The sequence below is a fragment of the Cydia pomonella genome, unplaced genomic scaffold, assembly GCF_033807575.1.
Source record: "Cydia pomonella isolate Wapato2018A unplaced genomic scaffold, ilCydPomo1 PGA_scaffold_173, whole genome shotgun sequence".
NCBI lineage: Eukaryota > Metazoa > Arthropoda > Insecta > Lepidoptera > Tortricidae > Cydia > Cydia pomonella.
Window position 1 is genome coordinate 1 of NW_026907815.1, and position 473,258 is coordinate 473,258.

Sequence of the window (473,258 nt, forward strand, 5' to 3'; positions counted from 1 at the left end):
TTAATTTCTATATACCTTATTATAAATTGGTGATATATAATTGGCACTTAATTGGGGTATAAATGTATACCTATATAACTTTGGCAAAAACACCCATTTTAGAGTATTTATTTTTTATACTACGTCGGTGGCAAACAAGCATACGGCCCGCCTGATGGTAAGCAGTATCCGTAGCCTATGTACGCCTGCAACTCCAGAGGAGTTACATGCGCGTTGCCGACCCTAACCCCCTACCGCCCCTCGTTGAGCTCTGGCAACCTTACTCACCGGTGGTGGTGGGTGGTGGTTACGGTGGTTTATTTTCACTTTCCAAGTTTTTTTTATAAGTAAGGTTATTTGGGGTAAGTGAAACATAATTTATTTTGTCCTCGGAACGTCAGAGGTATATTTAGAACTTAATATCCGATTAAGTCTCGTTTCTATGAGTTAATTATGTATAAATCATCTATTCATCATCTAACATAGTTATACCTACAGACACTGCTGTGCAAAGATATCTGTTGGATTTCCAATTGTCTAACGTAATTATGGTTCTGAGACCTCGTTGATAAGTGGCGCCATCTACGTCTCTTTGTATAGAGATTGACTGTCCGTGTTACAAATTGCCGCTGTTTTTAGAATCAGATTTTAATGTGAATGATACAAATAAAGAAATTATAAAGGACAGGCAAAGTCTGGCGACATAAATCCACATAAGGTCAGTCGCCATATGGTCGTTGGCCTTGCGTTCTGTCCACATACTTCAACACTCTTATAACTATAGGTTGAAGTTCAAAATGGCATGGAAAGATTGCTTGGGCATTTCGATCACCTTCAGAACGACTATTTTTGACGAGACTTGTTTGGACAGCAGGACACGGTGTATTGCTGTTTTTCTAGAATTTTATAAATCCTATAGACGAGTTACCAATTCGCGTTTCTAGGAAAAGGGAGCGGCAAACCGGACTTCCAGGGCAGCGAGTTAAAACCTCGTTCGAATCAGTCTGTTTCACTTTGACGTTTTTCTTCACAATCTCCATGTATTTCTTTCCTTAGCCTTTTCCTTTACAACCTCATACGACCCGACGTTTACTCTCTCCTTCACTTGAGCTGTGGCTTCTTGGCTTCCATCTCTTTCCGTTTCCTTCAAATTTCTCTTCTATATGATGATCTTGATGAATTCATCAGTCGTAACAGGAACGTTAGTGGTATTCAATGATATTCTTCACTTACTTAAATATAGTTCGTGTCATCGACGATGACGCGCAGATTTGTCGAATTTAACCTTTAATAGCATGACAATACGAGGCAAGGCACGCGTCTTCATGAACAAAACGATATATAAGTTGCTGAGGGCCTACTGCGAACACCGAAGTTCGCGAATTGTGGGCGAAAGATGTTCCTTTACTCCGATTAAAGGCGTCAATAGAGTTACAGATAAAGTTTTCCGGAATTTGGGAACTTCGGTGTTCGCAGTAGGCCCTCTGAGACGCTTATTGATACGACCTCCGGTTTGAAGTCAGTCGGTTGAACCACTAAACTACCACAGATCAAGAATTCTGCTTGACCGAGAGGCACTGAAGATCTGTGTTTCATGCTAGGCAAAAATGCTTTCTTATGTTCAGCTTTTCTCCTTCCCTTCACAGGTCGCATTTCTCAATCGATTCTCGTGAAATATCGTGAACAGACAGTTATATGGATTTTTTTGTCGATTCTGTTTGTTTTCTTTTAATGTCGGAGCCATGGGCGTTCGCGACCACTAGTTGTGAACTTGACTAACTTTGAACCAGTTCTTTTCGCAGCTTAACGGCTCAAACTGGTAATGAATACCTGCGCAACAGTAGACGCACTGTTGTGTTAGTTATCAATTTATTCTGCGGCTGATAGAGCGATGATGATATCCATTAAAATCTACCTCTTATAAGGACACGTCTTACCCCCGGCGGCTTTAACACAAGACTGATGCATGTTACTTATACTCGAGTCGCGTGCGATAATTACAATCTGCATCTTAGTACTGTGTGACAAAGAATGACGCTCTCGCGTGCACCTGCGAAGGCACAAGCAATACAGTCCAAGTTAACTTCGCACATACTTTGATGTACAAATTGTAGACGTGTCGCAATACAAATCATATTTTGATAGACGTTTAACTTTCTTGATGACGCTTTGATACTTTGTCATTGGAAGGTCTGTGCAGGGTTAGTTTGGTCTCTAACTCTAACAAACTGTTGTAAATAACAAATGCAATGGCAAATATTTCCTAATAGGTAGGTACCTATTTACTAGATAAAAACATTCACTTAGACCAATATAAGGTACCTCAAGTTAAAAAAATCTCGCTTTTTATTCGCTTATTTACTTAATTGTATGGCAACATATTGTAGGCAATATTAGAACTAAAAGAACTTATTGTAAGTCGACATCCAGGCCACGCAGCCAACTAATCGCGTCAGGTGTCAGATTGGTATAGAGATCCTCCAGTCTAGAGGTCTAGTGTAAATTTAATCGACATCATAACGTGACGAACGCGTCTCATTTTGTATAGGATTTTGAGTTTCCAAAACGTCCCGCTTGGCGCGCTCTTTCTAAATCACATACAAAATGAGACTAAACGCAAACGCGTACGTCACGTTTCGAAATCGAATTTATTTACACTAGGGGTACAGGTTGCCTTGAAAACGTCTCTTTGGGCATCATTTTATCCGCTATGCCTCGGCCATAACCTTAAGTTGCCAAAAATACTTTTTGCGCATCATCCGATGGGTTGTTTATCATCTTTTTATTTTTTATCTGTAATTGTACACCGTACGTGGTGGCGAGCGAGGTAAAGTCACGGCAAAAACTTGTATTGTTTGCCTCCATTTATTTTTGGAGGGTTCCGTTTTCCACTTTCGTTGGAGCCTTTTGTTTCTGATATTTTAAGATATTATAGAATAACTCTTAAGAGGAAACAGGACGGCCGATTCTCCATACAAAGAAGATATTCCTCTCTGGACAATGACATTTTGGAAAATATTTTTACATAATTTGATGTATATTAACCATAACTATGACCCTATGTTTGACTTTTTTAGATCTTTTATTATTATAAAAATAAGGAGCGAATAACAGATTTCACACAAAATTCTAAATGTTTCTAACTCCTATAACAATTAAAAAATCGAAAAAATAAAACGTAGGAGCATAGCTGTGGTTGATATTCAACGAATTGTAACAAAATATTTTCAATAATATTAATATCCATAAAAAAAACTCCAGAATAAATGTACCTATATACGAGTAATATGTTTCCATGTACATTTATTCTGAGGTTGTGCAATAAAGAGGATTTGTATTGTACTGTATTGTATCTAGATAGGAAAATGAGAAATACGTTTGTATGAAAAGATGATTTCGTTGAGGGCCCTCCACTTTCCTCTTAATGAAGTGAATGCGCTGATAAGCTTAGAATAAATTTGAAAGTAGCAAAAATTACTCCCTTGGGTGAGACTTGAACTCACCTTCGACGCAGACGTTTCTGCTTCTTAAAAATTAATATGAATCCGCTGATGACTAAACCGGAACACTTCAATTAATTAATAATAATTAATTAATTAATTAATTAATAATAATTTATTTATAATTTCACGTGTTTTAATGCATATTCTATCCCCGAAAGTTAAGCTGAAACAAATGCTCACAGGACTAAAGCAACACTTGATTTTCTATGTACAGTCAGCGTCAAATACTTCGTAGCAGTCAAAGTGGCCAAATAGTTCGGTACACCATACTAAATATATGGTGTACCGAACTATTTGGCTACTTTGGTTGCTACAAACTATTTGACGCTGACTGTACGTATTGTGCACCACCTGTAACAGATCAGAGGGCTTAGCTAAGATAAGACTCGTCACAAAACGTAGATCTCTATCCATCCATGTACAATAATCGAAACAATGCGGTTCGGAGCTTCCGCGCGTCGCCAACCATCTCCGATATGATTTATAATATTTGCAGACGGGTCAACGACCGCCGCAGACAGCTCGATAACATAAAAAATCCCCATGACGCCCATAGCACACGTAAAGCGTTAACGACACCTTATGGTTTCATCGTTTGGAAGGAGGTTCTGAATTCCTTTAATAGTTTGTTTTAAACGATGTGTGCGTGAATATTATATTTGTATCGATGCGCAAGCGCACGGGCTGAGATATAATGTCAGCAAAAGTCAGTACATGGTCTTTGGGGTTGGTGCTATTCTACCATCTGAAGTACCTACCACCCATTCGTTTGAACTCGGTGGATCTCGAAAGAGTGTTTGAACACTATAAATACCTAGGGCATATACTCACCACCGACCTCAAGGACAATGCTGACATTGAACGTGAACGTAGGGCCTTGTCGATAAGAGCTAATATGATTGCCCGCGCAGGTTTGCACGTTGGTCTAATGACAGTAAAATAACCCTGTTCAGGGCTTTTTGTACCACTTTTTACACGTGCAGGCTGTGGTGCAAATTTACAAAAAAATCGTACAAGGCCCTACAAATTCAGTATAATAATGCGTTCCGGGTGTTGATGGGGCTGCCGCGCTTTTGCAGTGCGTCACAGATGTTCGCGTAACATGTTTCAAAGCAGCAATGCGCCTGCGAGCCGCATCGCTGGTACGGCGCGTGCGCGCCAGCCCCAACACCATCCTAACTATGATTGCGGATAGGATGGACTGTCCGTACATTATGCATTGTTGCGGGGTTCATAAGCCCAGTAACGGTGAATTGTTATGATTTTAGTTAAGATATTTATTGTTACTAACATAGTTTTTAAGTTTTATTGTACATAACTAACATTTTATGAGCCACACGCGCTTGAAATAAACGTTAATTTAATTTAATTAAAATGTCCTCTCATTCAAATTCCTCCCAAAGGCAATTTCAAACTCTTGTGAATGTACCTACTATAAATTCGGGGTTGCACGGAGTCGCGCATTTATGTATTTTGTACTACATTTTACTCGTAGTCTACTGAGATAGTTACCAATTTTAATTAAATATTTAGGTTTTATAGTAAGTAAAATATTATTTTTAGGTGAATCGTAGAAAAAGTATTGTATACAATAGTGATATAATCAAGCTTTCAATCTCGTGCCTTACTTAAGCACCTCAGCAGGCTTTGTTGCCTAAACACGGATCTCGACTGAAAAGCTATCTATTACGAGTATATCACCATTGTATAAAATACTATTATTTTTGCTTTTGTATTTTCCTGTCTAGACAATATTAAAAATAGGCTTTTGGGGCTGTATCGCATTTAGTATGCTAGAGACGTAACGAAATATGAGTAGGTATCCCAACCGCTGTAAAGTGATATGCTCCAAAATATTGAGGTTACGTTTAAAAGCGGCCGGTTGGTAAGGAGTGTCTAGTTCTTTTGTAAATCGGTGTCGGTATCAAGAAACAGACATGAATATTAAAAGCGTTTACATATTGTCCGATCCGATATCGGATGTCGCGTAATATTTGGAGCAAAACAGCTTTAAACTAATTTTACGGATTCCACTCACGTGTTTTTTGTCAATCGTGCGACATGTTCATGTGAAATCCGTAGAATTAGTTTAATGTTAGTTCTTGGTTTAAAACCGAGAAAAACAGCTGCTAGAAAAGGCCTATCAATGGCATCAAGTTCTTATTTTACTAACGCTTTCTTATGAACAACAAACAATAATGAATTGTATAAACAAATATAAAAAGGCACTTACCACAGAGAATTGATGGTAATAAGGTCCGACCGAGATCTCGGTCTCGGTCTCGGTCTCGGCATTCTCGGCCAAAAATCGAGCTGAGAACTCGGTCTCGGCTCTCGGCCAAAATGGGCCGAGATTCTTGCCGAGACCGAGACTAAGCAATGAGTTATCATTGGTGAATTTGAATTTTCCGCGCACGAGCGCCTGGGTCTAAGCCACCCGTTGGTTGTGACGTTTATTGTGATTTTGATTGGTTTCGTACCCACATTTAACGTCAATTACTTATCAAATACTAAGTGTTGGGATCGGATAGGCGCGGTTGCAAGTAATGACTTGTTCATTTGGGTCTTTTCGTTTTGTGGTTGTTGTTATTGATGCATAAATGAGTGTATATTGTTATCGGGATGTAGCTTAGATTGACTTGTTGTTAGTGGAAGATGACACTGGATATTTTGATACTAAATATATTTGTGTTAACGGGAAAAAGCAAAGCAGTAGGTAAGTACAAAACGACACCTGTAGCGGATTTTTGGTTACAATATAGAACTCTTTATTTTGATTATTGTTTTTGTACCTCTTTTTGCGCACATCCTTACTGAAAAAAACCGGACCGGACCGTGTCGGACCACGCATAATGGAAGGTTCCGTACCTTCACACAATCCAACAAAGCCGTACAAGCAAAAGAGCGTATGTTAGTGGCACTTTCGTCGTTTTAATAAGATCGGTTTTGTTTTATAACTCTTAAATGGCTTAACCGACCAAATTCAAAATAATTTTCCTGAATAATTGTTGGCTAAGATTTATTATTTAGATATTTTTAGATGGTTTTGCTCTCCCGGTTCAAAAGTTAGAGGGGATCAAACTATTTTTTTGGAGCGATTATTTCCAAAAGTATTTACTTAATCAAAAAAGTCTTTTTAAAAACCTTTAAATTTACCATTTTTAAAGACCTATCTACTGGTGAGCCACATATTTTTTATTTATTTTAGTTACATTTAAACTAAGAAGCGACTTACATAATACATCTACACCTACGTTCCAAATTTGGTTATAAAATATATCGTATAGTTTATGAGTAAAATGGCTGTGACATACGTACAGACCGACAGACATAAGAAGATAACGAAACAATAAGGGTTCCATTTTTGCCATTTTGACTACGGAACCCTAAAAATACTATTTAATAGCGAATTGATTATGATAACTTTTTTCTGACAAATCGTCGAATTTTGATTATAAAAACATTTTTAGTGCAAAATTCGTCTTTTTTTTCTATTTTATGAATTCTCGGTCTCGGTCTCGGTCTCGGCCGAGAACCCCATTGAATCTCGGTCTCGGTCTCGGTCTCGGCCGAGACAAAAAAAGCGTTCTCGGTCGGACCTTAGATGGTAATAGAGAGGTAGTGTAAGAAAAAAACGTGTCCCTTAGTTTGATATCCAAAACAGATGGCGCTGTACTGCGCCATATGTTTTGCGGTCACTGAATTGTCAAACGTCTTTTGACTATCAGAGTTACCGCAAAATGTGTAGAGCTGTACAACGCCATCTTTTACCTGACACATTCGAAGCACGAAATTGTGTTAGATTTTGCACATCTTACTCAATCAATGTATTTTTGGCACTTCTTTACTTTTTGCTTCTTTGTAGTCGTATCCGATATCCGATATCGGATCGGGCTATGTGAAAACGCTCTAAGGATGGGGGTGAGTATTAGCAATTCAGTCGCCTAAAGGTAGATGAACCATACCTACTTAAGTACCTACAATACAGTGCAAATGAACGAACGAGGGAGCGTAGTTTTAGGATCGGCAACTCGCATGTAACTCTTCTGGAATTGCAGGCGTACATAGGCGACGGAGACTACTTACCATTAGGCGGGCCGTATGCTTGTTTGCCACCGATGTAGTATTAAAAAAAACAAACGAAGGTATATGTGGGCAAAGAAATTTACCGAGTGCCCCAAACCCCGAGCTTAGCTATCCGTATGAAAACGTCGGGAATAGGGATTGCAAACCGGATTGATTTTCAATCCGGCCGGATCCGGCTGGATTTTGGCCATAATCCGGTCGGATCCGGCCGGACCGGATCCGGTTTGGTATAGGGATATTAAAGTTAATTAAATGACATATTTTTCTATTTTTTTTGCGTAATACGTATTCCTAAATCTATAATTTGAAGTTATTAACTTCTTAACAATAAAATAGAACTTGGTAGTAAAAAGACTAATATATCAGTTAATAATAACAAAATATAAAATCGGTCATTTATTATATTTAACCATTCAGAAATGCTCAATTTGATTAGTTTCCAAGCCCGATGATGGGATGTGGGGTGGAATTGGAACTCTTTGTTAGGACATGTTTTTGTTACTGTTCTTTGGTTGAATTCTTTGTAACGTTGACATCCATTCTAGTAAGAAAAGAAGATATTTTACTTTTAACCAAAATGATATTAAATGTGCTCCAGTATCATCTTGCTTTAATTATTTGTCTGAGAATGTAGCAGAATCTATGATAAAAAAAAATGATCTTTTTTTTTAATTTACAGGAAAGTATATTGGTCAAATTATAGGGAACAAAACACGACACGACGATCTCATCCGAAAAATAATAGTGTAGGATTGAAAACCATCGCGGAAAGGGACTCCCTAAGAAAAGTTACTTGGATTGGCTACACGTAGAGTAGCATGTACCAGGAGATAAAGGAAATTGCATAAGATTGAATGAGATTGTAAAGAATCAATATTTTATCTTAATTATATATATATTATTGGAGTAAACTAAATATATCATATTAATTCACACATATTGATGAGTCCAACTCTAGTCGGTAGAGTACGGCCGACTTAATCCTGCTCATTTGTTTACTATTATAAATCTCCTATCACAACATTATGACACAACATTAACTTTCTCTTTAGCATAAATTACAAATGCCTTCCATGGCATCTGCATCCTTTAATTTTTCCTTCTATTACAGTATTTATGTAATCGTCATATCGTGCCACCAACACGAAAGAAGAAGAAATCCTCTTCTGTTCCCATTTATCGTCATAATAAATATATAAAAATATCTTACTAAATTCAAACTTTTCATTCGTTTTTTGTTCTGTTTAACTTCATACTTCTCACCAGTCGCCTTTTCCTCATCTAAAATGCACAGCGCGTGCTGTATTTAACCGTTTTTTATTTTACCGGATCCGGTCCGGATCCGGTGATTTTGTACCGGATCCGGTAGCTCTTGAAAAGTGCCGGATCCGGCCGGATTACCGGATCCGCCGGACCGGATTGCAATCCCTAGTCGGGAAAACGCTGAAAAAGTTGATGGCGCTCTAAGGATGACTCACGCTGGAACGGTCTGAGCCTGGGCTTTCGACACTTCTTTTTCTATGACGGATCACTTGATGCTTTCTATAGAATACTAAATGCCGGATGCCTCGGCCCGATCGCGGCCCGTTCTAGCGTGAGCCTTTAGTATTTCTTCATATTCTGTAGATCATCTAAACATCTCTCTGGATACATACAAGTATGTACCAGAATGAAAGGCAAAGAAAGAAATCTATTAATGTTCAGGTCATACTGAGCAACTTTTACTATGGGACGAACACTGAAATCGCGAAGAAAAATATGGCTGTTTCATACATTTTGCTGGTCTGATGTTAAAATTTCCTATGAGCAAGTTTTTTCGCATTTTCGAGGTTGTTCCCATAGTAAAAGTTGCTCAGCGTGACCTAAACATGAATGGGTCTCTTTCTTTGCGTTTCGTTCTGTTACATACTGTATATAGGCGGTCTGATATGAGATGCGGATCTGTACGCTGCTCCGCTGTGACGTGACATCGCTAGCGGCGTGCGTAGTGTAGTGTGTGTACAACGCCTTTTCCACAATGTCATACCCTAATATGCCCCAATGACCTCAGTGGATAGACTTAGCTCAGATCTACCCTGGTACTACCTCTTTGTGTAGAAACGTGCTGTGCTTTGTATAGGTACAATAGGAATAGTTCCTGTGTCTAAAATACTCGTAAATTATTTTACGCAATGAACGAAATACAGCAGAAGATAATTATTAGAAAAACGTAGAGAGCAGATATTTTTTGACACAATTTCTAGTTAATAAATCGGATAGAACTAAAAACTTTACTTACTTATAAGGTCCATAGTAGCTAATCGTTTTAAAAATAAACTGATTTGACTAGTAGGAAAAGTACCCTACTGCAGTGTATAGTTTGAAATTAAGGACACACACTACAATAGTATTTTAAACGAGATGTTTTGACCGTTTTTACTATGAATTGCGCAGGCGCAGCGCTACCGTGAGCGGCGGCGTCTGGCCACGCCGAGCCCCACGCCGTCGCCGCCGCGCACGCAGGGCTGGTTCAAGTCGCTCGACCGCCTCTCCAGGAAGAAGAAGAACGTCAAGGTAAGTATCTCTTCATTCACCATAACCGTCAGATCTGTACACATACAGCCTATATCTAATTTATCTACACGAACTGTTTGACGTGTTGCCTCCCTGTAACACTTACGTACGAATTTACAAGTACGACGGAGAGGCAATACGTCGAACGTAGTTCGCGGTAGGCCCTCAGATATCTAAGAAACCACGTGATTGATCAGCGATAAAAGTAACCATCAAGACTCACGGGACAGGACATTTACATTTGCCGTATTACAACAGGACGTTACATGGAGTTCAACGTTCAGTCATCTTCTGATCTGTCTTTTGTACGGCGCGGGCTCTTTATTATATTCTCTGTAAAATTGGTATACATTTTAACGATTATTTGGATCATTTATACAGGTTGCCCAGTAATTAAAGGATAACCTTCTAACCACCGACAGGGCACCTTAGGCTGGTCCAGATAATGCACTTATAGGTCTAGTAAAAGTTTCGTGGTTTTCGAGATAATCGAACTTTTATGTATTTTTAAATGTGGTTTTGTGTACTTTAGTTATTGGACTATGGTCACATTTGTACCACTTCGAATGCATTCAAATACACTTAGTCCCCCCACTATTGACTACGTGCATAACCCACTAGCATCGGTATTCAGCATCGTTAACCAGCATCGCTCATTTCAAATATTTTGATGTCCTATAGTCTTCTCTTCTCTACATATTTACATGTCACATCCTCACGTCTAAGGGGCGTGACCTCTATAAGTCACTTCACGTTGTACTGGCCTTCCTGACCGATGTAATCCACTATGTAACTAAGTATTAGACCTTTATGTAACTATTACACTTCTACGATTTGCAGACGGAGAAAGAAATCATGCCAGAAGACCGAAACTACAAACCCAAGCTCAACTCCCCGGCTAAAAACCTACGCTTCTTCGGCGACACCGACGTGGAATCCGACGCCAAACCCAGCACAGTCAAACCCCATGGAACTCTTCGAAAAACTGTCTCCAACTCAACCTCAGGGCTTGATGAAGTTGACCATGCTGAGTTGAATAAAAGTTACTCTTTATCTAACTTAGATAAGAGCGATAAGAAGCACTACAAGAGAAATCTTCATAATATATCTGAGATTCAGTCTGAGGACAGTCAGCGTGGGTTGAAGCCGCCGATGAGTCCGTATGACAGGTCGAGGAGCCACAGCAGTTCGAAGACGCTGAGGAATGGAAGGAGGGAGCGAGGCAGCTCGTCGGAGCTGAGGAGTAGCAAGCAGGATCTCAATAGGGATTACAAGTGAGTCAATTATCTACTAGAACTGATAATTTATCGGTTGTTTCGCTAATTAAATAATGCTGCTTAACGGCACAGTGCGGTCATTGTCCAATTTAACTACAGTAAACTATGATGTATGCTTTGGCTGCGTTTCCACCAAAGATGTACGAGGATCCGTAGCGAGGGATGTTTATCATTAACTAATCCAAAACAGAAGCGTAATAGAAACGCATCCACGCACCGCTCAGCGACCTTGCAGGCTTGCACATCCCTGGTCGAAACGGCAGTCTTGTAAAAAATATATATCCTGCAATCCAAATCCAGTTTGTAAGGAAATCTGGATTTCAATCAGTATCCGACAGATTTCCCGTACTCACTCATTCTAATATCACTTGTTTGTCTCTTGCGCAGGTACCGTCGTCGCACGCCCGCGCACTCAGGCGAGAGCAGCACGGAGGGCGACTCGAGTCACCAGTCGCAGCGCAGCGTGGTCTACCTGCACGCCACCACCGGTATGTACACTACCGGCAGCAGTTGGCGTAGCGTGAACTAATCTAATAATCTAATCTGTGAGACCCTTTTCTTTCAATGTGCCCAAAGGGGCCTCCCGCGAGGCCATGGGCGGGGGCCCACTTCGCCACTGAGTCCGGCAGGCATCCTTATACCAGGCCTAAATGACCAAAACTCTTATTTTAATCCTCCCCTCCTCCTATTTCAATTTTAATCGACTTCCACTTTGGTGGCTTTATTATGACTCTCTGTAACTAATTTAATCTAAAAACACCAGAAGTCCATCCCGTATATGCATAAAAATCTATGAGTCGAATCACAGAATAAAGCAAACTTTTCCTGTTCTGCCCCGGTACCCTGCTAATATGAATCAAAGGACTCCTTAATAAAATCCGTCGAATTCCCAAACCAGATTTGAATCAATGAACTAAACAATGTACATAGATATATTTTTATGGATACACATACCTCAGCAACTAACTCATCAGAATCAACTTAAAATTAAATTCGTTCAATTTTCAGTGGGCGACATCCCAGACCCTGGCCGCGTGACCCGCAACCGTTCCCGTGACGACGTATCCTCCGTGAACTCCTCGAACCTGCAGGTCCGCACCACCACCAAGAGCTTCTCGCTCTTCGCCCCCTGGACCCCCCGCCACCCCAGCGACCACCACGACCTCCACTACGCGCAGCGACCAAAAAAGGAACCACAGCTACAGAAGAATAAATCGTACAGCCAGTCAACGCTCACGCGACGTCCGATCAATAATCGACTAACCAGCTCCAGTACCACTCTTCATAGGAAACCGGAGAGGAAAGACCCGCGTAGGGATGGGCAAAGGAGTCAATCTAGTGAGGTGTTGAATAGGGACAGAGTTTCAAGGTCGATCTCTATGCCGAAGGACGAGAAGAAAGCTGGATGGTTCAAACTGTCGAATAAAAAGAAGCCAGAGACTACTAGAGTCCGCTAACGCTTTAATAATAAAAATTAATGGTATCAGTATTTCATAATACGTAGAAGGAATAGGGAGTAATACTGCAATGTTCTGGCGCCAGAGGCAGCAGTTGCACAAACCATAGAGTAACTTATATGTACTATGCCTTAAACAGTTTTTGACAAGTTTTCATAGATAATTTGATACGAATAAATATGTCATTGATACATCAAGGCGGTTTTTTACAGTTTGTGCTAGTAGCGCGCCCTACGCAGTGTTTTGCATAATATTCCATATAGTAGAGGACATTTTAAGGCGAAAATTTTTACAATGTTGCCAATGTGTCTTCTACCAAGTCTATCAAATAATATTGTCAAAGTCATTGACAATTTTTTAATGAAATATTTAGAAATTATCTTAACATTATGGTGCTATAATAATATTGCCTTCAATTTATATTTTACACACAATATTAATGTTGATAATAAGTGCCATTCACGTGTATTTGTAACGTTACCAGCCGTCATTATCACTTGCAATGTAGAATAATCTTTACTATAAATGATGGTAGGAGGGGTGACTATGAACTATATTTTATATGGGGTGTCTTAGTCATTTATTTCATTATTTTAACGCGCTTTTTACTAATAATATCGATATAAAGTTTAATGATATTTTTATTTTATTTTATATGTGATAATTATTTTGCTATCGGTAATTTTAATACGCTTTGAAATTAATATTATCCATTATGTTTGTACATTAAAGAACGGAGATGATGTCCAATAATGTAATTAATAACCAACGTCGGTTATAAATAAACTTTGTCTAATAAAAATTGTTTTAATTTTTCCTTACACCTATCTATCCACCGTGTCAACCAGAGATGTGAAAAATAGTTTATAAAAAGTATTTAAATACAAAATACAAATACTTCCTTGATATACTATTTCAAATGCAAAATACAAAATAGTTTTCAAATTTGTATTTAAAATACTAAATACAAAATAGGTATTTTCAAAATTCTTTTTTAAAATAAAAATACTTTGCGATAAAAGGTACTCTTCAATAGTGAATACCTAGTCTGAATTAAAAAGTTAGTAAGATTGCTCGGAATTTACAAGTTGGAAACGCTTTCTTTATTCTTTAAAAATAGTGTGTATATCAGTCCTCTAGAGTGCAAATTTTGTGTCTCCTCATGTTTACCGGTTGAATGGACTTTTAAGTGATGGTTTTTAACGGTCAATTATTAAAAGCATAAATTTAGATTTGTAATGTTTTACAGCTAGTATATACCTCTCGTTGGTTGGTGAAAACGTCTCGTTTGTGTTTCACCAGGGCAGAAAAGTTTGTTTACCTCTCGTGCCTTGAAACCCTTGCAACGCTTAAGATTCCACATTTTTAATCTCTCGCTACGCTTGTGGTCATTTGCGACGTTACTAAACAGATTCACCAGTTCTATGTTAAAATAATAAATAAATATTATAGGACATTATAACACAAATTGACGAAGTCCCACAGTAATAAGCTCATTAAGGCTTGTGTTGTGGGTACTAGACAATGATATATATAAATATTTATAAATACTTAAATACATATACATAAGGTCGATATTTAAACGATAGATACAAAAAGAGCTTCGACAGGAAAACATAGCTAAGTATATATCGCTTTTTAGCGATAAGACCGCCTGTTGTTACCTGGTTCTATTTTCCTTTAAAATTTATTTGTAGTTTTACATGTATGTAAAATGTATAATTGTTGGTGCAAAAAAGAATATTTACTTACTTACTTACTTACTAAGTATGTAATAATAGTATCAAGCAAACGCGGATCAGTCCGCGCGATTTCGCCAACTATTACATACACCCATGACTCAGGAACAAATATCTGTGTTCATCGCACAATTAAATGCCCTTACCAGGATTTGAACCCGGGACCATCGGCTTCATAGGCAGGGTCACTACCCACTAGGCCAGACCGGTCGCCATAAAAGAATGAGAGAGTTGCAAGGATTGTAACGTCAGAAGAGATTGTAACTCCTACTTACTTTACCTAATAAAAAGTAAGTATTTTGTATTTTGAAAATAGAAAATAGGTCCCAAAAACTATTTGAAATAAAATACAAAATAGTTTTCTTTAAAAGGTATTTAAATACAAAATAGGTATTTTGCATTTTGTATTTGCATTTTAAATACAAGTATTTCAAATAAGTCACATCTCTGGTGTCAACGGACATCCCTTTAGTAGCATCAAAGAGAATTTGAAATTCTTAGTAGCCTCCAAGAGAGTAGAGGGAGGTGAAGTTTTTGGTTTTTAGAGTGATACGGTTCTAAATAAGCCTAAAACACATTACTGCTCTTAATAGTGCCATCTCTTGTGCAATAGGAATAGCTCATACCAAAATTGTCACTATGGCTGTATATGAACTATACTGCTATTCCACACTAGATGGCGTATGGGTGTAAAATTTATAACTACTATTCTACTTGTCCCTAGATGTCGCAGTCAACTACGATTGAACATAAACTAATTTTTATTTAATTAAAAAAATAAATAAAAAATATAGGTATAGTTTATATATATATTTATTTTTCATGTTAATGTATTTTTCAATAAATATTTCAATCAAGAAGTTTGGTATTGGCTTAAATTTTCTGTCAAATTTTAACGTCAAACGAAACGTCAACCAATGTTTACGTATACATTGATCGTAGTGATTATATGCTCTTTGGATTGCCTATACTTAATTGACAATTATTCACTCATTAGTCTACGGATATGTTTGTTTTTATTTATAGATAATTCGTAAGGCGATCTCAGTCTTGATGATTCATGATTTGCATAGTGTTCTAAGTTGGGTGCTACTCGGACTACAGTGACTCACTGTGAGACCCAAAACAGCTTAGTTATACAAAATGCCTCGCATTGCAACTTACGTGTTTTTCGACCTGGAAACTACGGGTCTACCGCATCTGGAGAAAAACAGAACAAAGATTATCGAGCTCTGCTTCGTTGCCACATCGAGGAAGGAGATAGAAAGATGTGGATACAGAGAAATACCGCCGGTTAGTAAAATAACGTTGGTGTTCAACCCGCAGAGACCTATGCAATCCAAAGTGGTGGAACTAACCGGGTTCACGAACAAATTACTTGAACACGCGCCGACTTTTAAACAGAAAACTAAAAGCTTAGTTGCTTTTCTCGAAGAGCTTGAAAAACCAGTGTGTCTGGTTGCACATAATGGTAATATTTTTGACTATAAATTACTACAAACAGAATTTAATGAGGCTGGCGAAATCCTACCAAGAGATCTGCTATGTGTAGACTCCATAATAGGGTTTAGGAAACTGTTGAAAGGAACAACTATTGATTATAAAACTTTAGAAATGTCACCACAGAAAGTTGAAGAGTTAATAACAGATGATGAAGATGAATGGCCTGATATTAATGTGAGTAATGAAGACTGGCAAGAAATTGATGACATATGCCTCTCATTATCTGATATGTCATGTGAAGACATTGATGAAAATGCTAAAGAAGAAAAGGTAACTAAAACAAGGATTGAAAGCATGAGGAAGAAAAAAACTGAGGCAATTAAAAGGGTGATGGATAAAAAACCAAATCCTAACAAAGAAAGCTTTGCATTGACTGCCCTTTATAAAAGACTTCTCAACAGAGAAGAGCTGAATGCTCATAGAGCGGAAGCAGATTGTTTTATGTTGCTGTACTGTGTTGTGGCTATGAAAAACGACTTTCTGCCATGGGCCGACGATTCCTGTAAAAAGCTGACAGAAATTAGGCCCCTGGATAGGCATTAGTTTTAGGATATTATGTTTTTTAAATAAGTAATCATGTCAAATATAATATCATTAATTTTGCTACTCAAATCATATATTTTATAAATAAGTTTAGTGGTTGCAAGGCAGGGCCTTGTTTTATAGATTTTTATTATTTGACTACTTTAAATTATGTATGGTATAATTTGTTACATACATTTACATGATTATTCTATTGCATGTTGACTGCCTCAGTGGCTATAAGAATGTTTATTAAGTTACAGAATATTTTGTTTGTTTAATATGCAATAAATATTTTTTGACATCAAAATGCAAGATTTTTTAATTCAACAAGCAAGCAACACTCAGCAAGCTTTGTTGCCTAGTACTCATCTGAAACACTATATCACAATTGTATAATAGTACATTACGATACAAGTGCAAAAAATAGGAAATTCGAAACGAGTGGCGATAAATTAAAACACAACCGAAGGGATTGACATGAGTTGCGAATTACCTATTCGCACATGTACCGTACACTGTTTTACAGTTCATATGGCCTTTAAATTTTTGACATAGAAAAGTAATGTGCTGATTATCACACTAGTGTGGTAAAGTAGCACCATATGTACTGTAATAATACATTACGATACAAGTGCGAAAATGTGAAATTCGAAACGAGTGGCGATAAATTAAAACACGACCGAAGGGAGTGTTTTAAATCGACACGAGTTGCGAATTACCTATTCGCACATGTATCGTACAACGTTTTACAGTACATTATGGCCCTTTAAATGTTCGACACAGTAACGTAATATGCTAATTTTCGCACTAGTGCGGTAAAGTAGCACCATGTGTACTGTAAAATACTATTATAAAATTATAATAGGTACCCATAATAATATTATCCTTAATGGTAAGTATATGAATAAAGATATCCAGTTTTATTTCAATTTGCATGTATCTCCACACAATCCTAAAAAACCAATTCACACAAACTTGGTAAAACCTACCAATATTTGAACAGTTTTGGAGGGACCTGCAGTATGAAAATATTTCTCTTCTTTTCTGAACAAAGAACAATATGGTTTGCTGTATCGGCGGTGTGGGCCCCCTCGTTGATGATAATATATGATTTTGTTATGTCTGACCTGACCACACTCTGAGGGATGAATATCTAAGTCTTACTGAAACTTCTACTATGGATGGAGAGTAAAGGTTGTTCAGTGTTATATAAATCTTTGGTATGACCTACATATTCGCCCCTCAGTATGGAAAATCACTCTGTAATCAAATCTGAGGGCCTACCGCGAACACCAAAATTTGCAAATTGCGGGATCTTTCTCTTTTACTCCGATAAAGACGTAATTAGAGTAACAGAGAAAGATGCAACCAATTGGTTATAGAACTGTATACCTACCTATATTGTATGGAGTGAATTGTGCCTCCACATCTATAAATGAACATCCGGTGTAGGTAAGAGTTGGACGACTTTATAATTAATTCAAAAAAACTTTGTAAAAATAATGACTTTCTATAAATTCATGCGTTTCAAATTGACATGACTTTAGCTAGCCCTGTAAACAAGAGTTTGGCATATAAGGTGTTTTATAGTTAGATAAAAAAAAAATGAAGATAAACAAATCCACTTTTCGCTTTCAAACATAATATCAATAAAATTTAAAGTAGTCTATGTTTGATGCTTCTTCTTATTATCTTTTTCTTAAAATGATAAATATATTTATTAGAATAAAATAACATGAAAATAACTACCTCAATAGTCAATAGTAGGTAGCTAAACGCGATGCTAGAACGCTGCTCTTTGCTCTATAAAATACTTTGTGTCAACGTCATGGTAAATTCATGCCGATTTGGAGAAAATCGCCGATTTCCGTCGTTGTAGCCAAGGAAAATTAAAAAAAATAACTGAAGATTAGTAAAAGTTTCAAGTTTTTGTCACCGGGCGTGCGTTGCCTCAACCATGGCCCGGCGATACCACGACGCAGCTGCAAAATTGCAGCAAAATGTACAGAAACATTTGAAGGGAATGAAAGAGCTTTCTTCGTCGGAAGATGAGGAACCATACGAATCGAGCGTCCTCGAGGGCGTGCTGCAGAGCTATAGGAATGGCGGTGGCGATGCGCACATGCTCAACCGCACGAAAAACATGTTGGAGGAGGCTATAAGCGGCCGCCCAGTTACGTGTCTCATTTGCATAGGTTCCATCAAACGCGCCCATCCCATCTGGACTTGCGACCACTGCCACTCGTACTTCCATCTCTCCTGCATCCAGAAGTGGTCCAATGACAGCATTAGCCTACGTAGCGAGGAAAACCACGGCCCGATCGCCGTATTTGTGCCCAAGAAAATTGAATGGTGCTGTCCCAAGTGTCGCCAGTCGTATAGCAAAGAGGAAATTCCTCGCAAGTATCGCTGCTTCTGTAGCAAAACTGACGATCCTCCATTTCATCCATGGTTGATTCCACATTCGTGTGGAGAGGTGTGTGAAAAAAGGTTGTCAACAGGGGATAATTGCAAGCATAAATGTCTATTGTTATGCCATCCTGGTCCCTGTCCACCGTGCCCACAAACTGTCAATGGAGTATGTTTCTGTGAGAAGGAACGTAAGAGAGTACGCTGCAGCGCTGCAAAATGGTCTTGTGGCCAACAATGTACAAAATTACTGTTGTGCGAATCTCATAAATGTGAGAATGTTTGCCACGAAGATGCCTGCCCTCCTTGTACGTACACAAGTGTCCAGACCTGTTTATGTGGAGCTGAGAAGGTCAAAAGACCATGCAATGATCCTGTATGGCGCTGCCAGAAGCATTGTAACAAACCATTCTCATGTGGTTACCATAAATGTGAAGAAATATGTCATTCAGGTGATTGTGGCGATTGTCCCAACTCTGGGATGCGGTCCTGTCCTTGTGGAGCTAATCAGAGATTTGTTCAGTGCCCTGATGTCATGGAGACCTGTATGGGGACCTGTGGGAAGACTAAGGATTATTGTGAACACACTTGCCCAGAGAAATGCCACAAAGGCCCCTGTCCTCCATGCCAAGTGTTGATTGAAAAAAAGTGTCAATGCGGCACACATGTGAGATCATTACCTTGTAGTAAGGAGTATAAATGTGAAACAAAGTGCCGAGGCATAAGACCTTGTGGAAAACATGGTTGTGCACGTAAATGTTGCAATGGAAACTGTCCGCCGTGTGAGAAAATCTGTGACAAGCCCCTGCAGTGTGGCCGTCATAAGTGCACAACAGTATGCCATCACGGTCCATGCTATCCTTGTCCCAGGGAATCCAAAGTAACTTGCCGTTGTAAAGAAACCTATGTAACAGTTCCCTGTGGTAGAGAGAAACACACTAAAGCTCCTAAATGTAGTCTCCTTTGCAAGCTTAAATATAAATGTGGACATGTAGAAGAAAACAAACATTCCTGCCATTTTGGTGATTGTCCTCCTTGTAAGGCAATATGTCATAAACAGTATGAGAATTGTGAGCATGACTGTAAAGCGGTTTGCCATGCCTTTGTTACAGTAGTGTTTAAGCAAGTAGAGAAGCCCGCTACACCATGGGAAGTGCAGCCACCAAAGACTAAAATAATGACTCTTGAATGTCCACCGTGTGAGATTCCAGTTCCTATTGTTTGTTTTGGGGAGCATGAAACAGCAGATCAACCATGCCACTCTGCTTCGCGACGCCCCTGTGGTCGCGAATGTGGCCGAGAACTTCCTTGCACTAAACACAAGTGCAAACTGCTGTGCCACTTGCACACAGCGAATCCTAACTATCCTAACGTTCCTTCTTCCTGCGAAACATGCAATAGAGAATGTCTAGCCCGAAGACCAGACAGGTGCAGCCATAAATGTGCTAGAGGTGTTTGCCATCCAGGACCCTGTCCTACCTGTGAAGTCATAGAAAAAATTCCATGTCACTGCAAAGTTACCGAATTATATTTACGATGCCGTGAATTGAGTTCGGCTACAGAAGAAATGCTGTCATGTAAGCAGCAGTGCCCTAAGAATCTGGAATGTGGGCACAGGTGCAGGAACCAGTGCCATCCAGGCAGCTGTGCGAGCCAAGTCTGCACTAAGAAAACAAAGGTTTACTGCCCATGCGGGAACTTGAAGAGAGATGCTCCTTGTAATCTTGTAAGGAGTGGTGAAGGGAAACCTTCTTGTGACTCCACTTGTGAAGAAAAACGCATTGCAGCTCAGTTAGAAAGAGAAAAAGAAGAAAAGAGACGTAAAGAGATTGAGGAGGCGAAAAAATCGCAAGGAGTTATGCGGAATATGAATGGAAATTGAGTGGAAAGAAGAAGAAATATAAAGAGAAGAAGGTTGTGGCCAATAGGGATGATCGGAATCGGTTGCAAAAGTATTGGATTCCAATGTTTTCGGTTTTGGTTGTTGTAATCGCTGCAATTTATTTTATAATTTATGTTTGATGGGATGGGGTTTGCTTATTATAAATTCACAATTTGTATGTCCAAAAAACATTTTTTTAGTTAGCAGATGTAAATTGTATTATTTATAAGCATACTGTAAATTTTAGTCTGTGTTTTTTTATCCCAGTGTTAAGTGTTATATAGTTTGTAACTGCACACAGCACTGCTCGTATTTATTTTTCTAATTTACTCACAGTGTTCAGACTGGATTTTTTATTATTTTCTATCAATAAAGGTGTATAATATTATATTAGTGTTATTTTTTATACTTGTATGTACCTATAATATAATTATTTCAGGATTTTCAGGATCAATATTAAAAAAGTAAATACATTTCCTTCATTATATTTATGCAATAAGGTTAAGGTGGTTCGATTTTCATACAAAAACAATCGCTATTTATTAATTAATTACACAATATTATTACATAAATAGTTGCGCATCTATCTACTTTCGAATATTCATTTGCGCTAAATTAATAGAAAAACTTTGTTTCATACAGAAATCATGCAATAATCAACGTTATATTTTGATAAATTTTACTCATGTGTGTGTGACAAATGTCGTGTACAAATACATTGCGGCGTTGCCACTCTATGCCTCGGACGGCCATCGGCGCGACGTTGCGATGTTTGACGCGTTTTTAGCTGACTCTGTCGACACTGACACTCAGTGTGACCAGGCGTACGATAATTGTCGTACATATACGATAATTTGGGTCCCGGTATGACGTAATGTTCCAAAGAGCATTATCGTACACTAAAGTACTATAATTTCAGCCCTTGTATGATGCGACCTTAAAAGTCTAGTAATTTGAAGCAAAATATGACACTTTCTCTCAGAAATAGGCTAAAATTAGTATCTTTTGGGTGTTCGGCTCCTTGGTGTAAGTTTAAAGTTTAAAATGTCTCAATTGCCTGTATACCGTTTGAGTCTATCCCAAAAATACACAAACATAAACAGATTTTTTGCGCAATTTAGACGAAAATTGTCTTTTTTTTATTATTAATTGAAAATTTAAGCTTATTTTGCTAGACATTTTTAGGGGCTGCCTTTTTGATTGGCGTACGATATTTTTTTAAACGGTACAATAATATTGACACTCAAGTACGATAATTCTCTTCCGCTCACCTGGTAACACTGCTGAAACTTGACAGGATCTGGGGGCCTACCGCGAAAACCTAAATTCGCAAATTGCGGGATCTTTCTCTTTTACTCTCATAAGACGTAATTAGAGTGACAGAGAAAATGCCCGAAATTGACGAATTTCGATTTTCCCGGTAGCCGCCCTGGTGATTGAGGTACTTGATAGAAAACAACGCTGCCGCATGTTCTGAATTGTGATTTTATGTGTTTTTGGATTGAAAATGATAGCAACGTCTAAATCAAGTTACAAAAGTCATCGATATTCTGGTCCGCGAAAAACCAGGAAAAGTGTAACTGTAATTGGGGTCTACAAAAATGACCCAATTCATAGAAAATATGACCTAGAAACTAGTTCACTTTTATAAAACTCAATTTTGCCCGAGATTGTACTTAGGCGAACCTAAGGGAGCTAAGTGTATTGATCTTGAATAATTAGGTGGCTAATATATGACTCCAACCACTGACCTATCACACATAGACAGTTAGTCCTCATAAGGCTAATCTGCCAAAAGTGAAGCCGAAACTCCGATCACGATAGGTGTTGCGTGCGCACGCTCGTGTCTTACGCTCAGCGACACACAACATATATACAACAAATACGGGTTGCCAGAGTTCCATTTATTCCCCGTCAAAGTAGATGGATTTTAACCACATCCTTATACTTGGCTATCGATCATTTGGGAGTGTGTATGTAGGTATTAAATTTGTAGCAAAAACTTTCAAGGTTTCTTTTAAGGACTTTGCATTTCTGTACTTGTGAACTAATGTTTAAATAAAAAAAACGTTTATTTTTTTTATTTACAAATGTGCACAGATAATAAGCTGGTAGAATTGACTTTGGAATAATGATTTTAAATGATAAATATTTAATGACGATCATTTGGATGTGATTTGGTTTGATTTTATTTGACTAATATTTCTTCGGGTTGGTGTGGTGAAAAGTTTTGTGTTTCACTTGGGGCAAAATTTGTTTAACTCTCGTAACTTGAAACCCTCGCAACGCTCAAGATTCCATTTTTCGACATTTTGGATCTTTATTTAGCTCGAGTAGCAATATTAGCACGAGCGGTTAAACAACAACTTTTCCACTTGTAAAACAAATAACTATTTATGGTCAGTACTAGTAATTGTACCTGCAGGCCTAGCCAAGGTGGCAATCGCTATTGCTTCGAACAACGAAACGCTTTGTGTCTCTCTATCAGTCTTCCATATAAGTGCGACAGTGACAGTTGCGTTTCGTTTTACAGACCTTAACTGTAACACCTGTGTTCCACAAATAAAATTTACTTTACTTGCTCATCAAAATGGCGAGAGCATATTCGACTATGTTTAGTCGGTTTCCATATTGCATCGTTCCTATTTAATCTAATTTTTTCCGTCCATCTCGCAGACAGAAGCGGATCAGTCGGAAATCTAAAACGAATATCACACAAAATAAAAATATGAATTTAAACTGTAATTTTATAAAAGACAAAACATAATTTGAAATAAAGAATGAAAAACTAAAAAAGAATATTTTCTATAGTCATACAAGGAACTTAAACTAAGCATATTTATTTTATCAATGTAATCGTCATGCCTCATTTGGAGGAAAAAAGATTAATATAACCTGGCAACATTTATAAGTAATGGCGGCTGACGAAAATTTGGATTTTTGTATTTACAATTACGTAAAAATATCACATTAAACTGGATACTTACGCATGAAATGTTATATCAGGCGGTTTGTTTTTATACACTGATGTGTTGTGGACACCAATTCACCGCACAAACAACCATCTTTCTTGTATTTTTTAATTTATAACCGGGAGGTGTACACAAACCAACTCGACCTTGAGTACTGCGAGGGCCGTTCGGATACGATGACACGAGGGCGACATAATGTCATACTCGAAATGGCTTCACTAGGGATGTACAGACTAGGCATCTAGGTTAGTTATAAAGTCTATGACTCCAACATGATATGGACATTACATCATAACTATTATACCTAGTTGGTTACTAAGTTCTGTTACTCGATTTCTTTCTTTCTTCCTAGCGTTGTCCCAGAATATTGCCACGGCTCAATGGAGCCTGGGGTCCGCTCTTGACAACTAATCCCAAGATTTGGCGTAGGCACTAGTTTTTACGAAAGCCACTGCCATCTGACCTTCCAACCCAGAGGGTAAAACTAAGCCTTGTTGGGATTAGTCCAGTTTCCTCACAATGTTTTCCTTCACCGAAAAGCGACTGGTAAATATCAAATGATATCTGTTCTGAAGTTCTGTTACTCGATTTGCAACTTCTTTATTTCCGTTAAAACAAATGCTACCGAAAAAATAAAAATGACATATTGTAGTGGATTTGTGAGCTATAATTATATACCACACATAACGCTTATCTCGTCGTATCTATAATGAATTGGGGCCTAAAAGAGAATCGTATTCCAATTTTTGAAACGCTTGTATTACTTTCTATATTAACTAAAGTTGCCTTAAAATTCAGCTTTTATACTAAAAACGGCTTTAAATATGTTAAATTAACAAAATATATTTTGACAGATGCTTTTGCGCCCAAAACGCTCTTTGATAATTGTGTGACGTCACAGTTTATGGTTTGACACATAACTACATACACGTGTAGAAGATACGAACTGTCAACTGATATTTGTCATTTGTTGTTTATCGCCTAACTGTCAACAGTGTCAATCCGAGGGTTGTGACGTCATCAGAATCTTCAATGACGTTTCGAGTTTGGTCACGTGACGTGTGCCAAAAGATATTTAAATTCAATATTTACAAAAATATGGTCACTACAGGTCCGCTAAAAGTAGTTTAACATGTTCTTATAATCCAAAAGAATTTATTGGGATACAATTATGCCCTAAGATTTGTAGATGGAAGCAACCCTATTGCGTTGCACAAATTTGGGCACCCGCCAAACATGATTTTGGGTGTGTCATACTCAGGGCTAACACAGATTCATTTCTGTGAAAAAGGTGTGAAAACCGGAAACTGAAAACCGTTCTCGAACCAATAGTGAAGCCCTTAAGCCACACCCTATTTCAAAACCAGCCATGGATCTTTGAACAGGACTCAGCTCCTGCACATAAGGCAAAAAAAAACTCAAGCCTGGTTTCGAAGGAACAAAATTGACTTTATTGCCCCCGAAGACTGGCCGTGACCCCACACAAATCTTAACTCCCCTCAAGCGGGCCATAGTTAAGACAGTGACGGAATTAGACATGACAATCGTGCGTGCCGCTATTGATGACTGGCCTCGTCGTTTGAGGGCCTGTGTCAAAGCCAGAGGAGGCGATTTTGAATGATATTGTCATATGTAATTCCTGATTTTGTGTTCTTCATTTTAATATATACTTTATTAAAACTTTCGTTGGTATATTTTATGTAGATAAAGATTATTTCAGTAACAGAATTTAATAACCAACTAGGTAGAAAACAATGCAATACATAAACACATAATTGGATATGATGTGATCCGTTGAATGAAATTGACAATAAATAAAATAAATAAATAATTTTCTATCTCTAGGCATTGTGTGAAACTTCTAGTTGTGTCAAAATATCGGGAAATCAATAATATAAACAAACATGGTAAATATCTCATTTCTTTTTATAATGGTTATAAATAGAAGGCCATGCAATTTTGTAACTCACTGTAATTTAATTAAATGTATCGTAAAAAAATGTTTTAATTCTACTGCAAAATAGTACCTACTTTTTTAAAGGCTGGGCAGTAAGGGATTGCTTTAATTTTAGAACAAAACAGCGTTTTTTTTTTTAAAAAAAAATAACGGAAAATCTGACTTACAAATTATGGACTTTCTTAGGTTCATTCTACTTAGAATCTTCTCCACCCTAGCATTAAAAAAAGATATCCTAAAATATCCATACCATTACGTCACATTTTAGTATGAAAGAAATTTCAGTGTAAAACTATAATTTCAATACAAATATTCGGGTTTTTATAGCACGAGGATTGATTATTATTATTATTATTATTATTAAATCCTTTATTTCAGGCAAAAAAACCCATAAAAGTGTTAGTATTACACAACATAACTTACAAGACTATTGTTAATACATACAGAGATCACAAACACAGACATAACCGGATGAGCATAAATAATAAAATGTCAATAACTTATCTCTACAATAATTTAAATTGCTAGTGATTAAATTGATAGTGAATTATGCTAGTGATTATGATTTGGAAGAACCCAAAAATATCATGATGTGTGAGAATCAGATTATTAATAGTTTTATGGAAAAACGCTCATATTTCTCATAAAACAATTTATTAATAATAGGTACTTGATAATACTAATAAGAAAAAAAAAATTAATGAGTCTCGAACCCACATCCTCTTGCATGTATTTCCACGTACTTACCGCAACGCTATTGAAGCCCTACTCACGCTGTGCCAAATTGTCTACTACAAGGATTCCAGTACGACTGTTTGAATGTGTGAGTGATACTTAGAAATAGAGTCAAGAAACATTCTGTCGACATTAAGGGGTAGTTTTTGTACAATGAAGTGTTCAATGTTTGTTTTAATAGTTCAATATTTATTTAAAGAGTGCGCTAAACATAATTTACAGTATAGAAATACCAAGACTACTCCACAAAAAAATTAAAACTCAAAATTTGCAATTGTGGCGCCATCTAGTGAGGTTTAAGCTTTGGGTAACCTAGTCGAACCACCTTAACTCATTAAAACAAAGTGTTCACGCTGCGAATTACAAATTCCGTGTTTGCCTCTCTTTCTAATAGATGGAGTTGTTAGAAAGAGAGGAAACAGTGAACTTGTAGCTTTAACTAGCCATAATTTATTTAGCAGATTATTTTGTACCTAATTTTATGGTTCATAAAAAATTGCGTCTGACGGAATGCTTTCAAAACATCAACAAAAATCCAACCTCACTTTCTCCTGTCATTATAATTTTATTGTCATAGCTTTGTTATCTTTTACACAAGTTTATTATAATGTCGATTAACTAATTATTATCGTGAAGTAATTAAAGAATGAGGACATTAAGTAAATGTTCTCTTAGCAGCCGCAAATAAGTGAATCGAAACGACTACCATTGTCACCGTTATCACTGTGATTGCATGACTCACTGGATATGTTGGACACAATAGGTAAGACACCACTGTTTTACTTACTACCGTTCCAACCATGGCTCCGATAGCCACCTACGTGTTCTTTGATCTCGAAACTACCGGTCTTCCAAGGGAGGAATTTAACAGAACGAAAATAACCGAGTTGTGTATGGTGGCAGTGAAACGCGAACATGTACTTGATACGCTGCCCGGTCACGTGCCCAGAGTACTCCACAAGCTGACGCGGTGCTTCAACCCGGGCAAGAGGATCACAGAGCGTAGCTCCGAGCTCACTGGGCTCGATAACTTCCTTCTAGAACATGAGAACTACTTTGACATCACAATTTTCGACATAATCAACAATTTTCTAAATACTTTGACCAAGCCTGTGTGTCTTGGTCACTCACAACGGCTTCAATTTCGACTTTCCTATACTAAAACGACAGTTGGATATGCTAAATGTGAGATTTTCTGGTGATGTTTTATGTGCTGATTCACTAGACGCCTTTAGTGATATATTAGAAGAGAAAAGACCAAGATTACAATTGTGGGAAACTGAAAAGGTTGATGAAGTTGATCTGGCCGCTGATAATTGCTTGTCTATGCAATCTGTGAATGAAACAACACCGATACAGAAGGTGACACTGAAGCGTCCACATAATCCCGGAAAAGCAAGGCAGAGGCTCCCATTTAGCGAGAAGAGACTAAAAGACAGTTACAAACTACCGGACATTTACGAGAGAGTATTAGGCCGTACAGCTGTTAATGCTCACAGGGCAGAGACTGATTGCATACTATCATTAGAGATTGCTGTAGTACTCTCCAAGGAGTTCACATCATGGGTAGATGTGCATCATCGTCAGTTTTCTGAAGTGTCTCCAATGATGCCTGGAGTAAAGATTGGTTCCTAGAACATAAGCTCATGTGGTGTGCAAAGTGCAACATTAAAGATTATTAACAGATGTGTTCATAGTATATGATTTTAAAAATGTTTTAGTGCCCATAGTTTTTAGGTTGATTTTTAAGATTTTTTGTCAAGATATTTTTATTTTTATTGACTTAGTTTGGTAACCGAAAGATTTTATCAGGACATTATTGTAAACTATGCTCGTCACACATTTTTAAACGGTTGTGTATAAGAATGACATATACAGGTGAAATGCTATTTACTGTTCACGCTTAAACTCTCTGCCTACACCTACCATACTTTCTAGGCAATCATATTATGTTACCCTGTAAAAATGATTTAGTAAAGTGTATTTGGGTATAGCCTGTCTGATTTGTAAGATCAAGTTTTCCATATGTTTACTATGGTGTACTTGATCGTCGTAAAACAGACAGGCCAACCAATTAATTCCAAGTACTTCAGAATGTTTAGTGATTACGAAAATCATCCATAATGTCATTAAATAAGAGTCCATTTTGGTTATTATTGGACAATCTTAAATATTCGGAATTACTAAATGTACATACACACTTACATACATTACATACTTATTCTAGGCCAGATCATATACATTTTTGTATAGTATTTTCATAACTGTTTTCTCAAATGTTGTAATTATATTATTCGTTTTATTTTGAATATTTTTATTGTATTAATGTATTTAATTACTAAAGTCATGTCTTAAATATAGATTAAGGGGCATTCTGATTTTTGTATTTAATTTATATTTTCTTTAATTTTATTGGTAAGGTTTTACTTAAGTATGTATTTTACTTGTAAATTGATCTCTATAGATATATTGTATTTTTCAGATAGAGCAGAAACATTAAATGTAATTTACAGTAATTCTCAAAATTGTTTCATTTTATTGCAGAAGAGCATATCATACTCACTTTTTTTTAATGAGCCAGCTTTGTATCCCTCTCTTATTAATACAGTTATAAAAAGACGGATAGTGTATCCCGCGGGCAAGAATTGTCGCGGCACTCATGTGCTAAGCCAGCAGAAACTGCAGAAATCTGTAAAAATCGCGACTTTCTAGACTAGAGTATCAAGGAGCCACACATATTAGACATAGACATAATTTATTGGTAATTAAATATTAAAGGTCACAACTTACAACTATTTAACATTGTTATTCATTGATCTGTCTCTAAATGGTCCTTTTAGAACATAGAATAGTGCAATTTTCTTATTTCTTATTTCCTTTATTGCAAACCATGGTACATAATTATGTTGTTACAAAAGATTAAAGTAACCCATGGACCCTGACAGGGTATAGCAAGTATATTGTTAAAAATAATTCTTAAAGCTAGTTTTAAAACAAATGTAATGGGGTTATAACAATTCTTCCATTATAGGTACTTATCCTCCAGGAACTCTGCAACAGAATAGTAGGCTTTCTGAATTATCCCCAATTATTATTATTATTTATTTTATCCCGAAATAGCCCCATGCGACTCGCGGTTTGCATACACTTAAGCGTCATAAAAGCATCTAGCTAGAACTAATGATATATTGTAACAAATTTAACTTGTACTTAACTAAAACTAGAATCTTCGTAATCAATTGTATTCAAGCGAAAATCGGTTGAGAAATACTATCTTGTAGAATAGTAGGTACATCCAGACATCAAAAACATCTTCTTTTATTTAAATGACTCATTGGTTGAATGTACGAAAAGAAACATTTTTTGGAAGATCTCCATCGTGAGGACCATTGTTTAGAGATTGTTTTTGTGGGAATACTATATAATAATATACAATATTTAAGTCTGGAGGGAAAATTTTAAAAGAGGAATCATTTCCGTGTAGCACTGAATCTTTTGCAGCTAGGTCTGCTAGTTCGTTACCTATAAGTTTTACCCAAGCTGAAACGGCGGCCTTCGTATTCGTTCGGCCAATAAGAGTGCCTTTCCATCAGAGAAAGAACTTCTGTTGAAACAGATGGAATCATCCTTATTGCACTTGAAGCATAAGGATCTTTGTGTGATGGAAAGCCACAAATTTAATGTTGCTGAATGTTTATTACAAAACAGTCAACAGGCATTCTCATTATTATTATTTAATTACATTCCTAATCTTTAAATATATTTTTATTTATATATTTTGATTATAGGCGGCTATCATACTGCGGTTTCCGGGTGCGGTGCCAGGCAGATATAATAACCTTTCTAAAAATAGTTAACAACGTAACCGTGGTCGATAACCACTATAAAATAATCGGACAGACAGACGGACATGACGAATCTATAAGGGTTCCGTTTTTTGCCATTTGGCTACGGAACCCTAAAAAGCGTGCGACCCGCGACTTTAGATGCGCCTTTATATCAAACACGAGAAAATACACAAGACTTAATCTCCATACCCACAAACCCACCTCATTTTTTTCCGCCATCGCTCTACGCTAGAACATATTTTTTTTTTAGGTTTAAAGATCATTTATTCTCATTAAGAATTTTACAATTCACTTATTATGAGAACATAAATTAATTACTTAGTCTTCTTCACCGCTTACATGTTTGGCAGTCCTCAACTGTGCGTTCACCAGAAACTTCCTGCCTCGCACAGCTAAACTGTGGAACGAACTATCGCCTGCGGTATTTCCGGACCGTTATGACCTAAGAAAAGAGCGTACTCCTATCGTAGAGGCCGGTAACGCATTTACAACCCTTTTGGTTTGGTGCCCATAGGCGACGGTAATGGCTTACCATCAGGCGATTTGTCTGCTCGTTTGCTTCCTATACTTACTTAAATAGACTCTCCTCTTAATATGCACCGGACAGTTTCAGTGCAACGTGTAAAAGGTCCAAAAGTTTAATAAAAGTATCTTACATTAAACAATCAACTGTAAAAAAAAAACGTGACCACTTCACTAGACTTCCAGTTCGAGCGCCATCTTGATAGTCATGCCTCGTGATTAATACCTTTGTTTTGCTCATTCATATTGTTTATTGCTCATTTATACAGTAAACTATTTTTTTTATACTACGTCGGTGGCAATCAAGCATACGGCCCGCCTGATAGTAAGCAGTGTCCGTAGCCTATGTACGCCTGCAACTACAGAGAAGTTACATGCGCGTTGCCGGCCCTAAACCCGCCCCCCCTCGTTGAGCTCTGGCAACCTTACTCACCGGCAGGAACACAACACTATGAGTAGGGTCTAGTGTTATTTGGCTGCTGTTTTCTGTAAGGTGGAGGTACTTCCCCAGTTGGGCTCTGCTCTAGATCTGAAATGACATCCGCTGTGCTGTGCCCTACCACACAAAGCGAGATGACATTCGCAATGCCCAATATGGTAGTTGAAACGAGTTTAACCACCATTTTGGTTTGGAGTCAACGTTAGTCTACGTGCTACTTGTGAAGTCCAGCTATCACTTTACAAGAGCTTATAAAATTACCGTACACTGTATTGTACTAACCGTATAATTTTAGTCGTAATTAAAGCTCCTAATACCTTGACCCTAGCGAAATTGTCCCACTGGACTTCACTAATTTCTCTGCATGTCTATACTATACCTAGTGTACCTAGTACTCGAGGTCGGGAACTTTCTAACGAGCCTAAACTCGATGTGTTTGTTTTTCCGTCGAGGAGTGCCGTTAGCTACCTTCCAATTGCACCATTATTTCAGTCCCATGCTAAAGTTCCTGTCATTCACGATGTAGCGCAGATTTGTCAAATTTAACATGACAATACGACTCAAGGCACGTGTCTTCGTGAATGACACGATATATATCATCTTACTGCATTGTCATCGTTTAGGAAGTACCCAAATTTCATCTGAATCGGATACCAGTAGGGCTAAGATGGTCGGCTCTTTATCATTTGTCACTATACCTGTCACCTTCTAACAAGTATGTAAGCGCGAAAGTGACGAGCATAGTGACAAGTGATAAAAATGGAACCGTGATACCGCCGCTGGAAGTGGTTCATATTTAAGTTATTTGTTTTGACACAAACAGGAGAAGTTAAATGTGTGTAAAAAAGATGCCATCTATTCTGCGTACTAGCCTATACGTAATTACAGTTGTTAAGCTTGGACTCACTTCCCTTTCTTTGCTAGCAGGCTTCGTACCAGCGCATTGCGTCATTATCAGTGATCAGGAAAGACGGTGCCCCACGGGATCAATGACCTCAATCATTATGATAATACGGATATATCCCGGGATTCGCAATGTATTACTTCCTTCTACAATGTTTCTAACTTTAATAAGTTCTTCCTCGCGTTGTCCCGGCATTTTGCCACGGCTCATGGGAGCCTGGGGTCCGCTTGACAACTTATTCCCAAGATTTGGCGTACGCACTAGTTTTTACGAAAGTGACTGCCATCTGACCTGAGGGTAAACTAGGCCTTGTTGGGATTAGTCCGGTTTCCTCACGATTTTTTCCTTCACCGACAAGCGACTGGTAAATATCGAAAGATACATAATTTCCGAAAAACTCATTGGTACGAGCCGGGGTTTGAATTTGAACCCGCGACCTCCGAATTGCAAGTCGCACGCTCTTACAGCCATTTTTACATATTTTTGTAAGTTAGGTACAGCGAGTGCGAGTCGTACCGGACCGGATACGTGTATTCGATATCATGAACTCTGATATTAACTTTTTTAGGGTTCCGTATCTTAAAAGGGAAATCGGTATCCTTATAGAATCACTCTTTTATATCCTGCCCATCTACAAGCAATTTGCTCCGAAACTAACCGATAGAGTTCAAATTTGGTACAGACATTGACATATATCTAAAGACGAATTAGGGGCACTAAGAATGGTGCTAGTTCAGTGGTGTCACTCACAAATTCGAGCCAATCGTGCAGTCTAGCGCAACTAGTTGCGACAAACCGCGCGTGTGAGGCGAACACATCAACATCGCTTTGTGGCGTTAGACTGCACGATTGTCTCGAATTCGTGTGCGTGACACCGCTGTACTGACCCCATTGTTATTGCCCGTAAGGCCCGTCCTTAGATATATGTCAATGGGTACAGATGTATGTCAGTCGATGAACACAAAGATTTTGAAATGAAAAGTTTGAAAAGGTAATATTTCTTTAGATATAAATTACAAGAACAATTGGAAGCGTGAGTCAATCTTATGAAAAAAAAAAACTTTATTTTTGATACTTTCTGTAATGATGTACGGAACCGTTGGTGCGCAAGCCCAGCCCTCTCTAGGCCGGTTTTTGGGTATAAATATCGTACGCCAGTAGTTCGCGGACCAGTCCGCGATCGCATCGACAGTTGCTCTACACACTCGCTGCTGTTCACACGTCTACGTTTCACCATGGACCCAATAGCAACATACGTCTTTCTCGACCTCGGCGCGATCGGACTTCCCGATGAAAATTGTACCCCTCAAATAATTTCCCTAAGCTTGCTAGCAGTCACCAGCAAAGATCTTCGAAACATACAAGACGATACACGACAGGATAAGATCTCGGAGCCTCCTGTCATACGCAGAAACTACTGCCATACGAAATACGAAAAATTTGATCCAGAGGCTGAGCTTCGTGAATTCATCGACCATTTAGACAAGCCTGTGTGTCTGATCACCTACTGCGCCTTCTACTACGATTTTCCGATATTGAAAAAATGCTTTAGTTGTTCAGGTACACAGTTTTTTGAAGAAATGGCGTGTGCGGACGCGATGGCCGGGTTTTATGACATATTGTGGCCGAAAGGTGAAAAGACTTCAAGAGCAGCAAGGCTAGAGGGGGAATATCCGTGGCCGAAGATGTGCGAGCAGCCTAGCTTCAAGCTCAAAGACGTGTATCAGAGAGAGTTACAAGACACGAAGTACTATGCTTCTGGCGGAGACGAATATAAAGATGAGGTGGAATTCCGTAATATGGCAGTGGTTCGAATAGCCGTGAAACTAGCTGATGAATTTATACCCTGGTTGGAGAAGAATTGTTATAAATTTGGTGAAGTGCCCTTGAAGCCTCGACCAAAACCTGTGTTTGGGCCTATGGTGGTGGAAGTCAAGAAAGAAATGGAATGAAATGGATGGATGGATGGATAGGTTTGTAATTTTGCATAAAACACAGTAGAATACTTCAAAAAAACTTGATTGTTAATATCTTTGACTGTCCGAGATCAAGTGAACTGCAGTGGCAGCATGGTTCCATTTTTATCGCTTGTCACTATTCCCGTCACTTTCGCACTTACATACTTGTTAGAACGTGACAGGCATGGTGACAAATGACAAAGAGCCGACCATCTTAGCCTTACAGTAGTGGCTGACTGTTGTGCAATAAAATTAAACGTCGTTTGAGCAGTTTTTGTTTTATTTTGAATATTTCGATATTTGGTGACAATAAGCAGATAAGTTATGTGGCGGTGACATTTCGAGGACATTCCCCACCCAAAAAAAGACAAAACGGTCGAAAGAAAGATTAAAAATGTAAGGTTAGTATAGTGTACATTTGTGTAGGTTAAAAGTATATATCTTGATTTGAAAATTTAATACTAACCAGGATAAACGCGGAACACTTGACGCAGATGGCACTGCAGTCATATTTCTGTGTGTTCCAGATTTAGTATTTAATTAAACAAGCTAATTTCTTGTTTACGAAGTTAAAAAGTTAGCTTACTGCGAAAAAAAACCCGCAAAATTTGCTTCTTTACATTTTTTATCAATGTTTTAAATTTGTATTAGCTTTGCGAATTTATCTTATGACCATAAAAAAATAAGCAGTGCGAAAGATATTGACCGGGGAATGCATTTTTCCTATTTGTGCCCGGCGGGAACAGATGGGAATAGTTGCATTGAAGGAATATTCCCACCTGTGGCCGGCAGGGATAAATAGGAATGAATCCTTCCCATCTGTGACCACGTCGGTTTCTTTCTATCTTTTTTATTATACTTTCGTTTTTAATAGTTAAGCCCCGGCCAAAGGGCGGGTACAGATGGGAATACACCCGGTCTACTATATCATAGACTTGAAGCCTTTCTAGTGTCTAAACAAATGACAGCTGGAGCCAATATAATTTGACCTAATAGGCTTTGCGATAGCCAGGGCCCGTACATTTCATGCCGTTGACGCAAAAATAACGCCAGTGTAACACAGGAGTTGGTTTATTACACTAAAAATTGAGATAACTAATCTATTCTCGCCTAGAAAAATTAGCGCTTGATACGTAAAAGACACTATAAAAAATCAAAAATATGTATTATTTAATAAACGGACAATCTATTATTTAGTTGAGTGACAATAAGATGAAAGTCAGACATTGTGTACTGATTGTCAAATCAGTTAACTAAAGAGGTTGACATTTGACAAATGAATTATTACGAAAGTACATACTATTTGGAATCAACTAGCGTGACGTCATTTTCCGCCAACGGCATGACATGTACGGGCCCTGGCGATAGGGAGCGTGCATGAACTGTAGGAGGCAGCACAGGAGCCGTCAGATTTTTGGCGCGAGGCGTAAATGGTGGTAAATGTGATGTTTATTGTTCCGATGTAGCTCACAAGATGGTAGCACTTACTATGCACAAGAAAACACGTGACGTGTAAATGTACATGTTTATGGTTTCGATTTAGGCCACAAGATGGCAGACCCTCCAACGCGCACGGTCCCTATAGCTTTTAAGCAATTTAGCGTTTTTAAAGTCGCGATAGCAGCTTTTACCCAGCTGTGTTTGTACGGGCAATAAACTAGCTCCTGTACCTGCTAAAATAGGCGGTTAGTAAACAAGCTACAGACAGTGTTACACGAGGAACCCGAAAGATCTTAATATAGTGTATTCCTGATCATATTTAAAGACTAAAATGTCCAATAAACTTTTCTGGAATTCGCCTAGTTTCAGTGTTAATGCAAATTGAAAAATATATATATATATATTGAAGTTGCTACTATGGGAGGTAGTCTAAATCACAGAGTAGTAATACAAATAGAAATCTTTATTTAGAACGCTTATATATAAGTTATTTATAATAATATATAGGACAGACTAAATATCCTCATTGATAGATGTAAAAAAGTGATAAATAACACTGCAAAAACAAGGTTTTACGAAAAAAAGTAAAATTCATTTTACGTGACAGGTTTACTAATAACATTTGACTCTTATGTACAATAACATTTAGATTAAGATGATATTTGTAAAATTTGACGATTTAAAAGTGCTTGTTGCTAGGCCTATTTGAATAAAAAATATTTTGACTTTGACATAAAAAATAACAAATAAGATATATATTTTTTTGTTGAAATTAACCTAAACTCATTTTTTTTTCCTTCTTTTGGCCTTGTTTGAATGCGTGGTTAAAATCTTTCGGGTTTCTCGTCATACACCGTGTGTTGTCTGTAATGGCACAGGCGGTTAAACCACTATCTCAGAGGCAATATTTAAGGCTGAGATACACGTCATACTCGCGAACGGGTGCTGTTTGTGGAGACCGGTCTGTTTACACGGGGTACAGGTTATGTTAAAGTATGTAACTTTACTTTTGAGTGGCATTAACGTTAGACACTTCATTCGGTTCTTGTCTGTTTTAATTTTTTGTCTTTTAATTATTTATATAAGAATTCAAGCCTTGGCGACCCTCTACATCTCTAAGGATAATTTTTATATTTTATCTCTGACACTTAGAGACTTATACATCTCTAAAGAATTTTAGTATTTTATGGTTTTATTTTTTTATCATAGTTTTTTTGTGTAATTTGACATTTAGAGACAGTATACATCTCTAATAAAGTATTTATTATTTCATCGATTCGATATTTGTAATTGTTTTTTTTTTTTAATTTATTGTTTGTAAAAATGGACATGTAAAAGTGCCCCTGTGCCTATTTGCTGAATAAATGTTTGATATTTGATATTTGGATACTATAACTGGCTACTACAGCAAAAAATAAATGAGTTTCGAATAATAAATTAGATTGCAATTGAGAGTGTGAGTGATGAGGTGAGTAAGGTTGCCAGAGCTCAACGAGGGGGGGCGGGTTTAGGGTCGGCAACGCGCATGTAACTCCTCTGGAGTTGCAGGCGTACATAGGCTACGGAGACTGTTACCATCAGGCGGGCCGTGTGCTTGTTTGCCACCGAAGTAGTATAAAAAAAGATTGCATGGTTCTGTATGGGACGACATAAAATTTTATTCTCACGACTCTCGAGGTCTTTAACTATTTAGGTTTAGTGACGTCATATCATATACTTAGTGAGATACGGGAAATAGTGGTTGCCTGCCGGCGGTTAAACTGATAAGCATTTATTTAAATTATTATTTGTTATCATGTTAGCATGTCTCTACCTAGACGTATTTTTGCGGAGAAGTCGACAAGACCTATCCTTAAGAGGAAAGAGAATGGCCGATTCTTCATACAAACGTAGTCTCCATTTTCCTCCCTGGATATTGACATTATGGAAAATATTTTTACATAATTTGATGTCTATTAACCATAGCTATGCCCTACGTTTGAATTTTCGAAAAACCGATTTCATACAAAATTTGAAATGCTTTTAACTCCTAAGCTGTGGTTGTTATACAACAAATTGTGTCAAAATATTTTCATTAATGTCCAGACCTGGAAGGAAAATGAGGACTACGATGGTACGAAAAGGCGATTTCGTATATGGGTCCTCCACTTTTGTCTTGAAGTTCGGTGAAGTCGACAAGGCCTATTCTGAACGTTTAATGAAATCGACAAGGCCTATATTACATTCTCGATATTTCACGGTTATGTTATGTTCTGAGTTCTGAAGGATGCTTTCGTATGTTCAGCAGTTCTTCCCCACGCGTTTTGCGTTTTCACTCGTCGGTTACGGATAACAAACTAATTGATACAGGTCTGTTGGTGCTAACGGGGCTGCTGTGGGGTTGCACCAACCCTTTCATCAAGCGCGGCACCAAGGGTCTTCGAGACGTGCAAGCGGGTACTTGGCCCGCACAGGCCTGGGCTGAGGTCTGCTTTCTGCTGGGGAACTGGAAGGTAAGTGGTCATGCTGCGGTCCACCTACTGATTCATTAAACTGGGCACGAAGGGTCTGTGCGACGTGCGAGCCAAGAGCTGGCCAGTGCAGGCCTGGGCTGAAGTCTGCTTCCTGCTCATCAAATGAAGTGTATGCTTTATTTACTTATCAATTAGGTGTCCATAAACCGATTGGATGAACTTATCTGTGGACAGATTAGAGTGATTTCTGCACGGGTTATCTTATCTCCACAATGATAGCTGTGCGTTGCCATTCTACGATCTTGACGAAATGACTAATCGATCTTGTTCAAGGCTGGTACGTCTACTGGTTGATGGTTGACATTAAACATAGCTTTTTCGTGTGTTAAACATTGCATGTTAAGTCTGGCAACGCTCAGATCTATTTAAACTATTTTGGTTCTCTCGCTACTTATTTCTCACGTGACGCATCGCACAGGAAATCACTAAAGATACCTATGTACAAGTGAATCTTTAGCACTTTTTACGCCCTCCACGGCCTTCTACCTTAATCGGCAGTGACCCTGCCTGCGAAGCTGGAGGTTCAAATCCTGGTATAAGTAGGAATATCCGTTCCTGACTTATGGATGTTTAATTTTTATTTAGATAAATAAGTATTTTTTCTGGCTTCCGGGCGGCAAGCGTCAACTTTGATCCCGCTGCGCTAAACGAAGTTGCCGCTTTCCGCCTCCGTCGAGCAGAAAAATCGTATGCGTACCTCGAGAGGAACACAAGCCCTATTGAGCTTACAACAGGTCTAAGGCGATTTGTGAAATTGACCTATCACATTGTTTTATTTTTCCAGTACGTGTTGCCATGGCTGGTGAACCAGCTGGGCTCGCTGGCGTACCTGTTCGCTGTGCGTCGCGCGCCGCTCTCACTGGCCGTGCCGGCAGCCAACGGGCTGGCGTTCGCTGCCACCGCCGCCACAGGAGCCGCGGCCGGTGACCGGCCGCTAGACAGAGGTACCTACTAAAGACATGTGTCCCCTAGCTGGGACCAGGTGGCATAAACTGGGACAGTAGATACTTTGGGCTTTAGGCGCGCTAATAGCGTACTAATTTAATAATCCATTATCAACTTTCTAACGTAACATAGTTTTTACAACCAACTTTCAAAACCCCTTTGGTTTAACTAAGGCTCATTAGAATTCGTCCGGACCACGGTTTCCTAATATTTTCCTTCCCCCTTAAAGAGCTGAGATGAGAGACTGTAATGATTGAATTAAGATCTCGTATACCAAAATACCAAACTATAATTGCGTACTTTTCATGTTTCTTTTTTTGTATGTATGTGGCTTCCAACTCAACTATAATATTCATTACGCTGAAGTCAATTAGAAAAAAAGAAACTCCTTAGATACTTACCAATGTTCATTAATTATTTAGGTTTATAGTAAAAAAGTATTATTTTAGATGAGTCGTAGAAAAAGAAAAATCGGTGTACGAATTTATATTTTATTGTACGGTCCATCAGGGCTCTACTCTTAGCCCGCTGCTCTTTAACATAGTCATGAACTATGTCACTGAAGACCTTCAAAAACCTGCTCCCTGGTCTCTTTTATATGCTGATGACATAGTTCTCATAGCAGAAACATTGCCAGAAATCCAAACCGACTTAACGGTATGGTGCACAGCACTGGAGCGCAGAGGGTTACGAGTAAATCGAAGCAAAACTGAATATATGTACTGCAACTTTTCCGGAAAAGTATCACCTACCAATGCGATGCAGCAACCATACCTTGACCACACTCCATTAAAGCAAGTTGATCACTTTAAATATCTAGGATCTGTCCTAACATCTACAGCCTCCATTGACAAAGATATCGAAAACCGCAAAGCGACTGCTTGGTTAAAGTGGAGATCTTTAACAGGAGTTCTGTGTGACGTAAAGATGCCTATAGAAGTCAAAGGAAACATATACAAGAGAGCAGTAAGACCAGCTTTAATGTATGGATCCGAATGCTGGGCCACGCGAAAATCTGACAAACAAAAACTCCATGTCACAGAAATGAAGATGCTAAGGTGGTCTGGCGGTGTAACGCTCAAAGATAGAGTCAGGAACGAGCACATAAGGGGAACTATTAAAGTAGCGTGTATCACTGACAAACTCCAGGAAAATCGCCTACGATGGTACGGTCATGTCATGAGGCGAAATAAAGAGCACATGACAAGGGTCGTCATGGAAATCGAAGAACCAAAAAGAGGTCCAGGTCGCCGTCCGACGACCTGGATGGGAACCATTTCCAAGGACATGAAGACGACGGCTTTAAAACCCGAAATTGCACAAAAACGCCCAGAATGGCGTCTTAGGACTAGGAGGGCCGACCCCAAGAGACATGGGAAATAGGCTCGGGAGAAGAAGAAGAGAAGTAGAAAAAGAAAACTCGCAACTTAATAATATACTGTGCAATAAGCAAGTTGTTTATGGCTAAAATAAAAATGTAACTCAATAAATAATTGTGCAACGAAAGCGATAAGGCCAAACTGATTAACATGAGTCATAAACGTTGTCTGGGCGGAGAAGGGTATTAATAATTTAAGTTCAAATTTAAATATCTCCAGTGTTACGTAATGATTTCATCACATTTGAATCTTCGCACTATAAAGCACTAGTAAAAGCTGAACGACAACAACTGCCAATAACCCCCGCCACCCGAATACATGAGTACCTACATAATAAGATCAATACGGATAAACGCGGCATACGGATAAGTGTGGCTGGCCGTCACATTGGGCATTGTGTAAACCGTTACATAATGATTAGTGTTTGTTGCGAGCTCATTGATTTACCACTAAAGGCAAGTAAGAAGGCTCAAGGAGAAGGTGAAAAAGGTGTGGTTATTAGACTCCTGTCCTGATGTTAGAACTGAATACTTTTTATTATATGTTTATGATACATAAACATGTAATAAAAAGCATGCATACGCATATATGTATTTATAATGTGTATTTTATGTATAAGTGTATATCGTTTTATGTATATGTTATAGTTTGCGTACTCATACTACGGGTTTTCTACTTTTTATTTTATTATTATTTATTGCTCTCGTCCTACTTTTATGTGTACATATTGATTTGTCTTTCACCTGTTAGTGTTTGATCCTTCGCATTTTCTAAAGGTTAGCTGGAAGAGATCCCTTTTAGGGATAAGTTCGCCTTTGTACATAACATTTTTTTGTTTTGTCTGTTTTATGTTTATGTGCAATAAAGTGACCCACACATACATACATACAAGTAGCAAATGTATAAACTCGCAGTAAACACTAATCAATACTGGACACGCTACCGCGTGTTTAGATGTAAACAGGCCCCAATGCCAAGGCCAGCCACACTTACCCGTATTGACCTGATCTGTATTAATAATTTTAGGTTTAACCTTGAAATATCATCATCATCAATACAACACAGGCCCTTTCGACGAATGCTCCTAATTCTCATCCAGCTCTGTCTTTAATTTTGAATTTGGAATGAAGATTTGGTATGTTTGGTTGCAGGTTCGATTCTCGGGATAGCGCTGATCGTGGCGGGCACGGCGCTGTGTTGCTGGGACCAGGTGGACTAGCCTCGGTCGTGTTAACAAGTTGTATCACGTGATAAAGACGGGATATGACATCCGTCTTTTTATATCTCGTATGTAAGATATGATATGAATAATTTATTTTTATTCGGCACGTTGAAGTCTACGTAGTTTATAATGAGGTTGTAAATGTAAGGTATAAAGTGGTGCGAAATATTGTGACACAATTTTGACAGCTGTCAGATGACGTTGTACAGTACAGTCGCCATCAGATATTTGGCCAGACCGCCATTAAAGTAAAAGAAGAAGAGAAGATATATCGGAGCGGCCAAGGCGCTTACAAATATCTGAAGACGCCTCTATTGCCAAGGCAGTAGAGTGCGTGTTCAGATAACTGAGCACTTCGGCCTCTCTGGTATATCAGATGTCGACTGTACATAGTAGTCATATTGTTTAATAGTTGTATGTAGTCTGTCAGTTAGTGGTAATTTGTATTTCTTTGCAGATTGATCGGATAATCCACCAAACACTGTCTATGATTGTAAACTGATGAGATTCATAACCTAGCCATGTCTTATCCAACTTCGACATTGGCAGAATCATCAACACCTTGATGGAGCCATAACACGAAAAATTGATTGATTGGCCTATATGTGAGGCAGTGTCATTAAACGCCGTATTTACATATAAATTTTACAATAATGATGACATTGTCACACTAGCTAGATTTTCAAGGGCATACGTTTTATTTGACAGTATAGTTAGTTAATACAAAACATATGGCGCCGTACAGCGCCATCTATTTATTTTGTCACTACACTACCTTACGCGTTCTCTATCTGTATAAGTATTAAAAACAAAATCCTTGTCTCCATATACTTTATTATTTTTCATTTAATTTCTACATCTATTTATTGCGTCTAAATGTTTCAATAAATATTGCACGTCCGTACGTATCTTATATAATTAGTTAATTACAAATAAATAGGCACTGGAAATAATATATTTCGCAAAATATAAAAAATATACTTAAACACTATTAGTTGCTTCGGGAGATGTAGAAGTTTTTTCAAAATTAATTTATAATGTTATGATAACAGAACACAAGTCCCGAACACAACTTTTACCTCAATGTATTTAAGTAATTCACCGAAATACAAATATACTTTTACTCTTTGGAGTTTTCTTTGTTATACATATAATTTTTTACATACAATTCTGAACTCAGAACTTAAATACCTACTTAATTATTTACAGATAATTAAAATCTAAATTAACAATACACAATACAAAAAAAAAAGGTTTTAAGTTGGTTAAAGTTAATAGGCGGGTCCGGCCCACACGGAGCGAGAATACGCGCGAGGCAATTTCCTCGCGCAGTAAACGGCCAGTGTAGACGTGCCTCGGCCGAGGCGGCGCGCGCGTTTTCTGCGCCCGACCCGCCTATAGACGTGTTTTTAAATCAAAATCTTACAAAATTTTAATAAAGAATGATTATTTTATAATTTTTACGTACTGGTCTGTGTCGATGTTAAAGCTGTTCAAAATAATAATTCTTGAACTTACATACCTATTACTTGGATAATTTTCATTTGATTTGTATATACAATTAGAAAACACGGCAACAAATATAAGAACCACTTATTCGACTGCTTAAATACAGTAAAATATCGATTATTCGAAATAATTGGGACCGAGACTAGTTTGGAAAATCGTGTAGGTTTTTTGGGACGAGATCAATCTAAAACAACCCCGTTGCACAGAAAAAAGAACAGTACAATTAAGAGGTAAGAATAGATTTTCGAATATAACGAAACAACGGAAATTATTCTATGAAATTCCATTTCGGGATAAAACGGTTTTCACTAAATAAATCTTAACAAATCACTTTGATTTTGATGTCGATCGCTTCAGCATAATATATTCTAGGTTTATAGGTTTCGCTTTTTTGAAAAAATAATGTTTTTTTTTGTTTTGCAAATTTTGAAAAAAGGAAAACCTATAAACCTAGTATTTCATTATGCCGTAACATACTAAAAAAATCATGAAGAATGGAACATATTTAGAAGTGGAAAAACGTTTTCTCTTTTTGTATGATGATCGTCCATACAACGTAAGTATACGTTCTCTCGAGGTCGCGCTGTTAGCTGTGCTCGTTCAATAGGTAGAGATTGGATATTAGTATTACCCAATGGTTGACTGAAGTTTCCACGCTTGTACGTGCGTATGATTGGATTTAAAGCAAACTCCCTCCTGACATCTAACTGTGCTCTACCGAAAAGTGTGATCGAAATGGGATTTAACCCCATCTTGTTTTGATTACGGGACTAACCATGACCTTTGAAAAATGTTAAAGTGACAATAAGTCAATATAGTGGTGATTATTTACCTAAAGGGGCCCATTGATTACCAGTTCGCCGGACGATATCGGCCTGTCAGTTGTTCGTAAAAGCTGACAATTGTGAATAACTGACAGGCCGATATCGTCCGGCGAAATGGTAATCAGTGGGCCCGTTAAGTGAGGCACATAGCTTGGGTTTGATGTTTTCTTTCGGACCGCCCTTTTAGGTCGTAGAGCACAGTTTAAGTATATTCTTGCACGATGGAGGTAATAGTTTATATAGAGCATTAATCGTAATGACAGTACGGTAATGGTATGACAGCGTAGTCAGACTAAAGTCAGCAGTAGTTCCTTATCGCATCGACAGCTTGCGCGAGCTTCGTAAGCGCCGCGCGCGCGGCGGCCTCCTCGCGCGCTAACTGCCGCCGCTCGGCTAAGAGTGCGCGCGCGCGCTCGGCCTCGGCGGCCGCTGCGCGCGTCGTCTGTGCGCATTCTACCCGTAGACGTGTGTTTCGGCGATGCAGTGTTGAGATTTCTTTCTTCCGAGCTGGAACGGAAATAAACGAGATTTTGAATATGGGAACACGAATCGCTAGAAAACATGCATCACAATTTTTAAGGTTTCGTACCAAAAAGATACCTATACATGCTGCAGGTATGTAAGTACGATAAGACCACTTTACTAACAATATACCTTGTCCTAGATCATAATTCACGTTAACCAGTGTACGTAGGATTTATGGTAAGTATATTTTAGAGGTCTGGCGTAAATCTCCCAGTTCCTGCACTTAGGACTTGGTTCGGAGGTAACTACTAGTAGTTATTATGGAGTAAATAAAGAATATTACCTGCTTCAAACTCCTTATAATTTCTGATGAGAGCTTCGATGCCAGGCCAAGCAGGTTCCTCGACCTGGCAGGCAGTCTCGCGTCGCTCGCTCTCCAAGCCAACTCCCGCGGCCGAACTCGGTGGCTCGTCCATTGACGTCGCCTGACTCGACTTCCCCGCTGCCGACTCTGGCACACTCTTCAGAGATATTATCTTAGATATATTAGGTATATTAATCTTAGGATAATTTAAGTACGGCTGTTCAACTTTAATAGGTTTTTGGATGTTCTCACTGTCGAATCCAGGGTTTAGATCGCGTTTGCGAGAGTCCACGCCACTGTATAGCTTCACACTTCTATCAGCCATTTTGGAAAGCCTATCTAGCTCGGAGAAGTTCTTTTCTGCTAACGCGTGGATATCACCTTCTCCGTCGTCACAGGAGGAATCCAATCGCTTTTTAATGAGATTGTTGTTCTCGTTGACACATTTCTTGATCTCGGTCAAGAGCTGCAGCTGCCCGTCCGGATCCAGGTCTATTTCGTTATGGGAGCGACGTTTCTTTGCGGTGTCTCCTTGGATTGTTCCGTTTCTGCGTTTTCTTTCTTGCAATATAACTTTCCACGCCTTTTCATACCCTGGAAATGAGAAATAGAACATTTGAATTGCTCTTATATTTTGAGTTGACCGGAATTGGAAATTGGGTGGTGATTCGTTACATAACTTGACTGATCTGATGGTTTGATGACTTTGCTACAAAATAAATAGCACTTAGTCACCACGTGTACAATTACTATTTTAAACAGTTTATAATTTCATCTCCATACTCTTATCTATGCATTTAACATGTTTCGACTGATTGGACACAGATACGTAATATCTAACTATTAAAGTCCTCACCATCTTTATACTTCGGAGGCACTTGCGTGAGCTGCAACTGCGTGAGGAACATCTGTTTCTGCGTACTCTGTTGTTCGTCCGGGCCCCGGGGCGGCACTGCTACGTTTACATCCGGTGCTGGCGGCTCCAAGGCCTCCTCCCGACACAGCCTGTCCAGGCGGCCCGCCGTGATGTAGGCCGAAGCTACCGCGTCTCGGCTTAAGCTCCGCTCTTCCCGATCTAGTTGCTTTTCTGGAAACCAATTATAAGGTGTTGTATATATTTTCATTATTTTCTAATAACAAAATGCAGTACCATTAGCCTGATTGCTTTTTATCTGACATCATTGATGTCTAGCGTATTTAAATGTTTCTAGTAAGAGAAACATGCTTTATGTCGGAAATAAATAAACGTCATATAATTTTCATCTGATATATTTACCTTTAAAAGCATCTTTAGTCGCCAGTCGAAAACTGGCTAAAAATTCAATCTTTCCAGTCTCAACTTCGTTTGGTTTGCTAAACTCATATATTATGGCATTATATTCTTTTAGCTCGTTTTCTCCGTAATCGCTGTCACTGTCGCTGCTGTCTTCTTCTATCCTGATTTTGGTATTTGCAAATTCTTTGTAAATTTCTCCTTTCATTTTGTCAGGAGTTATGATATTCCTAAGATTATCTGCTTTCTCTGGGACCTTTTTAATTTCAGACTTCGGTGTTTCTTTGGTCTCACGGTTAGATAGGTATTTTAGTCGACGTATGCGTCTTCTCTTCTCATACATATCTAATGAACTAACTTCTTCAACTTTAGTAATTTTGGGTCTAATATTTGTGATCACTATTTTTGGTTGTAATTTAGAATCCATTTGGTATGGACATGCAATAAATAATTTATCTGACTTGCTTGTGTCGAGGGGCTTAGGAAACTCTTTCTTATTTTGCGTGACGAATTTAGGATATTCCCTGTTGATAAATGGTTGGTTTATTTTGTTATCAGGGTCTACAATCATCGGGACTTGATATACTATTTGAGGATTCATTATAACTTTTTGATTGGCTGTTTGAAAAACTATATCTGTTTTATTAGTTTTATTTGCTAACGTTTGTAAAACATTGTTACTTGATTTGAGTACATGTATTTCTTTGCTAGTTGCCACGTTTTGGGTTTTCATGCTTTTGATATTATTTGTTTCAGTACTGACATGATTAGCATCGTTTGTTTTATTCTCATTGACAGCGGTTTTATTTGGTTTGGAATCTGCTGTTTGACCGATTTTATTATTTTTAATCATCATTAAATTGGCAGGAAATTGTACGTTACTTAAGTATAAAAAATTTGGTTGTAACACAACATTCTTAGTTTCTTGTGTCTGTTTGTCTTTATTCTTTTTCAAGTCTTGTTCTTGAAGTGTTCCCGACTTCTCCTTCACGACTATCTTATTTCCATATATCTGGTTCTCTGTGATCAAATTCTCGAAATCGTTCTCATCGCAGTTCTCTTGGTGCAACCTCTTTAGGGCCACTACCTTCGACGAGGTTCCGTTCTCGTTCATGTGCTCTTCTTTACTTTTCTTTATTTGACCAGATAGTCGTGAAGGAGCTTGCAGGTTTTTTGACTCGAAGTTACTTCTTTGTAGTAAAACCTGTGGGTTTTGTTGCTGGATCGTCAGCAACATTTTGGGATTAGATGTGTTTTTATTTTGAATAAATAGAATCTGATTTTTCTGCTCTCCGTACGGATTGTCAGGTGGTTTGTTTGTAAAATTTAGCTTACTAGCTTCAGTAGTGACAGGGTTGTAGATAGTTTTTGTTGCAGTCACTGGCACTTGTGGTGTTGATGTCGGGAGCTCTGTCCCTTCGGTCGGTGAGACTGATTTCGCCTCTGTTTTCCAAAACTGATTATCTGTTTTGTTAATGGTCTCTGCCGCGTTTAACAGGGCACTGATGTTATTGTTACAAGTCGTCACTGTCGGGTGCAGTGTACTGCTAGTAGGCATTGGTACTTCTGGTTTCACCTCAGGTTCACTCTGTGCATTCTTTATTACTATATTACTTTGTATTTCAAGTCTATTGTCTTTTGGATTTTGAAAAGCTGGATTGAATGGTGCTTGAATTTTTTTACTGATAGCATTTTGGTATATCGCGTCTGGAGGATTACTAACACATTTCATGTCAATTTTACTGATAGGTATGCTAGTTTTAAGGCTGAATCTTTCTGGGGTTTTCTTTTTTGCATCTTTAGTGTTCGCGTGCGAAGGAATGGTTACCGTTGCTCCAGATCCCTGCGATAGTGAAGTAATGCTCATTTTAGACTCAACTGATTGAGGTTTGGGATCAGAAATGGACGCAGCAGGTATAATTTCAGGTGTGAAATGTTCTTCAAAATCTTGTTCCTTTGGAGTGTCTACTTTTGCTGGTTCATCAGGTTTTGCTTCGTTCTTTTCCTCGACGGTTTCTTTAGTAGTTGGTGGGAAGGAAAAGTCGGCCGGGGCTTGAGGTGCATGCTGGTTTGGTGGCATTATACCTTGGTAGGAGACGGGTTGGAAAGCAGAATACCCCGGAATGGAATAAAGGTATCCTCCGTAGCTAGGGTATCCTGGTTCCACTTGTTTGTTCGTGGTTACGCTCGGGCTGGGGTTTGGAATAGACGATGGGGATATTTTTGGTGAGTGAGAAATAGGCTTCGATGGAAGGAAGGGTTTTTCTAAAAAAATGTCGTCTTGTTTGTAGGATTCTGTTGGTTTAGGAGGTGGCTCAGGGGGTATGTGCGAGGGGTCGGGCGGGGGTGTCACGACGGGGTGGCTCGGTCTACCTGTAGAAAAAAAATAGACTTGTATCAAAAAATTGCAATGAAATCTGTACTATTAATAATAATAAAAAAAATATTGTAGTAAGTAAGTAGGTGATTAAAGTTGTAAATATCCATTCAAACAACTTAGTTTAAGTTGAACTGAAAACATGCATACGGGAGAGGGATGGCGTACTACGGACACTACAAGCCACTACAAAGCATTGACCTGACATAGTATAGGTATTACATATCTAGTCAGTAATGTAAGATATGTGTCCGATTTCATGTAATGCCGAGTTCGAGAAACATGTGATTTGAGGCTTTTCTCTTTACTGACCGAGGTGTGTGGTGTAGGATACTATGTTTCTGCTCGACAATTTCTTTTAGCGCCACGGGACAACAGTCGACGCTTTTCGGCCGGAGGGCAGAAAAATAATGTTGAGTCTACGCTAATTCTGCTCCGACTTGGCTACGTCAAAGTGAAGCGCGCCATTATGAAATTAATATTTCCATAGGAAATTGTCGTTTCCACACTCTGTTACAGAAATTTCTGTGCAGTAAGCTTGGTCCATCGTCCGAGTATAGCTTCGTCCCCGCCTTGGCGGCACTAACAATTATTTTAGGTGGTGAAACTAGTGCAAGATCAAATTTTGGCAGGAAAGAGTGAGTCCTCCCGTTAGCGTTTAGAGTCTAACACTCCGAATTGGCGTCTGAAATGAGTTCATTTCATTGTCCCTCCCACCGTACGCTCTGTACCGCCCCACTGCTAGCACAGCTCAAAATTGGCGTCCATTTTGGTTAATTTCATCGCCTTCCCATGATGTGAGGTCGCATCACTACCCTGACCCTGGTAAAGGCCATGCACACAACCACACGTCGTGTTGGCACGTCTTCAGATAACAATAAAAAATTAAACATAAATTAACCTTATTTCGGTACTAACACGAATCACTATGATTCTTAATTTAGTAATTAGTGGATTTTTTTTTTCATTTACTTATTACAAGAAGTAATTTTTTGTTATGAACAAAGCTCTACAAAACTACATTTAGTTTCACTGTGGAGTCAGGTATCAGTCTCACGTCTCACTATTTAAGTATACTTAATTAAATTAATATTATAATAGGCTTGCATTGTGAGTTCGAATACTTAAGCGGGTATGCCATGAATACTCCATAGGGGAACACATCCCCCATAGAGTATCCAAGAGATACCTTTTCAGACGCATAAATTTGGGATTTCGTATTACTTATATCAGTAAATAGGGTAAGTAAACGTTCCATAAGTGTCCCATCTCCGTGTAATTTATACATCCAAGGTACTTCATATTTGCCGGCGGTTAGTGCTCTGGTTTTATGAGTATGTGTGACTAGATCCTTGTGTTCCTGGCTGCCATGGGTGTTTAAAGCTAACATATTATGTTTTAAATTTTAATAGTTGTCACCTGATCATATCCAATTTACAGGAAACCGTCAGCATCTTTTTAAATTTACAGTTCCTATCCTCCACTCGTACACCATTCGTTCCATTCGCCTTTCTCTAAATTACGCAATTTTTAACCAAGCGAAGTGGCAATGCAAAAGCAAGGTTTGTTTATATAAATTGTCTGTATGAAAGCTTATCCTTCGTTCTCAATGAAGAGACATACGCGGCAGATACCGATCTCCTGTGCCTTGGGTCTTCAACCTTTTTGATGTAGAACTTGGACATATCTCCGCTTCATTTCCGAAAAATCAAGATGGTGTTCGTCTTCTTACGGTTTTGAATTATTTTTGCACGCTTTTAACACTGTCAGCGCGCGCGACGTTTGTAGCCGATAACGCGTTTTTTCCGTTTTGTGGCGAAGAGCGTCTACGAAAAGAGAGTCCTAGTCCTGGCCTTACGATTCGCTGGCAGTAAATGTGTTAACTTGGCGCGTTAGTTAGGAGATAGGTATTTTTAATAGTTTTGAATGATTCACGGTTAGTTTCACTTGACTTAAATCGATCAGGATATGACCATGATATGAATAATGCTACATTTAATTTAAATAAATCTGTACAATCATTAGCTTATTTGACTATTGTAATTCTGCAACCTTAATGTGAATTCCCACTAGTTACCACCAAGTTGTTACCAGTGGTAACAAATGGGATTTTTTTTAACCAACCCAAAAGTTAGTAGTAACTAGTAGGTTTTCTCCCCGTCAGTTGTTACCAGTGGTAAAAGGTGGGGAAAAAATTCCAGTAGTTACCACTGGTAACAACTTGGTGGTAACAAGTGCGAATAACCAACTGAACTGTGTGTCGGGTAGGTTATCATTATCACCATATCCCAGTCAATGTCAAAAAAGTTATTGCCATTGGTTGATCTGATACCTCACCTCAAAGCTGGGAGACTTTTACAGGTCGCAGTGCTCTTTGATCTCTCTTCATCAATCAAGACATTAGGTATTCGCTGTATGTAGCTTGTAGAATGTAGGTATGCTTATGACCTTGGAGGATTTAACAACCGGAAGCTTACCCCTCTATCAAGAACCTCGGCCAATGGTCATAAGTATTGTATGGACTGACGTTAATCTGACATGGCTATTTGTACGTTACGTACAACTAGTCATACATTTGACGTGCCTCTCCCCCGCAAAAATCGGCAGACTGTTTTGTACAGAAAATTACAGACAAGGCGTCTTCAGTTGTTAAATCCTACAAGCTTATGACGGACGACGTAGCCTATCATCGCGTCCATCGCGATAAAAAGTAGCCTACGTACAGTACCACGTGCACTTTAACGTATGACACAATTGACGATGGGGGTCGGAGGCTCTACCAAGTACCATCATACTCCTTGCACTGAACAAGACTCCCCCAAGGGTGTCCATAAAAAGTTGATTTTATAGCTAACTTTGCCTTTTCAAGTACATTCATTCATAATTTCGCCATGCAATTTCGCAGCTCACTGTACATTGCCACCTACCAGCCGGCCTATGATGGTTTTGTCATTATATCATTAATCATTTAATGCTTGGATTGGCGATTATCTGATAAGTGACTTAATTCGGTATAAAGTCACGAGGGTAACCTATAATTGACTAATGATAGCGCGACATATTTTGAGGTTCTGAAAAATGAATTTTAAACTCTATGCCTTAAGGCGTCTTTTAAAGAATAGATGATTAAATCACATTCTACCACTTATCTTCATATGACATTAACAGTTAAAAATTATCCATGGTTTGTGCTTTTGAAAAATAAATTGTAAACAAGTATACTTAAAGCGTATTTTAATGAATAGTTGGTTAAATGACATATTACCACTTATCCACATTTGACATTGATAGTTAAAAGTTATCCATGATTTAAGAGTTTGCAAAATAGATTCTTATTGTGTTTAATTAAGACGTCTTTTAATAAATAGTTGGCTTAATGATAAGTTGTGTCTACAATTCATACATAGCAAATGGGGAATCATTGCTCGCTTAGATTTGAAGGCACGTTTTAAGGTTTGAAAGACAGGCAAATGTAGTGAAGCGTGTAAGGTGTTCAAAATTAAGCGTGTAGATCATTTCCAACATTTCACACGATGAGTTACTTTTGGTACGGACTGTGCCTATTGAGTGAAATTAACGTAAGGCGGTCTTCACACTGGCGTTGCACCGCATTCCATTGCGATGTGGATGATTTAGTATACGGCAGAGTTCGCTATAGTTTTCCTTCAATAGTTTTTCGCCCGGAACTGACAACTCGCGGTTTGCCAAAAATTATGTATAGCGATTGCATTTGTTGCACCTACTTACTCGGAAAATGATAAACTCTGGTACAGCAACTTGGTCAGTAGAAAAAAGGCGGTAAATTTTTAAAAATATAGGCGCAAAGGGTCTCCCATATAAAATTTAAACTTTGCGCCTTTTTCTACTGCCAAACTGGGTGTGTTTGAGTATAGTTTCAAGTCACCATAGAGATTTAAAAAGACCGTATCTGTGGTAAACGGTTACGTTTCTTGTCAAATGACTATATTATGTAATTTTGAATTCGTTTATCTTGCTAATTATGTAAAATGGTACATTTAAAAACAATATCAAAAACGTGTAAGCCGGGCTTTTTCATTTGATACCGCCGACCATACTTTCTTGCAAACAAGTTGACTAGAATAGCAATAAGACCCCTCACAAATAGCTTTTGGGTTTCTAGGCTCTTATATAGCTCCAGAACCCCTTGATTGAGCCTGCTCATAATTTAATTTAAATTAGTACAAAACTAAAGTTATTGCATAACAAGCTATCCTCTGAGAGCTCTTAAAAAAAAATAATGTCGAGACCTGCCAATAGCCAGTCGTGTGTTCCAAGTTGAATGTATGATTTTTTGTCATATTATTTGGTCCCAACATGGTTCGAAAGTTAGAGGGAGGGACTCTTCTTTTTTCTTTCTTATATCTATTATAATATTATCTCTATCTAAAAATGGTCATGAAAGACCCATATTTGTTTTAAAAGACCTATCTAATGACAGCCCACACCGTAAGTTAAACACTACGGTTTAACTAACTCACGTTATTTTTGACACTTGTGCGACATGTTTAGGAGAACCTATTAGGTCTTCATTTTCAATCATGTCTAGTTCATGTGAGCATTCACGCTAGTCATATTTCTTTTTTGCTAAAGTTAGACTCACAACCGTTTAAATTCGATCCCATGCCGTGCTTATTGTTAGCTTGGCTCAGTTAACTATGAACTGCAACATCCTATGTATACCTTATATTTCGTAAATGAATGACTTATGACGTCACAAAATTTATGACTTCCCCTCCCTCTAGTTACAACATGTCACATTTTCTTGACCCCCTCTCTCCCCCTTAACGTGTGATCTAATTAATGGATGACCTCTTGGGGCTAGTCCGGTTTCCTCAGAATGTTTTCAGGAAGGTAGTGTTAATGAACATAACAAAATAAAATAATACTAGGCGAAATATTTATTTATTAATTGGGCACGCTTCTCTGCATGTAATGCATCCCTCGAGCAGCGCCCCCTTCCATTTCCGCTTCAGGTTCGCCTTTTATTGGAAGATTTCTGGAATAAAGTAAAATAATCAAAAAAACTTTTTACAAACCGACTTCAAAAAGGATAAAATAAAATATTATACTTTTTTAAGTATATGCATTACCAACTAATATGTTTGAAGTCGGTGCCTTATCGTCAGTTTATATTAAAATTTCTGATCACAATATCATATTGTTGCATTAAAACTACTTTGATTAAGCTAATCGCAAGATATAAGGTAATTGCAGCAAAAACAATTAGAAGTCTCACAAGTTATTTTCTCAACACATTATGACGTTAAGATTTTATAATTAAGTGAATAGTTAAAAAAATATTCATATTGTCCATTTCTGCCTGAAACACAAGGAATCCTAGTTAAGGTATTTGTAAACCACTTTTCTCTAATAACAATTCTTAGTCTTTAAGAGCAACCAACGTAGGTACAATACTTTTTCAATGGATATGGTAGGCAGCTGCCCCCAGTCTCTCATTTAAAAAAATCCATGTACATGGGTATGTGTTCGGTCACCGCAGAGAAAATTTGAGGAGTGGAGCCCTAAACATGGTAGGTAAACCTAAATTTAATTTATTCATAAAGTGTCCAATGTCCATGCAATTTTGCAGATACATCACGTAAAACTAACAGGTGACTTGCATGGAACGACTCTGGGTATCTATGTACCTAATCGCGGAAAACGTCAAACATTTCACAAATATTTATACTTAAAATATTATAACAACGGTTATATGTATATGTAATCTCTTAATATTTTAGAAATTACAAAATAGTATTTGACTACCTATTTGTATCCGATTTAGCAGAATGAATGATAGATGAGTTGTAACAAAACGTACTAATCCCGATTCAAAGTAATCCCCATTGGTGTTGTCAGGGATTACTTTGGCGATCTTACGGTTTACAAGAAAATATCGATTCTGTCCATCCATTCGATTTATTCTAAAATTTCTAATTATGATTTTGCAGTTATTACATACCAACTGAACGTTTAGCGAATGAATTCCTTTTCTGTTTAGAAACTGTACGCCATGCGGTAAAGGTTATGGAAATATTTTTACTTGGGTGCAGTCTACTGTGCCTAAAATGTTAGCAACCCCATATGCCTCCTGAACACCTCTCATTTTCTGGGAAGACTATCCAAGTGTCCTTGAGTCTGTAAACAATCCAACACTTTCATGATTTGGTACTTTAGCTACACGTAGCATTGAATAATACTTACATAAATACATATGTAAGAGTGGTAAAGAAGTTGCATATAATAACAAAAATAAGGTATGATTCTGCATTGAAATATTTAGGTAGAAACACTTCAAATACAAATACCACAAAAATCCACATTCAAGCCTCATTTGTACTTCATGGTCCCTAAAAAACTACGTAAGAAAATAAATATAAATATTTTGTTACTGACTGCGTCTTTTTGCCTTCATATGTCTCACTGCACATCCATACTCGTGTTTTTTTACCTTCTTATCTCCGGTGTCAGTGGTATTCTGTACCAAAATGGACATACCTTCTATTCACCACAATTACAAATTGATCCAAGTACCGGCTGACGGTAGACTGAGCAATGGACAAGCCATGGACTTGTCCAGTTCCCCGTTAGTAACTACCGTCAGCCAATAGGTGCAGTGATGTTAAAACCTAAAACAAAGACTTGTAAGTAGGTATATCATTATGAAATAATGATTATGATCAAGGTGGTAAAGGTAACGGGAATGATTTGAGGAATAGTGCAACATTATATCTTTACTTTAAGATGTGCCGGCAATCCATCGCCATGTTGAGGCTTGAGGTCAGCGTCAAGTTCAGCACACATAGAGTGCTAATTCTTTCCGCACCCTATATATGCGCCATAACTCCTCGTCGGGCTTATCCAACGGGTTGCATGCATCCCTTATGGCCCGGCGTTGAAGTTTTCTGTCTTGTTTTTCTTCGATAGCAGCAGCTGCCAAGAAGAAATGATATCTTGCCATCCCTGAAAAATGTATTGATAATGTTATATGTAAATAAATGAGTTTGATTGTATATATAATGAAAAACACAGATACTTACTGATATTTAACTCCAAAAATTTGTATTTTGCACCATTTATATAGCACAAGAGCACTTATCGTGACCCAGTGAGCACTAGGATAAAATAATCAAAGTCTAGCCGTCAAAACTCGACTATATATTTAATTATTCAACAAACGTTGCCATTTACCGTCTATCGCTGTCAAAAGTAGACAAAACGGTATAAATGCTATAAAACGATATAAATCTAGACAAGTGTCATTTATATCATTTAACTTATCCACTTATCAACTAAGTTTAAGTCAGAAATTTAGACAAATGACAAATTATCCACCGACCATGTTATGCAGTAAATCATTTAACATCTATCGCTGTCAAAAGTGGAAAAGACGTCAAATCAATAAAAACTGGATAAAATGTTAGTTATATTATCATTTATACAGCCATATCATTTATAAAATCGACCATAATAGCCCTGCAGGGCTGTAAGCTCTCATACTTACACAGTTATAGTTGCATTCCTGCAGCCTCGGCTCCAATAGATGGCGTTACTAATGAACATTAGGTGAAAAAAACTTTTACTGTACATATGGTGCTACTTTCCAGCACGAGTGCGGGAATGGGCATTCTCTGTGCCTATGTCGAAACTTTAAAGAGCCATATTTACTCTAAACTGTAAAACGTTGTACGATACACTTGCGAATACCTAATATATGAATATATGAGTTGCGAATTACCTAATTCGCAACTCGTGTCGATTTAAAACACTCCCTTCGATCGTGTTTTAATTTATCACCACTCGTTGCGAATTTCCTATTTTCTGCACTTGTATCGTAACTATTTTAATACAGTTGCTCAAAAAGTGTTACTTTCCGTAGCTATTTAGCATGCGGAAAGTTGGTTTTCTCGAACTAGTGGTTTTCACTTTTCCAATTTTTTTTAAATTTATAGGTACCTTACTGTAAAACGTTGCACAATACACGTGCGAAAAGGTAATTCGCAACTCGTGTCGATTTAAAACACTTCTTTCGGTCGTGTTTTAATTTATTGCCACTTGTTGCAAATTTCCTACGTTTCGCATTTGTATCGTAATGTACATTACATTACATTACATTAAGCAAATAAACTTGCCTCACTGCTTATTAGATAAGCACTTCTTGTCTAGCTAGACAATAGAAATTTTTTACTGTTCAACCCCCATGTATCATGGTTCACGTTAAGTGAAAATGAATGATTACGAAGAAATTATCGATTTTGTTCTCTTGCTAAACCGTGCGAGGTTTAATTATATAAATAAAATAAAAAAATTAGATCAGTTATTTCAAAAAATATGAATGTAAGTCGAATGCCCTAACAAAATAATGGTCGGGTGATAACATATACCTAACCAGATTTAACGGAAAACTGCTGTGGCGGTTTTCAACGTAGGAGGTAGATGTAAATTTTTCTGATGGCATTCATTTTCGTACACTTATGGGGCGCACATCGTGATGAAGTATTAAGGTTCCTTCTCTATCAACGGCCTTCGTGTGATACGGACTGAACATCTGTATACTGGGTGCCCAGCAGGGTGAATAACCTTCTAACCACCGATATGGAACCTCAGGCTGGTCCAGAAAATGCACTTATAGGCCCGGTAAAAGCTTCATAAGTCATAACACATAATCGAACATATCATTTTACTCCACTTTAATCACCATCTACTAGGTCATATATTTGTTTGTAAGGATGTAAACAGTATATGTTATACCGTTTTAGAATAAGTATTATATAAATTATTTTTAAAAAATTATCTAAAGGTAAATTATATTATTATTATATTATGTTTCTATAGGATTTTTTTTGTAAATGTATCCTACTTCTTGCTAACCAAATCTTACTAAATGCGACGTTACAATAATAATTATAATCCTTTAAGCCCTGTATATACCTATAATGCTTCAATTTAATAGGTATCCCTTAGGGTAGCTACATCCTTTGATTTCTTTGAGGAGATTAAAGTAAGTACAGTCAGCATCGAAAGTAGCGGATCAAACAAGGTTTCAAAAGTATCTACCATTCTGAAACAGCTTAACAAAACGTGGTGGTTCTATATGTAGAACAATTAAGACGGTAAAAGATATACTTTTGAATGTACATTTAAGAGATTTATCTATATTTGGAAAAGTTATCCGGAATATCAGATACAGCGCGTTGTTTCATCCGCTACTATTGATGCTGACTGTACATAGATGGCCTTAGCCATGTCTTCAGATTTCCTTAATACTTTTAAGTATTTCCTCGACTTTATTTTTACTTATCCTTGTCTTTGATGTTCCGGAATCTTCTTTTCGGTCTGCTGATGCTCCGTTGCAACCACATACCAGCGCCGTATAGATGTAGACTTTTACTAATACAAATACGTTTATTTCATTACTTTTTACAGCAATTCATACGTACAGTCACGTCTGAAAATATCGATACGAAAAACATGCCAAAAATATGTATACACTACCTTAATATATGGGCAATAAAGTCGTGTATACATATTTTTGGCACTTTTTTCGTATCGTAAATATTAGGTAGGTAAGTAGTCCATCTTAGGTACAAAGTGTGGGTAAGTATTTATCTAAACAATGTGCAACAATTTGATTGTGTAAGTAATGAAAAGGTGCGGGTACAGCTTGCTGGATTTAAACCCGCCCTTGGTTAGCTAATTGAAGAGGTACCGGTATTATTTAGCGAATTATACAATTGACATAAAAAATGAGAACATTTAGAAGGCAACACGAGTTTTTACGGGGTAATTAACGAACAGAATAACGCACCCCTTACCGGGCTGCGTTCCTTATTTTTTAATAAAAATTTTCAATTGTCGTGCTCTTAAAGTGATACATATATTTCTGCCCTAAGGCGTTTTACTCTCGTAGTTCGTTATTTTTCATTTTTTAAGATAGGTATGAAAACTCGGTTCTAAATGGATTTGTTGTATAATTTCCGTTCTGATATTTAACTCCCGATTCCATAAGTAACGATTATTTTATACTTACAATGTTAACTGAAAGTACCCTCAAAAAATAAACAAATTCCGGACCGATACGACCTTCAAACCTACAAGAAAAGAGCGTACTCCCATTTTAAATCCGGCAACGCACTTACAACTCTTCTGGTGTTGCAGGTGTCTATGGGCGGCGGTAAGCGCTTACCATCAGGTGATCCATCTGCTCGATTGCCTCCTCTATCATAAAAAAATCTACTTTTCATTTCGAATACGAGGAATGTAACATACATGTGTATTTTTGTTTTGTAAAATACAAGTGTATTTTACATTCCTCGTATTCGAAATGAAAAGTAGTGTTTAACTCGGGTGCGAAAAGCACCCATCCTGGCTCGAACTATTGACGCTATCACTTCGATCGAGCGACAAAATATCTCAGAAACCAGTGCCTTTCAACCCGTGGTTAACAATCGACTATACTCGTAACTGTGAGCTTGACATTGAACTATTTTTCAAAGTCCAATTCAGATGTAGTAATTATATAATAATGCAAGTACAATGCAATGTGAAGATCTAAGATATTTACGCTCCGAATTATACCGCTGATGGAAATGGAGCTGTATGGCACTCAGACTACAATATATATATGGCAGCTGCCCCTGCCTACGCCCATGAGCGTAGCACGTGACGCTACGACGGCTACGAAGCCCGTAGCGGCGCTACATCACGAATATACTTACTTAAAAACGTCATTAGATGCTTACTGTAAGAGTATCTTCAGGCATTCATTTCATACCAATTTAATTGTGCGACTAACGGCCCGATCCGGACTTTAATGTGCGTCAAAAATTTGCTCTAGATACGATATGGATCAGATCTGTCTGTGTCAAAAGTGATGTTTTTGTTTGAAGAAACTTCACTTTTGACACAGCCATATCGTATCTAGAGCAAATGCTGACGTATGTTAAACTTCTAATCGGGCCATAAGATGCACCAAAATTGTATCATATTAAAAAAAAAGACATCTTCTAGAATTGCTTTATCCGCACTGAAAAGGTTGATAAATGTGTCCTTTACCAGAAGGCTCTTGTTTCACATTAACAATTTAATTCTTCATGATTCTGATACTTACTTTTTCATTTCTTATGCTCTGAAAGTGGCTCTTTGTTAATTGTCCGAGCGCTAGTGAAGGTCCCCGTTTCTACCTGGGCAAAAATGCTTTTGTAAGTCCGGATGTTCGCTTCTGCAGGTCGCAGTTCTTCGATGCTTAAGTTTTTCTTTCGTCGAATCAGTATTTTGGAATTTTTCAATACGGCGGAGCCATAGTTTTATTCAGTTTTAAGTTATGCTCGCGAGGTATACAGCTACATAAAGCGACCTACATAATTTAAACCTGCCTATACAAAATACCTCGTCAGAAATGGGTGCCTTTCTACCTTGCTTGCTTTCTCAAAGGCTAACAATTTACTATAAAAATTTACTGTCGCTTTATAATGGGAGTATTAATTAGTAAGGCCTGAGTGGAACCTGCGTGCAGCGTGGCGGCAGTCTCACAAGTGATTTTAGCAGCGTGTACTAAGGCCGCTCCTATACGCTTGCATTTGTTTAACATGCACGCCCCCCCCCCGCTGCACGCCCATCTCCAGCGTCCACTCAGACCTTACACTTTGTCTCATGTTTTGATATGTATTCTAATTCTCGATACCAAGCAGTGTCGAGAATGTTCATAGATGTATTCAACTACCAATATTATCTTGCGATTCCTAACTGAATTACCTACATAAGCCTGGGCTATTCAGTCTAGAGCGGGCCAGGCGAAGTATTATCACAAACTCTAAGTATTAAATATAAACCATGAGTTTTCATATAATGTACGATTATTTTATTTTTGTACAGTTACAAATATTCATTTTTGTGTGTATTTACCAAAAACATGGACCTGGACCATGGACCTCGCATTATCTATGCTTCGTAAATAAATTTCCAAAAAAATCTAATACTATTTCTACCTAAAGTGAGGTTTAGATTAGCAAGAACTTGCATGCAGTTTTCATTGCGGTATCTGATCAAACTTTTGAATGCTTTGACCTCAGTATTCGGTAATGTGACGTAAATTGCATGCAAGTTCTCGCCAGTCTACGCGTCGCTTAAGTCGTGGTCTCAAAATCTAAGAGACCTGCATTAATTCCACGAACCATTAACATTTCTGTAAATCATGTAGACGCAACACCAAAGAAGAATCCACCAACAAACCCAACGGAATAACAGCTGTTCCTCCTCACGAAGGCGACGACGGCATCCGCAATATCTTGACTCTGCCGGACACCCTCCTTCACGCGCTCCCAATTCACATGAATATATCCCCACTCACACGCAAAATGCAGTAGCAATACCCCCCCACCCAGCCCGAAAGCTGCTATCTTCCCTACCCTCATAACAGCACCCCCTGTCATCCACCCACATAATGTCCCAAGAGCTAAGTTCCGGCTAGAACGATTCTTGGAAATCTTCTCTAGAGTAATGTCGAAGTAGGATTTGTCCTTTGGCTCTTCATAGGTAAGTTTGGACACGTCTCGTAAGTCCGGTATCGGTCTGGACATGGGGCATCGTCTACCGAGGAGCTTTAGGTACAGAATTGCTCTTATAATTTGTTTAGGATTGGACACAGAAATTGTTTGGTTAAAAGATGTCGTAGTAATTTGTAAAGCTTTGTTTTGATCGGTTTGACAGGTGTCACTTGGACAAAGAGTAGAGGATTTATCATTTAGTGTTTAAGAGGATTTATAGGTTTTGTTTAGTAAAAACTTAGCGTGGTTAGACTTTATTGACCGAATGTGAATGACCAAGATTGAAGTAGCTGTGTTCTCCGTTTCAACTCTGACAGAACTGTGTTCTGTGCAGGGGCCCGTTTCTCAAAAGCATGTAGCTTGTAATACGAGTGGAAGTCCCTTTCTAATAAAAGGTGCCAAAAAGTGACATCCGCTTGTATTACAAGTTACAAGCTTTTGAGAAACGGGCCCCAAGGCCGCATTTCTCAACCGATTCTCGTAAAAAATTGTGAGCAGGTTGAATAATTACACAGATATTTTGCCAATTTTTAAAAATGTTTCACCATTTTTGTCTGGTCTTCAGCTCACAGTAACTACGTAATTTGTACTATTTCGTACCTCCTTTAACAAAAATTGTACCTAATAGGTAATGACCAAATATCTGAAAATTATTTCTGAGCATTTGACTTTTCGTTCGTCGCAACATTTTTTTTTTTTTTTTTTATTCCGAAAAGGTAAGCATTTGACCACAATCTCACCTGATGGAAAGTGCCGATGTAGTCTAGGATGGAACATGCTTACCTAAAAGATGTCTATTCACTCTCGATTTAAAAAGATCCAAGTTATAGTGGACTGGGAATAGATTTGCAGGAAGTGAATTCCACTCCTTAGCCGTACGCATGATAAAGCTGGATGCGTAGCGTTTAACATCTATTATCAAGTAGTAGTACTGATAATTCCACTACTCGATGCTTTGATATTTGATACGCAGTGACCACCTTCCAGTTTATCATAGTAATATTACTATCAAAGCACAATCTGATCCTTTCAGTAATTTGCTGTTTCGTTCTTACCATAAATTCACTTTTTCTACTCGTCGACTTCAATGGTTGAAGGAAACCAAATTATAATCGCATACTTTTCACTATGGGCTCCCGGCTCAACTATAATGACTTCATTACGGAGCACATTAGTGGAATTACAATGAATTTGACCAATCGTGTCCCTGCGATAAGAGGACGAAACATCAATGAGCCTCTTTTTCAGTAGATACTCACCTAATTTTGTTTAATTAATAAGGTTATATAGTACTATTTTATTTGATGCATAGTATAGTATAGTATACAATAATGATATGTGGCGTTCCATGTTTATAGGGTTTATGCTTCATGTGCATTAGGAAATCCACATATAATCAAGCTTTTCAATCTCGTACCTTACTTAGGCCACTTAGCAAGCTTCGTAGCAAAGTTCGACTGAAAAGTTCTATTATAGAATATAATTATTGTATAAAATACCATTTTGGCATTGACAAAGGACGAAAAAAGTACTGCAAAATTATGTAGCCGCAGTTTTCACAGGTGGAGTAGATGATACTGTACGGTTCCAAAATGGCATCAGAGCTGCCAAAACCGAGGCAACATTATTTTGCACTAATCTACTCGTCTTAGTATATTTTTGGTCTATGCTTTTAGTTTGTCTATAGTGTCTCAAGCATCACGTATACCTTGTATTTGTTATTAATGTTCTTGTTTATATAAATTCCCTTGATATTTACACAAACACAAACATTTACAAACACCAGGCTTTAATGATATTAGGAGTTAGGAATCAAAGTTATCCATAAAAAAATTCTCGTGCTGTTTTTCTAGCTATTATCACGTATTTTCAACTTTCAACGGATAAAATCTAATTGTGTTTAGCATTTAATTATGCTTAGGTACTCGCTGATTTCAATTTAAATGTAATGATTGTCAGATGTGACATGTCAGATAAAACTGTCTAGCAGATGAAGAATTTTGCCCTTTTCCGTTAACATGTGTAAGAAAAGAACGGAGCTAAAATCGAACATCAGAAATGTTTTAAACCTTGAAACGTAGCTCAGACTCGCCGCCGGTTCCTTTTACCTGTAGGCAACACACAGCACATTCTAACTACATGCGCTAACTTCAAGCTCGGGGAGGGAAAGGAGGGGAAAAAAATAAAAATAAACTACCCCCGAAACGTCTCGGAAGAAACGCCTCGGGGATTAGCATGCACGCGTCAATTCCATTGAATGTATTTCAATAAAATCGCTTTACCACTTCTCGTTAGGTATTGTCCGTATAATATCTACCTATTAAATATACTATTTACACGACGGCCGTCTAAATGCTGCGAGCGATAAAAAAACGATCTGAAAAATATTGAACACCTATTAGGGGCTAGAATTAATGATAACTATCTAGGGTGGGCGCTCGGCGGCGGTCACACCGCGGCGGCGGGCGCGGGCGCGGGCGCGGGAGCGGGCAGCTCCTCACCTTTGTCCTGGTCGGGCGGCGCGGGGGGCTCGGCGGGGGGCAGGGCGGGGGGCACGGCCGGCGCGGGGGGCACGGCCGGCGCGGGCGAGGCGGGCTTGGCGTCGGGCGGCGCGCGCGGCTCGTAGGGCGCGGGGTAGGGCCGGTAGGGGCGGTAGAGCAGCGGCGGCGGCAGCAGCGCGCGCGGCAGCGAGTACACCGGCGGCGGCAGCAGGTGGTGGTGCGGGTGTAGCGCCGCGAGTCTCTGCTCGTCTCGTAACGCTTCTCGCGCTCGGCTCTCCTTCTCCCGTTGTAGTCGCTCGCGCTCTCTTTGTTCTTTTTCCCGCTGCTCGCGTTCTCTTTCCCGTTCTCTGGAATGTGACGGATGATCGTGTTATTATTGTACACTCGTGTAATTTCATCTTCACATCACCTACTCGGAACTGGGATATTTCTTCATCATCAATGTGGCACTTTTCTGATGGGTCATTTTATTGCCAGTATTAAATATTAACACAATGAAATGTGAAAATAATATGCACATTTATAATGCTATTTCGGAATATTTTAGAATCTGCTCCTCAGAAAATGTAAAAAAAAAACTACTTGTATAATTCTTAACAAAAAAGATGTAACGCTACCTTTCAAAGAAAAACGTTTTAAAGCATTATTATGTATACATATTTAACAATAACTTATTGAGGAGATTGGAAACTAATCCTGTCTGAACGATCGTGTAAACAACACAAGACTAGGTTTGACTATAGTCAAACTCCGTTTTTTTAAAAATCAGAATTTTGCAAATTTCAGATGTAGTTAAATTTTTCTTCCGAAATGCACTTGCACATGCGCTAAAATCTTTGAGTCTTATCTGAGTATATAAATCCACTCCACTAATAAGGATCTGTATATACATATAAAAACTCACCGTTCTCTTTCCCTTTCCCTCTGTAGCTGTAGATCTCGCTCCCGCTCGCGCTCGTCGTGCAGATGATGCGCGGGCGGCGCGTGCGGGGCGTGCGGCGTGTGCGGCGCGTGCGGCGCGTGCGCGGCGTGCGGCGTGTGCGGCGCGGGCGGCACGAGCGGCAGGTGCGGCGCGATGGGCGGGTACAGCGCGTAGGGCGGGAGCCAGCCCACGCCCACGCCGCCGCGGAACACCCGCTCCAGGTACATTTGTTCTTCTGCTGCTAGTCTGAAGACGATACACCGGATTTTTAACACCAGCTCAATTGATTTTTAAGTTGGCTGCGAGAATACTGCAATACACATTTCTTAGCTAGAGCACAGCCAAGTTTCAATTGAAAACACTGCGCGAGTTTTGAAATTATTTAGCATCCATCATCGTACAACGCTAAATCGCTTGCTAGTTATAGTAAAAGAGATTGAATTGGCAACAACAAGAAACTTCACAGATACAGATTATCCATAAAGGCAAACAGTTAAAAAGTTAAGTACAATACATTAAAAACTGAAACAGATCTCATGTATTAAAGAAAAATCGTATAGAAGGTGCAAGCACGTACTGCTCGCCCTTAGGGTTGGTCAAAAACGCCAAGTCTTATTAAGAGGGAATATAGTCAAGAAATTGGAACCGGTTCTGCCGTGACGAGGCGGGCTAGGGGTTCAAGACGTTACCTAAAGACTCGTTCTAGCTAAAGACAATAGTGAAGTTCGAATCCGGATTTGGCTCACGATAAATCATGTGTAAAGAGATCACTCACGGTTTATCCTTCTGCCCGTCTCATGTCATTTTAAAACGATCTGTTTGTTCATCTTTAAATAATCCATCTCTACTTCAATTTGCGATGTTCTAGATCGTTCTGTACCTATAGTACCTATTTAATGCATGTAGTGTACATAGATTCTATAAATATTTTAAGCCCTTGGAATAAGACAATATCTCAGACAAGTGAGCGTAAAAGCTGCCGCAGGAAAGTTAAGAGGCTGGCAGAAGACGCGTCAAGTAATGATGATGATTACCTGTACTGAAGCGCGGCGCTGGAGTACAGCCCGGGGTGCGCGTACGGCGCGTAGGCCGCGGGCTCCAGCAGCGGGAAGGACGCCGCCGCCGGGTGCGCCAGCCTGCAACCAAACAACACTACATAACACTTTGTGCTTCAGTCTGTTTAGGGTCAGTTGCACCAACCCCACACGGACTGTACAGTTAGCACGGGCGCGCTTCGGCATTGTCTCAGTTTACCCGTCATTTTCTAACTGTATTAGGTTATTAAAAAGCGCGCGTGAGATACTGTCGCGTGCTAAGCCTACCATCACATCACAGTCACTCAGCACCTCAGCAGTGAATTATGAAATTTTGCACATATCGCAAACGTTTTGACGGCGACGGACGGGTCGTTGGAAGTGGTACAACCGAACCTATGATTCCGTAAGGGTTAACCGATTCAATGTATGAATCGGTCAAAAAGGTCCTATTCCACGAATGTCATTGCAAGCAAGTAGCCTTGATATGATGCAATACCACATGAACTGCAGGCAAACCAATTCAGTAAACTGAATAAAGAAGAAGAAGGGTTAGTGTTCTGTCACACTCAATCAACGAATATTACGTGCTAGTTTTGATCCGCCAGATTGCGCTGCTATAACTTTTAAAACATTTTTAAATTTAAAATTATCATTTGTCTTCCCGCCTTTGAATTATTCAGAAACGTGTATAAGTTTCTCGTGTGCACTGGTCTGACTTTACACTTTCGTCTGACGTCTGCATTTCCGAGTAGGGCATTAAAACTTTCAAGGGTTTACACAGGCTCGAATAAAAGTTATCTTTCTTGTTCCCGCAAGAGCCAGGATTCGTATTTTCATGCAATATTCATATGGAAGTTGTTACAGTTAGATTTTTTTTAATGTATTTAACTCATTTTCCGCACCAAAACTTCAAGCATATCTTGTAGTGGAATGCCCAACATGACTTGTAGTGGAATGGAAGATTGCCTTCTCAAATTAATTCTGCAAGTTGAATGTGAAAGGCTGGAATATGAATTAATCATATCCTAAGAGTGAATGTCAACCTGTGTAAAACCTGACCGACTTATATTTATTATAGGACGACCATACAAATCGAATTCTTAATAAGAAATGTAATTTTAATTATAATAACACACGACGCGACTTCTATTGCGCCTAGTGACCGAAAAAAAATCGAAACTTAATGCACCTTAGCACGGCTAGTGTGTACCTCAGGCGGAAGAGGAGTGCGCGTTCGCGTCCCGCTGATTATATTGATTTTCCCGCGCGATAAAAATGCAATTACATGTCACGCGAGGAATCATTAGAGAGAATAGATACTCCAGCTTTACAATAAGCTTAGGCCTTGGTGTCCTGTTGACGCTGTACGCTACGTACAGCGTCATATTGTATGTAAAAACTTCCCTAGAACGTGACACTGCTACTGTACGCATAGTACTAACACCTCGCTCACGGAACGCATGCTCGACGCTGATGCCATATATTGTTTAAAACAAATGCACGGCGATCGGTATCAGCGTCGAGCGTGCACACTGGAAGGGTGCGTTCCGTATAGAATAAAGCCTTACTTTAGTAAAAAAATATGGGTGTACTCACCGGTCATCAGGCCTGTAAGGCTGGAACCCGCTGGAGGGGAGGTGGTGTGGGGAGGCGCGCTTGGCGGGCGCCGCGGGCGGCGGCTTTTCCTTCTCGCGCTCGGCCGAGCCTGCAACCTTCCACGGTCAAACACACGCTCGCAACGAACACTACTCGCTCTTATGTCTCGGCCACAAAAAACGCTCCGAGCGTTTTCGCTCCACGCTGATTGCCGGCAGCATCGAGCGCCATACATTTGTTGGGTAAACTATACCAATGTTGGTACTTCAACGTTCTTATAAAGCAGCAGTGAATGATTTTCCTATCAAAATAGATGTCAACGACTGTATCGTGCCGTTTACCTTATTATCGTAATCGACGCTGCGTGCTTCAGCGTTGAGCGAATTCGCTCGGAGCGTTTTTTCGTGGCCTTCAGACTGATCGAACCACACTTTTATGTTACCACTACACATCGTAGAACATTGTGAGACTAAAACATGAGTAAAAGTAGTGAAAGTATATGTTATATACATACTTTTCGTCTTTACTTTTCTTCTTAGACAAAGAGCCATACGTGTTAGCCGCGACGTTATACAAAGACAGCAATCACGTTTAGAAGAATATTTTGAGAACAAGAGAAGAATATTTGGAAGTTTAAGAAGAGTAAGACTCTTAGGGTAGATGTCGCTAGTGCCTCCCTAAGGCTTTATGGCTATATAGTGGAAATATTCGCTGTATTAGGTACGGTCTTGGTAGCTCAGATGGAAGAGTACTGGGGTAGCGACCCAGTGGTCGTGGGTTCAAGTCCCAACAAGACAGTGAATTTTTCCACTTTTAATTTGTTTCTAAGCTTAAGAATATTTTGTCAAAACATATGAATCCTTAGTTAGAAACATGAAGTCTAGTGGAACATACAGCACAATATAATAGCTAATTACGTAATAAAGTAAGAATATAAAACAAGATTATTTGAACCACTACGATGCATATTTTTTGTAGTTATTCAATAAAAGTGTGGCAAATGAATAAGAGCGAATTGCGTTAACGTAGCTATTCACACTAGGTACCACCAAGTTGTTACCAGTGGTAATTACTGGAAAAAAAACCAGTAGTTACCACAATACTGAGTTGGTGGTAACTCCTGGGAATAACCACGTAGTTAATACAACAATTACAATGACTTACAATAGACTTGTTTAACAACAGAAACGTGTAATTCATACACAAAGATATTTTAGAATGGACAAAGTGATATTTTACGCCATGTTCTTAACGATGTGCCGAGCGAATGCGAAGGTGTCCGCTTTAGCTTAGGAAAAAATCTTTAATATGTTCGGAAGACAGAACTGAATCTCTGAACTCTGAACACATTCTGTTATTGTTTTTTTTTTCTAAAAGGCAGAATGGGGGTTGACGAGGTCTACAGCTCATAGAAACAATGTGGTACTAGACAATACTTATTTGATTTGAGAGAATCATTCATTAACCTTTTATAATTGTATCACTTTGTTCAATCTTTACAAGTTTTACAACAATGTGCAGGTAATATAATTATAATACAGGTATTACATAGCATAGTTAGTACCGCGATACTTTAGTCCCTAACGCGAAGTGGGTACTCGAGGATACAAAACCCAATAAATGTGAGCCGCACATTGAATGTGTAGTAAAACAAAACAAAAGAGGGAAATCTGGGAATGCTGGCCCTGTGTGCCCAGTGTTTTAGGACAGTTATCATTTAATGCCACAAACAGTGAAAAGAGACTTCAAATTGCAAAAGTCAATGGGGTTGGCAACTGTTTGCATAGATGGCGCCATCATAGCTTGCCCCTGTCTCTAGTTTTGTTCTATGAGATTTGGCTTAAAGTACTGGAATCCAGGTCACAAAATTCCAAAAAAAAAAAACGAGAATTTGACACAATTCTAGGGATTGACAGGGCAAGCTATGATGGCGCCATCTGTTTAATACTTCGACCGGCCAACCCCATTAATTGAACAAAAAAAAATTTGTCCTGTCAAATATACAATATACAAAGAAACTGAATTGGGCAAAATGTTATACACAGTAAATTATAAAATTAACAATAACTGTTCCAAAATAGAACACGAATGATTGTAAGGTACCATCTGACACAATTGCTTTCAAGACACCACAAAATTCCTCAAATATCTGATTCACACTAATGATTTTATATAACTATAGATAGGTTATACTAATAAGGCGCACAAAAAAATACTTCAAAATTTATTTCATTATTTACGAATTAATCTGTTTTTGTTGATTATTTAATTTTCGCATGTATACCGTTCATCTTTGTTGTTTAACATGAGCTTTTCTCTATCTCTTTCGGTATGAGAGAGCCCGTTAACACGTGCACATTGCTCGCTTGCCTAGGCGCGACTAAAGGCAACTTGTACAATTTATACAAGGTAAGCAAGATCCAATCCGAATCCGGAGGTCGCGGGTTCAAATCCTGGCTCGTACCAATGAGTTTTTCGGAACTTATATACGAAATATCATTGGATATTTACCACTAGCTTTTCGGTGAAGGAAAACATCGTGAGGAAACCTGCATACATCTGCGAAGAAATTCAAAGGTGTATGTGAAGTCCCCAATCCGCATTGGGCTAGCGTGGGGACTATAGCCCGAGCCCTCTCGCACATGAGAGGAGGCCTGTGCCCAGCAGTGGGACGTTTATAGGCTGAATTATTATTATTATTATATAAGCAAGATAATATCATTGTTTCACACCACCGAAACCGTTCGAATATGTACAAATAGAACAAATCGTTATCTACCTTGTTAACTTACCTAATAAACACAAATATTTTCAATGGTACACAAATCGTTAGTATGGGAAAAACATCGAAATCCGAAGATCATTCTAATATGTCCATCTCCATCTCATCTCATGTAAGAACATTATTGAAACGACAGAGGAGATACATGATTTTCAATTTTTGCCATCTAGTCTTGACAAATGTAACATGTTTAACATATTCAATAGTAATTTACATAAGTTGATTCTTTTTTAATTCTTATTTTCTTGACTGCTATGATTTAACCATTTCTAATCTTTGTGTGTCATTATTGCAGTCTTGTAAGGGCCATCTCGCTATGCCAACCTGGCAGCGCATCATCTGTGTTCAAAAAACCGTTCGAATAAACATCGTGTGAATCAGATATTCAGTTAGGCGTCTTCTTAGCAATGTGTCACGTCTGTTAGGGCTAGGGCCAGCGAAGGTAGGGTAGATGCTACAGCTAGCGACTCACCGTCCTTGGAGTCGGGCCCGGCGTTCTTGGCGAGCGTGCGGAGCGCGGCCGCGAACGGCCCGCCCTTGTTGGGCGTTAGCTCTGTACGCTTCGCTATTTTGTTCGCGCTGCCACCTGGAAAGAAAGAGATGGTAGGTTAGTTATGTTGATAATTTGCTTGTTTTCATTGATAACTATAGTAGATTGTGTTCAAAGAAGATTACTTTTGAAGTGTCTCATTGTAATAAAATAAATAAATAAAATAAATAAATAAATAAATCTTTATTGCTTTAAACCTTACATTACAATTCATATTGTAAAATTTTGTAGGTAAGACAGGTGTATTAGGTTTGTAACACATTTAGGTAGTGGGGTTGAGCCTCTGCCTCCCGAACTAGGTCTAAGCCTGTGACTCGGGAGTCAGCGATTCCTCCTTGATTTGGTAACAATGGTATCAGCAATAGAAATCCGTAGACTGGAAAAAGGTAAATGACAAAGATTGTAACTAATTAAAGCCAACTAATGCAGATATGTGTAAGTATGTGTGTAAGTTGTGGTGGTGTGGATCAGGTATGTGCATGTGAGTGTGTGTGTGTGTGAGTGTGTGTGTGGGTGTAGATAATGAGGTAACTGAAAAACATGATGAGCAAGAAGGATAGCAAAGGTTATTTCAGACATGACAAGAGGTTTTCGGTTTCCTGATAAGATAGTGTTTGTAAAAAGGCAGTTAGTTTTGCTTTGCAGTTATAGGAGTTTAGAGGGTAAATATTTAATTGTTTATTAATTTTATTATAAACACGGGCACTCATTGATATGTATTGGTGGTTAGCAAATACTGTTCGCTGGGCCTAATCCTTAACATCCTTACCGCTATGTTTGTATTTTGATATAAACGCTATGCACAACGTAAGTACTAAAGTAAGCGTCTAGTTCGCGGCGTTAGCTGTAGGGGGTCATCGCTATGTGCTCTTTAAATGATTGCAATTGTTGCATGTTGTAAAGGTACAGAAAATGTCAACCCCCCTTTTTTAACCAATATGGGCTCGTGTAGCAGATATAACTTAAAGTAACTTAATCCTATAGCATACCGAAAGCCCACATAAATTGACTAAACGACCGCTTATGAATTTCCAAATGGCAAGCCACAGCAACAGGTGTACTCTACCGCACACAAAATTATCATTTTCCCATCCGTGTGAACAGGCCAACCCTCGTACCTACTGTCCGGTTCCAAGGACCACTCCAACGGACACGTGCTCAAAAGCAAATAGAGAACACGCCAAATAACTGGCATCACATAATAATGCTGTAGTAACTGCTTAAATTCATGCGAATAAAGTTCAAACTTAAATAAATGCAGTCGGAAATACGGAATGTGAGAGCAATCCGGGTCGAAGGACCATCCAAAAGTGATTTATTTATTTCATTTCATTTCATTTATTCATTGTGAAGTCATGTACATTTCAATTAAGATGTTATATATATGAACAAGTCAGAACATGACACCCCGTAGGGGCATACAATATTACTTAAAGCTAATAACAGTACCTACATAATTAACTAGCAAAATAATTACAAGAACGAGAAACTTATACTATAGGTCAATTATTACATGTCATATAATATCTTTTTTTATAGGCTATAAATTATTATCATTTAAAAAATCTTTAACAGAGTAGTAACATTTGTCAATAAGGAATTTAATTAATTTATTTTTAAATACTGTCAACTGGGGTTCTAGCTTTATATAATCAGGAATTTTTACACAGCTATCATTTAAACAGAACAGAGCTAATATCGACACCACCACAAAGCTATAGCGTAATCAATCAAGTTATACAAAATACGATCTACGCTCAAGAGCATAATGCTTAAATTCCGAACAAATAACCACCGTACTACGGTCACGTCCGAGTTTCCCTTGCCCCTGGCCGTGTCGATGACAGCTTATTTTCGTAACAATTATAAAAATATAGCGGCGCCGTCAAACGGGGGCGGTTATTAAAAATCCCATTGTGTGGAACCCTTCGCAATTATGTTCACACTTTGTTGGTCCGTCCAGCCGGCAGCGGGGGCTTGAGCGGAAGCGGGCACTATCAATAGTAATTGTAATTACAATAAGAGTGTTTGCGTGTAGCTGTGTCAATATCCATTATACTACATAATAGACAAAGTCCGGTGCGGCTTCGTATAGCAGATTAATGGTGGTGGTAAGTGTATAAATTCAGTTCGACATTCTTGTGGATACACAGACAGAAATCCTGATGCAATATCACTTTTCCTCTCATGTCTGTTTCTTCTTTGGTGACAAGTGACATGATTTTAAAATATAAAATGGCTAATAGAGAACGATATTAACAGTCATACAAGACAACATGGCACGGTATGTTTTATGATATGTTTTATATGTTTTAAATAAATTCGTATTTCTACAGATCGCAATCCTTTTGCCTCAATTTCAACTAGGTACGTATGAAATCCAGACAGCCAAGTCTATGCCAATTGAAAACCAAATCCTGTAACTATAAGGTAGTTTCAACATTTCTCTATCCATATCTCCGGCGTCATTGTATCAAAGTACCGCTAACCAGTCTAAATGACCCCGTCTTCTGCGACAGTGTCCAGCGTACCTCCATAATGTTTCAGCGTCCTTTTGACTACCGCCCGTCGACAGACATACCACAGCCTTACCCTCCAAGGCAAGTACCGGTGACGCGCGGCTAATGGAGCCAGCCCGGCGGCGGTTTAAACATTCACCGCCCACGCCCTAGCCGGTAATTGAACGCTTATTGTGTTACATTTACAGGTTATGTACACGTAAATACGAGAGCGTAATGCTTAATATTTAATTTTGAAAGAAACATAATGGCTGGGTACGGTCAACGGGGTAAGTAACAATGGAGACGAGTCGAACATTGGAAAAGCCGAACCTTATTTTTGACTGGCATTTTCTTAGACTCGTAGTAGCGTAGTGGCGTTCAGTTGGCATGAAAGGCAAGTCGGTAGGTTGGCCCCAAAAAAATAGACGAAAAAGGCATACAAAATTACAGAAATGTGTTAATTTTGGCCTCACATAATCAAATATCTGAGAGCGGAATGCACTGACAGAATGAATTCCTCGAATGGTAGGATCTTTCATAAATATAACTCGTAAATTATGTTACCTTTATAAAGTACGAGCTGAAGGAGTGAAGGGTTGAAGTGTAGCTAGAATAAATAACGATGCTGTTCGCCGGGGTGGTAAATATGCAATGAAGTCATTTGTAGCCTGCCCGCCGCTCGGCTGAACGCCGAGACTTGCCTGGAGACGGCCATTCCATTGATCGAATCATTTTTACCAGTTTTGTATGAATTTTGTTATCATAGTATAGATAGAGTCAGGATAAGCCAACTCTGCACCGATACAACTCTGCTCTGGTGTTTGATAACCAGTGTTGGCCGAACGTTACTTAGAATTGGAAACCGTAACCGTCCGTTACCGTTTACGGTTCAATTTGTAATGGTTAATTTTTCAATATTTTCAATTCTAATTAACGTTCGGCCAACCAGTGTTGGCCGAAACGTGAATGCAATTGATCATTAACCATTATAAATTGAACCGTGAATTGTAACCGGCCGTTAGTTTATGGTTCAATATTTAATTGTTAACGGTTAATTGCACTTAACGTTCGGCCAACACTGCGGCCAACACTTGATAGCACAGTGTCCAAGTGATATTTTAAACGTTACGATTTCATGACAGACAATGGAAAGCTTAGCACTAAAAGTGTTAACATGCATATGTGTGCGTTCAAAGCAATTAACAAATAGTCGTCAGATTCGATGACTGCTGTAGAAAATCGTATAAATATGTCTTAAGAGTTCGCAGCAAGCTCGGCCGAATTTCACCTTCACATACAATGAGATGAGGCATATCTATGCCTGTAATTTATACACCGTGTTTCTTTTGATTTCCGTTAATTTCAAGGGTGCATTCCTGAGCTTAAATTAAGTAGCTTTCTCAAAGACACCGGTATTCTAATTAACTCCATTTCGGAGATAATCAATAATTTATTTTTATCTTATAAGGCCCTTACGAGCGTATACACTTGCCTTAGGACCTTTTTATATATTGATTAGTGTTTAGTACGAGTGTGTACATTTGCTACTAAACTGAAATACTATCTAGGACGATTGATGTTCGAAATGACATTAATATGTCACAGTTTGCAATAGTTTGGTTGAATTAAATGTGATGCCCGTGTTACAACAACGTTGTATGCAACAGTTAATTACTTTGTATAAAAATAAAAGAAATAAATATAAAAAAATATTTTGTTAAATTAACTATGCCACTTAGTTTCCTCAAACGCACTTTTCCATTCCCCGGAGTTAATGAAATTCAATAAAAACACGGTGTATAGCTCCAGTTTATAAAACAAACGAAATACTTAGAGCAAAAACAAGTTTTGTATGAAAAATTTAAATTCACTGTATTTTTTGAACTATGGTATCTGTCGCGAATAGGTATAAGGAATGTAAAAACTAAACGTGTAGATAGATAGCTGTAATTTCTGTAAATATTTTGTTGTGTGATTTTGTATATATCGTGTTCTATTTTTTGTCCCATTTGTCTTTGTGTAATACTGAGTTAGATATAAGATTTTACAAATTTTAATGTCTAGGATAAGTAAATGCCTAAATATGTAATAGCGTGCGCTGATTGGTCAATAAACAACTAGTACACTCTGCACCTAACACCCACGTGACAAATGGGCGTGGTCCGCCTATAAATTAACGGTAGGTCGGGCCACATTCATTCCATCACTTCCACTTCCATCACTAGACATCACATTAAGGGGTGCTACCTCAACACTACCCAGTGTTCTTATACAATCAAAGTATGTGTTTTTAATCTCCCAAAACACTACCCGTTAATGGTACTTGGCGGTATGCGGTAAAGGTTCCAGTCTTCAGCCAGCGCGTTCCAGCTTCGAGTCTTCGAGCGTCCCGTGTGCTATCGACGGGCTTCTTTCTTCAGCAATCCTACTAGTCTACGCTCCACAGTATCTGAGGCTACATAAACTAATTACAGGCATAGATATACCTTATCCTGTTGTAAGTACAAAGTTTCAGAGCAATCTAGCTAGTCGTTTTAAAATGAGCGCGTAACTACGTTTGTGGAAAACTGAGCTTGCTGGGGGTTCTTAAATGGCCATAATTATCAGCGTGTCCCATCGCAGTGCTATCACATATGTAGCCATCACTCGAACAGCTCGTCAAGAAAAGCATATTTTATTACAAATAGAATCGCTCGCGTGACCATGTGTTCCAGTTAACTCGAACAATATTATGAATAGTTAAGGCGAAACATCTGTTAGCGACCCGTTCACACAAAAAACTATTTAGGTTTCTTTCCTAACAATGACCTTCTTCATAATTGAAGAAACTTAAAGAAGGTTTTGCTTGTAAGTCCATTATAAAAAATATATAAAACTATTGGCTCTATGAGCTGTAGACCTCGCGATAAAATCGATAAACTTAAAACATGTAAAAAGTAACGTTTCTACTTGTTAAAAATTAATTAAACTTAGAATAAATTTAAAAGTGGAATAATTACTGTCCTGGGTGAGACTTGAACTCACGGTCTCTAGACCCATATGGTGGAAAAAATTTCTGCCTGTGGATGAGGTATTGGTGGCTCAGATGGCAGAGCGCTGGAGTATCGACCCAGAGGCCGTGAGTTCAAGTCTCACCCAGGACAGTAATTTTTCCACTTTTAAATTTATTCTAAGCTTAAAAAACTACTTAGTTGAGTCATATTCACAGTAATCCCTTTATGCCAATTTCCACCATTTTAAACATTTTCCTGAAAAAGAAACGACAAAAAAAAATTATGTAGCTACTGAACCTGCTTACAAATTTTCACGAATTTCAGTTGAGAAATGGGACCTGTAGAGGAGGACATACGAAAGCAAATTGCCCGAGTCGAAAAACGTAGACCGCGCTAGCGCGTCGCTCACGCTTCGGCCAGTAAATGGAGTTAAAGAATTCGGTAATTGGCCCAAAACTCTTCTAGAAATCGTTTTTGGCACAAGTCATCTCGGATGTGGGTATATCTGGTATCAGTATGGTGTCCTGAACACGAATATATGAGATGACAACCGCAAAAATGGTAAGGGTAGTAACCTAGTAACTATGACATCATCAGTAATTTCCTGTAACAGAAAATTAAACTGACATTCAACTTAATGTACTTCTCTTTTTGAGGGTTCCGTACCCAAAGGGTCAAACGGGACCCTATTACTGGGACTTCGCTGTCCGTCCGTCCATCTGTCACCAGGCTGTATCTCATGAACTGTAATAGTTAGCGAGTTGAAATTTCTACAGATTATGTATTTCTGTTGCCGCTATAACAACAAATACTAAAAACAGGATAAAATAAATATTTAAGGGTCCCATACAAAAAAGTGATTTTTAGTTAATGGTACGGAACCCTTCGTGCGCGAGTCCGACGCGCACTTGGCCGATTTTTTATAGATCTGGATTATTTTTAGACATAGATGATGTTAAAAGTCACTTGATATGTATTTTTGAATAATCCATTCAGTCGTTTTCAATCTAGAGCAGTTCAAAGTCAACTCTGAATTGTGAATGTTTAGGACTTTTCTAATAATTTGTTAAATCGAATAGTGGAGATTTTATATCTTGTTATATATTTGTAATATACTCAAAGCCCTTTCATTCGATACCCCGCATGATATGTTTAAAAGAAAAAAAATCTTTATACTTTATGTTACTTTAGTTTAGTTACCTAAGTATTGTACAAAACTTATTAAAATTCAATTTCGGAAGAAAAAACAGTCGAAAACCGTTTGGTTTAACCGATTTTTAAAATTGGCGAAACGCTAACCAATGTTTCCCCTTAAGCTACAGGTTATTATGCTTGCTAGCAATAAATAAATATGAGCGGCTGAATAACAAATTATAAAGTATACGTAATTTTTCAATGCATTAGCCATAAAACTACGTGTTATGAGCGTGAAGGCTATGCTTTATAACAAGATGGCTATTTGTGGTTAATAACCAATTATTGATTATTACGATAAGAATATTATTGCTGAAAACGCAAGCAACTTATTATCACCGTCACTCTGTAATAAACATCTAAATCAAACAATGTATACAGGTAAATCTGCCCAATGCGTACCCTTAATTACATTTTCGTTGGTGTAATCATTTAGCCATATACGCTTGACGAACGCCTTTATAGAGTTGAGCTGAGAGCTGTTCAAGCTCATCTTGTTACTAATCATTTGAAAAGTAAGATCACCGCCAGCAGTCGTATGCATATTAATATATTGTACATTGTACGATGTGACATTCTCGATTGACATGGAGACCGAACATTTTTAGGGTTCCGTACCCAAAGGGTCAAACGGGAAGCTATTACTGAGACTTCGCTGTCGGTCCGTCCGTCATGAACCGTGATAGCTAGACAGTTGAAATTTTCACAGATGATGTATTTCTGTTGCCGCTATAATAACTAATACTAAAAACAGAATAAAATAAATATTTAAGGGGGCTCAACAAACATTTTTTTAGCCGTTTGTATAAATAATGGTACGGAACCCTTCGTGCGCGAGTCCGACTCGCACTTGGCCGGCTTTTTGAAAATGCAGTGGACTAAAACTTATGAAATTCCGACGGCTTAATGTTATGCAGCGAGGCTCCGTACGATGCAAATGAAACACGGGAACGTTCGGTTAACGAAAAATTTAATATATGTAAAATACCACGGAAGATAGAACAGCGAGCTGGAAAAGTGCATACCCACTTTATATATGTGATTAATTTATACAACCTTAAATATATGGTTCGGATGAGCCTTGGATAACTCGTCCTTGGTAAGCGATTCAAATAACAATTCCAGAAAGCGACAATAGATGTTGGACACCTGGCGTGAGCACGCGATCCCTATGTTACCCACAATTATCCACAGATGGGCCCGATATGACCGCTATTAGAAGAGGCATTTCGGCGTGAAATTTCGGTTAGACATTTTTTTACCATTGAAACAAAACGAGATATAGACAACAAGCTGGTATAAATAGGAATAATGTTGATTAGATATGGCCAATAGAATGATAAATCATAATAGATGAGGATAGATATGAGATAGTAGCAGAAAAAGGTTGTTGGTAGTATACCGATCCGAAGTACCAATAAAGAGCGTCCGCAAACATTAGTTTTTTTGCTTGTGCGTTCAGCTGCGTTCACAACTCACAAAACAAGTGTCGGTTATAAACTTGGTTTTTAATTTGACTGTGTGAGGTGTGCGTTGTTTGTCTACGCGCCTGTGTTACGTTCGTTCTAGTATCGAGGTGTACCCGTCATCGGGATACGCCTCATTAACCCCGCAGCTGACAAATTGTGAGGTTCCACCCCGGCGCACTTTGTACTTGGGGGTTATAATATAAATACATTCAAACGTAACTTAGGCAGTTGTCAAACAGAATTCAAGTCTGTCCTCCGCATCATGGCACTTCTCGCACCGTATCTTTAAGGAACTCGGTACCATTTTATAGGAAAATCTACGTATAGTTCAGTAGCGGTTTATAGTAGACTTTGCAAAGTGAATGTTCTACCCGTACAAAAAAAACAGCTGAAGTTTCATTGCTCCATACGTTGATAGGCTTTGAGAGGTATGGGCATTGTGAATGTCATCTCGCTTTGTGTGGTAGGACACAGCACAGCGGATGTCATTCCAGATCTAGAGCAGAGCCCATCTGGGGAAGTACCTCCACCTTATAGAAAACCGCAGCCTAATAACACAAGACCCTACTCATAGTGTTGTGTTCCTGCCGGTGAGTAAGGTTGCCAGAGCTCAACCAGGGTGCGGAGTGTTAGGGTCGGCAACGCGTATGTAACTCCTCTGGAATTGCAGGCGTACATAGGCTACGGAGACTGCTTACCATCAGGCGGCTCGTATGCTTGTGTGCCACTGACGTCCGACGTGTGAAAGCTGAATCCCGCCTTAATAAGTCCGCGTTCATTGTATAGCTAGGATATTTCAGGCGAGATGCACAACGCACTGTCTATCTGTAAGCCTTTTATCCTGACGTTAGCGGGAGGTTTGGCGCAACTGGTCATTAACGAGTTGAGGTTAACCCCTCGGCGGTTCAGTCCCACCTCATTTGTCCCGCAGCTGACTAATTTGTACGGTTCCGCTCCAGCGCGCGTTTTTGGGGTTACACATGCAACTATTTTAAATTGAGACAAATACACGCATATGTAGTTTAGGGGATAACCCTATTTTTTTTTTAATAAAAAGAAATTTACTTCGAAAATAGGAGGAAGTTCTCAATTTGACCATTTAAGAGGGAAGAATAGCTTTAAAGAAATAACGGTACTTTTTCTATGAAATTCCATATCGGAAGAAAACGGTTTTCACTTTCTAAATATTAACCAATCACTTTAATTTTGAATCGATCGCTTCAGCATAATATATTCTAGGTTTATAGGTTTCGTATCTAAAAAAAAAGTAATGCAAATTTTGAAAAAAAAAACAAGGAATATCATATTGCATTATTAAGGTTAAGCATATTGCTTATTTCATAGTGCACTTATTAATGTTTGATCCTTTCGCATTTTCTCAAAGGTTAGCTGGAAGAGATCCCTTTTAGGGATAAGTTCGCCATTGTATATAACATTTTTATGTGTTTTGTCTGTTTTATGTTAACCTGTTTATGTGCAATATAATGACATACATACAAAACCTATAGACCTAGGTTTTTATTGTGTCAATAATATACTAAACAATCTTGGAGAATGGAAAATATTTAGAAGTGGATATACGTTTTCTCTGTTTGTATGGACATCTCGCTTGCACTAATATGCGAGTACGAGTGAGATACATAAAAAGGAAGTAACGTAGACGTGAGCGAATGAAAAAATGGTGGTAGCGGTACAGTATGTACGTTCATGTAGTACATACAATTTTTGAAGCCGCTTGATAATCTAAATGGAGAGAAATGTCAGAACAAGGCCGCAGACGACAAGGTTATCAGAATGAGTACTCTACAAATTGAATTGTTAATATCAAAGAAACAAGAGACATTTATTAAATTTCAATGGAATCTGCTGAATGCTCTCGCTAAAGTAATAGTATTTCATTAAATTCTACTTGGAATAGGTTTCACCGGTTTCACGAGAAATACCGAAGAATGATTAATGTTGTGATAGGATTTATAACTTATACTATAAATCAAAATAAATTTAGACGTGACAAAAACGAATTCTACATGTTTTTTAAAATCCAACCCATTACATAGTTAATTAAATATAACGTTAAGATTATAGGTATGTTACGAACTCGTCTAGTCCGTTGGTTTAGACTCCTTTAATCTATGTTAACATCCGCAATAAAATCCTAAAGCTACACTTGAAATCCTAGCACCCATAACTGGCGTTAAAGGGATTTAGCAAATTCGGAGTCAGTAGTTCCTTATTGTTTATGCCAAGCGCATAGCCACAATGCGTCAAACTTTCATCGAGAGAACTATGAAAGTGAAATATGTACTTATTTCATTTCCGTCTTAATTTTTACAACCGCAGCAACTTACTTAGATTTGCTTAAGAAATAATAAATCTGCAGTTAAAAGTTGCATCAAAGAAATCCATTCCATTTAAAGTAGACTCATATCAATGACCTACTCAGTCTGAAAGCGTCTACAGAGCACTAGCTAAGTGGCAAACCTATCAAATTTCATCTTCGCATACAAAAGAGTCACGCTAAGCCGAACTCTGGCATAACCAGGCGATGAATAAAGGAATTGAAACTTATTATTCAAAGTAAAAGTTTGTGAGTGGCCGAGCGTAGTCGCCAGATTTACCTCACAAGTTTAAAAACTTAATTCTGTCGTAGACGTGTTAACATTGTATAAGCTCTGTTTTTCTAGGATAGCGGTGTTATCATATAGCGGTCGTCTCCATACTAAATGATACTTCCATATTGGTTTCGAATCGGTTGGCCGGTCCCCTGGGTCGGTGGTAGTTGGGATACCCTCCTCCAATTGAGGGGGGATTTAAATCTTCTCGGGTCAGAGGTGTAGGGTTAGAGCCGGTGCAGCTTTATTTGACGTTCATAAGCGCATTTTAATATGCCTACTTGAATAATAAACTATCTATATTTTTACGGGTAAATATGGATGACTAGTATTTTGTATAGAGATGGCCGCTCTATGACGGCAACGCTATCCTAGGAAAGCAGAGCTTAAGCATAAACTAAGCGAACTCACCAAAGAGGAAATAGTAGAAGAGGTATGCAATCTAAGTAAAGTTCGTGTCTCAAATTGGACAGCTGACTACGGTCCTGTATATCATACGGTAACTCAGAAATTGGATGTCAAAAATTGACCTTTGAAAATTAAGTTACCACAAACCAAATGGCCGTCATGGCGCCATATAACGCTACCTAGCAGGTACAGCAGTCGAACTCGGGGAGCATCATTTTTCGTGGACAATTACTGCCAACATGTTAATGTCAGTGAAGATATGTAAAAATAGAACACTTACACTTTGGCATTAAACATTAGATTTCTTGTTCTTGGCTGATGATGATGTTGGACGTATAGCGAACTGACTATATCTATTTATTTTAACATTGTACAGAGCATCCGTCAAGCTGGTGCGTCCTAACCGCGTTAGGGGTCGCCAATTGACCCGCGCTCCGGCTCAATTGACCCGCGTGCGTTGCCTCACATCATGTTACTAAACAGAGCTTAGGCCGTGTCGATTACAGACTAGATAATGTAGATGATTCAACTAGCAAGTTTTTGCGTTTTTGTTGATGGTTGCTGCCTACGGATTACTCAAAATGTGGGAGAATGTAATATAAAGCCAACTCTGGTATATCGTTAGCGATGTTATACATAAGCTAGTGCGAGCTAACCGCGTTAGGGGTCGCCAATTGACTCGCGCTCCGGCTCAATTGACCCGCGTGCGTTGGCTGTTACTAAACAGAGGCCATGTCGATTGCAGATTAGATACAGCAGAGGTTTCAGTGAGTAAGCTTCTGTCTCGTTGTTGATGAAAACTGACTTATTGCATGCTTACTATGACTAAAACCTCATTTAGACGGTTCAAGAACTGAACTTGCATGCGGTTATCGTTACATTGCGGTATTTGGTCGATCGAATGAATTCGTTGTACTCTGTAGTCAGGAATCTATCCAATATTGCATGCATGTTTTTGAACCGACTAAATGGGACTTTATGACACGAATAAAACACGGAATTCGTACTATAATGACACTCAATTACCAAACCATATAAATTGTCAGTACACCGAGAAGTAGAAGTATTTAACCGGTAGAAATGGTCAAAATTATCCGAAAAGTCTTACGCCCTTAACATAACATGTAAGTACTCGGATCACCTTGAATGTGAACCTCACCCGCTTAGCGACTTCTGCTCCTGACTGTACAACCTGTTACTATATTTTCCAACGTTTGTTACGTTTATGCTTTGCCGTAATGCCAAACTCATTTACGAATAAATCCATACGTTACCACTCTGTACTGAATAATATTTTATCAGAGTTGCCAATAGCAGCGTGCAAAGCGTCCTTTCTGTATTTTATTACTCTGTTTGATAGCATCAAGTCACGGCCTGTTTCATTCATTGATGTCGTTAACTAATCAGTCGATACAATGGCTCTTCCTCCAATGAGTTACTAGAATTTTTATTTAAAGTTTGAGTAGCTAGAAAAGTTAGATACCATGTCAAATAGATTTGTCTGATTAAATTAGTTGAAATCAAAGAGAATGTAAGCATAGTCCCATCGAAATGTAAGAAAAGAACCCATCACTAGTTGATGCAGGGCGTTTGCGTTGATAAATTGGTTTCACGATTAACAAGTACAATAATTGGTTGATTATAAAAATATCTATGAAATTTTTCGCGTTTAACACAATTCAAACCTGGCCTGTGTCCTGCTGAAAAATCTATGGTCAACTCGAACATGTGCTTACCTGGAACAAAGCAAATATATCATTAGTTTATAAAGTTTAGATAAACACTGAATATCTCTACATTTCTGAATATCTGAGTGAGTGAGTTAAATTGTATTTATCGTTTACTGAGGAGTGCAAACAAAAGAGACTTCTATTCTATCTCAATAATGGAAATCTCTTAGCCAGATAAATCAAACAGAAGGCGGTACATATGCACATACTATATCAATACCCCAACTCCCAGATTTGCCGCATGACTGCGTAGTCTAAACAAAATACCAATATTTATGTATATCACCAACCCTAGTTGCAAATCACAATCCGCGTACGTGTGACGCACACGCACACATTTTAATTAACTTAATAGCTCGCTGCGCCTGTGTGCAGATCAGGACACAAAGGGTTGAAGCGCAAATATTTGCATTACTTTCGCCCGAATGATCGCTGCGAACCGAGATATTTCCATCGGCCATTAATTATACGGACGCATTTAAACCGCCAATTAATGTACACGATAATTGCTAGGCTTTTAATATTTCACGAGTTTATTATCATAAATAACTGACGGTTTCCAGCGTTTATTTATTTTTTCAATCAATCAATTAATCAAATCATTTATTTCAAAATCATTTTTTCATTATATTAAGTTGCGGATTGCTCTCGGGTTTTACGCCCAATTAATACGGATATTGTAATATGTAACATGTCCGCAAGTGTAATAAATAAGTTGTCAATATGTTCATACCTAATGGAGCTCCACATATCATAAATCAATTTGTATAATATAATATGATGAGGCGGGATTTCACTGCTTAGGTTTGTAAGAGTTTGTCTCTACGTCACAAACATATTTCGAAATGGTAGCGATATCCCGTCATGCGCAGCTTAGTAACTTGAGTGCAGTTAGACCGCCACATCTGGTTCGTAGGGTTGCCCCAGACGATCCATCGGGTAAGCCAGAACAAACCTAACGCGAAAAACGAAAATCGTATTTTTACACGAATGGGTAATGAAATTACGATTTTTGCTCAATTACACGAGCAAACAGCAGGTGATCGCGACGTCAACGACACAAATTGAATATTGCCACAATACCGCTATGAACCTCATGAATATGCTAATGCAAGGTAACGTTTTCATCCTATTAGGGAAAGTGGATTTCGCCGAATCATTTCTATTGTTATTATATTAAAATTGACCTTATGAATTTGGTACGACATGAATTTATTTTCGTGCAGGTTTATGTAAGTAAATATTCTTTATTGCTCCAATTTATTTTGGCGCAAAGGAGAATATTTTGAAAAATGTACAGTCGCCATCAGATATATCGGAGCGGCCGAGGTACTCAAATATTTCTGAGCAGCAATAAATTTCAATAAATTCTTTACAGTAAATGAGGTCAATAACATCTGAACATCCAATTCCCCATAAATATATGAGCAGTGGTTTTTCAATTAAATCTGACCACACAACGAGACAATAATATCTGCACAGACAGGGTGATCATAAATATCTGAACATTTAGGGAAAATATACCTTAAATCACTTAGCATACAGTTTAAATGTAATCGTACAGATGTAGTGAATATTCCTTTTACAAAATAAGTAGGTATACAAAATATAAATCTGCGAAAAGCAACTTCACGGTCTTGTTACAAGAGACACATTTGAATAAAATATTTTGGCAATTCACGAAAACGGTAACATACTGTCATTGCATATGTGTGTCTCACGTTTTGATCTGTCACTACGTCATTAATTCCGTGCAAGTATCAAATGTATATATATGTAATATTGAAGCTGCCAAATTAAAATAGGTACGAATGCTTTTCAATATTTCATCTACTATTGCGTCGGTCACCATGGCCTAGCGGTTTAGTTATAAGAAATCATAATTATATACCGTTGCGTCAGGGTTCAAATCCTCAATTGTGCTTATTTTTTGTATTCTGTTAAGAATTCATGTTCTTATTTTTATTTTTATTTTAGTATTTTTATTTATTAAAAACTAAACAATCTTAACATAAAAATTTATAGAAACTCGTTACTTTTCAAAACTACAAAAAAAAACATAGTGAGTTCAAGCCTCCGTACCGCTCATAGTACGGTCAAATTAACTCAAATTTCACTAAAGTCAGGAACTAATTCTAAGGACTAATAAAATCACTACGGATTGTTTTGTATGGGCTAAAAATCGAACTTTATACAATCGTTACTAAATTCACCCCCCCCGGAAAGGGGTGAAATCGGCTGAAAATAATGTAATGGTTATAACTAAGAAGAGAAAAAAAAGCGGCCAAGTGCGAGTCGGACTCGCGCATGAAGGGTTCCGTACCATTTAAGACGTATTAAAAAAAATCTACTTGCTAGATCTTGTTCAACATTTTACCACTTTGGACACACATTTTACCACTTTGGAACTGTCTCTCGCGCAAACTATTAAGTTTAGAAAAAAATGATGTTAGGAACCTAAATATCATTTTTGAAGACCTATCCATAGATACCCCACACGTATGGGTTTGATGAAAAAAATTTTTTTTTAATTTATTGACGTATTAAAAAAAAACTATTCACTAGATCTCGTTCAAACCAATTTTCGGTGGAAGTTTGCATGGTAATGTATATCATATATTTTTTTTAGATTTTTCATTCTGTTATTTTAGAAGTTACAGGGGGGGGGACACACATTTTTTCACTTTGGAAGTGTCTCTCGCGCAAACTATTCAGTTTAGAAAAAAATTATATTAGAAACCTAAATATCATTTTTGAAGACCTATCCATAGATACCCCACACGTATGGGTTTGATGAAAAAAAATTTTTTTTTAAATTTTTATGACGTATTAAAAAAAAACTACTTACTAGATCTCGTTCGAACCAATTTTCGGTGGAAGTTTGCATGGCAATGTATATCATATATTTTTTTTAGATTTTTCATTCTGTTATTTTAGAAGTTACAGGGGGGGGGACACACATTTTTTCACTTTGGAAGTGTCTCTCGCGCAAACTATTCAGTTTAGAAAAAAATGATATTAGAAACCTAAACATCATTTTTGAAGACCTATCCATAGATACCCCACACGTATGGGTTTGATGAAAAAAAATTTTTTTTAAATTTTTATGACGTATTAAAAAAAAACTACTTACTAGATCTCGTTCGAACCAATTTTCGGTGGAAGTTTGCATGGCAATGTATATCATATATTTTTTTTTTGATTTTTCATTCTGTTATTTTAGAAGTTACGGGGGGGGGGACACACTTTTTACCACTTTGGAAGTGTCTCTCGCGCAAACTTTTCAGTTTAGAAAAAAATTATATTAGAAACCTCAATATCATTTTTAAAGACCTATCCATAGATACCCCACACGTATGAGTTTGATGAAAAAAGATTTTTTGAGTTTCAGTTCTAAGTATGGGGAACCCCCAAAATTTATTGTTTTTTTTCTATTTTTGTGTGAACATCATAATGCGGTTCATAGAATACATCTACTTACCAAGTTTGAACAGTATAGCTTTTATAGTTTCGGAAAAAAGTGGCTGTGACAGAATCGGACAGACAGACGGACATGACGAATCTATAAGGGTTCCGTTTTTTGCCATTTGGCTACGGAACCCTAAAAAGGTGTACTCGGTGTAATTTGGCGTACGTTTTACAACACTTATATCTAAATTCGCACGTGTTATTTATGTTAATTTAAGCTACGGAACAGGTAAAAAAAAAACAACATTAAAAAAAATCTATTTTGGCCATTGCGGGTCTGGGGAAAGTAATGTACTCGGTGCAAATTGAGTAAATAATTAGAAAAAATATCTAAATCCAATGTCAAATTCGCACCATGGTGCGACACCCGGAAAGTGTTTTTCATGTTTTACTGTCGTTGTACTTCGGGGGAAATTTGAATACTATTGGAAATTGATGCAATCATATTCATTTGATTTTGTTTACATTCGCACCCCATAAAAAATTGGCATTTTTATACGGAACATGCAGTTTTGTAATCAAGTACCAAAAACGTAGAGCAATAAATACACAGAAGCGACAAGCGCGTGATTAGTGGCAAGAGAAGGAACGCGCGTAGATGCACCGACGAAGCACGGCTCTTGAGGCACGAGTAGTGGCATGTACTGCAAAAATAGTAGGGTTTCTGAGTATGCAGACAGACAGTCAACAAATTAAATACAGGTACGCTCAATGTTTGTTAAATTCGAAAAATCGCGTTTTTCCATATACTTACGAAAACGTTAGACTACTTAGTTCACTCAATGAGTGTTTAAAACAATAGTTCCGTTTTAATGCCAGACGAAAGATTTGTGCTCGTTGCCCGTCAAAAGTGTCAAACAAACTGTCTCGGAACAATCGCTGCGCGTAGGGTTTGAGATCCGGATATCCGAAATATCCGGATATCGGGTCATAAGATCCGGATATTACGGATCCGTTAAATATGGTTATTGACCTATAACCGGAACAATTTTCTAATGAAATTTATGAATAATTTCATACCATTTTGTCATTTAAATATAGTATTTTCATATATTTAATCAATTCAAATACTAACAGCACATCAATTTTGATAGGTACATCATGTCACGCAGTAACTTTATACAATGAATGCGAATGTTGCTTAATTCAAACATTAGATCATTGGATATCCTGATGACTTGGGGCTATAGGCTCAAAACAAAAGCAACCTGAAGGCCAAGGCTAGGATAGTAGAGTAGGAAGGAGCGAAAATTGGTCTGATAATCAACCACTAGAATATCTCCAAATGAATAGGGCTAAGATGGTCGGCTCTTTATCATTTGTCATGAAGGGCATAGTGACAAGTGATAAAAATAGAACCATGCTGCCACCGCAGATCGAAAAGAAAAGACCTACCTAAAGTAATCGGGAAGAGGAGATAGATGTTCGAATCCAAAATGCCCTAAGATGCTCAGCAGCGCTTCGCCGAGTTCTAGTGTCCAAGCTGATCAGTAGACTGTCCATGATTCAAGTCTATAAGACAATAATTAGATTTTGATGAATGACATCGGTAAGTATTACACTTGGACTCTAAATCAGAAAAAAAAGAACAAGTTCTTAGTGAAGAAGACGAAATTCTGGCGGAATATTCTGGGACCTATCAGAGATGAAGATAGAGAAGATGAAAGCGTAGGAAAAATAGGGAGCTAGAGTAGCTAGTTGCGGCACCCAATATAATTAGCGAGATTATAGCCGCACGACTTCGCAGGCTTGGTCACTTGGAGTGGACGGGAGAGAATCGGGCTGTGAAAAGATATACCGCAGGAGCGATGTAGCCCTAAAACGCCCTCGGAGTATCCAACTAGCGTGGAGTGATGCAGAATAGAGCAGAGTGACGTTGTTCTTGTGTCAAAGGCCAAGATTCTTTTTGGGTCACTTCATAGTTAGTATTTCATGACGATTGAACACGAGGTGAGGCATTGGATGTATTTCCAACTATGCACCAGCTAATCCAGATATAAACCCTCCTTATTAAGTACGGTTTTAGAGATATCATTATGTTAGCTATTATAGTAATAAAGTAATCATTTAAAATTAGTTGGGGTGATATCATTGTATTAAAACATAGTTAAAAACGTTTCTGTGTTATCTAAATCAGTTTATTCGGATATTTATTTTGGTGGATATTCGAATAATTAGAATATCACAATATTCTATTTGCAAACCCTACATATAACTTCCCAGTAGGGACACAAATAGGTAATGTAAATACTGCGAGGAGGATCTTGTTTAGGAAAAACCAGAGCGATCGAGTATATTCCTTCAACAGGATGCTCTCCTACAGCATATAAAAAGGGCTTAACAGACCCACATTGGGACCAATTTACCTGAATAGCGACCCACAAATGCTAGATTCTTGCAACTAGGCTTGGCGAAAGAAAAATGATGGACCAGCGTACACCTCTGCAAGGAGCTATTGTCTTGCAAGTGCAAAGAACGCTGTACAGGGTGTGGGTAAGTAAAACACGGATTTAAATACACTATGCTTTGCGCATGCGAAGGTGCATGCTCTGGGACAAAATAATACGTAAAAATCCGGTATGGAACAAAAATAGTGTAATTTGCTTGTTTATAAACCGATTTTCAAAATTTTAATGGAATTTTATAGCTTATTAATGTAGCATTCATATCTTGATACAATGTCTTAAAAGTAAAGTTACTAGTAAAGTTGATGAAAACAAAAAACGGATTTTTTTTTCGGGAAAATTTAAATAAAACTTAAAATTTCTCGCAAACTATGGTATTTACAAGGTCAAATGTGTAAACGATATTGTAGCGCATTTAATTTTGCTTTTTATGACACCCCACACAAGCTTACATGTGATATACTTGCTGTGGTATACGCAATATTCTGAACACGGCACCGGCCATTTTGATGACGTCATAACTGGTGACTTAACCACGTTAGAAACTGTCTCCCGATGGTTTTTTAGTCAGAATAACATGCTTAACAACATACTAAAATATGATGCTGGTTTCATCAAAGGCACCTTTTGGGCCCTATATGACCATAAGGGAAGCGACTTCATACCTACTCGTATAACATTTTTTTATACAATCAAACACATTTGAATAAGTAGTCGATAAAGCAGTCAAACACCGATAGATTATTAATATGTTGTAACATGACATCACTATTTTTGATCTCACATAAACAATTTACGCACAAACTTGCATTTCATTTTTGGTCGCACTTTTGAAGTTTGACAGTCGTTCTTGATATCCTATTTCTATGTATCCGGATCCGAAAAATTGTCGGATATTGCAAACCCTAGCTGCGCGCTGCGCTATCTCCCCGCCCCGCGCGCCCCGCGCCGCGTGCTGCCAACCACCTTCGCTTGCAGTTCGTAGCGATTAATTCTATTTACTTTTTGACAAACTTCCGGTAAAAAAAATCTATTTTTTATTTAGTGCAAATGTAGTGTCTTTAGATAAGTACCGTTTTTAAATTTTTCACGTCTCTCTTAATTTCCCCCGAAGCACAATGTACAAAATAATTAAAAATACATGTTCCATAATTTGCCCAGGCGTGCAAAGTTAACTGAATGTTTATAATGCTTTAAAAAGCTTAACTTTAGATTGCACCAACCGACTGACTTATCCTCGAGCCGCAATCGAAAAAAAAAAAATTTTTAGGGTATCATACATTGCACATCTTTTTAATTAAGATATACTATGCACCAAGGTGTTCTCTATACACTACTTAGCTTGAACCTAATAGCTTTTAATTTACTCCAAAATTACGGCACTTTATAGTTTATACCTAAAATTTAACGGTCTTCCGTACATAATAGAAACGGTGCAACTCGGGGGAAACAATCTAGTTGCGCCATCTAACAAATCCAAAAAAAGCACGACTACACGACTTACTTCCATACTTTTTCTTAACTTGACTATACTAAACGTCATATTTATGGACGAAAAGGTTTTCTGCTCATCTGATAACGGCAGAGTGAGTCTATGGAGACCAGATAATACACGGTATCTCGAGCCAAATGTGGTGCCTAATCGTCAGAGCGGGCGTATCACGATTGGTTTCTGGGGCTGGATGTGTAAGAATGGTCCGGGGGAGTTGGTAGAGATAACAGGACGAATGAATGCAAAAGATTACAAAGATATACTGGAAAACTCATTTCTACCAACTGCCAACGTTGTTTATCCGAATGAACACATTACATTCATGCAAGATAATAGCTCCGTGCATAATGCTAGGTTAGTACAAGCATGGATTCATGAAAACAGAGATGTGTTGACTAGAATCAAAATGCCGGCTAAGAGCCCCGACCTCAATCCCATCGAGAACTTGTGGGGAAAAATGGTCCAAGAATGGTACGAAAGCCGCTGTCGCACAAAGGAAAACTTAAGACTTCATGCTTACAACGTGTGGGAGTCGTTTATAGGCCGCACTACCTGCGAGAATCTAGTCGATTCGATGAGAAGAAGGCTGCAAGCGGTACTTAATGCAGAAGGAGGTTACACCCAATACTAACTTTTGTTACCCATGTAGTAGTGTTTATGATTTTATTATTATATTTCAAACTAAGGTATATTTTCGTTTTATTAGGTACTCTCTTTTATTTTCACTACTCTTAATATTCCTAATGATATCATTCTATGAAAATAAATAGGATCATGGACTTATTTGCCGTACTTAGCCCTTAACCATATTTTATTAGTTTACGAACTGAAAATGAGAAGGCACTTGTCCCACCGCACACGGTTAGCGAGAAGCGAGCAGCGTAAAGCTAATGTGTTCTGATAGCATTTTCGATTTGCCTATAAGAGGGTGTTCGATTGCGGCGGGCGTACATTCGCTTCACGACCAAGGTTGCGGCCCTGCACAAATCCGCACGCAAGACGCATGTGTTCAGCGGTATTAAAAGGAATTAAAATTATCATTGTTATGTAAACTAGATCCCAACAAAAACATAAATGTGTACAAAAAGGCCATATCTGAAAGAGTCACTGAGTCCGGGCGACTCATGCATGCCGCACGTTTCGCACAATAAGAGTAAGATAAGGACGCCATTAGTATCACGATGACGTCACGCTCTACCTCAGGCAGTGTATGTATACACCCTACATCCAGCAATCTCTTTTTAGTTTTGACATTGACAAAACCGAATGGTGGTTGTGTTGAAAATGTATTCGAGCGTAGTAGTACCTACGTTAAAGAATTTTAAATCATATGCCAAGTGATTTAAGGTATATTTTCCCTAAATGTTCAGATATTTATGATCACCCTGTCTGTGCAGATAACTTTGACGAGTTGTGTGTTCAGATATTATTGTCTCGTTGTGTGGTCAGATTTAATTGAAAAACCACTGCTCATATATTTATGGCGAATTGGATGTTCAGATGTTATTGACCTCATTTACTATAAAGAATTTATTGAAATTTATTGCTGCTCAGAAATATTTGAGTACCTCGGCCGCTCCGATATATCTGATGGCGACTGTACCTAGGCGCGAAGGGTTTACTTCCCATTGAAAATATGAATTTCGCGCCTTTTTCTACTGACTAGCTGTCCCGTTCTGTTCAGCACCACCGTCTGATCACGTATTAATACCTTAGTATGCAAAATTACTCGTATTCACATCAGTTTTTCTCTTTAAATCGTTTTTGGGGAAACCCTATGGAATAAAACGTGTGCGCGGTAAAGTCAAGTACAGTTTGAGACAAATAAATGCAAATATTGTCGACATTTTGGTTTAAATGACATTTGAAACACTCCGTCAGATAATTGTTTAACCATACAGCGGATGTTAGTCGATGTCGGCAGCGTGGCAGCCCTGCGCCGAGGGTTGTCACCGAGGCGAGTGCTAATTAATTCAGTCTGAAGCTAACTCGGGTGCCATGCGAAACTAACTTATAATTGGACGTTCGGCTAAAAATAGGCAACTCGACTGCCTATTCCTCGAATACATCGAATAATTGCATAGGTATATGCGAAAAAAGCTGCAGGCCAATTCGGACGTACACTGACATCAAAACGATACCTATTTGTTATCAAGTTATCGTGCGTCTAGCTCGCGCAAATATATGTACGGACAAGTACGAGCGAAATGCAAGATAACTAAAAAAACATAATTTCAAATGTCATTCTGATGTCCGTATCCGTTCGGATTGGCCTGTCAGTCACTGTTTATCAAGAGAAATTAATTATTTTTACTCGTACTAAAAACTTGTACTCGGAATTGTTAAATCAGTTAGTTATGCGGCTTAAAACTAAATATCTCAACCTATAGCTGCGAGTAGGTTTGCCTCGGAACGCAAACTTTTCGTCCCTCGCTTGTCATTAGCGAGGCAGCCCTACGGCTAGGGTCGTCAACGAAGCGGTGAACTCTGATTAATTCCGTCTGAAGCGCTAATTCGGGCCGCGAGTCAACACGGCACTAAACTTATAATTGGACGCAGCTCAACTGAAACGCAGGTTTTCTATCGCAGTGAAATTTTCAATAAATTTAAAAGCGATGAATAATTTTGACCAACCTGTTGGCTAAGGGGTTTATTGAGATATATAAAATACGATATCGATTTAAGTCCGGCGCTCTCGCAGACGTGTTACTACACTCTATAGCAAGTGAGACGTCCGTTAAATATCAATATTAGTATTTATTTATAGCTAGTGAAATAAGTAAATAACCATACCTAGGTTTCCATGCCTTCTTTAGACGCTGCAGTGTGGAAGAAATGTCTAACACACCCGAGTACGAGAAAAGGTATTAGTGAAATGCGATTTATCACGTCAGCCTGCATCCCAAATTTTTGAAAGCAATCACCCCGTCTCTCTTGCACTATGGCGTCACGACTAAAGCGTGAACAGGACACACTCCCCTGGCTTGTGGACGTGCATTATTAACCGTTTTATAGCCGATTAAGGGGCACGTGTTGCCACTGGTGGCTTTAAATAGGCATTTTTATGTGCCACCAAAAAGACCCCGCTATGGGAGACAGAATTGAACACCATTTTCAACTGTTTGACTGTTTTACAGAAAGGCGAGTAGTATTTTGTTACGCAGGTTTTTTGTCTCTAAAAACCCCTTCGTTGAAAACGAAGAGATGCCTGCTCTGATGGTAATAGAAAATATTTGAGTGATCATTTAAAGGTCATCTCCGTCACTTTTTAAAAGCTTTTATTTAACTTACCCTGTTATTATGTTAGCTTGTTATTTAGTGTGTGTGGGTCAAATCTTGCAAGTTAAATTTTACCCACTTCCCGATTTCCGATTGAGCTGAAAATTTGCATACATATGTAAGTCGGATGACATTGTAATATTATGGTACCATCGGGCTGATCTGATGATGGGGATAGGAGCCACCTCCTAGGAACTCTGTGATGAAACAACGCAACCTAATTGTGTTTGGGGGTTTAGAATTGTCTGTATGAGTATTAATTACTTGTGGTAAGAAAACATAATATAATCTAATATCAACGAGTAAAACATCGACAGACATGTTCATGCATTGGAAGGGAGACAAGGAAGTAAATCGTAATTTTATCGCGTCACTCCGTGACGGGACGTGGGGAGTGACGCATGGGGTCTGAGGATCTAATTTGAGGTTAATGTCCTCATTACATGCGACTACAACCACGGACTATTATTTGTTACAAGAAAATACTGCTTTTAGGATCGTTCATACCGCTACTTTCATGATGAGTGATTATGGAAGGCATAGTGGCTCTGTGAGCCGTAAGACCTCGCAAACTCCCATGGTATGTTACAAAATACCTGTATTTTGTAAAATTTTCAAATGAATCCATATAATGATTAAACCAATTCATAAATTTTCACAAGAATCGGTTGAGAAATGAGGCCTGTAAAGGCCAGCGAGACAAACGAGAGCATTTTTGCCCAAACTGTAACGGAGACGCCTTTATTGCAAATGGTTTTAAACTGAGCAAGTGAAATTCCTAAATTTAGATTAAGTCGATCCTAATCAGCGGCAAGCATATGCTAAGCCCATCGATTATACAAACTCAATGGTCTGTAAGTACACGGGTGAACACACCCCGGATACACGCATGCATGTACCCGTACTATAGCCATAAAGCACCTGTATTAAAGTCAAGAGTGCGTCACGCGAAGAAACGATTCGATAAATTTAATCTGTTTCCTTTACACATTTTCATAATGCGAAGGGCACTCCGTTACCAACTTCATCGGGATCAAGGCGATTACTTTCCAAGCGAATGTTAGTTTAAAAAGGGCTTGACTAGTCGAGAAACCAGCGGCACTTGATCTCCTTCCTTCCCTAAAAGGCGTATATAATAGGACGAGTGCGGGTAAATGCCCCATCCTTACAGATGTCTACAGTTAATGGTTGCTTGAAGCTTACAGCGTTACGGTTCGCGTCTAATCAATTTCAGGGAGGGGGCGAGCGTTGAAAAGCGAAATCTGCCGCAATCGTAATAAAGCATAATTTACTGTGACGTCGATTTGGAGATTCCGCCCGATATTTGTTGTGATAATACGTGATTTGCGAGTGTGGCTGCTGTGGGCTCTATTTGGTTAGGCATAAGGCTTGTTTTGGCTTATCCTAGCGAGTGACGCTCAAGACTCGAGTCTTTTTTAAGCCCTGTAAGACTCACTCAGTTCTTTTAGACTTCTTCACTCTAAGTAGAATCTTGAGTTCTTCTCAACTTGTGAGAGATTTGAGTTTATAGATTCGTATTCTTTGTACAGTAGACTCATACGATACGATAAATAACTTTTTTCTGCAACGTTTAAGGCCCAAAAAATCTCAGGCGTGTTTTATGCGGAGTCTCTTAAAACTACGTGAAGTTCTCCAAATTTAGACTAAAAGACTGTTTTTAACAACACTAGCGAGGGTTGATAATCCTCGTGGCAGCCGGTCGTGCCTCGTCAACTTTTAATTAAAGTTTCACGTTTAGGGAGTGTCGGCTGAGTCGGATGGTTTATTGGTTTAATTGCTTGTTCTGGCGGATTTCAACGCCAATGATGAGCACTGATTGTGGCAATTTGTTTCGCCTTATCATTTAGGGAGTTGTGGGGTGGTAAGGGTGAATTATTAAGCATGTAAGACGTGTGATTTGTCTTTAAGATTGTTTGCGGAATGTACGTTTTTAGATTAGGATCTGATACAGAACTACGGATGCTTCTTTGGTGCTTAATTCCTTATTCAAATGAATATTCGTAGCGAAGTGGAACTATATTACTTTTTTTGTTATGGCCTTATCGTACGATGCTTATGTTTATCCCAGGCAAGAAATCCTGCTCTTTTACAGACACTTTGTAAAAACCAACCACTAAACGAAAACATAAACTTAAAAATCCATCTCAACATTTCTTACAAAACAAAAACGAAAAAATCTCGCCGCCAACCCACCTTTCCTAATTACCAAACTAACCAACTCGGCTACAAAACCCTGGGAAAAAGGAAAATCCCCGACTCGTGACTAACAACCTTGCGATGCTGAAGTTTTCCCGCTTAGTGGTTCATTCTCCCCCCGCCATGCGATTCCCCAATCTCGACTCCTGTAAAAACTGTGACATAACTTGACCTGGAGGTACGTAACAACTATGTGCACTCGAAGGTCAGAGTTACACCGGTGGAATTCTCACGCTAGCTTTAGGAAACTGCCGTTGAGTAATTCCAATCGCTTCTCAAGTCGAATTTTAAAGCAACCCAGTATAAGTGTACTACTGACTAATCATAGTTGTCAAGGATGGGGTGGCCAGAGCATTTGACTGCCATATGCTCGGTAAGCTTTGTGGAATATGCTTCAGTGGGGAGGGTAGTTTTTATATCGCAGTCGACCATCCGCGGGATAAGCACACCCGCGCCATTTTATACGGTTATCCGGCGCGGGGCGACGGGTGTCCATGTTGCCAGTGCCAAGGTAGATTTGCTTTCTTTTTTGTGGATTATGTCTGATTTTTACAATGACTTGGCTATTTTTCAGCGGGGTCAGACGGTGCTCTGAAAAGTATTATGTCAAAAAAGTTCTGCTTTTTGGCGAGTTTATTTTGTTTTTGGTGGATATTTCGTAAAATACCCAGAGGAATAGCTGTAGGTGTTCTAAAATACTGTCATGATTCAGAGAGGCAAGTAAGTAATCGGTAGCTTGAGATGCGCCCTTTATATTGAAGTGCCACTTTAACGTGATATAATTTTCATCATAAATAAATACTATAGGGCTAGTAAGCTCAAGAAGGCTTGTGTTGTGGGTACTCAGACAACGATAGGTATATAAAATTCTTAAATACATAGAAAACATCCATGACTCAGGCACACAAATACACAGGCACAAATAAATGCCCTTACCGAGATTCGAACCCAGGACCATCGGGTTCATAGCAAGGTCACTACCCGCTAGGCCAGACCGGTCGTCAAATATTATGCAATATGTATTGCATATCAGATTCTAGCAGAAAAACCTACCTTTAACTTAAAAAATCATAAATTTCATCTATTCCCCGTCTCTACAAACCTGAAGCCCTCACATCAACTTGTACATTTCCAGCTGCAACCTCCTAGAGATGAATAACGCGCGTCAGTCGTCGCTCCGACGCCCAAGGATATTAAAAATACAAAGTATCCACGGGATGCACGCCTTTGTGCGCGTCAGTCGAGCTGTGGACAAAGGTTCCAAGTGTCTACGTGTCTCGCATGCACTTACAGCCTTGTTCGTACAAGCGTTCGCGTTGCAGAATTGTTACGCCAACAAAGGAAACGTTTTCACGGAGACAAGTTATTAAATATTCACTGCGGTGTAGTGGAACTGAATTTACAAAAGACATATTGCAACCAGTGTATTGGATTCATGAGCAGAGCTCCGAAGTGATAGACGACGATGTTCGTATAACGATATGTCTTTCTTAGTTCGAGGTTTGTCGTACGCAATAGACAAGAAATGAGAATCTTTACATCGACTGGCCGCACGCTACCCTCATCCAACCGTCTTTTCTAGATATCCGGTTCACCTTTAGACCTAACTTTTGCCAGTTGAAATACTGCCAGTGTTTGGTTAAACTGCGGCTTGTGAGTAGCTCGTGCGCCTCTCTAAACATAATAGAGCCAGAGTGCTGTTGTTGTTAGATTGTTTTCACAATTAACTTTTCCAACGAGTGTTTTATGGACAGGGCTTGGTCAAAGGACTAAATTATATCTGTTCAGTTATTGGACTGAGTAAGTTGAGTGATACTTGTGCAACCGGTTGAATGTTTTCACTACTCTCACACTAAATATCAAAATAAAAGTTGTCATAATAACTATGCTTTTATTCGGCAAATCAAAATTGTTTAGCGACACACGAGGTATGTTAAAGAAGCTTCATTATCGACATCTCAAACGCATCTCCAATAGTTTATTGGATAAGGCGGTAACCGTCTGAGAACTTAGTACACGTTTCCAAAGTCGGCAACCGATCAATGCGCCCGGCTTAAGCCGGAGCTTGAGATCATGAATAAGGCTTTGCGTTACTAATCTGTTTGTCGTTCAGTCTCGGCAGTTTAGTCAGCAGCAAATACATTTCTCAAAGGAGATGTTTAACAAGCAAAGTTACTTAAGTTTAGATGGGGTAAGAAAACACTGGGCCATCAGCAACATGGGGTGAATGTCTCATACTGTTGCCCCCAACATAAACTATGTTCCTCTCTTCCCACGCGACCTTAATATAAATTTAGCACAAACTGTAAGAATTGACTATATTGAATGATTACAATGACGCAGTGTATACGCACTTACGCAGTCATGTTTTATGTATTCTTAGTACATTATACCGCATAGACGTTGATTGCGTCAAGTTACCTATTAAGTTTTAGTCAATACTTTAATAGTATTTACCCAGAGGAATTGAAAAAGAAATGACCCCACAAAACACGCAAACATTACAACCGCAAAACCCTCATCGGCGCGCGGAGTCCCCGATTGCGGGGTAAACTTCCTGATGGCGGGGTAACGGGCGCGGGGTATAAATTACCCGGGAGCAGATAGCGTCGGGCGGTAATTGGCGCGCCGGGCCGCGACAAATCTGACGGCCATTTTCAGCCGGGACGCTAGATGTGTATAGCGAGGCTGGGGTTAGTGTGGTTAAAGTGAAGAGACCTCGGCATCTTTTATTTATACATTGACACGTGTGCTGACGCGGTGGGGAGAGCGTACCACCAAAGGTAAATAACACACGGCACCAGATATTTAAGTGGTGTGCCTTACCGTGGGGTTTACCTACAAGAGCAGATAGAACTAGTTGATGGAATATCTATTTTTCTAAGAAAACTGATATTTGACAACTATGGTCACAAAGCATGCCATTCCTCCCTGATGCTTGAAACAATCTCTTACAACTCGCTAGAGAGCAATACTCAAGAAGAACGTGTCAGAGGTTAAACATATCTTTGTAGTTTAGGTTTAGGTAAGGTAAGGTTCTCGTGACCGATAAAGAAACCTAAGCTTATGAAAGTTTAGGGAACATCCCAGCTTACTCGAAAATCACTATTCCATATTTCGCTAATCAGGTAAAAAGAAGAGGTATATATACCTACATATAATAGATACACCCAATCTTCGAGCTCTCATCACTTGTACCGCACCCCTCGAAGCGTCGGGGCGCGAACCTGCGCGCGCATCTCGATAGGGTGACAATGATGCCGCGTTACGAGACCGTCCCGATAAAACACCACACTTATCTGGGGCTACTGATTGATCACTATCGCGAGCCACTCACGCAATTGTGCTTTAAATCGCTCTTGTGGACTTAATAAGGGTGACAATGATTTCGCGTTGGGGTTACAGCGATATTGATGATAGCTGGTGCTGCATGAGTCGAGTAATTTGTCCGTTAAATCACTTTTTGCTAGCATAAATCTGAAGACTGGTTTTCTATCACGAAAGGCAAAAATTATCCTAAGATATCGTTATGGCATAGCAAACAGGCTCGCCTCAACCCCAATTACATCGCATACACGTGCTCGCTGGTTCTGATTGTTCTGAATACTAATTAATTTTACCCACGACGAAACGGAGTTGGTAAGAGAGATCGACTGGTTGCGAACAGTGAAAGACTCCAATATTATTTATTAATCATATACTAAGCTCACCCAACATTTCCATCTTAAACAGATTGACAGATATTTTTCCATCTCTGTGATATAATATCTCCTGATAACATCAGCGACGGTTCTTAATTAAGTTCTTAAGTAAAGTTCCACGGGAACTCTTGGTTTTGTAAGAACTCTGTACAACTCCTACCAAGGTCTATTCCTAATGCTACAGCAGGACGGAAGGCGTCGGATAAAGGGCGGGTTTACGAGCGCGTCCGGGCACTACATCAGCGCTAAGAGGTCGTCCATAAAACGGGCCATTTAAGGGAAGTGCACTGCGCTGTGGAAGCTCTTTATGAATATTTTTAGCCAGCTTGGGTCTATTACGACAAGTTATATCATATCTGTCGGGATTTATATCTTCATGGCACGGTGATAAAATTATAACGGTGATTAGAATTCGTCATTTTCCAGAATTCCGATTCGTCCTTATTTAGCGCTTTCCACAATGTATTTAATGGTATAATCGATATATGGTATACGCGAGTCGCTTACAGCTCTATGGAGGTACGATTGTGGCTCTTCAAGACAGCAAAAAAACTAAGACTTCCGTTCTTAGACCTCCGAAAACAACTATTCCCAATGCGGTTGGCTCTTCTGAAAAGTTTGCCGACACCTGCCCTAAAAGAGACAACCAAAATCAAAAAGAAAGCACGCGAAACCGATTAGCTTCCTTCAATTTGTCACGTGACAAGGATAGCCCTCGTCAAGCCAGCTATCTGTCATGGCCGCGTCTGGGGGACGATTATCCGAGTGACCCCGACACGTCAAATCGCCTATTGTACTGTGTTTTTATTCGAGTACTATATTGTGAGTGAGAATGGGGTGGTGAAAAGTCGGAGCAGTGTTGTAGAAGACAATGGATTAGGACGACGTTTGTATAAGGACAAACAATATAGAGAATTTAACGTTGACTGCAAACAAGGCAGATGTCAACATTTCTATCGAGGTACTTCTGTCAAACACATACTTTCTAGTGTATATCTGAGGTTATTTATCCTTTTTTCTATCATTAAAGTGTTTATTATTACATTTCTACCGCCATCTTCTTAGAGCAGTGTTTCCAAAAGTTGACTGGGCTCCGACCCATCCATGCCAAAGTCGGGACCCACCCTCTTGGCCGTCTTAAAAAGGAGGCATAAAATATTGATAACGCTCAGACAGCCCGATCGGTCTAAATATCGTCTTATGTTTCAGGGTCCACTCAATATTCGCCCGTGACACATAGCTTGGAAAATTCTATCTTAGAGTATCATCAAAAGTAGAGTGTATTTTTCATGCACATCATCATCTGAATGTGTCACAAGGTTCATCGAAAGTCACTTATCAACGATAATCCCAAAATTCCCATGCGGCCGCTTTCACAATTTTCGCTAATCCCACTACGGCCAGCGCGGGGGCAGTCGCTCAGCTAATGACGTCACGGTGTCTCCATCCACGGTGACGTCATCAATCACGCTGTCACCGCGACGTCACCGGCCCCTAGATTAAGACCGTTTGACCTTTCACGTTGGATTACAGCGGGAGGGATGATTACCTGATGGAGATGAGTACGCTGAAGTGTTTTCCGACGGATAATTGTATTATATTAATAAAGTGTTTCCAGTCATTACCCTCGAGAGTTTAAAAATATTGAATTCAAGAGCTCTTTATTGGCGTCGGACGCTAAGTAGGTTATAAATTGATGCGGTTTTGTATATTGCGACGCAAGTGTGTGTGTGTGTGATAACTGTCTAAAATGGCAATCCAAATTCTTCAACGCAAAAAATCTTTGCACACGATTCTATCGTCCTTAGAATAGAACATATGCGTTAGTTTGTTAACTTCTTATTCATCAACATTTTCTCAGCAATCCCTCACCACGTCTTAACGGGAACGATTCATAGTCTCCATTGGTGGAGTCATGAGCATTTTCTCTGTCACTGTGACTAGAAGCCCAGAATGAAGACCGTATGTACTTTCACATTGATTTGCTGTGTCACACAGTACACCAGGGACAATACCGAAGTTGACAGCAGTGGCCGTAGCCGGAACCCATCTTCGAAGTATTACGCGGTCAAGTATCGCATTGTTACATGGTTACATACCTGGATGGTTGAAGTACGGGGCGCCGACGCTCATGGGATGCGGTGCGCGGTAATCCATATTGCACTACACTGCACACATCACAGTTTAACACTATACACTATCTTTGCACTTGCAACGTCATCATTGTCAAAGGTAAGAGTATCTGAACAGTTATCGATACATTAGATACGGCACATCATGATGAGGGCAAAAGTTCTATTTATTCAAAAAATTCAATCACAATCTCTTGATAATTTAAGTCATTCATTTGCGATTAAATACTCATACGCGTACATTTTCGTTTCACGCTGCAAAAGAGAGAGTAATGTTTTCAAGGTATATAGGAGTGTCTATGTCAAATTCATTTGGGTTCATAGTTCTTATGGTATGAAGGATTTTACCATGTGTCATTGAATTTACCTTGAGAAAGTGACATAAGGCAAAATATCAGTATGTAAAACTTCAGGTGTTTTTTTACAAAAAGAAAAATTAGCGTGTGTCAAAATGAAACTGCATCCTAGAAGATTTCGAACATATGGAGCAATTAGCTGAATGCGGCGCTCGATTCACCTGTCCACTTGATTTATTTATGAACGCGATGCGAGTGAAGGTGAATGCAGGCCTACCGACACAAGATACAATGCCAGAAGGATAAAACTCCATGCTACTGTACTATGCTCTGATATTTAGAACGATTAAGTTCATTAAAAAAACGACGCAATCTATAAAGTATAGGAATGGCCTTTATATACTCTTCCATATAATCCGACAAATTGCGTTATATATCATCGGTCATATAATTTTCCATTGGCCTTCTAAACGTTCAGACCATCAAAACGAGAAGAAATGCATGCCGATGATGCCAGCGGACACTGTGCTAGTGGGACAGCAATACAATTATGCGCGTGCGACAGAGATAGGAACTGGCAGGTCAATGCACGAAATTCCTTGTGCTAAGCGTCCATTTTTTATATAGTCGTCCAGTTGCGGAGAGACTTGCTACTAGACTTTCTGACTACACTAAGAAAAGCAAGCGGACTAGATATGACGGGTCAGTACAAACATTCGAAAAGCTAGTGATTCGGGCAATATGATTGAAAATGAGAGCAGGTGCCGCAAATCCGGGGTCAGACCGGCAAAAAGCCGCCCCTATCAGCTTCAGGTACGAAAAGACTTAACAGCCGCCATAGGCCGAACACACATACACCTGTACGGTGTACAAAACACGAAATATTCTATCCACCTTGGATGCTTTCACGCCATTCTAGTTTCACGCGACAAAACAGCCAGAGTCTCTAATTGAATCGATTAAAACAACGCTCGTTGTGTTTTTAACGAAGAGGAATGGATACGAACGACCGCCTATTAGAGTAAAGGATAACCTGGTATAAATCGTACGCACCGCGTGGGATTAAAAGAAATACAAAAACATTTTCACTTCTCATCCTCGTAAAATTGACATTTAAGTCGCGTGTAAGCTGCACGAAGTTGTTTTTTATGCTCTAGAGCATAAAGTAAAATCTTCTATGACGACCCTTATTGACTTAGCGATAAAGTCTATATGTCTGCCATAGAAACTGCCATCGCGGCTGGCGCGCCCCCGACTAGCGCGCTCCCGACCAACCCGAGTACGATTTGCTTTAGTCTTGAATAAATACGGTAAACTAACTTAAAATGTTGGAAATTTTTGTATATTTTACTCACAATCGAAGTGAAAAGTAGAGTATACTACGACCCTCGGGCATAAATGCCCCAGTTTATTCTCAACCTATGCTTCGCGTCGCTTTATGCCCTAGTTGTACCTATAATCTAGTATTGTGACCGCGATTATACTTTGTATGTGTAATAGTCCCGCCGATGTCAATATCTTAGTTTAGTTTAGTTTATTTAATCTCAATACAATGTTCGTAGTTAATGTAAAATAATACATAAGCAATTACTTATCGTATAGTCATCGTCAGATATAATGTCAAACCTAATTATTCAATTTATAATTTAATATTATATCAATACAATTTAATGTTATAGAGGTAGTTATATACAATGGTATATAAATCTATCATAAAATATTTGCCATGACAAAGTATAATTAAATATATAAGTCATAGAATGTCAAAAATAATTAATAGCAGTAAAAAACAATTGTGCCATTTATCCTAGGTACATGAAAAAAAAAGATTTCACACACCATGGCATCTTAAAGGAATACTATGGTTAAGTACGAATGGAGATAAACATTGATATAAGTCTCAATATCTTGATGTATTGGGAAAAATAAATAAGAATGGGAATAACGGATTGAGTCCTATATTGCGGTGAATATAAAAAATAATCCACCAACGAGATTGTGTTCAGCTCCGATAAGAAAATATGGAAAATACGAAAAGCTTTCAAGGTGATAAATTGGGGTGGCCAGCAGTCAAAGATATTGAGTGTCATGTTTATAATGTATGACCATTTATTTGGCATTACTTACCATCTTGAGGGATTTTAACGAATTATGGGACATAAATTAATTGGGAATTATGAAATTAGTCGGTGATTTTAAAGTGTTTTTTAAATAAAGTTACTGGTATATAAGTTATGGAGGCGTAAAAGTCCGGTATAACTAGTTTGAAAGCTGTAGAAGTTAAAGAACTATTTCCAGCAGTTACAGTTTTAATGGAATCGGTTTAAAAAAACGCATCGGGCGCGGTCGCGGTCGCGGTGACATCTAACTGTGTCTCTAGCGCTCTAATATGTAAGAGTGATAGAGACAGAAAGCGTTTCGTAGTCGTAGCGCAATCTGGCATCTTGGCTAGGCCCCCAGGCCAGAGTCTACTCGACTAACGCAAGACGATATGACGCGGTACGGAAAAACGTTACTTCAACTTTATGGGACTTTATTTTTGTCCATATACCGTTTTGCTTGTTCTCATATGGCCCTGATGTCTTTGAAATCTCCAATTTGGTTTTCCTTTGCCTCTATGCATAGGCGGCGTTAGGCGTGGGTGACGTGGGCCTCCGCCTACGGCCTCGCGGTCCGAGGGGCCTCGCGCCTCAAATGAGTATAATATCTCGGACACAACATAAAAATGTTCGTTATTTCTTGCGTCAGAGGGCCTCGCTAAATGTATCTTGCCCACATAAAATGTTGGTCTTGCCCCGCCATCGCCACTGCCTCTATGGTAATTGTTTTAGAGGGAGTCTTGTATTTGACTTGTTAGAGTGCAAGCCGTAATAACGTGGCATTTGAGTGCCTAGTATTTGTACTATTTACTTTACCAAACATCATCGTATTCTTGGCGTTGTTCCGGTATCTTGCCGTGCCAGTAGTTTTAGTGCAAATTTCATCTAATTCATTCAACAAAAGGAAAAACCAACGAGCTGTCGCAATAATATGTAGGGATCCATGCACACACACACAAAACAAAATCCACTGAAGATCCAAATCCGTCTAATCCGCCGGAACCTTATTTACAAACAGGGAGCAGATCCTACCAACACTCACACACTTAATGTCGTAAGTAACTGAGACAGTCATACTTAAACATGACATTTTATGAAGCAGATGAGTGTTGTAATTCCGAGCGCTTACCAAACGTAGCGCCTCGAGGCAGCTAGTATAAGTGAGACCCTGAGATCCCTTAATGGGTGTTCTTACTTAAACTGGTTGGTTTTTAGTTTTGGTAAGTGTTTAGAACAGCATAGCAGTCTCGCGGGAGCACGGGGGTCAATTGAGACGTTTGTGGAGGGGGCTAATGTGCCGGTGTATTTGTGGCGCTAATGAGATTATGGCTTTAAAACTTGAGTTTTATTACACTTTCGTGTTTTGAACGGACTTGCGGGGTTTCTTTGAAATGTACATTAGTGATTCAGTGGCAAACGGGCAAAGCTTGACTGAGGGAAGAGATGTAGTAAGCTTGCCAACTGAACGTTGTTAGTTGTTACTAACAAATCGATGTTTGGTGTGCATGAGGTCTAGGAGAACACTGCTCAAGGAAGACATGGAAAAATCCCCAGCTTACCTAAAGGTAAATTAACAATTAATCTAAATATTAGGTAATTATTATTTTGATTTCACATTGATATTAATATCAAAGAGCAGATGACACTTTTATATCCACATGCAGTTAATAAACACTCGCGCGCCAAATATAATTATCCAAACAGATGAACCACGATAAAACACTCACATCACTAATACATATTTAATAACCATCGATGTTTCGATGCAACATCACTAGTCCGGCGACATTTCGCGATGACACACGTCTGTCCCGAACGGCGCGCGGAGCCCACTGAATATACAAGCGTCTATGATTGGCGCGCATGCGTCAAAATATAACACATATGCTGATCTAAAGTGAGCCCAAAATTACCAAGCATAGGGTTGAAATTCTTATGATAGAAGTTACAGACACCTGTATATGCTGGTAGGGGTCGGAAGTCGACGGTACAGTGTCATTTCCACTCTTTCCACATTACTTCCCTAATAAAAATGAGATTTGGCCCGAGGACGTGCATTGGCGACGCGATTACGCTTGCATTTGCATCCCCCCTGACGGAACACTTAAAGCCTCTTTTAACAATGCAGTGGAAATCGGGAAAAGGGGGCGTAACTGTCGAGAAAAAAATATTGCCAGAAAATACACACATTTAAACATTAAAAATATATTCCTAAGAAGCAGTTGATAGTTTTTGGACCAATTCTCTTCGCCATTATTTTTCGCAGCACTAGTATTCAGACTTGTACAAATATTCGCGTGGAACGGAAGTGGTTGACTATTTGCATAATAAAGTTTTGAGTTGTGTAGTCGACGGTACGGAATCAAGAAGCGTTGAAAGAACTTGAACCATTTATATTTTTCATCGATATTATAATAAATGAGAGTGTCCCGAATAAATAACAAGTAAATGCAATAATAATAAATGTCCACATAAAGTGTTTCAGCAGGCGTTCTACATGACATTAAAGCTCTCCAAAAGGGCCTCTACGTGATGGATCTATATCCCCACGCAAGCCTATCAAAAGACCTGGATTTATAGGCCCGTGAAATCGAAAACAAGAGTGTCCATAGTCAAAACGTACTAATACAAAGATCTTAAATTTAGATTAATGACAGATAAGAATTTCAGTGCAATGTGCATTTACCGCACTGCACCCCATTACAATTTCTCTATTTAGTATCAATAAAAGAAAATTGCAAGTAATGCGATTTTAGTGCCCCTAGGCGTGAAATTTTTGGACGGGTACGTCCTTAAACTACGTCGAAAAGAGAGGTATGCGCCTGCTCCACACAACCGCAAACCATGGCGCACCTCTTAGCATGCCCCGCGTGCCCGTACTCCTGCTCGGAATCTGACCTGAGGGACGCGACGGTCAGGGCTGTCGATAGTCGACACTGCTGCTTTCTGGGCATCCACTGTTTTGGGGAACTTTGACACGAAAGAAGAAGTTTTATTATTCCTTTAATAACCGACCACACCGATGATCAGCAGACTAAACGCAATTCTGTTCAGATATACGAAGCAAGAATCCAAGTGAGTTAGAGTTCTTAAAATGCAATTCCAGATCAATAGAAAGACTTACGAGGGAAGTTGGTCGGACAAAAGAACCTCCTGAGATGGGGAAGGGCGCAAGGTGATACTGATACATTCTGCGAGTGTGAAGTACCCCAAATAACAATCCACATGAGACAGTGCTCCTTGTGCTCATCGATGTGCACTGAGGAAGATCTCCTGAGAGCTACACCCTGAGGGCCAGCTAGAAGTGGCAAAGCAATGGTAAACAACAATTTTGTTCTAAAAAATGTGATCGCTTCACACGAAGAAGAAGAATACGAGTAAGACAAAAATAATCCATCCTCACAAGTGAACACGACGCGTATAAATGTCAGTTAGAAAATACGAAGAACCGTCGATTCTAAATAAATAATATCCCAAGCGGTGATACGAAGCAGCTGGCGGTCTCGCACGTTATACTTCACTTATAAATAGAGCCATCATCGACATGTGGCACTAATGAAATGAATTTACGACTAATGGTAGACAGTGTAAAACTGTAAGTGCATTCTTTAAAGAAATGGCGCGTTGCGGCAGGGTTGAATGCAGGCTTCCAGCATTGGGCTTAACAAAAGCTACTTTCTATCACCCACTGGAATAAATTTGATTACTTTATCCTATAATATAGTAGTAGTAAACTCTTTATTGTACAAAAATACATACTAAAAGTAACATACCTTGTGGTCTCCTGATAAACATACTAAAAGTCCTCGAGGGTGGGGGTTGTGCTGAGGGTGTGTGTGTGTGTGGGGGAGGGGGGGGGGTGTTGTAGGTACCTTTTTTTCTGATTTTTACTCATATCTTGTCACTTTGACGTTAGAAATATCGTAGATAGATCTTACTGGAATCACAGTCAAACGTCAATTTGACATGTCGCTTAGTTATCGATCTTTCCAAGATCTTAAACGTGTCTTAAACATTCTTAGAATCGGGCCCATATTAGGGAATAGTAATCGTTACACAAAATGTTTAGTCCTCCATCAATTAGCGTGCGTTTGGTGTGAGCACGAGAGACGGGAGGTCAGGAGGGGCCGAGTCGACAAATAGAGAAAAACACGCTTATATCGACCGGTGACGGAGAGCGGAGGTGACGTGGGTGATGGCAAAATATACAAGTAGAAAACATGGGAGTAGGTAGGTATAAGGGAAATTTTAAAACTAACCATCAGATCACGCCTGGAGAAATTAGCTGAAGAATTTCCCCGAGTAGCTAGTTAGAAAATTAAGCCGGATTAGATCACAAGTTAAAACTGTATTGTAAGCCGATTATCTATTCACGAATACATTATCCTAGAAGACTTAATAAATAGTGTTGTTACTAACATGAGTGGTTTACAAGAGTAGCTACACGAAAATGAATAGAAAATTACAGATAAATTTCCCGGTAATTTTATTTGCTTGGTTTCATCGGCATAAAAATGAGATTCACCGTGGCGGAGTGCAACATAACGCGATTAAGTCTGCAATTCTGCATCGACCGCCACTCACCGTATCGCGCTTCGTAAAATCAGGCGGGGAGAAATGAACGCGTCAAATTATATCACACGCCACACCGGATCTTGACGTTGCGTATACGGAAAGTTTTTTGTGAGTTGGGTCGCGTTGCGTCTTAAACGCTTACTACACGGTCGGAAACAAGGTTTTCGCACATGTGACCTTGCTACTTTTCGACCGAATTGTATTCCTCTCCGACAAAGGTCAGGGCGACATTGGACCGTCGGAAGCTTGGTCGGTCACAGTGTATAAGTCTCTATACCTACCTATGCAACTGTATGAACAATCCGTTATGACGACCGGTTTGGCCTAGTGGGTAGTGACCCTGCCTACGAAGCTGATGGTCCCGGGTTCAAATCCTGGTAAGGGCATTTATTCGTGTGATGAGCATGGATATTTGTTCCTGAGTCATGGGTGTTTTCTATGTATTTAAGTATTTATAAATATTTATATATTATATATATATCGTTGTCTAAGTACCCTCAACACAAGCCTTATTGAGCTTACTGTGGGACTTAGTCAATTTGTGTAATAATGTCCTATAATATTTATTTTTATTTATTTATTAATATTTTGATCTAGTAGCAGTCGAAGCAATGAAAATTGGATAGAATGACATTTTGAGAGTGTATACACCAATACACCCCTTATATTGTTTCCTGTATTTTAGCTATGTCATTGAAACGAAACCTACACGGTCTAGTTATCAAAATCTCTATGTACAGTAACTAGATGTACAGAATGCCCGACCCGTGTCAATACGCCGGATAGCTAGGTATACGATTAGGTAAGCCATGTCATAGCCGGCTGCATTCGGCCGATCCAATATAAGCTCGGTCTGTGCACTCCCAATGGCTACCTAGAATATACGATTCCATTTTGTGCTATCGAACTCGAGAATTATTGGGTTGAGAACTGAGAGAGATGAGATTAAAATAGATTAAAAGTAAGATCAGTGGTTCCGAAGCTATCACATTTAACAAGTCTAAAATAGAAACCTAGAAACGTTTAACCAATAATCCTGGCACGATCATTAAATTGTTGGTACCTTTATTTTTGTACAGCACGAAGCATAAACAAATACTGTGATATAAAGGAGATGTCCGAGTGGTCTACACTGTCCAGTACATGTCATCTTTACACGTATCATTAGCAATAAAGGTGACAGGGTATTTACTTTTGGGCATAAGTATGTCGAGCACTTAAGCTCTGGTTTCCTAGGATAGCGGTGCCGTCATATAGCGGCTGTCTCCATACAAAATACTACTCCATCTATATATTTTGTATGGAGACGGCCGCTTTATGATGGCACCGCTACCCTAGGAAAACAGCTTAAATTTTCTTTGATAAAAGCTAGCCATCACAAACTAAGAAATATTTCTCCTGAAATAATTCAATAGAATTTGTAAATCGACATAACAAATCTGTCGACATCGATAAGGACGTGTCGCGCCACTGGGCGACTGATTCGTACCCGGTATACCCCGACATAACTGTAGTGTAGTGCATGCCTGTTAAACCTACTAACTACTGCGGTGGACGCATGCGCGCTGGGGGAGCGCAGACCTACGCGAGTACCAGAGCTGACAATATTTAATGTCGAATATGAATACGTACTTACATTTCGATTATTCAGTGAAAAGATGAGTATTGTAGCTTACCTGCAACAAATAACGTTAATTATTAATGGTGTACTTAAAAACACTTATATATTAGCGACTTATACTCGAAAAAAAAATATTCTCCTCCATTTTGGTGAGGAATATATCTAATGCTATGACAAAAAGTTGTGTGCTTGGCGACTTCAATATTATTTCGAATCATCGTATTGCAAGTTATTGAATTCGTATATCAATGTCAGCACATTTAAAGATTGCAATTAAAGCATATAGAATAACCGAGGCACTAAATATTTCATAGTTCATAGGTACAGGTTCAAACGAAAATACTGAATATAAACCTGGCGGGTCTATCGCTTCGCAGGATATTCCACTTGGCTTCGAGTCACACTCTACACTGCACCCGAGCGTGACCACTCGAGATTGTAATCATGCGTTGATATAGCGACCGCATATATATTATTGAGAGCTCGTAATGTGACAGACACATCGCCACTGCTCCACTTATTCTACCGACACAAAGATACTCGAACACGACGGGTCTATCGCTTCGCTACGCATGCCCGTAGCAACTTGGCTCGGAGTCACACTCCACACCCGAGTACGACCACTCGAGATTGCAATCATACGCTGATATAGCGACTGCATAGATATTATTGAGAGCGCGTAATGTGACAGACACATCGCCACTGCTCCACTTATTCTACCGACACAAAGATACTCGAACATGACGGGTCTATCGCTTCGCTAGGCATGCCCACAGCAACTTGGCTCGGAGTCACTCCACACCCGAGTGCGACCACTCGAGATTGCAATCATACGCTGATATAGCGACTGCATAAATATTATTGAGAGCGCGTAATGTGACAGACACATCGCCACTGCTCCACTTTTTTTACCGACACAAAGATACTCGAACATGACGGGTCTATCGCTTCGCTAGGCATGCCCGCAGCAACTTGGCTCGGAGTCACTCCACACCCGAGTGCGACCACTCGAGATTGCAATCATACACTGATATAGCGACTGCATAAATATTATTGAGAGCGCGTAATGTGACAGACACATCGCCACTGCTCCACTTATTCTATCTTTGTGTTGGTACACAAAGATACTCGAACATGACGGGTCTATCGCTTCGCCAGGCATGTGCCGAGTGCGACCACTGCGACCACTCGAGATAATAATCATATGTTGATATAGCGACTTTATATTATTGGGACTGCGTGGAGCGACAGCCAGCCATATCTACTGTCTCTAGTGTCTCTACAGACACAGTTACCCCCAGCTGCAAAAGTCAAGGCCACTTTAGAAATCAATTTCATAACATTGCAATTTTATAACATAAATGCGCGACCGTTCAAGATAGCAATCATTCCTTGATATACTCGTAGCGACTGTGTATTATCGGGACGGCGTTCAGTGACAGGGACACCGCCACTGATGTCTGCTCTCGCGTCGATAACACTGAATTCCGAGTCTAGCCATACAGTGACGTATCCGTGCAAGCAATCACTCTAGATTGTAATCAATATTGACGTGATTTTGATTGATAACATTTGTAATCTGAAAATATGTACGGTATATATTTATCGAACATGAAATATTTAATGTGTGATGCTTCAATCAAAATATTAAACCAAAAAGGTTAATAGGCTCCGCATAAAGACACGAGTCTCCTATAGGAAATTCTTGAGGAGCGTTTAATCGAAATATAACGATGTACTATAATTTTCATTACTACCAAAGGAATTTTCTAAGGGATGTGTCCCCTAGTATCGACAAAAGCTAATTTAGAGAGGCATTGTCCGGTGATACAGCGTGTGTAGCCCGGAGCGCCGATAACCACGGCGTGATTAGGGTGTGACAGCATGCTCGAACCTATTAAGATATACTGCGCTATTTCGATTATAGGATCTTAACAATTAAATAAATCGTTGTTCGTGGTAGAGGTATCTGTAGTTATGTATGGTTATAGTACATTATACAACGAGGGGGGTAAGTCAAAAATAGCCGCAGGCTACTTGGTACATATTTTCTATTTTCAAAATCCATAACTCGCACGGGAACAATATAGGGCTTTGTCCTTTAGTACACCTGCATGAAATAAGTAGTTTGTCCTAAACTATATATTTATAAAAGTATCCTCACCACCTCGACAGTTGTCGCTAGCGTCTCCGTAACTCATGATAAGGATTACAATTCCATTATTTTCCTAAAAAATAAAGCTCAGATTCTGATCTAATACCGGACACCGAAGGCATAAAAATATTATATCTTCCAACTTGAAGGATACAAGGCATTGAACGGCGCAGTATATTTCGTGCCATCTAGTAAACACTTATTTGTTACATGGCCGATCGATCACTTCAGACAGTTCCCGAAATCGATTCACAGCACAAATCGCTGAAAGCTGGCTGATTAAAGCGCACCGAAATTCCAGGAATGCCCATATTGCCAATCAAGCCACTTTGCCCGTCAAACGTCACTTCTGTAGCAGTCACCGCTTTTAGTTCCAGGAATATTGCCTTTTAATAGGATTTATTTGCTAAACAAGACTATTGACTCCTGGTATTACGATATTTTTTGTAATATTAGTCCGATGTTTCTTGAGACAAACTCTCTGTTGGATGAAAACGTATTAAAAAAATAAGTTTTTGACAGTTTCATTTTAATAACTGACTGTTCTTTTCTTACCACAGGCAACTAATGCTCATCGAGACAATTCTAAAACCCCTAAACACAATTAGGTTGCGTTGTTTCATCACAGAGTTCCAATGGGCCCCTCCTGTCTCCATCATCAGATCAGCTCGATGGTACCATAATATTGTCAAATTTAGCTTCCAAGATTGACCCACACTAACAGGGCAAATTAAATAAAATCGTGTAAAAAAATGAAGCATTCAGATTCAGGGAGACTATGTGGGTTTTTTGAGATACTACAAAACTACAAGAGTTTGTATAATGCGGGTAAGAAGATGTATTGTACAGTCCGAGTATTTGATTTCTGTACTTTTTCGTATCTTGGTAAGTGACAACCAATATGAAACCAGCTAAGAATCTTATATTATTGTCACTTTAGCAAAGTACGAAGGGTCACCGAAATCAACCCTTAGCCGCATATACATAGACACCTAATCTGACACTGCTCATATATGGCTAATAGTTCGCATATTGCGTGTCTCTGAACTAGCTATTTGACCTGTTCATCACTATTCTACGAGTCGAGCTTGCCGCGCAGACACTACGTATACGCTACGTCTGCTAATCACCAGGAAACTTTGCGCCCCCACCTTAGAGGGGGGCTTATCGATACAATCACGATGAATAAATTGCGAGAATATTAACTTCGCTAGAGATGCGGTAGAAACAATAATTAAGTGAGGAAATATCCCCGCTTTTAAAAGTACTATGATGTTATCACTTTTACGAAAACCTAGGGGTCCTAGGGTAATAAAAGAGGTGAAAATGTACGACAGATCCAAATGAAAAGTTCCACTACTTCTAGTGTAAAGCAACAGTTGTCTGTCGATGCGCGGCGCCGGTGTGGCGGCTTGAATAATTTCTATCCAATAACACAAACTCATGCACCGCGGACAACCTAGGAAGGAATTCTACGTTAAGTGGCGGCAGCTACTGCCCTCCCTTAAGGAACTCTCAAACGTCATACAAGCATATATCAAAGAAATACATACGAAGATGTGAAGGGATGTAAGAGGAAAGGTGGACCAAGGAAAAGGTCGATGGAGTGTGTGATATAAGATATGAAAATAAAATGACAGGCGACGGAAAGTCAATGGAAGAAATAGACAAGCTGCGCCGACCCTAATTAAATGGGACAAGGACAAGCGAACGATGACGTTATCAGACGGCTTAAGTTCGAACACGCATCGATAAGGGTGCAGCACTAGAGGGAGGCAGCAGTTAGCATGCAGGCCGTCAGTGTGGCCGCCGTGAATAATTCCGACCCCCGTTGCCAACTGTGTTGCCTTTAAATAAATTATTTATCCAGCCTTCTTGGGTTTTATCGCCTGCTGGCGCTGACACTGATAGCTCCGGAGGCGTATTCAAATTTTGACACGAGAGTTTATAGTTTGGTGTCAGGGGTTGCAACTGAGCCGAAAATTTCATACTAATCTAATATAAATTCCATTTAAATATGAGTGCGGTGCGTTAACACGAATATATACTTACGGTAACAACTTTTGTCCGTCGGGACACTGTTTATCAAGAGTTCATTCGGGACCAAATATTAAAAAAAATAGTAATTTTAAAAGTACTGATATTGTAATCAAGATGCCATTAGCATGTTTACAAAGTATTTCCTAGAGTTCCACAGAGTACAGTAGACGATGCCGGCATGTAGAATCCTCAGAGACTATGCATTACCTTACATTAAGCTTACTATTTCCATATGCAAAACTTAGGCGCGGTTGAACTTTTCACTTGCAACTTTTAAACACTGCATATTGGCAAGCTCTTCATCAAGAAGTCTTGTAGATTTACAAACTACTTAGTTGCGCCTGAAGTCGTTCGAAGTTACTGCCGATCGACTTATAATGTTTACTTTGTTTCTTTATTGCACTTGATTCAGAATGGAATATAACGAGGAAACTTCGAGCTCACCATCAAAATTGAATTCAACGTTACAAAAGGAAAACGGAAGACCATCATTCTGATCTTTACATATACCCACTGAAGGATCGATATTCTTCAAATCTTAAAAAAAACTTGTAATATGTCCATTGTATAACCAAATGAGTTATGCGCGTTTTTCACCATTCTATGAATTGAACACCATACATTTTGGCGTCGAAATATATGCCATATTGTTTCCGTCAATAACACGAGTGAAATTTCGTTCCAGTTTTACGACAGACATGTAAATAACGCAATCAGTGACGTGGACAAGCTCGTCAGCGGGGAATTTTACGGTTGGCGGAGCGCGGCTTACCCCCGACCCGATGGCAACAGCTTATGCGAGTGCTTTTACGGGTTCGGATGGGGTCTGCATTGCTGGACTTATAAGCAGTTTTTGTTATTCTTTCAGCCAGAAATACTTTAGATCACAATAATATAGTAATCGGTTTTATAAAACATGAAATATTTTGTTTCTCGCTCGCGTCATCAACAGTATGGATCCCAAAGAGCGTCATTAAGTTTCTCTTAGTCTCTTTCGGGGGCTTTCCACAAAAAGGTCTATTTGTCCTGGACGTACGATGGCAGATACCTTAATAACCTGCACAAATCTGTATTTTATATGGCTTTTTAGCTTTATCAGGTGTTTAAAAAATAGCGTAACGTACCCGACCCTTTTCTGGAATGCCCCATCACATAACCACGCGTCACAGTCATCACTAAGCGATAGGTTATCGTAAGGAGCGCATTTTTCTTTAGACTATGTCCTTTATTCGTTCTTTATAATTAAAATTAGAAGAATTTCATTACAACAGTTGTAATACACGGTTTTATATGAACACCAGAATGATATACAGCAACTAAGCTGTGCGAGGTCGAGTGTACGCTGGAGCGACACCAGCAAGGACAGGAAGTCATAACATATAAGAGGATTGCTCGCAAAGCTGGTCCGCTTTCCAACTGGAAATATGTTGTTAAAGTCAGAAATAGGTCAGGGAGCGATCCATTTGTTCTGTTGATTCATTGAAGATATTTCAAGTTATTAAATGTATTTTTATAGAGACGATTCCGAGTAGTTTCAAGTGATAGTATCGTATTATTGTTACTGTTCCAGCTACATGGGCGAAACTATTCAATTTACAGAAGTGACATTAATGTGGTCAAGTCCTAAATCCAGAATGGTCAAATCAGTTTTAGCCCCAAACGAAAATCTTGCACAACATTTTCTACGAATCTATTCACGAATGAATGCCAAACAAATCCCAGCCTCATTTTTCTGGTCCAGTCAGTCCAAAACAAACAGGAAAAAAAATGGTCCGAAGGTATCCTCGGATGAGCTTTAAGCTCTATCCCTAAAGCGGTGAAGTGAATTCCAGCCGCAGCGGACCAGGAGCCTTATTCAGAAAAAAGTATAATACCAATTTAAGTGGAAACGGGTGATGACTATTATATGGTGAAAACGATGACAACGTTCCAAATTATTATTGACGGAACAAATAAAGAATTCATCTAAATGGTACTGAATTGTGAATGATGTTAAAGAGAGACAGTAGATGTATTTATTGCCACAACAGCGAATACAGTCATCCAATCTCTATCCTCGGTCATGACGTGAACAGAGAGAAAGAAAGAGGGATATAGTTTTGCGCTTGCACACGTGTAACTTCTAAAGCGAATCAGCGCAGTAAATCAATCCGTTCCGATATAATGTTGCTATGCATGCGAGAATCAGGCCCTCTGGTGGACTCGGTAGCGGAAAATGACCCGCATTAAATAAGCCCGACCGCGACCCCTCGTATTTCAACCTGTTCGCTCCTCTCCCGGCTTTATTAACTCGACGAGAAGATATTTTCTATTATGCAAAAAAATTGCTAAAGTTTTTTCCTCAGAAGAAATGTAGCCTCATCGGATACTTTATTCCAAACTTCTTATTCCTGTAGCTTTCAAGATGGAAAGATAAAAAGCTAATTTCTTGTCTATTGAGATGAAAAATTGCGTGGAAATAAGGAAACCTTTTCGGATGAGATTAACTGTGATTTTTCTTTATCTATCATTTATCTTCGCAGCATCGATAAAACAAAATTGTGAGTTCCTTTCAACGCATTCCAAACATTATCTGTAATACGATCCCTTCGGTCTGGCAAATTCGAAAGCCCATACCACCATAACCGAAGTTCATTCCATTTCGCACATTTCGCATTCCTCGTCTGGCGTCGCGTTTCACACCCCTAATCAACGCCCGCCTCACGTGTAATGTCGACGTTAAAGATATAAACGTTTTCTTTCTTACTACAATGGGATAAGGTGCAAAATGGAAGATGTCGTGCGCTCGTTTAAAGAGATACCAGTGATAACTTCCAAGCACTCTTGTCATTTGCGACATTTCTCCTTTTACGTTTGGCTGATTTGTTAAAAGAGAGTAATCTCTGCAAGACTGCCTTGACGTTTGGCCGTTTATCCATTCACAATAATACTGGCCGAGTTTGAAAAGGGAAGTACTGAGAAAACCGCGAAAAGTTCCAGACATTCCCTGGAAAGTTGCAACATTTCTTTTTCTGGGACGGCCTGTCCGGCCTAGTGAGCAGTGACCCTGCCTGTGAAGCCGATGGTCTCGGGTTCAAATCCTGGTAAGGGCATTTATTCGTGTGATGAGCATGGATATTTGTTCCTGAGTCATGGATGTTTTCTATGTATTTAAGTATTTATAAATATGTATATATTATATATATCGTTGTCTTAAGTACCCGCAACACAAGCCTTATTGAACTTACCGTGGGACTTAGTAAATTTTGTGTAATAATGTCCTATAATATTTATTTATTAATTTTATTTATTTCTCCATTTTAGCCGATGTTACTCCATCGTTGGTAAAAGAGAGCAATCTCTGCAAGAATGTGTATATCCTTAAAACGTTTTTTGTTTCTACGACGATAGCAAAAGCGTTTGAAGAAGGAATAAACTCTCTGTATTCACGCATAACTTGAGCTGTTCCTCCCTTCTAGGGGTGTACGTGGAAGGTATAGGTGTACCGAGAATAGCGCCGCATAATGTTGGCGGCAACAGTGGCCCGCACCCCTTGGCCGCATTGCCGCCGCGCCTGCGCTCTGCGCGAGTTGGGGAACGAGGTTTGGGACGATACGGGACGGGACTCGCGACAGACTCCTTGAAGCTCCTTTGAATAACACACTTCAACAAGCTAACGACTTATTGATAGACGATGGGATAGAAATGATCTAGATTGGCAACTACGCATCGGAAATGCCCGGTCCGGGCACGAAAAGTTACTAAAATAAACCGTTGTATTCATGGTCATTGATGAGATTCGTGGAGATGACTTTTGTCCAGCAGTAGAAGTTTTGAGTCTGAATATAAGGCACTGGTCCCACCGCCGGCTACAAACTATAAGCGAGTGAAACTATAAACTACAAACTAGTGGGCGAGCGGCGAGAAGCGAGTATAGTTTTACTAGTTTAGACGCTGAGCTATAAGCGAGTGTTTGCGTGCGACGGGCGATTACTCGCTCCACTAGCTCAGCCGGGTGGCCCAGCATAAAGGTAAAAAACTTAAGAGGGCCCTATTCGCCAATGACCTATACAGGGTGGAAATAGATTTTGGGTCAGTGAGTGCAGCCACCAGATTCCGTACTGCTAAGCGAAAATGGTCTTAGAAGACCTTCCTTCTATTTCAAATTAATAAAGATTGGCGTTTAAAGATTTTTGAAAAAACATACGGGGTGCGAGAAAATTTTTGACAAACTTTTTTATTATGTCTATCGATTCTATTCCTATCCAGTATCAATAGTTTCCGTGGGTCAGCTTTCGGTAATGTACAAAAAAGTCAGAAATAAAAAAAAATGTTTTCGTACATTTACTATGAAGAAAAATTTACAATTGAGTGTTACAAAAATAGGTACCTTATTAGTGCGGTAGAGACAGGTAGATGCGATTAACCCGCAATTTTTTCCTTTATATAATAAGTTCGATCGACCACTTGCAAAGTATGGTTAACTATGTACAAGGTATATTTAATTGCCGCAGCCAAGCAGGCACCGGCGAGTACCGCTGAGCTAGTTTTATAGTCGATAGCTTTTATCGCGGCGGTCAACTAGAAAACAGTAGTCCCACCGCCAACTATCAGCGAGCTCGGCTATCAACTAGTAAAATTATGTACTAGAAACAGTTGACAATCAGCGGGCGGCTAGTAAACATTGTATGGAATTATCGCTTACTCGCCGGGCGGTGGGAGAGTGTCTTCGCCGGCGGTGTGAACAAGCCAGCTATGAACTATAAATATAAATCTCTCTCTTTTATTTACACGAAAGCGATTATCTTTTGTTCGTTTCTTGAGCTAGAAAATAGCCGATAGTTCATAGCTTACTCGCTCGCGGTGGGACCAGTGCCTAATATCAGATTAAGTCGATCTACAAGTTATCTCGGTTTTTATTTTAGTATATATTAGTAATATCGTTTGCCGTCTTGGCATTGACTGTGGAAACAAACCCGAGCACTACACGCAGGACCCGGGGGTTAAGCGCCCGTAAAAAGGGGGTAGCACGGCAATAACGTCTTGATAGCAATTCCGATTCCTGTGCCACCAGACTGAGCCAAAACCACCCTTATTTACACAGAGGGAAGGTCATTAATGGTGCATTAGGAGCGGGGTTGTATTCCAACGTTTGCATGACACATCCATTTAAGAGAGAGCTGCCAGTGCGGGGCGCGTACTTACGATTGTTAGTTGGCAGGGTAAATGCTAAGGGCGGTGAGAGGCGGGACTGTTAAGGTATTTCGAGTAAATATTGAGGATTTTTTTATCAGGAATCTACAAAAATATGATCGGCATTTGTTTGGTGAAGTAAATTATAAACAATCTAATTTCGACACGTTTGTGTCGTCGTCTGTCATTGGCAACGTCGTGTCACAAGATTGTAATAGATGGCGTTAGCATGTTCTACGACGCGCTAACGGTGTTCCGAATGTCAGTTCCTATAAAATACACCTTCTAAACAACTCTCAGCGTACTTTTGTCCTTTTGTTGTAAGAGTGTACTTTATATTAACCTCTCTCTAATTTTTCGAGAAGCTCACAAGCGGAATATTAGTTGTGAAACAATTTTGTTTGTCTCCCAGCGAAATACTGTCCTCCAATGTTCTGAGAATCATCGAGAACTTTTCAAACCAAAGCTTGATCATGTTGTAAATGTTGTAATCAAAAGCATCGGTTGAACATATTTTAGCCTTAAAGTTGATATCAATATAAAGCTGGAGATTTTTGTTTTAAAATAACGAACACAGCTAAAGTAACAGCTGTGCCACTAGTACTCGTAGTACATACAGAAATGTGTAGTAACAACTTGTCACTGTGGACTAATGATGCGCTGGTCGCACTAAGCGCTAATGGAGCGAAGTGTGGATAGCAGCAGACTACTCAGGGTTGCCACAGCGTTGATAATAGCATGCATTCATACGCCTAAAATTATCCCTCTGTCCCCAGTTACCCCCCTTGACGGTACAAATAGATATGTGTAATAACAACTTGTCACCGTGGACTAATGATGCGTGTGTCTCTCGGCGCTGGTCGTACTATACGCTAATGGAGCGAAGTGTAGCTATAGCAGGAGATTACTCAGGGTTGTCACAGAGTTGATAATAGCATGCGTTAAGACGCTTAAAGTGATACAGAATAATGTAGCCGCTAACTTTATAGCTGAAATTGATGGTTCTATGCGACCTGACGGTACACCCAGCTGTAAACGTGCACTTTATGGATGTATTACAATCATAAAATGGATATGCATCTTTGCAACGAACTATACTCATCAGCTACAACATGCGGTAAGTAACTAGGATTTGACAATCCAGTCACTACAAAACACGGGGTGTAAGCGTAAGAGACGCGTAAGCGTATCGTAATACGCGCGTAGAACGAGAGCGCTACGAGAAATAGAAATAGAAATAGAAATATATTTATTGCAAGAACATAGTATTTTGATACAATTGGTGGTCTTAGAATAAAAAGTCCTTATGTTCTACCCTATGTAAGGCATGCAATATAAAGCAATTAAATAATACAATCATGGAAAAATTTACAAAATTTCAATAGGTCAACATAATAATAAAATAATTTATTTATTGATTTTCGTCGGACATGAATTCTTGAATTGAATAGTAACACTTTAATAATAACCATTTACAGAGGGCATTTTTAAATAGCCGCGGTTCAGTTTCCAATATGTGTTTTGGTAATTTATTATAAATTTGAATGACCATTGAGTATACATTATTTTTAAACACATTTTTTCTTGCTCTAGGTAAGAATATTTGGTTTCTACGTCTGGTCGATCTAGGAAAAAATTTACTATTTGTGTCAAAATATTCAAGGTGCTCTCTCACAAATAAAGATGCCTGTAATATGTACATGCATGGCAGTGGAAGAACTTTTGTAGATTTGAATAATGGTCTGCAAGGCTCTTGAAAATGGACATTGCAAACGGCACGCACACATTTTTTCTGAGCCAGGAATGCTTTATGAACATCTACAGAGTTGCCCCAGATCAATAATCCATAGCTCAAGATGGATGAGACATATCCGTGGTAGGCTGTTAAGGCCACAGCTTTAGAGGAAATTCTGCTAAGTCGTCTTAGAGCAAATACGAACTTGTCGAGCCTATCACATACATTGGCGACATGACATTTCCAGCTGCAAAATTTATCTATTTGAATCCCTAGAAACTTGGTGGATTCTACTTCTTCCACACTCTCAGTTTCGTAATGTATGTCCAAATCGATGTCTGCGCTTCTATATGTTCTAAATTGCATTATACATGTTTTATTAATATTTATTTTTAAATTATTATTGTTGAGCCAATGAATTACATTAACTAACGTGTCATTTATATCTTTATTGAAGTTATCTAAATTGTCAGACTTTATTATCAAAGTAGTGTCGTCTGCAAACATTATGCAATTATGTTGTACTTGGTTAGGCAGATCGTTAATATATAGAAGGAATAATAATGGGCCAAGTATACTCCCTTGTGGCACTCCGCATAGATTAAATTTATATTGTGATCTTACAGACACTAGCTCATTGTTAATAATCTGCTGTATTTCTGTACATTGTTCTCTTTCAGAGAGGTAACTTTGTATCCAGTTCAGCGCGTTTCCTCTTATGCCACACCTTTCCAGCTTGTTCAATAATACCGAATGAGTTACAAAATCGAACGCCTTGCTGAGATCCAGGAAGACAGCTGCTACAGGAGTATCACCATTTATTGATTCCGTTACTATTTTTACAAGATTAAAGCATGCTAGCGTAGTCGAACTTCCTTTACGGAAGCCATATTGTTGATTATTCAAAATTGAACAAGAAGTGAGAAAGTTCAACAGACGTTCGTGCATGGCTTTTTCTAGGATTTTAGAAATCACGGGAATAATAGTAATAGGCCTATAGTTATCCATAGAGGTTTTGGTATTCTTTTTGAATATGGGTTTGACTATTGAACGTTTTAGATTGATGGGAAATTTACCTTGTTCAAAGGACAAATTTACAATGTGTGTGAGCGGAAAAGCGATCTCTTCTGCACAGTGTTTTAATATTTTAGTTGCTATGTTGTCTATGCCTACTGCATTACTATCGTTTAAGGACAATATAATCTTGTATATATCATGTATATCGTAAGGTTTAAGGAAGATAGTTTTTTCATTTATCGGATATTTTAAATACGACTGGTCCTGCAACACTCTATGTGTAACAGGTACGCTCGTAATATTTATAAAAAAGTTATTAAATGCTTCCGCTATATCTGTAGGATTTGTGTACTTCATTTGGCCGTTCTCAATACATTTAATGAAATCAGGTTCTTTGAAGGTATGACCATTAATAATTTGCCAAGTTGCCTTTGATTTACTTTTAGCATCATTAAAAGTCCGTCCGTCGAGAAAGGAAGATTGTCGACACATTCGCCGAAGACATCTGACGCCATCAGCAACGCCATGATTTCAACGCGACGCTTGGTGCCCAGAACTCTAGGCGTCTCGTACTCGTAACGTTTTTACGATACGCTTACGCGATGCTTACGCCTACGCTCCGTATGCCGAGGGCCTTATTCCTGCGAATCTAAAAAAATCTGCAAGACAGGCCCTGTAGACTCCTATATGGTTTATGTACAGAGAATCCTTTGAATTTTAAATGCTGACTTCGCATGCCTATACAATCAGTAACAAATTGAGAAAAACGTAGACGATTTTCCGGAGTAAATCGTTAATCCATTAGCGCAGCCATTCGGGTAACGCCTTGCATACAGTTCATAGACTGGCTCCCGCTAGATCTTACTTGAAAACTCTGACTCACTACTTATACGCACACTCTTACAGGCCAATTCGAACGTAAGTACACTGCCATTAGAATGATATTTTGAATCATGTTATTTAGTTGTGTACGGACAAGTACGAGCGAAATGCATGGTGATATTTGTATAATTGTATTGTAATGGTGGTTTTGGTATTTTACGACCGGTTTGACCTAGTGGCTGACCCTGCCTATGACGCCGATGGTCCTGGGATCGAATCCCGGCAAGGGCATTTGTTTGTGTGATGAGCACAGTTATTTGTTTCTGAGTCATGGATGTTTTACATGTAATTAAGTATTTTTATATTATATACGTCGTTATTTGAGTACCCACAACACAAGCCTTCTTGGCTTACCGTGGGACTTGGTCAATTTGTGTAAGAATGTCCCTATAATATTTATTTATTTATTTAATTCTGATGTCAGTGTACGCTCGAATTGACCTGAAAGTATAACGTCTTGAACCGCTACGTGAAATTGTGTTAAGTTACCGCCCTTAAAGAATATTCAGTATTGTTAAACATGTTATCTAATGAATCTAGAGATTAGTTTGGGGCCTACTTCTCGAACGGTACTAGTCTAATATTATTAGTGTGTTGCCATTAACTCATACGACTTGACAGTTCGTAGACTAATAATATTAGTCAAATAACGTTCGAGAAATGAGCCCCTGGTATACAGTGGTGAACAGTGTTCTGTCTTGCGAAAGATACTCTATGCATACGGTTGATATGGCGGCGAAGTGGGGCTTAGGGGGTAGCTTGTTAACTGTATAGGGAGCAAGTTCATGTGAGAATGGAGTGCACATACGTCTGTATCGAGGGGTGGGGTAATAGCAGCGTGCGAGGGCAATGATAAAGAGAAGGTAGGCACATAATTGCTGGTAGCTTGGTAGCGACGGATTAGTCACGACATGATGGTGTGTGGCGGTACGTCCAGATCTGGCAAACGCGCTTGTACGGGTGCAGTATATTCGTGTTCTTTTCTCACTCAACTTAACGTAAGCGTGAGAGAGATGGAAGTGCGGATATCATGTTTTTTAATTGAGTTTTTTTGTACGTCGAAAAAAAAGTAAACGACACGTTCCCTCAAACATGATATTTATTGTCGATTTTTATAATATATTAAGTGCATAATTTTTAAAGTGCATTTTAGACCTATGTTCGTGTTTTTTTCATCAATACAAGTCCTCGAGAAAGGCCTCAACATTGATCCACAAAAGCGCTACGACATTTTAAAAATCCGTTTTCTGAACCTACTTTACCTTTAAGTCTCGCTTACTATTCGTTAACAAATTCAGCGCTAATCACGACACGTCGTTTTGCGTTTTGCCTCTACAAAGCATTTCAGCTACATACCGGGAAATCCATGTTATCAGCTACAACTTAGTGCTACGTCCGTAACACATTCTTTCGGCCCGATCCGAAGAATGATTAAGACACGTTTAAGATCTTGGATAGATATTTAAAGATCGATAACTAAACGACATGTCAAAATTGACGTTTATTTAGATTCCGCTGTGATCCCAATACGACATCTACGATACGATACGATATTTCTAACGTCAAAGTGACATTGGTTGCCCAAATCGAGTTGCTTCTGTTAATTATACGACATACAAACGATATCTAAATGAGAACTTATCTAAACCAGAACTTATCGTTATCGTATTTCTTCGAATCGGACCGATAAGCGCTTCCCACTACATACGATTTTTCCCGTGTGATCGGCTACGCTCGTAGCGCGTAACTAACATATTCACTGCCAACGTTTACGTAGCGCTACGCTCGTAGCCGATCCTAGGAAAATATTTACAAACAGAGAACCCGCCGGGCTCGGGTTCTCTGTTTCGGGTTCTCAGCACTCAATGTGTTAAAGGTTCGTCTACTGTTCACGTGAATTAAATGGTACGTCGTGAAGCGCGCGTGCACAAGTGTGAAAGCGGCGCGGGAATGGCGCACCATATTTACACCCACCTTAATGACCTAATTAATTATACATAAACGCAATTGGCAATGTTTTATGAGAAGATTGAGAACAGAACATAAGACACATTACATTAAAGATACACACATATTTGGGAAAATGTAAATATAATTTGACGTCGACTGTACAAGTACTGTACAAGGACTGTAGAAGGTTTACAATGAGGTTGGGAAGCGAGGCGTGTTTTAAGTAGTTCTAAACCTCGACTGGAAAAGTTTTATAACTGTAATAAGTTGCAAGACTCGGCTGCTGGATAGAGTGGCTTAAATGAGCGGTATGCAGGAACCTTAAATTGAAGCAAAATTGGTATCATATTTAAATTTTCTGAATTTAATCATATAGTATTCTATACAATCGGGATATAATAGAGAGCTTTTCAGTCGAGTACCGGGTTTAGGCAACGAAGCTTGCTGAGTTGCCTTAGTGAGGTACGTGATTGAAAAGCTTGATTATATCACTATTGTATACAATACTTTTTCTACGAGTCAACAAAAATAATACTTTAAACTAATAGAATGATATGGGTAAACAAACCAAAATTATACAGCTATTTAAGATACGCGAGCAGCCGTGATACCTTATACTCGTACGGGCCCGGCGGAATGTGCAACGACACCTCGTAACTCATGAGCCAGTGGTACTTGCTCCTTGTTAAATTAAATTTTTAGACAGTTTTTTTCTTGCTTTTGGCCACCGTACCCTATGGAGACTAGCAAGCAATGCTAAGAGGTTTTCGTACTCTATGAATGTTGCTATATTAAGGGTGTTACATATGCGTTTATGACTTATGAAGCAATTGTTTCTACTATACAACCAAAAATAAATAATTGATTTGAGCTATCGTTTTATTTCGTCCTCTTGACCGCGGCAAGGCGCGGCGTTCGTATACTACGATTTCGCAAGTATGTCGTGGATAGTCATACTGGATAGACAGAGCCACCGACTCGATAAGCAACGTTACACGGACGTTGCTCGAAACAATAAAAGGGGATTAGGCGAAGTCGGCTCGTGTTTACCGAGGGCTTTGCGAGGTTTGTCGCCGTTCGGCTTATGAGCTGCGTGTCGTGTGGGGAAATATCTCGGATGTTTGTGGACGCAGGGCAGCATTAGTATGAAGCAAATAACTAGTCATTTGTCTCGTTTGTTTTGTCACCCGATCTCAAAAAAAGAAATTGGAAATTCGACACGTAGATATGCATTCACGTCTGAAAATATCGATACGGAGTACCAAAAATATTTATACACTACCTAAATATACGTATTGGCAATAAGATCGAGTATACACATTTTTGGCACTTTGTTCGTATCGATATTTTCTGACGTGACTCTAATATTTAACGTATTCACAGTATGTACAGTCAGCAAAACTGTTAGCTTAGTACCCCTGCATAACTTGTACTTGTAATTTGCTGACCATAAGAACTTCTAACATTTTATTCCTTATTTATGCGAAACTATTCATCGGATTGTGGTCTCTAATAGAGTTACGAAGCCAAGAAAACAAAAAATCCTATAGTTTCGCCATGTACAGTCAGCGATATTATTAGCATAGCACGCTTGTGTACGCAGGGGTGCCAATTTAATAGCTTTGCTGTTTATGTCTTATTTTGACTCGAGTCAATTTGACTTTTAACACATTTACGGGCAGGAATGCTTTAGCATTCGCGTAATGTGTGTTTCCTTTGGCCTAGTGACATACCGTCCGCGAACGTGTTAACTTAAGAAATTTAAATGAAAATTGCATTAAAATCGGTCCATTAGCTTTTCAAAATAAACCAAAGCACCAAGTCCCGTAATATCAATATTTCGAAAATAATGGCAGCATATTTTCTCGTGCGCCCTTAACTAACGCCTCCGACGCTGTCGCGTGGAAACTTGGAGTTTCAGCCGTCGGAACAATCACGATCACACAACACACAAACAGCGCGAGTGCTCGGTTATTACACACGGTTACAAAGCACAGCGCCTGAATGGCTAGAATATTTTGGTTTTTTGTACAATGTTTTTATCTCGTGTCTTTGTAGGGTCGTGTCGTTGTAGTGTCGGTGTAGGGTTAGAACTGGTTGTAGTTTTTGAAACTCGGAAGAAAATTTAAGAATAAAGACTTTCACTTTGATCACACTTTATTAAAATTGTAAATTCGAGGGGTTTCTATTAACTGTCATTTATTATTTTGTCCATACCTCTCTTATTGTACAAAATACTCTCAAAGATTCATTGATTAATTAGGATGCGTAAAATCTAAGACAATTTCGTGCTTCGAATTTGATAGGTAAAAGAGATGGTGCTGTACAGCTTCATACATTTTTCGGTAACTCTTGATTGCCAAAAGGTGACGTTTGACAATTCAAACGTATGGTACATCTGTTTTGGATGAAAAAATAAGGAGCACGTTTTTTTTCTTAGACTTTACTCTCTATTATATTCAATATTCTCTTTGGTACTATAATATGCTTAATGGCACTAGCTCGTCTTGAGATTATAAAGGGAACTGACGCATATATCGCCATTCTGACAATTGTCACCTGACGATGACAAATTGACAGTGTCCTGCACATCCTGGGTCGGTAATATGACAGTACCAAGGTCACAGTCAGCGTTTACTTGTTGGACCAGCAATCTAAAGCGAATTGTCATTAACAATTTACAGCGAATTGAAGTGTTAGGGTCAACTAGAGGAAGGGGTGTATGTGTATGTATGTATTGTATGTATGTGTCGCGAAGTCATTGTTTGGGACGAGCGCTCTGTAAGCGGTGACAACAGTTAGTGCTGATTCGATGCCGTAAACACGTGACGCGGGCGTGGCCGGAATACCGAGCGGGACCAATTTGACAACTGACAAGTGGGGGTGTGTGAACATGATTACTTCATTTCAATGTTGGCGGCGTTTTGTTATTAGCTGGCTAGGCTGTGTCAATATATGTATGGAAAAAATGTACAATTAGCTGCAGAGATTTTATTCAGGGGGGTTAGTTGATCTGTGCGGCTGACTGTACATCGAACAAACGGGCACCGCACGCCCATCGGCGATGCGTTGCGACGCAGTCAAGCGTGCCTGTCCTTAGTCCGACTGGTATAACCTGGAGGTAGATTACACGTGGCGATAAAAGGTTGTTACGCAATGAAGCCGACCGGACGTGATGACATTCGTCGGCACCCGGCGGTAAATGAACGGAGCCGGTGGCAAGTTACAACATCCAAATCAAATAATTTATTTGCTAGAATAGAGTCAAGTGGATGTGGTCAAGGACATTTCCAAGCATAGCGCACCTACGCAAGACGACGGTCCAAGTCCTACTGTGCCTCATTTTAATATGAAATCCAACCACTGTAAATAAGCTACTAATTCGTAAGCTAGTACTAATTTACCCTTCCCCAAATGAGAATTTGTAATTACTTATAACCACGCTCTATAAGACACCTATCTAACTACGATCACGAAGCCATATTACACGCTCCTAAATAGAAAACCGTGCCGTGTAGTGGCGCGCGATTATTTAAAGCTCGGCGCCGGGGACAATATGTTCGCGGGGGGAGGTAAAAATAAACAACCGGGGGGTGTCCCAGCGACGATACAAGTACATGTGGGGTACGCTGAACAAGTGACGAATGCTAATAAGAAACAGACGAATGGGGAAATGGCACTTATGTGGTCTGAGCAAGATATTGATTACGGAAATTAAATGAATGTTCGCGGTACGCGGTGCAGGCTTTACTTCATCTGTGGTGACAAAATTGGTGTTAAGATGTTTTTGAGTGAGGTTGAAGTTAGATTTGGTTACGTATTTTTGGGGCTGAAAATATATTGAATATTATCATCATCAATTCATTATCCTTCGACACCCTCAGCCACCAAAAATAATATTTGAATTTCTCTGATATCATAAAAAAATCTGCGATACTCATTGTAGAGCTGCTTAAGCATGTCACATAAGTATTTTTTAGTGTTGAGTGTTAACGCCTTCTCTTTCCGTCAATAGCACTATTTAATTGATCGCGGCCGCAATTTTGAGCGCTTGGTTCCTCCACGAATTCCTGACTCAGTACTTCACCCTTCACTCGATCGCACTATCGACACCATCCGTAACCATATTAATTCCCCGCAAAAGCCAAACCGCCCCAGCCTCCCCACTTGTGCCGGCTCAGGGTGTGAGCCGCCGACAAATAGCACTCCGATCCGAGCATGCGCAGGACGGGCAGTAGAGCTTGTTGCATACGGCGCGCGAAAGCGTTGGCGTGCGATAAAGTCAAAGAGGTTACAGTTGGCGCCCATACGCGGGACCGTGTTATTGCTTGGGGTAAATTGGAAGGAAATAATTTACACTGAAATTATATCATCAAAATAATGCAATAACCGCAATGGTTTCCAGAAGTTTAAATTTGCTTCCTTATTTAATGACTGCATTCACAGATGTTTTAAAGTATTTAGAGAATAAGCTATTGTATATTAGGGCTCCAGCGTCTTGGTTTCTTAAATAGTCTCTAAATTACTATCACCTCAGGCCAAAATACTAGAGGGATGGGTAGTCGTAGTAAAGTTATTTAAGCTTAGCCATTTTGGCTTAATTTTTATAGTGCGTTAATCGCCCTTTCTATTATTATAAAAGCGACAAACAAATATTTTGGCTACCTTCATATAACTGATAAGCTGTAGTATTAAATATTCTTAATAAAATGCAAAGTTATATCAACGTCAAAACTGTATCTAGAAATCAGTGCCAGCCCTACACGTTGTCTCGTCTGGACTTTGCTTACTCGTCACCGTCGCAAGACAAAGGGCGGCGGAGTGGTATCGCAGCTGAGAGCTCTCGAGCACAAAGGAATGGAAAACATGCGAGGCTACCCTCGCTGCTCGAGCTTTGATGCTCTTGTTAGGGTGCGATGTGTTCAGAGATACACTTTTAGGATATCGTGTGGGTTACTGTCGATATATATCATGTTTCAAAGCTGTCGAGATAATAACATATTAGTCAGCACACGCAAAAGATGCGGAACTATTGGGCACAATCACTCCTCTCTCCTAGGATCGCCACAATAAGTTGTGTGTCGATTTATAACATATAGTCGAGAAATGAATAATCCTAAACTTAATGATAATATAACTATAGATAAGTAAAGTAAAGTAAATTCGTATTCAATGCTCCTCGTCTAGGATACTGTTTGCGTATCTCCCGCATTCTCAAACTGAACATACCGGTCTCACCGCACTGGATTTATGACCAATTCTTTCGCCGTCCAGGCTAGTCGTCTTTGGAATTCACTCCCTCTAAACATACGACAAGCTCCAGGCTAGTCGTCTTTGGAATTCACTCCCTCTAAACATACGACAAGCTCCAGGCTAGTCGTCTTTGGAATTCACTCCCTCTAAACATACGACAAGCTCCAGGCTAGTCGTCTTTGGAATTCACTCCCTCTAAACATACGACAAGCTCCAGGCTAGTCGTCTTTGGAATTCACTCCCTCTAAACATACGACAAGCTCCAGGCTAGTCGTCTTTGGAATTCACTCCCTCTAAACATACGACAAGCTCCAAGTAAGTTTTCTTTCAAGCGGATGTTACGTAAGCATTTGCTAAAACAAGAGTTCAAATAATATTCATCAATATTATATTTATAGTATATATGTATTTTTGTATTTATATGATATATATGTAGTTTATAAATATATTAGTTTGCTTTTCTTTTTAATTCATTGACTTTTTTCTCTCTCTCTCTCTCTCTCTGCATCAATTGTGTCTCTGTTTGGCCCTATGGTTGACTGGTAGAGAATGCCATTTGGCATGAAGTCCGCCATTTGTACATTATTGTATATATTTTGTGCAATAAAGTTTAAATAAATAAATAAGTTATACGCGTTCCAAAGTTGAAGCACTTAACTTGTGACGATTGTACAGTTTGCTCTGTCTTTGGACTTTAATTATGACGTGCAAGTGACAAACACTAGTCGTCTCGTTTTTACTTAGGTTATTCTTTTAATTATGCCGTCTCATTTACGCCTTTTGCGTATGCACTATGTAGACATACGTCAATAATAAATATATTGTGTGCGTGGGTTGCCGCAACGTTGAAAGCATTGTTACCTTAGGCGCTTAGCACGCTGGATCCGATTCGCACGTTGGAGCGACGTGCGAATCGGATCCAGTATGCTAAGCGCTTTAGGCTAAGCTATATCTATAGTTATAAATGTTATAATATCATTGCCTAAACCTGTTGGGAGGTTTGAGCAACAATGACCAGACCACTAAGGTGCAAGGTGAGACCACCTATGCTCAGTAGCATAGCCAAAATTTGTGATTTGCCTTTCTCATGTAGTGGACTCTCTTGCCAGATCGTATATAATGCTGGAATCGATTTTAGTGGGAAGCCTACCCAGCTGTTTTCTAACATGTGTCCGTATTCGAAAACTTTTCGGTCCTATCGAGCGTTCCTCCCACGAACTGTACCAAAATAAATGCTTACAAACTACAACTAGTGCACAGTCGAAATGGTGTCTGCAAGCAAACTGAATATTTGAAATAAAACTTTCGAGGTAACGATAAATTGTAGTGCAAATATAAAGGACAAAACTTGCACCTCTCAGTGGGAATTGGTTTAATAAAATCTGTTGGCACGTCCCGTCTATAAGTTTTACGACGCGGGTGCAGCTGAACTAATCCAGACACGTCCTCTACAGGAGGACACCTAGGGTTGCGCAAGCAAGGGTTCAAGTGTCCGTGAAAATCCATGACAAGTGCATTTGGGGTGTGTGACGTTGCGCTTCTTAACGTTTCGGATGTCAATGCCTATAAGCCTTCTTGGCTTACCGTGGGAATAAGTCCATTTGTGGAAGAATTTCCCTATAAAAAAATGTACAAGACATGAATCTGCGGGGTATTTCATAGCAATTGTCCAGGAATTGATGAACCAAAATCTGGTTTAATGTAAACAGAAGCACACCACACGGCTTTTACAAATCAGACACTTTCAACTTCCGTAGGCCAGATTTGTATGACACTATGTGTTCAGATTCTAACGAATATATCCAAGAAGATAGTTTAAAAAAAAACATCTAAACATACTTACAATAAAAAGCTAAATATCTCCCAAACACTAGTCAAATCGAGTACCGCTCACCCCTCGAACGCCTGCCATTCCGCAAGCGAAATTATTCCAGAAGCTTCTCAAGCACTCGAGACTAAGAAGACAGCCAGTATAAGCGAGGCACATGATCCGTAACAAATATACGTGTTTGGAGATCTGTTTTACTGGCTATCGATGGAATAATATGCCAGCAATTGCTCAGCTCGAGTACAAAGAGTCGACAAACTCGATTACCCACCGTCGCACGCGGCGCGAATGCCGGCCAACTAATATCCTAGCGGTTTCCACTTACTTGTTTGTTTGCGATGCGAGTTGGGTGTTCATAAAGTAACGTGTCTGTGGTACGTGTTTTTTTTTTGGGAAAGTTTGATTGGATGCCAGTTGCATGCCGTGCAAATGGTAAAGGGAAATGAGTTTTTGAAAAAAATAACTTAGACAAGAGCGAGGTAGACCACGGCTTGAATTTATCAAGTCAGTTTATGGACTAATATCATACATTTAGGGTAATATTATGACGGACCAAAGAATGAGAAAATTTCGCCTCGAAGTTTAAGTCAAAGACGCGAGAACCTTTCCGCCCTCTTGAAAGATATAATCAAGAATAATGAGACCCCATTTTCTTAATATTTATTGTTCCATAAACAAGTGATTCCCCCATTACCGCAGCATACTAAATCCGACCATACGTAACAATCCAATAGGCAATTAAGTAAATAGGCCCATTAGTATGCTACGTCTCGCGCCGTATCCATCTCAAGACGTATCGTCGTCGCAGAATAGATGGGGCGCGTGAGAGAGTTAGCAGCTACAACACCGAAGAAGAAGTGATTAGGTATTTTAGCTAGAGTCCAGTGAACCCGCAAAGTGTTTTCGCTAATGTTGTTATGTGTCAAATTATTATGCCTGTTGCGTAGTGACTGTAACAGTAGAAATGAAAATACATTGGCTTGAACGGGTGGAAGGGTGATAGTGGTCTCGATAAACAATGATGAATGAAATATTTCGCTGTGCACTGCGAGTACAATCACTAATTAAATTATTAATCTACTCTTTAATTACCATTTCGATATTTAGGTACACCTGAACCTGGTGTGTGTTTGGAACCATTAATAATGACATTCATATTGGAATGTATGGATTCATATTAGAATGTATCAAGAAAATGTCATCTTATTTATCAGCTAAGTTTCATTTACATGTATTTAAAATGAACTTAATCAGTTACTACATCAGTCTTAATCAATTATTTAAACTGCAAACAGGCATCACAGAAAAGCAGTGTCAATAAAACAAACAATAGAAATAATCCAAAAGGCGAGTGGCCCCACGTTGGGCGCCAATTAATGTTCCCGTGGCGACGAGGAAAAAGTCAGCGCATTCAATCGGAGCCTTTATACCCTAGACTGTTATTATTTTCGTTTACAGTGCGCTTTGTCTTACACAAACCAGCAATCGTGTGAACTCTGATCACCAGACGTTGTTACAAGGCGTGAGGTCATATTAATACACAATGATTAAAGTGATGGGACGACATTGGTCTAAATGAGAGTAACTTTATAGGTGTTTCAATATCAATGCTTCTTTTTTCTAGCAGTATTGTTCTGATGCACGCAAGGGTAGGGGCTGCAGGAGTGTCGCGTTAAACAGTCTGGTTATTTCGATGCCAGACTTTAATTAACGTAGCTTTGCCTGATGTCGTACCGTAAAAAAATAACTTGAAATTTTCGTGCACAGCTAATTATTCGTTCCCTTTTAAAGTTTATTGTCACGGGCAATGACAGAATATGAACATTGACGACAATCTAAATAACGAATTTTAGTTAAAATTACCTTTAAATCCACATCATAATAAATGTCCTTTTAATACCTATGTTTAATTTTTATTTTTCTTCTCAACCTTCACTGGCTGGCGCGGCGCGGCTAAGCCGCAATGGCAGGGTCGCCATGTAAGATGTGGCGTTAATAGATACAAATTTTGGTTGAAAGTTTGGTTTAATTCTGATATATGATTCTTAACCTACGGAATATATAGATAGATTATGTGAAGGTGTGTGTAACTTACAGTGCACACTACATGGGCCTGCATTTCAAACCTCCTACCTTCACGTATTTTTTATTTGAGCTATTTACCACGTACGTTTTTTTATATAGGACAGGCAAACGTTTGACCACAATCTCCCCTGATAGTAAGTGATGATGCGGTGCACGCTTACCTACGAGATACCTATTTACTCTTTCCTTGAAGAGACCCAGATTGTCTGATGCGGAAACACAGACTCGGGCAGGTCATTCCACTCCTTGGCAGTTCGCATTAGGAATGTTGAAGCAAAACGCTTCGTGCGTATTTGTTGAATACCTACCATGAAGCGATGCCAGATGTTCACGTAAATAAGGGCGCTTGCTCTATGTCCTATGGGCAGGACAAATGTAGGCTCAAAGTTAATATTGAAATCGAATTCAATCAGTGTATCAATGCATCTGCTAGCAAGCAATGTTCTATTTATCCATTCTCGATACTTAGCCCTGAAAACTTATTAGGTTGTCGTAACAAAGCAATATCCCATCAATAGACATATCAGCCGAGCTTTCACCCCGTCGCCGCGGATCCCTTGACAATCCTCCCTTTGTCCGAGCCACTGTCGCCGCAAAACGGCTTTCCGATAATCCCTTTGCGTGGCAAATAAGCGAGCAACAGAGTAAGGTTGTGTAATGTATACGGAAGTATGTGGGGTCAGATTAGGTAGGTTGTATAACCTGGTTAGATATAGCACTATAAATCCTTAATATGTAAGCTACTTCTGAACGTTCTTCGAAAGATCTTCAAAATGTTCGATGGAGCGTTTAAGCTGCCGTCATCTCTCCATCATCTTACCAGATATCTTCTCCCTAAATTAACTTAAAAAAAAAAAAAAATTTCTTCCCTTTCCATTCAACAATCCAGTTTGTTTCAAGCCTGTTTTTAAATTTTGCCAGCCATAACTGTAGCTGCCGTAGTCGAGTTACTCGTATATATGAATATGATAAATATAGTTGTGGCGGGAGCACAAAGCGAGCACAATAAACTGTGACACGAATCAATTCCGATATCGGACGCAGCCATCGGCGTCACTCGCTTCCGTCGCGCGGTCTTTGTTGCAGTCTTAGGCGGATATGACTAGGTTTTTATACTACTTTTGACGCTGAGTGAGTAAAAGGGTACCGTTGGAGGGTAGACTTAGACTGATAATGAAATTGTAATAATGGTTATATTATTTTATTAACAAGATCAGCGCGTGCGCTCACTCCTGTCGAAATATCATCACGCGCTGATAATATTCAGCTGACCAGCAGTGGCAAAAATGCATAATCTCCGCCTGATCAAAAGTGGCCAAATTATGAATAGATGCCTGCGGCAAGATTACACCGGGGTTGCATTAAGCTAAGTTACTATTTTTTTTCTTTTTTTAACAGAATTTTGGTTAGAAAAGCTGCAAGTAGCAATATTGTATTTTCTAGCTTTAGCCATACGTAACCAAAACTAAACATAGAATAAATTTGGGGACAATCTTACACAGATCAACCTAGCCCCAAACTAAGCACAGTTTGTACTATGGGTACTAGGCGACGATATGTATACTTATACACAAAGAAAACACCCATGACTAAGGAACAAATATCTGTGTTCATCACACAAATAAATGCCCTTACCGGGGTTCGGATCCGGGACCATCGGCTTCATAGGGATCACTACTCACAAGGACAGACCGGTCGTCGTTAGAATGATAGCAGCGTTGAAAGTTCTCTCAGAAAATGCACCTATTCTAAACCTAATGCTCCATTATTTACCTTATAAATATATCTATATTTAGGCAGATAGTAATGATATCAAAATAAATATTATAAATAAATAAATATTATAGGACATTCGTACACAGATTGACTAAGTCCCACAGTAAGCTCAAGAAGGCTTGTGTTATGGGTACTCAGACAACGATATATGTAATATACAAATACTTAAATACATAGAAAACACCCATGACTCAGGAACGAATATCTGTGCTCATCACACAAATAAATGCCCTTACCGGGATTCGAACCCAGGACCATTGGCTTCATAGGCAGGGTCAATACCCACTAGGCCAGACCGGTCGTCATAACATCAAAATGTTTACAAATATTCATTTATGAAATCGCTAGTCTCTCCCATCTCGCGCACATAATCACAATCGATCCGCACCAATATGTAGCGAAACGCGATACATTCAGATACTCGCATCCTCTCATCAAATCTATCCATCGACTCCCAAACGTCACAACAACTATTCACGCGACACCCAAAACTAGACCCTAAAGCAGTATAAACAGAGTTTGTTTTTATAAACTGTTTCTCAACGATCGTTACGAGCTAGAACGGCATTTTGCATATTTGATTTCGGTGTATAAATATTAAATTTGATTCGCAAAAAGCAATGTTCGATTGAATTTGTATCGGAGGTCGGAATTGTTATTCGATATTGGAGCTTTAGGATTGTTTGGCGAACTGGGTGCTTCATATCCTGTTATTGGTTTCGTGGGATCTATGTACCGATTATATAAATTGAAATAGATTCGCAAATTGAAGATACTTTGTGTATATAGTTCCTGTTTGTGCCAATCAGTTTCCTGGAACATACGTACGATAATTTGTATAGTCAAGTGTAAAAAGCTCAATAATATGTCGCATAGTTCTTAATTCGCGGACATAAGCACATATTTTTACACTTGACTGTGGATATTTGATATGATATTTATTACCAGTCGCTTTTCAGTGTAGGAAATCATCGTGACGAAACCGGACTAATCCCAATATGCTTCTAGCTTCTCGCTGGATTGGAAGATCAGATGGCAGCCGTTTTCGTAAAAAACTAGTGCCAGTCCCAAGAGGGATTAGGTCGCCGAGCGGGCCCCAAACTGCCCAAGTGAGCCATGACAAAAAACGAGACAACGCTAGGAACATCATCAGGTATGTTTAGGATTTTTCCTACTCCTCTACTGTTATCTGTCATTTATGCATTCATTAACACGAATATAAGAACATCCATAAAAGATTTCAAGAAAAGTCTATATTGTCTATTCCTCATAAAAGCTCTTGTGCTTTTATACGCTATAACGTTACTGCGATTAATGGCTACCAACCTAACAAAACCAAAAGAATACGGTTTTAAACTAAGTGCATTGATGCCAACTTACAAAATATTCATTTGGTTGCATAGTAAAAATAATTACTTCATAAGTCAGAAACACGCATGTGACACCCGTAATATAGCAACACCCATAGACTACGAAGACCGCTTAGCGTTGCTTGTTAGTCTCCGTAGGCTACGGTGGCCAAAATTGTGAAAAAACTGTCCAAAAAATTAATTTAGCAAGTAGCAAGTACCAGGGCCTCATGAGTTACGAGGAGGTGTCGCCGACCGGCCGGCCGCGGCCCGGGGCGGGCCGGGCGCGTCTTGGCTATATACTTTTGCTGTAATTTGTTTACCTAAATTAAGATTTATTTTTGTTGACTCGTAGGAAAAATATTGTATGCAACGTTGTATAAGTAGGTCAAAAAATTCTCGTGGCGTATTCCTTTACAATGTTCGCCTACGCCTTCGGCTCCGGCTCACATTGTAACTCACGCCACTCGCCTTTTTTGACCCTTCTTATACAACTGTTGCATAAAATACTATTTAAGAGTCTCTGAAGATTTGATATCGTAAATAGCGATTATAACATGGCAAACAATACAATATTCTATTGCTCAGCTCACACAGTTTAAAAATCATATTATTTACATCATGTGTCTTACGCTATGATTTGGTCACAGCATTCGCGACGGAAGCTCATTTTTGCCGCGCCCCAGCCGAAGCCAAAGTCAACATGGATGGACTAAATGTAGAAACCGTGTTGTATTCATCTCAAAGAGAACGTATGCGTAAATATCAAGAATTGCGTATTAGATAATAATATAAAATCATTGACCGTGCGAGCGGGAAGCCTCCGTTTCAGTTTGAGTAAAAAAGCTTTCGTGCGTATGTCTGTCCGGCTGTTATATAAATGTAGTTTCTCAACCGATTCTCTTAGTTCGGCCACGTTTGTCGCGAATCAATGTAAAAGGCCATATCGTGTCGATGTCGTGAAAGCGGATATGAGAGTAAACGGACTCTCACGAGAAAACGCCCAGGATCGTGCAAAGTGGAAGGCAAGTAGGAAAGCGGATCCTGGCAAAGGCCGGGTAGCTAGGTATAAAGCTAGGTAGAAAAAGTTTTTTTTTTTTTAATGTTTCAAAAAGGCATAGCCATACATTTATTCAGTTTAAAGCTCTAAGACAGACTCGCGAGGTCTACAGCTCAGCTAATAACTACAAATCATCATGACAAATCCCTACATTGTTAATAATAGCTCCTAATCGTCCCAAAACCCACTAAGATTCCCCAACACAGGGGTAAAGGTTACAAACGACAAACACGCCTTTACTCCAATCAATAGGGCTCGCACGGCCATTTGCGGGCTGGTAGGGTTTCCGCGGGGGCGACACGGATACCGCACTGCACTTACGCCGGTATCGAGTTACCCCGTGGGGGCGGGAGATGAGGGAACGCAGAAGCGACGGCGTGGCAAATGGGGCCCATTATAGTATTTTTCAAACAGGAAGGATACGCTGATAGATATCATCTCAGTACAATTTTGCGAGATTTGGCGTTTTTATGTCATAAATTTTATGGAGATGACATCTATCAGCGTATCCTTCCTGTTAGAAAAACACTATAGTAGATATGAGTGTTGATGTACAGTCGACGGCAAAAATATATTTACACTTTTGCACCTTACTCCTTTATAAGCCACTTTATGAATGAATGCGTTCATGATGTGCCCATGCAAATTTGCAACTCGCTATACCTCGAAGAGACTTACCACATCTGTACGGGCCTATTTGTCTTGTGAGAAGAGACTGTATAATATGGCGTCTATTTGTCAGACTGAAGTAAAGTGGCAGTAATATGGATACTTTACCTGCTGACCTGACACTAAACGGCCAATTAGGCTCCCTAATTCACCTTCGCGTTGTCAACCTGACTTTCGTCAAATCAATATCGGCTCGGGATTCGGCAAATGGCCTTGTGATTATGGTGACTGGCCAGATAAATCTGCAATAAGTTTCTTTCTTCCTCTTCCAAAGTACCTATGGCTTTTTCTTTTAATCTGAGAGCGAGTAATTATCTTCCTCACTGAGGCACAGTGCCCTTAGGCAGTAACCGGGCATGTTCGCAACATGTCTCCTCTTTGGCCACGTCTTGGGAGGCACTTAGCCCTCCACAGGTGGTTACCCCCGCTGAAAAATGAGCGCTTATAACTCGGGAACTGCGACGCTAATAACTTGCGAGTGTAACCCGGGAGTATTGACACTATAGGATATATTGGATTGAGATGCTAAGGTATTTTCGTTCTGCTTTTACATTGATTTATACCATTATTTTTATTACATGCATAGAGAAATGTGATTTTTATCCGACTGATTATTTCGTAATGGATTATCGTCATCACATCTCTTACATATCTTGTCAGGCGATTAATACCGTGTATGGGGAGCACAATAACTTTATTCATACAAGCCAATCTTTAGTGGCACGAAAATGTAAATGGTCTCTGTTGCGTCTAGTGCCTAATTCGTGTAGTATGTCGAATCCAGGATATCTAGACTGCTGAATAAAACTATACGAATTAGGCACTAGACGCAACATATGGTCCTTCGAACCGGATAATAGCGTATATTCTTAGATTCATCCACAATTGTAAAAAAGAAAATACTAAGAAAACCGGTGGTCTTACATTAGTTGAGCTAGAATCGGCTTCAGTTCTACTTCTTCGTAGGTCCCAACAAGACTCTTTTCCTAACGAGTACGAACTTCTTAAAACAGGGAAACCATTGCCAAGGAAAAGCCGGCTTAGTTCGCTGTCACCATTTTTTGATTCAGGGCTTATTAGAGTCGGGGGTCGACTCGTCAACTCATTCTATGACTATGGCACAAAGCATCCTATAGTCCTCTGTAGTAAGCATCATCTCGCAAGGCTGCTTTTTAAAATGTTCCACTTACGTCTACTTCACGCGCCTCCTCAATTACTTCTAGCGACTATAAAACTTAACTATTGGCCGCTCGGAGGAAGAAACTTGGCAAAACAGGTTGTCCATACTTGTCTCAAATGTATCCGGTTCGAAGGACCATATGTTGCTGTGGAGTTAACTCGATGCGGCGGCGGGCTTGTCGCCAACATATACTCCCGGCGTTGAAGAGCTTGGGTCTTCAAGATCTTGTATGGGTAGAGGACAAATTGTATTGAAGGCCCGACGAATTACTCCTTTTTTCGTCCTTATGTCGGCTACTCTTGCAACGCCATCTCTGCCAGGCAGCACTTGAACGATGCGGCCAAGGAGCCACATAAGCGGCGGTAAGTTCTTGTCCTTGATTACCACCATGGTTCCGACGTCGAGGTTGCCCCTTGAGCTCTGCCATTTCGTTCTCTGTTGCAAGCTAGTAACGTACTCGTTGGAGAACCTGTTCCAGAAGTGCTGTTTCAGAAACTCGATGCGCTGGTACCTTTGGAGTGAGGTAATCTTTTGATCAGTGAGCTGAGGGTAAGGCAAAGACGTGAGAGGCCTTCCAATCAAGAAATGAGCTGGACTCAAAAAAGTTAGATCAGATGGATCATTAGAAAGTGGCGTAAGAGGACGTGAGTTTAAAATCGCTTCGATCTTTACTAAACACGTAGCCAATAACTCATGGCCTACTGGCCGACCGAACCCTAGGTCTTACACACCTCACCTATGAGTTATTGGCTACGTGTTTAGTAAAGATCGAAGCGATTTTAAACTCACGTCCTCTTACGCCACTTTCTAATGATGGCAGAGCTCAAGGGGCAACCTCGACGTCGGAACCATGGTGGTAATCAAGGACAAGAACTTACCGCCGCTTATGTGGCTCCTTGGCCGCATCGTTCAAGTGCTGCCTGGCAGAGATGGCGTTGCAAGAGTAGCCGACATAAGGACGAAAAAAGGAGTAATTCGTCGGGCCTTCAATACAATTTGTCCTCTACCCATACAAGATCTTGAAGACCCAAGCTCTTCAACGCCGGGAGTATATGTTGGCGACAAGCCCGCCGCCGCATCGAGTTAACTCCACAGCAACAGTCTCATCTAAATCCAAATCTAAATCAAATAAAATAAGTGTCTCCAAGGATATCGTCGTGGGTTTCGTCATATGACTGTCCAGCTACAATCATAGGATTAAAAGTTTTTGAGGAAGTCACGTACGGAGGCTTCGTGAGAGTTTGCAATAAGAAAGCCGTTGTGTGTAATGACCAATGCACACGTGTTTCATACGACATTTTTCAACACTTGCGAGGAAAAGAACAAAATGTATATAATAATGACGTTTTAACTATTAAAACAGTAAAAGCACAATAAAAAAAATGACATTTTTGATTATAATACATTACCGGACGAGTGCGATAATATAATGAAAAAAGCACGCGGGTTTCTAATATAATAATTTCTTGGATAATGAACCTAAAAGCGGTTCAATAACTTCAATGATATGATCAAATGTGTTGAAATAGTACATTACGATACAAGTGCGAAAAGTAGGAAATTCACACGCGTATAGTACAAAGTTTTACAATACATGTACATGGCCTTTAAAATTTCGAGATAGGCACGTAAGTACTGTAAATGTGATAAATGTAGTGAGATTGGGTAGTGTTGGGTGTACTAATACTAACCTTGGTCCTTGTCGGGTTTGGGCGGCGGGCGGCGGTCGGGCGGCGGCGCGGGCTGCTTGGGGCTGTTGCGCTTGGCGCCGCGCGACACCACCAGCGACTGATGCGACATCTGTGCGACAAATGCGACTCTATACTCCGACTTTCCGATTGTTGGTTCCAACATTGTTGAGAGTTGTTTTAATATATTCAATATATGGTTTGTTAATGTGTGTAGATCGTATAATTTTGGACTGTCGGGTGTCGGAAAATATTGACAAACCCACTCGATGTCCCTGGTCTAGTCTATTCCGATATAGTCAGCTAAAGTCACGTGTTAAATATATCTGTTATTCCGTAACAAGCCAGCTTTGTTCGTAGAAGGCCCTATATTTGAAAGATTTAGGCGCGAAGAATCGATCTCCCATACAAATTTTGAATTCAGCTAATTTATCTACAGACAAAGTTAGCTTGGCCGAGTACACTGACAGCCGGACTCATCGCAGTATTTGCCGCTCCGATCAGCTCTTTCGCTTTACATTTTATTTAGAGCGGAAGTATGAAAGTTTGCACAGGAGTTGTAAATGCTAGTCTGTCGCGCAAGGTACCAGCTTGTCGGAGCGGTCGCCGGAGGGCAGCCTGGCGATGGTGACGTCGGCGCTGTCCTCGGGCGGCGGCGGCTGCTGCAGCCAGTTGTACTCGCGCTTGTCCACCGGCACGCCCCGCCGCTCGTAGTCTTGCGCTTGTGTTCTACAAAACAAACATTTTTTATAGAGAGGCAGTTGTACTTGGTCCAATATTCAGCAGCACTGCACTCCCCCGCCTCCTAAGGATCTGAATCTATGGACTTTCTGTGTGAGGTAGACATGCTACGCATGATAGTTTGAACGTTGCCGCGCTCAGTCGGCGCGTGCCGGGAACATTTTCTGTCAGTTTTCGACGGCACGGCAATATAGCCACTAACTCCCTTATTCATAAACGTGTGCTAAAGTTACGACGCCGTTAATCATCGTTTGTCCCTTTCCATCATACTAATACGTCGGAAAGGGACAAACGATGATTAGCGGCATCGTAACTTTAGTACACGTTTATGAATAAGGGGGTAAGTGTTTGTATATATCGTCACGTGACAAGCAAAACTCACAAGTTCATAGCCATAATGAACCATAATACTACTAAAATGACGTTGATTTTTGTTTACTTATTTTGTGAGTTTTGCTTGTCACCTGACGACATAGTGTTGACCTGAAGGTCACGAACGACGTTCCTTCACATGGGTCGGATTTTATGAAATTTAGCTTATTACTCGGCCCAAATTGGCTGAACTGAATTCATACCTAAATTATAACTAACTGACTATTAAATTGCGCGAACTCACCTTAAACTTTCATAACAGTCTAAACATACAACGGCATAGTCACCGTTTTCTAATAATAATGAATTTTCAGTCCGCCTTTGCATTAAAAATGGGAATTCCTGTAACAAAAACATATGTTAAGATTGAATTTTATAGTTAAAATATATTTATTGAGATAACAATATACATCCATTAGTATATTGTTATCTCAATAAATATATTTTAACTATAAAAAAAATATAGTTAAAGAAAAATGAGTATGTAGCGCATTCGCTGTTATGCTAAATCTCTCTAAAATGGTTATTATAGTGCCACTATACAATAGATTTAGAATTTAAATTTAGTTATTATTAAATTTAGAATTTAAATTTAGTTATTTAGAATTTAAATTTAGTTATTATTAAATATAAATTTATTATTGAATATGTATATAATACACCACAGCATATGCGTACAAACGTCACAGAATAAACTTCAATTTATAAACAAAGCCCGTTGGAGCAATACATCAATTTCCTTACATGACGACCCTGCCATCCGCCAACACCGCCAACACCGCAGTCACCGTATGATTTTTGTGACTGACGGTGATGTTAATCATAGCAGATAGTCTTTTTCATGCTGTGGCCAACCGATCGTTTAATGAAATGATTGGCACATCATGAAGTGATAAATTGTAAGATGCATGACAAGTATAATAGCCAACCTTAATGGGTAAGGCGCGCACGCGCTTCCGGTAGGTCTTGATGCCGCACAGGTGGCAGTGGTAGTCGTGCGTGTTGTACGCGCGCCGCTCCGCGCCCACGCCGCCCAGCGCCTCGTACCTGCGGACGCAACGCCATATTTTTTTTTTTTCAAACATAATATACAGCATTACAGTCGAGACCAAAGCACTGTACAATTGAGATTATAAAATAGGATTACACACTAGGAAAAACAGATCACAATCCACTTTCGTCCATCACCTCGCAATACCGCAGACACCTGATACACAGCCGTCCATCGACCCGCCCATCCGACCCGATTATCTAACATTTACACCGACCGGGCTATTGTAACCCTTCAACTCCCACCAGCGATATCATGTCGGCAAAATAGTTGCCAACTAAAGGTATGGGACTTAGGCCTCAGCCACAAAATGCACGCTTGACATTAACGCTGACACATTTGTTTTATCTACATCTATATCATAACCTCCCATTTATATATTTAGAAACGATAAAATAACGGCCTATATTAACAAACCTTTATCTGCAGGTGCATCGTAATTTTAATTAATTACATTCAAATTTAGAACATATCTACATAATTAGGCATTAAAATACTTGTGTGATCCTTTTATGAAACTCATTTCATTCGTTTCATAAACCCACACTCGTATTTTAATGGGTTTAATTATATTACAGTCACATAAACTGCTATTAAATGCGTAGGGTGTATATTTTGTAAACCTCGGGTTAGAGTTCGCTTACGGTAAGTTAGCTACTCTGCGCCGAGAAAGCAAAGACAAAGTATGGCATTTGATGTCGAAACAGAGTTAAAGCATGACCAGTAATATATCACCACGCGGAATTTTGTTGGAACTAATTTTTTCATAAAGTTTCAAAGTTTCAAAAGTTTTTATTTGCTAGAATCATGGTCAGGTACAATGTGATGGACTTAAAATAACATGGATCAGCACAATTCACCATTTTTAGTGGCATGCAAATTAAAATATACAATTTGAAATAAATGAATTAATTGAATTAAAATAAAATTAATATCATTACAACTAAATTAAAATAAAATCACAGTCATAAAGAATATACAAATTTACAATGTCAACTTCTAACCTAAGTATATCAATTATTTAAAAAATCATTTAATTTATAAAACCATTTATCAATGAGCCAATGTCGGAGTTTCCGTTGAAATAAATTATCTGGTAGCAGTCTTAAATCTAGAGGAATATTACTACATTTACATTACATACTAAACCGAACTGTCACCCTATATATGAGAATAACATATATTCCCCTTGTCATATATTTCTGGTCGGGCTTTACCTTATGACGGACTATAATAACAGCTATAGGATATCGATAGTGAGATCGAAACTCGTCCACGAATTACCCTTTCCGGCCTGTATTGTCTTCTCTAAGTGTCCGAGTTGTTAATCTAGTCAAAGGAACGTTAACCTCGTTAAGAGATCGTATAAGCCGAATTCCCAACTTAGCAAGGGATCTTCAGTACACTTACCTTCTCCATTGACTAAGTAGCGAGTGATAACAGAATGTGCATACTAGCGCCGACCCGTTTTCCCGCAGTTGCTCTGCATTTGGTAGACTCTGTAAAACAAAGGTCATGTTAAGCTGTGATAGTTTTCTTAGTACAGTCGCCGTCAGATATATCGGAGCAACCATGGCGCTCACAAATATCTGAAAACGCCTCTATTGTCAACGCGTTAGAGTGCGTGTTCAGATATTATTGATCATCTCGGCAGCTCCGATATATCTGATGGCGACTGTAGCAAAGAGAATTGATTGTAATAGAGAGGTACAGTCTGAGAAAAAAACGTGCCCCTTAGTTTGACATACAAAACGGATGTACTACGCCATGTTTTGCGGTCACTGAATTGTCAAACGTCATCGGGCATTTCCCATAGTTATTAAAAATAAAATAAAATAATAATACTTTCAATGTGTCTGGGCTGGCGTTGTTCATAACTATCCCAAATTTCAAATCGATAGCATAAGTGGTTCTCAAGATATTTAGCGATGTGACAGACATACAGACAGACAAACAGACAGACAGACAGACAGACAAACAGACGGACGGACAGAGTCGCACCATAAGCGTTCCTTTTGTACGTTTTTGGTACGGAACTCTAAAAACAACGTGTAATGAATTGCCTGGTGTGTGAGGAGGCAGGGGAAGTAGGGCGCGTTGCCCTGCGGCTGCCCGTACAGTATCCGCGCCAGCGTGAAGTCCGAGTGCAGCCCGCATAGGAAACAGTATATCGACGTACACGCTGAAACAACCATAAGAATTATCATTCATTTATTACACGTTTTAAGCCTGGCTGGCTGTACACACTCGTCGAAAGACCTCGAGAGAGACCGAGAGTGAATGTGTACTGCGCCCTTCTCGTTTCGTCTCGCCCTTTCCCAGCTGAGTCGGTTTTTTTGCCGAGACACGACTAGAGGCTCTCGACGAGTGTGTACGGCCGGCATCATAATTTTTGCCGTACTGGGAGTTTTGGCCGTAGGGTGTCATGTTTCGGCGGTTCCGCAGTCGGCTCCCTGATACAGCGGGGTTGCGGAATGCATCGCAGCCATAGCGTGTGATTTCTTTTTTAAGATATATTTTATAATATGTTTGCTAGATAAATACCTTATATTTTGCTAGATAAATACCTTATATTTATCTATGGGCCGATAGTTGCCTGCCAGTAAAGTTTTTTTTTTTTTTTTTTTTCATTTCATTTCATAATATCTCCGAAGGTTCTCAGTTCTCACCTTACAGCCGGTTTGCTATCTATATTATTGCCATTTGATTTTCTTACGTACGGCCAACGATGCAAGATGAATTATGTCATCAATTGTGTTGAAGATTACTGTATAATTTAGTTCAGTTTACTTTTGTTTCATTTAATGTAAATAAGCTACGCCAAATTCTGTAACAATTTTGTAAAAGTATTTATAACAACTTGTAAATAAAACTCCTAACTACCTAAGGAAGAGCGGTGTCTCGCAACACAGGCAACAATTTTCTTACCCCTTAGGATCATAAACATTATGCATTTTATGAAATAAAGTATTTTGTATTTTTTTAAATCCTTTTTTTAGAAAGCCTTATCACATTCCAATAAGGTATACGAAGAATCGTGTTTAACTCTGATAAAGATAGGTACTTACTATTACTAGCAACGGTTCTGTCAGAGGTAGTAGAAGGTGGGGTGGGGATGACTCGCTCGCCGTTCAACGACGAATTGCTTGGTAGCGGCGACGGGATGTTGTACCTGTTAACAAACGATTAATGTTTACTGAACTCTAGCATAGGTAATTTCAGCATTGAATACTTAGTTTACCTTACATGGACCTTCATACTAGAAGGTCTATGTCGTAATGTAAGTATTGTGGTTATCTTCTATAGGATTTGGGATGTACCCTCCTTATTTTTGAAGAAACTTTCGCTGGATGCTCGCAACTGAGACCGTATGTAACAGACACCTATTATAAAAGTACCGATGAACTGCCAAAGGGTCCACAGTCCCTCGTCACCAGCGCTCACCTCCAGTGCTTTTGAGGGTCCCGTTTCGCGTCCATCATCTCGCAGCGAGAGGAAGCCTCGCGCGGCATGAGCGGCTCCGGCGAGGCATCGCGTGCGAGTTCATGTACTCCGCCGTCGTCGACAGCCACTCCATGGCCTGCTGCGGGAGCAGGCCACCCCCGCACTCACCTCCGGTGCTCCAGCGGCACCCGCTCCGCGTCCATGAGCTCCCACTGGCGCGCCAGGTGGCGCACGCAGCGCGAGCACGCCAGCACGCGGCCGCCGCGCGCGCCCGCCCCGGCGCCGGCCAGGCACGGGAAGTGCATCGCGTGCGAGTTCATGTACTCCGCCGTCGTCGACAGCCACTCCATGGCCTGCTGCGGGAGCAGGCCACCCCCGCACTCACCTCCGGTGCTCCAGCGGCACCCGCTCCGCGTCCATGAGCTCCCACTGGCGCGCCAGGTGGCGCACGCAGCGCGAGCACGCCAGCACGCGGCCGCCGCGCGCGCCCGCCCCGGCGCCGGCCAGGCACGGGAAGTGCATCGCGTGCGAGTTCATGTACTCCGCCGTCGTCGACAGCCACTCCATGGCCTGCTGCGGGAGCAGGCCACCCCCGCACTCACCTCCGGTGCTCCAGCGGCACCCGCTCCGCGTCCATGAGCTCCCACTGGCGCGCCAGGTGGCGCACGCAGCGCGAGCACGCCAGCACGCGGCCGCCGCGCGCGCCCGCCCCGGCGCCGGCCAGGCACGGGAAGTGCATCGCGTGCGAGTTCATGTACTCCGCCGTCGTCGACAGCCACTCCATGGCCTGCTGCGGGAGCAGGCCACCCCCGCACTCACCTCCGGTGCTCCAGCGGCACCCGCTCCGCGTCCATGAGCTCCCACTGGCGCGCCAGGTGGCGCACGCAGCGCGAGCACGCCAGCACGCGGCCGCCGCGCGCGCCCGCCCCGGCGCCGGCCAGGCACGGGAAGTGCATCGCGTGCGAGTTCATGTACTCCGCCGTCATCGACAGCCACTCCATGGCCTGCTGCGGGAGCAGGCCACCCCCGCACTCACCTCCGGTGCTCCAGCGGCACCCGCTCCGCGTCCATGAGCTCCCACTGGCGCGCCAGGTGGCGCACGCAGCGCGAGCACGCCAGCACGCGGCCGCCGCGCGCGCCCGCCCCGGCGCCGGCCAGGCACGGGAAGTGCATCGCGTGCGAGTTCATGTACTCCGCCGTCGTCGACAGCCACTCCATGGCCTGCTGCGGGAGCAGGCCACCCCCGCACTCACCTCCGGTGCTCCAGCGGCACCCGCTCCGCGTCCATGAGCTCCCACTGGCGCGCCAGGTGGCGCACGCAGCGCGAGCACGCCAGCACGCGGCCGCCGCGCGCGCCCGCCCCGGCGCCGGCCAGGCACGGGAAGTGCATCGCGTGCGAGTTCATGTACTCCGCCGTCGTCGACAGCCACTCCATGGCCTGCTGCGGGAGCAGGCCACCCCCGCACTCACCTCCGGTGCTCCAGCGGCACCCGCTCCGCGTCCATGAGCTCCCACTGGCGCGCCAGGTGGCGCACGCAGCGCGAGCACGCCAGCACGCGGCCGCCGCGCGCGCCCGCCCCGGCGCCGGCCAGGCACGGGAAGTGCATCGCGTGCGAGTTCATGTACTCCGCCGTCGTCGACAGCCACTCCATGGCCTGCTGCGGGAGCAGGCCACCCCCGCACTCACCTCCGGTGCTCCAGCGGCACCCGCTCCGCGTCCATGAGCTCCCACTGGCGCGCCAGGTGGCGCACGCAGCGCGAGCACGCCAGCACGCGGCCGCCGCGCGCGCCCGCCCCGGCGCCGGCCAGGCACGGGAAGTGCATCGCGTGCGAGTTCATGTACTCCGCCGTCGTCGACAGCCACTCCATGGACTGCTGCGGAAACAGTCCACAGCACACGTAACACCTGCAAAATGTATTACACTTTTAAGAGGAAAGAGGACGGCCGATTCTCCATACGAACTTAGTCCCCATTTTCCTCTCTGGATATTGACATTTTGAAAATATTTTATAGCTATGCCCCCAGGTTTGACTTTTATAAATTCTTGTATTATTATAAAAAATTAGGAGCGAAAAACTGATTTCACACTAATTTTTGAATGCTCCTAACTCTTATAGTAATTAATAATTCCAGAATAATCTAACGTAGGGGCATAGGTGTGGTTAATATACAATAAATTGTGTTAAAATATTTTCAATAATGTTAATATGCAGAGAGCAAAATGAGGACTACGTTTGTATAAAAAGGCGATGTCGCGAGGGTCTTAACTTAGGCTCTGATACCGTCAACGTAGTCGTAGTGTTTTCTTTTACAATCCCATCTCTTTTGCTATTTCAAAACACATAGAAGAAGTAATCCATACAGAACAGACGCTAACAACCGAATATCTTTAAAAAAATCTAACTATACTCAGCAAATTGAAACGGTTTTCTTCGACGACCAAATATTTCAGAGACCAATGCGTCAATTCAACAAATCTTCATCAATTTAACATGATATGACATATTTATTTATGTTTCAAGGTGAGATAGTTTAACTACAGGTTTCCTAAAGTGCTTGTAGTCTAGGCAGCTTCGCGAGGATATCGCTGTGAAGACTTATCTGGCCCGAATCAAATGGATACGTGAAAACGATGCCGCGGGCGAGGCATATCTTAAGTTACTTCACGCGGCAATTTCCTCGAGAGGCAGCTCGCTCTATAGAACTACTTATTGCATAGGTGGGTCCACACAGAGCGACCATACGTGCCTCGGGCTGGCCGTTTTGTGCGCGAGGAAATTGCCTCGCACGTATGCTCGCTCTGTGTGGACCCGCCTAATGATTGAAACGCTAGGCCATGAATGTCGGTACAGACCTATATAGCCCCATGCCATTCTCGCCGGCGACCAGTTGGCTGTGTGGTGACGGCGGCAGCGCAACGGGCCGCTTCGTCGCGCTTGACGATTTCATGTCGTACGGCTTAAACCTGCACACCAACGCAAGTGCAACTTGTCAGTAATGTTTGCCAACAGTCTATGTTATTGGAAGATAAGCAGCGTGACTCGTATGTACTGCTTAAAGGCAGCATAAAGAGATGACACCATTACGTAACGCAGTTACAAGCAATCCCTATATGGTCTAGACGCTTAGACAAACCTGTTTGTATTTACTCATGTTTGATTATGTTAAACTTCTCGTTTCTTGCGTGGCGACCGTGACAGGACTCCGTTAAATAGTCCACTTATGAAATAATACTATCTACTGCAAACGATCTTGTCCAAGGGGACGAGAAGATAGTTTTCAATTCACAATCAAAAATATATATAGTACATATACTGATAGAAATATTCAAAGGCTAACTCCAAATATTACAATAATTTTTTGCCTCGAAAAAGTTTTTGTCCTTTCTATGGAGGGATGGCTGACTTGGACGACCTGCCCCATAAAAAAAAATATTTTCGTGTTAAAAAATATTCTTTTCATTTTCCTAATCAGAACACGATACCGAATATGCTTAAACGGATCCCCAATATTTTTGTTACACCTTGTATTAGGCCTAAACAAGTAAACACTGTTATGTACATAATTAATTAGTTTTACAAAGTGAAAATTGTCATTAAAACAAATCTTGAACCGGATATGTACCGTAATATTTAATTTTGCCTGCATTCTCTTTGATAACCTGACACCTCTAAGTTATGATAACTGGGGGCAAGGGAGTACTGTCGATATAATTAACAATTAACCTCTAAATGCGAACTTGCAATGATAATTTTAATAGGTAATATATGTTGCTTCGAACAAAGATAGCCCTAGTAGCGATAAAATTGAGAGAGTCCGTTTTTATCCGACTAGTAAGTAGGAAACATGTGCGAGTCTTGTCTTATTCATTTCTATACTGTTTTTGTTTAGCATCAGAAAAAAGGTAAACAATCTTGACATGACTTTTATTGAATAACGCTTTTCAAAATATAGTAACTATTACTTATGAAAGCAAAATAATGTAAATGATCGTATATGATTTATAATTGTTACATATCTGCTGTGACTTATTTAAATCTTATTATTAATGAAAAATAATAAAAAAACACGTCCAGATCGCTCACTTACTTTCTAATGCTAAAAAAAACGAAGTATAACTAGTAACTACATAATGACTTTTAAGTATCCGTTCACACGACTACCGATTACTAATAATACTAAATTTATAATATATTAATCATTAAAAACTAATTAATCATAAGCGTGCAAAAAGTAAACCGGTAATAGATAACCGCGTGTAGGCAAATATTCGACCCGTTTAAATAATGAGTATAGCATATCCAATTAAGTTCTGAACGTGCTGGTATGAGCCAGACATAACAATCTGTGAAAACGTTATGACATTATTTGATCTTTATGTTATCAGTCCGTGAGATATTTATTGTGATACGCGATATATTTATCGATGAAGACTTTTTTTTATTTATTTAAAGTTTATTCATTATTTTTACTGACATTTTAACTCAAAACTGTATTCGAATCGGCTGCGATTAACGAATGTCCAATAATCGCTGTTATCCATATTCATTATTGACTACATCACTCACATCATAATTTAATAAGCTCTGAATCCGGTCTCCAACATCGAGGTGGAATTTAATGTGTAATTACATCGAGAAAAGCCAAATTATTCCTAGTTACAAAAACCAACTCCTACTGGTTGGCTTGTTCAACATTTTTCGAAGCAATGCCGCGAATAGGGAGCTTTATCCTAGATATTAATAAGCTGAGTGCCACACAGAAAAGCCCGCCTCGCGAGGAAATTGCCGCGCGAAGCAACTCGGGTTGTGTAGACGTGCCTCGGCCGGGACAAACGCACTAGCAGCTGCATTACCGTCGAGGCAAGGCTATACAGACCTCGTTCTGTGTGGACCCGTCTAATGATAAATAACATCTCACCTAATGTTGTTGGCGTGCGCATTGTTGTTATTGTGCGCGTGGTTCGCGTTGGTGAGCGGCTCCGGCTCGCCGTACGAGGGGTATTTGTGGGGGATGCTTTTGTAACACGACGCACAGATTTGCACCATACCTATAACATAAAAAACACAACCATCTTTCAAACGGCCGAAACAAAATACCGAAATAAAACGATCCGACCGTAATATGTACGTCAACTATGAGTGCATACTAACATTTGCTACCACCTCGAGCAACAAGAAGGTTAGTCTTCAGATATTTCTCCCGGGAAGGTATTTTATGCTACGCTACCAGGACCTCCAATAATGTGGACTAATAGGGCTTCAGGATGCGGCTTCAGCGACGTTATGTTATGGGTTCGACGTTATGGGTTCGCACAGCAATACACCAGTCTGAGCTACGACGACGGGGCGGGGACACCACACACGTAGCAGACAAAAGAGGCAGTGGTAGCGGGTTGGATGGCCGGGCAAGTTAAGATCATATCTGCCAAACAACACTCACCTTGTGGACTAATAGGACTGGCTTCAGGGTGCGGCTTCAGCGACGTTATAAACGGGTAGTACGGCTCCCGCTCCGGGTTCGCGCAGCAGTACACCAATCTCAGCTGCGACGACGGGGCGGAGACGCCACACACGTAGCAGACGAAGGAGGCAGTGGTGGCGGGTTGGCTGGCGGGGCGCTCGAGCGAGGGGGAGTGCGTGTTGGCGACGAGCGACTTGTCGCCGGAGCTGGCGAGGCTGAGCGGGGAGGGCGGGAGGAGGGACGGGGGGCGGGTGCGGAGGGTGTACACTCGCTCGTTCGCCGCGACGCCGCGCATCTGAAACAAGAGAGGTCGAGGTTAGGTTCATTCAATTATTTAGCAAATATTCTTGTTTAGGTCTAGTAACTGAGTAATATGACAGTTATTTATTTTATTTATTTTTATTTCCAAAATAGTTGTACAGCATAACAGTATATACTAAGTCACTGCAAAACTACAAACAAATTGAAACAAAAATATGTTAACTAATAATATTATGTACAATTACTAATTAGGCATCGACAGTTTCTAGGCAGGTTACCACACTAAGATATAACAACCACATTCAAACAGTTGAAGGACGTGCATCCATCCTCTCACAGAACCTCAACAATTCATCTCGCACTTCGCTCCACCTGCCAGCAAATAAATCACACTCGGGCGCTGATGCTAAGAGCGCATTCAGGAGGGGTAAAGGGCGAACAAGTGGGGATTTTCTGTGAGACACGGTTCGCGAAATCGGGCCTACAAGTAGACCACGGTCACGAGGCCGGAAATTGACTCTGGTTGGCGTAGGGACAAAAAGACGCAGTAATTGCGCCACCAGTTCGGCACAGTCCGATTCACCTCGCAAGACGCAACAGGCAGTCGTAAGGAGCTTAAAATTTCGTCTTACCTCCAAAGAGTTCAAGCCCAAAGAACCTAGCAAGTATTTTGTTGGGTATAAAAAATACCCGAATATTTTATTATATAAGAAACGGAGAAATACTTTTTGCACCCTCTCCAAAAGCAAGACGTAGCATACCTCATAAGGATTCCAAACAATGGCAGCTGACTCAAGTTTTTTGCGTTGTCTGAGCTAAAGTAAAATACAGTTTTGCTTCTTTTCAGTGAACTAGAAGTAATAACCTAATACACATATTCATAGACACGATGTATATGAAACCTAGAAAACCACACCTTCGACAACGAAATTCCAAAAGCATATAAAGCCGGGCCCAGACAGGTGCAACCTGGAATGTAATAGGAATTCTGCGTGTGGTTGGCACTACGAGCATTACAAGTAATTATAAGTAATGCTCGTGCTCCATCCATCGGCTGTCGGTTTTTAGCAGGATCCCAAAGGCGCACGCAGTGCCGTTCACACGTTGACGCAATATTATACGTAATCTTACATTACACGTTACACCAGTCTGGATACAGCTTTAAGCATATTATAAGGCAGAGATAATATTTGTCCCATAATATTGATAGGGTTCTGTATTGTGTGATTTCTGACACCCTTATGTCCATTAAAAGATTAAACATAACCTCATTATCTTTGATCATGAATCTCTTACCTTGTTATTGTAATTAAGAATTATATTTAAGGGGAGGGGCACTGTTTATCCTAAATCACAGGTTCGCCTACTTAGGAAACAGACCTTCTGGTTTACTGTTAAGAATCCTTTTGTACAAGTTTGCTTATGAAAATAGTTTTAAGAATTCTTTCGTGCAAGTTTGTTTATGAATTAAATTAAATACGAAGCTATGTATTGTATTAATTCTAAAAAAAAACTTGTTTTAAGCACCTTTGGCACTTTTAGGTGATTTTTTTTACGATTAAAGTAATAAAGAATAAACATAATCATTGTTTTAACTGAATTGGTAAAAATCGGCACATGTTACGATTAACCGATAATGATCGTATCGCTAATACCAGTAATTAAATGTACAAATAATCGATTAGATAAAGCGTCGCCACCGATTAATGCCATGTCATGTGGTCAGAATGATCACGATTGACCAGTATGTTAGAGATAAGAGCATAATCAAAACTTGTCAGAGGTCAGACGAAATTCAAACTTATATCATTGTCATAAAGATTTCCTGCTGGTATCAAATTTATCTGTACGGTAAAGTTATTGACGTGATTATAGTACTAGTGATTGATGCAACTGTAGATATCGTAATGGACTCTCTACTTTAGATAGTGTGGTATAGATAGTGGGGACCATATACAAAGTGGCCAAAAAATATGTGCATTCCCGTTGCCAGGGAGGTTTTGGGATTATAATGAGCAACTTTTACTATGGGACCAACTCCGAAATGGCGAAAATTTTTCTGGCTGTTTCATACATTTTAGCTGGTCCATTTTCTATGGGAGGGTAATTTTTTTTTCGCGATTTCGGGGTTGGTCCCATAGTCAAAGTTGCTCAGTATAATCCCAAAACCTCCCTGGCAACGGGAATGCACATATTTTTTGGCCACCTTGTATATTCTTGGGCATAGTCAAAAATAAATATCAGAAGACAATCGTCCACAAATCGGTTTAGTGCTAGCTAAGCCGATTAATATATCTAATCAATTATTGATAGTACTTAGGAGACAAAACAAAATAAACAACTATTCGAAAAACACATTCATATACCTAGGTATATAATAAACTATTCCTTACTAACTAAATATTACGGGCACGCCTACCCTTTGGTTGAAAACAGCACTAGGGTATGTTCATGTTTCAGGGTGAAAAAAAAATATATAATAGGGACATTCTTACACAAATTGACTAAGTCCCACGGTAAGCCAACAAGGCTTGTGTTGTGGGTGGGTACTCAATGATATAATATACAAATACTTAAATACATAGAAATCATCTATGACTCAGGAACAAATATCTGTGCTCATCACACAAATAAATGTCCTTACCGGGATTCGAACCCAGGACCATCGGCTTCATAGGCAGGTTCACTACCCACTAGGCCAGACCGGTCAATGAAGAGGGATACCACGACCTTGACTATTTATTTATAGGACCATCCTCTGATCTTAGTCTGCCAAGGAGCAAAAATAACATCTTTTGGCGTTTTGGGGCAGACGAGTAAAAAGACCAGGTTTCATAATAAAAATCGATCAAGCCGAGGCTGACTCTTTAATCGGCTCCATATCGTGTATAATCGAGTAATCGATTCGAAGACATTATACGCATAGTTCGTGAATATATCGATTCGTGTGATAACACCCTACGAAAGGATGAAGGTCTCGACCTCAATTTCAGATGATTACAGCACTCTAACATAACCGTGTCAACGTCTCGTAGCAGTTATACGTCTCCAAAATTAGAGAAATGTGAATGAAACGAATGAAAACAGACACCGGCTATGACTATACAGACTGCTGTTGTATTTGTTACATTTCTCCGCCGCGCAATACCTAACTTTAACCAAAGTTACACTTTGCAAAGTTAAGAATTATAGTAATTAAGTATATGATGAATTCTATTAAAAATAAAAAATTGCGCATTTTTAAAAGCAATTTTCATGTAATAGCTTATGGACAAAATTTGTTGCAATCTTATAAATGGTGCGTTTTAGACCTGTTTGTAATTCTTTTCTATCAAGCGAAAGTTGTTTTATCAGGTTTCTAATCGATAAAGTTAATAGACAAAAGATTGCTATTCATATTTTAAGCAACCGTATCATGGTCTAAAAAAGCGGTACAATTATTCAAAAAGCTGGCTAAGCCCACGGCTCCTTAAGAATGTTACTGTTAGTATAATCTGTACTGTGCGTCCTACCACACGACGCGTCAGGCCATGTGCTTGGCCCCGCGATAGCCCGGCGACCTCCAGCCGATACCCTGGATAACCCCGGCTGTAGGTACCTATTATTAGAAGCGTATTATTTGCCCTGCGGATTATTTGACCCGCGGATACAAGTTGACGTGATAAGGTTGGCATTAAGGAAACCGCTTGGATTGTATGCTGTAGGTGGCCCACTGCGGTGTACAGTGCGCATGTGAGGGGTTGTACTGGTGTGTCGCGTTGTTTCCAATGAGATACAACTTTTTGTATCTGTGGAATCATATCATTGGCTGAGTTACAGTACAACATGGTATTGTTTACATTTTTAAGGTCCAAATGGAATAAAGCATAATTTAGATGTACCTTCAAGGTATTGAATACCGACACGGATAACGTGCCAAAAATATGTCCTTACTACTTTAATGTATAGGCAATAAGGTCATGTATACATATTTTTGGCACTTTGTCCGTGTCGATAATTAATACCTTGACTGGACATATATCAAATATTCTTTAATTTAGAGTTGGATTTCGTGCACAAATCAAGTTACAGCGAGACTCAAATTAGAGGTAATCTTTCAAATGTGCCTGTTTTTTCTAGAGAATAAAATTTACAATTCAGTAAAATGATTACGATTCTCTTTTCTATTTACTGTGCTTTTACAAAAAACTACTTATATAAAATTTGGTACCAAAACGTTGCCAAGCATACAACACTTGTAACACGAATGAATATTGACTCATTTCACTATAACAACATTATAATCGCCTTATATCCGTATGAAACTTGTCAATGTTTGTATAACACAATTTCGTGGCTGCAGTAGGTATTTGTTTAGCCAAGACAAGGAACCAACAGATAACGGGTTTAGGTATTTCAAAACACTCCTCCTGATAATTGGGCGTAATAAAGCGATTATGTTATCTTTAATCATATCATGACATCTTTAGGTATCACTGTCAATAAATACCTACTTTGTATGTCCGACCAAAGTTGTGTATATGTCAAAGTTGAGTGTTGTGTAAATGTTGTGTTGTGTCGGCGGCCAATCATAAAGTTAAATGTAGATAGATAGGTAACGTTCGTTAAGTTTCTCCAGATGCCCGAAGGGCAAAGTGTCCAATAATAGGAGCCCCGCCGTCGAATCAGGGAACGATACAATGATTTTCACGATTCACGATATGCCTGGTAATTTCTTTATCTGCCTGATTTTACGATCGGCCGCTGACATATATAACTGGGTGTTTCTAGGATTTAAATAACAAAAATATGTTATAAAAAAGTGCACCTGAGAAAAAGTTAGTTTGAAACTAGAATAATATAAAATCGTCTCACAAACCCCATTTAATGTGCAAGGTAAAGCCTTAAAATGCTACTTTTGACGGAAACTTATCCAGTTCTATGAAGAATTTACACGTTCCAATATAATACGAATAAGACGATGCTCACCGCCCATATCCAGTGACCGACACCTGGGTTTATCTATAGAGCAAATGGAAAGACACCATTTAAAATCAAACAAAGTATTCAAATAAATGATGAAATAAACTCAAATATACACGTCATCATTCGCTGATATAGAAACTCCTCGTCAAGTCGGCAAAAAATTAGAAGATTCAAAGACAGAGATTCATAAGTCATAACTTTAGAAAGACTTCCATTGGTCCTATCATTTGTTGGTACCGACACTGTAGCAACGATGTGTTGCACAACCAATCGCAACAATATTTGACACAATCTTATTTCTAAAGGCTTACGTGTCATATTTTGTGTACCTAAGTACTTCGCCATGACTTGTGCGGGCATGCTGTACATTGTCAAATAATACACATGTATAATAAAAAGTTCAAATGGTTTCAGTCAATGTGTAATTTGTCGTACATCCGGTTCGATCCGGTGAAAGATATGATTACCCAAGAATTGGTCATTGTTTATATAAAACATGACGATAACATTTGAATTTAAAGTTCATGAGGTCATCGGCAAAATGAACGAAATCGCAAACGTACGCACGGGTAGTAACTAATAGCCGATTGTAGATTCGAGCTAACTTGACGTCCGTGCTAATAAGAGATATTTTGTGTATTTGACCGTTGTTCCGAGATAATTTCGAGTAGGTATTATAACTAAAAAAATAAACAACGAAAATTGAGGACTACAAATTCACAATTTAAATTACCCCACAGATGTACGGTGAAGAAGACCGAAGGTATGTATGGTGGCATTGATTTTGAGCTTGTTAAAATAGTCTCTTTATGATCAAAACATTAATGTCTAGACGACAATTATGTAAGTACATAACAGTGACTTGGTATCTAAAAATATTTTTGAATAATTTGTTCTTACCCACCGAAATTATCACGCCACCTAGAGTTATCAAATCACGACATGGAATATACCCATGATCTGAGCACGGAGCGAATAATAAAAATATGGCTCGGACCTTTGACTCGCGATAGCTTGAACCGGAGACTTACTGTAATCAAGTACAATACTTAATGTTTATTGTCATCAAAGATATTTATGTGGGTACTCTGACGGACAATGCACTCGGGCTCAGGTCATATTGGTATGTACAATCATCTATTTTTATGGCACAATTTTCTCCGGTCATTTTTCCTAATAATCAGGGAGTCACGCGTGATTATTGTGTAAGTAATCTACTACTAGTAGTAAAACATTCATCTATTTTACTAGTGGCTCTATGAGTTGTAGACCTCGTAAATCCTCATGGCTTTAATCCACAAATGACATTTTGAAAATTTTCTAAAAACTGAACCGCCAAAAAATATACATTTCATTATTGTACCTACTCACAAATGATCACGAGAATCAGTCGTGAAATGCGACCTGTAGAACATATTATCCGAACCTACAACAGTATTTTTGCCAAAGCCGAAACGGACACCTTCGCTTCTCTCGGTCAAGAAACAAGAACCAGTATAATCCATAATGGATTATACTTCACTGTTCATCCCATTGTCCTCAGGTCAGAATGATGATGGGATTCTAAAGATATCGAGGGAACTCTTCGAATAGTATAGGAACACTTATAGCAGTTTTAGGCAATGATTGGTCTGTTTATAACTGACCATTGACTGTGTTGCAGAAGAGTCATTGCAATCTTTTAATATGTGACGGAAAATTACAAGGATGATATGCGAATGATTATACTGTTAGATATCTTTACAAAAAAATTCTAAGAAAACAGTACTTGAAATAAAAATAATAACACTCAAGAGTTGATAAGAAAACAAATTCGACTGTTGTATTTTGGACCGCGCCATCCGACGTCTTGCGCACTCTAAAACCTTTATCTCAATTATTGCATTAATCAGACTAATATTAATGTTATCGTGTGCAATCTCACAGTTGGTAAATCTCAATAGCTTCATCCGTATTACGTCCAATTTCACGATATCATCATATATTTCTTCATTTTTTATCACTTATAATGCTGATCGATGATTATTGTACAGTATAATTACTAATCTTTATTCTAGAACCCAATTCGTTATCGACCCTAAAACCTCTAAAGCGATTATAATAGTATTTATACTATTATCGCGTGTTATCATTTAATAAGGATATACATAAATAACATGTAACATCCTGACACGGTATCAGCGGGTCAATGGATAGATAGCAACTGATCTCTGTTGTAGATTACGTCTAACGACGGATCCCTATTGTAGATTAGACATCAATATTTGGCTACTTGTCGAAATGATGGGAAGACTTTTATCCTAACTTGGGCTCAATACTTCTGGAGCAGTAGAGCGATCGGGTTGTGTGGAGAGAAGGTGGCCTGGGGATAATCTAGGACCATTCCGTGCCACACATGTCTTTACTACACAGATAGACATGTTATCTTGTGATTGAATTCACTCACTCTTCTCTCTCAACTCACTTAAGATTTGACTAGCTAAGCTAAGATTTGAAGATAAGAACTTGAAGATAAGATAAGCTAAGATTTGAATCGCATGATTCAAATGAGCGGGCCGAGCCAAACGAGTGAGACGTTGCGAATATGCGAACCTCAACGCTGTTCTCTGGTTTCCTAACCATGCGTGCCATACTATTAAATAAACAGAAATACTCCTACTGGGATTGCGCTCCAGCAAGATCAATTGAGCGACTCAACCTGATCTGGTTGGGGAAGACTGGAATTTCCGGCCTTTTTAACCCCTGGAACGCCGAACCGACAAACATACTTGTACCCGTCAAATGTCTATAGTCTGTATCTTTAGGTATTTAAAAAAAGGTAAACAAACAATTTGTACATTTTCGGTTAGTTTTAATATTTATTGGTTAACCAACCAAATACAAAACCACCTGGAGCTGTCACTGAACGACCTGACTTTAAACCTACATTATTTGATCGGGCCATTTGAGGGTAGATTTTGTTTACCTTTTTTTAAATACCTAAAGATACAGACTATAGTGCCGGATTCGTCCCATCCCCCTCAAACGCCGGATAGGCTCGCGTACGTGCATCCGTTGACTGCCGCGACTTATATTGCATTGAAATGCAAGTATTATTTATTTAATCGTATGGCATTGTTATATGTTATACAGATACAGAGAAATCATAAGTCGACCTCCAAAGAATTAATCCACTTGATAGCTTCGTCGTTCAGTTTGATCAGGTCTTCCGGGGGGCCTCCAGTATATCGAGTAGATGGACACTCTTGGAAAATATGTCGGATACTCTGCTCCTCGGCACCACAGTGACAGGCGGGAGACTCCACCCACCCGCAACGATATTTATATAGGGCACAGCGACCGTGGCCGGTCCGCAATCTATTAAGGTTACACCATGTCCGCCTCGGCAGCTCGAACCCATCTATTTTCTTACCCGGAATAATCCCCGATCCAAACCTTCCATCCATTGCAGTACTCCAAAGTTGCATCCACTCCCGGTTAGCGTTGTAGTCTCCTTGTGAAAGAGTTGACGCAATACTGTAGGAAGGGTTCCTGGACTTCAGGCGACTATTTACAGGGTGCGTGAATTCACTGTGTATTGGTAGAATTGGGTTACCTCTAATTTTGCAAGTCTCTTTCATAAGCGCATCCTTTCTACGCAAATCAGGTGGCAGGATTCCACAAAGAACTGGGAGCCAGTGGCATGGGGTAGAACGCAGTGTGCCGGATATAAGTCGCATAGTTTTATTTAGCTCCGTATCGCAATGCAAGTAATATACAACTCTATTTGTAAGTATTTAGATCTCAAAATTAAGTAAGAATATGCTAGAATAAATTTGGTGACTGATAAGGCACAAGGCAGTTGAGACAGTTTGTACAGATCCGGGACTAGGCAGTAGACGGGTACAAAAATTGAAGACCCTCTGGCAATTGACAGGAATGGTACGGATCAGGCACTAGGCGTCTCAAGGGTTAACGCTCACTCCGGCTTTTGAAGTTTTGTGACTGGCAACCCTAACTGTAGGCAAAACAAGACACTCTGTAAATCCCAAGAACTGGTTAGGGTTAGTGTTAGAGGAAAATCGAGGTTCAGAGAACTGATAACAAAATTATGCATATGAAGAACAAAATGGGATTATGAGGAAAGCGGTGTAGGTACTGTAGGTATGTTAACCGCATTATCCTTAAAATTTAACCGCTCCTTATAAGGATTTCTACATTTCCTATACAATAGGGAATTGTTCCATGCGATTGGTAGGTTGTAATTTGTAGATTTATATGTAATAATTTATAGGTTTAAAAGCTTTAAAAAAATCTATATCGAACGAGTCCACCATTATAGATTTAGAAATAAACGTGATCTACAAACAAGAACAGTCGGACAGCCAGGCAGACAGAGGCAGGCAAAAGCGGGAGATTTGTTCCTGAGTCATGGATGTAATTCAAGTATGTAGTACCTGGGCGACCGAGCTTTGCTCGGTTATAACTATTTATTGTAATATGGTGGTGTATAGGCGATAATCTTAACTACATTTTTTTACTAAATTAAACTTGTCTAAAACAATAAAAATTAAAAAATTATATATAAACTTGAACATATATAAAAAAAAAAGTTAGTCACCGGGCGAGATTCGAACCCGTAACACTCGTTTCTAACCGTCCGCGTCTTAACCCGCTGGACCAGACGGACAGTGGCCGGCAACACGAAATTAGCGACCATATTCTGCGACGAAAGAAAAACGCATGAAAACTCGAAAACACGCGTTTTCCCAAACATAAGACTAATCTAGATCGATTGTATATTCTCAAAAACCCCCATCGGAAGAGTAACTACGGAACCCTACACTGAGCGTGGCCCGACATGCTCTTGGCCGGTTTTTTTTGTAGTAAAATCTGGCCATCAATGGACCTTATATTTTTGCAATAAGAATTACGAATTGCCACTCAGGGTCCCTACAGGGTACTATTTTAACATATTCACTTACACATAAGTGAATACAGCTGACATCCGCAATAAATGGCCCGTACATGGTGATTTATTACAAGGGAATATGAGTGATTTTTAAATGATTTACGGGATTACCCAGTATCCGAAATTACCTGAATACACCTGAAAAGTAGACGTTTACCACAAAGCATATAGCGCAGTATTGTGTCATAAATTCGGCTGTCAAACTCGAAAGTACATTTTCTTAGTTTTTACACGCCTTCTACGATGCCTCTTTGGTACTACTACACCACGTAGGTAAACAGTAGGCAGATGGTGTAGAAACAATTGTTAGGTTTGCGTCACAGGGCCCACCTGAGTACACTCGGGCGGCCTGAATAGGCCCGTATGGTTTTAGTGATTATTACGGTATGTCTCTAGGGTGACGATTATTTTATTAGACTTTACACGTCTTCCACGACCAATAATTATTTGGTACTAGATAGGTAAACAGTGGGCAGACGGAGTAGAAACAATTGTGCCGTTTGCGTCACAGGGCCCACCTGCGTACACTCGGGCGGCCCGAATAGGCTCAAATGGGTTTAGTCATTGTTAACGGTAGTAGGGTGACGAGAGTGGCGGGGCAAGACCAACATTTGGTGTGGGTAAGGTACATTTAGCGAGGCCCAAGAAATAACGATATACGTATTTGTCGGATTCAATTTTTTGTCTTTTAATTATTTATATAAGGATAATTTAATATATTTATTTTAATATTTTATCTGACACTCATAGACTTATACATCTCTAAAGAATTTTAGTATTTGTTGGTCTTATTTTTTTATCATAGTTTTTTTGTGTAATTTGACATTTAGAGACAGTATACATCTCTAATAACGTATATTATTATTTCATCGATTCCATATTTGTAATTGTTTTTTGTAATTTTTATTGTTTGTAAAAATGGACATGTAAATGTGCCCCTGTGGCCTATTTGCTGAATAAATGTTTGATATTTGAAGGCGCGAGGCCCCTCGGACCACGAAACCGTAGGCGGTCGCCCACATCGCCCACGCCTAGCGCCGCCTCTGTCAATTTTCAAAGTCTCTTTCTATAATGCTGGATGGTTTTGGAGATTTCTTTGTTTGAACAGGTAGGTATATCCCAATAGTGACCACAATTCTTACTGTCTTAGCAAAGCGAATGTCTCTGACCGTTCTGTTCTACAAGTCGCATTTCCCAATCGATTTTCATGAAATTTAATGAGTTGGTCGGATGACTATCATCTGGGGTTGCGGGTGTCTATGGGCGACGGTAATCTCTTAACATCAGGCAAATCATCTGCTCGTTAAAACTCAGCATCTAGCTACATATACGTAATTTATTTGTCGTTCGTGAGGTCTACAGCTCACAGAGCCACAAATAAATAAATAAAATGAAATATAGGTATGTATATATTTAGATATTGAGTGCGCAGTTTTTTTTTTAATGAGCAAGATTAGTGTGTGAATCACCATATACGCAATAAAACATGCATTCATTCATGAATTACGCCAAATACCTCAAAAAATATGTTTTAGGCAGATGTATTAAAAAAAAAAAAGATAAAAAAAAAAAAAGATTTATTCCGTAGCACGTGTATTGAAATATTAAATCTCTAAAGCGAGTTCCAAACTGAGGGCAATAATAGTTGCTTGACAAAAAGCGATCGTTAATCATCAGGGCATCTGCTAGCTGCCGCGGGCACACGGAGCGCGGGTGCCATTGTAGGTAAAGTCCGTCGCATACGTCCGCGCCAGTGAATAACGCCCATACTACTTTTCGTTAACCCGCTCACCCGGTCCGTGTTACCGCGGTAGCTAGCGGACGCCCTCACAATAAGTAAACATCTGTGTGGGTTTGGAAGGTTGCAGTTAATTACGGTAAGTAATTTTTGCCAATAAAAAAGCAATGTTTTACGTCACTATGACGTAAGTGTTAACATAAATTAAGCAATCATTATTGTTATAATTACTTTAATACAATAATTTTGCAATATCTAAGTTGGCAACTACATTATCAATACTAAAATATCTTAGTACAGTTACAATAGGTATAATCTGAGACATAATTATGTACATGTTTATAAATTATTAAGATAAGATTGAAAACTGATAAATTATGTTCAATTTTTGAACGAGGAAAAAGTTACAGTAAAATAAGGGATTAAGGCAAATAATCTGATATATATTCCTTGCTTTATTTTTTTTCCTACATTAGTATGGAACCAAGTGTAGAAATGTATGTAGGAGTAAGTACTTTTTTTCGACGTCGCTTGTCAGGATTGTACCTTGGCTCGTACTCAGCTAATCCAATGCCCACGGCACGAGATTAACTCTGGGTAGCGCCCAAAATGGGAGGTAGAAAAGGTAGCTCCGGCGGTTCAGGACACGCTCGGTTTCTACCTATCTGTACCTACATTTACGTCTTCATTAGCAATTAATATCATTACCAGCCTATAATTGTATGCCGTCAATTTGCTAGTCCTATACCGATTGGATGCTTCACACGCTTATAATAAGGTTACAGGTGTATTCAAATTTCCTCAACGTTTTCCTTCACCAACAAATAACTAATACCAAATAACATTTCATCTACTCCGAGTAATTTACAGGTATGAGTGTCTTGGGGCATTCCACGAGAATTTTGCTTACGAAATACTTTTACCTTGTATGTCAGTTTACCTCAGTTATATGCGTAAGTTTCGAGGATATGCTGCTAATTTATTAGCCTAGTCATTATCATTATTCATCGCTTTCTCAGCTTTTTCAAAAGTATATAAAGTCCGGTCAATGTGGAGAAGACCGTCTATCACGTTAGAACATCTACAAGCTCTTTCGTCACTTTTAACTCTGCGTTTGTACTCGGACTCCACTTACAAAAGGTCGGTAAAACAGAAGGAGCGAAACATTTCCTTTCTGACTGTGTCCGAGCCAGGTAAATAGATGGGATACTCTTTATTGGCACACGTCACTAAAAGATACAGCTTAAAGAAAAACAATTGATTAAAGATAGGGGCACGTATACAAGTACGATATTTCTTGCCCTATGACGGTCTTTCCAACCAAAAATTTTAGGTACATGTCGATCTTCACCGCATTAACCATATTATAATCATCAATAATAATAATAATTCAGCCTATATGCGTCCCACTGCTGGGCACAGGCCTCATCTCGTGCGCGAGAGGGTTTGAGCTATAGTCCCGACGCTGGCCCAATGCGGGTTGGGGACTTCACATACACCTTTGAATTTATTTGCGGATGTATGCAGGTTTCCTCGCAATGTTTTGCTTCACCGAAAAGCTAGTAGTAAATATCAAATGATATTCCGTACATAAGTTCCGAAAAACTCATTGGTACGATCTAGGATTTCAACCCGTGACCTGATTGAAAGTCGGACGTCAGATCCACTCAGCTTAACCATTAACCATATTAACATTATAAAACAAGTACCTACCTTGCTATCACAACTTTTGTCCTGTTTCCCGCACATCACCTCTCCATTCCTTTTCCCAACCTGCCTCAAAATCATAACCACGTTACACACTATACACAACACTACACTTACACCATATACACTACGCTATACCTCACTGAGCATCGGTACCATAAATTTCCCGTTGTACCACATTATTGACACTGCGCATGATCACTCGTTAAATATTTTGGTCACACTGAGTTGATTCGTTTATCGTTATCAGTGATAGTTATTGCGATATCAGCATACACGCTATCAAAGGGCCGAAAGCGACTTGCCATTGACTGAAAAAAAAATGAAATCCAACCGAGAAACTTATTGAAAGTGATATTAAAGTTCATCTCGAGACAACATTAAATATAAAAACAGACGTCAAAAAAATATACATGAAAAAGAAAAAAAAAATTATATATCCCGTACTCAATGGCTAGCCTATATCGGAACATATAGCGATGTATCACTTACTCGACTCAAACGTTCAAGCGGCGACGCGTGCGTTAACTTCATCTGCGCAAGCGACTATGAGCGCACTCACAGCCACCTTATTCTGAAACTCACGCGCAATCGTAACAAAAACGTATTGGCTTCGTTCGCTATGTGGTAACTAGATGTGTGGAAGCGGGACGGAGTTATGTTTATATTAAATTCGTATTGAATTTATATTTATGAATAAGGCACAATTTCTGTAGGTCAGACGCCGTTAATGGTGAAGCAAACAACGCGTTGATGTTATTTGCGCTTTTATTTGGATTTTGAGATGTTTAGATTTGGAATTATCGAATGTGTGGTAATGTGTGGGCGTGACACTTTTGAGTTTTTATCGATTCATTAGCAAGTCGTATATCAGGGGCATTCCCGGGATTTTTATTCAGTTGATTAAGTTTCTTAGAACCTGTTTTAAAAAATCTGAGTAAAGTATTGGATAGCTAATTAACAAATAAATTAACTGGCAGATAAAATTACTTTAAGGTATTTATCTACCAGTTAAGCTTATTTAAAGATTGTAAAACGTCAACGATGACAATTCGTCAGATAAGTGACTTATTCAGGACTTTACCTGGACAATGTGAACCAGGCCCTTATACGACAACCACGAACCTCTATCTATTTGATATATAAAACTGTTTCATATTAAAACATAATTAAAATGTTAAAGCTTAATCTCGCGTATAAATAGTAAGTAATAAGAAGTAGACATATTCAATCGTTTTACCATAAAGTAGTATCTTAAAACCCGTATTTTAACGCTATTCGGTATTTAAATGCCTTATTATATGGTATCAACATAATTTATTATTTATAAATCAGTAATATTATTCAATGGTTTTATAAATAGATATAATCTATGCAAATAGGATAAAAACATGCTTGTACAGGAAATTTATTTTATTGCAATATTGTTTAATTTAGTTGGTACAGTCAAGTGTAAAAATATGGGTGTAAGTACACATCTTACTCAAAAATATGTCCCATAGCATCTTATTCCAGTGTAATAAGAGCGTAGTACCATATTTATGAGACGATTCTTTCGATACATATTTTTGCACTTGACTGTACAACTTAGAATTTAAGCACACACTATAATAGAGTAGTTTCATCTATCAAAAATTAAATTATGAAAGTATGTTATTCATGGTCTTCTTAGCCAAGTTTCTTGCCGGTCCCAAATTAGGATACCCTCCTACAATTTATGAGGGATTTAAATTATCTCGGGTCAGGAATGTAAGGTTAGAGCCCGCGTAGCTTTATTTGACGTTCATAAGCTCATATTAATAATGCCTACTTGGAAAATAAAATATCTTATCTTTACCATAAGAAAAACAAATTTTATACGATTTTGTTATAAAAACATGAGTTTATTTTCTAATTTCAACATTAAAATCGTAGTTTTATTATCTGTATGTCACGTGACCGAAAACGTCGACCACCATTTTTTCCTACGAGTGACGTCACTATAGCAGAAACAAGTGTTAAATTGTAAAGCGGCGAAATGTTTGCGTTGCACATTTGAAGTTTCTTTATTAGTGCTATGCTATTATGACATCACGATAATGCCAGCTGCCTTTTAGCGCGAGCATTTATAGTTTAAATTTTAAACAATTTTCGAAATTATATTCGTCAAATAAAAACACCACTTGGCAAGGAAATTTATAAATATTATTGAAAAGAAATGTCGAATAGGCTTTGTACCGCACTCAACGTCCGGAAAGCGACATCTATTATTGACGTAAACTCAACTATTGCCCGTTTGCAGTATATGCTAACTTCAGCTGGCGCCATTTATTTCGACATATTGCCTTGTCATTTTACTATGGGGTGTAAGTGTAGCTGTGAACGAGTGTCTTTCGCATATTTTTATCGTGCGTTGCCAAATTAAATACTCCAAATACCTATTCAATGTATTAAATACCAACTGTTAGTACAACTACTCACTAACGAGATAGTTAAACAGAAATTGCATGGAAATATAGTTTTTTAATAGCCATTTAATTAACAGTAAGATTCACACTTTATAAGCTTAGTTTGTGTTTAATATATGATGCAAAATAAAAAAAAAGTACCCGTTTAAAAGTGTCTTTCTCTTTCTCTTATAGAGGGTATAATAACAAATTTTAAAAACAATACAATACAATACAAATCCTCTTTATTGCACAACCTCAAAATAACATTTACAGACAGATACATAATACATGAAGACAGAGGTGACAACAGGCGGTCTTATCGTTAAAGAGCGATCTCTACCAGACAATATTAGTAAATAAGGACTTATTTACGAACAAGTCAATTAACCGAAGCGTCAGCGAAGGTCCCCGTTTTGACTCGGGCAATCTGCTTTCGTATGTCCGGATGTTCTCCTCTACAGGTCGCAATTCTCAACCGACTCTCATGCATTTTTGTTGTCCATCCACATTTTGGAAATTTTTCAAAATGCTAAAATTGGCATAAAGGACTTACACGCGCCAATTGTATCTATGCGTTTAAGATCATTGTGTTTCAACGAACTAAGTATTTTTCACTTTTACAGTTTCTAAGCTTATCGCGTCTAGAGAGCCTAGAGTTTATGGTATTTTATTTTCGAGATAACTTTAAATCGTCTGTAATAAATGAAAGGGCCCATGATGATACGTTTTCCAATACGCACTTTTCTATAAATAATATGAATATTGATTAAGACTTTAGTCAGATTTGCTGGGCGTTTTTCAGGAATCGACATCCATTGTGCCTATTTTGCGTGAAACGAGGTAGCGCTACTCTAACCACCGCAGCTCCTCCACGAAACCTAGCAAAGTCTTCTGATTGCTAACTGCCTCCTTCAGTGAGCACAGATTCCCTAGGTATTTGCTCCTGTATACTTCTACCTGTTTTGATTAAGACTTTATTGCTCGACACAATTTAAAAACAAACAAAAACAAGCTAATTAAGCCCTTCCATTGAATGTGAAGTCTTATGTGCATAGATATAAAGTCGATAACCTTTTATCAAAGTTCAATCATTAATAAACAGTATCGGGACAGTTAACACTGATCCTGCCCTTACACAAATCGACCCCAGACGACTCGTAGATAAACTATTAATAACATGGTACATACGAAAATATACCTTGCCGGTATACATTTGAAGTTGGTAATGGTAGTACGCGGCGCTGACCCGGGGCGACATATACGCCCATTTCGTTATATCTGCAGATATAGTAGTGACGTAAAAAGCTCATTAGTTAGATACGTGACTAGCACGCAGTACGTTCCATTTACAATTCTAATGGTATTTACGCACGTCCATTAAAAATGAATTCTAATCTGTAAGACATTAAGTTCAATATAGATTGCTAATAGAAACGTGAACCAGCTCAAAAAGACACAAGTCACATTACAGATTAAATCTGAATTCAGTCGTAACACCGTGGCATTAGGTCGAAACTGCAACTGGTTTGATTACTTAGGTCTCTAAGCCCGGTTAAGTAATAAAATTATTCTGTGTAAAATGTACCGTAAGTCAGAACCAGTAAGGTCTAGTTTAAGCCGAATCGAATGAAAGCATAGATTAGCGGATTTTTGGGTGTGGAATACAGAGAATTGCTATCAGTGCGTGATTAATGAAAGCGGATTACGTTCCAAATGACACCATTACGATAACAGCCAAATCGGATGACGAAAAATCATCAAAACAAATAGTGGAATAGGAGTGTTATTTTAACACCTATCTAAAAACGTGACACAATTTTTTGTACAAGTCTAGGATCACGCTGTATATGATACAAATGTTTTCAAAGGAAAGTTACAGATCAACAAGCGATTAGTTAATCAAACAATAAACATGTGGTAATGCTGTTAGTTATTAATAGATATTTCTACTATAAATAAATACCTACCAAATGATGCAATGCGAATTATTGATTTCACAGACATATTTATTACTCATCGACATTGACCCTAATTCAAATTAGTCCATTTAGTGTTGTGCGTTAAGTACAATAATAATGTCCTATAATATTTAAGTAAAAAACTTGTTCACGACGGCAGTTTCTTGTAGCCTCAAAGCAGGGATGTAACGGATGTGGTTTTATCGAAACCGAAAGCGGATACAGATATTATCGGAACCAGAGACCAAAAACGGAATCGGAACGAAAAAAATGTCTTTGACATCCGATATAACTTCCGATTCAACAGTAACGGAACCAGAATCGAAGCGGATGTGTAATACCAATCGGACCGGAACCGGAGCTCCGTCCGGAAAGTCCCCCCTCAAAGCATAAAGCTTCTAATCTTAGATGTAAGAAAGTCTAATGTCATTTAAAATGTATCGTTTTAATAGCCTGACTTTCTGTCAAGTCAACCCTTCCTGACTTGTCGGTATCAATGCAGCACCCAGAATTTCTCCCTGATTGGCGCGGAGCTCTGGGAGTGGGTTGCACACCAAGTCCGCAATTAACAACCAGCTCTGTGTTGGTAATAGCCAGGCTATGCGGATGTCGCACAAAGTTAAGGTTTTGTCACACTGCAGTGGTCACGAGCGCGGGCGACAGCGGCGAGACGCTACGTCCAAGCGCAAAATGCGTGTGCGACACTTTTTCGTCGCAAACTGGGTTCAGCACCGCATTACGCGTCAAGCGGGAATAACATGATTTGTAACTTGTTCTCGTCGACAGCGAACCTCCTGTACGTTCATGTAGTCTCTGTTATTTTTAGAGCTATCAACACACAACGTGCAAGATTGCCTGTCAACAATCAAAATTAGGACGAAAATCGGAATGATGTCAAGTGTCGTTGAAAAAGAAATTAAATATTCAGAATTAAGATGTGATTTTGTAAATTATTTGCTTTTTTAAGAATACATTCCAAGATATAACCACCCACCACATCTCTTGAATGCAGCTTTTCGTATTTGCCAGTACTAACCTTATAATTTGTACAATCAAGCCGGCTGCTAGCGGCCGCTATGAAGCCAAAGTGGTCGTTTTGTTAATTTCCTAATCTGTCTCTTTCGCACTCACTAAATGATCATAGTGATGGCTTCCTTTTGCACCGTTCAATTATCTTTAAGCGTCGCTCGACGTTCTAAATCTGTGGTGTGGTATGTGTGGTGTACTGACCTGGTAGCCGCTCCACTGCTGCAGCAGGTGGTGGTGGCAGGCGGCGCAGGCGCGCACGGTGCCGAGCGCGTCCTTGGGCCGCGAGCGCGGCGGCCGCGGGTGCTGCTCGCCGAAGATCGGGAAGTACGGCTGCTTGTTCTGGAATCGTAACGTCATAGGTTAGATGGTTATATTGTGGTTTTAGATAGGAAAGTATTTGTATAAAAGCCCCTTACATGCTAAAGCTTCGGCCGTACAACGCACGCTCCAAGCGTAAGCGCTCGACGCTGAATCCGACCGCCATACATTCGTTAAAAGGAATGTACGACGGTCGGCGTCTACGTCGATCGTGCACGCTCAAGAGCGTGCGTTCAGTGGCCCTCGAGCAAGATGGATATAATCCTGATTTTCGCTCCGTAGGAAGTTAAGGATTACATTGAATTTATAATCCCCTGACGCTAACACCTCGACCACGAAGCGTACGCTCCGAGCGTCATGAATTGGAAAAAGCGGCCAAGTGCGAGTCGGACTCGCCCATGAAGGGTTCCGTACCATTTATGACGTATTAAAAAAAACTACTTACTAGATCTGGTTCAAACCAATTTTCGGTGGAAGTTTGCATGGTAATGTATATCATATATTTTTTTTAGATTTTTCATTCTGTTATTTTAGAAGTTACGGGGGGGGGGGGGGGGGGTCACACTTTTTACCACTTTGGAAGTGTCTCTCGCGCAAACTATTCAGTTTAGAAAAAAATGATATTAGAAACCTCAATATCATTTTTAAAGACCTATCCATAGATACCCCACACGCATGGGTTTGATGAAAAAAGTTTTTTTGAGTTTCAGTTCTAAGTATGGGGAACCCCCAAAATTTATTATTTTTTTTTCTATTTTTGTGTAAACATCATAATGCGGTTCATAGAATACATCTACTTACCAAGTTTGAACAGTATAGCTTTTATAGTTTCGGAAAAAAGTGGCTGTGACAGAATCGGACAGACAGACGGACATGACGAATCTATAAGGGTTCCGTTTTTTGCCATTTGGCTACGGAACCCTAAAAATCAAATGTATGGTGGTCAACGTCAAGCGTGCAAGACCGGAGCGTCCCGTGGCTCTCAGCTAAGTGAGCAAACTGGAGTATGGCGTGCAACGCAGCGTTTATGTTAAACAAATGTAAGCGTATGCGAGGGACTTTAATGCTCGCCACTCAAATCCCTTGAAAGCTTGATACCACTCTGGACGCCAAGCGACAGACGCTGGCCAATGAGGCCATACCCTAACAGTGTCGAGGATTTATTTTTCCCATACGTAGAACAGCATGTGCACTCGTTATTCGTGTCTAGAAAATTACTTTATGCTAATTTGAGGATAAGTATTGGTGGAGGCATGTCGTACTATGCGATGACGAATGTGTTAACACAATTGACAGATATCGTAAAAATATTGGCATAACGGCATTTTTTCGTGCATTAGGTATGTGTGCAAAATGTACACTGTTTATCATACTAATAGCAATACACGAAACTGGCCGGTTGTAGATTTTATAGAATAGTACCTGAATTGAATTATTTATCGAATTAGTTTCTATCCTTTACTTTTCTTTACAAATACAATACAAATACAACAACAAATACAAATCTGCACACATCAAGAGTAATAACACAAAGAATACATACAGACAGAAGCAAACATCACCAGGCGATCCTTAGTACTTATGATGGTAGTACATTGTGTATTAAGGGCGGTAAACTAGAATTTACGAACGAGTGTGAGTTTAATTTAATTAACAGTGCATAATTAATTTCAATTACATAATGTTTTTCATTACACTTGTGCGAAAAAAAGGAGAAAAAATATAACTTCAGCCTAATTACAGCCCTCGCCCTCCAGACGTACATTACAGCCTTCGGTCGAAATTTAGTTTTTTACGGACCGCATCACCTACGTATAATTACACCTTTTAACGAGCAAGTGGTAGAAAAAAAATACACGTGCTTTCATAGTAAGTTGGAAATCTCTCGTACATTTTTAATGTCAGTTACAATCACGAGGTTAAACTGATAACGCTTAGGTTAGACGTTACCGGATCTCGTACCAAAGCGGCTTTACACACACGCTAAGTCGATCTAGATAGCTTGTTAAATTAATTAGTCTAATTAACCGGACTGTTCAGAAAACTATGACCTTTGGATAGTTTGGGTAACGTAAAATGAGGCAACTTGTCATCCCGCGACGGAATGAAACTTGACCATATTGTAATATACACACACAGTCACACACATATAGGAAGCATATTTGGAAAAATACCGCACAGTACAAGTTAAAACAAGTTACTGCAAATAATAACAGTTGAAAATCAAATCACGAACCTACACGAAACTACAATAAAAATAGATTCTTCTTCTATTGATTAATTTGTCTACAGATAAATTTCTTGCCTTATTTTTGTGTCCGTGTCCAATCCAGCCTGTACACCAGCAGGTGTATGATGGATGATTTTATCCACGTGATAAAATAACCGCCACTTTTTAACACCACGCGATTGAAAGTGACGGATGGATGCTTTATCACGCAGTCAAGTGGACAACAGCGACCATCATAACCATATAGCAAAGTGACCTTTGCCCGATCGACCTCTAGTATCATGTTTGTTCGTTGCGTATCCATCAGATATCGGTCCTGTTTTCTTGCCTTATTTCTGTAACTGTCCAATCCACCCTTTATAATTATATCAACAATACACGTGACTTTCGACCTGTAGGGTCGTGTTTGTCCGTCGTAAACACTCGGGTCGAAGGGCAGCCGATATCCATCCGATATGTTTACGGGTCGTAAGGTTCGCTCATCTGACTGATAGCCCGCTACAAATGGACTGTATTATCGTAGACAGAAATAACTGATCATTCGTAAGCTTTATTGCAATGACATAGGGTCTATGGTCCGTTAAGATTGCTGTTGTTAGTATTAAACGTAAGTAGTTTTATGAAGGCCTGTTCAGAGAAAGTTGAGAAAACTGTGCCGCCGTAGGCTGCATTTCCTAGAGATATGCGAGGATGCGTAGCGAGATGTGTGAACCAATAGAATCACTAGACGCTGACCGAGTAAAGGTAAAGGAAATAAAGTAAAGTTCTTATTGTATATCGTCCGAAGTTGGATCTAATGAATAAAAAAAATTGACTATATCTATCTTGGATCTATTGGTTAGATCTTTAGAGAATTCCTTACTCATCTAAGCACATCTCTGGTGGAAACGGATCCTTAAAATGGTGAGATTTGCAAAGATAATCTCCGTCCGTGCGTTTAGAAGTTTTTTATTGTGCTATGTTTCTTGGTATGAATTCGCCCCGCCTTCCGAATATCATATTATCTTATACTTGTAGCCACCCAACACTAGCGTCTCCCGAGCGTCGGCGTCCAGTGAACTCTATGGCTGCTGCTCGACGTAACGTTGGCGCAACTGCGCAGCGACGTCATTTTCTATAGCGCTGACTAGACGCCGACGCTCAAAAGACGCTAGTGTGGGGTGGCTTTAACACAGAACTGAAATAATAGTATAAGTAAAAAAAACAACTATTGTTTATGACCAATATTTTAGAAAAAAAGCTAAGTGCCATTGCTCGACGTCGTCTTTCAATGTCATCGTATTCGTTTGAATTTGTTTGTATTGCTTGAGAAATTTGACAGTATGTACTCTATGAGATAATAGCTGCCATATTTAGCGTTGACCGTTGGCTGTGCTCACTGCAAGCTGCCCTAAATATAACCACCCCTATAAACACAATGTTTTAAGTTGATTCAATCTGCCTCTAGCACATACTGAGAGCCTACCGCGAAACACGAAAATCGAAGTTTCAAAAGAAAAAGAAGCAGATAACGAAATTTCGATTTTCGCGTTTCGCGGTAGGTCTCTGTAAACAAACCGCCTTGATGCATCAATGCCATAGTGAAAACTTCCCAAAAAACTATTTAAGGCAAAGTATGTATGAGTTACTCTATGGTTTAGAATATGTGATAGTGCTGCTCTCTGGCGGCAGAAGATTGCAGTAATACTCCCCTCCTATTCTACGGCGATGATAAACATTGATTATTGATGATTTTCTAAATTGTACTTTATTATATAAGTGTAGAGTTCACATTGAATCGTGATCATGTAGAGTCGAACATAAAAAAATATTAGTTCGTTTACGATCAAATTCATCAATATTTTGAATATGGTTGCGAAATTCGTGTTTATGCGATAGCATTAGAGTATGCGATATGACTAGCAAAATAAGTAATAGTAAATAAAATAATTAGATACATTATGTAACCGGATATTTTCAGTATAAAATTTACGAGTAGGTATATTTTTGAGAAACGTGACACTAATGAAATGAACTAACATGTTTTTTCCAGACATAATGAACACACGATTTACCCAACGCGCTAATAAATAAATAAAATAAATACTATAGGACATTATTACACAAATTGACTAAGCCCCGCAGTAAGCTCAAGAAAACTTGTGTTGTGGGTACTCAGACAACGATATATATAATATATCAAAAACGATATACCTCATAGGGATGCAACGATACCGATGCCGATAATCGTAAACCGCAGGTTATCGTTACTTTTGACGATCATCGGTATCGTAAAAAGTATTACGATTTATAACGATTCTTAAAACTAGATTGATGTAAAAAAAAAAAAAAAAAACGTGAAAAGGAATGCAAGACAGCATAGATGTTTGCGCTGGCAACACTAATGGCAGCATCTTTCATATTTTTGACGTTTGCCACTGACATTGACAGTTTGTTTTTCGCGCGATGTTTCTTTACCCATTGGGAAATATTGTGTTGTGTGTGGTATCTATTTACTGTTTTTGTACGTCTTGGTGTTGTTTATAATAGAAAACCATGCCAAAAGGGCCTGTTTAATCCATACGGATATAAGAAACAGACTCAAACCAGATAATTTAAAAAAATTATGTTTTCTTAACAAGAATTTAAAAGAAATTGATTTTAATTACGACGTTTAGGTGGTAAATTGTCCTTAAAACTTAAGTAAATGTTGATTTTACTGAATTGACTTGTTTTATTAGATGTAAATTAAATAATCGTAATGCATTCGTTATCGTATTCGCTATTACGATACATTCGTCATTCGTATCGGTATCGTAATAGCCATATCGTTGCATCCCTGATAATGAGCTATAACGCAAAATCTTCATGATGTTTGGCATGAAAGTATAAAATATACCGAAATATGGTTTTATTTCTGTTTTAATAAGCTACAAGCTTTTGGACATACTTAATGATGAGGGAGAATTTAACTTGTTAAAATGAGTCAATAGTGCAAACAGGTTGAATAAAAAAAGCGGCCAAGTGCGAGTCGGACTCGCGCATGAAGGGTTCCATACCATTTAAGACGTATTAAAAAAAATCTACTTACTAGATCTTGTTCAACATTTTACCACTTTGGACACACATTTTACCACTTTGGAAGTGTCTCGCGCAAACTATTCATTTTAAAAAAGATTTTTTGAGTTTCAGTTTTAAGTATGGGGAACCCCCAAAATTTATAGTTTTTTTTCTATTTTTGTGTGAACATCTTAATGCGGTTCATAGAATAAATCCACTTACTAAGTTTGAACAGTATAGCTCTTATAGTTTCGGAAAAAAGTGGCTGTGACATAATCGGACAGACAGACGGATATGACGAATCTATAAGGGTTCCGTTTTTGCCATTTGGCTACGGAACCCTAAAAATGACAACAAAAACATTATCTTTCTTGCACTGCGTCTACTAAAATATAACCCCACTACACTTGTAAGTCAAAGACCAAGAGTTCGATGTCCCTCCTGAATAAGCATATTATCCTACATAATAGTAGTATCCGGTTGTATGCTTATCACTATCAGTTGTAAAACTCAGTTGCGGCTGGTTGTAACTGTTCACAGGACATCGCGATTAGCTGACCGTTTGTGATCTCTATTGAAACGAGATAAGGTGTAGTTTAATAAAACCCCACTATTTAGGCGCATAGCACACTGCATCCGATTCGACGTGCGAGCGGGGTGTAGCTATAATACGGGCATAGTGTTGTCTCGCTCAAATATTAGCAACGTGCGAATCGGACGCAGTATGCCATGCGCCATAGGTCAAATACCGAGAGTTCTCTGTCCGACCTCCTGAATAAGCATGTCCTATCCTACACAATAGTATCCGGTTGTACGCATATCACTATCAGTTGTAAACCTCAGTTGCAACAGGCTGTAACTGGTCACAGGACATCGCGGTTAGCTAATCGTTTGTGAACTCTATTGAAACGAGATAAGGTATTTTGTACGTTGAGCTTATTGTTGTTTATATGCTAACACGATGCGTCACTACTCTGTTTAACTGCGGTTTTGTGAATTCTACTTTATTTAGGTGGAGGATGGTTTAATATTGAAAAGGCAAATTTTGAGCCTGTTTTTTTCTTGTTGTTACTTTAGAATAATGAATGATTTCCACTAGTACAGTTTTATTTATAGAATTTATTTGTGTATAACATTTCGATTGCGTAGCTAGTATAGTATAGCGTTTCGTTTAATTATACTTATATTTTATATTATGTAATGGATTGAAAAATTGGGACATATAATTATATGGTTAACATATAGGAAAATTTAACTTTTGTTCAAAGTCTTAAGGGATATGCAATTTAGATCTCGCGTGAACTCGAACGTATTTTGCGAGATTCAATCTCGTCGGCAGGAAATCTAGATTTTCGCAACCTTTGTCGAAATCTCGATTAATATTCTCGAACGAGATTGAAAGAACGTGTGTAAATTACTTCGGTTTGAGTAATATTTTTGAGCTTAACATTCATATTATTCAAGCAGTGATACTGCGTGCGTTAACTGACGACAAGAGTGCTGTGGAATCTCGAAAACCTGGCGGTCGAGATCTCGTAACACCCAATTTCAATACAGGGCTACAACCGCGAAAATCGAAGTTCGTCAATTGCGGGCATTTTTCTCTGTCACTCTAATTACGTATTAGTGAGAGTAAAAGAGAAAGATCCCCGCAATTTGCGAATTTCGGTTTTCGCGGTAGGCCCCCAGATTTTACGCGCAAGATCTCGAATCGCCAATCTTGGTTCGAGATTACATTCCGTATGAGATTACAGCTGTCGGTGCTATTTTACTGATTCGTTCAATTGCGTAGATGCAACACGTGTAAAGAAATGTGACATTGTTAAAAGAAGTGCAACGTGCAGTATAATAACACTAGCAGCTCTAAACTGGACCATAAGTGGACTTTATATATTTCCAGTAAGGTTTACAAAATGTCAGTTAATCGTCGACGGTTGAGATCAGTAGCAGTGAAGCATCATGTAATCTGCCACGCGAATCGCTTATTAGTGATGGATCCGGCCGATTATACTATTTTCAGACAAAATATATCTTAGGATAAAACACGTGAAGACTAGACAGTAATAATCGCAGCTCCATAGAAAAAATATAACGCTCTCGCGCAATGCTCGTTTTTACGCCGGATTTGAGTAAAATGAGCGTTGAGTTTATGTAGGAAACTTGTAAAATGTAACATCAGCACATACGTTTAGCAATATGAGCAAAGAAAACTATGAATAAATCGAATATGAGTAATATGAGCAAAATTGGACACATCACGTAGAACTATCCTGTCCTACGCATAACAACCGTAACGGGCTGTGTAAAACCAGGACTATACACTACGATACGATAATTTAGAATTTGTTGAATAAAATAAAATAAAGAGGATATATTCGGTTACTATCCGGCCCATATTTTAATATCCAGGCGGGTAGCAGATAGTGATGTACTATCCGGCCGGATACCGAATAGTAAATTTAATAGATTTTGGGGACTCCAAATTGAATTTAAAAAACAATCACGGTCATAATCTAAGAAGTTTATATTATTTTAAAAATCCACTCGTAAACATTTGCATAACACAAGAAAATATTTTTTTATACCGCGTCGGTGGCAAACAAGCATATGGCCCGCCTGATGGTAAGCAGTCACCATAACCTGCTTACGCCTGCAACTCCAGAGGTGTTACATGCGCGTGCCCTACCCTTTAAAAACCATGTATACTCCTTTTTTGAAGAACCCCATACTGTAGCCCCTCGGGAATACCTCGGCAGGGAGCTCATTCCACATCCGGAGCGTTCGCGGGAGGAAATTCCTCTTACACCGCACAGTACGCGACCATTTAGGTTCTAGGGTGTGAGGATGAACACCCTGCCGACGGCGAGCGGTGCGGTGATAGTAAACGGCCTTTAGCATCATATCAAACAATTCTTAAGAGCATAGCCCATTGTACAAGCGGTAGAACACACACAAGGAGGCAAAGTCTCTCCTTAGACTTAAAGGTTCAATGCCGATTTTAAAATTATTTGTCTATAGCAAAATACGCGAGCGTACGTATATTATAAACGAAGTTACTCCGTAATGAAATGATGAAACTCGTTTCGAATCTAGAACCGAGTCCGCGCGAACATTTACTACGAAACAGGTCAAAATCTGAACGACGCGCACCGGCAAAACCCAAAATGTTCCGCCAGCCAAATATTCGGCTAACGGTCAGGCCGAATATCCGGTATCCGGCAAACTATCCGTGACATCTCTAAAAACAATTAATTGAGTTTTCAAATAGTTATTACGGTTATAACGCATGTACTAGTTTCTCATCGTAAAACTCTCCTGGGTGCAGACTAAATTCGTTCATTTACTCAATCGTAACATTTTCCGTAATAACAAGCTAACTGCTATCTCAACCATCCAACTCAAACAGGAAACGGCATGCTGGCTAGGCATATTATTGATAATTATCTTAAATTCAGATATATCGTATGGGTCAGGTTTCTAACTTACGATCTCCGAGTTGTAGACGACGAAGCGTACGCCTGAACTGCTCACGTCAAAATATTTGGGTCGCAAAATAAGATCAAGCTCACAATGAAACTATTATCTCAACTTTAACAATATTCGCGCGACTAATTAGGTTAAACATAGTAAAAAATAACTCATTAAAAGGTAATCTGAAGTTATCACGAGTGCATGCTGCAGCATTGTCTTTAATTGAGAGAAATAGTTACGATATTTAATCGTAATATGAAATGACACAAGAGCTACGGTTAGTGCCATCTACCGAGAAGCGGCGAAACTACGACAAGTTTTATCGGCAAGAGATATGTCAGTTTCGTGACGCAGTGACAGAATTTGTGTCTTCATCAAAGATAATTTGAAATAAAGGTGTATTGTCAAAGAAAACTTTGTAGCGACGTAAATTTACTGCCATCTTTGGACACATAATTCACTTTTAGAACGCCATTTTATTCTAAGATTCAAAGAATTTATTTGCATAGAACACGGTAATTTAAAGGTCTTACAAGATAAAAGAAAATCCTTGCATTCAGTCTGCATGCAGGCGTGCAAATATTTAAAAAAACAGGCAATATATATAAAAATAGAAAATAATTTAAAAATATCAAATTTACACAATGTCAAGTAAAATAATAATCGAGGGTCGAAGTTAAACAAAATGTCAAAGTTATAATAAATAAAATAGAATTTACTTAGAATTGACTTTGATCCTTATTTTTTCACTGATATGTGTTCAATTTGTTAAATATCAAAAAGCGAAGCCATCTAATAGATCAAATGCCTAAGGTATAGCGAGATCGTTTCGAGCGATAGCGCCATAACCTTTAGGTAGTGCCCGGTAAGATAGCGCTACTTTCTGATATTTACTCTTTTTCACTAGGGCCAGAGAAATATGCATCTTACTTACTTACTTCACTGGGTCAGTGACCCAAACAGGATCTTGGCCTCTGACACAAGAGAGCGCCACTCTACGCTGTCCTGCGCCACTTCACGCTAGTTGGATTTTCCGAGGTCTTTCAGGGCTTCGTCACTCCAGCGGTATCTGGGACGCCCAGACGAACTACGCATCTACCAACTGTTTTTCAAGGTGTGTGGGTGTGACTGAATATTTTCTGAGTGGGACTTAACAATAACAACAGAAGTTACTCGATCTGTGGCCACACTTTTTTGTCCTTCCTCTGCGACAGTTACTTACGTATTTGTTCTTCGAATCCTTAATATGAAGATTTCAGTGTCCGCGCTTAGGTATACCTTTTCGTCGCCGTACGTTTACGTAGCACACCTCCTGAGTTTTAGTCCGACATTCAAACAGGGTCATTGTATGAAATTACCCGTTAACCCAGTGTCAAATTGTACTGGTAACCATGGTTAACCCCTGGTTAGTAGGAAGGTGCAAGTGGCGCATAGTCTATGTCAGTGACAAACTTGTAGACACAGGGTTAATGTACCCTATTCTCCTTATTGGGCGGTTGTAAAGTGACTTACGTTTTTGTCTTTCGGCTCCTTAGTGTGTAGATTACAGAGCGTCCCGCGCTTGTACTCGTCGCCGCACACGTAGCACACCTCCGTTATGGAGTTCTTGTCCGGCATCGACAGGTCGAGGATGTCGCGGTCGGAGCTGGAGTTGGAGTTGCCCGAGTACACGGAAACGGTCGATCTGGAACACGGTACAATAACGTGAACAGACGATTTCGGTGTAGAAATGTTAACGTGTAGATACGAACAGGTTATAGAGAGATATCTAAAATGTCTTGTGACTGGAGAACGAAGTCCAATGGTTTTATGGTCGCCTAGGAATCAAAATGGTTGAATTGAATGTACATGTCTCGCTCGAATCGCGCGATATCTTTGGAAATGGCTAAGGATGGTACTCCACCCGTCCAATTTCTTTGTCCGATATGCATTGGCGTCTTACTTTCTGATTACAAATACAATACAAATAATTTATTGAAAAAAGTATAGTACAGTGGCAGCACTTAAAGACTTAGGATTTAGGATAACACAATAAAAATCTTATCACCTTAACAAAATAACTTATATAAGTATTCTATATCAAAGTACAGTAAGTAATCATTTTACGACTATTAGTAAGTTCTCTGTATCATCGTATGTCATATTTTGAAGGGCGCGTCGTGGTGTATTCTTTCATAATTACATCATTAAGCAAAATGTGAGATGCAAATACACACACCAAGAAATTGGACAGGTGGAATACCATCCTAAAGGAATCGACAGTGTAGATATACGTTCCGTTCCGTTTAGCTTTTGATTGGTAGTTAAACCGGTAGGTAAGGTATTAAGATGCCTAATTTGTCGGCTGTGTCCTCCCCCTGTATGTATGCAGTGCCACACTCACCGCACGGCGTCGAGGTAGCCCGCGGTCTCGGAGGCGCCGGAGTGCTGCGAGCCGACGGAGATGACGGACGGGTCGGCTGTGTCCTCCCCCTGTATGTATGCAGTGCCACACTCACCGCACGGCGTCGAGGTAGCCCGCGGTCTCGGAGGCGCCGGAGTGCTGCGAGCCGACGGAGATGACGGACGGGTCGGCTGTGTCCTCCCCCTGTATGTATGCAGTGCCACACTCACCGCACGGCGTCGAGGTAGCCCGCGGTCTCGGAGGCGCCGGAGTGCTGCGAGCCGACGGAGATGACGGACGGGTCGGCTGTGTCCTCCCCCTGTATGTATGCAGTGCCACACTCACCGCACGGCGTCGAGGTAGCCCGCGGTCTCGGAGGCGCCGGAGTGCTGCGAGCCGACGGAGATGACGGACGGGTCGGCTGTGTCCTCCCCCTGTATGTATGCAGTGCCACACTCACCGCACGGCGTCGAGGTAGCCCGCGGTCTCGGAGGCGCCGGAGTGCTGCGAGCCGACGGAGATGACGGACGGGTCGGCTGTGTCCTCCCCCTGTATGTATGCAGTGCCACACTCACCGCACGGCGTCGAGGTAGCCCGCGGTCTCGGAGGCGCCGGAGTGCTGCGAGCCGACGGAGATGACGGACGGGTCGGCTGTGTCCTCCCCCTGTATGTATGCAGTGCCACACTCACCGCACGGCGTCGAGGTAGCCCGCGGTCTCGGAGGCGCCGGAGTGCTGCGAGCCGACGGAGATGACGGACGGGTCGGCTGTGTCCTCCCCCTGTATGTATGCAGTGCCACACTCACCGCACGGCGTCGAGGTAGCCCGCGGTCTCGGAGGCGCCGGAGTGCTGCGAGCCGACGGAGATGACGGACGGGTCGGCTGTGTCCTCCCCCTGTATGTATGCAGTGCCACACTCACCGCACGGCGTCGAGGTAGCCCGCGGTCTCGGAGGCGCCGGAGTGCTGCGAGCCGACGGAGATGACGGACGGGTCGGCTGTGTCCTCCCCCTGTATGTATGCAGTGCCACACTCACCGCACGGCGTCGAGGTAGCCCGCGGTCTCGGAGGCGCCGGAGTGCTGCGAGCCGACGGAGATGACGGACGGGTCGGCTGTGTCCTCCCCCTGTATGTATGCAGTGCCACACTCACCGCACGGCGTCGAGGTAGCCCGCGGTCTCGGAGGCGCCGGAGTGCTGCGAGCCGACGGAGATGACGGACGGGTCGGCTGTGTCCTCCCCCTGTATGTATGCAGTGCCACACTCACCGCACGGCGTCGAGGTAGCCCGCGGTCTCGGAGGCGCCGGAGTGCTGCGAGCCGACGGAGATGACGGACGGGTCGGCTGTGTCCTCCCCCTGTATGTATGCAGTGCCACACTCACCGCACGGCGTCGAGGTAGCCCGCGGTCTCGGAGGCGCCGGAGTGCTGCGAGCCGACGGAGATGACGGACGGGTCGGCTGTGTCCTCCCCCTGTATGTATGCAGTGCCACACTCACCGCACGGCGTCGAGGTAGCCCGCGGTCTCGGAGGCGCCGGAGTGCTGCGAGCCGACGGAGATGACGGACGGGTCGGCTGTGTCCTCCCCCTGTATGTATGCAGTGCCACACTCACCGCACGGCGTCGAGGTAGCCCGCGGTCTCGGAGGCGCCGGAGTGCTGCGAGCCGACGGAGATGACGGACGGGTCGGCTGTGTCCTCCCCCTGTATGTATGCAGTGCCACACTCACCGCACGGCGTCGAGGTAGCCCGCGGTCTCGGAGGCGCCGGAGTGCTGCGAGCCGACGGAGATGACGGACGGGTCGCGCGCGCGCAGGTCCAGCACGCCCTCCTCCTCCGTCGTGCCGTTCGTCGTCGCGTTGTTGGCGGGAAACCGTTGCTGGAACATACACACTAATTATCACTTGTTTTCAAACAGAAACGTTTGGAAGTGGAGTTATAGTGGCTATAGCGATCCAATTCAAAGAGGAAATCAATACTTTTAAGATGACTTTGCCAATTTAATCGGCAATTTGACTTTTAGGACGCCATTTGACTTGATCAGTTCCCTTTGGTTAGGCCCACTGTATCTCATTACGAATACGCAACTATGCATCTACTCGTCGTCGACGCTGAGTCTTAGTCGGGGTGTACAACCTTGGAATGTAGCATTCCAATCCCAAAACCATCACGAATTTTCGAGGCAGCTTATGAATGTTTCACAATAAACATCAAAATTGGAACTATAAAAAAAGCTGAAGGGTTTTAAATGTCTGCAGCTCAATGTTCTCGAATGTAGGCACCGTTTTGACAGGGCAGTCGTCAAGCGACATCGTATATTACGACTCCAACAATGTGTTCCGGACTATACATAATATACGAGCAGTACGGCTGATTTATACGAGCGGAGAGTCGTAAATCTGTTTCAGAATCAGTCTGGTACCGGATTTGAGTGGCTAAGGAATTATTATAGTCGTAATGGTAACGCTATTCGATTATTGCCCTCTTTGAACACTACAACGTTCTGTGACATCTAATGTGTTATAAACATTTTATAGTCAGTGCTAGAAGTTGCTAAGCTGGCGAGATATTTACAATAAAGCGACGATAACTTTATTTCAAAATAATAATCGAGAGTAATAGGTCATTTCGAACACTTCACCTTCCGGTAATACGATCTGACGACGCTCGGTCTGAAAACTTTGAACTGAACACGGCAGCACGTCTTCGACTCTCTAAGTACAGTCAAGTTATTAAATATCGATTCGGACAACGCGCCAAATATATGTACACACTTAATATATGAGCAACAAGGGCGTGCATACATATTTTTGGCACTTTGTCCTGCCGAAATTTAATACCATGACCGTACATCGCTTGCGATGCGGGCCGCATGTATGTAGTGCCAAGGGAGCCGTGCTGTACTCGAGCGTGACTCGGTCGGTACTCACGTTGTTGTTAAACTTGGGGTCCGCGTTGTCCGGGCGATGCGCGGGTACGGGCGGAGGCGCGGGAGCATCGGGAGGGTAGAGCGCCCGAGACGCGGGTCGCGGGGACGCCGCCGGTTCTTCGCGAGCTGCGTCCCCGCCCAGCCCTAGCACGGACGCCGCGTACTCGCCCTGGAAGGACATGTCCGCACCTGGAATAGAGATAGTTCGGTTGAAAGATTGTACCATCATACGAGCAAAGTTAACATCATTAAAGAAAAGACCATGGGCTCTGAAGTACGGTCACGTCTGAAAATATCGATACGAAAAAAGTGCCAAAAATATGTATACACGACTTTATTGCCCATATATTAAGGTAGTGTATACATATTTTTGGCACATTTTTCGTATAGATATTTTCAGACATGACTGTACATAGCTAAGGATGCAAACGAGGTAAAATAAAGGAAGCGACTACGTTCGCTTAGTGTTTCTTTTTTTTCATCACACTTGCTCGAAAAAGATCTTATTTCATGCAGGTGTACTAAAGGACAAAGGCCTATATAGTCCCAAATCACTAATTCATATGAACCCATGGGAACTATGTATAGGTTTTCTTTTAAAATACTGTCGTTTCTAATATAATATTTCAGTTTATGTAAAAAAATATGTAATTTAATTAATTGAATAGCCGTTCCAAATATTTTTGCACAATTTTCAACCGTGGCTGAGTGTAACCTTCAAACAATGACTATAATATGGCGGACGAATATTTGAAATGTCACCGTAAATAAGAATTATTTCGCTTAAAATGTAGTTTTTTCTTCACAAGTGTGATGAAAAACATTGTGTGTAACTCCGGGGGTAAGAATATTGCAAACTCGTGTCCGATATTTCACTTACCCCCCTCGTTGCACAATATACTATTATGTTATCGGCGGGGTAATCACTACAGGCTATCTTTTAGGATTCTCAGGTAACCAACCGCAATACAATTCTTCAATCATCGGTAAACTCTCACTGGCTGTTGGTATACAAGGTCGTGGTCAAAGATGCTGACACTGGTAACCCGCTGGGCATTTCGAAAATGAAGTGAAGCGTGAAGTTATTTATAGATCGAGAATTTGAGGATTGCTGGATTGTTCGAGAATAACGTTTAGAATGTTTCGTATACCTATTCAATTCAATAGTCGGGTATCATAAGAAATGAAATGAACACGTTCGGTTTTGTCTACCAACCATCGCGATTGCGAGATCTGTTGCCAACGCCTAAGCTAGGTAACTAGATTGAGACGCTAGACGGGTGATAGGTCATACGCGTAGGTATCTCGTGTAGACAATAGACAAAAAGTTTCTAACAATTTGTTTTCGTTGATTTTTAATTTCTCTAACAATAACAAACTAGTCATTAGAGCCCAAATTCATTGAGGCTTCGTCACTGTCACCCAAATTATATTCGCATGCCGAAATTCAAAGAGATTTCGAATCAATTGTTTTCATCCGTCATCAGAAAACTAGTAGGTAAATAGGGAAACCATAAAGGAAACTTAAACTGTTTTGGACAAGTTTTCACAGATAATAAAATATGACATTGATGCATCAAAGCGGTTTGTTTACAAAGGGCCTACCGGGAAACACAAAAATGGTAATTGAGTTATCTGCCTCTTCATGCTCGAATATGCAAAAGTGATAGAGAGGTTAGATAACGAAATTTCGATTTTCTTGTTTCGGATGTGATGGATTGTGATAGTGGTGCCCCTACGCAGAGTTTCGCGTAATATTGCACATGGAAAGTTACATTTTATCTATGGCGCTACAAGTCATGTCCTAATGATATAAAGTTACGAACAAATATCAGCGATAGCGCTTATCTCCGCGAACCAGAAGGTCTACCGGGAAACACGAAAATCGTTATTTCGTTTTCTGCCTCTCTGTCGTTCGAATATGCAAAAGTGATAGAGATGCAGATAACGAAATTTCAGCGCGGGAGGTTCTCAGTACAGCCTACGTTTCGAAAAACCCCGCCACAGTCTAGCTCGTGTCTCATTTAATTCTTGCGGAGGCAACGCCGGCTCTCGAGTTCACCGGGTTAAAGTGATGTAAGGCGACCCAGATGCCGAACAACCGGTTAGGATACAGTGGGTTATTGATACAATGATCAATTACTGCATGTAATCTGGCGTGGATTGACCTCGATCCTCATTATAGTTTTTATTGGGATTGACGACCGGTTTGGCCTAGTGGGTAGTGACCCTGCCTACGAAGCTGATGGTCCCGGGTTCAAATCCTGGTAAGGGCATTTATTCGTGTGATGAGCATGGATATTTGTTCCTGAGTCATTGGTGTTTTCTATGTATTTAAGTATTTATAAATATTTATATATTATATATATCGTTGTCTAAGTACCCTCAACACAAGCCTTATTGAGCTTACTGTGGGACTTAGTCAATTTGTGTAATAATGTCGTATAATATTTATTATTTATTTATTATTATTATTGGGAGCCACTTGGCTACTTAATAGCGTTATTAATAAACGTGTGTCAAATCTGAGGGCGCGATAAGCCCTTAAGGATTTTCATATTGGCACCGTGCGAAGTGCATGCTGGAGGTAAATTAAGCGATCGCAGCGCATAGGGTGGTATAAATTGGCACTAACAGAAGTGACCCAAGTGGCCGAGCGGTTTAGACATGCGCGAATGCGGAGGACGCTGGTTCGATTCCAGCCTCGGGCACTAGAGGCCTTGGTCACTTTATTATTTCAGTTTACAGCGTACGGTGTCAATTCTTCTCCCTCGTTTCCTCATGATTGAGGGTCGCGACCACATGAGATCGTTATTTTGTGCACCAAGGCTCTCCATTCTGCACGATTTCCTAATAACAGGCGCCTGCGTAGATCCCTGGCAGGCCTTCGTTACAATGTCCACCCAGCGGGTTGGTGTCATTAGGAGCTCTTTTGGCAACTTAACATTGGCAAGTGTGCTTCACTTTTGCGAAAATACCAAGATAGTATTTATCAGTTAATAAAGACGACGAAATCAAAAACTGCGAATACTACTATATATAGGGATGATCGGAGTTGGATTCGCAGGACCAGTCGTGATGTAATGCCAGCCGGCGTTCGTTCGATTATGCGCATGTAAATTAATGTCTTAGATGTATTCACTGTCTCAGGGCCTCTGGGCTTCTGTTTAACAACTGACGCTAGTATTGCTTTACTCCAAGTTGTGCATAACTGAGAACTCTGCTAGATATTGGGGTGATCTGTCTTAATATAACGGCAGCCGGCGTCCGATTATGCTCAGTCTTAGGACTTAGACATATTCACCGTCTTTTCAAATTTCAATGTTTTTACCAGGAAAGTCACAGCCAAGTCGTCATGTAAGACTGTAAACATACTCAGTTGAAAGGTTGGCATGCAACCGTACCACGCAAGCGTACACGCTGCCTGTTGGTAATAACTGTAATAAGTTGTTTTAGCCCATACATTAGACCTTAGCGAAAATCTTGGAGCTCATATCAAACGGTGAACCAGTGCATGCCCGATAATTTAATCTGAATCTATCTCTAGAGAGCATTGTCGGTGCATTAGCCCCACTTAAATCACGTCTCCCGTCCTGTTTAGCTGATCCATCAAAGCGTTTCCGATATCCATATAAAACGGCTGTTGCTAAATATTAACACTGGAACGCACTAGAATTAGAAAGGCGTAACGTATCGAAAGTTTCGTTAACGCACATTTCTTATTAGCAAGTATGAACCTGAATGTCTATTTTAATCACACACTAACACACGCGAGCTTTTGACTTCGCAGAACCAATTTAAGAGTGATCTCCGATTAGGTTTGATTGTTTCGAAGCTAAAGCTTACACTTAACTGGTTCGCCTGAATTTGAACAGAAATAAGAAGTGCGTGGATAGAAAGGACAGGAAAGCTGGGCCAGCGTGTGTCGGCGCTATTAATAACATCAAAGAGTTTAGAGTTGTAAAGGGGTGTGTATGTAACAGGGCTCTGAAACCTCGTGTCATAAGATTTATTAATTTGACAGTATTTCTAACCCAAGACGCTCGAAATTGATTAAATCGATTCGAGAGGTAGAAATAGGATCAGTCAAAAGTTTTGAACTGGATTTCATACATTTCAATTGTGCGTTAGAATAGGTATAACCAAGTAAAAGTCAAAGAATTTCTTCTGAATAACATATAAGCCTGAAGCGTACGAGTATATTGTAGGCGTAACGAATTTCTGATGTTAGAAATATTTGGTGGAAATATAAGCAAAGATTATCCAACGAAGCTATAATATAATATTGCTCCAGGCAGGGATTTCTTTAACATCGCCGTATAGACATTCCACTAATGAATATTATTTTCAGCATAGTCTAGACATTGTTTATTGTTTACGGAAAATAAGTTTACGAGCAATAAAGCTTTCATCGAACTTCTTAGAGTCGACCTCCACTACACGAGTTAATCTTATCCAGTTGATAGACTTTCGAGATGTAATTGGATATTCCCTAAACGAATCTATTTATTGGATCCCTTCCACGGCGGAAGATAACTATGTCAACGATAACTTTAGTAATTTGATCAAATAGCGAAATGTAAGATAGCGATTTATACACGGTGTTTCACGAAGAAACCGAAGATTTTAATAATGTATTCCTGATCACATTTAAAGACTAGAATGTCCTATAATTTTTCCTGAAATCGCCTTGTTTCAAACTAAATGCCAATTATAAAAAAAAAAACATATTTTTATTGTTACTTAGTGCTAAACGCTTTTATAATGGCGATGTTGCTACTATGGGACGTAGGTCTTAACATCCTCATTGATACATGTAATCAAACAAAAAAAAATCTTCATCTGACGAAAAAGTAAGATCAAAGATACATCCGCCGAAAACATCTGACGCCAGTGAGTACATGATTTTAACGTAATGAGAAACTTATAAAACGATTACGCTTACCCGACGCTTGGTGCCCAGAACTCTACGCGTCTCGTACTCGTAACGTTTTTACGATACGCTTACGCGACACTTACGCTTACGCTCCGTGTGCTGAGGGCCTTACTGTCAGTAGCCGCGTCAAGTCTACACGAGATCTACCTTCCTTATTCTAATGCTCGGTACTAATCTTGATTTTTTTTTTTACAATAACGTTACAGCTATCATGACAGTTGCCCAATGCGATAGTGTAGCAAATGTTAGCCTAGGTGCATAAATTTAATTAATTCTAAGAACTATAACATATTAAAAACAAAGTGACTTTAATGAATTCATTCTCAGAACAATGGAATACATCAAGCCGGGTAGCAACTTGATTGAGCGTGCGCAGGGCTTTCGTCCACGGAGCCTCACGCATATGAGAATGCTGCCTCGCGCGACTTGCGACTTGAATGGTGGTCCATCATGTCATGCTATGATGCTACCTACCTACTTCAGATGTTTTATCACTCTGAATAGTAGGTACTCACATTTTTCATAGCAATCGCAAAACTGCAGTAAGCAGTGATCGAACATGTGCTCTTTCAAAAGCTTATATTTATTCTCCAGTCAGTTCTGTCAGTTTTAATTGCGTTACCAAATTTACACGAGCATGCACCGCCGAACTGATAACGAGAAGTGGGTCAAAGCCGTCTTGCGAGAATTATTCACACAATTGTTAAATTACTTAGGTCAAGTTCTACTAAACTTGCGAGATCTTTATAACCCCTGTGAAATTTTATTCTCATTAGTTATTTTGGGGTTTTACAACCTACTTTTTATAGGATCAATAGATATCGCGTCACACATCATAATCCTTCATGCCGTTTGAGCTACAGAACATTAAGAGGAAAGAATAGCTTTTTGAATCTAACACAATAACGGTAATTTTTCGATGATTTTCCATTTCGGGAGAAAATGTTATCCACTAAATCTTAACAAATCACTTTGATTTTGATGTCGATCGCTTCAGCATAATATATTCTAGGATTATATATGTAGGTATCGCTTTTTTTTTTTGCATTGCAAATTTTCAAAAAAAGGAAATCCTTTAAACCTAGTTTTTCATCGTGGCAATAACATACTAAAAATCACGGAGAATGGAAAATATTTAGAAGTGGAAAAACGTTTTCTCTTTTTGTATAGACGATCACTCTAAAAAATGGGCCGGATTCACGGTTGTCTCTTTGTACGGTGACGTGACGCATTCTCGACTACTAGGAGCAGAGCAGTTACTGAGCCTAACGCCCCAACAGTTAAGCAAAATAGCTACCACTGGTAACGCTTTAGTGCAGAGTGCGGGCATACCCAATAAAGACCTTTCCCTTCTCAGTCAGCCGTGAAAGCTTTAAATTTGTAGAAGCAACAGTAGCTGGTGGGTGTGACAGCTACGCAGTCAGCTGTTCGTCTACTAACCACTTTCGCCGGTCGAGGCCGTGCGCTGTTATAACATCTGACCCGGTGCCCCCGATCTGCGCGCGAGTGACGCGCAAAACTGACCTAGCAGCGCGTTCTCATTGCCTAGCGCAATAGAATCAGAGGGTCTACCATGAAAATCGAAATTTCGTTATCTGCCTTCCTAATTCTTGCATATTCAAGCGCTAGACGAACTGAAACGTGTAAAATGTTTCGCGGTGGCCCTCAGTGGGACTTTGGCTTTAACGTTTATGTTGAATCTGATAGAGTATATACCTACGTATGCCGGTTTGCAGTTGCGAGGCAAGTGATTGCAACCGTCTTCTGTGATACTTGAATGGAAATCGTTTTTGCCACACCTACTTGGAGCATTTAATTAATCGGAGACGCGTTGTCTGTAATTTTCTGTACAAAACAGTCTGCCGATTTTCGCGGGGAGGGGCACGTCAAATGTATGGCTATTTGTACGTAACCGACCACCATTGGTGACAGAGGGGTAAGCCCTTAAAGGCGACTCAGGTTGGTTAAATGCTCTAAGCAAACCTACGCTATGCTCTCAGGCCAATAAACAATTATGGTTTGTCAGATTTGTTTGAGTAGAATAAGAGTCACAGAGGCTATATAATCTGTTTTAAATAAATCTTTAAGACTAACTTAATGACAAAGTAGTTCGTTTTTATAAAGAAGCATTAGAAAGAAGGTAAGCAATATTGATGTGTATTTTTATAAAAATAACACGTATGAAATATATGTCGCGGTAAATATGTAACAATTATAAATCATATACGATTATTTACATCATTTAATAAATATATTTTTGTAATGAAACTGAAGCTGTGGTGGCCGAGTGGATATGACGTCCGACTTTAAATCCGGAGGTCGCAGGTTCAAATCCTGGCTCGTACCTATGAGTTTTTCGGAACTTATGTACGAAATATCATTTCATAATTACCACTAGCTTTTCGGTGAAGGAAAACATCGTGAGGAAACCTGCATACATCTGCGAAGAAATTCAAAGGTGTATGTGAAGTCCCTAATCCGCATTGGGCTAGCGTGGGGACTATAGCCCAATTATTATTAATGAAACTAATTTTTAAAACGCGTTTTTCTAGAATTTCCTATAAAAAGACACGACAAGATTGTTTACCTTTTTTTTCTAATACTAAAAAAACTCACAGAATAAAATTTTGCTCAGAAGTTCTTATTCTGAAGGTGAGACATATATTTCTACTCTCCTGAGCGATTATGCGCATGGCAATAAGCGACGAGCGATCGCAGCTGGATGCTAATGGAGTATAACAAAAACACAACATTAAAATGATCGATGTATCTTGGAAAAAGCTACTTGATATTTTCAATCTTTCTTACAAAGTTGTCGCAAGAGATTTTGTAATTTATTCTGAAGCTATAACGACAAATACAATAACTGACACTCTTATATATTGTAGGGGATTTAAAAGGATACTCACTTCATCATTCATCATCATATACTTAAAAGTTAGACTCTTGTCGGTGGAGTGATTTCCATGTGTATCGGTCCTCTGCCTTCTCCTTAACAGCTCGATACGACACGACGTTGAGTTTTTCCTTTACTTGATCAATGTAAGTTGTCTTTGGTCTCCCCCTCCGTCTCTTTGCCTCAACTCTCCTTCTCTTCTCTTCAATTATGTTCTTGATAAATTCGTCGTGTCGTCGCAGGTGCATCTCATCATTATCTTAAGCCTATTTTGGTCCACTACTTCTTGCATCTTGTATTTTCTTGAATCCTTCGACAATCCTCGGCAACTCGTCCAGATTGGGTGGCTACCCAGTACCCACTGTAGTAGTCTCAACGTCCGACGTTTGCGGATTAGTGGTATCTGTATCTGTATCTACTCTTTTCAACGGCTCGGCTCAGGACCGTTTAGTCCATAATCCTATTTCGTCAGCTTCCTGTCATATGGTCCACTGATCTGATTCGTCAATATTCCTATATCGCCACTTTCCTATATCTCATTACTATATGGACCACAGTGCTAACTCGTCCACATTCCATTATTGGCCACAGTACTGAAAATGAAAGGCCAACAAAAAGTTTCAGTTGGAAAGAAACAATGCAAAAGTAAATGAAAAGTGACGATGTTGTCTGATTTATATAGAAGGCAGTCAGGATAATGGATGGTACAATAATGTTGACGAGCTGGCACTTTGCTATGGGATGGGATCTAGAATATTCAATCACCTATCGATTGACATAAAAAGTTTACCATCACCTTCATTTAAACGACATTTAAAGGAATTACTTGTACGAAACAGTTATTAGGACATAAAAGAATTTTTTGATGATAATTTTGACATTTAAATTTAATTATGGGGAAATCTCGTTTGTGATATGTAATTAATATTGTTTGATGTAAAATAATTGTATATTATATTAATTGTATACTATATCAAACAATATTAATTGTATATTATTATTTTTTGATTATGTTATTAATAATGTTAGTTTAATTTAATTTAATTTATAATGCATGTATGTAGTTTAAGAATATAGTACGCCTTAAAGGCAGGTTATAATGGACAACCATTTTATGAAATCTGTATTACCTACATATAACCAACAATAAAGAAATAGAAATTGAAATTGGTCAAATAGGAATGTAGATGATCTGGGACGGTAAGTAGTCAAAATAGTAAGTGGACGAGTTAGGGAGGTGACGATTTAGGAATTGTATGCTGACGACATGGTATTGTGGACGATTTAAAAAGGCGACGAAATAGGATTCTGGTCGAATAGGTCCCGAGCCAACTTCTCGCCGATTCACTCCAAATAACATATTTGTATTATAACAAATTTACAACATAACATACTAGTGTGTAGAGTACCGAAACTCGACAAAGAACTATGATCTACACCCTATTGTTAAATGTTTGAATGAGAATCCACACAAATAATACATGTTTTACAAAATTCTAACATCAATAGGTCGCTTTGTCAACGCTTTCAGTAAAAAAACACACACACACGTCATCTTAGCTTATTCTCACGCGGAGATAGATATAAATATTTACTTGGGAGTCTAGATATAAATAAAGGTGACTTGAATGTGAAAAAAGGTCACAGGAAACCTGTCTAGTTTTAATGAAATATGGAAGAAATATCTTTGCGGGCTTTATTGGGTAAAGAAAGCCTAGTCACTTTGCGGGATTCTCGGGAAAATGATCTTATAGGCGAGATATTACTTAAATTTTCAAGGAGTAAAATTCAGAAATTCCATTTTCGTTTTTGATATTATGTTACATAGGTACATAGCATATCTTGTGACCCGAGTTACATAAGTCCAATTGGATTATGCACGTGAACTGCACTGATTTTGGGCATATGATCTCCATATCAAATTTTTCAGGTCGAATATGACATCGCCAGATTTTGTGAAGAGTGACGGTCAGGATCTTCATCAACTATGACGTATGATGATTTTTACCGTAAGATTCAATTAAGCCGTAGAGAAATAAGCAAGCGTAGGGAGCTCACTTCTTATTTGCAATAAGATTTAAGGAAGCTTTAAACTGATTCATAATACGTTTTACCATACCTCCTAATCCTATACACAACTTTTTATTTATTAACCAAAGAAATTGATATATGGACTGAGCACTCTAAGGTTTTTTTAATGTCTTGGTTTTGACAAGTAGATAGCAAGCAGTCTCGATGGATACCTAGAGTTGAAGTTTTCCTGCCAAGTGTTACACCAAGTATGGCGCTCCTACGGGATATGTATGTGTCAGCAGGCGATCATGAGGTCAGGCAGATCGTGAAATTCCTAGGCATATCGTAAAACGTGAAAATCTTTATCTCGTTCCCTGAGTCGACGGAGCCCGCTTTGCCTTTCGGGTATCTGAAGCAACCTAACGAACCTATCCTACTTATCAATTGGTTTAGTGACTACCGACAAAACATTAGGTACACAGGAACATTACGATTACGATGTGCCTGATCTTACGATCGGCCGCCGACATATGCATTGTCACTGCCAAGTCAGTAAACTTAGCGTCTATACACTACCGGAATCGTATCCTTGACTTTAGTTACCTACACATCACACGTAAATTGAACAGTCACCTCGTATGTCACGAATGTCGTGATCCTCGACCCTCTCTCATTGTTTGAAACTCAGGTCAAACACATGCAAAACTTGACGCGTGAAAATTCGCGACATTGAAATTGAGAATTTTAAATGATTTGTTAATTTTTAAATGCGTTGATAACGGATTTTCCGACACGAACGATTACGTAAGATGAAAGATCCAAAACAACTGTGCACATTTCTTTAAACATCAAATCATCATTTATTTTTACTATAAAACCTAAATAATTAATAAAAATTGTTAGTATCTCAGTAAACAACAATGTAGTACAAAATAAACAAACGCGCTAGTCCACGCGACCCCGCGAATCCGCGCCCCGCGGCCCGGCCTCGTTTGTCTTTTCTATGGGAGCGCGGCGGCACGTGATTGGTCAAAATATTTTTTATAGTTGCCTACAGCATGTCGAAATGAATATTATATTTGAGTTGGGAGCCCATATATGAAAAGTACGCAATTATAGTTTGGTATACGAAGTCTTAATTGAACCATTACAGTAAACGAGTAGAAAAAATAACATTATTATCGGTTAAAGAACCCTTACGAAAGTCAATGACCTAATACGCTCTGCATCAAAATTTTAACTTGCATTTAATTCAAACAAAAGGAGGATGGTTGCCCATTCGATTGATTAATTATCCCCGGTAATTTTAGCATCAACGCATACGTATTTAATGAAAACATGGAGGGTGTGGAAATATTTATACACAAGAGTTAGTATGTACGCTTGTATTAATGCATAACTAATCAATAATTCTCAATAATTTCGTATCAAGAAGAAACGCATGCGAAAGATGCTATTAAGCTTAGAATAAATTTATAAGCGGGAAAAATTACTGTCTTGACCCCATTCATGGACAGCAAATATTTCCACCATATGGGCTTTCAGGGAGGCGCCCTAGCGACATCTACCGTAAGTGATTAAAAAGTGTAACACCCAGACAGTAAGTTTTTCCACTTCTAAATTTATTCTAACCATAATCGTGAATTCTTTAAAATACAAATCATAAATATTTACAGGCAGAAAAAATGCAAACTCAAACGCTCGCCTGTCATAACAGTGCCACAAATCAATTGGTAACGTGACACTGCATTTTAAACGTTAGCAAACAGATAACAAGGCCTATTGTTCCGTGCGTGTTCCTAGTACGTTTACCTAAACATTGGGGTGCTGGAAAATTCTAAGGCCGGTCGCACAATGGATACGATTATGTGTCGCAAAACGTATGAGTGCGTTTACACTTGGTCCGTCCAGTGCAATCGTACCCTATGATTATGTTGGCGGCTGATAGTCATATACGCCAGATCATGAAATTCCTGGTCATATCGTGGAAATCATGGTCTCGTTCCCTAAGTCGACGGAGCGGACACTTTGTCCTTTCGGCATCTGAAGCAACCTAATAAACCTATCCTACCTATCTATTGCTTTAATGTGCCTACTGTCAAAACATTATACAGGAACATAACGATCGGGCGAATATTACAATCGGCCGCCGACAATTACACGTCGTTCACACAGAGTAAGCACACTTCATACTTACATTAAATAGGCAGTTATGTAATATTGCATTCGTCAAGTGCGGTCGTATTGTCAGACTGGTAGTAAAAAAACCCGCATCGAAATCGGTCCATCCGTTGGAGAGCTACGATGCCATAGACAGACAGACATTGGCGTCAAACATACACCCCTCTTTTTGTGTCGGGGTTTAATGATTAAGAAAACTAGGTAACTTACATTCATCTTCGGGCAAAGATATCAGCATCTTAATCGAGGAAGGGAATCTTATGATTGGCTACCCCCTGTACCTTCGGTTTATAATTCATTTGCCTCGTTTTGTATGTCTGTCCTTAAAATTCGTACGAGAACGCATACAATGTGTGAACGTCCTAACCTCGCGAATGACAGACGTTGAGGGGGCATTTGAAATGCGGAGAGGATGCCCGTGTCAAATCGACGTCCGATTTATAATGGACGTTAGCCGCAGAACACTGAAACGAGTTTAAAATAGAATTATATATAAATAAAGCTCTCGTATACCATAACTAAGGAAGCATGAAAGAGTTTCGTAAACGACGGCGTTGGCTAGACGATGTTACTGATAAAATATCTGTGTCTTTAAATTATACGAGACTAATAGGTACTGATAACGCTCGCCCCTATTGGGATTATATACGTATAACTTAAACCAAATCGAATATATTAGTCTTAATCCGGCAATCACGGGGTTTAAAAGATAAATGCGCTCGTCCGTGCCGCATAGGATGACGAACGAGACCCATTCGTCTTTCGCTAAGCGCCGCTCCGTCTCCGTTGCCACTGGGCTGAAGTATTACGGAGATATAGAAATGTTTTACAGTTATATTTTATTGGAACTTGGCAAGTGTCTTCATCGTATAAGGCGAGGATTAATGAAGCGTGCTGCAGTGCACAACGTTGAGTGTTGAGACGCGAGACTACAATTTTATTTACTGAAAATCTTACTCTTGTTTTCTTGATGATACACGAATATCGACATAATTACGTGTTGTTTCATAAGTTTCAATTCCTTGATAGATAGTGTTCATCTTATATCGTAATTGGATATCAACGTTTCAAGTGCTGATAATCGAGGAGGAATCTGTTTGACATTGTACTGATAATGCTACCAGAATGGTACTTCAGAGACGGAGATACGGTTACGACTAAGATTGGTGACATTGAAGCTCAATTCAATGGGTTTAAAAAAATACACTGACGTAAAAACAGCCACGTGTGCCTACTATGCATATGCACACGCATGGCTACAATATGGTATAGTACTCTGGGGAAACAGTTCTGATACAACTAAACTGTTTGTGCTGCAAAAACAGTGCCTAAGAATTATTGCTAATTTAGACAATATGACAAGCTGTAAGAAATACTTTATTCAACATAAAATCTTAACTCTGCCTTCAATGTACATTTTAGAAGTAAGTACTTTTGTTAGAAACAATATTTCCCTTTTCCCACAGTGCTCTCGTCCGTCAAATTTACGACCCAATACCAGATAAGCCCGGCCTAACTCAAACATGAAAATGATACACACTGGTCCATTTGCCATGTCAGTTAGTACACCTACAATAAAATGCCTAAGTCCATACAGGTAGAAAGTAACATTCATAGATTTAAAACACAACTAAAACAACATTTAATAAGCAACTCATACTATAGCATACAAGAATTCTTAAGTGAAAAATAGATTTTTCGCTATAATTGTTGTGAAAATTATTGTTATAAGATTTTAATTAGTTGATATTTTCTATTCATATTTAATATTGCTAGACCCTCTCAGGGTTCATGTTGAGACTGTGCTTAGCTTTAAGCTATTAATATGCACCAAATGTGCACATGAAACGTAATAAAATATTTGACTTTGACTTTGATGGATGAATCCATGTCACCATTGTCTCTTTAGGACACTCTTAAATTTCTCTTCGATTATGGCAGGTTATGTTTATCTCATGAAAGATAATTGCCAGGCAAACCTGAGTTTTATTCATTATACTTTGAGAATGTTACAAATGTCTTTGCTGGTACTAAAATAGTTAACATATATACACGGTAAGTACAACCAATAAAAGCTTACAGAAATCCAGTTTCCGGCGATAACTGCGCGAAAAATAAAACCTGCGTTAGAAATGAGAAAGCATCGTATAAAATGATAAATTCACCTGGGATTCGTAGCGGAGAGGTTTAAAAGACAAAGCTTTGTTGAGGCGTATCCCTTTGAGCGTTCTTTGGAAAATGTTATGTCGTTGTTAGCAATAATATTTGGCGAGGGAATCCAACATCTGTGGGGAAAACCTACAAGGCCTACACGTTCTTTGGAAGGGTGGAGTGGCCCTGTGTCCTGTATATAAGGTTCGCTTAGTTAGTGAAATAAACTATTTATGAAACTATGTGTAAATGGTGAGTCAAGAACTTTAAGGTATGGGTGCCGTCGGATAATTAGTCATCGTGGCCTGTGCGAGCAGCTCAAGGTGTTGTCGCTTCGATAATATGGACTTAAAACCATACTAAAATCACGTGTTTACAAAAAGAAAGTTGTAAGTACAATTATTTCGATTACTCTATCTACTATCTGCTATGCTCCCTTTTTTTAATCAGTTGCTTCTAGAGTGTGACCAAGATAAGTCTGCAGCGATTTTGTTAGCAAACGCAGTGCAAGTGTTATTTATACGTCATCTTTTCATAGAAGTTCGACGTTTAAAAACACTAGCACTGCATGTGCTATCAAAATCGTTGCAGACTTATCTTGATCTAACTCTATCTATTTTTCGTCTGTCGGTCATTCAAATGGAAAAAAATCTAACTAAAACAAACGTTTTCCGAGTTTCGTTCCTGAACAAAGTGGATATGAGAGTTGGTTTTTCCATTTTAACTCTTTCATTCAGTAAGCCTCATGTCCATCACGCGCTACTAAAATGGAGTAAAAAAGTTATGTTCGTCAATCAGCCCTCGGGCTTGGGGAGAGGGGTGTATTACGTTGCGGTAATCTAGGGGGCGATCAGGTTCCGAGCAGCTCGTTTCTTTCTGTTCGATGAGCGAGCGATTCGAGCGCGTCGCTGGCGTATGCAATTTACTCGATGTAAGTCATCGCACCGTATATAGGTACTAGGAAACCCGCAATATCGGTGGTAACACTTCATATTTACATGGTAGGGATAAGCATAGCAAGCACCTTGGCTATTCGGTGATAAGTAGTTATCTGGTGATAGTCAGTTTTAGTGTCTTTTAGCCGAGTTACCTGATAATTTTATTACTTGAAACCATATTACACCTTATTCCACATCAATGCTATCTCTTGAAGTGTCAAATCTTCTGACTACGCCAAAAGTCAATCCTACGTATCGTAATCTCGAGAATAAATTACAACCTGTCGGCGTTTTGGGTGAAACTCGGGGTAAATGATCTTAATAACTGCTTATTTTATAAATATATTACCTGCACTTGAACTGCATTTTTTCAAACGATTTAAAGGCATTGCTTGCTTAGTGGGGTATCCATATTAGAATAGAATAGAATAATTTTTATTCGTAGACACAAACAAGACACATTAAATTACATGATATAACAAAAACAAAGGATGTATAAAGTGCCACGAGGTTACCATTTCATTTCAGCTGAATCTTGATATCCCGCGGTGTAGCAACCAAAACGCCGATCACTGGTAACAGATTACATTACACTGGATGGCTAAATTGTTCGACTCACACAAGGCCCTGTGAGGAATTGAGATTACAATCTGGCCGACAATAGCGGCGATACCCGAAGGCCGTAGCTCGGTTACTTCGGACGAAATCTCGAGTGACACAAAGGACCGAAGGGATTATATCGGAAAATGTTTGACAAGACCAGGGACGTGTAGGATTACGGGATCATGTATTCTATTTCTGTTCTATCGTTCGTTTGGGCCACAAGGAAATAAGCCTTGTCGAGCTTGAAGTTGCCAGCGAACCTAATGTACGCGAATATACCGGGTGTCTCCTGTAACACGAGTAAATTTGTACCTAAATGCTGGATGTCGCCCGTGCGTCCCGTTCGTGCCAATGCATGTAAGGTTAAGTACGAGCGAAATGCACGTGCCACCGACATCATTTTGATATAATTTTAATATCATAGTGTAAATTTAAATTGGCCTCAAATTCATATAATATAAAGTTTAAAGGGTCTAGCAAGCTAAGCTAAGAAGATTGGCTCCCGCAAGGGATTTGGTTGTAATTTGAGGTGCAGTAGTGGCAGGTCCTATGAACACTGTATGCGTAATATCAGCCTTCGATCTTCTTTTGTTTCAGACTTATCCACGAAAATGTCAAAAAATCAAGGTAATTTTTAAACTGTTATTGCAGCTAAACCAAGCAAGCGAGAGCAAGTGGGGTTCATAATGCATATTTTTACAGACATTCATTTCATTTCCTTGAACTTGGATGAAAAAAATAATGTAATTTTTTTCTGCTCCATTTTTTTGCCACTTTTCGCGGAGACACAACTATCAAAAAAATTACGTGGTAAGCCACATTTGTTCACTACGTATACATTTAAAAACATTTTGAAAAATCATGGTGCATCATATTAAAAAAAACAATAACAGTTTACAAATTACCTTGATTTTTTGTCATTTTCGTGGATAAGTCTGAAAAAAAAGAAGCTGGAAGGCTGATATTACGCATACAGTGTTCTTAGGACCTGCCACTACTGCACCTTAAATTACAACCAAATCCCTTGCGGGGGCCAATCTTCTTAGCTTAGCTTGCTAGACCCTTTACAAGCATTTTTGGTTGTGTCAGGCACCTCCACATGGAGTGAAAAATAATACTAATGCCTATTTCCATACATCTTTATTGTAAATAGGTCGAATCGATAATTTTACCCTTGACTGTACCCAAATAAACCTTGTAGCAAACAATGCTTAATATTTCCTTTTACAAATGAGAATGCGTACGTAATTGTTCCATAAATAAAGCGGATTTTGCTCAGGTAGGTTCGGAAACGATACGATTATCCGCCCTTATTGGATTCGGTTACTTATCCGAATGGCTCGGAAAGTTGTCCAGTTACATGTTACATAAAACTGGCGGTGGAAGGACAACCTTCTCTACTTGCCTAATTTCATGCGACTTTGTTGAACGAAAGTTGATTAAGGGTTTTACCACAAGCAATCATCATCATATTTAACTATGTATGTCCTAATTCCAGTAATTTCTTTCGATGAAATGCTTTCTAAAATGTTAGTCATGCTTTTTTTCTGTGACGTAAAACTGTCTTTCGAGTCGCTATAGTAGATTGTGTCACAATAAGGGAGCAAAATGACATATTAACGGCGAGGGCGTACATTGAATCCTGAACGAAGCGAAGGTACCCAAAATAGAATCCAGAGCGTAATGAGGGATTCAAGAGTTAACGCTCAAGTGACACATACTGCTTTTCACGTCACCTATTAAATATGTTTCAAAATATTATGAAGCTAAAAAATTGTTTAAAAGGAAAACAAAAATAGTGACCTAGAACAGAAAAGTGCCACTTTGATCCCACCTAGCAGGGAAGAGAAAGCCCGGTTTCGAATAAGTTTCTAAAAAGTTAATTTAGGCTATCCAAATCTGTCTACTATATGTTTTGACAGTCAGCTTCCTCTGTACGTCAGTATTTTACTACTGTCTACATAGTGGTATCAGGTCCGCGGAGCCATTTGTTTCCATCACCGGGGATTGCTCGCAAAAACGCAGTGCATCTCAGTACGTTTTACGCTATTGGCACGACTGTATATTCGCGTCTGTAGTTGTACAGTCAGCAGGAGAAGTCGAGCAGTAACAGTCCAATGAGATCACTTAGTTGTCCTAGGGGATCTAATAAACCAACCGTACAATATAATTAATTACCTGGGAGATCCTCTTAGGTGATCCTAACGAATTGTTTGTTTTGGCGGAGGTGGTGGTGGATTAACGTTTGTGATATTAAAACTTGATATAGCGTCACAGACATGACAAAACGCTTGACATGTTTAACTACGTACCTAGTGTCGTCAGGAGTGGTGTCGAGCGGTTTCGACTTAAAATATGTGAGTGACCCGTTTTAACATATTTAATATGTCACCGATATAATATCGGTGTACACGGCGGGCAGAACTGGTTAACTCGAGATATAAATTAAAGAAATGAAACTAAAAATACAATTACATGACGTTTTCTTCAATTTTATATCACGAGTTATCAACTTCTTCCCGCCAAGTACGGATATACCATCAGATAGGGTGGTAAACGATCTATGCAACCAATATAGTAAAAGTTAGAACATTACGAACATTACTGGTTAGTGTCTAGTTGCTACCGCCGTCTGATTTTTTTTCGAACTCACTTCGCTGGCGCGATGACCCAAAATGAGTTTTGGCCTCCAACACAACAGTCCGCCATTTTGCTCGATCCTGAGCGAATTCACGTCAGCTTTCGCCGACGCCGAGCTCACGGAGGTCTACCTCCACTGTATCCGCCCAACGATATTTAGGATGACCAACAGGACGGCGTCCAGTTGGTCGACCCAAGTATGCTCTTTTGATTGCTCGATCTCCTATCTAGGGTATCCTTTCGAGGTGACCAAGCCAGTGGAGAAGAAGCCCTTTCGTCTCACCTGTTTTTTTTTTCACCTATTTACTGAACAGCATTTTAAATTTTCGTAGATCGAGAATTTCTTTAACACAGTTACTTCTAGCGCAAACTGTACACTACCATTGAAATGGCAACATTGTTGCAACCGTTTTATAGAAACAATCGTAAATCCAGCTTTGATCCCACAATCGCTGGGGATGTGATAAAGATACACGCAACGGATTCAAACATTGGTGTGATTAGCAATAAAGCCTAGGTTGGGTCATATGAGGAGTATTTTTCTTTGGACTACATACTAGAACCAAAGTGAAGGTAGTATAAGTACAGTGAAGTGAAACGTTACACCCACAAACTTTTATTTTAAGTTGTGTCTTTATAGACGTATAGACTTTTTCAACACACTTGCTCGAAAAAGATCTTATTTCAAGCAGCTGTACTGAAGGACAAGGGCCTATATTGTTCCCGCGGGAGTTATGGATTGTAAAAAAAGCTATAACTCCCTAGGGAGTTATAACTTTTTTATTATTATTATGTCACGAATTCATAGAAACCACGTAGTGTACATGAGTTTTACATTAAATTAGTGCCGGTAATAATTTAATATGTTTGTTTATGTTTAAAATATTTAATTTAATAGCAGTTTAGAATATTTTTACATAATTTTCAATCGTGGCTGAATGCCGAATAGGTCTGTGCCTTCGATGCCTAACCTGTCAAAGAATGACAATATGGCGGACGAATGTTTGAAATGTCACCGTATTTAAGAATTATTTCGCTTATAATTTAGGTTTTTCTTTGCAAGTGTGATGAAAAACATTGTGTGTAACTCCGGAGATAAGAATATTGCAACCTCGGGTCTTTAATTCCCTCCAGCCTCCGGCTCGCTTCCGAAATTTCACTTACCCCCCTCGTTACACAATGTACTATTCCTTTGCGATAAAGGTAATCAATGTGAAAAATGTCATCACGAACATAAGTAGTTCTAATAACAATGCCCACGACATTTTAAAGACTCTCACACCAGTATATGTTAATTCGTCGATGAAGTACTTTATCTAGAGTACCATACTTGTAACAATTTGTAGTTTCCCCAATGTGCCTTCACATTAAGGATATGATAAATAAACTACACCTTGCTATATGCTGACTTAGAAGAAAACTCCAACATTCGCAATCAACATCTCACATGGCAATATGTACAGCGGGCCATATCACCACCGAGCATATTTCAGCAACATTGTACGGGCCGCGCAATCTCAGCCCACGCTGCGTCCGCTCGTTCGAATTTATTGTCGCTGGATACATTGATTTCAGTTCAAATATATCATTATGACAACAACGGTTGAGATGACAGGATAGTATTTAAGGGTACATGACAAACGTCGCGTGGGACTACTTGGAACTGTTTGAACTTTCTATGTCACGTAAAAGTAGTCAACCAAACATTCATATTGCCAATTAGTACTTAGAACCAATGGCAATTGGTGTAGTGACGTTGCGCTGGGGCGAAACACGACTGGACTGCTACAAGGAGACCAGCTAGCAGCCTGGTGGAAAGAAGCTTGTGCTCCTTGTTTGACTTTGCCTCTGCCTATAAGAGAGCTAGAACATAGAATGTGAAGAGTAATTTTCACAAGGCAGCCAGGAGCGATGTACGAAGTTACGAACAGAAATAACAACCTCACAAGTAACATGCTCAGAGAATTTACCAATAGATAATTGATAAAATAGAAGTCCCTAAATAACCTCATAGAAAATTATAGTAATGGAGCTAAGCAATATTTCAGAAAAGATTATAGGCCAAGGAAATAAGCCTAAATAACAGTTACTATCAGACAATGGCGGCTGGCACAATGGGTCGCAATCAAACACAGGCGTTTTTCGTGCCGTGACATACATGTATTGTGCCACCATAATGCTTGATGACGTGCTCTATGCCGACTAAAACGTAATAAGACAATAGGGGTAGGTACATGCGTACATGGTGCCTTTTTGTGGAAGTCGGTGTCATGCGCTAAAAAAGGCAATCGCGTGCGAAAGTTTAAACTTTTGCGGTGATATATTACCGGATATACCTACAAATGTGATCGTGGTAGCCAGTCATATTCAAAATACGGAGCTGTTCAAACTGCGTTCTTAATGTCAGTTCTAATTTTAAATATGTTTAATATTATTATTTCATAATCAGCACGATTGGCAAAGCTCACAGACTGGCACAATAAGTAACAATCAGAACATTTAACAAACAAGTAACTCATGAAAATGGAATTAGGAAGTAAATCGGTAAGCTTAAAGCAATGCGAAACATTTAATGCCGCAAAAATTTTAGACCCATTTCTGTCAAATAACGACGTTAGTAAATAACGACTCTGGGAGCTTTAAACAGAGCCCAAAATCATATGGCTAGGTTTGTAGGGTACTAAATTGTGTGCTTGAACATTAGTCGTATATGTACGTCGATGAAACAACGTGCCAACTTATGGTGGCAGACCGAACTGGGGCAGCGATAAATTCGTGTATTTCCAAGTCACAAATATCTAGTGTTTGCACTGTGTCGGTAGGGAATTAGAACTAGTGAGATAGTAGCCAAAAGAACGGCTGAGAGAATTCCTGAAAGTCCTGAATTTATTATGTATGTCAATCAACAAAAGATCTCAGTGTGTGTGTTACTAAGGCAGCGAATTGTCGAACTCCGAGGACAAAAACTGAGGTTTTTGGCGAAGTTTCATTCATCAACACATTCATCACAGCCGTGTACTGTTGCTGTCCACTATTGGACCAAGACCTCTTCCATGGTACGCCACTGAGCTCGATCTTCAGCTCGCACCCTCCACTCCCAATGACAGAATTATGCTACATAACAACTTACCGATGAACGGTTTCCCGTCGAGCCTCTTCATCCAGTAGAAGCGCTGGCTGTGCGGCTTGTTCTCGCGGTCGTACTGCTCCCATTGCTGACGCAGGAAGGTGTAGCAGACACAGCAGCAGCGCACGGTGCCCTCCTCGTCGGTGCTCTCGCTCCGGTAGCCGGTCGGAGGCGCGTGGGCGCCGAGGAATGGGAAGTATGGCTCGGTACTCTGTAACAAGAGTGGAGATTGAGATTGTTGTTAGGGACAGTCATGGTGGTTTGTAACGACCGCAATAAACTTATCTGAATTTTATTATTAACAGATCAGATGTTTACTATCTTGCTGTTAATATGCGCGCTAATTATATTTCAATTTCCACTGGCTCAACAGAAAATCGAATCTTTACTGTTGTCTATGGAGCCTTCAGGTCAAGAGATTTTCCTTGGAGGCCCGTAGGATTGCGAAATCGTTGTCTTTTGCTTCATTAATGTATTAACACCAAATTATGTGGATTGTTACACAAAACAACTGAGCATTTACGAAAAACCCAATTACTTTTGAGACTCTATATACCTATAAGCCTATACTTGCGCCAATTACTGTAATTTGTTGAATATCTCACTGAAACCGCTTCGCGGAGCATTAACCACCCAACGCAGCTCATTAGCTGGTATCAGTCAAACTTTAAGGGCAGTAGCGGTAAAAGTTGACTAACGGCCCGGGTAACTCATGCGACAGGTTTGTACGCCAATAAACGAAGCCGTTGTCATGTAAACTATGTCCATAAAATCGTCGGACGGCTTTATCGGATGGGTTTAATGTTAGTGTCCGGCAGAAACTAGTCATACACGGTAATTAGTCAGTTTGCAAACTAATTTGCAATGTATATGACGAGTTGCGTTTCACCTTATCTTATGCTAATCCTATGGGATGAACCAAGCAGTTCAAATTAAGTAGGTAAACTAAAGAGTGGATAGTTTGTTAAGTAATTAGATGGCGGAGGGGAGCGGTGATGACTTCCACTTTATGAATAAGTTCATAGGTTGATCCGTAAGAGCTGGCCCGTAATTTGTACCCAACTTTCAAATTTTTTAAAGGGTCTAGCAGGCTAAGCAAACTAGAGGTGCCCCCAACGACGGATTTGGTCATTCTTTCAGATGGTGTACTGGCAAGTCCTAAGCAAAAGAAGATCGAGGACTGATATTAAGCATAGAGTGTTCTTAGGACTTGCCAGTACACCACCTGAAAGAATGACCAAATCCGTCGTTGGGGGCACCTCTAGTTCGCTTAGCCTGCTAGACCCTTTGCGCCAGCTTTCGTTAATCCATCTATATTGACTGTGGTAAACTTAAGATTCTATAAAATACTGAACATGAGTATAAAACTAAGATGTTCAGTTCACAGATACCGACAGGAGAATTATTGGACCATACAAAAATACCCTTCGTTGAATGGGGTAGTGCAAATATCTGAAAAACTAGCATAAACATAAACACGATCAAGTATAGGGCTACGTGCATAAAGCTGCGTGTAGACATGCAAATACCACCCAAAGAATAAAGATACCAAAAAAAGTATTATGAAATACAAGAATTATCAATTGATCACCATGACAAAGGCCAAGGGTGACAATTTGTTTCATACAGAAAGCAATAGTGTCTAACATTGTGCAAAAAGAGGAACCTACATGAAAATACTAGCAAGAACGCAAGACACAACAAAACAGACGGAGAAGACACAATAAAGCAACGACAGACGGAGGATGGATACATTCACTTGGCGATTGTCTTAAATGTATTCTATCAATTCTATGTTCCACAAACATTTATCTACGCTACAAAAGAGAGTGAACCTATTACACAGCACTTACATACAATTCTACAAATCGAATAACAAACGCTCGCAATTATCGAGTGACAGGTACTCAATACATTTATCCACTCAGCCGAGACAATTGGAAAAAGAAGAAGCCATTGGCCCAGCAGGCTAAAATAAAATAACACGAAACACGATCCGCTCGCACGTCTACACCCAGCATTACACGAGCAGCCATATAAATGGCACAGTCCAATTTGGGATTCGAAATGGCGAGTTCTTGTTTTACCTCTACAGCGGGGCTACCTCAAAACGTGCCGAATTATGAATCATTTGTAAACTTTCCAACCGAGGCAGAGCAGGAAAATTGAAAATTTCTTAACTTTGTTTCGCAAAAATTTGCACGTTTACAAGCTTGAATCTAGGGTTCTTAAGAAAATTACGACATGACTTATTAATTTCTGAGTTTCTATGAAATAAGAGGAAGCAAATTTTGGTATAGGTACACTACACTATTAGAATAAGTGTAAAACAACGCTTGCGACAAGACAGTACACTTCTCAGTTATTATAATAATAAAAATAAAATAAATAAAGTTTTATTTTCAGGCATCACGTACATTAGTACACCCATATCACACTAAAAAGAATTGCTTAAAACTAAAATAAAAGTAAAACAAAAGTAAAACAAGTAAAATAATAAATGAATACTATTTTTTGTTCTCGTTTTCATGCACTGAGAGCCAGTGCCTAAACATATTACAATTAATATTGCGGTACACCGACATGAGGATGGTATTATGCGAGCGGCGCATCCCCTCCCAGAAAGAAGCAATGCGCGCGCGTACCACTGCGAAGAAGTCAGGGATTCTGGCTTCTGCGAACATGGTGGAGGCACTGCAGGAACGCGGCAGCCCCATCAGAGTCCGGAATATATTATTATACTGCACACGGATGGTGCCGTACGATTTCCTGCTGTACCTGACCCACAGTTGACAGGTGTAGAAAGAGAGACAATATGCATTAAATAATGTACATTTGACTCCCCTGCTACACCCGGCAAACCTGCGGGCTATCATGTTGCCACGAACAGCCAGAGCTCTTCTTTCTCGTTCTATGTCACTGTCGTCCCTCATGTCGTCCGTCAGTATATGGCCAAGATATTTGAACCGCTGCACAATACGCAGCTTCTCTCCATTTAATTTGACTTCCGGTATGTTCTCCGGACCCCTTCCAGCCTTAAAAATCATCAGCTCTGTCTTAGCCACATTGTAAATCAGCCCATGAGAATTTACATAATTTTCACAGACTGAAACCAGCTTTCTCAGACCCTTGATGGAGGGGCTGAGAAGCACCATATCGTCAGCGTAGCTGAGACTGTTAATACAGACGTCACCCACGTGACAACCGACTCCAGTGCCCCTCAGCCTCCCCATCAAGTCATTGACGTAAAGGTTAAAGAGGTCCGGAGAAGTAAGTCCACCCTGGCGTACCCCGCATTCTAATCTATAGCTATTAGATGTCGTGTCGCCCCATTTCACACAGTTGGATTGGTTTCCGTACCAGTACTCGAAAACGCGTACCAAGTCCTCAGGTACTCCCGAGCCGCGCATTTTACCCCACAGAATGTCATAATTCACAAGGTCAAATGCACGGCTAAGGTCGAGAAAGCATGCGTAGACCGATGTATTGTTACTTACGTAATGGTCCACAGCATGTTTCAGACTTACGATCGCGGAATCGGTCGAGAGACCGGGACGGAAACCAAATTGCGCGTCGTCTATTTTGAGAGTCTTAAGTAGGCTTGGCTGCAGCAAACGTTCAAATATCTTGCCCACCACCGTTCCAAGGGAGATTGGTCGGTAGTTAGCCGATGATGATAAATCTCCTGTTCGGTTCTTGACAATCGGGACGACAATGGTACGTATCATGTCTTCAGGAAGATAAGAGTACCGCAAACATAAATTGAATAGAGTACAAAGTTTCCCATAGATAACGTCACCTGCAAAAAGTATGTGCTCAAGGCTAAGGTCATCATGGCCTGGCGATTTGCCCCGCTTCATGTTTCTAACTATCTTCGCGATTTCTTCAGCAGAGAAACGAACAGGGTGCTGTGGTTTAGCATTGACGGTTCTATGGCGCATATCCCTAAGCACACACTCGGGCACAGGTCTTGGTGAAACTTTGAACCTATAACTAAAGATATCGGCTATAAGCGCCGGTTGCTGGGCGCCGTCCACGCTTACTGGTAACTGAGCTTTAAAACTGTGCTTCTTAATTTCATTCCAAAATTTTGTAAAGTTCTTGTTCTTCCTAGACGCGGCTAAAATATCCAATTTTACTTTTTCTTCATTTTTTTGACACCATCTTAGTTTATTTTTGAAGTGTCTACGACTAGCGCACATATTTTCAAACAATTGGCCTGTGGAAGGCTTACCAGCGGCAATCCAACAATTAAAATGCAGTCTAAATGCACTGTGACTTTCCTTAACATGAAAATTCCAGCCAGGTACAGTCTGTTTCAAACTTCTCTTTGTTAAACGAGAACATTTCGTTTTCTTAGCTCCTATGGTTAAAATTGATATAATATTAGAATATAAATTATCAATATAAATTAAATGGTCATTTAAAAATTTACAGGTACTTAAAGTATCACAGTCGAGTGCGTTATCGCAATAATTACATTTAAAACTATCATTTATTTGAGATAATGACTTGTCACAGAATAAGAGATAGTCTCTGATTTGCTGGTCGTTCCTTATCCCCCAGCGCACTCCTGTCCGCCCGGCGTCACATCTAGCGGCGTATTGTCCTTGAGCTCGGTCCAGATCGCATACAACGCGTAACGGAAAGTGGTCCGACCACGATACATCATTAATGACATTCACATCTATGATAGTGTCCGATGCAGCTTGTGTAGCAACGCAGTGATCCAACCATCTGTAAGCATTGTTAGCCTCACTAATGAATGTGAACGAACTAGAGTCTATGCCTAGCTTTTCAATATCCGCGCATAACCACTTTTCTTCCGCACAGAAACTCAGGAGCTCCCGACCGAAGTTTGCACTTGGGTGTGCGTTAAAGTCGCCCAGTAAGAAAGCCACTTGCATATCGCTCTCCTCTATTATTGCGCTAGCAGCCGCGAGGCAGCTCGTAAATTCCTCGAGATTGTCAGGATGGTCTGTAGGCATATAGATGTTTAAAATCAGTACTGAGCGGGCGTCTAACTCGATACGAATAGCATTTATTCTATCACTTGAGCACTTGATTACAGCAACATTCGGAAACCTAGATTTCCTCCACAATATGGCCAGCCCGCCATATGGCCGGCCCCGCAATACACCGGCGGACGTGTCAACAGATGACGTCGCTGTACACGCGAAGTCCGGGTCTATGCCGTGCACGAAGTCAAGGTCGTGCGGGAGAAGCCATGTTTCTTGGCAGGCCACGATATCGGACCCTTTGCACAGTTCTCGCACATAAGCCACTGATCTCTTAATCGATTTACAGTTGTATGAAACCATAATTGTCTTATTAGTCTTATTATTATTATTATTATTCTTACTGGGTGTACTATTCATAATTAAATGTGTGAAGACAGTTTAACTTTGTTCGTCGTTTGGTCCGACTTAACATATCGCTCTCGATAAATACGATACTTGATTCCTATTGGCCAAAAAGTATTACTCAAAAATGTGCTCAACTTGTCTTTACGTATAATAATTTTGAAAGATTTAAATGTGGTGGTAAATATTAGTGTTTAATTACTTAATTTACTTAAGGCGATAGCGTTATAAAAACAACAACCTGACATAAATAAATAAATATTATAGGACAATAATTACACAAATTGACAAAGACCCAAAATAGCTCAATAAGGCTTGTGTTGATGAAAAATTACCTGACACTGTTTAAATAGTCTGTAACAGACAACGACATATATGTGACGTTTTCAACTAAAAACATATACGTAAATAAAAGGTACTACATTGTCGGCTGTCGATAAAGTTGATTTCAAATTGAGACTTTATGGAAATAGTCTTACTAACAACCGACATGACAATAAGTACCCTTTTGGTTTGGTATACATATTTATAAATACTTTAATACATAGCACCCATGACTCAGGATTCTCAGGAACAAAATATCCAGGCTCATTACACGAATAAATACTACTTAGTAAGGGCATTTGAACCCGGGACCATCGGCTTCATAGCCGGGGTCACTACCCACTAGGCCAGACAGACAGGTCGTCAAAGTCGAACGTATCGCCATATTATGCCAATGACACCTGTCTGACGCGTTTCAGTAGGTCGTTTCAACTATACTTGCTAAAGTTTACAAGATAATCAAGGTAAGTGCAGGTATTTAAGATACCAACATTACCAGGAACACTGACAACCTGATCGAGGTCCTGTTCCGGAATTATCATAACTATCATACTCCAAGGGGGCCATGAGAAAGCTTTATGGGAAAATTCCCCGCGTTAATTTAATGGTTTTCTACGAAGCGGTGACGTTATGGCGTTTTTCGTCTGGGAACCGACGTTGCTGATACATTGATCCCACGGTGCACAATTATCTTTACATATAGAACAGTTCCGTGAAAGATTGAGTTATTGACTGATAGGCTGAACTGCTGCGATGGGACAACTTGGGAGATTTTTCTTATAATATAGGTAGAGAGTTAACCTAAGAAGTCGTACATCTCGCCTAATAGTTATGGGGCAAGTATATCTGCAGCTGACTGTACTGCATGCTTCTGATTTCTAAATTCTCTTTAAAGTAAATACTCGTGACACAACACATTTTTGTATTTCTATATTAAGAAAACGTGGCCTTATTAAGCGAAGAATAATATTTTTGATAAAAAATATAAATACTTGTCACGAGGAAATATTTTCAAGATAATATGTCTGGAATTGAGAATATCCTGGAATCTTTTTCCGTGTATCTATTAAGCTTGAAACTTTAATAATCTGGCACCGTGTAGCGTAAAACGTAAACGCCATGTCATTTCACTTGTGTCGAATGCATGCCAACATGTCCCGATTAATGAATTCACGGAATTTATAGGAGTCCAATTTACGTGACTCGTATCACGTCGTGAACATGACGCTGCCGGTTACTCATTAAAGTCAGTCAGGCGTCGTTTAGTTATCATTTTATTGAATTGCACGGTTTACGAAAGTTTTCCTATTACATTCTCCTCCTTTTTAGAAGTCGATTTAAAATTTAGCCTAATCTTAGAACGAGAAGAAACTCCAATCACCTATTTTACGAGTACCATAGTCAAAATTTGGTCGTTATCCTTGACTTCTATGACTAGTGCCATATTTAGCTAGTATATTTAAAAACCTGCCAAAACTTCATCAACAAAAAATGTATAAAATTATCGAACTTCCTCGCAAAATTTCAAGTCAATCGGTTGAGAAATACGGCCTGCAGAAGAGGACATCCGGACATAAGAAAGCAATTTTGCCCAAGCTGAAACGGAAGCCTTCGGCTTCCCTCGGACAAAAATGGAAAGTATCCTAGCACTATCATCATTGTATTCTTCCGAAAACGTGTTCACTGTTTAACATATTGTTTTAGCCAAGTTAGTTTAGGTCAGTACCTTCGTAAAGGTCAACTCTCGTAAAGGTTTACCTGCGATGTTTTTACACGCCGATGATGAACTCTTGTTTGTTTAGGATCGTTTGTCTTGCGAATCATACGGCGATTGATGGCTCTGTGTCGGTAGTATTTTGTTTAAGTATATCGCTGCGTCAACGTTGACTGTTTCAAATACAAGATATTTCAAGTTATTTTTCAAAGTCTAATTTAAAATTTGGCTTGATCCGGCACAACCAGACGCTAGAGTACAGTCACGGACTTTAATTGTTGAATTTAGACTTTAATTGGACATTGCATACCGTTAGCATTGACAGCTAAATTAGCTTGAACCCTCAGTCTGTGACCGTACAGTCAAGTGCAAAAATATGTATCGAAAGAAACGTCTCATAAATATGGTACTACGCTCAATACTGGAATAAGATGCTATGGGACATATTTTTGAGTAAGATGTGTACACCCATATTTTTACACTTGACTGTACATTCAAGTCATCATGTAATGTTCTCTTGGTTTGAGCAGGGGGCCTACCGCGAAATCCAAAATTCGCAAATTGCGGGGATCTTTCTCTTTTACTCTCAATAAGATGTAATTTGAGTGACAGAGAAAAATGCCCGCAATTGACGAACTTCGATTTTTGCGGTAATAGCCCTGGTCCGACGACCAACTGCTCGGCACAACGCACACGTCGATTGTATTTCGGCTTCACTTTTGGCAGATTAGTCGCATGGCGACTATCGGTCTCTGTGTATTATGTCTGTGCCTTTGAACACTTTATGCCATAAATACAAACATCATTCAAACGTCAAAATCCCGGGCGCAAGCGAGCTAATGTAAACGTTACCCGAAATGGTGAAGGTTACTTTGACAGCGTTCGCCATAACACCTACCTTGGCGCTGTGGGCACGACGCCTTTAGTTGTTCTGGCGTTCAAAAGGTTAAATTACATCGATTCGATTTCATCGACATGCAGTTTTATAGGCAAACAAATGTCAGGCACAATGTTTTGTTCCCAAATACCTCTATTACATTTCATACTATTCTGTAGGTAATTAAAACGGGCGAGCCTAAGAATCTGTTTCTCCGAATGCTTGGCTCGGTCGTCAACTCGCGGCGGCGCGTCGGTGTCAATTGTCTCGTGTCTAAAGTCAATCGTTTTACTTGTCGCGCTAACAGCTAACCGCCTTTAACCGGTTTCGCGATAGGCGGTAATTTGCATCGACATTGAATGGTCAAGTGGTTTGATTGAGTGATTTCTAAAAATGTTTGGGTGGAGATTTGATGAATGTGTTGTTTCATATAAGATTGACGTCCAGTATGTGACGTGTCACAACTGAACTATTTTTCAACTGTTTTTAAATAACTTTATTAAATATTCGGTTTAACGCTTGACCTACGATACGTTACGTGTGCGGTTTTTTTGAGGTCACTAATGAAAAGCGAACAATGTTTAAGGCGAGTCGTAATTATTTGGGTAGTTTCTGTTTTATATATTCATTGATATGATGAGTTGATTACCCATTAGAAACATTCGTGCCAAATGGCAATCACAGATCAGATTTAACCGCTTAACCCGCCTAAAGAATTTTCAACTAGAATGAAAGGAATTCTACTAAAGGGAAATGAATGCACAGCAACACGTCTCCGTAGTATCTGGCTTAGATCGAGTTAGTAGATAGAGGCTGACATGTGGCCACGAAGTATTAGAAGAATTTGTTTATTTGGCTAGTTGCGATGTGTAAAGACGTTGAAGCCGATCAGAACACACAGCAAAATGCATCACTGTGGCATCATGGAACTATGCCTAATGGACATAATTATAGCCTCTTTTGTGCTCTGTACGTGTCTCACCTGAGGGTCGGGCTTCACTCTGACAGTATACTGGTCGTTGAAGGCGGCGCCGCCGCACACGAAGCACACGCGGGCGATCTCGGCGGGCGCCGCGAGCTTTTCGCGACGGGACGCCGACCGCGAGCTCTGTACGTGTTTCACCTGAGGGTCGGGCTTCACTCTGACGGTATACTGGTCGTTGAAGCCGGCGCCGCGGCACACGAAGCACACGCGAGCGTCCTCGGCGGGCGCCGCGAGCTTGTCGCGAAGGGACGCCGACTTCGAGCTCTGTACGTGTCTCACCTGAGGGTCGAGCTTCACTCTGACGGTATACTGGTCGTTGAAGCCGGCGCCGCCGCACACAAGCATACGCGGGCGTCCTCGGCGGGCGCCGCGAGCTTGTCGCAAAGGGACGCCGACTTCAAGCTCTGTACGTGTCTCACCTGAGGGTCGGGCTTCACTCTGACGGTATACTGGTCGTTGAAGCCGGCGCCGCCGCACACGAAGCACACGCGGGCGTCCTCAGCGGGCGCCGTGGGCTTGTCGCGCGGGGACGCCGGCCGCGACGCGCTTAGCGAGCTCTTTATGTACGCCTTCGCCTTCTCCATCCTCGGTGCTAGAACAAGAGATAACTATGTTAGGTTCAAGTGTCAAGAAGATATTTTATCCGGTAACCATTATTCGTAAAGATTCCAAATATATACTTCAACATATACTCTACATGTCTCACCTGAGACATGTAGAGCCTATTATGACATGTCAGAATATTATAATAATGATTTGAATTTGAATTTAATTTAATTTATTGGATGTATGAATTGTGTTGATTATTACTATTTTATATTGTTATATTTTATATTATTTAATTTGATAATTATGACATGTCAGAATATTATAATAATGATTTAATTTAATTTAGTGGATATTTGAATTGTTTTGATTATTTTTATACTGTTTTTGTACTGTTTTATTTTACTGTAATTGAATTTGATTATTATTATTTCTTATCTTAATTGTACTTAAATTGACATCGACCTAATTATATATTGTATTACCTTTTGACATGTAAAATTTGTAATTTTATCAATAAAGGAATATGAATATGAATATGTCCTATATCGTCATCCTGGGGTATGTTTGCTTTGCGATAAAATCGATCAACATACCCATGTTATGTCTCAATGCGACATTTGTTAAATCTTTATTTAGGTAGACATTATTCTATCGCATAATGTTCTAGAATCGAAACATTAGCCCGTGTAGCCTAACCCCCGAGGCGATGCATTTAATGAATATTTAATTAAGATCCGAAGCGACGGTGCGATTAGGCTAATGCACCAGTTATCGCGCGCCTAATGTGTTCCCATTGCCTACTGAACACAAGCGAATAAAACCTATCCTACCTGTATAAACTTGACCCTTAGATCCGTGGCAACTATACGCAATAGGAGAGCAAACTTACACCTATCAACGTCTGGCAACGTCGAATCTCTTCACGCCGTACTAACTATAACACCCCTGGACGTTACTGACTGGTAGAATAATGTTGCAGTCCACTAGAGAAATACCATGGACATGAGCGGCCTTGTCGCACTATAATCTTTACGACATTGATTTTCCAAATCCAACTCTAAAAGTTACAAATTAAGGTTGAAAGTGGAAATGAAAGTATCATATACGAGCTTGGGGAGGTTAGTTAATTGGCTGTTGTCATGCTGCCGGGCCTTATTCGGCAATGGAGAGGTGCCAGAGTGCTGTTCGTTGGCAAATGGGTTTGGAACCTTTTAGGCTGTAATTTACGAAGGAAAACATCGTTATGTGTGAGAGACTAATACACGAGTTAAGAGCCCACCCTTGATGCGACCAATAATTTCGTTAAAAGTAACATTTTGACTAGGAGTCAAAGAGGCCTTAACTCAGCAGATTCGAAAATACTGTAGGTTACTTTCAAATACTGATTAAAGGTCTCCAAATAACCCGTCCGTAGTTGGATAAGATTAAATTATTTATTATTCGACCGTCAACAATTTAGTTGAATTGGTACATTTTTTTCATACACTGTGCTATAGAAATTCATGTAACACAACTCAGAAAGGAATCTGCTGAAAAAACACAGTACAGTTTGAAACAGAAGAACTATGTTAAACTACTATCATCCTATCCGTCAAAAGACACTTAGACAAAAACCTCCCCAGTATACAAAACATTGGGAGAAGTTTATGCTTTCGTTGTACTGCGTAGGTACGCGATATTTTAAATGTCAAAATAATAAATAAATAACTAAATTTCACTAAAACAAAGCACATTATTTAACACCTACGCCTAGATTACAGTCGCGATCGAAACCACTAATAATGTCGGCTTAGCGTGACAATTTATCGATTCAAGTTATTATTGGCTTAGCTAGGACCAGATTAGAAAGATATTAAATATTACTGAGTCAGCGCCACATCATTCCTTATTTAAGGGAGTTGAATTAACTTAACTATAATATAACTATTTCGTAACAAAAATTAATGTGTTGGCGTTGCCAGATAATAAGATCCCATAAGAAGGTATGGTTGGACCGGACCGATACAGTGTTATGTTTACGATGCTTGATATATAAATAATCTTTACTTAGTCGTTCTTTTATCTATTTTTCAATTTGTTCACTCTATATTATTTTATGTATTTTTCCTCTGTTACCTTTCGGGATTTTTCTCACTTGTTGTTGGTCTCATCTGAAGATCAGCGCTGGAAGCCACCAACAACACGCTGAGATGAGGCCATTTCGTGGCACTTTACACTTTCTTTGTTTTTGTTATATTATTTAATATAATGTGTCTTGTTTGTGTTTACGAATAAAAATTATTCTATTCTATTCTAAGAATGATGTAAAGGCCAAATTTATTTTTCCCACCACGAATGCGTCAGCTAATGGCTGCACCTAGAACAGGCACTGTGTCCTATAGTAAGTCTCCTCTGGTCCGCGCTCTTCAACTGATTAACGCTCTCCTCGCATCAGCACCGGAATGTGATGTTTTTGCAAGTGGTTGGTCTATTATCTGTAGTGAATGTTGAAGTTCTGTGAGGCGATGGATAAATGTGAGTCATCTGTTATGTATTAGATTTGTATTTTTAATGTCTTTGTTATATTATTGATTACATAATTGTATACCCGTTTATATGAATTCTACAGTGGATTGGTTATAATATAACTGTCATACTGTGTAATTTCTTGAATAAAAAAATATGTCTAATAAATTAAATAATGCCTACAAAAAGAAGATGACGATAACAATTTTTGGACCCGGGTACGTCCTTAAACTACGTCCACAAGAGAGGTATGGGCATTGTGAATGTCATCTCGCTTTGTGTGGTAGGGCACAACACAGCGGATGTCATTCCAGATCTAGAGCAGAGCCCAACTGGGGAAGTACCTCCACCTTACAGAAAACCGCAGCCAAATAACACTAGATCCTACTCATAGTGTTGTGTTTCTGCCGGTGAGTAAGGTTGTCAGAGCTCAACGAGGGGAGGGAGGGTTGTTAGGGTCGGCAACGCGCATGTAACTCCTCTGGAGTTGCAGGCGTACATAAGCTACGGAGATTGCTTACCATCAGGCGGGCCGTAAGCTTGTTTCCCACCGACCTAGTATATAAAAAAATTACTATCATGACACATGTAATCTACATTTGGATAATTGCATTTTCTAAATAAAAAATGAAATCCACGTGTCGACTAAAATCAGAACCCAAATGAGTCACCTACATCCGATAAGAATAATTTTCTCAGTATTTCTAGAAGGTATCGAACTAGTTCATATTAGGTAGTACGAAAGGGTATGGGCGTGCACATAGGTATAGTAAATGTTGAGTTTATTGACACAGTCGTACATAGACTATCTATTAGTTCTCTATATTACAGACGGAGGTCAGAGTGCCGAACAGATGGGACTATATAGACTGGTACAGTTGAGTGAGAGATTATTTATACTACAATTTATTTTATAGATTGTGTATAAACTTCAAATTGTGGTGAATCTCAATGTTAATAAAGAAATTTAGCCCAGATAGCGTTAAATGTAGCTGAGGGTTCATAGAAAACTGTCAAGCTACATTAGAGTGATAAACAGAAAAGAACAAGTCAATATTCTATAACGACACCGTTTCCAAATTTGTAAGTAACTGATTAAAAAGTCAAATTAGGACAACCCATTAGTTAGGCTATTGAAGCCGGCTTTAAAACCCGAATTAACCAAAGGACTAATCAAGAATCTTGATCCAAAATTAAAATGGAAATTGTACGATCTCATCCCATAATTTAGGGGTAATCTCCAGACGCCAGGATTCAACAATCGTATACACGTGTCTATGCTATGCAAGGCTTAAGAATCAAAACAACTAGCCGGCACTGCGGCAGACAATCCCGTCTGCGCCGCTTAATCCCGCATTATTCCTTTGTACGGCCTAATAGCATCATACACATATACATACAAGTCATGCAACGCACAAAGCCTCCCTCATGCAAATCCGGGGTGTGTACAACAATCGAGAGATATATGACACGACGGACAGGCAGACCAATCAATATGCGTGTCGCGGTACACGTTTTAGGGAAATTAGTGAAATTCCCGGATGACAGTCGAGTGACGTCTATAATTTTCACTTGTAACTGTGTACCATTAACGCCCGGTTAGTAATCGTCACAAAGCTGGCGGTCAATGTCAAACATCTTGTCAGGAATATGACGGTTAGACGTTACTGAACCACTATTTAAGTCGCGTTTTAAATTACCTACAAGTTAAAATGAAAATGCCCATACTTCGGTCGTATGTTTGAGTAAGATAGTGGCGCTGCTAGATCTCTGATATTCGACCAGCTGCGTAATAATAGTAATGCGACGAAAAATATTTCCGTAATAAATACTCTTTAACGATTTAACCCTGGAAAGTAAGTACGAGTAATTTCATTGGCAACACGATAGCAATTATATCACTTACTTTGTCAGCATTCATCAAGACAACTAGGACATTGCAATACATCCATTATGATGACACTACCCAAAATATTTCGCTCCAGCTTTTCGATGACCGAAACCAGATCTAGCCTAAATCAATTCCCCTGTTACTCCGCAGCACCCGCCAGTTACACCAAACACTGTACATCTGCCCGTACGTAGTCATAATACGCACTGAACGGCCGTCAAAGATATGTTTACAGTTTGCACCTTATTCGCCTGCAATAAGGCGAAACTTGTATACATATATTAGACGCTGGCGATACAAGTTACGCAACGTGTCGTGCGGGCACTAATTGCTCAGCCTTTGTGCAGCATGTCAGATACATGTACAGTTGTACATGCACGGGACATGTATGGTTAGTTATTGTTAAGAGCATCTAATAGATCAAGCCCCTAAATTAACCTCATTTGTTGCGTGATTTTTGTATGTCATGTTGACTTGTTAAGGCCCATAGAAACGGAGAGGTATGTGCTAGTAATTGTTATGTGGGTTGTTTATATTACAAAGCGACGTAATTTATGGGTCATCAACGTTGGAATACAATCATCAGCAGTCTTAAACTGTGAGCTGTATTAGACCTCGCGTTAAGATTCACAAGCTTGAAAATAGTAAAAACTAAAAATACTACTTTGAGTCATTATCACAGCGTGTCGCAAGCTTAAGTGCCATAGACCCTAATGGCATTTAAGTCTTTTATACCAATTTCCACCATTTTGAACATTTTCGAAAAAAAAAAACTAAACGAAAGAAAACTTCTATTTATCTACTGAACCTGCTCACAAAATTTGAATTGTTGCATGAAGGTTGAGAATTGGGACCGGTGGAGGGGAACATCCGGACATATGAAAGCCATTTGCGCGAGTCAACAAGAAATAATAAGTATTACATTCAACCGAAACGCATTTTGTTTTTGTGTCAAATCTAACACACTTCACACTGTTCCGCACTTCAGAGCGGCGTCCAGTGCTGCGTTTTAAACTTTGTACTGTAGAATCAAGATTGAAAAAGCGCATGTTATAACATAGTGACTCCGCCTCTTCGTGCGGAGGTGCGAATCGCACGTTGGTTCGCGCTTTCGGACGGAGATGCGGTGCGGGCGGCAGGGTCTGCCACATCGAGCATCGTCGTGCACCGCAGCTCCGGACGGAGATACGGAGAAAACCGGTGCGGTGATGCGTGATGGTCGCCGCGCGAATATTTCGCTCCGCACGTCGCAACGAAATGCGGCGGCAGTGTGATAACCGCCTTAATTTATTGATTACCAAGGAAATTGACAGACGACATTTGCGGTTAAAATTAGCACAGAGATTGCTTCGTAAAGAACAAAAGCAAGATGGTATAAAAATAAGATAACAAATAAGACAATAGATGTTAAATAATCAAAGAAACCTGTCGGTTGTAAATACATTTCAAAGCAGTAACCAGCCTTATCCAATTACAGAATAAATCAATTATACGAGTTTTATCGCATTCAACGCATATTTTACAGCTCGATGGATTTTATGAGACCGAATTGAAGTTAAAAACATACTCATTTTCTCTTATACTGACCCATTCATTAACCCTGAATATTGTTCAACAATGACCAAGGAAGTCACACTAAAGATATAATAAAACAAACAAAAGTTGTCAAAAACGTTTCATGCGAATGAACAAACCACTGTTGCAAATATTGCCATTTCCTTAGTAAAATCTTAATCTTAACGTCGATGTTCGGTGAGATATTCTGCATAATTAGGCGTATACGTGTCTGACATCTATCTAAAACGAAACCGGAGTCGTATTTAGTTCGTCAAGTTTCCGAGACTCTGAACTAGACCAAAGCGTCTTGCATTTTCCGTCCGAGTCGATGCGCTCCGTCACATAAATCGAGTCACGAATAGAGATAAGCCTTGCGTACTATGTGACAGGCGCCCGATAAAAACGAAAGTGGTTAGTCTCTCGGAGTTGAAACTAGAATTAAATATCGTTCTTTTCCGTTCACACCCATGTGCTCTCATTATCGTGGTCTCGAGACTAAGTGTCGGCGCGGTGTGACAGACGGCCGTCGAAAGCGAAACCGGTCGGGTCTAGTTCGTGTTTATGAGAATTTAATGAGTCGCCCACGTGATCTATTGTATTGGAGCATTCGGAACACGGTCAATTTGCATAATGATAAACTGATAGCGTGTCAACACCGGTATCTTTCTCACCCTCTATCTGTTGGTGTAGACTAGAGAGTGTAGACCTACTTTACGATTCGCCGTTATTGGAATACATTTTCAGGCAATTCAATGTTCCTAAAATCCTAAATGTCTCTCGTTCCTCCTACCCGAAAAGTCGTTTGTTAGTGGAAGGTCCGTACTATCCGTAGGGAGTTACTTTTATAGAATTTAAAACAGACTCTTTATTTTGATTTTTCTTAACTTCCATGTATAAACATAAAAGAGAGGCGTTCGTAAAGGGTCCTGGAAGATTGTCATATGTGTGGGTGTCCAAAAAAAAAAAAAACAAAATACTTACATAAGTCTTAGGCCAACCTACATCTTAACGGGCCGCTAGTTTGACCTTGGCCGCCATTTCAAAGAGATTAAGTAACCCAAGTTCCAGTTTACAAGGGCCGTCAACTTACACAAACAAAACACAATAATTTCTGGGTTTTTTTTTATTTCTAACATTTTCCGTAGCTGAAAGATGAAATAAAAGAAGGGACAGAAAAATATAATGAAATCTCTCTTTATTTGATGTTCGCAATCTCGTGTACACGAACGTTTTAAACAGCGCAATGCGGTGAAACAATTTCAAGTATCCCCAGAAAAAATTACAAGCAGCAAAAACAATTCTACATACGTTGTTAATATTCCGTTTCCTACCCAAGTAGGCTAAAAACAACATACATTTTGATAACCTACAGCATTAAATGGGTATTGACAGAAATAATATTGGACGAAGCCTCTCGTCGTTTTGGATAAAAGGGGGTTTAGGAGGGGCCACCCGGCGGGGGAGTGCTCGTGTATTATTTGACGGGGGATGTCGATTCGGAACGGTTTGAGTTATTAATGTCCAATGAATGTTTATTTTCCTTTTTCTGTTAGCGAAGGTAACATTTCCAGTTGATTTTCGATTCGTTTGTGGCGGCATAAGGTGCAGTATGATTTGATGTCATGTCAAGTAGACGGTGCATTTCATTAGATCTTGGCATTCATTTTGTGTCTGTAACGCAGAGTTGAATGGTGCCTGCAAATTGAAACGTTCCTTTGAGGTAATTCTTGCTTGAAAATTAAACAATTAAACGACTTTGTGCTACAGTTATTGCGAAACTGAAAGCTTTCTATAATTTTATATTTTTTTTATCTTGTGTCTTAACACAATAATAAGACTTTTAAGTACACATTTATCTTCCTATTGTATATTAGGGCATTCACGTAACTTATCAGTCAGTTTGCTTCTATTGACATTTTGATAATTTACTGTAACGTAACTTGTGCAGGATTTTAATAAACGTTTATTTCTATTTAAATTTATTCAAGGGACTAAGTTAAAACTAAATCTAGATGTACGCGACACAAACTACAAACTAAACACATAAACAACCACGCAAAATTTGGAAAACAATCCCATATTTCACCGCTACCTGGCAACGATTTCCATTGCTTGCGTAAGCCCATAGTTTTCAAGTTCCACTATAACCAGACCTCAAGTTTAGTAACTACTAAACGTAACCGGTGAGAGATCTTAAAATGGTGATATTGCACGATTAAATCGGCAAGCGATCGGAAAAACGTCCCTGTAAAGTTGGCCACGTGCACAGAAACGTTTTTTACCCCCCGGTTGGTTGGAATTTTGCGAAATCCTCTAGCCCAGAACAAAGTTATTTGGCAACCGGAGCGAAACCGTTGCATTTTCGGGGGAAAGCCATTCAGGCTTCCCACTCGAACCGAGTAATTTCCTCATGTTCTGTTGAAATTTTTGGAGTAAAGCCATAATATTGCCAAACAATTATTTGTAAGGGGAGTGCCGAAATCATAAACCAAGGGCCTACGCAAAGGCAAAGTTTCACTTGGATGGCTTTCCGGCTGCCAATTAGCTAAACACCTATTTCCCAATATCCAAGAAATTTAGAAGCTAGGGTCTGAAAGGCCTCTAACAAGAAACTGGTTTAACTGTCAAGTACCAAACTTAATACTATTTTACATATAACGCCACTTTTTGTGCCTCATAGAACTTAGGACCAATTTATCACGTTATTAGTTAATTCAATACCCTCAATCAAACCGCCACGTCGCAAAAAGTTATACTCATAAACAATTAAATAGGCCACTTTCTATAGTAATTATCAAACAAAGTTACCCGTTTTCGTTGGTGTTAAGAGTTGTAGACGTTATTTTTTTCTGTAGATCGTCTACGTTAAGAACACCGTAACATCTCTTGGCAGGACAGCGGACAGAAACCAGGTACACGCTCAAACAACTAGAGAACGTAGAACCTTGTAATAATATTTAAAGTATATATTTAGCACACAAAATTCTCTTATTTTTCTTAGCCTATTCGTGTGTCCCTAGTTTTTTATTTACTTAAGAAAACTGTGTCTTTTCCGATTCGATAACTAACTATTTAAGTTCTTATTTCAGGATGAATATTGGTTAAAAGCTGTCATCTTGAGACTAACACCCAAATAGAATTCTAAAGTACTATTAGGGGGCGTCCATAAATTACGTGAGGCGTTCAAGGGGGGGAGGGGGTTAAGCTTAATCTTACCAAATCTCACTCGGGGGGGAGGCGCGTTTTTAGCAAATATCACGTAATTTTTTTCTTAGTGGAAAAAAGTGTAAATTTGCGTGGAAGTAAAGTTGAATCGGAATAAAAAATTTTTTTAGAAAAAAATAGCAAATTTCACAAAATAGTGTTGATAAATTAAAGTTTTGCTTATTTTTTTATAATCCATCGCGATTACAGCCTGTACACAAATTTAAAAAATCTCACGTGAGATTAGGAGGGGGGGGCTTAAGAAAAACATGACGAAATCTCACCAGGGGGGGTGGGGGGGTCAAAAAATTCTCAAAAAAGCCTCACGTAATTTATGGACGCCCCCTTAAATAAGTCGACAAGAGTGACTATTAAAAGAACCATATAAAACTGTTAGTGCGGTTTTTACTGTATTTTCAATGGCGACCTATTCCCGAGCTTGCTCCTGGAATTGATTTTCTCGGTAAGCTGCGGCATTTGTGCTTTACGACGGTTTAAAACTTCGAAGAAATGTGCTTTAGACTTCTTGTACACGGCAGCTGCTTCAATATTGCACTGGTAAGTTTGACGTGTTTTGGATGACTCCGAATTATATACGCCAGGGGTTCCCAATCTTTTTCAACATGCGGCGCAGTTACAAGTTTAGTAGTTTGCAACGGCGCCCTTGTAAATTTAAAATCACGGTCGAAAAAGAGTGACACGACGCTATATTATTTACCGATGCGAGCGCTCAAATAGGTACCCGCGAATATTTGTAGTTTCGGATAATGATAGAACTCACGGCGCCCCTCTTTACTTTCTACGGCGCACCAGGGCGCCGCGGCGCACACTTTGGGAACCCCTGATATACGCAGTAAATATATCTTCAGTCTTTAATTACAGCGTTTTAACTCATTGATATAACATCAGACTTCACCGAGAAAATCAATTGCGATTGTCAAACAGACGTAATCGGGAAGTAAGATGTTATACAGCGATCTCACACTTTTATAGTTTTTGATGATCATGTTTTATAATGTGGCGTCAATCGACATTTCTATCAATCGCCGCCAAGTAACCGCGATTGAAAATTCAATTGCTTCAACCGGGATTTTAAACGAATTGTCAATTATCTCTCAAGTAATTGATAATCCTGCCAAGATTTTATACTTGATAGGTTGGCGATATTTGGAAGCTTGCGGGTCACTTCTGGATAAAATTAGAACAATAGGATGAATTTTATGTTTAAAGAAAAGCAATCCTTACATAATCAATCAATCAATCATTTATTTATTTGCAAAAATACAGGAACAATGTGTATTTTGCTTGCAAGCAAGCGTGCAAATATGATGTGTCAAATCTAAGCATTGAAAAATAACATAGAGAAGATACAACAGATTTTTTCTACAGTTATAAGTAAATCACGTTACAAAAATCACTCCTCATATCCTCAATTTATCTTACATTCATTCATGTGTAAAAGGTAGGTTAGATTATGCCTATTATTTTAAAACAATGTCATGTGTCATGTAAAGAACAGGCCACATGTGCGGGTGGCATGCACCTTCAGGTATGTGGAGTATCGCAGCTATGCAGGTGCATAAACGTGTAGTTAACTATAATACGTAGTTAACATTGATTATTACATGTGTTGATTTTTAAGGTTATTTGGTGACGCAATTTTTGTATAATCTAAAGCCTATACATAGTTGTGTCCTTCTCGAGAACGTTCTTCGATACCTCCATACTAAAGGGGTTCTAAAGAACGGCATACCTATACTAAAGCCCCATTTAGACGGCTGAAGAACTTGCATGCAATATTCGATCCATTTCTAACTACAACGAACAGTGAATTCAGTCGATCGATCACATATCGCAATGTTACGAAAACGGCATGCAAGTTCTGTTGAACCGTCTAAATGGGGCTTAACAGTTTAGGTTTGCATTAAAAATAGATGAGGAATACATATATTAATTTCCAAACTCATATATTGTTACAGATCTTCGACTACATGTTCAGTAAAACCCAACTAATTATACACTTCTGACTGAATTATACAATACAATTGGCTGTAGGAAGAAATCGTGGCTATGTCAGAATGAACCGGGATCACATGTGCCGTGGAGTTTTTTCGCAGCCTAGCGAAAGAACTATTATAAGGAACAGATTCCCAATATCCGCGTCAAATTTTGGGGCTATAGGGTCCGCCGCCCAGTCCAAAAAGTTATGGACTATATTGTATAAATGTGCCAAGCATTCAAACTTCTGACAGGTTTTCCAATATAAACTTCGGCTTACGCGCTGAATACAGTCTAAATACATTCCAACAAACATGCCGTTTCCAATCAAATCTGGAATAACCGAACTACAACACAGAATCAATCCGACAGAGCAAATATTGCTTCATTCAATATGTACAGAATGTACGTTAAAACATTGTCTAAAATAAATCAATACCCAATCACAGCGCAGGCCTGCGTAGTTTTCGTGAAATTTGGGTCGTGGTATAATATTTTAACGTTCCGTTATTTTAATTTAATGCGTTTGTCGGACTTAATTAAAATATTTGCATAATTAAAAGGTTTCCGCGAAACTGGCCGGACGGTTCCATATGATCAATATGGGTTTTGGGTAAATCCTTTGGCAATATTGGGTATGGATTTACATTTTATTACATATCCAGTTTAAATACTGTGAATAATTAATATTAGAGAGTTATTTAATTTGAATTAATCGGAGCAAAACAAATGTTTTGATAAACACATTTCCATTTTTAATGAGCTATCAATTTTCTAAACGAAAATTCAGCGCTAATTATAAGGAAGGTTTAGGCGTATGATTTGTTAACCCGTGCGAATCCGGGACGGTTCGCTAAGTACACCATAAATTAGACGATTTCACGATAGTCTTGAATCTGGGCTCAAGTTTTGGCCGATTCAAAGGTATCTTAAACCAGGGTGCGTGCAAACGTGCGAAATCGGTATGAAAGTGACGTGTATCCATGTGACTTTCATACCGATCCGCTGTGTCCTGGCCTTCGCGCCAGTAACAAACGAGCTTCCATCGTACGCACTTATCAGAAAGGCGATTTATAAATAATTACTGTTACCTATCCTAATAAAGTCTAGCACAATCATTTTTTCGTTCTCTCACACATAGTTTTACAACAGAGCAGAGGTTACCGAAGATCGTGCGAAGCGCGAAATAATTGCCTGAAAGCGGGTCTTTCTCAGACTCTAAAGCAATAGATGAGGATGCAATCGGGATAAAGGTGAGAGATCATTTCTCCAACTTATCAACGTTGATCAATAACAGAAGCTTTATATTGAAAGATGTGTGTAAACAAGATAACAGCTTGATGTAAAGCCAATGGGATATTAAGAGGTCAACAGCATGCATTACTGTTTACAAATATTTGTTCCAGGTAATGATGAAGATCTAAATCTAAAGCACTTCCCACGTAGAGCCGCTGTATTTTAAATCATTGTACTTCTTAATAATTTAGTATCCTATCTTAAAATAACTAAATTATTTTCAACCTTGCGGAGATAAACTTAAGATTGCATTTGAAATACAGCGTTTTCGAGATGAGCCTTTATATGAAAGTAAAAGCTGTGAAAATTACTCAACAGAGCATTTACAACGATACCCCACTAAATCACATCGCAAACTAAAATAAAGTTCTTTAAAAACGACAAATTAATGTCACACCGTGTGATACATAATATGTTCTGTACGAAGGACATAAATAAAGAGCAAACTCGGTCGCGATAAATTTGATCGTCCCATAAAAATGTCACGATCGTAAAATTGTTTATTGTTATTGTTTACTAGAGCTCGGTCGAAATAATTTTATGTACAAATACGGTAATTAACGTAAAATTATGTATTAATTAGTACCCGTACCACGAGTCACTGACAGTGTCAACACTGACATAAACGCTAACGTCTACGTAATTTACTTTCTATAGATCTCGCTCGCACTAATATATTAAAATATGCATCATGTTTGATCCAAACAAAAGCCAATAGATATAGCATCTTATAGACATGTCGCATAATAGAAAAGCAAGAATGACTTTTCATTTGACTAGAAGACTCTTTTTATGAAAGTGACATAATTATATTAGCAGTTATTGATAATGATAGTAGAAAAGTTATCAAGTTTTGAAATAGTCGTGTCCCTTGCTTAACAGCTCAAGCAGATGGCTGCACCATGTTTTTGCTTACTTACTGGATTATTAAACGTCAACTTTTGACAAGATACACTTTAAATAAAAAACCGGACCTCTGTAGAAACTAATTGGTGACCCCTGAGTTACGGCATAATAGTCAGATCCGTAAAATCGATGCACGAATAAGTCGTACACATTACACGTCTATGAATCCTTCATAGTGGTCATGTTTAATTTAACACCCAATTTTTTTGAGTTTTATTCAACTATACTTGTTAACAATAGCACGATAAGAGGGTCGCGTGAGGAGTGCATTGGTCTCATTAAGGTCAAGACGAGAGATATGCAATCGCTGCATAGGTCAAATGTCGCTGTATCTTCAGTCAAAAGGCCATTCATTCAGACAGCAAACGGGATACAAATTCCATAGTCGGCTGTTAACTGACGATTCGTAAGGTTAACGAAAAATATTATGAGCAACGCTAATGTGCTACGGATTTTACCTGCCGCATGCGTGCTCTGTGCACCCGCGCCAGGTAGCGCACGCCCTAAAGCTTAATGTAACGGCATAAAATCCAGTGAATGGTTCTAGGGTTTCTGCTCGAGAATTCTCAAGCCGAGAAATCTCGGAAAATATGTCCTTCGTCGAGACGGGAAAAAGAAACTCAATGCCTCGAGAACTCGAGAAATAAAAAAGGTCGAGAAACCAGAAACCCTGGATCCTCCGAACGCCAAGACTGTTAAACGTAATGCGCCATCGTTAACCTTATAGGAATGCATGAAGGTCTATATTACACTGTAACCGTGGGCATCAGTTGACGTTTATGGTCAAAGTGTTGCTGTTAGTTCATCTGCATATTACTGGATAAACCTCCACTAAACGTTTCCCTGGTTGGTACGAATCTAGTATCGAACTCATGAGCTAAAAGAAAATCTAGGCGGCATTGTCTTGTTGTATGACAATACATTGCTGGTGCCTATGTTTAGCGCGATTAGCGTATGTTACCACAGATAAAAGCACAATATTTGTTCATATTCTGGAAAACGTTTTCTCAAACAAACACGCAAATATTATCGTTCATCACGCCTTGAGGCAACATTAGCGAATGTGGAAACAATGAATGTATTCATATACTAACATCACAATACGAGTATACTCGTAACATCATTAGCCTTTATCTACATCTATATCATAACCTCCTTATAATATATTCAAAAACGATAAACTAACGACCTATATTAACAAACCTGTATCTGTAGGTGTATCGTAATTTTAACTTTACTTTATCGATGTCCAATACTTTAATTACATTCATATTTAGAACATCTCTGAGAAACAAAGAAATTTTATTTGGCCTCTACACTAATATCAGTCGAGATGACGTTTTATTCGAAATGAAAGTGTCAGTTGCAAACAATTTAGGCTGATTTCGCATGTTACTTGATATCGAACGATATGACAGTTGGCCCCTAGTTTGTCTCTGAATAAAAAAAACAACGGATGCGTGACATGAGCGAAAAAGTTTGCATTACCGCCATTTTGACGTTTAATTAGTGTGTTATGATAAAATTACATTGTTTTATTGAAGCTTATGATATTGATGTAGATAAAGCAGTGTATGTAACTGTACATAATTAGGCATTAAAATACTTGTGTCCTTTTATGAAACTCATTTCATTCGTTTCATAAACCCACAGTCATATTTAAAATCCTCTCATTATGTACCAGTCACATAAAATACTATTATAAATTCGGAATTGCTCCCTAATATGATTGGGATCGGCAAATATTTGGTAAACATATTTATTGGTGCCAATCTTGCGTACATATATTTACTCGTGGTAGTAAACGCGGCACAGGCGATAGCGAGCGTGCAAATTGAAACTGGTGCGTCAATTGCCAGTCATCACATGAGTTTATTGCTAGATAGCAATTTTTTGTGTCCATAGTTTGTAAAAACAATATACAAATGGGAATTTTGTTCAGGCTGATAGACTTGAGCATTCACTCGAGCAGAACATCAAGCATTCGCAGTTTTTAAGCAAATTTGTTCAATGAGCGCTATTACAATTTTTTCGCGAGAATGTTCATTAAAAATGAATGCTGCAACTTAGTGTTTTCTCGTAGAATGTTTAGCCCATCAAATTGGACACCACACACTTGTACTATACTTATTGTATTGTATTAATAATAATAATAATAACCCGCGGGGGCAGCTTGTGGCGAGCTGACGGTGAGTGGCGACACCGCGGACCCCTATTCCAGAGGGCCCTTTTATTTGGCCCTCGCCTCTGCACTTGCCTTCACCGGCCGGCCAGAGTGGAGTCGCAAGAGCGGGACCTATGCTCCAGGTTGGAAGTGTAAAATGTCATAACGCCGGCGGCCTGCTGAACGGATTACCGGGATCTGGCTTCCGCAGTCTCACCTCTCGACAACCTCACAGCCGCTCCAAAGTGTTGCCCTATTGTCGCACTGTGCGTGCGGCCGTTGTGGGGCCCACTCAATGAGTTGGCGAGTCACCACCTGTCTTAAACAATTCCGAGACTGATTGTCACGGCAGGTGTCCGCTAGTCTCCTCCCATAGCCTATTATCCAGTCCATCCAACTTTCAAATCAATAGCCTTATGACCTTAGATCCCATCGCAGTACAAAAGTGCTGCACTGCAATAGTCTTTGCACCTGGCGGGGACCATCTCCGGATGTATCATATTGTGCGCTCGGAGATGGTATCCGCCATGTGTATCCCTTGCTTTTAGATTAATTTGTCTTAAAGGGCCTCTGCGCTGTTGGCTTCGGCCCCACGCATGCCTCCCAAAGGTCCGGGACCCCATGGTCCCGAGATATGGTAAGACAGACAAATAATAATAATAATAATACCGCAGGGCAGCTTGTGGCGAGCTGTTGGGGAGTAACGACCCCACGGACCCGAGTACTCCCGAGAGTCGGTCAGGGTCTCCGTCTCCGGCGTGTCTTCGTCGGTCGGAGTGGACCCCAAGGGGACCCGCAGGACTCTCAGCTCTGGCTTGCCTTCATTGGCCGTCCAGAGAGGAGTCGTTAGAGCTAAATGCTCCAGGGGTGGAAGTGAAAACTTGCATAAGACGCGAGTTGGCACAGTGGCTGTTATCAGCCACTGGGTAGAAAGCGGCGTACACCTCTCGACACCCCTGAGCCGCTCACACCGGTGTTGCTCCTGGTCTTCTTCACGACGGCATTTTCAGGGGCCCATCTAGTGGGCGGCGAGTCACCGCCTGCCTCAATAACTAGTGAAAACATTGTTATGGCAGGTGTCCGGATGTCTTTGCAATAACCCAGTCTCATTGTCCTCCCAAACTTCAATCCATATCCCGTTATATACTGTTCACTTTACTACAATAGTTCCAATGCCTGTTGCTACCGGTTCATGGGTGTCTATTGTTGCGCCCGTGAACGGGTTCCAGCAGGCGTTCTACATGACATTAAAGCTCTCCAAGAGGCCTCTACGTGTTGGATCTATATCCCCACGCAAGCCTATCAAAAGACCGGGATTTATAGGCCCGTGAAATCCAAGGAGATACATAATAATAAATTATTTTATTTCAGATACATATGCGATCCATAATTACACAATCATTAATATTATAGCAATTTTGATAAAATTTGCTAGACAAAATATAAATTAATAAAAACAAAAATACATTAAAATTACAATACTTACTTAATTACTTGCACACATAAAATTAAAAATTAAAACGAATAACATACAATTGATAAAAACTAATAAATCAGTTAGACGCCCTGTGCAGCTTATCCCAATGAAGCTGGAAAGGGCCGTCTAGGCGCTCTGCCACCGTCTGAAGGATTGTACTTGTATTGTCCACTTACAAAAATGAAAGCAACAAAGCTTCCCCTAATTTTAAGTAAGTAAGAATAACTAATTTTAAGTAAGTAAGAATAACTAATTTATTAGGTGATTTTTCTATCTAGTAAAGGGTCAGATATCCTCACCCATATAGATATACAAAAATGGAGGTGGGCAGGTCACACTATAAGATGTAAGACAGAAAAGTGGAGCCAAAGAATTCTCAAGATCGCAAGGCCCTCAATTAACAAGATGGGAAGATGAAATTATACGTACAGTGGGACCACTCTGGACAAGGGTGGCAAGAGAGAGGAAATACTGGAAGGAGTTGGAGGCGCCCTTTGCCGACTGGTACACTGAACTAAGAGACTTCATATGACTATTCAAGACCAACTTACTATAAAAAAAACAACAATCATGTACAGAACAAAGGGCTATATAAATAAATAAAGGATCTGATTTATTTAACTCGGCTAGTGCGATTGCTGTATTAACACTAAGTATAGGTACATTTTACAGTCTGTATTTACACGATCATTAACAGATTAACAGAACCGATCTCACGCCAAAGCGTCATGGGAACAACGAACATACTATAAAATACGTGGTAACAGCAAATATGGTATAATATTTTTTGCGGCCTGCTTATTATAGATTATTTTTGTAATTATTGGAACTTGCAATCAACCACGAGAGCTCAAAAATACTGATAAATGTGCGATGATCTTTGGATTCTTAGGGGTCAAGGAATTAAATTTCAGTACCATTTCGTATACCTTGTCACAGTGACAATAGTATAAGGTCCCTATCGACTTTCATATTGATTGTCACTGTGAGAAGTTACCAAATGGTATGGAAATATGGAAATTAAATTTTTTGACTGTACCTACGATTAAAGTCGTAAATGCTAAGTTATTGATGATACTATATACAGTCGGGAATACTATCCGTTTAGCACCTTTGCACAGTCAACTCCTGTGCAAGGGGAGTCACCTTTTCTGCAGCTGGGTGTACCTACATGAATTAATGAATGCTGTTTACGTACTACCTATTAAATCGATTAATGATTAAGCTCATTAAAATGCAAAAATGTATATTCAGTATGTAAGATACCGGTTACCTCGACTGCAAAGATTACGAATAATGAGCCCTTAAGTCACGTCGCTGATATCCAAGATAACCATAAGAGACGCACTCTACGATAGGGACCGTGCGCGTTGGAGGGTCTGCCATCTTGTGGCCTGAATCGGAACCATAAACATGTACATTTAAACGTCACATGTTTTCTTGTGCATAGTAGGTTCTGCCATCTTGTGGGCTACATCGAAACAATAAACATCACATTTACGCCTCGCGCCAAAAATCGGACGGCTCCTGTGCTGCCTCCTACGGTTCATGCACGCTCCCTATTTAGGGCCAATACTCATTATTTGTAAGGCACGCAACGCAGGCTATGTGATAATCGCTGCTCCGTGTTAATTTCGAACCCGAATGCAAAACGGTAGCGCCATATGCAGTTGGTTCCGTGCGAGTATAGAGAAATAAGAAGTACATAAGAGTGCTCACTCCATACATCAGTTTTGGTACCAAAATGCTTATTATTTTCGTAGTCGACATCTAGCATCGAGTAGCGGAACTCTCAGTACTGCTACAGTAACCGGAACTCTATTTTCAACTCCTACACTTACTCTGGTTATAATATTAGCTGAAAATCGTTGCGCATTTGACTTTTTGTTTGCCGCGATATCTATTGTCGAGTAGCAGTACTGAGAGTTCCGCTACTTGACGCTAGATGTAGACTACAAACATACTAGTATTTTTGGTAACAAAACCGTTGTATGGAGTGAGCGCTCTTGGTCTTCTTCATTCTCTTTGGTACGAGTAGGAGAGGCCACGTCGTGTATTTCATAGAAATTCATAGACCCCAGTCGTGTCGCCGCGACGTCTGCAATTACGATGCGTCGCCGGGTTCCAATTCCAACTTTACCTGTATATTACACACAGCGTGTGAAAGCAGGGAGCCGATGCCGTAATCTATGTATTAGGCTAAGTTTGTAAGCCAAACCGTTTACTACTCGTGTCTCCCTTTTCGCAAGTAGGTACAAATACCTAAAAACACGAATTGACGTTACAGATTAGACACACCTTCCGAAATGGCGAATGGGCATGACTTTGGCACATTACGTGAACGCCGTCACGGATGTTTACTCTTTTGAATCTTATTCCATTGTAATAAAGTATACAAATATACACAGACCTTTGACGTCGCCTGTACAAACTTGTGGCGTGAAGAAAATACTTCAGCGTAATGACACTGGACATGATTATGACATTTATGATAGTGGTATAAATTGTAAAGTAAGTAGAAGGCGTGGTGGTTGCTAATAGACCAAGGACTTGCATATTTGAAACGTGACTTTGCTATGATATCATGGGCTCGTCTCCCCTTTCATCATGATGTGCCTAATTTAGTGATAGATGTACTGTTAAAGTGTTTGTGAATTTTATTTTTTGATACAAACTTCTATAATGGTTTGTACTTATTTTCAGACAGTCATCACTCATCTACTATTCACCAAACCAGTGAGTTTGCGTTGATTTTCTGCGTATCCATCCATCAAATATTTGAAGTTTGAAATATTCCTATGGCAATTTTTTAACTGCATCGTAAGATCAGCTCTACTTTATCACAATATTGCATTATCATCGACATTACATAAGTAGCCAAACAAGTGGTGAGAAAAAAGGTTTGCAAATTTTGAAGACAATATTCATAGTACATACGAAAAGCAAGTTAAGTAGAAGCTTGTACAAATTTCAATTAATTTTCTAACCTTTTTGTAGGTCGCAAGTTCGAGTCTTGCTCGAACCAGTGAATATTTCCAAGTTTCCTTTAATGAAAACAAAATGTAGTATCGCTGCTTGATAAAAAAAAATCTAGCCCTAAATGCATAATCCCCGTTCGATCCTGTGTAAAAACAAATATTGAAAATCCACGTTAACTACATCGTTAAAATTGCAGGCGCCGGTTAGTAGATACGAACGGCATACAGCCGGCCGAAAATATTGATTCATCGTGAACAAACAGCCAGCCTTGCAATTACTGCCCGATGCGATAACACGCGTCCTATATTTTGACGGTTATATGCTTGTGTGAAGTATATTGTGGGGGAAATATTATCCCATCAAAAACATTCCTTGTAAAACGATGCAAGTCTTCCAACGCAGTTTTTCTACTACAAATTTTGAGATGTAAAGTTATTTGGATCGAATTTTCGTAATTGGGATATCCTGTTTATTCCTGCCATAATGAGACCCCTCAATCTTACCAAAATTTGACGAAAACAAAAAATCGACAACAAAATAAAAATCGGATTACGACAGTAAAAACCGGATTCTTCCTATGTCTTTTGTTACGCGGCACAGCACACCACTAGTCCGGACGGCCGTCTCGTCGCTCGTCAAATAAACCAGTTTATTTTGGTTACAATATAGTCAAAGAGTTAAGGAGGTCCCCAACGCCAATGACCTTCGATCTGAATCCCTTAGTTTTGTAATGTTTTTTGTAGCTTATCATATTAACAGCAACGACTGTAAGCAGTAAAGTGTCACATATTTACTTCAAAGTTCACTGTCATCGAGATATTTGATATAAAAAGTTGAGCAATTTTAGGCCAAAAAGCTGGTTTACTGGCCATAACTTTTGTGTTACTTAGTTTAAAACTAAAAACTCTGACCAGTTTTTAGAGACGTCGAAAACGAACCCAAATGTGTAGATTTCGTACATGTAAAATCCTTAACAGCAATAGAGTAACGAAAAAAGTGTTTTTTTGTTTTTTACAAATTTTCAAAAAAATATAAAATAAATAAGTGTTCATTTCTTTCTAAATCCGGCAGACCACTATAGAGATAAAAGATTAAGGAACCGATAGCCGTTTGTCTTATAATTCTATCTATAGTGCAAATGTAGGAGTAACTACTCAAAACTAGTCAAAAATCGGTGTAAACCACGGGGAGCCCCTTAAAACGTACGCGTTCTTATGAAAGTTTGGAGTAAAACCAAGATAAACCGGTACTTACCGGTATTTTTAAAACCGGTTCCGAGCCTGGCTGGTCACCCACCTTTACATGTACCGCGAAGGAACCAGAGGCTTATTTCACTACGCTGCGAATTTACATCTGACACTGACTTTCCTTTATTTCCCGTCCATTTCTGGCTCAATAGGTGGCCACAATACTTGTTGTACCAGAAATGAACGGCGAATTAAATTATCACCGTGGTGAAACAGGGGCTAGGTCATAAACCGCAGTCATCAAATATGTAGAAGCCAAAGAATACAGCCCGTAATGTCAAATGATATCAACAATAGTAGTGACGAACAGGGCCTTTTCAGTACAGTCGGCATCTGATACATCGGAGTCGTCAAGGTGCTCACAAATATCTGAACACGCCTCTATTGTCAAGGAGTTAGTGTGCGTGTTCAGATATTTTTGAGTACCTCAGCCGCTCCGATATACCTGATGGCGACTGTACTGACACGGCAACACAAATAATCAATGAATGATGAACGAGCCTCATTACGCATTCGGATCGACGGGCTTTACATGATAAAGGTGAGGACACACTGGCGCTTCGCATAAAAAAATACAATGTTAGTATTTTGTTCCACCGCGCATAACAAATCAGTTTGAACTTGGACGCGAGAATAAGGTAAACAATTGAACGTCATTTACGCTTATTATTTCAATTGTACACGCATTATGGTAATGTCTTCTATGCGGTCTCATCTACTAACTCTTAATATCCATGTTATGAAATACACGAAATCCTTTTTATTGTGGCCTTGTTGGCCTTTACGATTACTGTCTCCATATTGTGAAATTAAAGGTCTTCATATTGGATGCGGATTTGCATCGGAGTCACTTTGGTGTGCGAGCGGAACCTCTGACCGAGGCGAGCGGAACTTCAGGCAACCTCTGAGAGCCTACAGCGAACCACGTTCGACGTGTTGCCTCCCTGTCACACTTGCGTACAAATTTAGCTGCAACAGAGAGACAACACGTCGAACGTGGTTCGCGGTAGGCCCTCTGGTGTGTGAGCTGTTCATCGCTTTTAACGTGCATGGCGCTTTCTCGCTCCGGACCGCACCAGCGTAATAAGCATGTAAACACGACATTTAATTAAATATGTATGCGGCAAGGCTAATGTGTCTCTGACCTAAGAAGTGCCCGCACGGTCGGAATAGTGTGTCAAAGGACAATTACCATTAAATATCCACTATTAGGCGGTTGGCGCGGTGTTGTACGTAATTATACTGCTGTAACACGAGCTTTCGGTCGACGATTGCTATTCAGGCATGCTTTACCAAATACGGGAGTAACGTTTGGCTGCGGGTACAACTAGTCTACACTGTACTGTACTAATAAGGTTCAAAACGAGCAGATTATACATGGTTCTAACTTTCAGAGACCACACAAGTCTTAATGACATTTTATACTCTTTAGAGAAAGACGGATAAAAAACATTGCGACTAACAGGTGAATAAGTCTTCACAAGCTTATTTAATCGTTTTATTTTTCAAAACTATAGTGGGTTACTGCATGGAGGGCTATTTTATTGGATTCAACAAAAATAAATAAACGCACTCTCCCACTGGGCATATTTTGTTAAATATGTAGCACGAATTTGAAAAACCCCAGGAAAATCCAATATCGGCTGTGGGACAAAGGCAACGTGAAGGGATAATGCTCCCTGTGCATAAAGACCCTTCGCTGATGGAAAGCCGTATATAAGCACAACTAAGTTTTTTTTTTTTTTTTTAATTAGTTTTGACGAAATTTAAGTGGTGGTAAACCTAACCTAAGGTGGGTGAGCGTTCTGTAATGTGACGAACCCTGCGCTTCTGACGAGATCTGATAGTATGCTATTTTATGGTTAATAAAGGATAGTTCAACGCGGAACTTAAGTACAACATATGTTAAACGAGTAACGTAGAAGGAAGCATTATGTTTTACTAGTGTATAAGTCTAGTAGGTCTTCCAAACCGGTAGTCGTAGACTCAAATCCCGGCTCGAACCAAATAGATTTGGCTTTAGAAATGTAATTTGATATACCATTCAAACATTGTGTGCAAGCTTGCAGACGCGTGTGCAGTTAGCCAAAACCGTGCTACATTTACGTCAGGGGCGTATTGACTCTAAGGGTGAGGCCTGACGTGCGTAATTTTGTGATTTGTTAGCTGCAGAAATTCTTATGTATGTCGGCAACTCGGCAGACAACTCATTTTGCTTCGCCGTTTGAACCAAACAGGCGTTTTGTCTGAAATCGAATGCAGCAGAAATTGAGCATCCGAGCACGCGGCTCCCAACTCAAAAAAATACGCTCACCTTCACCCTAAGGGTTTATCAAGATTCCCTATACTTTTTGGAAGCTCTGGCAATTCTTCTTACAGACAAAGATAAACAAGTACTGCAGTCACTGTAGATAAAGTTCCGAGCTACGCGTAACTAATCATATAACGACTTCCATATAAGTATAGTTATGGTTAATATAGCAAGCGAAATCCCTAGTTAGCTAGTATTAGTGGCTGGCTTCAGACTACACAATAAAGAGAACCTTTCATTATTATTTCAGGCCGTTTTGTTGACCTAAGCCCGCGAGCGCAGCTGTAACCTATGAGCATATCCAGTATAATGCCAACCCACACACAAATGTGCCACAGAAAATAATGGGGATTTGTTTTCCACAGTCTCTCCGATATATCGCTCTCCTTCTAAGCATGTTTCACATTTGGACATTTGTAGATTTTTAACGCAAAAACAGATGAACAGATTCGGGCAATTTGGAAAACATATAATTTATAACCAGAATTAACATATTTATGACGAAAATAAATGAGTTTAATGTGGTAAATTTAAGTACAACACTGCTAGTGACCGGTCTGTTCCACCAATATGAACCTGACATTGCTGGTAAAGTACAAGTAAATATGCATTGACGCTACGTACGGTCAAGGAATTTAATTTCAGTACCATTTCGTATCTTGTCACAGTTATAATAGTATGAGGTCCCTAGCGACTTTCATATTGATTGTCACTGTGACAATAGGTACGAAATGGTACGGAAATAAAAATATTTGACTATACCGTCCTCAATTATCGACCAAGAAATATTAATCTAAAGAGAAACACCAAAGTTCTCGTATAGTTTGTCATAAATCTAAATTTGGCGTTCATTATTGATTGTCAATTGTCAGTGTGGTGAAATTGGCGCCACGGGGTGCACTTGCAGAGGGTCACTTTAAAGACTTACAGGCAGAGGCTAGTTGAGTATATTTCCAAAATAAACGGCAGGCCAGCATCCATCGACTCGAATTGACCCGGCCCATATCGGCTTCACTGAATAATGAATTAGATTCGCCGTTGTTGCGGAATGGGGCCGCGACTCAGATTTATAGGCTTTTGTCTAAGAATACCTAACTTCAGTGCTATTATTTTGGTATTACTAAGAGAATATAACCTCGCAACAGGAAAGGCTAGAGGAAAGACGTCTAGAGAGACCAAATGAGAAGGGAAATACTTGGAGCAGGGAAAAGAGAAAACGAAATTGAACAAAGCCGCAGAGGAGACCCACAAGGATTATATTGCTGCAAGAAGTTAAAAGTAAGGTAAGGAAGTCTCTAGGTCAACCATTGACGACATTGACTATATCTAAACTTTATTTAAACTTTATACTTCTGATGGGAGCTAATGCGTTTCTTCGTCTGTACAGGGAATCAGAAGCTTCTGATACAAGCAAAGGCCTACCACGAATGAGGAAAAATAAGATAAGAAGAACCATTTCAAATTGTTATAGGGGTTATTTTTTTCTAATCTACCTACTAAAAAAATAAGATACGGTAATAATAGGCGTCAACGCTATTTTAAAACTTAATCATTTCGTAAACGCTGTCGATATATATAAACATGGGTAATAAATAGCTCGACTAACACAATAAGATAGCCGAGTAATGGCAGATATACTGGCGTTTGATGGTCATTAGAGTCGCGGCTTGTTAGCTGGTAATGATCGGAATATGGTAATGGGATAATATATCGACCTAGCTTAGAAGACAAATTTGTAGGCGCCATGATTTATACCAATTCGGTAAACGCTTAGAAACGCTGGGATATTGACAATTTAGCACTGAGTCTCTTCTTCCTCGCGTTGTCCCGGCATTTGCCACGGCTCATGGGAGCCTGGGGTCCGCTTGACAACTAATCCCAAGATTTGGCGTAGGCACTAGTTTTTACGAAAGCGACTGCCATCAGACCTTCCAACCCAGAGGATAAACTAGGCCTTGTTGGGATTAGCCCGGTTTCCTCACGATGTTTTCCTTCACCGAAAAGCGACTGGTAAATATCAAATGATATTTCGTACATAAGTTCCGAAAAACTCATTGGTACGAGCCGGGGTTTGAACCCGCGACCTCCGGATTGCAAGTCGCACGCTCTTACCGCTAGGCCACCAGCGCTTAAAATTTAGCACTGAGTCGCGGTAAGTATATTAAGTGAAATAAATTGTATAGGCAGCAAATTTTAGTCAGGTGAATATTGAGAAAACAAAACAAGACCGCCTTTACATTATGGTTTGTACACAGGACGTACGAAATATCATACGATATTTACCAGTCGCTTTTCGGTGAAGGAAAACATCGTGAGGAAACCGGACTAATCCCAACAAGGCCTAGTTTACCCCTCTGGGTTGGAAGGTCAGATGGCAGTCGCTTTCGTAAAAACTAGTGCCTACGCCAAATCTTGGGATTAGTTGTCAAGCGGACCCCAGGCTCCCATGAGCCGTGGCAAAATGCCGGGACAACGCGAGGAAGAAGACACAGGAAGGACAAACAACACATGCGTAATGCAGGCACGGCTCTGACTGTATAGACACGCGCAAACGCCGGTTGTAACATTTAGAATGATATATCAACTGCCACATCGCTTGCGTCGCGTGTTCGTAACGTACCTAACACCAAGCCGTAAGTCGTGAGAGGGCCTAACCTCCAACATCAAAAAATCTTAAATAGTTATCAACCTCTATCTTTTTTGCATATTCGAACGATAGACGGGCAGATATCTGATGTACCGCTTTCAACGCCATCGCACCCATTCCGTCGCAATCATCATCGCCACAACACAACGGTACCGCGGCATCGTCAGGCAATCCGTCAGTGTCGGCTTTTGATGAATCGCCCGCGCGGACCCAATACATCATATCTATATCTCCTAATCTGAAAGGACCAAAGCGATACGGTCAAATAAAAAAGGCAAACAATTTTGTGCGCTATCCTATAGACTTAACGACTATATTGTAATGCTTATCTTGTATAGTGCAAAGGCTGTTAATACATTTTGAAGGGGGAATAATGTGGCGAATTGTATCGCGATATATGAGCCGCTTATTAGCGGATATGCGAATCAAATGACATGCATAACACTATCAACACTATCAACGCATAATAGAATAGACGAGGCGTGGCTGCCAAATAGGGTGTGTTAATATACCGACTTATAAGCCGTTTATTTTATCAGATAATCTTCCATAAACCTATTTTACTGTTGAAATACTAGGTATTTTGACAGAAACAGCAATACGAGGCAATTTGGTGTCACCTATTTCATCCTCTGCTTCAGTTTGCGTGGAATAGGAGCAAAAGTGAAAAAAGGCCTATCAAGCTTTAGTCTTATGCTTGCTTTTGGTGTGTTGCTTGCTGTTTAGTAACTCGCATGGGATAAGTAAAATAAACATGACTGTTAATGTTCACCATCAAATAATACATGATACTACATGCACGATAGAGATAGTTTGCCTTCCCACGGCTATCCTAGATAAAGAAAGGCAAAGCAAAAAAATCGACTGAGTAAGCAGGTGCATCCGATACACGATCTGACTTTTTGCACTCGGTACTCGCTTCGTTATTCTTAATCTGACTGGAGTAAGACACCCTTAACGGCCTGACGTGTTCTTAAGATAACCAATTATGAACTTTAAGATACCACACTCGTACGTCAGTGGTTAATGGCTAAAAGAATACAGAGACTTGTCCTTAAAATTTATAAGTTTTTCTTACACGGAGGCAACGTAGATCGTAAACAGATTTTGTTGTGAGGTTTAAAGGTTATGATATATTTACGAGTATCAACCCGACATAGTCTGCCTTCCATTCGCTGTCAGTGTCCGCCCGTTATGAAGTGAACTCCAGTCCAAAAAATAGTACTAAGGGCCTACCGCGAACCACGTTCAACGGGTTGCCTCCCTGTCACACTTACGTACGAATTTATAAATGCGACAGAGAGGCAACACGTCGAACGTGGTTCGCGGTAGGCCCTCTGCTGTACAGAAAGGAAACTTCCTACAAAGCCGAAGTTTGACAGCGATTCAGGGCCGAATCATGTTGTCGCTTTCTAATGGAACTATCCCTTTCAGGGCTTTCGGCTATTTAGGGTTGTCAAAATTCATGTAATTATCTCATCTGTGGTTGTGCACGCAAAGGGACGTCAAGTTGTGCCAACCCAGAGCAATGCCCAGCCGAACGGAGCCGAGAAAGCCCGAACGCTCTAGTTTCCTCCCCCTGGTTTAGTGCCAATAGCTCGCATAGTTGCTATCGTCCGTCATAGCACAGACGGAGCGATAATATATATGAATATACCAAAACATACCGATAGACGCCTACAGATATAGTATAGATAAGCAAAATATATGACTTGCTATAAGATATCTTTTGGTAAATTATCGCTCCGTCTGTGACGGGCTTAACTAGTTTGTATGTAACTAATCCTTAAGTTACAACCACGCCGCTCCATATTTAATAAATCAACTAGAACTCGTGTCTAATATAAAATATACCCTACTAGAGCACAATGACCATTTGTAGCGCTTATATCGAGGACATAAGGTTTAAAATGTGTCAATTGAAAGTAATGGTAAAGGGGTGTTCTCACCTGCCAGACACCTGGCTCGTTTTGATGTTTAATCACCCTTTTATTAGTAGCGGGGTTTTACCTTCGTTATACATCATTGATAACACTAAATTGATTCATGGGGTAGTATAAAAGGGATAGGTCACGTGCGTACAAGTTTAATTTAACTAATTATTTTTTAGTGAAAGGTAGTTTTGGTGAATATTCTGATACGGATGATTTTCATTTTAGCTGTATAATTACTAGTGTAGTTATATATTGTGAGGAAGTTAAACTACAGGGATTTAGTTTGAGACATTGCATAGGTAAAGATAGGTAATGACGTTTTTAAATTTCCTAACCCAGAGTGATAACCGGAGCTACATACGCCTCCGCCTCCGCTGGTTGTCTGGGCGTTTATTAATGAGCCATTTATATTTCTATGGACGCATAAACAATAAAATTTAAAAATGAGAGGACTGACTTTCATTTCTTTTATCTCTAAAGGACAATGGGCACTTTTGTATGGGGAGTGTCCCATGGATGTATACTGTTGAGACATATGTCGTTTTAAAGCTCTTAATCGTAGTATTATTTTATTGTATGGCACCAACCTTGGACCACTTGCAGGGACCGAGCTATATAAAAAAAGAAGTTGCGCATAGAAGCAGTTATATTTCCTTATACGCGGGATATAAAAAGTTTTAGCGTATTTTATTCGAAAGAATATAAAAAATGCTTTATGTTTTTTGTATCAACACCAATGATAAAGTATTTAAAGGGACACAATGTACAGTTTTAAAAAATCGTCATTCTAAAAATTACTTGATACACAGCGAAATAAGAGTGTATACAAATGCCATGTATATCATATGAAAAGTATTTTTATAAGCTATTTTTCGTATAGTATAACTGGGGTCAAATCGTTGCAGGGACCAAAATAAAACCATTTAATGAGTTAATTAATTGTAGTTAATTACGCCTTAACTTTTCTACTCAACGCCAGATGTCGCTCTAAAGCAAAATTCTACTTGACGTAAAACATTTATACATAGCGGTAATCTCGTCAGTCTTACTCCATCATTTTAAAAAGTATAGACTAGTTTATGGTTTTCTAAAGTTATGTCAAGATGACTCTGAATGTAATATTGTCAACAATAATTGTCAAAACACGCAATTTAAAATATTCAACATTGTAATTACAAAATAGTATATTTCTAATACGCTATAATTTTCTCCAATCGAAAGGCACTCCATTCCATTGATCTCAGAGAGTATGCTCCTTGATGATCTTCACTATTCATGGGGTAGGTAAGATAAAAGTATTATTTTTTCTCGTATAGCTGCTATATAGCGTTCGACTCCATGGAAAATAAAGGCTCCAAATTATATAAAAAATGTAGCATATATACAAAGTGCAATTTAGATAGTATTCCAGAAAAAAATGCGCCAATGTAAATGCTGAAAAGTTTCCGTATTGTCGAACAAATTCATATCTACTTCTGATCTACGCGACCTTAGAAGTTTGGATTGTCCTACCTAATCATTTTACATTTTATTGTTTTCAGAACAAGAATTATTTTACTTCCCACTGTCTATGTAAGGGGACTTAGAGCGGATTCATACTTTACTATACGTGTCGTGTCGAATGATAGTCCCTATGTCAGTTTCTCCAATTCTATTTTGCGTAGGATAAGTTAAAAAAATAATTAAAAATATGTTTTACCGTATTTTTATTCGTGAAATGTTACCTATATTTCTAAGTTAATGATTGTACTATACTTCAAAAAATATGTCTGACAAACATTTTACATGAAAGCCATTTTTCCCCGTAAAAATGAACCATCTTTTGAATTTATGATAATTTATTCATATTTTAATGTACAGTCAGCGTCAAATATTTTGTAGCAGTCAAAGTGGCCAAATAGTTCGGTACACCATACTAAATATATGGTGTACCGAACTATTTGGCTACTTTGGTTGCTACAAAGTATTTGACGCTGACTGTACTCGGGTAATATTGCAGGCATTATATCAGCACCAAATAAATGCTGTGAACCAGATATATAAAGTGTTTTAAGTGGCGAATAACGTTTCCAAATCGCATTTTCTTTTAACATATCATTCTTTTTTCTTTTTTTTTTGCTCTTTTTTTCACGACCGGTTTGGTCTAGTAAGTCGATGATCCTGGGTTTGAATCCCGGTAAGGGCATTATTTGTGTGATGAGCACAGATATTTGTTCCTGAGTCATGGATGTTTTCTATGTATTTAAGTATTTGTATATTATATATTATTATGTCGTTGTATGAGTACCCACAAAACAAGCCTTCTCGGCTTGCCGTGGGACTCAGTCAATTTGTGTAAGAATGTCCCTATAATATTTATTTATTGTTATTATTATTGTATGTCCGGTAACAGAACTCCCCAGGAGCACTCGGATGTGTAAGGTCGCTACTCCCCAACTTATTATAATTGTTATTACTTTCAGCATTTTTAAGTTATTCATCGGACACTGAGGCCATTGAAGTTTTAAGCTGGCGGCATCAAAATGGAGTACCTAGGTACTGTTTCAAATAAATGGGTGGTAAGTAAGTACATTTGGTGAAGTGGAACTGCTGATGTTGTTCAGAAACGGAACTCTTCCACGCGCGTGATTTGTCTTCTTTGTAAGCGAGTAAGTTTCAAGTACCAAGGTTTTTAGGAACCTTTGTGTCAAGGTAAAGGTCTGACGATGGGTTCCATGAGGAAGCGAGGGAACACCTCAAATCTTATAGGCATATAGTAATTTTGGATTTTCATCAATACTTTAAGCTTTTTAATTCCCACTAGTGGCATTTAATGAAGTGGAACTTCTGATGTTGACCAAAACGGAACTCTTGAACGTGCGAGATTTTTCTTCTTTGTTTTTTTTTTGATATAAGAGGCAAACGAGCAGACGTCACACCTGATGGTAAGCGATTACCGCCGCCCATGGACACCTGCTAAACCATAGGGGTTGTAAGTTCGGTGCTGGCCTTTAAGATTGGAATACGCTGTTTTCTTAAAGTTTTAAATGTCGTATTGGTCCGGAAATACCGCAGGCGACAGATCATTTCATAGTTTAGCTGTATGAGGCAGGAAGTTTCTATAGAAATGCACAGTTGAGGACTGCCAATCATCTAAGTGGTGAAAATAAAAATGTTGTAGCGTAGAGCGCTGACGAAAAGAGGCGACAAGTATTAATCCGAGCAATTCGATGGAACACTCGCCGTAATAGATTTGTCCTGATAAGTTTGTAGAAAGTAAGGTTGTTAAGAAACATCTGTGTCTAGATCCAGATCTGATAGATACCTCAAACCTTATAGAAATACATATAGTTTTTTTTTTGGATTTACATCAATATCTTTAGGCGTTTTATTAAAAAAAAAAGCGACATTTAATCAAGTGGAACTGCTGATGTGTTCCAGAACGGAACTTTTCAACGCACACGTTTTGTATTCTTTATTAAGCTTGTAGTGAGTAAGGTTCTTAAGGTGTACTTAATACATCAATGTCCAGTTCTGATGATGGGTTTCATGAAGAATCGAGGGAATTCCTAAAATCTTTTAGGCATACATGTAATAATTTCTGGGATTTTATTTACATATCAAGCATTATTATTAAAAAAGTGTCATTTGACTAAAAGTAACAGCTGATGTTGACCAGAATGGAACTCGCCAACTCGCGCGCGATTTGTTTTATTAGTTAAGTTTGTAGCAAGTATGTTTTAAGTATTAAGGTTTTTAGGAACATTTGTGTCAAGGTAAAGGTCTGAAGATGGGTCCCAAGAAGAATCGAGGGAATTTCTTAAATGCTATAGGCATATATGTAGTACTTATTGGATTTTCATCAACATATTATCAACTTTTATTCACAAAAGTGACATTTGATGATGTGGAACTACTGATGTTGACCAGAACGGAACTCCAACGCGTGCAATTTTTCTTCGTTAAGTTTGTAGCAAGTAAGGTTCTTAAGAAACATTTTTGACAAAGTACAGTTCTGATGATGGGTTTCATGAAGAATCGAGGGAATTCCTAAAATCTTATAGGCATACATGTAATAATTTCTGGGATTTTATTTACATATCAAGCATTTTTATTAAAAAATTGTCATTTGACTAAGTGTAACAGCTGATGTTGACCAGAATGGAACTCGCCAACTCGCGCGCGATTTGTTTTATTAGCTAAGTTTGTAGCAAGTAAGTTTTAAGTATTAAGGTTTTTAGGAACATTTGTGACAAGGTAAAGGTCTGATGATGGGTCCCATGAAGAATCGAGGGAATTTCTTAAATGCTATAGGCATATATGTAGTACTTATTGGATTTTCATCAACATATTATCAACTTTTATTCACAAAAGTGACATTTGATGATGTGGAACTACTGATGTTGACCAGAACGGAACTCCAACGCGTGCAATTTTTCTTCGTTAAGTTTGTAGCAAGTAAGGTTCTTAAGAAACATTTTAGACAAAGTACAGTTCTGATGATGGGTTTCATGAAGAATCGAGGGAATTCCTAAAATCTTATAGGCATACATGAAATAATTTCTGGGATTTTATTTACATATCAAGCATTTTTATTAAAAAATTATCATTTGACTAAGTGTAACAGCTGATGTTGACCAGAATGGAACTCGCCAACTCGCGCGCGATTTGTTTTATTAGTTAAGTTTGTAGCAAGTAAGTTTTAAGTTTTAAGGTTTTAAGGAACATTTGTGTCAAGGTAAAGGTCTGAAGATGGGTCCCATGAAGAATCGAGGGAATTTCTTAAATGTTATAGGTATATATATAGTACTTATTGGATTTTCATCAACATATTATCAAGTTTTATTCACAAAAGTGACATTTGATGATGTGGAACTACTGATGTTGACCAAAACGGAACTCCAACGCGCGCAATTTTTCTTCGTTGTTAAGTTTGTAGCGAGTAAGATTCTCAAGAAACATTTTTGTCGAAGTACAGTTCTGATGATGTGTTTCATGAGAAAGCGAGGGAACTCCTCATTCTCCTCAATTCTTATAGGCATATAGTCATTTTGGATTTTCATCAATATCTTTAGCTTTTTTTATTCACATTAGTGGCATTTGATGAAGTGGAACTAGTGATGTTGACTAAAACGGAACTCTTCAACGCGCGAGATATTTTCATTTTTTGTTTGTTGTGATATAAGAGGCAAACTAGCAGACGAATCAACTGATGGTAAGCAATTACCGCTGGCCATGGACATCTGTTACACCATAGGGATTGTAAGTGCGGTGCCGGCATTTAAGATAGGAATACGCTATTTCCTTAAAGTTTTAAAGATCGTATTGGGCCGGAAATACCGCATGCGACAGATCATTTCATAGTTTAGCTGTATGAGGCAGAAAGTTTCTAGAGAAATGCACAGTTGAGGATTGCCAACCATCTAAGTGGTGAAGATATAAATGATGTAGCGTAAAGTGGTGACGGAAAGAGGCGGCAGAGATTAATCCGAACAATTCCTCGGAACTTTTAAGTTTGTAGAAAGTAAGGTTCTTAAGAAATATCTGTGCTAGACACCAGTGTCTAGTGTCTAGGTCTGATGATGGACAGCTCAAACCTTATAGAAATACATATAGTTTTTTTTTCATCAATATCTCTAGGTGTTTTATTTAAAAAAAGTTATATTTGATCAAGTGGAACTGCTGATGTTGTCCAGAACGGAACTTTTCAACGCACGCGTTTTGTATTCTTTATTAAGCTTGTAGCGAGTAACGTTCTTAAGGTGTATTTATATCAATGTTCAGTTCTCATGATGGGTTTCATAAATAATCGAGGGAATTCCTGACATCTTATAATTTCTGGATTTTTATTTACATATCAAGCATTTTTATTAAAAAGTGACATTTGACGAAACGCAACAGCTGATGCTGGCCAAAATGGAACTCGCCAATTCGCGCGCGATATGTTTTATTTGTTTATTTTGTAGCAAGTAAAGTTCTTGAAGATATTTGTGTCATAAGGTCTAGTTCTGATGATGGGTTCCATGAGAAATCGAAGAAATTCCTCAAATCTTATAGGCATACAATACATACAGTAATGTTTGGATTCTCGTCAACATATCAAGCATTTTTATTTAAACAAGTTAGTGATATTGACCAGAACGGAACTCTTCAACGCGCGCGATTCTTATTCTTTGTTAAGTTTGTAGCAAGCTAGGTTCTTAGGAAACATTTGTGTCAAGGTCCAGTTATGATGATGGATTCAATGAGGAATTGAGGATTTTAAATCGATTTGAATTCTCAATTGGGAGGAATTGAGGATTTTCGTCAACATATCAAGTTTTTTTTATTTGAACAAGTGACATTTGATGAAGTGAAACTGCTGATATTGAGCAAAATGGATTTCTTCAACGACAAGTATTTTACCTTAGGCGGTTTTTTTATTTATTTCGTTTATAGCATGTAAGGCTTTTAAGGAACATTTGTGTCAAGGTCCAGTTCTGATGATAGGTTCTACGAGAAACCGAAGGAGCTTCTCATATTGTATAGGATAGGCATACATATAGTCATTTTAGGATTTTCATCAATATTACAAGCATTTTTACTCAATAAAGTGACATTTGATGAAGTAGAAATTGCTGATGAAGAACGGAACACCTCAACGACTTCCAGATTCTTTATTTTTATTACTCTTCTTTCTTTTTCATTATTCTTAGAACAGGTATTTCTACTAAGTGAACTGAACTGCTACTATAGTAGGTAGGTAGGTTAAATAGGTTAAAACTGTAAGGATTATTATGTATAAGTAGTCTTTCTTTTAATTAAACATAGGTAAGTAATTCTATTTAAGTATAAGTATCTTTAAAAAAAACATCAATCGACTCTTATCTGTCACTAGTTCTAGTTTCAGAGTATAAAATCCGGGTACAGAGCCACGGCTAGCCGGGTAGCCAGACAGTTCGAATACGGACAAGTTATTGTTAATAAAAAATCTTATCGTCTTGCAAAAGTGAGGTAGATGTGAGCGTAAAGGAAACACAGCAGTTGCATATACTACAAAAAGTTATTGTCATAAATGTATAGGTTTCGAATACATGAATATAAAGTTAAAATGCTGGTAAAAGTATTAGTTTTTATCATTAACCATTTTATATCCCAACAAAACTAAATGCTTACCTAATGTAGGTTACGTTAGGTAATAAATAAATAAATATGTAGGGACAATCTTACACAGATTGGCCCCAAACTAATCAAAGCTTGTACTATGGGTACTAGGCGATGTTAAACATACTTATTTAGATAAATATATATTTACGAATATACATAGAAAACACGCATGCCTTAGGAACAAATATCTGTGTTCATCACACAAAGAAATGCCCTTACGCGATTCAAACTCGGGACCATCGGCTTCATAGGCAGGGTCACTACCCACTAGGCCAAACCGGTAGGCAAAAGGTAAAGATAATTAGGTAAAGACAATGAATAATTAAACGTATTATAAATTGACACCAATATCCATCAAATAGTATAACTAGGTATGCTAAGAGCGTGCTTCAGGCCATTACGTCGCACCTTTAGAATGAAACTAATTTGACTCAAAAAGTACGACTACTTTATATATGTAGTTTGGTAGAACAGTAAGAACTCACTATATGTGTCTCTTTTTCATGCGGTGAAATCCCCCCACCCGGAAAGGGTAGCGACGCCCATTTTATCGACTCTCGAGTCGACTCCAATCTGATACTAATAGTAAGTAAGTACTTACTTAGTAAGCAAATTGTAGTAGTCATCCCTTCTTAATAAAAGGACGGAAGGATTGTAAAGATACTACTTTTTAACCGACTACAAAAACTTTTTTTTTGTATATATGTTAAGTAAGATCTTCGTCATTTCTGAACCAATGTTGAAAATTAGTTATGGTTTGAAAGTGGGTATATAGTTCCAAGATGGTCCTATTTTTGACAAAACCACGAGGAATTAAGGGAACTCCCCAAATCTTATAGGCATTTTTTAGTTTCATCAACAGACCAGGCATTGCCATTCAAAAAAGTGCTATTTGAAGAAGTGGAACTTCTGATCAGGACCAGAAAAGAACTCTTTAACGATGCGTATTTCACGCTAGACGATTTGTCTTCTTTGTTATGTTTGTAAAGAAGCTACTTGCTTAACGAGGTTTAAGGAATATTTGTGTAAAGGTCTAGCTTACATCATGGGTTCCATGAGGAATTGAGGCAACCTCTCAATTCTTGATGGAACGTAAAACTGTTTATTGACATAATTGTCGATAGGTATCCCATCTGCTCTAATTTACCCCACTTGACGGTACTTACATGAAAAAAAACTTCTCTTAAAAATAGGAAACCGACTTCAAACATAGGTATTAGAAAACAATACAAAAACTGTTATTATATTTTCAGAAACCATACGGCAATAATGAGGATGCATCGACATAAGAAGAATCGAACATGGGCAAGATAAAGTTCAAGAAAAAAGCAAATATAATGTGTACTTGTGTGTAGTCAAAGAAAGTTGAAAAATAAAGCATAATTAATGGCCATAGAATACAGAACCAATACACGAACATTAAGACTATTAAAAATAGACATATAGGTTGATCGTACTACTCGTACTAATGTATTTCTTTTGTTCAATTATATTATTGCATTAAAGTTAGATTCTCTAGGTATATATTATTCATAGGTTCTGTATTCTATACGAATTGTTTTAGTGTAATTATTGTACTAAATACCGTTGACCGCCTGTCAACAGTATTTATTTCTACATTACTATCACAGAAGATTTTAGGCCCTTCAGTAGTTTTTGAATTAGTATTTACTATGGACAAATATAGCGAAATGTGAGTTTTTACCTAAAATATCAATCTTTTGTGAACGTGGTGTAGAGTATATACCGCCTAAGACTGAAGTAGCTACGCGGGCAACGGGTTCAAAATAGAATCGTGTTCATGGTCGGCCCATGGTAAAAATAATTAGGTACCCGTAGACCCGCTGGTGAACACTGTTTATGATAACACTTAAAATAAACTCTGTGGACCCACTACGAGAACATATTGGAGAGACTAGAGATAATACACCGCTTTAAGGGCGGTCGCACTCGGCATTGACATCTGGCGTCTAGATGGCGGGTGGACCTCAGCGAATTTCAAAGAAATATTTATAAACATCCAATGACGTTCGGCTCGGACACCAGATCTTCAATCTCCTGATTCCTGTGGAGTCTCCAGGTTCCATCCTCTCCACGTGTGGGTCCTAGGATTTTTCACGCTGCCAGACTCCGATGACTCGGGCACGTAGTCCAGATGGGTGAGGATCGTGCAGCCTGGAGGGCGTACTCTGAAGTTCCAAATGGCCGAAGACCGTCTAGACGTCCTAGGTAGGTCCCGCTGGAGAGACGAAATGCAAAAAGACCTTAGCGAACTCGGCGCCGTCGACTAGATGGAAACGGTTTTGGACAGAGAAGCATGGCGGTCTTTGGTGTCGGAGGCCAAGATCCACTTCGGGTCGCTGCGCCACAGCAGTAAGTAAGTATAAACATACTGTACCTTCTGTGTACCTAACCCAAAACAAGATATTTAAGAAAAACTCCACCCGCCATTCTGACGTCAGGATTGCGGTTGGACCTATGAAACCTTACATTATACCGCACTAAAAGTATGCAGTTATATGGTACAGTCGCCATCAGATATATCGGAGTGGCCGAGGTGCTCATAGATATCTAAACACGCACTCTAACCTCTTGACAGTAGAGGCATGTTCAGATATTCGTGGGTACCTTGGCCGCTGCGATATATATGATGGTGACTGTACCTTCAGTGTACCTCTGTAAATAGAAATAGAAACCGGTGTACCTCTCCCCAAAACAAGCTAGGCTAAACTCATGCACAATATAACTGCATACTTTTAGTGCGGTATAATGCAAGATTTCATAGGTCCACCCGCCATCCTGACGTCAGGTTGGCGGGTGGACCGTTTTGTAAAATATCTCGTTTTGGGGAAAGGTACACTGGTTTCTATTAAAGGTACACTGAGGTACACAGAAGGTACAATATGGTTATAAATATTTCTTTGAAATTCGCTGAGGTCCACCGCCATCCTGACGCTTACCATATATCTAAAGACCGACCTTAGGGGCAATAACGATAGTGCTAGTTCAGTTGTGTCATTCACAAATTCGAGCCAATCGTGCTGTCTAACGCAACTAGATGCGATCAATCGCGTGCGTAATGCGAACTCGTCAACCAATCACGTTGTGGCACTTGTGGCGTTAGACTGCACGATTGGCTCAAACTCGTGTGCGTAACACCGCTGTACTGGCCCCATTCTTATTGCCCGTAAGGCCCGTCCTCAGATATATTATGTCAATGACACAGTCGCGATTTAAAAAAATCACATCGCTTCTGCTACCAAATTGTTGAGCATAACGTTTTCCTATCCATAGGTTCCATCTGTCCAGTAGGATCCACCATCTCGATCCACCAGATTGAAGAGATTGTTACTAACTGATGGATCGAGATAATGAAACCTACTGAATAGAGCGGGTCGATTGGATATAACAAAGTACGCTTATATGAAACGGTGCTCCGGTGTGCGAGTGAGACAGTCAGGCCAATTTGAACTTGCATTTGACAGAAAACTGATTGTCTCCATCAAACGCTACCAGTTCCATTGCCGGCCTCTTCGCTGCCTTCTATAGTGGTTCAATCTTACCTTGCTTATGAATAAAAAGGGGCGTGCACACCGATATTAGAGTAATATTGGAATCATATCAGTTAGTTGCGGGCATCTCGCTCACACAAATACATGCGTATAAGTGCGAAATGAACGCACGAATGACAGATAAATGGTATCATTCCAATATTATTCTAAAATTGGTTTAATGTCAGTTGCACTTTCGAATTGGCCTACATAGCGATTTCCTTAGCCTGCACACCGGATCGGCGTGTGGGCCGGCATCTAGCTAATGTAAAGCACCCTCATTAGGTGCTTTTAGCCTTTTGAACGGCAAGAACACCTAAAGATGTGGTGAGAGAAAGCCGCGCGTACCTCATGCACTGCACTAGCTTTACAGCTTGCATTGCGACCAATGTATGCCGCTCACCGCCCCGCCGGTCGCGAGGGTCCAATCCGCGGCCCTAGAAGACGTACTTTACATAGAAACAAGAACACGCGAGCATTTTGTGAGTTGTGTATGTGTACTTGTGTTATCTAGGCGCACAAACGGTTACAATATCAAGAAGTGTACACCGCGTGTGCAGTCCAACACGGGAGCACGGGTGCGATTTGAAAATAACGCGCTAGCGACGCATTACGACATTGATACTTTACCCTTTCAACGCCATAACAAAAACGTTACTCACATGCCAAGGTCACGGGCGCAAGTGAGCTTGAAAATGCATGAGTATTACATTAGGGACTTTGACAGCGATTATAACAGCTATAATCATTAATGTGTTCATGGCCCTTAAATCATGTCTAGTGACGGCGCCTTTAGATGTTCTTGACGTTCAAAAGGTTAAGGGCGTTTGCTAGCTGGCGCGAGTGCACGGAGCGGGTGCACGCGCGCGGGTGCCTTTGTAGGTAAAATTCGTCGCACGCGTCCGCGCCAGTTAGCGTCCTCAGTTACTGTTTTTCGTTAACCCGCTCCAGCTAGCAAACTAATCGCAAATGGTCCGAGATTGGCGCAATAACCATGCATTCCCATATCTGGATCTGGATGCACCTATTCACCAATGCTTGCTTTAAAATAACTTGTCGACTCGTCCTGATAATATTTGTGCGACCGTGAAGAAAATCTATGCCGTCACTTATTTTTCAATTTATATGAAATAAAGATGTTAAATGTATTCAAAAGTTTTTATTTAATAAGGTATGTATAAGTGCTCTGTGCATCCGCACCAGCTAGCGGTGCCCTTAGCAAACCAATCGCAAATGGTCCGAGATTGGCGCAATAACCATGCATTCTCTTATCTGGATCTGGATGCACCTATTCACCAATGCTTGCTTTAAATTAACTTGTCGACTCATCCTGCTAATATTTCTGCGACCGTGAAGAAAATGTATGCCGTCAGTTATTTTTCAATTTATATGAAATAAAGGTGTTAAATGTATTCAATTTTTTTTATTTCATATGTATATATAATGGAACGAAATACAGCTACTATCTTAGCTTGGCAAGCAGTTAAGAGTCGCTGATACTTGTAATGTATTCACTGCGTTAATTTTAGGTTTAAGATTCTTTATTCTCACTAAGAATTTGACAATTCACTTACATGAGAACTTAAAACTACACAATTTAATCCTGATTCATATGGCAAACGAAGGGAACGTTGCTTTGAACCGCGACGCAATCTCAAATGTTTCACTTTTACACAATTTTCCTGCAGAGAGACAAAACAAGTATGTACATAGTACCTTTTTACGATTTATTTTATAGTAACATATAAACTTAGATTTATTTTCTTGCTGCTAATTATGGTACTCCAACTACTCCATAAATACATTTACTTACCTACTTATTGCTTAGGAATCTTATTTCATGTTTAATAATAAGTTTATATAACGTTTCTAGCGGGACATAACGCGAACTTTAAAAAATATAATGTTTTTTCTACCTTTATCACTCGAATATGTAAGACCAAGAGAGATAAATAGACGAAACTTACTAGTTCAAGGTAACCACTCGTTTTATTGTCAAAGTTCCGTTAAACAAACTTATTCTTCGGTGACATTTTTTAGCGTTTATAAGCGTCTATACGGATCCAGCATATGCCGCTCATTCGGTTCTCCTATTGCACGCAAGATGTCAGTACTAGAGAGGATTTGAAAAATCATAATTAAGTAGTTTAGTGCCATTTATTGAGCGGTAATAATTTAAAAAAATATATAAATTACTTTTTCATTATATTTCAGGCATGCAAAGTGATGTAAATGGTTACAAAAGTAACTCTATATGAATGACATTTTTTAGTTCCAGTTTACGCCGCAGCGCATGATCAAAATTATTAATATCATCTTCCCTGGACATTTTCGGTCTTTGGTGTCATATAAGTAATTAATGCTTAATTGAAGACCTTCCAAATAGGATATGACTCAAATGTATATACCAATAGTAAAAATTACCCAAACTGCTACCAAGGCTCCATCTAGTGCCAGGTAGAACAAACAAAGCGGCATTTACCACAATTAATTAACGAAAAAACTCGTTTTATTACCGCCCCTGCAAGCATTTGAGTGCAAGTATATATATATTAAAATACCTTATAAAAATGTCTTTTAAATGATATATATGGCTTGAGTATACAAGCAAGTTTCAGTGTTTAATAGCAGTATTTTTAATTCAAGCATATGTTATATCAACTAATTCCAGCCCTGTACGTACTTAAACGTAAGTAGTGGTAAACAGAAATCTAGAATTTCTCATATTCTTTCATACAAAACACCTAACAACCGGCTACATAACAAGTACTTTGTAAAACAACAGTTTATATTGGCCACTCTTTTTTTTAAATTGCTCAGTCCCTGCACGTTATCCAAAGTTGGTGTCATACAATAAAATAATGCTAAGAGTAAACCCTTTCAAACGAGATATGTCTCAACAGTATACATCCATGGGACAAATTGCCCATTCTCCTTTAACAGGCTAAAGATAACATGTAAGTGGCAAACTGGTTGTAAAAATAAACAAGTATACTTAAGCCATAAATACATTTAGCCAAAAGTCAAGCAAGCCTGTCTTAAAAAATATGATACTACGAAACCCAAGGAGCGTGATACCGACACGCGCTTGGCCGGTTTTTAAACAGATGCTACGTTAACAAGCCTGTCTGGGACGGCTTCCTGCGCCGCGGTCGCCGCCGCATTGAAAAAAGATTTATTCTAAATTATTCCAATTTGGGTAATTGCTTGGGAAAGGTCAGGCATAATGACATTAATGACAGAATTACAAATTAGCGATTGCTTCCGTTAAATATATCATATATATCATATCAGGTGAGTATAATAAATAAAAAACTATTTTATATATTATACATATCAACCACTGCCATTCGCATAGGACACATGACATAGTTAAAAATGTCAACAGTCATAATGACACTTCCTAAGTTTGTTAGGGTTCCGTATGGTCAAGCCAAAAACTATAAAAATTGGCCTATTTTGGGGCAATATACAAATTATCTTAAATTTATACAAATTGCTTAATAATACGAAATAAAACCACTTTGTATTATGAAAGCTTTCTTTTATTATAATGTTATAATGGAAACCGAAAAAAAAAATCGGAAATTTTCAACTGTTACCTTAAACCTTATATGGTTTATGAAATATAGTAAGCTGATAGATAGACAGATGGATGTTCAAGAGAGGCATATTAATAGGCGGGTCCACACAGAGCGAGCTTACGCGCGAGTTAATTTCCTCACGCACAAAACGGCCAGTGAAGACGTGCCTCGGCCGAGGCGGCGCGCGCGTTTTCCTCGCCTGAGCGTATGCTCAGTCTGTGTGGACCCGCCTAATGGCGAAAAATTAAAACAAAAATATTACTTTGCCAATCCACGAGTTTAAAACGTGCTATTCAATCAACGCTAACCCGTTATACCTACTTATCTTTACGTTACGACTCGTAACGTAAAGATAAGTAGGTATAACGGGTAGTAATATACTCGTAACTTACGAGTATATTACTTGCACATTAATTGCACGCAAAAAATACGCAAGTGAGTATGACGGGTTAGCACTGATTGAATAGCACGGTTTTTACTCGTGGATTAGCAAAGTAATATTTCTGTTTTCATTAATATGGGTTTCCGCAAAGTAACATCTGATTCTATGAATTATATTAATGGGGTTATATATTGTCATTCTAGATTCCACATAGCTCGCTACTCTGACAAAAGATGGACACTAAAAGCGACAACTTGGAAAGGTCCAGTAGGCAAGAGAAAACAAGGAAGGCCAAAAGAACGGTGGGCAGATGAGATATCTCAAGGAGCCGGTACAAACTGGACAGAGATAGCCAAAGACCGAAGTGTCTGGAAAAATTTTACCCGAACGGGTCCTTAAATAAAACATCAAATATTCATATACATATTCTTCATAGTTTCAACTATTTAAAGAAAAAAATGTTTTTAATATACTGTATACTTTATTTAAGGAATAAAAAGGTTTATTATTATTATTTTGTCATTCAAGTAAAAAAAAAACAGTATTGATGCTGCCATACCTAGGACTTTTAAAAATGACTAACCGTGAGTAGAAATCCTATAATTTTAGAATTTATTCTAAACCAAAACAATAGAAGCCTTATGTATATGTATTGTATAAATAAACAACCTGCGACTAGACAAAGATTTCAACTTGACAACTGAACCTGTCGATTTACAAAAGGCCAAAGATTCAAAATTTGAATAAACAATTAAACAAAGACCTGTTTTTAAGGTGTGCTATATGCAAACTGTTCCTAGCTAAACATAAGACTTGTTGACATTGTGAATTCTTCCATTAACATGTATGAATTTTATGTTGCTGTATTTGAAACAATAGATTTACCCACATCGGAACATAGTATAATATGCTCCCAACTAGGATCGATGATAAATGTTAATGACAGCTAGTGCAAATGTAGGGTTAGAGATGAATCTCGAAAAAACAAAATTGATGACTAATGAAAAACTGGTACCCATTTAACAAACAACACCACACTCGAATATGTCCAAAAATATGTATATCTTGGGAAACAAATATCATTTAACCCTGAAAGAAATACAGAAGAAATAGAAAGAAGAAAAGCCAATACATGGAAACAATTCTGGGCTCACAAAGAAATACTCAAATCACAACTTCCTGTACACCTGAAGAAAACAGTGATCTCTATCTGAGAGTCATCCCTACTGCCTTGCCTCAAATATGGCTGTCAAACCTGGACCTTAAATCAGGCAACCAAAAATAAAATACAGACCACCCAAAGAGCAATGGAAAGAAGCTGTTTAGACATAAAACTAAAAGACAGAATTATATGCTCTGATATTAGAAAAAGGACACAAGTAACTGATGCCTTACACTTTGCTCAGAGTATGAAATGGAGATGGGCTGGTCATGAGGCAAGGCTCAATGATGGGAGGAGGACAGGAAAGGTGACCAAATGGAAGGGGCCCTCGGACTCTAGAAAGAGAGGACATCCACTAGCCAGATGGCAGGACGAAATTGTTGCTACTGCGGGTAAGGAAAGGCAAAGCGTAGCAAGAGACAAAAAGAGATGGAGACAGCTAGAGGAGGCTTTTACCCAGAAGGGGTCTACAGCAGAAAAATAAAATTTTAATTTAAAAATATAGATATCAAAGGATAAAATTTATCTGTGGAATAACGAAGCTCTAATAATAATAAATAATAATATGGTCCCTGATGTATTTTGGTTGAAAAGGTTAAAGTTCTCTTGATAGAAAAAAATCATGAAAATAATTCTAATTTTCATTTATTTTCAATTGTAGATGGTTAGCCTTCATACCATAGCAGTATAATTTCTGGTATAAAATAGCTATTTATGTAGCCGAGGGATTTAAGTAGCAAACTTTTCATTACAAGTATACTTTCAGAGTTATTAATGTAAAATGTTATCAAATCTTCCGTCGCAACTTTCACATGCAGCAACACATCTTTTGTTCCTTTTTAAAATTTCCTGGCTTTACGCCCCCACTTACCAGTAGTTTTCCACTAGATGGGTTTAAATGGGTCATGGTAAGCTATTGTGTGTTTTAGGTCTTAAATTAGACTTCAATTGATACAATCACACATAATAAAAAAATGCAGAGAGAAAAACAATACCTAAGTTTACTCACACTTAGTCATTACCACAGGAACACCACAAGGAAAATCCCATATATTTGTACTGTTTAGTGACCCTTGCATTTATTTATTGAAAATATATTGTATATTATTATATTGAGGTGACCATAAGAAATCGTGATAAAACAATGCAACATAATTGTGTTTTTTGAGAATAATATGTGTTGACGATTATTCATTGCATATTTAAAGAAAAGTACACTCAGTGGTAGATCCCTCTGAAGACTAAGAATTAAGAGTGCCGACCCCAAATAGAGATGGGAATAAGGCCTGAAGAAGAAAAGTCAGTGATAGAAAGTTTTATGAAAAATGAAATTGAAAGCAGATCATGTTTTTTCTCATACAATACTTACTACTGTTTTTATTACTTGCTTACAAGTCAAATATGGAGCTTATAGGGATATGTATCATTCTTACAGCAGTGATGATTTTAATACTTAGATCTGGATCAATTATGGATCAGATGTCTCAGGGTCAATAGTGACATTTCTTCAACCAAAAACATCACTTTTGACAATGACAGATCCAATCTATAACTGATCCTGATCTAATTATTTAAATCCAATATGCCTGTTAGTGTGGTCAGTCTATTTCAGATGGATCAGTACCTAATGCTGGTCTCATTTGATTGACAACAAGATGATACTCACTGGTTTGGCAACAACATATTCAACTTGCAGTCACTTAAAACTGAATATGTCAGTGATTAAGTTACTTCCTTAGCAATAAGAATAAACAAGAAATTATTAGTTTACTGCACTGCCAGTTCTATAACCTAACAGGGAAACCAATTTTAAGCTAAGTTTAAAAATAATTCTTAAAAATCAATACATGCCAAAAAATATTTTTTTATGGTACTAGCTCAATGGGAAAAAATCCCTCAGGTTAATACATTTACTCACAAGAAGTCACATAGTTTTTTGTTCCCTTTGGCTTATGAGTCCTATGACACATGACATCACCTACTGTCTGCAAATGTGTTAAGACCCAATGAGTTAGCACAACAGAGAGTGATCAAATACAAGACTATAACCGAAGTCTCGGAGTAATTTTTGCAGTTTTGTATTTTGATCCTTTTTTTTTCAATTATAGTACTTCCTTTTAAAAGGACATCAGTACTTAGGGGGATGAACCTTAAATGAGAAGATAAAAACAAGAACATTAAATGCATTCAGTGAATAACTTATCAATAAAATCTTGAGAAATTGGTAACACCTGCCTTTTGCTTATTGCAGTTTTATGTAACAGAAACTTTTCTTTGAGGCTGTGCATTCATTAAAATGTTAAGAAATTCATATTGCATAATAAATAAATGTCTTAATCTTGCTATATAAACCAATTTGGCGTAAGTAATTTCAACTCAAGAAAATTATAAAAGTAGATTTCTTGTGCATTTTTGGGATCAATGTATGTGTCATGTTATGATGAGACATTAAATATTTGTTTTCCTGACATATTTCTAAACATTTTTAATCAAGTGCAAGAGTAACATCTTCAGTGTGATTAGAATTTTATGATGGAATTCTAATGTTCAAATCAATCTTGCTTCGAAAATGGGTACAATAAACAGATCAAAGATCAATGTTTAATACATAACATTTAAATTTATGATAACCTCCTACCTAACTCAGATAAACTGTGTATTCAGCAAATAGAATAGTTGTTTATGGATGAAAATTTTCAATAACGATATTACGAGCGTCAGAGCCGAGAGGTCGGCAGCCACATCGATTGAAACCACCCGGCCGGTTCAGCCTTAAAAACGGAACAACACTATTTAGTAAGCCAGCAAATAACATATGAATAGTTCGTGACGCTTGCAAAGAGTCATAATCACTTGTCAAACAAAGAACTAAAACATCTGTTCCTAGATAACTAAACTTTCGAGTTAAGTTTGAACAGGACATTCTAGGGTCATTCAGGTTCAAGCCAACCCAGCTTACGGCTGGCGTCTTCGAGAACTTAACAGCTGCTAGGGAGCCGGCAGCCCGGCGCCACCACGCCACTATAAACCTAAAACCCCGATATAGTCAATTAGGTTACTGACTACTGACGAAACAGTTCGACAAACATCAAAAGATTTACAAAAGTAAGTATAAAACTGTTGGTACTTACGTGGAACTCCCTGTATCATCCAATAATAAGCATCATATCAGCCCAAAAGGGCTGTCACTGCATAAATAATCACGAATCAACACAGAACATTATAAATGCCACAAATCCAACGCAATATTGCACACACGATTTAACAAATATAACTTATAAAAAATTGCACGAAAACATTAACTGAGCGTTAACACTATATTAGTAATATATTTATAACGCTAAAATCACATTTGTAGTGTATTATCACACTAGTTGAAAATATCACTAAACTACTTGTCCTTGCATTCACATAAATTGGCAGCCATCTTGCGTTCGTGCAAAATGGAATGGAAAATAAATGTTGCCAGTCTATAATATGTTTCTCCCGATTTTTTCAAATTTTTGACATTTTGAACTCGAAATGTTTGGAAAGCTTACATTTATGTTATTTAGGTAATTCGTTATTTATTACGCGTGATTTAACAACCATCGACTAATATGAGTTCAAGCAAGACAGGGTTATATAATGTTTTGTTTATAAAAATCAGACCCCAATCAGAGGTGCTCCAGAGCCCCGTGTTGCGCCATTAAAAATGCGCTAACACTTAGCGCATTTTTGCACGCACATGTGGTCCGAATATAAGTGTGCCATTAAGGTGCTCCAATTAAAAATGTGTCGTGGCCTTCTGGTTTTCACCTCGCAGGCATTGCGTGTGGAACAACGCTGGAGAAGACAATAGTGTCTTGAGAACAGCTCGAACTACACATTAATACTACTAACTAAGGCAAAGTTCGCCATCACTCCGATTCTATTTTCAAACCAATTTTCTATTTAAGTACTACAATTTACTATTCGAATTTTGTGCTGCACTCCAATTTTCTTCTCCACTCCAATTTTGTGCTCTAAATAAATTAAGACAACTCCGGTTTTAGTGTTAAAATTGTCAAAATACAATTCATCTTTTGCCTCCCTCGCTCTCCCTTAATTTAGCATCTTACGCCACCCGTTAACAAAAGGCCGCCGAAGGCTAAAGATACAGCCTTCACATCCGCATCCCCAACGAAGCCGGAGAAAACAAGTCAACGACCGACTGAGAAAAAATATTGGGGAACGGGAAAGAGGTGAGCTCCTAGAACTTTCATCAAAAAGGATCACGGCCCCCAAAAATTCCCTGAGGGCATTGGAAAATTTCCCGGGACGGTAAAGCGCCCTTGCCCTTAGTGAGAGGTGCAGGGATCGACAAACACGATCCAGGGAAAAAAAGATTAGAACCTTTCCTTAGCCCTTGCTAGAATAGATAAATAATAACCTGCCTCAGTAATTAAAATAGGGACAAACGGCTGCAAGGGTATAAACTAACAACTACACCTAGTAGTTATTATTTAAAGCAATTGCGGTTAACTAGTCGTTATGTTTTGCGTAACGTTAAGGTCTCATTGAGTCGGACGCAGGCAGCTCTCCCGATTTGATCCTACCTATATAGAAATGCGGCTTGTATATCTACCCGAACATGAAAACGTTTTCATTCGCCTGGCAATACTAATCGAAGCCATAGACAATTATTTATACTTTTAAATGGACGATGGAAAACATTATACGGACATAATTATGAAACTTTTGGAAGTGATTTTCATTAATAATAAATGAAGTCAGTTAAAAATATAAATATCTTAAGTTTAAAACAGCAAGGAGCGTAAATAAATTGATACTATATGCTATACGAATATTATGCCATAGCGCATAAAGCATCTAGCGCCACTTTTACATGTGACGCTAAATGGAAACTATAGGTCTACAATGCCTAAGAAATGAATATTCTATGATATAATGGGTATCAAAATGATTTAGTTACATAATTTACACATGTTGACATTTGTCCCTGGGGCTGGGATATGGTAGCAATCACGTGAGGGGAATACACCGTCAAATCACTCCCTGAATTGAATAATCGTGTGCTTATAACAGCATTAGAATGCTGAAATGTAGACCGTAGTCCTAAAATGTTGATTTCTTGGACTAATAAGTCTATGGCTGATTCGTTCCCATCGGCTGAATAGTTTTACAGTAGCCCACACGGCACATCCATGCATACATGGTCGTGGTGGCTCCGAGGTCTATGTATGGGGTATTTTTATGGGCCGGCTAACAGGCTTAACTTCTACTGTTTTTGAGTTGCGTTGCTATTTTTTGCGTTTTTTTTAAGGTAATTGAAAATTTGAAATAGGTAGATATTGTAATGAAACCACATCATAGTTGTAACATAATTATTGTTTATTTTCATATCTTTTTATTTGTTAAATCTTACAGACCACGGGTCTTACGTTTTTAATTAACTTACATAATTAACTTTAAAGTAAGGAAAATTTAAAAGATCCAAAGTACAGTCCAATAAAGGCAAGAATTTACAAAATGCAAAGGGTAGTCCTTATTTTTTTTATACATAGTCAATATAGAATTCCAGTCAGTGCAAAAACGAAAATAATAAAGAAATTATTGCTACTAAGTTATCACATAGTTAATTCTATAGATTTTTTCTGATTTTCGAATATTTTCCTTTTTTTTCAGATTCACCCTTCTAAAACGAAGGGACATTTACAAAGTAAGATTACATTGTTAGCTTAAGTACGTTTCCATATGTATTCCGAACATTCCAACTTAATTGTAGGTAAAAAAATGCACTTTTAGACCATTGGGTCTCGAACACCAGTCTTTTCCTAACTGTATACAATCCCACTTTTCTTCCACAAGGGACCACAGTAACCCTTTCCCTCTTCGAGAATGATCAGGTAAAGGGGTTGCCACACTCGCTGACTAGACACACACGCAGGCACGCCGGGTATCGATAACCGTCACATTTTGAGCAAAACGTCGGTTATGCGATGCTCATTTGTCGATGAGCAGGGCGCTTCTCTGGTACTCGATGGGCAGGAATATGTGCATCGTTTTCTCGATCTCGCCGCGGCACAGCGGGCATCGTTCGCATCTGTAACAATATGGAGATGTTTCGTTATTTTTTGTTGAAAAAAAAAAAAAATTATAGGACTTTATTACACAAATTGATGAAGTCCCACAGTAAGCTCAATAAGGCTTGTGTTGTGGGTACTTAGACAACGATATATATAATAAATATAATAATGCCCTTGACCCGGGACCATCAGTTTCATAGGCAGGGTCACTACCCACTAGGCCAGACCAGTCGTCAAAAATAGTTACCAGAGGGCGGTGTTGGGAGCTAAATATGTCTTTTAATGTTGCTAAATATCAAGTCAAGCTAAAGTGCCGAGTTGGTAACAAGAAAATGTTATTGATAAAATGCCTAATTTTGCTGCTAGTGTTGTTACAACGATAATTTTATGTCATTATTCTAACATATCTTTGACCAAGTAATTTCTTCCTTGAGGGTTTTACTACCAATAAATCCATTTAAACCATGTTGGCCTGAGGTTACGTAGTATAAAATTCTACTCATTGGTTTGAACCGCGAAAAATAATGAGAAATAAAGTGAGCAACATATGTTACGTCAATTAACCACAAAATTATGAAATAGTATTTTACAGTACATATGGGGCTACTTTATAGCACTAGTGCGAGAAGTAGCATATTATGTTACTGTGTCGAACATTTAAAGGGCCATATGTACTGTAAAACGTTGTACGATACATGTGCGAATAGGTAATTCGCAACTCGTGTCGATTTAAAACACTCCCTTCGGTCGTGTTTTAATTTATCGCCACTCGTTTCGATTTTCCTATTTTTCGCACTTGTATCGTAATGTACTATTATGCAACAGTTGTATAAGAAGGGTCAAAAAAGGCGAGTGGCGTGAGTTACTACGTATTGTAAAGGAATACGCCACGAGCATTTTTTGACCTACTTATACAACGTTGCATACAATACTATTCCAACGAGTCAACAAAAATAAAACTTAATTTAGGTAAACAAAGCAAAAGTATATAGCTAAGACACGCGAGCATCCCTTGTTACGCGCCCGGCCCGCCCCGGGCCGCGGCCGGCCGGTCGGCGACACCTTCTCGTAACTCATGAGGCCCTGGTACTTGCTCTTTGCTAATTTAAATTTTTGGACAGTTTTCTCTCGATTTTGGCCACAGTAGCCTATGGAGACTGACAAGCAACGCTAAGCGGTCTTTGTAGTCTATGGGTAAGTCATTGTTTTTACTATGCAACCAAATGAATATTTTGTAAGTTGGCAGCAATGCACTTAGTGTAAAACTGTATTAGTTTTGATTTTGTTAGGTTGGTAGTCATTAATCGCAGTAACGTTATTATAGCGATTTACAGTACATATGGTGCTACTTTACCGCACTAGTGCGAAAATTAGCATATTACGTTACTGTGTCAAACATTTAAAGGGCCGTATGTACTGTAAAACGTTGTACGATACATGTGCGAATAGGTAATTCGCAACTCGTGTCGATTTAAAACACTCCCTTCAGTCGTGTTTTAATAAATCGCCACTCGTTTCGAATTTCCTATTTTTTACACTTGTATCGTAATGTACTATTAAACCACAAGTGCTGTTATGTGGAATAGCCAATATAGACTTTTCTTGAAACCTTTTATGTATGTTCTTATATTCGTGTTAATGAATGCATAAATGACAGGTAACAGTAGAGGAGTTGGAAAAGAAAAAATGTACCTAGGCGCGCACTCCTGGCAGCAGACCACGTGTCGGCAGGGCAGGAACAGCGTGTCCATGGCGCTGTCCATGCACACGCGGCACGCCAGCGCCGCGCCGCCGCTGCGGGAGCGGCCGCGGGACTCCTGGGGACAACGAACGGGTCAGGTTAGCGACTATTATATAAGTCTTTGAAATGTTTAAATTATAGAAACGTGACTTAATCGCATATTGAGTTTAAAAAATGTGTAAAAATCGAGAAAGTTTAAATCAGTGAATATTTTTTTTCAAAGTTGCGACAAACGTGAACAGGAACTGGTTGATGACTTAATTTGGGTGTCAGGAGCTAAGTATACAAAAACACAGTTTTCAAAAGACATACTTCTTCTTTCACTTATAAATTCGTTAAAAAATTAAAAATGCTTCATTTTAAGATACTCGAAGATCTTTTTCAAAAAGATGCAGCAGTTTCACTCGATACAGGGTTTTTAGGGTTCCGTAGCCAAATGGCAAAAAACGGAACCCTTATAGATTCGTCATGTCCGTCTGTCTGTCCGATTCTGTCACAGCCACTTTTTTCCGAAACTATAAGAGCTGTACTGTTCAAACTTAGTAAGTGGATGTATTCTATGAACCGCATTAAGATTTTCACACAAAAATAGAAAAAAAACAATAAATTTTGGGGGTTCCCCATACTTAGAACTGAAACTCAAAAAATCTTTTTTCATCAAACCCATACGTGTGGGGTATCTATTATGGATAGGTCTTCAAAAATGATATTGAGGTTTCTAATATAATTTTTTTCTAAAATGAATAGTTTGCGCGAGAGACACTTCCAAAGTGGTAAAATGTGTGTCCCCCCCCCCGTAACTTCTAAAATAACAGAATGAAAAATCTAAAAAAAATATATGATATACATTGCCATGTAAACTTCCACCGAAAATTGGTTTGAACGAGATCTAGTAAGTAGTTTTTTTTTAATACGTCATGAAATTAAAAAAAAAAATTTTTTTTCAACATACCCATACATGTGGGGTATCTATGGATAGGTCTTCAAAAATGATATTAAGGTTTCTAATATCATTTTTTTCTAAACTGAATAGTTTGCGCGAGAGAACCTCCCAAAGTAAAAAAAAGTGTGTCCCCCCCCCCCTGTAACTTCTAAAATAACAGAATGAAAAATCTAAAAAAAATATATGACATTACGATACAAACTTCTAACGAAAATTGGTTTGAACGAGATCTAATGAGTAGTTTTTTTAATACTTCATAAAATTAAAAAAAAATTTTTTTTTTCGTCAAACCCATACGTGTGGGGTATCTATGGATAGGTCTTCAAAAATGATATTTAGGTTCCTAATATAATTTTTTTCTAAAGTGAATAGTTTGCGCGAGAGACACTACCAAAGTGGTAAAATGTGTGTCCAAAGTGGTAAAATGTTGAACGAGATCTAGTAGTTTAAGTAGTTTTTTTAATACGTCATAAAGGAACCCTTCATGGGCGAGTCCGACTCGCACTTGGCCGCTTTTTTTTACTACTTTCGCTTGAAGTACAATCTTAATAAATGCCGATAAGTAGGTACGTTATAGGCACTTTACACTACAGTCATTATCAGCAGAAAGACGAATAAATTCTAATCAAAGATCTTCTAAAATATTATCACAAGTACCGTGATAATTCTAACCTGATCGAACTGACGTTGACCGGTCGTGCGTCGTCTTGACGCAACTGTTTCCTCCCTCGTGAGTTTAATGTCTACTCTACACCGGTATTAAGAAGTAATGGCGTTACCTTATTGTCCGTCCCGGCGTCCCGGCGGCGCGCGCGCGGCTCGTGCGCGGCGTGCGCGTGCGCGGCGCGGCGCGCGCCGTCGTGCACCTCGCGGCACGTGCGCCGGATGTCGAACACGTAGCGCCGGCCCAGCGTCGTCGAGTCGTTGAAGATCGACGCGATTGTGCCCTGCAACAACGGACGGCTAAACTTAATACGCGATTTTTACACAAATTTAGCTTAGAACATCCAAGTGTGCGCTACATCTAAGAGCTACACCCCACACTGTCTTTTGAGCGTTGGCGTCTAGTCAGCGCTATGGCGTCGCTGCGCAGTTGCGCCAACGTTGCGACGAGCAGCAGCCATAGAGTTGACTAGAAGCCGACGCTTGGAAAACGCTAGAGTAGGATGGCCTTTAAGGTGAGAGAACCCTTGCGAGTCCCGACCGATTTTATCATTTAAATTTCATATTTGATTAATTGAAATAAAATCAAAACTCCAATAACTCAAAAAAGACATATGCCACTGGCAGAGATATAGCATTAGAATAGCAGAGCTTAAAATACAGAAACACAGCAGGTTCACTGGACAGTGTCTAGTAGACACTCGTCAGTGACTTCCCTTGTTTCTTCCTGTTATTTCCCTCTAATTTTCCATCTATTTGTACATTAACACTTTTAAATCATCGGTGGACCTTGTTTTAATAATAAGCTTTCCACATCAGTTGATGGTGTAGACAATGATACAAACCGAATAATTTAGGGCGCCATTTCACGAGACGAGACATATACAAAACAAGTTCTTTAATATTAGTATTGTTTTAAATATAGACACCGTGCAATACTGTACAATAAAGCTATAGACAAATATTTAACGGACGAGTGAAAACGAGGTCGATTTATAAAACGAGGCCAAGATACCAAAAAATAATATCAAAATGTATCTTGAAAATGCAGAAAAGCCGGAATTATTATTTATCCAAAAGGAAATAGGGCACAAAAACAAGGGTCAATATATTCAATACCTTTATGTATTGTTAATTTAATACAATGTACAGGGTGGACAAATAAGAATGATACACTTTGTTTTTAAATTTTAATTACATTGAGTGGAAATTTTATTAAATATTTTTTTATAAATATATTATTCAGGGTTGGCAATTGTATACGGAAGATAATTTCTGCCAAATGTCTACCACCAGCAGCAAGCAATTTTATCTCAAATGTTTCTATGTTTAAAACACGTTGTTTGCTGGATTAATTTTGAAAAAAAAGTGATTGTGATTGGCACCCAAATTCCCCAAATTTTGCAGATCGTGACTTATTTCTGTGGGGCTATCTAAAATTACGTGTCTATGCTAACGAGCTGATGAAATTTAAACAGTTAAAACCGACTATTCGACACAAATGTACTAAGATAATGCCAAAAATGTGCGAATAGATGCTGAACATTGGGATGATAAGGGCTTACATTTGCCTGCTGTTAGAGGTGGACATATGTCAGACATTATGTTTCGCATGAATTTGCCAAGCCTGAAGAATATATTTTTATAACAATACTTAATAATTTTTGAACTTAATACAGTTAAAATTTAAAAACAAAATGTATACTTCTTATTTGGCCACCCTGTATTTAACTTTTTCTTTAATTTATCATGAGCAGAACAATCGTAAAAAGAAGGTGTGTCTTTTCGAATAACAATTGGGATCAAAGTTCGCCTGATTGATGTTTAATATACGTTTAATTACCATCATTATACGTTTCGGCTTGACATTTACCGTGTCCCTAATAAATAATGCGCACTAAATCCTTTTCAACCAGCAAAAAAGTTATTTACGACTTTTAGTTCTGTCTTCCTAGCATTCCTATTATTTAGACTCTAAGTAAAGGTACTGTAACGAAAATTTCTCACAATAATTACATTAGAGTCAGACCAAGATAAGTTGGCAGCGATTTTGATAGCCCAGACGGTGCGAGTGTCAAGTGAACGTCATAATTTCAGAGAACTTTGACGTTTAAAATAACGCACCGCCTGGGACTATCAAAATGGCTGCCAACTTATCTTGATTTGATTCTAGAAGCAGTTCTATAATAACTACTTAGACGTTGTTGTATCATAGATACCATATTCGATCTAGATATTATCATACTAAATTGACAACATCAATATTGAGAGCCTACCGCAAACACCGCAGTTAACAAATAGCACGCATCTTTCTCTTTCACTCAAATATCAAGGCGTAATTAGACTGACAGAGAAAAATGTGTTTGCGGTAGGCCATCTGAGGACAAAAGGTAGATCAAGTGAAGATAAAGTAAACATTTGAGTTGTTCTCATCTCATGCAAATTCAGAAAAGTTGCAAGGAGATATCGCCCATATTTACAACTGTCGTAGTGGTGTTTTTTGGCTGTTAATTTTACATTTCCATAGATGTCTCAACAGCGAGCTATCAGTTTCTGCAAGCGTGTGGATCTCGTATTGCGCATCGAAGAAACATCACGTTTCAAGCGACCTTACTCAATATTTTACAGCAAATCGTAAATTAATATAAATGCGTCGTAAACGCATGAATTATGGTTTTGTTCTTGGAAGTTTATGATGAATGTCCATACATACGATCCTAACCGTGTCCATGTTTCTAACAACTATCGGTAGAGGTATCCTTCCCAATAAGCTACTGAGGATTCTTCTAAGTCTAAAGGGACGTTGTAGGGACCAGCCTGGGTAGTAGTGGAAACGAGAAACCTTATCGGTGTGTTTCGACACGGCTGTCCTGAAGATTACGCGTCCTGTCTTCTTCGATAACCAGTAAAACAATAGAGCGCGAGAGCGACTAATAAATACATAAATACCCTAGATCATTAGGAACTGCTATTTAGCATCACTCACAGTAGCGGGAGGAGCTTTGTGACAATTGGCTACTTGACTGTTTTTTGTAAATAATGTCAAACGATCTTGATTTTCGTGAGGATCAAATGTCTATATAGGACTCATGGCATTTAAGCAACACAAAGATCAGAAATGAGAGTTAAAGTCTGACGTTCGCACTAGACGATTGAAACGCCTCTAACAAAATGATAAGGTGATGTGACGTCACATCATATAAGTCTGTCCTAAATATATGGAAGATCAAGGAAATTGCCATTTTGACCCTGAAATATTGCGTTTATGTGTATAGTTGTCATACAATTCATTTTTCAATAAAATGTGAGGAATCGAATGGTACAATTTTCTTTTCTATTTTTTAAAGACAAAAAAAATTGAGATTTCGGAGTCTTGTATTTTTTTTATAATCTCAATATATATTTTTTAATTCCACTTTTTTATAATGGATGGCTCATTTTCTATCCATTTAACTAAATTTTGTTATAATATTCAACATGTGTCAATTACCCAATTGTGATCATACGGTAAATCGTGCCCGCCGACACGGCCACCCTGATCGTCACGCGTCCTCACGCCTTCCTCAAATAAAAAAAAAATGTACGTGGAGTCCCTCCGCGCGGAAGAAGTGAAACTTCGTAATGTGGAGATGAAAATAATGCTCTAAAATACATATGGTTTATATTAAGAGGTATGGTTTATATTATTCTTGTTGGAAGTCGCATAAGAAGTTTCACTTCAAAAAATATTTTAAATTAAGATTTATAAAATAGATTTAATAATACATATATTTTAAATATATATATTCCAAAATTCCTAAATAATAGAAAATATAAAAAGAAAAAATACAAACAGTCAGGTTCCACCGAGATTTGAACTCGGATCGCTGGATTCAGAGTCCAGAGTGCTAACCATTACACCATGGAACCGGCTGAGCTAATCGACGAATTTACTCATCACAAACTCTTACTACCCAATTATAGCGTTATACGTTTAACGCAACCTTGTTGGAAGTCGCATAAGAAGTTTCACTTCAACAATAGACAATTACCTTCAGATCCCTAATAAACTGCTCCGTGACGTCACTTCGAACAGTCTCGCAGCAGTAGAACGCGTGCCGCTCAGTCACAGCACGATAAACCGCGCCCGCCTGCCCGGACGTCGCCATCTTGACGTGAAGCGTGGCTTCGTGTCCCTCCCCTGTCACGTATGTCAGCTGGAAGTTGCGCCGCATTGGCTGCGCGCGGTGGATCGCTGTGTACGGGATGCTGGAAAGATGGGGTTCATTATTAGATTTTGGGTTTCTAGCTTACCAGGACAAGGTTTAATTTGTTTTATCAACAATGACATGCTCTGTAACAATCTAGGTAATTATATTCAGCGATGAGAAAGGTGTGCCTAGAATAGATAATATAATCGCAATTAGATAATGTTTTCAATATAATGCAAATTGTTAAAGGTTTTGAAATTACTCAATTGTGAAACCGGATGTGAATATAATTATCATCATACCGGATGTAATTTTCTCCCAAATTTCAGGCCTAATGCAGCATTTAAATATAGATACTGAAAATTTACTTCACACAATTGCAAAAATTAGAGTAAATTGAAATTTGGAATACTAGCGAAAGCGACGTCTAAACCTTGTGTGACATTTGGCAAACATATCTATCTCTTTGTTCATTATATTTAGTGCGACTAGAAAGATCCTGTGTTCACATATTATCTTATCAAGAGTAGCTGTTTGCTCGACAACTCCACTATCGCAATAACATCGTAGAAAAGAAATCTATATACATATGAATTATTAGATGTGAATCGATATTTTGAATTTGTTTACGCAACAAAAGACGTTATATATGACAAAATAAAAATCATGTGATAAATGTAGTGCACTAGTGCAGCGTATTGTTGCGGAGTTGCATATCTGTCACGAAGACCTATGGATGTTGATTCAGCATTTTTTCAACCAAGTAAAAGTCTATGCCAGCATTAATCATTTGCGTCAACTTTTCAATGATATCCTTCATTAGCATTTAAAATATGGGATTGACGCAATAAGTGTCGTAACGTAGGTAGTTATAGTTATTATTACCATACTTGACTAGGATTTTCTACATATTTTATTCTCTCTGATATATAACAATGGCCTTATTAAACAGATATCCACACTCAACCTGATAACATAGTTTAAAGATTACGCTTATCTTAAGCTTAATGAATGTGGCTTTTAAGTGGGGTTAAATCCGGGGGGCTCTTGAGAGGTTTTTAAAACAAAACAACACACAATATCTTACCTTTGTTTTTCAACTCCGATCTCCTGTTCCCCGTTGCACGCAGGCCGGTACACAACGATGCCGTGTGGTCCTACGCCGACACACGTGCTGAGCCGGCAGCCGCAGCCCGCGCCCGTCTGCCCCGTGGCCAGGCACCCCACCGTCCCACTCCCGTCTATCTCCTGATCGTCGCGCGTCTTAGGCTCCTCAACTTGCTGTGCATGATACAGCAAGTGACTGTACAGGTTGTGAGCGTTGTTTAACTGCGTCACCGGCTTGCAGAAAAACAGCTCCTCCCCAAACGACTCCAGCTTCGATATCTCTTTTAGAAGCCTGTATTCCGCCTGCGATGCGCGCATACCGGCTATTTCGCAATGGTATTCGATAATCTTCTCTAAATGATCGTCAGGCTTCTCGCCTTGAGGTCCGATTTTGTCGCATTCAGCATAGATGTCAGTGGGGGGCACTTCGGCATCGCAGTCGCCAGTCTCCGCCTGCGCTATGTAGGCTATGATTCTTCTGGCGACTTCTTGGTCGGCGACGACGAGTCTGCCTTCGGTGAGATCGAGCTTGGCGTGAAGATAGAACTGGTGGCGGGTGGGTTCGTTGATCAGGAGGTGGGGAGGGACCCAGAATTTGACTCTGAGATCCAGGCGGCCTCCGGGGATGCGGTGCGGGTCGAGTGGGTTCCGCAGATTTAGCCAGCGACTGGGCCCCGAGGCGGGGCACACGCGGAGCCCGAAGTAGTCGGACTCGGCGCCAATCTCCAGCTTTTCGCATAACTGGAACAATTAAATTGAGCGTTAGGACTCTGAAACTGCTAGAGAATATTGCGTAAGTTTGTTTATTACCCAGACTGGAAGCCTTAATAGCTTTTCGTATTAGAATGTTACGAAATACGAGTAGAGGTTGTGGGTATGCGAACATATTTGCTAAACGGAGCCACGCGATCGCGGAGTGAAAGCAATCTGACAACTCAAACCTATTATTAGTCGACATTTTACGTTTTTACGTCTATGGCTGACATGTTAAATTAGCACTTATGAATAGTTCACAATAGCGAGTGTGTGTTATGTATGTTTTACGAGCGTGATATAGAACAAGCAACATGGCGCCTAAACGAACTGTTATTACAAAGGAAAGTTATCAGTAGATACTGTGCCAGCTGCACCTAATATTTGTTATTCGGTTGATTAAATGTCGACAGTCAAACACCTTATTTGAATGTGTCGCAGTTCAGAAGAAAAAACACGCCTCTTTATAATAACTATTGACTTATTAAAGTTAAACCCAACATATTGCGTAGTTATTTTTTTTACGCAGCAGGAAATGTGTGGTGGCAATTAAGGCATGCCAACTATGGGTTGGATGACAAATATTTACAACTACAGAACGCTGTTGTGGGGTAACTTAAGAGCTCATCTCATGTATCAATGGGCAGAACTCGCTCAAGGCGACTAAGCATAGATGTAAAATAAACACAGTATTGAATTACATATCTTTATTTTATACGTCTCATGCTACTAAATATTCATAACTTTGTTTATTAAGATGTACCGAGACGCTTAAAATAAGAACAAAACAAAACAGTTACCGACCTCATTAAGAAGGTTCGACCTGTTTTGTAAAATTAAGGGCATTCACACTAAAATAAACTTAAAACCGTTTTACAATTAGTATTTACAATAAAATCATATATGTAATATGAATATTTCCATTATGATATCTTATACCTTTAAACGAGCAATTCTTGTATATATATTATATTTCTGTGATCTCGGAAACGGCTCTAACGATTTCGCTGAAATTTGGTATATGGGGGTATACAATCTATCTAGATTAGTCTTATTTTTGGGAAAACGCGTGTTTTCGAGTTTTCATGCGTTTTTCTTTTGACGCAGAATATGGTCGCTAATTTCGTGTTACCGGCCACTGTCCGTTTGGTCTAGCGGGTTAAGACGCGGACTGCTAAACGAGTGTTACGGGTTCGAATCTCGCCCGGTGACTAACTTTTTTTTTTATATGTTCAAGTTTATATATAATTTATTAATTTTTATTGTTTTAGACAAGTTTAATTTAGTAAAAAAATGTAGTTAAGATTATCACCTATACACCACCATATTACAATAAATAGTTATAACCGAGCAAAGCTCGGTCGCCCAGGTACTAGATACTTATGTTTGGTTATATTATATGTAAATATCACATCATAACATCATTGGTTTAAACATTAACAGTCCTAAAACCAACGTATTACTCGTAATTGTGGGTCAAGTGATAAAATTCTTCTCTCGTCATTTATTTTCCACGGAGATAAGTGGTCAACGAATTCTGGCCCTTATCAAACGAATTGTAATTTGTAAACAATCCTTAGCATTGAACGGCGTTGCAATCAATGTAACTGATATATAAGTCGACATCTTGATGTCCCGTTCATAGTCAGGGGCAAATCATAATTCTGAGTTCTAAATAACTAATGATGAGCTGAGAGTTGCTAAATTTAACCTCGACTTTGCAAACGCTTTAAAGAAAGAGGTCAATGTAAATGGAAAAATGTTAAAATTGTAATTAGACGATCATACCGGTTTTCAAAGTTTGAAGATACATCATACAAAATTTTCTAATTCTCAATTTGAACCTTATTGTATAGTAGATTTGGGATGAATTTCGTTTGTTTGAGAAATCAATGAAACAAATGTTATTTGGTTTAAGAGAGGTTCTACTTAGATTAAGACGGAGTGTACATCGTAATGCAAATTAGGCCTTACGGTGGTAGAATGAAATGACCGGTTAAAGTCAACACTCAACAGTGTCAACACCGAAGACCTACATTCCATACAACTCAATAATTGTACTAACTGTTTAATAGTCATTAATAATCGCGGCAAGTAAAATATTTGCTCACCAAGCAAATTGATCTGGCTAATAGTGTTATCTTATCAAAGTAATGGAATATTTATATGAGAACCACGAAATTTCTAGGTAACGATTCCAATCGTAAAGGCTAAATCGATATATAGTTGAAAGAAGTCCTCGAGTCTTTGAAAGGCCTGGCGTTCGTACCACTAGAAACCATTCTTTGTAAAAGTACAGATAATCCCTACTAATATTATAAATAAGAAAATACCGTTGAACCGATAAGTAAAATTTGGTGGGATAGTTTGAAGGACATAATGATAGTTTTTATCAATCATCATTATCATTCCACGCAGACAAAGTGCTGGGCAGAAACTAGTATGTACTTACAAAAAGCAAGTACCATCCATAAACCTTATAAAGACATAAAAACACCAATGGCTAGTTAACAGTCCCAAATAGTACCAAACAATTGCGGCCGTTACATACTAATAGCACGAAGCATTAAAAATGGTTGCATTCCTTAAGTCACGTGGCCATAGCGTGTTTTTAACGAATTGTAATAACTAGACTTCTATTAAGACTTACCATTGTAAACTAACACGAGATAGCGGCGTGGTGCACGGTCGTGCTACTTACAACTCTATGGTTACTGGTTTAAGGTTGACATCTTGAATGGATCACTGTGTTTATGCATGTCCAAAGGTAGTGTGCAGGAGTGGTAAGATTAGAAGTGTGCATACTTAGTTATTACAATTATGACCTTGTGAAACGAGCAATGTAAATAATATTATGATTGTGTAATTAATATTATTAACATAGAACAAATACATTTATATTACATACATATTCATTATCACTTTGCGCTAATTTGTTTGGCTTGGGTCTTCCTAACTAGCAATAGGATGTAGCTGTTTAATTATTTCATGAAGTATAAATATTGTTAGAAACTTGATTCTTCATTAGAATAATGGTGAACTAATCAATGTTAAAAGTATTGCGCAAAATTTAATTAGATTAAATCGTAGCTTAGGATTATGAGTCATTATAGAATAAATTGTAAAATATTAACCTTTTGACACGGCGGCCTAATTAATGCGGTTTTCAATAATGGCCGAAAAAACAACATGGCGCCGAAGACACGTGAATGACTGAAATATACCTACCTATATATTAAGTACCTACTATTTATTTAAGCCATATTAACCCAATTATTGCGGGTAACCAACATCATTTACGAGAGATTTGTTTTTCGGCAACTAGCTAGTGTGTAAAACACAAGTATACACAATAAGATTGTAAAGAAATTCGATTAAATATAATCACGCCACGATAGCAAAATAAAAAGTATAAAATGTTTGTATGTGGCAATTTCGACGCCATTATTAAAAAGTGAAAATCCGGCGGCCATTTTGTATCATATTCGTAGGCTCGGCACGTGGTGCGGAGTATCCTCGCGTTCGTTGACCTGCTGAGGCTCGGGACTGGTTGCCAATTCCATCCCACGATCCATGCACGATCCAGTCCTTTTAATACCACTACTACTATAGGTACTACTGTTCATATCAATATCAGCTTGCATATACTCAATTATGTTACATTTAAATGCGGCTTATCGCCATCTGGATATTTTCTGTTCGAATTAAATATTTGAAGTAAACAACCTCATATAAATGTAGAACAAAACAGATAACCAGACAATGTTCGACAATGATGACTAAAACCATTTTCTTTACGAGTTTTACGACATAATGACTCACTGATTCTCTTATAATAGCTTTCCCCATCGCATTATATTTACATCATGCTACGCCTTGTCTTTAGATTTATGCCAACGAAGATACTAAAAAAATAACAGAAAAAATCCTCGATGGCTAAAAGCAAAGCGTCCCAGATGTTTTCTCTCCGTCTCGCTCCCGCGCGTCGCTCTTTCTCCCACGCATCACGTCCTCGCCACGTGCTCGGGCGAAACCAACCGACCAACAGTCTCTACAGAAGCGATTCAAAACAAGCCTGCCAAATCTACTCGAATCTTTTCACAATTTCGTTGTTTTGGAAAAATGAGACCATTGTTTATTGTATGCAGAATACAGAAAGTGGTACCAGAGCTTGCCTTGCGCGACCCTCACGAATACAAAGTAACTTGCGAAATATGCATTTGTTTTGCATTCCACCTTGGTTTCATTTCGAATCTCATAAAATCTTAAAATAACTGGAAAGCCACGTATGCTAAGGAACTGGTTCGCAATCACGAACATTTGAATCTGATATCATACACGACGCGAAAAATAAAGTAAGTACATATATCAACCGGTTTATCAAGTTTCCAATTTCTTAAGATCAGATAGATTGAATTTCAAAGGATCGAAGATTTCACAAAGCTTTTGATCAAAGTCACCTATCGAAACGCGCCTAACAACTTCCTTTAGAACAAAGAGACTGCACGCCGTTATCTGGAACCCCAGGTACTTGCGAAGGGTGAACGCACTTTGCGTTGGAGCCCTATTTTAGGACGGATGTGTCAACTTACGCTGAAATAAGAGGCACGTGCAAGCTAAATGAACAAAACCATTAATCCTACCAAATGGTTTAGATAGAGCTAACAAGTGTAAAAATCCTAGTTTAACTGAGAATTCCGTCTATATTGGTCTATGGTAAATGGAAAAGGACGGCGAGAAATCCGTGTCAAAATGCGGCCAGAAGCCTGTTGCAAACCAGTTATAGGACAATCAACTACGCATTGCTAAGCAATGGGCAACTGAGCGTGGTTGCACATAACCATGATGTTTCTTGGGTAATAACCAACCCATCTCTTATCTACCGTGACAGAACAGCTTTCTATTGTGACTGATGATATCCACAAGAATTATACTCGCACAATAAGAGATACAACAGCCATAACATGTAAATACGACACTGGGTATTAATGGGCTGTTTAAAAGTAATTTGAGGTCACTGTATTTTAGATGCCTCGATTTGGAACAAAGGCTAGAGCTGCCAAGGATGTAACAAAGGCCGGAATACTTTGTGTTGCCAAGGATTCAACAATCCAATTTATTTTTAAATACAAATCAATACTGAACGCAAAAACTCGCAATGTTTACAATCGAATGTAAACAAGATATTCGCAAAGTGCTCTCTTTATCACCACAAAGCCTTGATGCCTTTGAGTGCCCTACCAACTTTATATTCCTACTTAGCCGTATTACATTACATCACCGGCTATATTTGCCACGTTGCTATCGCCGTGTCACGTGAAGGTGAAACCAAAGTGTCTGGATTATTAGAATTTACGAGCAGACTAATTTGAAGCTTTTAAAGTCTAATCAATCATAATCTCTTGTTTAATTTAACACCAGCAGACCAGATTGTTTAGCAAAAACAGTTCCATTTATATTTCTGCAAGCCCGTTTTGTCAAGGTTTTTATATTAGTTGGGTTACTAGTGACTTCCTTATTAAGGATTAGTGATCACGCAAGCCAGGCATGTTACAATCAACGAACAAAGGTTGTATTTGCGTAGGATTAGACTTAGTTGCTACTTGCCAGGTGATGTTATTCTCTTCTGGTTTGTTTGCGCGGCACATGAGAACATTTGCTCTTATGATAATCGCATAGGTCGTGCGGCGTCTTACATATGTACTTATATACTTCTTTACTCTATCTTTAAAGTGGTAACGAAATGGTGGTGTTAATTTTTAAATGGACAAAATTTAAGTCAATCTGAACTGTTAGTCTAGAGAATGTCACAATATTATTCTAATTCAAATAAAAACATCTATATTTTTTATAATTGTAATACTACACCATTGCATCGCATTGTTACACTTCAAAATTAACGCTTTATATATACTAATAGTTATTGTAATTAAGTAGACACACGATTCTGGTCACGTAGTCTCTCGCGCAATTAATTCACCATTAGAATATTAAATACAGTTCCTGTACGTACTTCACCGATTAGTATCAGTAGCACAGAATAAGTAATAGTATCAATAGTTAAATCCAATAGTACATCAAATTATATAAGTCTTAAATCTAGTAGAATTAGGAGGGTTCGTATCATGTGAAGCAAGCTGAATAGCAACTGATACAATCATATTTGAAAATTATCAGATGTAATTATTGTCTATTTAGACAATTTAAATTGATAAACAGCCTAGCGTTAATTTCAAAATGTTATCGAACTTCGCAGGGGGCGGTTCAGCCATGACACCAAAACACGCAGGTGTTCTGCGCACTTCCCACTATCAGTTGTTTTCATGCACTCGACAATCAAGGAAATTGTCACGAGAACTAGTTGTTATTGTAGTTGGGCCTATTTTGAACTTATCGCTTTATATTGTTGATTAGTCAAGAGCTTATGCCTAATCTGTTATAATTATGGCGTGCTTATAAACAACAACTCTAGACCTAAGTAAGGAAACTCTTTTAATTCTTGCGGTTTCTAGACTGACTTATCTAAAATAAAAAGAGTCTTAGTCTTCGACAAATCGACACAAGTCGAAGATACCACTCATCTCAATCCTGTGTCTTCAATCATTTTCCCGCCAGCACATGGTTTGAAAAAATGCATTTTTGAGCAGCACTTGACTTTGTTTCTATGACACATATTGCCAAATTTGCTAAATCTTATAGAACAATCTTGAAAGCTGGAGTCTGGAATGTTACGTTTGTTTTCGAGCAACTTTACATTTGAATAGCGGATAATGTAAACTGCAATGGCGTTATTGAGTCATTGTTGACACACGCTGCTGGAAATTATGGACTATTCACCAGAAATTAAACGATACGAGCCACATGGACTTTGGACTACGAATGTTCTACGAAGTTCTATCAAAAAGCGAGCCTTAATAGGTTGTGCAAACATTATAATTTATACCGTTTGCTTTAGGATTGACGTTGTGGTATTTTGGTCATCAAATGTTTAAGAGATAAAACATGTTCATAATTACAAATACCTAATTTGATTTTATCCTGGCGACAAAATGCAGCTTGTTTATGACAGACCGCGTTGTTTCTCTCAATTTATTTAAAGTACCTTTTTACAGAAGTTGGGAGTTGGGAGCTCTAGCGATCATCCAAATTTTAATCGTGAAACGTGGGAGACATAGTTTTCTATTTTATCAACTATGCTATGGTCTAACAGATTATGATGTGTAGATAGTTTCAACTTTCGAATGATAATATATAAACAACAATTGCGAAATTCTTAATAAATTGTAAATAATGCTATTCGTATTAACCGTAAATAGTTCTTTATTCACGCTGTACTGTATTAAAGTTGTACAAATATGGCGAAAATAAACAGTTTAATTCATCGCACGGCCTTCGCCATACCGGGCCCGTAAAATATGCGCATACGCATAACATAACGTCGCCATCTTGATGTTTTGCTGGACTCGTGCAAATAACTTATTTGTCAAATGTTTATCAGATGTTTTAGTTAGATAACTTAAACACGGTTACACCTTAGATTTTTGGTAAGTATAAAATGATATCATTATTTTTTGTTGGTATCATTTTAGTGACAAGGTGCGGTCAACCTTAATGACGTAGTAAAATTGTCCGCATAAAAACAACAATAAGTTAAGGATAAATCTTTTGTTTTTGTAACAAAGGTATAAATAAGTAATATTTATTAGTATTTACGGATAATTGTTATCCTTCCTTGTTATAAACATTACAGGGCAAAGTGCAATTGTTGGTTTTCCTACTGAATCAGAATATTACCGTTTTACACGCTTAGGTATACTTTGTTCATTCATTGTTAGTCAGAATAGTTATAACGTTACGTCTCAAAGAGTAATGAATAAATATGCAAATGATACAATCGACATTATAAGCGAGTATAAACAATATAATTACTGACAAAAAACCTCTATGTAATCATTCAATTGTTTAAACTTACAATTTAAAACGGAGCAGGAAGTACCTTATTCCCAATTGGCCTGACCTTATGCACATTTCCGATCCGGTACGGATATTAAATTATTCATATTCTACGAATGAAAAATGCAAAAACCTCCAATATTATGAAATTGGGTGTCTTGGTTCTGCGCCAATCTGAAAGTATTTTCAGAGCCGCATAGTGAAAATGGTTCTTCGTTTTTAAAGAGGATACAAGGGTAGGTCAGTTATGTAAGAAATAGCAAAATGTTATAATTTATACATTTGAAACAAAAAAGGCATCAGACAGATCCAAGTGAATAGCCTTTGAAGCTTTCCTTTATAAATATCACAACTATCACCAACTCCCCCGCCGCGTCTGTCTATGTGTATGTATGTTCGCGATAATCTCAAAAACTACCGAACGGACTTTCATGCGGTTGATGCGGTTTTCACCTATCGATAGAGTGATTCTTGAGGAAGGTTTAAGTGTATAATTTGTTAACCCGTGCGAAGCAGAAAGCTTATGTAAATGAAGACTCACCTAGTCAACTTTAATCGACGCAACTAATATCCCGCCCACTCTAGATCTTATTTCAAAAGGTCTTAAGTGCAGTTTAATCGAACTTCTGAAAAGACAATGATTGTTTTAAAGCCATTGACATTTTGTCAGCTATTGACTCCCCAACGATCTTACCAAGGACATTGTTCTACACATGGACATTATCCTACGACTGGTCAGTTCAGTGACACGATGACACTTCATTTTGGAAGTTATCCAGGAATCACCACGAGGTGAGCGCGTGGCGTGGCCATGAAAACGCTTGAAAAAATGATCCATTTTGAACTATCTTTTTTTGGAGCTGTCAACATTATGAAACAGAGTAGGTTGAATATTATATAATGGGAACTTTACGACGTAGGTTTTTAGGTTTATCTTTGCATGTGTGAACACGGAAATAATTTGAACTTATGGTCTGTTCTTTACTTTGGACAAACACTAACAATATAGATATATTTCTAACGTTTTATAGTGTACTTACGTCTCCCAATTTCGTTTCTGAATCTCTTGGTTTTTGTCAAAATGGTTATTCTGTCTCAGACTTGCCAAACAGGCTTGTTACAGAACGTATTTTTTTTTCAGACTGAATTTATCAAGTCATCACTGGAATTTATGATTTTACAATACCAATAATGATTACAGATTATGCAGTTAAATACATTATCATTTATTGCAATATCGAGGTAAACACCGTAACCGAATGATTTATATCTTCCTTTATATAATAGGAACCTATAACTGTAGCTAACATGTTAGTAAATCTTACAAATTTGTTATAAATTTATGTTAATCGATAGATGCACTGTGAAAATTCACGTCATCACCAAAAAGTGCTAATAAAAAGTAACAGCAATTATTAAGAAAATTATTCAAAAATAATTTCCTAAAAAAATGTTACAAATTTGTTCAAATACCAACCTTAACTTTTAGGCAAGTAGATAAAAATCTCAGTATCAAGCTAAGTTTTCCTCCATGTTACAATGACCATATCGTGTCATTAACGCGCGCTCAAGGTGCGCGGGAGTTGCGTACGTGAGCGGCCCAACGTATGCGCCTGCGACCCCTCTCCCTAGTCCCCAATATCTTAGTATACATGGAATCGTACTGGAATCTTTGATCGCGTAGTAACCTTGCTCCCGATTTCGTAACTTTGATTTAATCTACATACAAACATACTGGTCTTAATAGGTACAGCAAAGGACTGATTTATGTACCATTCCGTACCTTATTACAGAGAGTTTCAAATTCCTCGACGGTATGTTTATTGTTTTTTTTTCCAGATTTAAACAAAGTGAATAGATTATCTATTCGATTACATGACTTTGTTTCCGAAAGTGTTTTTTTGTGAAAAGGTGACAGAAGGGTGATTTATATGAAATTTGTTCGGCAATCGGCATAGTTACTATGTTTTATCAATAGCTATAATTCTGACAATCTTGTACTTAATGTACTTTTGATCTTATTCTTATCACACGCTTGAATACAAAACTTAGCACAAATTAAGATATCTTATCATTATCAACAAACATTTACTTTGATAATAAGATCCGGTTCACAGTATAATCTCCAATTTGATTAGGAGAAAATAACATGCCTATTTCTTTATGACGTCATAATAAGATGATTAAGTCACTTAAGATGTTTGCGCCAAAAATAAGTAGGTAATAGGCACATTTATTTGTAGGGAACAATAAAAATGGGTTTTCATTGTTTCCCATAAAGTTTTAAGTCATAATCATGTTTGACTGCTTTTTCGTTAGTCATAATTTTTTTTTCTCAGGAACGCAAACTTTTCAGGACCGCCATAAAACAAACCTAACCTAATCTATCTATAGGATAACCTTACGAAAATCCTGAGATGTTAACGGTTTCAGAATGATGACTACTTAATGATAATCTGACAATCATTCATTCCATTATGACTTCCAATAATTATGTCAAACAAAGGGATCCGAATAAAAATATATGAAAATTATGCACAACTATAATGAGTATGAGCTCAAGATCCTTAATAACTATACATATACGGAGATCTTTCTACACTGGGCAGTTTACACATTTGGGTTTTAGAAAAACAGTCAATCGAGTTGAGTTCGGCTCAGCATTGCTCCGAGCAATTAGGGTCGGCAAAACTTGACATTCCATTGCGTGCACAACAACAGATAAGATAATCGCTTGAATTTTGACAACCCTAAATAGCCGAAAGGGATAGTGCTATATATTTAGACGGGGGCAACATCATTCGCCGACAAACTTCGGTTTTGTAGGATTTTTTTTTATACCACGTCGGTGGCAAACAAGCACTACAAACAAACAAGTACGGTAGTACTATTATTTATTCTGTGATATTATCAGTACCTAGAGTTGACATCTTAATTACTAAAAACCGCATACTTACCTCTTTTTTACCCCATCCATTTAACAAAATATAGATAGGTACTATAGGAATGAGTAACTTTATCGTTCTAGCGATGACTTGTATGACCGCTCTTATCATTTGTTTTGAAAACAACAATTTAACCAAATTCCAACTTAAAAACAATACCAATAACGTCTAAATTTCCTACAAGACACCTCTCATTCTTCTATCTTTGAGTGAATGACGAAATCACATAACCGAATATATCCTGTAATTTTGAACCGTATACCGTAATCGAAGAACCTTATCCAAGTAAAATTATCTCCCGGTTACGTGGGATTGTGTACGCACGGGTCAAAGTGACAAGGTACCGTCTCGGGTTATCAGTGCCCGGTTACATTAATTAGCGATAACTTGGTGTAACTAGTACGATTAATTGACGTAAGTTCATCACGATTACTATCACCGCGTTATGTCTGTAGCTTATTAGTGTTTCATGCACAATTTTTTAGTGTTTAACGTAGGAAACTTGAAAGGATTGATAATTTGGTGGAGTGATAGTTTTCGCGGTCAACATGTAAATGAATTTATCGTGTTCACTATACTCACGAAATTTTATAACAGACTTTTCTTCTTCTCTTTCTTTTCTGCACAATATCATAATATGATATTATGCTTCATTTCATCTTCAAATCTTAAATTGCTTAACGACGGCCCGTGTCTGTACTTGTATTTTATACCCAAACAAGTCGGGTCAGAATTCATTTTTGAACATTTACAGTGTAATCCAAAGGGTTTCGCAACACCTAATAGTTTGCCGCGCTGAGTATAAACTGTATTGTAGACTTTGTTCTTTTAAGACAAGGTACAAAGTTAGTTTTCAAATACATAGTTGCTATAGAAGCCAGCGATCAGCAAAGGTAAGATAATGGTATGTGAGCCAAGGTCCTCGACCACGGAGTCTGCTCGTGCTAGTCACGTAGACTGCCCAATTTACACTTCCTTTTTCAAACACTAAAGGTCATATTACGGAAGATAAGTATATAAATTTGCTAGTTCTTAAACATTCTATAAAAATTACCTGAGGTACGTTGGGGTAACTTCGAACGCGGTTTAGTTTTGAAAGTGGTTAATATCTGACAGAAGTCCTTTCTACTGTAGCTACAGTAAGCATGCCTTACCTACAATACAAGCTACAATGTAGGTAGTTTTGCGCAAGTTGCGCTCATAATCGGAACCGCCAAAACTCTTTCGTAATAAACCTTTTGTTCTAAATTTGCATGTTGAGTGCTAACTGCTCCAGATGCACCGCTAAAACAGATGTAAAAACAGAACCCCTCTGTTCGTAGTAAAGAATCGAGGCTATCCGCACAATTAAAACCAAATGGCCAGCTTGAGAATTCTAGATAAATCATTAAGCTGCCACTGAGGTATCATTAGAGGCACGGTAAAATAAAGTATGTTCGAGGTTCGAGGAAAAGATTCTCTAAGATCGTTTGAAGCATAGCAAAGAGATTTATTCAATATATGAATATAAGTACATAAAAGAGCCCAAGAACAGCGTAGAAGACAAAGCGGTGACGAATTGTTTATACCTAGCTATTGTCTGTTCTAAAATATGAAGTTGTAAGAAAAAACTGTCATTCAAATAATCAAAATAACTTCATCATGGGCTGAGCAATGGCGTTACAAACGTACAATAACATAATAATATAGTGGAATTATTATCCTCATATTTTTTTAAAGGCGGATAAAAATAGCATACTGTCAAAACGCCATGTTCATGTTATTAAGCTTTGACAGTTATTATGTTTGAACATGTACACTACTCGGATCGGATGTAGGTATCTCCCATAGTGAGTTTTGTAAAAGTTAAAGATGTTCCACCATTTTATTTCCCTGACTTCTTTTAAGTGTAAGTTTGGTCTATCGCTTTTACGAACGTATTTTTATTTTTGCATAGCCACATGCTTAACGATGAGATCACGTAACATGTGCACAAGTTTTTGTTTCGAATGACTAATGCGAGAGAAAGTTCTGAGAAACCAGATGGATGGGCTCGTAAAGCAATTTAAGACTGAGAATCCTTATGCAACCAGAAAATATGTCCAGTAATATAATTAGCTGTTGCGGGTTCTCGAATCCTTTTAATACCTTGGATTGTAATGTTTCTATCCTTTTCATATTTTGCGCTCTTGCAAAGGAGATGGAGTCGTAGCAACTGATTTGTACCCAGAGGTGTAAACAGACCTTTTAGCTGTAATCATTACGAAACACAACCGCCTGCAATTCGTTTAACTACAACACAGTATCATTATCATTCTTGTACTCATAAAATCGTGATATACCTTTGTACCCAGCGCGTCGACATACCAGGCAATCATAACGCCGAAGGATATTGTGACAAACAACGTTGGTTCGGTTACAACAGAAGGCCGGATGACGTGTGGGTCCAAAGTCCATCGGCCCAATTGGGTAGTTCAAAGCAATTTCAATTAACAATTCGACTAGTTTTTGCGCGAACTAAATTGATGATTCTGATACTGCAAAAAACTAGTTGCGGGAGGTACCAATATGTTGAGACTTGGATAGTAGGTCTACCTTACTCACATTAAATATCAAGGCAAGGATCCATAATTTATATATTATATATATCGTTGTCTAAGTACCCTCAACACAAGCCTTATTGAGCTTACTGTGGGACTTAGTCAATTTGTGTAATAATGTCCTATAATATTTATTTATTTATTTATTTATAATTGAATCAAGCCAAAGTATTGTTAAAATATCCAACGACATTTAAAGCCTACTATACTTGCTTGCACATTTTCCACAATTCTGTATTTTCTAGGTTGCTACGTGTCCATCACGCAATTTTGATTTTCGATGTCAATGCAATTTCGCAATACCGATTTCGGTCGATTGTGAAACTGCTAACAATTCGTTTGTTTTCTTTACCTATTCGTAGAATCTAGGGCAGTTTCAACGTGTACTAAATATACTGTAACCCTTGTCTAATAAGTCGGTGAGACAGTCGAATTGAGTTAAATATACCGCTCGGGTTGGTTGGACTTCGGACTCTGCTAGGCGTGTTAGCATCGAGTAAGGTTAAATGCATTAATTAAGGCAATTCAAACTGTATTCACTCTGTAATAGAGTTCTTTATTGCCTACGAATGTGGTTCGTACACTTCGTACTTTCGAAAAGTTTGTATTGTAGAACTAGAAACCTTTTGTGGATAGAATGAAGAAAGCAAAACTAGATTCTTCCGCCTGTTTCATTCATTTATAAATAACTTAGGTGGTTGGTAGTTGGTACCTGTACCTACTCAGTGAACCATCCTAGCAAACCTGTTGCGCAAGTAGCATAGAATCTAGTGGCTATGTAATGTAGGGAATACCGGTCTAAATAAGCAGTTCAAGTACTTTTAATGTAATGCATCGTGCTTATCATATCTGTCAGCTCTTAATGACTTGTACTGGCTTGTAGCAAAATCCTCAGAAAAATAACTTAGAAAAAGAGAGTTCTGGAATTAATTTACATACAAAACATGGCTGGTTCAAAATGTTAATTGTCTTCCATATTAGGCACGTATGTACCTACCTTAACAACCATAAAATGCTCTCGACTTAAAATAAAGCGGCAGTTACCTACGGAAAATTTTAACAAAAGCTGAAAAAAGTTCGAAATTCAAATAGTTATAGAATTATAAGATTAGAGAACCGTTTTCATTTCTTTCACGCAGCGGCCACGTGAACGCACAAGGTGTGTATTACCTACACCTACCGAGCGCAGGCGACTCAGAACGCTCAGCAGAACCATCGTAACTGTGAGCTCGTGATCCGTTACAAATAGAGTACAGCGCTTATGATGGTTCAATGGAGCGTTTGACTCGTTGATATTCGGCACATAACAAGAATCAAACGGCCAGCTGGTGGACTTTGGACCCGAAGCACAATAGCCGGTGAGAAGCGGTTACGAGAAATCAAAATGGCGTATGACTCAGATAAAAAATTACACAATTATAACCTTCTGGGTAATACCTTGGGTTATTTTAAGGCTTAGGATAGTTGAGGAAGTTGAAATGGATTTCTGATGTACCAGGAAGTTTAAAGAAACAACACAGGTTGCAATTTACTCGTGGTTTTTCTTTAGGTAAATAGGTAAGTACCTTAGATAATATTTGGTAGGTAGGAGGTAGCGTTACTCTTCGCTGCGATACTGTACTTGCTGTAGGTAAGTAGGTATGTTGAGATAACAGGTGTGTCACTTTTTTCATGTCTAACTTTGAGGTTAAACCCGCATGATTATGAATAACTTTTAAGCTAAGTAGGTACCATCTGGTTCAATTTTGCATGGAAAAATTATGAATGATTTCATTCATAACTTGTCCATGTACTTTTGAACCCTACTGTACAATTAGGAATTCCTTATAGGTTCTTGAACTAAATTACTCGCTTAGTTTAGTTTCTATGCACGATGTAAATTGTAGTGTCGTATTTAGTAGGTATTGAAATCTGCTTTAAAAATACATCTACAATCAAGGAAGTCCGTTTTCTCATAAAAGTTGATCAAGTATGTCATCGATCAAAGGACATGGTCAAAACGTTTATTTAAGATGCGTGACATTGCAGTAAACGCCATGTACACTCAAGAGCAAAGAAATTTGGTCAGTTTCTAAGGATCAATATTAAAGAAATGTTCCTGTAGGTGTAGGGGCCGGTGATATTATTACTTTTGTATAAGCTAAAGCTGCATAACTAATTTACTTACCTACTTTCTTCCTTACGAAAAAAGTTAATAGGTATATTTTTGGGGTTTTCTGTATCTGGTTATCTTTTACTTCAACACATTTAAATGCAATGCTTGTGTTTTATAAGAATCGTGCAAGTAGGTCGGTAGAAACAATTTCCCTGAAAACCAAGCTGAATTTATAGTGGCGTGTGAGTGTGAAATCATTTTGATTTGGCCGCCGGCCAGCGAAAACGAACCGTTTTGGCGCCGTAATCGGACTTCAAGGAATTTACTACCAAATATCTAGGTTGGATCAGTCAAAACAAAACAATCACGGTATTTCGGGAACTACGTATACGGGACTCAAGTCTGTCTTTTAGATAGAGTTTTGAGGAATCTACAGACATAATTAGTGGGTATTATAATATATTATATAATACTATACCATTTAAGGTGCGTTGGGATAACTTCGTAAGAGGCCTAAATTCGAAAAAGTCTATTAAACCAGAAGCACCTCATACTTTTAGCAATGCTTATCATGGCATTTTGCTTGCTACAATAGAAAGTGCTTCTAGTTTAGTAGATATTATCACTTTTCAAAATTACCCATTCGACCTTACGCCAATGCACCTTATCTTTTTTCGGAACAATTAAGTTATTAGGTATTTAATTTACTTACAAGTCCTGGTTATAATTTGAATTGGTTATTTATCCAGTAAATAACTGGTTAAATTTGAAACCTCATTATAGCTAAATAAAACTGATAACGTGTTGAAAATTAAAGACACTAATTGTCCTTCCTAATCATATGGGAATGAAATAGATGTATACACTGTATACTATATCCTATTAATAGGAAGGCATGAAAAGCCCTAAACTAAAATTATTGGCATTATATTGAAATTTTACCAACTACATATGTATCAAATTTAAATGTTGAACGTTATAACAAATGTAAAGATTGGTACTTCCACGGCAAGAGAGCGTGATCGCAGCCGGGTCCAAAGTCCGCAAGGTAAGTCTGACGTCGACAACGTGTTCTACAGCTAGCATTATAATTTTAATAGAACCACGGTCTTCATTATTAAAATATACTTATAATCCCCGTAAAATCAGTAATTCATTATGTTTCAAAACAACATTGTGTTAGTAAAAATTTTACACAATTGCACAATTAATTTTTCTGTGTTTAAAGAATTAGTTGATTATTTATTTTGGATAGGAGTACATGTTCTTCGCCTTCATAACATCCGAATTAAGAAAGAACAGGCTCCCAATTGTCAAATGGTCCTGCAAACATTTTGCAAATATATATATATGAATCCATTTTTTTTGAAAAATAAACATAAAGTGCACTTACTCTTTCCAGGCACTGCTGTCCAATGGAGTTGGGTTCTGCCTTCACCTCCTGGATCACTCCGTTCGGTTGACTAATAAGCCACATTTTGGATAAAAACAAGAAATCCGTGAAAAATTAGAAAACAGAAGGCGACCGAATTAAAAACAATTAATATTATTTCACTGCTCCTTCAATGTTTATGTCACTCGCGTAAAGAATTTATTAATAAATGTCTTTCTTAATTCGCTCTGTGCAATGTTTATCGCGTATTCTTTGTGGAAGTAAAACTGTGAATACTTCCAAATGACGGCCATACTACGTTAAGTTTGCCTTCACAATGATAAAGAAAGAAGCGGTGACGTGACGCCAAGCGAGGGAGCGGTCTTGGACTTTGGCCAAACAAGTGTGCGTTTAAAAATCTATTAGCCATCCATTGCTGCTCTGATGCGCTAATGCAGTAATTGGATATGAATGATGCAGTCATTGCTTAACAAACTGTGCGATTACAACAACAAAACACTGCGTTTCAAATAGAGGGGAGTGGAATGGATTTACATTTCTGTTTCATTATTTGCGCTATGTAAGAAAGAGACAGCTACATAGAGGCCAACGGTTTCCCTACTTTACAATATAAAATATAAAGTAAGTACTAGGTTTTAATAGTCAATTTGACGAATGCTAATAATGGGATTGATCATTGAGAAAATAAAATAAATATCCACTATTACTTATCGTTGTAAAATGCTGGAAATAAATATTTAATGGAATAGCCTCGTCTCTCCGTGGAACAGAAAATTTTTCGCGCGTTATTTCGTATAGTTGATAAGGTATAATGTACTTTTTTCTTTCGAAATAGAGTAAATTTTTATGTGTATTTTTTTAAATTTTTGACAGTGGTGACCTTGAGCTGTGTTGTCTATGGTTGCAGCTACTTACAATAAAAGTAATTGTAACCTAAATTTAACATATAAATTATGAAAAGGTTACCTCATATTTATCAGAAGAACCCTTTTCTAATCTATTTTTATTTTTTTACGCTTAATTTAAATAAGCCATGGTAATGCCATCTAGTACGAAATAAGCAAACAGTATCTTGCTTAGTTCATTATACGCAAAAAACAAACTATTTCAATTACGTAATTTTTTTGCAAATATCGATACGACAATCAATATTTGTAGTACCTGTTGAAAGTTTTTATTTTAAACATTATAATTTAAAGTAACTTATAACGAATAATGGTCTAAAAAATGAAATGCAAGGTAGAAAACGTTCCAATTTACCCATACATTATGAAGCACGAGCCGCTGACAGCGCCAATCGTGACAACATGGTGTAACTAAAGTAATCATATGACTTTCGTCACATCTCCGTTCTGCGCCTATTGATTCTCATCTTGGTCTTGATTCTTACTCGACATAGTTTTTGTGTATCGGCAGAAATGGCGAGTCAAACCCAGGGGATCCAGCAATTGTTGGCTGCTGAGAAGAGGGCGGCCGAGAAAGTCTCAGAGGCGAGAAAGCGTAAGTCAAATTACTCATATTGTCTAATTTTACTACGTATTTGGGGTTGAGCTCTGCGTCTCCGCCTTAGTATGTATAGATACCTATATATACGGTCTTGTTACTAATTACTGGTGTTTAGTGTAATGAATGTGCCTATTTGATATCCTTACGAGGTGTTAGCGTATTATGGATCATTGTGTTAGATTTCATCACATGATTTCGTTTAACATCAAGATTCTAGTAAGATGACCCTGAGTAGTACTACTAGATAACGTTTTACTTGTTCAATGGTCAATTGACCATTCTGAGGAAACTTTAACGGTTCAAAATAAAAAAATACGTGATACCTTTTGTCCTTTTTAGATTAGAATCATCACACTAATTTTAAATCTTTATCTGGATCTATGTCCAAAAACTGGGTATTTAATGTGATATGCAGTGATCTGGGTTTTGGTTGCCAGTCATTCAATATCGTGTATTTTATAAATATGTTATCTACACTACTACTACTAAAAGCGTTTTTTAAAGGTATTTTGGGTTTAAAGGCGTACCCAAATTACTATACAATTTTAACTTGATACACCGCGGTGTGGCATCCAAAACCCCAATCACTGGGGATATGTCAAAAATATACAATAAAATGAAAGCTGCACCTTTTTTGATCATATTTATGTAATGATACCATAATCATTTGAAGACCATAATCTCAAGCACTACAATTCAAAGTTGCATTTTGTCATTGAAAAACTATTGTACTTGGAAAGATATCAAAATTGCAAATCTTTTGAGAATTTCAGAAAAATCCTGTCACTTGTAATAGAAGTAGAAGTCAACTCCATTTATAAGAAATATACTTCCGCATATGTTTACAGGCATTTATAAGATGGCCCACTGTACATAAGGTGAAAATAGCCTTTTCATTAACCAGGTTATTAATTTAGGGAAATGTGTTTTTTGAACCAAATGAATGTTTTGGCAATGACTAATGTTTTGTGGATTTAACACTCTGAGAAAGTGTTTTATGTTAAAGTTAACTGTTTTGTTAATTGTATTATGTGAAAAAAGAGCATCTGTCTTGGGCTAATGCCTCTAATGAGGGGGCCTCAGTGGTCATGTTCCCAGTAGTAGGTAGTATTTTCATAGAAGCAGTACGTAGTATATGATATGTAGTTTAGTCTCTGACCATGCTCACTCATAAGCTCCACACTTGGTATGAAACTTAGCATCGACGCACTATATTTGTATTCCACCATCCTCAAAATGACAGCGACAAGATTAACCTACCGTAATGGCGTGAGAACAGAGACTTGGCACAAACAAAAGACGAGTAAAGAGGTAAAAGCTGTTCATACCCCTCAGAAAGAAGGGTATTTAATGATACCACACCTGCTTATATGTGACTGAAACCGGCAATAGGACGAGATTTGCTTGTATCTTTATACAAATAACCTGACAAGGCGTCCTTATGGCAAGCGACAAAGTGGGATGTTTTGCCGGATTTGGTCACATATGTTTAGGGATTTGATAATTGACATAGTGTCTTCATTCATCAATCAAGCAACAAGATGACTGTTTGAATACATAATAGTACAGCTGTACTATTATGTATGTTAGCTGTACTACTATGAGCAAGACATCTTGCCAGGTTCACAGATAACAGATGGACAAAACGCATCACTAAATGGATAGGTCCAAGTGGCAGAGATCAGGAAAACCAAAAGACCGTTGGGTCAACAACATCAAAAACATAGCGGGGACAGTTTGAATGGAAAAGGCAAAATACCAGAATAATTGGAGACAGTTGGAGGAAGCCTATACCCAAAAAGGGTATAGGCCTCCTCCAACTGTCACCATAAATATAAAAATGTTTTATGTTTTTAACTTTTTGCATGTAAAAAAGTCCTTTATTTATCTTTTTTCTCAGGTTAGGCTTTTTACAATATGTTTATAAAAGTAAAATATAAAAACACTTGGGGTCAGGGCCGCAGAGAGAGGAACCGACGTATTATTATTATTATTATACAGTTATGAGAGTCATGTGACCAAGTGCCAAGTTTTATGGCTTTTATTACAAGTGACTGTAACATGTCATGATTGTTTACAGGAAAAGCGAAACGCCTAAAGCAGGCCAAGGACGAGGCCCAGGATGAGGTGGAGAAGTACAGACAGGAGCGCGAAAGGCAGTTCAAAGAGTTTGAGGCCAAGGTGAGCAACATCACCCTATTGTATGGTCTTGTATTTACTACATGTCACTAATTATAATCAGATCTTGCAAGTAAATTTTGACCTGCTTGCTAGTGAAGTCATGAAGCTGAAATATAGTAAACTTCCCTCCCCCTCTGCTTGGGTGTAGGGCTCGAATTATATTCTTCCACTGACTCCGGTCCTGAGCAGTTTGGGTAACCTCCTCCCACCCCATAACTTGTACTTATGGTGCCATCAGATTGATTTGATGATGGAAAGCGAAATGGTTGAATGAACTTACCCTTATTGTCTTGGGCTCATGCAGTTGGCAATGAACATTTGATAAAAATATACAGTCAAACATTGGAAACTGACAAAAGTTAATTTACATTCAAGATCAAAATGTTAATTTTATTTTGGGTACCAGTCCCTAGATACTAGTTACTACTAGATTAGCTAAGGCCTAAAGGTCAATGAACATTCCAAAGATTTTCAACAAAACTTGGTACTCAATATAGAATTAAGAGTTAGACATTGAATTTGTAATAAAATTCAAACTAACACGCATAGATATTACATAGGTTTTTAATTTCAAGATAAAATAAAAACAACCAGACATAACATAGTTGTTTATTGTTCCAGCACATGGGCACCCGAGAGGGAGTGGCCGCCAAAATCGACGCCGAGACCCGAGTCAAGATCGACGAGATGAACAAGATGGTGAAGATCCAGCAGGATGCGGTCAGTACCCTACACCCTTTTAACCCCTTTAGTCCATAGCTTGCCATCATACTTAAAACAAAAACGCATCTCTACATTAAGAATTAAGGCCTGTACACATGGGTGCTTGTCCGTACACGCGCACGTGCGCTTATGGGAGACGGCACACCGTGTGCTTGCGTCGCTTGAAAATTTTGGCGCAGTGCGCACGTGCATGCAGCCCGTGTGCTCTGACTTTTACGATTCGAAATCGAATAATTAGAAAGGAATGTCAAATGCTATAAGGGTTAAAATGTTAACATGTATTTTCAAACCCCAATGCTTAGCATAACTACAGTGGTCTAGGCTACCAGCCTGTCAATTTTGTCCTGACATTGATAGAGGTTTACTGAGAAAATTGGTGTTGTTTATACTTTTTTTCGAAAAACTAACAACTTTTGGGTTATTTCGGCTTGATTCGACAAGAGAGAATTACGTGGACTATTGAGTGAAACAAAACAAAAACTTCCCCTGTTTTTCACACTAATTTTGGGTGCCAGTTTTGTGACGGTCCATACAAATTACTTTATACCTTTTAACAGTTTCAACACAACAGCCATCATACCAGACTGGGTCACTTTGCCTTAAAACTTCTCTAAAAAGTCCAATTTTAATGCTCTTGAGACCTATATTTCTAAGTTTCGCATACTAATCATCGATGTTTTTATTTCCAGGTGATCCAAGATATCCTCAGCCTGGTGTATGACATTAAGCCAGAACTGCACGTCAACTACCGCGCTAAGTAATAAACTAGCCGTTCTACGTTAAATTATCGCATAAATTATTACTACGCGAGCGTCAACCAGTTACCCGCCATTTTCCTAACAGCTGTCACAGATAGCCGCCATCTTATCTAATGTGACAGCTGTCACTTTGTCAGACGCCATCTTGAAAATTAATGCATCAAAATGGCCGCCGCTGTATATACAACGCTTGGGTTTTACGTATTTTAAAAATATTGAAGTTTAGTGTTTGGAATCAGCTCGATATCATTCCATGAAATATATTCGGAGATCCGCTACGAACTTCCCATGTATGTTCAATGTTGTATGTTATTTAGAAATATATAATGTTAAAATAAAAGGATTTTTGATTTTTGTGTAGTGGAATGGAAACTGGCCTGTACAGTATTAGAGCAAATATATTGATTTACGTTTATTATTGTTTCATTGCATGTCGTTCATCCAGCCGTGCACGAGCTCGTCACTGTAAAAGAAGAACAAATAAATATCTGAACGGGTCAGGTGTTCAAAATTACCTGCACACGCTCTTAATCTCTAACAATAAGTGTGGATCTGCTGCTGACTGTATATTTAATCCAAGCAACTTATGGTCGTCAAAAACGGATCAGTTGCCATGCCAACAGCGCCAAAAACTACTTTTAATGGCTTCAAGTAAGATAAGTAGTATATCAATTTTTTTATAGATGAGTAACGTCCTCACACTGTCCAAGGCCCTAGATCATGCGGTAGGCCTAAGAAGCGATATTGAAAAGGACAATCTCACATCTCAGGATGCAGAAGACTGGGCAAAGTGGAGAAGATAGAGTAGGAAAGCGGAACCTGGCACTAGGCCGGGAAAACGATAGATTGAAGAAGAGATAAGTAACGTTTAATTAATTTTACTCTGTCGCATGTCTAGTTGTTTTCCGTCTGCACCCTCAGATTTTATTTTGGAACGTACGCTCGGAAACCTTCCCTACCTTTGACCTTTAAACCTTATGGAGCTAAAATAAACTATCTGGCATCGAATTGGCAGCGACCAAGTGTACGCGCGCAGGAATTTGAGGTATTTGTGGCGCTTATGAAGTGCGTGAGCATTGGCTACTTTAACCGTTAAAAGTGCTCATAGCCTCCTAAGGTTCTATGAAATTTAAACAATTGTCAATCGGAATAGAGTTGCATTTGTTTTGTATCGTTAAATTTTTACCCAAACCACGGAATAAATAATAGTGCCAAAATAAAATCAACTCTTAATTCCTACACTACAGGTCCAAATTTCACTGACAAATTTTGGATTTCTTTCTTATATGGCTGGGTCTTATATAGGAGGATGAGCTGTCTTACATAGGTTACATGTTGAACACCTAATTTAAATTTACCGACATTCCTAATACCTTTTTCGCCGAATGGTCGGTATGCTATCCAGCCAGTCCGCGGCGGCGCCCGTGCTGGCGAACACCGCGGGCTTATCGGCCTCGTCGCAGCGCTTGGCCGAGAACGACAGGATGCCGATCAGCTCGCCGTCCATGATCGCCGGGCCACCGGCGTCGTGCTGCAACAGAGGTTTTTTGACAGGTATGTCTGTTAACTCACTATTCGTGGACCTTATTCCAAAGGCATAAAATCCATCTGTCATTGGCCTTTGAGTCTATTACAGACTATTCAAGCAGTGTCAGGTAGGGCGGCAGCGCTTTTCATGGCTGTGTAGGCCAATACGGGAGCGACAAACACGACCACAAGCCAGGCAGGTGTAGTGTGTCCGTGGCGAACAGGTGTCGGGCTGATGACGCTTGGCTCGCTTACTTGCAATTGCAATGACGCGTTTTAAGAATTATTTCAAAGTATATCCACGAGAGAATGAACGTCTAGATCTGAGACTCAATTCAACGGTAGAATAGAAGGTAGATACGTTGATAATTTGACGTAAGATCCATACCTATAGCTGTACTCGGAGTTTCGTGTGACATTTTGTGAATTTCGTCTCACTACGCGTGTGAAATGTTGTCCGACTCTCACATCACTACTGATTTACATCATTTACAAATGTTAGAGCTGTAATTTAACCAACGATTGGCAATACAATGTAGATGACTATAGTATCTACTTGGGTTAATAGACAGCTGATCGGATCCAGTCTGAATATCCCAGTTCGAGGGTAATTTCATTTACCTACCCATGATTTTGTTTTTCCATACTTACGTTACAAACATTCTTGATCTTGCTGATAAAGCCAGCGCAGAAGGTGCTAACCGAGACCAATTCCCTGTAAAACAGTAGATTGTAATGCTTAGGTTTTTGGTTTTGCATAGTGAACCATAGTGTCACTATCATAACGTACGAATCTGCAAAAAAACTGTTCTGATTCGATATGCTGTTAAAGCTTGTGGAGGTGGCTTTCTGTACTAAAGCACCAGATAGATATGCCAGCCGATGGACTAGGCAGGGAGGCTAAGTTGATATCGCCGAAGGCTACGCTGGCGTAGGGGAGGAGGGGCAAAAGGTACATTGTATTTGTTTTCTAGGTTGGAAGCACCTACCCACCATACCCCCCTGGCGACGCATTTGGCGACAGGCTAACTTGAGATAAACGAGTATGCTTACTTTCCGTAAACGTCGATACAATCTGCCTTGTCGTAGATGGGAAGATCTACTTTTTGGAGCAGCACAGCTCCACCCTTGTCGCCCATTCCCTGGAAAAACGCATCAGCGTATCACTTGAAACGACTGATAAGAACTTGTAAGTTTATCCTAATAACCTGAAATTTCTTGAGTCCGATTTATTAGCTCACTAGAGTCAGATCCAAAAACTCGTCTTACCAGCACCGATCCCCATCCCAAGAACGTAATCGTCTTATCAATGGTCACATCCTTCCTCTTCGAATACTCAATCTTGGACACGTTCATTGTAGAGAACGTGATGTTCTTGTGTAACCTGACGACAGCGTAGTTGAAGGCTAAAGTTTGTGGCTTGTAGTTGGGATGGAAGAAGATTTCCTCAACCCGTAGAACCTCGCCGCCGGCCGTGGCGTTGCTGGAGCCGATGCGGACGGTCAGCATCTTGACGTACTCTCGGAAGAAGCGGTTGTTGTATTGGCTGCAATTAGGGAATCAAATTAACACGTGAGCCCGTGAGGTCATTGTAAGGTACAGTGCATGTCAAATTGGACAACTACGACGAATTCAAACAATTCATTTTCGAACATTCCGACCTCCAAAATATTGGTGTTAGTTTATGTAACACATCCAACAATGGTCCTTCGAACCGGATATAGCGATTAATCACGCGATTCGTGATGTGAGCTCAATTACTCGGCAGGGCAGTGAAGAATTAGGACAGATTTACTCACAGTTGTAGACAGTGCGCCGCTGTAAGTACGAGATCAGAGCTGATGATCGCTCCACCACACCACAATTGGTTGTTCATTAAAACAGCGGCCAGGTATGGGTGCTCCTCTATCCTGGCCGTCTCATCAGAGTTGTAGATGCGTCGGTAGCGCGGGTGTAGCGGGGGGAGTATGGGGCCTTCTGTGGTTGTTGTGGTGGTGGTTGTCGTTGCCATTTCGGTTGTGCTTGTAGTGGTAGTTGATAACTCGGGAGCTGCCGTTCTCGTTGCTGGTGGCGAGTCTGGGGTTTTGAAGATAAATCACTGCTTAAAATACGCTGAGGCACGTAAATGGTCCGTCAGAATCGCGAGAAGTAATTATACTTAGCAGTGGGTAAAATCATGGCGAATGAGTTATGTTACGGCGGCATTTACGATGCGCTAGTATATTGAGCAGCGGTGTGGGGGTGTGGTCGATCCTTTAGTAAGTTGTATGTATGAATTCAAGAGGCCCTTCAGGTGGCAATGCAATATTTTAAAGTTTCGCACCGTGCGATGCGCGGCCATGTGAGCCGGCCGATGTACCCGAAATGGTTGTGATACCAGCACAGGAGTTCCTTATTTAGCACAAAATATACGAAACCATCTTATTTGTAAAACAATAAGATTACATTTCTGCGCGGTTCGTTGTGAAAGATACTTACCTACTTATGCATTGGTATTGGTACCTAAGCTATGCGTATAACTTTATACTCACTGGAGTGTTCCGTTTCCTTCGTCTCGCTTCTTCTCGCCATCATCTCAACGGGAATACCCTCGTATTGCCATGCACGACGCGACAACTCTTGGGGATCCACTAAAACACGATCATATTCTAGACTAGGGCTGAAACAGCTGAACCGCATTGCGGCTGCAATTCTACAGTCATCGTCTGCATACTTTCAGAAATTTGGTCACTAGAGTTCGACCAAGATAAGTCTGCAGCGATTTAGATTGAGCGGGGAAGAGGCCAATACAGTTACAATATAAGGACCGATCTACACATTGCGCCAACGGAAGCCATTCTTTGATCGCAATGTTATTTGCTCACTCTAACTCATAGCTGCGAAGTCCCTTATTTGGCCTACGGTGACTCAAAATATGATCGGGGGTAAACAGCTATCCTAAACTGTTAAATGTTATTATGAGTATACATGGACAAGTACAAACAGCCGGGATTCAGTATAGTTCGACCTTAAGTATTCATCATAAGCTATCATGCTATGATTTAGTTATACCGTTCATGAATATTTAATTATGATAATTTGATGATTAAATTGGAACTTAATAAGTCTTGTCCGTTATTAAAATTGAAGGAAGGAACTGCAAAGTAGTTTTTCACCAACAAGTTGCGAACTAGATCCTTTGCGCATACACTCTAAGAGCAATTAAAATAGGTCACTATTTATGGAAACGCTGTACAAAGCGCCTCGTTTTCATTGATATAGAGTGTAATGTACCTATGGACACGAAACAATTAGTTTTTTGAAGTTTGCTAAATATGACCGGAATTTTTATACAAGTATTGATCTTATATTAATTGTTTTTCTTTATTTCCTGCGGCATATGCAAATGTTCACAGTTAAGGGCAGAGTGTACCTCTACATAGTCCATTTGGGATGTGGATTAAGTAATTGAAGACTGAATGTCGCTTCAATATAAACGCCCCTTAAACTTCCGCTGCTAATTTTGCGATGTGCTGTCGTCTAATGATAGCTAATTACATCAAGTCACTAGACTTGATATCATTGACCGACAAAAATACTTTCGTATGTCTGAATATTCTCCTGTACAGGTTGTATATTTACCCATTTTCGTTAAATTTTGTGAAAGATACTTGATGAACATTGTGTGTGGTATCATCTATCTTTATCCTTTCTTAATTGGAGACGCAGAGACACGATTTATTTTCGAAATTAGTTAACGTACAGTCATCGTCGTCCATATTGTCTTCGTCGTGTCCGCAGAGCGCACGCCCCGCCAGCAAGAACATCAGCGCCATCTTGATTTGAACTGCCATTTTGTACCTTAAATATAACGACATCTTTGAACGTCTGGTTGAAATGGTTTTTTGATAGCATTCCTAAGTGTTGAGTAGAAGGGATTTCTTATAAATATAAGGTCTACTTAGTCAATGACACGTTTGGTCTGGACCTCCAACCTTCGAATAAAAACGGTGTATTGCCATCTGTCTTAGCCCCACAAGACCGCCGCCATTCATGAGACGGGGATAGATGGGAATGATTAAAGATAAAGATAGCTTATTTTTCAAGTAGGTAGGCATATTACAATGCACTTATGAACGTCGAATAAAGTTACGCCGGCTCTAACCCTACACCTAATTTTCACGACTAAATCGGAATAATCAATTTAAAAATTACACTAACCTTCCTCACCACGCTCCAAACTTGACTGTGCTCAATAAAACAAAGCAATAAAAACAAGATTATATTTGCCAATACAGTAACAGGCTCAAGAAAGCAATATCGTTTCAATATTGAGAGATGTCGTCATTTATCCGTGCCAGCCGTGACCGCCGAGTCCGAGTCCAGTCAGGCTGAGGGGCGCTATGATGGGGGAGCGTATGACGGGCGCGGAGATGATGGGGGTCCTGATGATGGGCGAGGTTATGATGGGCGCGGTAATGATGGGCTTCACGACAGGGAGGGAGACGCCGTGGTTAATGACGCTTGAGCTGTAGGACACGGCGCTGGGAAGCAGGACGGGGCCTGTGAGAGTTATAGTCTATGAATACATTGACAATACGATTTGATATACATTAACTTGGAGTAGTTATCGACATCTAAATGAGTTTGGCGCTAGATGCATGTTGAGCCTCTGATTTTCGATACATTGTCCAATAATTACCAAGAGTGCACGTCTTGGTAATTATTGGTAAACGAAATATCAACTGCCTCAACTACAAGAGCCTTAATTACAAAATTATTTCACTTGTAGTTACACTTTGCGTTGCGCTACCCTTAAATTATTAGGATGGTTCATATCAGTAAGGGAATATGTGTATGGGAATATACATACCGAGACCCCAGCCCAGGGAAGGAGAACCCACGGGGACAGCAGTCACCACTCCGAAGAGGGCCAGGACGATGGCGACCTGTGAAGTAAATAGAGGAATTAAGTCTCATGCTAGCCACGCTAGAACAGTCCGGGGCCAGGCCGAGGCGTGACACTTCATTTTCTATAAAAAGCATCAGGTGATCACGGAGGCTCGGAAGTGGTTATAGAAAACTAAGTGTGGACGCCTAGACCCGGACCTGAACCGCCGGTTCTAGCTTATATTATCCTTTAGGTACAGTTGAGGTCATCAACAAACTTTACGAGCTAGACAACCTATAATTAGAGCCCGGGATTTTGGGTGCGGCTTTTGACAAGTCTTAGGGAGAGAACATCACTGTTTATCTTCTAGCAATACCGGCTTCCGATTCCGACACGTCGGAAGGGAGGAGGCAAAGCGTTATCTCACGGTACAAATCGTTCTGCCATTTTTTGCGGTGGGAAACGTGCACACAGTCGCACTTCTCACTCACTAAATACAAAATCCAATCTGCAATGATGACACAAATACATAGAAAATGACACACGTCTAAAACAAATCTTGCACATACGGAAATAAATCTCCATGTACCAAAAAGTGTCATCAAAAAACCATAAATAGGTGGCGCTACAATACCTAGAATACTTGAACAAAAAAATCAAATCATAGACAGCGCAATTCACTCCGTCAATAACGCCTAGGTTCTTAGCTACTCTAGCGCTACTCTGGAGATATTTGGAACTATTATTTATAGCTGACAGCTGGACACTTTTGCAACAGTTCTACCATAAGAGATGTCACTCCTTTTAATTCCACACTCCATACTTGCACACCTCGATTTGTTTTTGTGTATAGACGACTCACAACACAACATGCACCGTCATAGGTACAGTCACGTCTGAAAATATCGATACGAAAAATGTGCCAAAAATATATGGGCAATAAAGTCATGTATATATATTTTTGGCATTTTTTTGTATCGATATTTTCAAACGTGACCGTACAGTTGTACCTATGCTTCGGCAGGGGGAAAATAGTGCGAATGCCGTCTCCTTTCCCGGCGTTGCTCGAAGCTGTTTATCGATGGTATCGAGAAATATAAGTTTTTGTTTTTTGTGTCTATTAAAATAATACCTCAAACTTTCTGATGACCCTATTCATCGGTCGATGATGAATAAAGTTCGAAATATCGGAAAGTTTAATCCGTTGCATTTGCTTTGCTGACTACAGCGTTTGCTTGTGAAAATGAATATTATAGTTGAGTTGGGAGCCCATACATGAAAAGTACGTAAGCAATTACAGTTTGGTATATGAAATCATAATTCAACCATTACAGTCGACGAATAGAAATAGTACATTGTGCAACGAGGGGGGTGTGAAATCTTGCATACGAGGGTGGTTAATCAAAGACCTGAGTTTGCAATATTCTTACCCCCCCGGAGTTAGGTACAGACAATGTTTTTCATCACACTTGCGAAGAAAAAACTAAATTGTAAACGAAATAATTCTTAAATACGGTGACATATCAAACATTCGTCCGCCATTTTGTAATTTCTTGACAGGTTAGCATCGAGGGCACAGACCTATTCGGCATTCAGCCACGATTGAAAATGATGTCAAGATATTTCAATCAAATTATTTAATTTTAAGCATAAACAAAAATATTAAATTATAATCGTCAGTATTTTAAAAGTAAAACTCATTTATGCTACTTGTATGAATAAGTGACATAATAAAAAAAAATAAAAATTAAAAAATCCTATAACTCCCTAGGGAGTTATAACTTTTTTCACAATCCATAACTCCCACGGGAACAAAATAGGCCTTTGTCCTTCAGCAGACCTGCATGAAATAAGAACTTTTTCGAGCAAGTGTGATGAAAAATAATTGTGTTTTTTTGCTCATTTGATATTACTAATATAAATTGCATCATGGACATGGAGCTAAAAATTAACGGACACTACGACTCTAAAACTCGTGCTTCCGCTCGTCACGCTCCCATTCCCAACTCAAGGGTCAAGTCAAACCCATTTCAAATATTTGGGACCACATATGGATGATGATGTGCCAAGATCAACTTACCGCACACTTCATGTTTGTAGGAATGTGAACTGATAACAGAACTATGGATTCGTGGTGGGCAGACGTTATATACGCGCGGTCCAGGGTTCACGCTTCGCTACACTTGGCGTATCCTTTGAAAACTTATCATGATGGCCCGGGAGCTGGTACTGTATAATTATAGTATTTTTCACATAGTTTGGTTACAGTGGCAGCTGTTATCTCGATGCAATTTTGCGTTGTAAGGTTATAAATTGTATAGAGATGAAAGCTGTCATAGTACCTAAGCTGTTTGAAAAATATTATGGTGGTAAACCATGTCGTTGTTAAAATACTAGGGTAGGTAAAGTATGGTACCTACAGTAGTATGGCGTTAGTGTTTTTCAACCGTTCGATGGGAGAGTTAAAATAGTAAAAGTTATTCAGTATGGCCCTGATAGTGAAAAAAAAAAACCGTATCCACGTAACAAACAAAGATTTTGATTAGCTTTATCTGACTACGCATTTTTTAACCGATTTCAAAAGTTCCAGAAAGAGGAGACGAGAGAGAATTTACAAGTATTTTAGGGCAAATTGTAACTGTTATAAGATGCACCATGGTCGTAAATAATATTAATGGCACATACGAAGTTTTTGTGAAGTCGGTTTTTTTCTATTCATGATTACATATTCGTAAAAATCTCGAGTTAGTCGGAGAGCCTATGCCGACGTTATTTGTACGAATGTTGACTCTAAAAATAAACTAAGCCGTGAATGGACAGCCATATAGACGGAATGGCGATAGTACAAGGGTCGACTACTAAACCCTAAAAAAAAATTAAATTAAACATCGCATATAAACGGAAATAGGTGAACCAAAGAAAAAGTGACCATGGTCGTAAATAATATCAATCAATCAAAAACTATTTAATAATAGTATATTGTGTATTGAGGGTGGTAAACAAGAATTTACAAACAAGTGTTAATTGTAAGCCCGAAGTTGATGTCGAGGGCTTAATTAATACGAGTTCGTAATTCTTGTACCGCCCGTGGCACACACAATGTTTTTAATTACATTTGTGTCACATATTGTCATTTTTGACATGTTAGGCTTCGAAAGCACATACACAGAAAATTGTGTAAAATATTTTAAATTATCAATTAAGTAAATATTTATAAACATACACAAAAAAAAAAAAATATAAACGCCAGTACCTATTTTAAAAGTAAAACTCATTTATAAGTACTTGAAAAAAACATTATGCCCAATATGCCCATGGGCACACTGAAAAAAAAAAACTACTACGCCCGTGGGCGTAACAAAGCTCATTCCATCTCAGTACCCTGGCATCGAGCAAGTGTTATGAAAAATAATTCGATTTGTTCCCTAGTTGTATTAAACATTTTCCTACGCAGTTTTATCCAATAAGTATTGAAATAGGTAATCAATTTAAAGCACACGTTTCTCGAGCAGCTCCCGCGCCGCTCGAGCATTGATGGACACGTGGCGGCGTGGAACACGCTCCTGCATTTTGATGCATTAGCATTACTAATTTCGGTAACATAGCAAATTGCATCCCGCTGCAATCCGCTTCCCATCTTTCATCAGATCTTCTCTTTAGTGATTGCAACTTGCATCATTTTGAAAGTTTTTAGAGTCAAATCAAGTTGGCAGGGATTTTGATGTCCCGGACGGTGCACGGGTCATTTTAGACGTCAAATCTCTGTCAAATTATGACGTTTACTTGACACTTGCACCGTCTGGGCTATCAGGAGGCCTACCGCGAACCACGTTCGACGTGTTGCCTCTCTGTCGCACGTGTAAATTCGTACGTAAGCGTGATAGGGAGGTAACACGTCGAACGTGGTTCGCGGTAGGCCCTCAGGGTCGCTCGTTGCTCTATTAGCTTCTTGAGGGCCTTTTGCGGACATCAAAACCTGAATTTCGTTTGTTGGCTGATTGATAGGGAAGCAGATAAATTAACTTAGATTATCGATGTTCGAAGTACGCCCTCTGTACATCGATGTAATTTATATTACATCGATGCCTCTGTATGTATCACTATTAGGCACAGAGGGGTTACGGTTTGGGCTACGGCATGTATACCGGAATTCTGAAATACCAGATCATCGATCCTTGGACTATAAATATTGATCGAGGTATCTGGCATCTAGGCAGGTTTAACGTAGGTGTGTGGCCGAAGACCGTCTGAACGCCCTAGGTACCGCTGAAGAGACGAAGTGTACAAAGACCTTAGCGAACTCGGCGCCGTTGACTGGACAGGGGGGCCTACCGCGAAAACCGAAATTCGCAAATTGCGCGGTGGTCTTTCTCTTTTACTCTCACTAAGACGTAATTAGAGTGACAGAGAAAAATGCCCGCAATTGACGAACTTCGATTTTCGCGGTTATTGTCGCGCCAAGCGCGATGTAAGTTGGTAAGTGGTATCAACTAGGTTACTACTTTGTCATGTGGCAACACTGACTGCTCGGATGACAGTTCCGATGGCGGAAAAAGCACGATGGCGCCATTGGGAAGAACAAAATGAAGGTACATGCATGAGGCGTGGAATGGCGCTGGGTGTGCTGAGAAATTAAGTACTCGGTGTGCCTCCACGCGGTAACGGGAGCCTGCCCTGGTGAGTGTTTATACACATATTTACACTTATATAATCGACATCCTAGCTGCATGGGAGTGGAACAAGGGGGTTGACCAACGGTCCTTGGTTAACGTAGTTTCACTAAGGTGTAGTCCAATCTTGAGGTATATGTACCTAGACAACAAGGACATTGGACAGGGAAGCCCGTGGCTTCATGGAGTGTGTACCGGAAGCACACAGGCAAAGCATGTAGTACGGTCGGTTATGAGTTGGAGTACAAGGGCCGGGTCTAGGGGGCAGGCTTATGGAGGACCCCGTGGGGGCATCGCCCCCACGTCCAGGTGGTGTGTAGGACACCAGGGTACTAGTCGGTAGTACCTAGTCTGGAGGCGAACCGATCGTACGGATGAGTCACTCTGGATAGGCCAGTAGACTAGACTCTCATATTGATGCGTGCGATGCCAACTCTGAAGTAAATGTACTGTACATGTAACAGTGTGGTCGAAGGTGACCCCCTTCTCCTACTCTCATGTGGCATGGTATTATATGTATTGATGATGTGATATATATTTTGTTGCCCAAGCGAATTTATACCCGTTTGGATTCAGGCACTTGTGTTACACAAGGTGGGTATAGAAGGCGCGACAGTTATAGCCCTGAAACAGCTTTGGACAGAGAAGCATGGCGGTCTTTGGTGTCGGAGGCCAAGATACACTTCTGGGCGCTGCTTCACAGCAGTAATTAATAAGTGTTAGATATTTGCTAAAACTAGTCTGTCTGTAGCCTTGACAGCAAGCCTATGAGACACTAAAGTAGTAGAGTGAGGTAGACAATATATATAGCTGTGTTGTTCAGGTTATGTCAATGCACTTAAAGAGTTTATGGTAGTGCTATTGTAATTTAATGTTTTATTAAGCATCATTAACATTGTTATAAATATTGTTAAAATATAATAGTTGATTAATACTAAGAAATGTCTTAAAATATCATAGCATTGTTAAGAGAGAAGAGACTAAAACGAAACGCGAATTGACGAGTAATAACAAAACGCATAAAACAAGGAGGACTGATGTGGGACTGATTTTGAAAAAAAAGAACGAGTCGGACTCGCCCATGAAGGGTTCCGTACCATTTATGACGTATTAAAAAAAAACTACTTACTAGATCTCGTTCGAACCAATTTTCGGTGGAAGTTTGCATAGTAATAACAAAACGCATAAGACAAGGTGCATAATGTATATCATATATTTTTTTAGTTTTATCATTCTGAAAATAATTTAGAAGTTACGGGGGGGGGGGGGGGGGACGACGACGACGACACATTTTACCACTTTGGAAGTGTCTCTCGCGCAAACTATTCAGTTTAGAAAAAAATAATATTAGAAATCTCAACATCATTTTTGAAGACCTATCCATAGATACCCCACACGTATGGGTTTGATGAAAAAATATATTTTGAGTTTCAGTTCTAAGTATGGGGAACCCCCAAAATTTATTGTTTCTTTTCTATTTTTGTATAAAAATCTTAATGCGGTTCATAGAATACATCTACATTCTACTTACCAAGTTTGAACAGTATAGCTCTTATAGTTTCGTAAAAAGTGGCTGTGACATAAACGGACAGACAGACGGACATGACGAATCTATAAGGGTTCCGTTTTTTGCCATTTGGCTACGGAACCCTAAAAAGAAGAAGTTGTTACAACGCTTTTGTGAAAATACGATATTAAACTTACTTACCAATTACTTACTTAGCAGACCAATAGTTTTTAATTCTGATTACACCAGTAGTTATTATAAGTAGGTATAGGTACCTAACGAATTTATTCGCTCTCGCTCCTGCTCATGCGTAACTAGATCCAGATGTGTTTGAGCAAGATGCATGAATATACATGTTGAATATGATTTTTCTTGTCGTCATAGAGACTCTGGTCTCTGGTTATTCCTATTCTTCATTAGGTCTACATTAAACATTTATTTAGATTCCGTCGAGTTTCGTATCTTCGCCTGGATTTTGACACTTTTCCCAAAATATCTTTCAAATTTGAAAGCATTTTAGTGCGTTATGGCAAAAAAACGTTTTTTAGTACTTCTGACTATCTGTATATACCACTAAAGCTTTGAATTTAATCGGTTAACTTGGTAATAAATGGCCCCGAAGGCAATAGGCGAAGTATGGGTATTTTCCCCAATCTTCGCCTATGGCATGCCTTACCGCTAATAATAAACTATTCTGTGACTTATGCGTGTTAAGTCTTATCTCCTTGGAATGTGTTAATAGACTATGAACCTTAACTCCACCAGACTAGGCATATTTTTTAAAAACGGTGTGGTAGGCGAAGTTTGGTACCAGACTGAAGTTGTTTACATACATTTTCTATAGTGAAGCTAGGGCTGCCAAAAATTAACCAACATGCCAAATAAAGGGGAGTAATGGTTTATAAGTAAAAAAATTTTTTTTTAATAAAATTGTTTAATATTTAAACAAAAAACTTATCTCTTTTCGCTTATCTTTCTTGATAGTAATTAAGATCAAATCAACCTTATTATTCAAAGTTAGACATATAAAAATATCTACTCAACATCGGCAAGAGTAGAGATAAACATTCGCATATACTCATATAGCGTAAACTAAAATATTTACTTCTTAATTTAAATACTCTTTTTATTGCGTTTGCACTACGAATAACAATAATAGTACCGACTTTGGCTTACACGTAAAATAAGTAATAACATATCAATTTTGCGACTGCTATACAGAATATGGCCATTTTGTTGGCATTAAATAGTATTCAACAAAATCTATCAGTCTAAAATCATGTTAAGTACTAAGGTCTTCAACAGGAACTGTATAAAGGCATTTGGGTTATATTCTTTAATAAATTTCCACTTACATAATAATTAAGTCTTAAATCTCAGTCAGCTTTTCTTAAACCTTATATCAACACTTAAATAATAATTAAGTCTCAACTTTCAATCAACTTGTAATAGACATAAAAACCAATAGGTAGGTAGGTACTTTTATTTGGAAACTACTATAAATTGTATTTACTCAAATTGATATTAGGTATTGAATACAATTTGTCCCCGTCGAGAAATTTTTGGTTCGGGCAACATTAAAAGAATGTCATCTAAATGCTTCATAGTACAGATGTCATCAACCCTTGGGTAGAAAAATACGAATCCTGTATTAAATTTCGATTCTTTCACTTTTTTCACGAATTTGATTTCGGGGACGTTACCTTTCATAGTTATTACTTTTCCTACAAAATGCTTTACACTCTTTTTGGTTACGAACTTTGCCAAAACCCAGTTGCCTGTATTTAATTTCTTATCGTCCTCTATGACATATCCAATATCAGAAATTCCGAAAGGTATCGGCGGTTATAAATTTTCTTCTTCTTGTTGTAAATACGCCGCGATATATTCGTCCATTGTCCCACATTCGGAATCATCCGTAATCTAATCTACTTATTGACTTTCCTCCAAATTGTTAAAGCCATTTCCGAAAAACCAAACACAAGTAAATATTTAAATTTGGAAACAAGTAATGTCATCCACCAATTAATGTGGTACAACAAATTTGACAACCCTAGGTGTAGGCGAAATTTGGCAACAAGATGGACGCAAAGTACCCTCACCAATGTTTTATCCACTTGTGACTTCTAAACGTAAGCTAGCCATTAAATAATAGTTTCATTTGAAAAACAAATAGTTATAGGATATAATCATCTAAAAAGTTTAACATTACCTGGCCCGTATCACTATTTAAAACTTAAGTTAAAACACTGGCTTAAAAAAACGTCTGGTCGGTGTCGCGAAAAAACCTCACTGAACGTCAACTGTGTGAAGTTAGCCGCAGATTGTTTGAAGAATGTTGACACCCATAAAAATACTTTGTATTTAGCAGTTTTATGTAAGGCTTCCATTAGAAACATTTTGTTAATGGCAACTTATGTCAAACTAGGCGAAAATAGGTAGCACAGGCGAAGATAAGAAACTCGACGGTTTTGAATGTTGTGAGTGCTGTCAATGGAAACTATTAAGTTTTTAAGTTAGTTAGTTCCTATTATCTGTATTGTAACTGCACCAATCATGAGACGTTTAAAAGTAAATTTGGAGTATTTAACGTGTGGTACTTTTAAGGTTAGGTTTTAACGCGACGCTTTTTAAACTCTCGTGCGTATAAGTCCAAACAATGCTCAAACAAAACAAAAAACTATAGGGAGCGTGCATGAACTGTAGGAGGCAGCACAGGAGCCGTCAGATTTTTGGCGCGAGGCGTAAATGTGATGTTTATTGTTCCGATGTAGCCCACGAGATGGCAGAACCTACTATGCACAAGAAAACACGTGACGTGTAAATGTACATGTTTATGGTTCCGATTCAGGCCACAAGATGGCAGACTCTCCAACGCGCACGGTCCCTATAAGAACGACAACAACAATTATCTCACTACAACCTATTTCAACTCTACGTCACCGGCCGCTAACACAAAAGCGAAAACGTCAATTCAAATCGATTTCAGACTTGTCAATTTTTGTTTATTGCCAGTCTGACAACAATGGCTATGTTAAAATCCCGGTTTAACCCGGCCGTCCGGCAAGCTAGAAATATTACCAATCGGTGCAGAATCGGGACGAGGGATGTAGTGGGGTATGGCCATAATGGGGGGTACAACTACAAAGATGACCCGCACTTCCCGTTCCCGGCGATCCGGTTTAAGGAGAACACTAGGGATATTGTGGTAAGCCCCTTTTTGTAGGCATTTATTCACACTTAATAGAACCGCCCAACTTCCTTAGAGAAATGAAAGCCGCCAGACTACGATGGATCGGGCTCGTAGTCCGGATGGGTGACGATCGAGGGCGTACTCTGGCGTACCAAATGCCCGAAAATCTTTTGGACATCCTAGATACCGCTGGAAAGACGAAGTGCAAAAAGACGTTAGCGAAGTCGGCAAAAAATGGCGGTCTTCGGTGTCGGAAGCCAAAATCCACTTCGGGTCGCTGCGCCACATCAGTAAGTAAGTAAGTAGGTATCTAAGGAATCGATTCGCTCTCGCTCCCGCTCATGCGTAACCAGATCCAGATGTGCTTGAGAAAGACGGTTGCCATACGTCCCGTATATACAGGACTGTCACCGTATTTGAGTATCGCGTCCCGTATTACCCAGGCACCTTGCTTTTAGTTTTTTTTATACTACGTCGGTGGCAAACAAGCATACGGCCCGCCTGATGGTAAGCAGTCTCCGGAGGAGTTACATGTGTGTTTAGTAGATATTTACCATTTTCAAAATAAACTCGCTTTCGCAGTTACCTCAATCCACCTTATAATACTAATTCCAGGCCCTCCGCCAAAAAGAGTGCGGTGACTGGAAGATGCTGTGCTGCGAAGAGAAGAAGGCCTTGTACCGCGCGTCGTTCTGCCAGACCTTCTCGGAATTTCAGCATCCCACGCACCACTGGAAGATCGTCATCGGCGGCGGCCTGTTCTTCGTGTCGTGGGTGTTCTGGCATCAGATGATATACCGCAACCTCAGTAACCCACCTTATATTATCTCTTTTTCCTACTCCTCTACTGTTATCTGTCATTTTCCTACTCCTCTACTGTTATCTGTCATTTATGCATTCATTAACACGAATATAAGAACATACATAAAAGGTTTCAAGAAAAGTCTATATTGTCTATTCCTCATAAAAGCTCTTGTGCTTTTAATCGCTATAACGTTACTGCGATAAATGGCTATCTACCAACCTAACAAAACCAAAACGAATACAGTTTTAAACTAAGTGCATTGCTGTCAACTTACAAAATATTCATTTGGTTGCATAGTAAAAATAATTAAGTACTTCATAAGTCAGAAACACACATGTGACACCCGTAATATAGCAACACCCATAGACTACGAAGACCGCTTAGCGTTGCTTGTTAGTCTCCGTAGGCTACGGTGGCCAAAATTGAGAAACAACTGTCCAAAAATTTAATTTAGCAAGTAGCAAGTACCAGGGCCTCATGAGTTACGAGGAGGTGTCGCTGACCGGCCGGCCGCGGCCCGGGGCGGGCTGGGCGCGTAACAAGGTATGCTCGCGCGTCTTGGCTATATACTTTTGCTGTAATTTGTTTACCTAAATTAATATTTATTTTTGTTGACTCGTAGGAAAAATATTGTATGCAACGTTGTATAAGTAGGTCAAAAAATGCTCGTGGCGTATTCCTTTACAATGTTCGCCTACGCCTTCGGCTCCGGCTCATATTGTAACTCACGCCACTCGCCTTTGACCCTTCTTATACAACTGTTGCATAAAATACTATTATGCATTCATTAACACGAATATAAGAACATACATAAAAGGTTTAAAGAAAAGTCTATATTGTCTATTCCTCATAAAAGCTCTTGTGCTTTTAATCGCTATAACGTTACTGCGATTAATGGCTACCAACCTAACAAAACCAAAACGAATACAGTTTTAAACTAAGTGCATTGCTGCCAACTTACAAAATATTCATTTGGTTGCATAGTAAAAATAATTACTTCATAAGTCAGAAACACGCATGTGACACCCGTAATATAGCAACACCCATAGACTACGAAGACCGCTTAGCGTTGCTTGTTAGTCTCCGTAGGCTACGGTGGCCAAAATTGAGAAAAAACTGTCCAAAAATTTAATTTAGCAAGTAGCAAGTACCAGGGCCTCATGAGTTACGAGAAGGTGTCGCTGACCGGCCGGCCACGGCCCGCGGCGGGCCGGGCGCGTAACAAGGTATGCTCGCGCGTCTTGGCGATATACTTTTGCTTTGTTTACCTAAATTAAGATTTATTTTTGTTGACTCGTAGGAAAAATATTGTATGCAACGTTGTATAAGTAGGTCAAAAAATGCTCGTGGCGTATTCCTTTACAATGTTTGCCTACGCCTTCGGCTCCGGCTCACATTGTAACTCACGCCACTCGCCTTTTTTGACCCTTCTTATACAACTGTTGCATAATAGTACATTACGATACAAGTGCGAAAAATAGGAAATTCGAAACGAGTGGCGATAAATTAAAACCAGACCGAAGGGAGTGTTTTAAATCGACACGAGTTGCGAATTACCTATTCGCACATGTATCGTACAACGTTTTACAGTACATATGGCCCTTTAAATGTTCGACACAGTAACGTAATATGCTACTTCTCGCACTAGTGCTATAAAGTAGCCCCATATGTACTGTAAAATACTATTTTCTTGTTTTTGATATAGGAGGCAAATGAGCATGCAAATCGCTTGATGGTAACCAATTACCGTTACCCATGGACACCTGTAAGACCAAACGGACTACAAGTGCGTTGGCGGCCTTTAGATAGGAAATACGCAGTTTTCTTGATCATATCAGAGAAGAGAAAAAAAGGGTTTATGTCAGAGAATAGAGGAAAAGAAGGCGTTATAGAGAATCGTTCTGCCAGACCTTCTCAGAGTTCCATCACCCCACGCACCACTGGAGAACGTGCTGGGCGCCGGCTTGTTCTTCGAGTCGTGGGTTAGGCTGTATCTCATGAACCGTGATAGTTAGACAGTTGAAATTTTCACAGATGATATGTTTCTGTTGTCGCTATAACAACAAATACTAAAAAATAGAATAAAATAAATATTTATGGGGGCTCCCATACAACAAACGTGATTGTTTTGCCGATTTTTTGCGTAATGGTACAGAACCCTTCGTGCGCGAGTCCGACTCGCACTTGGCCGGTTTTTTACTCTTGACCATTCGGTGATCTTTCTCCCCCCCTTGCCTGGTCCATAGTTATAATCAGGGGTCGGACAAAAAGTGCGGATGACGTAAAAATGACGTAATCTTGATGTTTGAGTTTGTATTTAAACTTCCGTGTGACATGTAGTAACAAAGTAGTATTAATGAAGTAACAAAATAATCGTAAATAAATCCATGGAATTAATAATACAGGTGGTAGGGTGATGTAGTGAATAAAATAAATTTCACGAAACTTGTTACCATAAGGTATAATTATTTGAAATTAGTTAGAACAGGTCTGTGGGATTGCCACAATATTCGAGTAAAGATGACATGTTAGAGCGTTTTCTTATACATTAGTAAATATAAATTTTAGCTAAATATAATCGTGAAGATACAATAGCTAAACAATAACGAAGTCAATTTATTGTTCATCTGATTGACAATGTGTCAGTCAAAAACGTACTTACTCATTTCAAGTGGCGATATCGATTAATAAAGAGGTTGATAAATGATAAGTGATAATTGTTTACGAAAATCAAAAATACTATTTGAAATCATCCTATAAGTGGTTTGACGTCATCCGCACTTTTTGTCCGACCCCTGGTTATAATTTAAATAAGTATGACGTACAGTCAGCGTCAAATACTTTGTAGCAGTCAAAGTGGCCAAATAGTTCGGTACACCATACTAAATATATGGTGTACCGAACTATTTGGCTACTTTGGTTGCTGCAAAGTATTTGACGCTGACTGTACCTACAGAATTCTCACTGTCGAACAAAACCGATGTGTATAACAGCGTAAGGTCACGTTATCCCTCTCTAACGCATATGCTGCCGATTGTTCTCTTTCACTTACTAGATTATACCTACAATGACTGCTCAGAGCAGTTGTCGCAGCAGCGCCACGCCCAAAAAACTGATTGATGTTAGTTCTCGAAAATTGCGAATGATTTTGAAACAGTAAATACTTACCTCTGAAATATTAAATCAGGCTTGTTTTCATGTACGAGGGAATTAGTTATAATTACTTAAATTTAGCATCCATGCTGCCCCAAAGTGGATGCGTAGTCCCCATTTTCCTTACTGGATATTGCCAATTTTTCGATTCGATTTTTTTATTATTGTAAAAATTAGGAGCGAAAAACAGAATTCATACAAATTTATACATGCTCCTAACTCTTATAATAATAAAAAAAAAAATCGAAACAAATCAAACGTAATAAGTAATAAGGGTATAGCTGTGGTTGATATACAACAATTTGTGTTATAATATTTTCAATAATAATCCAGAGAGGAAAATGAGCAATAGTAAATATTAAATTTTTTCCATTTCTCATGTTCTGAAAGAGGGTCAAAGTTTGCAGAAAGTGATGTAGTTTCTGCACTAGAGCATTTTACTTTCCAAATACAATTTTTATTTTTACGATAAACAATTTAAATTTGGTTTTAAATTTATTTTTTATATAATTTCCGTTCTGTTCTGATATTTAACTTCCCATTCCTTAAATAACCACATTATTACCTAAACGGTTAATTGAAGAATTTAAGTCAATAAATTCTATTATAAATTATACTTAATTATGTTAAAAAACACATGTATTTTACTTCCCTCGTATTCGAAATTAAAAGTAGAGTGTTTAACCTTTTGAACGCTTTATACCATAAACATTACTCAAACGCCAAGCTCCCAGGAGCAAGCGAGTATGAAGACTTTGACAGCGTCCGCCATAACACCTATAGTTGTCCTTGGCGCTGTGGGCACAACTAGTTAGGACACCTTTAAGTGTTTTTGGCGTTCAATGTAAGACATTATTTCAGCTTCGGCCTATTGGCGCCAGTGGCGTAGCATAGGTCACTCGCACCCGGTGCGGATCCCAAATTTGCCGCCCTCTTATTTTTGTCATCCATTATAAAAAATTTGGGCATGGTGTAAAAAGAGTACTTTTATTAGTTTTATTGTATTATTTATTGAATTGAAAAGTGAAATTAACATTTTTTGACATAGAATAGAAGGTAGAATATTACTTAGAAACATTACAGAGAAAACTTAATAGAATAATCTGAATAATGGAGAAATCAGTATTACTATGTAATAAGTGCAATAGGCTCGCCAGCTGCCGCCCACCAAAGGAGTAAAGGACTCGTTCCGTTCCGGGTATCTAACTTTTTGAGCAGTATAGTTGACACGAAACACCGTTTAAATTTTTTTTTTAAATCTTTTTACTCGCTAACTTTGTGAATATATCCAATGAAACAGTCATCGGTAATCGTTAAATCATTATTTTCTGTAAGCAAAAAATGCTGTCGATTGCCTCCAAGGTGTAATTCGTGTTGCAACAATGTACGCGTAACGCGTATCTTTGATGTTTTTCTACCAGTATCTTTTAGCTCAAAAGGCCGTTTACCAAAATATTATATTAGTATATACTGCCTAGTTTCATACGAGAAGCCGCGAAATCGAAAAATTGGGGCAGCTGCAGCAATTCGCTAGCTTGTTTTTATATCTTGCTTTTTACTCAAAGTCATGTGAAACGACGGTCTGTCATTGCCGTATTACGGTGAAGTACAAAGAATGCGTAAGGAGACATTTATTTAAAATAACATTGAAACGAAATAAGTTTCCTAAATAATAGTTATTGAGAAACCTCGTGCTTGCATCACCCATGCATAGAACCTGCATAGGTACCCGGATTTGGTAACAAAAAAATGACGAAAAAACACTGGAAGAAATTAACTTTTTTTTTAAGTATATTAAAAAAAAAATTAAATTAATTTTTTTTTTTTTTTAACTGACACCTCCGCAGCGCCGCCCCCGGCAAAGTGCCGCCCGGTGCGGACCGCACCCTCCGCCCCCCCCATGCTACGCCACTGATTGGCGCTCTAACACGAGTGCCTTTCATCAATCTACTATTTCGTATTATACTCCGAAAAACTCATCAAAACAAGCCATCGGAACTAAAAAAGTGTTCAGGCGTCTTAACATATATTTGTTGAAATCATTTCTGTTACTTTAACAATTTTGAATGAAATTGTGGATTGCAGTCGCGGAGCCCAATTGGCCGGACTCGTTTTCTCTGGAGTCGCGGATGGCGCAGCTTCGCCGCATGCTGGAGTTACGCGTGCAGCCGATCGATGGCCTGTCCTCACTGTGGGATTACGACAACGACTGCTGGAAGGTAAGCGAGCCTAAAAAATCTACACAAGTTTCTGTATTGTACAAGCCGAGCTGCTGATCAAGAGACTTATTAACAAAAAGAATTATCGCATGAGCAAGATCTCATGCTGTCGATCGACGTCCTAAAGTCTTTGTGGGATTTTGACGATTACTGGATGGTAATAGGCATAGTTTTATTGTATATGAACGAGATACCACGCAGTCGATCGATGGGTTGTCCTTGCTTTGGGAGTACGAAAACGACTGCTGGAAGGTAAGCGAGCGCGTGCTCCCGTGAGGGACAGAACATAGGTACGCAATGTGACAATATTTGCCAATTTATTCGTAGCAAAGATGACATCTTCATGTTTAAGTTGAATTTGGTTGAATATAAGTATATGGAGCAGATCTGCTCCTAGGTATACCAAAGGTTAAAAACACGTTTTAACATTTCTGACAACATCCCAAACCGACCTACGTAATTTGGTCGGGTTATTTGTTGCCCGCCATAAACCATACTAAAATTTACGATGGGGAATAAAAAAATGAAACTGTAACAAGGATAAACAATAATAACGCTTTCTCTGCTACTCCTACTGAAAGATACATAGCACTATCCCGTTCAGCTTCGGACTTTCCCCACCACTCATGCCCGATCCATACTAAATACTAGATTCATGTCATTTTATTCACTACAAATTTAAATAACTAATCTATAGACGCGTAGAAAAAGAAATATTTGTTACGTAAAATACGCTGTAAAATCAAAATTATGTATTATTTAATGAGTCAATGATCTATTATTTAGTTGAGTGACAATTAGACGAAAGCCAGTGAGACGTTTCTGTACCTACTGATTGTCAATTATATGTAGCAGTTACGTAAAGAGGTTGACACATTATTAATTATTACGAATATGCTAATTGGAATCATACCATACCCTATGTAGCGCGACGTCATTTTTCTGTCAACGGCATGAAATGTAGGTACGGGCCTTGCTCAGCAATAAATGGGGCATTCCAGAAAAGTGCCGGGTACGTGACATTCACTCAGGTATATGTATGCATGTACTAAATCACTGTTTAGGGATACCAGTGCAATGGGGTTGGCAACTGTCAAAGGTTTGCATAGATGGCGCCATCATAGCTTGCCCCTGTCTCTAGTTTTGTTCTATGAGATTTGGCTTAAAGTACTGGAATCCAGGTCACAAAATTCAAAAAAAAAACAAGAATTTGACACAATTCTAGGGATTGACAGGGCAAGCTATGATGGCGCCATCTGTTTAATACTTCGACCGGCCAACCCCATTTATAGGTATTTGTATATTGTTTCAGAAATAAGCTGCAGGATCGGAGTTCAGTTAGTCCTGTTGTTATTGGAGTACTATGTTGAATATACGTTTCGGACCAATGTAAGAATTTTTATTAATATCATTTAAGTAAATAGTGTACACTACCAAATCCACCAATACTACAATTCATTAACAATATTGAAATTTAGGTGCATTTAATTTGGGGATAATACAAGGTGTCATCATCAATGTGTCGTTATCAATATCATAACAAATAAAAGAATATATCGTTTAAGATCACCTTGTTAAAAGTCTAAACAAGCTCCCGAGCTTGAAGAATCTTAGCTGCTAACATTTTAAACCCTCTTTCGTAAACCGGATCGCTTTTATGCACTTCAATTCTCTCAGTAGTACCAGAATCCAACATTACAATAACTGCCTTATCATCTTCTTCAGCACTCTCAATTTTAGTATTTATTGGTTGCTTTAGTTCAATATCTCTTCCTGGGTATTGAGTTATACTTTCAGAAGCTTTCGGTCCTTTCTTAATACCTTTTTTGCATAAAATATATTCCATAGCACAGGTTTCTTCAGGGTTTTCATTATTTTTATTGACAAAGTAATTTTCACCTACACTTGCTTCTGTTGTAGTGTATTCATTTGTAGAATCGTCGTTCTCTTCGTAAATGCTTTGTGAGCCATATGCTAGATTTGTAACTGTTGTAGCCTCTGTTCGTGTACCAAACTGGTCTTCAGGTGCATAATTCTCGTCTGTCGGATCTGTCTGTTCGTTTGACGAGATATCCCTCCAGTACTCGTCTGGTATCTCGGGGATAATTGGTTTCGAGGTTTCAGGTTGAGGTAAGTTTGCCACAAATTCTGGATTAGGGAACAAATCTGAGTCGCTGGGAAAATCTCGCAAGAATGATTGGTTAAATACCATAGGGTTATCGTTGTCGTCTAATGTCTCTATTGGCCCGTAAAGTACGTCATTGACGTTGAAGTTCTCTCGGTATACATCCTTCATGGCTTCGTCTACGTTCAGTATTTCATCCTTTACATAGTTGTCAGTAAAGTCCTTCAGTTCATTTGTCTCGGAGGTGATTTCTGAATTCTGTAAACGATTCAATCTTTATAGAGTCTGTGCGGAAAGAGAGAGTCGTGAAATCTAAGGGAACCCATACTTTCTACGACTCTTCTCTTTCTGCACAGACTAGTATATTTTTAAACATGATGGGTACGGTGACACGTGACATCTTACAATTTATAACCTTAAAATGTCAAATCGCCCAAATTGTATTGAAATAACACTTGTCACACCCTTCGTTTTTTACAAATACAATTAAAAATTACGATGAATAGCAAACGCTAATCAATGGCAGGCAAACATTTGCACCAACTAGTAGCAGGAAACACTGGACATCTACAAGTACATATAGGGCTACGCATGAGAAAAACTGGGGGAAACTATAACTCAGATCAATTACGTTGGCAACAAGTGCCGTGGTGTGTTACCTGGGTGAGCTTCTGAAACACGCTATTTATCCACTTGTCGTAGAGACCGAGTCGAGTGAAGACTGTGGGTGCTTCTGCGGCCCCGCAGTGTGGGGAACCGAAGCTGATAACTCCGACCAATACGTTGTCCACCAGTGCCGGTCCGCCGGCATCGTGCTGTCAATCATAAACAAAAGTAGAAATATCTGAATACATACTCCTCTTAAAAGCCAACCGACAATTACCCCTAATTGATGTGGAAATAGCTTTGTGGGATCTGCTTCTGCTAGGGTTTTGCTGACATTAGGTAAACCGTCTACTTATGGACGGCAAACCGGAAGATAGTGGCGGATTTGCAGTCATAACCCTAGGCCCCGGGCCCTGTGGTAACGACTAGCCGCCCCTTTCTCAGCATTCATCATATAGACTGCCGCCTTGCTGCGGCCCCTAATGTCTTGCCGCCCTAGGCCCGGGTCTACTATGCCTTAGGGCAAATCCGTCACTGCCGGAAAAGTCGTGTAGACTGGAGTCTGCTAGGGCGTGTTTAATCGGTGAGATTCAACAGTTCTGATATGGAAAAAGTAAGTGCGTACATACAGGAGCCCATGACAAAAGTAAAAGTTAATTTTTTTGTAATATGATGACACTGAGGCGATTAAGACATGCGCTTGACTACTAAAGGCCTTTGGACCAGTCTTGCAGAGAAGTGTCAAGTTCAGGGGTGGTTAATCTCCAAGAATGACGGAGTAATAAGGTATAAAGTGACGGTATAACGGCGATAGCTACTTACATTGCATGCTCCCGCGCCTCGGTCAACGAACCCAGCGCAGAAAGCCTTCTCAGTAACGAAATCTCTGAAACATTATTTACTATCTCATATTTTTTATTTGTAAATCTGTATCTTGATATTTGTTCAAGCCGGGTCAGCCAATCGTGCCAGTAGCAGTTAAAAATGACAGAAAAACTAATTCTACTTTCCTAGACCAGACTAACTTCTGTCTTTATTAGCTCAATATTTACTTTGTCTTGTTTCTGTGCTTGTCTGTAATCTCATCCTGTCTAACAAATATGACTTTTTCCTACTTCGTTTTTCGATTGAGAGTAAATCCGATGACAATACAATGTTATCAAGCTGGTTTGATGATGGAGACCGAATAAAAGCTCTGTAGTGTAATGGTAGATGGACACGACTTCATACAGTGCTAGCTACAAATGCTTGATGAGTCGGTAAGGTGATTAGAAAAGTACCTACAGTCGATAATAATGTCCGCCTTCCACCAAACGGGGAAACGAGCGGAAACAGAGGCAACTTAGCCGACCGAAGTAAAATGGAATTCCACTCTTAATCAGTGGAAGCATTTGTAGGTATGCATTTCAACATAGCGCATTATGTGGACTCCTATCTATTCTGCCATTAAGAGTTTTGCAATAACTTACTTTGTGTAGATATACTGGCAGGCACTAAAGTCGTAAAGCTCGACTTTTGCTTCCGAAAGCGGTCGGTCTTCTACACGCAGGTCTGCTTCATCTGCCTATATCAATTACATTTTTAGTCTAGCTAAAAAAATTCAAACCTCACTTCACTAACAAATTGTATGCGGTTTGTTGCAAGGTATGTGGAGCCCTTAACCCTTTGAACGCTTTATGTCATAAACACAAACATCACTCAAACGCCAAGATCCCGGGCGCAAGGGAGCTAAAATGTAAACCATACTCGAAAGCGTAAAGGTTACTTTGACAGCGTCCGTCATGACACCAATAGATGTCCTTGGCGCTGTGGGCACGACTAGTAACGACACCTTTAAGGGTTCTTGGCGTTCAAAGGGCGTTTAAGGGCGCTAGGAAGCGTGCGTGATGCGTGCTTTACGAGGCTGTTGCTGACAAAACAGCTACGTCTACAACGAGAATTTGTTATTTTATCTATGGTTATAGTTTCGAGTGGACACTCACCTTTCTTCGACCCCAGCCCAGTATGACGACGTTTTCAACGCTGGGTTTCAGAGCGCTTGCAGCCGCCGTGTCGTATTGAATGGCTACTACGCGCTGTTTTCTAAATCGCAGTGCCTTTCATAATAAAGAATATATTATTGGGAGAAGGGGTTGCAATTTGACTACTTTCTTTACTATTATCTAACTTCATCAAGTCGTTACAATAAGCGTTTATCAACATTTCAAAAAGGCTCACCTGCGGTAACTTGGACAATGATGTTTGTTGTGATCTGTAATATCTGATTTAGGCTGGGTTAGCTGGATAGCTACGCACCATCAACGACCTGTTCGTAAAATATGGCGGCGGTAGCTATCAAGCCATGTCTAGACTATCCAAGTTTCCTTACAAGTATTTTTAACGAACCATGATAACGTTGATAGAGAGTTTCTAGCTCTAGCACCTGTCTTTATTCTAAGTAATTCTAAATGTGCGGCCAGATCTGCAGATTCGTCACCAGTGCGCACGCATGTTCGCGCAAAATCTGCAGCAAACGTGTGCGCAATCGCAACCCATTCGCAAAATCTGGACGCGCGAAAATAATGGTGAAGCAGCATAGAATTAGGTCTGCAAGTTGCGGAAAGTTTCAAATGTTTCCGAAAATAAAGTCTCATGCAGTCTCCCAGGTTTTTGAGAATTGTCGCAACGAGGGACGTGTTTAAGTCGGACAGGTTCAATGGTTTAGGTACAATAAGGTAGACTTACTTTCTTTGTCCGTAAAAGCACTAGGTTGTTAGCCAGAGTGGTCCGATCGAACTGAGGGTGGAAGATGTGCTCGTCTATGTTTATGAGGTGGCCCATTTTGCTGACGAAGTCGCTGGCTACGCGGATTTGGACGTGTGCATTTAAATCTGAAGGACTGGGGGATAAAATAATTAGGCTATATAAGGCATAGGCAATAGTTGATTGTTAAACCAAGGGATTAAAGCACCTATTTCCTTTGTAGCCCTTCGAAAAGTAAGCAGGGAGCACAACTTTTTTTACTTGCAAAACATAGTTTTACATTTTTCCAAGGACTACAAAAAAATACCAAAAATACAGCTTTACGTTTTTAGGAGATTTTTTTGTAAGACCCCTGTAGCCAACTAAGAATTTGTCAAAAAATATGGTTACTTTAAAAAAAAAAACATTCTCAGTACATAACTAATATCTACGAAGCGCTCCGCCACGTGCACTTCATCATGAACGGGTACCGCTTGATGGCCTCGAAGATACGCCGCGTTTCATCTTGGCTATGACCATGTGGTTAAAGCGACCAATGGCGCACCGTATGAGACCGCGGCGACCGCGCTGAGTTCTCGTGTACCAGCCGACGCCACGAATGGATACCGCTTGATACCCGTGCTGGTTGCCCTCGAAGATATGCTTCATCTTGGCAATGGCTCTGTGCCTAAAGCGACCAATGGCTTACCGTATGACACAGGAGGCCGCGCTGAGTTCTAACGTACCAGCGAGCCGACGTACACGTAGTGCCCCCCGCCACGTTCACGCTAACCACGAACGGATACCGCTTGATACCCGTGCTGCTTGTCCTCGAAGATCGCTTTATCTTGGCAATGGCTCTGAGCCTAACGCGACCAATGGCTTACCGTATGAGACAGGAGGCCGAGCTAAGTTATCATGTACCAGCGAGCCTACGCCACGAACCTCAGCACAAATGGATACCGCATAATACCCGTGCTGGTTGCCCTCGAAGATACGCTTCCTGTTGGCAATGGCTCTGTGCCCAAAGCGACTAATTGCTTACCGTATGAGACAGGAGGCCGCGCTGAGCGCTAAGCTCTCGTGCACAAGCGAGCCAGCGCACACAAAGTGCCCCGCCACATGCACGCTCACCATGAACGGGTACCGCTTGATTCCCGTGCTGCTGCCTTCGAAGATACGCCGCGCTTCATCTTTGCTTAGAGCTTTTGTGCCTAAGCAACAAATGAATGTCTGTAATATTAGCTGAATAGCGTGCATCGGTCTACAACGATCAGGATTGCGAATATTGCGTTTGTATTGGATACTTCCAGTCTTCGTTAATTTTTTCTGGTATCTAAGTAAGCAGTGGATGTAACCAAGAGGGCGAGTTGTTTGTAATGATTTGAACGCACTTTTATTTTTGTAGGCGCTCGTCATGATTGTATCTGGAGTTTTTTGATATTTCCTTTTTCGGTATTTAGGATTACTAACAGATAAACACTTCTTAGGTCTACATGCTCTTAAATCTATACATATAACAAACATGACTGATGCTTATTATCTAATATCTACTTATACACGTGTTTTTTACCTGAGAACAATAGACCAATAGTGAACATCCAGTAAACTTATGGTTATATAAATGAATACCGCTATATTGCATTAACTAGTACTTGACAACTATGATGATGTTAAATAAGTAGTTAGCCTTTTTGTGTGTCCCACTGCCGCTAAAAGGACTCCCCTCTCTCTTTCTAATCCTCCCTGTTCTGAGCAAGATCCCGCCAATTCCGCTGAAATGCATTCAAATCGTCCCGCCAACTAAATATTTTACTATTTTTTTAAGGCATCTGTGAATGTGGCTAATTAGTCTAATTACTTTGAGATATCCAGTGAGACAAAATATGTCATCGTCATCACCTTCATTTTAAACTTTTAATAATAAGTAGGTAAGTATGTAAAGTGTACTTACTTGGTAACTTAAGAACAGGTGCAGCCAGTGTTTTGACATTTAAATTAAATCTTCGCGCTAAGTTAACAAAGTCTTGTCTCTCACTGAGTGTATTGTTTTTAATCTGGTAATTTTCGTCTTTTATTACAATTTCATTCCTTATCATTTCGTCAACAACTTCGTTAATGTTTGAAATGTAATAAGCAATTTTATGGCTAATATTCGTTTTACTTATATCGCGTATTTCTTTATATTGTTTATGGTTTTTATAAAGCGCTTCTTGTATAAAACTGTGTTTGGACATATACTCTTGTACGTTTTTAAGTTTTGAGAAGTTTCTATTGATTCTCAAGGCAATGAATAAGTCATCAAGGATTTCTAGTATTTTGCCGTTAGTTTGGTGAAACATATGTGTGTCTGTGGACTCCGAAAATGCGGTTATGATCATTGTTTTCAAGACGGCGAACAAAATTATCACTTCAAATTTAGTCATGTTTTGAAAATTATAATTAGAAATTGAAATTACTTCTGCAAGTATTGTCTACGAATAGGTCCCAATGAAATAAACAACTTCTACAAATTATTGTTATTTTACTGCCTTGTCATAAACTCTACACCAATTTCAACGTGAAACATAATAATGCAACAGCAATTACTAACTTATCGATTTTGTTTTCTGCTTGTTTGTTCACAGTACGAGTAGGTACAATTTTTGTGAAATTAGCATGAGCTTATTGTTTGTAGTAATATGTATGGAGACGGAGCCTTCTTGATTGGTCGAGTAGATTATACCTACAATAAGGACTCGGGTCGCCGGCCGCCAGCTGCAGCCGTGGCAGTTTTTATGAAAGATTTTGAACTTTTACTGTATCAACAACTAAAATTTGATTAATATATAACTTTCGGTTTTTTCCTCGCTAGTGTGCTGAAAAACGTCGTATAAAACACGCGTGCCTTGGGAATTATAGACATCGCCTCGTGTGTGATGCCCAACGCAGCACACTTGTATCATAATCAGGCGCGGATACAAGGGGGGGGGGGGCCATAGGGGCAATGCCCCCCCCCTAAAACCCTGGCTCTCACATTACTAAATTGAGTAAATTTTATTTTCTGTGCAAAAATATATGATTTTCTCAAAATGGCCCCCCCCTAAGCCAAATCTTGTATCCGCGCCTGATCATAATGTATTTCCTATTTTAGCCCTTTGTCTGTGAAATGTGTGACGCAAGTCAAGTAGTAAGCGCCTTTACATATTTTATTGCAACCACTTTTAAAATTGCCGACCAGTTTGGCCTAGTGGGTTCGAAAGTGGTGTTCGAATCCCGGTAAGGGCATTTATTGGTGTGATGAGCACATATATATGTTGTTGAGTCTTGGGTGTGTTCTTTGTATTTAAGTATTATATAATTAGCGTTCTCCGAGTTTCCACAACACAAGCCTTCTTGAGCTTACAGTGGGGCTTAGTCAATTTGTGTAAGACAGAATATCCATGCCCAATATTTGTTTATTTTACTAACGATTCCTTTTTTTTTTGCACACAACGAATAAACAATAATCGTCTGTATTATTTTTAAACCATAGTTGTCAAACAACTTTGTCAGTAGAAAAAGGCGCGAAATTCAAATTTTCTATGGGACGATAACCCTTTGCACCTACATTTTTTTAATTTTGCCGTCTTTTTCTACTGACGGAAATGGCTTGCCAGACTATCTTCTCGGTGTGAGCATATATTTGCAAGTTTAAATTACAGGCATTTATATAGTTTCAGTTTACACAATAAACGATATACTCAATTTAACGACCGGGCATATATTTCGAAATATCGATTCGAATGTAGGTAGTCCATATAAAAAACGTTAAATGAAATCAAAGCAGTAAATGTCACAATTCACATACTTATTCTTAGGCTATACTCTGTATCTTTATGTATTTAAATAAAAGTAAACGAAATCCACCTTCAAATGGCTCCTTAAGCCAGTTGAGGGTAGATGAAAACATTACATGATCAAATAATGTAGGTTAAAGTCAGGTCGTTCAGTGACAGATCCAGGCGGTTTTGTATTCGGTTGGTTAACCAATAAATGTTATACTCTTAACTACCTGAAAATGTATAAATTGTTTGTTTACTTTTATTTAAATATCTAAAGATACAGAGTATAGGTTCACGTCACGGCGTAATTTTTTTCCTACAACCAAAACATTTTCATGTAAAATGTTGCCAAGACGAAACCATAAGGCTCGCACTGTCAAAACATTATCACATCTCATGTAGAGCCAATCTTTTAACTCTACAAGCCCTAACTAGGCCAGACTACCGGTCGGCCGATGGTCCTGGGTTCGAATCCCGGTAAGAACAGGTATTTGTTCTTGAGTCATGGGTGTTTTCTATGTATTTAATTATTTGTATATTATATATAATATATCGTTGTCTGAATACCCACAACACAAGCCTTCTTGGCTTATCGTGGGACATAGTTAATTTGTGTAAGAATATCCCTGTAATATTTATTCATTTATTTTATTTATCTTCACAAACTCTAGATCTTAGGCAAAATATGTGGCTTGGCCGTTTCATACAAATTGCTGTCACTACAGTATTCGATAATATCCCGTATAGGGTATACGGGAATAAATAACGCCATGTTAATTATTCCCAATGTACCGAGCCTAAAGTACCAAAATTATGTTTACAGGCTCCCAAATCTCAAAATTTCTTACTCCTTTTAAATAAGAACTTTATTTAAAGGTTCAAAATCGGAGATTTGGGCAGTTGTGAAAAAAAAAAATGATTTAACAAGGCTATGGAAGTAATGAAAGAGTTGTATGATTGGAATCACAATTTATTATCTTACAGAGATAGTTCTTATTTTACATTTGTCTACTCTACCCAAGCCGGTCCATAGCACCACGCCAACTGAAACAGAAATGGGAAAATTACCATATCCACTGTAAACTAAAAAAAAAAAACGGGTAGCACTCCGGAAGTGCCGACAGAAGTGAAAACTTGAATATTAACGTTGTGCATTTTTGATATTTTGGAATGGTTAGGGAATAGTTTTGCATGAATTGCTTTAATTATCAGTATAGAAGTAATATCATTTATGTGGTAAAATACAATATTCATTTATTGCGCTATCGTACACAAACATGACAACTTATATTACATTAAAAATGTAACTACTGGCTTCAATGACATTGTAACAGTTTTTCGATCAGGTCACGTGTCCGTCTTACGAATTTTCAATCTGACGAATCTGTCAGTCGCGTGACCTGACGCGAGTTTAAAATTTTTTCCCCATCACAATAAGTGCACAGCGCCGCTAAAGAAGTTTTCACTTCAAAAAAACTATAGTAGATTGTTAACCAAGGAATGAAAGGCACCCATTCCTCTAGGTTGTTCGCCTATAGACCGAGACTGATGGAGCCTTCCACCCTAGTTAAATATTCTACTTTTCATTTCGAATACGAGGAAAGGAAAACACATGTGCATTTAACACTTTTCCAGGCATAGTACGATTTATCGACCACATACGCGCCATTAGAATTTCGACTTTAGCATTCCGATTTAAGGTTCAAATTAGATTACACTCTCAGTAAATGTTACTTGTCTTCAAATTAATCATCAAAGCTGGATTTATTGGAATATATTTGGCTTTTTTGAGAATACCTTGTAGATTGGTGCGGCCTGGAAAAGGGTTAAAAAAACACGGCAAAGTATAAACTTCAGTAGTATTTCTTGAGGGTACTTTCAATTAACAATTTAGGTAAAAATATCTTTTATTTATGGAATGGGAAGTTAATTATCATAATGGAAATTGTACAACAAATCCCTTAAAACCAAAGTTTTAATTGATTACTTATCGTAAAAAAAAGAAAATAAAAAAACGTACTTAGAAAGTACAGTGCTCTAGAGCAGAAACGTATTATCTTTTATAACAGCAACGACCCATTTTCAGAGCATGAGAAATGTAAAAAAAAAAAAACTATATATTTTTCGAACCTGCTCACACAATTTCACTAGAATAAGTTGAAAATTACGACTTGTAGAGCAGAACAGCCGAACAAACTGAAACGGAGACTTTAACTTTTCTCAGTCAATTATGTACAGCCAGCGTCAAATACTTTGTAGCAGTCAAAGTGGCCAAATAGTTCGGTACACCATACTAAATATATGGTGTACCGAACTATTTGGCTACTTTGGTTGCTACAAAGTATTTGACGACAGTTCTCATTCACAGGTATCTTTTATTATAAACTGATCGGCGATTGGCCCTAGTCACACCTGATGGAAAGTGAAGACAGGGCCTAAGATGGAGCTCACCGGTTCAGTAGTAGCCTATTCACTCTTGCTTTAAAGAGACCGAGGTCATATTTATCAGGGAATACAGATGGCGGGAGCGCTTTCCATTCTTTAGTCGTCTGCTGTTAATTGTTGTACACTTAGAGACATCATTTTGTAGAGCTATTGTATTTTTTATATGATATAGGAGGCAAACGAGCATTCGAATTGCCTGATGGTAAGCCATTACCGTCGCCAATGGTCACTTGCAACACCAAATGGATTGCAAGTGCGTTGCCGGCGTAAGATGGGATTATGCTATCTTCTTGTAGGTTTGAAGGTCGTATTCGTCCGCGGGCGACAGTTGATTCCACAGTTTAAGAGGATACGGGAGCTGAGATTTCAATATTTTAGGTGAATATATCCGTCTCGCTAACGGAAGCGGCTTCTAAAACTAGTGCGATAAGGACAACGCCAGATTAGGCTTAAATTCCTGCATAAAAATCTCAAATGTTTCGCACTCGATTGTTTCCTCCTTTAAAACTTTACCAAATGTAACGAAATTTTGAGATCTAATTGGTAATGAAATTATCTGACCGACTGTTTTGCTTTTAAGGCTAATTGATGTCAGTTTTGAATACCATGCTTCTGTTTGCGGCCTAGTAAATTAGGCCGTTTTTGCGAATATTTGAAGTGCACTAGCGCCTTAAGAAACAAAAATATCAATAAAAGCAAAACAGTCCGACACAGATATTAGTAATAATAATGTGTTGTAAAAATCACTGCTCTAGGTTCAAAAACCACGGAGGAAACAGTCGAGTACGATTGTATGGAGAAATGACCACTCCTGTTGCCTCCTAACTGTATAAGGCAGGCAGTTTCTGTAGAAACGCACATACATCCTTTACTAATAATATTAACTGAAGCTGCTTCGTAATAAAAAAAAGCGGTTACCTCGAGTGTCAGTTTACTTCCAGCGGTTGTTCTCGTAGTCCCACTTGGAGGCGAGCCCGTCTACGGGGTTCATCTTGAGGTCCAGCATGCGCTTCAGCTGTGCCTTCTGGTTCTCTTCACTGAAGGACTCGGGCAGCGGGTTGTACACTGTAGACATGGGAAATTTAGTTTGGGAATATGTACTGTTTTGAGACAACATTTGGGGTGTTATAGGTTTATTTACTTATTTATTAGGTTTATAGGTTTTTTTATAGGTTTACCATCTGTGTGGCATCGTAGTTCTTAAAATGATGAATTGATTAAGTATGGTTGTTTTATTCAAAACGCTTGTCTGTAAGGTTCTCAAATAAATTTTAAGTAACTCCCATTTCGCAGTGGGCACTTGATCAAGGTCTAATAAAAGTGTGCTGAATCTACTCATCAACTAACTTCCTGCACATGTAGATCCACACAGGCCTTGAAGCCAGGACGTCCCCAGCCGACAACTCCGTTCCACTCCCCGGTAGAACCTTGAACTCAAGATCTGGTTCAGTCTACTCAAACAGCTTTGATCAAGACGGACAGTGAAGCCAGGATGAGCCCCAGGCAACAACTCCCTTCCACTCCCCAGTGGAACCTTGAACTTAAGGTCTGGTTCAGTCTACTTGCCAAACAGCTTCATGCCCATGTACATCCAGACAGACAGCGAGGTCAGGATGAGTCCCCAGCTGACAACTCCCTTCCACTCCCCAGTGGAACCTTGAACTTAAGGTCTGGTTCAGTCTACTTACCAAACAGCTTCATGCCCATGTAGATCCAGACAGACAGCGAGGCCAGGATGAGTCCCCAGCCGACAACTCCCTTCCACTCCCCAGTAGGAGCTTTGAACTCTGCGAAGGTCTGGCAGAAGGATGCGCGGTACAGTGCTTTCTTCTCTTCTAACGTCAGCTTCTTCCAGTCACCCTTTTCCTTTTCACGGAGGACCTGTTTTGAATATTTTGTTAGATTTGACAAAGCTTAGAGGAAAGCTTGGGTTGGGAAAATCCACTGAAGAATCAAGGTCATGGACATAAATGATAGAAAGTTACCAGTGGGCGTGGCACTTTAGTCGTAAATCCTATGGCGGCTGAATGAAACCAAGCGGCCGAATCTGGGGACTAATAGAAGGCAAGGTGGATCGACGATTTAATCAAAATAGCATGGATTACGATGTTTATGCTAGAAAAATAGTTAAAGTAGTTGGACTGGAGCGAGGCCAGTGATGGTGTCGTCGTAGTTAAAAAGGCGTAGATCTTAATAAGGCATGCATCTCTTTAGATCACGGCTTCACGACCAGGCTTTCCACTTCCTGTTAGGGCTAGATATCATGGCTTTAAGATCTTCCTCGTCTCGCGAACCACCGCTCGCAACGGCTCGATCTAAATGAATTAATCTGTTTTGATCGACAGCGGTGCCGTCGGTCGCGCGCGGCCCTAGGGAATAACAGCATACCTTGATGTCGGGTGTGTCGGGGCGGAAGCGGACAGCGGGCAGGGGGAAGTCGGGCCTGTCCACGTAGTTGGGCTGTCCGTTGAAGCCGTAGCCGACCCACTCGCGGCTCCCGATCTAAGAACACATCAAGTTAATAATATCATTAGCAAAAAATTAAAAAAAAATGTAATGACACTGGATATGTTAAATATTAAAAAAATATATATTATAGGACATTATTACACAAATTGACTAAGTCCCAAAGTAAGCTCAATAAGGCTTGTGTTGAGGGTATTTAGACAACGATATATATAATATATAAATATTTATAATTAGTTAAATACATAGAAAACACCCATGACTCAGTAACAAATATCCATGCTCATCACACGAATAAATGCCCTTACCAGGATTTGAACCCGGGACCATCGGCGTCGTAGGCAGGGTCACTACCCACTAGGCCAGACCGGTCATCAATTTAGAATCAGTGTTTGTTTTAATGGGGTCGGGAACGCCAATGTAACACCCCTGCAGTTGCAGGTACCCAAAGGCTATGGTGACCGCTTAAATTGCAACCCTCATTGCACCCTGGTGAGGGAATGGATTCTAGGATGAAGAGCCCTTTTCCTGGTTATAAACTATGTTTTAATTTATTTATAAAAGAGAAATTACATCGGCTATGATCGCTTATCTGCCAAACTGCATAGCAGTTTGTTGGCAGAAAACTTATTCTACCCTCCAACATTGTTAAGTAAGTTATTGCTTACTTGATTTATAGCTATATTTATAGTGCGAGTGCGATTTCTTACAAACAATTGTAATAGCTTTAGACAGGCAGACTAGATAAACATTAAGCTAACATAAACATTAGTAGCAATAACAGACTATCTAACTAGGTTTGTTTACCTATTTAGTCAGTCTGTTACTGCATTGTCATGGGAACAGTAGGTATAGGTGCTCGATTTTATTTCAACCAGATACTGGAAAACAACAAACACACGGAGTGAAGCTAAACAAAGTGTGTGGGATAATGAAGCTATCAGGGTGCAGCATCCCACTGCCCCCGAGTGTATTAATATTAGCGCTATACTACCTATACATAATTATACATTTTACGGTAACACGTGCAAGGTATTAACTTCCTTTTACATAAATACATAAAGCAATCGGTTGGCCTATTAATCATGTGACCCGTTCCAGTCCAAGCATTAATGCTTTTTTTAATCGTTTTTTATACACAACCTTTGATACGTTTTGACAGGATCTTAACTGCTCTGGTAATATATTTAAAATCATGGGCACTAAATATTTTCGAGTACGTTTTCCATAGTAGTTACAGACTTTCGGTATAAACAACCTACGTAGGTTTATTTCCTTGGTGACGCTTCTTGTTGTGCTTGTTGTTGTGTTGTGTTGTTGTGTGATAATATGTGTTTCATAAAAAAACGTTCATCTGCTTAAGGATAGATAAAAACATCAGTGTTAAATTGCTTGTGAAGCCTGACCACCGTACATTTTTTAATTTATTTAATTGGCCCTACAAATATAACACTACTGTCTGTTACCTCTTAATAGTCTTCATGCTAAACCAATTTAGATAAAGTTTAGTATGGAGATAGTTTGAAGCCGGTGCAGGACATGGGGTATTTTTGGCAAACATCCGAGGGCTTGTGCACAAAACATGGGAGGGTTTTCAGCTACTTTTTTACCCGTCCCTCCCGTTTGGTGAGGTTCTAGGCTATCCCCCAAATATAATGAACTGTTTATTTTTCTATTTGTGTTATGAACGTGATGTATATTTATAATACGCGTTGCAAAATTTCGTAAAATAGACTCGGTATTTTCAAGTGCGAAGTGACGATTTATGTTTAACAAAACCGAGAAATAGTATCTACTTATGTGTTCACTGTAGAAAAATACACCTGAGGTTACCTTATAGCCCCCCCTCCCCCAACATGATCTGTCGTGATTTTTTCGTGACCCCCCTCCCCCCTATCGAACCTCTCGTGATTTGTGCACAAGCCCTGATCAGAACCTAGTTTCCAATAAGACATTACCTTGGACAGCTCGCTCATGGCACGGGTGCCAGCAGGAACGCGGACTGCATCTAACAGCACTCGGCGCATCAGGTAGTTAGCCATACTGGAAATATGGCAAGTGCTTGAGACATTCAATGGTGACAATACATGTACAAGTCACTAATTGTATAAAAGGTCAGTTCATATATGATTTAAAATGATTGTATACTAAAAAAAAAAAATACTGACACCTACAATTACTTCATCATTATTTAATGGATTTATTAAGCAAGTTCCTGATAATTTTGAACCTGTTAAGTTATGAATGCCATAATTATAGAAAATGTATATATAAATGAATCACAAGAAGGCATAAGAAAAAGTGAGTTGAAGGCCATTTTGGCAGCTTATTTTATAAATGTTGCTACTGAATATTTGCAGGTTTGCTAAATATGTAGCTATAGAATAGGGTGGTCCAACTATGTATGGAGAAAAAAAAAGTAGAATAGATTCTATCTTCACAGGGCTCTCTTTACTAATATACTACGGAATAGTAATCTATCGGCCAAATTTGAACTCATTTGCTAATGATTTATTGGTCGCTATGATTATGTGATTTGCGATATCCTCATACAAATAAAAAAAATGCATAGTAACATAAAAGTAAAAAAATCAACCGCCATATTTTTAACAATAACTAAAAGATAAAACGTATAAAGAGCCCTCAAAGATACAATTTCGTATGGCAGAAGTGTTTCATTTATAGCAACCTCTAAATGTTTAAGTGTTCTAAATTTTGCTGTGGATAATCTTTACATATATTGGAATAAAAAACCCGTGTTGATAAGAAATTTTAATTACTTTATATTTTTGGACCACCCTACTATAGAAGAAAAAACAGTAACCACACAAACATTAATTGTTTCTCTAGTTTTATACTTGAAACGGGACATAGTTTAGTTGTACTTTTATTATTGAGCTATTTATACAAACAATGCATGTTAGTATATTTAAGAATAATTTATCCTTCTTCTTTATGAAATGACTCGTTAAATATGACCTACGATGTAATACTTTGTATGTGTACAGTACAAGGAAAATATATGACCATCTAAAAAAAACTGCAGTATGAAGTAAAGTTACTATACCTTATGGTTTTAAATAGATTTTTATTTCCAATACGAATGAATTGGCACACCAATTAAATAGGTTATAGATAATTATTTACCAGACGATAAAATGATAAGGTTACGTTATGACAATCGATAGCATGGGTTACATAACGGGAAATGTTGAGAAAACTCCCTTCAGGACTACTTCACTTTAATCAAAAACTTACGTAATTACTATAAAAATTGTTTTATTAATCTTACAGACAAAAGAACATCACTAATAGCAGAAATTCAATGAAATTCTAAATTCCAATCGGCACTTGTCGAATGTCAATTTTAGTCATTTACTTACCTCTTTGGAACGACATATTACTTTCAAATTATCAGAAATAAACAAACATCACATAATAAAGGAAAACAGAGGAAATAACTTTGAAATATTACCTGGGAAATTTAGTTTCTTTTCACGTGAAATATTTTATCACCACCCAATATGACTGAAAAACTCCAGTGACATCTGACGGATATTTAGCGAAGTAGTAACGATTCGTTTCACGCACATCTGTTTCGCTGGTTTGACTTAATAGATAAAGTAGAAGAGCTGTTATAAAATATAAATCCAATTTTATGTTTAATATATTATTTTTCTCAGACCGTGGGGACCTTATATATCTCCAAACTTAATGTATTAACCGTGGAGACTATACGTCTCTGTCATATTGTATAATATACTTGACTTGGTACATACTAGTTATGTATTCTGTAGCATTAGTTTATGAGACTGCTTGCTTAACAGTCCAGACCAGACGCGATTTATTTATTCAGTATAAATTTTATTTTGACACTTGGAGAGACTTTACACTTCCAAATATTATTAGTATTAGTACTCTGACATTGGGGACCTTTTACATCTCCAGATTTAATGTGTTTTTAACCATAGAGACTATACATCTCTATTGTATTGTAGTAATTATTTATTTTAAGATTATTATAATGTAATGTTTACCCAGGTATTGGCTGTTGTATTTATAAATGTTGTTATGTATTTTACAGTACATATGGGGCTACTTTATAGCACTAGTGCGAGAAGTAGCATATTACGTTACTGTGTCGAACATTTAAAGGGCCATAAGTACTGTAAAACGTTGTACGATACATGTGCGAATAGGTAATTCGCAACTCGTGTCGATTTAAAACACTCCCTTCGGTCGTGTTTTAATTTATCGCCACTCGTTTCGAATTTCCTATTTTTCGCACTTGTATCGTAATGTACTATTTCATGTCACTATATGATGTTACTATAAATGTTGTATTGACTTGTAAAAGAGCCCTTGAGGCCTACTTGCAGAATAAATTTTTGAATTTGAATTTTGAATACATAAAATAATTTGAAACCGTATAATATTTCAGGACCACATAAATATTATAGCAATTTTTTAGGGTTCCGTACATAGAGGGTCAAACGGGACCGTAATTACTACTAGACCGTTACTAAGACTCCGCTGTCGGTCCGTCACCAGGCTGTATCTCATGAACCGTGATAGTTAGATAGTTGAAATTTTCACAGATGCTGTATTTCTGTTGCCGCTATAACAACAAATACTAAAAAGTACGGAACCCTCGATCGCCCGACTCGCACTTGTCCGGTTTTTTTAGCACTTGATGACAGTGCAAAGTTGCGAACCAAAAAATATAAGCCAACACACCAACCAAACAGATAAAGGCAATCAAAATAATTGAAGTGCATTTGCGAGGGTGGAGCGGAAGAGGGTTCGCGAATGGGCCTTTTATATTTTAGGGGTTCTGCTAATTAGGACAGAAGACAGAGGTATACGTTGTCTCCATGTCCCCCTTAGCAGCAAGATATCAGAAAATGATCGGCAAAATATAGGTGTAAATAACCCCTATCTCCGTTCCATCAATGGAAATAAAAAATGCAATAAATTTTATTCCAATGTTTTATTAACTACAGTGTTCATGACGTCCGCAAAGATTTTGTATATCTCACTTTTCCCTATTAAGTTATTACTGTCGTGAATTTCTTTTTTAAACGGTTTGGGATCTATACTCAATCCTTCTTCATGTGTGCCTAAATATGCTCGTGGATGAACTTTCTCGTCAACATCTGTCAAATAAAGGAGAGTTAGTACGGTTCCCGAATCTTTAGTTTTATCTATATCTTTCAAATTATTGCGTAATGGACTTTTATCAGTATACTTATAGTCCTCAGTTTGAGAATTTAACTCGCTGCTTATTTCCAGCTGTTCTATTAATTTCTGGATTTCATGTTTTACAATATCGTCTGTAATATCATTTGCAAATTCAGCATGACCTTTTTCTTCTTTATCTGTAGTAGATTCACGACTTTCTTTCCATATAATGTTGTCTAAACTAGCATTTTTAGTAACTTCTGTATACTGGACTTGAATTTTATTTTCATTTTGAGTAGCTGCATGAGTGTCTTGATATTTGGGTAAAATATTTTTACCATCATATTCCAAATCAATAGGATGTGGATTTCCAAGAATATTTGGAGGATTTGCAGGGATGTAACCCTTATGCACAGTGTGCCTATCTGTATGTTTTGGCATATGTATATCTTCGAACTGAAAATTGATTACAGTAGGATTACGATGTTTTTTTCTTAAAATAGTATTGTCATTTTTAACCATTGGAAGTTGTTTTTTAATTAAACTAGTTTTATCAAAGTTTTCTTTGGTGTTGACACCTGTTTCTCTTGATACGAGATCAACATTATCAGCAGTTGATTTTTTTGCCGAAGGAGCGTTCTCAGAGATATCAGATTCTGAATCCAAATTGAAATTATTTTCCGGTGGTTTTGTCACTCTGAGATTCTCTATATCTGTTTTTTGAATTTCTCTTGACTCTGTAGGTTTTGGTTCAAAGTCAAATACTTTGGTTGCACGATCTACTGGATTCATACTTATACCATCTGAATCTACGTCACTTCTATCCATATTTGTTTCTTCTAGAGATGTGATCTCTTCTTCATTTTTGGCTTCAGCATCTTTATTGTGTAGATCTTCTTCTCTTAATGCATTACCGATTTCTTCTTCTGGAGACCGATCAGAATCAATAAATTGATGTACTACTACTGGATTATTTTCGGTACTAAGTCCGTTATTGTATTTTATTTCGGGGTCTTGTTCTTCGTCTGGTAGATTTACTTCTTCTTTTTGGGGAGTTCCTGATTGTATGTTTCGGATTAGATCCGCACTCTCTTTGCTTTGCATTCCAAGCTTTTTAAGTTCATTCAGCACTATTTCGAGGTGTTCATCTATGGGTGCAGTGTCTTGGGCTGGCTCGGTATTTGTACCTTCACGTTGTAAGGGGATTGGTTCTGATTCCCCGCCGATCCCGTATAGAATGATTGGTTTATCCAATACTCGAAAGGGTCTTTCTGTTGTAGTACTGTGAGTGAATCGAATTTTTTTCTGAAATGTAACCAGAGAGGTTTATCATGTGAAAACTAAAAAAACAGTGTTCGTGTAGTCAGCGTTCTGTACGTTGGTCGTTAAATCCGTGCGAGCTGATTTAAAACGCTGTCTCGCTTACAAAAAGTAGTGCCATGCCAATCCGCACCAGTGTGACCGCTTAACCGCGTAAGCAAGTTTATTGTGAGAGATCCCTGAACTGGTTTTCTATAAATACCGTACCTACTGAAACTGGGGATTTCCAGTTCTCTCTGTACAAACTCAAGCATCTAAGAAGACAGGAGAGCAATTACCTGATCCATGATGGCTTGAATCCAGTCGACATAAAACCCGACCTTGGTGAACACTGTGGGCGTGTCAGGTCGTCCGCAAATCAGAGAGCCAAAGCTGGTAACGCCCACTAAGTACATACCCGAGACGCCTGGGTCGCCTACGTCATGCTGGAGAAAGAAGAGCATGAAGTTTCAATTTAATTGGTGAATAACTCAGACGGTATACAGCGTGCAGTACAAACTCTAATGGCGTGCGTAATAAATACTCCGTCAAAAATGTCATAGGCTCATGGGTTTTATTTAAATTAACATTAAAGGAAATAAACGTTAACGTAAGTACGTTTTGTGTAAACTAACACAACTTATCTTATAAGTACCTTTACAAGCAATTGTTGTGTATATATAAATATATATATATTTCGGGGATATCGGAAACGGTTAGGTCTTATCTCTGGGAAAACGCGCATTTTTGAGTTTTATTTTATATTTTCCAAGCAAAAATCGGTCTCCCAGATATTGATTTTTATGTGTGACTCAAGTTTCTGCAACAGTCTCTGGTAAACCTGTGAATAAGAACTCAAGTTTAAACTAAATATTTATTAGAGTCTGCTAAACTGAGTCGAGTCAACTCGAGTCTGAAAGGAGGAGGAGGAGTTATCGAATTAGCTGTGTAAGAACTGTAAGTGCCTGACTGTAAGGCGTTCGACTTTCAACCGGAGGTCACGGGTTCAAAACCCGGCTCGTACAATGAAAAGGAAAACGGCTTCACTCTTAAGAGGGAGTAAATGTTTTTCCACTTCTAAATATTTTCCATTCTCCATAATTTCTTAGCATGTTATTGACACAATGAAAAACTAGGTTTATAGGTTTTCCGTTTTTGTTAAAAATTTGCAATATAAAAAAAAAGTGAAACCTATAAACTTATATATTATGCTGAAGCGATCGACATCAAAATCAAAGTGATTTGTTAAGATTTAGTTAGTGGAAACCGTTTTCTCCCGAAATGGAATTTCATAGAAAATGTACCGTTATTTCGTTAGGATGGTAAAGTTATTCTTCCCTCTGAGCATCTCGGAAGCCAACCCTTTGTATTATCTTGGGAGTATACATTGAAAGAAAAGGGCCTCTCAGATGCAACTTCGCCCTCGACTAATCTTCGCATTATGCTACTAGAGGAAATTGACACTTAAGTCCTTTAATGCCTATATCCTCTATTGTGATGCGACTAACGTGTGGGCATCTCAATGCAGTTGAATTTGATAATTGATCATTTTAATGGACATTGAGGGTTTATAGTGCACATTTCTTATGTTTTAAAAATACTGGGATCCTGCTATTACATTTAAAAATACCGGTATTGAAAAATGGCCAAAAAGACTGGATTCCGGTATTTAGAAATTCGGGATCCTGGTATTGGAAGCCCTTTGGCTTACAAAAGGTTTTGGGATACGGGATTTACATATTTTGGGTATTTCACCTGGTAAATGTTAAGATTTTTAAGCCCGTGTTAGAATGATGTCCGGACTTTTGTCAAGATATTCCATTTTTCACGGCAACTCTCGAAACATTGCGCTTGGATTTCCGTTGCGTTAGCGTCCAGAACATGTCAGAACAGACTTGAACTTACATTGCATGCACCTTCGCCTTTTGATATGAAACCGGCGCAGAAATTTGTTCTAGTTACGAACTTCCTGAAATAGTTTACAGTTTATTATAATTTGGGCACCTTCCTATAAGTCGGAGGAATACGTACAATCACTCTTATACCACTACGTACGTCTACGTTCGTCTGCTGACCATGACAGAATGAGACGGTTAATAATTTTAAGCCGAGCAAAAATTTGAACCCAACTTAGGTATCAAAATGGAACAAATATCATTGAGTCATCTTTCCTAGCGTTGTCCCAGCTTTTCAGCGGCTCATGGCATGGGACCCTAGAGTTCGCTTGGCTAATTTCAAAAGTAGAGATGCAACGAATAGTGGCTTGGCCGAATACCGAATATCCGGCGGATCCATCGGCCGAATAGCCGAATATTCGGCCGCCGAATAATCTCTTGTTTCTCGCTGTAGGCAGCCTTTGATAGAAATTGCGCTTATTCTGCAAGCAGTGCGTATTGAATTGCGGACATTGCGGTGCGTTAGTTTTCGTCATGTGTGTATTTTTATTTATTATTCTCATATTTTTGTACTAGGTAGGAATAAATAAATAAATAGAAAAGATTATACTGATCTTAATAATTGATCAGGTAAGTAAGTACTTGTAGTTTGTTACTTTTTTACCCCTCGTTACCGTTATCTACGTGTTAACGTACTATTCGGTATTCGGCCCAATACTATGCCTCTATTCGGTATTCGGCCGAATAGTGAAATTGTGGCCAAATAGGCCGGATACCGAATAGTGGCCGAATATTCGTTGCATCTCTATTCAAAAGCTACTGGAACGAGTTGGAGTTTGAATGTGGGGGAGTAATGATTGATGTTTACTTACTTTCCATATATTTCTCTGCACGACTCTCTATCGTAGAAGTCCAGACTAGACGCATGTAACCTGGTTCGATGATATTGTATATTGCTCTCCTGTAAAAATAACAAGTCAAAACTGCGTGCGTTGTCATAGTTGACAAAAATGCGGGAACTTTAACTTTAATTAAAATTTTAGATCCTCGGGTGCACCAAGGTGGTTGACATAGCTCAGATGTTAGTCTGTAAGGAAAGAGAGGTGTCGTGGAATATAAGGGATATAAGTACAGGGTGGACAAAAAAGAATGATACACTTTGTTTTTAAATTTTAATTACATTAAGTGGAAATTTTATTAAATATTTTTTCATAAATATATTATTCAGGGTTGGCAATTGTATACGGAAGATAATTTCTGCCAAATGTATCCCACTAGCAGCAAGCAATTTTATCTCAAATGTTTCTGTTGTTTAAAACACGTTGTTTGCTCGATTAATTTTGAAAAAAAGTGACAGAGATTGGCACCCAAATTCTCCAAATTTTGTAGCTCTTGACTTATTTCTGTGGGGCTATCTAAAATTACGTGTCTATGCTAACGAGCTGATGAAATTTAAACAGTTAAAACCGACTATTCGACACAAATGTACTAAGATAATGCCAAAAATGTGCGAATAGATGCTGAACATTGGGATGATAAGGGCTTACATTTGCCTGCTGTTAGAGGTGGACATATGTCGGACATTATGTTTCGCATGAATTTGCCAACCCTGAAGAATATATTTTTAAAACAATACCTAATAATTTTTGAACTTAATACAGTTAAAATTTAAAAACAAAATGTATACTTCTTATTTGGCCACCCTGTACATTCTATGACTTCTCTTTCAGCACAGACTCTACAAAATGACACCCTCCCGGGCGCACGCATGCGACAACTATACTATCCGCAAAACTATCTGGCCGGTCAAGTCATAGGCACTGGTCCCACCGCCGGCTACAAACTATAAGCGAGTGAAACTATAAACTACAAACTAGTGGGCGAGCGGCGAGAAGCGAGTATAGTTTTACTAGTTTAGACGCTGAGCTATAAGCGAGTGTTTGCGTGCGACGGGCGATTACTCGCTCCACTAGCTCAGCCGGGTGGCCCAGCATAAAGGTAAAAAACTTAAGAGGGCCCTATTCGCCAATGACCTATACAGGGTGGAAATAGATTTTGGGTCAGTGAGTGCAGCCACCAGATTCCGTACTGCTAAGCGAAAATGGTCTTAGAAGACCTTCCTTCTATTTCAAATTAATAAAGATTGGCGTTTAAAGATTTTTGAAAAAACATACGGGGTGCGAGAAAATTTTTGACAAACTTTTTTATTATGTCTATCGATTATTTTTTCTTGTCATTCTTTTTAAAATATCTTTTTTTTTTCTTCCGTCTCTTCAAAATTGCCACTGCCACTACACACACGCTTTTATAAAATACATCATCATCGTCATCCGAACTGGACAACAAAGATAGTTCATATGATTGTTTTAAATTCATTGTAAATACGTGCACTCGCATCCACCTCATAAGGTAAAATGATCGGTCTGATCGCCAAGCAGGCACCGGCGAGTACCGCTGAGCTAGTTTTATAGTCGATAGCTTTTATCGCGGCGGTCAACTAGAAAATAGTGGTCCCACCGCCAACTATCAGCGAGCTCGGCTATCAACTAGTAAAATTATGTACTAGAAACAGTTGACAATCAGCGGGCGGCTAGTAAACATTGTATGGAATTATCGCTTACTCGCCGGGCGGTGGGAGAGTGTCTTCGCCGGCGGTGTGAACAAGCCAGCTATGAACTATAAATATATATCTCTCTCTTTTATTTACACGAAAGCGATTATCTTTTGTTCGTTTCTTGAGCTAGAAAATAGCCGATAGTTCATAGCTTACTCGCTCGCGGTGGGACCAGTGCCATAATGCCATCTCTTTCACTCTTGGTTGGTCTTAACAAGGGTAAAGGAGATAGCATTATGATCTCAGTGGCCAGTTAGTTTTGCGGCAAGTACAGTATACTTGCTTGGAGGGTAAAATTTAACTTTTTTTCCTTTCAGCTTGGGTAAAAATGCTTTCGTATGTCCAGATGTTCTCCTTTGCAGGTCGCATTTGTCAACCGATTCTCATGAAATTTTGATGAGCAGTTTCGGTACTTAGAATATTTCTGCTGTTTCGTTCTTTGGGAAATGTTCAAAATGGTAGAAATTGGCATAAAGTACTTAATTAGTAGGGTCTATAGCGCTTAATAAGAAAGTAAACTGCTTAATCGTCCATACAAAAAGAGAAAACGTGTTTCCACTTCTAAACATTTTCCATTCTCCGTGATTTTTTTAGTATGTTAATGACACAATTAAAAACTAGGTTTATAGGTTTTTCTTTTTGTTTTCAAAATTTGCAATATAAAAAATGTTTTATTTTTAAAGCGAAACCTATAAACCTAGATAATATTATGCTGAAGCGATCGACATGAAAATCAAAGTAATTAGTTAAGATTTAGTTAATATAAACCGTTTTCTCCCGAAATGGAAATTCATAGAAAAATTTCTGTTACTTCGCTAGATTCAAAAAGCTATTCTTCCCCCTAAGACTAGCGGCGGTATCATGGTCGCATTTTTATCACTTGTCACTATGCCCGTCACTTTCATGCTTACTTACTTGTTAGAGCGTGACAGGCATGGTGACAAATGACAAAGAGCCGACCATCTTAGCCCTACATGTGAGTTCGCTGTGATAGGGACTCAATGAAGTAAGTACTTTTTAAATGCTTTATATCGCAAGGTCTACAGCTCACACAGTGTTGCCAGGTAAGCGGAAGAGAATTATCGTACTTGAGTGTCAAAATTATCGTACGCCTGTCAAAAAGGCACTACTTCCAAAATTTCTTGCAAAATAAGCTTACATATCCAATGTATAATCAAACAAAAACGCAATTTTCGTATAAATTGGGAAAAAATCTGTCGTATATTTGTGTATTTTTGTGATAGATCCAAACGGTTAACAGGAAATTTCTACATTTTTGACGTAGGTAAATCAAGGAGCTGAACACCCAAAAGGTGTTAATTGTAGCCTATTACCTAAGTAAAGTGTCATTTTTGCTTAAATTTTTGGTGGCATCATCTAAGGGCTGAAATTATCGTACATTTGCGTACGATAATGCTCTTTGAAACGTACAACATACCGGAGCCCAAATTATCGTACGTGTACGAAAATTATCGTACGCCTGGCAACATTGGCTCACAGAGCCACTAGTTCTAATGCCACAAACTTACCGTTTTAGCGCCCCATCCAAGAATAGTAATAGGTGGTGTGTTCTCCGGCAATGCAGCTGCGGCTCGGTCAATCTCTATCTTCTTTACTCTCGAATGCCTGAAGCTGAGCACCTTTCGGAGCTGCATGATAGCCAGGTTACCGTGCAGGGTTTTGGGATTGTATGAGGGGTGGAAGTAGACTTCTATACAGGGAGGGTACATATTAAAATGAGGTCAAATGAGACAGTTTATTTGGCTCGGGGCAAGAGAAACAACAGGAGTCTTGTCCCAATGTTTCTCTAACCCCATCTAATTTAAATAACCGGCCAAGAGCATGTCGGGCCACGCTCAGTGTAGGGTTCCGTAGTTACTCTTCCGTCACAATAAGCTAAACTGGAGCTTAAAGTATAGTAAATTGTTAACCAAGGGATGAAACGGTACCTTTCACCCGAGTTAAACAAATAGGCAAATTTGCATAATCAGTACCTAATTAAAGTAAGTCTTTTTACTATGAAGGGAAAACTTTTTGCGATAACTCAAAAACAGCTAAACTGATCATGTCCGCTATAGTTTTCATTTAATGTCTTTCTTAAGCTCTACTTCCACGATTTTTTCATATTTTTTGGACCTATGGTTCAAAAGTTAGAGGGGGGGGACAGATTTTTTTTTCTTTCGGAGCGATTATCTCCGAATATATTCACTTTATCAAAAAATGTTTCTGAAAACCCCTATTAGTTTTGAAAGACCTTTCCAACGATACCCTACACTCTAGGGTTGAAGCGAAAAAAAAATTTCACCCCCACTTTACGTGTAGGGGAGGTACCCTAAAAAAAAAAAATTAGATTTTATTGTACGACTTTGTCGGCTTTATTGATTTATATATCCATGCCAAATTTCAGCTTTCTAGCACTAACGACCACGGAGCAAAGCCTCGGACAGAAGACTTTTTGAAGAACCCTATACTGTAGACCCTCGAGAAAACCTAATAAAAACTTATACATTCAAAATATATATTGTATCAAAATATATAGTTAATTTTTAACAAGCAGAAACGTCTGCGAACGATGCTATTAAGCTTAGAATAAAAAAAGTGGAAAAAATACGTCTTGGGTGAGACTTGATCCAGAGGCCGCGAGTTCAGTACCCCTAGTGGAAATATTTTCGAATTTTCGACAGCGAAACGTGACGTACGCGTTTGCGTTAAGTGTCATTTTGTATGAGATTTTTGACTTTCCAAAACGTCCCGCTTGGCGCGCTGTTCAAAAACCCATACAAAATGAGACTTAACGCAAACGCGTACGTCACGTTTCGAAATCGAATTTATTTACACTAGGGGTACAAGTCTCAACCAAGACAGTAATTTTTCCACTTTAATTTATGTAGAGTTATTTGACAGAAGTTCAAAAGTCATACGCGTGGAATATATAATGGTCAAAATATATAACACCTAGATACCAAACTAAGTTGGTAGCAATTTTGATAGCCCAGTCCGTGTAAGTGTTATTTTAAACGTCAAACGTTTATCTAATGATGACATTTAAATAACACTTGCACAGTCTGAGCTATCAACATCGCTGCCAACTTAGCTTGGTATAAGGAGTTGTCGTTGAGATTCAAGATGGCGAAGACGTCTCGAGAATTTTTTTTTGTGTTTTGCTCATTTATGTTGTTCAAAGTGTAGTATTGATAGCTTATTATGCAGTGAACTATCGTGGAAGTGTGCAGTTAATGAAAAACTAATCTTGAAACGCGTTTAATTTAACCATGTTTTAATCAACATCCGGCAATCCATCGTGGCTTTTAGTAAAGTCCAGCTATCTCTTTATTAAAAGCAACTACCGAATAACGTCATGCTCTACGAGCACACTTAAAACTTACAACGAAACTTGACATTGGCAAAATCATCATAGATTTGATGGAAGCCATATTTTAAAAGAAAAAGAAGAAGCTTGGTATAACTTTAGTATTTAGAATAATTGTTAGTGCTTACAGCTTTTTGGTATAAGCTTAGGAATTCGAAATAACTGTCTGCAACTGTTATATTTTCTGCTAACAATTTATTATATTGCAAGCGTATGAATTTCGATTTTACAAGTTTTTATTTAATTTGTAATTTCTATGTTCATTTGATATTTACCACTAGCTAGTGGTAAATATCAAATATAAATAGTTTCGGTGAAGGAAAACATCGTGAGGAAACCTACATACATCTGCGAAGAAATTCAAAGGTGTATGTGAAATCCCCAATCCGCATTGAGCTAGCGTGAGGACTATAGCCCGAGCCCTCTCGCACATGAGAGGAGGCCTGTGCCCAGCAGTGGGACGTAAATAGCCTGAATTATTATTATTATTTATTATTAATTTCTATGTTTATTTGTAATATGCTTATTCGGGTCAAATCTTACAAGCTAAATTAGATTCACTTCCAATTATTCAATTTAGCTGAAACATATAAGTAAGCACTATATAAGTTGACGCAATGCAATATTATGGTACCATCAAGCTGATCTAACGATGGACACAGGATGTAGCCACAGGAGCTCTGTCATAAAACAACGCAACCATTAGTATATAATAAAATTAATAGCGATATTGACATTTATTCATGCGTGTATAGAGAGTGTAAGAACAAAGTATGTAACTGGCTAAAAAACCTGACTTATAATGAAATTGAAGAGATGTTAAATTAATATTATATATTCACACACACACAAACACACAAGAAAAGATAATTGTTGTACATTCTACCTTAAAAATATATATACATAAGTTGTTGCAGTTGTTATAATTCTATTGTTTTTGTTTTTCTTAAGTAAAATGCTAAAATGCAATATCATCGAAAGATAATATACGAGGGCTGACCCGAAAGTTGTTAGTTGCTTCGGCTCTACTCATGCGATAAAATTTTTATTTATACTATTGTGAGGGATTTTTTAGTACTTATTAAAGTGGTGTAAATACATTTTTAGAAAACGGTTATTTTTGTTTTTATTTTATTTCTACTTCGACGCATCGAAGCCTAACCTTCAGTCATGAAAATCAGTAATTGAGACTCCATATGTGCTGTCATTTTATCGACAGTTTTTGTAAAAAAAAAAAAAGTTTTTTAGGTGCTACTAATGACGAATCTCGGCCGTTATTTTACGTATAATTCGTTTTGATTGAGTAAATATTATTATGATTTAATAGGTGTCAACAATAAGTCCTTTCCTTAAAAGTAAAAATGTCTGATATTTAAAAAATATATATATGCATATAAGATTAAATTATTGATTTATACATTGGAAATAGCAGAAGGAAGATAATAATTAGTCCCGGGTAAATTTAAGTTCAATTTTCAAAGATTTCAATACGAAATTCATTTAATTGTGCCCAAAATTGCCGTTTTTTTCTAAGCAATTCGAAACTCCATACAAAACAGCTTTCAGTTAAAAATATATAATAAAAAAACTATTTGCATTAATTAAAAAAAAATTGCTGGCCATAAGTAGCATTGAAATATCCCTCACAATAGTATAAATATTTTTTTTTTCGCATGAGTAAAGCCGAAGCAACTAACAACTTTCGGATCAGCCCTCGTATGTACATATACGAACATGTTATATTGTAAGCAAAACATCCTGTGGAAGAGCGGTGTTCTCTTAACACAAGTATCTTAAATACTTACAAAGAGGCACCAGCACAGCTACTGTATACCAAATCATAGTTATTGAATAAAAGTATTTTTTTTTTTTTTTTTTATTAGGTTACACCGGTTGCGGTTGGTTAGGTTAAGCACAATTATGTGCTTTGGGTTTGTTAGTATTGTTTCTATGAGTATTAGTTTCCTCTTGAAAGAAGTCAGTGAGAAAAGCTTCTATAAAATATAAACATTTTGACAAAAACTTATTAAATACGTCGGCGGCCGTTCGTAAGACTAGGCAGATTAGGATATTCCTGGGCATATCGTGAAACGTGGAGATTTTTATCTCGATCAGTTTGCCCTTCGGGGGTCTGAAGCAATCTAACGAATCTATCCTACCTATTTAATAGTTTAATGTGAGTACCGTTAAAACATTACACAGGAACATTACGATCTGCCTAATCTCACGATCGGCCGCCGGCATATATATTTTTATTACCCATGACGGGAACGATCTCGCCGCCAAAGAAGAAGAAGTCGGACCCGGCGCGAATGGCGATGAAGCTAGGGTTCTCGCGATAGAAGCGATTATTGTGGGCTCTGAAAACAGACATCAGTGGCGGGCCAATATCAAAATTGTATGTGGGTAAGGTACATTTAGGGTAAAGGCACCTATTACCGTGGTAGTTAAGGAACTTTTCAAAAGAGATCCAAAAATTAAGGGTATCAATGCTGTCTAACAGCCAGGAATATTTTTTTTTCATCAGAGCATTTAATGAACTTTCCGTTTCACACGTTTTTGGATTCATTTTGGGTTATTATATGTATTAAAATATTTTATGAAGCCAAAATGACCAAATCTTCTATTACCGTGGCAAGGGACAGACTGTGATTCTATTATCGCGAATTGAGCTTTCATTACCGAGGGTACAATTGGCATGATTTTTCTGCACTCGTTAATAGAAATCAAACTCAAAATTCGAAACCTAATACCGAGGGTTAAAACAATAATAACGACGTGGGTTCTGTATATTATTTTTGTGTCATTAACTTAATTAATGACACAAAAATAAAAAATAAAACTATAGGAGTATGTTTAAAAATAAGAGATATATTCGAAGAGATTATAATTACACTTTGGCACAATCAAATACTATTAAATAGTTAACTTACCAAGTACCCACGAGTACCTGTATAACAAGTTATAAGTTGAATGTTTTACATGTAAAACAACAAAAATTACTATTAGTAAAGTTTTACTAAGGACGTATATGACAAATAGGCCTGCCTGTTATTAAATAAAGTAATTTTTAAATGCTATAAAGATTGATAAGAATTTGTCTTACTGACATAATTAGCTGCACAAAAAAAAAACAAGTAAGTAACATTTACTCATAAGGCACAGCGTAAATTATAGTCGAAGTTTTATAAGCTGGACGTTTATCACCTGAGTGAAAGTTTACCACAGTGAAATGGTAAACGTCCACCTTATAAAATTTCGACTATATATAAAAACATGAAAATTTTTAATTCTAATATTTTTGATTATTAAGTATAATATATATTAATTAAGTTAAATAAAGTCTCTCACATTTTATGTGTTATAATTTACCCGTTTATAATTAACAAATCACAGTACTTTTCTTATTGCTGATTCTTATAGCTAAAAAAATCATGTCTGAGATATTGGACTACTGTATAAATAAAATTATATAAAAAAAAATCTAATCGGAAATGTCCGGCAGTTGGGTACCCTTCCTTGTCAGAGTAATAACTGAATCAGAAAACAGAAGAATTTAAATCTGATAATGATAACTGAAGTCTAAATTTTATCAACGAAATCTGTACTTGCGGTACCCTAAAGGGGGAGGGTAGCTTGGCCCAGTGAAGTTTAGACGTCTATATCGCTACTGCTATGAATATTATTGTTTTAAAATATAAAAACCTGTGCATTATCCGTAAAAGTGTTGATAAACAAGAGCAAATCCACCGCATATTTGAGGATCACTTCAAGAACACTTTGGTGAGCAGTTTTTGGATCAAATATCGATATTATAAAATGTAAATAACAACCGTTGGATCGTAAACGACACGCACACAGACACATATTCAAAATAACAGCCGAAAATGATCAAAATCTCTCAAAAATAAGGAGGTAATCAGCTGTTCAACACCACTCCACTGACAGCAACTTCAACTGTCTTGTACTGTCGCTTGTCAGTTGTCACTTCATCACCGTTTGACGTTTGCGTTTCATTTCACGGCGAGTTGTAACTGCTCGTTCAGAAACTTTGTTATTTTATTTATTGAGAATATTTAAGAGCAAAGTCTTTTACAATATAATTATGGCATCCAAACTAAAAAATAAATTATGTTTTAAGTGTGAGAAGGAAGTTATTACACCAAAATACTTCTTGCAATGCTCAAAATGTACAAATGTCTACCATCTTAATTGTACCATCGTTACCCAGAAAAGATACATGTTAATGACCAAAGATGACAAAAAAAACTGGATATGTACTAACTGTCATACAGAAAATGCGGAACTTAAAATTAAACTAAAGGATCAACGTTCCTATTCTCGAAGACGAAGAATTGATACGATAGCTATATCAAAACATGCCACAAACAACAAGCAAAGCGGAAAAAATCCGTTGGAAATTAACACAAGTGCACAAGCCAGTCCAAATATTGCAACTCCACATCAAGTAATAACTGATGAATTATCTGATTCTAAGCTAACGATTACATCTGACGAAAATGATTTAGACAGCTTCACCTCAAAAACTAGCACACCAGTCAAACCAACCAGCTTACCTAATATTTCATTAAACAATTCAATCGAAATGTCGAACCTGCGAAGCAAAAACGAGCAACTTACAATCCAGCTATTAAGCGCACATGAAGAAATTGAAAAACTAAATACTGAGGTCTCTGAACTGAAAAAAACGGTGGAAAACTGCCAGAAGACAATGTGTACTTACAAGAAACTACTAACTGACGAAACATCTATCCAGAATACGCCAAAGAATAGCATTAAAAAAAGAAAAAAGAAGCTAAACGTAAATAACAGCTTAAATGATACACCCAATTCACAAAGAAAGCCTATTGAGGTATGTGACCGTGTAGTACAAGGCAAGAATGACGAAACACTTACGACGCCCTCGTCTGTTGAAGAGAATTCTGTTGAAAGGAATTCTGTTGAAGAGACTTCTGATAGCAGAACAAAAAGGTCACCGTTGGTACCAGAAGATCCTGAAGTACATGAACGAAATAATGATAAAGTTTCGTCACAGGGCGAGAATGCAACCCCAAAAGCGACAACACCATCGTCCTGTGATAAAGCTTATAACACAACGAAAAAATCGCAGACGTTTCCGGAGAATCAACATAAAGCCAAACATGAATATAAAAACAAAATTTGTATTATAAGTAGCAATAAAAGGAATAAAATACTTCAAGCAGCAGAGTCAACATTATCGGGTCGACCACAAATTTGCCATTACTTAAAGCCTAACTGCGGTATCACTGAACTTCTTGAAAACATTTCAGAAAAAACTAAAGGCTTTACTTTAAATGATCACTGCATTGTAATTATAGGTGAAGAAGACTTTATGGAAACAAAAAATTATTGCTATTTAGTAACACTAATCAAAGAGACTCTAATCAACATAAGGTACACAAACTTTATTATATGTTTACCAACTTATAAATTTACACATACGTCATCAATGTATAACTGGCGCATTGAAACTTTCAACAATTTGTTATATCTAGACAACCTAAATTACGAATATGCTTATGTAGTAGATTCTAATCAAGCTGTGAGTTACGACTATGACTCATTTTATAAATATTCAGGAGCTATTAATAACCACGCCATTAGGGCCATTTTTCATGGTATTGAACAAACTTTAGCTTATATTACGCACAATGATAGGGAATACTCACTCTATACAGAGTCTCAATACGAAAATGACAAATGCTACTCTAATAAGGCTGTTCAAACTGACCCAATGCCCGAGACGCAGTTATTTCGTGCCAATACCAGCACCGATGACAATACCTTTCGAAAATAGCGCTACCTTGTTCCATCAAAATATAAGTGGTCTTTTGAGTAAGAAAGACATGCTTGAGTTGTGTCTGCAGGAGTTATTAGATGATGGTGTTGATGTCGATATAATTTGTTTTTCAGAAACCTTTATCAGATCAGGTGAGGAAAAAAATGTTCATTTAAAGGGATATATCCTCGCTTCTAGTTTCTCAAGACAATGTCAGAAACGCGGAGGGGTTATGATACTGTGCAAGCCAAATATACAATTTAAAGAAATTACCTGTCTGGATGAGTGGACACAAGAACTTAATTTCGAATGCTGTGGGATCGAAATTCCCGATTATAACTGCATAGTCTTGTGTCTTTATAGAATTCCAAAGTCTGACTCTGCCATTTTTATCAGGAATTTGGAAAGCATCCTTCACCAATTGCGGAGTCGAAAACCTCGTAAATTAATTCTAGCGGGTGATTTTAATATTAATATTCTAAACGACTCAAAGGACTGCCAAATACTGCAACAAACATTTCAAAACTATAACCTTTTAAATCATATCACCTTACCTACAAGATTGAACTCGTGTATTGATTTAATTGTTAGCAATATGCCCGAATCTATTGCTGCGGTTCATGAATTGGGTCTCTCAGACCACAATACAGGTCAAACTTTATGTTTTCCAGTTAAGAAAAACTGCTGTGATGTGGATCATTGGCAAACTTATAAAAGAGATTTTAGTGAAGAACATATTTATAAATTTTGCCAATGTCTAGAGAGCTTACGTTGGGGTACTGTATACGAGCAAACAGACTTGAATAGTGCATTTGATGACTTTCATGATACGTTTTCTTTATTTTATAACCTTTGTTTTCCAATTAATATAATTCGGGTCAACAATAAAGAAAAAAAAAAGCCAATGGATAACTAAAGGGATTAAGACAGCCGCCGTAACGAAACGAAAGTTACGCTATGACTTTTATAGAACAAAACAGCAAGTATCCAAAATTAAATATCACAAGTACTCCAAGATACTCAAAAACTGCATAAGATATTCTAAAAAAAAACAAAACCATTCTTACTTATACCGGTCTAAAAACAAATGTAAGGCTGCCTGGAATCTAATTACTAACAAAGCATTCAGTAGATGTAAACCGCATCACATCAACCAAATTAAGACTGAGGACAAGGTAATCACGGATTCTAATGACATAGCAAACTTATTTAATGATTATTACACAAATCTAACTAAAAATAATTATGTTAGTTCAAAACACCCGCTTCGCACTCAATCACGAAATTCTACATTTTTTCTATTTCCGTGTGATGAACAAGAGGTAGTCAATGTAATCAAAGCATTAAAACAAACTAACGCAGTAGGTTATGACGATATTTCCACCAAAATAATTAAAAGATGTGGTTCCCTTATTGCACCAGTATTATGTTACCTAATAAATCTATCTTTTACACAAGGTGAATTTCCTAATCGTTTGAAGATGGCAATCGTCAAACCATTGCACAAAAAAGGGAATAGGGAAGAATTAAGCAACTATCGACCAATTACCCTGGTACCTGTGTTTTCGAAGGTTTTTGAAAAAGTAATGCTAGCGAGAATCATAAAATTTTGTAATAAATATAAAGTTATAAAGAAGGAGCAGTATGGGTTTCAGAGTGGAAAATCCACATCCTTAGCAGCCTTCATGTTGGTAAAAAGTGTAATTGAACATGTTGATCAGAATACACCCACTTGCGTAGTCTTTTTTGACATGAGCAAGGCATTTGACTTCGTTTCACACCAGAGACTTCTGTGCAAATGCGAAATGTATGGTTTGAGAGGTCTTGCTTTAAAATGGATTAATAGTTATTTAAGTGACAGGAAACAGTGCGTTCAAATAGAAAATATAAGTAAAAATATACAGACAATTACTCACTCCAATTATTTAAGAAATGAAGTTGGTGTACCTCAGGGTAGTGTATTAGGCCCATTATTATTTTTATTATATATTAATGATCTACCTGACATTTCCAATCACCAATATATACTCTTTGCTGATGACATTTCTATAATTATTCCTTGTATAAATGTAACTACATATAATGATGACATTAATAATTTAATAAATCTTGTAATGAATTGGTTAGTATCTAATAATTTAAATGTTAACTTAGATAAAACTAAATATATTCAATTTTGTAACAGGAAAGAACATGACAAAATATGTGTTAAGTATAACAATCATTTAATATCTGAAACTGATCAGCATACATTTTTAGGAATGTTACTCGATAAACATAATTCATGGAAGCCTGAAATTGAAAAGAAATGTAAAAAAATTAATAGCTTTGTTTACACACTACGAATGCTTTCAACTCTAATAGATATACCAACAGCTCTCCTTGCCTACCATGGATACGTAGCGTCAGTTCTGCGGTATGGCCTTTTATTGTGGGGTAACTCTTGTGAGGTTGATAGGCTGTTTATCAGCCAAAAAAAGTGCATAAGAGCAATAAGCAATGCACCACCACTTACAACATGTAAACCCTTGTTCAAAGAACTCAACCTCCTTACTTTGCCATCAATGTTTATACTAGAAGTAGGTAAATTTGTAAAAACATATCCTGAACTATTCACACAGTTAAAGAGTGTATGTAGTTTTAATACTAGGTACCCTACCAAACTTGTGCTGCCTAAAGTAAAATCTAAATTATGCAGCAGGAATTGTTACTGCATGGCAATAAAAGTGTATAACAACATTCCGAGAGAAATAAGAGAATGTCCACAACCACTCTTCCTTAGAAAATTACATGAATGGCTCATAAACAAGCAATTTTACTCCCTACAAGAATATTTGTCGTATAAAGGTTTGTAGTAGCATGTTTTTATAATTTCATGACTAGATATAGCTAAATTAATTTAGTTCGTAGTCTTAGATATAGGTACTAGTACAATAAGATATTATATTGCGTGCTGGATCTCGGCAGATTGTGATGAACTTTTGTAAATACTAACACCTTTTGTACTCACTTTCATGCAATAAATTATGAATTATAAATGCGATATTTCAATACAATACCAAATAGTCACTCGGTAATAGATAACTCTTTAAGAGCCTATTACCGACCCATTCGATATTTCTCTGGGTCGGTAATAGATTTCTATACATTCTATTACCGAGGGTAATCTGATCATACCATCGGTAATAGGCTTAATTTGGAGTTTAATTAAACCTAATTCCGACCCATAAAAATAATAAAACACAGATGGTTTTTCAAATCAAATCAAACACGTATATTACAAGCTTCTTGTAAAGACAAAATCACATAACTGGCAAGTAAATTTTAGGTTTTAACTCAAAATAAAAAAAAGTTGACAGATTAAGGGTTCCCATAGAAACAAGGAAATCGGTGCTGAAGTTTTTGTTAAAAATTAAGGGTTAGTTAAATACTTTCCATACCACGGAAATAGCTCTTTAATAGCGTGAATAGATCAAGATTAGAATAAATAAAAGAAATTATAAAATTGATAATTTGTACCAAAACTAAAGAGTAAATAACAAAACTACCACTTTTTCTATTACCGTGGCATACCACGGAATTACTTACCACAGAAGTAATTGGCGCCTATCACCGCTGTATTTTATTTTCAATTTTAAACGTATTTCCGGGTCAAAAACTAAGTTAAAAGTAATTCAAAATCGTGTAGAAAACAATACACAACCTCTTAAAAGGCATTGCACTAGTTTATTTGCCATAACTATTACGTAAAACACTAAGTAAGATTGGAGTGCACTTACCTGTGGTGTCACGCGTCTGTATGGAACAACCGGTTCTTGCGCCGCCGTCGCACGAACTGACGAATCGCGAGTTTTTTGTTACACTCACACAAATGCACACTAATGGGCACGATAGACCAATGAATGAGCTTGTTTTGTGTATGCTTTATTTCTTAGGGGATAGATCTGTTTGCTTGCAAAATGCGTATTTGTAAACACCGCGGTGTTAGACGTCGATTTTGATACCCGCGTTAATAGCCGCCGTTACCCTAGCGAGGCCCTCTGGTGGCGCAAAATTAATGAACATTTTTAATACGTTGTGTCCGAGTTATACTTATTAGAGGCGCGAGGCGCCCCGGACAGCGAGGCTGTAGGCGGTGGCCCACGTCCCACACGCCTAACGCCGCATATACTCGTAATAGACGGGTCGATCGCTAAAATATGGTAAAGTCAGCATCAAAAGTAGCGGATCAGACTCCATGTCAAATGTATAGTATATATACATTCTCTTTTATTTCCGAAAATATTCGTTTTATCAAAAAATGGTTTCTGGACTTATTCGTTTCGAAAGCAGAAACCTATCCAAAATACTACAGAACATGGCTTAAAGCGAAAAAAAAAAAACAATAAGTATCGGAGGTTCCCCAAATAAATTTTTTTTCGATGTTTAGTTTTACCGTTCTGTCACTATTCATGATTTGAACGAAATTTGACTATTTTAGAACTTTACTGTAGGTAGAGTATATTTTGGTCGCACTTTTAATATTTGATGGGCAATCTTGTACGTATTTTACAGATGGGAATAATATGGAAGGTGGAGGTAAGGAAAGAAATCTCCATGTACCAAAAAGTGTCATCAAAAAACCTTAAATAGGTGGCGCTACAATACCAAGAATACTTGAACAAAAAAATCAAATCATAGACAGCGCACTTCACTCCGTCAATAACGCTTCAGTTCTTAGCTACTCTGGAGAGATTTGGAACTATTATTTATAGCCGACAGCTGGACACTTTTGCAACAATTCTACCATAAGAGATGTCACTCCTATTAATTCCACACTCCATAGGGAATAATTTATAAACGTCATTTTTCATAGAAATTTGAAATTAACGTTCACACTTTCACATTCTGTCACTGTAAAGTTTGTGTACCTAAGCAAAGAGAATTTAAAATAGAAGTGGATTATCAAAGAAAATTTTGTAACCACACAAAATTTACTGCCATCTGCACACATGATTAAAACTTTCAGAACGCCATTCGACTTTGATCCTTATTTTTTCACTGATTTGTCTTAAATTAGTTAAATATCAAAAAGTGGCGCCATCTTACCGGGCAGCGGCTAAAGGTTATGGCACTATCGCTCGAAACGATGTCGCCATACCTTTGACCTTTGATTTATTTGATGGCGCCACTTTTTGATATTTAACAAATTTAACACATATCAGTGAATACATAAGGATTAAAGTCAGATGGCGTTCTAAAAGTTTTAATCATGTGTCGAAAGATGCCGGTAAATTTACTGTAGCTACAAAATGTTCTTTGACAATCCGCTTCTATTTCAAATTCTCTTTGGTGTAAGCTATATTAGGTCTGATTCTATTACATACAAACTTAATACTTACAGCTGTAAACATGATGCTGCGGTGATGACAAGGTCGTCTTTAATGATGGAGCCGGCACAGGCAAAAGTGTTCAATACATGAACGCTCACTACAAACGGGTAGGTTTTGATATTGACTGTCTTTCCTCTGAAGATCCGGCGGGTTGGAGTGTCATCCGCAACTGTCGGAATAAATTATTTACTGAAAAGTAACAAGTACAGTCAAAGAATTATATTTCTGACCCATTTCGTACTTTGTCACAGCGTCAAAGAGAATTAAGAAGACCAAGAGTGCTCACTCCATACAACGATTTTGTTACCAAAAATACTATTATTTTCGTAGTCTACATCTAGCGTCAAGTACCGGAACTACAGCTAATATTATAACCAAAGTAAGCGTAGAAGTTGAAATTGAGTTCCAGTTATTCTAGTTATAATATTAACGGAAAATCGTTGAGCATTAGACTTTTTGTTTGCCGCGACATCTATTGTCGAGTTGCAGTACTGAGAGTTCCGCTACTTGACGCTAGACTACGAAAATAATAGTATTTTTGGTAACAAAAACGTTGTATGGAGTGAGTACTCTTGGTCTTCTTAATTCTCTTTGACAGCGTCAATCAACATGAATGTCGCCAGAGACCTCATACTCGTATTATTGTCATTGTACAAGGTACAAAATCAGTCGGAAATTAAATTCTTTGACTGTACCATTAACCACACGGTTAACTGAGAATTAGCGACTGCGTCAACTTGTAACAAAAAATGTTTTAGTGAAATATCATAATTAAAAACATTTAATTTATATAATTATAAATCAATATTTAATTTATATCGCGTAATATTATCTTTAGGACGTAATAATCGTGTAGAGGTGAAATAAAAAAAATATATAAAGTTTTTGGGTATCCAAACGTATGGATTACGGTCAGGAATTTTAAAAAGTTGAAAAAGTAAAAAGCACTAGTTAGCAAATAGTACATTACGATACAAGTGCGAAAAATAGGAAATTCAAAAGGGGTGGCGATAAATTAAAACACGACCGAAGGGAGTGTTTTTAAATCGACACGAGTTGCGAATTACTTTAAATGTTCGACACAGTAACGTAATATGCTAATATTCGCACTAGTGCGGTAAGGTATATAGCACCATATGTACTGTAACACGAGTCTGCGAACGCTAAACAGCTACGTAAAGTAGTACTTTTTGAGCAACTGTATAAATAAATAAAAAGATGTGTACCAAAGTGATTCGATACCAACGCTCAAATCAGAAACGATCAAGATCTTACCCCAAAATGGATTCTCTTCAGTGTTTCCTGTTCCACTACCAAATTCTCCTACTCCGTCAGTATTATTATTATTTGAATCATTATCTTCAAGTCTTGTTAAGTTCTTCTGACTTCTGTCCAAATCCAGTCTTTGTTGGTATAAATGGTATAATGCCTTAATGTTCTCGGGATTACTTGCATACGTTTCGATATATTCAATAACTGTATCGTTAAGTAGTTTGAATTTTACTGTTATATTTTCTTCAGCCAATGCATCATCTAAGGCTGAGGAAAAAATTGCATATTAGCCACTATAGCTTTGCTCTGGATATGAAGGCGATGGTCCTGAGTTCGAATCCCAGTAAGGGCATTTATTTGTGTGATGAGCACAGTTATTTGTTCCTGAGTCATGGGTAATTTCTATGTTTTTAAGTATTTGTATATTATATATATATCTCTATTTGGAAAAGTATTCCAGGGTGGCGCGTTTTTTCATTCGCTACTATTGGTCCTGACTGTACAGTCAGCTGCAAAGAAAAGGTAGCCCCCTGCATAGAAATTTGTTAGTATAAAGGTTCTAAGCTAGGGTAGCAACCCTAGCTAGGGTGGGACGTATGGCATACGTCCCCGTTTGAAGCTTGGTGTCCCGGTGTTCCCGTCATTATAATAATAATAATAATAAAGACGTTTATTCAAAAAGTTTAAACATAAGTACATAATAAAAGTACACAATAATGCTTAGAAACTAATTGAAAGGGAAAGTGGCTCAGCTAATGTCTGCGCCAAAAGGCCTCGGGGCACAGCGGCCCTAAGGACTTCCAGCAACGGACGCTGTTATTCTGCAGCATTAAGCAAATTGTCTCCGCCATTGCTCAGAATTTTGCAAGGGTTATCATACGTCCTCTTTTAAAGCTTGGTGTCCCGGTAATACTCACAGGAGCAAAATTTTGCACCCCCTCCGTCATGAAATTTAAATAATGCAAATAAACACAACCGCCCGAACTCGGGCGACTCGCTAGTCAAAAATATAATTCGGATCTTACCAGTTTCCCATGCTAGCGATCCATACAAGTCTTCACTTTCGTCATCTGCAGTAGTATTAGTCGACTCAGCCGCTAGTCTACTCAATACTTCTCTACACTCCTTCTCTGCCACAGTCAGATTTACGTAATGATTAAATATGACAGCAAACTCCTGTAATTTTGAGTCGTTGGGAGCCAATATTTGACTTGATATGCCTTTTAACAATTCGGAGGCTGCTATGTCCTGGGATAGTTCAACAAGACCCTGGATTAAGTGAAAACAACTTAATACAGTCCAGAAAATAAAGGTAAACATGTGAATACCGGAAGTCAAACGTTTTTGAGGGAGCTGTAAGCGTTATCAGTAAATAATTTATGATATTATTTTTATGTTTTATTTGCAATTTATATCGACATGTTGTAACGGTGCCAGTGTTAAAGAAGAAGTAGTAGGTAGCTAAATAATAAAATATTTCAACATTGGTGACTTGACTATATTATTTCAGTTAAGTTCTATGTATTTAAGTATTTATAAATATTTATATATAATATATATCGTTGTGTAAGTACCCTTAACACAAGCCTTATTGAGCTTTCTGTGGGACTTAGTCGATTTGTGTAATAATGTTTTATAATATTTATTTTATTTATAAGTTCAGAAATTTAATAAAATTATATTATATAAGTATGTTAAAGTTATAAAGGGATTTTAATTGTATACTTAAGTAATGCCGTTAAAAGTTCGTAATAAGAGCCGTAATATTGAAAAGTATCGACCTATATCTAAATTATGTCAGTTTAGCAAACTTCTAGAAAAAATAGTTACTGACCAATTAGCTGCTGTTGTGCGACACCATATAATACCCAATCAGCATGGGTTCTACAGAGGCCGTTCAGTTGATACAAATTTGTTAACCTTCACGAATGACGTATTACAAGCTATGGATGATGGATTATCTGTGGACGCCGTGTATACCGATTTTTCCAAAGCATTTGACAAAATATGTCACTATACCTTATTATGCAAGCTTTGGGAACTCGGTATACACGGTGATTTGTTTCGTTGGATTAAGTCATATGTAGAAAATCGCACACAGTCGGTGGTAGTATCAGGGTTTATCTCTCAAAGCAAATATATCAGCTCAGGCGTCTCCCAAGGCTCCCATTTGGGGCCTCTATTGTTTACGTTATATATAAACGATATCGTAAAATGTATATCCCACTCTCACGTTCTTCTTTATGCAGACGATGCAAAAATCTATAAAGTTATTCGTAATTCTTCTGATTGCGAACTGTTACAAAATGATCTATGTAATTTTGAGCGCTTCTGTAGAGAGAATAATTTGTTTTTAAACATAGAAAAATGTAATACAATTAGTTTTACTAGAAAAAAAACACCGTCTTACTTTAATTACAAATTATGTAACCAGGACCTGGTAAGAGTAGGGGAGATTCGTGATCTTGGGGTAGTCATTGACGAGAAATTATCATTTATACCTCATATCGATTCCATTTTAGCTAAGTCTTTTAAACAATTAGGTATGATCCTGCGAATTGGTAAACCTTTCAGGAATACATTAACACTTAAAATTCTTTATAACAGTTATGTACGAAGTCGGCTTGAGTTCGCATGTGCGGTTTGGAAACCCCATTACAGCATTCATATTGACAGGATAGAGCGATTGCAAAAAAAGTTCCTAAAATCCCTTGATTTTAAATGTGGTATTGAATACAAAGATTATGTGGAATCCTTAAACCGTCATAAAATGCAGTCACTAGAGTGTCGGAGAGACTGCGTTGATTCTGTTCTATTATTTAAAATAATAAATGGTTATATTGATGCCCCTAGCTTGTTGAAAGACATATGTATAAGAGTTCCAGGTAATAAAGAGCGCCGATGTCGTCCCAGATACAAGCATTTATTCTCCATTCCATGTAGTAGAACTAACTATTCTAAAAATATGTTTATTAAACGAGCATGTGCCCTCTATAATGATCATAACATTGTTAAAAATGTAGACATATTTAATTGTACCATAAGTTCATTGAAAACAGTATTCAAGACTAGTAGCATATAAATCTTAACGCGTATATAATAAGTATTATTATGTCATGTTTGTCGATACTTCATACTTATTCAAAAGTTGTTATAAATGTAGAACGTGTTTTACATTGTGCTTTTCACTGAGTGTTTTGTAAATCTGATTTCTCAAATTCTGTGTAACCTCTTACTATTTAGCTGAACCTAAACGTAGATAGGTACTTTTCGTGCTTCTATATAAAGATATGTTTAACAAACATGGAAACTATAGGTCTAGATTAAGACAAGAAACTGTAATAATATTTTTTGTATGACCGTTTGTTTAATATTTAAATAAAAAAAAAAAAAAAAAAAAAAAAGTTTGGCGAACCTAATACAAGTTACAAATGTACAATACTTTTTTTGGAAAATGAATTTAATTATATTCTGTTTTTTTATTCCGTAGACTAAAATGACATTTCATGTGGTACTAAGAAATGTCATGTCTTGCATATGAAAAGTCATTTTAGTCTACGCAATAAAAAAACAGATCTTAGGTTGTGTTTAAGTCACTTCTAACTCACTTTTCTGATAAAAAGTATGGAGTTTAACATTGACCATCAGTTTTAGCTCTAGAATGTTGAGGCGGCAAAATATGCGTGCAAGTTCCTTATGCCCCAGGGACAATTTGGGATGGCGTTTATTTTGCTAGTCCTTTGTTTGGATGATATTTAAAGTAAACAGTTTTTACTATGTATTTTTACTGTTATCAATGGCACCTCTAGTTCCTAATAAGGGCTAGTAGTAGGACTGCGTTGTTAGTGAATCTTTTATATATTTTTCTAATACATATTCTTTTAGTATCGTATCGCATACCTATAAAGAAAACAACGAGAATCAATTATCATTTTTATTTGGTTTTTCGGGAATATAATTTACACACATATTGAATTCAATTTCAGCTTTATTGTCGTCATCATTTCAAACTATCTTCCATTTTGTAAATTTTATCGTAGTACGTAAAATTTTAGAAACCGTTACTAATCTTAGGTCTAATTTGCTTAACTCTTCGAACAATTACGAAAATCGTTCGAAAATGTATGGAAATATTGGAACTGTGTGATCTAAATCATTGCGAATTCTAGGTGTGTTAGGCGTTAATAAGAATATTTTTTCGATGGTTGCACCAGATTCACTTAACGTAGATATTTTCGGAAGAGCATTGTCCAATGGGACTATCGATGTACTATGTTTCTCTTTGACTACTACACTAAACCTCCTTCTTAATTTAACGTCTTCATACGCTCTCGTAGGAAAATTATACTGTTCTTTTTTATCTTTGTAAATATTACCATCATAGTATACAGGTGTATCGAATCCCGAGAGTTCTGTAGTTGTGGTAGCTTTCGTTGTCCAACCTTTTTCATCTTTGTAAATATTACCATCATAGTATACAGGTGTATCGAATTCCGAGAGTTCTGGGGTTGTGGTAGCTTTTGTCCAACCAGCACACTTGGTGGTCGTTTCTGGTGTTGGCTTTTTTCGGTTTTCATTTTCATCCGACGATGATGATGATATTGATGATGATTTCTGGCAAATTAAAAAAGCACCTAATAAACTTTATGGGTTAGGACCTAATGGGGTAGTAGACATTTGACGTTATTTTGGAACAGTCACCAGCAATACGAGTAATGAAATATGTTACTCCTCGAAAGCCGCAATAAAGATGTGATACGCTATTATGGCTCTACAAATAAGATCGTGTCAGATATTTTTGCGGCCTTTGTTGTGTAACATATTATTGCAGATGACTTAACATTTGACGAGCTATCGGAGATAGTGAACAATGGACATCTTAATTAAACAGGAATACATTTAAACATGTATTAAATACTGTTCTAAATTCGAAGTCATGTTTAATTTTGCAATGGTTCAATTTTTTTATTGTTGGTTATTACGGAAGGTGGAGATAAGGAACGAAATCTCCATGTACCAAAAAGTGTCATCAAAAAACTTTATATAGGTGGCGCTACAATACCTAGAGTACTTGAACAAAAAAATCAAATCATAGACAGCGCAATTCACTCCGTCAATAACGCCTAGGTTCTTAGCTACTCTAGCGCTACTCTGGAGAGATTTGGAACTATTATTTATAGCTGACAGCTGGACGGGTCTCTATTGTTTCCCATAAAGTTTTAAGTCATAATGTATTGTTTGTCCGCATTTTCGTTAGTCATAATTTGGTTTTTCTCAGAAACGCGTAACTTTTCAGGATTGCCATAAAACAAACCTAACCTAACCTAACCTATCTATAGGATAATCTAAGGAAATTCCTGAAAAGTTAACGGTTTCAGAGTTATGACTAATGATAATATGACTATCATTACATTATGACTTTCAATAATTATGTCAAACAAAGGGATCCGCAGCTGGACACTTTTGCAACATTTCTATCATAAGAGATGCCACTCCTCTTAATTCCACACTCCATAGTTGGTTATGTGCTTATGTGTATATTTCTCAGTGGAAAAAGGCTCGATATTGAAATTTATATGGGACGATAACCCTTCGTGGTTCCTACTGCCGCTTTGTTTCTACTGACGGAAATGGCTTGGCAGACTATAAGTAATACACTACCCCTAGTGTAAATAAATTCGATTTCGAAACGTGACGTACGCGTTTGCGTTTAGTCTCATTTTGTATTGGATTTAGAAAGAGCGCGCCAAGCGTGACGTTTTGGAAACTCAAAATCCTATACAAAATGAGACTTAACGCAAACGCGTTCGTCACGTTATGATGTCGATCAAAGTTACACTAGGGGTACAGAAGAGTTTTGAAATGGTTGTCCATTGTAACCTGCCTTTAAAGTCGTTCGTCGGAATCTATTTTTTTCTGTATGTTCCCCGATTACTCGAAGACGCCTGAACCGATTTGGAAAATCCTTTTTATGTTTCAAAGGGTGTACTTTCTAGGTGTTCCCATTTAAATTTTAACAAATCGGTCGAGCAGTTTTTGAAAAACTTCAAACACATCAGTATAAATTTGATTTATAGCTTTTGGCTTCTTAGTTCCTGGGTGTTTTTTTTATTTACTTAATATAATTTTATTCCTTTTTTTATTGTGGGGTGTACCACATTAAAATCTATGAAATGTATTATAATATACAGATGTCTATCACAATCACAATGAAAAAAATAATTCTGGCTAACGTGGGATTCGAACGCACATCATTAGATCGCCGGTCCAAAGCGCAACGAAATTGGTATAGTAAACACCCCTATAATAGAACAGGCACCAGTAATGGGATGGTATAGATAAATCCTGTAAAATAAGTATTTACCATAAGTTTTTAATCGATGACATTTTACCATAAAAAAGAGCCAGGCAGCTGCTAAAGTAAAATTTTTCATTGATATTTGTAAGTTTGAAAATTAATGGCGCCATACAATACATCCCATGACTGGAGCAGAAAACCATAGTTTTAATTGGTTAATAACATTGAATCCAAGTATAGTAGCTTTAATTAAATACATAGAAAACATAGATGACGAATTGGACAGTCAACTTTTAAAGCATAAAGCGCAAGAAATTTTACAGATGTCGATGATATATCAAAAATACTCTATATTTTCTCTTAAATGTCCCATGATTGGTGCCGTTAACATAGCGTAGCTACCTACAATTCGTGTCATCCACTATGACGCGCAGATTTATCAAATCTAACCTTTACTAGCCTGACAATACGAGTCAAGGCAGGCGTCGTCATGAATAACACGATCTATATGAACATTGGCCAGTCGTATTGTAATATTTTTGACAGATGTTTAATACCAGATCCATGTGCATGATCTCTTCAATCCAGTCTGCGTAGTAGCCAACGTTGGTGAAGACTGTAGGTGCGTCCCATTGCCCGCAGTTAGGGGGGCCAAAACTGACAACACCCACTAGCAGGCCATCCACCACCGCAGGATTACCGGCATCGCGCTGTCATCGAGAGTTAAAGTAATATTATATTACTATAGAGGACGGGAAACGAAGGGTTGCAGGCGAAGTAGATATAGACGGCCGAGAGTAGCGAGATCGAATAGGGATACGCGGCTGGCAACCCCGTTTCTCGCCGAGATTTGTATAGTGCTTTCTCAAACTTTCAATGAAATAATAATAATAAAATAGAATGTTTTTTTCTTTCTTTTTTGTGTTTTTTTTTTATGAAAAAAAATCTTTATAGGGCTGTATCTCCTAAACCGTGCGTCGTAGCACAAAAATAATCAAATTTTCGTTCCCCTCTAAGGAAACACTAAAATAATATTGAACAAACACAAAAAAACACAAAAAAGAAAAAAAATACAAAAAAGAAAAAAAAGCATGCCAGAATTTTGTTTAAAGGTTTTTTTATGGTTGTATGCCAAGACGTGCCATAATTTGACGTTTAATAAAAACAAAAGAAGTTTGCCTTACAGGCCTAGGTGTGTAACGCAGTATGAAATTCCTTTACATATCATCTTCACTCATCGCACCTGATATGTAGTTTTCCGGACCTAATTTGAAGTAAGTCATGTCAACATTTAATTGCAAGCTTGAGAAAAATACATTATACCAGCAAGACGTTCTCAAGCGAGAAACAGTACCCCTAGTGTAAATATTTTCGACAGCGAAACGTGACGTACGCGTTTGCGTTAAGTGTCATTTTGTATGAGATTTTTGACTTTCCAAAACGTCCCGCTTGGCGCGCTGTTCAAAAACCCATACAAAATGAGACTAAACGCAAACGCGTACGTCACGTTTCGAAATCGAATTTATTTACACTAGGGGTACAGTATACCTAGGTACTATGATCGCTCCTTAAGCAAATAGGAGGTCTCTTAGGACACCATTTCTATAATAAAAGGCAGTAGAAATTAACGAAGGGGATAGAAACGCCATACTCAACCTTTTGTTTTATGATGGCCACAAAGACGGTTTTGTGTTGTAACCCCGGGCCGCAAGTTGAATATAAAGCTGACGATCGAATGGCTACCTAATAAGCCAGGCGGGCCGCAACTTGAGTATGGCTGGCTAAGATAGAACATTGATAGAGCCATTTGAAGGGTATGAATCTTACATTGCAAGCTCCCTCGTGATGTTCATTTAGCGCACAAAAATTTGTCGCTGTCACGAAGTTCCTGTAGAGTTGTCAAAACAATGTAAAGTAAAGTAAAAGTAAGTAAGTGGGCAAAGTAGATTTGTAACCGCTAGTGAGTTTGGGGCATGACCGGGACGGGAAACGTAATGCACGCATACACACTCGACGCTGTTACCGACCGCCATACCACCCATACATTGGTGGAAACAAATGTAATAAATATAGTATAATCTAATACTTAATTTTGCTTTGTTCTGTACCCCTAGTGTAAATTTATTCGATAGCGAAACGTGACGTACCTATGCGTTTGCGCTAAGTGTCATTTTTTATGGGATTTTGAGTTTCCAAAACGTCCCGCTTGGCGCGCTGTTTCTTATTCCCATACAAAATGACACTTAATGCAAACGCGTACGTCACGTCACGCTATCGAATAAATTTACAATAGGGGTCTCAGGTTAAATAAGTAAATGTGAAGTTAAGGCATAGTGTAAACTTACTCAGTATATGTATCTACGCACTCATCCCGAGGACTGACTGTCAAGACAGCCTTGTGGATCAAATTCCATAAAGCGTTAAAGACTTTGTTGTGGTACTGAAGAAAATAAATTACATTAGAAAACTTTTCCTGATTTAAAGTTAGTCATTTAATCCTTCCTTCATTAATTACACCATAATTTTAAGTAAATATTCTTACAGATTCAATGTTGAAGTATACTTACAGTCTTAGCACCCCAACCAGCAAGAGTAACTTCAGTACCCTCTGGCACATCAGATGCGTCTGTACTGATCTCTATCTTGCGTACTCTCCTTCGTTTGAAATTGAGGTGTCTTTCCAGTCTCATGATGACCAGGTTGTCTTGCAAGTTGTTCTCATCGTATGAAGGATGAAAATAAACATTTACCACCTGGACCACCTTCCCCTCTAATCTGTAATAGTTTGTGCCGATGCGCACAGAGAGGACACCGAAAGTGGGAGGTTTAGAAGTTTCTTCCGTGATGACTGTCTTCGGTGGTATCGTTTCGTAACTCGAGCTTTTTCCGGAGTCTTCGGAGCTAATCTGCTGAGTAATTATTGTAGTATCAGTCGTTTCGGTCTCGGTGGGGGTAGTTTCAGTTCCATCAGTGATTGTATTGATTGACTTAAATTCGGCTCCGTCGGTACCAGTTGCGATTACATCGATACCGAATACATCATTTACGATGTCATCGATTGAGATCACATCAGTTGTGATTGTATCGGTCGTGGTCTCATCGGTAGTGGTCTCATAAGTTGTTGTTTCTAGTGTAGTACTGGTGCGATGCACCCATTCCTGCCACCTGCATTCAAAGTTAGATGAGTGGTTCAGTATAAGGCTAGAGCGACAAAACCCTCCTAATCTTTAAACATGCCATTGTTCTAGGCATAATCCACTATTTACCTTTTCAAACAATGGGCTGCGGTTATGACTAGGTCCGATTTGATAATCGTGCCGCCACACACGAACCGGCCGAGGACATGAACGGTCACCAAAAAAGGAAAATGCTTGATCTTCGTTTTGTGCCCGCGGAAGATGCGTCGAGCGGGAGTGTGTACTGGGGATAAATAATCTAAGGAACTCACTTGTGAATTTGAAGAAGATAACTGATGTAGAGAAAATAAATAAATAACGAAAGACGTTAGTCTGATCATTTGTTTAATGCTACGAGTATCTGCTATCTCTGCTGATGCGAAATTTGCTATGGATAGGCTTTCTTTCCTGTCGGGTAGACACATACGTCTTTAGCAGATCGAACGTGTGAATGTGTTGATAATAGTCAAGTATTGATGATATCTTCGTAAAGGTATTATGATGTTAATACAAACTTTAAATTAAACACTAATTTGGATTTTTAAATTGGACTGAAATCTCACCCCTATAATGTTTTTCCTCGGAACTTATTTCTCGTGAATCTGATTCGCTTCTTGTAAAATCCCTACCCTGATAATTATCTTCAGATTTCGGATAACGCTCAATAACTCGGTGTTTCTTCTTAATAAATTTAGCCTTACTTATAGGTCTATTCATAAAGTCATTGGTAATATCTTTTTGTGTTATATTTAAATCTGAAGTCGCCATTTCTTTACGGAATACGTTTATCGCTGTCGTTAAAACTAAAGTATTATCGTTATATGTGATGTCGGTTAATGTCGGTATGGTTTCTTCTTTACTGCCCGCATTTTCTACAGGAGTCAGACTAGTGAAATAGCTTTCTTTAGTCCATACTTCAGCTGGTTCTTTATCAATATCTGTTTTTAATTCCTGACTCAAAAGTTTTTGGTGAACATCATAAACGAAAGGTGATGACATTATGGAGTGTTGCAGCCACTGGTTAAGACTGTGAGTTGTGTTGAAGAAACAGAAGATAGCCCAAAATTTTATGATCACCATGAAGATACCTACAGATTATTGAAAAATTATATATGACAAACGTTTGAAAGCTTAAGTAAATTGTACCTACAATGTTACGACATTAAAGTATTTCCTTTGTATGCATTGTTTTATTGCATGTAAACATGTATAAGTTTCCAACGGTATGTTGCAATATGTTTATTCGTAATCTTAATACAACTAAGTCAATAGCATTATAGTACATATTTTATTGTTAATTTAACGTTTCGAAACCAAATAAGTGAGTACATAAGTTATGTACCTTATCTACCTACTTACTAGTATAGGACGAGGTGATGAAATAAGTAATGCAGCTTATCTTAACTACTTATAAAGTTATTTACATTCAATTGAAATTTCGAAATATGAAAGAGTTTGAGGAGATGGTTAGGTTGTAAAACAAACTTGTTGTGTAGAGTTACTTATTTATTATTCGTTGAAACTGGTTTTCTTAATACACTTTCCATTTTAAATCCATTTTAGTAATAAACCATGACGAACATTACAGCTATTACCTTAATTTTATTTTCTTCGCTAGGTAATTTAAGCAATACTGCTAAAATCATCGAGACGAATGATGTTCATCATGAAGTTAGTGATAGAATATTTGGTGTAGTAGATGATTTATTTATTTCTTTGAAAATCAACCAAACGGCTATCCAACCCAAGAAAGTTGAAGAATACATAGTTATGCAGAATTTTGCACAAAACGTGCTTCGCAAATACTATGAAAAGCATAAAGAAATGCACAATAATATTAAAATAAACATAAGCGATGAAATGGCTGATCAAATTTCTGGCGTTAACGAAGTCATTGATGAAATGATAAGAGAACATGCAGTTACACACAACGACAGCTTTCACGATGAAAATAAAACTTCTCTTCAGCTTGAGAACTTCGCTGATTTAACAAATATGGCAAAAGGGTATAATGTCACAACGAAAGCACTCCCTCCGATTGATTATACAGTATGGAGTAAGTATAGGAAAAATATATCGTAATGCAAATAAAATGTTTAAATAGTAATTATTTTCTTTAAACAACTTCTTCTATGCAAGAAGCATTTGCAACGTAAAGAGTTTTTGTAATGTATCGTATTTATTTTAATCTGTTTATATATGCAGGCTCCAACTCTAGTCAGGAGTTGGACAGTCGGCGGATTTTTAAGGGCAGCAGCACGGGCATCGCACGGTACCCGTTCATGGTGAGCGTGCACGTGGGGGAGCGCTTCGTCTGCGCCGGCTCGCTGCTGCATGAGAGCCTGGCAATCAGCGCTGCCTCCTGTCTTATGCGGTGAGTTATGTGAACAAACCCTAGCAGCTTTCAATGAATCCATGCCATCTTGAAGATGAGTTTTTTAGCGAGACAATCTTCTCAAAGCGGTCACGCGCTGTATGCCCGTGCGTTACTAACTTAATTTTGGCTTTTACAGAACTCGCGACGAGACTAGCCAGATGGTACGAATACGCATCGGTAGTGATTTCGTCACTAAAATGGGCTACCTAGTAAACATAGATAGACTTTTCTTCCACCCAGATTTTGACCGCTCGACCCTAGCTAACAATTTGGTTATTCTCAAAACTCGCAAAGCGTTACGATTCCAAAAGAAGAAAGTGGTGGCTGTAAAGTATGATAAATTTGATAGTCTCAGTTTGATGAAGAAAGTTAAGGATGTCATGATTTTGGGATGGGGCCGAAGGGATGTAAGTTTTGTTTATTATCTTGAAAGTAACATATATAATGTAAACGCTGTACTGATACGCTTAGTTGAATATTGGAGCCGCTCAAACATTTTATGTTTTTGTTTCTAGCCGTCAGAAAAAACCGAAGTGGAAGAACGACCGTTATCTCGAGCACGCCTAAATATCTACGAAATAGAAGAATGCAAATATATTTACACCAAGTAAAACTGATCAATAATTTATATTGTAATATAATATTTAGGTAGTAGTTCTGATCTGAAAATCTGACTGACACCCATTCCATAAAAGTTTTGATGCTGTGCTTGGGAAAAATTGCTAGCTTAATTGCAAAACAAATTCATTCCTTTTTAGGGTTCCGTAGCCAAATGGCATAAAACGGAACCCTTATAGTTTCGCCATGTCCGTCTGTCTGTCTGTCTGTCTGTCTGTCTGTCTGTCTGTCTGTCTGTCTGTCCGAGGCTTTGCTCCGTGGTCGTTAGTGCTAGAAAGCTGAAATTTGGCATGGATATATAAATCAATAAAGCCGACAAAGTCGTACAATAAAATCTAAAAATTTAATTTTTTTTTAGGGTACCTCCCCTACACGTAAAGTGGGGGTGAATTTTTTTTTTCGCTTCAACCCTAGAGTGTGGGGTATCGTTAGAAAGGTCAAGGTTTTCAAGAAACATTTTTTGATAAAGTGAATATATTCTGAGATAATCGCTCCGAAAGAAAAAAAAATGTGTCCCCCCCCCTCTAACTTTTGAACCATAGGTCCAAAAAATATGAAAAAAATCGTGGAAGTAGAGCTTAAGAAAGACATTAAATGAAAACTATAGCGGACATGATCAGTTTAGCTGTTTTTGAGTTATCGCAAAAAGTTTTCCCTTCATAGTAAAAAGACTTACTTTAATTAGGTACTGATTATGCAAATTTGCCTATTTGTTTAACTCGGGTGAAAGGTACCGTTTCATCCCTTGGTTAATAATTTACTATACTTTAAGCTCCAGTTTAGCTTATTGTGACGGAAGAGTAACTACGGAACCCTACACTGAGCGTGGCCCGACATGCTCTTGGCCGGTTTTATTAACCTTTTGAACGCTTTATGTCATAAACACAAACATCACTCAAATGCCAAGGTCCCGTGCGCAAGGCAGCTAATCTAAACCTTATTTTAAAGTGTGAAAGTTACTTTGACAGCGTCCGCCATAACACCTATAGTTGTCCTTGGCGCTGTGGGCACGACAAGTAACGACGACTTTAGGTGTTCTTGGCATTGAAAAGGTTAATATATTCCTCATATGTAAATACATGTGAAACGACTAAATAGTCTTGTTATAAAAAGTGTAGATTTCTTTCTGATAATTAAGTATGACCACTTTTCAGAGAATATGTCTCAGACAAGAATTTCTGCGCCGGATTTGTTGATCGTGGTGACGGAGCCTGTAATGTGAGTACTTCTCACACTTTTAAAGATACATACATTAAGTAGATCAAGTGCTATTGGAATAGTCGGCAGTTCCAAACGATGTCGATTTTGCCTTTTCTCACATGTATTATATACAGTTATATATATAAATGAATGAAAACTCGTGCCTTTCACTCTCATAGAGACTGCTCTTATTACTGAGATTTGTATTTTTACCTTTAGCCAGTATTTTAGAATACGCTTTTCCCGATTTTATAATAAGGTTTTTTTAAACTATTATATTCAGACTAAGGCTACATCGCATGTCATAACTAAGTGGGGTAAATGAGGTTCTTAAATCTTTGGCTGCTTGGTCAAATTTTGAGTGTTACTTTCGGCTGACTCTGTGCTGTTTTTTGCCAGGTGGTTGCTATACGAAGCGTCAGCATTAATATTCTATTTGGTCTCATAAGTGAATATCGTTTTTGAATAAACAGCACGATGGTGGCGGCCCCGCGCTGGCGGGTAGCCTATTAACGGGTGTCATCAGCTTCGGTTCTCCACACTGCGGCCGCGTCGATGCGCCCACAGTCTTCACGCGAATCGGTCTTTACGCAGACTGGATTGATAGCGTCTTGGATAGCGTTGCGGTATGTTCAATGCTGGTTTAGTTAATAGTGCAGCTAAAAGATCCAAGCCTGTATGATAATTAATAACCAACGCCAGTTAAATTTGCGTTTTGACAGGCTAAAAGTTACTGCCTGCATTCAGTACTAATACTCGTAGTACCACATAACAGAAAAATAACCAGTACATATTCATTTTCAATAATGTTTGCACTTGGCGAATTAGAAGATTAAGTCAAAAAAAATTGGCTTCATAATTTCTACCTCCATCGTAGGCATTAAGAATCAATTATCATAGGAGTGGTTACAGTATCGCCATAATTAGGTAGTTCAGATGTTACACCCATTTTAATAATATATAGTTCCACGTTAATTTTGGTATGAAATTCTAATAATATAAATCCGATCTTGGTATGAAATTCTACTATAAAAATACTAATCTACTTAATATAAATTACCATATTTGGGTTTTAGATTGCCGACGGTAAGCTAGCTAATCCACACACATTTCAAACTCCTGGGTCTATCGATATCGGAGTTCCAAGTGAAGAACTTGATAAGATGGAATTAGAACTAGAAAATCCTCGAGAAGTATTACAAAGAGAATTCGGATTGAAAGATATACTTAATGGGCCTATAGATAAACTTACAAATGGGACAATTAAGCCCTCGGTTAGAGTAAATGACCATTTAGAAAATCCAGAGCATATTTCTGATGCGATCCGCAGTAAAATTACTGATGTGGTGCACTCTGACGTAGATCAGATCAACTTTTCTGATGAGCCTGAAGAACGCTCAACTATAATACCGGAGCAACCGGCACTGTTCGAAGAAAATGATACAGTAGAAGATGCACATGATGAAAGTGATTCTTTTACCAACTTTATTAAGATACTTTTTGAAAACGGTAAGATTACCAAAAATGAAGATCCTGGAATTATCAGGTCAGAAGAGTATGAACAGGTTGACATTCTGAATCTTAATTCAGATCCCACTACTACGACCCCAGCTCGACCCGAATATTTTAACGAAGAAGAGTCAACGACACAACGTTTTGACGTCCCACGTGATGTACCAGTGACAAGAATGCTTGACTGGGAGTTAGGTAGCAACGATACATCTAAAGAAACCACGAGGTCGCTTGAAGTCTTTGATCTTCAATATCAAATAGATATTAAACCTATTTCTATGCGCAAAACTGATAGAATGGGTCATAATAAATCGATTATTATCTTGTCTAATAGCGGAACTACTCAGCGCATTAATATAAAAAATACAAATAAATTAAATGTTAAACTCACAAAAGCAATCAAAGACTTAATCGAACATATTAATGACATTCCATTAAAAAACACTGATACAGCCAAGAAAACATATTATGCTAAGTAACATCTACAAAGTGTAACACTAGGGTAAATATTGTAAAATATATTGGTATGTTTTATTCATTTATAATTTCATTTTTAAACTCTACGTCGACGTTAGTTTTTGTCAGTTGTCATGTTATTATTGTTATTAACATTTAGACTCTTTTGTGCATTTTAATTAGATGTAAAAAATGCAACTAAAGCATTACTCTCTTTCTGATACAGTCGGGTAAAAACAATTCGATCGATCCTACACTTAATTCTGACGATACTGATTTTAGGTTAACAGCGGAGCTATGTTGCTTAAAGATAATAAAACGAATATTGGGAACAACTTTTTATTGTTTTATATGAAACAACAATTCAACATAAATTTAAACAATATATCCACTGAGCGTTGTTAAGACATGTAACATGTAGGTATATATGAACATATATCACTTAACGTATCTATACAATATTATACAGAATAGGATTTTCTTACTCACTGAACAGAATGAAAACAATAAGTAACATAACTAGGTATTTCAATGTTGCAAATAATTCAAGTTAGAAAACGCATTTGATTCTGGAACTAAAGTTTTTATTTTCTATCCTAAATTCTCCGGATAATATGAGTAAACAAAACTCATATAAAAAACTTTCAACGAAAATGATATCCAAAACATTGAGATCTAAAAACCTCGACACCTAGTTACATTTCTTAGATAAATAAAATGACTAGAGATAAGACTAGTTTAGCTAACTCAATGTAAGAGTAGAATTTGTAGAGAGTACCGTCGCCGAGACTTATCATTTGTCTACAAATATTTCTATCGCTTTTCATGGATTTGGCATGACCCGATGTATAATTATCTGCAGAAACAGTCTACCCTCCGTCTGCATAGCAGTAAAGGGGATTTGATATAGAGGTGGATTGTAGCCACGTTAATTTACTGCCATCTTTTGACACATGATTAAAACTTTTAGAACGCCATTTGACTTTGATACTTATTCTCTCACTGATATGTGTTAAATTTGTTAAATAAAAAGTGGCGCCATCTTATCGGTAATAACTCATAACCCAAAGGTAAGGTAACATCGCTCGAAACAATGCCGTACCTTTGGCCTTTGATATTTAACAAATTTAACATATATCAGTGATAGAATAAGGATCAAAGTCAAATGGCGTTCTAAAAGTTTTAATCATGTGTCGAAAGATGGCAGTAAATTTACTGTGGCTACAAAGTTTTCTTTGACAATCCACCTATATTTCATATTCTCTTTGATAGCAGATGGTTTTCAGGGAGGGTCAACTACATATGTCTTTAGAGGACTGTAATCCTTTAGTTACCAACATCTGCTTTCAAATCTTTCACATAATTAAACTGCGTTAAAATATGTTAGTTATAGCAAAGATAATTGATTGTAATAGAGGGGTAAAGTCTGAGAAAAAAACGTGCCCCTTAGTTTGACATCCAAAACAGATGGCAGTAGCGCCAAATATTTTTCGGTCACTGAGTTGTCAAACATCAACTTTTGATAATCAGAGTTACCGCAAAATGTTTGGAGCTGTACAGCGCCATCTCGTCTATCAAATTCGAAGCACGAATTGTCTTAGATTTTATACATCTCACTCAATCAATGTATCTTTGGTTATAGTGCTTGATATACTTTTTAATGCGTTTCCACAAGCTTGCTAAAAACAAATAAAGCCAATACGTTTTATTCAGGGGTCCTAATTTACACAAATATCAAATCTCGGCAACGTTCAAGGTGCGTTTGAGGCATACGCAGACGATACTTTCCTCTACTTATATTACAAATATTTCGTTTGAATATTCAAAAAATACGGATATATGAATAAAGACACAACTTTTATTTACTGATCTTTTTTTTTACTGATCATGCATCGTTGTAATCTGTATCTAAAGCGATTTGTCTGCGGAATACCTCGAAATGAAGTAGGTTTTATAAATTCTTAGGTAAGTTTTTATACTTCTTGATATTTTATCCCCATCGACTCGTATGTTTGTGACAAAAATAGAATGTAGATGTTGAGAATTTTAGGCGGTTTAGAGTCAATGTGGGAGTAAGTTTCTAGTACAATCTATTAGTTACTCTTTATTTTACAAATGACTTTAAAGTATAGTACTAAGAAATAACACTTACTGATAAGTACTTCTTTTTGATAGACTTGCAGTTGTCCAATGGTAATAAAATATATTATAATTTGGAGCGTTTCAAATATGTGTTGAAGTTGTACCGAGTACGTGATGGACGACAGTAGGGCCGTGTACACACTGAAAAGTCGTTTGTTTAATAAAGACTTTCTTATCAAGGTAAGGATTTAAGGGAACTATATTTATAGCTATTTTACGATGACATTGAAAGCGACATAGAAATAGTAGGTATAGATAAAGATCTTGATACGTTACACGACAAAATATAGAATTTCCTTCCTTATAATAATCATAAGAAATTTTTCGGGAGTTGTTATCCCATCGTCAAGCCAGTGAACAATTGATTGTACAGTAAGTAAGGATTGTTCGTCAATCTGTTCACAAACTTGAGTTGAATTTATACATCTAATAAAATACTACATTTATCTCTTTAAATATATATTTTAACCGTCGTACTTTATTTTATTGTTTCACAATAAAGTCTAACATTTAGGCTTCAAAGGTTTGGATTTATCCACAATCTTCAACATTCTTTCAAATAAGGGATATGAGACAACTAGAAAAACGTTTTATATGTTATTGAAAACTTTATGTAACTAAAGTTATGAAAAAAAAAACATCCTGATTATACATTTTTCCAAAAAGTGTCAATGATTAACGACGAAATCAATCTTAACACATCTCATTATGCCATTTAGGCTACTCACAATATCAAAGATGGAAAAAAACTTTAGTTAACTCAAATACAATTACCCATCCTTTTGGGACAATTCGGTAAACAAAGGGAAACTAATAAATATTCTTATAAGTACTTGAAACAGCCATTGATATTACACTTTAAATATTTATCACACAAAGATTTATCAATCCAATTCTCTTGGAAGTGCAAGTTTGGCTTCATTTTGTTAAAAATTACATTCAAATACAAGTCCATTGGATCTTGGTCCACAACTAACCAAAACTCTAAACATTTTTGAATCATACATAAAACATTACTACAAATATAACTGATATTTGTAGCTGGGATGTAACGGATGTGGTTTTATCGGAATCGAAAGCGGAACCAGATGTTTTAAATTTAGTTTATCGGACCCAGAAACGGAATCGGAACCGAAAACGGAACCGGAACCAGAATCGGAGCTTGAGTGAGAGGTAGACGATATTTTAAGGGTAGATAGTTCTATTAAAAAAATATCCAAATATTAATGATCCTTAACAAAAAACGTTGAGCTTTTAGGTGTTAAAAGCAAAAAGTCTAAAAAAAAAGTCTTTGACTTCCGATATAACTTCCGATTCAAAAGTAACGGAACCAGAACCGAAGCGGATGTGTAATACCAATCGGAAGTTCCGACTTAACGGAACCGGAGCTCCGTAACATCCCTCATTTGTAGTTAAATTAATAAATATAGTTAGTATAGAATTTTAAAGCCAATCTTGGAAACGGCTCAAGCTATTATTTGCTCAAAACCAAAAGAAGACTAAACCATATATTTCGTTATGGGAACACGAATGGCACCAATACTATTACCAGATGTGTTTACCTCATCTCTTAACTATGTTCTTAAAGTGTTGTTCAAAATTATAACTTCAGTAATTGTATAGTTAGATCCAAACATCACTGTGCCTTGGGTTTAGTAACCCAGGACAAATTTCGGGGCCAAACTAGCTAAAAGCCCTGAAAATCTAACTCTTGATTAATTCTACAATGATTCTTTCTAAATCTTCTCTGCAAGTTTTTCTATACATTGAATGTTAATTTGTCTAAGTCTTTAACGTTTTTCGGTTCCCGGTTCTCCCAAGTTAATAACAATGAACACGTACTTCACTAATTTTAGTGACACTTAGGATAGAAGATAAAGAGGAATTATCGTAACCATTTATTTGCAACCTAGCATATATGTAAAGACGACATCTGAATATTTGCATCGTTTACAAGATTAAACTCTCGATAGGCTAGATTTAAATATCAGGAAACATCATTAAAACCACCTTATTAGGTAAATGGTTCAAGGTTCTTCAATTTCCCAAAAATCCACGTTTAGGTATCCATCTTCTTGACAATAATGCCTGCATAGATTTTGCCTCTCAATATCTAATTCTCTTTTATTTTGGAAGCGTTTAATTTTTCTTTCCGTATTCTTTCCATTCTAAAAAAATATTCAATACGTAAACAATGCCTGTATCTTACTTTCGTCACCAGGCCTATTTTAGGTAGGTACGTATTGAGATTATTTTTATTTAGTACTAGTATTAGTACTCAATATCATTCATTTCTTATATTCCTAGACTTTGTTTGTTTATATCTTACAAAAGGCTTGCTGATTGTTCAAATTAGTTAAAAAATAACGAAGTTTTGCTTCGTATTATATTTGGGTATTACGGCGATTTCTATGCGGTAGGTTTTTTTTGGAAAGTCAATGATCTTACACGGTTACGAAAGCAGGAATAATTCTGTTCCAGTATCACCAGTTGTTTTAGGAGGAACTTGATACCACACTCATCGCAAGAAACAACATTCTCTTTATAGAAGCATTAGTGTTAGTCATTGATGTCCACTAATGCTCTTTATGGAAGCGTTAGAGTCATTGACGCACATTAGATTCGAAGCAGGGAGGGTCCTTCAGCACCAGACTAGTGGTTAGAGAGGATAATCCTCTAAAGTCTGCACTAGTTACAAGAGAGAGCTCAGCATCGCAGTCCTAAGAGGAAGCAAGCTCAGCTCTAGCAAGATAAGAACCCCCCCTCCTCGCACTAGTCACGGAAGGGGAAGAGTCCCCCCACCCCGCCGACGTCCCAGTCGGCGACCTCAACGGGCCCGAAGCATTCGTCGAAGAACTGTTCCATGGCCTTGTGCAGGTGGATGGTAGAGCGCTCGAAGTTGTGACCTTCGTCGGGGTAGACCTGTGCAATGAAACATGAAGATTAAGGAGTCATATTATATATGTTTATGAAGGGGTCAGTAAATCAAGTAGTTCAAGCCTCTTAAATCCTCGGAGGAGCTACAAAGTTTGCGACTTTAGCCGACGATATTGTTTTGATAACCTACTTTCAGATGGGCAGAGTTGGTTTACCCGCATAACCTCATTTAAAACGCCATATAAAAGTATGCAAAGCGTAGTACCTACTTATGTGCAGTGAGTCAACTTTTTTTGGAGTACAGATGTATTTCTGGCAGGGTTGCCATGTGAAACATACATAAACTGCACTAAGGTAAAATAACTCACCCGGTGCGCGTAGATGGCGCCGGTCCATATAAAAGCTCATGGAAAAGCAGTGCAGTGGCAAGTTGCCCGGCTGTTGGTGTGAAATTGATATTTCTGCTCCAGCATTTACCAGGGCACGATTAAGTTTCAGGCGTCTGTTTAGAAGGCTGTGGCGTGGCTGTGTGTGACTCACCTGGTGTGTATAAACCGCTCCTGCTCGTATCAGCGCGCGAGCAAGCGCTAGTGCATGGTCTTGTGGCGCGGCGAGGTCGGCTGTAGCATGAGCCAGTAGCAGTCGGCGGGGTGGAAGGTTGCCTGCTTTACGCCACACTGCGCTAGCTCCCAGCGCGCCCGCCCAGTGCGCGCCGTACCCCGCGTATCGCTCCGTCCAGAATGAATCTAAGAAATTAAAATTCTAAATTATTTATTATAGGTACATGTGTATTTGATGCGGGGATGGAGCCCCCGGTAAGCAAATAAATGCCTGTGTTGGGAGGTGCCGCTCTTCCCTATACTCTGTATCTTTGGGTATTTAAATAAAAGTAGACAAAATCTACCCTCAAATGGCTCATTTAGCCAGTTGAGGGTAGATAAAAACATTATATGATCAAATAATGTAGGTTAAAGTCAGGTCGTTCAGTCACAGATTCAGGCGGTTTTGTATTTGGGTGGTTAACCAATAAATGTTATAACTACCCGCAAAAGTACTAATCGTTTGTTTATTTTACAGAGTATGAGGTTTACACACATACTTGTGTAAACTCGCGCCGTAGCCGCGCCTCCACACGTCCACGGTATCGGTAGGTAGGTAGCTGCAGAGTACAACACTAGCACTAACTGTAATGCCGCAGGTCGGTGACGGGGGCCACAGCAGCGAGGCAGCGCGTGACGTTGCGCGCGTCGTCGGCCACGAGCGCGGCCGCCGCGCCCGCGCCGTACCCGCGCCCCCATACGCCCACGCGGCTGCCGTCCACCATCTTCAGGTTGTCGCGGAGGTACCTGGACAACGGTACAATACAGTCGCGTGCCAAGACGACGGTATATACAATCGGCATCAATTAGATATCAATAACTAATATACATTTACATAAATAAATTAAAGAATACTTTCATGCAGAACAGCACCCCCCATATGGTCGCCGTTTGCAACTGCGTGAGCTTCTTTTCGAGTAGGTTACTTGATCTTGATGATTATCCTTAGAATGAGTGTAATGCATCAACGTGACTACAACATTAATTTGACCATTGGACGTGGATGTTTTGAATGAACGTTTAAAAGAACGTTACAAATCATTGTATACTTACGATAAAACGGCAATTTGATCTTCCACGTCAACGGACAACAGCTTGTGATATATTTCAGTCCTGAGTTCCTCTCCCTGGAAATAAGCAAAATCTTAATACATTGGGTGGTAATAATCAATCAAACTTATACATAACCTTGTACGTACTTTTAAGAATCTTCAATACATGATAACTAGCGGCCGGCACCTTGCAACAATCACAGCTACGATGAAGTTACACACTGCCTCAAGGCACAGTCTTCGAGGGTTCACTGTTTAGCTTCACTAACTCTCAGCTAAACTAAGGTCTAATCTGCTAATACTGACCTGCCCACCAGAGCCTCTTGCATCAATCTCAGCCACGATGAAATTACGCGCAGCCGCAAGGTACCAACCCCATCCGGGATTCCATTGTTCCGTCACCAGCTGCCCCCCTGGTTCCGCTGACCTGCAGGCCACAAAAAACACTTGGTAACAAAATAATCTTGTAACTTGGAATGATGGAATTTGCTAATCGGGTGATATTTTTTTATACATCTCCTTTTTAGTCTGCCTGCATCCGGGTCTACATCTTCGTCAGTGGTGTCCCGTAGATCATATTCAGTAGCCATTTTGGTTCACCTCTCCAGACGCAGGCCGTAGACATGCCCAGTTAAGCTTCGCGTTCTACAATTTGAGCTTTGAAGCGCAGTTTCGTGTTTCTGATTTGATCAGTTCTGCGAACATGTAGTATATTTGTACCGAGTATACTACGCTTCATTGCTCGCACTGGTTAACTGGTAAACCTTGAGTTTGGGCTATAAAACCTAAGTTATTATTTCAAGCATTGGTAATGAGTGTTGGTGATGAAGGGGTTAACCAGGGGCCGCCACATGACCTGATAAAAATATACTGAAGCTAACTACAACAAAATCTTACACGTGCAGCACGAGTGGCAGCGGCAGATCGTCGGTCTCTCTGAACCCTGGTGGCAGGTAGAGTCTCACGCGCGCCTCCCTGTTCGCTTGCACCTGAAATTTATTAAGAAATGTGATTAATCAGATTAAGTGTACATAAGAAATCAAACTAAATAATCCAGAAGCGCATAGGAGGAACAATCTAAATATATGTAGTTATTTTTGCCAGTTTTTTCAAAACCTCTTGTGTCCTCTCCATTGGAAAGATGGCTGTCACTTTCATAAAACGAAAGGAAGTGAAAACCAAGACCTGAATTTATCTTTGTATAAGAATGTAGCCTACACTTAGCTATTAGTCCTGTAAATGAAGTGAGATCATTAATATCATATATTAGAACAGTACCAACCTCAACCCTAAAGACCTTGGCCTGTGGCACGGCCAGCGCGGCAAACTTCTGCCGCAGCGTAGCCCCGTCCCACAACACCGCGCGACGCTCTCCGTTCGATGCGCAGAGGAAGATGGTGGGCGGCCCGGGACCCAGGCACTCCTAAAATAGATTACACGAAGAGTTCAATACAAATACATGGCTTAACTGGATGGCTTCTTGTGAGTCATTGTTTTAACAGTATTTTGACACAAATTTAGACTCAGTGATCAGGTCTGTTTGAGAAAGTTTGCTCACCTGGACATAGTAAGAGAAGTTTCTGCTAAAAATGACAAACCAAATAGTTCAGAAGCTCATACAGGAACAAACTAAATATACTTATTTTTGCCAGTTATCACAAAAGGAAAACCTCACGAAAAAAACCGGACTTATCCGATAAGGTCTTGTTTCTCCTCTATTGGAAAGATTGCTGTCGCTTTCATAAAACACAGTGCCTAAGATGAGCAAGTGAAAATCTCAATCAACGGAGCCCCGTCCCACAACACCGCGCGACGCTCTCCGTTCGACGCGCAGAGGAAGATGGTGGGCGGCCCGGGACCCAGGCACTCCTAAAATAGATTACGCGAAGAGTTCAATACAAATATATGGCTTAACTGGATGGCGTCTTGTGAGTCATTGTTTTAACAGTATTTAGACACAAATTAAGACTCAGTGATCAGGTCTGTTTGAGAAAGTTTGCTCACCTGGACATAGTAAGAGAAGTTTCTGCTAAAAATGACTCGATTGTAAAGACACTCGGAGGGCAACGAGTCGTTCTCCTCGGACACGTGTGGCAGCACTGTTGATGTCGGCCACGCCGGCAGCGGCGACGTCGAGTTCTCCGGCTCCTGTAACTAAATATTATAAAACATTATTACAAGTATACTATTCTCAACTATATTTGGATTTGTAAATAAGCTGCCAAACGTTGCTGCTGAATACATAATCACCTGCATAAAAATAGAAAGCTAACACGTGTTTTATCTTTCAGCTATGGTTTGTAAGTTGTTGTTCATCCTAAAACACCCCGGAGGTGCATAGGACCGCCATAAGATCCTTCCACGCCTTTCTATCTTGAGCAACCGTCTTGGCCTCGTTCCAGCTTAGTCCTACGGCACGCAGCTCGTTCTCTACACTCTGCCTCCAGGTATGTGCGGAGCGTTTGGGCACTCTCTTTCTGCCTTGAAGACGCCACTCAAACGCGATACTGATGCTGTTCGCAGCTCCTTTTCGAAGGGTGTGTCCGACCCATCTCCATTTTCGCAGCGCTACTTCTCGGTCGAAGGTTGTCGGCACATATTCTAGAAATCGCTGGTGCTGCTGCCGATCACTGAGCGTACTCACGTGGTCTCCTCATTGAAGGGTGGTGGAGGGGTAGTCGTTCGGCGGTAGAGGGGTTAAGTCCGGACAAGTGAGCGAGTGAGGCGTACATACCGGGGGTTCCTCACTGGTGGGTGGTGGCGGCTCGTCAGGCGGTAGAGGGGCTGAGTCCGGACACGTGAGGCAGTGAGGCGCCGGCCAAGTGGCGTCATCGGGTATTCGCACGCGGTACAGATGTCGCTCGCCTGCCTTTTCTGGTGCGGTGCCAATTAAGTAACTGGAACAAATAAGAGTAGGCTGGATAAATAGAATTAGGCAAGAGCAAAACGAAACGCAGTAGCGCACAGTTTTCGAACTGGTTAGACTAGACTGAACACTCAAGTCTGTTTGCTCCGATTATAGGCTGCATACCCACATTAGGGCCATTGCGTAATAACAGCTGATGGTGGCCAATAATATTTTCATCTCTCCTATTCGGAAAGTTCATCTTTCATAGGCTGATAATCGGGTAGAAAATTGCATTTCCCACTTTAGGGTGAAAAGTAATTTTTTTTTATTTGTACTTCGAGCAACGGCTAACAGCCATATATGCCATATTATTCATTTAAAAGCTCTCATATTAGCTTTCTCATTTTTCGACCCGTATTATCGAAATTAAATGTTAATTGCATTGCATTATTAAAAACTAAACTACTAGTATTTCATAAGTATTTAAATGTATGAAACAAACATAAATATTTGTTAATAAATCAATATAAATGACGATGAATGTTTAAAATATTATCATTACATTACATTAATTAATTCATTCAGTTTCACTTTTTTTAAGGCGCGCATACATTAAGGCCGTTTCAGGCGGATCCTAATTAAAGATCGGATTGTCTATGGTTTTAGATTTTTTTTCCGATCAAAATGGAAAAGGCGCCAATTCCAGTCATAACCTACATTTCTTGTGTTTGACTTTCCTCATAGTCGAAATGAAAAGTAGAGTGTATAACTCGGGTAAAAGTAACCATCTCACCCTCGAGCGATAGATGAAATGTATTTCTAAAATATCTCGGCTGATATGGGTCACTTTCCACCCTTGGTTAACAATCTACTATTGCTTACAGTAGCTTTCAAATGCAAAAAGCATCAAGCGTGTCTTTAAAGGTATATGTGACGTTTTCTATGAAAAGGGACATTATTGTGGATAGCGCTTCCACCATTATAAACGATGCCCTGATACTAATACAACGCCACGGGATGCAGTGCGGCGTAAGCACCATTGACTATGAGGTCCCTTTTTATAAGTAATGCCACATATAGGATGGGTCTGTTAAAGTATAATGTCAAGCAAAGCAATGTCTCATTAACAAGATACTTACAGTAGCTTCCTGCCCTCGTCCCATCCCATCAACTGCGTGACCTCAAACGGTCCCTGCGTGACGCTAGTCTTCCCGTCCGGGCCGACCCGCACGGCGTGTCGCCACGCCCCGCCGCGGTCGGCGACGGGCGCGCTGGTGAAGAGCGCCGTGCGCCCGCCGAGCAGCGCCGAACCGCCGCACCAGCCGCAGTCCGGCTCTGGCTCAGCGCCGAGGCCGGACCAGCGGGAGCCGTCGGACTCGTCACGGATTATCTGTAAAGTATCATCATATTAACGTTTGATTGTCAAGTCATTATCATCATTGACAAACGAGCCCTAAACGCTAAAAACAACTATAGTAAAGCCCGATGAACTTTCCGGCTCGGGCTGGTAAGTGAAAAAAAGTTCACGTGATTTTAACTATGCACGGCCATTAACAACGTTTTTGCGACACACGCACGAGAAGCAATATTTTTGTATTGTTTTTATTCAAAAGGTTCAATATTTTAGTGAGAGTCAGAATGGCGGGTATAACGCCTGCAACATTGTAATAGCAAGCAAAATATAAAATGAGTAAAACTTGGAAAGCACAAATAAAATGACTCATATTATAATTGAATATGAAGGTACAAAAATATTATATAAATTTATCAATAACCACGGGAACATAGAGTAATAAAGTACACCCGCCATTCTGTCTGTCAGGATGGCGGGTGACCTGTTTTTTGGTGATAACTTTAAGTACCGTGAGGTACAATTTTTTTTAAAGGAGGTACTAAATAGTACAAATTAGGTACAAAAACATGGTATGGTTTTCATTTAATTTTATTTAGGTACACCCGCCATTCTGACTCTCACCCATTCTGACTGTCAGGATGGCGGGTGACCTGTTTTTTGATCATAACTTTACGTACCGTGAGGTACAATTTTTTTTAAACGAGGTACTAAATAGTACAAATTAGGTACAAAAATATGGTATGCTTTTCATTTGATTTTATTTAGGTACACCCGCCATTCTGACTCTCACTTATTTTATGTCTGGTGTCAATGTGTCTGCCTGTGCCAGTATATTGTGAGAATTTATTAAATATCTTTGCATTATAATTAAATATTTATATTATGATGTCCTGGAATAAGTCTAAAAACTTGGCCACTTTAGGATCAAAACCCCCTTTGAAAGGTAACCAAAACAAGTACATTATTATGATATCTTTCGAATATATATATCTGAGAAGAACTTGCATAATGCTAAACAGCAATTATGGGTACACTTAACCTTTTGACCGCCTAAGACGTCATATGACGCGCGCGGCCACAGCCCAATATCAACCTTCATGCGTACCGACAAGGTTCACGATTACGCGCCGCGTGCGATAGGCGTGGCGTTCAAAAGGTTAAGTAAAGGCATGGCTCTCCTTATCTACTTATAAAATCTCCGCAACATCCAGCCACAAAAACGTGGCGTCCTGTGACAAAACTGCCATCATTAATCTTGCTAGATGGCTGATGTGGAAATTATAATTCAGTCGTCAGCCGCGAGCGTAATCAGCAAGAAACGCTGGCTCATCATTATTCTTCATTGTCTGAGGGTTTTTCGTTAGAGCTCTTGCAAAAAAATGGTTAGTGATTCTTGAAGTGTAATTGAGGGTGAAGATACAGGCGTGAGTTATTGTGCGGCTATTGGAAAACGTTGTCACCTATTAAGGTCAGTCGTTCATTCTAGAGACAGAGGCTGCGATATACTCGTCAACAAGCTGGATTCGAATTTGCAATATACCGGGTGAGTCCTCAGTGAGGTGAGTAACATGAGCAATAAACTAAACTGTACACTGTAGGTACTCCTCAAACTGACCAACATTAGATCAGCGACTTTTAAAAATAACTTGTGTTTTGATTTTTAGTACACTTCATAGTTTATTCTAAGGCCTTAAGCACACGGCGCGTAAGCGTAAGAAATGCGTAAGCGTATCGTAATACGCGCGTAGAACGAGACCACTACGAACCCGTACAACTTCAAACAAGTCCGCACAGGAAGCGTCGTCGTAGCGTAGCGTATGAGATTTCTGTCGTTATTACAACAGGCGTAGCGTAATACACGCGTAAAAAACAAAACTTCTGTCATAATCAAACAATTTTTTTTCATCTGACGAGAAAGTATGATCGTAGATACATCCGCCGAAGACATCTGACGCCAGCGACTACATGATTTCAACTAATGAGATTTCACTTATAAAACGATTACTTTTACGCGACGCTTGGTGCCCAGAACTCTACGCGTCACGTACTCATAATGTTTTTACGATACGCTTACGCGACGCTTACGCTTACGCTCCGTGTGCTGAGGGCATAAGACGAAATGTATTGCGGATTTTGTTATGTTTAAAGCGTGATAAGCGACGTCACTTCGTGTCGTTGCAATGATGATAACGTACATTGAAGACCATTTTTTTAATACTACGTCGGTGGCAAACAAACATACGGCCCGCCTGATGGTAAGCAGTATCCGTAGCCTATGTACGCTTGCAACTCCTGAGGAGTTACATGCGCGTTGCCGACCCTAACCCCCTCCCGCTCCTCGTTGAGCTCCCATAGTTGCTTTGTATGAAAAATAGGAAAATTTCATGTAAAAAAAAAGTTAAACAAAAGTTTTATTGCTTGAGGTGTAACATTCGATGTATGTTTTAATTATTTGTTCATGTTACAGGGCCCTCCGGTATAAAATTCCGCATTCGGAGATTTGCCATCTCATTTCAGATTAAAAACAAGTATATCAGCTAATTAGACCCATGTTAATATGTTATTTACCCTTAATAACCTCAGGTCGTCAGGATGTGATTATAGTTGGTCGGGTTACTCGGACCCAATTTCTACATGTACGTGAAAGGCCACTTTAAATGTAATTTGGCGCCACGCACCGTCCGGCAGCCACGCGCTGTTTTCGTAATTGCAAAATAATTCAACCGTCGCGTGTAACAATAGTATTAAATAAATGTGGCTTGTTTGTGTGCGTTTACTTTGTTAACAAGATTGTATTACACCGTGTAAAATGTGGCTTATCGTTATCTAAAACAATCTTCAGAACTTTTATCACTGTTGTAATTAAGCAACCGCAATAACTCGCTATGCTCTATAGCCGATTCACTGAGAGTTTCCTAAATACACCTTTGTTAACTTCGTTAATTTCAAGGGTTCATTCATGAGCTTAAATTAATTCGATTTCTCAATCTGATCAATAGTTTAATTTTACCTGATAAGGCCCTTACGAGCGTGTACAGGGCCTGTTTACATATTGATTAGTTTTTAGTACGAGTTCATACGTTTGCTATTAAACTTGGACTACCGATGTTCGAAATGATATTGATATGTCATAATTTTCAATTCTTTTGATTGAGTTAAATACAATGTCTGTGTCACAACAACGTTATATGCACGCAAAATTCTATAATCAACTATGCCATTCAGTTTACGGAAATATACTTAGCCATACGTCAAAGTTAACGAAATTCGATAAATACACCGTTAAAAGTGCGGTGTTCACCCGAGACTTACGTCCTGGCAGTTGTAGTTGGTGGCGCTGCACACGCTGATGATGGAGACATTCTGCGCGCGGTTGAGCAGCAGTACCGCCAGCTGCCGTTCCGACGTCCACGCCGTCCAGCGGACGTACCAGTCTGTTAATCAACCCCACAATTCAAAATCTGCGAAATACATTATGTTTTGCTATCTCTATTAATGTGCCGTTAGCATCAAAAATAGCGGATCAAGCTACATATTAAAAAAAAATACGGGAGCGTCGTGGGACTCTAGGTTGGAGCGAAATATATTATTATTGTTAAACGTAGTTCAATATTGATGAACAAAAATAAAAAAAAAACTTAATCGACAAAATAATAACTATCGAACCTGCTCACAAATCAGTTCAGAAATGCGACTCACGGGCAGGGACAACAACTAAATATTAGAAAACATTTTTGTACAAGTTGAAACTGATACGCTTAGTTGCTTAGTCAATCAAAAATATGAAAATCAAGTGCAAAAAAAAAACAAAAATGAAATATCTGCATTCACGCCCAAGGATCGAATCCGGATCGTCGCTCGCTGCTACCACTTGTTTCTAAACGACTTTTTGCCAACTGCGCCACTATAGGATAGGGACCGTGCGCGTTGGAGGGTCTGCCATCTTGTGGCCTGAATCGGAACCATAAACATGCACATGTACACATCACGTGTTTTCTTGTGCAGCGGTGTGGGGAGCATGCGTCAAAAACGGTACGCGTCACTGCGATTCCGTATCGTGACCGTTTTTTAAGCTGCGGTCTGGTCGCACCTTAAATCAAAGTAAGGATATACCTTTGTCAATTTGCGGAGTGAACTGTATCGCGTGCGGGAAGAGGAACTTGGGTGTCTTCAAACTGACCACGTATACCGTCGCCACTGGATTGTTTGTGTTCACCTGTAATTTAACGTTCAGTTAAACTTAAGGTTTGATAATTTGATTGCTTCCGTGGGGATTTTATATGAAACCTTTGAGAGAAAGAGTAGAATAATTAATTGGTTGTGAATTATCAGCCCGACAGACGGAGTGCTCTATATAAATACAGTATCGGAAGCGGGAATTCTCGGTTCTTGCCAAACAAACTCAGAAGCATTCCCTAGCCCGACATCACGAACATCGCTAGGATAGTATGGGGCTTTGGTAGATAAGCGATTTTGGAAACTTGGTCTTAATGTCTACCTGTTGCTCCACCCCGTACTGAGACCAGTATATATATTTAATATATAAATCTTTATGTACTTGAAACCTAATACAGAATGTATACCAGTGAACAGTTATGACGTAAAATAGGGTTTTGAAACTTGGTCTTACCAACCTACCTTAGGGTACCTCAGCGTCCTAATAGCCGGGTAGGCCGGAGGCTCCTGTTCTTCCAACCCATACCAAGGATACTGATGCTGGTGGACCAGCGAGCAGTTGTAGCTGACGTAGAGCAGCGTCTGCGCGTCGGGGCTGAACCAGAGCGCGCGCTCCAGCCGCAGGACCTGCGTCTCGTACAGAAAATCCGGGACGCCATTGAAGATCACTCCAGGAACACCTGGAATCAGAATCTTATTTTCAACAAGCTTTCTTGCTCGGAATCTTAGACTTCGTATTCTTGCTGACTTACTTCTAACCCCGATATACTGAGGGGTGTAAAAGACCAGTGCTGGGGAAATCAAATTATGTGGTATTGTATAGTTATTTTAAAGCGAATAAGTGGTACTAAGACAATCTAAGATTAACTCGACGATAAAAGGCTCATTTAGACGGCGCGCGAACTCGCATGCGACTTTAGTTACATTGCAGATTATTGATGTTACATCCAATCATCCGACCGATCAAATGCCGCAATGTAATGAAACCCGCTTGCGAGTTCTCGCACCGTCTAAATAAGCCTTTTATTGTCGAGTCTTATTTGTCTTTAAAATAATAACAATTATAACGAAGGGCACACGACAACCGGTGCTCGAAAACCCACTACGTGAAGTGGTGTTCGTTTATCACCTAATAGGTACGTAAATCATTTTATTTAATTCCAAACGAAATGTTGATTTCGTAGTTGGCGCTAATGTATCTTTAGACTTCAAATCTTATAGCCCTACCGTATAAGTAAGATTCTAAAAGATTACTATTCCGTTTCAATCCGCAAAGTTTCCGCTTATCGCCTATTTGGCACCTTTATTCGTTTCGCAAACGCCGCAGACTCCAGACGAAGCCAGTTTCCCTTACATAATACAATTCCCGGGCCACAGGCTTTATAGAAATTCAGAAGTGGGTCACCGCGTAATCACGTCTCCGCTGATAGTTTCTGTTTAAGGCTTGACGACGCACGAATGCACCCGATGTGGTATTTTGCATAATCTCGGAATAGGCAGTTTTCCACTTCCAGTAAATCATTTAAAAACTAAAACCCTGCTTTCTGTTCAAAGCTTGTGTCTTTAAAGTAGGGTTACATTTGAGTAACCTTGAAATGTGAATGTTAATGCGGTGCAATATTTTAGGCACCACTACCACTGAAATCACTGAACGTAAAATATTGATTGCACAGTTCATTGGACTCATTCACTCTGGCTCTCAATATACTTTTACATATATAACATTGCGAATGAAATTCTGAATAATTTGTGTAAATATACAGTACTTCAAATACAGATTCATCCCATCTATTAAGTATATTGAAAGCCCGATGGATATCGCCTATCGCAGATATATGTCGGTTTATCGTGTTCTTTGATGTCAAGCACTCCGGATGATAACGTTGATATTGATGTATTGTTGTTTACTCCGAGATTTCTCCTAGAAATGGGATACCCGGCAAGCTTTACTTAAGGCTGGGAAACGTGAAAAGAAGAGATTTAAACTTAGCAAGTAGTACTGTAACCAATTTGAGGTATACACGGTGTTTTTAGGGTTCCGTTCCAAAACGGTGCAAAAGGAACCCTTATGGTGCGACTCTGTTCGTCCGTCCGTCCGTCTGTCACATTGCTAAATATATCGAGAAGTACTCAAGCTATCGATTTGAAATTTGGAATAGTAATGAATAACGCTAACCCAAACATATTGGAAGTGTATTTTTTTTTATTTGTATTAATTATGGAAAATTCCCAATATAAAGAGAGGGCAAAATTTCAAAGTCTAGTTACTAGGTCAAGTGGGGTATCATTTGAAAGAGCTTTAATTGAACATTACAAAACAATTTTTTTTTCATAGTGAAAAAAATTGACTTATGAAGGAAAATGTGAAAAAAATACCATTCCCCCTTATCTCCGAAGTTTACGAATGAAAAATTATGAATTTTTTTATATAATAATAACATTTTCATAAAGATTACAGGAACATAAAATCAGACCTCTATCTTGATAACTTTTTTTTTAGTTAATTAAAAACATGTTGTAATTTAATTTGCAATTCAATCCCGTTTACGGGTGCTTATTATAGTTGAAATTCCTATGAAATTACACTAAAGGCACCAATATTTCAAATAAAATAAAAATTATTGAAATCGGTTCACATGATAAAGAATTATCCCTGAAAAACTAACATACATACAAATCGCACAAATTAGTTATCCAATTCGCCCATAGATGGCGCTGTACACAATTATACTAATAGTATACTTCTGGTCAAAAATCTTTCATGAGAAAATTGAAAGTTTGTACGGAACCCTCGGTGTGCGAGGTAAACGAGCTCGCACTTCATCGGTTTTTTTAAACTCCTTTAATTTTAAGGGTGCTTTTCTGAGCTTAAATAAAGTTACTTTCTCAAAGATAGCGGTACTCTAATTAACCCGATTTCATCCGCATACTATATTGCAAATAAATAATGTCAGATTTCTGATTTCACAATCATATATATACAAACATTAGACTTATCAATATTCTTAGCTATATGGTTGTATACATATTTAAACTAATATACATATCGTTTATCACTGTGGATAAAGTAAAACGACCTCTTGCACTTGACAGAGTGTGATGGATAATGTATCCACAATCTTTAAGAAAATCGAAAAGCTTTTAATCCACTAAATTTTAAAGCACCACTTAAGCGAAGCGGAGTTTTGTAAAAAAACAAATTGTAAAAGCACTTTAAACGGCTTTAAGAGGAAAGTGGAGCTCCCGTGCGAAATCACCTTTTTATATAAACGTAGCCTCATTTTCCTCCCTAGATAATAATAATAATAATAATACCGCAGGGCAGCTTGTGGCGAGCTGTTGGGGAGTAACGACCCCACGGACCCGAGTACTCCCGAGAGTCGGTCAGGGTCTCCGTCTCCGGCGTGTCTTCGTCGGTCGGAGTGGACCCCAAGAGGACCCGCAGGACTCTCAGCTCTGGCTTGCCTTCATTGGCCGTCCAGAGAGGAGTCGTTAGAGCTAAATGCTCCAGGGGTGGAAGTGAAAACTTGCATAAGACGCGAGTTGGCACGACGGCATTTTCAGGGGCCCATCTAGTGGGCGGCGAGTCACCGCCTGCCTCGATAACTAGTGAAAACATTGTTATGGCAGGTGTCCGGATGTCTTTGCAATAACCCAGTCTCATTGTCCTCCCAAACTTCAATCCATAGACCGTTATACTGTTCACTTTACTACAATAGTCCCAATGCCTGTTGCGACCGGTTCATGGGTGTCTATTGTTGCGCCTGTGAACGGGTTCCAGCAGGCGTTCTACATGACATTAAAGCTCTCCAAGAGGCCTCTACGTGTTGGATCTATATCCCCACGCAAGCCTATCAAAAGACCGGGATTTATAGGCCCGTGAAATCCAAGGAGATATAATAATAATAATAAAATTCTTTATTGCACACTACATAAAAAACAGATACAGAAATTGATAAAATATACACATAAGATAAGATATTAACATTAATGAAAATATATTGACACAAATAGTTGTATATGAACCACAGCTAATGCCCCTACGTCGATTTTTAGGGTTCCGTACCTCGAAAGGAAAAAAACGGAACCCTTATGGAATCACTTTGTTATCCGTCCATCTGTCTGTCTGTTTGTCAAGACTCTTTTTTTCAGGAACGCGTGGAAGTATCAAGCTGCAATACTCATGTCTGCTGTCCCTTGGAGCTGTGAAAAAATCAAACTTCTAAGCCAACGCAATAAAAAGATACAGCTGTTTATGCCGCGAATTTCCGCAATTTTCGACACTCGCAAGAGAATCAAAACCTAGTAGGGTACTTACCGTGAACTCAGTATCTTGAAATTTGGTACGAAGCAATGTCTTATAGCACAGATAAAGGGAAAATTGCGAAAACATAATTTTTTGTACGGAACCCTCAGTGTGCGAGTCCGACTCGCACTTGGCCGGTTTTTTAAATTATTATAAAAGTTAGGAGCATTTTAAAATCTGTATGAAATCTGTTTTTCGCTCCTAATTTCTACAATAATCAAAAAATCTAAAAATGATATACATCAAATTATGTAAAAATATTTTCCATAATGTCAATATACTGAGAGGAAAATGGGGAGTACGTTTGTAAGGAGAAGCGGCCGTCCGGTTTCCTCTTAAGGTCAGCTACTAAGTGTCTCGCTAAAAGCTTTCTGTGGACATGACAAATACCGCGTCAGTCAGAGCACCGCTCAGTGCCAGAGATGCGCAAAGTGCATTAGTGTACACTGAGTACACTACACACTGCATTAGGTACGCGTGCTCGAGTTCACAAACATCTTTAGAATCTAACGTCCCAAAAATATATTTACACGCCTCTAAGACACTGAAAATAAGGTGTAAATATTATTTTTTACTCGTCAATTGTAATGGTTGAATTAAAATTTCGTGTACCAAACTATAATTGCGTAATTGTCGTATATCGGCTTCCAACTTAACTCTAATATTTATTTCGATACGCTGTAGTCAACTATAAAAAAATGGCCAATCACGTGCCACCGCGCTCCCATAGAAAAGACTAAACGGTGGCATCTTTTGCGCTACATTTTTGTCTACTGAGATAATTACCAATTTTCATTGATTATTTAGGTTTTATATGTAGTTAAAAAAGTAATAATTTTAGGTAACTCGAAGAAAAAGTATTGTATACAATAGTGATATAATCAAGTTTTTCAATCTTGCATCTTACTTGTGAAACTCAGCAAGCCTCGTTGCCTAAACACGGTACTCGACTGAAAAGCTCTCTATTATATAACGATTGTATAAAATACGATACCACTGAATAGGTACTGCGGTACTTACGTTGGGTACAGGGTTGACGGGATGTTCTGTGCCTGTTTCTCGACAGCTTGTAGCTTGACAAACCCTTGGAATCTTCTTAAATCATTTTATTGCAAAGACACTTGCTTGTGTTACAATGCTTAGCGGTAAAACTGGTACCTAAGTGTATATTATTAAGTATTTCCTTACTAGCGAATTCAAGGCTCAACGAGGGGTGGGGGAGGGGTTTAGGGTCGGCAACGCGCATGTTGGAGTCCCCTGGAGTTGCTGGCGTACATAGGCTACGGAGATTGCTTACCATCAGGCGAGCCGTATGCTTGTTTGCCACCGTCATAGTATTAAAAAAAGGCACTAAACACGCAAGCCGGACTAGCGGGCCTATTTTTGAATTTCGATCGCTCGATTTCGTGTTTTCCCTTTATTAGTATCTCCACTAATAGGCATTAAAATTCTACTAATAAAATTGAATCAATACCACCAGATACCCAACTTCTTAATCAGAATCTGTCGTATTTCAAAAATAGCATTTCCCCGTCTCCCACAGATTTTCGAGTGACAAAATCGAGCGCTCAAAATTCTAAAATCAGCCCCTGTATGTGGATCTTAATATAAAACTCTACTGACCATTATTGGTAATCCGGCACACCAGTGTTTTGAGCACTCTGGGCTTGTAGTAGATGTCGTTGTCATGCACGAAGACCAGGCTAGATCCAGTAGGGGACCATTCCGCGTACTGCAGGAGCGGCGCTGTTCGGTCATCTTCGACAGGCGATATAGGAATCTTATTCCTGTCAATAAAACAAATGAAGGGCTTGTACACTTGAGCAAACTAGACGATTGGATATTGATGGTGTTTTGTAGCGTTTAGCTCTCTCTACAACAGTGTCTTGCTTGAGACGTTACCTGTTAATGACGTCATAGACGTGGTATCTGGCGAGCCTGGCATGCCGCCAGCCCGGCCTCACGTCAGATACTAGCAGCACGAACTTGAGATCCGCCGACACTTGGAAGTCTACGGCATTTAGCTCTCTCTGCAACAAAACAAGTTATTGTTACTGTGGAATCACTTTTATTGTACTCTTTGTCAGTTGCGTGTCTATCGAGTACATATCGAGTACAACCTCTCGATTTGTTTGTGTTTTTCCATCAAGGAGTTCCGCTTGCTACCTTCCGACTACATCATCAGATAAGGGGCCTGTTTCTAACAAAAGCTGTCAAAATGTGACATTCGTTTGTATTACAAATTACAAGCTTTTGAGAAACAAGCCCCAGCTCGATGTAATATTTTATTGTCACCGTAATTAGTCCAATTGGTTCAAAAAAAAATTTCCATTTTTTCCTTTAATATAAAATTTAGAGCATCGCTCGCAGATGCGTGTTAAAAAAATTGTTTAGGAAGTGGTTCATATTTAAGTTAAATTAAAAGTTTTAAAACAAACAAAATTAAATATAGGTGAACACGGTAAAGCTAAACAAAAGTGTGTAAAAAGTATTAAAGATAGTTTATTTTTCAATTAGGCATATGCAATGCGCTTATGAACGTCAAATAAATCGTCAACAACGGCCAATTATTTACGGATAAACCTTGCCGGTATAGACCCATTAGTGGTTTGTAAAACTAAGTGAGAGAACGAATATAAATACATAAATAGCTGTCAGCATAATAAATAGCTGTTATTTGAAAGTTGAAACCAACTTAAGTTGTTACCATTGACAACTACTCGTAAGACTTAAGGATTTTCAATCGGACCGTCAAAGCGAACATTTAAAAAAAGCTTTCTCATCTAAGCGCTCTGAATCCTAAAAACCCTTTGATCGTCGGTCAATCAAGCTAGGGAAAACAAACCGAACGAACAGTCCTCCAAATAGTTCTCGAGGGATAAAAGAAAACGCAGAGAATAGTCTCATCCTGTGCAATAAAAGAATTGCGCCTATTGAATATTTGAGGCACTTTGAAAAGGGTGAGTTCAAAGGTAGACAGATTGTATAATGGCTTCATTCAAATGTAGATTGGACGGATGTCTAAGAAATATGTTTAATAGTTGAATGATAAAAATGCCAAGAGTAAGAATGATAGACAACGATATACATAATATATAAATACTTAAATACATAGAAAATACACATGACTCAGGAACAAATATCTGTGTTCACCACACAAATTAATGCCCTTACCAGGAAACCCGGAATCATGGCTTCATAGGCAGGGTCACTACCCACTAGGCCAGACTGGTCGTCAATCCGAAAGGCAATTCAAGTCGCAATTTGGCAAAATTTACTTTCATACATAATTCAGGTATCCGTAAAACATGCTCCAGTTAAAAGCGAAATTTAGTAGCTCCGTCAGAAGCAAATATTCTGATATAATTGACATAAAAGGTAATACCTCGCTATGGTCATATCTGCCGTCGCGTCGTAGGCTTCGCGCGGCGGTCATTATTTCTCATGCTCTGAAAGTGGGTCTTACTTGTTTTATGAAGTATGCAGAAAGTAATAGCTTATTACTTTATATTGGCATATTACTTTCCAAGTACGTTTCTTTTTTTTTACGATAAGCAATTAAAATTTGTTTCTAAATGGATCTGTTGTACAATTTCCATTCTGATATTTAACTTCCCATTGCATGCATACACAACGATACTTTTACCTAAATACTTAATTGAATGTCAACACCCAATGTCCTTGAAATTGATGTTACTTAAACAGTTTTTTAAGAAAGACTATTTGTTTTAGTCAAGTAAGAAAAATATATGTTCATATTAATTATATTTCAAAGACCGTGGTTGTACTCGATACACGATTGAACGAAATCGGCTCGATAGAAAATAATTGCAAAGATTGGTCTTAAAATCACAATTAAACGGTTTTATGTCTTTATTGTTTTGACTTATGGGTCTGCAATTAAAATCACAATTTCAAAACATTTATATCTAAACCGTGGTTGAGTAAAATATTACACTAATAATCCACTTTTTTTTATTTAAATATTTTTCTTATTATTCCCTTGCCCAGGCCCAGTAACATGCGACAGTGCTATCTTATCTACTCCGATACAAATAGACAGTGTGCGCGCTTTTCTTACTTGACTAAAACAAATAGTCTTTCTTAAAAAACTGTTTAAGTAACATCAATTTCAAGGACATTGGGTATTGACAGCCTCTTAAACGCAGCGTTAATTTCGATGTGTAATTAATATAAGACCTTATTCCATGTTTCGTACGTTCCCAATCCCCACGGACTGGATATCGCCCCGGATGTTAAATTTCCATACTTATCGAACAACGCATTTGTTTACGAAATACGTAACTTTTTCTAGTTGCGGCTGACTTTGCGGATTTCTCATGAGAATGTTTTCCGATTTGTCTTGAAACTTTTTTGTTTGAAAAAAAAAATCTAATAAAAACTATTTTACTGTTCGTTTGAAATATAAATAACTATGTACATACTTGGGTATTAAGTTGATGTCAAAGCGACAACAAAGTACAAACAATGTACAAAGTTTATACAAGAATTTGAGATAGGTCATGCGAATTGACGCGTGGCACCATTTTACAGCAACATGAGGAACACAACTTTGTATAGAAATTGCCAGGACTTATCGCTACTTTTCTTTAAATTCCACTAAATATTTTAGATGTTTAGAAGTTTATGTTTCTGAACGCAACCATGTATATGACCGAATGATTTTATTCCTGTATCCATTCGTCGACTCACTCACTCTCTTCTTTCTCAACAACTCCACGGTTAACAACGCTCTGTAATTAATATCCGTTTTTTAGTGAAAATACACAGTTTTCATCGATAAAAAGTGACTTTTAATTATCCATCAACAGTTTATGTATGTCATTGGTCATTGTGCTCATATTTGAACGATGTTCTGTTTCAATATTGCCATTGGATCAAACGAAGTAAATGAATGCAAGAAGATGCTATTGTTTCTGAACTCGGTCAGTGCGGAAGATGGAGTGTCTTATTTTCACAATTCGTTCAGCTTTCATTCGAGATTCAACTTAAACAACATGAGACAGCAATTTAAAAATAATAATATATGGAGTACACATTTCTTTTTCAAAATTTTTAATATCACTAAAACTTATAAAACAGTCCCCGTCGTGTTTGTCTGCCTGTATGTCTAAACTCAAAAACTACTGGACTTGAGGAAGGTTTAAGTGTATAATTTGTAAATCCGTGCGAACCCGGGGCGGGCCCCTAGTAGTGTAATAATTATTGGTATCAAAGACGATCATAGCTGGTCAAGTTACAAAATTTTGTGTACATAGACTTACCTATTCCGATTAATATTATAAAAAACTCTATCTGTCAGTCGGTCTGTCTATCTATTACCTTTTACGATTAAACTGCTGCAATGACATTTGGCATGGAGACAGTTAAGTTCCAAGAGTATCCTATGGAGGACCTAGGATAGTTTTTCTTACAAATTATCACTCTATACAGGCAAAGTCGCGGATAGAAGTAGATCATAAATAGGTAATAAAGAATTGGGAAAAAAGGAAAATATGGACTATCCATATTTCAAGCGTCGATAACATGCAACGCAGAAAATACAGCAAAAATACGAGCGCCCTTCACGTCAAGCCGTCGAAAAAAGCCCAATAATTCACCAACAAACAATAACTTCTCCATTTTATACATTTCTGACAGCATGTCAGCGCGTTATAAAAACTTCTACTCCAAGTACGCCAATCTACCCTCAGTATTCCGGCAATAGGGTCCAATTTCCCTGAAAGAGATTTGCTTGGCACCGGCTGCCGGCGATTTGCCTTGTTTTTACCGTTTTTTCCTGAAGCCTTGCTTCGGGATATAAATTTAATGCACGAAACATTCAGTTAAGTTGCGATATTTAAAGGTAAGTTGGTGTTGGACCCTTGGAGCAATAAAAAGGTTTGCAAGTAACATGAAAATCTGGGTGGTTAGTACCGTTTAGTCGTGTGATTGTGTCACAAAGCGAATAAGTGTCCAAATTTCATGTTAGGTTAAATAGGTTCCAAGTTGTGAAGGGGTCAAAAGTAGCTCGAAATGGTTCGTGTAATATTACACACGGTTGCGTCGCCAGCTCCTTTTTCTTTGAACTTGGCTGGACACGCTAGTCTAGATATGTATCAACTCATTTATTACCGCCTATCGAACAACTTGATTCCTGACTCACTGTAACTCACTGTGTTCCTGACATGGTTTATGTCACATTTAACGATTGGTAATTGTCATTACATTGATTAAAAAATAACATAAAAAAAAGAAAAAAACCGACTTATTAAACGAATATATTACGTGTGAAGGCATACTTTTATATGCGCCAGCAACTGATTTCGCGGCAAGCTGCGGCTGTAGCACGGCATTTTTATCACTTGTCACTTTCAAACTTACATACTTGTTAGAACGAGACAGGCATAGTGACAAGTGATAAAAATACGACCGTGCTAGCAGCTGGTAATACGAAAAAAATCCGTTTCGTAGTGAAAAAATAATGTTATCTGCTATGTCGTAATGGTAGCGCACAGATGTATTCATATTGGATCGTCATACGATCGCAAAACGCACTGTGAGTCGCGATATAATAACGCGATAAAATAAGGTCGTATAATAACAATATCATAGTGAAATTTTACTTAAAATATTCAAGTGGGCCGCAGCAAAATTCAATGTTGATGGTTCCTCAAAATGTTACCCAAATTTTGTTATTATAAATCCTACCATGAGCTGATTACTTCACCAGCTTCAACTTAAAGTCACGTGCCTATATTTACGTGCACCCGCTGTGACGCCGATCTAAACAATTTGCGACTAAATTTAACAAACGCCCCGGGATTTGCTAAAATCAGCCTCATGGCCATAATAAGAACTAGGCAAATGTACAAACTGCATTAAAGCTGAATTGTTCTGATAATTGTTATTTGTTTTACAAGGGGGCAAAGTTGTTGTTTAACCGCTCGTGCTAATATTGATACCCGAGCGAGCCAAAGATTCCAAAATTGAACCACGAGCGTAGCGGTTTCAATGCACGAGGGTTAAACAAACTTTGCCTCCTAGTGAAACACAAAAATTTTCACCACACCAATATGAGGAAACTACTAACTATGAAATACCAAAAAAATTAAATGAAATCAAATCATTCAAAATCATCATTTAAAAGTGAATTCTTCTAGCTAACATAAGGAAAAAACTCAAAATTTGCATCTGATTACTTTGCCCCACATGTGGATAAAATGCAACTTTCTCATTCGTTTTTGAACAATCAAGAGCCTTTACCGGTTGGTGTGGTGAAAATATATGTTTTCTACTCGTCGACTGTAATGGTTGAATTAAGATTTGGGTACTTTTCATGTAGCCCATACATGGGCTCCCAACTCAACTATAAAATTTATTTCGATACACAACTCTAAAAAATTACCAACCACGTGCCGCCGCGCTCCCATAGAACGGGAGACAGGCGGGCGGGGGCTCGCGCGTTTATGTGTTTTGTTTACCATATTTTTGTCTACTTAGATACTTACCAATTTTCAATACTTCTTTAGGTGTCATAGTTAAAAAAATATATTTTAGATGAAATAATGAAATAATTTATTAATGCATGTGGAGAATGGGTTACATATATTAGCTAAAATTGCTACTCTAGTAGTTTCACCAAACTCTACCTTTTCAGGCGTACATACATTTCGACACACACACACAATCACATTATATAACATCGATTTGACATAATTTAACTTAATTCTACAACTAACATAAATAAATTAAATTATATTAAAATTAAATTAACATGTCATACATTTTGAAATTATTAAACATTAAGTATCATTTAGAAAGTCTTTTATACTATAATAACATTTTTGTATTAGCCATTGTTTAATTAAATTCTTAAATATGTCCGGTAACTTATTATAAATGGCAATACACATACAGTACGCATTTTTAGAGGAAAGTGCTAGCTTGACCGCGGGCTTATATAGTTTGTGCTTATATTGCTCCCGGACTTGACGGGGTCGTAGCTGTTGTATTTCCATAAACTGGGTTTTATACTTGTGCACGAATAGTGAAGCCTCCAAAATGTACAGACAAGGGAAGGTGAGAATACCATTATCAATATAAATTGGACGACATGAGTCCAATTGCTCCATCCCAAATTGCTCTAATGCAGCGTTTTTGCACAAGGAATACCTGGTCTCTCTCTGTACTATTTCCCCATAAAACTACACCGTAGATGACTCGTACATAACCTATTTTATACAATAGTGAAATAATAAATCATTTCAATCTCACTTAGGCAACCGTACCTCACTTAGGCAACTCAGCAAGCTTCGTTGCCTAAACACGGTACTCGACTGAAAAGCTCTCTATTATATGATGATTGTATAAAATACAACTAGTTTCCGAGTGAATTTATGGCATTTGTCATTGTTAATACGATATCCCACGCAATGTGCATCATTTTAAACTGGTCCCTGTTACCGACTTTAACCATTTTTTCACGGTTAATTCACTTTTATGATTTCTTCACCGTGTTTTGCTGTACTACGGAAAAATAGGTTTAAGTCGTTTTTGGGCTAATTACGACTGTCGTGAGAGGCGATATGGTCATAAATCCAAATTATTACATGAAATAGTTTATAACTTATATTGACGAATTCCGATACAAAGGCAGGTGTAAGGCGATCCCGTGAGGCGTTTTCACAAATCTATCCATTTTCCCGCGTTATTTGCGCTATAAATCCAGATACGTTTGTTGGTGTTAGGAAAACGATCCAAAGCCGACCATCACACCGTTTAGTAATTAAATTAAGAAGTGGATGTACCTGAATAATTATATTATTAGAGCCAATTTATAATAAGATACCAAAACATGTAAAAGAATCTAACACAATGAGCATTTTTAAAACGAATCTACAAACTTATATTGTAAATAACATCCCTATAATCCAAACCTAAATGCGGCCCTGGCCAGTTACCGCTGACCACTACTTAGTGCAGTTGTGCGGCGCGGCGGTGCGTATTTAAACTTACTTCTACCCACTATACTGCCACTTAACACAATTGTTATTATTATGTTATTGTTACCTAACTTAAGACTTAAATATACTTAGAGTAATAAAATTAATTTTGTAAATTTGTAAATACAACCAAATTGTCGCTCACGGGCGCAAACTAACAAATTAGCATAGAATTCATTAGTGCATGTATGTATCTCATTATGTGAAATGTATATTTCTTTTGAGATCAATAAAATTCTTTAACCACAATTTTATTCCACAAGTTTAGTATTCCAGCATTTGTCAATTTGTCATTTAAATAGTAACCCCGAACGTAATATTATCTTTTTCAAAATTGCGCTTCCTCCATGTCACTAGGATTATGGAAAAATGTAAACAAATAACCATGTGTATCGGTAATTCGATCGATGAGAAGCAAAAATTACCTTTGAAATTATATCATTGGTCGAACGAATAGAAGTCGGTTTTTAGGACTGATTTGGTATTTTTTACACCAGATTTTTTACACCAATGTGCGAAAAGTTTTCGTGTCTCATTCAATTTAATACATCTTTAGAATGTAATTGAATAGAAATATTTTTATTCGTAAACACAAACGAGAGAATTAGCGTAAAAGAAAGGATAAAATGCCACGAAATTTAAGAATACAAGATTTTGAATCCCAAATATTTTTGAGATTTCATGCGTCTCCGGTGTGAATGTCAGCCTTCGCATTATTCGTAAGATAAAAGTTCCGTTCAATGCTAAGCCGATACCATTCGTTCAGGAATGATCTTATTGGATGTTTACTACCGATCGAATGGGTTCTCAGCGGCCCACGTGAATATCAATAAGGTCTAGACGATTATATTCTGTAAGGTCTTTAAAGGTGTGTGTGGTTAGTATATATTAAAACATTTCTACTTCGTTTTGGTATTGGTAGGAAAAAGTTTAATATTTGTAGGCAAAAATGGTATTTACATAAAAAAAAACGCTTTTAAGGTGCGTATCTGGGTATCGACCTCCAATTTTATTTTAGGGTTCCATTGTTAACTAGGAACCCTTATAGTTTCGCCACTGCCTGTCTGTCCGTCTGTTCGTCCGCGGCTTATTTCACTGACTCTTAATGATCCAAAGCTGCAATTTGGCATAAGTGTAAATTAACCACGCCGATAAAGTGATAAAAATAAAATCTAAAAAAAGTACCTAAAGTAAAGTGGGGAATTTTTTTTAACCGTATGCTGTGGGTAGTCGTTGCATACCTAGGTCTTTTAAAACAAACAGGCACTATATGACCCTTTCTTTGATAAAGTGGATATGATGTAGAAAAAATAAATCATGGAGTCAAACCAAGATAACTTGGCAGCAATTTTGATAGCCCAGACGGTGCACGGGTTATTTTAAACGTCAAACTTCTATGAAATTATAACGTTTACTTAACACTTGCACCGTCTGGCCTATCAAAATCGCTTCCAACCTATCTTGGTCCAACTCTAACTAATTATTCACCTGGGATCCCATAATTGGGTACTTGACACATGTTGAATATTATAACAAAATTTAGTTAAATGGATAGAAAATGAGCCATCCATTATAAAAAAGTGGAATTAAAAAAATTATATTGAGATTATAAAAAAAATCAAGGCTCCGAAATCACAAAAAAAAAAAAATTTTGTCTTTCAAAAATAGAAAAGAAAATGGTACCATGCAATTCCTTACATTTTATTAAAAAATAAATTTATGACAACTATACACATAAACGCAATATTTCAGGGTCAAAATGGCAATTTCCTTGATCTTCCATACATTTAGGACAGACTTACATGATGTGACGTCACATTACCTTAAAATTTTGTTAGAGGCGTTTCAATCGTCGAGTGCGAGCGTCAGACTTTAACTCTCATTTCTGATCTTTGTGTTGCTTAAATGCCACGAGTCCTATATAGACATTTGATCCTCAGGAAAATCAAGATCATTTGACATTATTTACAAAAAACAGCAGCCAATTAATCAAACCAATATATTAATACAGGCAAAAGACTTGTCGTAAGATTATAAGTTGTTGTTGTTCCAATCTCTTTATACAATACAGACATCATAAAACATTCTAATAACATTAGTAAACTCTTTATTCTACAAAAAAAATAAACTAACTTATCTATTAAATAAAACTAAATTAAAACTAATACTAAATAAAATTAAAATATGTCTAAAAAATTTGGCCCCTTTGGCATGGTGCCGAGGATGCTGGCAGCATTTCCCCGCTGTATAGCGATGCTAATACGTTGTGCGAGAAAGCTGCCAGCTCTTCGGTCACCTGTGAAGTCGACCAGCCTTTTAGATAGTTCTTTAAAAAGTTGTAGAGCATTCTAATAATACCGCTTCAACATTTTAAATATCCCTCTGAAATGTTCTGCTCTTACAAGTATTGTTGTTATGTATTTTCGGCCCTTGATCATTCTATTTTTCTTCTTCACCGGCCCCAAAAATGGACAAGGCTTTTCAATTTCGCTCCGACAATTTACCGATGTCTAGCGTTTGTATGAGGACTATATTATTAAATCACTCTTTTACAGATCGTATAATATTTATTATTTATTATTGTATAATGTCGTATAATATTTATTTATTTATTTATTTATATGTTAACGGTACCAAACATGGGACAAATAAGAGAAAATTTGGTATATTTATGATATTTCACCGACATCTGTAAAATTTCTACCGCTTTATGCTTTACAAGTTGAATGTCCAATTCGTCTTTTATGTTTTCTATGTATTTAATGAAAGCTACTGCAATTGGTTTCAATATTATTAACCAATTAAAACGATGGTTTTTTGCACCAGTTATGGAATGTACGGCGCCATTAATTTTCAAACAAACAAATATCAAAGAAAAAATGAACTTAAGCAGCTCTTTGGTTCTTGTTTATGGGAAAATGTTGCCAGCGATTAAAAACTGATGGTAAATAGATTTACAGGATTTGTCTATACTATCCCATTACTGGTGCCTGTTCCATTATAGGGTTGTTAATATATCTACGCAAAATTACTTGACTTGGATGGGTGATTAGAAAAAAAACTTAAAAATATAGTCCATTGAATAAAAAGTTCTAGAGTGCGTGAGTTAGTAACGTAAGATGTTTCTTCGGAAACATGTCAAGAGTCCCTAGGTAATAAACATACTAAAACCCCGGGACACTAGGAGGAGCCCCGGAGTGGGGGGAGGGGGGGAAAGGGTCCATTTTTTAATTTTTCGTTTAAATCTCAAAAACGGTACATGTTAGAGAAAAACTTTCAAGGAAAAGTTGAAAGGCCATAAAATTATCTACAAGTTGTACCTAAATCATTTTTTTCTATTCCCAGCCGTTTCTGAGTTACACGCAGTAAAAAATGATTTTGGCTCAAACAATTTCCCCATACTACATACCCATGTTTATCACATCAATCGATCAAAAAATATTTCTTTCTTCCAAAAAACTCAAATGTGCAACTTGTGACCGGTACTGATAGATTGCTCTTAATTAGGTCTATAATTGGTAAAATAAAAACATTCCTCCATGGAAGCCTTTAGGAGGAATCGATTGTCAAAATATTATATTAGGGTAGTTTGAGTTACTGAACTTGATCTTTTTATTTTTTTCTTCCAAAAAACTCAAAAGTGCAACTTGTGACCGGTACAGATAGATTGCTCATAATTAGATCTATCATTGATAAAAATACCAGATTCCACCACGGAGGCGTTTACGGGGAATTGAATTTTATTAGGGTAGTTACGATACTTGAACTTTTTATTTTTTTTCTTCCAAAAAGCTCAAAAGTGCAACTTGTGACCGGTACTGATAGACTGCTCTTAATTAGGTCTATCATTGGTAAAAAAAACACATTCCTCCATGGAAGCCTTTAGGAGGAATCGATTGTCAAAATATTATATTAGGGTAGTTACGCAACTTGACCTTTTTATTTTTTTTCTTCCAAATAGCTCAAAAGTGCAACTTGTGACCGGTACCGATAGATTGCTCATAATTAGGTCTATCATTGATAAAAAAACCAGATTCCACCATGGAGGCGTTTAGGACGAATTGAATTTTATTAGGGTAGTTACGATACTTGAACTTTTTTTTTTTTTCCTCTAGTGCCTCTCATATGACATCAATGTCCCAACATTATCCGTTGTTCGGATTTTTTCGTCATCATCATCATCATTATCATCGTCATTTATTACAATCCACAACAAAAACGGAAAAAAAACGGTCGTCTGGGGGCACCCTAAGTTGGTAAAATAAAAAGTTTTCCAATTTTTCACCTTTCATGGGATGTAGCTCGAAAACGGCTGGGAATAGAAAAAAATGATTTAGGTACAACTTGTAGATAATTTTATGGCCTTTCAACTTTTCCTTGAAAGTTTTTCTCTAACATGTACCGTTTTTGAGATTTAAGCGAAAAATAAAAAAATGGACCCTTTCCCCCCCTCCCCCCACTCCGGGGCTCCTACTAGTGTCCCGGGGTTTTAGTATGCTTATTACCTAGGGACTCTTGACATGTTTCCGAAGAAACATCTTACGTTACTAAGTCACGCACTCTAGACCCCCCTTGGAGGGACTCATTCAATGGACTAATAGCGATTCTAAGGACTTGTATCACAATATCCAAGTAAAGTCCTGAATAAGCTATTTTCCACCTATCTGACGAATAAGGTTATCGTTGACGTTTCACTATCTTCAAATAAGCTTAACTGGTAGATAAATACCTTTAAAACTTAGTAGATAAAGGTAGTTTTATCTGGCAGTTAATTTATTGTTAATTAGCTATCCAGTACTTTGCTTGGGCACCGTGGAACAGGCCCTAAGTATTCAAGTGTGCATACAATGTCTGGCGATGGACATATTTCGCACTATTTTCTAGTAGTAAAATATCTTAATGCTTGAAAAGATGAATTCTACAAAAATAATAAAATTGCAACTCAAACCTTATAACAATTCGCATAAAAAGTTCTGTTTTACACAAAGGGTATCTGATTAGGCGACTTATCTTTTACTGTATTACAAGATAAATTAAGGCTGATTATGCAAACATCGAGCAATCCCTCGGTACCGAAATGGACCACCATTATACTCTAATTTACTTCTGATGGATCGTGCTGGCAAACTTTCTAATTCCCCCGCTTTCGACGTGATTTTCGAGGTTTTTGGGAACAAATCAGATAAGTTTTATTCAATTGAATAAAAACGCGTAATGTTTCTGTACCGGGATAAATATAACAAAAAAATAACGGCCAAGAGTATGTCGGGCCATGCTAAGTGTAGGGTTATTAGTCCGTCACAATAGACTACCTAAAACGGGGGATATTAGTGGGTATTTCACATATCTTTTGGCCCCATGGTTCAAAATTTAAGAACATTTTTTTTTGTGTGATTATTTCCGAAAATATTATATTTAAGTATTATAAAATGGTTGTTGAAGACCCCTATTCATTTTAAAAGACCTACCCAACGACATCCCACAACATAGGGTTGGAGCGAAAAAAAAATGTTCATACCCAATTTAATTGTCGGTGAGGTACCTTAAAAAATAATTTGTTTGGTTTTTATTTAACCACTTTATCGTATTTATTGATTTTTATATCAAATTGCAACGTTCTAGACGAACTAATGACCACGGAGCAAAGCCTCGGACAGGTAGACTGACAGACGGACATGGCGAATCTATAAGGGTTCCTAGTTGACTTCCCCATTCCCTTTAATGGAAACTTTGAGAAATGAAAAAATCCAATTCCAAAGATTGCGTTTAGACCAAATCCTTCCTAATATCATTACTTCCCTACTTAATATTATAAATACAAAAGTAACTTTGCTTGTATTTCTGTTGCCTTTTAAAATCGCAGGTTGGTTTAAATAAAATTTGGTACAGGTATAGATAGAGTCCTTGAAATTGATATGATAAGATAGTTAGACGGGAACAATACCTACTCAAAGAAGGTAAAGAGTAAGGTGAAGATTACTATGGATGTAAGATAAGGAAGTATTAATTGTAAGCAGTAAAAATCGCAGGTAGAAACCAGTTAACTATTAAGTAAATATCATTTCGCTTGGTCAATGACGATTACTTACAAAAGTGGAGTTGTTCATAAGCAGCCTCGTGGTGAAGTTGCGTACGTTGAACAGCGTGAGTCCGCCCCAGCGGTCGCGGAACACCAGCTCCTCATCTGGAACAAACAAACATAGACCTTATGGTGTAAATGAATAAAGGTGTCAAAGCAATATCAGCTGGCCAGGACGCGTGGCCACGGTGAAAATCGCTCCTTATATAGAGGGTAGGACTTTATATATTATATTACATACAGTCCTAACGTTAAAATGTATCTAAATTAGATGATGTAACCGGAACTCAGGAAGTGAAATATATTGTAACGAAAAATGTAACAGTAGTATTTTTGAGTAGCGTTGATAATTAACTATTGCTACCCTGGCTAAGCTCATTAGTCAGCCTTTTCCAAATATGTAGACTTAAACTAATATGCAGTTTTGTTTACGTAAGTATCCTGAAAATCCCGTAACTCTCAAGTATTAGGTACGTTGCGTGTAAAATTATACAGAACCTTTATTCCAGGAAAATCTGCAAAATGATGGAGTGACCCTCGTAATACTTTGGGAGAGAGCGTGATGGATCGCTCACGGTTAATAATGCCCAACTTCCCATAGGCAACACCAAATAATACTTGCAAAATAATTATGGCAGATGCCCAAAGTTAGTGTAAGTTTTAGAACAGCTACCCCAATATTCGTAATTACATTCACAAAAGTTTTAATAAACATTCACAAATTAAATAAATCTAATAACTTACCCCCTTATTCATAAACGTCTACTAAAGTAAACAAGCCGCTAATAATCGTTTGTCCGTTTCCGACGTATGGGTATGATGGAAAGGGACAAACGATTATTAGCGGCTTGTCAACTTTAGTAGACGTTTATGAAGACGGGTAAATCTTGAATCCAAAAATGTTTTGTTTTCACACTGACAGATGAGTATCAGATCAGTATCATAGTATCACATTGGAATGATATTTAATAACTTCTTCGGTAGAGATTCGATTAAACTGTTAAACCGTAAACATCACAACTCATATCGTAGTTTCAAGACAAGTTTAATAATATATGATAAAATCTCAACTCTTGCGTAAGGTTGAGGGCTTTAGACGATTCACAAACTGTCATTCGGCGTTCCACACACTAATACCGCTTTATATTGCGGTATTGGCACCACAGCGAAATAAGTAAGTATCAGAAGTGCTCACTCCATACATCAGTTTTCTTACTAAAACGCGTATTATTTTCGTAGTCGACATCTAGCGTTAAGTAGCGGCTTTATTATACTTAACAATTATTTACAACTGATAATACAAGCAGAAGGAGTTTAAAATAGAGTTCCGGTTAGTCCGGTTATAATATTAGCTGAAAATTGTTAAGCATTAGACTTTTTGTTTATTGCGACATCTATTGTCAAGTAGCAGTACTGATAAATCCGCTACTTGACGCTAGATGTCAACTACGAAAATAATAAGTGTTTTCGTAAAAAAACTGATGTATAGAGTGAGCATTCTATGGTTACTTATTTCTCTATGACAACACCCACCGACGATTCAAAAGTTACAAGGTATTATTCATATTCAGCAACAAATAAATAACTTAAAGGTTATTTAAACTATATGCATTTCGAACGTCTAATTATTAAAGCAGTTAAAATTACTTCTGAAGCAAAAACTTTTCCTATTCAGTTACCGAAAATTTAAATAAACCCTACTACTTTACTTTAGAGTAGAATTTCACCTAGCATTTCAAAAACTTAGCTGATTTTAATTTGGACTTAATTACTTCACAAATACGAGTCAATCTTACTTGAGCTGTCCGGGTTTTCGTGCACATTCCAACAACCTGGCTCACTCTAATTTAAACTGAATTAATTGTTGAATTCGAATTTCGTTAATAGTTGTCTGTATTTTTGTTCGTAGAATGAAAGTAATTGAAACGGCGCACGGCAGCCATTTTGAATAATTGTAAGGTCGACCACTTGTAGATGCATATAAATTGCGGAGCCTGCGGGCTCGAGTGTTGTTTTAAACAATTCGGTGCAGTTTAGTTTTCGATTTCGCTGTACGTAAATACGTATGTTTTTATGTCCTTGACGTAAATAAATAAAAGCGGGTTTTAGTATTTGTTCTAAAATTTGTCTAGAGGTTACGTTTGAAGCTTGTTTATACTTAGCAGTAGGGCTAAGATGGTCGGTGTTTTATCATCTGTCATTATGCCTGTCACGTTCTAACAAGTATGTCAGTGCGAAAGTGGTGGAAAATTCACAAGTGGTAAAAATGCGATCATGATACCGCCACAGAAATGGATTAAATGTTAATGGCAGTATAACGTCTCATATGTAAATGTATATCGTATCTTGTTAGGAAAGTCCCACACTGGCTGTAATATAACGTTATATAACATCGTGTGACAGGGGCAACCCGGGCAGCATGATGATAGTTTTTTGGAACGAAATCCCTTATCGGACGGTTAGCGGATGGGGGCTAGGCAAAAAATAGTGTAAGACTTTTCCGTCACGGCCCTCTTTTGTTTATATTCTTTCTCGAGAATAAATAGCCTAATTTCACCGACTTACATTTTTACGTAATATCCTATAGTGGCGCAGTTGGCAAACAGCCGCTGAGAAACAGGTGATAACAGAGACGACCCGGGACCGATCCCCGGACGTGTATGCAGATATTACTTTTTGTATTTTTTTTTTCACTTCAATTTCATATTCTTGATTAACTAAGCGAGTGTTCAGGTCGAGCTAGGCGTTTCAGTTACAGCCTGTAGAAAAATGTTTTCTCATGTTTTCTTGATTAAGTATATTTTTTATATTTGTTTTTCAATAATAATATACCTACTTCGTTCCAACCGAGAGTGTTCCATGACACAATTTTTTTTATTATGGAGTAAATAAATAAACAACAAATAGATGATAATAACGAGTCCTACTCAAAGGACTATATTAATATTTATTCAGTTTTTATTCCGTAACATTTCATTGTAGGTACCTAACCGATGTCACATATGTAGTTAGCTATGTTCAATATCAGCTGGAACCGATGCAAGATTTAACCTTCTAACAAACAACAAGCAAACTAAAAATCATTGTATTAAGTCTCTTCTGATAAAATATAACTCACAAAAAAATCACACATTAGAATTGTGGTCTCATAAAAACGTCCATTCAAATGTTCCACAAATCAAAAATTCCCTTCAATTTTGTAGTTTCACTAACCGAGCCATTTGATGTCCCTAAAATCAAAACTTCCCTTTGATTTTGTGGTATCACTAACCGAGCCATTTGGTTGGCTACAGGCAATATGGCGCCGCTCCCGGTGGCGGAAGCGGCGTGGCCACACCGGAAGTCAATTTGCAGCGGCGCGGACAGGGTCGCGGTCGAACTGGGATTAGGTTTACAGATCTTGGTTTCAATTTTGTTTCATTTGGTTTCAATATGGCTATCAGATCTACAATCAGATATAGGGCTACTGTTTAACTCACACGGTTGGTAAAAAAATATTATGGTCAGCTACGGCCTGATTTAATTACGGCTTGGCTCCTGACTTTTTGTACGTAGTAAGTAGAAAATTTCATAATATAGTTTAGAAGGTAGGTATGTTCTTAATCTACGTCCAAAAGAGAGATATGAGCACTGTGAATATCATCTCCCTTTGTGTGGTAGGGCAAAGCACAGCGGATGTCTTTCCAGATCTAGAGTAGAGCCCAACTTGGGGAAGTACCACTTTACAGAAAACCGCAGTCAAATAACACTAGACCCTACTCATAGTGCTGTGTTCCTGCTGGTGAGTAAGGTTGCCAGAGCTCATCGAGGGTGCGGAGTGTTAGGGTCGGCAATGAGCATGTAACTCCTCTGAATTTGTATGTGATAAAGTTAGATTAAAATGTGTATTCTTCCCTTATATTTTACTAGCAGTTCTTATCCTACATTCTAGTTATTCGAGGGGTACTTTCAAGAGAGCTAAGCGATAAAAGACGAATGTATTATTTAAAGTTAGATTAAAATGTGTTTTAGAACGCTTCTTACTTCCTTTGCCATTTCCAAGCAGTTCTTATCCTTAATTCTAGTTCTTAGAGGTACTTTAGTATTAAATTCATTTGATATGTTGGCGCTTTGACTGTTAATGGCTTCGAAGGAGCAAACTTCTGACTTTGAAGCTCTAAGTTCGACTTAAGTTCCAATAGTGAGGGCACAGTGGAGTTTTACTTAGGATGACTTTAAGTAATTATCGTTTAAAGGTTCTTTCTTTATCAGGAACAAACGAAGGTATCTGTTCTACAAGAATACTGTAATTTATAGTAAAACATGTGTAGTAGATTGCTAGCCAATAGATGAAAGGCACTCATTTCTGACGAGATATTTAGAATGGGTGATTTTCATCTGAGTTAAATATTTTACTTTTTATTTCGAATTACGATTATAAATACATTTTAGAATACAAGTATAATAATATCATCTACTTCTCGAGACCTTTCTAATGAGCGTCGTGAGTGTGTTTTCGAAGTGTTCCGTTAGTTACTTTCCGACTGCATCATCAGATCAGTTCCATATTGTTGTCATCATCATCATCATGAACCTAAGAGTTATTCTCTTGTAGGTGGAGTATCTTCCAGCTTTTCCTATCATGCGCGAGCTCATTGACTTTTTGATACGACACCTCTATTTTACAAGCTTTTTTTTGTTTCACCTGTCCCGTTGTCATCAGTCGGTCTGTAATCAAATCTTGCAAGTTAAATTTGATCCACTTCCCGGTTTCCGATTGAGCTGAAAATTTGCATACATATGTAAGTCGGGTGACAATGACAATGCAATATTATGGTACTATCGAGCTGATCTGATGATGGAGACAAGAGGTGGACATAGGAACTCAATGATAAAACAACGCAACCTAATTGTGTTTGGGGTTTTTAGAATTGGCTCGATGAGTATTAGTTGTCTGTGGAAAGAAAAGTACAGTCAGTGATAAAAGATTGTACCAAAAAAATTTTTTTTTTCCAAAATCTTATTTTCTTTCGCTTGGTTTAAGTAACCTCTTCTGGGTTTTCCTTTACCTCGCTTGCGTCCAATCCGACCAGTTTCCTGTTTCCAGGATCCAGGATAGTTTTCAAGAAGTGTCATCGAAAATAAAGAAGTAAATATTCCAAATTTAAACTGAGTCAGATATATACCAGGCAGTATTTCATTATTTAGAGTCAAACCAAGACAAGTCTGCAATGATTTTGATAGCACACGCCGTGCATGTGTTATTACACGTCATAATTTCATGAAAGTTTAACGTTTAAAATAACACTTGCACTGCGTGTGCTATGAAAATCGTTGCAGACTTGTCTTGATCTGACTCTAAGTAAGTTACAAGATTTGTATCACACATACACACACACAGTTACGCAGTAAAGCTAAATAAATGTGTGTATGTAACCCAGACTGGGTACAGTCTGACCAGTAGGTCAGCACACCAAAAATACGCGTGGCTGATTTTAAAATTCCTCACTCTACACAACCGTGTAAATTATCGGGTTGCCCGGCACCCGGATATTTATCCCCGACCCGGGCAGAGGGCGCAATAACCGGCCAGCTTCTGTTTTTACACTCCGCCATTTTACCTCAGCGATGGGGATAAATCTGCGGTGCCTGCGGAATGCGAGAGAATGTTTCCACAGTTTTACTGGGAGTTAATTTATGAACTCCGTATAAAATTACGCCAAAATACAAACTTGAATATTTAAAAGTTTAGCCAAAAAATTAGCTGCATAATTCTAGCAATTTTTACTGAGACAGGTTGCTGCGAGTTGATGCCTTACTTAAAGATAGTGGAGTAAATGAAATGACAAATTATACATAATTAAATTATTTTATTATACCATCGACTTAAAAATTCGTAGTCTAAACTATTTGGCTATAACAAATCAATACAGTACCCCTAGTGTAAATAAATTCGATTTCGAAACGTGACGTACGCGTTTGCGTTTAGTCTCATTTTGTATGTGATTTAGAAAGAGCGCGCCAAGCGGGACGTTTTGGAAACTCAAAATCCTATACAAAATGACACTTAACGCAAACGCGTTCGTCACGTTATGATGTCGATTAAATTTACACTAGGGGTACAGGTATAGGTTAGCGTTGGAAAATTTCTGAAACATTTCACATATTATACATGTATAATATGATATTTCATTTTAATCTCTCATACATAAAATTACATTTTACTCTCTCTTATTCGTTATCCTAATAAACCATATAAATTCGCAATTTTTTTATTGAGCATTATAGACTTCACGTGACGTTTCATTCTATTTGGCATGATATTAATTCCGATAAGAAAAATGTGAACAGTTTTGAAACAATAAAGCAGAGCTTTAACGAATTCTATATCGAAACTAGTATAGGTGTAGTCCAAATTAAACGAGTTGATACGTTAAACTTTCTTACGGTCCCTACTTTTCTTACAACCCTTTTCTGAAACTATTTGGTGCTCATAATAAATTGCTTTTGTTACAGTCGAAATGAAAAGACTAGCCAAATAACATTGGTATTCAATCATCAATCTCAGAGACCGCCAGCCAGGAGCCTTCTAGTCGGAAGTCAGAATAAATAAGGAATAAATCAATAATACTTGTATTATGTTAATACCACATCTGCGCTCTCGACGTCTGTTTCCTTTCCGCATAAACAGGTAAAGAAAATAACAACTGGACTCCGACAACGTTATGCTAAGTTTAAGGCGGCCTTTCAACTGAGGCGGAGATAAGACGAGACGTGCGGGAATAAACCAAACATTGATTGTTTTCCACATCTCTTCTCTGATCCGAGGGATTACAAGCAGTGTTGTATGTTGATTCCCGCACGCCTCTTCTTATACCACGCTATGTCCCCTGCTAAGTTTAAGGCGGCCTTTCAACTGAGGCGGAGATAAGAGACGTGCGGGAATAAACCAAACATTGGTTGTATTCCACATCTCTTCTCTGATCCGTGGGATTACAAGCAGTGTTGTATGTTGATTCCCGCACGCCTCTTCTTATCTCAGGCTCAGTGAAAAGGCAGGCTACCGTGAAGTATGTCTCGGTTAGTCACTACCAAGAGTAAGTCGATGCAAACTAAGCGTGGTCACTATGGTCAGATTCTATTTATAAATTACGAGCACTTACCTAATATTTTGACGGATTAGTAAGCTGTAAGACCTCTCAAAGTCCGAAGGTTCTTTCATTACATAAATTTACAAAAACAGAGTGTAAATAAACAATCCTTATTATCAAAACTCCTTACAAAATTTGTCAGAAATCTGTTGGGAAATGCGACCTGTAGAGGGGAACAGCTAGATAGTCTAATATACGAAAGCATTTTTGCGCAAGCTGGAACAGAAACGCTTCCTGTCTTCACGGCGTCTAGACCAATTGTAGCTATAGCTATAGGAGACTACACATAATAAGAAACAAACAAAACATGCAATTCAATTGTAAAATTCTATTTTGGAACGCAGATAAAATACCAAACTTGCTTTCCGGTTAACCGTTTCGTGTAACTGCATTTACCCGGGTGATTTATCCAGACAAAGGTGGAATTGATGGCCATTCGCGGGCCACCCGGGTACTCGGGTTACCCGGGCGTGAGGCTTAAATCAAAAGGGGTTACGTTAAACATGACCATGAAGAGTTAGGGTAATGTATGATTTCAAAATAGACATTGATATTTTTCATTTCTCATGCTTGGTAAGTGGATCGCTGTTGTTCTAATAATTCCACACCACCACCATTTCAGTCTCGGACTATTGGCGCTCGCACTGTGCGCCAAACCACCTCGACAGAAATGGGTGCCTTTCATCCTTTAGTTAACAATCTACTATTAAATACGTGAATGGTAGTAAAGAGTAAGTCATGAAATGTATATTAACACTACTAGTTACTGTCAAAATATGATGTTTTGACACATAATTGTATTGCTGGCTGCACTTTTTGTCATTTCCATGAATATAAAGTACTTTTCGAGACCTTCTTAATGAGCCTGAACTAGATATAGGAAACCCTTGGACCCGGGTATGTCCTTAAACTACGTCCACAAGAGAGGTATGGGCATTGTGAATGTCATCTCGCTCTGCGTGGTAGGGCACAGCACAGCGGATGTCATTCCAGATCTAGAGCAGAGCCCAACTGGGGAAGTACCTCCACCTTACAGAAAATCGCAGCCAAATAACACTAGACCCTACTCATAGTGTTGTGTTCCTGCCGGTGAGTAAGGTTGCCAGAGCTCAACGAGGGTGGAAGGGGGTTAGGGTCGGCAACGCGCATGTAACTCCTCTGGAGTTGCAGGCGTACATAGGCTACGGATACTGCTTACCATCAGGCAGGCCGTATGCTTGTTTGCCACCGACGTAGTATAAAAAAAAAAAGATATCTTTGTGTTTTTCTATTGGCTAACTCCATTATACACACCGAGAAGTATTTCTAATTTAAGTTTCTAGATTAGAAGCTAAAAACAGCTTCCCTCTGTCGGTAGCTCGTACAACATCATGAATGTAATACCTGCATAATATATGACTTTCAAATTTAGCCTTCGGCTCCTGAACTAACATTAGACAGAGTGGTCGTTTGAGAGCGTTCCGTTCCAATCAATCCCGTTAAAAAGTATTCCAATTTTGACTTTGGTCTTTCAAACGGGCATTTTATGAATAGTCATGGATCTCGTTGCAATTCGGGTTCAAAAGTAGAACTAGGTTTGAAATTGAATCATTTTAGTTTGCGTGTGGGATTTGGTTTGATGTTTTTAACCATAACATTTTATGTTTGCTGTTTTTTTTTACACTGTTTGCTGCTAGCTCATATCATAACTGTTTTTACAGTATTAATGTACTGTTAGACATGAATGCGAGCTTTCAATCAATTCAGTTAAAATCTAGATCAGATTTACAAAGTTTAAATTACACCTCTGTTATGTACGAGTATGGCTCGCATTTAGGCTAACATGTCACGAAACTCGTCCCGCCCGATTCGAAGAATGATTAAGACACGTTTAAGATCTTGTAAATAAATGTTGACTGTAAAATGTATCTCAATAACATTTGTATATAATAAAACCCTAATTAGAAATTCAACGTGCCATATTCCGCCGTGATCCCAGTAAGATCTATTTACGATATTTCTAACGTCAAAGTGACATTGGGTGCCCGAATCGAGTTGCTTCTATCAATTATACGACATACAAACGATATCTAAATGAGAACTTATCTAAACCAGAACTTATCTTTATCGTATCTCATTCTTCGAATCGGGCCGTTCCGCTACTTATGATTTTAGGATGCAACGCGCTACGACAAGCTACATCGTAGCGCGTAGAATCATTCATTCATCCGAGAGCAGATACAAATCGGAACCCGCGACCTTTGGACTGAAAGTTTCAAACTACCTTTGACCGTGAGCCTAACGCATCGCTTCAATTTGTCCTTAGTAGTTAATAATTTTATCCGATTAGATTGGCTTGAAACTTAGGCATAATGATGGCTGTACAAAGCGAGAACCACCTTTCATCTGAAATACGATTGTGTACTATAAATAGTGAACCGGAACACTGCGAAGGCATTAGCTTAACCGGATTGCGGACTTGCGGCAGCGCAGACGAGCGGACGAAACGCGCGGTTAACAAACAACTAATATTTTATAAGATATATGACTTGCATTTGTACGACTTGATGGAATTATACGGTTATTCGCGGATGGTCTAAAACGCAAAATGACTAGCGTAATATTTTGCCTATATCGCTTTTAGTCTACATCGCGAACGGTCTAGAACGCAAAATGACCGCTTTTTTATTTCATTAGCTAGGTTAGGTTTGTTAGTTATCTTCAAATGGCCGAAGGCCAACAGCGGGGCTCGTCGACATCGCTAACGTAAAGATAAAACGACGAAAATGATGTAGGCATTTTGCGTTCTAGACCGTTCGCGATGTAGACTAAAAGTGATATAGGCAAAATATTACACTTGTCATTTTGCGTTTTAGACCATCCGCGAATAACCCGATCTGACCGAAAGTCACGTTATTGGTTGAAGATAATGCAATTAAAGTGTGTATGTGTAAAAACTTGTTCGCTTTACGGTTGTTTAAGAAGAAATAAATGCGTAAAGAGGATATATAAACACCGCGGCCGCGCGAAATTGCCTTTTCATATTAACCTTATTAAAAATATTTAGACACAGTTTGTTGTACGTCAACCACAGCTATGCCGTATGTTTGCTTTTTTTTCGAATCTTTACTAGTAATTATTATAAGAGTTTGGAGCATTTAAATATTTGTATGAAATATGTCTTTCGGTCCTAATTTTTACACAAAAAAATCTAAAAAAGTCAAACACGTAGGCATAGCTATGGTTAATATACATCAAAATATGTTAAAACATTTTCTATAATGTCAATATCCACTGAGAAAAATGGGGACTATGTTTGTATCGAGAAGCGGCCGAAGTTTTTTTTTTTTTCAGTCAGACGAGATGTATTTATGGAGGTCTAGCTGAACGCGGAACTTTTAAGCCACCGTTATAATTATAAGTTAATTTCTGTTTTAAATATAGCTTTATGGTAATAAAAATCTTTGTTTACTATTACATTTCACAATCTTCTTTTTGTGCAGGCAATTCAGAATCAAAATTTGCACGCGTTCTTTTATACGCAAATAGCGTTCTGACGTTGACAGGTACGAGAAATTGCTCTCAAAAACGGCTCACCCCCTTCAAGTGGATTCTGCCCGTGACAGATAAATTAGATAATGTTTATTAGATTTCGAAACATCCAGTATGGCTACCACCAGTTTCACACTAACATATTCGCTAGCGTATGCTTAACTTGGACGTCACTCTAAGCAACGCTTTCCACAAAGCAACCGCCAGGGAAAAGTGGAGAGCTTGCCATAGGGAAAATTAGCAAGCGAAGTTATGATCCTCAGCAGTAAAGGACCGACTTAAAAGAAGAAGATGCGAAACTTACTTTCTATGCATCTCGCTCGTACTCGCATATTGGTGCGTGTGACGTTTGCGAATGTCCGTTTGACACTGCTAAGGCAGTCGTGGTAATTAGTTTAATGTATGTATGACTCACAACAGTTTAAATTCGATTATTGCTAACAGTTTCGAATGATTCACGGTTAGTTTCACTAGACTTAAATCCACACCGGGATGTAAACAGTGTGTGAAAGGTAATCACGGTTTATCGATTTAAGTTTCTAATTTTAAGTCGATTATTGCTATTCTCTTCTTGTATATATTAATAACCTTTAAGAAAATGTCATGCAAAATAACCGCCCGTGTGGATAATTTGACATTACACTAACTAGATTGCCGGCGCGCCTTGATAGAACTAGCACTAGCCTTCGTCTTAATGTCCTAGGTTGCCTGGATCGATTACAGCACGTCTTGACGATCTCACACCTAGCACAGATACGCCATCTTTTAAAAGTTGCGAGTATTCTTAAAATAATTGATATAGGGGAAAACTGTTGTCAACAAAAATCTGTTCTTGTTATTTTGCTTATGATGGTTACCGACGTAAGGCGTTATATTGCTTGTTTTATTCTATTAAAATATACCTATATTTTCAAAATAACACAGCTATTTTGTAAGTATTGTTATCCAATCAAAAACATAAATATAAAATGATGCCAAGTTTGTAAACAGTTTCTTCCATAGATGAAGTGAGATCTAACTGGAAACCAAGTTCTATCAACTACAGGGTTTCACTGCTATGTGTCTACATAGTTGGACATTGACTCGTCCGTAGCTATATGACACATTATTTTGTTTTAAAGGAGTCAAGTAGCTTTAACACCCGGGTAAGACCCGGGTAAAGAAGGATCAATAAGCAGGGAAAAGTTGAAAATGAATTGAATTCAGAAATCTAGTGGAAAATACATATTTGTTAAAAATTCGATTAAAATGTTAAAGTTATCATAATAAATTTATATTAAAGATACACACGTCAAGCGGTGTTATGATATATATTATCCAAAAGTCTACTAAGCTTCCTACTCCCGGTTAACACCCGGGCAAAGCCAGGAAAACTAATAAATAACTTTCCCACAGAGCTGAGTTGGCTGCTGACTGGCGAATTCATTTCTAACACGAATTTTTATTAGGCTCCATTTAGTTCAATGGGTGGCTTCACCGCTTTTAGTTTTAGGAGGAATGTCATCTGTTGTAAGCATAAATAGAACCCAAGGCCAATAAGGCTGAATTTGTTAGTAAAATGTAATAGAAAACTGACACCGAAATATGTGATAAAAAGTATTTCATTCATTGTTTTCCCAAAAATGAAAAAAAAGTAAGAAGAGATAAAATGGTTGGTTTAAGGTAATATTCATAATAACTAACAAGGACGACGTTGTCTTGCTCAATTGGTAGTGACCTTGCTTATGAATCCAATGGTCCCGGGCTCGAATCCTGGTAAGGGCATTTATTTGTCTGATGAGCACAAATTGTTCCTGAGCCATTGGTGTATACTATGTATTTAAGTATTTATGAATATTATATATACATATATATATCTTTGTCTAAGTACCCACAACAGAAGCCTTATTGAGGGTACTGTGGGGCTTAGTTGATTTGTGTAATAACATGCTAAAAAACAACTTTAACCGCTTACCCTAAAAGAAACGAAATCCCGGGTATCCTTTAACTTATGTATTCAAACGGCCACGCGCCTGCTTTCAAAACGTTCTGTTTCTAAGTGTACCCGTAACTCCCGGTTAAAACCCGGATAAACCCCGGGCTAATAAATAACATTTTCATACAGCTGCGAATTCATTTCAAATTTGTGTCGCACTAAGGGTTGGCTGTTTAAATTAGCTTTATTAAAATAATTATTATTGTTGACTGAAATACAAAACAGGCAAAAATAATTGTAAACTGCCTCCCCCTTGTGTTTATGAAAGGATACAAGAATTTTCATTAATATCAAATATGGAATGTCAACTCCTTTAGGCTCGCGCGTACTTTCTTACCAATAGATAAGTTTTAATAGACGTATTCTTTAAATTTTTGAGATAATCGTGATGAAAAGTGAGGCCGACTTTTGTTTGAAACAGTTAAACATGTTTGGTTATTTTTATGGATATACAAGCTTTGCTTTTACCTGTGCGTCCAAAAGTCTATTATTTATTTAACATAATTCATTATCATCATCAAAAGTTTATGTATCATTATCCTTTCTTTGACAAAATAAAAAAGTTTAGTATAGTTAGGGGACCATTTATTCCTTATAAATTTTAGATGTTGAAAAGTTCAGCTGAATGTAATTTGAGTAAGTTTGCTCTGATAATATGTCATGTTTTCTGTTAGTTTCACGATGGTTAAACGATATCTTGAGTATTATTTTACCAATGTTCATCAAATTTAGTTCTTAAATTATATCACTGCGGTCAGACTCAACACCGACATTTTTTTATACATTTAGTATGGTTTGACGGAGTTTAGACGCAGGCGCAAATCTGGAGAATGACCCACGCCTAGTTTAGGGTGGGACGTCACTTCGCTCAGTCGATAATTAAAGGGCTCAACACAAGATTCGGCTACGATCTTAATTAAACAGTACAGTAGGGCTACGAGGTCAGGAAAACTCAGGACTATTTCCGTACTCTTTACTAAGCATTTCTCTCAAAGATTCTGCTTGTAAGTACGAAACGATTTTCTTCTTACTAGATTCTGCCCGCAATTTCGTCTGTACCAGATACAGAATTTCATCTATAGTTCATTGGTTAATGCGTGAAGAGGTAACATAGAGTTACTTTCGCGTTTATAATGTAATAGAAAAGATTATTGGAACGAAGTTCCTTATCGGACGGTTGGCGGATGGGGGCTAGGCGGAAAAAAGTGTAAGATTTTTTCGTTACGAAAAATTTTAATAAGACGGGTCGTACCCCGTCTTATTTAAATTTTTCTCGAGAATAAATAGCCGTAATTTAACCGTTGGCAAACAGCCGCTTTGGAAACGATCTGGGTTCAATCCCTGGACGTGTGCGGCAAATACTTTTTTTTTGCACTACGCGTACTAAGCAGTTTCAGCTTATACAAAAATGTTTTTTTTTAATGTTAAGTTGTTCTCCCTACCTATAAGTCGCATTTCTGAACTGATTTGTGAAATTTTCTGAGCAGTATTGATAAGTTTTATTTTATCGATTAATTTTTTTTTGTATTTTTTAATCAATACTATACTTCGTTTATCAATAATAATATATTTCTTGCCAACCGAGTGGTCCACGATACTCACACACTTTTTTATTTATTTTATTGTTATTTGTAAAAAAACACTTGCGGGCGTATAGTTTACCCCAAAATGCGCACAAGATAATTCCCATACAAACAATGTTAACTTAATAAATAAATAAAAAAAAATATATATAAATTAATTTACGCCAAATTACAGCTAAATCAATATTAGATTACAATTAAATTCAATTACGCCAAATTACAGCTAAATCAATATTAGATTACAATTAAATTCAATTACGCCAAATTACAGGTAATTTAATATAAAATTACAATAAAATTTTATTAAATTAGCTTTGGCGGCTCTCGTGTAGTGTCGCAGCTGGCGCCGGTGACTGACGACTTACGCCACGTATGACGTTCATGGTTAATAAATCATTACGGCATACTAACGTCGTCATTCAAACGTACACTACACTTTTACGCCTTATTAATTATTCGTATTTTGTTTACACTTTGCACAAAACAGAATCCCATCAAAAACTAGATGCTGTTAATTATTACGTAACAACTTAATGCTTCGAGTACGGAGATTCCAGACACAATTGATTTTCAATTGTTATGGACCACGATCGTGGTCTTAAGTGGCTGATAGACGGGCGAGTAAGTTCGCGAACTTATGGCTCGATGACTTTTTTCGCTTGTAAAGTACGCGTACTTAGGCTGACACACGAGCGAAAAAGGTCGTTGAGCTGTAAGTTCGCGAACTTACTCGCACGTCTATCCGGGACTTTAGAGACTGGACGTATTAAGACAGAAAGTCGCTTAAGTAGAGACTGAATAAATTAATAACCGACTTGGTATTACATGGATCTCACAACTTTTTATCGCAGAACAACTGAGTTGCGAGACTTGGTTTTTTTGACAAGTATTGTTTTTGATGGGATCTCATTTCTTTTTGTATTTACATAAATAAAACATCGTTACGAATAAAGCCAATATTGAAAAAATTTACTGAAGACTTGGCTGTATGGGCTTAATTTTCTTTGCGGTCTTTTCGAGATTTTTTAGTTTTTCCTTGATTCATACACCAAACACTACTTATATTCCAAATTTGAAGCTTCTAGGTCTGCTAGAAGTGCCTTAGAATTTTGATGATCGGTGAGTCAGTGAGTGACAAAATTAAGAAATTTGACCCGTTATACCCGTTCTTAAAATACTGGTTCAAATTGAAATGAAATTTGAAATATACCGTGTCTTTACAATGCCTGCATGGTTACTGAAAATTTCAGCCTTCTAGTTTTATCCACAACGAAGTTACAGGGGGTCGAAAATGGTTTGAATTGCTTCGAGAAAAGGATGGTACGGCCGTGATGCTTTTTTGCTCGACTTGGTGGGGGCACTGCCGTGCCCCCAGATATGTTCAATCGAAGTTGTTTGGGAATTTAATAATCTCTGATTTTTCCTATGCTCATTTTTGTCAGCATGATATGACAATCGCTTTAGTTTCTAGGCAGCAAATTATGCTCAATTGGGCAATCCAGATGTTTTATCTGTATCTTTTTATGGTAGCAGCTATCTAACATAGCATCTATCTAAATAATTTAGTACATAATTAATTGACGAAGAACATGTTATATTGAAGGTATCAATAGTAGATAAATAAAAATGGATTGGAGGAATGGTCTCGCCGGAAGATCAGCGCTGACCTTCGGGTCAGCATTATGCTGAGGCGAGCCCATTTCGTGGTAAACAATGTCAATATGTTCAGCTTGGCCAAATATGCTTTCGTATGTCCGGATGTTCTCCTCTACAGGTCTAATTTTTTACCGATACTCGTGAAATTTCTAAGTAAAAACTGAAATAAATGTCATATATTAAAAAAATTGAGCAAGGCCTCCAGTGCCCCAGGCTGGAAGCAAACCAGCGTCCTCTGCTATCGCGGCAGATGCTTGAGCCACTCGGCCACCGGCGTCACGGCGGCTTAGGTCGAATTTTTCCGAGTATATGCATTTCTTACTGAAGGCTTACGGCGCGCCTAAGCTATTTTAATTTGTTCTAATACTTCTAATAGTAATTTCTGAGTAGGTTCTATTATAATACCTACATAACTTTTTTGTCAATTCAGTTTATGGATGTTATTCAAAATGTCGGAGCCATGTGCTTTCGCGAATTCTATAGCTCACAGGGTCGTTAATAGTAAATAGAACAAGCAAGTAGAAATGGCCGTGTTCAGACTATTTAAAATGAAATAAAATTAAATATCATTTATTTTCAGGCAACTAATGTCCACATATACATACCTTACAAACTAACATACATACAATAATAAAAAAATAATATATAGAAATCATTCTGGCGACGCAGTTTTCTGTTGAGCCACCTGTTCCGGTGCGGGATTCGGCAGATTCTCACGAAACCGCCGAAATATCACACCCTTCGGCCAGAAGTCCGCGCTCGCGATGGTTTCCAGCAGCAGCCGCGGCACGCGCACCACGAGCTGAAGTGCACGTAATGGCGCATTTAAACGTACACATGTTATAGGTTCCTTAATAAACTTTTAAAGTAGATTAAGGAAATGAAACCCTATGTTAAGGCTGCACTAAGGCTCAGCAATAACCGTCTAATGGGTTCCGTGCTATAAGGAACCCCATTACCCTCTTATCCGGAGTCGGGTAACTGCCCATCAGGACTCAATTACGGCTGAATTTAGCACATTGTTAGAGATAATTGGGTGTTTCTACACTGCCCCTGTAAGTAATGGTCGTTTATGAGTGAATATCGATGTTATCGCAAGGGAACTTGTATACCTACATATATTTTAGATCCAGTCCAGCCTGATCCAAGGATTAGGTAGTTCTTTTTTTTTTCATAGGTATATGAATATTTTTGGTTTACAAGTTTTAATAACAACCTATTAAAAAAAAAAATTAAACAATTATATCAATACGGTAACGCTAAAAAGTTTTTGGCAACAATTTAGTTTTTGGTAAAAGTATTTTTTGCTGACTGATTTTTTCTGTCCACAGGCAACTAGTTTTCATCGACACAATTCTAAAAACCCCAAACACAATAAGGTTGCGTTGTTTTATCACAGAGTTCCTATGGCCACCTCCTGTCTCCATCATCAGATGAGCTCGATGGTACCATAACATTGCATTGTCACCCGACTTACATATGACTTACATATGTATGCACATTTTCAGCTTCATCGGAAATCGGGAAGTGGGTCAAATTTAACTTGCAAGATTTGATCCGTACTTACAAACATAGTTACATACATACTCGTACATTGCAAGTTAAATAAAAAAAAACTTGTAAATATTGATGGCGTGACAAAGAAATTTTCAATATCAACAAAACTCAGAAGTGATTCTAGGCACTTATTTTGAAAAGCTTAGCGAGAAAATAACCTGTCTTTGAATTAAAAGTCTAAAGTTCACTCAAAAAACAATAACTTATGGAAGATTTACGAGTACTTGTTTACTTAAATTACTTTCCGGGTCGGTTAACTGGCTGCCCGCCAGGTGACGCTGCAATCAGGTCGCCATTGCAGATACCCGTATAAACGGTTATCCGGGTGACCGAATAGGGATAAAGTAATGAGACAGGAAATATGATGAGTAACTTAAACAACACTTCTTCGTAAAATTACATAAATATAAAGATAAAGAAATAATTTCACACACTTGAAATAAATGAAAATTCTCCAAATTGATTACTAGATGAAGTTACATGTACTTATTTTATACAAGCCTTTAATACATATAAGAACTTAAAAAGTTAAACCGTTTATAGGGACCGTGCGCGTTGGAGGGTCTGCCATCTTGTGGCCTGAATCGGAGCCATAAACATGTATACACACACACACGACCGAGCGTGTGTTACTTGTCACGTGTTTTCTTGTGCATAGTAGGTTCTGCCATCTTGTGGGCTACACCGGAACAATAAACATCACATTTACGCCTCGCGCCAAAAATCTGACGGCTCCTGTGCTGCCTCCTACAGTTCATGCACGCTCCCTATATGAAAATTGAATGTAGTGACAAGTGTTCATCAAAATATGAGCAATCTCATGTTATTTCGGAGTTCTGAAAACAAACTTTAAATTATAATTTCTTGAGAACTAAAAGTAATTTGTTAGTGAAAGTTATACCTCAGTATAATATACTGTACTTGCTATATATTATATAGCAATTTATTACGAAATTTTCGAGGTGACATCTAGTATCCAATAAACTCCAGCCTCAGATACGTGACATAAAATACTGATAAAAATGTTCGTGTGAATCGGTATTTCCCTAAAATAAGTATATAAACATCCAGTAACAATTTATTATACATACTCGTACATACCTAAAATCATAATATTGGGCAACATCGAAAGCTCTTTTTGGCAAAAGAGTTGCAAAGTTCGGCAACTACACAAGTTAGCGGCATTGAGATAGTTGACGGCCGTTAAAAAGGTAGGGGCACAAATTGGTAAAATCAGTGAGTTATTACCGAGGGAGGATGATGTTTTTCGTACCCTTGTACAGTCAGCAAAACTATTAGCTTAGCACCATACATATTTGTACTTAGATAATAGTTTTGCTGTACATATCTATGATGTCGAACACCTCATACGTAATAATTTTTTCCGATTTATTAGGGTTCCGACCCAAAGGGTAAAACGAGACCCTATTACTAAGACTCCGCTGTCTGTCCGTCCGTCCGTCTGTCACCAGGCTGTAACTCATGAACCGTGATAGCTAGACAGTTGACATTTTCACAGATGATGTATTTCTGTTGCCGCTATAACAACAAATACTAAAAAGTACGGAACCCTCGGTGGGCGAGTCCGACTCGCACTTGTCCGGTTTTATATTCTTAACCCCATGATAAGAATCCTAGCCGAATTTTTAGTTATCTTTTGCATTTTTAACCGACTTCAAGATTTCAAAAGAGGAGGTTATCAATTCGGTTGTATGTTTTTTTTTCGAGAACGATTTTTCCGCTCTATCTGTATCACAGCCAAGGTTTGAGCTTACAATTTTTGACCACCACACACATATGACAGGTTAAATTTAAAACGAGGAAGAGAGTACCATTTTGTACCATTTGGCGTTGAACTCTAGGTCCATGGGGTCCCAGCGCGCACAAGTTTTTTGGAGAAATCACGAAGCGTCTGGTTGACGTAACTGGTAACCGAAGAGCTGACGGCTTCCTCGCACAACGTATCAGTATTGCGATACAACGAGGAAATGCCGCCAGCATCCTTGATACAATGCCTCAAAGGCCTATTTTAGATTTACGCTACCTAGAGTAACACCACTGTATATATCCGTTATGTATACTGTTATTGTAAATAAAATATGATTTGTCGTGAAAAAAAAAATGAGATATAGACTATATTCATTACAATGCAGTATCTGTATGCGGTATGTATCAAAGTTTTGAATGCAGCTTACCTTAATAATCAGCAATGTAACGTAAATTGCATGCAAGTTCTTGATGAGTCTAAGCCTCGATTTATAAACGGTACCTAGCGAGTAACCGCCAAGCTCTGTTCCTCTACAATAGAAACAACTATCGTATTTATAATAATTACGTAATCCTAGCTCACCATAACCCCGCTCCGAGCCACGTGACGGGTAAACTAATCCTGGAGTTAGTTGCATTAACCTGACTTATTGGTACCACTCGTGACTTGAGACCTTAAGGCCTCCCTAGCTCCGCAATTTATAAAAAATCGATACAATTATGGAACCTGCCTAGAAAATTTCAAAAAACATAGTTGAGAAATGCGATCTGTAGAGGAGAATATCCGGACAGACGGATATACATACTAAAGCATTTTTTCCCAATCTCAAACGGAGACCTTAACTCTCACTCGGTCAATGATGATCTCCCCCAGATGATCTGCCATACATACAGGCTGTAGGCCGCATTTCTCAATCGATTCTCATGAAGTGTTGTGAGCAGGTTCGAAAATTTAGTAGTTTTAGTTTTTATCGCAAACATATAGACATACAGACAGACAGACGCGGCGGGGACTTTGTTTCATAAGGTGTAGTGATGTAGGTTATTACTTATTATGAAGCAGTTTTATTTGTCTAGTCAACTTGTAATGTAGATAATTTTGTACAGGTTATTCCCCAGAGCCACTTCTGATACTGATTAAACTAGTACTCAATTGATTAACATAGATATGGTATGTCTAAGTATTACTTGCGTTTTTTTTATGTATCAACTTAGTTGTGTACATTATTTTACATGGATTTCACAATGTTATGCAATAGAAATTAAAAGAGTTTATAAATATCTGTTACATTGTAGTAATTAGTTATTTTAAGATTATTATAATGTATGTTTACCCAGTTGGCTGGAAATGCCGTCATCATCCTTAGTACAATACCTCAAGGACCTATTTTAGATTTAAGCTAGCTGTAGTAATCCTCTGTATATATCCATTTTGTATATCTCGGTCTCGACCCTCGCTCCGGGTCGTTCCTAGCGCAAAGGTTGTCCATCGCGGTTCAACGCGGAAACGCAGCAAGCGTGACGGGCACCTTTGCGTTGGGAGCGATGCGGGGTGGGTTGTTTGACTAGTTTTTAGAGGTTAGTTTAGGTTTAGTTTTATTTATAGTTAAGTTTATTGATAGTTTATTTTTAGTCCTTAAGTATTTTTTATTTTATGAACGTGGATCAATAAAAAAAAATGTATATTGTTATTGTAAATAAAATTTAAGAACAAAGAAAGTAAATTAGTATTTGTTAATTACTATTATGCGGTTGATATTTGACATTAACTAGTAGGTACTAGTAGCTTTTGATACTGACATATCCAATCCATATCGTATCTTTAGCAAATTTTTGATGTTTATTAAAGTTTGAATCGGGCCGTTAAACTACTCAAAGTACCTACAAATTATTAAATACATAGATTTTCTCCTGCAACATCCCGTTTCAGCTTACATTATATTTACGCTACAGTTGTATATCGGCATTTTCTATGGCGTCTGATTGCACAAATTGCAACGGAATGCATTTTGCATTGCAATTTGATTCAAATTAGACGACGCTACGAACGAGCTTACATTAAACCAAAGAATATGCGTCAGACGCGATGATGATGTGCTTATAGAACTACATATTATATTTATTAATAAGAATGGGTAATCATATATTGTCTCATGCTTATACATTTTGTCCAGATGTTTTTGGAGAAATTAACAGTCATTTCGATGCTATATTAGAATTTCTATCAAAAGTCCCTGCATACCCTCTGGAAGGGATAAAAATGTGAATACACACACGTGTCTTCGATATTATCAATGTTGTGGTCGTACCTTAGATATCTAGAAGTAATTTTCTAAATATTTATACATACAAGTCACAAAAAAGCATAGTCATGGTTATAGTCATAGTCATTTATTAATAATATTATAAATATTTCATAAGAATAAGTATTACCCTATTATAAGTTTGAGTATATAAAGGGACTCAGTTGTATCTAATATTAGAATAGAATAGAATATTATTTGTTTTATTCATAAACACACAAACAGTAATAGACATACATAAATGAGAATATAGTGAGAGTAAAGTGTCACGAAATGGCCTCATCTCAGCAAATCTAATTAATCTAGCAAACACTAGACTACTGGTTTGACATCAAACCGTCATTTTATGTAAACGCTGACTTCCTAGTGCATTCGTGTAATGGTATAAATATCTGACTCATTTACAAACGTAACGATATTATATTGACATTGACTGATTGCCAGTATCTAAAGCTAACAGCAGATTACAGTTAATCTAACAATAGTATAAAAATGTTCGTGCTATGGTAATCATACTACATAACGCTATTTATCGCCGAAGAGAAAATATATTTTATTTAAAATATTTAAAAACACCATGATTGACAAAGTGGCATTAGTAACGGGATCCAACCAGGGCATTGGATTCGCTATCGTCGAAGAATTACTCAAGAGAGAAGTAAAACATGTCTACGTGACATCTAGGAACGAGCAACGGGGCCAGGATGCCATCAACAAGCTTAAAGAAAAAGGTTTGAATCCTCTTTTTCATCAGCTAGAAGTCACTGATGCAGAAAGTGTAAAAAAATGCGCGGCTTACTTGAAATTAAAACACGGTGGCTTGGATATACTTATCAATAACGCTGGAGTTATTACCGAAGATTGGGAGAAAACCACATACGAGGACGCAGTTCGAGTTATCACCACAAACTACTACGCTATCCTGACGATCCAGGAGCATTTCTTCCCAATCCTGAATCAGAATGCAAGAGTAATCAACATTTCAAGCGACTGTGGGCACATTTCTAATCTCAAAAACAAGGAATGGATAGCCAGACTCACGAAGAAGGATTTAAAGAAAGATGATGTTGATGCATTCGTTAACTGGTTTTTAGACTCGGTCAAAAATGGAACTTTGAAAAACGAGGACTTCTTTCAGACTCAGCTGCTCGCTTACCGGATTTCCAAAGTGGCGCTGAGTGCGTTGACCACCGTGCAGCAGAATGAGATTGATAGAAATATTTCTGTGAACTCTCTACATCCTGGATTCGTGCAGACGTCGATGACTAATGGCAGTGGCCCGTTTACAATGGAACAGGCTAGCAAAGCCCCGGTATATTTAGCTTTGGACGTGGATCAGTCGGTAAAGGGACAGTATTTCTGGTATGATAAAGAAGCGAAAGATTGGCGGAACCCCAACCTTCCGCTATATTGTGATTTTAATGTGACAAAACAGTATTTGTAAAGATAAAAAGAGTTCTTTTTAGTGGCTTACCTCAGTAAAAGATACAGATTAAAGAAAAACATTTGATCAAAGATAGAGGCAGATAACAGGCGGTTTTATCGCTAAAGAGCGATCTTTTCCAGACGACCAGGTAAATTATGTAGTGCACATGTTTTTGTATTATATCATGAAATATGCAGAAATGCTAAATTAAAATACATGTATAATAACCGTTGATTATATTTCGTCATTTTGATAAAAAAGTATTGTCATAGCCTTTTGAAGGCAAAATATAATTTTCATCTTAAAAAAAATAATTGACATATCGTAATCACCTAACAAATTAGTAAACACTATAATTGTGTACCTTGTTCAGTAGAAGAGCAGGAAATACTAGATAACGTACAATTGCGAGTGACCTTAGGGTCGAGTGTTGATAAGTTATCATTCACTGTTACGATCGAGGAGTCACCTTGCTAATGACATTCATGTAAAGAAACCATTGCTAATAACACGTCGATATTAACATACGTTTTTATATGAATAAATTCTGTGGGTCGCGAAGTAGAAACGATTAACAATTTATAATAAGAAGTCATGATCAATAAATTAGCATTGGTAACTGGCTCAAATCAGGGCATTGGATTTGCCATAGTGGAGGAATTATTAAAAAGAGGAGTCAAAAATGTCTACGTCACAGCGAGGAACGAGCATAGAGGTAGAGATGCCGTAGATAAGCTTAAAGCCAAAGGTCTGAACCCTCAATTCCACCCGTTAGAAGTCACTAATACAAACAGTGTAAGAAGATGTGCGGAATACATTAAAATGAAACACGGAGGATTGGACATCTTAATCAATAATGCTGGCGTCATAACAGAAAGCTGGGAAAACACTACATACGACGACGCCGTACGAGTTATTAATACTAATTACCACGCTATTCTAACAGTCCAAGAGCATTTCTTCCCGATCCTTAACCGAAACGCGAGAGTTATAAACATCTCCAGCGACTGCGGGCACATTTCTAATCTCAAAAACAAGGACTGGATCGCCAGACTGACGAAAAAGGACGTTCAAAAATCAGACATCGACGCATTTATTGAATGGTTCTTAAATTCCGTGAAGACTGAAACATGGAAACCCGAGGATTTCTTCCAAACGCAGTTGCTAGCTTACAAGATTTCCAAGATAGCGCTATGCGCATTGACTGTTGTGCAACAGAGAGAGATTGACAGAAATATTTCCATCAATTCTCTGCACCCTGGATTCGTTCAGACATCAATGACGACTGGCAGTGGAGTGTTCACACTGGAAGAGGCAAGCAAGGCCCCGGTGTATTTAGCCCTGGATGTAGACCAGTCGGTGAAGGGGCAGTACTTCTGGTACGACAAGGAGCCAAAGGATTGGCGTAATCCGAACCTGCCGTTATATTGTGATTATGAAGTGCTTAAAAAATATTTGTAACATTGTTTAATAAAGTGTTATATTATATAATAAGCAGGTAAATTATACAAATAACTATGTATACTTTGCCTAGTTACTATCATATTTATTATTAAAATTAAAAGTATCTTCAATAACTTATTGTTACCGTTATATTTCCTTTAGCATTTTCCTATCCAGTGCATTTCAAGTTGAAATAAGCGCCAGAATAAGAAATAAGGTGTTAAACTTTCAGATAGAATTACGACTTTTGACAGCAGGTAGTCACGATTTCGTATTAAAACCTCCCATTTTACTTTGACTGCCAATTTGTTAGGGAAATTTGAACATTTGACCTACTTTCGTGCTAATCGTGAATTGTTTTTGATGACATTGCAACTCCGCCGGTGCCAGGGAACTTTTGCTGCTTACATCCGTTGCCAATTTCATTACTTATTTCGAAACTAATCACGTAATCTTAAGCTGGTATTTGCTTGAGAATTTAAATAAGGTGATTCTTTACATACAAAATATTTGAAAACTTTATTGATTTTGAAAAAAAAAAGGACAAATAAAAAAGTACTTCTGCTCTGTACATCATATATATTACGTTCAGAGCGTTGTGGCTTGCATCCGATATGAGTTACGTGACTTGAATTGCTATAGAATCCGACATAATACTTTATAATTGTACAATAGACTGGCTCACAAAGAGAAGCGAGTACAAATAAGCCTTTATTTCCGCAGGCTTTTTAATTGAGGAACGTTTGTCGTGTCAATGTATGTTTAATTCTCTTCGCACGTACCTCCAGAGTTAAGTATGTTGAGTTTGATGACAATGCAATGTCGGATGATGTGATGATTGAGATGAAATTTTGTATGGTAAAGGTATTTGGTTAGGTATAGGATCTTTATAATCATACAATGCAATCTTGTTGACCTAGAGACATATCTACGACTCGTGATTTTAGTTGCGCGCTGATTATCCAGTAGAAAGTTGCTTAGTTTTAGGATCTAATCTAGTTTCTTTTCCATTTTTTCTTTCCTTAATACCGGGTGTGGCCTACAACGTGAACAATAATTTAAACATAGATTATTCTCCTCAACGATGACACTTTTATTCAATAACTTTTAAAAAATATGTTTAATACAAATTAAATATTATCTTCAATCTACGCTGACAATAGTGTAATTAGCGCTTTCTTTCGACAGAAATGTAATGTAATACTTGATAAAGTGATAACTTGAGCCTTCTCAAGTGCGAAAGTGACAGGCATAGTGACAAGTGATAAAATTGCAACCATGCTGCGGTGGCAGCATGGTGCCATTTTTATCACTTGTCACTATGCCCGTCACTTTCGCACTTACATACTTATTAGAACGTGACAGGCATGGTGACAAATGATAAAGAGTCGATCATCTTAGTCCTACAACATGGTTATTTAGTACGTTGCTTGTCACGCTTTAAACATAACAAAATTTGCAATACATTGCGTCTTATAATGAAGATTAAAGTGTGCTATAAATCAAAATACAAGTAATTTTTAAAAGGCGCTGAACAAATGTTGGTCAGTTTGAGATCCACAGCCTACAGTTAATTTTTTTTCTCGTGTTACAGGCCATATAGGTACTTGTATATAGTAATAACCACAACAGTTACACAGTACAGGGCTTTCTGCCAGTCCAAAGTTAAACATAAAACCTTCTTACCAACTTCTTAAGTACCTAAGTTAAGTGGTTACTTGCTGAAGGGGGATTTTAGAAAAGTATCGGGAAGGTACGTAACACAATTTTTAACACATCTAATAAAGCTAATAATCCGATATTTGGCGTGATAATGTTTGATAACTTATATATGGTTCCATTGATATAAGTAAAAGGGGTAGATATGTGACGTTAATAGTTGACAAAACTAAAATCTGGTCCAGCACCCATACATTTGCAAATACTACACACCATTATAATGTACATGTGCACAACGAGCAACAAGGATAACCAAATATAGTTAACAGTGCTGCGCAAGCGAGACCCCTATATTTTGCGTATTCCTCGAGGTGCAACAGAGAAAAACTAATAACATTATACAAATGTGTAGGCGAGACGTACATACTTCTTACATTGTCGTCTTAAAGTGATATTAAATCATTTCGATTTTTAAAAAATATCAATGATTTGATATTACCTAATCTTAGACCGTCTCTCTCAAGCAAATATCTGAGCGAGCGAGTTACACTGAGATTAATATCAAATTATTGACTATCATATTTTTAAAGCATGAAATTGACCCTCGTTTTTTACTTCTGAAACCCTGGTCGACTATTCACTATGTTCAACTAACGTGTCGCCTCGAGAAAACCAGTATAACGATATGATCTCAGTTGATAGGGATCTCGAGGTTTCAGGGTTTCACTTCTGATGGTTTTTCGGAAAAGACAGGTACGCTTGACAAGAGCCAATATTGTAATCACTGGTAATTCGTAGTTACTCCTGGTATTTATATATTCCAATCGTTCACCGAGCGCACGACTCAAGAGAACCAATATAAAAGTGTGAACCTTGTTTATTCATAGCTACGATACGTATACGGATTCACTTATATTGGACAAGTTGTAAGTCATGGGAATAAGCGCTTTCAACGTCGGTCTTTATTAGGTAGCGTCAGGAAACAAATATTTACAGAATATATACGAAATTAAAATAAATAGGCACTTCATTTATTTTATGGAAAACAATTATTTTTTCGCTAACACTAAATAAAATATGTAAAACCGTATGTATTTTATAATTAAAACCGATAGTTTATCTATACAATTAAAAAAAATATGCGTAGAGGGCGGTATAAAAAGGAAAATTATAATGTATGGAGAGAAAAAAATTGTATCAAAAACGAAACCGAACATCATTTTTAATTTTCACAATTCAACGCTAGGCATTTCCACTGCTGCGGCTCGTTTTAAAATAGAAACAAGTTAAAGTTTTTTCTCTAAACATAATAGTTTTAATTTTTTTAACGTTCATACTCATTTTTAGTCAAAAAAATTGCAAAAAGTTATATTTTTTTTAATCATTCCCTATCGAAGGCGAAATTAGTGTCCCACTTTTCTCGATTTGAGACGGCAGCGTGCCCTTACATTAGAATGTTCAATTTAAAGTATTCGTTCTGATTTTCATCGTTTTCATTTTCATCACCTTAGTTGCTCTACAAAGAGGAAAAATTAAAACAAATACTCAAACGGTAAATACGTAGTTAGGGAGTTTCGTTCTGTTTATAATCAGCAGTTCCACTACACTAATTGCCAGTTTTTGGATGAAAATGCTTAATTTGTAAACAAAAACCACAAAAATCACTATATGTGTACCTATAAGACTTTAGTGTTCCCTCAATTCTTCATGGATTCCATCATTAGAACTTTGAACCCGGGACGGGACCATCGGCTTTATAGGCAGGGTCACTGCTCACTAGGCCAGACCAGTCATCATACATTTTACTTGACAAATAGAGATGATTATTATTTATTTCTTTTGTTTATGATAAAAGGTTAAATTTGATTGATCTAATATCTGTTCTAAATATTTTTACACAGTTTTCAACATACATAAATACATCTTAAAACTACACTATAACTCGCATATAAAAATTGTAAATCGAGCTCTCGTTAAAAATGTTGTCCATAGTTTTCCTATTGTTGTACAAGTACTATTTAGTAATTTTTGATGGACTATTCCCGATATTTGGATTTCAAGTTAATGCAAGATATTGTTTTAACAATACTATCAGAAAAACTGAATTTTTGGTTAACAACCGGTTATTCGTATATTAAAATAAAAACCGGTTACATTCTATAGTTTCAAGGAATAGGAGCACATGATTTAAAAAGTTGCATTATTTATAAAAAAAATTGCTGACTCTACAATGCATGAAGTGGGCAGGCCTACTTGACACTCGGATAAACGTGTTACTCACATGGGTAATGCATTATTTAACTGTCGCGCTCACTCAATAACAAGGAAATTTTTAATTTTATTTAGAAAAAAATTATGTTTTCAAATGTTATAACAGTACTTACGAATGAAAAGTGATACCGTGAGCTTTGTTTTTGTGCTTGGAGCTATTGAAGCACTGGAAAAAGGCGCAACACGGCATTCTTTGGCAATATTTTATCGAATTTGATGACAATGTTGACACTTCAGCGTCACCCGTACGACTAATTCAATATAGGTCCCGGAACCTATATTTTGTGGCTCACGATCGAGCGCCTGGTACCTCATCTACCCCTATTACGTACATCAATGTATGGTTCTCTTATTTATCGCCGAAAATGATATGGCCGATTATTACTTACTAACACACGTTTCGCGTAATTTTTTATCGCCGAACTTTCATTTCCCAACTTATCAAATTTGTATATATACTCGTAAGATATAGATTTCTAAAGGTAATTAACTAATGTAGCTGCCACACGAGACACTTTTCCGTCAAAGTAGACCTTGGGACGTAGTCTTTAGGTAGGACTTAGTTACAATTATTGGAGAACTTTGAGCCAAGTTAGTTTTAGAGTGGATACAGATTTGACCAACTGTGGACCCGTATCCTAAAATCGGACTCAGATAGTAATTCAAGCTCTTTGTGCTATAGGCTGTAGGAGCCCGCATTGAGACTAAAACAGAAATGATAATGGACAACCTTTATTTATTTTTACAAGCTTATAAGAGTTATAAGTATTTAATTTTATTGACATGTTCGTATGTAACTAATTTTTTTTTCAAACCTTGTTGCTAACCATTTTTAGGGTTCCGTACCCTAAGGGTCAAACGGGACCCTATTATTGAGACTTCGCTGTCCGTCCGTCCGTCCATCCGTCACCAGGCTGTATCTCATGAACCGTCGTAGCTAGACAGTTGAAATTTTCACAGATGATGTATTTCTGTTGCCGCTATAATAACAAATACTAAAAACAGAATAAAATAAATATTTAAGGGCTCCCATACAACAAACATAATTTTTTGCCGTTTTTATAAATAATGGTACGGAACCCTTCGTGCGCGAGTCCGACTCGCACTTGGCCGGTTTTTCAATCACTTTCTGATATCCGGTTGAGCTGAAGACTTGCACACATATGTAAATCGGGTGACAATGCTATATACCATTGAGCTGATCTGATGATGGAGACAGGAGGCGGCCACAGGAACTCTGTGATGAAACATTGCAACCTCATTGTGTTTGGGGTTTTTAGTATTGTCTCGATGAGTATTACTTGCTCGTGGTAAGAAAAGTACAGTCAGCGACACATGCGTGGAATTGATTAGCGCTTTCTTTCGACAGAAATGTAATGTAATACTTGATAAAGTGATAACTTGAGCCTTCTCAAGTGCGAAAGTGACAGGCATAGTGACAATTGATAAAATTGCAACCATGCTGCCACCGCAGCATGATTGCAATTTTATCACTTGTCACTATGCCCGTCACTTTCGCACTTACATACTTGTAAGAACGTGACAGGCATGGTGCCAAATGATAAAGAGTCGATCATCTTAGCCCTACAACATGGTTATTTAGTACGGCTACCATCAGTTTGACACTGACATATTATTATATTGCGTAACTTACTTTCTATGCATCTCGCTCGTACTAAAAAAAAAAAAAAAAAACTGAATTCGTCGGTAAAATCTCGATTGACGGTGCCCTTTCGAGTGCATCACTTTTCTTTTCGTACTCTTTGTTTCAAGATGGATTACGTTATATAAATTTACTATAGCTTTAGCCAAGTGAGTAGTACTCGTACTAGTCTTTCCTAAACCCGTTCGTTCGAATCTAAAATAGATGGTTTTTAGTTGGGAACCTTTCAAACCTCAAATCGAAAGCCCCGAGAGTTTTTCGCTTTTCCTTCCATTGAAAAAACACCAAAGAGATTAGATTAAAACGAATCGTGAGGGGTCAAAGGTTCGACGGGCCGGAAAATTAAAAATAGAAGGTTCTGTTCGTTCAGCTGTCGATAGTTATCTGAGGCTTAAATACCTTTATAAAAACTAGATCAAAACTTGAATGTGTTGGGCATTTTTGCCTCTGAAAGAGCGCGGAACGAGATGTTTGACAGTTTAGATTTAATTGTAATGCGTCGCTTAATAACATAATCCGTCGATCTCTTGCCGCCATCAATGTGCCTGCTCTTCTTGAGCCGACTGGCATTAACAGGGATGAGTCAAGAGGGCTGATGGGGTATCCTTGGTTCCTTGGAGCCTGGGACGGAAGTTAGTGTTGGATGCTACCTTTTTTTTTTTTTTGACGCAGAGGGAATGCTTTTACGCATCATCCCCAGGCCATGGGGTGTCGGCCTATAGTGGGGGGTATGTGGGACTCACAGCTCTCGCACCTTTCTACGTCAGAAAGGGGAGAGAAGACTACCCACTAAACCCTCTGCGGCGTTACACCCTCTTGCCGGTTTGGGGAGCATCGTGGGGTCGCTAGCATTCATCCATGGTGCTCCCCCGGTTGCCAAGTTCGTTAGCACCCTCGCGCCTTAGGAGGAGGGGTTGGCAACGCTACAACCCCTCCCCAAACGGGTAGAGCCATATTGTGGGTCCCCTACCCATAGCTCTACTGGGGAAGCAGGCGGTTAATGTACTGCAACCTCCTTCTTCCTCTTCGCCTGCGCCGTAGCGGGTGTGCGTTCACGTCATCTTCACGCACTCGCTCCGCTTCCTCCTTTTGCTTCATCACTATTTCGCAAAAGGAGGCAACCGCTTCCCATTGTCTCTCGCCGCGTAACATAGCTGCTATCACGTTGTGCAGCGAAAGATCTCCTCCTTCTATTTCAGCATTATTTATGAGCTGCTGCCTCTCCATGTCCCATTTTTGGCATAGCTCAAGGGTGTGCTGAGCCGTATCGTCTGGGTCACCGCACTCATGACACACCGGGGCGTGGGTTCCCTCTCAATTTCATGCAGGTAATGACCGAAACAGCCATGCCCGGTCATTACCTGCGTTAATCTGAATGTGAGAACGCCAAACTTTCTTTCAACCCACTGGTCTAGGGAAGGGAGGATTGCCCCTATTGTGCGTGTTCCATAGGGGGAATCCTCCAGTAGGTTCTTCCACCTCTCTTTAAGCCGGTCCAGCGCACGCCTTTCTGCTCTCTCCCCATCTTCAGGATCTAGCTGCTCTCCGCGCGCCCTGGCCTCAGCTCTCACCCTGTACCTTTCCGCGAGGACTACCGCATCAAGCTCCCACGGGGGAGTGCCCGCCATCACACATGCCGCTGCATGTGACACATTGTGATATGCCCTTGTTACACGCAGGGCAATGACTCTCTGAGGCCGACGGAGGAGTGCTCTATTGCGGCTGGAGAGCCGGTCCGCCCAGATGGGAGCTCCGTACATTGCCATACTCCTCACAACACCTGTGTATAGGCGCCTACATAGTGAGCCAGGTCCGCCTATGTTGGGCAGGAGACTACTCAGGGCCGAGGCCGCACCCACTACTCGAGGAGCCAACTTTTTAAAGTGCTCCTCGAAATTCCATTTGCGGTCCAGAATGAGGCCAAGGTATTTGATGTTGGACTTGATCTGGACCGCCTCACCCGCGACAGGTATGCTGGTTCCTGCTGGAATCTTCCACCCTCGTCCCCCAAAGATTATGGCATCTGTTTTAGCTAATGCCACCTTTAGGCCTAATAGCTCTATTCTTCCTACGGTGAGCTCTGTGGCCACCGCTGCCCTTCGCAGAGTCTCCGCCTTATCTTTTCCCCGCACAGCCACCATTGTGTCATCGGCGTAACAAATGGTGATCATGCGAGGAAGTTGGGCACCTCTTATTGCCCAGTCATAGCCGAGGTTCCACAGTAAGGGCCCTAGTACCGAACCCTGTGGAACCCCGCAGGCCATGGCCCTTTGTTTTAGGCCATTTTGGTCTTTATAGAGCACTACCCTGTCCGTTAAGTAGTGCTCTATAACCCGCCGTAGGTAAAGTGGCACTCGGTGGAAGCGTAGTGCCTCTGCAATTACTGCATAGGGGAGGGTACCAAAAGCATTAGCGATATCCAGTGACACCGCTACGGTCCCCTCCCCTCTTCTCGCAGCGTAATTGCTGAAATCTCTGAGAGAGTTTATGGTGTCTATGGTGGACCGTCCCACCCGAAACCCGAATTGTCGCTCAAGCCCAGCGCGCACAAGTTTTTTTGTAGAAATTGCGAAGCGTCTGGTTGACGTAACTGGTGACCGAAGAGCTGGCGGCTTCCTCGCACAACATATCAGTATTGCGATACAAGGAAATGCCGCCAGCATCCTTGGTACAATGTCTGAAGGGTCTATTTTAGATTTGAGCTAGTTATAGTAATCCCCTATATATCTACTATATGTATATTGTTATTGTAAATGAAATTTTATTATTTTAATGTATTTTGTAGCTTTTAGTATAATTTATATATATTTAGGACAAGTTCCCCTTTACTTATTCCGATCAAAGATTTCATTTTAACAACCTGTAAAATATTTCATCTGATTGTTGCTTTATATAATCATCAAAATTTACTCACTAAGTGTAACCATGTTTGTAACATTTGTTTTATTTTCATAGTTGTTTTAACAATATTATATAATACACCAATTATTTAAATTTCAACTGCCTACATATTCATGAGATACAGACAGACAACGGAGGTTTAGTGTAAGGCCTGACCTGGACGTTCGTGTTGGGCGTGCAGCGGGGCGGCGTTCGGCGTGCATGTTAAACAAATGCAAACGTATAGGAGCGGCCTTAGTGCACGCTGCTCACATCACTTATGAGCCCGACGCCACGCTGCACGCCCCGCCGAACGCTCCGCTTCGAGCGTCCACTCTGGCCTTACACTAAGATAAGACTGGACACTGTAAATTGAACAAACACTGAACAATTTCAATTTAGGTGAGAGAAATGCTGTATGTATACGAAGAAAAATACCTACGGCAGATACAATAACCTAGGCTTGTTTCTGGAAATTTTCGGTATGGTCACAAATTTTAATCGCTGTTCCATTTCTATATTCCTGTACTTATCTCTAATCTATATACAATTATAGGTAATTATTGACCGTTTGTTTGCTTGTAGCTCATTCGACATCCGTTCGCAAGGGTGTGAGGGGTCTCGTCCGCATTTCAGCTACGGAGACTAACTCCATTCGAGTCCCATCCTCATGGGTCGGTCTTTCATCGTCGTTTTTGGGACGATTGAGCGCCAGGTGTAGGCCTGCTTTATCGCTACCGACCGTTACCCAACCCCGTGACCCCTAGCCTGGTGATACCTTTTGAGCGGGGTCAGGTTTCGGGGCCATGGTGAAGGCGATCGGTAGCTTAGGTTGGCATGTGCGTCGTGCCTATATTGGCGTCATCTGAGTGTGTGCTGTCTTCTTCTTCTTTTTCCTTGCATAGAAGGGCTCGGGGTAGGTCCGGAGCCCACTTCTCCGGCGGTCAAGTGTAGTGTAGTGTAGCTCAAAGAGGGTGCGGAGTATTAGGGTCGGCAACGCACATGTAACTCCTCTGGAGTTGCAGGCGTACATAGGCTACGAAGAATGCTTACCATTAGGCGGGCGGTATGTTTGTTTGTTTGTCACCGACGTAGTACAGAAAATAAGATATGACCGTTCGTTACTGAATGGAAAAATGTTTTCGTATGTCAGTCCTATACGACGCATTTCTGAATCAATTATCAAGAAATTTTGTGAGCAAGTTCAATAATATAATAGTTTAATTTTTTCCATTCAGTTTTTGGAAAATGTAAAATGCCGGATCCATGGGGGTTCGCGAGGTCTACAGCTCAGCTCACGAAGCAACTAGTATAAAAGAAGTCGGTTAGATTATTCGCAGTTAAAATTTACTCTTGTGTTTAAGTTAAATGCGTGAAATTCTACTACTATCCAAAACTGCGCATTCCCATACCTTACAATATTATGCTTAAAACGCCCTGGCTTATCCCCGTCACTGACTAGTATAACCAGCGTAATATGATCTGCCATCACGCATACTTGTTACGGATCTCGAGATCAAATACATGCCGGTTTTACTTGAATGTTTCTGAGATTCCGTCCCATCGGCTTATTCCAATAATTTAACAAAGCCCTTTAGCCGCAAACACTGTATTATTATATTACATTCCTAACTGAGCTCGCTGAGGGCCAGGCGCACAATGTTGAAGGTAGGGTATAGATTAAATAACGATGAAGCAGAGATTTTACTTTAGTAAGTTTTAACGGAAAATTGTAGGTTTTATATTATTTTTTTACGCGTTTTCATCAAGGGCAAATATCAAGACTCCAGCCAAAACCTTAAACCAATACAATGAGTATACAATAAATAGCAAATTATATTGCTGAGGGGTCTGATAGCAGATTAGGTACTTAATATCCGTTTGCGAGGTAGCTACTAATTCTGCCTTAATACGAAGCTTGAAACTTGCTCTTCAACCTAATACCTAGATACCTGTTTACTACTAGTAAACACTACTACTACTACTACTACACTACTAAACTACTACTACTACGAAAAGTCTAAATAAGTCTACTAAGGTAGTCTAAATAAAAGGTTTCAGAATTTCGCTGTGTAGACGAATATATTACTTGCGACATCTCCACATGAAAGTCGAGTTACATTTAAACAAGAATATCTATCACGTTTAACACCGCCATCTGTCTGCGAAGACCCGTATTTATCTACTAGAGCCAGGGTTGTGTTTTACCTAAAACAACGTGCATGGTACAGCTTCATTTAGGAGGTTATTTAGAAAAAAAAAAACACGGAAACCAGATTATAGCTATTTAAAAGTGCAAACTTCTACCAAAACTTTAAAAAGTTATAGTTATGTCGATAGAAAAAAAAAAGAGTTTATTTTTCATTTATTTTTAGTAGTATATAGACTGGTGGCCTAGCGTAAGACGTGGCGTGCGACTTTCAATCCGGAGGTCACGGGTTCAAACGCCGGCTCGTACCGATGAGTTTTTTGGAACTTATGTATGAAATATCATTTGATATTTACCAGCTTCTACTATGTACTGTACTAATTGAACTGAAAACACCTGAAAATTACAATATCTCGTCGTCCCAAATATTACAATACAATGTATTTCGATTTGTATCTTCAATGTTCACCGCAGATATTGTTTACAAAGGAAACGGTGACGCAATTTCACCTCTCTCCATTCTATTTCGTAATTTATAATGATTTCTACTTAATCCTAACAAAAAAATATTTAATAAAAAGAAAACCGACATCAATAAGAGTAACATTTTTTTTTATCTCTTTTGCAACAGACATGTTTAAAGTCGGGGCCAAACCAAAATAGTTACAAAATTACAGTTACAAAATAGTTAAAATTACTGGTAGGTCAATAATACTTATTTATCTTTCTAGTTGAGGACTATTAGACCTAAAAATGCAAAAACCTAGGAACCAGACTATTCTGAACGGATTTTCGTGTGCATTGTATTTTAAAAAAATTCAATAAAAAAGTTTACCGGTTAAAGGAAAAAACGGAACCCTTATAGGACCACTTTGTTGTCCGTCCGTCCGTCCGTCTGTCTGTCAAGACCCTTCATTTCAAGAACGCGCGGAGGTATGTTGAAATTAAAACGATTATAATTCACGTAAAGCGATTATAATTTCTAAAATTACACAATAATAACTGTCTTATCTCATAATTTTATCGACATCAACGTATAGTAAGTAAGTAAGTAAGTAAACACTTTATTGTACGAGAAAAATAAATATTTCGTCAGATGGAAAATAATTGGGTGGTACAAAGGCGAACTTATTCCTAAGAGGGAGAGGGAAAAGAGCACAGACATATATATATATCCCCAATCCCCAATCCGCATTGGGCTAGCGTGGGGACTATAGCCCGAGCCCTCTCGCGCATGAGAGGAGGCCTGTGCCCAGCAGTGGGACGTATATAGGCTGAATTATTATTATTATATATATATATATATATATCGTATAGATAGAGTCTGTTCGGAATGAGAAGAGTCGTGAAATGTATTGAGCCCCATACATTCCACGACTCTTCTCTTTCCGCACAGACTCCAGTAAGTTTCACTTATTCTCACACTTTTAACACGTCAAATCAAATTGAACCCGTCAAACCGGGGTATGGCCATTACTCAGTACTAATATCTATTCTGTTGTAGAAGTGTTTGTCGTCAACATTGCGCTGCCTACCTCCCACGACTCCCACGCTTTAGCGCTTGTTTGCGATCAATATTATTCAGACGCGGGCGGCTTGGGAAGCGATCAGGATCTCTTCACAATGTTTTCCTTGGATTAGTACGTACCTATAAGCTTTACAAGCATCTTAAGCCGTAGACTTAACTTTAAACATCTTATTAAATTTATATACCAGTGGCTCTATAAGATCCGCCGTTTTTTTATTTTTGAATTTTTATTTTTGTATGGTAAAAAAAGTCTTAATAACTATCGAACTTGCTGACCAAATTTCACAAGAATCGGTTGAAATACGTCCTCTAACTGTAGTGGTAAATATAGTTGGACTGTAGGTAATTTTAAGTGCGTACATTTTACTTAATGAAGCATGCAAACTTTGCTTTCCTTTAACTAGGTACTATAACTAAGTATAGTAGGTAGGTATATAAAAAGTTTAGGACAATAAACCATGCATTATACACCACCTACACCTACACCTACTACACCTACTGACATAACATATATATATATTATATATATATATATATATTTTTTTTTTCCCTTCTGTGAAGATTATCGATATAAAACATGATCGTCTATATCTAATTTTTTTTATTGCGACATTCTAATAATAAATTACATTTAATGGGAAACATACAGCACATAATTACATACATACATTTTTTTAATTCCTCTACCTAAAGGTTGTCTGGAAGAGATCGCTTTTTAGCGATAAGACCGCCTGTTATTTACCTCTTCTTTATGTGTTGTATTATTTGTACTGTTTCTGTATTGAGGTGTGCAATAAAGTGTATTTGTATTGTATTGTATTGTATTATAATCATATACCTAATACTAATTAATTTATATCTAAGATTTACAAAGTATTATAATCATTATTCATCATTATTTATTTTCACCTCAGCAGCTCGAACAAGCCTACTTTTGTCACTCCAGAGAGTGTGAAAAGTGCGACTTTCGTCACTCCAGGCAGTGAGACAAAGTAGCTTTTTAATTTAGTGAAGGCCATGAATACAGGAATAAAAACTTTACTTGATGTTGAATTGTTTTAACCTTTAATATGTTCTCACTACTGAGGTGAAAAGTTGTATGTGTCACACGAGAGCAAAGTTATTTTACTTCTCGTGTTTCAACACTCAACTCAATCGACACTCCCAAGTAAAAACTAACTTTCCTCTCTTGTTGCACAAATAACTGGAGTTTAGACATGTCACATATTCGTCAATTCTATAGAGTAAAATAGCCGGACATACTTCACCATCACTATCGGATGGTGATAATCCCTACGAATTGAAAGTATTTTGCACCATATGAAAGGTTAAAGTAGCGATATTCTCTACAACGTAACCTTATTAGTTACGTGATAAAGATACCTATATCACCTATGATTATGCTTTTATCGCACTAGCCTGAAAGTCAAAGGACTGGCTTTTGCACAGGTCATTGACTGACGACCTTTCACCGTCTAGGATTTACGTCTAAAGACGCTGAAATAGCATTATATTAAGTGCAGACTAGAGTAGGCTTATCTGTAAATAATCTTATTTGGAATCTAAGGTAGCTGTTATTTGAATATTCATGCTAGAAGGATAATACTTAATAGCTGTCTTTACTATTTATAACACTGGCCTTTTGCTGATTTGTAGGTTTAGGTATATTCAGTATCGATTTAATTTTGGCATGTTTCAATAACGTATCTAAGTACCTATACAGGTCATTGAGTTTATTCGTCCCCTTTGGAGTGATAAGTACAACTGTTGCCAAAAAATCAACAGTCAATTTCATTTAACGATAATGGTAATAAAAGCACAAATGAAAATTTTGGTATACAAATGCATCAATTGTCAATTTCGTTTTGACTCTCCTGAAAAGTAGACTTTTTCACTTTCGAACTTATTGAATTGGAGGAAAGATTTATAAGAAATTACGAGGGGGGTAAGTGAAATTTCGGATACGAGGGTGGTGGAATTAAAAACCCGAGTTTACAATATTCTTACCCCCGGCGTAACACACAATGTGTTTCATCACACTTGCGAAGAAAAAATTTTTCAGCGAAATAATTCTTAAATACGGTGACATATCAAACATTCGTCCGCCATTTTGTAATTTCGCGACAGGGTGGACATCGAAGGCACAGATCTATTCGGCATTCAGCCACGATTGAAAGTTATGTAAAAATATTTTGAACTTAATCAAATTAAATAATTTTAAACATAAACAAAAATATTAAAAAATAAACTTCAGTATTTTAAAAGTAAAACTCATTTATGCTACTTGGTTTGTATGAATAAGTGACATTATTAATAAAAAAGCGATAACGCTATTTTTTTAAAGATTTTTTTATATATAATATAATATAGGCTTTTGTCCTTCAATACACCTGCATCAAATAAGATCTTTTTCGAGCAAGTGTGATGAAAACTTATTTCGCTTGCGCTCACATAAAGATGGTCGCCTCCAACCCTAATACGTGCCTACAACCGCACACATACGTAAATTAAAATAATCATGACACACGGGGAGACTCTATGATAAAGGTTTCTAAAGATTTGTTTCTTGCCTTCATTGATTATTGTGTATTTACTTCACAGGTTCAAACAAAAATGTTCATTAATAATCTTGCAGCAACTCATGCAGCGTAGGCCGGCGCCCACGCCCATCCCACCGTTACCAGCTGGCGTTGGCGCTAAGGCGCAGGGTTGGGCAAGGCATTCTCCATACAAACCTTATGCAAGTTTTATTCGTTAGTTTTGGCACTATAGCATTTCATTTCATTTTTTTGTATATATATTGGATATACGCGGAACTTGATGTAGAAATTTTTCTTTATTAAAAAAAAATGCAAAAATACAAAAACAAAAATAAAAATACTACATCGAACCCTAGCTAACAGAAAAATAAGCATATTTACCAAAAATAATAACTGTAGCGCAAACACAAACGAAGAAAAACGCGCACAAAGTTTGTATGGAAAGAGCTTGCCCTACCGTTCGCCTTAATAGCGCGATGCTAAACACGATCAGGCCTAGGACTGCCGCGATCACTAGGAGCGCTATGAGGATCGCGCGCATATTTCAAAACTTCAACAACAATTAGTCTTCATCTTCATTGACTTACCTGACAGCCAAGTCCCATTAAACGGCTTGTAATGTTCCTGCAACAGCTCATGCAGTGCAGGCCGGCGCCCGCGCACCCTTCCACCATCACCAGCTGGCGTTAGCAGGGCGATACTGAATACAATCAGGCCAAGCACTGCCGCAATCACTAGTAGCGCTATGAGGATCCCGCGCCAGTTGCGTTGGGTCGGCGTTGCCGCTGCTAGCTCCTGGGGACAAAAACATGGAAGAATTTAAGTTTATGGGCATTTTCAGAAAAAAGTGTACCATGCACTTTATTTTGGAAAACATGACAAATTTTGGGTTATTTCTACTCAGAATCACGAGCACTATCGATTTAAGCAATAAAAAAAAGTGTCCCACTTTTAATTGACAGTTTTGTTACGCTGGCGTGTTGTATGGAGCGTTACAAAACTGACTAATACATTTTGTATGGAAAATTAAGGACAGTTAAGGCAAAATAAGTATTTTTTTTTTTGGAAACCTGCTTATACCCTAAATTCGGATTTAACATCAATTATTATTGGAGCTGTCTGAACCTCATGCAACTAAATGTAACTTACTGTGTCTTAAGATATAATCTCAAATTGTTGACGTAACTTGGCATGCGGCCACGTTGTCCTTAAGGTGCCGTAGGTACAGAAAGGAAATGTTTTTGAAAATTCGTACCGCTTTTTAAAATCACGTAACGGTTGCCAGGTTGTAAAAAATATAATGAGCAATCTTGAGGATTTTCTCTAGTGACTTCAGGATTCGAATCCTGAATCTTTGGCTCTGTTCGATATAAAAAAAAAAACACGAACATAGGTCTACAACGCACTTTAAAGTTTTGAAACAATTACCCACAAAAGCTAAAAAAATTAAAATTGCTTCTAAAAATGCGTTATATTTTTGAGGGAACTCATCGGTTACTTTGTTTTTGTTAAAACTTACAACAAATTAAAACTCAAAAACATGATATCCGCGGCCCCGAACACGCTAATTCATCTCGCTTATGCTTAAGCTCAGTGAGATTGAAATAACACGAAACTACGGGGCCTTAATGGACATTAAGCTACTACATTTTAAGTGAGCGTTAAAAAAATACGGTTTTGTTAAATAATTTGTGCGAGGACTAACAAAGCCTTTACACATTCATCTTCCTAAATCGACATATACAGCGTAGTCCGATCCGATCCCAGTTGTCTTTCGCTTATCACCCCCGTGGCCAGCACCGATTGATCAATTAGGCAGGAAAAAAGCCAATAACTCCTGTCCAGGGCACTCCGGGGTGCCGAGGGACTACGATTTATTAGTCCTTTGGGCAGTCAGAGACTGTGTACGCAAAGGTCTGATGCAACATTTAGAAATTAGAGAACAGTATAATATCAATACAATATGATGTAGCGCGTCACGCTTTCACACACACTGGAGTGAGCGAGTGTACACAACCAATCAGTTTTCAATATAATCTCGGTTCGTTATAATATACGATGGAAAAAAGGTCTATGGAGTTCGCAATGGCAGCAAAAACTCATCGATAATTCAAATATGGCGAAAGCAAGGTCAGATTTAAGGTGCCGTTAGGATTCAGACTGAACCAGGATGAAGGAAATGTCTAAAAAGGTCATTTTATCGAGAAATTTATATGAAATTTGACGTTTTCTGTAGTAATGCAGTCGAATTCAGCAGTATTGGTGCAGTCTGAATCCAAACGTCACCTGTATGCTGATAAGGTCTGACTCCGAACGTCACATTTAAGGAGAGATACAACAGGCCGGTTACAAAAATGTTTATGCTTTCTTATAACCTACTACAATTAATCCAGTAACTTTGTCACCTTTTGTAATGGGGTTCGTTTGCATCAAATCCGGTAGTTCTGAATGTTTGCAGACTTGTTTATGATGTTGGCTCAATGAATAATTTTTGTGACCTCGAGCGCCGAACGCAACTTTATCAAAAAACAAAATTTTCGTATTTCTTTTTGATTTGGGCGATTATAACCCTAAAGGGCTAGCTTTTGGTATTACCTTCTCGAGGCGTTTTTTAAAGCAGACTAAATTTGCTACAGTAGGAGACTAGAACTGTCCCTGTAGACCTAATAGTTTCCGAGATAAAGCCTGAACCGTCATAAAGTCACTGTATTAAATCTAGACTAAAATTTCCAAGAGTTAAGTGTCACTACCCTTCAATAGGTATAAAAGCTGTGGGCACAACTTAAGGTGATTAGCGGTAAAATGGGCAACAATTGAGTTAGAGGTAGTTAAACTTCCATTCATTGGTTTGTGCCAAGGATATTCACTTGTCCTATTCATTGAAATTCTCGTTGCTGAATAAAAAAGACTAAAAGGATTTCAGTTTGAGGGAGTTTTTCTTTGACACTAGGAGTTGTAGCAGGCTGTTTTCATGGCAATCATTGAGAGTGATCTTTTTTGCAGTCTTTCTGCAGTTCCCTAATAATATTATAAATGCAGTAGTTCTGTACCTCGGTATCAACTCGCTCGCAAATCGCCAGTGTATAGGGCCCTTAAGAATGTCGTGGGAATGCCGCTGGGACAGTAACCTGCAACTACAACTCCAGCGAATTGGGCTAAATGGATGCAACAAGCGATCGACAGCCCGCCTGTTCCCAATTGGGCGTCCCTTCTCTATATCTACATCTAATTTTACGTCCACGTCCTTTCCTAACTTGTCCTGGGTCTCGATTGTCATATCTAATCGCACACGTATCTACAGTCGGAACAGATTGCGGCGAGGTCCTCATCGTATTCTCATCGGTTGAGCGGACTAGTCGATTTCTTGGGATAATTAGTATATCGTGGTCATATAAAAAAAAAACAACTGTGCCTAGAGCAGGGTAATCAGCGTTTTCGGCATTCGCGGTAGATGCCATAACCTCACACAACAATACAACAGACCAACACGACAACAGAGGTCCCTCCTCCTCCCATTTATTCAATCAGAAAATTAGGCTTTTGATGTTGGGTCTGATCACACGAGAGAAATCTAAGTCTTGTATGAATCTCGTACTATGCGAGGCATATACTGGTTACGTACCCTAATGGCCTCTCTAAACGTTACCGTCTGCAGCATTTGATCGATTGATTTAATTCGTTACTCTTACTTAGCCCGCAATTACCTTAAATCGCATTCCATTTGTTTCAAGTTCTGTGTTCTAAAGCGAGCATGCCTAAACTCGGCAAGTGATGGCAGTGACAGCCCTCCTAATTGATGTGTCGCGCGAGTCCGTGCGTACTTGGAATACTAATTGTGGTTGATTGCACTAGTGCTGGACGCTAGACGGTATACACGTTGAAGGGGTTAGAGACGGACCACGCTAAGTTTTCATGCCAAGTGCTACGTCAAGTGTGGAGGTTATAGGGGTATGCGTTCTTACTGACGATTTTTAGCAAAGTTCTGACCACGCTGGTTAGAGTTTACCTACCGCACTCGCGAAACAATTTCGGGTCACCGGCCGTTTAAGAGCTAGGGTGCCACAAACAGACACACAGAACGTCACACATACATAGTGGTCACACTTATAACACCCCTCTTTTTGCGTCGGGTTTTAAAACATTGCAATTCTCTCATAACTTAGACCAACAATGCATTCGAGTGTTCATTACTTAGTGGTCTCAAAGACGTCTCGAGCCTCTCCAGGTCTTTGTTGGCGACAAACCCCTCGAGCGGCGAACGGGTTAAAGAGGCCAGAGGTGTTCTTGAGAAGTTCCGCTTTGTGACGATTTGAATGGCTTTTATGAGAGTTCATGTTTGGATGACTAGGTGTACCCTATACCTACTGTTCATATTCTATTGGTTATGGTTGAAATTACCTTTGGATTTCATCCTTATATAATGAACGAATATCACCTTTATATAATGTAACTGTCAGTGCAGGTGCATCATCACGTACAGTCAGGGATTTTAATTGATGAACCATTTAGGGTTTACTTTACATTGGACATTTTATGCCGTTAACATTGATAACCAAATCAGCTTGAATCCTAAAAGTCCGTGACTGTACCGGGGGCTTATTTGACCAACCTGAGGGACATCATGTGACGCAGTCATACTATAATAGTCACCATATGTTTGTTTGTTTGTTTGTTTGTTTGTTTAAACTTTATTGCACAAATTTACAAAAAGAGTACAAATGGCGGACTTAACGCCTTGAGGTATTCTCTACCAGTCAACCATTGGGCTATATAGAAATAGTTTGGTGCAGGATTGTAAAGAGTTGATATGGAAATAGACACAAGTCGAGACTACTATGATACTATACTTACACAAATATATATTTTAAATATTCCTACATATAAACATATTCAATATATATAAATAAACATATTATATATATATATATATATATATATATATAATAATTATGTACCTATATGTCCACTCTTCTTAGCGAACTATCTATGATCTCCCATCCCATTATGTTTGTAGACGTGTTTACCCTCGAAAAATTACAGATTCCAATATTCTAGGCAAATTCGTGGACGATCAGACATACAAACTGAAGGAATTCGGTGAACTACAGAATCCTAATGGTGTACATTTTTCATTAAGTTAGGTATAACCGTACCTATCTGAAGCACATTTTAAAATCCATCTATCTTAAAACCACTTATTATTTAAGTAAGCAAACGTCCACTTTAAAAAGTAATCCTTGATGATTGATAGCTACTAAGAAATTCGCCTTAACAGGTTGAAATTCAGAAGATATACAAAAATTTTAACGTTAAGTCTTATTTGTCTCCAGTTAATTAAATGAAATTCATGTATTTTAATTACTGAATCAGAATAGCTACTGAATAAATAAACCTAACACAATTCAAGACATAAAATATAAACACAACTGCGATGGAAGCCGTGCAAGTTAAACAACGGTGTGGAATGTAGTTACACAAAATAAATATTACAATTTCAGTTCACAGAGTGGCGGAATCTGGTATAGTCCTTGAGTGGTCGTGTCATTCGCGACGGCGCGTGCCTGACTTATAATTTCATGTTATAAAAGGTTAGATTTGACAAATCTGTGCGTCATCGTGGATGACACGAACTATATACTTATGTTTATGTCAGACATTTTTCATTATTATCAATGCATTTTAGATAGGCCTGAGGGTCGGTTGAGTCGGGGATAATAAGAACAAGACACCGACAGCTTTTGTGTGTAATCATTTTTCTATTAAGTAACGTCAGTCACATAAATACCGGATCCCTTTGTTTGGCATAATTATTGAAAGTCATAATGTAATGATAGTCATATTATCATTAGACATAACTCTGAAACCGTTAACTTTTCAGGATTTTCCTTACGTTATCCTATACAGGGTGATTTCTGGGTCGTGATCCAGAACCACTTTTTCGGAATATATAAATGATTTACATTATCATACGGTAGTATTTGATTGAAAGATAATTAGTTTGATTTTATTATTTTTCAAGTAAAATTAATCTTATACGAAGTAATCATGGTCACCCTATGACTTTTCACATACGCTGTATGGAAAGCGACAAGACGTCACATTGAGTAGGGTGACCAAACTGTATGCAAACATGTTTTTTTCTACTTGTCATCTGAAAAATAATCATAATTATTGGTGATAATAAATAATGAGCAACATGATTCATCTTTGAAAAATTCAAAGATGTGATGTCTTGTTCTCTTGCTCCACGACCCCGACATCACTTTTTATGGCATTTTATGCCAATCCTGAAAAATTACGCGTTTTTGAGAAAAACCAAAATATGGCTAACGAAAATGCGGACTAACAATATGTATAGTAATGCATTTTGACTTAAAACTTTATAGGAAAAAATAGAGACACCATACATACATATATAGTTCGTGTCATCCACGATGACGCACAGATTTGTCAAATCTAACCTTTAATAACATGACATTACGAATCAAACGCATCTTCGTGAATGACATGATATACCAACTAAACGGTTACTAAAACATACATGTTTAATAAAAAAAAAATATCGAAAATACTACAAGTCAGCACTTAAATATCTTGTCTTGAAATTAAAAATGAAACATATGTCGCAGGCATATGTTTTTGGGCACGTGGAATGATACTTGCCCGGGATAACGGCTTGAGGAAAACGATGTAGACGTAATTGCCATGCTAATATTTTAGCCGGTCTTTTATGAAACCCAACGCAAATAAAAAGTCCGTCTAAAATTCCGGTTCATGCGAAAAGGTCGTATTATGTAGACACGTGTAGACATTATTTTAGCCGGTCTTTTATGAAACCCAACGCAAATAAAAAGTCCGTCTAAAATTCCGGTTCATGCGAAAAGGTCGTATTATGTAGACACGTGTAGACGTTTACGATTCGAATTGGTCGCAACTACACGATTGTCTCGAATTCGTGAATGACACCACTGAACTGGCACCGTTCTTAGTGCCCGTAAGGCCTGTCCTTAGATATATGTCAATACCTTTTTGACATTTCCTGCAGTAATGTCAAAAAGATAAAGTCGACTGCAGTAGTATTGCGTATATGCGCGATGTTACTGCCGACTGCGGAATATGTCAAAATCTATGTTGCTGCCCGGATTTTTGACATTTGTGGCAGTAATGCAGTCGGCAGCAATGTCGGCTGAACCTGAACTGTACTTATAATCAAAGAGAATTTGTAATACTGGTGGAATGACCGAGAAAAATTTTAGAGCGCCATTTGACTTTGATCCTTATTCATTTACAGATATGTGTTAAATTTGTTAAATATCAAAAAGTGGCGCCATCTAATAGATCAAAGGTCAAAGGTATGGCTATGGCTTTAGCCGATGCCCGGTAAGATGGCGCCACTTTTTTATATTTAACAAATTTAACACATATCAGTGAATGAATAAGGATCGTTTCCGATGTACTTTTAACCGTTACCAAAGTTGTTGACTTTTGTCACACCACGGTTGATAACTTTCGGGAACATTATAGTCAAAAATATAGGACAAATATTACGATAAAAGGGTTGCGTGTTTGACTACAGAACTCTGAAACCATCATCTGTCTTCATTTAACGCGTGACAGCGCGGTCTGAAAGACGCGTCAAGTACCTTTTGATACTAAAGCGAGTTAAGTCATGAAAGGCAATGCTTTTTACAATCCTATACCGACGTATTAAAGATGAAATTCTTTTGTCGTCTATGCGGTTACTTACTACACTTTAGGTTTGCAAAGATTAATGGAAATCAACTGATGTTATGAAGTTTTTATTTTAAACTCTTTGCCACCATGTTAGGGTTGCATTTGGCATGTTTTGCCCGTATTGGCTTAGTCTATGCACTTGCCTTTTGCATTTTTAATTGTGTTGAAGAAAGCTCAATAAATTTCACAAGCTTTCTATAAGCTTGCAGCGTTCAGTCGTATAACGGGAAGTAGGTAAATATTAATCTTTGCAAGGCATTTTCATAGAGAAATAAGAAGTAATAGAGTGCTCACTCCATACATCAGTTTTGGTACCAAAATGATTATTATATTCGCAGTCGATATCTAGCATCGAGTAGCGGAACTCTCAGTACTGCTACTCGACAATAGAATCGCGGCAAACAAAAAGTCTAATGCTCAACGATTTTCAGCTAATATTATAACCAGAGTAAGTGTAGGAGTTGAAAATAGATTTCCAGTTACTCTGGTTGTAATATTAGCTTTTTGTTTGTCGCGATATCTATTGTCGAGTAGCAGATCTGAGAGTTCCGCTACTCGATGCTAGATGTCGACTGCGAATATAATAATCATTTTGGTACCAAAACTGAGGTATGGAGTGAGCACTCTATTACTTTTTATTTCTCTATGACATTTTTCATCACTTTCCTGTATCCCATTGAGCTACAATAAGAAAATCAAGTACACCTACGAGTATCTTAAACAAAAGTAATCGTGGCATATTTTGTAATACAACAAAAAACCTACAAATAGCGGATTTACAGGTCGTTATGCGCCCATAAATACATAGGTTACTAAATAAGTTTTGCAATATACAAATATGAAACAATGAGGTTACCTATCACAAATATTTTTTTTAAACTCTATTTCCATAGACAATGTTTGGCCGGAGAACTATTACTTACTTTTTAAATTTACTTATTAAAAAAAAATAGATTTGAACTTTGAAAACGTCGGCTTGGGCTAAGGACGTTTTACGCATATTTTATACAATATTTTCATTCCATACAAAGTTTAGATTTTTTAATGAGTAAATTTAAAAATAAAGTACATGTTTTCCGGCCAATCATTGTCTATGGGAATATAGTTTTAAAAAAATATTTGTGATAGGTAACCCCATGTTTCATATTTGTATATTGCAAAACTTATTTAGTGGCCTATGTAAGTTGATTTTTTTACGAATGATATGATACGATATAATGTGATTATATATTTATCTCACAATATACAATTTCATTTAAAACTACGCGTGGCAAATTCTTAGGAATTTATATTGTGATCGTCAGTGTGTTTTATTTTATATAAATATAGAATATTTCATTCAATCACTAAAGTTTTTAAATTACAATTGTATGTCAGTAGGTACGTAATAAAAAAAATATCGTATGTTTTTCTTATTTATACTGAAAAAAAATAGATAGCCGAACTGGTTTTGTAACTTTACTAAATAACTAAACTACGGTTATAAGAAAATAAACTTTGCATAAATTTACAAACTTATTTTGTAGTGTATACCCAGTACCTGAACACTGATAGCCAAACACGGTTTTGTAACATATAACACATAGTTCGCAAGTCCCAATTTTTGTGTAAACAGTAACCAAAATTTTGTTACAGTTATGCAAACATTTCTTTCAGTGTACACGTTTTACAAAATTAAAAATTAAAACTACTATTAATTCACTAAATTACCATCTAAATGCTTATATGCTCATAGTTCTTAACGAGACGAGCCTGTAAAATGGAAGCATAATTGCTCGCACAACCTTCACAACTTAAATGACTAGTTTTTGCTCAAGATCGGTGTCAAAAAACGCCGTCGAAGTGCCAAACCGGCCGGCAAATTGCCCCAGTTTCCCAAACTAGAGGGATCGAATAAAAGTTGTAAGCGAGCCGATATGAATTTTTCATTAAAAACTTTGTCGATGTCATGCCCTGGAAGTTGTTCTATCACCGATTGTTTTTTTTTCTCCGACGCAAAACGTGGGTTATTAGTAGTAGTAGTAGTAAAACATTTATTGTACACAAAGAAACATAAAACAGGAAAAAACACACATCATTTGTACAAAGGCGAACCTATCCCTTTCAGGGATCTCTTCCAGTAAACCTTTGAGCAATTGGGAAGGATTGGAGAATGGTAGACATCCAAACGTACTAAACGCCAAAAGAGAAAATATTTAATTTCCTAAAAGATAGGTAAATCTATGAGTCCTATAACCTACAATATATAAATGGGATATGAAATACAAGAAATATGTGAACAGTCATATATAGTTATAATATATAATACATTCTATACTATATAATACATATATACAACAACTACCTAACCGCACACATCTTTTTGATTAAGTGACGTCCGAAAACCACAATTTTTTTTTTTTTGCCTTTTGGTGTTATATGTTCGACGTCAATGTCTTTCTGTGGTTTCACAGCTCTCCAAAAGAAGGACCGATTTCGATGCGGTTTTTTTTTTCGTGAAAGCGAGTTGCCTTACGGTGGTTCTTATGTATGTTTGAAAAAAATCGATCCAGCAGTTTGAAGAGTCTTTTCCAAAATGATGTAAAGAATTTTTGGTATAATATGGATTTATAGTATAGGGATGTGACATGAAAGATTATTAGTTCGACTATATGTAGGAGTCACGCGCGAGTACGCAATTCATGCTAGCCGGTCAGGTCCATTCGGATCTTATTCAGAACTATGCTCTAGGTGTGCTTGCAGTAGCACGTAGATTGTCATATATTAAATATATTAAAAGGGGTCACTCACGTATTTTAAGTCGAAAACGCTCGACATGTTTCACTATGTACCGAGGAACGTCGGCAGGAGCTCAGCCCTCCGCGCCGAGTCATCTGACGACACTCCTCGCTATAGAGTGAAACATGTCGAGCGCTTTAATATATTTAGTATGTCTGTGTCTCACGGACGTTTTGTTATTGAAATAAGATTGTCATAGTACTCATAGTATAGTATAGGTATATATGGCTTTTACTTTTGAAACAAACAAGTTATTGTAAACTAACGTTGCAAGTTCAATAAAAGTTTAACTTTGTCTTCTTCTTTTTCTTAGCGTTCGTCCCGGCTTATTTTCACGGCTCATGGGAAGCGTGGGGTCCGCTTGACAACTAATCCGAAAAAATGGCATAGGCACTAGTTTTTACAAAAGCGACTGCCATCTGATCTCCCAACTCAGAGGGGAAACTAGGCCTTAATGGGCGTAGTTCGGTTTCCTCACGATGTTATCCTTGACGGAATAGCGTTCCGAAAAACTCATTGGTACGATTTTTGCGGATTGACAATCTCACGCCCTAACCACTAGGCTGCCAACGCTTAACTTTGTTATAAAATAAATACCTATAAATCTTCTTCTTCCTCGCGTTGTCCCGGCATTTTGCCACGGCTCATGAGAGCCTGGGGTTAGCTTGACAACTAATCCCAAGATTTGGCGTAGGCACTAGTTTTTACGAAAGCGATTGCCATCTGACCTTCCAACCCAGAGGGTAAACTAGGCCTTGTTAGGATTAGTCCGGTTTCCTCACGATGTTTTCCTTCATCGAAAAGTGACTGGTAAATATCAAATGATATTTCGTACATAAGTTCCGAAAAACTCATTGGTACGAGCCGGGGTTTGAAGCCACGACCTCCGGATTGCAAGTAGCACGCTCTTACCGCTAGGCCACCAGCGCTTAAAATAAATATAAATGTAGGTACTTAACATGAAAACAGCGATGATATTGAAACACACTCAACGCGAATGATCGATCGCGTCTTTATGAACACTCCGCCAGAAATCATGGCTCCGGCTCAGTGGTTCCGCTTTAATCCATTGCCGATATTATTTCGTCGTAATATTATGGCGGCTTTTATAGACGGCCAAATCTAAAGAGAATGGTTTTGTAGGCCGAGCTCTAACGAAGTCTTTGATATTTGAGACAGGAAATTCCAGTTTGCTTAGATATTTACTCTCAATACGTTTAGTCGTTTAATTTAAAAACGAGCAACAGATCCGAGCACAACGTAACACGGTATACACGGTGTAACATGAAGAAACTGAAAGATTTTAACAGTCGAATAAGTTGATAATTGCAGGGTCGAAAGGAGATTAAGTAAACTCATACATTGCCGAAGATGTGTTGTATTCTTGGTTTACAAGTATATATAAGAGCGGGTAAAACTGAACATAACTTATTTATAGGCTAACTTATGTTGTAGGCAGTAACGTATAGTTACTGTTAATATGTTAATTTAGGCATATAGTACAACAGTGTATTCCTGATCACATTTAGAGACCTACATTGTCATATAAACTTTTCTGGATTTCGCCTAGTTTCAGAGTTAATAGTAATAGCAATTAAAAAAAACATCTTCTTATTGTAACTTAGTGGAAAACGAAACTTGAAGAGATAACAGAAAGACAGACAGATCACCTTTGCATTTATAATAAATATTACCAAAGATAATTTGAAATAGAGGCGGATTGTCAAAGAAAATTTTGTAGCAACAGTACATTTACTGCCATTTTTCGACACATGATCAAAACTTTCAGGACGCTATTTGACTTTAATCCTTTTTCTTTCATTGATATGTGTTAAATTTGTTAAATATCAAAAAGTGGCGCCATCTAATAGATCAAAGACCAAAGTTATGGCAGCGTCGTTTCGAGCGATGGCGCCACAACCTTTAGCCGATGCCCGGTAAGAAAGTGGCGCCACTTTATGATGTTTAACAAATTAAACACATATATTATTAGTGAAAAAATAAAGTTCAAAGTCAAATGGCGTTTTTAAAGTTATAAGCATGTGTCAAAAGATGGCAGTAAATTTACTGTGGCTACAAAGTTTTCTTTGAAAATTCACCTCTCTATTTCAAATTCTCTATGGGATTAGTAAGGACTACTCAGATCCAAATTGCAAACCCTATATACCCTTCACTCAATGACTCTCTTAGATGTGGGCGTAAAAACAGTGGTGGAGCGGTAGATTAAACACTATAGCTAATACATATCGATGTATTATACAATTAAAATTTACTGCGTATATCTAACCTCACCACGGCCGGCAAAATGCTCGGGCGTCGTGCCATGTTGAAATTATAGCGATATTGGCACAAAATCCTGCCACGTCGTAAAGTGCATAGCGGCTTAGCTAGCCAAGGAAGTTAATCTCCTTGTGAATTTCAATTTTATGAAGACAGCGTACTTGGTCAAGGATGAAGGTGGAAGACATGTTATCCATTAAATAATCGGTCTCGCAATGGACGGATTATTTAATGGATAATGGACTTTCAGTATCACTTCGTTGGTCATCTCTCTGTTTATCAAGACCTATATTTTTTATCAGATTAGGGATCATAATACATATGTAGATAGTTGAAATTATCATAAGGAATGTGATTTTAATGAAAACATTTTTAAATAAAATCTGTCCGACTAAAACTCTAAACTCAAGCTTTATTTTCCTTAGAAACCGATTCTAACATTAGAGTACTAGTACGAGTAATTTTCTAATTACAAAGCTAAAATCCCAGCACCTCTCCTAAGTGGTAAATCATGTATCGACAAGACCCGGGAGCAGTCTATTATTAGACAATGTATTCCCGTTAATTGTGTGCGCGCGGGCGAGTCTATTTCTTGACACCCTACTGTAAAATGACCGAGACACTCGTAACAACTTTATGTAAGCAACGAGCGCTCTTATAGTGGTTGAGCAATTCTGTGTGGAGTTTAGGAGCGCTTGGAAAAAAAAACCCCCGCTGCGCCGATCGATCGAACCTTAAAATAAATTCGCCCTTTATGTATAAAGAGACAGAATTATCTTTGTTTAGATTTAATCTCACTAATCGACGGTTCACAGTGGATCATTAAGTTGGAAACTCAATAGCAATACACTCAGATAGTTGGGTATCTAGTTGCAGTCAGTTTGAAACCCTACGCGATCCTGGCAGGGGCGTATTACTAGTAATTGTCGTGCATGACACTCTGTAAAAAAGGTATTTCAACAAAAGAAATACGACAACTCTTCTTGAAGTTCCTTGAAAAAGGAAGTCAATTTCAATATTACTTAATCGACAAAACAATTTAGATGGAAACGGTACCACATTCGATCAATAATAATATACGTAGGTGGATTACTTACTTAGGATAATATTGAACCTCAAGTCTTCACTTGGCTAGTTTTTATAAGCAAACTTATTTTTTAGAATACGTTTATGACTTTATGTTGCACAATTGTAGTATTTAAAATGCCTTGAAACTTTTAACTTTGTGATATTCGTATCATGTACATTTTGGAAGAAATTTGTTGCCTAAAACAATAAATCGCATTCATAAGCAGCAGCTTTTCGCTTGTATTAGCATTCCCGGCGGAGAAATTGCGGAATTTAGACTAAAGTTAGCAGAATAACCAGCGTGAAAAGTTAAACCTGTGATGTAGGACCTAACGTGCTGTTGAAATAATGCAGGCATCGCCTTTAGGGCCTGTGGATTCCGTAGGTTATCATACTTGGAGAGTTCAAGGGTAAGGGAGCTAACAAACGTGAATTCTTCAGAGACTGAGGGCTTGCCGGATCTCGTTGTCTGCCTCTCTATCACGTGAATATGCAAGAGCGACTTTCAATGTACGCGGTGGCTTTTTGGTTTCCGCGAGTGCCAAGGTGTTTCACGCGATACCATGCGGCGCTGGTTAGCAATTTAATACCGTTCATGCTCTTCTGCATTGACTGAAAGACCTTTTAGGCTGTGCCTTTTAATTATACTAAGAAAAAAACAGAATGGCAATTGGCAACAGACATTTGTTAACGTAAACGGAACGAGTTTCACGTGGACAGAGTTGCAGGCATTCGATGGTCAAAATGACGTGACGAATGACGTTATTGCCCATTAAAGTAGTGTATACATATTTTCGGCACTATGTCCGTGTCGATATTTAATACCTTGACTGTGCCTATAATAATCCAGAATAAAGTTATGTCGAGCTGCGATAAAATACTGCCGAACCCCAATATTTTATAAGCTCCCCTAATGAATATTCCTCTACCACAGGGAACACTGAAATCTCAGTGTAAAGCGTGGAACACACGGGGAGACTCAGTGATGCGCCTCGACAAAAAGTGAGACTAGTTAGAAGCTTCGGACTCTGTGATATGCAAAAGACAAAGATACCCGCATAAAATACATTACACACTTATACATAGGCACCTTTATACAGACTGCTAAAATCTTAGTGCAAGTGTGCAGATCAAAACTTGTTCAACCAATAGAAGATAGATAGCCGAAAGTATCCTTTAGCTCATCTCGTTTGGCGCTAAGTTTTTCAAAGGTTTAGTACCATCAGCCGTAAAAATGCATGGCGACTATCAATGAATTCATTACTGCGTGCCACCATTTCAGTCAATCATCTGTCGTATCTCGACGCAATGGTTTAACGCATGGGTCAGCAAACTTTTTTCTAAAGAGAGGAAGCAACCACAGGTAGAAGTTTTAGCAAAGAGAATTTGAAATAGAGGTGTGTTGTTATAGAAAACTTTGTAGCGACGTAAATTTACTGCCATTTTTCGACACATAATTAAAACTTTTAGAACACCATTTGACTTTGATCCTTATTCTTTCACTATTCTATGTGTTCAATTTGTTAAATATCATAAACTGGCGCCATCTTACCGGGCACTACCCAAAGGTTATGGCGCTATTGCTCGAAATGATGCTGCTGACTTTTGGCCTTTGATCTATAAGATGGCGCCACTTTTTGATATTTAACAAATTTAACACATATCAGTGAAGGAATAAGGATCAAAGTCAAGTGGCGTTCTAAAAGTTTTAATTATGTGTCGAACAATGGGAGTAAATTTATGTCGCTATAAAATTTTCTTTTACAATACACCTCTATTTCAAATTCTCTTTGGTTTTAGGAATGTCATAGACCCACAAAAGTTTATTTGACTGGTCTAATTCTAAACTAGTCTAGTCTAAGTGTTAAATGTTTGGGTGCCTTGAAGAACTGCAGTTGCAAGTCCAAAGAGCTGCATGCGGCTCGCGAGCTGCGGTTTGCCGACCCCTGGTAAACCAGGGTTTTAAACCTGGTAAACACAAACTCATGTCTTCAACATATCTTTGTTGGCTAAACTTTGTCTAGATATTTTCCATCTCCTTTGCAACTCGTAGAAATGTCTCAAGTGCGGCAAAACACCGCTCCGTATGATCTGAGCCTAAAGTTTACTGCTGCGCGCTTAAACATTCACAACTTTGCCAAATAATGTCCCGAGTTTGAAAGAGGCGATATCATTTGGGTCTACTTTTAAGGTTGCAAAGAATGGATCTATTTGTTAGAACTTCATTGTCTCGGGCGAGACACGAACTCGCGTTGAGCTTCTTCTCGCATGATTACTACTACAACAAGGAGGTATTTGCAGGTACTCTGACCTAACCAGTCCTATACGATGCGTCCTCTTTCACGGCCTTAACCCAAGTGACGAGTCTGTCTAAGTTACTTCGTGTCCCCACCATTTGCTAAAACTACCGTGTTGCCAACACTATAATGTTAATTTCCCAACTACCCCAGTATTAATTGGGGTAACGTAATAATGTTGCCACAGTACAAATATTATTTAACTGCTATCTGAAATGTAAACATAAATAAATCATGCCACCGAGACTTCACCTGAGGAGATTATTTCCATCATGGGCGCCTTAGGGAGGCCATTTCTTAAAATGCTACTAGAGTTTAAAGCCATATTGGAAATTCATCAGTAATGATGCGACACCCATATTTTTTTAAATAAATAAACTGACTGATATAAATACATTGTAAGGTTTCAAGACAAATGATCAGTTTTAATTACAATACAGTGATATACAGGGCAATTCGAACGAACACTGACATCAGAATGATATTTGAATCATGCTATTTAGTTATCGTGCCCCAAAACAAAGATCAGACTAATGCGGACCCTTGTTTATCCATTTTTCTGTACGCGTCCGAAACCTGGACCATTAAAATCGAAACCCTTCGTAGGATAGATGCGTTCGAGATGTGGTGCTGGCGGAGAATGCTCCGGATCTCATGGACTGAACGCTGCACAAATGCATCTATTCTCGACGAACTTAACATTAAAACGAGGCTCTCTACTGTTTACACCCAACGTGTACTTGGTTTCTTCGACCACCTGAGCAGGACAGGTCCAGATGATCTGGAAAAGCTCATGATCACTGGCTGCATGCCAAGGAAGCGTAGGGATGGACTTATGGCACAGCCACAGTCGTTACGTCCCTGAGCTACGAGGATACGACAAGGAAGAAGAAGCTTATACATGTAGATACGGCAAGTACGAGCGAAATGCACTCTCATACTAGTAAGACACACACCCCTTCAGACTGTCTATCCACTGTTTTTGTATATGACAGTTCCTTTCAGCAATGGCTTTCAGAATGCTATTGTGACTACAACACTACAACTTACATCGGATTTACTAGATTAATCTCAATCCTCAGAAAAGCTTATCGATCATTTGAACAAAGATAACAGTAATTGGCGCCGGAAATCGTTTCCATAAAGATGGTACTTAATAAACTGATGGCCCAATTCAAACTTTAAGATACGTCAAAAATTTCCTAAAGATAGGATATGTATTAGATATGTGAGTATGAAAAGTTTTCTCAAACAAAAACGTCACAGTTGACACTGACATATCCAATCCATAACTTATTTTTAGGAAATTTTAGACGATCTATGAAGTAACCTACTTGGAAGTAACTGAAAAGAGTAGGTACGAGTCGAAAATAGGCCCAGTGGAAACGATCGCTCCAACAGGTGGTTTAGTGACCACCTGGCGGCAGGTGGCTACAGATTGACAACAGTACGAAAGGCACACTTTGTTAGGTGCAAAATTACGGTGTTATTATTAAAGCCTGGTTCGTATCGTACAAAACAAAAAAAAACAAGTCGTATCAAATCGCGGTGGTCGTATCAAAATACGACATTGAAGATTGCTCACGCTGATAAGTAAGAATAAAAATAAGAATCGTTTATTGCTTCATACAGATTATAACAGATACACATGAAAGTCTTCTTCTTCTTCCTCGCGTTGTCCCGGCATTTTGCCACGGCTCATGGGAGCCTGGGGTCCGATTGATAACTAATCCCAAGATGTGGCGTAGGCACTAGTTTTTACGAAAGCGACTGCCATCTGACCTTCCAACCCAGAGGATAAACTAGGCCTTGTTGGGATTAGTCCGGTTTCCTCACGATGTTTTCCTTCACCGAAAAGCGACTGGTAAATATCAAATGATATTTCGTACAAAAATTCCGAAAAACTCATTGGTACGAGCCGGGGTTTGAACCCGCGACCTCCGACAACAGATACACATGAAAGTAAGTGACATAATAAAAGAGTCAAAACAAATATTAACTTATACAGATTGAAAGTGAGACGAAATTATTATTGTATTAGGCAAAGGGTTAACTAAAACCCTTAACTACCTAAGGAAGAGCGGTGTCTCCCAACACAGGCAACAATTTGCTTACCGGGTGGTATCATCACTTAGACCATAAACATTGTGCATTTTATAAAATAAAGTATTTTGCATTTTTTTTTTGTATTTATAAAGGGTTTTCCAGTTTCCGCGCGCTCTGGACAGAGGTACCCGGCGCTGGTTTTCAGACCGGTGCCAGACAAAGGCCGGTCGGAGTAATTATTTATAGCAAATTACAGTACTTTTGTGCTCGTGATTAAATAGAAGAAGTGAAAGGCGTGAGTGAGACGCACGCCAATTACGATGACGACGACGAGAGGTTGTATCAAAAACAGTTCAAAATAATAATAAGGTTAAATTGGAATCGCGCTCACGTTTCATGCCAAAAGAGAGCTGTCCCGTTGTAGTGTGTGGACCTATAAGATGGCGATGGAGCTAAAACAGTCAAGTTCTGAGAAATATACATAATATGATTCAGGAGACGGACCACAGGGTCGATACAGATATGTATGTATGTGTGTGTTTATATATTATATATGTATCGTTGTCTAAGTACCCTCAACACAAGCCTTATTGAGCTTACTGTGGGACTTAGTCAATTTGTGTAATAATGTCCGATAATATTATATTATTATATTATGTACCTAAATGCGAGACACGAGAAAAGCGAGACTATTGTTCCCGTAATTCTTGTTAAATTGTACTTGTATACTGTGTTCGTCACTTTAATTAAGGCAAAGGTATACCTCTAAACGAACAATTCTTGTATATATATATATTTATATATTCCGGGGATCTCGGAAACAGCTCTAAAAATTTCGATGAAAAAATCGGTCTAGCTAGGTTTTCCGAGCGAAGCTCGGTCTCCCAGATATTCATAATATTAATAAAAAGATATTGGTCAAATAATGAATAGTAATAAAGATAATAATAAATCTAAAATAATAACCAACCTTGAATAGTATCCAGATCAAAACTTCCAATTATTCCCATTGAACAACTGCAATGGAGACCTACTGGTCCAGATACTACCGAGGGTAAGGATCGTAGCCCCAACTGTTAAGGCAATGGCCTCCTGGATCCCAGAAGCGCTGTTTTGTTTATTAATTTGGAGCCATGGACTTGTTTAGTGAAAGTTAAAAATAATGTTTGGAATTTGTCCTTTATAAAGGCCTCTGGGACTCAGGAGGATAGATAATATTCTCTATCCCAGTAGTACCCCTATGTTTGTGCATTTAATCCAGCGAGGCGAATTCAAATAAAGGTTCTTACTGTATCTCCCCTGTGTGCTGAAGGGCGGCCATTATGAAATCTCTTTCACAGCCTCTTCATTAGTCATTCAGCCGAGTCAAATATGAAAACCACCCCGGGGTATTTTCCAAAAAGAAATATGCGAATACTTCTGTCTCTATGTGTTATGTTGACATATATTTTCATCAGAAACAGTAGCAAATCGTACAAATAACAAATATATATTTATTTTTAGTTAGTTTCTTAAAATAAAACTAAGCAAAGACAGCATTTAACTGCAATGCAATAACTTGTGAGTTTAAACCATTACCTAACAAAATCTCAACCCTCCTTTTGTTTGGTCTGCGGAAAATAAGTCCTAACCGCTTGGATGCAACGATTTTACAAACAGATAGGTAAATACACACGTAAAATTTAATACCCCTCTTTTTCCGAGGCAGGAAAAACCCACTAATCTCGATAATCTGTCAGTTACGTAAGCGTTGGCTGTTGTAAACAGCGCTCTGTTTACGTTCGACGAATGGTAAACAAAGAAATACGATATTCGCCAGAGTTGTGGACAAATAGACAGCCGAGCACACAATCGGTCGAGAACGTACAAATAGTGGGGAGTGCACATAACAATAATATCTGTTCAGATAAATCTCGATATACTCTGGCAAATCAACTAAGTAGAAAAAGGTGTGAGATTCAAAAATTCTAGGGGCGATCGATCCTGCGCATACATTTGTTACTTTGCCGCCATTTTATACTGTAGAAAAACTAAAGTGGGAAATCAACATTGTCTTTGGTTATCGCTGGAGGTCAAATTGACAGCCAATTGTTTTAGAACTTTTTATTGTTAAATTATGTAATATGAGGGTAGATTCAATCCGATAAATTTACTCTTAATAGGCTTACGGCCCAATTGTAACTTTAAGATACGTCAAAAATTTGCATACGGATATGTCAGTCTCAAAAGTGACGTTTTTGTTTGATGAAACGTCACTTTTGATACTGACATATCTAATCCATATTGTAGTCTTTAGCAAGTTTTTGATGTATCTTAAATTTCGAATCGGGCCGTATCTCTCAAAGTAATGATAGGGTGTTCTTTACGCGTGAATATTTACTAAAACGTGTTTTTAAGCAAATTAAATCGATCGATATCTCTTTTTCGTAGAGTTGTTAAATACAAATATTGCCCGCTTAACCTAAATACAATCAACTTTAAATAACAAGCTCATTTTCTATGCTCGTTCATTCATAAACCAAACGGCTCCATCGTAAACTGTAGTAAGTCGGGAATCGTTGAAACGTGCTGAAATACTGTAATGTGCAGTAACGGTGACTTTTACTACGGAGGGACTGAGACGTTGGCCGTAATTACATTTTGAACAATTCAATTTATTCGTTTGAAGTCGGTTGTTGACAGTTTTACGAACTTTTTGGGATTGTTGACTACTTTGTTCGTTTTGAATTAACGTAATGGGTTATATAAGTTTCAAGTTGGTCTATCTAACTTTAAAGCACAAAGTAAGTTTATACATAAGAGTACAAAAAGTCTAACAATAAGTGTGTCAATAGAATAAAGCTCGAATTTCAATTTTTTTATGGGATGATAACCCTTCGCGCCTAGTACTAACTGAAATGTCTTGAAAAAATATACATACGTTGTTTTATGTTTCCTTTTTAACGGTAGCAACATTCAACAACCTTTATAGATTCCTTACTTATACCTCATCCGTGTGTATGCATGTGTATGCATTGCTTCCCCACAAACATAGGAACAGCGCTACTTTCAGCAGGGATTAAAACTATATAAAATATCATCTAACAGGCGGGTCATATCGTTCGCTTAACAACCCCTAGATATAATAAATATGGTAACGACTAAACTAGTT

General features: G+C 38.6%; 17 protein-coding genes, 2 long non-coding RNA genes and 1 other non-coding gene across 23 annotated transcripts; 11 read left to right on the forward strand and 9 right to left on the reverse strand.

The window, feature by feature from the left end:
- The first annotated feature begins 9,959 nt into the window (after positions 1 to 9,959).
- On the forward strand, positions 9,960 to 13,657 carry LOC133533512 (uncharacterized). The gene is made up of 4 exons (XM_061872493.1): positions 9,960 to 10,121; positions 10,962 to 11,395; positions 11,786 to 11,886; positions 12,407 to 13,657. Exons 2-4 carry the CDS (start codon positions 10,977 to 10,979, stop codon positions 12,853 to 12,855), a joined length of 969 nt encoding a protein of 322 aa, XP_061728477.1. The 5' UTR covers positions 9,960 to 10,121; positions 10,962 to 10,976; the 3' UTR covers positions 12,856 to 13,657.
- A 1,849-nt stretch (positions 13,658 to 15,506) lies between these two features.
- On the forward strand, positions 15,507 to 16,891 carry LOC133533523 (uncharacterized). Its single transcript, XM_061872507.1, has one exon. The coding sequence runs from the start codon at positions 15,738 to 15,740 to the stop codon at positions 16,638 to 16,640; it is 903 nt and encodes a 300-aa protein (XP_061728491.1). The 5' UTR covers positions 15,507 to 15,737; the 3' UTR covers positions 16,641 to 16,891.
- A 1,525-nt stretch (positions 16,892 to 18,416) lies between these two features.
- LOC133533527 (NF-X1-type zinc finger protein NFXL1-like) lies at positions 18,417 to 20,913 on the forward strand. Its single transcript, XM_061872510.1, has one exon. The coding sequence runs from the start codon at positions 18,580 to 18,582 to the stop codon at positions 20,911 to 20,913; it is 2,334 nt and encodes a 777-aa protein (XP_061728494.1). The 5' UTR covers positions 18,417 to 18,579.
- A 6,060-nt stretch (positions 20,914 to 26,973) lies between these two features.
- Positions 26,974 to 42,870, forward strand: LOC133533517 (transmembrane protein 234 homolog). Of its 2 annotated transcripts, XR_009801892.1 has the most exons (5): positions 26,974 to 27,340; positions 38,038 to 38,180; positions 38,986 to 39,145; positions 41,677 to 41,816; positions 42,205 to 42,870. XR_009801892.1 is itself a non-coding variant. In XM_061872499.1 (4 exons), the coding sequence occupies exons 1-4, from the start codon at positions 27,325 to 27,327 to the stop codon at positions 41,742 to 41,744; spliced, it is 387 nt and encodes a 128-aa protein (XP_061728483.1). In that variant the 5' UTR covers positions 26,975 to 27,324; the 3' UTR covers positions 41,745 to 42,870. The 2 variants fall into 2 exon arrangements, 1 of the variants encoding a protein (XP_061728483.1); XM_061872499.1 differs by having other exon boundaries at positions 26,975 to 27,340; positions 41,677 to 42,870.
- Positions 42,564 to 265,685, reverse strand: LOC133533513 (uncharacterized). The gene is made up of 27 exons (XM_061872494.1): positions 265,368 to 265,685; positions 218,187 to 218,359; positions 208,508 to 208,715; positions 187,021 to 187,208; positions 185,821 to 185,969; positions 183,225 to 183,396; positions 172,856 to 172,993; positions 153,596 to 153,911; positions 153,074 to 153,203; positions 151,008 to 151,118; positions 149,840 to 150,058; positions 147,777 to 147,880; positions 146,772 to 146,890; positions 146,119 to 146,207; positions 144,587 to 144,704; positions 143,902 to 143,999; positions 143,132 to 143,273; positions 142,548 to 142,656; positions 70,436 to 70,549; positions 67,182 to 67,290; positions 65,583 to 65,684; positions 64,531 to 64,794; positions 63,580 to 63,973; positions 46,186 to 48,604; positions 45,766 to 45,996; positions 44,889 to 45,503; positions 42,564 to 44,587 (listed from the first exon to the last, which is right to left on the reverse strand). Exons 1-27 carry the CDS (start codon positions 265,384 to 265,386, stop codon positions 44,379 to 44,381), a joined length of 7,059 nt encoding a protein of 2,352 aa, XP_061728478.1. The 5' UTR covers positions 265,387 to 265,685; the 3' UTR covers positions 42,564 to 44,378.
- LOC133533509 (uncharacterized) lies at positions 247,521 to 255,070 on the forward strand. 2 transcript variants are annotated; one of them, XR_009801891.1, is made up of 3 exons: positions 247,521 to 247,712; positions 248,895 to 248,967; positions 254,811 to 255,070. It is a non-coding gene; the product is annotated as an uncharacterized LOC133533509 (long non-coding RNA). The 2 variants fall into 2 exon arrangements; XR_009801890.1 differs by lacking the exons at positions 247,521 to 247,712; positions 248,895 to 248,967 and adding an exon at positions 250,251 to 254,142.
- A 1,903-nt stretch (positions 265,686 to 267,588) lies between the features above and the next one.
- LOC133533520 (E3 ubiquitin-protein ligase MYLIP-like) lies at positions 267,589 to 294,995 on the reverse strand. The gene is made up of 6 exons (XM_061872503.1): positions 294,667 to 294,995; positions 276,929 to 277,689; positions 275,683 to 275,899; positions 271,768 to 271,935; positions 269,997 to 270,121; positions 267,589 to 268,321 (listed from the first exon to the last, which is right to left on the reverse strand). The coding sequence occupies exons 1-6, from the start codon at positions 294,748 to 294,750 to the stop codon at positions 268,222 to 268,224; spliced, it is 1,455 nt and encodes a 484-aa protein (XP_061728487.1). The 5' UTR covers positions 294,751 to 294,995; the 3' UTR covers positions 267,589 to 268,221.
- Positions 275,489 to 275,560, reverse strand: Trnaq-cug (transfer RNA glutamine (anticodon CUG)). Its single transcript has one exon. It is a non-coding gene; the product is annotated as a tRNA-Gln (tRNA).
- A 1,010-nt stretch (positions 294,996 to 296,005) lies between the features above and the next one.
- LOC133533511 (V-type proton ATPase subunit G) lies at positions 296,006 to 300,249 on the forward strand. The gene is made up of 4 exons (XM_061872492.1): positions 296,006 to 296,166; positions 298,253 to 298,353; positions 298,975 to 299,073; positions 299,766 to 300,249. The coding sequence occupies exons 1-4, from the start codon at positions 296,085 to 296,087 to the stop codon at positions 299,835 to 299,837; spliced, it is 354 nt and encodes a 117-aa protein (XP_061728476.1). The 5' UTR covers positions 296,006 to 296,084; the 3' UTR covers positions 299,838 to 300,249.
- LOC133533510 (trypsin-7-like) lies at positions 300,215 to 308,658 on the reverse strand. 2 transcript variants are annotated; one of them, XM_061872490.1, is made up of 11 exons: positions 308,312 to 308,658; positions 306,214 to 306,289; positions 305,336 to 305,903; positions 305,104 to 305,201; positions 303,893 to 303,991; positions 303,161 to 303,437; positions 302,631 to 302,907; positions 302,415 to 302,503; positions 302,013 to 302,076; positions 301,208 to 301,365; positions 300,215 to 300,297 (listed from the first exon to the last, which is right to left on the reverse strand). In XM_061872490.1, the coding sequence occupies exons 4-11, from the start codon at positions 305,192 to 305,194 to the stop codon at positions 300,258 to 300,260; spliced, it is 1,095 nt and encodes a 364-aa protein (XP_061728474.1). In that variant the 5' UTR covers positions 305,195 to 305,201; positions 305,336 to 305,903; positions 306,214 to 306,289; positions 308,312 to 308,658; the 3' UTR covers positions 300,215 to 300,257. The 2 variants fall into 2 exon arrangements, with proteins under 2 accessions (XP_061728474.1, XP_061728475.1); XM_061872491.1 differs by having other exon boundaries at positions 305,562 to 305,903; positions 308,312 to 308,654.
- A 6,747-nt stretch (positions 308,659 to 315,405) lies between these two features.
- Positions 315,406 to 323,166, forward strand: LOC133533522 (cytochrome c oxidase subunit 4 isoform 2, mitochondrial-like). Its single transcript, XM_061872506.1, has 4 exons — positions 315,406 to 315,616; positions 316,217 to 316,409; positions 321,645 to 321,778; positions 323,091 to 323,166. Exons 1-4 carry the CDS (start codon positions 315,434 to 315,436, stop codon positions 323,094 to 323,096), a joined length of 516 nt encoding a protein of 171 aa, XP_061728490.1. The 5' UTR covers positions 315,406 to 315,433; the 3' UTR covers positions 323,097 to 323,166.
- Positions 323,167 to 323,334: 168 nt separating this feature from the next.
- On the reverse strand, positions 323,335 to 329,760 carry LOC133533518 (uncharacterized). Its single transcript, XM_061872500.1, has 8 exons — positions 329,185 to 329,760; positions 328,276 to 328,444; positions 327,234 to 327,387; positions 326,492 to 326,605; positions 325,979 to 326,073; positions 325,332 to 325,395; positions 324,563 to 324,718; positions 323,335 to 324,161 (listed from the first exon to the last, which is right to left on the reverse strand). Exons 1-8 carry the CDS (start codon positions 329,654 to 329,656, stop codon positions 323,361 to 323,363), a joined length of 2,025 nt encoding a protein of 674 aa, XP_061728484.1. The 5' UTR covers positions 329,657 to 329,760; the 3' UTR covers positions 323,335 to 323,360.
- A 2,222-nt stretch (positions 329,761 to 331,982) lies between these two features.
- Positions 331,983 to 339,560, reverse strand: LOC133533521 (cytochrome c oxidase subunit 4 isoform 1, mitochondrial-like). The gene is made up of 6 exons (XM_061872504.1): positions 339,420 to 339,560; positions 337,903 to 337,987; positions 335,867 to 335,980; positions 335,167 to 335,359; positions 334,397 to 334,543; positions 331,983 to 332,077 (listed from the first exon to the last, which is right to left on the reverse strand). The coding sequence occupies exons 2-5, from the start codon at positions 337,984 to 337,986 to the stop codon at positions 334,410 to 334,412; spliced, it is 525 nt and encodes a 174-aa protein (XP_061728488.1). The 5' UTR covers position 337,987; positions 339,420 to 339,560; the 3' UTR covers positions 331,983 to 332,077; positions 334,397 to 334,409.
- A 1,356-nt stretch (positions 339,561 to 340,916) lies between these two features.
- On the reverse strand, positions 340,917 to 363,028 carry LOC133533519 (uncharacterized). Its single transcript, XM_061872502.1, has 8 exons — positions 362,772 to 363,028; positions 361,506 to 361,665; positions 352,563 to 352,663; positions 348,463 to 348,644; positions 345,192 to 345,280; positions 344,330 to 344,393; positions 342,724 to 342,870; positions 340,917 to 342,430 (listed from the first exon to the last, which is right to left on the reverse strand). The coding sequence occupies exons 3-8, from the start codon at positions 352,564 to 352,566 to the stop codon at positions 340,922 to 340,924; spliced, it is 1,995 nt and encodes a 664-aa protein (XP_061728486.1). The 5' UTR covers positions 352,567 to 352,663; positions 361,506 to 361,665; positions 362,772 to 363,028; the 3' UTR covers positions 340,917 to 340,921.
- A 3,630-nt stretch (positions 363,029 to 366,658) lies between these two features.
- LOC133533514 (uncharacterized) lies at positions 366,659 to 373,241 on the reverse strand. Its single transcript, XM_061872495.1, has 7 exons — positions 372,806 to 373,241; positions 372,333 to 372,486; positions 371,634 to 372,291; positions 371,412 to 371,506; positions 370,894 to 370,954; positions 369,624 to 369,776; positions 366,659 to 367,382 (listed from the first exon to the last, which is right to left on the reverse strand). The coding sequence occupies exons 1-7, from the start codon at positions 373,239 to 373,241 to the stop codon at positions 366,870 to 366,872; spliced, it is 2,070 nt and encodes a 689-aa protein (XP_061728479.1). The 3' UTR covers positions 366,659 to 366,869.
- Positions 373,242 to 373,814: 573 nt separating this feature from the next.
- On the forward strand, positions 373,815 to 375,230 carry LOC133533515 (uncharacterized). Its single transcript, XM_061872496.1, has 4 exons — positions 373,815 to 374,298; positions 374,448 to 374,616; positions 374,756 to 375,026; positions 375,135 to 375,230. Exons 1-4 carry the CDS (start codon positions 373,815 to 373,817, stop codon positions 375,228 to 375,230), a joined length of 1,020 nt encoding a protein of 339 aa, XP_061728480.1.
- Positions 375,231 to 376,513: 1,283 nt separating this feature from the next.
- LOC133533526 (uncharacterized) lies at positions 376,514 to 378,487 on the forward strand. Its single transcript, XR_009801893.1, has 2 exons — positions 376,514 to 377,063; positions 377,514 to 378,487. It is a non-coding gene; the product is annotated as an uncharacterized LOC133533526 (long non-coding RNA).
- Positions 378,488 to 379,521: 1,034 nt separating this feature from the next.
- LOC133533516 (inactive dipeptidyl peptidase 10-like) lies at positions 379,522 to 455,181 on the reverse strand. The gene is made up of 18 exons (XM_061872498.1): positions 455,140 to 455,181; positions 452,492 to 452,699; positions 412,854 to 412,948; positions 399,662 to 399,789; positions 399,383 to 399,546; positions 393,916 to 394,133; positions 393,391 to 393,493; positions 392,590 to 392,711; positions 389,063 to 389,313; positions 387,810 to 387,972; positions 387,080 to 387,229; positions 386,358 to 386,498; positions 385,973 to 386,064; positions 385,382 to 385,502; positions 385,077 to 385,150; positions 384,610 to 384,770; positions 383,965 to 384,170; positions 379,522 to 383,469 (listed from the first exon to the last, which is right to left on the reverse strand). The coding sequence occupies exons 1-18, from the start codon at positions 455,179 to 455,181 to the stop codon at positions 383,320 to 383,322; spliced, it is 2,589 nt and encodes an 862-aa protein (XP_061728482.1). The 3' UTR covers positions 379,522 to 383,319.
- LOC133533525 (carbonyl reductase [NADPH] 1-like) lies at positions 434,859 to 436,427 on the forward strand. Its single transcript, XM_061872509.1, has one exon. It carries the CDS (start codon positions 434,923 to 434,925, stop codon positions 435,787 to 435,789), a length of 867 nt encoding a protein of 288 aa, XP_061728493.1. The 5' UTR covers positions 434,859 to 434,922; the 3' UTR covers positions 435,790 to 436,427.
- Positions 436,349 to 437,346, forward strand: LOC133533524 (carbonyl reductase [NADPH] 3-like). Its single transcript, XM_061872508.1, has one exon. The coding sequence runs from the start codon at positions 436,366 to 436,368 to the stop codon at positions 437,230 to 437,232; it is 867 nt and encodes a 288-aa protein (XP_061728492.1). The 5' UTR covers positions 436,349 to 436,365; the 3' UTR covers positions 437,233 to 437,346.
- Positions 455,182 to 473,258: the final 18,077 nt, after the last annotated feature.

Bases quoted from the DNA above. Each gene is read 5' to 3' on its own strand.
- LOC133533512 (XM_061872493.1), top strand. From the start codon at position 10,977: ATGCCAGAAGACCGAAACTACAAACCCAAGCTCAACTCCCCGGCTAAA. The intron at 11,396-11,785 runs GTGAGTCAATTA...TCTCTTGCGCAG, and splicing joins GATCTCAATAGGGATTACAA to GTACCGTCGTCGCACGCCCG. The intron at 11,887-12,406 runs GTATGTACACTA...TTCAATTTTCAG, and splicing joins CTACCTGCACGCCACCACCG to TGGGCGACATCCCAGACCCT.
- LOC133533523 (XM_061872507.1), top strand. From the start codon at position 15,738: ATGCCTCGCATTGCAACTTACGTGTTTTTCGACCTGGAAACTACGGGT.
- LOC133533527 (XM_061872510.1), top strand. From the start codon at position 18,580: ATGGCCCGGCGATACCACGACGCAGCTGCAAAATTGCAGCAAAATGTA.
- LOC133533517 (XM_061872499.1), top strand. The intron at 38,181-38,985 runs GTAAGTGGTCAT...TTATTTTTCCAG, and splicing joins TTCTGCTGGGGAACTGGAAG to TACGTGTTGCCATGGCTGGT. The intron at 39,146-41,676 runs GTACCTACTAAA...GTTTGGTTGCAG, and splicing joins TGACCGGCCGCTAGACAGAG to GTTCGATTCTCGGGATAGCG.
- LOC133533513 (XM_061872494.1), bottom strand. The intron at 208,716-218,186 runs GTGAGACACGTA...CTCTTGTTACAG, and splicing joins GAGTGAAGCCCGACCCTCAG to AGTACCGAGCCATACTTCCC. The intron at 150,059-151,007 runs GTCTGTACCGAC...TACATTTTGCAG, and splicing joins AATGGCATGGGGCTATATAG to GTGTTACGTGTGCTGTGGAC.
- LOC133533520 (XM_061872503.1), bottom strand. From the start codon at position 294,750: ATGTGGCTTATTAGTCAACCGAACGGAGTGATCCAGGAGGTGAAGGCA. The intron at 271,936-275,682 runs GTAATTGTCTAT...CCGTTGTTGCAG, and splicing joins AGTTTATTAGGGATCTGAAG to GGCACAATCGCGTCGATCTT. The intron at 268,322-269,996 runs GTACATTTTTTC...ATATTGTTACAG, and splicing joins TGCCAGGAGTGCGCGCCTAG to ATGCGAACGATGCCCGCTGT.
- LOC133533511 (XM_061872492.1), top strand. From the start codon at position 296,085: ATGGCGAGTCAAACCCAGGGGATCCAGCAATTGTTGGCTGCTGAGAAG. The intron at 296,167-298,252 runs GTAAGTCAAATT...GATTGTTTACAG, and splicing joins AGTCTCAGAGGCGAGAAAGC to GAAAAGCGAAACGCCTAAAG. The intron at 299,074-299,765 runs GTCAGTACCCTA...TTTTATTTCCAG, and splicing joins TGAAGATCCAGCAGGATGCG to GTGATCCAAGATATCCTCAG.
- LOC133533510 (XM_061872490.1), bottom strand. From the start codon at position 305,194: ATGGCAGTTCAAATCAAGATGGCGCTGATGTTCTTGCTGGCGGGGCGT. The intron at 303,438-303,892 runs GTGAGTATAAAG...TCAAAACCCCAG, and splicing joins GAAGGAAACGGAACACTCCA to ACTCGCCACCAGCAACGAGA. The intron at 302,077-302,414 runs GTAAGCATACTC...ACTGTTTTACAG, and splicing joins TGTATCGACGTTTACGGAAA to GGAATTGGTCTCGGTTAGCA.
- LOC133533522 (XM_061872506.1), top strand. From the start codon at position 315,434: ATGGCTATGTTAAAATCCCGGTTTAACCCGGCCGTCCGGCAAGCTAGA. The intron at 315,617-316,216 runs GTAAGCCCCTTT...TACTAATTCCAG, and splicing joins AGAACACTAGGGATATTGTG to GCCCTCCGCCAAAAAGAGTG. The intron at 316,410-321,644 runs GTAACCCACCTT...TGTGGATTGCAG, and splicing joins GATGATATACCGCAACCTCA to TCGCGGAGCCCAATTGGCCG.
- LOC133533518 (XM_061872500.1), bottom strand. From the start codon at position 329,656: ATGACTAAATTTGAAGTGATAATTTTGTTCGCCGTCTTGAAAACAATG. The intron at 324,719-325,331 runs GTAAGTAGCTAT...TATGATTGACAG, and splicing joins GAGGCGCGGGAGCATGCAAT to CACGATGCCGGCGGACCGGC. The intron at 324,162-324,562 runs GTAACACACCAC...AATCGTTTACAG, and splicing joins TGTTTCAGAAGCTCACCCAG to AATTCAGAAATCACCTCCGA.
- LOC133533521 (XM_061872504.1), bottom strand. From the start codon at position 337,986: ATGGCTAACTACCTGATGCGCCGAGTGCTGTTAGATGCAGTCCGCGTT. The intron at 335,360-335,866 runs GTATGCTGTTAT...TATTCAAAACAG, and splicing joins CCGACACACCCGACATCAAG to GTCCTCCGTGAAAAGGAAAA. The intron at 334,544-335,166 runs GTAAGTAGACTG...CCATGTCTACAG, and splicing joins CATGGGCATGAAGCTGTTTG to TGTACAACCCGCTGCCCGAG.
- LOC133533519 (XM_061872502.1), bottom strand. The intron at 344,394-345,191 runs GTAAGTAAACAT...AAACTATTTCAG, and splicing joins TGCAGAGAAATATATGGAAA to GAAGTTCGTAACTAGAACAA. The intron at 342,431-342,723 runs GTAATTGCTCTC...GTTACATTTCAG, and splicing joins TTCAAGCCATCATGGATCAG to AAAAAAATTCGATTCACTCA.
- LOC133533514 (XM_061872495.1), bottom strand. From the start codon at position 373,241: ATGTCATCACCTTTCGTTTATGATGTTCACCAAAAACTTTTGAGTCAG. The intron at 371,507-371,633 runs GTAAGTATACTT...TATTTTCTTCAG, and splicing joins CTGGTTGGGGTGCTAAGACT to TACCACAACAAAGTCTTTAA. The intron at 369,777-370,893 runs GTAAGATTCATA...TCTCGATGACAG, and splicing joins ATCACGAGGGAGCTTGCAAT to CGCGATGCCGGTAATCCTGC.
- LOC133533515 (XM_061872496.1), top strand. From the start codon at position 373,815: ATGACGAACATTACAGCTATTACCTTAATTTTATTTTCTTCGCTAGGT. The intron at 374,299-374,447 runs GTAAGTATAGGA...TTATATATGCAG, and splicing joins GATTGATTATACAGTATGGA to GCTCCAACTCTAGTCAGGAG. The intron at 374,617-374,755 runs GTGAGTTATGTG...TGGCTTTTACAG, and splicing joins GCTGCCTCCTGTCTTATGCG to AACTCGCGACGAGACTAGCC.
- LOC133533525 (XM_061872509.1), top strand. From the start codon at position 434,923: ATGATTGACAAAGTGGCATTAGTAACGGGATCCAACCAGGGCATTGGA.
- LOC133533524 (XM_061872508.1), top strand. From the start codon at position 436,366: ATGATCAATAAATTAGCATTGGTAACTGGCTCAAATCAGGGCATTGGA.
- LOC133533516 (XM_061872498.1), bottom strand. From the start codon at position 455,181: ATGACAATCGAGACCCAGGACAAGTTAGGAAAGGACGTGGAC. The intron at 452,700-455,139 runs GTAAAATTAGAT...TTTTGTCCCCAG, and splicing joins AGTTAGGAAAGGACGTGGAC to GAGCTAGCAGCGGCAACGCC. The intron at 399,790-412,853 runs GTAAGTAATCGT...GTTTTGTTGCAG, and splicing joins TTATGAACAACTCCACTTTT to AGAGAGCTAAATGCCGTAGA.